The sequence below is a fragment of the Papio anubis genome, chromosome X, assembly GCF_008728515.1.
Source record: "Papio anubis isolate 15944 chromosome X, Panubis1.0, whole genome shotgun sequence".
NCBI classification, from domain to species: Eukaryota; Metazoa; Chordata; class Mammalia; order Primates; family Cercopithecidae; genus Papio; species Papio anubis.
Window position 1 is genome coordinate 39,348,459 of NC_044996.1, and position 576,716 is coordinate 39,925,174.

Consider the following 576,716-nt stretch of genomic DNA (forward strand, 5'->3'; position numbering starts at 1 on the left):
TCTTGAGAAGTAAAAAGTTTTTACACATATAATCTCAGTCTCTTCCTCCATGTTGCATATTCTCTATTGTCTTTTTGTGCTGCAAATCTGAATAATCTCTTGGGATCTATTTTCCAGTTTTCCGCTTCTCTCCTCAGCTGAATCAAGTTCTGACATTTATCCTACCTATTGAGTTATTATTTTATATTACTATATTTAATTATAGTGATTCTATTTAAATTTTATTCCAATCTACTGGGTTAATTTTTGTAGTCTTTTCCTCCATTGTCACATTTAATTTTTAAAAATGTCTTTGAAATTATCACATACACAACTTTTATATTTTAAACCTAAGGTTTCCAGTATCTGTTAACATAAGTCTGATTTACTGATTGCTATTTTTTCTAACTCTTGCTTACGGTTGTATTAGTCTGTTTTCACATTGCTGATAAAGACATAACCCGAGACTGGGCAATTTACAAAAGAAAGAGCTGTAATTGTACTTACAGTTCCACGTGGCTGGAGAAGCCTCACAATCATGGCAGAAGGCAAGGAGGAGTAAGTCATGTCTTACATGGATGACAGCAGGCAAAGAGAGAGGGGTGCTTGTTCAGGGAAACTCCTCTTTTTATAGACATCAGATCTCATGAGACTTATTCACTATCAAGAGAACAGCACAGGAAAGACCTGCCCCCATTATTCAGTTACCTCCCACCAGGTCCTTCCCACAACATGTGGGAATTCTAGATGAGATGTGGGTGAGGACATAGCCAAAGCCTATCAATGGTAAAGAGTTATTGTTTTATATTTTTATTTTGTTTTGCATGCTTTGTGGTATTAGTGATTTTTCCTTAGAAAAGTATCCATTGTTATTTCTTGGGGCATGAATGAACATTAATTCCTCTGAAGAAAATTTTTTTGGTTGCTTCTGGTGGAGCTATCTGTGGGTACTATGAGTCCTAGAGAACTAGGTCATGGTTATGAATTCTAAGATAAATTGTTTCCTTCTTCACGCAATACACTTCTCCCTAAAGACCAATGAGTAAACGGGTTTATTTATTTATTTTCAGTCTTTCCTCTTACTCTCTCTCTCTTCTAGATTAGATTATGTGTAGTGATCTATCAAGCTTCCTAACACTTTTAAAACTTATCTTCAACCTGCTGTTAAACCTCTCTAGTGATATTTATTTCAGGTATTGTATTTTTAAGCTCTAGATATTTCATGTGATTCTTTTTAATAGTTTCTATTCTTCGTTGAGATTTCTTATATTTCGTACATCATGAGCATATTTTCCTTTATGACTTCAAGTACAATTACAAAACCTGTTTTTAAAATCTTTGTCTGAAATTTGCATTTCTGGTTATCTTGGTGTTGGCCTTTTGTATTATCTTTTCTCCTGAAAAGGGGCCCATGTTTTCCCATTTCTTCATATTTCCATTAATTTTTTTATTGTATGCTATACTTTCTGGGTGATAGAAGATTCTGGATTCTGCTTTTTTCTTTTTCTGAAATGTATTAATTTTTTTTTTTTAGATAAATAGTTGATTTTTCTGAGCAAAAACCACAGACTCAGAAACATTAGATCAGTTTTTTCTAGCTTTTAGCTTGGTTACTTGAACCATATCCTATGCGGGCATGGTTCAAAAATCAACCAGAGATTTGAGTAGAGCTCGTATGCGGAATTGGGGCTCCCTATCTATGGCTTTGTCCCTTGGAGATTTCTGCCCTCACTTTTTAGTTACTATGATTGCCTCAGACTTTGTTCTTTGGTTATTTGATCCAGTAAAACTGTCTGGTTTCTATCTGCATGTAGCCCCCCAGTAATACAACTGGGCTTTGTCTCAGGATAAGAACCAAGCACAATTAAGAACTCATTTATTACCATTTCTTCTATGCAGATATCAGCTACCTCTGTTGTCTTCCTGGTTTGTTCCCTTGCCAGTGGCTTCAAGTGTTTTTTTTTTTTTTTTTTTAAATATATTTTGCAGAGTATATAACTTTTATCTGCAAAATAGTTGATCTAACGTAATCTATTGAGCCATTGAGAAGTACGACCTAGAGCCTAAATTTTAAAATGCTCATACAGTTTATTTCTAGGTCACACTGTCAGGGTAGCTACATTCCTTTGGGGTTCAAGCTTTATGTGGGTATCTTACATTAGTCTCTTGGGTGGGTCATAAGACTTATGGCATGTCTCTTAGTTTCCATGAGGTTATGAAAACTGAAGTTAAAATTCACCATATTTGAAAGATCCCCTCATGTATAAGCTTTAGTCAGTGCTTCACTCATTTTTTTCTTTTTTCTTTTCTTTTTTTTTTTTTTTTTGAGACAGAGTCTCACTCTGTCACCCAGGATAGAGGGCAGTGGTATGATCTCAGCTCATTACAACCTCCACTTCCCGGGCTCAAGCAATTCTCTGCCTCAGCCTCAGCCCCCCAAGTAGCTGGGATTACAGGTGCCCACCCCCACGCCCAGCTAATTTTTGTATTTTTAATAGAGACAGGGTTTCGCCATCTTTTCCAAGCTGGTCTTGAACTCCTGACCTCATGATCCACCCGCCTCGGCCTCCCAAAGTGCTGGGATTACAGGCATGAGCCACTGTGACCGGCCACTTCACTCACTTTTTTTAGTTTCCTACTTTCCTTAACTTTTGCCTTTTTAAAACTGGTAAGAACTGGTAAGAAAATTCCATGTTTCTTACCAATACAATATAGGAAAAATTAATCCAGCATTTTTAGTTAGTATGAATTTAAGGGCCGGTCAGTTCATCTAGTCTATTAATCTGTTGGAAAAGGAAATCTGACGAGGTTTTTTTGGTAAAAAAAAAAAAAAAAAAAAAAGTTAATCAAATCATATGAACTGATCACTGAACTGCTTAAAATCCTTCAATAACTTCTGATAACATTTGGATACAAATAAATTATTTTCAATGTCTTGTAAGAACTGTGTAATCTAGCTTTAGTCTTCCTCTGTAACATCATCTTGTGTCACTTTCCTTCTCTACTCTAGCTATATAGAACTGCTTTCAGATCTTTGAATATGATAGGATCTCTCCCATCTCAAGTCCTTTCTATGTGTTATTTTTTCTGCTTGGAGTTCCTCCTTTTTCACCCTTGTCTAATCAAATTCTAGTCATTCTTTGGTTCTCTGTTTCTTTGTAACCTCTTCCAGGCATTTTCCCTTGGCAACTTAGACCAGTAACAGACCCCTATATCTTTTATATTGACTTCTTCTTCCACTTTTATGACACATATCACTTTATGCAGATTACGCTTAACCTACTATACTCCACAGTGATAGTAACCATATCTTTCCTTCATCACCATTTCCCAAAGACTTATACAATGCCTGTTATAGAGAAGGTGCTCAAAATATAGTTACTGATTATTTTGTTTGAATTAGTCATACAAGAATCTTATAAGCTTTGGGGCACATAGATTTTTATAAACCTTTTGGTATAAGAACTAGACCTTGAACATTGGTGACACTACTAGAATAATGCTCGGCTGAAAACCCCAATTAGCTGGCAGTTTTCCCTAATCTTTTTGATTATGCACATCCCCTTAAATTATCCCTCCCAAAAGGGATTCTATCATGTCATTCACCTACTCAAGAACACATTATGTTCTTACCCCTTCTTGTGTACTGCAGCTTAAACTCTATATTTTGACATTATATCCTGTCTACAACTTACTTACTTACCTATCCAAGTCTGTCTTCCACTACCTCCCAATACAAGCATTCCAAACAATATCAGACTATTCTCCCAATTGTCTTTTGTTTTTGCATATCATGTGCTATTCTTCAGCTTAAATCGTGCCTGCTCATCTGTAGCACTTTTCTCCCTTGATTCCCTCATTCCTAATCCATTCCATCTTTGATGGACCAGCAAAAGACAATATGGTGTAGTACTTAATAACATTTTCTTTGTCACTTGCCAGCTGTGTATAACTTTGGACAAATTACTTAGATTTCGGTGCCTCCATTTCTTTATTTGCAAAATTGAGATAATAAGAGTAACTTATTCTATAACACCTTTGAGATGACTTCATGATTTAATATATAAGTACACAGAATGGATCCTGGTATATAGTAAGACATCAGTATTTTTTAGCTATATTCAACTCCTCCATAAAACCTTCCAATTCCATTCATTCATTCCATCTCCCAATATTTATGGTGAGCTTATTTTGTACAAACCCTTCACTAAGCATTACTTGTAAAGCAATGAACAAGGAAGCTCAAGGAATTCACATAATTTATTAAGAGATAGGTAGAGTAGGCTTTGGAACATGGAGCAGGGGCACCAAAATCAATCCAGTGTAAGGATTGGAGAGTGAATTGTCAAGAAAATATTTGCCCAGGTTGGTGAGCTGAAAAAGACTTAATTTATAAGTTGGAGATAACCAGATGAAGAAGGTAGCAGGGACAGGGCCAGCAGGAAGAGGTGAGAAAGAAGAGTGTATTCTGAAAGTATATGCAAAAGCCTCAGAGATTATAGAGAACAAAGAACATTTAAGAGAACCACAAATAGTTCTTTGTGACTGGAATATGGTGAGAAGAAAATAGAGGTAAGAGGTAAACCTGGAAAGATTGGAATGTACGTAAATAATCATAAATGATTTCATAAATTTGTCATGGCAGAATCTTAGATCCATTAGTCCTACTTATCAGTTGGAGAATGTCAAGAGAAATGTGTTGGCAACTTTTTATTATTAAGTTGCAATATTAGAAAAAATGCTCTTGGCACTGATAGTGCATTCATTTTTCCCCCTTATTCCTCAAATATTAATTAATTTCCTAATATATACTAAGCCATGCACTGGATGACACAGCAATAAATAAAAACTGGTGCCTACTCTCAAGGAATCCACATTTTATTGAGGGGCACAGACAAGCAAATAGGCAGTTATAATACAGAGTGAGAAGAACTGAGTTACAGGCAAGTGCAAGATGCTGAAGGAGTATAGAATGGGCACCTAAGCCAGTTGTGTTTGTGCATTGTTGTGGGGATGGGAGAGGGCATAGTTGCTCGGAGAAGGCTTTCCAGAGGTTCTGTCAATGCAGAGGCCTGCTATTAACAATGTGAAGGGAGCAGAGAGTAAGTGAAGGGGTGGTCTGCCCCTCCACACTTGTGGGCGTTTCCCGTTAGGTGGAATGAGACTTGAGAAAAGAAATGAGACACAGAGACAAAGTATAGAGAAAGAAAAAGTGGGCCCAGGGGACCGGCACTCAGCATACAGAGGACCTGTGCTGGCACCGGTCTCTGAGTTCCCTCAGTATTTATTGATCATTATCTTTACCATCTTAGAAAAAGGGAAGTGGCAGGATAATAGGATCATAGTAGGGAGGAGGTCAGCAGTAAGACATATGAATAAAGATCTCTGTGACATGAATAAGTTTAAGGAAAAGTGCTGTGCCTTAATATGCATATGCAAACATCTCCATAAACCTTTTTAGTGCATAAAGAACAGCATTGCCGCTAGCACGTCCCACCTTCAGCCCTAAGGTGGTTTTCTCCTTTCTTAGTAAATAGAACATACAATCGGGTTTTATACCAAGATGTTCCATTGCCCAGGGACGGGCAGGAGACAGATGCTTTTCTCTATCTCAACTGCCAAGAGGCCTTCTTTCCTCCTATACTAGTCCTCCTCAGCCAGGCCCTTCACGGGTGTCAGGTTGGGGGACGATCAGGTCTTTCCCTTCCCACGAGGCCATATTTCAGACTATTACATGGGGAGAAACCTTGCACAATACCTAGCTTTCCTAGACAGAGGTCCCTGCGACCTTCTGCAGTGTACGTGTCCCTGGGTACTTGAGATTAAGAGAATGGTGATGACTTTTCACAAGCATACTGCCTTCAGGCACTTGTTTAACAAAGCACACCCTGCACAGCCCCAAATCCGTTAAACCTTGAGTCACCACAGCACATATCTCTGCAAGGACAGGGTTGGGGGTAGGGTTACAGATTAACGGCATCTCAAATCCAGAACAAAATGGAGTCTCTTGTGTCTACTTCTTTCGATATAGACACAGTAACAGTCTGATCTCTCTTTCTTTTCCCCACAGTAAGGGAAATACAGACTTTGAGAAAAATACATATGGCTTGGACTACCTTCGTTACTCTCTTCTCTAGATACTGATTTCATTTATTATCTGCACTACTCATTTTAGCACTGGATCATAAATGCATCTTATGCAACCTTACTTTGTTTAGATGGCTATGTTATTTTTGTCTTCCTAGTAAAAGTACAAACTCTTTGTTAGCAGAGATATGGCCTTGGAGTTTTTTTCTATCACAATAGCAAGCAATATTAGATAGGAAATGACTATATACTGAATTAATTGGTTATCCTTTTCCATGTTTTATTGAGTTTGCCCTAGGCTATTTTTATAAAGCAAGTAGACGCTTTCCTCTCTCCCTCTCTCTTCCCCTCAGAGAAAAATTGTGCTTTAAATTTCTTTTCAGCCTCTTAGCTATATTTAATCCCTTTTAGTTGCAGTCCTCTAAAACAACAACTGTATAACACCTGTATTCTTTTTCAACTACAGAATCTTAAACTAAATGTAGTTCAATAGTAAAGATTTGGTCAAGCCAAGTATAGACAGATTTCATACTGGATTTTGCTTACTTCTGTCATTAGGTTCAATCATTATATCCTTAAATCCTGTAGGCTGCACGTTCTTTACACTTAAATAATTTTCTTTGTATTTTGTCTTTTTAATGTTAATATGTGAAAACTCTAATAAATGCCTGACACATAGTGAACATTACATCCATGTTAGCATGGATGTAATGTCATCATCATTATCTTCATCAAAATTTTTACTTCCATTTATTTGTGTTTGCGTCACAGTATTTGTATAGCTTTATACTTTCCTTTAATAAGCCTCTTGTATTTAATGAATCAACTTGAGATGTTATCTTGAATATAATACCTATTTTCAGTAATAGGTCCAGAGAGTTAAAACAGAACTTCAGCTTTAAAGATATGGAAACAAACTCAGAGAAGTTTAGTAACTTTTTCAAAGTCACAGAGCTTGTTGGTAGTGTCAAAAAGTTTTAAGTTAAAGGAATAAAGAACCAAATATTAATTGTTTTGGAGAGCAGCAAAATTGCCCCAAAGTTTCTGAAATAACACCATAACTAACTAAAGACTAGCCTTAGAGAAAAAAGCATGGGAAAATTAAGACTTGGTTAGATGGAAAAACGTAAATGGTGTTTGCAGGCACATAATGATTTTTCATCCCTCTCTGTAAATGGTATTACTTTGGTAGAGAGAGAAATGAAATGTGTTGATGTTATTTGTTCTTTGTGAAGCCATTTTGCTCATTATTCAGCATTTTGTGCCCCTGTAGGTATTTTCAAGTTGATAGTATAATGACTTTTTCCACTATCATCCGAGTTACTGAAGTTATGCTAACAGGTCTACAATTTTCCAAGATCATCCTTTTAGTAAAATTGGACATTGAGCCCTATTTCAGACTTCTGGCACTTCTGTTCTGAGCAACTTTCTCAAAATAGCAGTAGAGAGATTTGCAATAACATGCACCATTGCCTTTAGAATCCTTAGTCACCAATCATTAGGGCCTGCTGATTTAAATGCTATCCAGAGTTTTCAAGTTATTTCCATGTGTTTCTCTCTTCAACTTACTTTGTATCAGTGTTTTTGCATCACAGGTAGTTATCTAAGGACCTGAGACGTAGAAGAAAGAAAAAGAATAAGCCTAAATGCATTTCTAGTCAATTGACTGGAAATTAAGTTTTTGCAACCCATTATAATTTCACATTTCTTCTTTTCTTGTCAATTCTTTTAAAAATTATTCATTCCTATAAGGGTTTTTTTTTTTTTTTTTTTTTTTTAATTAACTGTTGTGATTCCTGCTTCAAATCCCAAAGAGCAAGGGATGGGTATTCTCTTAAGTCAGTGGCTTTCAGACAGAGCATTAGTTCTGCCTCTCTTCTTCTGGGTGGCATAAATTGCTACATGACTCATCTCATGGGAAGAAGGCGGATTTGGATAAGGAAATATTGATTAAAACAAAAACAAAACAAAAGTATTCCTTTCCAACTATGCAGCAAATCACTTTAGCTACAAGGATACAGAATGTTTCCTTATCAGTTGGGGAACCATCCTGATGTTATATTAACAACAGGTGGGCTTTCCTAGTGTTCTTTGAATCCAATTATATCTTGAATGATCAATTTTAATTACTTTTTTTCCAGTTTTCAAAGTGTTTTCATCATGCTCATAAAGGAAATAAAAGCATTTTCTATCTCATAATCAGATCAGACTATGAAACTTCAAGGCATCTAAACAACACTTATTATTCTCCCCTCAAGAAAAGAAAATTTCAATTGTAGTTGCAACCAGAGAATATTTAGATGAGATAATTAAATGTTGCAGAGCTAGTGGTGAAATTGACAATGAGGAATAAAATATACTTTAAGAATCGCTAGCAAAAGGATTCAGTAAATACCACATCACAAGCTGGTACATAACCCTATAGTATTACTTAAAATTCATTTCTAACTATTCAAAAACCTTGACGATAGAAAGATCATTTAAAAGGAAAAAAATCTACCTGAAGATTCACAAAAACTGCCAAATAGAAATATTTGGACTAAATATTTGCAGAGTAATCAATGTTTTGGTAATGAGGTTTCTGTTAAAGATGGCATACTGACTTAAATCAGAGAAAATTCACACAAAAAAAACAAGTCCTATCTTAATATTCTGATGTCTGAATCATTAAGTTGATAGATGACTGCAGAGGAAGACTCTCTGCAAATTTAGGTTGTCAGAGCAAAATCTACCTTGGAGTGACCAGTGGAATGAAGAAGTGATAACAGCAATTTGAGCTGGTGCAACTTTGCCTTTTAAAATGGTGAGTGATGGTCCACATTTTAGACTTTAATTTTATGACCACACAGCCCGTTTTAATTATTTTTGGTTATTTTGGTCGTGGGAATTTGCATGAATGACCCAGATGTAAAAGTAGCTCTTACTTGTCTTTATGTGTAAAACACAACCCTCCTTTTCTTCTACCATTTGAAATAAAATTCATTTTTATTAATAATCTTTATCTGAGTATGAACTAGTAAAAGATAAATGAATAGTATTTCAATCAATTTTATTTTTTATATAACTAGCTTCAAGCTTCAATGCATGTTTTAATATTTCATTCTACAACTAAAATATGCTATTACATCTACGATATTTTAATTGAAATTAATATTTTCCCTATTACTCTATATTTCTTGATAAAGAGAACTTTACCACTTCCTCAATCAACTAGTAGCCAATAATACATTTAAAAATGTACTTTGTTTAAATTTTCATGAACTGCCTGAAAAAGTAAATCATAACATTATTGCATTATATTTCTGGAATTATGAATAATTTCCTCTAGGAAAACAAACTAAGGGAATTATCTCACTTTGGTGTTTCTATAAGATTTCCCTTGGGATACATAGAGTAATAGTCCTAATAATAGTTTCTAAAGTAGTGAAGAAGTAAAACTCAAAATATTTCATGATCAGTCGGAAGCACAAGGTGTAAATGGCATATAAATCAAAATAATGTTTTTACTTGTAAATGTGTCATATGTTTGTGAGTTGCTAGTTATGTAGTTGGCGACTTGAAAAGTTTTCAAATCAATTAGAACCAGTAGTCTGCCACCCTGGAAAACTAAAATGGTATGTTTGTATTGTTTTTCGTGTGTGTGTGTGTGTGTGTGTATGTATGTGTGTATCTCTACTCTGTGAATATATAGAAGAGTTATAAACTGATTTGCAAAAGATAACTTATTTACTAGTGATCACCTCACAAAAAAACAATTAATAAGAAATAGCTTAATGGCTGGGCATGGTGGTCACATCTGTAATCTCAGCACTTTGGGAGGCCTCGGCGGGCAGATCCCTTGAGGCCAGGAGTTTGACGAGGCCAACATGGCGAAACCCCGTCTCTACTAAAAATACAAAAATTAGCAGGGTGTGCCTGTGATCCCAGCTACTTGGGAGACGAGGCAGGAGGCAAGATAATGGCTTGAACCCAGGAGGCGGAGGTTGCAGTGAGCTGAGATCATGCCACTGCGCTCCAGCCTGGGCGACAGAGTGAGATTCCGTCTCTAGATAAATAAATAAATAGCTTAACTTCCAGATATGTTTTCTGTGGCTCAAACTTTAGTACTTTTTGCCAAGAACTTTTTCTTAAGACGTGTGTTTCATGAAATGCCAATAGTTATGTAGTCAAATTAATTTGAGAGATTGTGCATACTCTATCATCCCTCTTGATAATTCAATGAATTTGAACAGTTATAGGCTTCTAGAAATGTCCCAATAAAGACATCTGTTTCACTTTCAGAAGTGAAACACATTTCTCAACATTTCTCAAGGTAATTTGGCACGATACATCTTTTTTTTTTTTTTAAATCATTTTTAACAGCCAACAAATCGGAGCCCTATGTAAGTCAACTTACTTAGGGAATAATGCTGTGAAGGAAATGGAAACTTGATGTTAAAGTTAAAAGAGATCTCTGAAATAGTTTAGTTCAGCACTTACATTTTAGTATTTAACAGATAAGAAGACTGAGTTCCATGAGATACACACACACACACACACACACACACACATACACGTATGTATATCCCTGGCATAAAGATACATAGTGGCTGACTAAATATTGTCAGATAAATGAATGAGTGAGTAAGGCTAGTGTTAGGACTCAAGACTTATATTTCTCAGTCCATTGAGCTTTTCAAGGGACTTATTTTCTCCTAAAGACCATGTAATCAGATTACTAGGGTCTTTCATAAGACAGGTTATTAGGTGAATGGCCTTGAGCACATATTCTGTTTGAAAATCAGGATGATACCTCTCTCACGAGGTTGTCAGTATTAATTGAGATGTTACACATGAGAAGAGCTTATCACACAATGCATATTAGGTATTCAGTAAATGTTAGTTTATATTCATTTCTCTGATCATATTATCTATAAAAATGATAATATCTATGATAGTGTATTAGTCTGTTCTTAGGCTGCTAATAAAGACATACCTGAGACTGGGAAATTTATAAAGAAAAAGAAGTTTAATGAACTCACAGTTTCACATAGTTAGGGAGGCCTCACAAACATGGTAGAAGGTGAAGAAAGAGGAAAGGCAAGTTTTACATGGCAGCAGACAAGAGAGCATGTCCAGGGGAACCACCGCTTTATAAAACCATCGATCTTGTGAGACTTATTTGCTATCACAAGAACAGCATGGGAAAGACCCACCCCCATGATTCAATTACCTCCCACTGGATCCCTCTCACAACACGTTAGGATTATAGGAGCCACAATTCAAGATGAGATTTGGGAGGGGACACAGCCAAACCATAACAGGTAGTATAGTCCTATTGGCCAAAAACATTTTATGTATTTTATTGATTATAGCATAGCATAAAGAGCACAAATTTTAAGTATACAGTTTGCTGAAAATTAACAGCAGAACAAACCTGGGTAATCAGTATCTAGGCTAATAAACAGGGCATTACTAGAGCATTACCAGAGTATTACTAGAACTTCAGAAGATATTCCCATATCTGCTTCCATTCATTATTCATCAGGGGTGTTTCGTGTAGATAAAAACCTGTAGCACATATTCTTCTGTGTTGAGTTCTTTTTGCTCAAATTATGTTTGTGAGATCTATCAATATTATTGTGTGAAGTAATATTGTATGACATGTAGTATTACAATAATTGTAATTATTGTGTGTAATTATTATATGGAGTAATATTGTATGTGAGCATTCATTTTCATTGCTATAGTATAGTATAGTACAGTATAGTATAGTATTATGCTATGTGACTATACAATGGTTTATTTGTCCTTTCTACTAATGGTGAGTATTTGGATAGCTTCTGGTTTGGGGCCATAATGAAAAGTCCTGCAATGATCATTCATGAACATATCCTCTGGTGAACATATATATTCATTTACATTGGATTATACTTACAAGTGGGATTTCTGAGTATATGTATGTTCAATTTTAGTAAATATCACCAAAGTTTTCCAAAATGTTTGTAAAAATGTATACTCCCACCAGCAGTACATGAGACTTCCAATACATTCCAGAAGATTGAAACTAAAATTACAGCCATGAATTTAATATAGAGCAAAATACAAAGCGCATGAATTGGAGGCAGCAGGTATTAATGACAGAGCATTGGAGTTTAACTAGTTTTTTGGTTCTAATATAGGCTCTTCAAGTAATTCGCTATGTGATCTTGGAAAAAACCCTATGATTTCTCTTATTTAAATGATGCGTAATTCATACACATACTCAATTTCGTATATAATTGAGGGTGTTGAGGAGCCCATAATGGAGGGTGATGATTGGGACCTCATCATGAGCTTTACTTAAGAATATCTGAACTAGGTGATAAAGTCTCTTCCAACGGTAACAACAGTAACAGAAATTCCTTTAAAAGCCAACATTTCAACTATTTTTTAGTGTCATATTTCAAACACACATCTGGTAAAATAAAATATTTCCTGGGTAAATTTAACTGCTGGTGGCAACAAAGATAACTATTTCCAAGTTAGTTATCATTTAAAGAAATTATTTTGAATCATACTCAACAAATACGATATCTCAGTCGAATTTGTGCTGGTATAACAGAATGCCTAAGAAAGAGTAATTTATAAAGAACAAAGATTTATTTCTTATGGTTCCAGAGGCTGGGAAGTCAGTGGTCAAGGGACCTGCATTTGGCAAGGGCTTTCTTGCTGCATCATTTCACATTGAAAGGCAGAAGGGCAAGAGAGCATGTGCACATGAGAGAACAAGAGATTGAACTCACCCCCTCAAGTCCTTTTATAATCAACATTAATCCATTTATAAAGGTGGAACCCTCATGAACGAAACACCTCTCATTAAGCCCCACCTCCCAACACTATTGCTTGGGGATTAAGTTTCCAGTACATGCCATTTGGAGGACACACTCAAACCATATCATACAGTCATGAAGTCATCAAAAACAAATTAATAAAAATCTGAAACATAGATGATACTCTACTATTATTAATCCACACAAATTCATGCCATCATTCCAATAAAATTATGAGGATATGGAAATAAGGAGATTTTAAAGAACTATTCTTGATATTATCCATTAAAAACAGATTTGCAGCTGTTTTAAAATCAAGGAAAAGTTAACATTCTTTAAGTGAATGCAGCTGAATAAGAATTTCCAGGAAAAGCCATCATGATATTTTCAACTGAACAGTTTCCTTGATAATGGTATTGTTTTTGTTAATTATACAGTTTAATACTGAAATATCTTTCTGAAATCATCTCTAAGTTTCTCAACCTAAAGTAGGTGGAATGATTTGAAAAGCAGAGGTCTTATTGCGTAAAATTTTACACCACATGTTTTAAAAATATTATTGTCAGCATTAGTCACTCTTTAGAAACTTCAATTGCACATTAAGAGGATAAAAACATTACAGACAATAAGTTAGGTAGCCATCACATGAGCCAGGATTTGTTTGTTTGGTCACCTTGTTATTACTCATCTTAATGTTAGTAACCAATATATCTCTAAAAGAATTGGATGCTGAATGAGAATATACTAAAATGGGAAGAGTTTGGGAGCATAAGTCACAGAATTGGGCTAGAAGATTGCTGTTGTAAGGGGTTGGTTAGCCTCAGAGAAAGTAAGTAGAATAGCATATATGGAAGTAACCTGAAAAGAGATGCAAATTGCTGAGTAGAATAACCTCATTTAAAACAAATAAGTAAAAAGAGACCCCTATCTGCCTTTTCCAGAAACAATCAAAATAATCTGCTACATTATTTATAGAGGTCAAAAGCAGCACCAGTGTTCCCTTCTCCTGTAGTTTTTAATAGTCGAATAGATAACTCTAGTTAGATTCTGTCTCACCTGGGAGAAGATGGCTGGACTATTTGAATTCTCCAAGTCCTTTCTAGCAGTAAGATTCTTCAATATATTTTGCTCCTGGGATACAGAGTAAATATAGTGCATCTGGAAATGTCAGCAAAAAAAATTGCAATGTCTTTCTACTTTATTTTAATGAAGGATAATGTTCCTCTATATAAAACTGCTAAGGCTGCCCATGCTTGCCTTCACAATAGAAATCCCTGAAGAAGAATCACTCAGACTCCCATTAACTTCCAAGACTCAACCCTGGAAATCAACAGCAACCAGAAAATCACTTCATATAGATCTGCTGTGAAAAAACTCACAGTCCATTTATAACCAAGGGAATTTACAAAGCATGAAGTTGTCATTTTTTTTCTCTTTTATCTTATGTATGATGATGAAAACATTATATTGTGAAATTTTCAAAAGTGAATTACTCACTATAGATATTTAGAAATTTAAATAAAAACAATTAAATGTAGAAATGGGAAAGTAAAATTGATATTGGCCATAATGATGATAAAAATCTGTGATTGAACATTTAGTACACAAAGGATTAGCAACCGTTCTATTTTGTCATGATTTGTAGTATATCATGTTATATGTGTCCGTAGATGATACATAGTTCGTATGATACATATATGCACTATACATGTAGGAACAATTCCTTCAAAACCTGCCTTGATCTGGCTTTCAGCTCTCCAATCTTGTACATTACTATACTTGCTCTTACTATACCCTTTGATCTAGACTGATCAACTACTGTCTATTTTACAATATTTTCTGTCTTTCTCCCTCTATGCTTTCATTCACATTTCATTTTTGATGTAAGATATTTTCCTTCCAGGATTTACCCCTCCTGTTGTCATCTGTCTTATTTCAAAATGCAACATATCCCCCTATATCAGAGTCTCCATTTATACATCTTTAACTTGTTCTTTACATACTCAATATGTATATACTTAAATTAAAATGCTTATGATTTTGAAAGCACTAATAGATTTGGGAATAATTACAAACGATGAAAATTTTCTTTGGTATCTTTCTTTACATACTCAATATGTATATAATTAAATTGAAATGCTTATGATTTTGAAAGCACTACTAGATTTGGGCATAATTACAAACGATGAAAATTTTCTTTGGTATCTTTCCATTTCCCTTTTGAATCTTTCTCTTCTGTTTCTCTTCCTTTAGGAAACTAGCAGTAACTAACTTATTTGCGTTACTAGACTATGCCAGTTCACTATCCCACCCAGAATTTGGAAGATAGTTAAAAACAATTCACATTCTCAACTGCTGATTTCTAATTTTTCCCATCCGGTGCCCCCTCCCCTGCTGATATCCAGTAAAAAAGCAATAAAAGGTAATTTCCTAAATTATGTAAATTATGTATGTTAACATACTGATTCACTCATTGAGATGTACTTGCAGCATAATGTCAAGTCCTTATATTTGTATGTTGATTGCATTTTAAAAGTACTTTCATAACTATCACTTATTATGTATATAGTAGGCAGGAAGAGTATGTTATTATTTCCATATTGCTGATTAGGAACATGAGACCAGGAAAGCTTAAATAACTTGAATAAGATCAAACAGTAAGGAAGTATTTGTGCTGAGTCTAGAAGTAAAATTATCTGACTCCAAACAATGAAACTCTTTGTGGATTTTTAGTTGGTTTTGAAAAACTAAAAGTGTTTTGAGGAAGATAGGCCTTTCTAGTCTCTTACAATTATATATACGCACCTGTCTACATAAAATGTCAACTCTGAAAGCATGATGGAATGTTATAAAATATTTCAGTTTTGCTCCTAGGGAGAGGCAAGAAGTCAAATTCACCTAAGAACTACAGTTAACAAATTTAAATGAAACTATATGTTTCTTTCATAAAGATTGATTCTTAAAATATACCAACATAATTGACACATCATTAATTTTTTAAGAAAGTACAAATATCAAAAGTTGATAGGAAAGATAATTATGGTACATTTCCTATTTTTATTTTAAACAAAGTACATCTTCTATTTCAAGTTAAAGGTGGGGGTTATGTCTCATACTTGGAAGAGTTTGGAAAGGCCCATGGCATTAACTGTAAGTAGTATTCAGCTCAGCATTCTTTTGTAAATACTGAGAATAAAAGTTGTACAAATATATACCAAATTATCATGAAGCAAAACTCAATTTTCTCATATTTTCAATCTAAACAGTTACTAACTCTAGTTCCAGTGAATACATTCAACTTGCTATTATGTTATATTTCTGGCATGTCTCCCCCACCCCCAAAAACTATTGGAACTGTGATTTGAAAACTTATCGGGTACTAAAGAAAAGCTGATCCTCATATGCTTTCCCTCTGTCATGCTCACTCTTGCTCTTTCTCTCATTCATTCACCAATTCCTTCACAGAGGTGGTGTTATATTTTACCCAACAGCCATTTCCCTCGTCTTGCCTGCTAATAGGACTTCAACTTTATTCAAATGGCAAAACGTGTTCAGTTCCAGTGGATGAATCATGATAGATTTAACTTAGAAGTTGGCAAACTCTTTATGTAAAAGTCCAGGTAGTAAATATTTTAGGCTTTATGGCTCATATGGTCTCTGTTGCAACTATATTCAACTCACCTGCTATGTCATGAATACAGCCTTAGACAATATATAAATAAATGTGCATAGTAGTGTTCCAATAAATCGTTATTTTCAAAAATAGGTGTGCATCATACTTTTCCAGAGAAACTGTGGTCTAAGTCAATCATGGCTCTCTCATTCCTCTTAGACAGTGATAGAACTGGAAATGCGCATTATACTATATTCTGACCAAGAACAGATATGGATAAACTTGCTGTGGGCTTCTGAGAATGATTTTCACCTCTGATAAGAGAGAGAAATGGGAGATTTCAGTTTGTTTCTCTTCCTTTCTCCCTCCCTTCCTTGGGTACTATTATATATATGAAGGCTGGAGGTGCAGCAACCAACTTCCAAATATGAGACAACAGGCCTAAGGATGCAAACTATTTATGATAATGATGGAGTTATAAGATAAAATAAGGCCTGCATTTTTTATGACATTGCAGAGCCAACGACCAACCTTGGAAACTAACCTCTGGATTTATAGTCGAGTATCAGAAAAATGTATTTATTATATAATACATTGTTGATTGGTTATAATAGCACTTAAATTCTTTCTAAAAGGTCATATTTGGTAATTGGCTTCATTTTGCCCACTTCATTGACCAGTTGTATTGCACAATTTACAGAATCATAAAATTTCTATTCCTCATATCTTTGTCTTACACATAGACGCATCTTGCCATATTTTAGATCCCTTAGTCCTTTATGCTCCTTCATGGCATTCTCTTAGCTTCAACCCATGCTAGCAATTGCTTCAACTTCACAATGGCCCAGTTCAAAATTTTTAAGAAAGAAATCTAACTGTCCTTGTTCCTCTTTGTCAGACCTCATGGACCACTGGCAAACCTACAAATGGGCCACATTTGGGTCAAGTTCAAAGTCTTAGCCCAATCAACTTCAGGGAGAAATGGTAATGGATAAAACATGGTCGCCATTCCTGTACAGTTCTATGAGTAAGGCAGTTTACATTCAACAGGGTTATGGGTGGGGGGAGGTACTGTAAAATATATCTGGTATAATAATTTATAATTTGATGTTGATGCACAACAGTCTTCATAACCAGCAGGTTGATAGCAATTTTCAAGTTATATTCTAAGGACATTTACTTATTTCATCTGTAAAAAAGGGGGATGCATTTATGTAATCCTTTTGTCTTTGATATTTTCCAACACCTATCCTCATGAGAGGCATTGTCAGTGGTTTAATTTCTCATACCACATTCTTTGGCAGAACACTTTTCTGCCTCGACTTGTGGCAATAAGTTGACATCATACTCCTCTTTCTCCCTATATCCTTAGAAAAGTGACATATGTGTTTTCTCTTTCAAATAGGATCCTATGGCCTGGATATAACAAGAGCTGAATAGTATAATGGTATCCAATATCTTTTAAGAATGAAGTTTTCCACATGAAGTACATTTTCAAGGCAACTTATCATTAAAACACCAACACCATTTTAAAAATGTAACTTTTTATGGTTAATCTATCTAAAATCTTTCATATACCTAAAATCGGTATGCTTCCTGCCTTCCTAAATAAATGACATTGAACATAAATTGCCTTAACCTGGGTTAATAATTATAAATATCCAACATTCAGGAGTATCATAATCCAGTTTGAAGACAGGTTTTTGTTTTGTCTCTTCTCCCATTTATTTATTTAGATGGAATCTGGTCCTGTCACACAAGCTGAAATGCAGTGGTGCAACCATAGCTCACTGTAGCCTCAATCCCCTGGGCTCAATGATCTTCCCTTCTCAGTCTCCGGAGAAGCTGGGACTACAGGCACAAGCCACCGTGCCTGGCTAATTTTTATTTTTTTGTACAGATGCTATCTCCCTATGTTGTCCAGGCTGGTTTTGAACTCCTAAACTCAAGCAATCCTCCAACCTTGGCCTCCCAATGAGTTGGAATTTCAGGCATGAGCCACCACACCAGGCCTTCTTCTTCTACTTTTAGAATATTACTGTTACTGATGAGAATTTGTCTTAAGTCTCCAGATTTCTGATTTTTTTTTTCTCTTCTATGATAAGGGAGACTAGATAAATAAACTTAAGAATTTTCTGCTGGTTAAAAGTCAATAAAATATTGGAGGAAGGCTACTATAATTGGAATTGTAAATATTGGAATTGTAATTACAGGCTTCAAAGTCCAAGTCTTTGTAATTACCTTATAGGAGCTTGAAAGTATTTTTCAGATATTTAAGGGCTATGTTCTGGCTGGTTGAGTTCATCCAGAGACAAACCTTCAAATAGTCTCCTCAACAGCTCACAATGCTACCCATATTTGATTATTAATGTTCTAACTGCTGTAATTCATTATTTTATGCAATAAATATTTATTATGCTACTCCAGTGGGCTGGCTCTTCTCTAGGTATGAGACACAGTCCTGGCTTTTCAGGAGCTCAAAGCCAAGCAAGAAAGTACATGAGGATGTAACCAACTAGAATACACTGCCAAAAGCGAAGAAATCATGCATAATCAAAAGTCATATGACATCCCAGAGATAGGATGATCTTTAGGTTGTGTTTGTCAAGGAAGCCATCACAGAAGTGACATTAGAACTAGATCTTGAGAAGGGGACAGTTTGTCACATTTAACAAAAATTAGACAGGGGGAAAGGCACCTTAGGCAGAAATATAAACATAAATCATTTTTCAATTAAGGAATCTGAGACATTTACACCACAAAAATGTAGCATCAATGTAGACTACTAAAGTAGCAATTGATCTGTAGTCAGTTTTAATCTGGTTTATCCCTTATTTTCAGATATAAAGGGCTGCCAGAAAGAGACACACAAATGGTATTTTTAAAGTTGGTTTGGAAATTCTAGTAGAACACAGTTTATACCTAGGGTAGAATACTGTCCTTCTCTAATCGAATAATTTTTTTTTCAAACAGGCCTAACACATTTTGGAATGAGAAAGAATATTAGTTCAGGCTTCCAAATAGCAACATAGATTCTGAAAATCTTTTAGGTAACATGTGTCAATTCAGACAATCAATGCAGTGACATTTGCCAAAGACAGTTTAGTCTCTGTATTAGTCACGGTTATCTAGAGGAACAGAAAGAATGGAGTATGTATATATATGTGAGTTTATTAAGTATTAACTCACATGATCATGAGGTCCCAAAATAGGACGTCTGCAGGCTGAGGAGCAAGGAGAGCCAATCCGAGTTCCAAAACTGAAGAGCTTGGAGTCCAATGTTGGAGGATAGGAAGCATCCAGCATGGGAGAAAGATGTAGGCTGGGAGGCTAGGCCGGTCTCTCTTTTCCCATTTTTCTGCCTGCTAATATTCTAGCTATGTTGGCAGCTGATTAGATTGTGCCCACCAGATAAAGGGTGGGTCTGCCTTCCCCAGCCCACTGACTCAAATGTTAATCTCCTTTGGCAACACCCTCACAAACACACCCAGGATCAATACTTTGTGTCCTTCAATCCAGTCAAGTTGACTCTCAGTATTAACCATCACAGTCTCACACCCAAAAGATTATTTTTTCCTACTAAGCCAAAGGCGTTAACAAATTTTAGTTTGGAGAAAAGTGAAAGCAATAAAACTAAGATGTATTTAATAACTTTGCTTCTTTGACAATTCCAACAATTGTTTTATAGCTACCTTATATGCTTATTTCATATTCTGTGTCACTATATAAGTGTTATGAATATGCTGGACCTATATATCTTGAAATAGGATAGATAATTTTAAAGATTTTATTGATAATTTGTTCTAAAATATTTGATCACCTTGTAAAACTATATGTCTATAGTGCTATAAATGAGTACAGGTATACGTCATGATATACCTACAAATATATTTATAATTATATGATTTTACCCATATGTCATGCCTATATATATAACTGAATTTCAAAGTAATGTATTCTATAAGGCAACAACTCACGTACACTCTGAATTTGATCTCCAGAATAAGTACCAAAGCATTTTCTTTTCTTTTCTTTTTTTTTTTTTTTGAGACGGAGTCTTGCTCTGTTGCCCAGGCTGGAGTGCAGTGGCCGGATCTTGGCTCACTGCAAGCTCTGCCTCCCGGGTTTATGCCATTCTCCTGCCTCAGCCTCCCAAGTAGCTGGGACTACAGGCGCCCGCCACCTCGCCCGGCTAGTTTTTTTGTATTTTTTAGTAGAGACGGGGTTTCACCGTGTTAGCCAGGATGGTCTCGATCTCCTGACCTCGTGATCCGCCCGCCTGGGCCTCCCAAAGTGCTGGGATTACAGGCTTGAGTCACCGCGCCCAGCCCAAAGCATTTTCTTTAGAAAATAATGGAAAGTATAAAACACATACAAAAATACAAAGGTTATTAAGAATGGTATTCTAGTTACCATATAAGAACATCTAGATGACCTTGGTTTGGCAGTGGCTTTTATATACAACACCAAAAGCATGACACAAGTGAAACAATTGGAAATTTTGACGGTATTAAAATTAAAATCTTGTTCTCTGCTATAGACTCTATCAAGGAAATGAAAATACAAGTGACAGCCTGGTTGAAAATATTGGCAGAACACAAATCTGATAAAGGACTATAATCCAAAATATATAAAGACCTCTTAAAACACAACTATAAGAAAGCAGACCAGGCATGGTGGCTCATGCCTGTAATCCCAGCACTTTGGGAGGCTGAGGTGGAAGGATCACTTGAGACCAGGATTTCAGAACCTGTCGCTACCCAAAAAATGCAAAAAATTAGCTTAGCATGGTGGCGTGCACCTGTAGTCCCAGCTATTTTGGGGGTTGAGGTGCGATGATCCCTTGAGGCCCAGAGGTCGAGGCTGCAGTGAGCTGAGTTATTGACACTGCACTCTAGCCTGGGTGACAAAGTGAGACTGTGTCTCCAAAAAAAAAAAAAAAAAAAGACAGCAAACAACTCTAAATTTGGGTGAGAAGGCCTGTGCATGAAGGTCTGGCAGCTCTTCTCAAACTCCTTGGTTAAAGGAAAACAACAACAACAATTTATCATCAATATGCTACTCATAAGTAAGTGTGGGATAAAAGAAACTTGGAATTTATGTATCTCCTCTCATTTTACAAGTATGATTCCTTTGGGTAAAGAATCATCAATCAAATATCCAAAAGTATAAACAAATATCAGGAAGTAAAAAGTATTAACAAAAGTAAGTTCAACACGATGGCTTCAGGAGGGCTGCAGTGGCAAGGGAGGCAGCCGCGGCAGCAGTAGTGGCAAAGTTGGCCATGGTGGTGGTAGCAGCAGCAGCAAGCGGTGGTGACAGCACGGGCTCCAGGCCAGGACCATTAGTAGAAGCAGACCATGTGCAGGAAGGCCTGGCCGTTTTTCTCCTCCAACTTCTGAAGCAGCTGATCAATCTCATTCTCCGTATCCTCTGAGCGCTGCATACACTGGTAGAGCTCGCAGATGAGAAATGCCCCTATGATGGCATCTTCCTGGTTGTCCTGGATGTCCATGTTCACCACATGCACTGGCTGGCAGATCTCCTGTTCTCTGGAATTCAGATCTTCCACCACCGGTCATCAATTTTCTCTTCACAAGTGATGATCAGATCAAACACATCTTTGCAATCCTGGAACCTTTCTGGCCGGAGCTTGATTCTCTTATTTCTGTCTAACATATACAGAATGCCATTCTGTGTATAGAATTCTTCGTCTTTCGTGATAAGATCAATGTACATTTCATCATATGTGGTTTCGAAATCATAAATATTTGGCTTGTTAGGTGCTGGTCCTGGAAACTTCACATGAGGTGCTGTTCCAAAGGACTGGACACTGAATCCTCATTTGCTGAGGATACTGTGTGCTCCATGCTCCGGTTCTGATTACTTGAGCACACCACCGCCACCCGCAACTGTAACAATGACATGGCTGCGACCGCACCACCCACGATGCTCTCACTTACTCTTCTACCGACCCCAGCACCTTAGTGCCAGCAGAATGGCGACCAAAAATGGTGACCGTGTCTCAGGGGATATAGTACGTGGCGTCTGCGCTTGCCAGTCTCCTCGCAAGCCCCTAGTGCGGAGCCGCAGGTACGCTGGCATCCGGGCTCAGGCAACGCATTCTGTGACAGTTGGCGGCTGGCGCCTGCGCAGCCACACCCGCGCTCCACAAGGTGCAGCCCAGCCACATTTAAAATATATATATTTTTTCGGCCAGGCGCTGCGGCTCATGCCTGTAATCCCAGCATCTTGGGAGGCCGAGGCGGGTGGATCACCTGAGGCAAGAAGTTCGAGACCAGCCTGACTAACATGGAGATACCCCGTCTCTACTAAAAATACAAAATTAGCCAGGCATGGTGGCGCATGCCTGTAATCCCAGCTACTCGGGAGGTTGAGGCAGAGGAATCACTTGAACTCGGGAGGTGGAGGTGGCGGTGAGCCAAGATGGTGCCATTGCCCTCCAGCCTGGACAACCAGAGCAAAACTCTATCTTCAAAAAGCAAACAAACAAACAAAATATATACATATATATATGGTTTTTTGTTTTTGTTTTTGTTTTTCTGTATAGCGAAAACCTTATTGTTGTAAGTTCAATTGAAGGCTTTTTAAAAAGCCTTTTAAGGAATTCTATAACCATCACCAAAAAGTCAGTCTGTCCACCTGCATGATCTCCCAGAGCACTTCCGCCCCATGTGGTGGGGAGACAAAAGCAGCATGTGTGGGGCAGTTGTCTGACAAGCTGCTGTCCAAGCTGGTTAATCTCCTGTCCATCAGTTCTTTCCGTAAATCAAAGTCTTGATTTACGGAGGTCATGAGTTCTTATAGGAGCCTCATGACCTTACAATTGGCATCCCAGTGGTCCACGTTAGTAGAAGCAATGACCCACTTTAAGACAGGGATGACTACTTGGCTTCTCAGCAAGGTGACAGGGCTACGCTGAATAAACCTGGTGGATAGCCTGAACAGGTCGTCTACAGTGTCAGAGTGATTCTGGAGACCATTCTGCTGTTCTAGGAGCTGAAAGGTGGGAATGCACAGTGCCTGGACATGTCTAGTGGTCTCTGCCCACAGCCATCTTCCATGCCATACTCATCTACGAGGATAATACCAAGGTATAGGAAACAAGAATGCTGATGTACGTGGCACGCATTCACACAAATGGTGTGAATCATTCTAGTGGTTACAGCAGCACGGCAGATCCTTTGCCTACACAGCGAACCGCAAAGTGCAGGCACCTGCAACAGTGCTTTGCAATCTGATTATGAGCCGGGTGCTTATTTAGAGACTCGCATAAAATTGGCCATATTTCCTGTATGACTTTTTGGCACCGATGAGTCTGTCTGTTTTCCACAGTAGAATTCGTATGGCTAAATACCACTGCAAGGCGATCTAAGAACGGTGTCAATGGTTAGAGAATTCCTTAAAGGATTTGCCAAAGGAGACAACCGTGGGAGCCGTCACCGTGACACACAAGCAACTTCCAGACTTCCACAAGCAAGTCACTAGTGCTGTGGAATGTAACCAGGTTTGCTGGGCCTTGTGAGAACTCACCAGGTTCTTTCGATAGCTCACGCTTCTGCACTATGCCTGTCACCCAGGAATGTCTTTTTAAATTAGAAGACTGGAAGAAAACAAAAACCACAATGTGTCCCACAGTCAGAAACCTCTGTCGTGGCAGAGGGGACTTCACCGCCACCAGGGTGTCCTGCCAGACAGAGACTCCAGGCTTCTGAAGGCCACCCTGGGGAGTTCTTGTTTGGGGGTGTGAGGGAAAATCAGGGAGGTTTAAAAAAAGATGGCTGTGGCCTGCCTGGCATGGTGGGAGGGGAGGTGGTTTCCTGGCAAATTGATTTCTAAAAGGAAAGATAATTTCAAGAAAATAAAAAAGGAAAACTAAGTGGAAAAAAAGCCTTGTAAAATCAAATTCCAAATTAATGCCAACACTCTCTCTTCTGCTTTTGAAAACTCCAATTGTTAGAACTTTTCCTTCAAATTACCATCTATCAAACTACATATCATTTGTGTTTGCTCATGGCTCTCTTCATTTTCAAAGTTAGGTTGTTTGGAAATAAATCTCAGTTGCAGAGCTGTAACTTAGGCAGGGTTATCAAAAAGTTGCTTAAGTCTGTCATCCTAGCAGTTTGGGAGGCCAAGGCAGACTGATCGCCTGAGCCTAGGATTTCTAGACCAGCCTGGGCAACATGGTGAAACCATGTCTCCTTTAAAAATACAAAAAATTACCCAGGCTTGGGGTGTGGTATCGGGCACCTATGGTCCCAGCTACTCGAAGGCTGAGGTGGGAGGATCACTTGAACTTGGGATGTCAAGGTTACAGTGAGCCTTGCTTGCACCAATGCACTCCAGCCTGGGCAACAGAATGATACCTTGTGTCAAAACAAAAACAAACACAAAAACAAAACATGTTGCTTAAGGTCATTAAAGTACATGGGGCTAGAAATGTTTTTTAAAAATATGTATAATTACACAAAAGAATGAAATTAGAGAAATTGAATTATATCAAATTAAAATTTTTTGCATGAATGACACTATCAAAAGAGCAAAAAGTCAACTGACACACTTGGGGAAAGTATTCACAAATCATATATCTGACAAGAGGTTCATATCCAGAATAAATATTAAGAACTCCTGTATCTCAAAAACAGAAACGCTAACAACCAGATTTAAAAATGGGCAAAGGACTTGAATAGACATTTCTCCAAAACGTATGTACAAATAGCCAATAAACACATGAAAAGATTTTCAACATCACTAATCGCTAAGTGAATGCAAATCAAAACCATAGTGAGATACCACTTCACACCCACTAGGATGGCATATATATACACACACACATATATATAATATATACACACATATATATAATATATATGTTTTTAAAAACAGAAAATAATAAGGATTGCAAGAATGTGGAGAAATTTAAACCCTTGTGCACTGCTCTTAGAAATGTAAAATGATGCAGCCACTATGGAAAATGGTGTGACTATTCCTCAAAAAATTAAAAATAGAAACAGCATATGATCCAGCAATTCCACTTCTGGGTATATACCCAAAACAATTGAAAGCAAGGACTTGTACACAGATATTTGTACACGAATGTTCATAGCAGCATTATTCCCAATAGCCAAGAGGTAGAAGCAAACCACATGTCCATTAGTGAATGAATGTTCACTAATGAATGTATGAACAAAGTGTGGTATTTACACACAATGGAGTATTATTCAGCCATATAAACCAAGGAAATTCTGATACATGTTACAACATGGATGAACCTTGAAGACATTATGCTAAGTGAAATAAGATAATCGCGAAAGACAAGCATTGTATGAATCTACATATTTGAGGAACCTGAAGTAGTCAAATTCATAGAGATAGAAGTAGAATGGTGTTTGTGAGGAAAAGGGAGTTATTTTTTAATGAGTGCAGAGTTTCAGTTTTGTAAGATGAAAAAATTCTGGAAATGGGTGGTAGTAGTGGCTGCACAATTATGTGAATGTACCTCATGTCACTGAACTGTACACTTAAAACTGGTTAAAATAATAAATTTTATCTATATTTTATCGCAATTTAAAATATAAACATTGATACATACACTGGAACTGTGTCCAATCAATATTGGCCCACCAATTGTAACAAATGGACCATACCAGTGCAAAATGTAAATAATAGGGAAAACTGACAAAAGAGTCAGGAGGTATAGGAACTATGTACTTTCTGCTTTTTTTTTTTTTCCTACTGTAAACGTAAAATTGCTTTAAAAATCACCTATTTAAAAACAAGACAAATGTACATACTAAGCTTATTGCCTCAAGAAACATCACCTTTCCCTCAATCAGGATTCTCTAGTTGCACTAGCACAGTGGTAAGTTTGTCTCTGGCCCTAAGCCAGACTTCGTGGCAGCCAGCAATGATGAAAAAGCCAGACACCCTATGTCAAGGGCAGAAATGCTAATGTTCTAGGGCTTCTTTGATTCCTTTTTTTCGTTCTCTACTTTTTTTTTTTCTCATAGTACATTGTTCTGTAGAGTTATGGTTGCATTTGTTGCTGCCTGCCTCAGATGCCACAGTTGTTTGTTATGGCTCTGATATTTCATTAGGATCTGACCAATTCTGATAACAAAAGAATTAACTTGTACATTTTAGATTATTTTTTCTGGAGTATACCCCCTCTCTGGCTTGTATAAATGGTAGTATATTTATTTCTTTTAAGTATGTCTTTCTATTTCAGCCAACATTTATTGAGAAAGCGCCTTGTATCAGATAATTTTCAAAGTTCTAAGAATACGATTAAAAACATTTTTTTCTTTTACCTCAGTTGATACTACAGTCTAGTAAAGGAGACAGACATTAAAAAAACAAGCTTGCAAATAAAAATGTAAATATATTCAAGGAGGAAATGAAGTAGCTGCAATGACCCACTTTAGATTAGATGGTCAGAAAAATCCTATTTGTGGGAAGTAACTTTCAAGACGAAGCCAGTAAGATGACTAGGAGCCAGCCAGGTCAAGTGTGGGGAGAGAGTATTTAGGCAGAAAGAAGAGTATGAGCAAATTTTCTGAGATGGGAATGTGCTACGTGAATTTGGGCAAAAAGAACCAAAAGGCCAGTGTGACTGCAGTGTAGTGAGGGGAAGACGGGCACAGATGAGTTCTGAGAAGTGGACAACTGTCAAGTCATGTAAGATCTTATATCTCTGGTAGGTGTTTTCATGTTTAGAGTAATAAGATTGTAAGAGTGTCAGAAATTGTTCTAAGTGCTTTACTTGCTTTTTAGGGTTTTTTTAGTTTTTTTTTTTTTTTTTTAGTACAGATGGAGTCTCACTATGTTGCCCAGGATGGTCCTGGACTCCTGGGCTCTAGGGATTATCCCACTTCAGCCTCTCGAAGTGCTGAGATTACAGGCGTGAGCCACCAAGCCTGGCCTCTAAGTGCTTTACTTGTATCATCACATTCAATCCTCATGAAAACCCTGGAAGGTGGGTATTATTATTCTCATTTTCAAGATAAGAAAAGCGAGGAACAGAGAGGTTAAGTGACTTGCCCCCGGTCACTAGTAAAATAGCACAGATAGATTTCAAACTCAAGTGGTCTGACCGTAGAACCAAAATTCTTCATTCCTCATTAAATATGACAAGAAACAATAGAAGGGTTTTAAATGAGAGGCTTATATCTTGAGATTTACACATTTTAAAGATAATTCTGATGGAACTGGAAAGAACCGCTTGGAGGTGAGCAAAAGAGAAAGCGGGAAAAATAATTATGAGGCCGTTACCACAGTCCAAGAAAGAGATGACTATGGCTTGTTTCCTAGTGGAATGAGAAAAATAAGATGGATTAAAGATATGTCTTAAAAATACTTTGTTCAGTATATAGGAAGAATGGATAGGATTTGGTAATGTACTAGGTGAGGACAGGGGAAAGAGTGCAATCAAGGTGATATATCTGGCCCTTTTGCAGATCATCATTCTTAAATTGCTTGTAGTTTTAATTGAACTAAACTAATCATTCCTTTTGTGGTAACTGAGGTTGGTGTTTTTTATTCTCCAATAATAAGCCTTCTATTAGTTTGTTTTCCCCAATTTCTACTGGGTACAGCTTAATTTGGCAGATTTAATTTCTGATAAGATTGAATTTGTTATGCCAAGAAGATCAAACATAAAGAGAAAAGAATACTTTCTGTTTTCAGTCTATCAAAGCTGCTATAACAAAAATATCATAAACCGGGGGGCTTATAAACAACAAACATTTATTTCTCATCATTCTGGAGGCTAGGAAGTCCAAGATTATGGTGCTAGCAGATTTGGTTTCTGGTGAGGGCCTACTTCCTGTTTCATGGATGCCCATTTTTCACTGTAACTTCACAGGATAGAAGGATAAGGGAGCTCTCAGAGCTTTCCCAGGCTTCTTTTATAAGGGCACTAATACCATTTATGAGAATGGAGCCCTAATCACCTCCCAAAGTTTCCTCCTCCTAATACACTTAGTTTGGGGGCTAGGACTTTAACATATTAATTTGGGCGGGGGGGACACAAACATTCAGACCATAGTAATTCCTCATCCCGGAAAGTTATCCACAATCTTAAATCATGTTAATAGACCATGCTTAATACCTGAAGAACATCAGTTACCTTATCCTGACTTCTGAAGAGTTTTACATTGAATCCTTGGTAATTATTATGCATTATGGACTTTTCTATCAACTATCCTTCTGTTCAGTAATAATATCTAATAGAATATTATATTTTGTGGCAAAAAAATCACCACATTTACCATGTAATTTTCAGAGCAAGTGTCAGTGATCACTTGGGTGGGGTAGAGTAAGACTTGATTCTTTCTATCCTGATTTTAGAAATGTTAAAAGTCACCATGTGTATTTGAAGATGTCACATATGCTCTGCATTCTCAAGTCTCTCTCTATAAAATCATGTGTCTTCAGTGATTGTCAATTAATATACAAAAGTCCTCTGGCTTATTGTTTCTCAGAATCCTCTTATAAAAGACTATTATGAGCAGTGATCATGGAATTATCATCTTTTGGTAATACTTAAAGTACCAGGGATTTCTTTAGTTTCTCCCTTGATCCTTTGCTCATTCAAAATCTGGCTCCTAGTGTTATTCTATGCTCCTTAATTTTCCAAAAGTGTGAATACATATATGTGTATACACACACACACACACACACACACACACACACAGAGAGACATGAATGCTGAGAATGCTTTAGCTTATTTGAAAAATAATTATTGTTTTAAAAACCTTGAGTTTTATTTTTTCCAAAGATGAGAATCCATGATCCCTACAGTCGATATCCATCACTGGCTTTGGCTGGGGTTGGGCTATACACAATGTAAGACAGATGGAAGCTTCTCTACCAAACTGTCACTGTTTTCAGGAACTAAAATTCTCCCTGAATGTGTCCCTTATTTATATAATGTTATTAAAGACCAGTGGCACAAATGGAGAAGCAGAATGTGTAAAATTTCGCTGATTTATTCATTTTCCTATTAGATTCACATATGAGGAAGTTCCTACACGAGTTATTTTACTTAAAAGAAAATTATTATATTTTTACTTCACTAATCGGGCCTCCCCAGTGTTTATTACATAAAACTCAACCTTTCCAATGTGGTATTCAATGTACCTACGCAATCTAGGTCCTGAATTGCCTAGCATTACCTTCTACTTTTGCTGTTCATGAGACTTATTTAATCTAGACAGGCTCCTAAGTCCTCCAGAAAATTTTTTTTAAAGCATTTTTGCTCATCAGACTGCCCAGTCTTATAAAGTTAATTGAAATATGTTCAATTGGCTGGACACAAAGCCTCATGAGTGTTATTCTAGCACTTTGGGAGGGTGAGGTAGGCAGATAGCTTGAGCTCAGGAGTTTGAGCCAGCCTGGGTAACATGGAGAAACCCCGTTTCTACAAAAATACAAAAATTAGTCAGTTGTGGTGGTGTGCTCCTGTAGTCCGAGCTACTTGGAAAGCTGAAGTCAGAGGATTGCTTGAGCCTGGAGGGTCAAGGCTGCAGTGAGCAGTGATGGCACTACTGTACTCCAGCCTGGTCTGCAGGGCAAGACACTGTCTGAAAAAAAAAAAAAGAAAAAGAAAAAAGAAAAGAAAATAAATATGTTCAATGATTTATTCATTCAGTAACAGAAACTCACCTTTTATGTGTGTGGTTATGAATGAGATACCAAGATAAGTCTTAAGATATTTTGAAATACAATTCTTGTTTATTTTTTTCCAATGTAGTAAAAACAGATTCAGAGATCCGAAATAAATATTGTGTGTTGTTTTCTTCTTTGTTTTGATAATTTCCAATTATGTCTTTTAGCAGATATATACATATTTTAGGACAAAATAATGCCCTTGCCATATTTGATCTCAATACACATGATTTTACATTTTTAAAAGTTTTGGAAAAAATAGACTCCCAATGTGAGGACTGTGGACCCATAAGAATTCTTTCGGGGGAGCTAGACTGTGGGTTGCATGTATCCAACAGTCATTAAACTAGGAATCAGCTAAATGATCTCCAGTCATCTATTTTATTTTGAGGAATATACTACAATCTAAAAGAACGATGATTGCCAGATAGGTCAAGAATGGAAATCCTTGATCACCTCTATTAATTTCAAAAATATCTGAGTAATGTCTTAGCAAAAACATGGAATCTAGTTATCAGTGGCATCATCAACTATGGGTAATGACTACAAACATACGTGTATAATTATTCCCTTGAAAATAGTCTTTTGCTAATATGATAATTACCATTAAAGGCAATGACTTCATATAATATGGCCTGTTTTTATTCCTAAACATTTTCTTTTCAAATAATCATAGATTCATGTGAAATTGTAAAAAAGAATATAGAGACATCCCACATACCTTTATCCAGTTCCCCTCAATGGTAAGATCTTGCAAAACTATTGTACAAAATCACAACCAATATATTGACATTGATACAATCCACCTGTCTTATTCAGCTTTCCTCAGTTTTTTTCTCTTTTTTTAAAAATTATACTTTAAGTCCTAGGGTAGAGGACTTAAAGTACGTAGAGGCAAATGGATGGAAAATATATAATAAGGGACGTAGAAACTATAGCTAAAGATGGCAACATATATGTAATTGGAGTCCCAGAAGGAAAGGAGATAAAGAATGATAAAGAATGAGACAAAAATCCTCCAGTTTGCTAAATTCTCTTTTTACTGTGTAACCCTCTATTAAACCAATTACTGAGTTATTGATGTTTATTTTAGATTTATAGTTCTACATTTTCTGCTTGATCATTTGTTGGAGTTTTCAGCTTGTGACAAAAATGTCTATTTTATTTTATGTCTGAGCATATTCAGTATAGCTAATAAGTTCTGTTAACTCTTATAGTCTGCTACTACATATCAATTTATATTATCCATTGTTTCTCTGATTTCGCTCATGTTTTCTAGTCTTTTAATTTCCTTAGTTATGTTTGATTGAACACTGTGATGGTTAATACTGAGTGTCAGCTTGATTGGATTGAAGGATGCAATATTGATCCTGGGTGTGTCTGTGAGGGTGTTGCCAAAGGAGATTAACATTTGAGTCAGTGGGCTGGTGAAGGCAGACCCACCCTTAATCGGGTGGGCACCATCTAATCAGCCACAAGCAAATATAAAGCAGGCAGAAAAACGTGAAAAGGAGAGATGGGCCTAGCCTCCCAGCATACATCTTTCTCCCCTGTTGGATGCTTCCTGCCCTCAAACATCAGACTCTAAGTTCTTCAGTTTTGGGACTCGGACTGGCTCTTCTTGCTCCTCAGCTTACTGACAACCTATTGTGGGACCTTGTGATCATGTAAGTTAATACTTAGTAAACATATATATCCTATTAGTTCTGTCCCTCTAAGAGAACCCTGACTAATACAAATACTTCTAATTGTATATGGAAAAATTATGGAAATAATTTCTGGCATATCATGATATCTTCCTTCAGAGAAGAGTTACATTTGCTTCTGGCAAGTGGCTAGGGACACTGACATTCTTGCATCACATCTGACCATTTTCAGATATTGAGATTATTTCAAGTTTGACCTCATCCCTTGTGGGAGCACATCTGGTTCTTGTTTTCCTCTTACTCCTAGTGTTTAGTTTTTTGTGTTTCCAACCCAAACTGTAGGCATTTATTACACTACCCTTGGTAGGTCTTGAACTCAAGATTTTGTCTCCACATCCCACAAACTTATTGAAATATTCCTCAACCTCCCTCTTCTGAAATAGATGGACATTTCCAGCTGGGCTTACTGCTCTGGATCTTCTGGGTTTTCTACTCTCCCATATCTTGTCTTGGATCCATAAGTCTTCATTATCTTAATAGCTCTCCAATGTCTCCAATTATATCCATATATATGCTCTTAGATACATCTATTTAAGTATGGGAAATATATTTAAATATTTTTAGCTTTTGTATTTTTTCTCAATTGAATTATTGGTCTGAGTCTTCTGTTTTGTCATTATTGGACATAGAAGTTATGTCCATTCAAAAAATTTGATTGATAGTGTTAAATTGTGCTTCATACAAGTTCTGCAAATTTAATGCTTGTTGCTCCACATTTTTACCAACTAAGAACATGTTATCAAGACCTTCAAATTTTGGTAATAAGGTGAAGTATAATTGTATCTCTGGTTAATAATTTGCCACTTTATTATCATGAATAAGAACTGGGTTACATTATACATATAAAATAGCCTATTCTATATTTTTCTGTGAACTCAGTTTATATTCAATTTTCATTTTCCTTTTATGTTTATGTTCTTCTTTATAGAAGCTCTTCTATATCTAGCCCTTTTTGTTCCCACTCCGAAGTGTGGGGTCATGTCACACCCCACCTTGGAAATTCTTGGACTCGGGTTTTTCTTCCCCTGCACCCAAAAGTCTGTCAAAAATATTTGTTAAGCTCTCTCTTCTAGAAACAACTATCAAGAAAATTAGACTTTGTGACATGCAGTGCAACAGTGTTTTCATGTTTGCCATTTGTCTATTCACTTTATAGATTTTCTGTTGCCATAAAGTTATTTTTAATTAAAAAACGAAATGTGAAAATTACAGAATTTTTCTTCCTGTCATAGATTGAGAAAACTTGCTTTAAGTCTGATATAAAACACAGGAATCTAGAAAAGAAAATAGATAATTTATATTGTATGCATCTGTTTCCGGACCTTTAATTCTATTCATAGGTACATCTATTCATGTGTGAGAACCAAAATTTTAATTATTTCACATACATTTTATATTTGAAACCTTGTAGGAAATGTCACAATGAAATTATTCATCTGTTCCAGAATTTTTCCAGCTATCTTTGCACACTTATTTTCCATGTGGATTTTAGAAGTAGCTCATTTAGATCCAAAAAATATTGCACTACTTACAATTGTATTATATTATACATACAGAATGATTTAGGAATGATTGCATCTTTATAATATTGAGGCATATTATCCATATCTTTTCAGATCATCAAGTATTCTTGTGTATCTTTCAAAGCTTTATAATGTTTTATCCATATAGATCTTGTATATTTTGTATTTGGTTTATTCTTGCTTATTTCATTTTTATTATTTCAAATAAGCTGTTTATTGTCATTATATTCCTTAAAGGTTTTTAACACACACTTAAATAATATTGTTTTCTGTATATTAATTTGATACTCATTCAAATTTCTGATTTCCCTTAACAATTTTAAATAGTTTATCATTTGATTTTTTTTTTTTTAGTTTCCAGGTTTAAAAAAAAAGTATCTTCAATTAATGGTAATTTACCGAATTTTATCAACTTTTAAAATTTAACAACTCTATTTTATGCCAATTATTTTTTCCATCTCTAATTGTGTTATCTAGTACATTCATAACAATGTTAAATACTCGTGATGATAAGGAACATCATTTCATTTTTGTTTATATTAAGCGGCTTCAGTATTTTCTCATTAAGCATGATATTGGCATTTGGGTTGAGATATTTATATTTTTATCAATCTAAGGAAATATCAACATATCAATGGTAGCATTTTGATTTACATTTTTGTACTGTGATTTGGTAGGAATGTGCTCTTGTATTTTAAGAAAAACACACTGATGTAATTAGATGCAACTGGGCAACAGGTCTGTAACTTATTCCCAATTGGTTGAGAAAACACTAAACAGAGATAGAAACTATGATAGCGAGACCGCTATAACAGATAGATAGCTCTGATAGATACGTAGACAATGGAAAAAGAAAAATCAGTATAATGTTAATAACTGGAAAATTTGGGTAAAAGTTATATGAGAGTTCTTTGCACTATTCTTGAAATTTTCCTGTAAATTTGGAATTATTTCACAATAAAAAGCTACTACATTATAAATGAAATGAAAAGGTATGCTATAGGCTCAAGGAAAATATTTGCAATAGCTGTATCTTACAAAGACTTATGTCTAGAATATATAAAGAGTTACTAAAATTTAATAAAAAAGTAGAAAGAACCCAATTTAAAGTAGTTGAACATACACTTCACAAAGGAAGATATGACAATGTCCTATAGGCAGACAAAATGGTGATTAACATTATTAGTTATCAGATAAATGCAAGATAAAGCCACAATAAAATATGACTATATACCTACCAGACTAACTAGAATTTTTAAAACCTGTCCACATTAAGTGTTGGTGAGGATTTGGAGCAACTGATCTCTATCACTTTGCTGGCAAGACTGTAAAATTGTGCAAATATTCTGGAAAACAGTATGGCAGTTCTTTATGTGTTAAATATGCATTTACCCAATGATCCAGCAATTTCATCCACAGGGGTTTATCAAAAAGAAATGAAGTTGTAGGCCCAAAAATAGAATTGTAAATAATTTTCATATATTCACATGTACACAATAGCCAAGGATCGAAAACAATCCAAAGTGACCACCTATAGGAGAATGGATAAACAATTTTTAGTACTTTTATATGTTAAAATAGTACTCAGAAATAAAATTAATTATTGGCATGTACACAAACATGGATATATCTCATAAATGTTACGATGTTGAACAATTTTTGTTGAGATATAGTTCACATACAACAAGTCACCAATGTAATATGCGTAATTCAGTGGTTTTTGGTATATCACAAAGTTGTGACACCACTGTCACTATATAATTCTAGAAGATTTCCATCACCACAGAAAGAAACCTAATACCAATTATCAATCATTCTTTGCTTCTCTTAACTCCTACCCTCAGGTGATAATGACTCTTTATGTATTTCCCTGTTATGGAAATTTTATATTGATGGAATCATACAGTAAGTGCCTTTTGTGTCTGGCTTCTTTCACTAAGCATAATATTTTCAAGGTTCATCCATGTTGTAGTCTGCATCAGTATTTCACTCTCTTTTATGGCTCAGTAATATTACACTGTATATGGATTTACCACATTCATCAACTGATGGACATTGGGGTTGTTTCAACTTTTGTTTGTTATGAATAATGTTGTTTCTTGGGTAATTTCTATATATTCTTTGGATAAATATCCATTAAGTCTTTTGCTCGTTTTAAATTCAGTTATTCCTTTTTATTATTGAATTATAAGCTCTTTATATATTCAAGGTACTAGACACTTAAGAAATAAATGATTTAAAAATTTTTTTCATCCTCTGGGTTTTTTTCAATGCCGTCACTTCTTTACCAGCGCTCATTTCTGTCCATCTTATTTACTTTATTTATTGTTTTTAAAGTACAGGGTCTCACTTTGTCACCAAGGCTGGAGTGTGATGATGTGATCATAGCTCACTGTAACTTCTAACTCATGGGCTCAAGTGATCCTCTCGCCTCAGTAGCTAGGACTACGGGTGTGAGCCACCATGCCCAGTTATATCTTGTTTACTTTAGCCTTCCTAGTAGAAGGGAAGTGATATCTCATTTTTTATTTGCATTTCTCTAATGACCAATGACATTGAGCATCCTTGAATATACTTATTGGCATTTGTGTATCTTTTTAGGAGAAATATGTATTGAAATCCATTGCAAAATTTTGACTGGATTATTGTCTTTTTAATTTTGAGTTGTAAGTGTTCTTATCATATTTGGAACACAAGCTTCTTTACAGATATATGATTCTCAAATATCATCTGCCATTTTTTAGCTTGTTCTTCACTTTCATAGTGGTATCATTTGCAGCTCAAACGTTTTTATTGTTCATGAAGTTCAATCTGTTTTTTCCTTCAGTCACTTGTGCTTTTGATGTCACAGCTAAGAAACTACTGCAAAATCCAAGGTCATGAATATTTACTTTTATGTTTTATTTCTAAATGTTTTATACTTTTACCTCATATTTATGTCTACGATCTATTTGGGGTTAATTTTATAGCGGATGAGGTAGCCATCTAAAGTCATCCTCTTGTATGTGAATATCCAGTCGTGCCAGCACCATGTTTTGAATTTCAGTCATTGAGTTTTCTTGGCATCCTGGTGAAAAATACATTGACCATAACATAAAGATTTACTTCTGGACTCTGAATTACGTTCCTTTAATCCATATGTCTATTACCATGGCAGTACCACATCAACTTAATCATTGTAGCTTTGCAGGAAGTTTTGAAATCAGGAATTATGTCTTCCAACTGAGTTCGTTTTCATCATTGTTTTGGCTATTATGGGTCCTTTGAGTTTCCATATCAATTTTCAGATTATCTTGACAATTTCTAAAATGAAGCCAACTGCGGATCTGATAGGAATGTCTTTGAATCTGTAGATCAATTTGGGGATTATTGCCGTCTTAACCAAATTAAATCTTACAATCCATGAGCACAGGATATTGTTCCATTTATTTATATATTTTAACTGCTTTTGACAATGTTTTGTAGTTTTAGTGTACAAGCCTTGCACTTCTTTTGTTAAACTCATCTCTAAGTATTTTTTTATCCTATTGTAAATGAATTGCTTACTTAATTTCATCTTTTGCTAGTTCATGGCTAGTGTGAAGAAATATAATTAATTTTTGTATATTGGTAATGCATTATTCAACCTTGCTGAAATTGCTTTTAGTTTTGGTTAGAAATTCCAATCCAGTGTTGAATGGAAGTGGCCAAAGAATACATCCTTATCTTGTTCATGAATGGGAAAGCTTAAAGTCTCTCATAATTGAATATGATGTTTTCTATAGATTTTCTATAGATGCTCTTTATCAGGATGAGGACATTTTCTCTTATTCCTAGTTTTCACAGTGTTTTTGTATAATGAAAAAACATTGAATTTCTAATTAAACATCAGCTGTTAATCTTATTGAGGGTGTCTTCTACGTGATTAATCATTTACTTTTGTTGCTTTCAAAATTTTCTCTTTCAATAGTTTGATTATAATTTGCCTAGTTTTGTGTCATTTTGATTTTCTCCTACTTGGAATTTGCTGAGCTTCCTGGATGTGCAGAGTAATATTATTGATGAGAATAACTTTCTGGCCATTATTTCTTCAAAAAAATTGTTGGCCTCTTTTTCTCCTCTCCTTCTTGAAACCCAATTGTGTATGCTTGATGGTTCACCATAGGTTTCTGAGGCACTGTTTATTTTTCTACATTATATTTTCTCTTTGTTCCTCAGGCTAGGTAATCTCTATTGACCCATCTTTAAATATGCTGCTTATTTATTCTGCCAGCTGAAATTTGAAGTTGAAATCCTCTAGTGAATTCTTTTGTTTCAGTTATGGTACTGAAAACGCTAAAATTTCCATTTTAAAAATAATTTTTAATCTTACATTCTGTATTTGGTAATACATTGTTCTCACAATTTCCATTTGTTTTTTTAGGCACGTTTTCCTAGAGTTCTTGGAATCTATTTCAGATAGCTTGTTTTAGATCTTTGCCTAACACATCTAACAGCTGGGCTTCCTCAACAACACTTTATGTTTAATTCTTTTTTACCCCTGTTTGAGCCATACTTTGTTGTTTCTTTGCATGTCTTCTAAGTTTTTGTCAAAAGTTGGTCATTTAAAATGAACTAATTCTGTAAAATATGTATAAATCTTCATGTGTGACCACTGAAGTCTCTGTTCAGTTAGTTTAGCAGTCAGTTCATTGTTGTCTAGAAGTTTCCTTAAACACCTTGGACCTATATCTCTCCAGTTTTTGCTGAGCTTCTGTGTGCATGTTGGGGCCCACCTTCAATGCTCTCGCTGACAGTTTACATCTCTGTCTTAGACTAGAACCTTAAGGTCAGCCAGAGGTGACAGAGCCTTCTCAGTCCTTTCATGGGCATGTGTATTGCTTTGCACGTATATGGGTTCTTCTTTATCTTCAGGATTATAACCAATCGTTTCAGAGCCCCCTGTGGACATCTGATACCCTGATTTTCTCTTCAGATTTTTCAGCCAGCTTTTTGTTTTCCCTGTTGTTGCTGTATAGGCAGCTGAGATACAATTGGTATATTAGAATGAAACAATGTTACCAAAACCAGGCAGAATTATAAGATAAATATCACAACAAACCCAACATTAACTATCGAAATAGATACCAACCCCAAGATCCAGCTCTGGCTGAGGGAGTGGAGGACGTCTCTGGTGTCTAAAAGCTTCTAGTAAAATACTTTATCTCCTGGTTCATGATAAATTCCTTTCTGTTCCATGGCAAATTCCTTTCTGTCCCATGGCACTTTCTCCTTTCTTCTCACCAACAATCAAAGTCCCCAAAGGGGATCCAGACATCCAGTTTATCTATACTCTTGCCAAGGACAATGACTACAGTTACAGCCAGAGGGCTTCTTACTACAGAAAGTCAGTCATCATGGTTGAGTTTGTCCATTCCTTGGCATTTGTTGTTGCTGGAGCCTCCTTTCATCACTGCCAGGACCACTCTTCCTAGAGGATTTCCACACCAACTGAGGAATTCAGGTTTCCTGATGTTCAAGGCTCTACTGTCATCAAACCCCCACCTCAAAACTGTGCTACCAGAATTGGGTTGGTGTCCTAGCCCATTTGGCCTGCTATAATAAAAACCCATCAACTGAATATCTTATAAACAATAGACATTTATTCCTCACATCTCTGGAATAAGGAGGAAGAGTCAGTGTCAGAGTAATGTCATACAAGAAAGACAACTGGCCATTGCTTCAAAGATAAAAGCAGACCAGGAGCCAGGAAATGAAGAAAGCCTCTTGAAGCTGGAAAACGTAAGGAAATAAATGCTCCCCTAGAGCCTCTAGAAGGAATGTAGCCTTGTGTAACTTTCATTTTATCCCAGTGAGATTCATATGTTGAAAATTTATCCTCAGTGTGATGGTATTAAAAGATAGGTCCTTTGAAAGGGAATTCGGTGGTGAGAGTGGAGCCTTCATGAATATGATTAGTGCCCTTAGAAGAGGCTGAAGAGACCAGAGTTCCTCCCTTCCACCATGTGAGGACAAAGCTGGAAGGTGCCGGCTTTGAACCAGAAATCATGCCCTCACCAGACACCAAATCTTCTAGTGCATTGACATTGGAATCACCAGCCTCCAGAGATGTGAGGAATAAACGTCTATTGTTTATAAGATATTCAGTTTATTGGTTTTTATTATAGCAGGCCAAATGGACTAAGACACCAACCCAATTCTGGTAGCCCAGTTTTGAGGTAGGGGTTTGATGACAGTAGAGCCTTGAACATCAGGAAACCTGAATTCCTTAGTTGGTGTGGAAATCCTCTAGGAAGAGTGGTCCTGGCAGTGATGAAAGGAGGCTCCAGCAACAACAAATGCCAAGGAATGGACAAACTCAACCATGATAACTGACTTTCTGTAGTAAGAAGCCCTCTGGCTGTAACTGTAGTCATTGTCCTTGGCAAGAGTATAGATAAACTGGATGTCTGGATCCCCTTTGGGGACTTTGATTGTTGGTGAGGAGAAAGGAGAAAGTGCCATGGGACAGAAAGGAATTTGCCATGGAACAGAAAGGAATTTATCATGAACCAGGAGATAAAGTATTTTACTAGAAGCTTTTAGACACCAGAGACGTCCTCCACTCCCTCAGCCAGAGCTGGATTTTGGGGTTGGCATCTTGGCAGGAAGATGTATTTGGAGAGTTGATATTGTTTTTTTGTGTGTGTGTGATATTTATCTTATAACTCTGCCTGGTTTTGGTAACATTGTTTCATTCTAATATACCAATTAGGAATTTAATGCAATCCCAGTCAAAATCTTGGCAGTCTTTTTTGGTAAATATTAGCAAAATGATTCTAATATTTATATGAAATGTAAAGAATATAGAATAGCCAAAAATAAAAATAAAAAGAGCAAAGCTAGAGTACTTATACTACCTGATTCAAAATTTACAGCTACAGTAATCAGGAGAGTAAGGTATTAGTGTAAGGACAGACAATTAAACATCTAGGAAGTTTAGAAAAATACTAGTTATATATGGTCAATTAATTTGTTAAAATCATCAAAATGTTCACTTAAAATGGGTGAATTTTATTTTATGTAATTTTTACTTCCATGAAGTTGGTTTAAAAGCAAAACAATAGGTCAAAGAGTTATCTCTCTCTCTCTCTCTGTGTGTGTGTGTGTGTAAATAATTTTAACAGCTACATCGGATTTGTGTTGTAGTTTTTACTTGATTGGATCTACATTGATGTAACATGTTTAGATATTTTCTACTAAAAGCAATACTGTGTTTGAATATCCTTGCACATGAATCTTCGCACATTGTTAAAAATTGTCTTTTTAATGGAATTATCTATATATAGTAAATTTCTAGTTGTAGAATTGTTCAATCAATGACCATATATAATTTTTATGCATGAAGCCAAACTGCTCCACAGCAAGTTCATACCAATTTATACTGGAATCAGCAGCGTATCAGATCACTTACTTTCTCATCTTTCCACCAATAAAATGGTGAAAGGCAATTATTCAGTCTATTTTAATTTGTATTTGATTAACAATGAAATCAAACAAGTTTATACCATTTTTTGGTCATCTGTATTTTTTTCTTTTTCTGTTTTTGAAAATTGTCCATACATGCCTTTTGGACATTTTTCCATTGAATTGATTTTTCTCTCTCGGACTTATAATAGTATAATAGTTTTTTGCATGTACAATACAAAACATTAGTCATTTGCATTTGCTTCTTGCTGATTTTCTTTTTTGGACATACATCACAAAACTGCTTAGCATGTTCATATACTGTAATCCATCAGTCATTTTCTTTCATTGTTCTTGCTTTTAAAGCCATGCTTAGAAAGTCCATTGCCCTCTTCTTTGTATATAAGTATTCAGCAATCTTTTCTGGTTCTTTACAGTTTTCATCTTTAAATCTTTGTCTTTTTATTCTACCTGGAATTTGTCTGGATATATCATATTAGGAAGGGTTTTACTTTTTGTCAAATATTTAATTAGTTTTTACAACACCACGTATTAAATGATCCTCCCTTTCCCCACTGATTTTAAGCTACTTTTAGCATATATTACAAACTTGCATGTATTCGAGTCTGTTTGGGGCCTTTCTAGTCCATTCCAGAATTTTGTTCTTGCAACAACATGATTTTAAGTGTTTTCTTTCCTTTTACGGTATGTTTTGAATGCTTGTCACTGATTTGTATTATTCTTAAAAATATTTCCTGACACTTGTCATTTATAGTTTCAAATATACTTAATTATTTCAAATTTGTATATCCATTAGTAATATTGTTGGGTCTTTGTCATGAGTCTAGCGCATTATAGGTTAATATCTCAGAACTGTCCTCTGTGTGTGTGTGTGTGTGTGTGTGTGTGCGTATTTAAAGTGAAAGAGATTATTTTTATTTGTTATATTTTATAACTTTTATTTCTGATATATGGGAAAGTTGTTGACCTTTCATATTTAATTTATACACAGTACTTCAACAAATTAAACTTAATGGTTCTTTTATTTTTATGTGTGTTTTCCTGGTGTGCAGTATATTATATGCAACTGATGATAATTAATAGTTATACTTCTTATTTATTTATTTAATCTTAATATTTTGGCAAGAATCTCCAGCATATTACATATTAATATCTAATAATCAAAATGCGACCGTATCCCATTATCTTTTCTCTTCTCTTACTTAATAGGAGTGGTTGTAGTCCTTCTTATATAAGTTATTGTTTATTTTATGTTTAGAATATATATTTTATTATGTCAAGAATGATTCTGTTTAATCTGTGAAAAATTTAGCTGCTTTTAACTAATAATTGATTTGGAATTTTATCAAATAGGTTTTTAGTGTCACTCAACGTTATTACTTGTTTCTTCTTTCTGTGATAATGTTTACATTAAACATAGTAAATCAGACTTCCCTATATTTTACCATTCATGCTATTCTTCTAAAAAATGTCTTGAAGTTTTTAGTCTACTAAATTGGTAATACATTTTAATGACTACGAATGGATAACCTTGACTTCGAAACATATTGTGAAACAACAGATTATAAATATAATTGCCATTATCTTTTATGGAAATGCATAATCTGAAAGGTTGCTGGGTGAGGTTTTGACCTGTAAAAGGCAAGAGGAAATCTTTGCTATATTGCCCTTCTTATCTGTCCTTGTGTATTTTTTTAATCTATCAGAAAGTTTTCTGTTAAAGTATTTTCATTCATGTATATGCTGTTTTACAAGTCCTCTTGGGGGTGCATATGCGTATTTTTATGCCTGTCAATGCTCACATATATGCATGCTATGTAAACTATTTTTTGTCTCTTAGAACATAAACGTTTCTCTTCTCCTTTAGCTTATCAGTGTTGCTGTCCAACTGATTCCAGGTCCCTCTAGAACATTTTGAGGTTCCCTAGGTTACACATTTCTATTTATCCTGTTGAATGGCTGTTTGTACTTCTTCTTCCAAGTCCTAGAAAACAAGAGAACCCAAAAACCAACAGAAGTTACTATAGTGAACACAAATGTTACTATAATGAACACAATGAAGGTTACTGTGGGAACGTAGGACTCTGTCCCTCACCATCAACTCAATTCCTTTTCAACTCTGTCCCATTCTCATCTGTCAATCAGATTCCCACTCCTTAGTTTATTTATTCTTTTGTAATAAGTTAATTGAAATAAAATGATTAAATCATTCAGTTAGTTTTCTAAGCTTCCGTCAAGTACCATGATTATCTAGGCTTTCAGTTTGTTCAAACAGCAAGTTTCTTTTTAAGCGTTCTTAAGAAAGTTTGCATTTAAAAGTGGTTAACTTTACAAGGAAAATGACTAAACATCCTGACATGTAGCCTATTGCTTCAACACACATTTGTTGTTTTTCTCCCTCCAGATTTTATTCCAAATATTCACCTTAATGATATTGTATGAGCCCCACTTGAGCAGTAAATGGTTATATTCTTAGTGTGGCAAATTAATAAAAAAGAAGAAACTTCAACGTGGTATCTTTCTTTGTAATCATCTATGCATTTTCTTAATTCAAAATAATATTTTCTGTTAAGATCTGTGTAAGAGCTTCTATTATAAAGTATTAGTCACAAAATATAATCTAGAGATAAATCCAAGAAGTATTAATATACATCAACTTCATATTCATAAAGCAAAATAAAAAAGAGTTTCTAATGACAAATTTTAAAATGGGGCAAAATAATGCAGTAAAAATGTATATTTTGTGAAATTCTAAGTCTGCCTACAACAAATGCTATAATATGTAATCCAACAAGGTAATTACTCAGATTTAAAATAAATATTAGGCTTATTTTTTCTCGTTGCCATCTTTCTATGTTGTACATTTAGAACTTCAAGTACAACAGAAATAATAAGTCACTGTGTGTGAGCAGCAATTAATGTTCCTTGTTTCTCATGTTTTCCAAGGTTGTCAAGTGGTGCTGGAGTAAATTGAATCAGTAATATTTTTTGATACCTTCTTATCATATACTTGATTTTGTCAATAAAGTAGGGATAATATAACATTTGTTTGGTTAATGACAATGTGTATCAAAGTTAAAAAACAAATTCTTGTAAGGTGGCTTTGTTGACATTTGACTTCGGTTTGAAAAAAGTTCAGAACCACCTGGAAGTAGATCTATAAAGTACTTTTATCAGTAGACGGAAAGATGGTTTTGTTGGTGCTGTAATGGTGCAATGTAAAAAAACTGCAATTTAAATTCAAACAGACTTTTCTACAGCTTATTTGCCCTAACAATGATTACTTCTGAATTTAATTACTTAGTATCAAAGAATGATCACAGGAATTAATTCTGGAACATCAATATGAATTACATTTTCTTTTGAAGGGTTAGCTGGAATCCTAAATGTAAGTCATTTATAATAGCATTTCCATGGGTTTTCCAAAGAATGGACATGGAACAATATGATCATAAATAAGCAAACTATCTCTCATTTAGTATACTTAATGATTCTTTATTCCTTTACACGTTAAGCTTTTTTTATTAATTAATTTTTTATTATACTTTAAGTTCTAGGGTACATGTGCACAACATGCAAGTTTGTTACATATGTATACATGGGCCATGTTGGTGTGCTGCACCCATTAACTCAACATTTACATTAGGTATATCTCCTAATGCTATCCTTCCCCCCTATCCCCTACCCCCACCCCAAGACAGGCCCTGGTGTGTGATGTTTCCCTTCCTGTGTCCAAGTGTTCTCATTGTTCAGTTCCCACCTATGAGTGAGAACATGCAGTGTTTGGTTTTCTGTTCTTGCGATAGTTTGCTGAGAATGATGGTTTCCAGCTTCATCCATGTCCCGACAAAGGACATGAACTCATCCTTTTTGATGGCTGCATAGTATTCCATGTTGTATATGTGCCACATTTTCTTAATCCAGTCTATCATTGATGGACATTTGGGTTGGTTCCAAGTCTTTGCTATTGTGAACAGTGCTGCAGTAAATATACGTGTGCATGTGTCTTTATAGCAGCATGATTTATAATCCTTTGGGTATATACCCAGTAATGGGATGGCTGGGTCAAATGGTATTTCTAGTTCTAGATCCTTGAGGAATCGCCAAACTGTCTTCCACAATGGTTGAACTAGTTTACAGTCCCACCAACAGTGTAAAAGCATTCCTATTTCTCCATATCCTCTCCAGCACCTGTTGTTTCCTGACTTTTTAATGATTGCCATTCTAACTGGTGTGAGATGGTATCTCATTGTGGTTTTGACTTGAATTTCTCTGACAGCATGTTAAGCTTTTTATTTAGTGTTCCTCAAATTGTATTTTGCAATTCACTTGCCTTAGAATCATTTAAGATATCAGTTAAAGTGAAGATTCCTACGTCCTACATCAGATGGACCAAATCAGGATCTCAAGTTGTGGGAATCTACTTTTTTTTCTGGTCTCAGGATGATTCTGAGACTCAGTTAAGTTTGTGAACCACTGTCTTAAGGGTTAGGGTTTTGACAATATCCTGTATGCATTCTTCTTGAGGAAACTCAACCACACTCATTCATATGCTGATGGCACCAAAAGCTGTATCTGTAGCAAAAATCTCTTCTGCAATCCACACCCGCATTTAGACCTGCTTATCTCATGTAACAGAGACCTAAGGTTACAAAGTGATCGCTTTATTTTTCCACCTTACTGACAATACACACACACACACACACACACATACACACGCCCCTTCCCTCTTTACCTGTTCTCCTTCTTTTGAAGCCTAATGCCAACCAAGCACTACAGCATTATGTCAACCACATCCAGTTAATTAAGCCCTGTGAATTTTACCTTTTATATGTTTTTTATTCATCTACCTTCCTCTTCATTCTTATTGCCCCTGTCTTATTAATGGCCACTATTATCTCTTGTTAGACAACATTAACATCTTCCTTATTACTTTTCCTACTTCCCCTGGGTCCCCCTCCAAACTTTTCTCCATGCAACAGCAGTGAGAGTAATCATTCTAAAATACAAATATGATCATGTAACTTCCCTGCTTAAACTCCTCCTCATTGGTCCCCTATAATCAATAAGATAATGTCCACATTTATTAAACTCTCAGACTACTCTTTATGATAATGGTTATCTCTCTAATCATTTTTCCTACCACTCTTCCTTCTCCACGTAGGCACATTTTGTCCCAGTTTTAGAGAACTAATAATTTTCAGTTTAAGAAACAAGCTGTACCATCCCTTTCCTCCACAGACTATATCAAGCCATTGTGAAATTTTTCATTGATTTGTCTCCTCCTCTAGATTTAGTTTGTTCATCTCTATATCCCTAGCACCAAGCACAGTTCCCAGTACATAGCATAAGTTCAAAAACTTTTGTTGAGTGAATATATAAATAATGGGTAACATAGTATTTATTTGTATCTATTAGTAATATGCAATGTAATATAGTGCTGCAACACACCCATTCTGGAAACAGAACTTTTAGATTACATTCTTGCTTTGCGGCTTGTAATGTGACCTCAATTTACTTAAGCATGTCTGTGCTTTAAGGTCCTTAATCTTTAAAGTAGTTATAATAATAGAATCTACCTCCTAAGATTCTTGTGAAGATTAAATAAGAAAATAAATTGTTAGAAAACTATCTGGCACACAGCAAGTAGTCCATAAATGCTATTATTTTTACTTCTTTCATACTTCAAGAATTATTCCTCACTTCTGAGAGATCTCATCATTTTATTCATTTCAAAAATTTATGTTTCTCCTCTCAGCCATCAGCTTGGAAGAGTCACATTTGTTTTAGTCTAACTGTAATGTACGTCTCTCCAGACCCTCTGTCATTTTAAACGTTCTTTCCTGGATCTTCTCTACCTCTGACATTGGTAGATATGTTGACTAGAATTTTAAACTATATTCTTGATGAGTTTATAGACTCAAAAGGAAAACACATTTTGTTTCTACAAAACTTCCTCAAAATAGTCAACATTTTTCTTGCCTTGGTAACTACATCAACACTTTGAGGCAATATCTTCAGGAAACAGTTTACCAGAACTTCAAGATCATAATAATTTCCTGCAAGCATAATTGACAGCTCTAACCCCACAGCTCAAATCCTGTGTTTGAATAAGAGTTCTGCTGACAACAGAAGGAATTTTTGTTATTTATTGTAAAGAAAATTAATAAATGGTTCGGCCTTGGGGCAGACTTATACCAATATAATATTATTTCTCACTTGGTTGATTCTTAAAAAGATTTGTTAAGGGTAGCAAATAGGCTTTACAAGATGAGGGAAATGGGACTTTTATATAAATTTGTATGTATCAGATTTTATATGATTTATAGGTTTTGAATTCTTATTTTGTTTTGGCTATTTTAGACTGCAGATTATCATCTCAGAGAGTTCAAAAAGAATAAATTTTTTAGTAAATACTGTACCTTGTTTACAGTTAAGCAATAACACTTTGAATAAAATCTTTGAAGGGACAGTTTAACTTTCCAAAACAAATTAAATAATGAGAATTTTATAGATAGAAAAGATGTCGAGAGTCGTCTATCCCAATATACAAACATATAAAAGCCAGACACCCGAAAAGATCTGTGACTTAACTGATTTCACGCAGCTGGGCAAATGTCAAGATAGAACTCCTAAATTTTATGGGAGGTCATTGTTTTGGACTGGGCTCTTGCTCTAGGCCCAAGCAGACCAGACCAAATCAGAATGAAGTCACTTGTGCTGAGTGCCATGTAATCAAACTAAACATTGAAATGGGCTAGTTTTTTTTTTTTTTTTTTTTTTAAAAAAAGAAAAAGCCAGGAGATTCCAGTTAACCTGAGTCAGCATAAAAAGAAAGACCCCTATTTTTAACTACATAAGGAAAGCAACTTAGAAACGATCAATCCACTTTTTATTCTGTTTTTGCTTTTTTCAGCTACTTTCTTCCTATAAAACCAACTTCCTCTACTCAGTCCCTCAGAATACACATTTCATTTCATAGACTGAGGTGTTGCCTTATTCTAGAATCACAAGTAAAAGCCAATTAGATCTTTAAACTGAATTTGTTGAAATTTTGTCCGTTGACAGAACTTATTTGTGCTCACACTCAGTTTATTGTTTTAACTTTTGTGGGTAAATAGTAGGTGCATATATTTATGGGGTACATGAAATGTTTTGATATAGGGCATGCAATGCATAAGAATCACATCTTGGAGAATGGGGTGTCCATCCCCTCAAGCATTTATCCTTTGTGTTACTAACAATTCAATTACACTCTTTTTGTTATTTTTAAATGTACAATTGTTATTATTGATTATAGCCACCCTGTTGTGCTATCAAATAGTAGGTCTCATTTATTCTTTCTAACTACTTTTTGTACCCATTAACCATCCCCATCTCCCCTCCACTTTCCCACTACCCTTCCCAGCCTCTGAATGTATTGTATTTTGTTAAACAGTAATTAATTAAATTAGTTTATTATAATAGACAATTTTTATAATTATAAAACAACAAAAAATAATTGACATGAAGGCTAGAATGCTAAACTACAGGTTAAAATGATGAAGGTGGGGTAATTATATCAAGCATGCTTAATTATAATTAAGCATGGAGATTTATATTTTGTTAAGGGCTCCAAAGTCACAAGTAAGCTCAAGGGATACAAAATAATATTCATACAACCTCGAAAACTGTACCAAATTGGACTTTTATTTGGGAAGACAAACATGTATATGTAGGGGCAATACATATAATTAATTAATTAATATAATTAATACGTGCAATTAATTTTGAAATTGCAAAAGAAAGTTTGTTCTTTAAAGGAATCTAAGAAAAATATGCTACAAGCAACAATCGTCTTACAAAATGAGCAACTAACCTCTAAATGTATGTTTCTAAAATTGTGGTCCGCTAGCCATCTACATAAGTATCATAGAGGAATCATTTAAAATGATCGGTTTCCTAGATCCTCATCACAGACCCCATCTCAGAACTGCAAAATAAGAATTAAGGGGGACAGGGCCTGAGATCTGCATTTTACGGCCACTACAGCCCCCGCGTCACCTTGATTCTGTGGCAGTATAATGTCTAAATGTTACTACATTCATATTATCAGAGTGAAAACTCCATTAAACATAGTGAGGAAGGTAACTTCTATTTAACTGAATTTATGCCAACGAAAATTACCTTTCTTTTCTCATTCCTTGTTGATAATTTTTTAAAAAATTGTTAACTACTTTGGAAAATAGAGCATACTGAGCAAATCTTTGTTGTTGCCATGGCGTTTGTAACACCACGGGGCTGACCTTTGATGCTTTACTACTGTTCAGAATGAGAGATAATGGAGCTGAAACTGTTATCTCACTAAAAAGTCAGGGTTTTCTTTTTCTCTTCTTTCTCACAAACTCCCTGCATCTGTCTCTGTCTCTGGGGTCAAGTGCTAGGAAAGTAAAAAGAGAAAGTAAGCAACAGACTTTCCCCCCACACTCTTTGGGCCACCATTCTTCTGGTAAGAAGATTTTCCTTCCACAGAATTTTAGGTGTCTGCCTGCCTGCTGCTGTGCCACTACTGTAGTGTTGCAGCACCAGGAATGAAGCTTGCTTACAGGCCAGGCCTGGAGGGAAAAGTACAGATAATACAGTCCACTCTTTCTGTACCTTAGGCATTCTCCTTCCCAACTCAGACTAGAAAGAGATGGCTTCCCTTGGACTTCTTTCTGTCTGCATTTGGTGCCGTTCCAGGACACAGATTGCATGAATCCAAATCAGGACATACAGAAATGAAAAAAAAAAAATTGGTAACTCAGTGCCAGATTGTTTATTATTCCTGGTCCTACTTCTTACCCCAATATTTTTGGTGCTATTTACTTTCAGATCTGGAGCCCCAGATAGCGGCTCCACTCAATCTGCCCAGGGATTTTAGTTGCATTCAGTGGAGGGAGTCAGAGTGAGCTGTGCTTACTCCATATTAACGGAAACTGGAACTCTCTTCAATATCTGAAGACTGGAAATCGTATTCTATTCCTGTTTCCTACTATGAAATATAAACATTAAGCTTTACATGTATTTAAACTTATTATAAAATAGTGCTTGCAGTGAACTTACAATGAAGGTAAAAACAGCAATTTCAGTAACAAACAGATTCACCTGAGCCCAGGGAGGTTGAGGATGTAATGAGCCAAGATTGCGCCACTGCACTCCAGCCTGGGCAACAGAGTGACACCTTGTCTCAAAGACTAATGATAATAATAATAACAAACAGATTAAAGAATAAAAACTTCCCAAAAAGGAAAGTCTTTTCAATAAAGGAAGATGGAAAACACCTGTTTTCAGAGATGTGTTTTTATTCATAGGTTAAAATATGGAATAAAGTAAACTCTTCTACTCTTTTCTAAGTTATGCTAAGCCCTCTCTAAGCACACCTCTTTGAAGATTAATTACTACATTAAAATACTGAGTTTTTGTTTAATTTGAGGAGCCAGTCAAGTAAGTTTATCCTTAAATTTTCTTCCAAGTAGTCTCAGAAATTCAAGACACATAGGAAGCAATCCCCAGGGTAGCTATACTACTAATAATGTGATCTTTATACAAAAAATCATTATTTCTTACTTGTGTAATATTATAAATAGATATTACATTTTGGGGGAAAGTCCAAGTGAGTTCTTACACCCCAAAGCAAGGACAAAATAATCCAAGTCCAAATAATGCTCAACTTTATGCAAATTTATGAACACTAAGTAGATCAGTTCATATTTGTTTGGAGGTCAGGAATTTTAAAAAATCAGATGAAATCTAGGTTCATCTCCCCAGAAAAATGCATACATACACACAATTTTATCTGATTGTCATTATTTTTATCAGATTATATAACTATAAAGAGAGATCATATATATATACACACACACACACACATACATACGCACACACACATGCATGCACACAATTTTGCATACATTTGCAGAGATTTTTTATGTACTTTCAATACTAGATTAAGAACACTTGTCCTAGAAATGAGTGACTAATAAGTTTGTTTATTTTCAGCCCCTCTTTCCTGAGTTCCAGACCTTTATTTTCAACTTTCTGTGGGAAAACTTTACCTATATATACTGGAGTCACTTCAAATTAAGCTGTTATACCAAACTTGCCACTTTGCCCTATATTCCTTTTTTCACAGTTAATGGATTCACCATCCACCTGATTATTCAATTAAAATCCTAGGAGTCATCTCAAAATCTCCTTCTCACTCACACCTTACTACAATCAAAACTAGTCGTATCCATTCTCCCTTCTAAATATACTCTAAATCTATCCTCCCATCCTCTCCCCCACTGCTAAGATGAGACCTGAAGACCTCATTATGTTCTACCTAATCTATTATAGAGGGCTCTTAAGATGCCTCTTTGCCTCTATTTTTCCATATCCAATATATCCTTCACACTGTTGCTAAATATATTTCTAAAACATGAATTTGTATGTTGCATTCCCCTTCTAATGTCTAAAGCATTGATTTCAGAAGCAAAATTAAAATATAATAATATAAAAATCAGGACTCATGTTTGTTTCTCAAGTCAGATATCTTGTGCAAGCCCAGTATATCAGACAGAAAAAGATAGGATAAAATTCCCAAACATGCCCTATTATGAGTCTCCGCATGTGTGGGGAGCCGGTTAAAAGTAGCACTTGCCAAAGGCTCATTCCAGACTTCTTAGGATAATTTCTGTGGGCAGGGCACAGGAATCTGTATTTTCTAGAAATACCAGATGATTTTTATAAACAGGCAAGTTTCAAAATATTTGTTTGAGGAAGGCATCAAATGATTAAAGATGACACAAAAAGGGACATCACAATTTGACCCCAATTAATTTTTCTAACCAGATTTTATTATGCAGGGTATCCTCCAACCACATCAAACTAGTCACCATTCTTTGAATTTGCCACACCCTTTGTTTTTGTCAATATGCCTTTGCACATCAAATTTCCTTTTCCTGGTATGCTTTCCTCACCTTTTCCACCTGTTGCCTGTCTTCCTGTCCTTGAAGAACCAAAGCAAAGCTCACCTTCTGTGAAACATTCCCTGACCCTTTCTAGGGCTTAGCACATTATACATCTGTATTAGTCCATTCTCACACTGTTAATAAAGACATACCCAAGACTGGGTAATTTATAAAGGAAAGAGGTTTAATTGACTCACAGTTCCATATGACTGGGGAGGCCTCACAATTATGGTGGAAGGCAAAGTCACGTCTTACATGGCAGCAAGCAAAAAAAGCATGTGCAGGGGAACTCCCCTTTATAAAACCATCAGATCTTGTGAGATTTATTCACTATCACGAGAACAGGATGGGAAAAACCCACTGCCGTAATTCAATTACCTCCTACCAGGTCCTTCCCATGACACGTGGGAATTATGGGAGCTACAATTCAAGATGAGATTTGGGTGGAGATACAACCAAACCATATCAACATCTCAGTCTCTGCCATTACTTTGATGGCAAGCACTATGTCTGATCTCCATCTGTATCCTCTTTAAAACATAGCACAATATTTAGTACATAATAATCACTGAATAAATGAGTTAAATATTGACTGAGTGAATTCATGAATTCGTGAATACATAAATGAATAAATTCATGAATAAATAAACAACCAAGGTCAGCAAATATCATACTTAAAAATATAATTATTTGCAGAAAGAAAGACATTGAGCCTACATTAATTGGTCTGTAACTTATTTTAAAATATTTTGGTATATATTAATACAATGTGATAAAGACATAGGTATGGTCAATATTAATTTGTAACCAAGGTACAGTTAGTTAACATTTGAAGTATAATAAACTGCCACATACCCTTCACCTAGATTCAGGTATCCACATTCCTATGGTGAGTAGTTATTCCAAGGACATGCTCCAAGTTAATCAAATATTTCTATGTAAATGTACAAACTAGAGTTCTTTAATTAGTATACAAAATAATTTTTCATTGGTGAAATTAAAATAGTTCAAATTTTGTGATTGGCTAGAAAGTTGTACTGGAACTTCCACTTTTGTGTACGAGGATCTGGTGAGCTCAGTCAACTAACAACTTCAGAGTACTTAGATCTAAGACCCTAGCTTTATTTACTTTTTTATATAGATTTAAGGGGTTCAAGTGCAGTTTTGTTAAATGGATATATTGCATACTGGTGAAGTCCAGGCTATTAGTGTAACCGTCACTCGAATACTGTACATTGTACCCATTAGATAATTTCTCATGCCCCTTTCCTTTTCCACCTTCCATCCTCTGCCATGCCCAAGATAATATTTGAACTGATGCCAACCCTTCACCCACAGCCCCCTACCTAATACTTATTGTCTGATGTGATTAGAAGACTTACTAATTGTGCCATCAGTATATTTATGCACCCATTTCCAAGTAAAACTTTCATGCAAAGTGCCAGTGTCTAAGGAAATAGTTGATAAGGACTTCAAAGAACAAAGAAGAACAAGTTGTATGACATTTTTTTGTGCAGCTGTTAATGTTTTTAAGTGTGGCAGAATGCAGCCTGAGCTTTGCTTTCATTGTAATATACCATTTGGTAGTGAGGCTAATCAGCAGAATACATATATCTCCTACCTATATTTTCCTGCCACCACTTTTTATTTTGAAAAATTTTGAGCCTATGCAGAGGTTGCAAAGATACTATAATAAACTACCACATACCCTTCACCTAGATTTATCAATTATTAATGTAAAATGACTCCACATTTATGCTCCCTGTCTTTCTTGCATTCCCATTCCCTCTATATATGTTTTTCTCCCCCTGCATATGTATTTAGTGCTTACTTTGCAAGTTGAATACTGTATTTCATGAAAATTCACTCCCAAATTCTTCACCATGTATCTCCTAAGAGCAAAGGCATTCTCCTACGTAATTACAATGCAATTTTCACATTCAAAAACTTTAACAATGATATGATACTATTATCTAATATATAATCCATACCTATACTTTCTCAATTGTCCTAGCAATGTCTTTTATAGGTCTTTATTTCTTAATCCAGTATGCAATCATAGATCATGAAGTGCAGTTGTTTATCATACTTACTTAACTTTTTTTTTTTTTTTGACGGAGTCTCACTCTATCGCCCAGGCTGGAGTGCAGTGGTGCTATTTTGGCTCACTGCAAGCTCCATCTCCTGGGTTGATGCCATTCTCCTGCCTCAGCCTCCCGAGTAGCTGGGACTACAGGCGCCCGCCACCTCGCCCGGCTAGTTTTTTGTATTTTTAGTAGAGACGGGGTTTCACCGTGTTAGCCAGCATGGTCTCGATCTCCTGATCTCGTGATCCGCCCGCCTCGGCCTCCCAAAGTGCTGGGATTACAGGCGTGAGCCCGGCCCTTAACCTCTTTAATCTAGAATAGCTTTCCAGCCATTCTCTCTCTCTCTCTCTCTCTTCCTCTCTCTCTTTCCTTTTTGAGACAGGGTCTCGGTCTGTCACCCAGGCTGGAGTTCAGTGAAGCGATCATGGCTCACTGCAGCCTCAACTTCCTGTGCTCAAGCAATCTTCCTGCCTCGGCCTCCCTAGTAGCTGGGACCACAGGCACAAGCCAGCATGCCTGGCTAATTTTTTCACTTTTTGTAGAAACATGGTCTCACTATGTTGCTCAGGCTAGTCGTGAACTCCTGGGCTCAACAGAGCCTCTTGTCTCGTCCTCCCAAAATCCTAGGAGGTGTGAGCCACCGTGCCCAGTCATTTTCTCTTTTTTTTTCATGAACCTGATGTTTTTGAGGAGTCCAGGTCAGCTGTTTGGCATAACATCTATCAATTTGGACGAGTCTTATTGCTTTTTCATGATTGGGTTTAGGTTAAATGTGACAGAAATACCACATAGGTGATGTTTTGTCCTCCTTAGTACATCATAAAACAAAGTAATTTTATTCCCTTATTGGTAGTTACAATTTAGATCACTTGGTTAATGCAGTGTGCAGCAGACGTTTCTTGTGGAATTACCTGTCTTCTTTGTAATTTGTAACTAATTTTTCACATACTTTTAGACTATGTGAATGTCTTGTTCCTCAAGCCTTTGCTCATTGATTTTTAATATTGTTGATTGAAGCAATTATTATGATGATGTTTGTAAAATGTTTGTTTTCCATTTTTTTTTTTTTTTTCAGACCAGGTCTTGCTCTATCACCCAGGGTCAGTGCAGTGTCTTTACAGTTCTTTATGTCTTTAGAATATATTCCAGTGAGGATAGTCAGAGTACTATATTCAAATGTTGCTTGGATTTATTCTCCATGTGTATGGTTTTGTTATCAATATGATTAATAATTAAATCAATTTGCTTATCTTAGTATTTAATTTGAGCTTTTATTACTCTTGCTAATTAAGCTTTATTTTTTGAATATGCAGAACATTAACATGGTTTGAAATCCAAAACTATATACAAATGGGATACTCTGAGAAATCTCACTCTCTTCTCTCTTACTTTTACATCATCACCACCCATATGCTGTAGATGCCAATTTAATTAGTTTCTGGTTTATTTTTCCTGTGTCTGTTTTTGCAAAAATAAGAGGATACACACGCGCGTGCACACACACACTCTCATGTTATCCCTCCATCCTGACACAAAAATGTAATGTATACTATGAAGCCTTTGCTTTTTTTACTTAATCACATGATCTAGAAGTTACTCAATATTAGTTAATTGTTATTTTCCTATTTTTTCATAGTTTCGATTTACCATATTTCATTCACGTTATCTCACAAGTGTGTGCATTTAGGTTGTTTTAAGTATGGCGTGATTACACATAATGCCACCATGAATAAATTTGTGCATGCCTTTCTCCCAAAATTGGTTGAGAAATGTCTAGAAGATTGGCAATTTAAAGGGTAAATGCATATTTAATTTTGATAGCTATTACTGAATTCTCCACCATAGAGTTGTACCATTTTGCATTACCATTGGCAATGTATGACAGTAAATGTTTTCCCATAGCCTTCCAAACAACTTACCATCAAGCTTTTGAATTTTGCCAAACTGAGAGGTAAAAAATGGTATTTGAAAAATTTAATATGCATTTCCCTTATTATGTATGGAGTTTAGCAACTTTTGTATGTTTAAAGCTAACCAATACATCTTTTTTATGAACTTGTTTAAGCCTTTTGTGCCTTTTATCTATTGAATTTTTTGATGGCTTCTTCCATTCTATATTGTGAACCCAGTTTTTCATCTGGTGTATCACCTTCCCGTTATTATCCAAGGCAATAAAATACCAAGAGTTTTATGAATTGCTTAGGCCAATACACAGCAACTTATTTCCTAATGCTAGTACACTGTGTGACTCGTCTTATGACTTGAATAAGAGGAGGAGAGTTCAAAGGGGCGTACGAAGACAGCATGAAGTCTTTAAGTGCTTATCTGAAACTCTTGGGGACAGATGTTTCCAGAGTTTAGGCATTTGTGAATTTTAGAAAGGTAATGGGTGTATATGCTGTATATTATGTAATATCATCCATCAGCTCTGGGATAGTACCACATAATCAAAGAAATATTTCTGGAGCAAAATGTATGAATATACTAAATGGGTTAAATAAAACTATAAGTACCCTCACATCAACCCAGATCAGGTTTTGCTGTCAGATTAATTTAGGTAACGCCTGCTTTTACCACCAAATGCTTAATAAATAAAACTCAGTTTCCAGAGTATTTTTGGATGCGGGAATCATGGGTAACGAATTGTAGACCTGTAGTTTCTTAAACAAGCTACTTTGGGGTATTGTTTATTCAAGAAAGCTGTGTATCGTTAAATACATTCTTAAGAGAATCATAAAGATAATTCCAGGAAAATGCCTTTTTAAAAAGTCATAACAGCAAATTGTTTATACTAAGTTGACTATATTGAATAAACTCCCTTAAACATCAAACATCATAAACTCTATTTAATCAATAAGAATAGGGAATTAAGTTGAGTGGTTGCTTAGAATTCTGAAATTGCGTAAAATAGTTCTTTTTTTCTTAACTAGGACACATTTAATGTGAATTTTTTTAAAACATACGAAAATAACTTTCTTTTCTTCCAAATTATAGATGTGTTTGGTTATTTATTTATTATTATTGTCCCTCAAGAATTATTTCATTCACTACTGTGTCCCCAGTACCTAGCACAATGTCTGACTAGCTGTAGGAGCTAGATAATTATTTTAAATTAATTAATAAATGAAAGAAGATTACAAGAAGAAGACACCATAAGGGAAATATAATTTTTCACTCATCTGCAATGAAAGTACAAGTTTTTAACAATAATTTAAAGGGCAGTGACACTCTACCTCTTATTCCATACCAATTCAGATTTATCTAGAAATAGGCTGGGCGTGGTGGCTCATGCCCATAATCCAGCACTTTAGGAGGCTGAAGTGGAAGGATCTCTTGAGGCCAGGAGTTCAAGACCAGAATGGGGAACATAAGAAGACTCTATCTCTACAAAAAAAAAAAAAAAAAATTAGCCTGGCATGGTGGTGTGTGCCTGTGGACCCAGCTACTCAAGGAGGCTGAGGTAGGAGGATTGCTTAAACCCAAGAGATCGAGGCTGCAGCCATAATTGTGCCACTGAACTCCAACCTGAGCGACAGAGCAAGACTGTCTCTTAAAAAAAAAAATGGAAGAAATGATTTATCTAGCAATAAACTCACATATGTCTGGAGAGAATGACTACTTCTCCTGCAAAGAGGAAGAAGTCAACTTTGCTTGAACAGGTGGAAGTTAGTTACCTCAAGATGCCACTTCTTTATGTCCCCCCTTTCCCCAATTATCATCCCTAAAAATAGATCATTAGAGAAAAATTAAAATATGCAACTTCGGTCATATTTTGCGTCTGTCTTCAACTTGCTGAATTGCCTTTCAAATACGTTTCCCCTTTTTGCATATTTGCATTATTTTTCAGGCTAAAAATAATACGTGTTCATGATAGAACATATAGAAAAATTTTAGACCATTTGGGAAATAAAGACAAATAGGAAGGAGAAATAATTCACAGGCTCAACCCCTCAGAGATGACTCATAATGTTTTAGTATATTTTCCTCTAGTCATTCTTCCAAGCATATTATTTTTAAATATACCATGTAGACAGTTTAAATCTTGTTTTCTAATCTTTTACACTATAAAGATGTTCTGTATTACTACAAAATTTAGAAGGCATTATTTGAAGTAGAGGCATTAAATTCCATTACATGGAAACAACAACACTTTTCTTAACCTTTCCCCTAGCATTAGACAATTCAATTGTTTCTGATTATATATAATAACACTTTAAAGATCAGATTGTAAATATCTTTTCTGTAATTGGCATTTTTTTTTTCTCAGACTAGTCTCCCAGGTGTGGAATTACTGGGTCAAATGAAATGAAGATATATAAACAAGTTAGACGTTCTTAAACAATCTTTAAGAATTATAACAAATCTAGATATCTAGGGATATCTAGCCTGGTGAGACCATTTTGGTCCGCACAAGTAGCTCATAACATGAACCTGGAAACATAACCCAGAGGAACTCCATTACCCACTTGCAGTATATGGCTTTTGTTCTGAACCACTAATTCTACTCTGAAATTGAGGCAGTTTTATCAAGTAATGAGGGAATCTGAATGCTTGTCAATAAGAATGTGTTAACAAATTGCCAAGATGTCTTCATTATGTTTGCATTGGGTTGTGTTCAATTTACCCCTTATTTCACTGAAACAGTCATTGCCTTGTGTTTTAAAACACCAATATTTTACTTTTCACTGCCTTAATCCTAGAACTATTAGAATTCCCTTGGGGGATTTTGAAAACCCAGCAGCATTATCGCTTACTGTTGCACATTTGCCATCTAGTGGCTAAAGCGAAAAATTGCAGACTTACACCCTCTCTCTAGTTGGGGGAAGAAGACCCTTAGAGCCTGTTTTTCTCAAGAAACCCATTGTGGTGGAAAGCACAAACTGTCAATAATACTCAATAAGGATGGGTAGGATTGCTATACGGGATGTACCTATGTTCAGTTAGGAGAAGAGGCTGTGCCAAAGGGAGATAGAACTCAGAGGATATCACAGAGCTTTTCCCCAACAAATGTTACCTCATTATTCCTATGCCCCCCAAACTCACTGTTCTCAGTGAAATCAGACTAAAAGGAAAATTAAGGTTAGCCTTGAAATGTAAAACAATCATCCAGGGCACCATGATGTTATGCATGGAAAAAAGGAAGATGTCTTTGTTTGTACTGTTATAACAGAATAGCTGAGACTGAGTAATTTACAAAGAACAGAAACTTATTTCCCACAGTTCTGGAGGCTGGGAAGGTCTAGACCAAAGCACCAGCAGGTTCAGTTGTTTGGTAAGAACTACTCTCTGCTTCTATCATGATTCCTTATTGCTTCATCCTCTAGAGGGGAAGAAATGCTGTTTTCTCACATGGCGGAAGGTTGAAGGTCAAGGAGGCTGAATGTTGTGTGCAGTCACTTTTATAAGAGCCTTAATCCCATTAAAGACAGAGGAGCCCTCAGGGCCTAATCACCTCTTCAAGGCCTTATCTCTTAATGCCATCACATTGGCAACACCTGAATTTTGGAGGCTACACATTCAAACCATAGCAGAAAGTGACCTCATTTGCTTTGCTCTAGAGACTGGGTATTTATTAGTAGATTGCTTTAATATGAGACTCAGATATTTTAGTTACCATCTTGTAATGTTGCTTCTTTTCTCTCTCCTGGCAGTCTGTTTGAGTTAATTTCCAGTCAAATAGAATGTGCTACAAAAATACAGTTGCCCAGATTTACTATTTCTTTGAATAGATAGGATTGGTAACTTTCTATCTGCTTCCTAATTTTTTTCAAATTATTCAACCTAGTCAAATGACATATAATTTTGAGAATGCAGATCATGCAAATTGCACCAGAAATTCTCTCTTAAGACATTCAATGAAGATGCTCAGATTTTGAGAGAGTCAGTAAACATAGAGATGAAGTGCATGGGGGTGGTGAAGCATTCTTTCAAAAATAAGCTGTGAAAATTGTTAAGAACTGAACTAATGTTCAAATTTACACAGAATTTTCTTTTTCCTTCAGTCATGCAGGCCTCAGGAAGGGTAAAGAAAATATTAAAAAGTGGGTGAAGTTAGAGGTAGTGAAACATTTTCAATAGTAGCAGATTAATCAAGCAGTATTGAGCTTGAACTATTTCTGGGTAGCCAGTTATACAAACCATTTATATAAATTTACAAATTGTAAAAAGAAAACTTACCCTAAAACGAGCCAAATACAGAAGTCCTCCCACCGCCTCCTCAAAATATTTTGATACATGTATTCCATAACCATTCTATATGAAAGCACCAGCAGGGCAATTGTTTGGTAAGAACTGCTCTCTGCTTGGGTGAATGTCACCGGACATTCATTCAACAAGCAGCTAGTAAGAACACTTGAAAATTTAAAGATATATGTATGTATACCTTTGACCCAGCAAACCTAATGCTTGGAATCGACTGATTATACTCACAAAAGTATGGCAAGATATGGTTACCAGTATGTTCATTGCAACATTGTTTGAAATAGCAAAACACTGTTAATGATCCATTGACAGTGATGAGGTTATACTAATTTAAGTTACAATTCCTCATTACAATGGAATCATATGTATCTATTAAAAAGAATGAAACAGAATTCTATGTGCTCATATAGAAAGCTCTCCAAATTACATAAGTGAAAAGCAAGGCACAATACAATAGTATCTGTATATGTAATCTAATATATACACACATGTACAACCATATGGTGTCAGACATTCATTAAGACAATTTCCCACTGCTAGAGGTTACTTAAAAGCACAAGAAGTGTGAACAAAACGAAGCCCTGCTGAGTAAGATCATGAAATTCTTCAAGGTCTTCAAAGCCTAGTTTAAAAAAGCTTGACCCTTGGTCTGAGTTGTTCCCATTTGTACCATCCTGAAAATGGAGGAGTGAAGAGAAGTGTCAAGTATTTATCCTGACTTTTCTTGAATGAGCCATATCTGAAGATAATCAAGTCTGGAAGAACAGTAGCATTTTGAGGAGATGACTTATGATCCCACGATTTGCTTTTACTATTCAAAGTGACTCCCAAATTCAGATGCTGGAGTTTTTATCCAGCATCCTCTTACCATACTTTGGAGTTTCCTTTTTACTTATCTTGAATGTCTGATTCCATTATGTTGCTCAACTCACTCCAATTAATACTCACTGAAGAAAATTGAGTGCATAACCCTTACTGATTGCTTATTTAGTTACATGCATTATGCGAAGTACTCATTAATCTCCACAACTACCCTTTGAGATAGGTACTAGTAAGTTTCTCATCTTACAAATGAGAAATTACACTTTGATGCTCTACTAGTGGTGGCCTCTTTAAGTACTACATATATGACCTGGACGCTCTTGTCCCCTTTCTTACTTTTATGAAAATGTTTTTTTCTTATGAGCCGGGCACGGTAGCTCACGCCTGTAATCCCAGCACATTGGGAGGCTGAGTTAGGTGGATTACCTGAGGTCAGGCATTCGAGACCAGCCTGGCTGACATGGTCAAACCCCATCTCTACTAAAAATATAAGAATTCACCAGGTGTGGTGGGGAGCGCCTGTAATTCCAGCTACTTGGGAGACTGAGGCGGGAGAATCGCTTGAACCTGGGAGGCCGAGGCTGCAGTGAGCCGAGATGATGCCACTGTACTATATACAGCCTGGGTGATAGAGTGAGACTCCATCTCAAAAAAAAAAAAAAAAAAAGTTTTTGTCCTGTACATTTATTCCCTTAGAAGCATGTACATTTTTCAAAGGTTATGTGTTAATCTGTAGAAAGGTATTTATGCTTGATTGGAGGTTAGCATGTCACCCTTATTTGATAATATTTACTTAATAACAGAAGATTTCTGCAGACAACAGCTTACGTTTAATTTCTCATTAATTAATCACTTTACATAATGGGGACTAGAGAACTCTTAGAACTTTGTTTTGTGGAGTATATAGACATTAGTCTACTAATTCATAGACATGTGTAACTTTAAACTCTGATAAGTGTTACGAAGGCAAAACACGGTGGTCAGTGACAATCTGGTGGATTCGATAGGGAGGGCTTCCCTGTGGAAGTGAAGTTTGTCTCCACAAATGAAGGATAGGAAGGAGTCAACTATGAAAATTGGGAGTGGGGGTATTCCAGCCATAAGAATAGCACAGGCAAAGACGCAGGCGTGGCTGGGAGTCTAATGATCCAGGAAATGAAAGAAGGTCTGAGTGGCTAGGACATAGAGCACTGTGCTGAGAATGGTGGGCCAAGAGACTGGAGAGGTAGGCACAGACCAGAAACCATGTGAAATCTGAGAGAAGTAAACAGAAAATTTTACAATTGGATAGATAATTAGAAATTGTGGTGTTCAGTGCTGTAAACGAGATGAGTGCTAAGAGAAACCTCTGAAGCATACTTTGAGATTCAGGAAAGACTTCCCAGAAAATGTGAACGGTGAAGAATGACAAGGCATTAGCTAGGATATCAGGAAGGAATGGTGGTGGTTAACAGTGTTCCAGGTAGAGGGAACAACAAAGGCCTGGAGATGAGAGAGAACGCAGCAAGTTTAAGGAACTGAGGAATCAGGAGCCTTGTTAAAATGCTATTTTAAAATGCTGACCTTGGGCTGAGTGCAGTGACTCATGCCTGTAATCCCAGCATTTTGGGAGGCCTAGGAGTGTGCATTGCTTGACCCCAGGAGTTTGAGACCACCCTGGGCAATATAGCGAAACCCTGTCTCTACCAAAAACAAGTTTTAAAAATTAGCTGGGTGTGGTGGCACATGCCTGTGGTCCCAGGTACCCGGGAGGCTGAGATGGGAGGATCATTTGAGCCCAGGAGGAGGAGGTTGCAGTGAGCCGAGATTGCACTCCTGTCTGAGTGACAGAGTGAGATCCTGTCTCAATTAAAAAAAAAAAAAAAAAATGCTGACCTTGGCTGACAGGGGAGAAAGTTGTGGGCAACAGTGGATGTAGAGGAAAAGACTGTTGGCATAATTCAGGCTGAAACAAGTAAACTAAGGCAGTGGCAGCAATGGAAGAAAGTAAGAGACTGATTATATAGATACTAAACAGGACGAATGGCTGCTTGGTGAACTGTTATGGAGGAAGAGTGAGGAAGACAAAGAAGCCAGATTTCTCATGGGGGTTACTGGATGACTTAAGATCCTGTTCCTTTTGTTAACAATGAAGGAGGATCCTAACTGGAAGCCCGAGTTGAAGGAGTTTAATATGAGTCATGTTAAGTGTTACACATCTGAGGACCACTGAAGTGAACGTGTCCATTTGAGAGATGTGCACTTTTGCCTCTATAACTGAGGACAGACATGTAGGCTGCAGTTACATTTGTAGCCATCATCAGTATATTGAAGGTATAGAAATGGATGATACAGCTCAGAGAGAACGTGCAGAATCAAAAGAGGGCGTAGAAATTTTTTTTGAAAACAATAGAATTTAAGAGGCAGAGAGGAAATAAGGAGCCTCTGAAGGAAAGTGACTCAGCAGCTAGAGAAGAAAAACTAGGAGAAAGTGATGTCATAGAATCGAAAGAAGGCAATGCAAGAAGAAGGGAATGATCAACATTGACAGATGAAATGGAGAAGTCAAATAAGGTAAATACAGAGAAGTATTCATTAGGTACACAACGAAAAATTTCTAGGACACCCTTGCACAAGCAATTTCGTAGAAGTGGCTAAAGCCAGAGGGTAGTGGGATTAGGAATAAGGAACAGGTAAGATAATGAAGATCATAAGACCAGATAACCCATTCATGAGGCTTGGTTGTTGCAAGTACGAGACACGTGGAAAGTGTGGAGGATTTTTGTTTGTTTGTTTGTTTAATTGATTTTTTTTGTTTGTTTTTTTACATGGAAAGAGGTTTAAGAAGATACAAATGGTGATGAGAAGGTGCCAATATAGAAGAGACTGAAGATCAAGGAGGGAGGATAATAAAGATAGGTTGCTGGAATGAGGAGGGGAATAGGAGGCAGATTATAAGTGGAAAGATTATTATTACAAAGGATGTAGGATATTGCTTTGATTCTAAACAGCGAGGAGGGGGGAAATATACAGATAATATTCCAGAACTGATGGCAGTACCATAACGCAATACCTTTCTCATATTTTCTTAATGAAGAAGAATTCACATTTATCTCATCAAAGAGAGGGAAACAGATGGTAAAGCAGAAATTTGAGCAGAATGGAGAATAGCCACTGTGGAGAATGGGAGACAGAGCTGATGAAGGTAAAAATATTACTTATTGTTATTGGGGCTCTCTTTAGGTTGGAGACTCTAAATCTGTATTGGAGGCAGTTGGTAGGCTGGTGTGAGTTTTGTCTCATGTTCTGCAATCAGAAGATAGTACAGAGAATACAAAATTAGACCCGGGTACAGTTACATCAAATAATTATGCAAGTTGTCCACGAAACTACGCTAGAGAGTAACACTTACATTTTAAGCTTGTTTGTTTCCTTTTCAATTATTTTCTTCGCAGGCTGCACCTTTAAAATGGCATTTTCATCAGATGTTGTAAGCTTACTTAGTATCTGGTGAATTTCCTACTCAAGACCTCAAATGACTTGATACCATACCATCTATTTTGTGCTGTCATTCCACAAAATGAATATGGTTTTGGGACTGTGTTAGGGCCTTTGGTGGTCTGAACCACACAACCTCTGAACAACCTACTTAAGTACATTTGGTAGTCCTGACAAAACTGGCTTCTTGCCAGGTGAATACAGTGAAAGGATAAAGAAGAGAGGAACTTAAAAATACTGTAAAGATAGTAAAGTGATAGTCTATGGAAACTAACTTGGATTGGAAATAAGTTAATGGCAAAAGGGATAAAGTAAGGGGCTAACAATATTGGAAGTGCCTATAGGCTGAAGAACAAGTATAATGAACATTCCTATTGTATGTCTCGTGCATCTTATGTGGGCATTTCCGATATGTCACCCAAAGACCCTAACACTATTTCTAAACCATATTTATTTCGTGGAACTACAGCACAAAATATATGGCATGGCATTAAGTTGTTTGAGAGCTCCAGTAGGAAATTCACTAGATACCAAATGAGCTTGCAACATCTGGTGAAAATGGCATATTAAAGGTGTAGCCTTAGAAGAAAAGAATTAAAAAGCAAACAAACAAAGCTAAAGTGCTTCTTAGCCTCAGAATTTTGTAATAAAGTACCTACATAAATAAGAAAAAAGAACTTGAGTCTTTTCCTTCAGTTTTCTTATTTCCAAATGCTTAAATCGTGTAGTTTCAGAGGTATAGTAATTTCGTTATGCTTTGTAAATGCTTTATTTATCAAAGACATTTCCCAGATAAAATTTGAACTCTAAGAGATATATATTGAACTTATTATAATAATAAAAATAAATAAAAATCCGGCTGGGGGTGGTGGCTCATGCCTGTAATCCCAGCACTTTTTGAGGCCGAGGCAGGTGGATTACTTGAGGCCAGGAGTTGGAGAGGAGCCTGGCCAACGTGATGAAACCCTGTCTCTACTAAAAATACAAAAATTAGCTGGGTGTGGTGGTGCATGCCTGTAATCCCAGCTACTCGGGAAGCTGAGGCAAATGAACCATTCGAAACTGAGAGGCAGAGGTTGAAATGAGCCAAGATTCCACCACTGCACTCCAGCCTGGGAGACAGAGTAAGACTCTGTCTCAAAAATAAATAAATAAATAAAAATAAATGTAAAAACCCTCTGAGTTGATACAGAAAAGTCAGGAAGACAAATATAGACTAAAGTTATTAATCAAAATATATTATTAAATCATCATTTGCCAATGCAATGCTTGGATCAATTATATTATTGCTCTATTGAGATTCATGAGTTAATTTATAATTTATAACTTAAATTTTCAGTATAATGGTGAAACGCAAAATATAGAATTTAACATTTTTTTAAAAATGTGTGGTCTAAAATGTTTTGAATATATGCTTAACTACCATTTTGCTGCTTCATTTCTTCTGTTTGTGCTCTATGCAAATAGACTGTCAATCAAGAATTTCACTATCTGTTTCTCAGGTCGAATGGCTCTGGAGAGCCTAAGATCAGATTCTGACCCTCATATCTTTATATAAACCATATAAATGATATCTGTGAATCTTCTTCCCTATTAATTCTAATTTAAAATCATAACAAAATAATAAATTGAAAAGTAAACAGTGTGGCACAAATCATTTATTTGAAGTCACACAGACCAGAAAAGACAAATGGAAAGTTCTCTAAAGGAGAAATTAATTAAATTGAGTTTTTGTGTGTGTGCAGCTCAAAGACAAAAATTATTTTACTACCCTCAGTCTCCTTGGGACTTTTGACAAAGGCACACAGAAAACATGGGAAATTCTTTCTAAAAAGGTAAAAATATTATTATTGGATTTGCTACTGAAGGGCCCCAAATAAACATTTTTTAAATGATTGAAATCAATCTTATTTGACAATATTCTTCAAAGTTCATTAACATAATTTGAATCTGAGAACAATGAAATGTCCTGAAACATAATATAATTAACCCCACCTGTACCAAATGAATCAAAATATCTGGTCAGTGGGGATAGGAAACAAGTGTTTTAACAACATCAGAAAATGAGTTTTATATATATTCACCAATTTTTTTAGGCGTGTGTGGTATTATTTGAGAAGAGATTGGAAAGCAGGAAACCATAATCTTGAGTCTCACATTTTTGTAGGAGTCTACTACAAGTTTTGTGACCCTTTTATTGCATACAATTAATTTGCAAACTGAACAGTTTTCTTTTTTTTTTTTTTTTTTTTGACTTTAAGTTCTAGGGTACATGTGCACAATGTGCAGGTTTGTTACATATGTGTACATGTGCCATGTTGGTGTGCTGCACCCGTTAACTCATCATTTACATTAGGTATATCTCCTAACGCTATCCTTCCTCCCTCCCCCCTCCCCTGGCAGGCCTCCATGTGTGATGTTCCCACCCTGTGTCCATGTGTTCTCATTGTTCAATTCCCACCTATGAGTGAGAACATGCGGTGTTTGGTTTTCTGTCTTTGCGATAGTTTGCTCAGAATGATGGTTTCCAGCTTCATCCATGTCCCTACAAAGGACATAAACTCATCCTATTTTATGGCTGCATAGTATTCCATGGTGTATATGTGCCACATTTTCTTAATCCAGTCTATCATTGATGGACATTTGGGTTGGTTCCAAGTCTTTGCTATTGTGAATAGTGCCGCAATAAGCATATGTGTTCACGTGTCTATAGCACCATGATTTATAATCCTTTGGGTATATACCCAGTAATGGGATGGCTGGGTCAAATGGTGTTTCTAGTTCTAGATCCTTGAGGAATCACCACACTGTCTTCCACAATGGTTGAACTAGTTTACAGTCTCACCAACAGTGTAAAAGTGTTCCTATTTCTCCGCATCCTCTCCAGCACCTGTTGTTTCCTGACTTTTTAATGATCGCCATTTTAACTGGTGTGAGATGGTATCTCATTGTGGTTTTGATTTGCATTTCTCTGATGGCAAGTGATGATGAGCATTTTTTCATGTGTCTGTTGGCTGCATAAATGTCTTCTTTTGAGAAGTGTCTGTTCATATCCTTCACCCAATTTCTGATAGGGTTGTTTGATTTTTTCTTGTAAATTTGTTTAAGTTCTTTGTAGATTCTGGATATTAACCCTTTGTCAGATGGGTAGATTGTAAAAATTTTGTCCCATTCTGTAGGTTGCCTGTTCACCCTGATGGTAGTTTCTTTTGCTGTGCAGAAGTTCTTTAGTTTAATTAGATCCCATTTGTCAATTTTGGCTTTTGTTGCCATTGCTTTTAGTGTTTTAGTCATGAAGTCCTTGCCCATGAGTATGTCCTGAATGGTATTGCCTAGGTTTTCTTCTAGGGTTTTTTTGGTTTTAGGTCTGACATTTAAGTCTTTAATCCATCTTGAATTGATTTTTGTATAAGATGTAAGGAAGGGATCCAGTTTCAGCTTTCTACATATGGCTAACCAGCTTTCCCAGCACCATTTATTAAATAGGGAATCCTTTCCCCATTTCTTGTTTTTGTCAGGTTTCTCAAAGATCAGATGTTTGTAGATGTGTGGTATTATTTCCGGGGGCTCTATTCTGTAGCTGAACAGTTTTCTTAAAGCCTATTTTCCTTTGCCACTTGGGACTGAGTGAGTGGAAGAATTTTACCTAAATATTACACTTAAATCGGGGTTTCAAAGAAGCATACTAATGGATAAGGCTTTAACTATATACTAAAGTTGAAGAAGAAATGTTCACCATGTAAAGCAAAGATCTTTTTTCCCTGTGAACTTGACTTTTTCATTCTTTTCATTATCTGATTTAAATTGACACTCACATAGAAAAGTATTTATATGATCTCTCTCTCTCTCTTTCTCTCTCTCTCTCTCTCTCTGTCTATTAACTTTGGAGCCTCTGAGTTTAAACTTGAATTCTGAAGCTATAAAACTACCATTCTTTTGATTTGGAAACATAAACTAGTAGAAGACAATTGTATTGGAAATTCTGGCAGAAATCCAGCCTTATTGAACAAATTACCAATTACGCATCTCTGGCTTATCTACAGTTTTGTCCATATGTTTGTATGGCATCGTGCCCATTCGTTATAAAATATGCCAGTTTTACAGGGCACTAACTACTAAGAAAAGATGGATCCAGATGGGTTATCTGAGTAAATGGCATGAGTGCTATTACCTTGAAAAAATGCCACCACTTTGTGATAACTGTCATTGATAGGCTATGTTTTCTTAATTATTCCTGTGTTGTGTCATTGGCTACATATATAATTTTTCATCATGAGAGGAAAATACTACCTTGGATTTCATGATCTCCTCAGCATGCTTCTGTCTGAAATACTAGAAAGTGCATGACCAAACTGTGAAAATACAGTTGATACGTAAGAAATATTATTCATTTGAAGGAAAGTTAAATAGCATCTATAACAAAGGCAGAAGACAGTAATAAATAGCACGTAGTCTCCATACCCATACTTCAGTGGCTTTTCATTTGGAAGAACAAGAGAGTTATTACCACAGATGGACCTTATATTTATACTATTTGCATGAGTCTGGAATAAACTATAGCAGGAACACAAAAGGGAGGATGAGCCTATTTCATTATAAGGATATGAATACAATGGCCTGCCAACATGACAGTAATTTAGCATGAAAACATTACCCCCCCCCCTTTTTTTCCTGTGTGGAGTAAATATCATAACTTTGTCTCTGTATGGCAAAATTGGAAGATAGACTTGTCACCAGCATTGATATAAATACAGTCTTAGTCATTGATGCTCAACTACCTACTCAGAAGATTGTGTAGTGAGGCTACTAAACACACAATTTTAGGTTTGCAATATAACCAGATGTTCCCTAAAATGTTGTAAACACATTGCTGGTGTGGTTTTTATGAATAGACAACCTCAGAAGTGACATCAGCAAGATGGTGGAATAGGATTCAATTTGAACAATTGTCCACACATGCAAACACCTTCATAGGAGCTAAGGAATCCAGATGAGTGATTACAACACCTAGAGGAAACACATAAGTAGGAAAAAATGCATTGAAAAGGGTAAGAAGGGCAGTTTCAGATTACCCACATCACCTCTCCCCCAAGTCTAGGCAGCCAAGCATAGAGAGAGATATGCTCCTGTATTAGTCTGTTTTCATGTGGCTGATAAAGACATGCCTGAGACTGGGTAACTTATGAAGGAAAAGAGGTTTAATGGACTGACAGTTCCACATGGCTGGGGAGGCCTCACAATTATGGTGAAAGGCAAGGCAGAGCAAAGTCAAGTCTTACATGTTTGGCAGCAGGCAAAGAGAGAATAAGAACCAAGCAAAAGGGGCTTCCCCTTATAAAACCATCAGATCTTGTGACACTTATTAACTACCATGAGAACAGTATGGGGAAACTGCCCTCATGATTCAACTGTCTCCCAGCAGGTCTCTCCTGCAGCGCGTGGGAATTATGGGAGCTACAATTCAAGATGAGATTTGGGTGGGGACACAGCCAAACCATATCATCTACCCATGGGGAAAGGAGAGTGAAGTGAGCATCCAATGTTACTGCAAACTTCAGCACCAGGCCTGTCCCAATAATACCCAGCAACAAGCCAGCCCCCACAGCCCCAGGCTCCAGGCTGGCCCCTGTGTCTCAAGGCTCTAGGCCTGCCCTAGCCCAGGATGGTCTCCAAGCTCCAGGATTCAAGCTTGCCCCAGGAGACCCAGGCTCCAGCCCTGCCTCAGGAATAGGCCAGTCCCTGCATACTCTGGCTCCAGGCTCACCCCTGTGGTGCCAGGTTCCAGGCCTACCTCAGTGCTAGGTTGGTCCTCTTGGCCTTAGGCTCCAGGCTGGCCACTACAGCTCCAGGGTCCAGGACAGCACCCGTGGACCTAGCTTACAGGCCTACCCTGGTGTGGGATTATAGGCCAAACCCCATGGAGAAAGGCTGCAGGTACCCCTCCATGAACCCAGGTTCCACGCCTGTCCCTATAAACCATATAAACAGGCCCAACCCAGTGGATACATTAACAGAATGAAAGATACAAATCATATGATTACCGCAATAGAGGCAGAAAAGACATTTGATAAAATTCAATATCTGTTCATGAAAATACTCTCAATTAATTAGGTAGAGAAGAAATGTCCTTCTGTATAATAAAGGCCCTATATAACAAGCACACAGCCAACATCTTTCTCAATGGTGAAAACATGAAAGCTTTTCCTGTAGTATCAGGAATGATTCAAAGAAAGCTACTCTCACCACTCCTATTAACATGGTACTAGAAGTTCTAACCACAGCAATTAGGCAAGAAAAAGAAATAAAAGACATCCAAATCAGAAAGGAAGATGTGAAACTGTCTCTGCTTGCAGATGACATGGTGTTATATATAGAATACCATAAAGACTCCACCAAAAAAAATTGATAGAACTAAGTCAGTAAAGTTTCAGGATATAAAGTCAACATACAAAATCTGTTGCATTTCTACATGCAAACAATGAAGTATCCAAAAACAATTAAGAAAATAATTCTACTTACAATAGCATCAGAAAAGTAAAATACTTAAGAATAAGTTTAACTCAAAAGGTAAAAGATCTGTGCATTGAAAATTAATCAATTTTGATTAAATAAATTGAAGCAGACACAAATAAATGGAAAGATATCCTGTGTTCATGGATTGGAAGAATTCATATTATTAAAATATATATACTACCCAAAGCTTTCCACAGATTCAATGCAATTCCTATAAAAATTCCAATGGCATTTTTCACAGCAATAGAAAAAACAATCCTAAAATGTATATGGAACTGCAAAAGATCCAAATAACCAAGAATCCAAATAGCCAAAACAAATTTGAACAAATAGAGCAAAGCTGGAGGCATCATACTTCCTGATTCAAAATATATTACAAAGCTTACTAATCAAAACAGTATGATAATGGCATTAAAAACAAATGTATAGATCAATGAAACAGAATAGAGAGCTCAGAAATAAATTCACACATTTAAAGTCAATTGATCTTTGACAAATGCATCAGGAACACACAGTGGGGAAAGAATAGTCTCTTCACTAAAGGGTATTAGGACAACTAGGTATCCACTTTCAGAAGAATGAAATTAGATCCTTGCAACATATACAAAAATAAACTCAAAATGGATTAAAGACTTAAATGTACAGCTCAAAACTACAAAATTACTAGAAGAAAACATAGCGAAAAAGATTCTTGGCATTGGTCTAGGCCCTGATTTTTTGGATGTGACTTCAAAATCACAAGCAACAGACGCAAAAATAGAGGAATGGTATTGTGTTGAGCTAAAAAGCTTCTGCACAAAAGAAACAATTATCAGAGTGAAGAGACAACCTATGGATTGGGAGAAAATATTTGCAAACCATACATCCAATAAGGAGTTAATACCTGAAATATACAAGGAACTCAAACAACTCAACAACAACAGAAATCCTAATAACCTGATTTTAAAATGGGCAAAAGACATGAATAGACATTTCTCAAAAGAACACATATAAATGGCCAATAGCTATATGAAAAAATGCTCAACATTGCCAGTCATCAGGATGCAAACCAGAACCAAAATGGGCTATTACTTCACATCCGTTAGAATCTCTATTATTAAAAAGACAAGAGATAGCAAATGTTGGTGAGGATATAGAGAAAGGAAATCCTTAAACACTGGTGGGGAAGTAAATTGGTACAGCCACTATAGAAAACAGTATGGACGTAACTTAAAAAACTAAAAATAGAACTACTATATGATCCAGGAATCTTACTTCTGAATATATATATATGTGTTTTATATATATATATATATATCAGTATCTCAAAAGACATCTGCACTACCATGTTTATTGTAGCATTGTTCACAGTAGTCAATATATGGAATCAATTGACAGATTCATGAATAAAGTGAATATGGTATGAGTCATACACCTACACACACACACACACACACACACACACACACACAGTGGAATATTATTCAGCCTTAAAAAATAAAGAAATAAAAAAATAAAATAAAGAAATCTTGCAATTTGCGACAATATGGATGAATCTGGAAGATATGCTAAGTGTAGTAAGCCAGGCACAGAAAGACACATACTCTATGATCTGACTTATAGGATGAATCTAAAAAAGTTGAGCTTAGAAAAGCAGACAGTAGAATGGTGGCTTGTAGCGACTGCATGGTGGGGGAAATGTAGAAATGTTGATCAAAGGAAACAAAGTCACAGTTAGGCAGGATGAATAAATTCCGGAGAGCTAATGTACAGAATGGTGACTATAGTTAATAATACTGTATTGTATACTTGAAGTTTACTAAGAAGGTAGATCTTACATGTTCTTACCACAAAAAAAAATGGTAAATATTTGACATGTTATGTCAATTTGACTTTGATAATCATTTCACAATGTATACATATATCAAAACATCTCATTGTATACCATAAATATATACAATATTTATCTATCAGTTTTACCTCAATAGAGGTGAGAAAAATAGACAACTTTAGTGGTGAATTTTTTTCCTTAGTATGTGTTAGTTCTTGGCCCTTCTCTCACAATATTTCGTGGAATGGATGGAGATGATTGGCTGTGGCATGACTCCATTCTATCTCAAGTATGCTTCGCTTGCTTGACAGTAGTGGCAAGCAAATGGTAATCTCATTACCCAGTATTTGGACACTTTTCAGTTAGGCTGATCTACTTGACAATATTTCTAATATTCATTTAATTTTTCAGCTAATGTTCCTTGACTGTCTTCTATGAGCAAGACAGAGTTGAGGTTATAAATCATGGTTGAGTCTTAAACACATGGGTTTTAGAATAAGAGAGATCTATGTTAAATTACCAGTTCATCTACTCACTTGCTGTTTGTCTTGAGCAATTTGCCTAAATTATTTGACTCTGTTTTCCCGTCTATAAAACTAGAGATTAAAAATAATGATCTCACTGGATTTCTAAAAATATTTATACAGAAAATTTGTAAGATAACACATAGCAGAGTTTCTAACACAAAACAGACATTCAAAGAATATAGAGTTCATTTCCTTCTTATAAAATTATACACAATTTCATGCTAGACAAATTTTATTTAACAATTCTGATAAATTTGTTTAAACATAATTGTTTAAACGAATTTTTTAAAGTTTTAAATAGCATTATCTATTTAGCACTAATTGTGTAAAATATTATGCATTATTCTAAAAAGAATATAAAAGAACTATATCTAATATTACACAGAACTCCTTAAAAATCAATGAGAAAAAGAAAACACACTAGACCAAAAAGCCAATGGACATGAACAGTCAATTCAAACGAAAAAATCGAATAGGTTTCATAAACATATAAAGATTCCTCAGCCGGCCGGCCGGGGTGGGTGAATCAATTGAGGCCAGGAGTTCGAGACCAGCCTGGCCAACCCTGTCTTTACTAAAAATTAAAAAAACTAGCCAGGCATCGTAACACACGCCTGTAATCTCAGCTACTTGGGAGTCTGATGTATGAGAATTTCTTGAACCTGGGAAGCAGAGGTTGCAGGAGGTTGAGATTGTGCCTCTGCACTCCAGCCTGGACAACAGAGTGAGGCTCTGTCTCAAAAAAAAAAAAAAAAAAAAAAAAAAAAAAAAAAAAAAAAAAGTTGCCCAGTCTATCAAAGAACTAAAGAAAGGTAAATGGTTAATATAATAACAGTAAGGGATTATATTTTGCCTATAGAGTAGGCAAAGTCTGATAGAACTTATTGTTGGTAAATATGTCAAGGAAAAATGATCCTTATACATTTTAGGCAGGAGTATAAACTAGTGTAGCTTCTTTGGAGCACAACTGGACAAAATCTATCTCATTGTAAAATATGTACACCCCTTTACTCTGAAAATTTATTTCTGCGAGAGCAAACGTTAGAGGCAACTACATGTCCAGCAAAAGAGGATTAATTAGATAAGATAAAAAGACATATAAAAGCTAGAGATAAATCGAAATCATGTTCTATTAATTTTTTAGATGATTATTAAACTTGTCTTTTTGGAATATAAATTGTGGCTAAGAGGTAACATTTTAAATGATCATATATTTCTATAAAAATTAATAAAGGGGCGGAGCAAGATGGCCGAATAGGAACAGCTCCAGTCTCCAACTCCCAGCGCGAGCGACACAGAAGACCGGTGATTTCTGCATTTTCAACTGAGGTACTGGGTTCATCTCACTGGGGAGTGCCCGACGATCGGTGCTGGTCAGCTGCTGCAGCCCGACCAGCGAGAGCTGAAGCAGGGCGAGGCATCGCCTCACCTGGGAAGCGCAAGGGGGAAGGGAATCCCTTTTCCTAGCCAGGGGAACTGAGACACACAACACCTGGAAAATCGGGTAACTCCCACCCCAATATTGCGCTTTAAGCAAACAGGCACACCAGGAGATCATATCCCACACCTGGCCGGGAGGGTCCCACGCCCACGGAGCCTCCCTCATTGCTAGCACAGCAGTCTGTGATCTACCGGCAAGGCAGCAGCGAGGCTGGGGGAGGGGCGCCCGCCATTGCTGAGGCTTAAGTAGGTAAACAAAGCTGCTGGGAAGCTCCAACTTGGTGGAGCTCACAGCAGCTCAAGGAAACCTGCCTGTCTCTGTAGACTCCACCTCTGGGGACAGGGCACAGCTACACAACAACAACAACAACAACAACAAAGCAGCAGAAAACTCTGCAGACGCAAACGACTCTGTCTGACAGCTTTGAAGAGAGCAGTGGATCTCCCAACACGGAGGCTGAGATCTGAGAACGGACAGACTGCCTGCTCAAGTGGGTCCCTGACCCCTGAGTAGCCTAACTGGGAGACATCCCCCACTAGGGGCAGTCTGACACCCCACACCTCACAGGGTGGAGTATACCCCTGAGAGGAAGCTTCCAAAGCAAGAATCAGACAGGTACACTCGCTGTTCAGAAATATTCTATCTTCTGCAGCCTCTGCTGCTGATACCCAGGCAAACAGGGTCTGGAGTGGACCTCAAGCAATCTCCAACAGACCTACAGCTGAGGGTCCTGACTGTTAGAAGGAAAACTATCAAACAGGAAGGACACCTACACCAAAACCCCATCACTACATCACCATCATCAAAGACCAGAGGCAGATAAAACCACAAAGTTGGGGAAAAAGCAGGGCAGAAAAGCTGGAAATTCAAAAAATAAGAGCACATCTCCCCCGGCAAAGGAGCGCAGCTCATCGCCAGCAACGGATCAAAGCTGGACGGAAAATGACTTTGACGAGATGAGAGAAGAAGGCTTCAGTCCATCAAATTTCTTAGAGCTAAAGGAGGAATTACGTACCCAGCGCAAAGAAACTAAAAATCTTGAAAAAAAAGTGGAAGAATTGACGGCTAGACTAATTAATGCAGAGAAGGTCATAAACGAAATGAAAGAGATGAAAACCATGACACGAGAAATACGTGACAAATGCACAAGCTTCAGTAACCGACTCGATCAACTGGAAGAAAGAGTATCAGCGATTGAGGATCAAATGAATGAAATGAAGCGAGAAGAGAAACCAAAAGAAAAAAGAAGAAAAAGAAATGAACAAAGCCTGCAAGAAGTATGGGATTATGTAAAAAGACCAAATCTACGTCTGATTGGGGTGCCTGAAAGTGAGGGGGAAAATGGAACCAAGTTGGAAAACACTCTTCAGGATATCATCCAGGAGAACTTCCCCAACCTAGTAGGGCAGGCCAACATTCAAATCCAGGAAATACAGAGAACGCCACAAAGATACTCCTCGAGAAGAGCAACTCCAAGACACATAATTGCCAGATTCACCAAAGTTGAAATGAAGGAAAAAATCTTAAGGGCAGCCAGAGAGAAAGGTCGGGTTACCCACAAAGGGAAGCCCATCAGACTCACAGCAGATCTCTCGGCAGAAACTCTCCAAGCCAGAAGAGAGTGGGGGCCAATATTCAACATTCTTAAAGAAAAGAATTTTAAACCCAGAATTTCATATCCAGCCAAACTAAGTTTCATAAGTGAAGGAGAAATAAAATCCTTTACAGATAAGCAAATGCTTAGAGATTTTGTCACCACTAGGCCTGCCTTACAAGAGACCCTGAAGGAAGCACTCAACATGGAAAGGAACAACCGGTACCAGCCATTGCAAAAACATGCCAAAATGTAAAGACCATCGAGGCTAGGAAGAAACTGCATCAACTAACGAGCAAAATAACCAGTTAATATCATAATGGCAGGATCAAGTTCACACATAACAATCTTAACCTTAAATGTAAATGGACTAAATGCTCCAATTAAGAGACACAGACTGGCAAACTGGATAAAGAGTCAAGACCCATCAGTCTGCTGTATTCAGGAGACCCATCTCACACGCAGAGACATACATAGGCTCAAAATAAAGGGATGGAGGAAGATTTACCAAGCAAATGGAGAACAAAAAAAAGCAGGGGTTGCAATCCTAGTCTCTGATAAAACAGACTTTAAACCATCAAAGATCAAAAGAGACAAAGAAGGCCATTACATAATGGTCAAGGGATCAATTCAACAGGAAGAGCTAACTCTCCTAAATATATATGCACCCAATACAGGAGCACCCAGATTCATAAAGCAAGTCCTTAGAGACTTACAAAGAGACTTAGACTCCCATACAATAATAATGGGAGACTTCAACACTCCACTGTCAACATTAGACAGATCAACGAGACAGAAAGTTAACAAGGATGTCCAGGAATTGAACTCATCTCTGCAGCAAGCAGACCTAATAGACATCTATAGAACTCTCCACCCCAAATCAACAGAATATACATTCTTCTCAGCACCACATCGTACTTACTCCAAAATTGACCATATAATTGGAAGTAAAGCACTCCTCAGCAAATGTACAAGAACAGAAATTATAACAAACTGTCTCTCAGACCACAGTGCAATCAAACTAGAACTCAGGACTAAGAAACTCAATCAAAACCGCTCAACTACATGGAAACTGAACAACCTGCTCCTGAATGACTACTGGGTACATAACGAAATGAAGGCAGAAATAAAGATGTTCTTTGAAACCAATGAGAACAAAGATACAACATACCAGAATCTCTGGGACACATTTAAAGCAGTGTGCAGAGGGAAATTTATAGCACTAAATGCCCACAAGAGAAAGCAGGAAAGATCAAAAATTGACACTCTAACATCGCAATTAAAAGAACTAGAGAAGCAAGAGCAAACACAGTCCAAAGCTAGCAGAAGGCAAGAAATAACTAAGATCAGAGCAGAACTGAAGGAGATAGAGACACAAAAAACCCTCCAAAAAATCAATGAATCCAGGAGTTGGTTTTTTGAAAAGATCAACAAAATTGACAGACCACTAGCAAGACTAATAAAGAAGAAAAGAGAGAAGAATCAAATCGACGCAATTAAAAATGATAAAGGGGATATCACCACCGACCCCACAGAAATACAAACTACCATCAGAGAATACTATAAACACCTCTACGCAAATAAACTGGAAAACCTAGAAGAAATGGATAATTTCCTGGACACTTACACTCTTCCAAGACTAAACCAGGAAGAAGTTGAATCCCTGAATAGACCAATAGTAGGCTCTGAAATTGAGGCAATAATTAATAGCCTACCAACCAAAAAAAGTCCAGGACCAGATGGATTCACAGCTGAATTCTACCAGAGGTATAAGGAGGAGTTGGTACCATTCCTTCTGAAACTATTCCAATCAATAGAAAAAGAGGGAATCCTCCCTAACTCATTTTATGAGGCCAACATCATCCTGATACCAAAGCCTGGCAGAGACACAACAAAAAAAGAGAATTTTAGACCAATATCCCTGATGAACATTGATGCAAAAATCCTCAATAAAATACTGGCAAACCGGATTCAACAACACATCAAAAAGCTTATCCACCATGATCAAGTGGGCTTCATCCCTGGGATGCAAGGCTGGTTCAACATTCGCAAATCAATAAACATAATCCAGCATATAAACAGAACCAAAGACAAGAACCACATGATTATCTCAATAGATGCAGAAAAGGCTTTTGACAAAATTCAACAGCCCTTCATGCTAAAAACGCTCAATAAATTCGGTATTGATGGAACGTACCTCAAAATAATAAGAGCTATTTATGACAAACCCACAGCCAATATCATACTGAATGGGCAAAAACTGGAAAAATTCCCTTTGAAAACTGGCACAAGACAGGGATGCCCTCTCTCACCACTCCTATTCAACATAGTGTTGGAAGTTCTGGCTAGGGCAATTAGGCAAGAGAAAGAAATCAGGGGTATTCAGTTAGGAAAAGAAGAAGTCAAATTGTCCCTGTTTGCAGATGACATGATTGTATATTTAGAAAACCCCATTGTCTCAGCCCAAAATCTCCTTAAGCTGATAAGCAACTTCAGCAAAGTCTCAGGATACAAAATTAATGTGCAAAAATCACAAGCATTCTTATACACCAATAACAGACAAACACAGAGCCAAATCATGAATGAACTTCCATTCACAATTGCTTCAAAGAGAATCAAATACCTAGGAATCCAACTTACAAGGGATGTAAAGGACCTCTTCAAGGAGAACTACAAACCACTGCTCAGTGAAATAAAAGAGGACACAAACAAATGGAAGAACATACCATGCTCATGGATAGGAAGAATCAATATCGTGAAAATGGCCATACTGCCCAAGGTAATTTATAGATTCAATGCCATCCCCATCAAGCTACCAATGAGTTTCTTCACAGAATTGGAAAAAACTGCTTTAAAGTTCATATGGAACCAAAAAAGAGCCCGCATCTCCAAGACAATCCTAAGTCAAAAGAACAAAGCTGGAGGCATCACGTTACCTGACTTCAAACTATACTACAAGGCTACAGTAACCAAAACAGCATGGTACTGGTACCAAAACAGAGATATAGACCAATGGAACAGAACAGAGCCCTCAGAAATAATACCACACATCTACAGCCATCTGATCTTTGACAAACCTCAGAAAAACAAGAAATGGGGAAAGGATTCCCTATTTAATAAATGGTGCTGGGAAAATTGGCTAGCCATAAGTAGAAAGCTGAAACTGGATCCTTTCCTTACTCCTTATACGAAAATTAATTCAAGATGGATTAGAGACTTAAATGTTAGACCTAATACCATAAAAATCCTAGAGGAAAACCTAGGTAGTACCATTCAGGACATAGGCATGGGCAAAGACTTCATGTCTAAAACACCAAAAGCAACGGCAGCAAAAGCTAAAATTGACAAATGGGATCTAATTAAACTAAAGAGCTTCTGCACAGCAAAAGAAACTACCATCAGAGTGAACAGGCAACCTACAGAATGGGAGAAAATTTTTGCAATCTACTCATCTGACAAAGGGCTAATATCCAGAACCTACAAAGAACTCCAACAAATTTACAAGAAAAAAACAAACAACCCCATCAAAAAGTGGGCAAAGGATATGAACAGACATTTCTCAAAAGAGGACATTCATACAGCCAACAGACATATGAAAAAATGCTCATCATCACTGGCCATCAGAGAAATGCAAATCAAAACCACAATGAGATACCATCTCACACCAGTTAGAATGGCGATCATTAAAAAGTCAGGAAACAACAGGTGCTGGAGAGGATGTGGAGAAATAGGAACACTTTTACACTGTTGGTGGGATTGTAAACTAGTTCAACCATTATGGAAAACAGTATGGCGATTCCTCAAGGATCTAGAACTAGATGTACCATATGACCCAGCCATCCCATTACTGGGGATATACCCAAAGGATTATAAATTATGCTGCTATAAAGACACATGCACACGTATGTTTATTGCAGCACTATTCACAATAGCAAAGACTTGGAATCAACCCAAATGTCCATCAGTGACAGATTGGATTAAGAAAATGTGGCACATATACACCATGGAATACTATGCAGCCATAAAAAAGGATGAGTTTGCGTCCTTTGTAGGGACATGGATGCAGCTGGAAACCATCATTCTTAGCAAACTATCACAAGAACAGAAAACCAAACACCGCATGTTCTCACTCATAGGTGGGAACTGAACAACGAGATCACTTGGACTCAGGAAGGGGAACATCACACACCGGGGCCTATCATGGGGAGGGGGGAGGGGGGAGGGATTGCATGGGGAGTTATACCTGATGTAAATGACGAGTTGATGGGTGCAGCAGACTAACATGGCACAAGTATACATATGTAACAAACCTGCATGTTATGCACATGTACCCTACAACTTAAAGTATAATAATAATAAATAAATTTAAAAAAAAAAATAAAAATAAAAAAATAAAAAAAAAATAAAAAAAAAATTAATAAAAAATTAAAACTTACATAAATAAATTAGGAGTAAGCTTAGGAAAATATTTTTTTCTAGTATGGAAAAAAATTGTATTTTATGAAATACCTTCTGCCATGTTTTTAATAGTCTAATTTCCTTGCAACCTAATAACACAATGTAGCATCTGTAATTCTTACAGAGTGCCATCTCTGTTTCTGAAATTTAGAGGCACCTTCACCAAAATGCTTATATTCTTATAATCTACATTATTTATTCAAGGCCAAGTTATGTCACCAAAATTAAATGAAGCAAGATTACACTAGGGACATTAGAACACTGAAATTTCAGTCCATCTGAAATCAAAAAGTTAAAAAGATTACAAATCCAATACAGTTAAATACGTAGTTTCTTGTGATTCATTTCACAGTATGTGTTCATCTCTGTCAGATTTAGGTAGTAGGGTAACATAGTTTCATCTTCTAAAACATGATACTGACCTAAAAGTAATTATATAAATGTCAAAAGATAAAAATGTGATTATACAAAATTAATTGTTTCTCATGGACACAATTCTAAAACGAAAATAATTGTAGGATAGCTTTCAATTTTGTTTCCTGTATTTTTCCAGTTTACTTGATATTTGAAAAAATTCAGGTGATATGGTAAAAAATAAACTATAAAGAAGCCTAGCTTTTAGCTCAACTCTGTTCTGAATAGTGCTGATGAGTGGGAGTCTAGGAAGAGTAATATCTTAAAAAAATTCTTAGGAAGTTTTGCTGTTTTTGGTCAAAATACCCCATCCCCTAATATCAGGGATTAGATTTTAATAAAATTTTAGAGTAGACAATATTTATTTTAATGCTTTTGATGGTGTTCTTATGCCTTCCTCTACACCTCTATCTCACATTCAGTGTTTTGAGTCCTCTGCTGTAATGTTCAATCTATCATTCTTTCCTTCCTTACGTGTCATTGAGAAGAAATATTAAAAATAAATAAATAAATAAATATCCTTCATAACCTCTCTTTCATTGCTCATGATGATATATTATGCTATTTTTTCCCTTTATCAGTCTACTGAGAGAAATATGTGCAGCTTATTGGATGGTTTGTAGGACCTGTTGTTGGTAAAGACCCCACTCAAAGATGGCTTCAAGTTATCTTCCATAGTGAATTGATGAGGATCCCCATGAGACGCATGAAGTCTCTGTGATACCTGAACAAAGCTATCAGATGTTGTGCCCCTTTTTTGTTTGCTGGAATTTTTAAGGACAACAGTTTCTCTGTGAGAGACTCAGTGATTGTTCTCTGGGTATCAACTCACATGGTTTCCAAGAAGTTTACTTGAGTAGCAGACCCCTGTATCTTGTCAACATTACTCTTCCAGACCTGATTACTCAGATATTAAATCACTCTTCAGCTTAGGTATTGTCTCTTTTCCTTCTCTGGTTTCTATTTTGTTGTGACATGCTCTTATTTTTAATTCCTTCCTTCTACTTTGGATATATTTTGGTCTTCTTTAACTACTTTAGGTAGAACTTTAGGCTAAGGATCAATAAAGTTTTCCTCTAAAGGTATATATGTTAAATATTTCATGCTTTGAAGGCCATATGGCCTGTGTTGCAAATCCTCAACTCTGCCAATGTAGCACAAAAGTAGCCATAGATCATATATATGCATTATTGTGTCCCAATTAAACTTTTATTATTATTATTATTTTTTTTTTTTACAAAATAAGTGGCAATCCTGAATAGGCATGCAGGCCATAATTTGCTGATCCCTGATTTAGGTCATTGCTTTGAGACCAGTCTTCTTTTCTAATATAAGTATTGAAATGTATATATTCCTCTGTAACACTGCTTTAGTTACATTCCACAACTTTCAGTATTTGGTATTTTAACAACCATTCATACAAAATATATTTGTTATGTTTTCTCCTGTGATTTTTTCTTTATGTGTCTCTTAGAAGAATATTGTTTAATTTCCAAATGTGCAATGTTTTCCTAGATCTCTTATTGTTATTGAAGTCTAATTTAGTTTCCTCATGGTCAAAGAATGTGCACAGGTGACTTCAATCCTTTTAAATTTGTTGAAACTTAATTTATGACCCAGAATGTGTTCTATCTTGTTGAATGTAATGTCTGACCTTGAAAATAATGTGCATTCTACATTCATGTTTTGTGAGGGAGAAAAACAAGAAAATAAGGTGCATTCTACAATTGTTGGCTGTAGTGACCTATAACTATCAACGAAGTCAAGGTGGTAGATAATATGATTCATATCATCTATGCCTTTACTGAGTTTTTGACTAGTTATTCTACCTATTTCTGAGCGAGGGTGTTAATACCTACAAATAATAACAACAACAATAATAAACCCCTATAGCATTATAAGAAGAGCTTTCTTATAAAATGTCTCAATATGCTTGCAAAGAAAGAAACCAAGATGGAAACAAAGGCCATTAAATCTAAGGTTGTGGGTTGACTGAAGGGTGAACAGAACAGAGACAGAAGTAAATCTCAGATTTAACAGTCTAGATAATCTTTGACTCTGATTACCAACCCATTAATCCCTGAGGAAACCTCTATTTCCCCATTCCTCAAATATAAACTATTAACGCAACAGGATGCACTCTATAGTCTGCCTTCCCCCGCCTCCCCCTACCCTGCATTCAAATGTGAATTCTTCTCTAAGAGTATTGCAGACATTCCTATGAAGGGCAATGGGCAAAGGAGATTCTCCCACAGAGTGAAAACAGGGAACATGAAGGACAATAGACAGATGGAAAGCCTTCTAAATTGCAAGTCCAATACTGTCTGATAAATTGATTCATTTCATTTGTGAGATATTGAGCCCTCAATATTCCTGTCCAAGGGAATGTGATATATGCCAAGAATCAATGTGTTGTTGACCATTCTCCTCTTTTCTGAATGGGAATTTTTATTCGTTATTTCAATCTTTTCCCACCATTGTACACTGTATGCACTGGGAGTGGATAAATTGTCATTTTTAGGATACGTCACTACACGCTAAGGCAGCTACCTCTGGACTTGATAACAAGAATAGTACATAATCCAGAGATCCTGGACTTGGTTCTGGTTTCAGTAACTGGATGAGATACTGGATAGTTGCCCTTAGAGGGTGATGTCAGTTTGATTCATGCACATTTTAATTCATGCACATGTAATCTTATTAGGGCAACATGGAGGAGGATTATTCACAGAGAAGATAGTCTCTGATGGAAAGAGAGTTGGCTAGAATCTTAAGTCTCACAGTGACCATAGACATCATACCATACTCCCCTGGGGCATATGCAGCACAATGTGGCTAATCAGACAAATATACTTTAGTTCTACCCATGGCTTTATCCACGAAGCTCTATCAAGTATAATCCTGATGAACTGGCCTGGACAACATGAGTTCAAAAGTTTCCTTTGGCATTCCAGTTAAGGACTTGGATGAAAGGCAGCCTAAAACCAGCCACTTGGTCATTTTCCCCACAGTCATTTTCTTTGCCTTGAAACAGAGTGTCAGAAAATTGACAGCAAGAGGATGCACAGGAAAGGGAGTGCACAGAACATGAGCTCATTTTCTTAAACACTAGAATTTACTCATATCTGTTCTTTCCTCTGGATCCAACATTTCTCCTGTTCCACCAGGTAAAGATGAGTAAAGTGCTTCTAAAACAGGAGGCAGATGCAGGTCTATCTTATGCCATCAGATATAAGAACAACCAGGCCTTATGCGGAAATAGCATTAAGAATTTCTTAACAGTCAAAAAAAAAAAAAAAACAGGGCAACTTCTTTCACATCCCCTCTCTTGCTGAAACCACATTATCTCTTCCCACTTATTTCAGCCTGTGTCTCTCTTTCTTTGTCTCTCCTTACCAATCATGCTTTCTGTACTTTACTTAAACACTTCATTGTCATTTCATCCCCAACTTTACATACATTGCAAATTAAATGCCTGATGCTCACTGATCTACTCTCTCTAGATACAAATTCCAAATTCCAAAACAGAGAATCTAATTGGGATAGATAAGACTTGGGATAGCTCCTCCTGGCTGAAAGGTCAGTGCGTGTCTGAACATGTTTCCCTATAAAGACCACTCTTTGTAAGCACAAAAAGTTATCCTAAAAGAGACTCTGAAAGATTACTACTGTGTAACTCTGATCGTCATCAATTATCAGAGTGGCTGCTTCTTGCAAATCAAATGGAGATCGTGAGAGGAATGAGGTTTTGCAGATATTAGAACATTCCGCTAAAACATGGATCACATTTAAGTCATTATCAGTCTTCATTACAATTTGCTTATCAAATTAGCCCTAAAAGAAAATGAGTCTGTTAAGAATGAAATGTAATTCCAGATAGCTTTGATACAAACCAAAGGAAAAGTAAGTTTCCAAATCATGTGTTACTGCCAAGACAGGTTTTGGTCAGATGGGTTGTGATCTCATCTACTCACATGCCTTCACATCACTAGCACACTTGTTACTTCTAAAACTGTATTTCTAAAAAAGTTTTCTCATGAGATGATTTGCTTGTGTATCTATTACCTCCAAGAAGACAACCACGGTGGCCCATAACTGTAATATCAGGACTTTGGGAGGCCGAGGTGGGAGGATTACTTGAGCCCAGGAGGTTAAGACCAGCCTAGGCAACACAGTGGAACCCCAACTCTACAAAAAGTTAAAAAGTTAGCTGGGCATGGTGGTCTGTGCCTGTGGTCCCAGCTACTTCCTAAGTGGTCCCAGCTACTTCCTAAGGCTGAGGGGGAAGTATCACTTGAACCCAGGAGGTTGAGGCTGCAGCAAGCCACATTCATGCCACTGCTCTCTAGCCTGGGTGACAGAGTGAGACCTGGTCTCAAAAATAAATAAGTAAATAAAACATACTCCCCCAACCCACCTAATAGACTACAACTATTTGACAGAAAAGGATAGGAATTATTTACTTGTCTATTGTAAGCATCTTTCTTCCTGGATTGTAGTAGATAAGCCATTTTGCTACGTGAATGAATTAATTGAAAGCTTTGACAGCTTGAGGATGATGGGAGAAGAAACCAGAAAAAAGACAAGAATGGAAGTAAGGTTTGAAGTGATGCAAAAATATTGACATAGTTTAGCTGTGTGTCCCCACCCAAATCTCATGTTGAATCCCCAGTGTTGGTGGAGAGGCGTGGTGGGAGGTGACTGAATCATGGAGGTGGATATTCCCCTTGCTGTTCTCATGATAGTGAATGAGTTTTCCCAAGATCTGGTTGTTTGAAAATGCATGGCACTTCCCCCTTTGCTCTCTCTCTCTCCTACCCTGCTGTGGTAAGACATACCTGCTTCCCCTTCACCTTCTGCCATGATTTTAACTTTGCCGAGGCCTCCCCAGTCATGCTTCCTGCACAGCCTGCAGACCTGTGAGTCAGTTAAATTTTCTTTTTTTTTTTTTTTTTTCTGAGATGGAGTCTAGCTTTGTCACCAGGCTGGAGTGCAGTGGCGTGACGTTGGCTCGCTGCAACCTCCGCCTCCCAGGTTCAAGCAGTTCTGCCTCAGCCTCCCGAGTAGTTGGGCTTACAGGCACGCACCACCACGCCCAGTTAATTTTTGTATTTTTAGTAGAGACAGGGTTTCACCATATTGGCCAGGATGGTCTTGATCTCCTGACCTCATGATCTGCCCACTTTGACCTCTCAAAGTGCTGGGATTACAGGCGTGAGCCACCACGCCCGGCTAAACTTCTTTTCTTCATAAATTACCCATTCTTAGGTATGTCTTTGTAGCAAAGTGAGAATGGAATAATACAACCATCAATTTTACTTTCTTGATATTTGGCCAAAGGTTGACTTTGGGAGTGAGAAGAAGAAAACTAGCTTGAAAAGGTGTGTAGCTTTTGCTCAATGGAGCCAACAACCATGGCTCTGATCCTATGTCATTCTGGCATCTACCATCCCTTTAGGTTTCTGAAGTTATCTTTTAGTGTCTGATAATTTCCATTTAAACGTTTTGCCTTCATCTTGGTTGTCTGTCTCCCAACAAAAATTGGAGTTGTGAGTTTAGCTGCATATATATGCTCAAATATTAGTCTATTCCCCCCCCAAACAAATAAAATACTTATAAATATAGTTCATATTTAGTCAGTTGCCTTACTTTTCAATTAATATTCTGTTTTTTTGATAGAGTCTCACTCTGTCACTCAGGCTGGAGTGCTCACCGCAACCTCTGCCTCCCGGGTTCAAGCAATTATCCTGCCTCAGCCTCCTGAGTAGCTGGGATTACAGGCGCGTGCCACCATGGCAGGCTAATTTTTGTATTTTTAGTAGAGACGGGGTTTCACCATGCTGGCCAGGCTGGTCTTGAACTTCTGACCTCAGGTGATCCGCCCGCCTTGGCCTCCCAAAGTTCTGGGGTTACAAGCGTGAGCCACTGTGTCTGGCCTAAAAAATATTCTTTTAAAAGAAACAGTATAGTTTAACAACTCATACATGAAAGCAATATGCATGGTAAAATAAGATTTACATGAAGCCTACTTACAGTCACCGCTTAAACAAATCCCAGCTTTCCTTTCCCCTTTTAAATTTGTATTCATTCTTACATACATATATAATCCTTTAAATCATTTGAGGATAAACACTCAAACATTACACATAAGGCTAAAGTCCTCTCTGACGATTTGTATTGTGGTTCTATTGTAAGGATAACCAGTTTCTATTACTTAGGCTGTGACTTGTTACTAGGGCTCCACTCTTTATTCTGCTGCCTCTGAGTGAAGTTCCCTGACAGCCAGGTCCCTCTCTCTTGATAATCCCACAACTTCCTCTCCCTGCAATCTGCCTTTGGCAACTTGTGTGAAACAGACTTGTGTGGTCAAACTAGCCTGATCCTGCATGTACTATTCCCTTTGAGTGCCATTCTTTTCCTCATCTTCACTACCCGGTGTACTCCAGTTCTTCTTTCCCTGCTGCGACCAAATGTCACATCCGATCTAAATTCTTTCCTGTGTCTGAAAACTGTTTTGTGTAATAAAGAGCCCTGGAGAAATTAAGCCCATGAGATCTGGAGCTACATTTCTTGGTTAGGATTCTGGATTTTGTCTCTTACTAGCTATCTTAGACCAGTTAATTAACCTCATTAAGTCTCAGTTTCCTTGTTTGTGAAATGAGTATATAAGCGGATATTGATACCTACTTCAAAATGCTGTTAGTGTGATTAAATGAGTTAACAGATGGGAAGCACTGAGATCATGCTGCCTAGAAGATAGTGAGCGTTTGGTAACTGTTGTGATTATGGATATTTTAGCATCCTTAATTAGAATACTCTTCACATTTTACGATAACCTTTTCCTGTCTGCCTACCTTCTCCAGTCCTCAAGGGCTGCACCATGTCATCATTTACTTAGTTTCATCCCCACTTCACCTTGCATCTGCCCCAAACTCCAAAGTCTACACAGCAAGTGCAATGCCAGCCACTTAGCAGGTGTTCCATCAAGAAGAAAGAATGGCATAGTGTCAAGCACCTTAGTAACAGAAAGCTTCAATCTGCACTATTACACAGAGTACTTTTAGGGGACTCTCCGTTGGAGCTCTCAGACTCCAGGCTTTCTTGCTTTCTCTTTCCCTTGGAACCAAATTAAAAAAGAGACTTTGACTTTCTGTCTGGCCCCCTGATGCATCAAGTGGTGTTGAGTCTACAGCATACCTCGGGTGCAGGTTTCTTTGCCGCCTACCTCTCCACTTCTCTTCATTCCTTGCATCTCACTCTCTCATTCCCTACAAGTCCACCTTATTGATCACTTTTTACCATAGAAAGACTTCCTATAGAAGCAGCTTTCTAAGCAATGTCGACAAAGAGCCTCAGACCCCTGGCCCCAACTGATTCTGGTTTAAAGGTCTATGCTTTCATTCTTTCTTTCCCTCACTAAAATTTTGAAAACAATTGAGGAAAAAAAAAAAAAAGCAGTTTTTCTGACAGTTTCTAACAGTTTGCAGCATGCTTACCTCACAGCCAACTTGAATCGAGCCTTGTAGCTTTTAAGCCAAAAGAATGACATTTTAAAAGTTTCTCTTATTGGTACATTCCAATCGAGTTTATTGTGTTCTATAAGAATTTTAAAAAGTAAAAATGTACCTGCAAGAGTCACAATTAAGGTAAAGAGATGTGTTTTATTCAGCGCTACTATTAAGTGATATCAGTGAACATCCATAACCTGCATTACTTTGTCACTCATTATCAACGTGAATACATCTTCCTAGCTTTGGGTGAAACCACTGGCAAAGTTCTTCTGGCAGTGTACAGGGATATTTATGAGAAATGTTCACAAAAAATGAACCTAGTTAATATTTAATGAAGTACATGTTACTGTAATGTTACCATAAAATTAGCTTAGCTTACAAGGAAATGTTACAAAATGAATCTTCTATTATGCTGGCCAATAATTTAAATAATATATGTTATTAAAAGGGCCAAGCAATGTTTTTAACTATATTAAATACCAACTCCCAATCTAAAAAACTGCTATTGCTCTTTTATTTTCTGCTCTAGTATTTCCATTCACTGTAAAATATTTTTTGAAAAAAATTTTGGAAGAGTTAATAAAGCACTTAGCAGAATAAGAAGCAGAAGTATTATTTAGTTTCAGAGCAAACCCATGGCAGTTTTGAGTGTTACTAGTGGTCCTCGTTTAAGCTTTTACAGGAACGTACATTTTGACATTTTTCAACTCTCCTGACTTCTAGAAGAATGACCTGCTTATCTCAGAAACTATTGAGACTATCTTAGGATCTCAGTCTGTTCAGGAAACTAGCTGTGCAAAACTTTTTAACAGATAAAAACAAAAGAGCACTGCATTGGGCTGGAAGTCAGATATGAAATTTATCTGCTAAATAATGGGGGTCATGTCACTTAATCTCACCAAAAATGAAGATAACAAAGCATTATATTCTTCACACAGGATTGTTGTCTCAAATTAAAAAAAAAAAAAAACAGATGTATACATATTGTGGAAAAGAAAGTAGTTTAAGAAATACTACTTTTATTACTTATATTATCATGTCAAATCACACCATTATTACTGCCTTTTATTTTTTATTTTTTATTTTTTTAAGACGGGATCTTGCTCTGTCACCCAGGCTGGAGTGCGGTGAAACAATCTTGGCTCACTGTAACCTCTGCCTCCTGGGCTCAAGCAATTCTCCTGCCTCAGCATCCTGAGTAACTGGTATTACAGGCATGCACCACCAAGCCTGGCTAATTGTTGTATTTTTAGTAGAGACAGGGTTTCACCATGTTGGCCAAGCTGGTCTCAAACTCCTGATCTCAAGTGATCCGCTCGCCTTGGCATCCCAAAGTGCTGGGATTACAGGTGTGAGCCACCACACTCGGCCTATTACTGCTTTTTAAAGATGACAGTGTTGGTATGTGTCCAATTCTGTGAATAGGTTCCTATGAAAAAGTTTTATAAGCAGAAAGTTATTTTAAGAGTTGATGTGTACTGACCTAAGACAATGTTGGCATTCCTCAAATGAAAGATTGTTTTTGCAAATATTGGTAGTGTCCTGTAATTACAGGCAAGTTGGGATATTTTATTATTATTATTATACTTTAAGTTCTAGGGTACATGTGCATAACGTGCAGGTTTGTTACAAATGTATACTTGTGCCATGTTGGTGTGCTGCACCCATCAACTCTCGTCAGCACTCATCAATTCAATACTTACATCAGGTATAACTCCCAAATGCAATCCCTCCCTCCTCCCTCCCCCTTCCCTTTCCCCCTTCCCCCTCCCCCTTTCCTCCCTCCCCCATGACAGGCCCCAGTGTGTGTGATGTGGGGTTCCCCTTCCCAGTCGGCGGATTCATTGTTCAGTTCCCACCCCATGAGTGAGAACATGCGGTGTTTGATTTCTGTTCTTGCGATAGTTTGCTGAGACGATGGTTTTAGCTGCATCCATGTCCCTACAAAGGACATAAACTCATCCTTTTGCAAGTTGGGATTTTATATCCCTTCCCCTACAAATTTGTCAGAAGTATTCCTCTCTGTCCTAGGCCTTTCAACTAGTACCTTATGTGAAAGAGTCACTGAAAGGCAGACACAATGGTGTTCTGACTCAGGATTAGAAAACAATGGGGCTGTAGACCTTGAGCACTGCACAAATGGTCCTACAGTGCCTTGTTAGATTCTAATACCTTGTTCATGCAAGGACAACGGGACTTGTACAAATTTGCATAATCAGTTACCTATTTTGAACATGGTGCATTTTTACCAGTGGAAAAATATTTCTAGTATTTCTTATGCTTAATTAATAAATTCTTTTATGTAGATTTCAATGATGATATTTGAGGTGCCAAGTAATTACTTCTCAGTATTGTCTCCTAATTAAAGTACCTCTAAGATATAGAGTTTTTGCATATTCTCATATTACATGATTTATGTTAATATTCTTAATGTAAATTCCAGTGCAGACTATACAACAAGACTGTCATTTGTCATTATATGAAAATGCACAATACTCTAAGTACTATTATCAAGGTCTCATATGTGTTTTTATTTTTTAGAAAAGTTCTTTGAAGAATGCTTAGGACAATTTAAGACACAAATAGCATTCATTTTGATAAACATTTCTTGAGCACTTACTATGTACCAAGCACTGTGCTAGGTCCTGGAGTGTTAAAAACTAGGCATGATTTAAGTTCTGACAGCCTATAAAGAAACAGATATTAAACAAATAAATACCAAAAGTACTTTTCCCTATGGAAAGTGTGACTGGTTCCATACCTTGGCTATTGTGACTAATGCTATAATAAATAGGAGTGCAGATATCTTTTTGGTATACTGATTCCATTTCCTTTGGATATATGCCCAGTAGTGGGATATATATATATATATGTTTTATTTTTAATTCTTTGAGGAATCTCCATACTGTTTTTCATAATGGCTGTATTAATTTACATTCCCACCAGCAGTGTGTAAGGATTACCTTTTCTCCACATCCTCATGAATACTTGTTATTTTTTTCATTTTATGATAGTAACCATTCTGATTGGAATGAGGTTATATCTGATTATAATTTTGATTTGTATTTCCTTGATCACTAGGAATGTTGAGCATTTTTTCACATATCTGCTGTCCATTTGTATGTATTCTTCTGAGAAACGTTTATTCAGATCTTTTGCTCATTTTTAATGTTTTTTTAAAAATATTGAGTTATTTGTGTTACTTATATATTTTGGTTATTAACCCCTTATCAGGTGTAAGGTTTGCAAATATATTCTCCCATTCTGTGGGTTGTCTTTTTGCTCTGTTGATTGTTTTCTTAGTTGTGCAGAAGCTGTTTAACCTGATATGATCCCATTTGTCCATTTTTGCTTTGATTGCCTTTGCTTTTGAGGTTTTATCTAAAAAAATCTTTGTCTAGACCACTGTCATGAAGCTTTTCCCCTATATTTTCTTCTAGTAGTTTTGGGTGTTATATTTAATTCTTTAATCTGTTTTGAGATAATATTTGCTTATGGTGAGAGATAAAGCCCTAATTTCATTCTTTCTCATGTGGATATCCAGTTTTCTCAGCACTGTTATTGAAGAGGCTGTCCTTTCCTTAATGTATGTTCTTGGTACCTTGTCAAAAATCGGTTAGCTATAGGTGTGTGAATTTATTTCTTGACTCTCTATTCTATTTCATCAGTCTATGTGTCTATTTTTATGCCAGTACAATGCTGTTTTGCTCTATGTTTGTAGTATGTTTTGAACTCAAGTAGTGTGATGCCACCAGCTTTATTCTTTTTGCTCAAGTTTGTTTTGGCTATCCAGGGTCTTCTGTGGTTTCGCACAAATTTTAGGATTGCATTTTCTCTTCCTGTAAAGAATGTAATTGGTATTTTGATAAGGATTGCACTGAATCTGTATCTCACTTTAGATGCCATGATCATTTTAACGATATTAGTTATTTCAATTCCTGAATATGTGATATCTTTCTATTTTCTGTGTGTGTTTTCTTCAATTTCTTTCATCAACGTTTTATGTCTTTCATTGTTAAGTGTATTCCTAGGTATTTTAATTGTTTTTGTATTTTTGTAAATGGAATTACTTTCTTGATTTTTTTTCCAGATAATTTGCTAGTGGTATATAGAAATGCTACTTCTTTTTGTGTGTTGATTTTGTATCCTGCAACCTTACTGAAATCTTTTATTCTAATGTTTTTGGGTAGAATCTTTGGGTGTTTTATATATATATGTATATATTTATATTAGCACATATACATATATTTATATTATAAGCACATATAAGTATATTAGTTTATAGATATATATATTCGAAATAATGTCATGATATTACAGATGTGTGTATATGTGTCTGTAATACATAATATGTATATCTATATACGTACATATACACACATATATGTGTAATATTGTAAGACACTATTTAGAAAAAGCCTATGGGAGGAGATAGAAATAATTCATCTTATAAATTAGAATTGCAAATACTGAATTATAGTAGTTAATTGATTTCCCTTTTGTATGTACACATATACATTAGTGTATATATAAACTTGTATATACGCACGTATGTGTGTATATGTATGTATATGATGTCATTAACAAAAAGGGACAATTTGACTTTCTGTTTTCCAGTTTGGATGCCCTTTATTTCTCTCTCTTACCTGATTACTCTGGCTAGGACTTTCAGTACTATATTCAATAAAAGCAGTGAAAGAGGACATTCTTGTCTGGTTTCAGATTTTAAAAGAAAGCTTTCAGCTTTTCCCAGTTCATTGTGATGTTAGCTCTGGGTTTGTACTGCATAGCCTTTATTATGTTGAAGTGCAGTCCTTCTATACCTAATTTCTTAGGAGCTTTTATCGTGAAGAAATGTTGAATTTTATCAAATACTCTTTCTGCCAAATGTCCATCAATGGATTAAGACATTAACAAGAATGAAATACTGTCATTTGTGGCAATATGGATGGACCTGGAAGACATTAGATTAAGGGAAATAAGCTAGACACAAAAAAGGTAAATACTGCATAAACTCACTTATATGTGTGTATAAAAAGTCATTCTCAAGAAAGTAGAAAGTTGAATAGTGGTACCAGAATATGTAGAGAGTGGAGTGGCTGAGGGATTGAAAGACATTGATCAATAAGTATAAGGCTACAGTCAGATAAGAGGAATAATTTCTGATGTTCCATTGCATGGTAGAATGACTGGAGTTAATATATATTTCAAAATAGGTAGAAGAGAGGTTTCTAAATGTTCTCATTAAGAATAAATAATAAGTTTTTAAAGTGATGGATATGCTAATTACCCTGATTTGATCATTACACAATGTATACATGTACAGGTGGAGTATCCCTTATCCAAAATGCTTAGGACCAGAAGTATTTCAGATTTCAGAGTTTTTCAGATTTTGGAATATTTGCATGATGCTGGTTGAGCATTCCAAATCCCGAAATCCAAAATCTGCAACGTTCCAGTGAGCATTTCCTTTGAGCATCATACTGGTGCTCAAAAAGATTCAGATTTTGGAGCATTTTGAATTTTAGATTTTTAGATTTAGTATCCTCAACCTATATCAAAACATAACATTGTAGCCTATAAATATGTACAATTATTATGTATCAATCATAAATTTTTAAAAATACAATGTGGTTTTGCTACAAAAAATTAGAACGTTATGAGAACCTTTAAAATATCATAGGATGTTATTTAACAAAAGCTTATGGGAGGAGATAGAAATTATTCATCTTACGAATTAGAATTGCAGATACTGAATTATAGTAGTTAATTTCTTTCCCTTTTAATGTTTTGACATTGAAGATGAAGATAAAGAGCAGAAACACTTCTAACTGGGAAAATAACTTTATGTGCCATTGAATGGTTTGGCTGACTGAAACTATAATGTGGTTTAACAACTGAGTGTCACAGAAATTAAAGGTATTTCTACTGAGTCAATAAGTCAATACATTACTTCTGTTCCCTTGAGGAAACTAGCTTGCTACACGCACAATTCAAGATGCAATAACATTTTTCAGCAGCTAGTGAGGGAAAAAAACCCTGACAAAAATAAAAGTTTAGGATTTTAAATTATTTTTTTCCTGATTTTTTTTTTCAGTATAGTCTATTGTAAATTTAAGCAGAAAACATCAATAGACTTCAATTATACTACAGAGAATAATCCGAAAGGCAATTTTTGGTTAGATGGAGTAAATTCTGGTTTTGCTGGCACTGATTCGTTTACCCATTTAATGGATTTTATTAATTGATTTGAATTTCCTATTGCCATTACTGAGTACATTTTAAGTTTGATGCTTCATTGCAGTGTTAGAGCTCTGTTAAATTTTATATGCATTTTATTGAGTTTATATATTACATACTCTTAATTATACATATTTTGAATGCTTTTTTTACATTCAGTTGTTGAAATACAATATAAGAAATATGAAGTTTACCAATTAACAGAAATGTTACATAGTATCTGTTCATTTTACTTTTCTATAAGATTCTGAATAAATAAATAATGCAATTCTCAAGGCAGAAGCTATATTCAAGTTATTTTTAAGGTCTTCAATTTAAGGACTAAAATGTCTTTTCATAAACTTTATTTAACCTTCCAAGATTCTAGCAAACAATAATAAAATCAGCAAAATGCATAGAAAGAAAAAAACTAGTAATTATATTTAATTAATTTTGAATCTTTTTATCATTTTTCTATCAACCAACATTGTAAACGCTCATCATAACAAGAATACATTGAAAATTATGACAGAAATGAAAATATTTAAGGTATCAGTCCAAACATCCAGACATAGATGGACACAGATACATAAACAGGACACACACACACACACACACACACACACATATTCAAGGACATCATTGTTTGGTATATTTCCTTGACATCTAAGATGACATCTCTGCAGTATAGACATCAAAAATTTCATTGTCACTGTTTTGACAGATATGATCATTCAGCAAACTTGGTAGCTCAAAGAACCTGTAGAAGCCCTCTGTTTTTTTGATTCCTTGATTTATCTAACAACATTTCTTGAGTGCTAACCATGTCCCAGGCACCGTTCCATGTGTTGGGGCTAGAACAACTTCTTCTTTCATGGTGTTTATATTCTAATGGAATTTTTTATCTCACAGACACACACACACACACACACACACACACACAGAATAGATACATAGATAAATTATGTATACATAGTTTATTTTCAGCAGTTTGACAATGATGTAGTAGATGATTAGATAGATAGATAGATAGATAGACAGACAGATAGATAGAGGTTCACACACACCCACCCACCCACCCACACACACACACACACACACACACAGATGTTGATTGCTATTTGTTCTATTGCCTGATTTTTATCCCCTGTAACCACCAGAATTGGTGATAAAATTATTGAGCTGGAAATGAAAGCTGCTAACTACTCTCATATTCTAAAGAAAATCATCTTTCTAGCCTCAAATTTGGGACCAGACTCCATCTTACAGGATTTTCTGAGAGGGTATTAAACTATCTCTATCCTCTCCCCAATCTACATGAGAGGATTAGACACAGGAAAAATTTGGGGCATTGGTTGTGCAGGATTTTAGCAAGAGAATGGTCTTTTCTAGTCCCTGATCTTTTCTCTCTATGCCAAGGAAAGGAGGAATTCCAAAAAGATTAGTTGAAGACTGGATATGGCTTTCAAGAAGGAAACACTAGCATCACTCCCCTCAGCTTAAGTGCCTGCTGAGATGAGAGTAGCAGGCTTACCTGATGTTCTCATGAGAACGAAGCAAGAAGGCAGATTTCTTGACATTGCTTTGTAGTTGTTGCTCAAAGTTTTGGAGCCTACAGGAACATAAAGATGGCATCTGTTTCTGATCCAGAGATTTCTGAAGGCAAGAAATCTGCTAAGGTAGCCCATGCCAGCAGTGTGTACAGAGATAATGTAATGAGCTGGGGGCAGAAGAGAGAGTGGCATCCTATATTCCAGTTTGCTCTGGCTTTTTGGACCACGCAAGGAAGTTAGAATCTCAGTAGCTTCTCACAAAAGCATACAGAAATTAGAGGTGATTCAGGTGACTTCCAAGGCAAAACAACTCAAGGTCCAATTTTAATAAGGAATCAGGGGATTGATGATAAGACTGAAGTGAGATTTTGCTGCTTTTCTCTGAATTTGGTCTTCAAATACAGAGGATATAAGATGAAGTGGAAAAACTGCTTACATTATATGCTTGCAGGTACACTTAAAGGAATCACTCATCTCTTTAAAAAATTATATTCTACTCAAGCGTTTTTTTCCAGATTTAAGACCCCCCTTTACATTCTTTCAACAGATATTTATTGAATGCTGACAATGTTCCAGGTCCTATTCTTGGTGCTGGGGATATAACAATGAACAGACACATATATAGAGAGAAAGACTATAAACCGAGTCCACTATCAGTGTCAAAGTGCCAGCACAAAGATTGCAAGTTGTACTGACCGCAGTGTCAAGTACAAGAGGAGTCCTGATATACATTATATTGAATGAATAAATGAGGTTAAATTAGATGATTTCTAGGATCATTTCCAGTTTTGATAGCTTGTGTTTTCCTTATTGTCTCCAACTCTGTTAGTTGTGCATATCTTATTTGGACATAATTTTAATATTAATCAAGTACCAATTATGTTCTGGATAATGCTAAAGTGTATCATATATTTGTGTGTTCTCGTTTAATTTTCATAGCAGCACTATGAGGTAGATTTGATTATCCCATTTTACAGAAGAAGGTACTAAGGCTCATAGGTTAAATGTTTTACCCAATTGGCACAGCTGGAATTTGAAGGCTATGGGTTTTTTATTTGGTTGGTTGGTTTTTTTTTTTTTCTTTTGCTCCAAATCCTGTACTTTTTCTGTTAGATCACACTGTCTCCCTAATATTATGGTACTGTATACTACAAAGTGCTAGAGCATCATATAATTAACATTCATAGTGAAAACTACAGTTTTCAAACTATCTTTACATTGTGTATATATATATATGCATTTATATCACGTTTTTGCATAGGAATACACACACATACACATATATATTCTTAGTTATACTCTGTGCAGACAGAGAAGATACTCTTCATTGTTTTATGGATCAAAAAACTGATATTTATAAAAGTTAAATTATATAACTAAGAAGAGTTATTACTGAGATTGGAGCGCATGTCTTCCAATGCCAATTACTATATTTTCAATATAACACAATGTCTCAGTGACCCTCAGAAGATGCTTTTTTCTTCCAAATCTCCTTCAAACTCTAGTTTAAAACATAACTGCTCTAGGAAGTATCTCCTGGTAATACCATTTGACCTCAAATCATGTGTGTTCTTCATTTATCTTCTGTACTTCTAAGTTTCATGTGATAATAATAGCTAATATATGTTGAGTCTTCTATGTACCAGATGTTGTTCTAGGCACTATGCATGTACTGATTCCCTTAGAGCCCATAGCATCCTCTTGAGGTAGATTCCATTGCAATTCCCATTTTATAGATGAGGACACTTGGACATAAATTGGTTATGTGACTTGTCCCGTCTTAGAGAACTGGTAAGAAGCTGAATTAGCTACTTGGGAGGCTAAGGTTGGAGGAATGTTCCAGAGCAGGTGTTTGAGTTTGGGGCAGCAGTGAGCTGTAATTGCACTACTGCACTCCAGGCTAGGCGACAGAGCAAGATGCTGTGGAAAGAAAGAAAAGAAAGACAGAAGGAAAGAAAAAACGAAGGAAGGAAGGAAGGAAGGAAAGAAGGAAAGAAAGAAAAGGAAAGAAAGAAGAAAGAAGGAAGAAAGAAAGAAAGGAAAGAAGGAAGGAAGGAAGGGAGAGGAGGAGGGAGGAGGGAGGGAGGGAGGGAGGAAAGAAGGAAGGAAGGAAGGAAGGAAGGAAGGAAAGAAAGAAGGAGCTAGATTATTAATGTATGAATGCAGACAATCTGACTCCAGAGGACTTGCATTTCTATCCATTTCATTCTATACTCATGTGAATTATTTTACTTTGCTTTTAATTAAATATTGTTTTATAAGTGTTGTTCAATCTTTCTTTCATGTCTCACTCGATAGACAGGCTGTAACTCAAGTTCTTCTGTACTACAAATAGGGTTTAGAACAGCATTCTACATAGAGAGGGAGTCAAGCAAATAATTTGAAAGAGAACGATAGCTCCTTGAGCACACAGGCAACAATTTAGCAATTTTTTCCAAAACAGAAAAATGGTCTAAAGAAGCTCCCTTATTCTTTTTATTTTTTCTTTGAACCCCTTATGGCAGGGAATATTTTACATGAATGTGAAAAATATCATTCTTTCTTATACATTAAATTGTTTTTTTTCTAACCCATGTTGAAATTGTTTTCCAGGAATGGAAATGATTTTGAGCTGATGAGTCATAACCATCCATTGCCTGTGGTCATCAGAAACACTGATTAGCAACTTAGTTCCAGAGGTGAGGGTGACATTCTGTGACTACAGACTAGAAGAAAACAAATGAGTTCACAGAAGAGTTAAGCCAAACAGTCTTTCCTCTTCCAGTCACTCCCCATGTTACACATACATATTCCTCCACTGTATTAGTCCATTTTCACACTGCTATAAGAACTATCCAAGACTGGGTAATTTATAAAGAAATGAGATTTAATTTAATCACAGTTCCACATGGCTTGGAGGCCTCAGGAAAGTTGCAATCATGGTGGAAGGTGAAGGGAAGGGAAGCAAGGCACGTCTTCACAAGGTGGCAGGAGAGAGAGAGAGAGCACAGGGGAAACTGCCACTTGTAAAACCATCAGATCTTGTGAGAATTCACTCACTATGATGAGAACAGCATGGGGGAAACTGTCCCCATGATCCATTCACCTCCCACCAGGTCCCTCCTTTGACATGTGGAGATTACAATTTGAGATGAGATTTGGGCGGCGGCACAGAGCCAAACCATATCACCCATGTTACACATTCATGCTTGTTAGAGCTATGTCTCATAAGCAAATAGCTGATTCTGTCCTTTGCCTGCTTTTAAGCATCCAATGCCTCCCCCGTGCCTCTGACAACATTTTCAAATGTGGCATAAATCAAAATAACCCAGGAAACTTGAAAGAAATGTAATTTTCAAATCTAGGTAACTTGTTTATTCAACAAGCTCCCTGAGGGATGTTGATACCCATTTAAAGTTGAAAAACATTGGTCTTTAGGGATTAAATACAAACTCTTCAGCTTAGCATTCAAGGCCCACATTTCATTGTCCTGTCCTGGCATTTCCAGCCTTATCTTCTGGTAAGTTTACATTTCAATCATGTTCCCAAACCCCATAGTACTGGCTCTGCTCAGAACAGGCGTTCATTATGGTTTATAAATTGACCTCGCTATTTCAGTGTTCTAGTCCACTAAGCTAAGTAGCCGCCAAGGTGTTGTAGGAAATTATACTGGTCTGTGTCCTTTGCATACTCTATTACTTCTCCTTTCTTTTCCATCAAACTTAGTGCTGCCTGAAAATTTAATTTTTCAAAGTGACATTTAGTTCTTATTTAGCCATTGAGCTTCAAAGTATGGTCACAATAGAGCGGTAATGCAAAAGCAAAAATATTTCACACGTTGACCATAGCAACCCCCAAAACATAATGAAAATCATAATTCAGTCACTTTCCCCATCATTCTGCATTAATGATTACAGTTTCAGGGTTCCAAATACTGATTCTCCGTTGTTTCAAGAAGCTTTCAACTTATTCACATTCCCAATTCCATCCTAGATTCAAAGAGAAAGATGTACCAGTGTTTACTTTGTCTCTCTTCGGACCTGAAGAATGCCAGTGTTCCTAACCCATACCAAGTGGTTCCATTAGTCTTATTCATTTGTCAGTCTGTTGAAGTTTTATTGCCCCTTGCTCCCTTGAAAATAATGTCATCATCTAAAAGATCACTTAGCTGTATTTTATTCTCTGTGTGCTGTAAAAATTTACTCCAATGGAAATGGGAATTTTGCCCATATGAAAAAAATAGCCCACTATTTAATAATTTCATGGGTCAGGTTGACATTGTGGGAAGATTAATTAGCTAAACCAAACAATGTGCCTGTGTGTGTGTGTGTGTTTGTATATTCATTGCACATGTACATGCGTGTCTGTGTATTCAGTGTATCTGCGTGTCTGTGTATTCAGTGTATCTGTGTATGTGTGCCTATGCAGGTGGCAAAGGATGCTGAAATCTAGCCTGTCCTTGACATGTACTTTGGTGCAGTGGTGAATAATGGCAGGAGGAAGGGGGTACTTGTTTCCCTTTCTGAGAGGTTACATTTGTCCACCAACTTTGGGCCTGAGGGACCACCTTTTATTTTGATTTAACCATTCATAGAGATTAGCTTTTTTCTAATTTTCACAGAAACTCATATAGACTAGCAGTGTCTCTATGTAAGTACATGTCCGTGCATATGTTCATGTGTATGCATATTTGTGTGTGTGTGTGTGTGCCTGAGAGACAGAGAAACAGAGAGAGAGAGAAGAGGGGGAAAAGAGAGACTATAGACCATGCATTTGTAGACTGAGAGAGTTAGCATTTTGGATAGACAAAGCAAGCTTCTACCTATTGTGGTAGGAGCAAAAGTTAAAATTATTCTCTTTCACAGTATTAAGTATTATGCAAATGTCCCTTCCATGCACCAATGTCATAGAAATTTTCCCTCAAAATGGTACAATATGGATGAAGAAGCACTGAGATAAGAGTTGGGAGAATTGAGTTTTTTCCTATCCCAGTTCTAACACATAGCTGTGTAACCTTGAGTGAATTCTATAACCTCATAATATCAATATTCTCATCTATACACATGGATTCCTCAGGGTCCACTTTGCTATCCCTATAGAACTCCACATGTGCACATATATGTGTTTATTTATTTACCTTTTTTTCCTCAAAGAAAGAAGTGTAGCTGGTTGACAGTTTAACACTTCTCACTTTTCTTGCTCAAGCTCCTCTAGCACCCCTCTACAAAACTCACAACATTTTCTCTCCAGGCTGTCTTTATAAAAAAGGCTACATATCTTTATTTTTTTAAATAGCTCTTTATTTCTTTTCACTCCAGGGAAATGGATGTGAGATGATTAAAGATAACCAATACTGGAGAGGTTAAAAAGCTTCTGGAAGTCTTAGAAAATGCCAGTTGAGGCTTGGAAAATTCAAGGAGCTTTATCTGTCTTCTTTTCTTCCTTCAGTTCAACGAATATTTATTGAAGGACTATAAGGTGGCAGATCTGCCCAAAGCACCAAGACCATGGCAATAAACAAATTAGAGAAAAATAATTGTCATCATGGAGCTTACATTCTATTGGGTGGAGGCAAACAAAAAATCCATAGATATATATGAATCAGTAGGAAAAAAATGTATATATTCTATCAAATAGTGGCAAGTATTACGGAGAAAAATGAGGCAAGGAATGGCAATAGAAGGGGTGTGTGTGTGTGTATGTGTGTGTGTGTGTATGTGTAAATGGAAGAAGTTGTGCTTTTAAAAAGGGTTGTCAGGAAGTGCCTTGCTGAGAAGTTAACATTTGAGCTAAAACGTGAAAGAAGTGAAGGAGTGAGCTGTGTGAATATATGAAGAAGAGCAATCTAGCACAATAGACCTGAGCTGGAAACATTCCTGGCATGTTGTAGTAACAGCAAGGAAGCCAGTGTTGCTGAAGCTGAGTGAGTTAGTATAAAAATAGATGTCAGAGAGTTAAAGCGGGACCATATTGTGTGGGATCTTGTAGACTACTGCAAGGACTCTGGATTTTACTGAGTGAGAAGAGAAATACTGGAGGACTTTGATTACAAGAATGATATGATTACAGTTGAATTTTTATAAGATCACAATAGATGCTGTGTTGACAACAGACTGTTGGGGCCAGGGTATAAATACAAAAATTATTTAGGAAACTATTGCTATAATTAGATGAGAGAATATTGATGGCTTGGACCAGGGCAATAGCAGTAGAAAGTAAGAGAAGGGATTGATTTTTATATACATTTTGGAGGTACAACCTAAGGATTTGCTTATAGTGTGGAAGTGGGGTATAAGAGGAAAGATGCCATCCAGAATGACCCTGGAGTTTTAGATCCAATAACCAAAAGTAAGTAGTTTCTTTTTACTGATATGCCATACACTGATACAGGAAAGACAGCAGGAGAAGTCCAGATCTTGATGGGATAACCGATGATTCAATTTTGGACATGTTAGGCTTGAGAAGATTATTGGACATCTCAGTAAAAATGTGAAGTCAGCAGTTTGACATATGACTCTGCATTTCAGGAGAGATATTTGGCCTGGAGATACAAATTTAAGAATCACCAGAAAATAAGTAGTAATTAAAGACATTAAGCTAATTTGATCACTAAGGGGGTGACTGGAGGTAAAGAATAAGTCCAAGGAAGAACTGAGTCCTGAGACTGCAATTTTAACAAGCAGAAAAGAGGAATAATGAGAAAGTAAAAGTATGTGAAGTTCTGAAGACCAAGTGAAATAAGTGCTTTACAGAGAAGAGAGTGTTCACTTGTTTCAAATGTTGAGGATAGGTAAGTAAGACGCACATGAATAAATAGATTCAGCAATGTGGAGATACTGGCAATCTAGACAAGAGTAGTTTCAGGGCAGTGGTGAGTAGGAAAGCCTGGTTAGAATGAGTTCAAGAGAACAGGGAAAGAGGTTTCCAATGCACCTTTAGAGGAGTTTTGCTCTAAAGGCAAGGAAAAAACAAACAGTAGCTTGAGGAAGTGTGTGAGATCAAAGAAGACTTTTTCTTTTTTAATTTGTGTCATATGATATGTATGCAAAACTGTATCAAGCATGAATGTAGTTTAATAAATAATTATTCAAGGAACAGCCATGTAACTACCACCTAAGTCAAGAAGTAGAACACTGCAGCATCCTAGAAGTCCAGTGTAGGCCCTTCTTGATCAAAAACTTGTCCTTTCCCCTTAAAGCACCATCTTGACTTTCTCAATGATTCCTTTGATATCTTTATATTTTTGTCATACAAATATGTATCTCTAAGCACCAATTGTTTGGTTTAGCCGGATTTTGACACTTGGATAAATGCAATCACATTGTACGTGTTTTTGTTTTGCTTCTTTCACTATTGTATTAGTGTGTTTTCTGTTGCTTATAACAGCATACCTGAAACTGGGTAATTTATAAATAAAAAGAAATTATTCCCTACAGTTCTGAAGGCTAAGTCCAAGGTCAAGAGACCACATCTGGTGAGGACCTACCTGCTGATGAAGACTCTGCAGAGTCCTGAGGTGGTGCAGGGCATCACATGGTGAAGGAGCTCAGCATGCTAACATGCTAGCTCAGTCTCACTTCCTCTTCTTGTAAAGCCACCAGTGCTCCTCCCATGATAACCCATTAATCCATGAATGGATTAATGCATTCATGAGGGCAAAGCCCTCATCACTCAATCACCTCTCAAAGGCCCCACCTCTCAACACTGCCACATTGATGATTAAGTTTGAACATGATTTTTGGAGAGGACAAATATTCAATCCATAGCAACTGTTTTTCAGATTAATTCATATTGCAGTTTTTAGCTGTACTTGGTTTAATATTACAGCTGCGTGATAGCCCATTCTATGAATGTTCCATAATTTATACATCCATTCTCTGCTAATACATTTGGACGTTTCTGGTGTATGCCCTGCACCACCTTCCCATGACCACCACCAGATTTCAGTCGCAGCTGTGGTCAGCAGTACTCCTGCATCCTAGAACAGAAGTGCCCCAGCTGAATCAATGCTCACAGGCATTCTGGATGTGTTTGTTTGTTTTCCTTTTTCTTTTACTTGAGATCATTTCTTAAGGCCTCATTTGATTGATGGATTGATTGATTGGCTTGCCAGCAGGGCAGCCCAGAAGAGCACACAGAAGCTAATTCTTCGAGGATCAGTTCTCAACCAATGAGGGACAGCAGCCTTTCGGAGGGACAATTTTTAGCTGAATACTATGTAGTTCTTCATAACACAAATGAGCCCCAGTTGCCTTGAGTGCTATTCAGCTTAAAAATGCGCACTTTATTGGTTTTCCCTCTTTCTCCATCTCATTCTTCCCACATCCTCAATGGTACTTCTTAAGATCACCTCTCAAATGAACCACCTGAACTCAAATCCCTGGCTCAGAGTCTGCTTGAAAGGAAACCAAAACAAAGACGAGACTTTTATGAATAATGCAACAGTGAATATTCTTAAACATACCTCTTGGGATACCTGTGCACAAATTGCTCTAGGATAGGGCCCAGCAAACATTTTCTGCAGCGGGCTAGATAATAAATATTTTAGGCTTTTCTGGACACATATCATCTCTGTTGCATGTTCTTTGTTTTATTGTTTTAATTTTCACAAGCATTTAAAATGCAAAGTATAGTTTGTCAATCACTGCACTAGAGTATATTCTTGTGAGTGAAATCACTAGGTCAAAGGGTATAGATAGGTTTTACTTTCTTATATACCGCCAATTTTTCCAAAGTGCTTGTTCACTCCCAGTAGCAGGGCGTAAGAGATCCAGTTATTCCATAACCTTGCCCACATTTTGTATTTAACAGAATTTTTATTTTTAGCCATTCTCTTGGGAGTGTAGTAGTATTACAATATGGCTTTATCTTGCATTTCCTTAATGACCAATCAGGTTGAGAAATTCTACATATGTATAATGGCTAATTGGTTTTCCATGTTCAGCAGGTACCTGTTTAAGTCTTTTTTCTGATTTTCTTTGGTTTACCTGTCAGTTTTTTTAATTGACTTGCAGAATATCTTTGTAAATTCTGGATATGAATCCCTTGTTTTATTTGACTGTGCTTCAAATATCTTCTCTCGCTCCATGACTTACACTTTCACTCTATTAATTGTATGTTTCAATGAACAAAATGTCTTAATTTCATTGAGGTAAGGTTTATTAATCATTTCTTTTATGATTGTGAATTTTTTATTCTGTTCAAGAAAGTTTTCTCTATCTGAAGGTTATAAAAATATTTTTCTATGTTATCTTCTATAACTTTATTGTATTTTTTTACTATCACATTTAAGTTTAACCATGCCAGGCATGGTGGCACACACCTGTAATCCCAGTACTTTGGGAGGCCAAGGCAGGAGGATCACTTGAGGCCAGAAGTTTGAGACCAGCCTGAGCAACATAGCAAGACCCCACCTCTATATATTTTTTTTAATTAGCGAGGTGTGGTGGTGTGTGCCTGTAGTCCTAGCTGCTTGGGAGGCTGAGGTGGGGGGATTGCTGGAGTCTAGGAGTTTGAGGCTGCAGTGAGCTATGATCATGCCACTGCACTCCAGCCTGAGTGACAGAGCAAGACCCTGTCTCAAAAAGAAAAAATCTAACGGATGCTATTTTTGTTTATATTATGAGGTAGGGGTTCCATTTCATTTTATTTCCATTTGGTTGTCAATTATTCCAGCAGCATTTCTTTAAAAGATTATCCTTGCTCGACTACTAAACTATAGTTGCTTTCTTATAACCTTTTTATCCATATATATTTGAGTTTTAATCTGAGCTCTATTCTGTTTCATCGGTCTGTTTGATGACCTTGCAGAAATACAAACTGTGCATAGCAATTTTACAATCAGACACTGTGACCAGACGTGGTGGCTAATGCCTGTAATCCCAGCACTTTATAGAAGGCTGAGGCAGGTGGATTGCTTGAGTTTAGGAGTTCAAGACCAGTCTGGGCAACATGAAGAAACCTCGTCTCTACAAAAAATACAAAGATTAGCCAGGTGTGGTGGCTGCTCCTGTAGTCCCAGCTGCTTGGGAGGCTGAGGTGGGAGAATGGCTTGAGTCCAGGAGGTCCAGGCTGCAGTGAGTCAAGATTGTGCCAATACATTCCAGCCTGGGTGACAGACTGAGATCCTATCTCAAAAATGAAACAAGTAGGCCTGGAGCGTTGGCTCATGCCTGTAATCCCAGCATTTTGGGAGACCAAGGTGGGTGGATCACCTGAGGTCAGGAGATCGAGAGCAGCCTGGCCAACATGGGGAAAACCCATCTCTAATAAAAATACAAAAATTAGCCAGGCACGGTGGCGGGTGCCTGTAGTCCCAGCTACTTGGGAGGCTGAGGCAGAAGAATCGCTTGAACCTGGGAGGGAGAGGTTGCAATAAGCCAAGATAGTGTCACTGCACTCCAGCCTGGGTGACAGAGCAAGACTCTGTCTCAAAAAAAAAAAAAAAAAAAAAAAAATTCAGAAATTGTTCCCTCAAACACAAAGAAATCTAAGATTTTGATGGTGATTGCATTGAATCTATGGATTAAGCTTGGAGAAATGATACCTTTATAATGTTTGAACCTTCAAATATATGGATACAGTATATTTTTCTATTTATTTAGGCCTGCTCTAATGTGTTTCAATAATGTTTGCAGATTCCCATGTAGATTTACTGCTTGATTTTGAGATTGTTAATGTTATTGTAAGTTTTATCAACTTTTTGTTTGGTTCATCTATTTTTTTCTAACTTTTTTGAGACATGATTGACAAAAATTGTATATATTTATAGTGTACAACATGACATTTTGATACATGTGTACATTGTGAAGTGATTACCATAGTCAAGCTAGCTAACGTATCCATCACCTCACCTAATTACCATTCTTTTTTGTAGTGAGAACACTTGAGATATACTCTCTAGGCAAATATCAAAGAACATAATATATTATTATTTACTATAGTCATCATGCTATACATTGGGTCTTCAGAACTTACATAACTGGAAGTTTTTACCCATTGACTAACATCTCATTTCCACTACAGCCGCCAGGTGTTAGGAACTGCCATTCCATTCTCTATTACCATCAGTTTGACTCTTTTATTTTTTTTAAGATTCCACATATAAATGAGATCATATAGTGTTTGTCTTTCTACGTCTGGGTTATTTCAGTTAGTATAATCCAAGTTCATACATGTTGTCACATATGACAGGATTTCCTTCTTTTAAGGCAGAATAACATTTACACACACTTTTTTCATTTGTCTATACATACTTAGGTTGTTTCCATATTTCAGCTGTTGTAAATAGTGCTGCAATGAACAGATTTCTCTTTGAGATAGTGATTTTATCTCCTTTGGATTTATACCCAGAAGTGGAATTGCTGGGTCATAGGTAGTTCTATTTTTTAACTTTTTGAAAAACCTCCATATTGTTTTCTATAATGCTGTGTTTTTTTACATTAATTTTTGATTCTTTTAATAACATAGAGAGATTTAGAACTAAAATTGATATATATATATGTTGACATTCAGCTCAGAGACTTCAATAAATCAATGTTCTATTGGTTATTGTGACAAAATACACGTAACAGAAAATTAGCCATTTTGACCATTTCAAAGTGTACAATTTGGTGGATTTTTGTGTATTCATAAAGTTGTGCAACCATCAACACTAACTCCAGAACATTTTTATCATCCCAAAGGGAAGCCCTACACTTATTATACTTCCCCTTCTCTCATCCCTTTCAGCCACGAATCTGCTTTCTGTCTCAATTGATTTGCTGATTCTGAAAATTTATACGTGGAATCAGACACTTTGTCAATAATGCTGCAATGAACTTTCATATAGAAGTTTTTCATGGACATATGCTTTTATATTTTGAGAGTATGTACCTAAAACTGTAATTATTGGGTCATATAATAACTCTTTTAGTTTAAGGAACTAAAAATTGTTTTCTAAAGTATCTGCACCATTTTGTATTTCCACCAGCAATGTATGAGAGCTCCAGTTTCTCCACATCCTTGTCAGGATTAGCTACTGTTTGACTTTTTGAGTATAGCCATTATGGTGGATGTGAAGTGGTATCTCATTGTGGGTTTGCTTTGCATTGTTTTAATGACAAATGTCATATTCTCTGATGGCCACTTGTAGATTTTCTTTTAAAAAATACCTATTCAAGTCATTTGTCCTTTATTAATTGAGTCATTTGACTTTTTGTTGTTGAGTTGTAAGAATTCTTTACATATCTGGACACTAGACCTTTATCTTAAATATGACTGACAATTATTTTCTTCCATTCTGTGGTTTCTGTTTTTCTTGTCCTGATAATGTACTTTGAAGCACAGGGGTTTCTCATTTTGATGAAGTCTCATTTATCTATTTTAATTAATTTATTTTTCTTATGCTTTTGGTGTCATATATAAGGAAACCATTGTGAAGTCAAAGACAGAAAGGTGTACCACTATACTTACTTTCAAGGGTTTTATAATTTTAGTTCTTACGTTTATGTCTTTGATCTATTTTGAGTTAATTTTTCCATATGATATGGGGAGGGGTTCACCTTTATTCAATTACATGTGTAGCTCCCGTTGTCCCAGCAGTGTTTTTGAAGAGACTATTCTGCCTCCACTGAATTGCCTTAACACTCTTGTCAAAAATCAATTGCCACAGAGGTATGGGTTTATTTCTGCATTCTCATCTTATTCCGTTGAACTGTAAGTCTATCTTTATGTGACTACTATGCAGTCTTGATTAGTGTAGCTTTGTAATAAGTTTGAAAATCAGGAAGGGTAAGTTTTCCCCTTTGTTGTTCTTTTTTAAAGATAGTTTGAGTTATTTGGGGTCCCTTGGATTTTCGTATGAATTTTAAGAGCATCTCATCAATTTTTCCAAAAATGCCATCTGGAATTTTGATGATGATTGTGTTTAATCTGCAGATTAATTTGAGGGATAATTGCATCTTAATATTAAGTCTTCTAACCTATGCACATGAAATATCTTTCCATTTATTTAGGTCTTTTTACATTTCTTTCAATGATATTTAATAGATTTCAGTATTCAATTTCTTTACTTCTTTTGTTAAATTTATTTCTAAGTATTTTATTCATTTTGATGCTACTGTAAATGTAGCTGTTTCTTCATTTTATTCTTGTGTTGTACATTGCTAGTGCATAGAAATACAATTGAGTTTTATATATTGATTTTGTATCCTCTAGACTTGCTGTATTTTTATTAGCTATAGAAATTTTCTTAGGATTCTTGGAAATTTCTATATATAAATTCATGTCATCTGCACATATAATTGTACTTCTTCCCTTCTAATCTGGATGTTATAATTTCGTTTTCTTGCCTAATTGACTTTTCTAGAGTCTCCAGTATAATATTGAATAGTAGAGGTGAGGGTGGACATCTTTGTCTTATATATGGTCTTCGGGAGAAAGCATTCTGTTTTTCATTGTTAAGTATGATGTTAGCCGTATATTATTCATACATGTCCTCTATTAGGTTAAGAATATTCACATTTACTGAGTGTCTTTATCATAAAAGTGGATGTTGTCAAATGCATTTTTTCTGAGTCTATCGAAATAATCGTGTATTATGATGTGCTATAGTGACTGATTTTTTTTTAAACGGAGTTTTGCTCTTGTTGCCCAGGCTGGAGTGCAATGGCATGATCTTGACTCACTGCAACCTTTGCCTCCTGGGTTCAAGCAATTCTCCTGCCTCAGCCTCCTAAGTAGCTGGGATTACAGGCGTGTGCCACCACGCCCAACTTATTTTTTGTATTTTTAGTAGAAAAGGGATTTCACCATGTTAGCCAGGCTGGTCTTGAACTCCCGACCTCAGGTGATCCACCCACCTTGGCCTCCCAAAGTGCTGGAATTACAGGTGTGAGTCACTGCGCCCGGCCTACTGACTGATTTTTTTTAATGTCAACATTCTAATATCTACATTCTATGTCTACATACTGGGAATATCTAATCCTACATTCCTGTGGTAATTCCCACATGGTGATATTGTATAATACTTTTTACATGATGCTGAATTTGACAGCATTTTGGTGAGGATTTTTCTATTTATGGTTCATACGGATCTGTAGTTTTATTTTCTTATGATGTCTTTGTCAGATTTTGTTATCAGGGTAATACTGGCTTCATATAATCAACTTGGAAATATTCCATTTCTTAAAAATTTTTTGGAAGAATTTCAGTGTTAGAGTTTGTTTAATTTCTTAATAGCTTCCTGGAGATTACAATTAGCATCCTATTTCTAAAAAGCACTTTTCGATTGATTTAAAAATTTTTATCTGGTAAGTCTAATGTCTGGGTTTTCTCAAGGATGGTTTGTATTGACGTTTTTGTTCCTGTGTATGGTCCATACTTTTCTGTTTCTTTGCATGTCTCATAATTTTTTATTGAAAACTGGATATTTTGTATAATTTATTGTGGCAATACTGAAAATCAGATTTTCTCCCCTCCCCAGGGTTTGTTGTTGATGCTGTTTGTTGTAGTTTGTTGTTTAATGACTTTTCGGAACTAAGTCTGTACATTCTGTATCTTTGTCATGTGTGGACACTGAAATCTCTTTTCAGTTAGTTTAGTGGTCAGCTAGTAATCAGCAGAATCTTCCTTAAATGCCTAGAACCAATCAGCCTCTCAGTCTTTTCTTAGGGGTTCTGTGTTCATGTTGGGCATTCCTTCAACACTCAGCCAGGTAGTTTACAATTTTGCCTACCTCATCCTTCACTACATGCTTTTGTGGAGCAATTTACAATTATTGTCACCCTTTCCTTTCTTTGTAATTATTATTATTTGAGGACTTGCCATGTAAATTTCACTTTGCGCATATCACGTTATATTTCCCTCACAATATCTTTATAAAGTGAGTAATATCGCCCTCAAAATGATAAAGTCTCTGCTACATCTTTTAAGTGACTGAGCCAACTAATGAGCTCATAGATGACTTCAGAGTTTATACAGTTAACCCTGCATTAACTCTTCCTAAAATAAAAAATCAACCATACTATTCTTTTATTTTGAATCAGGTGAAGCATTTTAATCCCCTCTCATAATGAGAAGCTACCCATCTAAATATTGTTTCTATGGATCCCTGTGGCGTAGGAAATTATTTTTGCAAAGTACTGAGACATTCAATTTCCCTCAAGTGCCATAGTATTTAGTCCCTTACATTTTCTTATATTCATAATGTCTGGTAATAAGTATTCTCTTCTCAGTGGCTATAGCTCTGACTTTCTTTCATTGTATCTTGGAGCACATTTTTTTGTCCTCTCAGCTCACCAATTCCTCTCCTCTTGTGTTCTTCTTCCTAGAGGGAGATTGGCCCCCGTGGATATGTGTGAAAATGTGCCCTATCGTCTCCCTCCTGGAGACAAATCTTATCTTAATCTTGAGTGGGTGTGCAAATAATAGCTGTGAGCCATTACCCCATTAAAGATATCTATGTAACATTCAAGATGTATATTCATTTTATGATTTAGAGGAAGCTATTTAACTTTATTGTGTTAGTTTCGTTCTTCCAAGAAGCACATATCAAGATGCAATTAGATATGAAAGAAAATAACTGGATCCCTTGAGGGATAAATGGAGAGGAAACAGGATAGGCAGAGAGAGTCTTCCAGCAGTGAAACAGTTATGACATCTATGAAAAAGAATGGAAAGGAAGAAGGATTTGGTAGGAAAAGTTTCAGAGAACAGTGCAGTTGTAAGACGATTTTGGCCAGGCTTATGAGGAGTCAACGAGTCAAAATTTCCCATTAATGGAATCACACGTCAGATAGGAAAGGGGTTGCAATGGCACCACTGCCATGTTCAGTCACTGGCCATGAACAGTCCAGGGGAGGTATGGCCTTGGCACTAACATGATGGTGGATCCGGACAAGTAGCAGCTGGGGGTATCACTCAACTGTGCTCCACACAGAAAGAAAGCTAACTGGTGCATTTTCATGGTTGCCACAATCTAGCACACCTAGAATCACATTCCACAGAGTCACTTGTTTTTTGTAAAGCATAGAACTTATTAAACAGATTAAAGGTAGACAAGAGCAACAAATAATTTCTAGCTGTAAATATGAATTACCGAAAAAAACAAAACTGCACTGGCAATCATTAATATGTGAGTAAGGTTTACATAATTATAAGGAGAAGTTTAATCTAGTCAAAAAAAAAAAAAGTCGCTTAAACCCCACCATGCATGCAATAAAATAAAATTACTATTGACTCAAAAATTTATTATTCAGTAAAAGAAAAGTTGTTCCTTAAAAAATAGTGATTATAAATGTATAGATTCTACTATTTAGGGATGGGAAAAGTAAATAATAAGACCGTGTCTTTATCCACAGGGGGGAAAAAACAATTTCACTGTTTAAACACCTCTTTAAAAGACAGAAGAAATAGCAACCAAAATAAATAAGTGTTATATTTTATTCAAATTTAGGAACTTTTTTTTCTTCAAAAGATACCATCCAAAAAGTGAAAACACATCCCACAAAATAGAAGAAAATATTTGTGAATCACAGATCTTATATAAGGGCCTTGTATAAGAACTCTTATACCTCAATACTAAAGATACATATAATCCAACTTAAAAGTAGGCAAAGAATCTGAACAGACATTTTTCTAAAGGAGGTATACCTGACTAGTAAGCACATGAAAAATGCTCATTACTCATCAGGGAAGTGTAAATTAAAACCAAAATGAAACACTTCACATTCACTATGATGGTTATAATCAAGAAGGTTTATAATAACAAGTGTTGGTGAAACATGGAGTAGTTGGAACTCTTACACACTGCTGGTCACTTTGGAAATTCCTCAAATGATTAAACATAGAGTTATCCTATGAAGCAACCATTACACTCCTTGGTATTTACTCAAGAGAAATGAAAACATATGTTTTAAAAATTGTATATGAAGTAATCATAGCAGCATATTTGTAATAGCCAAAATTTGGTAAAAATAAGTCAAATTTCTATCAACTGATGAAAGGATAAATAAAATGTGGTAAAATCCATACCATGGAATATTATTCAGTCTTAACAAAAAAATGAAGTATTGATACATGTTATACATGGCTGAACCTTGAAAACATTATACTAAGTGAAAGAAGCCAATCACAAAAGTCCAAAAATGTCCAGAATAGGAAAATCTATGGAAATAGAAAGTAGATTTAGCTGTTGCCTAGTGATGAGGGATGTGAAAATGAGGGGTGATGGCTAAAGGGTACAGTGTTTTTTTGGGGGGTAATGAAAATATTCTAAAATTGATTGTGGTGATAATTGCACAGCTCTGTGAATATAGTAAAAATTATCCAATTGTACATGTTAAATGGGTAAATTTTATGCATGAGTTATAGCTTAACAAAGCTTTTATTAAAAAAGACAGTGGCAACAGCAAACTGATTTGTGATTACAGAGAATCCTAAGTATAACCCATTACAAATACGATACCAAGATGTTAGTAACACACTTATTAATTCTGCATAATAGGATATGTTTTATTTAGCTGTTGTGAGGTGAGTTCAAATGATTACTGAGTGTAATGTGTTCATATGGACATTTCACCTCAGAAATGCAATTACATTTAGAAAAGCCATTAGCAATATTAAACAAGTTTCAATGAACTCAACATTCAGTAATTATACTAGAAAAGCAATACATGTTATCAAAGCAAAAAGAATCCTTGGTTCTGTGCAAAAAGTAGAAATCTTTCCATAAAATGAGACATAAAAAAAGGCATAACAGTAATTAAAATCTCTACACTCAGGGCACCTAAAAGTACAACAATGTTTAAGTGAGTCTGATACACTTTATTGTCGTGCTACGATAGATATACACTGGTTCAGAGTGTATAAAGATATATAAACAAAAGCATTTAAATGAAAAATTGTTTAGGAAATATTGTATTAAATTAATACATAGATATGTTAGCTCTTATTAATTTTAAAAGGTTAATTTGGTTAATTTTTAAAGGTTATATTTTTGTCTAAATAAAAACGTTTTCACTGTAAAACCTGTTCTCTACTTGTATTTTTTGTTCAGGGGATATCATTGGCTAGTTATAGAAAACAAATTTTCAACCTCTGTGATATCTCTGTGCATATCTCTAATATCATTGATATAGAATCACAAAACAAAGTTGTCAGTGATTAACAAATTTGTAAAATTATACATGACACATGTTAATTTCAACTCATATTCAAATATTAGTTGCAGGTGAAAAAGTATCCAGGTCCCAAGTTATAGCATTAGATGAGAAACTGAATCAGCTGAGACAAAACCATATAGTAGCAACACTGGAATAGGATTCAGGAGATTGTTACTAGTTCAAGATCTAACGTGTATAATTTCCATGAAAAACCAATGCCTCTTCTCTGGCTTTCTCATGTTTTATGTGTCAAATGGCAAAGTTTTTCTAGATGATTTCAAAAGACCTTTCCTCTGTGACAGATACTAAAGATGCTCACTAAGATGTCTGCTTTATTTGCCCCTCAGGACCCACAAAGCTAGGTGTGTGCTTGCTTTGGCCAATGAAATGTGTGTAGAAGTGATATGTGCCACTTACGGAGAGATGCATTTAAAAGCTTGTGGCCAATATTCTGTGCTCTCCCTTTTCCTGCTGCAGCTACCAGCGATGTTACAGATTTTAAAGTCTCCATTACCCTGGACCCCTGAGTGAAAATGATGTGGAGTAGAGACCCACCCCTGTGAACACATAATTGGCATGCAGTAAAAGCAAGAAACATGTACCTTGATCTTTGTAAGCCACAGAGAGTTGGAGATTGTTTGCCCCTTATGGCATAACCTAGCCTTTCTTGACTTATACAAGTGTTAGTACCAGAAGTAGAGTGCTGCAACAACAACAGCAACAACAACAAAACAACAAATCCCTGTGATAAACAGCATTAGCTTTAAAGCCCATAATATTTGGCAGAGAAAACTGCTACTGAGGCTGGAAAGATGGGGATGCCTTGACAAAACATTTGCCAAACTGGTCTTCGGTTATAGATTCAAAGGCAGTTCATGTACCTAGTGAACTTGCAGTTTCACAAGCAAGAGATTGGAAAGAAGAATATTAGTAGCAGTAGTTATCTGCTTTAGGCAGTATTTGATAAGGAAAAAAAAGAGCCTAGAAAAAGAAAAAAATAAGAAAATAAGAGAATTAGAAATTGGAGGTATTACAAAGCTGGAAAAAGTAACTACTTCTTGGGAGAGAAACAATAGGAGTTGAAATTAAGAGAGGTTTTAAAATATTAAATCCAAGTAAAACTGATCCTTGAGGCAAATATCAAATTAAAGATAAACCTCCACACTTACAGTTAAATTCTGCAGATGGATTTAGGTGCCTCAAAATAAAGGTAAAATTAAGAGTGTTGTGACCAGTAAAACTTTTCCATTGAATAAAATGGCTCCAGCAAAAAAATTTAAGAGAATGTGTCTCATGCTGATACCCTACAGGTTTAAGAAACTGGCCATAGATTCAATAGATACAAATAGAAGTTTTAAAGCCAATAAATATAGTATTTCTAGAAATTATGTTTTGAACAGAACTGTTGTTAAGTATTTGGCAAGTGAAACTGACTAAAGTAAAATAGATAAGAAGCCTACTGAGTTTTAGAGAGTTACATTGCCAATTGAAGCATGCCACTATGACTATTACGATTTAAAAGGAAACTTGGGTCCCCAGCTATGTATACAGATTAAATTGGTTAAGAAATCTGTTCAAGACACTTCTCAAAAGAAGACATTTATGCAGCCAACAGACACATGAAAAAATGCTCAACATCACTGGTCATCAGAGAAATGCAAATCAAAACCACAGTGAGATACCATCTCACACCAGTTAGAATGGCAATCCTTAAAAAGTCAGGAAACAACAGATGCTGGAGAGGATGTGGAGAAATAGGAATGCTTTTACACTGTTGATGGGACTGTAAACTAGTTCAACCATTGTGGAAGACAGTGTGGCGATTCCTCAAGGATCTAGAACTAGAAATACCATTTGACCCAGCCATCCCATTACTGGGTATATACCCAAAGGATTATAAATCATGCTGCTATAAAGACACCTGTACACATAAGTTTATTGTGGCACTATTCACAATAGCAAAGACTTGGAACCAACCCAAATGTCCACCAGTGACAGACTGGATTAAGAAAATGTGGCACATATACACCATGGAATACTATGCAGCTATAAAAAATGATGTGTTCATGTCCTTTGCAGGGACATGGATGCAGCTGGAAACCATCATTCTCAGCAAACTATCACAAGGACAGAAAACCAAACACCACATGTTCTCACTCATAGGCGGGAATTGAACAATAAGAACACTTGGACACAGGAAGGGGAACATCACACACCGGGACCTGTCATGGGGTAAGGGACAGGGGGAGGGATAGCATTATTAGAAATACCTAATGTAAATGATGAGTTAATGGGTACAGCAAACCAACATGGCACATGTATACATATGTAACAAACCTGCACGTTGTGCACATGTACCCTAGAACTTAAAGTATAATAATAAAACTAAATATTAAAAAAGAAGAAATCTGTTCATCTCTTTAACAGTACCTAAACATGTCATCCAATTCATATATGGCAAATTCTATAGGGTATAACCAGTGATAATAGAGAAGAATGGACTGAGAGGCCTTTCATAGAGAGCAGGATTATCCCTCTTCAAGTCTTGCTTTGGAATATGAAGTGTGAATAATCCAAGTTTGTAGGTTTTTGGATAATCAAGTGGAAAACACATAAGAACGCTCAATAAATATTTAAGATTTCATGAACGTGGACATAGGAGACAATTTCCAGGCTTTTGATGATTACCCCGAGGCGAAAAATACATCCTTAGAGATTTTAGTTAAAATATGCTTCTTAGAGATTTTAGTTAAAATATGCTTCTTTGAGATAGTATGGAAGATTTGAAGGTGGGTGGACATATAGAGCCATTTTTTTTCCTATAGCAGAACTGACAAACTATGTGGTGCATGTCTTATCCATCTCATCTCATTTCCTTCAATACTGTTTTACTGTAACTTAGCCACATTCATTTGTTTATGTGTTGTCTATGGCTGCTATCATGCTTCAACAGCAGAGGTAAGTAGGTATGGCAAAGACCTTATGGCCTGCAAAGCTTAAAATATTTACTCATTGACTATTAAAGTATTGGAGGATTCCAGAAGAGGCTGTCTGAGATGCCAGGCAGCACTTTTGAATGATTTTCAGGTTTAAGAAGATAAGGTTTAGAGTCCAGCACCCACCAATGTGCAGACAGGCCATCTCATTTCCTAAAATTAGATTGAGACTATCTCAAATTGCAAGTGCTGACCAGCATTCAGCAGAAGCAAATATATATCCTTTTTAGTGAGAGATTGTTTCTGCAAACAATTGTGTGAATACAATGCCTAGAAAAAGTTTAAAATATCAAATGCAAACGAAGACAAAGTTATACGAACAAAAATCAGCAGAAACAACAAACAATACATACAGACCAAAATGGGCTCCAGAGACATACCTACAAATCCATCCAAGGGACTTGATATTAGTGGACATTTTTCATATCATCAGTTCATCAAATTTCTTTAAAAGACTTTTAAATCAGCTAGTGGGATGATTGACTAGTAAGAGAAAATTGTGCTTTCTTCATAATATTTTAATATGCTGAATCATTGTCTATGTCATACCTATTCATCTCTTTCCTATTTCTGTATTTTTATAGTCATACAATGTATGTACTTCCCCAAATTAATGTAAACCAGGGATGCTGTTCCCTCTAATTCACTTACTGAAGAACCATCAAGAATACTGTCTCTAAAAGTGAATGACTGAAGCTTCCAGTGCCTGACCTAATAGCTGAAGTTTCAGATGGGCCAAAAAGATCAATCATTGTCTTTAAGTAGGCAATCAGAAACAAACTTTTATTCACATAAAATAAGTGTAGCTAAGTAAAGATACTAATGGACGCATGAGCATAAAGAAAACTGCCTAAAGGAAACACCATATCTGCTTGACAAGAGAGAAATGGGATTATCTAAAATCACACAGTATAAAAACTCAGTTGTTTTAAAGTGGTCCAAACTACCGCTAAATTTATCAGAGGGAAGTGAGGAGAGCCAAAAATAGCTCTGAAAAAGTGCTGATAGTGGGAACTTGCCATAGAGAGGTGTGGGGCAAGTGTCAGCCCAAGCCCTGAGTACTCACCAGGGTGAGTCCAAGTTTCAGGGCATCAGCCTTAAGTTCAAGAAATGCTGTCCCAGACTAAGGGAGACATTCAGCAAGCATGAGACATTTCATCATAATTTTTCTGCATTTTATGTGCTCTGTCTCTCAGTTGGCACATCAATAGCTCTGACCTTTTAAAGTCATCCTTTATTGAGTCAGAGAAATGAAAGGCCAGTGAAATATTTAAGGAGCAATGGAGAAGAAAGCAAATGCTTTCCAGATGTGGTCCCCTTCCTTCTCTAACAATAGGCATTCTCTTTTAGCCCTGGCAAACAACTTAGGCAAATTTTTAAATCCATGAAAATAGTCAATTGCCGTCTACTGTCTCTCTGATTGCTTTCTTGATCTCTCCAATATTCTTTATATGTTAAAGACTTTAGCTACTTAAGAAGAATATGTAATATAAAAAGTGAATTAATTGTTATATTCTCAATTACTTAAATCATCTTAAACGAACACTTGAAGGTCTTGATAATTTGATTCTGAGCTACACGTTTAAATATACCCTGCACTGTTTTTGCATCTTTTTCTCAAAATGCATGTTGTCTTACTATCTCCCTGAGGAGAGATCTAAGTTCTCATTATTGATCTCGGTGGTCATCTGTTTATGTTTTAACTGATCCTTTTGCTTCATACTTGGAATGGTAAGTAGCATTATCATTCTGGTATTGCCTTGCTGATCATATCACTTCAATGTGCTTTGGTCTTTGGGTTTCAGTGTATCTTTTGGTAAAGATTTAGCCTTGCTCCTGTCCCTCTACCTTATAAGGGAGAGAATATTTTACCCTTAATACAGATATTACTATAAGATATAAGAGACAGTAGAGGATAGTATTTACGTGTTTGGATTCTAGAAGGAGACTTCAGGGGTTCAGATCCTACTACTAATATTTATTAGCTGTGTAACGTCAAGCAATTTATTTTAGTCAGTTGCTGGGCAGTTGGATTATTTTCAATTTTTGGCTATCATGAAAATATATTTTAAACACTTGCATAAAATCTTGGTTTTCATTTATATTTGTAACAGAAAAGTAAAGATTGCATATGTTTATAGTATACAATATGATGTTTTAATGTGTATATATATTGTGGAATGGTTAAATTTAGCTATCTAACACATTAAAACATCATATATTTTCATTTCAAAAATGACATGACATCATATTGTATACTATAAACATATGCAATCTTTACTTTTCTGTTACAAATATAAATGAAAACCAAGATTTTATGCAAGTGTTTAAAATATATTGTTATTAACTATAGTCATCATGTTTTACAATAGATCTCTTGAAATTACTCCTTCATTCTAGCTGAAATTTTGTGTCTTTTGACCAATATATCCCCAGTCCAACCAATCTGGTAACCACCATTTTACTCTCTGTTTCTATTCTTTTTTTTTTTTTTTTTTTTTTTTTAGATTCCATATATAAATAAGATCATGTGGTATTTGTCTTTGCATGCCTGGCTTATTTGACTTAATCTAAAGTCCTCTTGGTTCATTCATATTATTGCAAATGATAGGATTTGCTTCTTTTTAATGGCTGAATAGTATTCCATCAAGTGTATATACCATATTTTCATTATGTTAAGTGAAATAAGCTAGGCATGGCAAGACAAATACTGGATGATTTCACTTATATGTTCGATCTAAAAGAGTTGACCTCATAGAAATAGAGAGTAAAATGGTGATTATCAGGGCTGGGGAAGGAGTGGAGATATATTGGTCAAAGAATATAAGATTTCAGTTATATAGGAGGAATAAGTCTAAGAGATCTATTGTATAACAACATAGTGACTATAGTTAATAATAATGTACTGTATTCTTGAAAACTGCTAAGAGAGTAGATTTTAAGTGTTCTTACCTCAAAAAGAATAAGTATGTGAAACAATGCATATGTGAATTAGCTCAATTTAGCCATTCCACAATGTACACTTGATCCCTGAATAGCATGAGTTTCAACTGTGAAGGTCCACTTACATGTGACTTTTTTTCAACAAAATGCAGATCAAAAATACATTATTTGTGGGATGGCAAACCCACATATGGAGGGCTGACTTTTCCCGTACACAGGTTCTGCAGAGCTAATTATAGGACATGAGTTGTGCAGGTTTTGGTATGGGATGGTGATGTTTCTGGAACCAATTCCCTGAAGAAGCTTAGAGAGGACTGTATACATATTTCAAGACAAGATATTGTATATGATAAATATATACAATGTTTATTTAACAATTGAAACATTTTTAAAGTTAAAAAAGGCTTTATACGAAAAATTCACACCTAACATCATACTCAATGGTGAAAGACTGAAAATTTTTTCCCTAAGATTAGGAACAAGACAAAGATGTTCATTTTTACTGCTTCTATTCAACATTGTACTGGAAGTTCTAACCACCATAATTAGGTAAGAAAATAATTAAATTTCAAATTGAAAAAGAAGTGACATTACCTCTGTTCATAGATGACATGGACTTATATATAGAAAATTCTAAAAAATCCACAAAAAAACTGTTAGTGCTAATAAATGAGTACAGCAAAATTGAAGGGTACAAGATAAACATGCAAAAACTCTGTTGTGTTTTCATACATCAACAATGAGTAATTTGAAAAGAAAATTAAGAAAATTCTATTTATAATAACATCCAAAAGATTAAAATACCCAAAAATAAATTTAATCAAGGAGGTGAAAGATATATACACTGAAAACCAAACAATACTGCTGAAATTAATTAAACATCTACATAAGTGGGAAGATATTCTAGGCTAATGGGTTGGAAAGCTAAATGTTGCTATGATGGAAATACTTTTTAAAGTGACCTACAGATTCAATGTAATTAATCTCTATGAAAAAGCAAACGATTTCTTTGGAGAAATGATTAAACTGATCCTAAAATTTATACAGTACCCTGAGCAGCCAAATTAATCTTGAAAAAGAACAAAGTTGGAGAACTCACACTTTCCAATTTCAAAACATAGTACTAAGGTATGGTAATTAAGCCAGTCAGTACTGAGATAAAGATAGATCTATAGAAAAATGGAATAGAATTGAGAGCCCATAAATCCATAAATAAACTCATACATCAATGAGCAATTGATTTTTTGACATGAGTGCCAAGACCATGAGTGCCAAGAACATTTGATAGGGAAAGAATAGTTTCTTTGACAAATAGTGATGAGACAACTAGATAGCCACATGCAAAATAATGAATTTTAATCCCTATCTCATACCATATCCAAAATTTAACTCGAAATGGATCAGCCACCTACATTTAAGGATTAAAACTATGTAATTCTTAGAAGAATACATAGGGATAAATCTTCTTGATCTTAGATTTGGCAGTGGTTTCTTAGATATGAAACTAAACCCACAAGCAATGAAAGAAAAAAAAAATGGATCTATTGAACTTCTTCAAAATTAAACCTTTTGTGCATCAAATGACACTATCAAGAAAATGTAAAGACAACCCACAGTGTGGGGAAAATACTCACAAATTACATATCTCATCAAAGTCTTATCCCATGATATATATTCCAGAGAAGATATACAAATGTCTACCAAGCATCTGAAAGAATACTCAATGTTATTAGTCATTAGGAAAATGCAAATTTGTATCAAAACATCATATGTATCCCGTAAATATGTACAACTACTATGTATGCATAATAATTGAAAATACAAAGAGAAAACACAAACAATAAATTCTGGCAAGGATCTAGAGAAATTTACACTCTCATACATGACTGGTGGGAGTGTAAAATCATGTACCTGCTGTGAGGAACAGCTTGGTGGTTCCTCAAAAATTTGCACAAAATTATCATATGACCTAGCAATTTTACTCCTAGGCATATACCCAAAAGAATTGAAAGAAGACGTTCAAACTAATATTTGTAAATGTTGTATACCTGCACTATTCATAATAGCCAAAAGGTGGAAACAATCCAAATGTGAAACAACTGATGAATGGATAACAGTATGTGACATATTCATGTAATGGTATATCATTCAGCTGTAAAAAGAAGTGATACATGTTACAACAAGGAAGTACCATGAAAACATTGTGCTGAGTAAAAGTAGCTAGACGTAAAAAGCCACAAATTGTATGAATCCATTTATGTGAAATATCCAGCAGACTAGTAGTACCCAGGAGCTGGAGAAGGGAAAAATAGAGAATAACTGTTTAGTAGATACGAGATTTTCTTTTTTGGTGGTGGAAATGTTCCTGAACTACACAGTGGTGATGGTTAAACAACATTATGAGTTTACTAAATACCACTGAATTGTACACTTTAAAAGGGTTTAAATGGCAAATTTTATGTTATGTGTATTTTGCCACAGTCATAAAACAAAGTCAAAAAAAAGTAGCTGTCATATGATATGCTCATATTCTTTAAACATTCATATTCCAGAGCTTATATTTGTTACTGGTAGTAAGATTAGTCTTATACAAGGTAACACTGCCATTACTGGAAACAGAACATGATCTGTGACATTGTAATCTTCGTCTAGTACTTTTCATCTGTGTCTGTTACTGTGACTTCCTGTACCTAGATTTCAAGAGCTAGTTCTTTCTCTTGTTGGAACACATTTGTTGGTTTCTGGAAGATTCCTCCACTGAGAAGCTCTTATGACAGTTCTGAGTTGTGGGCAATACTTTTCCTCCCTGACTCTTTATGACTACTTTTAATTCAATCCCTAGATTCTGGCTCAGTGTTCATTGTTTAGGGTCACCGACAGTGCTGTCAATGAGCAGAGTCAGTTTCAAGACAATTCAGTTGTGTTTGCTTCCAGATGATACATAACTGTTCTATGGTACTTATTTACTTTTGCCCTTATTTAAGTGAAGTTCACTCTGAACACTTTCCCCTTGTCTCCCTCAACTCTTTAACCATAGGCTTATCAGGTCAAACTTTCATTCCTTTAGTCTTTTTTTCAAAACTGATTTTTTTTGCCTTCCCTTATGTGACTTGGCAATGGGTGCTTTCTATTGGCTGATCACATAAAAAATATCTTATGACCATTTTACAATATGTTAGTATTGTTTGGTGTACCATCTTACTTTAGCATGTTAGGCTACTTGACCTTTATTTTGTTGTTCTTTTAACTTTTAAGTCTTTACTGAAACTCTGAACCCATAGAAAAAGTCATATTTAACAGCCTGCTTTGTTAATAAAAATCTTCCCTTGGTATTTTTTTATCCCCAAATTTTATTTTCTTTTTGTTATGAGTATTGTTTAACTGTTGCTCTGCTTCTCTTATCTTGAATTTTTACAGTCATCACTCTGTATAGCAAACTAAGAAACTTCCTTAAAATTCACCCTTCTCAACAGATTATAACGTATTGTAAATAACAATTTCCCCTTGTAAAAATAATTTCTCTCTAACAATTCTATCTCTATGGTTTTTTAAATTAGAAAATGATAGCATCTGGGCAAAGTATCCCAAAGAAGGCTCTTCCTTTAGAAATAATATATTCCATTTTTCTGTGCCTGTTTTCAGTTTATAAATACCTTATCTGACAAATAAAAAACAACTGACAAATTTATCATGCATACTAAAAAATACCTGTGGCCTTTTTATAAACTGTTGCCATTCCAAGAACGAAGTTAACTTTTCGTATTCTAAAATCTTTATCGGTCTCTGTGCTCATATTCCCTTATGCCAAATCAATGTAAAAAGCTCGTTACACACTGCTGTTAGCATTTTGCTTTGGAGAAAGAATCAGGATAAGAAGTGACAATGTGATTTACTTCGTGCTGCATAGAAAACTCACTAACGGAGCCAACATGGAGTGCTCTGTTATTCCCAGTAAATACCATCATCCAAGCTAAATTGCGCTACCTGTGAAACTTGAATAAAAACCAAACACTGTCTGATAATTCTTTGGAACTATTTTCTAACTATAAAAAAAGAACAGCGTTTCTTTACTTCCACTTTTCTTATTTCTTTTGCACCGAGTTATGACAGTCAATCTGATGATCTACTTTGCCCTTCAGAAATGTGATTTCTATATTTCTTTTTGCCTCCTGAAGAAACTGCTTAATGTGACACAAAAAAAATGTGTAAAATGATTAAGGCAATATTCTGTAATCATGTACATCATTACAATTCATTTAATGAAAGAAATACACAAAGCTATAACATTAGATATCCTATACAACACATTTAATGGAAATGGTAAAATTTATGAAGGCTGACAGCAAATCTGTCTTCCACCACACACACACTCAGGCCAAGTAAAAGAAGGGGGGAAAGCAGCAGCAATTTCAGTTTCAAGTGACTGCGAGTGCCTTAGGCATTTTGGTGATCTTTAAGTATACTGTCGGTCAAATAAATCTCTAAGCAGCATGACTAGACTGTACAATAAGCTTTATTCGAAGATTTTCCCAGATTTATCCCACCATCCATAAATGGCTGTGTAACACATCTACAACATGAAAGACAGAACAACATATTTCAGAGCATCATGATGAATTCAATGTTATTTAACCTGGAGAGTTTGAGATGATCTTATCTAATGGTTTCTATGCTCCACTGCACATCAATATTAGCTGAGGGATCTTTTAAAAATCTGGATGCCTATGCCCATTCCTGGTGATTTTGACTCATTCTGGTCAAGGAGGAGGGAGGAGGTTAGGTTAGGACACCACTGCTTTAGTATGAACTCTATTTTAGTTTGTGATGAAACGGACCTAGAAAGGGGATTCTACATACCAAAGGTCACAGTAGCAATGCTAACACTCCTAACTATGATCATGGGCCTGTGTGTCTCCATCTTTTTGGTACCAAGTCTTTTTATGAAAATTATTAGGAAGTAAAACTATAATCAATAATAACTAACATTTCAAAGTAAACTAAATGCCATGAAGACAAATTAATCAGTGTGAGTATAATTTTAGAGGAAACATTATTTTTATATTAAAAAATATTTTCCCATCAGTGGCAGACTGGATTAAGAAAATGTGGCACATATACACCATGGAATACTATGCAGCCATAAAAAAGGATGAGTTTGTGTCCTTTGTAGGGACATGGATGCAGCTGGAAACCATCATTCTTAGCAAACTATCACAAGAACAGAAAACCAAACACCACATGTTCTCACTTATAGGTGGGAACTGAACAATGAGATCACTTGGACTGGGGAAGGGGAACATCACACACGGGGGCCTATCATGGGGAGGGGGGAGGGGGGAGGGATTGCATTGGGAGTTATACCTGATGTAAATGACGAGTTGATGGGTGCAGCACACCAACATGGCACAAGTATACATATGTAACAAACCTGCACGTTATGCTCATGTACCCTAGAACTTAAAGTATAATAATAATTAAAAAAATATTTTTCCTTTGAAAATATAATATGAATTGGTCTATATAGGCTTTCTTACCACAAGCGCTCCTATAATAGATATTGGGGAAGATTACTTTAAGATAAAGCCTGCTGCTGTACATTTCTTTCTCTTTCTCTTTCTCCTAACAAAAATACAGTAGGTGAATTAATTCTGCTTCTCAGTTTATTGTACATATTTATCCTTCTTTCATTGGAATGCTTTATCCTGTTATTTATTTGTTTATTCTCTTTTATCTTCACTCCAAATTCCCATTATCCCCATAGGCAGCCACTGGTTAAATTATATTTTTTGTGAGAATGTTCTCAACAATCTTTTAACTTTGTATGCAGTGTACAGAAGTCATTAATTTTGAATTGACTTTATATCAATTTGCTGCCTTATAGTTTACGATTTTGAGATTGCATTTCAGACAACCTTCCCTGCTCCTAGGTAACAAGGTTTTTAAAGATATATTCATGGTAAATACATAGTTAACTTTGATATTATAATCCTCAATAGGTACAACTTTATATTAAGTGTTAAGCAGAGGTCTAGTTTCATTTATTTCAATTTGGTGAGCCAGTTTCCCCAACATCATGTATTAAAAAAATTCATCCTTTCTTCGTCGGTTTATAGTGTTCCCATTATCTTATAAGTTTATACACACACATATCACATCACATCATATCACACCAGTCTGCCTCTGAGTGCTCAACTCTTCTCCATTGGTAGTTTTTCCCATTTGGTGGATACCACAGCACTTTTTTTAAATTACTAAGGTTTTAAAATATATATTGATATCAAGTAAGGCATATCTTCCTTCATTACTTTTTAAAATTCAGATAAAGGTCTTTACTCCTCCATATAAATTTTGTCTTAAGTTTATCATGTTGCTCAAAAAAATCCAACTAAAAATTTAAAGTGGATTTATTTAAATTTATAGATCAATTTATAGACATTATCGTTATTAGACTATCAAATTATCCCATTGAAGAACATGGGATACCTCTTTTATTTTTATTTTCTAAATTTAATTTATTTTTAACTTTTATTAAATTCAGGGGCACAGGTGCAGGTTTGTTACATAGGTAAACTTGTGTCATGGAGGTTTGCTGTCTGGATTATTTTATAACCTAGGTATTAAGCCTAGTAGCCATTAGCTGTTTTTCCTGATCCTTTTCCTCCTTCCATCCTCCACCATCCAAAAGGCCCCAGTGTGTGTCTTTCCCCTCTACTTGTCTATGTTTTCTCATCATTTAGCTTCTCACTCATAAGTGGGAGCTAACGTGGCTCTTTTATTAATTTAAATTAATTAAAAAATGCAGATCTTTTATTAATTTAAATCATTTGCTATGTCCTTTATTATTGTTCTGAAGTTTTCATCAGAGAGGTCTTTTATATTCTTTTTTAATTCCTAGTTACTTAACTATTTTTGTTGCTATTGCAAATTCATTTTACTTTTGTTATATATTCTAGTTGCTTATTTCTATTATAAAAATACTATTGATTTTGTAGGTTGCTCTTAAAATTGGCAAATCCTTTTTTCCATACTCTTATTAGTTCTAACAGTACTTTATTAATTCTGTATTCTTTCCTTATTTATTTCTACAATACGAAACCGTTCCTTTTCTTAAAGGAAATGGTATGCTCATCAGCCATCGATATTTCTCCTTCCTAGGGCAAAATATTAGGTTTGTAGAGATTTTATTCATTATTTCTTCGAACACATTTGTTGAGCAGTTATTATACTCCAGAAACTATGAAGAGAATACAATGGTGAGCATGACCAACATTGTTGCTCTCCTAATGAAGCATACAACTCAGTGGGGAAAACAATCAGGTAAGCAATTACAATACATTAGGTTTTACTAACATAAAAGAAGTAAGGGTTCTGTAATGGCATATCACAGGGGGACAAGTAACTTAGCTTAAGAAATCTGGAAAGGATACTTGAAGGAAGTGTTTCAGCTAATATATGATGGTTGAATAATGATTATCTAGCCAAAGATGAAGGAAAAGAGTATCATATGCAATATAAATTTCCAGGAGATCATGGAATTTATAGCAACTCAGTGAATTTTCTTATGACAGCAGTGCAGACTGTGAAAGGATATTTGCACAGGATAAAACTGATGTGACAAAAAGGGGCCAGATCATTGCCTAGACAGTGTCTAGTAAGGAGTTTTGTCTTTAGAGCAATGGACAGCTGTTGAAATACTTTTGGCAAAGAATTGACATGATTACATTTATAATTTGATATTTGAATTATTCTCATTTAAAGTACATAATGTGACCTGTAGCAACTCTCCTTTTTGCAACAATTTTTCAATTAAGAATATAAGGATTATGGTGTTTGCCTAAGCCTATATAACAGAATGATTAAACAAAAAGAATGTTATTACATCATAAAACAAGATGAACAGATACAGAATGTCTTCAGGGTTAGTAAATTCAGTAGCTAAACAACTTCAAGGTCTATGTTAGCTTCTTTGCAAATTGTTTTTTAATTTTTAATTTTTGTGGGTACATAGTAGGTGTATATATTTCTGGGTCACATGAGATATTTTGATACAGGCATGCCATGCATAATAATCACATCAAGGTAAATGGGGTATTTGACATCTTAAGCATTCATCCTTTATGTTACAAACAATCCGATTATATTCTTTTAGTTGTTTTTAAATGTACAATTAAGTTATTGACTATAGTCACCTTATTGTGCTATCAAATACTAGGTATTATTCATTCTTTCCAGCTACTTTTTTTCCACCCATTAATCATCCCCACCTCCTTCTCCTACCTACCCACTACCTTTGGCCAACCTCTGGTAACCATGCCTCTACTCTCTATCTCCATGAGTCCAGTTGTTTTGGTTTTTAGATCCCACAAGTAAATGACAACATACAGTGTTTTTCTTTCTATTCCTGGCTTATTTTACCTAACATAATGACCTCCAGTTTCATCCATGTTGTTGTAAATGACAGGATCTCATTTTTTTTATGGCTAAACAGTACACCATTGTGTGTAAGTACCACATTTTCTTTATCCATTCATCTGTTGATGGACACAAGTTGCTTCCAAATCTTGGCTATTGTAAACAATGCTGCAACAAACATGGGAGTGCAGATATCTCTTGTATACATTGATCTCCTTTCTTTTGAGTTCAAGCCTACCAATGAGATTGCTGGATCACACAGTAGCTGTATTTTTAGATTTTTGAGGAACCTCCAAACTGTTCTTCATAGTGATTGTATTAATTTACATTCTCAGTAACAGTGTATGAGCATTCCCTTTTCCCCACATTCTCACCACCATTTGTTATTGCTTACCTTTTATATAAAAGCTATTTTAACTGGGGCTAGATAATATCTTATTATAGTTTTGATTTGCATTTCTCTGATGACCAGTGATTTTGATAACCTTTTCATATGACTGTTTGCCATTTGTACGTCTTCTTTTGAGAATTGTCAAGTCGTCTTTTGCCCATTTTTTAACCGAATTAGTAGATTCTTTTCTACAGAGTTGTTTGAACTCTTTATATATTATGATTATTAATCCCTTGTCAGATAGATAGTATGCAAATAGTTTCTCCCATTCTGTGGGTTGTCTCTGTTTACTTTGCTGTACAGATGCTTTTTAACCTGATGGTATTCCATTTGTCCATTTTTGCTTTGGTTGCCTGTGCTTGTGGGGTATTACTCAAGAAATTTTTGCCCAGACCAATGTTCTGGAGAGTTTCACCAGTGTTTTCTTATAGTGGTTTCACAGTTTAGGTCCTAGGTTTAAGACTTTAATCCATGTTGATTTATTTTTGTATAGGGTAAGAGATAAGGGTCTAGTTTCGTTCATCCACATAAGACCATCCAGTTTTCCCAGCACCATTTATTGAAGAGACTGTCTTTTCCCCAGTGTATGTTCTTGGCGCCTTCATCAAAAATGAGTTCACTGTAGATGTATGGATTTTTCTCTGGGTTCTCTATTTTGTTCCACCAATCTACGTGTCTGTTTCTATGCCAGTACCATGCTGTTTTGGTTACCATAGCTCTGTAGTATAAATTGAAGTCAGGTAATGTGATTCTCCTTGGTTTCGTTCTTTTTGCTCAGGATAGCTTTGGCTACTGTGAGTTTTTTGTGGTTCCATGCAAATTTTTGGATTGTTTTTTCTTATTTTTATGAAGAATATCATTGTTGTTTTGATAGGGATTGCATTGAATCTGCAGATAGCTTTGGGTAGTATAAACATTTTAAAAATATTTATTCTTCTAATTCATGGACATAGAATATCTTTCTATTTTTGATGTTGTCTTTAATTACTTTCATCAGTGTTTTATAGTTTTCATTATAGAGATATTTTACTATGTTGGTTAAGTTAATTCTTTGGCATGTAATTTTATGTGTGGCTATTGTAAATGGGATTAATTTTAAATTTCTTTTTCATATTGTCCACTGGTGGCATACAGAAATGTACTGGAATTGTATGTTGATTTTGTATCCTACAACTTAACTATATTTGTTTATAGGTGCTGATAGTTTTTTGGTGGAGTCTTTATGGCTTTCCAAATATAGGATCATATCATCTGCAAACAAGGTGATTTGATATCTTCCTCTCTGATTTGATATCTTCCTCTCTGATTTGAATGCCTTTGACATTTTTCTTTTGTCTGATTGCTCTAGCATGGACTTCCAGTACTGTGTTGAATAACAGTGGTGAAAGTGGACATCCTTGTTGTTTTTCAGATCTTAGAGAAAAGGCTTTCAGTTTTTCCCCATTCAATATGATACTTGTTACGGGTCTGTTGTATATGTCTTTTATTATATTGAGGTATGTTTCTTCTACATCCAGGTTTTTTAGGGTTTTTATCATGAATGGATGTTGAATTTAATCAAAGGCTTTTTCGGCATCAATTTAAATGACCATATGATTTTCATCCTCCATTCTGTTGATATGATGTATCACATTGATTGATTTGCATATGTTTAATTATCATTACATACCTGGGATAAATCCCATTTGGTCATGATGGATGATCTTTTTAATGTATTGTTGAATCCAGTTTGCTAGTATTTTGTTGAGGATTTTTGCAACAATATTCATCAGAGATATTGGTCTGTAGTTTTGTTGTTGTTGTTTTTCATGTATCTTTGTCTGGGTTTGCTGTCAGGGTAATACTGGCCTTGTAGAATGAGTTTGAAAGTGTTCCCTTCTCCTCTAGTTTTCGGAAGAGTCTGAAATTTTGTTGTTTCTAAATTTACAGGATAAGTGAAGCTCACACAATACTGTTCAAAGGCAGAGTTTCTCCTCATGGGCGTATTTTTTTATCAGGGAAGAAAGTCATTTGAGACATTCCTTTAGACACATCAACCAGTGACATCATCTCATTGCCTAGACGAATGACCAACCACAGAATGACCATCATAATCTTAGATCAATCAAACTTCAACCTCTGGGACCATAGAGGGAGGCATGTAGGCCATCTTATCTGAGGGCAAAAAACAGAACTCTCTCAGCAATAAAGAAAGGAAGTAGGGGCGGATTTGGGGTAGGCAAACAATAGTGTCTGCTGTACAGTACAGTGGCTAGAAGACTTTATGTAGTCTAGCCCATGCTATTCTTCTGTCCTCATATTCTGCCCTTACTCGTTGTAGCAAGGATGTTATCATCCAAACAAATTACCTTTTGTTTGGTAATTACCTTTTGAGTCAGAAGTGGGAAACTTAAGATGGGGGCTGTTTTATCATGCCCTTTCTAAAACTCCTCGCTGTATTAATCTCATTCACATTCTCTTTCAATCTAACTTAATATCTCATATTGGTAAAGTGTGTTGTGTATTTACAGGCCTTCTCATATAGTACCTCATCTGATTCTTCACAAACGCTATAAAGTTGGCAGAGGAGCCCAGAGTGGTCATCTTTATTCAGAATTGTCCAAATGTCTTCTGGATCAAAAATTACTTCACTCAACTGTGAGTCCTCAGATACTGGTTTATGAATTCTTTCAAGTTATCATCTACTATTAACTGTGATCATACTCTCATTTCTTTCATTTGAGAAGCACTGTACAAAGTAATAACAGGGTATGATTTGGACAAAAGAGCTAAAGGAAACTGTTGAAAAAGAATAAATTAGGTTGGGAGGAAAATATAAGCCAAATCATGCCTGAATCTCAGTGCTCTGGCTGTAGGAAATCTGAGCCCACAGTCCAGTTAAGCCAGCTATTTGCATAAACCTCAGCAGGAAACTCCAGAATGGCTTTGCACCTGCTCCAAAATATTGACAAATGGAATTTTTTTGAAACAGGCAAACCAGGGAGCATTGGAATTAGGCTTCAGAGGATCACTCATGCCTAGCTAGTTTGCAGAACAATGACAATAAGCCCAGATGGTCTGCATACTGTGTTGTCTATATTGTACCGGACGGCTGTGGATGCTGATATTAAAATATCCATTGGAACGTCAATTTTCATTATGTAAGTTCCTCCACTAAAAAGCAAAAACAGAAATCCCAAAATCCCCCTCCTAACTAAAAGCTAACTAGAATCAGATACTAAAATTATCATTATCTTTTATTATGAATTATATATTTTTTGTTTACCTCTTATTGCTTGAGGCATCACAATATGCTTACAGAATCAAACCTGAAAAGTAATTTTAATTCAAACACACCATCTGAAAGAAAATAATTTTCTTTATTTAAATGTCTGTGCTTAAATGTTTATGTCTAAACATTTGTGCAGGAGTTTTATATTTTAATCTTTACATGGAGGAAATTATTTTTGCTGTTTTATTTTTTTTCTCGATGACAGCATGGCTAATAGGGCATTCATATGGCTATAATTGACCTCAATCAGAAAGATGCAGTTAATACAGTGACTCTTATGTCCTGCTTCTTACCAGTGTGCTGCTCTGTGCCTCCCTTGACCCTCACCCACAAATTCCACTTCCGTCTCTACACATATTATCTACATTATATTTGAGTAGAAAGCTAACATACATTTTCCCTTTACCATTGGAGCAAAGGTTTTGAATTCTTTGTGTGATTTCAGAAAATTCATTTTTTTCCTAAAATTCAGTTATTTGAAGACCTATATTTTAAGGAGTGGAGTATTTAAAAGCAAAATATTCAATGGAACAGAATACTCTTTACAGACTGGGCCCATGGTTGGGTTCTACTACTTACTATCTGTTTGATCTTGGGCGAACTACTAAATTGACCTAAATTTTAGCATACTCAGCAGGAAAATGAAGATACACATATTTCTCTAAAAGGTTCAGTAATTGCATACTTACGAAGCATGTATCATGGTGTTGGACACATAGTGAGTCAGAATCATTGTTTACCCAGCTTATTATAAAAAGAAAACAAAACACTCAAAACCCATAAAATGTAAAAGTTGTGCATATGCTGGGGAAAAGGTCATACCAAATCAAAACGAGGTTCAAAACAATTTGTACAACATGATTCCATTTATTGTTAACTAAAACTCTGAAATAAAAAATAAAAAGGTAAATATACTTGAACTCATAATCATGAAAATCTCCCATGGTAAAGAGGCCCAACCCACTCACCTACCCCTAAGAGATGCATTATAGATTGGTAGAAACATTTTTAAACATATTTTCCAAATATTACAATGCATAAACACTTTATACAACTTGGTAATAAGTTTAAAAACAGACTAACATCTCAGTAGAATTAAAGGCAGAAGCCATGAAGAGGTAATTTGTATAAAAGAAAGTAGAAATGCAGACATACAGCAAGTTGCTCAAACTTTGTTAGCAATTAGTGGATCTGTTGAATCCTGAATTCTCCTCCCTATACCACGGCCTTTCATGTGATGTCCACAGGGGAGGAAGTGTGATATCCATGTCATAATCCCCAGAATCTGTGACTATGACACTATATGGCAGAAGAAAGACTATTACTTTATATGGCAAAATATGTAATTAAGTTAACGATCTTGAGAAGAGTGTATCTTGGATTAGCCAGGTGGGCCCTAAATGCCATCACATGTATTTTTATGAGAGAGGCAGAGGGAACTGTGACACATAGAGGAAAAGGCAATGTGAACAAGGAACCAGAGATTGGAATGATGCAGCCACAAGCCCCAAAATACCAAGGAATGCTGACAGTCACCAGATGCTAGAGGAGGCATGGAAATTGTTCTTTCCTAGAGCCAGATGGAATGTGGCCCTGCCAACATCATGGTTTCAGAGTTCTGGCATCTAGAATTGTGAGAAAATAAATTTCTGTTACTTTGAGCCACTAAGTTTGTGGAAATTTGTTATGGCATCCCAGGAAACTAATACACTAAATATTTGGTTTTTCTAATCTGGTCAAGGCAATAGAAAGGACTGGCAGGTGTTATCATTTCCTTAAATGCAGCAAAATTGCTTTCTCTTTTCCTCAGTACTATCCATATAAAAACAATCATTTTCCCTCTTACTGGAAAAAAATTAAAGATGGATAATATCTTGTGTCAGTAAAATGTGAAGCAAGGATACATCTCATACACTCCTGACGGCATATAAATTAATACACTCTTTTAAGAGAATAACTGTCAATGCCTATTAAATGTTAAAGTATGCACAGCAACTCCACTGGTACATATTCATAATTAGGCACTTATAAGAATATTCATAGAAACATTATTCAACAAAGGGGAGATAAAGCGTATTTACCTAAATGTCCAGCAATAGGAAAATAGATAAATATATTTAATTTATTAAATTAAATTTTAGAATGACTTAGAATACTATGTGCCAATTAAAAAAGAAAGCAACAAATCTATATAACTGACTTGCAAGAATCTCTAAAGTATATACATTGTATATTTAAAAAAGGAAGTCAGAGAATGATATGTGTAATCTACTAAATGTATTTGTGAAAGGAAAGACCATGAGTCTATCTGCAGGACACTGTTTCCACCCTAGTCCAAGACATCCTCTTCTCTCCCCGTACTACTGCATAGCCTCTTAACTCTTAGCTCTTCTCCTTGTCTTCTCTCTTGCCCCTTCAATACATTGTGTGCACAGGAGCTTAAGAAATGCTTGCATAATGTAAATTACATCAGTCATCTCTGCTTAAAATCTTTTTATAGATTATCTCTGCTCTTTGTTTAAAAAAGAAGAAAACGAACCCTCTTTATCATGGCCTTAAAAACCCTACATGATCCGGTTCTTGCCTCTCGCTGAAACTTCTCACACTACAATTTCTTGCAGTCTAGGAACTCCCATTCTAATCCTGGGTCAAATCATGTGTTTCCTAACTCAAGTCCTTTGTACTTACTTGTCACTTTCACTAGGATACACTTTCACTAACGCTTAAAACCACTGGATCATTCTCGTCATTAAAGTTTCAACTCAAGTTTCACCTCTTCAGAGAGTGTCTTTTGGACACCATATGAAGCAGTGATGAATTCGTTTCTTGCAGATTCACAACTGCAGAGTATAGAATTGACCAGGCAGACTACTACTCTGAAATCATCACTGATTTGAAACCAAGGCCTCACTTCACATGGGCTGCTCCCAGCCAATGTCTGGGTGTAACAGGGATGCTAAGTCAAGTTATTTCCTGGGTGATACAGAACTCCTTTGATAAGGAACTTTAGTTTGGTGATTCCCCATTAACTGAAAGGTCTATAGAATGTTTATATAATTTTAGTTCTATAATTTTATTTCCTTCCTTCTCTTCTTCACAGAAGTTACAACATCATCATCAAGGGTCTCTCAGCTTCCTCCGGCCCCCTCTATGTTTTCTCTCACAGGCATTTTCCCCAGTAAACCTCTTGCATTTTTAATCCTATCTTGGTGGCTGTTTCTCAGAGGCACCAGACTAACACACCATATCTAAAGGGCCTCCACCTATCATAGCTCATTCTCTTGTTTATTTTCTTCAGAGTATTACTCTATCCAGAGGTTATTGACTACTTGTGTACTCATTCATTGTTTGTCTTTTCTACTCCACTGTCAACTCCATGAAGATCATATTGTTTTTATTTATTCTTGTGTCCCAGCATACCATGTGGCACTAATTCCATATTCAATAGATAACTACTGAAACAATGTATTCATGGATTACCAAGTGAACAAAGAAGAGGACATAGACTAAGGCTTCAATAGTATAGTATAATTACCTATAGTGAGGGAAGTAAGGAACAGTATTGAAAGAAGACTTTCAAATTTTACTCTATACCCTCTAAATGTTAACAAATATACACTCATTACTTAATTTGTAATTTTCAAGAAATTAAAATAGATACAAATAAAAATATTAATAACTTATATCAATGTAAGAAAAAGCATTTCAACCTGAAATCCAAATTGTAAGTCAAAATGATTCACTTTTTTCATTCAACTCTCAGATAGCTAATCCTGGTTTAATGAGATTTTAAAACCTATTATAAACACCTGCAAAATCCTTTTATTTAATGCATATAAAATAATCTGCATATTTGCTTTATAAACCTATGATCTAGAAAGAGAATGGGTAACGAATAGAATATGTGAGAAGAAAACAAGAAATGTTTGCAGGTCATTGTGTAATAAGACACAAAGTAGTGACTTACCTTCTCTAATCTTTATCTGTGCTCCTATAATGATTAAATAAAAGCTCCCCAAAAGACTTTATAATAAATTTTTTTAAAGGTTTATTGTCAAGTGAGCACAGGGATGTTATTCTAAACATATAAGGCCACAGAGAACTGAGATTATACATCTTCAGCCAAAGAACAGGGTAGGCAGGAAAAGGGTATGTGTCTAACCAACTCAAATCTATAGAATGCCTACTGTGTGTCAGGTGCTGTGTTAGAAAATTTGGATAGTAAGAGAAGGTCAGAGCCCCTAAACTCATAAAACTTAATTTAATGGAAAAATCTGGTGTGAATAAGAATGTATAATAATATTATGATAAGTGCAATAAATAGTGGTAGTGATAAGGTAGTGATGATAGAAAGGAAGAGTCTTGCTTACATTCTTTGTAGAGAAATGTTGAAGAGCAATGTGGTGTTTCTTGAAATTGGAAAAAGAGGAGAAGGCAGAATATAGAGAGGCCTCACATACGATGCTAAGAAATTTGGACTTCTTAGGAGTCAATGGTCTCCTAATTTTTGTAGCAACCCAATCAGCTACCAAAAATTAACTGAACATAGACTTTCAAAATGTCACTTATTTATTTATTTATGAATTACTTAATGAATATAAGATATACATTATAAAGCATATAAAATGAAATTTTAAATGATGATGTAAAGTGAATATGTTTTAAAAGTTACAACTTTTTCCCACAATAGAGTGAATAGTATGGATCAGAAATTTGGGAATAATAGGTGTTAAGATGAATAAAATGATCAGATTTTTGTTCTAAAATGATCACTGATGGTACTGTGGAGTATAGATTGTAAAAACTAATATACAAGCTTAAGGACTACTTTTGAGCTTATTGGAATTGTGGTTACGAATGACTGGAATAACAGAGTGGTTATAAAAATAAAACATTGGGAATAGATTTCAGAGATATTTACTAATATTATGGTAGCATATGAATCTTTGACCTACTGAATATGGATTAAGAAAATCAGTACAAAGATTAATTGAGATGCAATCTAGAAGTTTAGGATGTCTCCCTGATTCCTTAATTTAATATTTGCTGTCATTAACCAAAAAAAGGAATACAAAAAGTGAGCATAGGTGAAAGAGAGGTGGGGATACATTTAATTTTGGATTTCTGAGGTTAGGTGCAAGTGTCATATCCATGCAGAAATGTATGATAGTAGTTGGATATGCACAAGTGAAGCTCAAAGCAAAGATGTGGACAAAAGATCTACTCTGGGTTGTGATCATTGAAATCATGGGAATAAAATATCACAGGCTTTTTAACACAATCTCCAATACAGGTCCTGTCACCGTTCATGATTAAGTTCAAAATTCATATAATATCAATTATTCTCAATTCTATTCTCACATTTTAATCAGCTGGGGAGTCTTTTTGAAAGCATTACTATAGACCAATTAATTTAGAATACATATGGGTGGGACTTGGGCATTTGGGGGTTTTAATTTATCTAGGTGATTCTGATGTGAAGTCAGTGTGGAGACATTTTTGTAGAAATCTTTATCTCAGTTGCTTTATATCCTCTCTTCCAATAAGCTGGTCCTCCAACCTACCTCAGTCACACACTCCATAAATTGTACCCTAGACCTCTCCATTACCCAAAATAGCTCCATCTTCTTAATTTTAAACACTCAATTACTCTTCAACTGCATGCGCTATCTTTCTAGCTAGTTTCTTCTAGAACCTTGATTCCAATAATGGATTACACCAGGAAAAATTATTTCCACTAATTATTTAACTACATCCATTGTTTCTATTATCTTTTTGGCTATCCCCCAAACATCTGCTATATTCAATTGCCTCTTTATACCGTTTAAATTCCATGGACAATCATGATACTCCATCCTTTGTTTATACGTTTACTTCTCTTGCCTTTTTCTTTCTTTCTCATTTTTGTCTCCCAAATCATTAATTCTGTTTAAATTTAACTCTATCTTTTCTCCACTTTTATACACGCAGCTGAATATGGATGGAGAAAAATCCACTATCGTGATGACTGGATTCATTATTTAAATTCACAAATATTAACTTTAGGTGGACCCTCAATGTTCCTTGAACTTCTATTGTATACTAGGCCATTCATTTTGCACTATTTTTGAGAACTATATCGTAGATTTTTCTTACTGCTCAAATTCCCAATACCTTCTGTTTCATCTTTCCTCTTAGTTGCTTCTCCTTAACTGTGGAAAATAAAGCAATCATGAAATAATTTCCACAAACTCCCAGTCAGTACACCTACAGTCAGTACACACATACTTGGCTTTCCCTTCCATTACTGTGTGGACTGTTTGTGATTCAGTCAAAGTGGAACCACTCTGAATGATAGTGCAGAGTGCACATTATATAACACAAGGGTCAGCATTATTAAACCAGTCTCATTACTCACCTTGATCTTTACCATCAATAAACAAAACATGCTGTTAATTGTATACTCCCTTCATCCCACATATTCCTCTATCTACTAAAAGACATGCCATTTTACCTGCTCCCCTTTCTGTCAAAATTCCATGAAACAATTCTCTGTAATATCTGTTACTAGTTTGTCTCCTCTATTTCTGTCTTGAAATCCCCCCAAATAAAGCTTTAAACCCCAACCCCACTAAGAAAGCTCTTGTAAAAGTCATCAATGACCTCCACTATGCTAAATACAAACATCATTGCCTGCTGTACTTGACTTTGACAAGTTTGTCCACAAAACATATTCTCTGATCAAGTTGCAGAATACCATTTTCTCAGATCTATTATTTCACCGGATGCTCCTTTCTAGTCTTGTTTGTATCCCTCTCATTTATTCAGTTTAACATAAGTAAGTCCCAGGAATCAATACTAAGGCATCTTTTTCTATCTACACTTATGTGATCATCTAACAGTCTACTCTCGTGGTATAAAATAACATCTATACAATAAAGATCTCCAAATTTCTTTCTACACAGAGGGCTGTCTCCTCCACTAAAACAAAGACTCCAAACAGGGACCTTTTTTGCCCACTGCTGCATCACCAATGCTTAGACCAGCACCTTGGGAATAATAGGTGCTCAATAAATATGAGACCAATAAATAAATTAATTAATTCCACTCTTTGATTATATCCTAGGGTGATTACTACATATGTATATAGAGATGTGCTTTGCAACATACTTTTTAATTTTAAAATATTTAAAAATGCCTATCAACCTGTGAATATATGAAGAAACTATGGTATATTCATACAATGAAATACAATTCAGTAATCTTAGCAATTGACATGCGTTTCTAATTATCTAAATCAGGTAAAACAAAACATTACATGAATAAAACATGTTGAAAACTGTTACATGCAACATGATACCATCTCTATAATGCACAAGAATTCTTCATATTTTATATTTTATTCCTACTTTTGCATATATTGTAAAAGATTTTAAAATGCCATGAAAATTATAACCGCCAAATTATCGAAGAGCAGTGAGGACATGGAATAGAATTAAGGGTGAACTTCAAATATATCAGTTACTCTTTGTTTGTTTGAAATAAAATATCTGAAGTAAATATAGGAAAATGTTAAATTTTCTTCAGGCAAATGTGTAGGAACATGGAAGCCTGATGTTTATAAGCATAAAAGAAAAAAATTACGATAGACTCATACATTGAAACATGTTATAAGGATGCTCATAAGCTATTTCCCTCCTTGGGACCCTATATATACATCCCATTGTTCACAAAACAAATGTAAGGATCTTAAATAGGCTCTCATAGTCCTAACTTGGTAAGAAAATGATGGGATCTTGCAGACACTGAATGAAAGAGCAAGAGGAGTTTCTAGTATGTCAACAGTAAACATGAAAATACTACACTTTCTTAGAGTGTTTTTTTTTTTTTCTTAAATCTTCCTCCCTCTCTCTCCTTTCCTTCTTTCTGGGCATGGCTTATAAATTTTATCAAATGTCTTTTGGCAATATTTTGGTATAATTATATGTTTCTCCTGTTACAATTTTTTAATATGAGAGATTGTTAGTAATTTTCCTAATGTTGAGCTATCCTGATGTGGTTTGTATATCTGTCCCCTCCAAATCTCGTGTTGAAATGTGAGTCCCAATATTGGAGGTGCGGCCTGGTGGGAGGTGATTGGATCATGGGGGTAGATTCCTCATGAATGGTTTAGCACCATACCTTTGATGATAAGTGAGTTCTTGCTCAGTTAGTTCACAAGATATCTGGTTGTTTAGAAGAGTCTCAGACCAGACTGGGCATGGTGGCTCACATCTGTAATCCTAGCACTTTGGGAGGCCAAGGTGGGTGGATTACTTGAGGTCACGAGTTTGAGACTAGCCTGGCCAACATGGCAAAATCCCGTCTCTACTAAAAAATGCAAAGCTGGGAGTGGTGGTACACACCTATAATCCCAGCTACTGGGAGGCCGAGGCGGAAGAATCACTTGTACTTGAGAGGCAGAGGTTGCAGTGAGCCAAGATCGCGCCACTGCACTCCAGCCTAGGTGAGACAGTGGGACTGTCTCAAAAAAAAAAAGAAAAAGAGTCTGGGCCCTTCTCCTTCCTCCTTCTCTCTCTTGCTCCCTCTCTCATCATGTGACATGCCTCCTCCTAGTTCATCTTCCCCATTAGTAAAAGCTCCCTGAGGCCTTGACGGAAGCAGATGTCTGCACTATGCTTCCTATAAAGCCTGCAGAAATGTGAGCCAATTAAATCTCTTTTCTTTATAATTACCCAGCCTCAGGTACTTCTTTATAGCAATGCAAGAACAGCCTAATACATATCCTTACATTCCTGCTATAGTCTGATTGTTTGTGTCTTCCGTAAATCCACATATTGAAATCCTACTGCTCCAAGGTGCTGGTATTAAGAGGTGCAGCCCTTAGGAGCTGATAAGGTAATAAAGGCACAGCCCTCATGTATAGGATTACTGCCCTCATAAAAGAGGCCCAAGAAAGCCCCGTTATTCTTTCTGCCATGTGAGGGCACAGCCAGAAGTCTGAAGTCTGGAAGCCAGCCCTCACCAGAACCTAACCCTATTGGCACCTTGATCTTGGACTTTCAGTTTCCAGAACTGTGAGAAATAAATTTCTAGTGTTTACTTAAAACAACAATTTTTAGTTGTTGACGTGGTAATGTACTTTAATAACAACACATATACCATGTTAGCCCCATGGAATACAAATTCAGGTTAGGCAAGAGAATTTCACAAGTGTAATAAAGCATTCTGTAGTATATAAAAATTTGCATATGTTGTCTGGTAAAACCAACTTGCTCATAAATCATTAATTCTATTGTAGGTAATTTGTTTAGTTTAATATTTACAGTTCTTATGGAGAAAATAAACAATGTACACATTTAAAAAGTGTTCTTTATTTACCTTTGCATTAGTGCTTAAAATATGCATTTCTATTTCAAGATGACATTTGAAAATTATTCTACTATAACAGCAGCAAAAGTATAATTTTACAATTACAAAAGAGCTAAACTAGAATCCATAATTAAGTTGTTCTCACATTTACAATTGTGATTCTTTAATAAATACCACTACTATGCAGCTCTACTGTATGCTTTCTAAATTTGGTTTAAACACACACACATATACTTTCAGTTGTGAGTGACTTTACAAATTATATTCCATGCACTTTTTTGACAGAGTTCTAAAACAGACAGCCAGTCCACAAGACAGGGAGAAAAAAATGTACATTAACTGGGGAAAACAGGACTCTAACATCCAAAACATGCGAGATTCTGTAGCAAACTGGGAGTACTTCTGGGTTAGCCTGCTATTTTCTCTAGAACAAATTTCATCATAGCAGTTTAAGAAGGTGGACATTTTAACACCATCAAGTGCATTTAGGTGACGTGTTTCTTTTGTGTTAACTTGACTTTCCTGAATGACCTAGTTGGTGAATTAGTCACTAGTAATTTGGTCTCCAGGAAAATCAAGCCTTCAAGAAAGGAAGCCAATGTTCAAAATACTGTGTTATCATCTGAACCCACTCACATAGTTTCTTTTCAACATTTACATGTAACTTGAGAAATGAGATGTTTAACTAAAGCAAGATCCTCTAACAAGACTGATGTGGTTTGGCTGTGTCCCCAACCAAATTTCATCTTGAATTGTAGTTCCCATAATCCCCATGTGTCATGGGAGGGACCTGGTGGGAGGTAATTGTATCATGTGGGCAGTTTCCCTCATGCTGTTCTCACGATAGTGAGTAAATGTTGGAACCGAACTGTCGATTCCTTCCTGGGCAGGGGTCGCCACGAAGGATCACCCGACACGAGATTCACAGCAGAGAGTTATTTATTACTAGCGCGCTAGGGTCCTAAGCTCTAAGTTGGCCCTGGGACCCTGACTGCTTGTTACAGGCTGTTTATATAGGCAAACATCGTTTCAGTGATCGTTCGCGGTGCGCCCTTCCCAGGAGGGAATCGAGAGTTCGGGATTGGGTCTAGCTATGGCCTGAGCAAGGTGTCTTGTTCTAATTGGTTAGAGCAGGACCTTATGAGGTTCTTTCCTGGAGTTGTTGATTCCGGGAACTTCGAGGCAGGGTGGGACCCCCGGAATTGGCAGGGTGGGACCCCATGAGGTTGTTTCCCGGAATTGGCAGGGTGGGACCCTATCGAGGCAGGGTGGGACCCTATCCAGGCAGGGTGGGACCCTATCGAGGCAGGGTGGGACCCTATCCAGGCAGGGTGGGACCCTATCCAGGGCCACCTGGTGTTAATTTTTTTAAGTTTTATGAGGCCTAGTTTCTAAGTTTTATGAGGCCTAGTTTCATTAGTTCTCATGAGATCTGATGGTTTTATAAAGGGCTTCCCCCTTCACTTGGCTTTCTTTCTTCCCCTGCCTATTGCTATGAGAAGAACGTGTTTGCTTCCCCCGCCACCATGATTGTAAGTTTCATGAGGCCTCCTAGCCCTGTGGAACTGTGAGTCAATTAAACTTCTTTCATTATAAATTACCCAGTCTCAGGCATGTCCTTATAGCACCATGAGAACAGACTAATATAGTAAATTGGTACCACACACAGTGGGGTGCTACTATAAGCACACCACAAAATGCAGGAGAGACCATGGAACTGAGTAAAAGGCAGTTTGGAAGGCTCAGAAGAAGATAGAAATATGTGGGAAAGGTTGAAACTTCCTAGATACTTGGAGGGTCAGAAGACAGGAAGATGTAAGAATGTTTGAAACTTCCTACAGACGTGTTGAATGGCTTTGACCAAAATGCTGATGGCAATATAGACAATGAAGTCCAGGCCTCAGATGGAGATAAAGAACTTGTTGGAAACTGGAGGAAGGGTCACTCTTGCTATGCAAAGAGACTGGTAGCTTTTTGCCTCTGCCCTAGCGATCTGTGGAACTTTGAACTTGAGAGGGATGATTAAGGGTATCTGAGAGAAGAAATTTCTAAGTGGCAAAGTGTTCAAGAGGAAGCAGAGCACAAAAGTTTGGAAAATTTGCAGCCTGATGATGTGATAGAAAATAAAACCCCATTTTGGGGTGAGAAATTCAAGCTGGCTGCAGAAATTTGCATAAGTAATGAGGAGCTGGATGTTAATCACTAAGACAATGGGGAAAATGTCTCCAGGGCATATCAGAGACCTTCACACCAGCCCCTCCCATCACAGGCCTTAAGGCCTAGGAAGGAAAAATGGTTTTGTGGGCCAGGCTGAGGGCCCCCACTGCTCTATGCAGCCTCAGGACATGGTGCTCTGTATCCCAGCTGCTTCAGCTACAGCCTGGCTAAAGGGGCCAATGTGAAGCTCGGGCCATCGCTTCAGAGGGTGCAAGCCTGAAGCCTTGGTGGCTTACACTTTGGTATTAGTCCTGCAGGTGCACAGAAGTCAAGAATTGTCTCCTGATCCATAGCCTCCTCCAATGCTCACAGCCCAAATTTCTGGTGATGTTTATAAGCCACTCAAGTCTATGGTATTTTGTTATAGCAAGCTGAACATACTAAGATAGCAAATTTATACCAAGAATTGGAGGTGCTACTGAACAGATGCTTAAAAGTGCGGGAGCAGGGTTTTTTTTGTTTTTTCTTTTTCTTTTTCTTTTTTTTTTTTGAGAAGGAGTCTCGCTCTGTCGCCCAGGCTGGAGTGCAGTGGCGTGATCTTGGCTCACTGCAAGCTCCGCCTCCCGGGTTTACGCCATTCTCCTACCTCAGCCTCCCGAGTAGCTGGGACTACAGGTGCCCGCCACCTCGCCCGACTAGTTTTTTGTATTTTTTTTAGTAGAGACGGGGTTTCACTGTGTTAGCCAGGATGGTCTCCATCTCCTGACCTCGTGATTTGCCCATCTCGGCCTCCTTAAAACAGGTAACGGGTAGAGGCTGGAACAGTTTTGAGGTGCATGCTAGAAAAAGTTTACATTGCGATTAACAGACTGTTAAGGGTGATTCTGGTTAGGACTCAAAGAAAAGGGGACAGGTGTAGAGAAAGCCTGAATCGTCTTAGAGAATACCTAAGTAATCTTGAACAGAATGTTGGTAGACATATGGATGACAAAGTCCATTCTGATGAGGCCTCAGAAATGAGGAATATGTTATTGGATTATGCAGGAGAGACCATTCTTGTTATAAACTGGCAAATAAGTTGTTACAGAAACTGACTGGGGTCCACTCATCCAGCAGAGTAAAACAAAACATCCACACCAAGGTTTTGCAATGAGAGGAAGGAGGGCATTTATTTTCAGAGTGCCAAGCAAGGAGAATTGGGAAGCTCATGCTTAAGACAGGGCCTCCCTGATGAATCACATGTAAGGGTTATTAAAGGTGGGGAGACAGAGGTTACAGGCAAAATCATAAATCAATACACAGAGGCTATCCATTGGTTTGACCTAAAAAGGCAGGACATATCCAACAGCAGGGGAGGGAGGTTGTGCTCACAGATCATAGGTAGATTCACAGATTTTCTGATGTGATTGGTTAAAGAAGGGAAGCTTTGTCTAAAGACTTGGGATCAGCAGAGAAAAATGGTAAGTCTTGCCCATTGGCATGACTTCTTCCACGACCCTCAGGAAGAAACTTAGAACAAAAAGCAGTGGTCAAAGTTCAGTCCTCATTTGCCCCTTATCTGAGGTCTACATGCCAGAGGATCCATTTGGTGGGGGTCCAGGTTTCTGAAAAATAACTTGGCAATATGTTAAGATGTTCTGTTTGGTTTCTATAGGGAACCAAACATCTCATGTCTCTAACTTCTGTGGTCATTGTTTTAAGCTACTGCTTTCTTGCTTATCAGGTTGCTCATTTACTTCTCAAAGCTTGCTAGGTGCCAGAATTTCCCTTGAAGGACTTCGAGACTTTTTTTTTTTTTTTTTTTTTTTTTGAGACAGAGTCTCGCTCTGTTGTCCAAGCTGGAGTGCAGTGGCACAATCTCGGCTCACTGTAAGCTCTGCCTCCTGGGTTCACACCATTCTCCTGCGTCAGACTCCCCGAGTAGCTGGGACTACAGGTGCCGGCCACCACACCCGGCTAATTTTTTGTATTTTTGGTAGAAACGGGGTTTCACCGTGTTAGTCAAGATGGTCTTCATCTTCTGACCTCATGATCCACCCACCTCGGCCTCCCAAAGTGCTGGGATTACAGGGGTGAGCCACTGTGCTGGGGCAACTGAAGACTTTTCATTATTTTTATGCTTAGAGGGGGCTCCCCAGCAGGCCCATAAGAATGTTCCCTGCTCCATTTCAAACTTAGCTGAATTATGTTAAAGTCCCAGTGTTTCATTGGAAGTAGCACTTGTGAGCGGTGAAATTGGATACATGGCTGAGGAAATATCTAAGCATAGTATCAAAGAGGTGGCCTCTTCCTCTCAATGACTGACAGTAAAATGTGAGAAGAGAGATACAATTTAAATACAGAATTGTTATTCAAAAGGGAAGCAGAACTTAATGATTTGGACAATTCTTAGCCTACCTCTATCGTGAACAATGAGAAAGCTTGTTAGCAGGAGAATGCCAAGGTATGGTGATGGTGTGGCCAAACGACAATCTAATAAGATTAGTCTGACATCTAAAGAGAATCAGGACCTGTTGTCCAAGACAACGGATGAAAGACCTTGAAAGTAGTGCAGAAATCATCAGGGCTGCCTCTCCCATCACAGGCTGAGATTGCAAAAGTCTCAGCAAGTGAGAGGCCACCTCAGAAAACTACTGTGGCGGCAGGGCCCAGGCACAAGAGCTGCCACCACTTGGGGGCATAGTGCCCAAAGATGTCGGGGGAGGGCCACAATACCAGTGGGTTGTAAAGGCAAGACCTCCATCCCAGTGGTTCTAGAAGGTGGAATTCTCACTTCTCCAAAGAGGATTATTTTTGAGCCTTAAGGTTTAATGTTATTTCCCCAGTGCATTTCAGATTCACTTGATACCTGTTACTCCTTTCTTTTTTTCTATTTCTCATTTTGGGACTGACAATGTCTATGCTATGCCTGCCCCGCCATTGTGTTTTGGAAGCACATAACATGTTTAATTTCACAGGTTCACAGATGGAGAGCCATTCACCTCAGAATGAATTTTACCTCGGGTTTTACCCATATCTGACTTAAATGATAGTAGATGACACTTTGGACTTTAGATGTTGAGTTGATGCTAGAATGGGTTAAGATTTTTTTGGGGTGATTGGGATGGAATGCATGTATTTTGCATGTAAGAAGGACACGAATTTGGGGAGCCAGAAGTGGAATATTATGTTTGCTTCCCCCTCAAAATTCGTATGTTGAAACCTAATCCCAAATGTGACAGTGTCTTTGTTTTGTGCTGCTACAATGAACACCACAGACTGGCAGACACATTCAGATCACAGTAGATGTTATTAAGAGGTGAAGCTTTGGGGAGTGATGAGGTCATGAAGGTGGAGTCCTCATGAATGGGATTAGTTTCCTTATAAGGAGCTGAAGAGACCAGAAGCCTGCTCTTCTATCCATGTGAGGGCACAGCTAGAAGGTGCCATTTATGAGCCAGAAAGTGTGCCCTCACCAGACATCAAATCTGCAGTTGTCTTGATCTTGGAATTGCAGCCTTCAGAACTATAAGAAATAAATTTCTATTGTTTATAAACACTCAGTCTGTGCTATTTTGTTATAGCAACCTGAATAGACTGTGACAATTCCCATAGCTAACTCCACCTTTATTTGCATATCCTGTTACTTTTCTCTTTTAATAACATTTATTATGAGTTTATGTACATTATTGACTTTTCAAAGGATCCAGGTTTAGTTGTATTTATTCTTCCTATAATTTTATAGCATCGTTTCCCGTTTCATTAATTTCAGCTTGCCTTTTCTGTTGCTTCTCTTCTCTTACTTTCCTTACTTTACTTCGTTGTACTTTTTCTAATCTCTTAGAATTAGACTATTAGGATAACTTTTCAGTCTTTGTCTTTTTAAATAATATATGTCTGACGATCTAGACATTTCCCAGTGAGTACAGTTTTAGTCTTGACATACGGGATTGAGTATGAAGGTTTTTTAAATCACATATTCAATAAAATATTTAATTTCAATTTTGATTTCTTCCTTAATCTCAAATGTAATTCAGAAAAGTGCCTCTTAATTTTGAAGTAGATTTATAATAAGTATTGATATCAGCAGTGTAAGTCCTGCAACTTTGTCTTTTTGAAGGTTATCTTGGCTATTCTGTCCTTTGCATTTCCATATCTAATTTTTTTGTCCATACTTTATTTTAAATACATTAATTTTTATTTGTATTTATTTCTTCAACTTTTATTTTAGATTCTGGAAGTATATGTGCAGGTTTGTTACAAAGGTATATTGTGGGATGCTGAGGTTTGGAGTATGATTGAACCTGTCACCCAGGAAGTGAATGTAAAATCCATAGGTAGCTCATACAAATTTCAATATCAACTTGCTGATTTCTACGAAAACTCCATATGGATTTTGATTGAGATTATATTTTCTCTATGTATCAATTTATAGCAAATTGTCATTTTAACCATATTTAACCTTCAAAATTATTAACAGATTATATTTCTTCATTTTTGTAGGCCTTATATAATTTCTCTCAGAAAAATTTTGTAGTTTTCAGTGTAAAGGTGTTGTACAACTTTCATTAGTTGTATTATAATATATCTACATTTTTGATACTATTATGTATATCTACATATTTGATACTATTGTACATTTGTTTTTCATTTTATTTTATATATTGCTGTATTTGATTTGTTAATATTTTATTAATAGTTTTGCAACTTTGTACATGAGGAATATTGGCCTATAATTTTATTTACTGATGTGCTTACCATGTTTTACAATCAAGGTTAATAAATTACAAATTTTATAAAACTTGTAAAATTAATATTGAAAATAAATTACTGGCCGGGCGCGGTGGCTCAAGCCTGTAATCCCAGCACTTTGGGAGGCCGAGACGGGCGGATCACGAGGTCAGGAGATCGAGACCATCCTGGCTGACACGGTGAAACCCCGTCTCTACTAAAAAATACAAAAAAACTAGCCGGGCGAGGTGGCAGGCGCCTGTAGTCCCAGCTACTCGGGAGGCTGAGGCAGGAGAATGGCATGAACCCGGGAGGCGGAGCTTGCAGTGAGCCAAGATCACGCCACTGCACTCCAGCCTGGGCGGCACAGCGAGACTTCATCTCAAAAAAAAAAAAAAAAAAAAAAAAGAAAATAAATTACAAAGTTTTCCCTCTTCTGTTATTTGCTGAGTGATTTTTTTGTTTCCTGTAATGTGATCAAACTATTTCTAAGCAGCAGTGACTACTGTGGCTCCTATGTTATTGGCCACATTTTCATAGATTCAGCCTATAAGGAAACAGTGAGCCCAAATGAATTTTAAAAGTTTATTACTCATGACATAGCAGGCAGCATAAACTACCTGTTCTCATCAGTTGCCGTTGTCCTACAAGTTCCGTGGGGGTGATGTGGAGTGAGCCCAGGCAGATACTGCATGCACATCAGACTGCAGCCATTACTTTTAATGGCAAAAGCTGCAATTACTATTGCATCAACCTAATACGTCTATGAGTTTTACTTTTTTGGGAATTAAAATTAGTACACCTCCTTGACTTTTTAAGGTAGACGTTTTCACCACTATTTTAAAAAGGTTCTATGTTCCAGTAGAATTGTTTAAAATTCCTTATTGATTTAACTACATTCCACTTGTATTTTCCTTATCATTTCGTTATTATACAGTTCTAGATATTTTTTCATTTCCCTTGGAATTTCATATTTGACCCTTTAATTATTTAGAAATATATTGCTTGATTTATAAATATTAGTAATTTTCTGGATAATTTATATTCAGTTATTTCTGGTTTAATTATGTTGTGGCCAGAGAAAGCGTCCTCTCGGATATAAATCACTTGAAATATATCGAGATGTGTTTTGTTGCCTACATAAAGTTTGTCTTGGTGAACATTCCATGTGTAATAATAAGGAATGTATGTATTCTGCAGCTCCTAGGCGTATTGAAGTGTTGTATAACTGTTATTTATATCATGTTTATTGACAGTATTTTTCAAATAATCTATATTACTACTGACTTTTCGGCTAATTGTTCTGACAATTACTAAGGCAGGGGTGTGGAATTTTCCAAGTATGTTTGTAACTTTTTCTTCTCACTTTATTCCAGACTGTTTTTCTTTATTGCATTTGAAGCTCTGTTATTAGGTACCTCCACATTTTTGGTTGTTAGTGCTCCTTGATTATTTGACACTTTTATGTTTATCATTAGTGAAGGGGCCAAGGGAACCCTTGGTCCTCTGCAGGTTCAATGAAAAATCAACTCAGAAAGGCAGACTGATAGAAGAAAAGGCATAGAGATTTATTTAATGTGTATAGATAGGAGCTTTCAGAATGAAGATCCAATCTCCCATGGGGTACAGAAGCCTATATATCATCTTGAGTTTGTAGAAATAATACGGGCTCAGAGCATGGATAAAAATAGGCTTTGGTGGCAAGACAGGTTATGGGAGGGAGAAAGGAAGAGGCTTAGTAAACAAATGTGGTCTCCTTGTGCAGTTGAAATCTCACAGGTGGCAAAATAGATGGTAAATATGTCTTTACAGACCTTGAAAGGTGTCAAACTCTCAATTAATCTTTCCTAGATCGGGACAAGAGAAGGGCTGGCTGCATTAATGCAGATTCTCTGCAGATCCACAGATGCAAATTTCTCCCACAAAATACAGCTTTGCAGGACCACTTCAAAATATGTCAAAAAAAAAATATATATATATATAGGGGTAAAATATTTCAATTTCTTTTATGAGTAATACTCCTTGCTTTGAATTCTATTTTATCTGATATTAGTATAGCCATAGTGATGCTGACAAACCTCCAAATTAGGGCTCAGCCTGGGATGGTTCTTGGCTTCCCTCAGGAAAGAATTCAAGAGTGAGCCAACAGGCCTGGCACGGTGGCTCAGGCCTATAATCCCAGAACTTTGGGAGACTGAGGCGGGTGGATCGCCTGAACTCAGGAGTTTGATCAAGACCATCCTGAGCAACATGGCAAAACCCCATCTCTACAAAAAATACAAAAATTAGCCAGTCTCATAACCCAGTCTCAAAATAAATAAATAAATAGATTAAAAATAAATAAAAATACATTTAGAAAAAAAAAGAGTGATCTGTCAGTGAGAAGAAAGCAAGTTTATTAGAGCAACAGCGTAAAGCAAAATGGCTCCTCCATAGACAGAGCAGGGCTATTTCATAGGCAGGGTAGCACAGAGTAGCTCTCATGGATTGCTGGCTAGCTATATTTATACACATTCTTAATTTTATGCAAAATAAGGGTTATTTTTGACCTTTCTGGAAAAGGGGTGAAGAGTTCCCAAAACCATATGAGGCAATTTCTGAGCCATTGCCATGGCATTTTTTAACTGTTATGGCGTTGGTGGGATTGTCCTATGCAAATGTATTATAATTCTAAGTCCCAGACGGTTTGGGCTGGTTTCTTTGCTACATCCTGTTTAGATCAGCAGGATCATGACCAGTGCTGAGAAAACAAGTCCTGCTGATTTCCTACCTCAATAGGTTTTCTTACGCTTAGTGTCTGCATTTGCTTTATCATTACCCCTTTCCCCTTTCAGTCTTTCTGTAGCTTTTTTATAGCATGTTTTTTTTTTTTTTTTTAATAAACAGCAGAGTTGCATCTTGATTTTTATCCAGTCTGAGAATCACTGCCTGCTAAGTGGATCATTTCTCTTTTCATATTTACTGTAATTCTTGATATGTTTTGTTAAAAACCTGCCACTGGGTATTTGTCTCATTTGTCCTTTTTTCCTCTGTTCCTCCTTTTTCTCCTTTTTATGTTTAAATTGAATACTTTTAGTATTCAATCTATTTCTCCTGTAGACTTTTTAGCTCTGACGCATTTTTAAATGAGTACTCTAGGAAATAGAATATAAATCTTTAATTTATCATCATCTATCTTCAAGTAATATCATATCACCTCACAGACAATGAACGAACCTTCAAATAGTATAATTTCATTTATCCATTTCTAATTATTGGGTTATTTTTTCAATATATTTTTCTATATCTGTTATATACTCCATGAATACACTATTATTATTGATTTTCAGTGTCAATAGTCTTATAAACAATGGACACACATGTATACATATATTGTTGCATATATAGTTTGGTTTTCTGGGGAAGCAGACTCTTAAATGAAGATTCCTGTACAGGAATTTTATTGAGGATATTCTTAGGATTACTAACTGCAGAAAAAAAGGAAGCAAGATTTGGTAGAGAAGCTAGGATGTAAAACCGTCTCAACAAAGGCCTTAGCCTAGTCTAGGGAGTCATGAAACTGGGATAAGCACTCAACCTTGTTTGATAATGCATTGAGAGAACCAAGGGTTTATATTCTCATATTGACACTAGTAATTGGATATAGGCTGTTCCCAGAAAGAAGCTGTGACCTTGAAGTTATCTCTGTCTAATAAGGACAATTTCTGGAAAGGGCTGAAAGTTGAAGGCTCAGTCAAGGGTACGTCTAGTAACTTGCAAATTAAATCCCTTGGCTCCGAACATGAGGAGGATCTTGGCAACAAATCACATGGCTCACTACCTATAGACGGGTAATAGATACATAAATGCATACATACATGAATGCATAGATAAATTATATATGTATTTTGCTTTTAGTAGTTTGACCATGATTTGCCTAGATGTGACTTCCTTTTATTTTAACCTGTGTCATAAATTTAATGTAGTTCCTGCCTCAGCATCCATTTTCTGGCCTGAGATAAGTTGCTGGAAACTCAGTCATACCCCATCACATTTAGCCTAGTTAAAATCTCCCCTCCCTGTGTAGATGTTTGCCATATGGTTCACTTGTTCCTCATCTCACTGACCCCAAATTCAACACATTCCACAGCTGCTGACCACCATAAAACCTAATGGTTGGTCAATGCCAGAGTCACGTCAATAAGTTCCCCGCTTTGTTTATGTTATCTTAAACTAGCCAATCCACAGCCCCCATTGGAAAGCCTAAGGGATAATGCCCATGGACTTTAATAAATGCATAGTCCCATAAGTTCTCTCTCTCTCTCTTTCTCTCTCTCTCTCTCTCGCTCTCTCGCTCTTGCTCTCTCTCTGTCTCTAACTCTCCACCCACTAGTTGAGCTCCCTATGGCCTCCTGACTCCCCATTGACCTCCTGCTGGCACCCCTAACCTCTCTGGGATCTATAAGCAATAAATTACTTGTTCTGTGTGTTGGAGCTCAAAAAACAATACCCTAAAGTGAAGGCCTCAGAAGCAGCCTCAAAAGCAAAAGTTTTTCTCTGACTTTCTCCTGCCCTCCTGTCTCTCAGTTCCATTCTCAGCGCTAGCCAAGGAAACTAGAATCGCTCTTCCCCAAAACAGGTCATGGACACCAGAACCCCTTTTCCTGAAAGCCAGCCATAAAACCGAAAATATCACCCTAACTTTCTCTCCACCTTTTTGTGTAAAAATTGACCATAAGGAAATTATCTGACCTACCTTATTTGACTGTAGGTCATAATACACACATTCCAGAGAGGACCCTGCCCCACAGCCAAAATGAAGGAATGTGTACTCAGAGAGGCCTGGAAGAATCTAGACAGGCCCTGCTGGGTTTCCCTACTCTATCAGCATTAGATCATACCCTTTTTGTCCTGTCATATGCCTACATGACAGTAGACAGTAGACAGATTAGGTTCTACTCTGTTGAACCTAAGCATAAAAATGCACAATTTCCCCTGTATCTTTGGGTCTTCATTCTGAAGGGTCCCGTATATACACGTTACATAAATTTCTATACTTTTTCTCCTATTAATTCATCTGCCTCATGTCAGTGATTTTTTCAGTGAACCTTTAGGAGGCGGAAGGCCTTGACCTCCGCATATGCATTTTGGTTTTACCTCCTCATGGTGTATCACCTGACACACACACCAAGCCTAACTCCCTCCCTTCAGCCCCACGGCTCTCCTAGAGAGTACCTATCTTGGCTTGTGGCCACTCACAACAGAGACCTCAAGACCAAACTAGAAAGAAACCAGAACAAACTGCTTCAGATTCACTGACGTTCTGGGATCTGTGGGGTCTTTTATCAAACATGGAAAATTCTTAGTTGTTATCTCTATAAAATTTTGTTCTGTTCTATTCTTACTCTACTTTCTTTGTTGGACTTTCATTACAAAGACAACCTATCAGATTTTTTCCCCTTTGTTTCAGTTAGGATAAATTTCCATTTACTGTCTTCAAGTTCACTGCCGTGTTTATGCTGCTGTGTTTGTTCTGTTATTCGGCCTGCTGAATGAATTTTTAATTCTGATATTGTAGTTTTTAATTTTAGAATTTCCATTTATTTTATATTTTATATAGCTGGCATTTCTATGCCTGTCTTTCACATCTCTTCATGTATGTTGGTCAGTTTTTCCTCTAGACTATTTTACACATTTATCATGGTTATTCACAAATTTTTCTCTGCTAATCCCCGGATCTGAGTGGCCATATGTCTTCTTTTGATGGATTTTTCCTCTTAATCATGGGTCATATGTTCCTTCTTTGCATCTTTTATCTTATTTTTATTGTATGCCAGATATCGTATGTAAAAAATGGTAGAGACTGAACTATATTATATTAATCCTGAGAAAAAGGTACACTTTTTCCTGTGTCAGGCAATACGGTGGTAGTCTGAGTTCACATCTAAGCTGTGATTGAGCTGCGTCTGTGATTTGTTACACATTCAATTAACGCAGTTCTCCACAGAATCTAAATATTTTAAGGACTTTCTTGACATTATCTTCAGCATTGCTTGAGCATTTTTTCTGTACTTTCAGTTCTGCTTTCTGAAATTTGAAGTCTGTATACTCTTTTTCATATCCTTTATCAGTTTTTTATGTCAATCAGGGCTTCTGTTTAATTTTCATATCTAGCCTGGCTTTTGGTGCCTTAGGGAAGTTCTACACTCTGCTCCTCTGACACCAGCTTTCAGAAGGCCACACTCTGGGGAAACTTGGCAGGTAATTGGTAACTGGTTCTGAGTTACCACTCTCATTGTAAACCACGTTCAGCAGGCCATTAAACATTTGTTAAGTTTGCCTGGCATCATCTTACCCCATCTGTAGTGAGTTTGGTCTTCTACAGCACCTCCAAGGTTATAAAGAGTCACACAGCTCTCTTCTCTCTTAATAAGCATTTTCCCTATTCTGGAAGTTAGCTTTCAATAGCTTTGTCAACACTTGGAATTTTGATATAATTGCATACTTTATAACCGTATCTCAGACTTACTGAATCAGAATATACTTTTTAATAGAACCCTAGGCCATTTCTACATACATTAAAATTTAAGAAGCATTGTTCTAGCTCTCCCCTTTTGGAATGAAAAGTCTGATACTAGTCTGATTTGTTTGCTTTGTGAGCAGACAGATCTTGCTAACTGAAAGCTTTTTATGTTTTTTTCTTTGAAATTAGGGAATTTTACCAGGAATTTGGGTTTTCATCAATCCTGCCTAGTAGCCTTTTCAATCTGCAAACTGGAGTATTTTTATATCAAAAAGTTATATTTTATTATTTATTTTAATATCAATTATCTTCCTTCTATTCATTTTTCTCTTGCACAAAAAAGTATAGTACACTGGTTAAGTGCACAAACCACTTTGGTTCAAATCTCAACTTTCCCCCTTAAAAACTCTTTGACTCTGGAAATTTTGCTTAACTTCTCTATGCTCCTGTTTTCTTACCTATAAAATAGAGTTAATGATCATAGCAGTACCTGCCTCATATGGTGTTTTGCTTTGTTTTGTTGTTGTTTAAATTAGTTAATACATGTAAATCCCTTAGGAAGATTGTCTGGCAAATTTCAAGTGCTCAGTAAATGTTAGCTAATTCTCTAGACCTGCAGTTATTGCCAAGTCAGGACTTCTGGCATATTCTTCTAAATCTCTTATCTTTTCCCTCTATATTCCCAACTCTTCATGTTTTTGGTCTATATAAAGTATTTTTACACTTAATCTTCCAGATCACTAAGTAATGTTTCAGCAATGATTGTTTGTTGAATTTCAAAAATCAAGAATCTTTTCTTTAATAGAACCGTAAAATATATTGTGTGTTCTAACAGTTCTCCTCCTCCCCCTCCTTCTTTTTCTTTTCCCTCTATCCGTTAGCATTGCCATCAGCTCGATTGGATTGGGATACAATTTTTCTAGATATTTAGCCTGATTTTTGTCCTCCATGTTACTCGTTTTTTAACTGAGTTTTTCTTTTTCTCTATTTCCTCATGACTATGGGCTTCCACAGAATTATACATGTCACAGCATTATAGTTCCTTGACACACAGTCAACTAGCAAGTAATGACTGACTCTCAGACGTCTGCTAATTTTTCCTCTCTGCTAAAGTGCATGGAGAATGCCTCTTTGCTCTCGGGTTTCCCAATTTCTCTCTCATCTGCAAGGTCTAGAAGCAGTTCAGGTCACCAGTACATCAACCTTTTTAGGACCACTGAAGTCAGAATAATCTGGTAAGCATCATGGAACCATGTAAACAAAGCAGCAAGTGTACCTCATTCTGATACGTTTCTGCCAGATGGGTTCCCTCAGATGCCTATGAAATCTAATCACTTTAAAAAAACAAACAAACAAACAAACAAAACATTGATTCTGTTGCTGGTCCCTTGACTCTTGCACATTATCAGGGAGAACCAAATTCATTACCTTCTCTCTTCTCCAAGTGGTTGGAAAAACCTCAGCTGGATTCTCTAGGTTACATCAGCATATCTGCCCCAATGCTTGTTCCCAGAATCCACCTTTGAAGACACACACACACACGGTATATATACTTCTATATGTTAGAATTACATTTTTCAAAAGGAATATGTATTATTCAAAATTGTAAATAATTCATTTTTTTAATGAGTGAAAAGTTGGATGAGAAAATGTGGGTGACCACTACAGAGTGCCCTTCTGGAACTATGACTAATAAGAAAAGGGCTGGGTGTGGTGGGTCACGCCTGTAATCCCAGCACTATGGGAGGCCAAGGTGGGCAGATCACCTGAGGTCAGGAGTTTGAGACCAACCTGGCCAACATGGTGAAACCCCATCTCTACTACAATTACAAAAATTAGCCAGGTGTGGTAGTACATGCCTGTAATCCCAGCTACTTGGGAGGCTGAGGCAGGAGAATCACTTGAACACAGGAGACAGAGGTTGCAGTGAGCTAAGATCATGCCACTGCACTCCAGCCTGGGCAACAGAGAGACCCCATCTCAAAAAAGAAAGAAAGAAAAGGAAAGAAATGTGTTAAAAGAGAAAAGCCAGATTCAATAGCTATTTTGTCTGATTGGTTTTTGATTAGTTTTTAAATTCATTGCTTTCTGTGCTAATTTTTATTATTTATTTTCTTCTTCTTCCTTGGGATTGGATTTGCACTTACTTTTCTAGTTCCCTAAAGTGGAAGCTTAGATTGCTTTTTGATCTTTCTTATTTACTAATGTATCTATTCAATGCTGCAAATGTCTCTTTATACACAGCTTTGCTGCATCCCAGTGATTTTGACTAGCCATCCTTTATTTCAAAATGTATTTATATTTCTCTTGAGATTTCTCTTCTAACCCATTTCTTATTTAGAAACATGTTGCTTAATCTCCGAGTGATTTGGGATTTTCCACCTGTCATTCTCTTATTGATTTCTGTGACCTGAGAGCAGGCAAGCAGGCACTGTATAATTTCTGTTATTTTAAAATTGTTGAGTTGTTTTATAGTCAAGAACGTCATCTATCTTAGTGAAAGTTTCATGTGCACTTCAGAAGAATGTGTATTCTTCTGTTGTTAAATGAAGTAGTCTGTAGATGTCAGTTATATGCAGTTGATTGATGATGTTATTGACTTTAACTGTGGTATAACTGGTTTTGCCTGCTTGATCTGATCATTTCTGATAGAAGGGTATTGATTTCTCCAACTATAATAGTGGATTCATTCATTTCTTGCAATTCTATCAATTTCTGCCTCTTGTGTCTTGATACTCTTTTCTTAGGCAAACAGGGTTGAGGATTTTTGGAGAATGGACTGCTTTATTTTTATATAATGCTCCTCTCTATTTCCTTTCTCTGAACTCTACCTTGTCTGAAATTAATAAAGCTACTGCTGTTTTGTTTTCTTTAGTTTTAACATGGAATATATTTCTTCATTTACTTTTAATATGCATTTTTCTTCATATTTAAAGTGGGTTTGTTGTAGACAACATAGAGTTGGGTCTTCTTTTTTGATCTATTGTGACAATTTCTGTTTTTTAGTTGGTGCCTTTAAGCCATTGACATTGAAAGTGATTATTGATAAAGTTAGATTAATATCTACCATAGTTGTTATTATTTGTTATTTGTTGCCCTTGTTCTTTGTTCCTATTTTTGTCTTCCACCTTTTTTCTGCCTTTTGTGATTTTAATTGGACATTTTATATGATTCAATTTTCTCCCTTTTTTAGTGTATAAGTTACATTTCCATTTAAAATTTTTTTTTGGTTGTTGCCCTAGAGTATGCAATATACATATTTTTTCTTTTTTACCTTTTTTAGACCGAGTCTTGTTCTTGTTGCCCAGGCTGGAATGCAGTGGTGCAATCTCAGCTCACTGCAACCTCCACCTCCTGGGTTCAAGTGATTCTCCTGCCTCAGCAACCACTCCCCCACCCCACCCAGGTAGCTGGGATTACAGGCGAGTGCCACCATGCACGACTAATTTTTGTATTTTTATTAGAGACAGGGTTTTGTTATGTTGACCAGGCTGATCTCAAACTCCTGACCTCAGGTGATCCATATGCTTCGGCCTTCCAAAGTGCTGAGATGACAGGTATGAGCCACCGTGCCCAGCCTGCAGTGTGCATTTATAACTAATCCATGTCCACTATTAAATAACATTATATTGCTTTATGGGTAGTATGAATGCCTTATAGTAACAAAATAATACTAACTGTTGCTACTATTATTTTGAGCAAATTGATATTTATTAGCTCAATTAAGAATTTTTAAAATCAAATTTTTATTTTACCCTCATTTACTGCTTCTTTGATATGCTCTTCTGTTCTTTAGATAGCTCTGAGTTTCTGACCTACATCATTTTCTTTCTCTCTAAGGAACTTCTTTTACCACTTCTTGCAAGACGTATCTACTGGGAACAAATTGCCTTAATTTTATTTGCTGAGACAGTCTTTATTTGAAGGATAACTTTACAGAGTACAGAATGCTGGGTTGATAATATTTACTTCTTTACCCTTTAAATATTTCATTCCACTCTCCTCTTGCTTTGCACACTTTCTGAAAGGAAGTTTGATATAATTATTATCTTTGCTTCTCTCTAAGTCAGGATTATTTCTTTATCAGTGATTTTCTCCTGTTTAAATATAATAGCAGAAAATACCTAGGAATACTTTTATCAGCATTTATCCTACTTGTTTTTCTCTAAGCTTCCTGGATTTGTAGTTTGGTTTCTGCTATTACTTGGGAAAAATTCTCAGTCATTATTGCTTCAAGTGTTTCTTTAATTAATTAATTAATTAATTTTATTATACTTTAAGTTCTGGGGTACATGTGCAGAATGTGCAGGTTTGTTACATAGATATACATGTGCCATGGTGGTTTACTGTACCCATCAACCCATCAGCTACATTGCATATTTCTCCTGATGCTCTCCCTCCTTTAGCCCCCCACTCCCCAAAAGGTCCTGATGTGTGATGTTCTCCTCCCTGTGTTCATGTGTGCTCATTGTTCATCTTCTACTTAGGAGTGAGAACATGTGGTGTTTGGTTTTCTGTTCCTTAGTTGCTGAGAATGATGGTTTCCAGCTTCATCCATGTCCCTGCAAAGGATATGAACTCATCCTTTTTTATGGCTGCATAGTATTCCATGATGTGTATGTGCCATATTTTCTTTATCCAATCTATCATTGATGAGCATTTGGGTTGGTTCCAAGTCTTTGCTATTGTGAATAGTGCTGCAATAAACATACATGTGCATGTTTCTTTAGAGTACAATGATGTATAATCCTTTGGGTATGTACCCAGTTAATGGGATTGCTGGGTCAAATGGTATTTCTGGCTCTAGATCCTCGAGGAATCACCACAATGTCTTCCACAATGGTTGAAGTAATTTACATTCCCACCAACAGTGTAAAAGAATTCCTGTTGTGCCCGGAGTTGGTTCCTGCTGGTGGGTTCACGGTCTTGCTGACTTCAAGAATGGAGCCACAGACCTTCATGGTGTTACAACTCTTAAAAATGGCAGGGATCCAAAGAGTGAGTGGTAGCAAGGTTTATTGTGAAGAGCCAAAGGACAAAGCTTCCAGAGCTTGGAAGAGGAGGCCAGCGAGTTGCCGCTGCTGGCTGGGGTAGCCAGCTTTTATTCCCTTATTGTTCCCTCAAGTGTTCCATTTCTGTCCTATCAGAGTGCCCTTTATTCAATCATCCCCGTGATGGCTACTTTTAGAATCCTGCTGGTTGGTGCATTTTACAGAGCACTGATTGGTGTGCTTTACAAATCTCTTGTAAGACAGGAAAGTTCCCCAAGTCCCCACTCGACCCAGGAAGTCCAGTTGGCTACACCTCTCATTATTTCTCCCCACCCTCCCCAGCATCTGTTGTTTCCTGACTTTTTAATGATCACCATTCTAACTGGCATGAGATGGTAGATATCTCATTGTGGTTTTGATTTGCATTTCTCAAGCTTTTTTTCATGTTTGTTGGCCACATAAATGTCTTTTTTTGCGAAGTGTCTGTTCATATCCTTTGCCCACTTTTTGATGAGGTTGTTTGTTTTTTTCTTGTAAATTTGTTTAAATTCTTTGTAGATTCTGGATAGTAGCCCTTTGTCAGATGGATAGATTGCAAAAATTTTCTCCCATTCTGTAGGTTGCCTGTTCACTCTGATGATACTTTCTTTTGCTGTGCAGAAGCTCTTTAGTTTGATTAGATCCCATTTGTCTGTTTTGGATTTTGTTGCCATTGCTTTTGATGTTTTACTCATGAAGTCTTTGCCCGTGCCTATGTCCTGAATGGTATTGCCTAGGTTTTCTTCTATGGTTTTTATGGTTGTGGATTTTACATTTAAGTCTTTAATCCATCTTGAGTTAATTTTTGTATAAGGTGTAAGGAAAGGGTCCATTTCAGTATTCTGCATATGGCTAGCCAGTTTTCCCAGCACCATTTATTAAATAGGGAGTCTTTTCCCCATTGCTTGTTTGTGTCAGGCTTGTCAAAGATCAGATGCTTATATATGTGTGGTGTTATTTCTGAGGTCTCTATTCTGTTCCATTGGTCTACATATCTGTTTTGGTACCAGTACCATGCTGTTTTGGTTACTGTAGCCTTGTAGTGTAGTGTGAAGTCAGGTAGTGTGATGCCTCCAGCTTTGTTCTTCTTGCCCAGGATTGTCTTGGCTATGTAGGCTCTTTTTTGGTTCCACATGAAGTTTAAAGTAGATTTTTCCAATTCTGTGAAGAAAGCCAATGGTAGCTTGATGGGGATAGCATTGAATCTATAAACTACTTTGGGCAGGATGGTCATTTTCACCATATTTATTCTTCCTATGCATGAGCATGGACTGTTTTCCCATTTGTTTGTGTCCTCTCTTATTTCCTTGAGCAGTGGTTTGTAGTTCTCCTTGAAGAGGTCCTTCACATTCATTGTAAGTTGTATTCCTAGGTATTTTAGTCCCTATATAGCAATTGAGAATGGGAGTTCACTCAGGATTTGGTTCTCTGTTTATGTGTTATTGGTGTATAAGAATGCTTGTGGGTTTTGCACATTGATTTTGTATCCTGAGACTTTGCTGAAGTTGCTTATCAGCTTAAGGAGATTTTGTGCTGAGACGACGGGGTTTTCTAAATATATAATTATGTCATCTGCAAACAAAGATAATTTGACTTCCTCTCTTTCTATTTGAATACCCTTTATTTCTTTCTCTTGCCTGATTGCCTTGGCCAGAACTTCCAATACTATGGTGAATAGGAGTGGTGAGAAAGGGCATCCTTGTATTGTGCCGGGTTTCAGAAGGAATGCTTCCAGTTTTTGCCCATTCAGTAGGATATTGGCTGTGGGTTTATCATAAATAGCTCTTATTATTTTGAGATATGTTCTATTGATACCTAGTTTATTGAGAGTTTTTAACATAATGGGGTGTTGAATTTTGTTGAAGGTCTTTTCTGCATCTATTGAGATAATCATGTGGTTTTTGTCATTGGTTCTGTTTACGTGATGGATTGTGTTTATTGATTTGCATATGTTGAAACAGCCTTGCTTCCCAGGTATGAAGCTGACTTGATCATGGTGGATAAACTTTTTGATGTGCTGCTGGTTTTGGTTTGCCAGTATTTTATTGAGGATTTTCACATCAATGTTCATCAGGGATATTGCTCTGAAATTTTCTTTTTTTGTTGTGTCTCTGCTAGGTTTTGGTAACAGGATGATACTGGCCTCATAAAATGAGTTAGGGAGGATTCCCTCTTTTTCTAGTGTTTGGAATAGTTTTAGAAGAAATGGAACCAGCTCCTCTTTGTACCTCTGGTAGAATTTGGCTGTGAATCTGCCTGGTCCAAGACTTTTTTTTTGGTTGGTAAGCTATTAATTACTGCCTCAATTTCAGAACTTGTCATTGATCTATTCAGGGATTTGATATCTTCCTGGTTTAGTCTTGGGAGGGTGTATATGTCCAGGAATTTATCCATTTCTTTTAGATTTTCTAGTTTATTTGCGTAGAGGTGTTTATAGTATTCTCTGATGGTACTTTGTATTTCTGTGGGATCAGTGGTGATATCCCCTTTATTATTTTTTATTGTGTCTATTTGATTCTTCTCTCTTTTCTTTTTTATTAGTCTGGCTGGTGGTCTATTTTGTTAATCTTTTCAATAAACCAGCTCCTGGATTCACTGATTTTTTGAATGGTTTTTGTGTCTCTATCTCCTTCATTTCTGCTCTGATCTTAGTTATTTCTTGTCTTCTGCTACTTTTGAATTTGTTTGCTCTTGCTTCTTTAGTTCTTTTAATTGTGATGTTAGGCTGTCGATTTTAGATCTTTCCTGTTTTCTCCAGGGGCATTTTGTGCTATAAATTTCCCTCTAAATGCTGTTTTAACTGTGTCCCAGAGATTCTGGTACATTGTGTCTTTTATCTTTTTGGTTTCAAATAACTTATTGATTTCTGCCTTAACTTCGTTTTTTACCAGGTTGTTCAGTTTCCACATAGTTGTGCAGTTTTGAGAGAGTTTCTTAATCCTGAGTTCTAATTTGATTGCACCATGATCTGAGAGACAGTTTGTTATGATTTCCTTTCTTTTGCATTTTCTGAGGAGTGTTTTACTTCTAATTATGTTGTCAATTTGAGAATAAGTGTGATGTTGTGCTGAGAAGAATGTATATTCTGTTGATTTGTGGTGGAGAGTTCTGTAGATGTCTATTAGGTCCACTTAGTCCAGAGCTGAGTTCAAGTCCTGAATATCTTTGTTAATTTTCCATCTCATTGATCTAATATTGACAGTGGGGTGTTAAAGTCTCCCACTATTTTTGTGTGGGAATCTAAGTCTCTTTGTAGGCCTCTAAGAACTTGCTTTATGAATCTGGGTGCTCCTGCATTGGGCGCATATATATTTAGGATAGTTAGTTCTTCTTGTTGCATTGATCCCTTTACCATTATGTAATGCCCTACTTTGTCTTTTTTGATCTTTGCTTGTTTAAAGTCTGTTTTATCAGAGACTAGGATTGCAACCCCTCCTTTTTTTTTGCTTTCCATTTGCTTGGTGAACATTCCTCCATCCCTTTATTTTGAGCCTATGTGTGTCTTTGCATGTGAGATGAGTCTCCTGAATACAGCACACTGATGGGTCTTGACTCCTTATCCAGTTTGCCAGTCTGTGTCTTTTATTTGGGGCATTTAGCCTGTTTACATTTAAAGTCAATATTGTTATGTGTGAATTTGATCCTGTCATGATGCTATCTGATTATTTGGTCTGTTAGTTGATGCAGTTTCTTCATAGTGTTGATGGTCTTCACAATCTGGTATGTTTTTGCAGTGGCTGGTACTGATTGTTCCTTTCCATATTTACTGCTTCCTTCAGGAGCTCTTGTAAGGCAGGCCTGGTGGTGACAAAATCTCTCAGCATTTGCTTGTCTGTAAAGGATTTTATTTCTCCTTCACGTATGAAACTTAGTTTGGCTGGATATGAAATTCTGGTTGAAATGTTGAATATTGGCCCCCACTCTCTTCTGCCTTATAGGGTTTCTACTGAGAGATCCGCTGTCAGTCTGATGGGCTTCCCTTTGTGGGTAACCCAACCTTTCTCTCTGGCTGCCCTTAACTTTTTTTCCTTCATTTCAACTTTGGTGAATCTGACGATTATGTATCTTGGAGTTGCTCTTCTTTTGGAGTATCTTTGTGGTGTTCTCTGTATTTCCTGAATTTGAATGTTGGCCCGTCTTGCTAGATTGGGGAAGTTCTCCTGGATAATATCCTGAAGAGTGTTTTCCAAAACTTGGTTCCATTCTCCCTGTCACTTTCAAGTACACCAATCAAATATAGGTTTGGTCTTTTCATATAGTCCCATATTTCTTGGAGGCTTTGTTCATTCCTTTTCATTCTTTTTTCTCTAATCTTGTATTCACGCTTTATTTCATTAAGTTGATCTTAAATCGCTGATATCCTTTCTTCTGCTTGATCGATTCAGCTATTGATACTTGCGTATGCTTCACAAAGTTCTCATGCTGTGTTTTACAGCTCCATCAGTTCATTTAAGTTCTTCTCTAAACTGGTTATTCTAGTTAGCAATTCCTCTGGCCTTTTTTTAAGGTTCTTGGCCTCCTAGCATTGCATTGGGGCATCCTTCTTTAACTTGGAGGAGTTTATTACCACCTTCTGAAGCCTACTTCTGTCAATTTGTTAAACTCATTCTCCATCCAGTTTTGTTCCCTTGCTGGCAAGGAGCTATGATTCTATGGAAGAGAAGAAGCATTCTGGTTTTTGGAATTTTCAGCTTTTTTGCACTGGTTTTTCCTCATCTTCATGGATTTATCTACCTTTGATCTTTCATGTTGGTGACCTTTGGATAGAGTTTTTGTGTAGACATCCTTTTTGTTGATGTTGATGCTATTCCTTTCTGTTTGTTAGTTTTCCTTCTAACAGTCAGGCCCCTCTGCTGCAGGTCTGCTGGAGTTTGCTGGAGGTACTATCCAGACCCTATTTTCCTGGGTATCACCATCAGAGGCTGCAGAACTGCAAAGATTGCTGCCTGTTCCTTGCTCTGGAAACTTTGTCCCAGAGGGGCACCCACCAGATGTCAGCTGGAGCTCTCCTCTGTGAGCTCTCTGTCAATCCCTGCTGGGAGGTGTCTCCCAGTCAGGAGGCATAGGGGTCAGGGACCCACTTGAGGATGCTGTCTGTCCCTTAACAGTACTCAAGCCCTGTGTTGAGAGATCCGCTACTCTCTTCAGAGCCAGCAGGCAGGAACTTTTAAGTCTGCTGAAGCTGCACCCACAGCTGCCCCTTCTCCCAGGTGCTCCGTCCCAGGGAGATGGGAGTTTTCTCTATAAGCCCCTGACTGGGGCTGCTGCCTTTCTTTCAGAGATGCCCTGCCCAGAGAGGAGGAATCTAGCAAGGCAGTCTGGCTACAGTGGCTTTGTGGCACTGTGGTGGGCTTTGCCCTGTTCGAACTTCCTGGGGGCTTTGTTTACCCTGTGCAGGGAAAACTGCCTACTCAAGCCTCAGTAATGGTGGATGCCTCTCCCCCCACCCATCTTGAGCATCCCAGGTTGACTTCAGACTGCTGTGCTGGCAGGAGAATTTCAAACTAGTGGATCTTAGCTTGCTAGGCTTCATGGTAGTGGAATCCACTGAGCTAGACCATTTGGCTCCCTGGTTTCAGCCCCCTTTCCAGGGGAGTGAATGGTTCTGTCTTGCTGGCGTTTCTGGCACCACTGGGGTATGAAAAAAAACTCCTGTAGCTGGCTTCATGTCTGCCCAAGTGGCCGCCCAGTTTTTTGCTTGAAACCCAGGGCCCTGGTGTTGTAGACACCAGAGGGAATCTCCTGGTCTGCGAGTTGCTAAGGCCATGAGAAAAGCATAGTAACTGGGCTAAAATACAACGTTCCTCATGGCACAGTCCCTCATGGCTTCCCTTGGCTAGGGGAGGGAGTTCCCTGACTGCTTGCACTTCCCAGGTGAGGTGACACCCCACCCTGCTTCAGCTTGCCCTCCATGGGCTGCACCCACTGTCTAACCAGTCCCAATGAGATGAGCCCCGTACCTCAGTTGGAAATGCAGAAATCACCTGCTATCTGCATTGATCTCACTGGGAGCTTCAGACCAGAGCTCTTCCTATATGGCCATCTTGCCAGCCCAGTCCCTACTTCAAGTATTTCTTATGTTCCTTTCTGTCTCTCTTCTCCTTCTTGTATCCCATTACCTGTATTTTACACCTTTTATAGTTGTACCACAGTTACTGGATACTCTGTTCTGGTCTTTACTGTAGTAATTTTTTTTTTCTCTTTGCTTTTCAGTTTTGAAGGTTTCTACTGAGATGTCCCCAAGCTCAGAGATTCTTTCTTAATCTATGCCAGTCTACTCATAAACCCATCAAAGGCATTCATTATGCCTGTTACAGTGTTTTTAATCTCTAGTATTTTTTTTTATTCTTAGAATTTCCATCTCTCTGTCATACTTGCATAATGACTATTTACTAAAGACCTTAGTGTATTCATTATAGCTATTGTAAATCTCCAGTCTGAAAATTCCAACATCCCTGCCACAGCTGAGTCTGGTTCTAATGCTTGTTTTGTCTTTTCAAACTGTGCTTTTTACCATTTAGTATTTCTTGTAGCTTCTAGTTGATACCCAGATTTGATGTACCGGGTAAAAGAAACTATTGTAAATAGGCTTTTAGCAATGTGGTGGTAAATTACTAAAGTAATGTGGGGGGATGGAAGTGTTCTATAATTCTATAATTAGTTCCCCATGTTTAATCGAGTCTATGCCCCTGGACTGTGTACTTCATAAGTGTTTCTCATTTTTAAAAATTTTTTCTCCCTTATATGGGACAAGATGGTTGGAAGGGACTGGAATTGGGTATTTCCCTTCTCATGGGTCTTTTAGGCTCTGAAAAAGCTCCAGTAGTACAGGTTCTAGTTAAACGCTTTTTCCTGAGAGTAGGACTCATTTAAAAGAACAGAATGCTCTGGCATATTTCAAAGTGCTAACTTTTTGTCTTTTTCAACTTTTCTCTTGCCAGAAGCACAGAGGTATTTTTCTCCAATATTCTCTGTCAGAACCTGGTCAAGCTCTTGGAAGCAAAACTTGCAGAAACGTGCATACCCCCAACCCCCACTGAGTTCCCCTGGAGTTTTCCACCTTCAAATTTGTCCAACTTGAGCCGCCAGCAATTTGTTAATTACAGTTCTGGTTTTCCTACCCTGGTAGTAGTATCCACAAAGGTTTCTACTTATGGGTTTCTGCTCCAGTAAGCTGTGTCTCTGTATGCACCTGTCTCCAATTCGGGGGGCAGCAGTTTGCCCTACAGACTCACTTCTCTTACAGATCTAATAAAAGTTATTGATTTTTCAGTTTGTTCAGCTTTTTACCTGTTGTTAGGATAGAGAGAAGACTTCCGATCTCCTTATCTGCTGAACTAAACAAGTTCTTTGAATTCTACCCTTTTTATCACTATTAATGTGGCTCAATGATTTTCCTTTTGTCAACAATGTTCCATGTTTTGAAACTTATTTCAGGCTAATTTTCAGTTCCTTTATTTTTAGACTGCTCCAAATAGATTTCTAAAAACAAAACAAAACAAAAAACAAGCAAACAAAAAACTTATGACACTTTTTATTCAGTAGAACTTCTGAATCATATGTTATATGAAAAAGTAATCATTCTTTCATGAAGTTCTTTGATCATGAGATTTTTTACCTTTACGAAACCTGAGAGCATCTTAGGAGGCTGCTATCATGTAACACACATTGGGAAACAGTGTTCAAATCACTAGATTTTTGTGAGTTTTATATCAATTAGCTGTTGTTGTAGAACAAGAAAATCTCAGTGGTATATAATAATACACATTTATTTCACATTTTCATAGTAGATTACTAGGCTGGCTCCGTGGTGGTAACAAGGGATATTTATTTCCATGTGTTTCTCATCTTTCTTCGAGGTAAGTGGCTTAATTAAAGTACAGTTTTCCAGTAGTGATAAGATAAGCAAAATAGATCACATCCAATTTTGTGAGCACAGCTCAAGTACCTGCTTTGTGTTAGGTCTACTCACATCCCATTAGCCAAAGCAAGTCACATGAACAAGACCAAATGTAAAAGGCTGGGAAGCATATGGCTGCTTTTGTGTAGGAACTACAGTGATACATGGAAGCTACAGGGTATGTTGAAAGATCGAGGCTTGTAATTCGATTTACCAGACTTCTCAAAATTATCATTTTGAATTATGCTGCAGGTAGGAGTCATCATACCTGAGCTTGCAGTGTTTCTCAGTGGGGATTCTTTTTTCATTTCACATGGGGCAAACCCTCCTGGATGTTGTTCAATCTTAGCATTGCTGGCTCTTACCCACTTAACTCCAGTAAGCATCCTGACAAACTTTTCCAAAATACTCCCTATCTAATCAATAACACTCCTAATTTGAAAGGCACTGGTGAATTCTACTGTTAATTAATTGTGTGAACTTGGGCAAATAATTCAGCATTTCACTTTTTTGGCTATAAAGAATAAGTTAAAGTTAACAAGCTATAAGTTCTATCTCAGTGTAAACATTTGCTAAATTGAAACATAGCAGATAGAGGTGACTAGAATAAAGTGTGAGAAAAACAGCATATATGCTTCAGGCCATCTCTTCTACCTTCAAGTCATCCTGGGAGTATATAGTTTCATTCTCATACTTTAAGATAATAGTAACAAGTTTAAAATGTCAGAGGAAAGGAATTATAAATGTTGTTGAGGATTGAATAATATGTCACATTAGTGATGTTTAATCCAACTGGGGTTGTTTAGTCAAGAAATCAGTAATGAACTTGCTTAGAAAAGAGAATTGGAACATGAGGATGAGAGCTCAATTCGAGTTTTATTTGCTCATTAGACAAATCATTATTGAGTACCTGATACGGACTAAATGCAATGTTGAGCCTTTTAAAATTTATAATATAAGATAGACTTATTAAGTGTTGCCCAGAGAACAAAGCTAGAGGGATCGTGCAAAATGGCAGGTAAATGACTTTAGGCTTAACATAAGAAAAAAGAAACATAATTACCAGGGAGCCTGAAAATGAAATGAGTGATTTTAGGAGGAGTCACTGAAGTCCCTATAGTTTGAAATATTCAGCTTTTCAGAGAGTTAGAAATGACTCTTATCTCTGAGTCTCTAGCACCTTAGCACATGGCTGGGCACAGCATAGATGTTGAATAGGAATTTGTTGAATAAACAAATACATCAAATGTGAGATTAAAAAATTGTTAGTTTCTGGCTATCCAAGATTCCGTGTTTTTCAGAGAACATGAGACCCCACAAAGTCAGTCTCTCTCTTTTCTTCTCCTCATTTCCCTCATGAAGTATGTCAAAAGGAAGCATCTCTTCAAAAGTAGTTCAAAGGCAATAAAGAACAGAAAACAATATATTCAAGGGTAGCCAGAAGAGTGTATGTGGAAGGGAATATGAGCAGTACAGGGCTTTGCATGATGTTAGGATGAGATCTGAGAGTATGTATGTGATTCATCATTCTCTTTTTACTACCATTTGTAGTACATTGTAAAGCAGCAAGTTAAGTTCTAGAGAAACTATCATAATTCTCCATTTTCCCTCATTACTTTTGAATGAATACAGCAAATTGTTTCTTGCTGTTACTTTCCTTTGAACAAATAAAACAGAAAGACAGGACCGTAGAAAAATACATCAATTACAGGCTTAGTTAGGTTGTGGTTGATCAAGATTTTATCTTACTAAAATGTAAGAAAGGAAATTTTTATTGATGAGAAGTAAACAGTTGTGAGATAAAAGCAAGTGAGTGGGAACACACGTTTGAGTAACCCATGTCTCCCCAAGGAAAATCTCAGAGTTAAAATGGCCTTTCTTGATACCGCTTGATCATTCAGATATAATTTGCACTTTCACAATACATAAATTTTAATGCCAAGACAGGAAATTCAATCTAAAAAATGATCACTTGCCAAATTAATGATCCGTTACATCTGAGGTTAGGGCTGAGTCATAATTATATTGAAATTAAAAGATAAGTCCTGGATGTCTTCAATGATCTCAATATTTGCACATTTATTTAGCACTCACCACAACACTAGAAATGTGCTGTGGGCAATCGAAAAGTATATAACATGTATTTTTTTTATTTTTGGATATGATGAAATATCAGAGATGGGATTTATTTTCCCACTGAAAGTAACTAGAAAATTGGACCAAATATATGAAATAACTGTTTTCACACATTGGACAACAGGCAACACAAGGAAAATAAGTGAGGTGAGCCTTATGATTACTACTGACTTTCTGTGTGTAGGCACATTTCACAACAGAAAGTAGTAGGGGCAGCCCATCCAGAACAGGGTGGTTTCCCGGAATTGAGATGGAAATTAGGGAAGCTGAGGGGGCTGGAACATATTGGGCCGAGTTCTGCCAAAAGAGAGCTACCCAGAAAAAAACTCTCACTCTTGATTGAAAGTCTTACTGATTACATAAACAGTTGATTAACACATATTTTGTATGTTACATGTATTGTGTACTGGATTCTTATAGTAAAGTAAGCTAGAGAAAAAAATGTTTTTAAGCAAGTCATAAGAAAGAAAAAATATGTTTCCTATTCATTAAGTGAAGGTGGATTATCATAAAGATCGTCATACTCATTGTCTTTATGTTGAGTAGGCAGAGGAGAAGGAAGAAGAGAAGGGGTTGGTTTTGCTCTATCAGGGGTGGCAGAGGCAGAAGGAAATTCACATATAAGTTCAAACCCGTATTGTTCAAGGGTCAACTATAATCAGTCAAGTAAGTGCTAAAATCTAAAATACATCAGTGAAAATGGCAGAGTGAGAACATCTGAAAATCAACCATAACAATAGCAAAAATTGCCTAAATCAACATTTTCAGGAAGCTGGAAATTAACTAAAAGCTTGCAGCAACTCAGTGAGCACTTATTTTAGAAAGTAAGCTGAATCTCAGTACAAAGAGTGAGTTTTGTGGCTTTTTAACTGGCTCAGTTCCTACACTTCTCCATTGAGGTCTGCAAGAGCTTTGAAAAACAACAACCCACAATCATGGTGAAAACCAGCAGTCTGGCAGCCATTAAGAGGGGACAGAACAAAGTTGGAGCCTCAGTCCCAGAAAATCGTTTTGTGATTATTTACTTGTCTTGTGATTCACTGAAAGACACCGTTTGCTAGGCTGTCTTTATTCGACTGCACTTGGAGCTGGCCCAACAAAAGAGCCTTTTTCCTGGGGTGATTGTCAAAAACATTTAGAGAAAAATATTTAAATTCACAGATGCTTAAGGTGCATATCAGGTGGGGCCAAAAAGAGTAGCCAAAATCCTTAAAAGGAAATCCTGGGGAATGAGATGTCCATAGGGGCTTTGAAAGGATCACATTGATTGGGAATCTAGAAGGAAATGTGAATGTCATATCTATATAGGACATTCTACCCAACAACAACAAAATACACATTCTTCTCAAATGCACATAAAATGATCTCCCAGAGATGTTAGAACACAGAATAACTTTCATTAAATTTTAAAAGCTTGAAATCATATGAAATATCTTATTTGACCAAAATGGAATAAAACTAGAAAATGGTAGTAATAGAAAGTTTGGAAAATTCACAAATATGTGTAATTTAAGGACTGCACTCTTAACTAATGGGTCAATGAAGAAACCATGAAGGAAATTAGAAAATACTTTGAGATGATTTAAAATGAAAACATGTTAAAACTTGTGGAATGCAGTAAAAACAGTACTGAGAGATACATTTAAAGCTATAAATTCCTACATTAAAAAAGAGGATGAATCTCTTTCAATATGACACCAAAAGGACAGGCAACAACAGAATAAACAGATAAATTGGTTTATACCAAAATTCAAAATTTCTGCATATGAAAAGACACAATCAACAGAGTAAAAAAGGCAACCTACAGAAAGGGAGAAAATATTTGCAAATCATATGTCTGATAAATGTTTAGTGTCCGAAATATATAAAGAACACCTACAACTAAACAATGACAATAAATAAATAATCTGGTTAAAAAAAATCAAAGGGCTTCAATAGACATTTCTGCAAAGAATAAATACAGATAGTCAGTAAGTACATGAAAAATAGTTCGGCTGGGCATGGTAGCTCACGCCTGTAATCCCAACAATTTGAGAGGCCAAGGCAGGCAATGTCTTGAGCCCAGGAGTTCAAGACCAGCCTGGGCAACATGACAAAACTCCATCTCTACAAAAAATACAAAATAAATTAGTCAGGTGTGGTAGCATGAGCCTGAAGTTGCAGCTGCTTGGGAGGTTGAACTGGGAGGATAATTTGAGCCTGGGAGGCCAAGGCTGCAGTGAGCTGTGATCATGCCACTGCACTCTAGCATGTGTGACCGAGTGAGACCCTGTCAAAAAAAAAAAAAAAAAGCAAAAAAAAGTCTAGTATCACTAATTGTTAGGGAAATGCAAATTAAAACCACAATATGATACTCATTAGAGTGGGTGCTGTGAAACAGAGAAAATAAGTGGTGGTGAGGATGTGGAGAAACTGGAACCCTCATACAATGCTGCATGGTTAAAGTCATGCAGCCACTGCAGAAAACGGTGTAGCAATTCCCCCACATTTTAAACATAATTACCATATAAGTTAGCAATCCCATTCCTCGGTATATGCCTGAAAGAATTTAAAACTAGTATTTGAGTAACTTGTACATAAATATTTATAGCAGCATTATTCACATATAACCAAAAAGTGGAATCAATACAAATGTCTATCAATGGCTTCATAAATATTAATCCATTAATGTGATATATCCATACAATGGAATTTATTATTTTACCATTCAGAAGAGTAAAGTACTGATTCATGCTACAACATAGAGGGACCTAGAAAACAACTTGCTAAATAGAGTAAGCCAGGCACTAAAAGCCATATATTGTATGATTCCATTTATATAAATGTCCAGAATAGGCCACTCCGTAGATATGGAAATCAGATTGGTTGTTTCTAAGGAATAGGAGCAGAGAAAAATGGAGAGTGATTGCTTAATGGGTATGGGATATTGTTTTACAGTGATAAAAATGTCCAGGAATTAGATATGGTTATTGGTTGCCCCATATTGTGAATGCACTAGAAGCTGATGAATTGTATACTTTAAAGTTATTGAAATGATGAATTTTATTTAATTGAATTTCACCTCAATAAAAAATGAAAAAATTAAATATAAAGTTACCATATGACCCAGCACTTCCATTCTTAGGTATATGTCTAAGAGAAATGAAAGTGAACGCCTCCCAAAAACTTGTCTACAAATGTTCATTATCACTAAAGCAGCAAATTAGTAATGTTGTAATGCTTCATTTTTAAATAGAAATAGTAGGATATGAGCCTGATGAAAAGATGATTGTCTTTCTACTTAGGTAGAACACATTTTCATCTTTAAGATGAATTTATCTTTCAAATCATTTTGCTTGTAGAAAGTTTTCATTCAGCATTTCACATTCTTCACTTAGCAGAAGGCTTACATGATATCATTGAGCCATTCAAGAATTATATAACCACATTAAATTCCAGCAATGAAAACTGCTGAAGAAAATAGTAAGTCTCCTAGTTTTACCACAAACAAGAATTTGAACTGAAAGTTTAGTAGTGAATGTCATCTTAAAAATAAATTGTGAAGGAGATTCATATCACATTGCTTCTTCTTAGAGTATGAGAAATAGATTATTACTGCAAAACCACACAAAGACTATCTGAAGTCTAAAAACGGGAGCTACCACTTATACTTAAGGAAATGGACTTATACTTAAGGAAATGGATATTGCAGCTGCAGCCTGAGCTTAGAGTCCTAGTATTCACTTATGATGTTTCCTTGTTTTCAGCAACAAGGGTTATAAGGCAAAGCCTTGGTTTTACAGTGGAATCCCTTTACTGTGCTCAGACCAAGAAACCAACTGCCCATTTCCAGTGATCTGGACTATTATATCCCACTTTGCCCATGTAAATGTATGTGTTTTGCCGCTAAACTATCAAAACCCAAGTAAGAGCAGGGTCCTCCCATTAAATGGGACTTTTCTGTGTCTTATTAAACTACTTACCATGAATTCTTTTACTACACAGGCAACTAATTAATATTGTTTTCTTCTATTTCTCTAGTTGTATCTAAACACATAAATCAGTAGTAGAAAAACAAAGCTTTTGGCTGTTTCCTGATCAAAATCTTTTAGAACCCCTTGAGATATAGAATATATATTCTTCAGCTTTGCACCCTCCGTGTTTAGAATAGTGCCTGGAAAATGAGTATTGGAGAAATTTGTATTTAATAAGTGAGTGTATGAATGAAGTGAAACACCTCCACTTTAAAAACATTCAGTGTTGTTGGGTGCAGTGACTCACACCTGTAATCCCAGCACTTTGGGAGGCAGAGGCAGGCGAATTGCTTGAGCCCAAGAGTTCGAAACCAGCCTGGGCAACATGGTGAAACTCCATCTCTAGAAAAATACAAAAATTAGCCAGGTGTGGTGGTGTGAGTCTGTAGTCTCAGCTACTCAGGAAGCCGAGGTGGGAGGCTCGCTTGAGCTGGGGAGGTGGAGGTTGCAGTGAGCCCAGAATCCACTCCACTGCACTCCAGCCTAGGCAAGAAGGCAAGAGAGCAAGACCCTGTCTTAAAAAAAAAAAAATCAGTGTTACCATAAGTGGTTTCATTGATTTTCTTCCCAGTTTCAAACCTATCTAATTACTACAATCCTTCTAATCAAAGGCAAAAGAGTGAAAATTAAACTGTACTTTTCCGTGTCTCATGTATTTTTCTCTGGGAAAGCCAGAGTTGCTTCTTTTGAGATCAAGCGTGCCATGTCAGGATCATTTTCTACTCCTTTCTACACATTCAAAGCATGACTCAGTCTATTTCCACTGCTTTATCATTTCCCAAGCCCTTCTCCCTGTCACTAGGCTTGTAGACTCTCTTCATGTTCTGGTTACCAAATTACTTGGTTATAACTTTCTTTCTGATCCTCTTTGCCCTTGTGGCTGGTACTACAGCATAACAAAATGACCAACACTAAAATTAGTTTCTTTTTATCCCATTGCACCTCTCTTCATGTTCTTGTAAGGGTTTCCTACTGTGGCACAGGTTATTCAAACATCTACTTTGTACACTCACTGTAAGCAAAATATAGTACACAGCAGGAGATGATGTGTGTACACATATGTGTTTGTGTAGATACAAAAGAAAAGGGTTCACAGTTTTAGAATATTGTGATCTACAGGGGAAAGTAAATATAAACACTTAAAGGCATATTTGCAAATCAGTCATCTAAAACTCCTTTGTACGTTAATGAAAACGGAATCCAAATTTTATACACACATCAGAACTAATTAGTAATATTGATCGATTTTGAGAGCAAACTAATTTCATGTCCCCTGCAAATGATACTTTCCTAATCTTAAGCCCACACTCTTTCTTGATGCCTTTTTGAAAATGCAAAATAAATAGTCTACCATGTAGTAATTTGTGAATTTGGCTTGTCCTTCATTAGATTGTAAGCATTGGAGGACTGATACTGCTTTATTTCCCTTTATAACTCCCTGAAGCCTCAAATGTAGAACGTGGTTCAGTAAATATTTGATTCAAAGCAGATCAACAAGTGCTAATTAATACATGTGGCCTACGTCCTGAGAGATCACAAAGTGAAAATATGATCAGCATTCATATCAGTTAGGGAAGTTGCTTGGTGGGGGTAAATTCGATCCAGTTTTAAGGCTGTAATTTGTGAAGCTTTTAGCCTAAATTCTCATTTATTCCCAGTACATAGTCCCTCACAGCCTCTTAAGCTGATATTTATCAAGGACAATTTTATTTATAAATATAGTTTTTCTCATTTCCTTACGTTAAGCCTGAGCTATTTCTCCATTGTCCACATAACTTGCTATTTTTTCTCATTAAAATATTTTATATTATCTTTAATTGTTCTCTAACAAAAAGATCCACTAGAAATTCCAGATTGTTCTTTCCAAAAAGTTAAAAACAAAAACAAAAACTCAGCCACCTGAATCAAGTTTGAACAATGTAGTATGTACAATAAAAAACAAAATTATTTATGAGGCAAGGGAACACATTTGTCAAATTAATCTTAGCATATATGAGATAGGAAACATTCATTTTAACAAGAACAACACAGTAATGTTCAATTTTGATCTTGCTTATCTGGTAAATTGATATGTGTGATGGTAGCATGAAGGAATATAAAAAAGCATGATTTGTAACCATAACATCAGAATTAGAGCATTGGTTCTGCTACTTTCTGGTCATGTGAATTCATAAAAAATTACATACTTTGTATGGCCTTCAGTATCTTCCTATATAAAATAGATCTATAATTATTACAACTTCAGAAAATTTTTCTGAGGAAAAAATAAGATAAATTTTTTTGTAACTGTTTAGTGTCATAGATAGGCAATGAATTATTCTTTTCTTGGAAAATCCTCTTGTACAATGTTTACATTCACTGGAGGAAAAGGTATCCTTCAGAAGTTTCTCTGGACTCTTTGATGCTCTTCTAATGAGATACTTGATCAAGGGTGGCAACATTCTGCAGGAAAAGCAGCCGATAACATCTGAGTAATGCTCTGTCCCCTCTGGATACATCTTCCTCCATCTTTGTGCTGAAGTCCACAGTGTGTATCTCAGAAGTCAAGATTAAGTATGTGCTTTGCTTCACGTTGAGATTCTTGGTTGGGCTTTATTTGACAAAAGAAATGAGACTTCTAGGTCTTACCTGTTTTGGTAAAGGAATATTTATTCACAGTCACATCTTTGCTAAGCATCATCTATAATCAAGTTAAACTAATTAGTGATCATTTTATAAGAAAATAAAATACCATTTTGCAGCTTAAAGAGGATTTTATGGTCCGATATTTGAGAGTAGAGGATAATACTGAAAAATTTAATATTTTTTCTGTCAATTTCCTGAGCTCCTATACTATATAGTCGTACCAAACAATCTAATATTTTGTTATAAAGTTGCAAGATTTTCTAGTCGTTTCATAAGTTTATGGTAGTCATGACTGTCGGAAAGGAGCCTCAAGTGATCAGCTCTGCTAATTAAGAAGACATATTCTGTTCTCAATGTCATCATATTTAGAATAAGGGAGTTAGTATATAATCAGAGGCTGCAAACAGTATTCGGTTTGTCCAGATTAGTTTATTCAGATTAGTGTTAGATGTTTTTAAATGCTCTTAGGTGAGTCAAACCCTTTCCAGATGTACAAGGTTGCACCACTTCTTACTGTCTTGCATCCAGACATTTCACACACTTTTGTGTCTTTTCTGATTCCTAGAAACGTACAGTTTGGAATTTCTGGAATAGATTATTAGCTAATTTCTTTCCAGTTTAAACAGTCTATGAAAGTGATAAAGTAAATCCTAATCCACCCTGTGAAAACTGGACAACTTCAACAGGAATTTCTGATACTGTCAATGTGGTCATCTAAATTAATCTGGAAACCATGCTCTACGAACATTTTTTAAATGCTAAAGTATTGTTTAAAAAACTTACAGTAGACTTTGTTAAAGACTTTGTTAATTACAGCTAGATAGGAGGAATAAGCTCTAGTGTCCTATACCACTATAGGATGACTACAGTGAACAACAATATATTGTAAGTTTCAATAGCTAGAATGAAGATATTGAATTGTTTCTAACACAAAGAAATAATAAATGTTTGAGATAGTGAATGAATATGCTAATTACATTGATCTTATCACTATACATTATATGTATTGAAACATCACTATGTAACTAATGAATATGTACAATTATTATTTGTCAATTTAAAGATAAAATAGAATAGAATTTATAAAATATATTATTTTAAAACTTGCAGCAGACTTTACAAGAAAGAAAAATAAAATGCTACATGCAAAGAGTATGAATAAGAGGAACAAGAAAAGGGAGTGGAGAAGGAAGAGGAGGAGGAGAATGGGAAGTCAGAGCAGTAAGCAATGAGTTTACTCATGGTCTGTTCAAAAAAAAAAAAACACAGAAGGGCGGGAAAGATTTGGAGGTTATTGGATGATAAAGCTACTTGATCATAAAAAAACATATAAAAGAAGAATTCAAGGCCTTGGGAGTATGCAAATGGGAACTGGAAGTGGGATTTCTACATAAAGATGGGACCCTCAAAGTTTATACTTTAGGCAAAATGGGAAACTCAATAAAATCCATCCAATGGCCACAGGAAATAACAAGGGAGCTTATTGCTCTACATTAAAGAAAAGCTTTCCGTTCAAATTCAGGGCCTTGGCCCATTCCTTACTTGGAGTTAGAGCAAAAATAGCAGTAGTTCTTATATGGCCCAGCCATGCAAGAAATTGACTTAAATTTGATTCTGAGCCAGTGGTAGTCTAGGGTACATGATATAAGTGAAATGCAAAACCGCTTTGGAGGGACATTCCCATGACCAAAGTGACAAGGGATTCTCATAGGACCACATTTAAGATGACTTAACTTTTTCAAATTACACAGCATGAGATAATGCAATCACCACAAATGCTTGATAATGTTTCTCTTCTTTCTTGTGTCTGCTCAGAATCGGAGGCAATAAAAGAACCATCTGAGAGTGACGATAAAAAAATAATATTTTAAATGGCAAACTACATAAAAGAAAGAATTAAAAGTGTAAGAAAAAATTAGATACTTAATTAAATATAAGCCAATTTGACCAAAACAAGAGTAAACACTTATAAATGAAAATGCAGTCTTTGATACAGAAAACCTCAACTGATGGGTTAAATACCAGATTAGCCAAGGGTAAAGATAAAATTTCTTGAGGTTTTCATATCTTTGATCAAAAAGGGGAAAAGGGTGTGTTTTTTGTTTGTTTATTCTTTAAATCCACGTCACACATAATTCTAGATATTAAAAAATCTTTTTGAACATATTTAACTTAAATATCCTTTTAACGTTTGGTGCCTTTTTCCCATGGAAATTCAATTGGTTCTAAAAGTTTAACAACAATGTATATACATATGGATGATGAAGAAGAGGTAAATAGAATTAAAATGTATATACAGTCATTCATCATACACAGATTTTATTCCAGAGAGTAAATAACTGAAGTCAATATGTATAATATCTCATGAACTCAACCTTATTAATAGCATAGTTTAAACTTTCTATATCTTCATAATATTTAGTGTGATGTATTTATCAGTTACAGAAAGTATACTAATATAAGTGTGATTTTCTCAATTCCTCATTGTAGTTCTATCCATTTTTGTTTTAAGTATTTTGAAGCTCTGGTAAGCACATCAATATTCTAAATAATATTTTTATCCTTTGGTAGTGGATGGCTTTATGCATAATAATATTTATTTAATATTTATTCTGTTTGTTATTACTTTAATCGTACTATTCTTAGTTGAATATATTTGTCTGGAATAAATGTTTACTTCTTTCCTTTTGGTCTATATGATTCATTATGCTTTGAGAGAAGTTCTGTTTCTCTCAAAGAAGGAATGGGAGCTTAATTACCTGATCTCCCAGCATGTAACAGCTATGCATTCTATAAAAAGTATATTAAAAAAACTACCTGAGTGTTGTTAGAATACTACACTAACTGCACAATACACCTTCCATGAAATGAATATGGTATGTTCACCAACATAGGCCATTTGCAGCATCATTACACAAGTCCCAATAAATATAAAATGATCAAAATACTATAAAACAATGTACCTGATAACAGTAAAATTAAATTATGAATCAAAAACTTTAAGACATCTAGGAAAACGCTACTATGTTTTCTTTTAAAATCGAGCATGGGCACCGAAAGAAACTGAAAGGAGAAACATATGACGGCAAATCTCACAAAGAGCCAGAAAATTTCAATTTCATAAAGTAAGGTGAGCATGTTGATATGTGAAATGACAGCTTCTCAATTTCAACAGCAGGTAAAGTATGCATGCACTGACTGTGAGTTTCTGCAGATCTGGCTTTCATCTTAGAGACAAAAGGGGTAATAGTGAACATGGAATCCCACAGATGATTCGTATTTCCAGGAAGCAACATGTATTTGTCGCATTGTGATTGTTATTGTGAACCATCTACAGCTGTCTATTTCCTTCAACTAGGAAAAAAATAAAAGTTAAAAGAACAATCACAAAAAAAAGAATCCTCAGGCGTAAATAAATGTACCTGTACCTTAGAATAGAGTCCAGTCCTCTCTAAGACAATAACTTCCTACAAATAGCATGCCCCCCAAAAAATTCATCTGATTCAAAGAACAAAAAAAAAAATCACAGAAACAGAATCTATAAAGTTATACTTCCAGAAATATGGGAAATAGGGACAGAATAACCACGTGGCTTTTTTTTTTTTTTTAATTTACCAGAACAATGTTGCAATATTAGAGATGAAAACTATGGCAATATACTTTACCATAATTTTTTTAATCATCAAAGCAATATCCTCTCTAGAAGACCATAGAGATGCAAGAGCTATCATAATATCTTAAGAGACAACAGATGGAGATGTGACAAGCATGAACATTTCAGAGAAAAAGAAAAGAAAACACAACACAGAAATGAAGGCAAAATTAGAACTAGCACAAGGAAAAATAGATACTACGATAAACTCAGTGAGTTACAAATAGAGTAAGAAAAAATATGCAGTTTTTTGTTTTGTTTTGTTTTGTTGTTGTTTTTATTCTGAGACAGGGTCTCTCTCTGTTGCCCAGGCTGGAGTGCAGTGGCATGATTATAACTCACTGCAGCTGTGAACTCCTGGGCTCAAGTGATTCTCCCACCTCAGCCTACAAAATAACTGGGACTACAGGTACACACCACCACACCTAGCTAATTTTTCTTATATTTTTTGTAGAGAGAGGGTCTCACTATGTTGCTGAGGCTGGTCTTGAACTCCTGGGCTCAAGCGATCCTCCTGCCTTGGCCACCCAAAATGCTGGGATTACAGGCATGAGCCACTATGGCTGGCCCAATAAGCAGAATTTAACTGAAAAAAGTGCTATGAGAATCAAAGAGTAAATGACATAGAAGAAAGAAAAATTCCAATGTATACCCAATTGAAATTTCTCAATAGGATTTTTTTAAGTAAGGAAAGAGAAGGAATAAGTTACAGTATAAACAAACAAACAAACAAACAAAACCTTTCCAGAAATAAAGCTAAAACTAGAATCCACATATTGAAAATATATGCCACATCTCCTGGAAAATTGACCCTGAATGGTGAACACCGAGGTGTATCGTAGTAAATACTTGAATCTCAAAGATGAAGAGCCCTGTGGGTATGCAGGCAGAAATATCAAGTTATTGGTATGGAGGAAATAATTAGATTGGCTTCATATTACTCCATAACCACAGTCAATTCTAGAAGAAAATCTTCATGAAATCTTCAAGGAAATGAAGACAGTTCCAATAATTTAATCAATGAAGAAATAACTGGGGAAAATTTATCAAAATGACTCTTCAGTATTGACCCCATGGGACTAAAATTAAAACAACTGTGCGGGTTATGGTACCAGAGTGGGATGTAAATGTAATAATCTTTGGGAATGAAATTTGATAGGAGGAAGTGAAGAGGTGGGAATTCATCTCTGTGTACTTTATTTGTAATATTCAGGGCAAAAATAACATTAAAGTTCATATATAAAGTAATAGAGGCATACTATGATTTAGCAGTATGAAGTCAAAGACTAAGAATGATGACATAATTAGTTGTGATTAGATGATGGATAAAAGGCAAGGTGAAGGAAGGAAAGGGAGATACAATAGATACAAAAGGACAGTGTTTAAGATCAAAGGTTCTGGAGTCAGACTACCTGTGTTTAAATCCTGACTCCACTAGTTTCTAGCTGCAAAACCTTGAGCAATTTGCTTAACCTTTCCTGCCTTGGGTCTCCAGCATAAAAATTTAGTGTAACATTTCCACTCACTTTTATAGAGTTGTTATGAGGATTAAATATCAATATATGCAAAGCACTTAATCTGACTTATCAGTTTATTATATTGTTTATTATGCTAATTTAATAATAATAATATTATTATTATCTCCCTATCATAAGTATATCCATCAGGGCTGGTCAGTAAAAAATAAAACCACTGTGGTGCTCCAGCAAAGAAGGATTTTAATATAATTTTGTAGTTTTATTGTTCTGTCTGCTTATTATTACTGCCATCCTCTCCTACAGTTTCCTTCTCACTGAACAGAAGAAATCTGAAACTACATTTCCCAGAAACCCTTTCCTTGTGTGGTTCCAAATTAAAGTCTTTCAAGAAAAAGGCACTTGTGTGAGATCATGAAGACAAAACAAAAGAGCCAGTTGGCAACTCTGAACGATGGATGACAATTGTGAGCAGCTAAATGAACAGATAATAGATAAAAGTTTTGCAGTGGCTTGAGGTAACTTTCTGAAAAAATCGCTCTTTTAAAACTATCAGCAGCTGAGATTAGTGATGGTTGCTTTCTTTGAGATTCATGTTTATTTTAGGTTCTGGATAAATTCCTATGAATCACTTTTTTCAGTACTTCAGGCAAGTGAGATGGTCATATGGATTTTTCTATAATCCTGCCACTTCTTGATTTTATAAACTGCAGCAGAAGCTTCCCTGAACTTCATTTCCGCAGCTCTGACAAAGGCTTGTGAACCTCTAAATCCTTGTATTAAAATTTTTCCTACCGAATTCCTAGAAAGGACATCTGGGAGAAGAGGGGCTTCAAAATGGCTGACTAGAGGTATCAGGTATTTGCCTCCTCCACAAAGAAGAACCAAAACAGTGAGCAGATAATCACACTTTGAATAGATCATGCAAGACAGAACACTGGAATTCAACAGATAAATGACAGGAAACATCTAAGACAAGGAAGGACAGGGAAGCGAAGCAACTTGCACAGCCAGAATCAGCTGAGAGCCTGGAGAGGCTTCCCAATTCTGGGGAAAGGGTAAGTGAGACACCCCCCAGTGGTTCACATTCCCACGGTAGACTCCTGCAGTCCCAGCCATAGGAGAGCCCCTTGACCCTCCCAGGCCCTGAGACTAACACAGGAAGCTGCCTGGAGACTATGAGATGGCATTGCTCCAGAGAGGGGAGCTCACGCTGGATCTCACACACCCCCTGAGTCCTCAGCAGTTACAGCACAGCATCATTTTAAGAGTCCAGCCCTCACCAGGCTGCATCCAGCCTTGGGGTTCAACAACGCCTGTGTCTCCACATCCCTGGAACCCCACTGACATCCTTCAGCCACAGCCACGGCCGCTGCCAGCTGCTGCTGCCTCGGCTGAAGTGCAAGCCATCGGCAGTTACCTCTTTGCCCCCAGCAATGGGTCTGCTGTGCATTTACAGGCGCCCTGAGGTGAGGCTACTCACCCACAGCGCCACCTAGAGCCAAAGTGCAGGCTTTCCAGCCGCCTGCCTGTGGCTGCTGCCACTGAAAGCAACACCACATTCCCAAGGAGTAGGGCCATAGTGCAGCTGCTGCTGCCTCCACCTGAGCATTTCACTGGGTGCCTGGTGATCACCCCACCCCTGCCTACCACAGCCAACATTTGCACACATCAACAGGGGGTCTGAGGACAAGCCCTACCAGCCCAACTTTGCCTCACCCCTGCAGTGCCCAAGCACATCATCTTGAGGGCCTGGGGATGACCAACTCTTTTTTGATAAAAGTGTCAAGAACGTACACTGGGAAAAGTACACCCTCTTCAATAAATGGTGCTGGGAAAACTAGATATCTGTATGCAGAAGAATAAAATTGAACCCCTGTCTCTCACCATATACAAAAATAAATTCAAGATGGATTAAGGTCTTAAATTTAAGACCTGAAGCTCTACAGTTGCTAGAAGAAAACATAAGCAACACAGGGCACTGATTTAGGCAAAGATTTTATGGCTAAGACCTCAAAAGCATAGGCAAATAAAACAAAAAATAGACAAGTGGGACAAAAGCTAAAAAACTTCTGCACAGCAAAGGAAACAATCAACAGAGTGAAGAAATAACCTCTTGAATGGGAGAAAATATTTGCAAACTATTCATCCATAAAAGGACTAATATCCAGACTATACAGGAAACTCAACTCAGTTGTAAATAATCCAATTTAAAAGTGGGCAAGAGACATAAATAGACATTTTTCAAAAGAAGACATATAAATGACCAATGGGTATATTTTTTTAAATGTTCAACATCACTAATGGTTAGAGAAATGCAAATCAAAACTATAATGATTTATCATCTTACCCCAGTTAGAATGACTATTATTAAAAAGAAAAAAAATAACAGATACTGCCAAAGATGCAGAGAAAATGCAACTCTGGTACACTGTTGGTGGGAATGTAAATATGTACAGCCACTGTGGAAAACAGTATGGAGATTTCTAAAAAAAAAAAATTAAACATACAATTATGATACAATTCAGCAATCCCACTAGCAGGTATTTATCCAAAGCAAAGGAAATCGGTGTATCAAAGGGTTACCTACACACCCATGTTTATTGCGGCACTATTCACAATAACCAAGATATAAAATCAACCTAAGTGTCTGTCAATGGATGAATGGATAAAGAACATCTGGTATATGCACATGATGGAATACTATTCAGCCATAAAAAATGAAATAATGTCATTTACAGCAACATGGATGGAACTGAAGATCATTATATGAAGTGAAGTAAGGCAGGCACAGAAAGACAAACATCACATCTCCTCACTCATATATAGAAGCTATAAAAGTGAATCTCATGGAGATCAGAGTAGAATGATACATATCAGAGGCTGGGAAGTATGTGTGAGTGAGGGTGCCAGGAGAATAAAGAGAGGTTGGTTAATGGGTAAAAACATACAGTTAGATAGAAGAAAATACGTTCTCGAGTTAAATAGCACAGTAAGGTGAGTATAATTAGCAATAATGTAGTGTATATTTCCCCAAAACATGACTGTATATTTTGCTAGAATAAAAATAGTTTTTCAAAATGTAAGAAAAATAGAACAATGCAAATAATATTCATTAATCATAATTCAATTAAAGTAAAAGTTAATGACAAAACCAGAAACAAACAAAAAATGTGTTTTAGATGCTTTCTGTCAAACAAATCAAAGAGAAAATAAAACCTTAAATTGTAGAATACCTAACAAATAATGATAGCTAAAACACTACTTATTAGAACCCATGTGATGCTTCTAGAGCAGACTTACATACTTATATTTCACAGACTTACATATTTATACTAGCAAGCAAATTTAAATATATGATCATCAAGCTTAAAATGTTAGGGGGAAAAAAACAGAAAATAAGCCAAAGGAAATCAGAAGTCTAAAATTAAAATGGTAAATATTAATGAATTTTATTAAAATAGTTGATCCTTTGAATAAAACCATAAAAGCCATTAAGCTACTCTAATCAAAATAAAACATGAGGGTGTTTCTTAAAGGGAAGAATATTAAAACATTCTTTAATATTTAATATTTATATATAAAATATAAATTTATATTTATATATAAAATTTATATTTATATTTTAATTTAATATTAAAATATTCTTTAAACACGTGGAAACATCTAAAAGAATAATAAGACTTCTTTATTCAAGTTTATCCAAACAAATTTACTACAATGAAATGCATAATATTTTAGAAAAATGTAATGTACCAAAATTTACTCAAGAAAGCATAAAAAAATCTATCATTAGTATTGAAGGGTCAACAATTTCACAGCATTTCTATCCTTGGAATTTATCTTGCAGATACATTTGTATATAGGAAAAATGATATATGCCCAAGATTGTTTACTGAAAATTGTTTGTAATAACAAGAAATTTGAACAACCTAAATACTGTCTATAGGGAATGGGTTAAAATGAATTATGGTACAGTCATGAAGTGGAATGCTATGTAGCTCAAACGATCAAAGAAACAAAAATAATACATTATTAATATATAAATATACACATGGGACAATCTTCAAGATATATTGTAAAGTAACAAAAAGTGAAGTGAATAAATGAATGTATAGTACTCCAGCAGTGCTTTAAAAATGAAAACAAAAGATAATTATATTTACTTGTAACTTGTATGTGTGTTTGTTTATGCATACACAAACATATATATATATATATACACACACACATACAATTTTTCTGAAAGTATAACAGGAACCTTATAATAGATTCTATGAAATGGAGCTAAGTGCTTAGAGGACAGAAGTAAGACCTTTTTTTATTTTTTACCATTTTGTACTTTTTGATTTTTTTTTTTTTTCTCACTGCAACTTCTGCCTCCCAGGATCAAACAGTCCCTCCCACCTCAGCCTCCTGTGTAGCTGGTGCTGCAGACACAAACCACCATGTTTTTAATTTTTTTTTTTTTTTTTTTTTGCCTTTTGTAGAGGTGGGAGTCTCACTTTGTTGTCCAGGTTGGTCTTGAACTCCTGGCCTCAAGCAATCCTCCCTCCTTGGCCCCGCAAAGGGCTAGGATTACAGGCGTGAGCCACCACACCTGGCCCACTTTGAATTTTGAATCACGAGAATGTTAATTTTAAAATACATTTAATTTAAAGAACAGTAAAAGAACAGCAGCAGAATCAAAAACCTCTTTATCAAGAGGGCAACTGAAAATTAATGGTCGATTTAGGTATTTGGTCTCCAAATCATAGCCCTTACCTCCCACAATATACCCAAAGCAAAACTGGGAAAATCTAGTATTTTTCTATTTTACTCAATCACCTTGTCCTTCCGTTTCCACGTGAAATGGGAAAGTTAATACATGTGGAGACAAAATGGAATATAGTTTTAAAATTCAAATTAAATATTTTAAAATAATTGAAAGTCATTAGGAATAAAACCAATTTCAAAATTTAACTCACAAAACATACACAGTTGTTTGGCTACAAAGAAAAAAAGGCTTTGCTATGGTGACCCCTATTTGTAGTACATACCAAGGAGTAATTGAATCTTAATTCAGGTTTAATAACTCCTTTCCGGTTTGGAAATTTTCTGCTAACGCTCTTCTATAGTACGGAAATGAAAGAGTTCTAACAGACCTTTCCACCTCAATTATAGTTGGCTTTCAGAAAGCAGGAAAGAACTTACACAAGTAGAACAAGGTTTGGTACATCCTAACCTTCCTCAATATTTCATTAATATGTCATTAAGAAAAGTCGGTTCTCAGAGCCTATTTTTTATTTCACAATCTAAGTTGCTCTAGTTGGTAGAATGTAACATGGGTCTCATTCAACCATTGGAAAAATAATTCTAATCTTTAAAAGGTCTGTTTTTTGTGTCCAGATTTGCAAACAGCTTGCGGTGTGACATTGGATGACTCATAATATTTTGATTTCCAAGTCTAAACCTTTCCAAATTGGGCTGATAATATCAACAGCTTGAAGCCATCTCTTTGTAATGTTCTTAATGAAATAATGGTTCAGTAATAGTCAGTCTTGGGGTCTGGAACAGTCCCTTAGGTTTGAACAATACAAGCCTGAAAGATTTAATCTGCTGAAGGCAGAGTAAAGAAAGAACAGTTTCAGCGTATCAGGAATCATTTAAGCTACATCTAAGCATAGCTGGCTGCTAGTTTAACTATTTTGTATAAACTAATTGGCATGTTAGAACAGTGTAGTCAGCCACATGATCCATTAATAATGTAGTGCTAACTGCCTAAAGAGTAATTAAGGACCAATTATTTTAGATTGGTCGAATTGGTTTGCTATATAGATATATAACTTTAGTAAGCTTTTCTTCTAATTTCCTTAATGTTTATTAATTATTTCGTTTATTAAGCAAACTGCAAAATTCTTAATCCAGAGCAAGCACTTTCTAAAAAATATCCTTTAGGGGCTGGATGTGTTTGCTTAAGCCTGTAATCCCAGCACTTTGGGAAGCGAGGGCAGGAGGATAGCTTGACCCCAGGAGTTCAAGATCAGCTTGGGCAACATGGCGAGACCCCATCTCTACAAAAGAATTAACCAATTAGCTGGGCCTAATGGTAAGCACCTGTAGATCCAGTTACTCAGGAGGCTGGGGCAAGAGGGTTGTTGGAACCTAGGAGTGGGAGGCTGCAATGAGCTGTGATCACGCCACTGCACTCCAGCCTGGGCAACAGAGACCCGGTCTCTAAAAAAATAAAAAAATAAAAAATGTTAAAAAAAAAAAAAACCATGTACACTGCAGTGTCTTTCATGAATAGCAGCAAATGTCTTACCTGCTAGTCTTTGGTAAAACTATTCTTCTTTAAACTGCAAGTTTAAATCCTGCCATGCTGGGGTTTTATTAAGCTTTTTTTTTTTTTTTTTTTTTTTTTTTTGAGACAGGGTCTTACTCTGTAGCACAGGCTGGAATGCAGTGGCACGATCACGTCTCACTGCAACTTCCACCTTCTGAACTCAAGAGATCCTCCTCCAACCTCAGCATCCGGAGTAACTGGGACTACAGGCACGCACCACCATACTTGGCTAATTTTTAAATGTTTTGTAGACACGAAGTCTCACTATACTGGCCCAGCTGGTCTTGAACTCCTGGACTCAAGCAATGTCCTGCCTTGGCCTTTCGAAGTGCTAGGATTACAGGAAGGAGCCACCCTGCCTGGCCGAAACATATTGTTCATTGTAGTAAAATATACATAAAATTTACCATTTTAACCATTTTAAGGTGTACATTTCAGTAGTGTTAAGTACATTGTTGTGCAACCATCACCATCATTCATGTCCAGAACTCTTTTTACCTTTCCAAACTGAAACTTCCTTCCTATTTTTTGAGACAGCTGCCTCACTGTCAGCCTAGGTTGAGTGCATGGCTTGATCTTGGCTCACTGCAAGTCTCACTCCGGTTCATGCCATTCTTCCTGCCTCTGCCTCCTGGAGTAGCTGGGACTACAGGCGCCCGGGCACCTCGGCCTCAAGGTTTTTGTATTTTTAGTAGAGACGGGTTTCACCGTCAAAGGCCAGGATGGTCTCGACCTCCTGACCTCGATCCGCCTGCCTCGCCTCCCAAAGTGCTGGGATTACAGGCTTGAGCCACCGCTACCGCCAACTTCCCTTCCTATTAAAACAACTCTATCTGCCTCTTCCCAGCTCCCACAACCACCTTTCAATCTACTATCTATTTCTATGAATTTGACTACTCCAGGTATCATATGTAAGTGGAATAATATATAATATTTTTCCTTTTGTTACTGACTTATTTCACTTAGGCTAATGTTCTCAAGGATCATCCACATTTTCACCTGTGTTAGAATTCACTTCCTTTTTGATAAAAATATTATTTTGTCTGTATACACAACTTTTTATTGTATTAATTTATTGATAGACACTTGGATTACTTCCGCCTTTTGGACATTATGAATAATGCTGCTACGAACATGGTCGAACAAATATCTTGTTTAGTCCCTGTTTTTACTTCTTTTGGGTAAATACCCAGAAGTGAAATTGCTGGATGGGATGGTATTTCTATGTTTAATTTTCAGAGGAATTGTGGTTCTCTTCTCCATAAAGGCAGCACCATTTTACATTCCCACCAACAACGCACAAGTTTTCCTATTTCTCTACATCCATCTCCACCAAAATTTATTTTATTTATTTTTTACAATAGCCATCCTAATGGGTGTGAACCTATAACCTTAGTGAATCTTGACTAAATGAAATGAATGAAAACAAGTAAATAATGTTCAGTGTTGTTTCAAAGCTTTTAAGCCACGAAATCCATTGTTTAGACTATGCAAACGCTTACTCTTTAATAGACATAGCAACATGGCCATTCTGTTTGAAATGAGGTTGGGGCAGCAGAGCTCTGCCAAGTTTCCAAGCTTCCAGCCTTCTTTCTTTCCTGTGATACTGTAAGGAAACACCCCAAATCAGTAAACCGTAACAAATGGCTCAAAATATCACTACTTCAGACCCATAAGTGTTCAGACTTGTAACCTATGCTTCGGTGCCTAGTATAGCCGCCATTTCAGTCTATAAAGTTAGTTTCAAAAGTGAAAGCAAAGAATTTAAAACTCAGAGCTACCCTTAAATCTGTTAAATATACTGTGTAATCCTACAAGTGCCCTCACAGTTCCTTGGCATTTGAAAGTATTTTGCAAATCCATATTATCCCTTAATCCTCTCAAATTGACTCGAAATGCATTGACATCATTTAAAAAGTAATTTCAAGCTGATGAACCTTTTACTGTCCTTGTATTTTAAAACTGAATAGTGTGGAATCTAAATTGCTTGAACATCCAATCATGTTTAAATGCGTGATTATCCAACAGATATACTCTACAGGAGACACTACTTAGTGGGTTCCCAATACCCCATTACCCTCTTAGTGAAATACAGATTCATGAGTGCTTTTTCTAATATGTGTATGCATACCATAGTTTCTAAGTCGATCAGACAACAAAAAGGCAGCATAGTGTACAGACTCTGGAACCAGGCTGCTTGAGTTAGAGCCTAGTTCCACTACTTACAAGCTGTGCCACCTTAGGTAAATAAGTCACTTCTCTGAGCCTCAACTGTGATTGGTTACACAGGGATAATGTTGGAACCTATTTCAGAGAATTGCTATGGGGATTAAATGAACCAATATTTATGAAGTAATTAGAGCAAGGCTTGACATGAACACCATAAATCAAATTTGATGAAATTTTTTTCTCTTCTGATAAAAGTTATGTTATAGCTATATTTCCCTAGAGATCTGTTTCATTCTAATATATGTTGTCTGTGTGCTACCTCACTTAGTAAAGCCAAGAAACTGCATATGGACTTAATCAGTGTCCTTCCAGAAAGGGTTTTAAATGCCACTGGAATGGGAGCTGGTTACTGAGAGCACTTTCTAATCTGGTGACTGCTACAAATTTTTGTCAGCTCCCATCAGTTTCTTACATGCCTCTTTGATTCAAGTCATAATGAAATATTTGTAATTATCCAAAAGAATGATACTTTGTCAAACCTCTACACCTTCCCACATCTTGTTCCTTCTACCTGAATTATCCTTGTAACACTTTTTCTTCTAGCTAAATAACATGAGTTTTCAGTATTGATTGAGAAATCATGATTAACTGGTGAATTTTATTTGAGTTCTGGGCATGATGACAGACTATCAAAACAATCCCTAAATCAAGAAACTCCATGGGGAAGCAAACAGTAGATGTTCCATATTAGCCTTCTCACCATGTGTTATAGCATAAAATCATTCAACCTAATATACAACTTAAGTCTCTAGAAAAAGAAACCAGGTCATCATGGCCACCATACTGCATGTAACCAGAGCACTGGTTCCTCCTCTGCCTTTACTCCATTCTCCCTCTCTTCTCTCTGGAGTCTGTCTCTTGAGAGTGCTCCTTAGTACTCCTGGTTCAACTATACACCATTATTAAGCACTTGTTACCCCTCAGAAATTCTGGGCAGTTTCCTCATAAGTTGTCATTCCTTTTCCGTGCATGTTAGTGGATACCCCTGACCTTATTGGTATAACTACTACCCAGATGTAGAACATACTCAAAACCCTCATACTACTTCCCAGTGAATAGTCCCCTGATGTAAACACTATTTTGACTTCTGTCATTATATATCAGTACTGGTTGTTTTTGAACTTCATATAAATAAAATAAATATAGTATGCACTTTTTCACCCGACATTATTATAAATGAGATACATTCATGTTGATCCATGTTGTATTAGTTTGTTCTTTTCATTGTTCTCTTATATGAATTTACAGCAATTAATCTAAATATTATATTGTTTGACATTTATGTTATGTCCAGTTTTAACCATTATAATTAATATTTCATAAAACTTTTCACATCTTTTAGCACAAATATGGACTTATTGGGGGGAGCATACCCTAAATTGGAATTCCTGGGTCACAGAAATACATGTGCACTTGTGTGTGCAGACACACACACATGCACACACACACACACACCCCTCCCTTCCAAGATCAAATATTAATTATCAGAAAAATGACTGTAACTTTAAATCCATAATGAAAAGGAGAATCAACAATCATGTATGAGGCACCTTCTGTCTTTATGACCTATAGTAGGCATGACTGCCCCATAATTTGTAAGACAGATTGTTTTCTAGTGAAAAGCATATTTAACATGATAATGAAGATAGTCTTGGTTCCTTTCTTTTATTACTCACCATTCTCCTATGCCTATCAGACTTTGCCCCTCAGACATGCTTTATGTAAGAAAGAGCCATAATATTGCCATAAATCCCTCTTAATATCCACTCTTTTAGCTAGGAAATTTCAACTAGGAAAACTTCAGATGCCAGTAATTCCTAACCGGGGGTCTTTCTAGTCCATAATCCCTGAATAGAAGAGGAAGTATGTGGTATGAAAGTAAAAGGTGGTTTAATTCTTCTGGTTACATAGGGTTAGATAAGAATAAAAGGCATAAGGCATTTTCCCAGCCATGTTCCAAAAAGTATAAGGTGTTGGTAAGTATTAGAAGGAAAAAAAGTGTTCTAGAGTTGTGGAAAATGATAGTTTAAAAACATTGAGCAGGTTTCTTTACTACAAGAATTATTGATACTTTTAATATTTTGTGAAGCTCTAAGTTAGTGATGCAGACTTGATTATTTCCCAAACTTATTGAATATGAAACTATTTTCTTGGACCACCTAGTAACATTTTTTTGGAATCAATGATTATTAGAACCCATCTTAAGAAATACAGCTATAGGCAAATAAGGAATGCCATGCAGCCAAACAAACTGAGTCACTCCCAAACTGAGTCACTCCACAGGAACGGGAGAAGAATCTTGCAGAGTTTTGCTCTGTCAGCAGTTACTGACGGCATGACTTATGTACTCTAGGCCCTGTGTTAGATACAGGGAAGTTAAAAATGATAAGATTCAGGCCCTTCTGTAGAGTTACTCACAAGCATGAGTAGTGCTTTCTTATGCAAAAACCATCTTATTCAGGGCTAGAATGCTAGAGCAGCTTTTTAAACATTAAATTTTGTTTTTAAATTGATAACAAAAATTGTACACATTTAGGGTGTATAACATGATGTTTTGATGTACGTATACACTTATCAAAATGTATAAAAGGCCATCCTGGCAAACACGTTGAAACCCCGTCTCTACTAAAAAATACAAAAAGCTAGCCGAGCGAGGTGGCGGGCGCCTGTAGTCCCAGCTACTCGGGAGGCTGAGGCAGGAGAATGGCGTAAACCCGGGAGGCGGAGCTTGCAGTGAGCTGAGATCCGGCCACTGCACTCCAGCCCGGGCGACAGAGCAAGACTCCGTCTCAAAAAAAAAAAAAAAAAAGTATAAAAGGAATGGCTAAATTAAGCTAATTAGCATATCCGTTACCTCACATATTTGTCATTTTTGTAGTGAGAACATGTAAAATCTCTCTTAGCAATTTTCAAGTATACAGTATAAGTGCATTAGTCCATTTTCACACTGCTATAAAGACACTACCCAAGACTGGGTAATTTATAAAGGAAAGTGGTTCAATTGAAACACAGTTCTGCCTGGCTAGGGAGGCCTCAGGAAATTTAAAATCATGGCAGAAGGGGAAGGGGCATGTCTTACGTGGTGGCAGGAGAGGAAGAACCTTTATACAACCATCAGATGTCACTCACTATCATGAGAACAGCATGGGGGAAACCACCCCCATGATCCAGTCACCTCCCTCCCTCAACACATGGGGGTCACAGGTCCCTCCTTCAACATGTGGTGACTACAAATCAAGATGAGATTTGGGTGGGGACACAGAACCAAACCATATCAGGTACATTGTTATTAACTACAGTCTCCATGTTGTACAAGAGACCTTCTGAACATTTTTCTCCTAACTGAAATTTTGCATCTTTTGACCGCTGTCTTCTTAAATAACTCCCATGCCCCCTAACTCTGTAACCACCATTCTGTTATCTACTTCTATGAGTTTGAAGTTTTAGATTCCACACCTAAGTCAAAGCATGAAGTATTTGTCTTTCTGTGCCTGGCTTATTTCATTTACGATAATGTCCTTCACATTCATCCATGTCTCAAATTACAGGATTTCCTCCTTTTTCTGGCTGAATAGTACTCTATTGTGTATATATAACACATTTTCTGAATCCATTCACCCGTTGATGGGCATTTAGGTTGCTTCCGTATCTTGGCTATTGTGAAAAGTGCTCTGGAGCAACTTTCTTACCTAACGGTATATACAGGACTACTGTTTTTTGGGGGTTGCCTTGTTTTTCCTGTTTCTTTATGAATAAAAACATATATCTCCCACAATTCTGATTAGCATTTGTAGTAGTCCTGGCTTTTAGAATTACAAGATATTGTATTTGGATAGTACAGTCATAAGCCACATAATGACATTTTGGTCAAAACAAACTGCAAATGCCATGGTGGTCCCATCGTTTTATAATACCATATTTTTACTGTATATTTTCTGTGTTTATATAAGTTTAGATACACAAATGCCTATCATTGTGTTACAGTTGCCTGCAATGTTGAGTACAGTAACATGCTGTACAAGTTTGTACCCTAGGAGTGATAGGTTTTACTATATAGCCTACGTATGTTACATAATTTAGTTTTGTGTAAGTACCCTTGTATTAATTTGTTCTCACACTACCTGAGAGTGGGCAATTTATGAAGAAAAGAGGTTTAATTGACTCACAGTTCCATAGGCTTAACAGGAAGCATGACTGGGAAGCCTCAGGAAACTTACAATCATGGTGGAAGGCAAAGGAGAAGCAAGCAATTTCTTCACATGGCAGCAAGAGACAGGGCACAAAGGGGGAAGTGCCACATGCTTATAAACCATCAGATCTTGTGAGAATTCACTCACTATCATGAGAACAGCAAAGGGGAAATCTGCTCCCATGATCCAATCACTTCCCACCAGGCCCCTTCTCCAACACGTGGGGATGACAATTCGACATGAGATTTGGGTGGAGACACAGAGACAAACCATGTCAGCCCTCTATGATGTTTGCACAATGATACAGTTGCCTACAGATACATTTCCCAGGATATATTCCTGTCGTTAAGAGATGCATGACTATACTTCACATACTTTTAACATTTTGAATGTCCTTTATCTCATTAGAACCACTCAATTTCTGTGATTGTTAGACAAAAGAGAGATTATTTTCATTAGACCTATGGAGTAGTTGAGAGAGAGAGAGTTAGTATGGAAGTCAGCAGGATGGAGTGGAAGAAAAGACCTGAAGAAGACGCCAAAGACACACACCCTGATTCCCTAGCAGCCACTAACTAGATGCATGACTTTTTACAGTTGTTTATATCCCTTTTCAAATAATGATAAAAACCTTTTCTATGTACCTGTTAGAGTTGTTGGGAGGCAAAATAAAACTTAGATAAAATAGTTTGCAAAAATATAAGCACTAGGCAAATATGAGGTATTCTTATTGACTCGTTCACAGCTATATACTTCATCAGAGATAAAGTTAGTATGAGAAAGCAATGCTCTTGAATGAATCTAGTGCTTTTCCAAAATATTAAGATGTGGGAAAATAAAACAAATACAGATTATTGAATATCTTCCTTAATCTTTATCATAATTCCACACTTGACCTGCAGTAACCTGAGCAAACATTTTTAAAACATTAAAACTTTGATCATGTCATTCCTTTGCCTAAAGCTGTTTGATGGCTTTCCATTGCAGTAAAAATAGGATCCGCACGCCTTTTTGTGATCCACAAGACCAGGCCTGATCTGGCTGACGCCGATCTTACCAACCTCCATTGAGTGTTTTCGTTCTTTACTACCCTCCAGACATATTCATTTTGCTTCCTTGAATTCTCCAAGTTCTTCTTTCCTATATTAAAGCTTCTTTATGTGCTAGTTCCTTTGCTTGAAATGACCCCTCTGCCTTCATCTTCATATTTTGGATCTCAGATTAAATGTTGTTTCTTTAGAGAGGGCATCATATGTATTATATATCTCATGGTACTTACCCTCATAGCACCCTGACTTTCTTTATGGCAAAGTCCTTATAGTTTTTGTAATCTTTATTTTAAAAAAAAAAAAAAACAGATCGGGGCGGTGGATCACACCCATAATCCCAGCACTTTGGGAGGCCAAGCTGGGCGGATCACAAGGTCAGCAGTTTGAGACCAGCCTGGCCAAGATGGTGAAACCCAGTCTCTACTAAAAATACAAAAATTAGCCAGGTGTGGTGGCAGGCGCCTGTAATCCCAACTACTCAGGAGGCTGAGGCAGGAGACTCGCTTTAACCCGGGAGGCGGAGGTTGCAGTGAGCCAAGACCACAACATTGTACTCCAGCCTGGGCAACAGAGTGAAACTCTGTCTCAAAATAAACAAAAATAAAATAAATTTTTAAAAAATTTTTAAACAATTGATTTTTTGTGTGTTACTATTTTTAAGTGTTTCCTTTCCCTGATGTACTATAAACTTCATGAAAGCAGGGACATTGTAGTTTTTTTTTTTTAATTAGGTTGTATACAATGATTATCACGATGACTGAAACATAGTAGCCATTCAATAAATGTTTAATTAATTAACTTGGCTGCACACTACTTTTTATCAAAAGCGTCAATGCTGTGTTTGAGAAAAGAAGGAATACTGCTTTATGAATGTAAACAGTGTGTGACTAAGCCTTTAGTTTGAAAGAATAATCATTAACAGTATTGAATATTTTTAATTATATTGCTGTGTTTTTAACCTATGATTCCCATCTGAAGCATGTTGGTATTCCTTCATTCCTCACAGCTCACTGCCAGCCACCATCTCCTTTTGCCTTTACTGTCAGTACCTACTTCTCTGGTTTCATACAGACTTTGAAAGAATACAGAACCTCCTGACAAATGTAAACCTGCTGGGCAAGAAAACAGAGTCACTACTAATGGGAAAGATATGTTAACTGTAACAGCGATACACTATGCTATTTTTAAAGGAATTTTTAGCATTAAATAAATATTTCCCTTAATCACATATTACTTTGATCATTATTTAAAAGGAGTAGAAAAAAATAAAATTTTAGTTGTATTACATTTATTTTATAACAAATAGCAACAGAAGACAAATATCAGATTCTGAGGCATCAGGTAAAATTTCACAGTGTTCCTTTCTCTTCATGTCCCAAGAGACCACTCCTGCTTTCCAAATGTTGCAACTTGTATTAAACAAATAGCTCATAGACCATGCCGCTGCTGGGTGTCTTGCAAAGACCTGTGTGTTTTGTTAATCTCTGAGTCCATCTGTGGCGTTCCTGTGCCAGCACTAGAAATGATCTGTAAAATATTTAACATCTTCAGTGCTTCAGGGTTCCTAATGATTCCAGAATAGTAAGCATTGACTATAAAATATCTTGTATGAAAAGGAAAAAAAATGCATGTTTTCTATTTTTATTCTTTCTTCTTTTCTTTAAACCCATTGTCACCAGTCACTTCAGTAGTGCTGCAGGCCGCTGTTTATTCCTTCTTTTACTCACGCATTCTTTTAGTCATTCACTCCTTCATTTTTTTATATTGAAGTAATTATAAATTAACTTAGCAATTGCAAGATTAGCAGAGACTTCCCATGTATGTTTCACTTGACTTTCTCCAATGATATCTAACAAAACCACAGTACAATTAACAAACTGAGAAACTGACATAGTAGTAAACAATCTACACATTTTATTCAGATTGCAACGATATTTACATGCATTTTTTTTTGGTGTATAATTATGTAAAATATTATCACATGCAAAAATCTGTGTAATCAGCACCACAATCAAGATGCACAACTGTTTTATCACCCTGAAGAAACTCCCTCCTACTATCCCTTTATAGTCACACACTTTAGGCAGCCCTAACACCTGGTAAACACATCTGTTATCTATCACTGTAATTTTATTATTTTAAGAATGTTATGGAAATGGAATCATAACAAGGTAATCTTTGGAAATAGCTTTTTAAAATTCAGCATAAAGCCCTTGAGAGCCATACATGTTATCTGTATCAATAATTTGTTCCATGTTATTATTGAGTAGTATTCCACTGTAATCCATTCACCAGTTGTAAGACATTTGGGTTATGTACAGTTTTTGACTATTACAAATGATGCTACTACAAACATTTCTACACAGAATGTCGTGTGAACATATGTCTCCTTTCTCTTGGGTAAATAGCTAGGAGTGAGATTGCTGGGTCACATGGTAAATATATGTGGCCCTTCATCAGAACTGCCACAATGTTTTCCAGAGTGACTATGCCACTTTAAATTCCCACCAGCAATCTGTGAGTAATCTGCTTTTTCCAAATCCTCGCCAGATTTTGATGTTGCCATTAATGTTTATTTTAGTCATCTTTTAGGTGTATGGTATGATTCTCTTCATGGCTTTAATTTGAATTTCTCTAATGGCTAATCAAGTTGAACACCCCTACATGTGCATATTTACCATCTGTATATCTTCTTTGGTAAATGTCTTGTCCTGTCTTTTACCCATTTTTGAACTGGATTTTATTTTCTGTTGATTTTAAAGTATTCTTTAAATATTTGGTAGGTAAGTCCTTTGTTGGAAATGTGATGTACAAATATTTCCTCCCAGTCTGTGGCTTACCTTTTAATTCTCTTAACATGGTTGTTCAAGTGCAAAGTTTCTAATTTTAACAAAATATAATTTTCCATTTTTCCTTTTATAGGTCATATCTTTGGTGTCAAGTCTAGGAACTTAATGCCTAATCCTAAATCATGAGTGTTTTCTCCTGTTGTTTTTTCTAAAACTTTTATAGTTTTATACTTTATGTTTAGAACTATAATCCAGTTGAGTTAATTTTCATGTAACTTGTGATAGTTAAGTTGAAACTTTCTTTTTTCCTTTCCTTTTTTCACTTGTCAATATCTAATTGTTAAAAGACTATCTATCCTTCCTTTGAATTGCTTTTGCACCTTTATCAAAAATTAATTCACCATACTTACTTGAGTGTATACTGGACTCTATATTCTGCTCCATTGATACAGATCTATTCGTTTGCCACTCTCTCTTAATTACTGAGTCTTAAAATAAGGTAATGTGATTCTTCCCACTTTATTCTTCTTTTTCAAAATTGTTTTAGGTATTCCACATTCTTTGTTTTTCCACATACGTTTTAAAATCAGCATTTTAAATATATCTACACAAAATCCTGCTGGGGTTTTGATACAGATTGTATTAAATAATACATTTGGGGAAAATTAACGTCTTTGCTACTTTGAATTTTCCAATCTATAAACATAGTAGGCCTCTCCATTTATTTAAGTCTTCATTTATTACTTTCTTCATTATGTTGTAGTTTTCAGCACATAGATCATGTACATGATTTGTTAGCGGTATAACTAAATATTTCAGTTTGAGCTATTATAAATGATACTGTAATTTTAATTTTTATTTCCATTGCAAAATTTGATTTGTTCATTGCTGGTATATAAAAATATGATTTATTTTTATGTTACAACTTTGGGACAATGCTAAATTCACTTGTTAATCCTAGGAGGTTTTAATTTTTTTAAATTTTTGTAAATTTCTTTCACAAGTAACACAGTTTCTAACAGATTTTTTAGATCGGTTCCTTGAGATTTTGTACACAAATAATCATGTAGAATGACTTTATTTTTGGTATTAGGTTTTCACCACAACTTTGTGAACAAGGGACTTGTCATAATGTTTTCCTGTGTTATACAGACTGTTCAAAGTTTTTAAATACTTTTTCCTTCTTTAATTCTAAGGCCTCAAATCAAGTAATACCATTATATAAGGCTTTGCATCTCTAACGCTCTATTCCAAAATTGGAAATTTTTTCTCTTTCTCCTCCTTCATTTTGACCTGATTTAGATATCAAAGGTTATCCTGATGCCATCTGCACATCTTTGCAGAAAAGGATTTTTGAAACATTAAAGTTTGAAGATGAGAACTTCATCCAAAAATAGTCATGGAGGCAAATCTTCTTCTTCTGTAAAAAATATGACAAATGACTACAAGTTTCTTTCCAAATATAAAAATATGCTTTTTATTTAACCATTAGATACTATTATAACCATGAATGTATGACTTCCTTCAGGTTTGTCCTTCTCCAAGATTTCCTATATCCAGAAGCAGAAATATTTCTTCTTGGATGTTCTCATTAGATGTCTCCTTTGCAGAAAAAAATTATGCTAATAGTTGTCTCATCCGTCCATCTAAAATTGCCACCATTCACCCACCCAAACTTCCTTACCACAGCCCACCATTTGCTGGTGGGAAATGTGGTTCAAATGTATTGCATTTGTTTATTTTTGAACTCTTTATTGAGAAATAGTCTCCTTTTGAAGGGCATCAGAATCCTAGAATGTAAATGTGGGTATGTTGGTCCAAAAAGCTGCCCATTGATCATCACCATTCTCCACCGAAGAGTTACTGATAACATTTTATGTGTTTGAAGTTAGCAAGAGTATTTTTAACCTAATCAACATGGTTATGGAAGGCCTTTCTTTCCCAGATGGATTAATGCCATATTAAAACATTTCACAATGGACATCTGCAATTCATTGTCTTTTCTGAGCCTTTGTTGAACTATGCTCATGACCTTTCTGGTGCCAAGATGGGATAAGCATTGGTGTTAAAGGGCAATCCCTGTACAGAAAGAAAGTTGACACTCTTTCTCCATCTGTGAGACCTGCCTAAGTCAGAGGAACTGAAAAGTACTTCACAACCATGTTAATTAATTTAAAAATAACTAAATTGTATAATTTTAAGAGACTTCTACAGACAAAAATCTTATTGTTTAAATGCAGTTAGTTCCATTAACTCAGTTACCTCTCATAAAGTCAATGTCAATAACAAACTAAAATGGATAGAATTGATGTTAATAACAATATATTGAAAGAAAAATTGGCCTGTAGACAAGTAAGAACTGACATACATTTGTATGATGTCAAAGTAGGATTTTTTTTTGGTGGGGGAAGGCAAACATTTTATTCAGAAGGTAAACCTCACTAAAGAAAATGCAGCAAAATTGAGTTAATTGAATTTAAATTAAAATTCATAATATAGTTCACAGAAGTATGTTACTAGTCCACTTTCTGGCAGATTTCTATTTACACTAGTCGTTAAGCTTTTGCAAATGAGCATTATTAACTTTTGCCTCATTTCAATTTTGATGTGCTGAGACTAAGTCCCAATCATCCTGTCTTCATTTCAGCTTTGTCTATAAGTAAAAATATACATTTGATAACTAGAACTCAACTAACCAGCATCTTCTAGTTACTGAGTATCTGTCTGCACTCTACCAGAAAAGAAGAAATCAGAGTTTAAATTTTAAAAGGCCAAAAAAGAAAAATTAATCCAGTGTAGTCAACCTGGGGTCAGCCTACATTCACCTCAATTTCCTAAATCTACCACTTCTACACATAATGTTCTGAATAATGAGAATGGATCTTCAATCAAGATGATAGCCTTAAAGCCTTCCTTAACTACAAAGGCAAGCAATTTGCCTGGCACATTCTATGGGATATGGGAAAGAGGGGAAGAGTGTGTTATTCAAGTATAAAAATAAAATGGGTGGGGAAGGTATGCATATGTGCATGCAGGATATATATGAGAAATCTCTATACCTTCCGTTAAATTTTGCTGTGTACCTAAAACTGGTTTATAGAGTAAAGTTTATTTTAAAAATAAGTAAAATGACATTTTCTGTTCATCTTCAGCTATCTAGAAATTTCAAATAACCAGAATCAAAATCCCATAATTGTGTGCCAGTTAAATATGGCTTTTCTTTATTCATTTCAAGTCAAAATGACAAATTACCAGCCCTCTGCGTCCTAGATATGAGCCCTACATCAACTGAGGCTGATGGAGAATTCTCCTGAAGGCTGATGAAGCTGTACAGCATTTGGCAGTGATAAATAGGTTTGGCTGACAGTAATAGATACCCATCAACAGTTAAATATTGAGTTTCATTCAGCTGACACTCATAGGAGGAATAGCTTCTAAAACACTCTTTTGTGCACTTACGTTGTTCTACCAGTAAAGGAAAAGTACTTTTGGTTACCTCATCAATAGGTACAGGAAACCCTCCTGTTTCCCAAATTTAGGAGTCCATTTTAGAAGTCACAGTTCTGATGTTCCCTTCTTTCTCTAATAGCTAAATATGCCTTCTGTTTCTTAGTGTTGCTTCTGCTGTGGCCTGAGAAGACCCTCCCTCTTAGAAAGGTTATTAGTTAATATTCATGCCAGCTTGCAGAGTAGTAACATATGAATAATCAAAACACATGAAAAAGAGGCAAGCCTTGGTAAAAGGAGAATAAGAAACCAAATATCAGTTTGGGTAAACCTATAACCTACCCTGTAGGAATAAATAGAGTAGCCCACATTTCTTTAGTCGAGAAGCCTAAGATATAAAATAATCTCCGATTTCTTCCTTTAAAAACATTCTAACGAACAAAACGTTTGCCATGTATTTAGTTTTAAGGATGACAGGAGGCTGATTTTTGTCAAAATGTTCCAATCCTAGAGCTGAGCTAATTTCCATGGCAGCAATATCATAAAGACAGTTAAAACTGTTTCAAAGCAATATGCTAAATTAAAAGAATACTCTAAACTAAAAGAGCCCCACGGATGACTGTAAAGAAAATTGGAAATAATTTTCAAGTCCCCTTTCATCCAGAAGGCTTATAAATGTGTAGTGAAATAAAAAAGAAAGGCATCTGTATCTTTTTTCAGTTAAGTTTAAAGGAATATAGCCAAACAGAGGTTACTGGCAGATGTTTTGTTTCTACTCATTAATCTGGGCGGAAACAGATTTTTGCAATTCAATTCTATTTAATATGTGTGCTTCCCATAATCCTGCAAACACATTTCAAAGTACTGTACTTGTATTGCACTTTCAGGGTTGTTGGGGAGAAAATATGCCTGGCATGTTTTAGAATCGGTGTAGCCAATGTTTTGCAAGAGGCACTAAATCCTTGGCATCTTTCCTAAGCTTATTAAAATGTTGTATTTGCCTTTCAAGTGTCACTTTTTAACCAGAGCACTCTCATAATTTTACCCTAACTCTGTGACAGCTCCCATGTTTTAAGACAGCTAGAATTTTAATGTTTTGTACATATGACAAAGGAATAAATGGCCCCTCCATGAATAATTTTCAGTTTTGCGGATGAAATGATTGTCAGAAAGCTGTATTAGACCTGCTATCACTGTTTTAGAGATAAGAAAAAGAAACAATATTCAAGGTGATACACCTAACTGCCACAGAGCCACCATAATAACACTCATTAACTTCAGGTGAGCAGCCGTAGACTTTAAAATATATTTCAAAAAGTTACAAAAAAAAAGTCTATTTTCATTGAATTGTTTTTAAAGCAGCTTAACCATGTTACAAACATAAGATAAAAATACAAAATGAACTGATAAAATGGTTCTCAGTCAAATAAATGAGATATGGAGTGAAGCCTGTTACAATGCCTGTGTCTAGAGAAAAAGATGGCACTTAGGTGAAAGCTATTCCATATGCGGGTAGAGAGGAGACAGAGAGACAAGGAGAGAGAGAGAGGGAAAGAACTCATAACTAAGTGTGCAGTTGTGACTGCATTTGATCTACAGGGTAGTGAGGTACGAAACATTGAGGTTCTTTCCAATGGAGGTGTACTATACTCTTATATTAATAATAAGCTAAGAGGTTGAATCTTTTTTATGTTGTAGAACAAGATAACATCATGTGCTTCCAGAATTGTCCCCAAACTCCTTCTCAAGAGATGCTGATGGTCTCCTGGTTGCCAAAGAAAATATCATTATAGGGGAAAAAAAATACATCCGCTGAACTAAAAAGAAAAATCACATTCTTTCACCTCTAGTTATAACTGAGAAATAAAAATAGTCTTGGAGTGAGACTGAGGGCGGTGCCTTCTGTTACTCTTTCCCTTACCACGTTTTACTATCCTCATGCTGTCAACAAATAGCTTTGGTAGACATTAAGGTCCATGCAGCCTGAAATGTTACTTCTCTCAAAGCTATCCATCCTGTGACTCGGGATCAAATAAATAGGAGGAGGAGGAGGAGGAGGAGGAGGAGGAGGAAGAGGAGGAGGAGGGAGGAGGAGGGAGGGAGGAGGAGGAGAAGAAGGAAGGAGAAGGAGAAGGAGAAGGAGGAAGAAGAAGAAGAAGAAGAAGAAGAAGAAGAAGAAGAAGAAGAAGAAGAAGAAGAAGAGGAAGAGGAAGAAAGAGGAAGAAGAAGAAGGAAGAAGAAGAAGAAGAAGAAGAGGAAGAGGAAGAGGAAGAGGAAGAGGAAGAGGAAGAAGAAGAAGAAGAAGAAGAAGAAGAAGAAGAAGAAGAGAAGGGGGAGGGGGAGGGGGAGGAGGAGGAGGAGGAGGAGGAGGAGGAAGTAACCTTGGCATCAGTGTTAATTTTGGGGTCAGAGTATATCTTTGGACAAGAGATTTCCCAGCACCCATAAAGTTACAAAATCATATTACTGACTCCATCTCTCAACACAATCAACTCTTCACACACTGACTAGTTTCATTCTTATTTTGGCTACAAATGTGGTAGTTCTGATAATGTATATGAGGAAAGCTCTACCCCAAGTATAGGTACTAATACATTCTCTGCACATACAAAAGGCAAGAATAAAACATCTTATTCTACAGACAGAACTACAGAATTTTGGGATGCCAAAAATGTAAGAAACCTTGGGGATCACCTAGTTTAAGAAGGAGAAATTGATGAGTAGGCATCAAGAGAGATTGTACAAGATTATTCTGATAGTGGTAGAACCAGGACCGAATCCCCTATCTCCTGATTGCTAATCTGGTAAGATATGTCACTTAATCAGACAGTTTTCCGGTTTTCCTTCCAATGTTGGTGGCGATTCCCTAAGCATGATCTGCAATATGAACTTCTGCTTATGGAATATGTAATCTATCTCTTGAAGATGAAAGAGTGCATATTTCAAGACCAAAGAGAACCACACTTTTCCCTAATGGTTTTCTCTGACCACAGTATTTTTATATTTTAAAAATGTTCATATTTTCACATTCACATTCAAGATATTGGATTGAATAAACCTTGATATTTAGTATGAAACTGTTTCCCATGATTCACCTATTGAAGTAAGGTTTCCTAGTGGTATAATTCATTTTTATGTCAAAGCACTTTGACCACAAACTCCCAGGAACAACAATATTAAATTATACAAATAAAAATTCATAAAATGCATAATTTGTCAAACTTTTATCCCAGAAAAAATAATGACTTTTGAGTACTCAAAATATACTATGAGGGTTTAAGTGGCAGATCCTTTTAAGTGCTATTTGCATTTTAATAAGACCCAAATTCAGTCTTGTAACAGTTGCTAGGCTAAAGCATATGTTCTCATATTGTTTGTTATTGTGTATGCTTCCTCTCTCCTCAGCTACATCATAAACTTCTCTAAGTGTAGGAATCACTTCATGAAACCTTTCTTTTCCTGCACCCAACACAGAGCTTGCCATGTGGTCAGTGCTCCATATATATTTCTAGAATTAACAGATTTACTACTTATCTACAAGATAATACATATAGTTTTTTTTTTTTAAGAACATAGGCTTCAGAGGCAGGCAATCTTGAGTAGGAGGATGCAAATTCATCAGTTGCATGATCTTGCAGAAATTACTTGATGAGGCTGACAGTTTCTCACCCACAATACTGAGAAAAATATCAATGATGGTAATTACCTCACAAGTTTATTGTGAAATGAGGTAACATTTGTGAAATGCTTAGCACATTGCCTGCTTAATGCAATGGACATAAGCAATGAATACGCACTTTCTTTTTTCCTTTTTGTGCTTTTAAATTAGAATCAAATTTACTATGTAAATGACCTGGAAAGACCCTACCACAGGAAAAATTTGGGCCATGCAATTACATGCAACAGGATACATTACTTCAATTTATTATTTATAAAATGAAAATGATAATATAATCCTCACAAAGCTAATGGGAGTATTAAATGAGAATAATCTAAACAAAGGAATTACTACAGTGCTTACTTCAGAGTAGATGCTCAACACGTGATATTTATTGCTAGAATATTTTATTCAACCAAAGTTCTTCATTAATATGAACTCAATTTTTAAAAGTTCATCACCTAAAAGTATAACTAAGAGGTAATATTGTCTAAATATATTTCTGATTCCTCCGTGGCAGTATGTGTAAACCCTTGTATGTGATGGATAACTTTCAGATTTTTTCCCGGCCTATATTTGCATGTCCTCCTCTAAATATGCTACTGAGGAAAAAGGAGGGATGAAGTGCTGGGGCCACAACGAAGAGTAAAGCGAAACAATGAGGATGAAAAAACTTAGTCTCTATCTTTCTAAACTTGCACAAAAGCAGAGAATAGTGTGATGAACTCTTTTGTCCACATTACCTGGTTTCAATGATTATCAATATTTTACCAATTTTGTTTCCTCTCTTAAGTCTGAACTCTGTATGTATGGATGCAGGTTTATTTATTTATTTTTTTTTGAGACGGAGTCTCGCTCTTGTCACGCCCAGGCTGAGTGCTGTGGCCGGATCTCAGCTCACTGCAAGCTCCTACCTCGGTTCACGCCATTCTCCTGCCTCAGCCTCCCGAAGGCTGACTACAGGCTACCAAGACAAAGCCAGCCTGTTTTGTATTTTTTAGTAGAGACGGGTTTCACCGTGTTAGCCAGGATGGTCTCGATCTCCTGACCTCGTGATCCGCCCGTCTCGGCCTCCCAAAGTGCTGGGATTACAGGCTTGAGCCACCGCGCCCGTCCCAGATGCAGGTTTATTTTTAAAATAATACCAGATATCATGTCATCTCACTCACAAAAACTCTGGTATGCATTGTCTAATTGATACAGACTTTATACTAACATATATACCATGCCATTACCACACCCCCCAAAATTAACACTAATTCCATATTATCCTCTAATACCCAGTCCACATTTAAATTTATCTTATTTTCTCAAAACATTTGTACATTTAATTTAGTTCCAATTAAGAGTCCAACACTGTCTATACATTCCATTTGGTTGCTACTTCTCTAAAGACTCATTCTGAGAGTCATTTCATTTTCTTTTTCCACGGGAGCTATAATGTGAGTAAATTTGCAACTCTAATTTGGAGGCTTTGCTAGAAACTGGAAAGGCAGAGAACAAGTTAGAATGGCTAACTGTAGATGCTCAGATACAGCAACCATTATTAGTTACCTCTATTCAGTGAACACTAATAAACACTAAAAAATAATTTGGTTGTACTTGCTGAACTTCAAATAAGTTACTGTCTAAAACAAAACAAAAGAACAGAAAAACAAACTAAAAGCCATCGTATTTTTGTTCCTTCATCTAATTCCTCAGTATTATCTGTTGCTTCACCTTTCAGAAGGTAAATGATATTCTCTACAGTCATCCAGGGTATATCATAGAAATGGTTAATGTACTAGGGATAAAATTTTGTTTTTCGGTGTATTTCTTTTCCCCAGAAACTTAGCCCCAAGCTTTTATTCTGCAGCATTATCCAGAGTTCAGTCTTCCATAAAATTTTAGTTTCAAGGTGAATTTAGCTGATAAAGTCTAAAATGAACTGTATTTTTTAACGTTTAGCATATTAGGACGTTTTCCTTAGCCATTCTTTATTACTCCTTAGCTTTTATAGGCTTGGCAATGTCCCACATGATACTATTGATCTGTATCAGTCAGTTTGCTGCAAAATAAGGCAGTACTCATTTTATTCACAGGTACCTAAATATTGGAACACAGTATCTGAATATGATAATGGGCATCTAATTATCATGAAGGGTTAAATAAATATAAATACGCCTTTAACAAAGGTTTTATGAACCATTTGATGGTTTCTGTATACTTCCCATTTACAGGAGCATATTCTTAGAGAAACCCAAAGTTTATCCCTAGAAGAACAATTGCTCTCAAGCCACTAGCATATCACCTAGCACAGAAATTTATCCTGGAATTTACATCCTATAAATTCACATTAGCATTCTATATTCCTTACTTTACATACTTTATCCAATATATCTTACTTCTTCATCCAATATGTCTCTTAGATTCACTCTCATCATCCTGGCATGCAAAGTACTCAAAAATCTTATTCAGAGGTAGAATTTCTAAGAAGCTAATAAAACTTAATCTCCGGGCCCCTCACTTGCACAGGCCCGTTTCAAGGCCTGGCAGGGCCTCAGCAACATGTTCACATGGTCATATATGTCTGAAAAATTTGCACAAGTAGCATACTTTAACTATATTCAGTTAAGACCACTGTCTTAATCCACTCTGATTTTGTATCATGTCAGATGGCACTGGAGGTAGAAATAGAGTCATGGGACTTTTTGCAATCTGGCTAAAAGGAAGTTGACAAGCTATCTGACACTGGAAAAGATAAACTCAGAATTTGCCATGGCAATGAGGATGTTGATGACAATTTGTTATGAGTGCCACCGGTTCAAAGATTGTCTAAGATTAGTCATTGTACAAGAAAATTTGAAATGCCAAGAAAACTTTCAGCTTACTTATAAAGGAAATTTGAAAGTTTTACCAAATTTGACAATTTTACAAATTTACATGACTTATTTTTTTCCTCTGAGTGACAAATCTGTCATGCATTATTGATAATTAGTTGTGAAACTAAAAGAACATTTTTAAACCAACAATGATAAAAGTGATTTTTTATCATACTCCAGGGGAAAGGAATCATCTCTCAGTTCTTTCCATAGATATTTAAATTACAAAACTATTGTCCTATAAAGAGTCAGTCAATAAATATCAGGCAAAACTTCAATAAAAAAGTATTATAGACATATACAAGCCATGATGTAATAAAATATTTGTTATTTTACTCGATTTTTAAAATGTTTGTTGGCCTTCTAAAATTTGAAATTTGGCCGGTGGCTCACTCCTGTAATCCCAGCACTTTGGGAGGCCGAGGTGGGTGGGTCGCCTGAGGTCAGGAGTTCAAGACCAGCCTGACCAACATGGCAAAACCCCGTCTCTACTAAAAATACAAAAGTTAGCCAAGCGTGGTGGTGGGCGCCTGTAATCCCAGCTACTCAGGAGGCTGAGATAGGAGACTCGCTTGAATCTGGAAGGCAGAGGTTTCAGTGAGCTGAGATCACACCATTGCACTCCAGCCTGGGCAACAGAGCGAGACTCCATCTCAAAAAAATAATAATAAAATAAAATTTGAAATTTGCTGAGATTTGTTTTCCTATTTTAAATAACTTGTTCATACCTAATATTGCATTCACAATTTTATAATATTTCTCTTAAAAAGGGCCCCATCAAACGTAGATGTGCCCCTGATTTGTCCACATGAATCAAGCCAGTTTCCAACTGATCCTATCAAGCCAGCTTCCCTTTCATCTCTCTAACACACCATGTTGACTCCTGTCTCTACTTTTATTCAGCTTAGTTTGTCATCTATCCTTACTTCACCCAACTATGCAAATAGTGTTATTCAACCTTAAAGACTTACCTCAAAAGCTATCACGTATAGGAAGTTATTCTTGATCTGATCATCCCTCTGTAGGTGCAACTGGTCATTCTTTTTTTTGAATCAGTTTACTTTATATAAAACTTACATAGGAGATAAGCACTATAAGTCAGTTCTCCACTGTATTGTGATTGTCTTCAGAGCAAGAGGAAGCTCCTTTATGTTACTTTGCACAAGAATGCCCAGTACATTATTTTCCTCACTGCGGATTTTCAATTGATATTGGTTAAATCAGTAGGTAGGTGTGTAGTAAAATTCTATTTTTAGAACACAACTGAATTCCACAATTACAAAGCTATTTTTTTCTGTCTACTCAAGCCCAAATTGATTTCGTTCTTTTTAAAAATTTTCTTCTGCATTATGATAGGATTCTTGATTATTTAGAATAACATTACTCAATACATGTTGCCTTCCCATTTGAATTGAGAGTAGAAATCATGATATAGAACTCTTTTGGAGCTCCTCTAGAGATTTGATATTCAACTGAATTACTGAAGTGCATTTTAAAGCACATTTTATTTATTTCTCTACTAGAAAATATTCTGTTTTCATTGATGATGACATGTAGCATTCACAACCATTGCCATAAATTCCCAATGCCTGTACACTTATTTACTTAATTTTTTCTTTTAACATACTCATATTTTGTAATTAAATAACTTTATTTTAAAAGGAGGCAGCTTGAATAGAAATTCAGCATTGCTAGTCATAAAGAACAGGTATAATTTCTGACTAGGTACTTCTTTTTTTTTGAGAAAGCATCCCACTTTGTCCCCCAGGCTGGAGTGCAGTGGTGCCATCTTGGCTCACTGCAGCCTCGACCTCCTGGGCTCAAGAGATCCTCCCACCTCAACCCCCATCAAGTAGCTGGGACTAGAGGCACAGGCCATCACACTCAGCTAAGTTTTTTGTATTTTTTGTGGAGATGGGGTTTTAGAATGCTGCCCAGACTGGTCTAGAACTCCTGAGCTCATGCAATCCACCCGCCTTGACCTCCCAAAGTGCTAGGAATACAGGTGTGAGCCACTGCGACCAGCCTCTATCTACATAATCCTGTCAAATGTTCTCACCCCAAGCCTGCTTGCTCTCTATTAAAAGGAAAAATTAGCAAATTATAAAAGAGGTTGGCCGGGCGCGGTGGCTCAAGCCTGTAATCCCAGCACTTTGGGAGGCCGAGACGGGCGGATCACGAGGTCAGGAGATCCAGACCATCCTGGCTAACACAGTGAAACCCCGTCTCTACTAAAAATACAAAAAATTAGCCGGGCGTGGTGGCAGGCGCCTGTAGTCCCAGCTACTCGGGAGGCTGAGGCAGGAGAATGGCGTGAACCTGGGAGGCGGAGCTTGCAGTGAGCTGAGATCCGGCCACTGCACTCCAGCCTGGGTGACAGAGTGAGACTCCGTCTAAAAAAAAAAAAAAAATTAAAATAAAAAAATAAAATAAAAGAGGTTAATGATTCATTAGCACCAAATTGGAACTTTCTTTTTGACACAATACGTTCATCTATTCATAAAATTGATATTTGTTAAACTCTTGCTACGTACATGGATACTCAAGATACTAGTCCCCTTGGGATCCTACTGAGTGAAGATTTTTAAAAAGCAATTAATTCAAATAAATATACAGGTTAATTTGAGCTAGAACAAATCTCTCAAAGATAAAATAGCCGGGCGCCGTGGCTCAAGCCTGTAATCCCAGCACTTTGGGAGGCTGGAGAGACGGCGATCACAAGCGCCCAGGGAGATCGGTGACCATCCTGGCTAACACGGTGAAACCCCGCCTCTACTAAAATACAAAAAACCAGCCCTCGGGCGAGGGTGGCGGGCGCTTGTGGTCCCAGCTACCCCGAGGCTGAGGCAGGAGAAGCGCAGAAAACCCTCGGGAGGGCGGAGCTTGCAGTGAGCTGAGAGATCCGCCACTGCACTCCAGCCTGGGCTTACAGAGCTGTGACCTGGTCTCAAAAAAAGAAGATAAAATAGGAGTAATATGAAAGAGAGTCACTTTGAATGTGAGTCATTTTATTTTGTTTTGAGACAGAAGCTCACTATGCTGCCCAGGCTGGTTTTGAACTCCTGGGCTCAAACAATCTGCCCACCTCAGCCTCCCAAAGTGCTGGGATTTCAGGCATGAGTCACTGCACTTGGCCTAATGTGAGTCATTTTTAATTGGGCAATCAGAAAAGTAAAAGATTGTAAAAAATAAGTAAATAAAAATTGCTTTTTTACTGAGTTTTATTTTTAAAGATTATGTCTGTGTATCACCTGAAATAATTGTTGTATAGCACCGAGCTACACATCTTACATTTTGGCAAACACAAGCCCATGTTTACATTTTGGAGCAGATAAATCTGAATAAGAATTTCAGCTCTAACACCAGCTTGGAACTCTTGGCCAAGTTACCTAATCTCTCTAAGCCTCAGTTTCCTCATCAAAAAAATGAGGAAGAGTCTACAGCCATACCAACCTGAACACACCCGATCTTGTCTGATTTCAGAAACATGAAGATGATAAAAATAAAATTTGTAAAAACTCTACAAATTATAGATTTTTAAAGACTGAATAAGAGAAAATAGACAATATACTCAACAGAGTGTCTGGCACATCGTAAGCAGTCTTTTTAAAAAGTCCTACAGTAATTTTGTTGTTTAGCAATTATTAGGTCTTTTTCGTATTAAAGAAAGCCTTTGGTAGTCAGCATTTGGTGGGGGCTGTAGATTTCCTATGACAAAACCTCACCATCATGTGGTATGCTACATTGAAAACAAGCTTTTAAAATTTTGTCACGTGCACAAAATATTTATAATTACAAAACCATAACTGCATGCAGCCCAGGTTAATTCCCGCTCTCTGCCCTGAGACACGCAGACTAACACTTTGCAGAAAATATTTACCTTTGGACAGGCGCAATGATATTCCTAGAGCAGGGGCAGCCAGTGTGGTACTCACAACAAGTGGCAGAGTCCTCTGTGAAGTGGAGGGATATGAAATCAATGGACTTCTGAATCATAGTTGCCAGGCTCACAATATCCTTATACCTGGTTCTGGTAAGGTCATGGGACCTTATTATCTTTCTAACCCGTCATCTCTCCTGAACATCAATGAAATATATTTCTAATGTCTCTTATTCTAAATACAAATTCTCCAGTGTGGATTTTGATCGTAATATTTGAAAAGCTAAGTAGCCATTTCTAATTTGTGGATTCCAATTTAAAGGACTTTACTTATTTATTTATTTTTATGTTTATATATTTATTTTTTAATTTATTTTTTCCTTAAGTTATTGGGGTGCAGGTGGTATTTGATTACATGAGTACATAAGTTCTTTAGTGGTGATCTGTGAGATTTTGGTGCACCCATCACCCAAGCAGTATGCACTGCACCATATTTGTAGCCCCCCTCCTACTCTTCCCCTCAAGTCGCCAAAGTCCATTGTATCACTCTTATGCCTTTGTGTCCTCATAGCTTGGTTCCCACATATCAGTGAGAGCATATGATGTTTGGTTTTCCATTCCTGACTTACTTCACTTAGGATAATAGTCTCCAATCTCATCCAGGTCATTGCAAACGCTGTTAATTCATTCCATTTTATGGCTGTATAGTATTCCATCATATATATATATACACACACATCATATATATATATACGTCATATATATACACATCATATATATATATATATGTATGTATCACAGTTTCTTTTTCCACTAGTTGATTGATGGGCATTTGGGTTGGTTCCGCAATTTTGCAATTGTGAATTGTGGTGCTATAAACATGTGTGTGCAAGTATCTTTTTCAAATGACTTCTTTTCCTCTGGATAGATACCCCTTAGTAGTATTGCTGGATCAAATGGTAGTTCTACTTTTAGTTATTTAAGGAACCTCTGCACTGTTTCCCATAGTTGCTGTACTAGTTTACATTCCCACCAGCAGTGTAGAAGTGTTCCCTGTTCACCACATCCACGCCAACATCTACTGTTTTTACATTTTTTTTCATTATGGCCATTCTTGCAGGAGTAAGGTGGTATCGCATTGTGGTTTTGATTTGCATTTCCATGACCGTTAGTGATGTTGAGCATTTTTTCATATGTTTGTTGGCCATCTGTATATCTTCTTTTAAGAATTGTCTATTCATGTCCTTAGCCCAGTTTTTGATGGGATTGTTTGCTTTTCTCTTACTGACTTGTTTGCATTCATTGTAGATTCTGGATATTAGTCCTTTGTCAGATGTATAGATAGTGAAGATTTTCTCCCACTCTGTGGGTTGTCTGTTTACTCTGCCGACTGTTCCTTTCGCCATGAAAAAGCTCTTTAGCTTGATTAGGTACCAGCTATTTATCTTTGTTTTTATTGCATTTGCTTTTGGGTTCTTGGTCATGAAATCCTTGTCTAAGCCAATGTCTAAAAGGGTTTTTCCAATGTTATCTTCTAGAATTGTTATAGTTTCAGCCAATTTAAAGTACTTTAAATGCCAGTTAACTATCCCTACAGTGAAATTTTCTTAATTGTGCACATGTTTATACTACACTGTATATACTGAAGTATTTTTAAAGTAAAATACTCCACTATATAACAACTTAATAGTATTAGTGTATTTATTATATACTAGATAAAGGTGGGACCTTGGCTGTGACAATTAGAACCAGTTTATAGGAAAATGCAATTGTCTTAGTATTGAGTAATTATCCTGTTCTTTCCATCCCTAGTCACTCTGTGAAAGTAAATAAGGATAATAGGAAGGGCTTCTGAACTCTCTCTGGTCACCAACTGGTGACAGCATTAGCCTTCATGAATCTCTAAGTCATGTTGGACAAACAGTAGGTGTTTAATATATTCTTACTTTTGGATAGATGAGAACAGCCCAAAAATACTGATTATTGATATTATTATGATGAGTGCTCTGACTTTAAATGGAAAAACATAATAAAAATCAACAGTTTGCTCTCATTTTCCCTCTAGTTTTACTTGTTTGCAGTAGACGCAGTTTGGTATACAACAGTAATATTAAAAAAACACTCATTCCAGTTCTGCCTCTAATTAGCTATGTACTCACACATAAGTCACAGCTTGTGTGCTTCAATTTTCTCATCAATAAAGTATGTATTATACTCATGCTCCCTAACTGGCAGAGGTGTTTGGAAAAGACAATAAAGTTATAGATGAGGATAGGTATTGAAAATTGTAAAAGCTCTACACTAACATAGGATGCTACTACTATTTTTCTTTTGGCATAATTCCCAGTCAGAGAACATAATACCACATTGGCCTATAACAATAGCGTTAGTGAAAATAGCTCAATTAGACATCAGTGGATGGCAGAATATAAACTACAAAAATATATCAGCGTATGTAGTCATTCATTTTACATAAATGACAAAGAGGAAAAAAGTTCTGTTTTCTTCCATTGAGAAGCTGATGCTATTATTTATAGAACCATAATAAGACATTCACAAGTTTTTCATCTCCAACTGCTTATAGTTATATCCAAACTACAAGTCTATCAGATACATTGTCTTGATGTTTTTGAGTTATATTCAAGTACATCCATCAGGAATAATGCTATTATGTAGCATTCAAAGCACAAGCTGTGCTTTGAAAAGCTCAAAAGGTTCCTTTTTCTCCAATCTTACTTCCATGATCCTGGAAAGTCCAAGACCGTTTTCATCAACCTGTAGGAGTTTACCTAAGGAAGTTTTGACTGTAAAAGAAGACATACAAATAGCAAACAGGTATACGAAAAGGGGCTCAACATCCCTGATCATGCGAGAAATGCAAATCCAAACTACATTTAGATATCATCTCACTCCAGCTAAAATGACTTACACCCAAAAGGCAAGCAATAACAAATGTTGGTAAGGATGTGGAGAAAGGGGAACCCTTGTACACTGTTTGTGGGAATGTCAGGTAGTACAACTACTATGGAGAACAGTTTGGAGTTTCATCAAAAAACTATAAATATAGCAACCATACAATCCAGTAATCCCACTCCTAAGTATATATGTAAAAGTACGGAAATCAGTATATCAAAGAGATATCTGCACTCCTGTTTGTTGCAGCACTGTTCACAGTAGTTAACATTTGGAAGCAAACTAAGTGTCCGTTAACAGATGAGCAGATTAAGAAAATGTGGTATACACAATGAAGTACTATTCAGCCATAAAAAAAGAATGAGATCCTGTCATTTGCAACAACATGGATGGAACTGGAGATCATTATGTGAAGTGAAATAAGCCAGGCACAGAAAGACAAACATGATATGTTCTCACTTACTTGTGGCATCTAAAAATCAAAACAATGGGATTCATGGACATACAGAGTAGAAGGATGGTTACCAGAGACTGAGAAGAGCAGTGGGAGGATTGAGGGGGTAAGGTGGGGATGGTTAATGGGTACAAAATAAATAGAAAGAATGAATGAGATCTAGTATTTGATAGCACAACAGGGTGACTATAGTCAATAATAACTTAATTGCACATTTTAAAGAGCGTAATTGGATTGTTTGTAACTCAAAGGATAAATGCCTGAGGGGATGGATACCTCCATTCTCCATGATGTGCTTGTTTCACATTGCATGCCTGTATCAAAACATCTTATGTACTCCATAAAAATGTATACCTACAATGTACCCAGATAAATTAAAAATAAAAAATCTTTTAAAATAAAATGAATTTAAAAAAATATTTTTACTGGATTAGGTTTTTTTCTTACATGAGAAGAGAAATATATTAGCAACCATAGCAGTAGGAATTTGTTTTCTTGTAAATTTAATGTCATTGTCAGGGAACAACTGTCCTGAAATATTAGCAATAGGATTGGTGGAAAAATGTAGAAAAATCTCTAAAACTGATGTGCTATATTGATCCAGTAAGATGCAAGAGACATAGAGAAAGAGAGGAGGGACAACGACAGACTGTTTGAGAGCACCAACAGAAGGGATGGGGAGGTGAAGGTGAACAGAGGATCCACTCCATATACTTCACCATTTTGCCTGAGATAGACTTTGAAAACAGAATTAAGTAATCAATTGGCTTGGGGGAAAAAAACGTGATTTTCCTCCATTCTCTAAGTGGGGTGCTGTCTTGAGAAGCCCCAAACATCCAGATACAAAGAGGACATCTCAGAAGAGAAAGATGGAAAAGCCCCAAAGAGAAGAAAGAAAGATGAATTAAGCACAGTGAAAAACACGGTATTTTGGCTTGCTGGCTTGGATCTCCAAATGTTTCAAGTGAAACATAAAGATCTATAATTTGTGACACTAATGTGAAAATTTCTCCCTTGGTGCAAACTCTCTTTGGTATTTGTCAGTTGAAACAAAAAACACACTGCTCTCTAACTGTTCAATGAACACATTTATTACGCTATATAAGACACCATTCATGCAGAAATAACATAACTCTTAATATTAAAAATTTATATTTGTGATTTACATTAAATTCCACAGCATGTTACATACCATTTTGTGCTCTTACTATTAAAGCACTTATCTTAAAATCGCTGCTTTATATGGCAGAGGAGGAAAGGCTAGCAGAAGTAGGAACCCAAAGCATGAAGGTGTAAATTACCTTCAGAAATCAAGTCAAAAAAAAAGTTTAGAAAACAAATTTTGTATTACTTGTCCAAATAAGGTCCAAATTGAGGTGTAATTACAACACGATGAAAGTTATTTTTTTGTGTGATATATCAACTGGTTCTGATGACAGCTCCCAAAATTGAAATCCACTCAGATTTGCAGCAATGTCAACATTGCTAGAGTATGCGTATGTATGGTTGGAGAAAGAACACATGGGCAAGAATACAAGCGTTTACTCTGATGTGAAATTGTGAAAGTATCAATTCAAAATCATGTGAAAAAAGACAAGTTTCACAATAAATATATCAAAAGATTAACTCAAATTCCTTTATATTTTACAACTTTCATTATTCTACTACTTAGAGCTACTTGGTACAAGCTAAAGTAAGGATTGCATGCCAAAGGAACATCTAAATATTGGAGGGACTATTCAAAAGTGGTAGCCAAGAAAATTTTACTTTCTCTACAGACAAAAGAAACCCCAATTATTACCATAAAATTACCAAACTTGAGCGTAAGGTACAGTCCAAAAAAGAAGTGTTATAAATTCAGGTTCATAATAACACTTCCTTCCATAAGAAAACATAAAAATGGTTAAAAAACAAAAGAGGGGGGGAAGGTGGATCTAAAGTATGACTGAGATTTAAAAAGTAGCCCAACCTCATAACACAACTCTGAGGTATATCATTCAAATATAAAATACATTGAATGAAATTAAAACAATACACAAAGAATCGGCAATAGAAAGACCAATGTAATTTGGTGGAATATAAGAAGAAGAAAGTACGAAAAACCGATTGCTGGCAAGATGTTGAATAGGAACAGCTCTGGTCTGCAGCTCCCAGCCAGATGGAAGCAGAAAGAAGGTGATTTCCACATTTCCAACTGATGTACCCGGTTAATCTCACTAGGACTGGTTGGACAGTGGGTGCAGCCCACTGAGGGCAAGCCAAAGCAGAGAGGGCCATCGCCTCACCCAGGAAGCTCAAAGTTTTGGGGAATTTTCTCCCCTACCCAAGGGAAGCTGTGAGGGACTGAGCCTGAGGAACTTCAGCACAGATACTGTGCTTGTCCCACGGTCTCCGCAACCCGCAAACCAGGAGGTTCCATCCGGTGCCTACCCCACCAGGGCCCTGGGTTTCAAGCACAAAACTGAGCGGTCATTTGGGCAGACATTGAACTAGCTGCAGGAGTTCTTTTATTCCATACCCCAGTGGCACCTGGAACGCCAGCGAGACAGAACTGTTCACTCCCCTGGAAAGGGGTGCTGAAGCCAGAGAGCCAAGTAATGTGACTTGGTGGGTCCCACCCCTACAGAGCCCAGCAAACTAAGATACACTGGCTTGAAATTCTTGCTGCCAGCACAGCAGCAGTCTGAGATGGACTCTGGAGGCTCAAGCTTGGTCAGGGGAGGGGCGTCCGCCATTGCTGAGGCTTAAGTAGGTGGCTTTATGCTCACCGTGTAGACAACCTCGCTGGTAAGTTCAAACTGGGAGGAGCCCAGTTCAGCTCAACAAGGCTGCTGTGGCCAGACTGTGAGATTTCTCTGCTCTGGGCAGGGCATCTCTGAAAAATTCCCATCCCTCTGGAAAAGAGCACCTAGGGAAAAGGGTGGCTGTGGGCATAGCTTCAGCAGATTTAAACATCCCTGCCTGACAGCACTGAAGAGAGCAGTGGACCTCCCAGCACAGCCTTCAAGCTCTGCTAAGGGTCAGACTGCCTCCTCAAGTGGGTCCTTGACCCCTGTGTATCCTGACTGGCAGTCACCTCCCAGTAGGGGCCGACAGACACCTCATACAGGAGAGTTCTGGCTGGCATCTGGCAGGCGCCCCCTCTGGGACGAAGCTTTCAAAAGAAAGATCAGGCATCAATCTTTGCTGTTCTGCAGCCTCTGCAAGTGATACCCAGACAAACAGGGTCAGGAGTGGATCTCTAGCAAACTTCAGCACACCGGCAGCAGAGGGGCCTGATGGTCAGAAGGAAAGCTAACAAACAGAAGGGAATAGCATGTCCACTCAAGGACCCCACCCGAGGTCACCAACATCAAAGACCAACGGTAGAGAAATCCACAAAGATGAGGACAAACCAGCGCAAAAAGTCTGAAAATTCCAAAAACCAGAACACCTCTTCTCCTCCAAAGGATCACAACTCCTCGCCAGCAAGGGAACAAAACTGGATGGAGAATGAGTTTGACAAACTGACAGAAGTAGGCTTCAGAAGGTGGGTAATAACAAACTCCTCTAAGCTAAAGAAGCATGTTCTAACCCAATGCAAGGATGCTAAGAACCTTGAAAAAAGCTTAGAGGAATTGCTAACTAGAATACCCAGTGTTGAGAAGAACATAAATGAGCTGAAAAACACAGTACAAGAACTTCGTGAAGCATACACAAGTTTCAATAGCCAAATTGATCAAGCAGAAGAAAGGATATCAGTGACTGAAGATCAATTTAATAAAACAGAGACAGAAGACAAGATTAGAGAAAAAAGAATAAAAAGGAACAGACAAAGCCTCCAAGAAATATGGGACTATGCGAAAAAGACCAAATCTACAGTTAATTGGTGTACCTGAAAGTGATGAGGAAAATGGAACCAAGTTGGAAAACACTCTTCAGGATATTATCCAGAAGAACTTCCCCAACCTAGCAAGACAGGCCAACATTCAAATTCAGGAAATACAGAGAACACCACAAAGATACTCCTTGAGAAGAACAACCCCAAGACACATAATCGTTGGATTCACCAAGGCTGAAATGAAGGAAAAAGTGTTAAGGGCAGCCAGAGAGAAAGGTTGAGTTACCCAAAAAGGGAAGCCCATCAGACTAACAGTGGATCTCTCTGCAGAAACCCTACAAGCCAGAAGAGAGTTGGGGCCAATATTCAAATTCTTAAAGAAAAAAATTTTCAACCCAGAATTTCATATCTAGCCAAACTAAGCTTTATAAGCAAAGGAGACATAAAATCCTTTACAGACAAGCAAATGGTGAGAGATTTTGTCACCACCAGGCTTGCCTTACGAGAGTTCCTGAAGGAAGCACTAAACATGGAAAGAAACAACTGGTACCAGCCACTGCAAAACATACCAAATTGTAAAGAACATTGACACTATGAAGAAACTGCATCAACTAATGGGCAACACAACCAGCTAGCATCATAATGACAGGATCAAATTCACATATAACAATATTATCCTTAAATGTAAATGGGCTAAATGCCCCAATTAAAAGACACAGGCTAGCAAACTGGGTAAAGAGTCAAGACCCATCAGTGTTCTGTATTCAGGAGACCCATCTCATGTTCAAAGACACACATAGGCTCAAAATAAAGGGATGGAGGAATATTTACCAAGCAAATGGAAAGCAAAAATAAAAATAAAAATAAAAAGGGCCAGGCGCGGTGGCTCACGCCTGTAATCCCAGCACTTTGGGAGGCCGAGATGGATCATGAGGTCAGGAGATCGAGACCATCCTGGCTAACACAGTGAAACCCCATCTCTACTAAAAATAGAAAAATTAGCCAGGCACAGTGGCGGGCACCTGCAGTCCCAGCTACATGGGAGGCTGAGGCAGGAGAATGGCGTGAACCCGGGAGGCGGAGCTTGCAGTGAGCCAAGATCACGCCATTGCAATTCTAAGTCTCTGATAAAACAGACTTTAAACCAACAAAGATCTAAAGAGACAAAGAAGGGCATTACATAATGGTAAAGGGATCAATGCAGGAAGAAGAGCTAGCTATCCTAAATATATATGCATCCAATACTGGAGCACCCAGATTCATAAAGCAAGTTCTTAGAGACCTACAAAGAGATTTAGACTCCCACACAATAAGAGTAGGAGACTTTAACACCCCACTCTCAATATTAGACAGATCAAAGAGACAGAAAATTCACAAGGATATTAGGGACTTGAACTCAGCTCTGGACCAAGCAGACCTAATAGACATCTACAGAACTCTCCACCACAAATCAACAGAATATACATTTTTCTCAGCACCTCATCACACTTATTCTCAAATTGACAACATTATTGGAAGTAAAACACTCCTCAGTAAATACAAAAGAATGGAAATCATAACAGAGAGTCTCTCAGACCACAGTGCAATCAAATTAGAACTCAGGATTAAGAAACTCAGTCAAAACTGCACAACTACATGGAAACTGAACAACCTGCTCCTAAATGACTACTGGGTAAATAACGAAATGAAGGCAGAAATAAAGATGTTCTTTGAAACCAATGAGAACAAAGACGCAACGTACCAGAATCTCTGGGACACATTTAAAGCAGTGTGTAGAGGGAAATTTATAGCACTAAATGCCCACAAGACAAAGCAGGAAAGATCTAAAATTGACACCCTAGCATCAAAATTAAAAGAACTAGAGAAGCAAGAGCAAACAAACTCAAAATCTAGCAGAAGACAAGTAAGAACTAAGGTCGGAGCAGAACTGAAGGAGATAGAGACACGAAAAACCCTTCAAAAAAATCAATGAATCCAAGAGCTGGTGTTTTGAAAAGATCAGCAAAACAGACCACTAGCCAGACTAATAAAAAGAAAAGAGAGAAGAATCAAATAGACCCAATAAAAAATGACATAGGGGGCCGGGCACAGTGGCTCACACCTGTAATCCCAGCACTTTGGGAGGCCAAGGAGGGTGGATCATGAGGTCAGGAGATCAAGACAATCCTGGCTAACATGGTGAAACCCTGTCTCTACTAAAAATACAAAAAATTTAGACACGCATGGTGGCAGGCGCCTGTAGTTCCAGCTACTCCAGAGGCTCACGCAGGAGAATGGTGTAAATCTGGGAGGTGGAGCTTGCAGTGAGCCGAGATTGTGCCACTGCACTCCAGTCTGGGTGACAGAGCAAGATTCCGTCTCAAAAAAACAAACAAAAAAAAAAACCAAGAGTATAGGGGATATCACCACTGATCCCACAGAAATACAAACTACCATCAGAGAATACTATAAACACCTCTATGCAAATAAACTAGAAAAACTAGAAGAAATTGATAAATTCCTGGACACATACACCCTCCCAAGTCTAAACCAGGAAGAAGTCAAATCCCTAAATTGACCAATAACAAAGTCTGAAAATGAGGTAGTAATTAATAGCCTGCCAACCACAAAAAAGTCCAGGACCAAACGGATTCACAGCCAGATTCTACCAGGGGTACAAAGAAGAGCTGGTACCACCACTTCTGAAACTATTCAAAACAATAGAAAAAGAGGGAATCCTTCCTAACTCATTTTATGAGGCCAGCATCATCCTGATACCAAAACCTGGCAGAGATACAACAAAAAAAGAAAATTTCAGCCCAATATCCCTGATGAACATCAATGCAAAAATCCTCAATAAAATATTGGCAAACCGAGTCCAGCAGCACATCAAAAAGCTTATCCACCACAATCAAGTCAGCTTCATCCCTGGGATGCAAGGCTGGTTCAACATATGCAAATCAATAAACATAATCCATCACATAAACAGAACCAATGACAAAAACCACACAATTATCTCAATAGATGCAGAAAAGGCCTTTGACAAAATTCAACACCCCTTCATGCTAAAAACTCTCAATAAACTAGGTATTGATGGGACATATCTCAAAATAATAAGAGCAATTTATGACAAACCCACAGTCAATATCATACTGAACGGGCAAAAACTGGAAACATTCCCTTTGAAAACTGGCACAAGACAGGGATGCCCTCTCTCACCACTCCTTTTCAATATAGTATTGGAAGTTCTGGCCAGGGCAATCAGGCAATAGAAAGAAATAAAGTGTATTCAAATAGGAAGAGAGGAAGTCAAATTTTCTCTCTTTGCAGATGACATGATCGTATATTTAGAAAACCCCCTCGTCTCAGTCAAAAATCTCCATAAGCTGATAAGCAACTTCAGCAAAGTCTCAGGATACAAAATCAATGTGCAAAACCACAACAATTCCTATACACCAATAACAGACAAACAGAGAGCCAAATCATGAGTGAACTCCCATTCACAATTGCTACAAAGAGAATAAAGTAATTAAGAATACAACTTACAACAGATGTGAAGGACCTCTTTAAGGAGAACTACAAACTACTGCTCAAGGAAATAAGAGAGGACACAAACAAATGGACAAACATTCCATGCTCATGGATAGAAAGAATCAGTATCGTGAAAATGGCCATACTGCCCAAAGTAATTTATAGATTCAATGCTATCCCCATCGAGCTACCACTGACTTTCTTCACAGAATTGGAAAAAACTACTTTAAACTTCATATGGAACCAAAAAAGAGCCCACAGAGCCAAGACAATCCTGAGCAAGAAGAATAAACCTGGAGTCATCACGCTACCTGACTTCAAACTATACTACAAGGCTACAGTAACCAAAAAAACATGGTACTGGTACTGAAACAGATATATAGACCAATGGAACAGAACAGAGGCCTCAGAAATAACACCACACATCTACAATCATCTGGTCTTTGACAAGTCTGACAAAAACAAGCAATGGGGAAAAGATTCCCTATTTAATAAATGGTGTTGGGAAAACTGGCTAGCCATATGCAGAAAACTGAAACTGGACTCCTTCCTTACACCTTATACAAAAATCAACTGAAGATGGATCAAAGACTTAAATGTAAGACCTAGGACCATAAAAAATCCTAGAAGAAAACCTGGGCAATACCATTCAGGACATAGGCATGAGCGAAGACTTCATGTCTTAAACACTAAAAGCAATGTCAACAAAAGCCAAAATTGACAAATGGAATCTAATTAAACTAAAGAGCTTCTGCACAGCAAAACAACTATCATCAGAGTGAACAGGCAACCTACAGAATGGGAGAAAATTTTTGCAATCTATCTATCTGACAAAGGGCTAATATCCAGAATCTATAAAGAACTTAAACAAATTTACAAGAAAAAAACAAAGAACCCCATCAAAAAGTGGGCAAAGGATATGAACAGACAATTCTCAAAAGAAGACATTTATGCAGCCAACAGACATGAAAAAAAGTTCATCATCACTGGTCATTAGAGAAATGCAAATCAAAACCACAATGAGATACCATCGCATGCCAGTTAGAATGGCGAGCATTAAAAAGTCAGGAAACAACAGATGCTGGAGAGGATGCGGAGAAATGGGAACACTTTTACACTGGTCGATTGGAGTGTAAATTAGTTCAACCATTGTGGAAGATAGTGTGGCGATTCCTCAAGGATCTAGAACTAGAAATACCATTTGACCCAGCAATCCATTTACTGGGCATATACACAAAGAATTATAAATCATTCTACTATAAAAATACATGCACATGTATGTTTATTGTAGCACTATTCACAATAGCAAAGACTTGGAACCAACCCAAATGTCCATCAATAATAGACTGAATAAAGAAAATGTGGCACATATACACCATGGAATGCTATGCAGCCATGAAAAAGGATGAGTTCATGTCCTTTGCAGGGATATGGATGAAGCTGGAAACCAACATTCTCAGCAAACTATCACAAGACCAGAAAACCAAACACCACATGTTCTCACTCATAAATGGGAGTTGAACAATGAGAACACATGGACATAGGGAGGGGAGCATCACACACCCGGGCCTATTGAGGGGTGGGGATCTAGGGGAGGGATAACACTAGGAGAAATACCTAATGTAGGTGGCAGATAGAATAGTCTTAATTTTAACGAATTCCAGTTTATCAATTTTTTTTTTTTTTTTTTTTGAGACAGAATCTCACTTTGTCATCAGGCTGGAGTGCAGTGGTGCAATCTCGGCTCACTGCAACCTCCAACTCCCAGATTCAAGCGATTCTCCTGCCTCAGCCTCCCGGGTAGCTGGGATTATAGGCATGTGCCATCACTGGCTAATTTTTTTAATTTTTTGGTAGAGACGGGGTTTCACCATGTTGGGCAGGCTGGTCTCGAACTCCTGGCCTCCAGTGATCCACCTGCCTCTAACTCCCAAAGTCCTGGGATTGCAGGCATGAGCCACCTTGCCTGGCCTCTATCACTTATTTTCTTTAGTGCTAACATGTTTTGTGTCCTGTTTAATAATGCTTTGCCTATCCTAAGGTCATGAAGTAATTCTATTATGTCATCTACTAGAAACCTCATTGTTTTGCTTTCCATATTTAAGGCTGTGATACATTTGGAATGTATTTTGTTTGTTGTGTAGTAGAGATCAACATTCATTTAATTTCCAAGATATAAATCTAAATTTCCTAGCACCATCTTATTTAAAAGACAGCCCTTTGCAGACTGGGGTTTAGTGCTACCTTTAAATAAATAAATACCCACAGGTCTGTTTCCAGATTGTTACATTTTATGCCACTGTGTATTTTTGCACTAATGCCTCAGTTGTTTAATTAATGTAGTTTTGTAATAAACCTTAATGTTCCACAGAGTATAATCTCGGATCTGTGTTTAAGATTGTTTTAGCTGTTATTATCCTTTCTTATTTCCATGTAATTTTATCGTTAGTTTCTCAACTTCCACACACAAAAATAACTTTTGACACTTTAATTGGGATTGCATTGAAGTTATGGATTTTTTTTTAAATTATACTTTTAGAATATTAAATTTTCAATCCAAGAACAAGATTTATCATTCAATCTGGTCATGCCTTGTTTAATTTGTATAATGTTTCATAGTTCTCTGTGTTGATGCTGTGCACAATTTTTGTTAAATCTATTTCTGGCATTTGATTTTTGGACTATATTGATTTTTTAAAACTTTTAGTTTTCATATTGGTGTGTGTGTGAGGGAGAGTTTTTTATATTGGTTTTTGATCCAGGGACCTTTGTGGATTATTTGTTAATTCTAATATTTTATCTGTTTAATCTATCTTGTGTCATATTGCTCTGCCTAAAGAATTTTCTTTAAAAAATTTTATAGTATAATTGTGCTGGCAATGGATTTTTTTTAGTTTTTGTCTGTCTGAAAAAAAAAAATCTTTATTTTTTCCTTTCTTTGTGAAAGTTATTTTACTTGGCATAGAATCCTTGATTGTTATTTTTTTTTTATCACTTTACAAATGTCTTTACAATGGCTTCAGCCTTGGATTGTTTGTGACTAGAAATCTGATATGTTATTCTTTTCCTGTATGTATCATTTTTCTCTGGCTGCAATGATTTTCTCTTTATCTTTGGTTTTCAGGTTTGATTGTGGTGTGTTCTTTGTTGGTATTTATTTTGCTTCACATTCTCTGAGTTTCTTGGATGTGCGGATTGGTGATTTTATGTTTGGAAAACATTTGGCCATTATCTCTTCAAATATTTTTCTGCCACATTCTCTCTCCAGTTTCTTTCCAAGATTCCAGTTGCACCCATAAATATATACAGCTACTATGCAACCACAAAAATTAAAAATTAACAAAAGATATAATTTTATAAGCTGCCAAAAAAAAAAAAAAAACCAAAGCACAACAAAATATTCCAATGGCAAAAATGTTAGACCTTTTGATATTGTCCCATTATCCCCAAGCTCTTACATGCTCTGCAGGTTTTTTGTTTGGTTGATTGGTTAACTGATCATTGTAAGTCTTTTTTTCTGTTTGGTGAATTTTTATTGACCGATCTTCAAGTTCGCTGAATTTGTTCTTAAACTGTGACTAGTCTAGTGATGAGTTTATTGACAATATTTTTATATCTTTGATTGCATTTGTCATTTCTAGCATTTTGACTTGATCCTTTTTTGTAGTTTCCATCTCTCTGCTAAAACCCTCTATTTATTCATCCACCTTGTCTACTAGAACAGGAATTGGCAAACTGAAGACCACCACCTGTTTTTGCAAATAAAATTGTATTGGGACATAGCCATGTCCTTTTATTTATGTATTGCCTGTGGCTGGTTCTGTGCTACAATGGTTGAACTGAGTAGTTGTGACAGAGAACATAGGGCCCACAAGGCCTATATGGCCATTTACAGAAAAAGCATGCTCACCCCTGAAATAGAACATTTAACATGTAAATCATAAGTATTTTAAATCCTTTGTTTGTTCCTACATCTGAGTCACACTCCCATCTAGTTCTATTGGTTGTTTTATGTTTAACATTATGTTTTCCTTAACCAGTTTGTATATTGTGTGTATTTCTGTTGAAAACCAGACATTTTTATGTCAGGTGATAGAAACTAGGATAAATAGTTTATGACTTGAAGCGAGCATGCCTATTCTTTTTCCAGGCTTTTAGTTGAGCTAGATTTGGGTTTTGTCATCATGCACCCTTAGTGCTCCAATCCCCAAATCTTCTGGTGTTATCTTCTGCTTAGGTTGGGGTTGGTGTACTGATTTTTTTTTTTCTTTCAATGTTTGTTCCACCCTCAGGTTTATATCTTCTGTTTGCACCTGTGCCTCAGAGAGTCTGTCTGGCTCTTGCCTCTGTACTAACATTAGATTGGTATTACTAGATTGGTGACATCTAGCAACACTGGATGGTTGGTTGTGGCATTAGGTCGGTGTTTAACACTGGGAAACCTGTTGGTGTGGGGCAGGGAGATATTCTCTGATCTTCTGGTCCATCCTCAGTCTTAGTTTGGTACTATGCTCCTGCATTTGGGAGATGGGTTATTTCAGTGATCCGGTTCCTTCTGCCAGCAACAGGTTATCTGTAAAAATTTCGGCCCAAGATATGTTCTTATTCCTACTTCAAAGATAGTCTTGCTGTTGCTTTATTTTGTTTATTTGTTTTTGATTTTTTCCGTTCCATTCCCTGAGACCCAATCAGTCTTCAACTGTGGCCTGAGTATAAGAGAATGTGGTCCTATTCCTTTGGTAGCTTAAGGCTTTTGTTCCATAAGGAAGAAAGAGTATAAAGATCCAGAAAGGCTTTGTGTCCTTCCTCAATAGGTGCTATTCCACTTCCTCAGGCCTGCAACCAGAAATTGAAATGAATTTCAATTTATCCCAATATGAGACTCTCCTTATGAGGATAAATCACATTCAAACCGTTAAAGGTAGCTTTGCTATAAATTTTTTTAAATTAAAAAACTCCCAAACCCAAAAAACTAGTCACTTTCATGTGCAGGGAAGAGGGACACAATTAGGGATATTTTGGTATTAATATTATAAAAATAACACACAAAATAGTTACATTTTCAAACAGGTTGACAGCATATACAGTAAGAATGAGTTTACCTCCTACTCCTGCTTTCTAGTACCAGAAGTAACCCCCATTAACACACACACACACACACACACACACACCCCTTTTTGTACTCTTAATAGACACTTATCCTTTAATGCTATATGATGGAAATATGCATTTAATTAGAGACCTGGGCATTCCTGTGTCTCTGGAAGTTTTGATTATGTTATTTTTTATATTTTATAAATATATTTTTGTTCTCTCCTTCAGGTACAAAAATTACGTATATGGTGTAATTCAATTGTCCTAATTAGCTATTATGTCCATAGAAATTTTACATTTTTAAAATTCTTTTTCATTTCATTTGTTCATTCTCCTTGTTCTAGTCTTCCACATCCTTAACTGTGTTTTCAGCTATAGTTGGTTTTTTTTTTGTTGTTTTTTTGCTGCTTCCTATCTAGCTATATAAGCTAGATAAGAAGCTTAAAATAAAAGCTAGATAAGAAGCAGCAAAAAAATAACAACCATTTTTACTTGTTTCTTCCTTTTTTTCCTGTTCTCTACCAGCTTGTAACTTAAGTCCTTCTGTTTTCTTATCATGTCCTTTTGGAACTCTTAAATATTTTCTCTGGAATAGTATTTCAAATAAACTGCTTCTTTGAAAATTCACATAATAGAAGGTTTTTGTTTTATACGTTCTAGATGTGACACAAATTCTCTGCTATAAATAGGTTTTGTGTCTTTCTTTTTTGTGTATGTAATTCATTTCAAGAAGGAGAATAAGGTAGAAATACCTGTACTTCACTATCTTTGATACCTTTGAAGCCCTAAAAACGAACCTACATGATTCCTTAGGGTGGATCTTCAAAGGGGAAAGCAGTTCTAGGTCCATGAAAGAACAGGGACTGGAAACAGTCCAGACATATTTTTCCCGGAACATGCCGATGCTCTTAATGGTGTCTGGGCTTATAAAATCTAAGAGTTGGGCATTAAGATCTGCAAACTTAAAACCCTACATGCCTGGCCTTCTTGGTTGAGCTTAGAATTCAAATAGTAATATGGTGTTTTTATATAGTGGATGTTCAGATATTGGATTCATTTGATGTAAAGTGTGTATTACAATTTTCATCAGTTATAGTAAGCATTCAATTAATGTTAAATATTTCCATAATAATTATTTTTCTTAAGCTACTGTACAAACAACATCTATTTATAATTACAGGAACAACCCTATGCATTATAATTTTGTGGCAGGAAAAGGCAACGGAAATAGTGGCCCAATCAATAATCCTTTCATTTTCCTAATTTGATTTTTGGGGCTGAACTAAGTAAGGTCCTTGGAGCTTTTACACATTTAAGGAATGGAGGTACTGTCAGTTAAAGTAGGTCTGCTGCTGATTAAATGTGTGGGATTCCAGTAACTAAATGAATAAATGAAAGAGATTTAACTTCATCTACACACTACATTTGTGGAGCTCATATTGGTTCCACACACAAATTTTAAAATTCTAAGAATAAAGAGATAAAAAAACATGTACTGGTGTTTAAAATAAAATATAAAAGAGATGAAAATATATAATAGTGTTTAGTGGCTTTAAAACATATCTTTCACTGTTATTAATCAATCAAGCCAACAAAAAATGAAAAGAATCTTAGGCACAGTAGCTCATGCCTGTAATCCCAGTAATTCGGGGGACCAAGATGGGAGGATTGCTTGATGTCAGAAGCCTGAGACTAGCTTGGACAACAAAGTGAAATCCCGTCTCTACAAAAACTTTTAAAAATCAGCCATGTGTTGTGGCATGCACCTGTAGTCTCAGCAACTCAGGAGGCTGAGGCAGGAGGATCACTTGAGCCCAGGAGTTTGAGGTTGCACCACTGCACTCCAGCCTGGGCAACAAGAGTCAGACCCTGTCTCTGAAAAGAAACAAACAAACAAATAAAAACTCAACACTTTAAAAACTAAGATTCGATATATACAATTATCCATATATTTGATATGTATATGTAAATACAAATGAGATCACTTCAAGTCAGCATCTGCACAGCAAAGGATACAATCAACAATGAGAAAAAAAAAAAAACCCACAGAACAGGAGAAAATATTTTCAAGCTACCTATCTGTCAGGATCTAATAACCCAAATATATAAGGAGCTCACACAACTCTATAGGAAAAAAATCTAATAATATAATCAAAAGATGGGCAAAAGTTGAGTTCAGCTCACTCTTTTCCCCACTGTGATAGTACTACTGAAAAAAATCTGTCCTTACTGTTTTAGTGATGTCTGGCTTTGTTTATCTTTGACAGTGCTTAACAGCATGGAGTGTTTCCAGATCATTTTGTTTCAAGTCCAGCAGAGTCGCTACCTTCCTTGTACTTCAATTTCCTCGTCTGAAAACAAAAATAATCATAGTAGGTTTGTAGACAGGATTATGAGTGAATCCATGTAATTAAATTAGAACAGGGCCTATAATGGCTATATAAAGGCTATAATGTTGATTTTTACTTATTGTCACAGTCACTATTCTTCAAGCAACATGCTACCCATAAATTGATGGAAAATTGACAAAAGGAAACATATTTGCATATATATATATATATATATATATATGTGTCAAACAGTGGATTTAATAAAAGGTACCCTTGTAAATAAACAAGTAAAAGATGAATGTTCTAATAGAAATCTTTGCAGAGAGCAGGGACAGACAATTCATAATTAAAACCAAAAAAAATTTTGCTGAAATAATGGGAAAAGATATTTGACCAAATAATTGAGAAATGCAAAAAAAAAAAAAAAAACCAAAACAAACAAACAAAAAATCCAAACAAAAAAACAGCAACGAGATATCATTTGTCTTTTATAAGCCTTGCAAAGATAAACTCATAAAAGGGAAAATTACAATATCCAGTATTGATGTGAATATAGAAAAGTGTACAGTCATTCTTGCCTTCTCGGAGTTAGGAAATGTAATACATTTTCCAGGAAGCGATGTTTCAGCAAGTATAAAAATTTAACCTATGTATAAATACTCACAAAGCAATTCTTTTTCTAGAAATATAGCTCCAGAAAATTACCAGGAAAAAAAATATATATATATAAAAATAGTAACCCTTACATTGCAAAGAAATGGGAATACCTAAATGCTTATTTATAGATATTTGGCTAAATAAATCATGATATAAGAGAATGTCAGAAACCTATTTACATATTATGCTGTTTTTATTTATTGAATGAAATTCACTGACTAGAAAAATGTCTACAGCACAATAATGTGTGATAGAAGCAGACTGTTTATACAGCAAGTAAAATGCAGTAGTTATATGTGGTTGGGTGGATTTGGCTGGTGTTATTTGAATTCATGTAAGCATTTATTTTTGTAAGCCACTAATTAAGACCAAGCCACTTGTGTTTTTCGAAAACCTGAAAACCACAAAAGTGGCTTGGTCTTAAGTAGTGGCTGAAGAACAAATACTGAATTTTTAGGACTAAAGCAGTGAGATTAAAGCAGTGCCCACAAAAAGCTCATTTTCATAGCATTATGTAGTAGGAACACTAGCAAGAAACCCCCTGCTGGAGTTCAGTTAGAAATTTACTTGTGGACTTAGGAAGATTTGGAGAGACATGGTACTCGTCAAAACCATAACTTAGTTCTTGACTAGCATCGGGGAGTAAAGGAAAGCATTAAAAAGAAAAAGGCATAAAGACTGTTCCCATTTGCATCTAGTCACTGTTGGTTAGCCATGTAAGCATTGCTTAGAGATTAACTAGAGGTAAAAATCAGACTTTGAGTGAGTGTAGAAGATGGATGAGAGGTGAATGAAGAGAATAATGCACTAATATATTTAATCCTTACAACAGTCCTATAAGGAAAGCACAACAATTTTTCCAATTTTCCAGATGAGGGAATTTAGGTACAGAGAGGATAGGTCATACAATTACTTATTAAATCCTTAGCCTGGGGTGTTTAGGATGTATGTATACCAGTGCTTTTCAAATTTAATTTGTAGCATGTGGAAGTGTTGGGACTGCTGGCAGAAGTTGCAAACAGGTGGTCCAGAGGCAGATCCAGCTTGTAGATTGTTTTCTTTGGCCGGTACAATGTTTTCTGTTTGCTCGTTTATTTCATTTTGTTAACACATGGTAGATATTTTAAAATCACAAAATTCCACATAAAAATTCAGATCACCAGTTTGTTTCTTTGCTTTTGAAGAAAATCAGATCTGGCAACACTCAGTTCCGCACTGAAGCCATCTGCCTGGTCTGAGTTGAGGCAATCCCCTTTGGATGAAGCATACACCCTCCACTCAGCCTGCCTCACTCCTTCATATGAAAACTGGTTTGGCCATTGTGTATATTAGAATTTATGGGGGCTTTTTGCTAGAGAACATAGAAAGGCATTTAAAATACTCTTCATTTTCTTGAAAGGTTGAAAGATGGCAATCCACTCCTTTGCAACTTAGATGTGACTGGTGTGGAAAGAAGATAGAAATTATTCCAACTAACCCTGCAGCATACCTTGGCATTTTCTTCAGCCTGACAAAGAAAATCTACTCTCCTACCATTATTAAGAAATTAATATTTTGCTAATGGTTTGTTAGGAGAGTGAAGTTTACGGTTACATCACACCCAAAAAGCAAAATTATTTAAAAAATTCAAAATGATAAATGCATGAGGTGATGAATACATTAAATATCCTGAATTGATCATTATAAAACATAGATAGGTATGGAAGCATCAAATTTTACCACATATACATGTACAATTACAATGCATCAATTAAAAAATAAAACCGAAATAAATAATTTGTTGTTTTAAAAAAGAAGAAAAACATACCAATGAGGCATCTCTCCTTTTCCTCCAAAGTTTTCCTTCAACTACCAGCACCCACATCTGGCCTACCCTACTTTCTTTGGCCTCCTAAATCAAGCACATTCTACTTCTAAGAGTTTACCCTTTTCTTATGCAGAGCAATTTAGTTTTTTCTTATTCTTTTAGCTTCACAAATAATACTGTAAATATTTCCAAAGGACCCTCCTTAGAATCAAAGCTTCTTCGAAAACTACAAAATGATTATAAATAACTGATTTATCTTCTTTTATAATTGTTTTTTTCCTTTGTCCCTTGTATTTTCATTCTTCTGAACTGATGAGTCTTCTGTACCATTGAGACAGCACCTGACTGGGAGCAAAAACACCCACATTTTAGTCCTATCTCCCACTGGCTAACTGGATTGCTTTGGGAAAGTTGCATACATTTTGGGCTCTCAGTTTTGTCACTTGTAAATGAGAATATCATAAGTACATTTCCTATATAACAGGGTTATTTTTCATATCAAATATAGTCTTATAACCTGAGCACCCTTAGAAAATAAAAATTGTATTTGTTTTAAATAAGTACATATTAAAATTTTCTAGAACCTCGGTTTTCAGATAACAAGCACCTTTTCTTGAACACTCAGTATGTTCCAAGCACAGTGCTAAATATTTTGTAAACACTTCCTATATTAATCTTCTATGTGGCCCTTCGAAGCAGCAATGATATGTGTTTTCCATCTAAAGAAACTGCAACACATACACGTTAAATAACTTGCCACAGGCCATCTGTCTGAGTCAAAATTCCATGTTCTCTTAATGACACCACACTGCTTCTACAGCTCAGCTCTCTCCTTCAACGGACACATTGTGCCACCCACCTATTAACCGGTTACTCTCTGGATCTACCTAGGAAGGATTACAAAATTGTTTGACTTTGCAAACATTTTTGGATTTTCATGCACACAACCTCAGGGTTCAAAACATATGCAACCTGAGAGCATTTTATATCAAGGATTCAGTGTTTGAGTGCAGTATTTAGTAGAAGTATGGTATATATACAGCAATTTTATTGACAAATAGTGTTTTTCTATTCAGTCTTAACCCGTATCAGTCAGTTCAAGCTTCTTGCAAACTTGGAAGCAAGGAAATTAGGGTCCAGAAAAGAATACAAACTATCCATTAAGTTTGATTGATAAAACATACTGGAAAAACATATTTTGAAAAAGAAATCAACAAAGCTGGTGGATTTGATGAAGGTTGAAGTGGAGCATTTGAAGTGATTCGGGCTCAGAAAACAATACTCCAAAATGAAGGCCTCAGCAGCATCCTCAGAAGCAGAAGTTTTTCTCTGACTTTGTCCTGCCCTCCTGTCTCTCTGTCCCCTTCTCCCTCGAGGCTAGCCGTAGAAACTAGAATCCCTCTTCCCCAAGGATGATCAGAAAAAACAGAACCTCTTTTCCTGAAAGCCAGTCATAAAACCTAAAAATGCTACTCTAATTTTCCCTCTATCTTTCTGTGTAAAAACTGGCCGTAAAGAAATCATCTGACCTACCTTGTTTGACTGTAGGTCATAAGATCCCCATTCCAGAGAGGGCCCTGCCCCACACCCAGAAGGAAGGAATGCTGCTCAGAGAGGGCAAGAAGCAGCTAGGCAGACGGGCATTGCTGGGTTTCCCCACTCACTCTATTAGCATTAGATCATGCCCTTTTTATCCAATCATACATCCACATGGCTATATGCAGCTTGTTGAACCTAAGCATATAAATGGACAATTTGCCCTGTATCTTTGGGCCTTCATTCTGAAGTCTCCCATACATGTATATTAAATAAATTCATATGCCTTTTCTCATATTCATCTGCCTCTTGTCAGTGATTTTCAGGAAATCCTCATAGGGTAAAAGAGAACTTCTCCTGTGGCCCCTACAAAGCCTCAACATGACCACCAACACGCAAACCCTATCGTGGTTTGTTTGTTTGGTTTTCATTTTCAAATTATCTTGAGTTGATATGGCAACACAGTCTCAGAGCACACCCTCTCCTCTTTTCTGAAGAGGCCCCTTGCAATGCTCTTTGAGAGGTGGTTTTAGAATGGGAGAGAGAGATGTAGCCAAAATAACTGAAAAGAGTACCTCCTGGATTTTTCCGAACATTACAGAAAAGAGATTCACAACAACAAAAAAAATGATGTTCCTTTCTACAGACTAGGTGAGAACTGAGTTTCCAATTCGATTGGCAGTGTTGTAATATCAGCATAATACTAAGTTTGTATGATAATAAGATATGTTGCATAATTTATGCTTCTAGTAATATTTCCAAGGCTGTCAATTCTATTTTGTCTAAAAGTAATCACAAAGAACTAAATAATAATTAGATTTTTTTTCCCACTCTTCTACCCATAGCCATCTATTTTGGAAGGCACTCATCGTTTGGATACAAACTGAATCTCTTTAATCTTAAAAGGACTAGAGAGGATACTGTCTTTGATCAGCCTGCTGGTACTGTGTATTTGTGGGAAGTGGCCCCTCATTCAAATTAAATCTGGGAAAACTCCCAAACATTGGCTAATTCGGTAGTCATGGTCCTACCTGTGAGGGGCCTGAGAATTTGGCAAGCACCAAGGTGGTGGAAGAAGGCCCAGAAAGGTTTTTCTGGCTTGTGAATTGTCACTCATCCATGCTCTACCTTCCTCAAGCTTGAGGCTCATTCATAGTGAGAGAAAAGAATTGGCATGTCCGGCAGCAGTGATTTCAACTCACTGAAAATAAGAAACTTAGTATAGTACACATGGAGACCACAAGGGGATATGGAGAAGCTGAAACTCCTTAGAGACAAAAATATCTAACATGCTGACTATAACAAAAAGAAAAGCTGAATTCTGACCTCCAAAACAACAAACTTAAAAGGGCCAGGGGATGCATTTATTGTATTATTTTTTAGAAATTGGTAGTTAAAAAAGAAGTATTATCCCAGGGATAATGGTCTCTTATAGCTATGTAAATATCAAGGGAAAATCAGGATATCTGTTTCCTAAAAACAAATTGGATATATCATTTTAGATTTTGATATATCTAAAGTTCAGTGACAAAGATCACTATTTTGCCAAATGAGAGACGTACACTGAGCCATTTTGTCTGATTATATAGGTGTGGTTAAATAACAACTGTACCATTGTCTATTAGTAACTACCTTTTTCTAATACAGAGGAACATGGAATTATTACCTATTGTAGCAATCTATTAACTCAGGGGAAGAAAGCAATAGATTCAGTCATTTGGTGGTTATTCTCTTTTTAGGGCATCTTATATACTTTAATACAAGGTATGACTATAAGAGAGTAAGACTAGTGTTTAAATAAATATGCAAGCATAATTGTATTTGAAGGAATTTTGTCCTCTTCAAGATAATCATTTTGGCTGTACACATGGTAATTATCAGTTCCAAATTGTCCAGGACAGACAATCCAGATGTTCTGTAATTTTATTATGCTGAATAAAGGCGATTAGTTAAAGGTAGAATGAGATATTACTTAATCTTAATAATTTTGTAAGACATTTCACTGATATTTATAAATCAGGAAAAATCCTTGGTCAAACCATGTATTGTGATTTGGGGTCCAGGAAATATGGTTACAGAAGCTATGCAGTTATTCTAGCAATATGTAGAACTCTTTCTCACAACTGCCTCCAGAATCGGTTTATGAGTCACACAAGGAAATCACTGTCATTACTTTATCTCACTATGAGATATGTTTCTACAGCAGAGCTTAAAAGCATCTCAGCATCCGACTTGCTTTGCACAGGTCTCCTAAGCTGACTCCTGAGTATAGCGCTTCCACATTAGACTGATGCTAAAATGTTGAAAAGAACATGACTCCCACTCTTAGAGGTTTCATTACTAAAATGCTGAAAATATAGGATTCTGGGGACAGTACTATGGTGAGGTATAGTACATTACAATAAATGCAGTGGAAGCTTTTATCCTAGGGATTTAAAATGCCCTCATCATTTCCACATGTAACTTCCCCATGGATCACTCCATTAGCCTACAGGTATTAATGAGTGATTTATTTGTGCCTAGTGCTGTAGCAAGTACAGCTAACTAGTTTGCCGTTTGCAGAAAGGCACAGTCAGTTCCGATTTTAATGAGAGAAATAAATGAACTAAGAAATTAAATCATTAGCCTGAGTTCACATAATAACACACTGGTAGTCTCTGTAGGGAAAGTCAGCTTTCTAAATCCTGGCTCAGTGATCTTTCATGAATAACTCTCTCTCCTATTCACTCACCCTAAACACACACACACACACACACACACACACCCCTAACTTTTCTAAAACACTTAATATCATGATTGTTGATGGTTTTTGTTCTGACCATGTTGTATCTACTTAAGGATGTTCAGAGCAGTGTATGGGGATGTGGGATATGGGGAGTGAAAGGTACCAGAATATGCCACCCAAAATTTTGCCACTTTGGCATAAGGATAATTTTGAGCTAAAGGCAATTGAGAATCAACAGAGGCAGGAAAAGCTCTTTACCTTCTCCTATCTAAAAATAAAATATAGATTTACATTTTTATAAAAGAAATGTATATTTGTAATGGAAATTTCCATTTGTAAAGATGTATCTTACCAGGAAGAGAGCTAGTCTTCAGGAGACAACTCTGCATAACAAGACAACCCTTATTTATCATCCATTGCCTCCTCTCATCTTCCCATAACTTGTCTCTCTTGCCCCAAAGCCCCAAACCCTTTTTCTTTGTTTTGTTTTGTTTTGTTTTAGACAGAGTCTTGCCCTGTGACCCAGGCTGGAGTGCAGTGGTGCGATCTCAACTCACTGCAACCTCTGCCTCCAAGGTTCAAGAGATTCTCATGTCTCTGCCTCTCAAGTAGCTGGGATTACAGGCATGCACAACCATGCCCAGCTAATTTTTGTATTTTTAGTAGGGACGAGGTTTTTCCATGTTGATGAGGCTGGTCTCAAACTCCTGGCCTCAAGCGATCCACCTGCCTCTGACTCCCAAAGTGCTAGGATTACAGGTGCGAGCCACCACGCCTGTCCTCAAAACCCCTTTTCTTTCATTTAGCCTATGTATTAGTTCATTTTCATACTGCTATAAAGACATAGCTAAGACTGGGTAATTTATAAAGGAAAGAGATTTAACTGTCTCACAGTTCAGCATGGCTGGGGAAACTCAGGACACTTACGATCATGGCGGAAGGCAAAGGGGAAGCAAGTCACCTTCTTTACAAGGAGGCAGGAAGGAGAAGTGGGAGTGAAGTGGAAAGAGCCCCTTATAAAACCATCAGATCTTGTGAGAACTCATTCACTATCATGAGAACGGCATGGGGGAATCCACCCCCTTGACTCAGTTACCTCCACCTGGTCTCTCCTTCGACATGTGGGGATTATGGGGATTATAATTCAAGTTGAGATTTGGGTGAGGACATAAAGCTTAACCATATTAGCCTAAAGTGGTACATGCTTCAATCATCTACTGCTTCCATGAGCCACAATTTTGTGTGTGAACCTCTATAGTTTAACTCTCTTATTCATCTGTCTTTTATTAGTTTGATCCAGGGACCCCAGTCATTGCACCTAGGAGGGTAGAGGGGAGAAGACTTGTTTTCTCCTCTAAGAGGGATCGTAAAACTCATAGCATAATTTATTCTAGGTCTGGTGAAGGTAGTTTTAAAAGACTATAAATCCACAAATAACCTTACTGGGCTCACCTATTTGAAAGCATAAGGAGAAGAGATATCTCCTACCTGAGTTAAGACAAAAGGATAAAAAGTTATTCTCAGAGAGTAGCTACCCACTAGTCAGGAGAGAAAATAAAAAAGGCTTCTATAAACAGAAGTTTGCAGTTTGCTTACTTGTGGCTGACAGGTACCCTGACATGTCTCACACCTATGAATTCCTGGCTGAGTGAGGTACTGGTTATAGATCACTGAAGAAAGGTAGGAAAAATGATTGGAATAAGAACTTTGGGCCGGGCGCGGTGGCTCAAGCCTGTAATCCCAGCACTTTGGGAGGCCGAGGCGGGTGGATCACGAGGTCAGGAGATCGAGACCATCCTGGCTAACATGGTGAAACCCCGTCTCTACCAAAAATACAAAAAACTAGCCGGGCGTGGTGGCGGGCGACTGTAGTCCCAGCTACTCGGAGGCTGAGGCAGGAGAATGGCGTGAACCTGGGAGGCGGAGCTTGCAGTGAGCCGAAATCGCGCCACTGCACTCCAGCCTGGGTGACACAGCGCGAGACTCCGTCTCAAAAAAAAAAAAAAAAAAAAAAAAGAACTTTGGTCCCATGTTGTCAGCTTAATGGAAAAGCCCAAATAAACCTGGGAATAGGGTGGTAGAATCAAAAAAATTCCTGCCAAGGTGCCATAGGCAATTCTTCATACCTCTTCCAATCTACAACTGTTCTTATCATTGTGGTCCTTGAGTTCCAATGAACATGTTTATTTATTTGGGGCAAAAAAAATAAACTATTAGCTGAATTTATTACTCCCTGTGTGCCAGGCACCATATTGCTTATTTTAAATGCAATCTTTCAATTTATCCTCACAAGAATCTTCTGAGGTAGATTCTATTATTACCCCTATTCAATGGATGAGGAAACTGAAGCTTAGAAGGTTTAAGCAGAATATCCTTAATCCTACTACAAAACAGCAATAGAACTAAAGCTGCCAAGTAAATTGGTCTGACTCCATTTGGTCTTCATAATGGCCCTGTGAGAAAAGTGAGGGGGAAAATAGAGACTCTTGCCAGATTTTTTATTTATTCCTTCATTGAACAATTATTTGACTTATACACTGAACTGGTCACTGTGTATGCACAGAGAATATGGTGGTAAACAAAACAGACCTAATTAGTATTCTCATGGAGCTTAGCATTAGTGGGGGAATATTATTAAAGCAAAATCTCCTCCAAGCCCAGAAAGTGTCTCCACAAAGGTAATAGAGGTTGAAAACAAGTTTATTATTGGATAAGCAACATTCAAGGGATGATATGCTGAGAAAAAAATAAAAATAAAAAAAGAATGAGTAACAAATCAAAATGTGATGCAGAGCACAGGCAATTCACTAAAGAAATTAAAAGGTGGAAAGAAATCGCGCTCTTATATACAAGTAAGTGGATACAACACATTACATTCATAGTCTCAGATAAAATGGCTAATTTTCTTTTATCTTTATGATTAAAGGTAGGTTTTGCCTTTTGGAGTCAGGTGCCAGCTGAACTTAGGCCTGTATCCTCCCAGGAGACTGGGAAATAAGATGTTATCTTTTTTGATTATTACATTTCAAAGACATGGCTCTCAGGTCACTGGGGAAATATTCTTGTGTTGTGAGACTGGCAAGAAGGTTGTTTAGTCATAAGAAACATTTATGTACATTTAAAAAGGGCAGAGAAAGAAATTCTGAGAGAAAAGGAAGGGGGGGCCTCTTCCCTTATTTTCAGTGTGGAGACTTTAAACCTCTTCTTTTAACAGGCATATTTTCCCTTACATCACTAAGTGGGGAAAGTTAAGCAATCAGCAAACACTTGCATAAATACATAATTATACATCTTGATAAATTTTATGAAACCAGTGTGCTGTGAGAGAAAATAACAAAGGGAGTTTTCTAGTCTAGGAATTGGTCCCCAAAGAGGTTTTCTACATGCCTAAGCAATGGGCATTAATTAGTTTCTTGCTGGATACAAAGAGCTTTGCAGGAGAAGGCAACACCAAGTGTGAAATCTCTGAGGTGAGAGCTTGTGATCTTCAAGGAACTAAAAGGAGAGTATTGCAAGAACAAATTCAACTAGAAAGCAAGTGACATGAGCATTTCATACGTGGCTAGAGTTACAGTGAGGTGTCTCTCAATCAAGGAACATATGACAATAAGGGAAACTTGAATGCCCTCTGAGCTTGAGGCTTTAAAATTAACACCTAGTCAATGAGAGGAGAAAGTTGTTCAGTCAACGGAAAGAAAGAAAATGACTCCCAGACTTGATAGATGGTTCAATGAAATCATTAGCACATCCAAAGAAAGGAATTAGGAGATTTGGCCAGCTACGAAAATAGAAACAAAATGTCACTGAGACAAGCAAAGATTATCCCAAACAAGCAGTATTTGGAATGCCCTAGCTGAAAGATAAAATATTTTGTTCACCAATTAAAATTTTGTTAATATTTAGTTATCTCATGTAGCATGCCTCTGAGGAGAGAATAAACTGGGGAGAGACACAGAATCCAATTCCACTTGGCAGTTTTACTTCTTAATGTCAGATTATTGTAAAATAGTAAGTTGAGTTTAATTAATGTGAATCTGTTCTGCTGAGAATTCTGATTTTCATGTCTGTAAAAGCTGAAAGCCCCTATGTAAGGGCCTATCTGGCCTTCCTCGTCATTCTTATCTGTGCCATCATTTAATTTCCAATAAAAACTTCTGTAGCCCACTTACTCACCCTGGGTCTCTTCACCTATTTTTCTTCACTCATGGGGTTTTGATCTATCTTCTTTCTCTACCTTGGTTGCCATTTATTGTGCCGTCTAGATCCTTTTCCCCCAGGTTGCCTATAAAACATTATGAATGTATTGCCATCTTTCCCCCTTATTCAACCATTTACTCAAAACTGATATGATGCAAAAGAATTGTTGTTACTAGATTTGGAGAGTGAGATAAGTTCTTACCAGGTTTGCCCCCTGTCTTCTTCCTATCACCTAGCCCACAGTGTTTACTGAAGAGCCGAGGGATAAGATCTGTTCTTCTAGTAACCTTATCAACTCTCACTTGCTTATGATCCCAGGAGGTGACATCTTCCTTGACTCCCCAACTCCCTTTTTAAATATGATTTTTGCCTCAATCATGTTATTATAGCTAAGTGTTGTCATATATATATCGTTGAGTGTAGTGGACAAGTACGAATGTACTGTAGGGAGGCTTCCTAGGTTCAAACCCAGATTCTAATAATAGGTGTTAGGCAAATTACTTGGCCTTTTGTGTCTTAGTTTCCTCATCTATGAAACAGGGCTAGTAAAACTATCTACTTCATAAAGGATTATTAAGATAAAACACAAAAAGCACTTGAAGAATCTGACACCTGTAAAGTGCTCAAATGATAGCAAATGCCATACTTTTCTATATATATTCTTTTGTGCCAACTTTTCTCATATTAGACTAAAAGCCTTCATGTGTGTGATACACCCCCAAGAGGTAATCAGATTTTTATAATGTCCTTCCTTTTCCAAGTGGCAATGAAGTAAAGCCCTTCTGACACTTGTAATTCTTCAGTCATTTTTTTTTTTTTTTTAATTGGGATGGAGTTTCACTCTTGTTGCCAGGCTGGAGTGCAATGGTATGATCTCGGCTCACTGCAACCTCCAACTCCTGGGTTCAAGCGATTCTTCTGCCTCAGCCTCCTGAGTAGCTGAGATTACAGGTGCACACCACCATACCTGGTCAATTTTTGTGTTTTTAGTAGAGACGGGGTTTCACCATGTTGACCAGGCTGGTCTCGAACTCCTGATATCAGGTGATCCTCATGCCTTGGCCTCCCAAAGTGCTGGGATTGCAGGCCTGAGCCACCACCCCCGGCCTATTCTTCAGTAATTAACATTAGTAATGGTAGTTCATAGAGACTGTGGCAAAGAAAAATATAGCCAATATAGCCTTTGGGTTCTGGGTAACTGTCTATTGAACTACAGGGGAGAAAACTTTTCCTCTATGCTCAGGTTCTGTAGCTGCCACCTGTGATTTAAACTGACAAAGGACAAGAGAAACTGGAGAAAAGACATACACATCGTATGTTATGTGCTTGGGGGTTTCACAGAAAAGAATTAAAAAAAAAAAAAAACCAAAGAAGTGGTTAGACACAGGGGTTTATATACCTTTTTAACAACGGGTGATAAACTGTGAAGAAGTGACTAGACAAAGGAAAGGAAGTTTTGGCTTCTAGGGACAGTAAATTATGGGAAGGTAAATATATAAGGAGACTAAATGGTAGATAAAGGTTATTTAGTAAGATTTGTTTCTGTAGACTCATCTTAGTACCTTCTTTGTCTCTGGTGATAGGGATTGTTCTCTTTCTGGTACAAGAGAGGGGAGACACCTTCTTAAGGGAAATGTGTACCCTGCATTTAGGCAGATGGAGGAGGGCGGAGAACTCTTCTCATAACCTGCTTTTTCTAAATTGCCTTCAGTTCAAAGTAATCCTTACGCCAAGTAGCATATTTCAGGGTGACATTTTTTTAATCCCTTTCCCAATGGACAATTTTTTTTTAATGCTAGCTATATGCCAGGCATTTCTCCAGGCACTAGAGTTCATAGAGCTTATGTTTTTGGTTAGAGAGAAGAATATAATAAATAAAATCCATGTAATATTGGAACGATAACACAGGGTAAAGGATTGAGAGTGGATGGAATGGGAATACCTTTAGATATATGTAGTTTCCAGTGGGTTAACTCATTCCACACTATCTTCTAATTCACAAAACACATCAGAGTGCAAGTTTGAGTGACATTACCATTGGGATAATCCTCTGTCTGTTTTACCTTATGTCTAAATATAAATCTTTTGGAAACTGTAGAGTAAGCATAGCTAATAACATATGCGAACATAAAACATAACTGATTGCAACACTCTATGTCCCAAGTGTCTGATATGACTTCACTGGAGACCATCAGTGCTTCAGAGCCACACTGAAGAGCTCTACCTCATCCATACCCAAAGTATCACCCATCAGACCACCCATTGCATTTCAGTGGGGTTTTTATTTTGGCCCATTACTTAAATACTACATTTTAGTTTTTAAGAGGATCTCCTTGTTCTTGATACAATTATAAAGCAAAAATGATTAACACAAGCTCAAGGAATGATTGATTTATTTCTGGCTCAGGATACAAGCTATTTATACTTCCTGTGGCTCTCATAGAGAGCTCAGGGTAATGGTGTTCTGAAAATTATCATTTATATTTCACCCTCACAAAAACAAAACATCATCATCAATTATCATTATCATCATCATTTTCAATAGCAATGGCAAAATATTAACCTGAAGTAACAACACAGTTTCAATCTGGTAGGTTAATTGACTTACTCAAAGTCACATAACTTAGTTACAAAGATAGAAATTGAACCTATAGTTCCTCTTTTTAAAAGATTGTGCTGCACTTTAAAACAGAACTGGTGGTACTCATTAAGCGATGAGAAAGGAAAACAAAAGAAAGTTTTATCCGAACAGTCCAAGCACTTAATAGATTCCTCTCAGTATGTGAAAATAGAACAATCAGTATGGAACAACGGAATTAGATAAGGTTGAAAAATTCTGCTAGTCCAGGTATCACTTCACAAGCAGAAAAGAGTGTTATTTTCAGCTTGACACAGGATGCATCAAATCCTCAAATCCTTAGTCACATCTGATCCAACCAAAAACCCAGGCAAGGTCATTGTTTTATCAAGATAAGGGTGTCACCATGGAAGCTTCCCAAAAACTCTGTAAAATTTAAATGGCCAGTTTCTTTATGAAAGGGGAAAAGAGCATCACTGACACAGGAAAATGAAATTAATTGGATCTATATTTCATTTCGGAACGCTAAGTCATTGCTGATAAGGAAATCTTTAATCTCTAATATAAAACAACTCTGAATTGCAAACACAATTGAAATCTATTCACCAAAACCAGCTCTTTTAAAAATGTAGCTTTCATAACCTTACCAGCATTCAGGGTAATAATTTCTTACCACCTGCATTATAAGCTCTATCCCTTTTATTAGAGGATCTGTCAAAAATACAGTCCAGTGAGATGACTGTGATTTTAATCTCTTTGGTGATTAGAAAAGGAGCACAAATGGTTTTGATTGCAGTTGCAAATATCTGCAGAAAGTCATTCAGGTTTTGTCTCTCATCCTCTTAAACTAATTAGTAAAATTTGATTGAAAAAAACCTAAGATCTCAATATTATTTAGGTAATACCAAAGTAGTCTTTCAAATAATAAACATGCACTGAAATAATTACTTTTTTCTAATTACAAGGAATGTGAATAAATGAAAGATATTTCTTTCCTCCAAAAGACATACTAATTCCCAGGTAAACATCATATTTAGGTGTGCACCTGTAAAATGTATGCTATACATACCACAGGATACATGTATATGTGCACCAAATGGGAATAGTTGAGCACATTTCTGATTTACCACCAATAATAACAAGCAGGAGAAGAAAGCACCTGAGGTGATTAAGGGCATCACAACAGATATGAAAACTATACCAGTACAAAGCACATACTACTACAAGAAAAAGTGCTATGCTTGCATGAGCTGAATAGTACCCATAGAGACAGATTTTCTCTTATATATTGTATTTTCTTATTGCTTTGAGAAAGGAAAAATGTATGATGATTAGAGAATGAGGGTACCCCACAAACGTTGTAGGCCTTACATGTGTGCAGGTAAACACACACACCCATGAGACTCAGTGATAGTGTAAAGACTACAGAATTGGGGCAAGTGTTGTTTTCTGACTTCCCTCCTCCTCACAGTCTGTGCTTTTCTGTAGTAGGTTCATTCACTCCAGAAGAAAACCTCTCTCAGAAGCCCTCTGCTAGTCCCTTACTGGGACTAGTTTAATGTGTAAAAGAGACAAGGAAAAGGCGTGGGTAATGGGGAAGTCAAAAAGAATGTGGAGGTTGAGTGGGGAAGGAAATGCTATTTGGAGGCAGTCGGATCCCATGGTTCTTAAGTCACACCAGTAACAGCAACCCTTTCTCCAGGTATATTAGGCCTTCCTTGATATTTGGATACTGAACGTATTTAACTACATTCATTAACATGCTTAAGATGCATTTTTGGAGCCAGAAGTATGTTCTTCATCAGTACTGGAATTTTATGCTTGCATGACCTTAAAAACCAACTTCTTCCGTACAAATGTATTGTATTCCACTTGTTTGGTTAATTCACGTTTTTTCTCTCATTCAAATTTGGTTTTGGTTGATTTTCAATCCTAAATTCCACTTTTTCTGAACTATTCTCCCTCATATTTGTCTCCTGAAGGGTTGATGTACTTGATACTGGCTCTTTCTGTCCTGGAGTTTTAAGGAAAGGAGCAAGTCTGACGTGCTCATTTGAATGGCAGCACCCTCTGTGTTATCCCCAGAAGTTGTCTCACTATCTCTCATGCTATTTTTGAGGGCGAAAATTGCAATCCTAGAGCTCCGTGTGGCCTCCCAGAGAACCACATAAATATGAAAAATAGGAAACAGATAAGCCTCTGGGGTTCTATTTACTCTAAATAGAGCTGTTTTATTGCCGAGTTTAAGAATCAGATGCAATAAGTGCCCTTCATGCCATTCTTTCTAATGACTACATCCATCTTATCTAGCTTACTGAATTATGTTTACCAATTAATTGCAGAACATGAATCTGGCAAATCAGCTTTACTCATTCCAAATAACTTAAGAAGTGATGTTCAAGGAAGCATTTGTGACTGAGCAACTGCATGAGAGTACTTTCAATACATGATCATCAGTAGCTGTCATCTGGTCCCTAACCAGAACATATTGTACCTTAATTAAGCCACTATGATATGGCCTTTACCTAATCTGCAATCTTTGAAACTGCCACTCCTAACCCCTATTCCAACTATCTTTGCTGACAATCAAACAATCCTTTTTACTCGTATCTACAGCTACAAAACACGGGAAGCATTCCTGAAATGTTCAATTGACTTCAAATTGCCTGTTTGTTTTTATTTTGAAAGGTGAGGTAAGGAGACAGAGGGTTAGGAGAGTTATGCTAGGTAAAGGAGTAGAACCTTTTAAAACAAGCTTTGTATAAGAAAGAAAATGAAGAAGAGGAAAGAATATAGACTGAGGAGATAAGGCTAAAGCTGTGAGAGATATAAGATGAAAAAGGCATGCAAGGGAGGAAAGAATGAAAGAGAGCAAAGGAGTGGAGCATCAGGAAATCAAATAATTAGAGGAAGTAGGCATAGTGATTATATTTTCAATCAATACTCTTTTCTTTATTAGTTGGATTATGTGCAATAATTATCTGTAATTTACTGTGCATATTTGCCATGATACTCAGAAATATAGCAATAGAGCTCTGATCTCCAGCATTTTGAACTCCGACAATATAAAATCCAACACAACATAATGTACTATGATGAAAGCAGTTTTGCTAGGCAATTCAATCACAGTTTTGGCAAGAAATAAGGTAGTTTGAAAGAGACCACTAAAAGTTGAATTTGGGGACAGAGTTCGTTTGAGGAGGTGGCAGCATTTCTGAAGCTAGATCATAGCAAGCCAGACATTGGAGTGCTGATGGGGATATGGCAAGTAAATTGGAGTCATCAGCAGAGACTAGACAGTCAAAATCCAGGGAATTCATGTAGACAAAAGACATTTTCTGAGGAAATGCTGAGAATTATAGGCCTGGAGTAGAAAGTGGAACCATCAGAGAGAGAGAAAGAGCGTGCGTAAGCGTGAGAGCAATCAGATGATATTTTGAATACAATTGGTGCCTGGTACTGTGCTACATGCTGGGAACACAAAGATTACTAAAATGTGGTTTCTGCTCTCAAGCTCCTAGTACAGTCCAGGGAAACAGACATTCTAGCAACTACTTGCAATAAAGATTGTAACAGACATTTCTCAAAGGGCAGAGTGGATACACAGAAGGAATCAACGAACTGTGAGGAGAGGAGAATAAAATCACACACTTGTAAAGCACTTGATGCGTGCTTAGCAATGTTTAAAGACTTTACACATTTATTTAGTAAATATACACAAGTACATTATGAAGCAGATACTAATGTCCTTCTTATTTTACAGATGAGGAGACTGAGGCATAGAGCAATTAGGTGACTTGCCCAATAACTCACAGCTTTGAAGTGGCAAAGCCGGGAGACAATCTGGTCCCAGAATGCATTACACATACCACAGCACACTTTAAAGTGTCAAAACTTCGAGCATGAGATGTTTGGCTTGATGCTCAGATATGGAGGAATGTGTTGGAAATTTGTCAGGTATTCAAGCTTGGGGAAAGGTATTCTAGGCAGACAGAAAGCATGTTGCAGAAGCACAGAACATACTCTAGACGAAAGTCTAGATTGACAGAAAGCATGTTGGAAAAGCACAGAACATACTCTAGACGAAAGTCTAGATTGACAGAAAGCATGTTGCAGAAGCACAGAACATACTCTAGATGAGATTCTAGACAGACAGAAAGCATGTTGCAGAAGCATAGAACATACTTGAGATGAGATTCTAGACAGACAGCATGTTGCAGAAGCACAGAACATACTCTAGATGAGATACTAGACAGACAGAAGGCATGTTGCAGAAGCACAGAACATACTCTAGATGAGATTCTAGACAGACAGAAAGCGTGTTGCAGAAGCACAGAACATACTCTAGATGAGATTCTAGACAGACAGAAGGCATGTTGCAACAGCACAGAACATACTCTAGATGAGATTCTAGACAGACAGAAAGCGTGTTGCAGAAGCACAGCCTATTCTCCAAGGAAGTTGGTACAACCTGGCTATTAGTATGGCATCCTGACTTGAAACCTAGCTTTCATTGTTCCTAAGAAAATGCTGCTTTCAGCCAATATATTGTTTATAGACTTATTAAATTATCAAAATTATTTTCTATTCAGTTGGAGGCTCCAATGGCCTCACTTTTAACTAGATGCTCTATGAAACTATCTTCTCAGTCCCAAATATTTTGTAAAGTTTTATCAAAGTGAAATAAAAGTAGAAAAGGAGAGCAAAGTATAGAATAAAAAAAATCTGAACAACCCAAAGTGACTCTATTTATTTTGATTTATAAATCAATTAATATTACATATCTAAGCCCAAAGCACCCTGTAGGCCCTGTCAAAACACAGGCAGGAATTGCTGTTCTAATTCAGCATGTAGCTGGTGTTTCTGCCTTCCCTCTTAACCTTTATATATCAATTATCACTTCCAACTTTTCTTCTTGAGCTGTCATTTTTCATCCTCCCCAACTGCCATCTCACTTGTTTTCCTCTTCACAATTGCCCAATTTCCGTTTGTAAAGTAGCTCTTCCAAACTCCTCAGCCCATTCTCAATAACAACCAACAGTGGCATCAGGATAAAGCAGAGAACACAAAACTGAGAGGTTGCTTTATACGCTGATGTGTGACACAGCAATTATTACATTCCACTTAGCTGATTAGTACAGAGATTAGTTTGGAGATTGCCTGTCATGCCAAAGTTTAGGTTCTGAAATATTTTCTATTGTAGGAGTATTTTCCCCAAATTTCTCTTTGATTGTTTTTTTTTTTTTTTTCTCATAGAGAAGGTAGTAGAATGAAGCTGTCCTTCTCCATCTTTAAGATCTTTCCTCTTTTTCTGCTTCACCAGTCTTGTTTCAACAAGTTGAATTAGAGATGAATTTGTTGTGTTTGCCTATGGAAAAACACTCTTTTAAAGTAGTGACAATTACCAAGAGAGGAGAGAGAAAGGACTTCCCGAATATTTATTATACTTCCGAAATGACTCATATGCTAATGAAGCCAATGCCTTAGGACCAGTTGAGAACGTGTGCATAGATTAGAAAAGGATTAGGAGCAGCAATTAATTTAGTAGCAAGGATAAGTGAAATGGGAGTTTTTCTTGAGGGAACTGCTTTTAGAAAGTGTATTCAATTAATTCCCAGTTTCTGGTTTCCTTTTGTTACTTTTACCTGTTGGCTTTTTAAAATTCAGAATAAAACAGATTGCCCTCTTACATTCAGTTGACTTTATCCCTATGCTATATGTGTTAAGGAGGGACATTATTCCTATTCTCAAGAAGGTTAAAATTCCCCAGGAGGAATATCTCATCATATTGTAACTGCTTGTTTACTTAGTGTTAAAGGGCAACAAGACAGGAAGGACACTTAAAGTTCCTTGTGTAAGTCAAGCTTCTTCTAGGTATCCTGGAGGAAGAGATTTTTAAGAGAAAACTTGAGGAATGACTCTGAATTAGCCAAGAAATGTAAGTTTCAGGCAGTAGTTGCAAGTGTATGCTGTGGGGAAAGGCAGAGAAGAACTTAATACATATCTCCCTTTATAAAAGCAACAGAAATACTAGAACTTGGTCAAAATCAACCTTTTCAAAACTGAGGACATTAATGAAATGCTTGCAACAATTCAAGGAGCATTTATTTAAGAAAAACTGCTGAATCTTGGTAAGAACAGCAGGGTTTGCGATATTGTAATTTAATCTACCCCCATCTCCCTTTTCCAGTTCTATGATAGCCTTCAAAACAAGTAGCCTCACAAACATGAGCGCTGTGAGAAGCAGCAGGCTTGCCTTCACTGGAGGAACCAGACTGGATTCGGAGCTCCTCAAGACGTCTCATCTCGAGACCATTTTCACTATTTGACCTGAAAGGCAGCCCCCTGGAGAAAGCCCAGTCACAGGGTATTATTTGACCCGACATCCTAGCTTCAGCTGACTCCACGAGAAAAACTTTATCACAAAGCAATTGCTTAACTTTTCTGTTGCATAAACTTCAACATAAATTGGGGCAAACAAGAGTCTGACCATATAAGACTCTAGAGAGTGAGATGTTCACAGGAGGCTTTAAAATGCTCCGAGGCCAGGTATTCTGGCTTATGTCTGTAATCCCAGCACTTTGGGAGGCTTAGATGGGAGGGTTGCTTGAGGCCAGAAGTTCAAGACCAGCCTGGGCAACAAAGGGAGACCCCCTCTCTACAAAAAATTAAAAAATACACCTGTAGTCCCAGCTACTTGGGAGGCTGAGACAGGAGGTTCCTTTGATTGCAGGAGGTTGAGTCTATAGTGAGCCATGTTCATGCCACTGCACTACAGCCTGGGTGACAGAACAGAACCCTGTCTCAAAAAAAAATATTAACATTAAAAATAAAATAAAATAAAATAAAATAAAATAAAATGTTCTGACACATTACTGGAGATTTAAAAGTCTGTGTGCATGTGCAGGGCAGAGGGCATGCCCATGAAAGACTTGAAGGGGTCTCAATCCTTTGACTTGGGCTGAACTTGAGGCCCTATTCAAGCAGGAAGTGAAGGTTAAGCCAAAACTATGTGAACATCGAAGGTGTGCCCCAATATACAAACACAGAGACCCTCAGAAAAGAGGAAAATAATTATTGGGTCAAAGCATTTAAAGATCTCTGTTAAATCATTAGCTGGTCATTTAAGCTAATCAAGCAGAATTTTGTAGCTAGAAAATACATGGAATACAGACATTGCCAAATTAGTCCAGAAAATTCACTAAACAAACAAACAGCAGCAAGAACTACAACAAATAACAACATCAATAAACGGGCCAGGTGCAGTGGCTCATACCTTTAGTCCCAGCAACTCGAGAAGCTGAGGCAGGAGCATTGCTTGAACCCGGGAAGTCAAGGCTGCAGTGACACATGATTGCACCACTGCACTCCAGCCTGGGCAACAGAGCGAGACCCTGTTTCCAAACAAACAAACAGACAGACAAATGAACAAACAAAAAACAATAAACCCTGGGGAAGGGGATATCTGATTTTCAGAGTTCCTACACTATATTATTTAAAATGTTCAGTTTCAACAACAAAAGCAATTGCAAGTGATACAACGAAACATAAAAGTGTGGTCCTTACATGGGGAATGGGAGGGAGGAGGGAAACAGTCAATTGAAACTGTTCCAGAAGCAGTCAAGACATTTGATTTACCAGAAAAACACTTTAAATCAGCTCTTATCTTGAAAGAGCTAAAGAAACCATGTGTAAAGAACTAAAATATGACCACAATGCCTCACTAACTATAAATAAAGATTAGATAAATTATAACGAAGAGTCAATTAGAAATTTTGGAGTTGGAATTGCAAAGACCAAAATGAAAAATCCGGTAGAGGGGCTTAACATCAGACTTGAGCAGGCAGGAGAAAGAATCAGCCCATCTGAGGACAGGGTCATTAAAATTATCCAATCTAAGGAACAAAAGGAAAAAAATGACTAAAGAATAATGAACCAGGCCGGGTGCGGTGGCTCATGCCTGTAATCCCACACTTTGGGAGGCCGAGGCCAGCGAATCTCCTGAGGTCAGGAGTTTAAGACCAGTCTGGCCAAGATGGTGAAACCCTATCTCTGCTGAAAATACAAAAATTGGCCAGGCCTGGTGGTGCATCCCTATAATCCCAGCTACTCAGAAGGCTGAGACTGAAGAATCATTTGAACCTGGGAGGTGGAGGTTGCAGTGAGCTGAGATTGCACTACTGCACGCCAGCCTGGGTGATAAGAGCAAAACTCTGTCTCAAAAAAAAAGAAAAAAGAAAAAAGAATAATAATGAACCAGAGTCTCAGGGAACTGTGGGATACCATTGAGCATATTCACATATGCATTATAAAAGTCCCAGAGGGAGAAAAGAAGCAAAAGGGAGCAGAAAGAATGTTTAAAGAAATAATGGCTGAAATTTGCCCAAATTTGATAGAAAACAATCTACATATCCAAGAAGCTTCACAAACTCCAAGTAGGATGAACTCAAAGAGAGCCACACATAGACACATCATAGTTGGACTGTAGAAAGCCAAAGGAAAAAATGAAAACAGTTAGCAAATAGCAATTCATCATCATTTATAAGGGATCTCCAATAGAATAAAAAGCTGACGGCCGGGCGCAGTGGCTCAAGCCTGTAATCCCAGCACTTTGGGAGGCCGAGACGGGCGGATCACGAGGTCAGGAGATCGAGACCATCCTGGCTGACACGGTGAAACCCCGTCTCTACTAAAAAATACAAAAACTTAGCCGGGCGAGGTGGCGGGCGCCTGTAGTCCCAGCGACTCGGGAGGCTGAGGCAGGAGAATGGCGTAAACCCAGGAGGTGGAGCTTGCAGTGAGCTGAGATCCGGCCACTGCACTCCAGCCTGGGCGACAGAGCGAGACTCCGTCTCAAAAAAAAAAAAAGAATGAAAAGCTGACTTATCAGAATCTATGAAGCCATAAAGCAGTGGGAGAATATGTTTAAAGTGCTGAGAGAAAAAAGAGTCTACATCCAAAGAAGCTATTCTTCACAAACAAAAGAGAATTAAGATATTCCCAGATAAACAGAACTGAGGAGATGCATTGCTAGTAGACTTGTTCTACATGAAATACCAAAGGGAATCATTCAAGCTGCAATCAAAAGACACTATGCAATAAACTGAATCCACATGAAGAAATAAAGAGTACCACTCAAGGTACTTACATAAGAAAATAAAAGCTAGTATAAATGCATTTTTGTTTGTAACTCTTCTGTTATCCAATTTAAAATACAACCACAAAAAACAATAATTATAAAAGACTTTTCAATAGACTTATAATGTACAAAGATGTAATTTGTATGACAATAATAAGGGAGGAGACGGAACTATGTTGGAGTAAAATTTCTATATTCGATTGAAATTAAGCTGATATGAATCAGAACCATAGTGTATTAAGACACTAATTATAATTCAGCACAACCACTTAATCACCAAATCATTCAAAAATATAGAAAAAAGAGAAAATTTGAATGGGACAGTTAAAAAATCAATTTTTAAAAAATTATTTTAAATTTTTATGGGCATTTGGTAGGTACATGAGAAAATTTGATATAGGCATGCATTGCATAATAATCACACCAAGGTAAATGGGGTATCCATCATCTTAAGTATATATCCTTTGGGTTAAAAACTATCCAATTATACTCTTTTAGTTGTTTGAAAGTGTACAATTAAATTGTTATTGACTATAGTCACCCTGTCCTGCTATCAAATACTAAGTCTTGTTTCTTATTTCTAACTATTTTTTTTGCACCCATAAACCATCCCCTTCTTCCTCCCCTCGATCCCCGCGACTACCATTCCCAGCCTCTGATAACCATCCTTCTACTCTCTATCTACATGAGTTCCATTGTTTTGATGTTTAAATCCCGCAAATAAGTGAGAACATGGAAAGTTTATCTTTCTGAGCTGAACTTATTTCACTTAACCTAATGATCTCCAGTTTCATCCATGTTATTGCAAATGACAGGATTTCGTTCTTTTTTATGGCTGAATCGTACTTCATTGTGTATATGTATCACATTTTCTTCATCCATTCATCTGTTGATGGACACTTAGGTTGCTTCCAAATCTTGGCTACTGTGAATAGTGCTGTGATAAACAGGGAAATGTGGATATCCTTTGATATACTGATTTCCATTATTTTGGGTATATATCTAGCAATGGGATTGCTGGATCATGTAGTAGCTCTATTTTTAGTTTTTTGAGGAAACTCCAAACTGTTCTTTATAGTGGTTGTACTAATTTACTTTCACAAAAATAGTGTATGAGGGTTCCCTTTACTCCACGTACTCATCAGCATTTGTTATTGCCTGTCTTTTGGATAAAAGCCAGTGTAACTTGGGTGAGATGTTATCTCATCATAGTTTTCATTTGCATTTCTCTGACCATCAATGATGTTGAGCATTTTTTCATATAGCTGTTTGCCATTTGTGTATCACCTTTTGAGAAATGTCTATTCAAATATTTTGCCCATTGTAAAATCAGATTATTAGATTTTTTACTATAGAGTTGTTTGAGCTCCTTATATATTCTGGTTATTAGTCTCTTGTCAGATGTGTAGTTTGCAAATATTTTCTCCCATTCTGTGGGTTGTCTCTTCACTTTGCTGTGATCCCATCCTTTGCTATGCAGAAGCTTTTTAATTTGACGTCATCCCATTTGTCCATTTTTGCTTTGGTTGCCTGTGGCTTATGGGATATTACTCAAGAAATCTTTGCCCAATTGAATGTCCTGAAGAGTCTCCCCAAAGTTTTCTTATAGTAGTTTCATAGTTTCAGGTCTTAGATTTAAGTCTTCTATCCATTTTGATTTGATTTTCATATATGGTGACAGATAAGAGTTGTAGTTTCATTCTTCGGTGTATGGATATCCAGTTTTTCCAGCAGAATTTATAGAAGAGACTGTCTTTTTCCCAGTGTATGTTCTTGGCAATGTTGTAAAAAATGAGTTTACTGTAGGTGTGTGGATTTGTTTCTGGGTTCTCTATTCTGTTCCATTAGTCCCTGTGGCTTTTCTTTTTTTATGCCAGTACCATGCTGTTTTGGTTACCATAGCTCTGTAGTGTAATTTAAAGTTACGTAACAAGATTCCTCCAACTTTGTTCTCTTTGCTCAGGATAGCTTTGGCTATTCTGGGTCTTTTGTGGTTCTATATAAATTTTAGGATTTTTTTCCCTATTTCTATGAAGAATGTCATTGGTATTTTGATAAGGATTGCATTGCATCTGCAGATTGCTTTGGGTAGTAAGAACATTTTAGCAATATTGATTCTTCATATCCACGAATATGAAATATCTTTCCATTTTTGGTATGCTCTTCAAATTCTTACATTAATGTTTTATAGTTCTCATCATAGAGCTACTTTACATTTTTATTAATTCCTAGGTATTTAATTTTATTTATAGCTATTATAAATGGGATTATTTTCCTGATTTATTTTTCAGATTGTTCACTGTTGGCATATAGAAGTGCTACTGATTTTCAAATGTTGATTTTGTATCCTGCAACTTTACTGAATTTGTTTATGAGTTCTAATAGTTCTTTTGGTGAAATCTTTAGGTTTTTGCCAAATATGACATCATGTCATCTGTAAATAAGAATATTTATAATTTATTTCTTTCCACTTTGGATGCCTTTTATTTCTTTTTCTTGTCTGACAACTCTAGCTAGGGCTTCCAGTACTATGTTGAATAATAGTGGTGTAAGTGGGTGTCCTTGTATTGTTCTAGATCTTAGAGGAAAGGTTTTCAGTTTTTCTCCATTCAGTATGATACCAACTGTGGGTTTGTCATATAGGGCTTCCATCATGTTGAGATGTGTTCCTTCTATATTCACTTTTTTGAGGGATTTTTATTATGCAGGGATGTTGTATCTTATCAAATGCTTTTTCAACATCAATTGAAATTATCATATTTTTTTTCTCCATTCTGTTAATGTGCTGTATCACACTGACTGATTTGCATATGTTGAACCATCATTGCATCCCTGGATAAGTCCCACTTCATCACAATGAATGACTTTTTAAATGTGTTTTTCAATTAGGTTTGCTAGTATTTTTGAGGATTTTTGCATCAATATTCATACGGAATGCAGCCTATAGTTTTCTTTTTGTGATGTGTGTTTGTCTGGTTTTGGTATCAGGGTAATACTAGTCTTAGTCTTGTAGAATGAGTTTGACAATATTCCTTCCACTATTTTTTGGAATAGTTTGTGTGTAATTAGTATTAGCTCTTCTTTATATGTTTGGTAGAATTCAGGGAAGCCATCAGGTCTCGGGCTTTTCTTTACAAGAGACTTTTTGTTACAGCTTTGATCTCCTTATATGTTATTGGTCTGTCCAGGTTTTGGATTTCTTCATGGTTCAATCTTGGTAGATTGTATGTGTCTAGGAATTTGTCCATCTCCAACTTATTGGCATACAGCTGCTTATAGTAGCCAATAACAATCCTTTAAATTTCAATGGTATCAGTTGTAATGTCTTCTTTTTCATCTCTGAATTTATTCATTTTGTTCTTTTTTTTTTCTTTTTTTTTAAGTTAGTCTGGCTAAAGGTTTGTAAATTTTCTTTATCTTTTCCAAAGACAATTTATTATTTCATTGATCTTTTGTATTGTTGCTTCATTTCAATTTCTCACTTTATTGCTCAGGCTGGAATGCAGTGGCATGATCTTGGCTCACTGCAACCTCTACCTCTCAGGCTCAAGAGATCCTCCCACCTCAGTCTCTTAAGTAGCTGGGACTACAGGCACATGCCACCATGCTTGGCTAATTTTTTCTTTTTTTTTTTTTTGCAGAGACAGTATTTCACCATGCTGTCCAGGCTAGCTTCGAACTCCTGGACTCAAGTGACGAACCTGCTTCAGCCTCCCAAATTGTTGGCCTTCATTTCAACTTCATGTATTTGTGCTCTGATGGTTATTATTTCTTTTATTCTACTAATTTTGGATTTTGTTTTCCCTTCCTTTTCTAGTTCTTTAAGATGTATCATTAGGTTATTTATTTGAAGATTTTCTTCCTGTTTGATGTAGGTACTTAGAGCTACAAACTCCCCTCTTAGTCCTGCTTTTGCTGTATCTCATAGGTTTTGGTATGTTGTGTTTCCATTATCATTTATTTCAAGAAATTTTTCCATTTTTTTCTTAATTTTTTAAATTGACTCACTGGTCATTCATAAACATATTTTAAAATTTCTACGTGTTTGTGTAGTTTCCAAAGTTCCTCTTGGTATCAGTTTCTAGTTTTATTTCATTGTGGTTAGAAAAGATGCCCAAAATTGTTTCAATCTATTTGAATGTTTTTTTTTTTGAGACGGGTCTCCACTCTGTCAGCCCCAGGCTGGAGAGTGCAGTGGCGCTGCATCTCGGGCTCACTGTTCGGCCCCGGTTCACGCTTATTCTCCCCGGGCCAGCCTCGGGAGTAGCTGGGACTACAGGCTCTCGGGCCACCTCGGCCTGCTGTTTTTGTATTTTTAGTAGAGACGGGGTTTCACCATGTTAGCCAGGATGGTCTCGATCTCCTGACCTCGTGATCCACCCGCCTCGGCCTCCCAAAGTGCTGGGATTACAGGCTTGAGCCACCGCGCCTGGCCTATTTGAATGTTTTAAGACCTATTTTGTGAGCTAACATATGGTCTATCCTTGAAAATGATCCATCTGATGAGGAAAACAATGTGTATTCTCCAGCAGTTGGAAGAAATGTTCTGTAATTATTAGATCCATTTGTTCTGTAGTGCAGATTAAGTTTAATGTTTCTTTGATGATTTTTCATCTGGATGATCTGTCCAGTGCTCAAAGTGGAGTGTTGCAGTGTCCAGCTCTTAAGATATTAGGGCCTATCTCTCTCTTTAACTCTAATAATATTTGCTTCAAGGCCAGGCGCGGTGGCTCAAGCCTGTAATCCCAGCACTTTGGGAGGCCGAGGTGGGCGGATCACGAGGTCAGGAGATCGAGACCATCCTGGCTAACATGGTGAAACCCCGTCTCTACTAAAAATACAAAAAAACTAGCCGAGCGTGGTGGCAGGCGCCTGTAGTCCCAGCTACTCGGAGGCTGAGGCGGGAGAATGGCCTGAACCCGGGAGGCGGAGCTTGCAGTGAGCCGAGATCGCGCCACTGCACTCCAGCCTGGGTGACACAGCGCGAGACTCCGTCTCAAAAAAAAAAAAAAAAAAAAAATATTTGCTTCATATATCTGGGTGCTCCAGTGTTGGGTGCATATATTATATGTATTTAAAATTGTTACATTCTTTTGCTGAATTGATCCCTTTATCATTATACAGTGACCTTCTTTGTCTCTTCTTATAGTTTTTTGTCATGAAATCTATTTTGTCTGATAAAAGTATAACTACTCCTGCTCTTTTTTAGTTTCCATTGGCATATAATATATTTTTTCATCCCTTTATTTTCAGTCTATGTGTATCTTCACAGGTGAAGCGTGTTTCTTGTAGGCAACACATCACTGGGTCTTTTTTTTTTTTAATCCATTCAGCCACTTGATATCTTCTGATTGGAGAGTTTAGTCTATTTATATTCAATGTTATTATTGATAAGTAAGGACTTACTCCTGCCATTTTGTTGTCTGTTTTCTGGTTGTGTTATGATCTTCTCTTCCTTCCTACCTTTATTTCTGTCTTCCTTTTAGTGAAAGTGGTTTTCTCTGGTGACATAATTTAGTTTATTGTTTTGACTTTTTGGGTGTCCATTGTATGCTTTTTTGGTTTGAGGTTACCATGAGGTTTCCAAATACCATCTTATAACCCATTATTTTAACCTGATAACAAGTTAATGCTGATTGCATAAACAAGCAAATTGACGAACAAATGAGTAGAAAGCATGCTAAAAATTTTCTAGACTTTATCTCCCACTGTTTTAACTCTTTGTTGCTTCTAAATGGGATTATATTTTATTGTACTGTTTGTGTCTTGAAAAGTTATTCTAGCAATTATTCTTGATCAGTTCTTTTTGTCTTTCTACTTAAGATATGAGTAGTTTACATTCCACAATTACAGTGTATATTATGTGAGTTTTAGTGTACTTACTATTACCTGTGAGTTTTGTACCCTCAGATGGATTTTTTATTGCTCATTTGCCTTTTCTTTCAGATCGAAAAACTCTCTTTAGCATTTCTTCTAAGATATGCCTAATGTTGATGAAATTCATCAGCTTTTGTTTGCCTGGAAAAGTTTGTATTTCTCCTTCATGATTCAAGGGTAATTTTAGGAGATATACTATTCTAGGGAAAACTTTTTTTTCTTCAAGACTTTAAATATGTCATGCCAGTCTCTCCTGGCCTGTAAGATTTCCACTAAAAAGTCTGCTGCCAGACACATTGGACCTCCATTTTAAGCTATTTGTTTCTTTTCTCTTTCTGCTTTTAGGATCCTTTCTTTATCCTTGACCTTTGAGATTTTAATTATTAAATGCCTTGAATTATTCTTCTTTGGGTTAAATCTGTTTGATGTTCTATAACTTTCTTGTACTTGAATATTGATATATTTCTTTGGGTTTGGGAAGTTCCCTGTTATTATCCCTATAAATAAACTTTTTTATCTGTATTTCTTTCTCTTCCTCTTGTTTAGGGGTAATATATCTTAGATTTGCCCTTTTAAGGCTATTTTCTAGGTCTCTTAGGCATGCTTCTTTCTTTTTTATTCTTCTTTCTTTTGTTTATTCTCACTTTGTATTTTCAAATAGCCTATCTTCAAGCTCACTAATTCCTTCTTCTGCTATTAAGAAACTCTGATTCATTCTTCAGTATGTCAGTTACATTTTCCAACTCCAGAACTTCTGCTTGATTCTTTTGTATTATTTCAATCTCTGTGTTAAATTTATGGGAGAATTCTGAATTCTTTCTCTGTGTTCTCTTGAATTTCTTTGAGTTCCCTCAACACAGCTATATTAAGTTGTCTGTCTGAAAGGTCACATATATTTGTTTCTCTGGGATTGGTCCCTGGTGGCCTATTTAGTTCATTTGGTGAGGTCATGTTTTCCTGGGTGGTGGTGATGCTTATGGATGCTCATCAGTGTCTGGGCATTGAAGAATTAGGTATTTATTGTAGTCTTCGCAGTCTGGGCTTGTTTGTTCCTGTCTTTCTTTGGAAGGCTTTTCAGGCATTCAAAGTGACTTGGGTGTTCTGATTTAAGCTTCATCTGGTTTTGGGGGCACTCTAAGCCCAGTATCCCTGTGGGTCATGCTTATAGACTTATAGAAGTATCACCTTGGTGGTCTTTGATAAGATTTGGAAGATTTCTCTGGTTTACCAAGGAGACATTTTTGTTCCCTTCCCTTACTTTCTCCCAAACAAATGGAATATCTCTTTCTGTGCTTAATCACCTGGACCTAAGGGTAAGGTGACACAAGCCCCCCTGTGGTCACCACTACAGGTACTGTATTGGGTCAGACCTGAAGCCAGCACAACACTGGGTCTCAACCAAGTAATCACTACTTGGATACTACCTATGTTTGCTCAAGGCCCTGGGGCTCTACAATCAGCAGTTGGTGCCACCAGCCAGGCTTATGTCTTCCCTTTCATGGCTGTATCTTTAGGTCTCTGGCAGTCCAGAGATGCCATCTTGGGTCCAGGAATTGAAGTCAAAAACCTTATATATCCACCTGGTACATACTATTGTGGCTAAGCTGGCACTTAATCCACAAGACAAAGTCCTTTCCACTCTTCCCTCCACCTTCCACAGGCAGATGAGCCTGTCTCCATGGTCACCACCCTCACAGGTCCACAGGGACTACTTTCAGGCTACCATCGATGTTCACTTGAGGCCCAAGGGCTCTTCAGTCAGCTTCTGGTAAATGCTGCCAGGCCTGGGACTCACTTTTTAGGGCAGTGGGCTTCCCTCTGTCCATGAAAAGGTCCTGAAATACAATCCAAGAGCCAAGGCCTAGAATCGAGGACCCCAAGGACCCACTTCATGCTCTCCCCAACTGTGGATGTGCTGGTACCTAAGGTGCAAGAATAAGTCCTCTTTACTTTTCTTTGCTTTTCTCAAGCAAAGGAGCCTTTCACCATATCCACCACAGCTGGAAACATGCTGGAGCTCACCTGAAGCCAGCAAGTCTCAGAGGCTTACCCCAGGCTTGTGGCATATTATCTGGGTATTGCTGCTAGTTATTCAGAGCCCAATGGCTCTTTAGTAAGCAGGTGATAGATCTTGCCAGGACTGGGTCCTTCCCTTCAAAGAAGCAGGTTCCCTTCTGGCCCAGGGTATGTCTATAAATGTCGCCCTAAAACTAGGACCTATAATGGGGGCCTCACAACTCTGGCTGATGCCCTATCTTACTATGACTGAGCTGGTATCCAAGATGCAAGACAAAGTCCTCTTTACTCTTCCCTCCCCATCCCACCCACCAGCGGGATGGTGGCCTGGTGGCGTTAGAGATTCAAGATTGTCTTTCTGGCTGGGAGTGGTGGCTCACGCCTATAATCCTAGCAATTTGGGAGGCTGAGGCAGGAAATTTACTTGAGCCCAGAAATTCGAGACCAGCCTGGGCAACACAGATAGACCCTGCCTCTACAAAAAAAATAAAATAATTAGCCAGGCATGGTGTCACACGCCTGTGGCCCAGCTACTCGTGTGGCTAAAATGGGAGGATTGCTTGACCTTAGGAGTTTAAGGCTACAGTGAGCCACGATTGTGCCACTGCACTCCAGCCTGGGCGACAGAGTGAGACATTGTCAAAAAAAAAAAAAAAAAAAAAGACTGTCTTTTCTACCCTCCTCAAAGCCTCTTTTAGCAATGTTAAGTTAAAACCAGGACTGTGATTGCTCACCTGATTTTGTGTTCTTATGAAGTTGCTTTTTTGTGTAGATAGTTGTCAAATTCAGTATCCCAGTGGGGAGGACAATCAGTGCAGGCTTCTACCTGACCATCTTGCTCTGCTCCTAAAAAATAACTATGTAACTATTTAATACACACACACACAAAACACAATAATGAAGTGCTACTAGAACAAAAAAGGTAAAAGACATGTAGAAAGCAAAAATGTCAGATTCACATTTTATCATTAACTATTAAACACCAATGGATTAAACACTCTGACCTAAGGGTAGAAATTAGCATAATAAACGTAAAAAACAAACACACATGATCTAACTATATGTAGTCCACAGGAGACATACTCAAGATTCAAAGACACAAATAGGCTGAAAATAAAACGGTGGAAAAATATATTTAATGCAAATAGTAGTCAAAATAGGCAAAAATGAAATCGAGAACTGCTAGTTCCTTTTAATATCACACATAAAAGCTCACAGGAAAATCATTCCTTTTTAGCTTTCTTTTTGGTATTGATTTCTACATTAATTGAGCTGGGTTCAGAAAACATGGTTGTAATAAAAAATTCATTGGAATTTGGTAAAGACTGATTTTATGGATTAATATGTGGTCAGTAATTTTTAAATTGTCTCTGTACACTTGAAAAGAATACATATGGGCTGGGCACAGTGGCTCAAGCCTCTAATCCCAGCACTTTGGGAGGCCGAAGTGGGTGGATCACGAGGTCAAGAGATCGAGACCATCCTGATCAACATGGTGAAACCCCGTCTCTACTAAAAATACAAAAATTAACTGGGCGTGGTGGCATGCGCCTATAGTCCCAGCTATTCGGGAGGCTGAGGCAAGAAAATCACTTGAACCTGGGAGGCAGAGGTTGCAGTGAGCTGAGATCATGCCATTGCACTCTAGTCTGGCGACAGAGCGAGACACCGTCTCGCAAAAAAAAAAAAAAAAAAAATACATATGACCTAAAGCAGGAAGAATGGGGTATGGGAAAGGCTCTTCACATGTCTTCTTTTGTCAGAGAGGAAAATGTGAATTTGTGGTGCCTGTGGAATGCTCAGATGGAAATATCCAGAAGACAGAAATTCATATAAATCTGGAGTTGTGTGAAGAGAGATAGGGATTTGGAAGTTGTCAGCAAAAGAGCATGAGAAATAAGAGGCAGAGATGATGCTCACTTTTGCAAGTCAGAAACTTGAATTGATTAATTAGCCAAGGGGCACTGACTTTGGAACTGCATTATAATATCCAGACTTACCTGTCAAAGGGAACAGAGAACTGTGTTAACTAACCAATACTTTTTCTTTCTGATAGGAAAACCTATTCGGAGAACTAAAATAAGATAAGAGACTGGAAATGGGATGACTTTAGATATCTTACCATAAAATTAGGATATTTAGACCTCTGAGATCATTTTAAATGTCTTCAGCTTCTGTTCCAAGATCAGGCCAGTTTCATGTGTTTAGGTGTGTTGTAATCACAAATAAGGATTCATTGTATGCTCCTGGGCAAGGCAACAGCATTCAGTGTGAACCCCACTAGCATTAGTTATTGACTGCTTTGTGCGGGCATCATGCAGAAATTGCAGGGGAGGCATATAGCCTCTTCAATGAGCTTATGGTGTAAAAGGGAAATTCAACAATTACCAACAGTTTTACCCTTCCGCTCACCTATTTAACTTGATACCTAGCTAATTAACAATCCTAGGCCAGGCGCAGTGGCTCACGCCTGTAATCCCAGCACTTTGGGAGGCCGAAGCAGGCGGATCACCTGAGGTCAGGAGTTCAAGACCAGACTGGCCTACATGGTGAAACCCTGTCTCTACTAAAAATACAAAAATTAGCTGGGCGTGGTGGCAGGCACCTGTGATCTCAGCTACTTGGGAGGCTGAGGGAGGAGAACTGCTTGAACCCAGGAGGTGGAGGTTGCAGTGACCCGAGATCACGCCATTGTACTCCAGCCTGGGTGACAAGAGAGAGACAAAATTCTATCAAATGCTCTCTGTTCAAATATATGGATTTTATTATTTAATAAAAAGATTGATTTTTAATAAGAAGCAACTCAATATTTAATATGATATTAAATATATATGCATATATATTTTAAATACTCACTGCACAGTACATTAGAAAACTGGACCTAACTAGGCATTTTATATTATATAGCCCATATACTCTGCTATTTTTGTGTGGTTGTTTTGTATTGTTTTTGCTCTTCTGTAATGGCATTGCTAAGTTCTCAGTTAAACTCTACAAATTATTCCATTATGATATGAATCATTAGCTAATAAGTCATGCATTTATCATTAATAATCCACAAAGTAAATATCCCATGGTCATAAAATAGAGATTATTACTTAATGATCCATAATTATATTATAGCAAATGTGTATTTATTGTTATGGGAATTTTCTCAGCATAAAAACTATTGTTCAAATTTAGCAGAATTAGAGAGAGAGACAGAAAGAAAGAGAGAGAGAAAGAGTCTCATTTTGTCACTGAGGCTGAAGTGCAGTGGTGCGATCACGGCTCACTGCAGCCTTGAACTCCCTGGGCTCAGGTGATGCTCTTGCCTCAGCCTACCTAATAGCTGGGACCACAGGCATGTGCCACCACGCTCTGCTAATTCTTTAACTTTTTATAGAGACAGAGTCTCACTATGTTGCCCAGGATGGTCTCAAAATCCTGGGTTCAAACAGTCTGTCCACTTCGGCCTCCCTAAGCACTGGGATTACATGAATAAGCCACCATGCCTGGCCTATTTTTTGTAATATTATAAAACATGACATATAATTATAAGCTAACATATAATTTATTTCAGATGTTTAAAAAACAATCAAAGATATTATCAACATCAGAAAATACAGAATATAAAATCATTAAAGAAGAAAATGAAAAAATTTTTGAAAATAATAGATGAAGAAATTAAAAAAAAAAACTTTTAGAAACTTCTAGCTGCAGGAGAATATAGCACAGATAAATAACAAATGAAGATGGATGGGGATGTACTTCATCTTCCATGTCAATAACAGAATAATATTTTTAAGTATAAATTTTTTAAAAATCTGAACAGTTATTAAACCAAGTGTACTTTCCACCAATTCAGGCAGCTAGGCATAAATTTTAATATTAAACAACAGTCTTATTGAAAATGGTATGGTTCCGCCGGGCGCGGTGGCTCAAGCCTGTAATCCCAGCACTTTGGGAGGCCGAGACGGGCGGATCACGAGGTCAGGAGATCGAGACCATCCTGGCTAACACGGTGAAACCCCGTCTCTATTAAGAAATACAAAAAACTAGCCGGGCGAGGTGGCGGGCGCCTGTAGTCCCAGCTACTCGGGAGGCTGAGGCCGGAGAATGGCGTGAACCCGGGAGGCGGAGCTTGCAGTGAGCTGAGATCCGGCCACTGCACTCCAGCCTGGGGGGCGAGAGGGGACCCCGCCTCAAAAAAAAAAAAAAAAAAAAAAAAGAAAGAAAATGGTATGGTTCCAAAAGCAATGGCAACAAAAGCCAAAATTGACAAATGGGATCTAATTAAACTAAAGAGCTTCTGCACAGCAAAAGAAACTACCATCAGAGTGAATAGGCAATCTACAGAATGGGAGAAAATTTTTGCAATCTACTTATCTGACAAAGGGCTAATAGCCAGAATCTACAAAGAACTTAAACAAATTCACAAGAAAAAATCAAACAATCCCATCAAAAAGTGGGTGAAGGATATGAACAAACACTTCTCAAAAGAAGACATTTATGCAGCCAACAGACACATGAAAAAATGTTCATCATCACTGGCCATGAGAGAAATGCAAATCAAAACCACAATGAGATAGCATCTCACACCAGATAGAATGGCGATCATTAAAAAGTCAGGAAACAACAGGTGCTGGAGAGGATGTGGAGAAAGAGCGATGCTTTTATACTGTTAGTGGGAGTGTAAACTAGTTCAACCATTGTGGAAGACAGTGCGGCGATTCCTCAAGGATCTAGAACTAGAAATACCATTTGACCCAGTCATCCCATTACTGGGCATATACCCAAAGGATTATAAATCGTGCTGCTATAAAGATACATGCACACATATGTTCATTGCAGCACTATTCACAATAGCAAAGACTTGAAGCCAACCCAAATGTCCATCAATGATAGACGGGATTAAGAAAATGTGGCACATATACAGCATGGAATACAATGCAACCATAAAAAAGGATGAGTTCATGTCCTTTGTAGGGACATGGATGAAGCTGGAAACTATCATTCTGAGCAAACTATGGCAAGGACAGAAAACCAAACACCACATGTTCTCACTCATAGGTGGGAATTGAACAGTGAGAACACTTAGACACAGGGTGGGGAACATCACACACTGGGGCCTGTCGTGGGGTGGGGAGAAGGGGGAGGGATTGCATTAGGAGATATACATAATGTAAATGACAAGTTAACAGGTGCGGCACACCAACATGGCACATGTATACATATGTAACAAACCTGCACGTTGTGCACATGTATCCTAGAACTTAAAGTATAATTAGATAAATAAGTAAATAAATAATTAAAAATAGGATTAATATTTTAAAAAAAGAAAATGGTATGGTTTGAACTTTTATATAAGTTATTATACATGAATTTTTTCCAATGGCAAAAATCACTTGATCCTGGTTGCTTTACTTTACCTCAAATAATTCTATATTTTTTCAGTGTTCCAAAGTTTTTGGAGATAGAAAACTATCAATTAAAAGTAGGAGCACAAAGATCAGCAACATGAGCCAAATGTTTATTAAACTTGAAGAAAGCAAAAAGTATATTACCAATAGTCCTAGGTACTCAAAATTTAAATCCAGTTTGAGAAATAGCTGTCATGTAATAGAACATTAAGAAAAATGAAAGTGAAAAAAAATTGTGTTGTTGTTAAATTAATAATATATGTTTCTACTTTTGGTAAAACAATATGTAGCACTCAGATGAGGATATCCAGGGAACTTTATGAGCATGATAATGGCAACTTTATTCATTTGGCAGAAACAATCCCGACATTTGATAACATTATAAATGCTAAACATTTATGTAGAATACAATGACACCAAATACTATTAAAAATTTTAAGGATTGAAAAAAAATTTAAGGGACAAAATCCAAAACCAAATAATTAAAATTATAACACGTGATAAATGAAATAACTGTGCATAAGATAAGAAATTCTAAATATTATTTGATTATTTTAGTGCAACAAAAGCGCAATGGATAAGAAGATGAATCAAAGAGACATACAAATAGAAGTAAATGAGCCTAACTGTATTTCAAATAAATATTATCATCACATTGTAGTGATGCTAACTCAAGGTACTTTGGAACACAGTATTTGGTCATATGCCCTCAGAATGAAGATAATTGGAACTATAACCAGTGCATATTCTAGTTGGTAAATTCATTTTCTCTGTGCATTGTTAGCAATTTTGAAACTATATATATTGTAGGACTAATCAAACAAGTAAACATATTGTGGACAATTAGAAGCAAGTTTTTTACTTCTGGAGAAGGAAATTAAAAATATGGAAAGGAGAAAGCAAGAATTGACCCTGGATTGTTATTGTGTAGTAGGCCGGAAAGCATCAGTATTAAATTCAGGTCATATCTATATCTGTCCATGCCTCTTTACACAAACATACGTAGAAACAATAATACATCAATAGCAACCAATGAGCATATCTAGCACACTGAGCTTAGTTTCTAAATACAATTTTCCACTACTAGAACCAGGTTCCATGGGAAGTTTTGAAGTAAGGAAAGTACAAGATGAGCCTGAAAGAATTTAAGCCAGAAAATAAGGAAATGTTCAAACAATGATGAAGACATGTAAAAAATGACACAGAGTCCGTTTGAAGGGGCCAGCACTGGTCAAATCTGGGACAATTTGAGAATCAGAATAAATGATGCAGTAACAGAGAATAACCCGTAGAACAAAATAAGAAACCATGAGCTTTTATTAATATATATAACTAAATGAATAAAAATAAATTAATAAGCCAGGCACAGTGGCTCGCGCCTGTAATCCTGGCACTTCGGGAGGCCGAGGTGGGTGGATCACGAGGTCAGGAGATCGAGACCATCCTGGCTAACACGGTGAAACCCCGTCTCTACTAAAAATACAAAAAATTAACCGGGCGTGGTGGTGGGTGCCTATAGTCCCAGCTACTCGGGAGGCTGAGGCAGGAGAATTGCTGGAACCCGGGAGGCAGAGGAGGTTGCAGTGAGCCACTACAACCAGATCGCACCACTACACTCCAGCCTGGGCGACAGAGCCAGATTCCATCTAAAAAAAATGATAATAATTAATTAATTAATAGGGAAGAAGGGAAAATTCACCCTTACAGTAAAGTCCAAAATAAATAAGGGGTGGTCAAATTAGAACGTTGCCATTTGGCAACTACTATAGCAATAATTGCTTCAGGGAAAGATCGTCAATGGACACCAAAGTCAGCGAATGATGGGAAATAAAATATTTAATTAGTCTCAAAGTATCTGTCCACAAGGTACATATTACAAAAGGGAAAATTAGTAACTTTATAGTAGAGAAACCAGGCAGACACCCCTTTAACCGATAATGAAAGTTAACATCACCAGGTAAAGGGACAAATTGCTGTCATGGACCTCATTATATGATACGATGAGAAGAACCAATGTTAATTCTGTGACATTCCTGTCAAAAATGTGTAAGTTGAATCTAATCAAAAGGAAACATCAGGCAGACCTAAACTGAGGGACTTTTGACAAAATAACTGGCCCATACTGTTCAAAAATGTCAAGGTTATGAAAAAAAAAAAAAGAGAGAGATACTGAAAAAATGTCTCAAAGAAGACCAAAGTGCTGTGGATATGAAAAGCAACGTGTGATCCCAGGAATGGATCCTGGACCAGATTTTTCTTTTCTGTTCATGTGAAGGATGTTAGTGTGATAACTGGTGAAATTGAATAGAACTGGAAATTAACTAATATTATTTTATCATTTTTAAGTTCCTGATTTTGGTTAATATATTGTGTTTATAAAATGGAATACACATGTTTTAAGGGAATACCTACTAGGGTATTTAGAGATAGATGAAAATTTTATTTTCAATCTTCTATCAAATGATTCTAGAAAAATCATGTGTGTGCGTGCAGAGTGAGGGAGAGAGTGAAAGGGAGAGAGACAAATACAGAGACAGAGACATGACAGCAAATGGGGTAAGGTAAATTTTGAACATTTGGGGGAATCTCAGTGAATGGGTATATATAAATTATTTGTGCAATTTTGGTAGTATTTCTGTAAGTCTGAAATTATTTCAAAACAAAAAGTTAAAGAAAATTTTCTTAAAGATAATTTTAACCACCACTTAATTTTTAAGATAAATTCCGGATGTGAAACAGTTAAAGCAGATAAAACTTATTAGCTCTTCTTCTGCACAGCAAAAGAAACTACCATCAGAGTGAATAGGCAACCTACAGAATGGGAGAAAATTTTTGCAATCTACCCATCTGACAAAGAGCTAATAATCAGAATCTACAAAGAACTTAAACAAATTTACAATAAAAAATCAAACAACCCCATCAAAAAGTGGGTGAAGGATATGAACAGACACTTCTCAAAAGAAGACATTTATGCAGCCAACAGACACATGAAAAAATGTTCATCATCACTGGTCATCAGAGAAATGCAAATCAAAACCACAATGAGATACCATCTCACGCCAGTTAGAATGGCGATCATTAAAAAGTCAGGAAACAACAGATGCTGGAGAGGATGTGGAGAAAGAGGAACGCTTTTACCCAGTTGGTGGGAGTGTAAACTAGTTCAACCATTGTGGAAAACAGTGTGGTGATTCCTCAAAGATCTGGAACTAGAAATACCATTTGACCCAGTGATCTCATTACTGGGTATATATCCAAAGGATTATAAATCATGTTACTATAAAGATATATGCACACGTATGTTTATTGTGGCACTATTCACAATAGCAAAGACTTGAAACCAACCCAAATGTCCATCAATGATAGACTGGGTTAAGAAAATGTGGCACGTATACACCATGGAATACTATGCAGCCATAAAAAAGGATGAGTTCATGTCCTTTGTAGGGACACAGATGAAGCTGGAAACCATCATTCTGAGCAAACTATCACAAGGACAGAAAACCAAGCACTGCATATTCTCACTCATAGGTGGGAATTGAATAATGAGAACACTTGGACACAGGGTGAGGAACATCACACACTGGGGCCTGTCGTGGGGTGGGGAGGTGGGGGAGGGATAGCATTGGAAGAAATACCTAATGTAAATTATGAGTTAATGGGTGCAGCAAACCAACACGGCACATGTATATATATGTAAGAAACCTGCACGTTGTGCACATGTACCCTAGAACTTAAAGTATAATAAAAAAATTATTAGCTCTTTGGCTTTTTGAAATACAAATATTTTTATATGGATACATTTGTGTGTATGTTCCCCGGTAGATGTCACAAATGGAGAATTATACATGTTTTCAGTAGTATGCTTTCTGTCAGGCCTCTGAGCCCAAGCCAAGCCATTGCATCCCCTGTGACTTGCAGTATATATGCCCAGATGTCCTGAAGTAACTGAAGAATCACAAAAGAAGTGAAAATGCCCTGCCCCGCCTTAACTGATGACATTCTACCACACAAAGAAGTGAAAATGGCCGGTCCTTGCCTTAAGTGATGACATTACCTTGTGAAAGTCCTTTTCCTGGCTCATCCTGGCTCAAAAAGCTCCCCCACTGAGCACCTTGTGACTCCCACTCCTGCCCACCAGAGAACAACCCCCCTTTGACTGTAATTTTCCTTTACCTACCCAAATCCTATAAAACGGCCACACCCTTATCCCCCTTTGCTGACTCTTTTCGGACTCTGCCCGCCTGCACCCAGGTGATTAAAAAGCTTTATTGCTCACACAAAGCCTGTCTGGTGGTCTCTTCACACGGAAAACTGAATCTTAACAAAAATAACTTGAGAAGTTTTATATCTGTATAGAGATACTGTAATGCTGTATTAATTGAAAGCATAAAAATTTCAATAGGTCTTTAAAAAATCTTGGGTATTCTATTTACCTTTATCTGTGTATTCTTTAAACTTGATACTGAATTATACAGCCAACATCTCTTTTGTCAGCCCTAAGAATTATTTTTTATGATTGGCCTGGTTTTAAATTGGAGGTTGACTTTTACGGCAACAGAGAAATACGTTGAAGAGAATCCTTTTACAGGCTACTAACAAATTATCTACCCATTGAAAATACCATTTTTTTAGAGAAACACGGACTCACATTTTGTTGCCTATGCCATGTTTGTTACTAAAACTTTGCAGGAAGGTTCTGACTAGAAATCCTATCTCTTGGCATGGAAGTTTATGCAAACTTTCACTATATTTTCTTGTCAATCACTCTTAAGCAAATAGTTCTAGTGAAAAAAACAATGCAAACAAATAAGAATGCCCTAAATCAGATTGTTTTAAAAGAGATTGGACACTGTGCAGAGATGACTACCTGTCCACCAAAGATTCTTGCTCCTGATCCATATTGTAAACTTTTTTTTTTTTTTTTGAGGCGGAGTCTCGCTCATCGCCCAGGCTGGAGTGCAGTGGCCGGATCTCAGCTCACTGCGGCTCCGCCTCCCGGAGTTCCGCGCCCTCCTGCCTCAGCCTCCCGAGTAGCTGGGACTACAGGCGCCATGCACCTCGCCCGGCTAGTTTTTGTAGTTTTTAGTAGGGGCAAGGGTTTCACCGTGTCAGCCAGGATGGTCTCGATCTCCTGCCCTGCGTGATCCCATGCGTCTCGGCCTCCCCCAAAGTGCTGGGATTACAGGCTTGAGCCACCGCGCCCGGCCCCATATTGTAAACTTATAACCGAATAGTGACTGCCTAGTTAAAGGCTGCATTTCTGGCTTCCTTGGAATTACATGGGGGTGATGTGGTTGAGTTCTAGCTAACCGAAACAGGAGTAATACTATTTTTGTAACTTCCAGACATGGTTCATGACCCCTAAAACTTCTGATGTAATAATACACTCTCTCTTCCCCCATCTGCCAGCTGGTTGTTGAATTCCTGTGTGACATTTGAAGATTAACGTTGAAGATGAGAGAGCTTCTAACAGCCCGAGTCCCAGATTAACTACATGGGCATTACCTTTCCACAACTACAAACTGGACTTTATATCAGTGAGAAATAAACTTCCATTGTAATCCACTGAGAATTTTTTACTTTAATCTTCTGTCAACAAACTATCATTTACCTTTGCTAATGCGGACACAAATGTGTCTTGTTTTTTATTGTTCAAGGTATCATATCTTGTTTGGCAAAATAATAATCATAACAATAATAATAATAAAGTACTGGATTTACTTTGAACAGTTTGCCTCAAAAACTACCTCCCGAATTTACTAAGACCTTTTTCTTCCTTTGATTTATTTTTCTTTGCTTTCAATAAACACTAATCTCTCTACAAATTATGGAGTGAGATCAATGGAACTATTGATATTATAATCAAATTCCAAGGCCTGTGTTAGCTATTTCCAGGTTGTCATATGTTGAGAAGGGAAAGAAGAGTGTGAAGAGATAAGACCTGAATAAAGAGGCTGGGCGTGGTGGCTCGCGCCTGTAATCCCAGTACTTTAGGAGGCAGGTGGATCCCTTGAGCCCAGGGGTTGGAGACCAGCCTGGGAAACATGGTGAAACCTGGTCTCCACTAAAAATACAAAAATTAGCCCGGCATGGTGGTGCACACCTGTAATCCCAGCTACTCGGGAGGCTGAGGCAGGAGAATCGCTTGAACCTGGGAGGCAGAGGTTGCAGTGAGTCAAGATCACACCAAAGTACTCCAGCCTGGTGAGAGAGCAAGAGACTCCATCTCAAAAATAATAATAATAATAACAAAATAAAAGACATGAATACTTGTCTCTTCAAGGACAGGTTTAATGTCTTACTCAATTTGGTAGGTTTAGCACCTAGTACATGATAGACATTCAATAGGGTTCTTGACTGAGTGATCCCTCAGGAGGATTTATAAAATCAAAGTGCCAAAACCAGGTAATTCCAGACATTTTCTTTGGACATAGAGAAATGACCATAAAATAATTTTAGTGAAGAAAGCTAGGGGTTGCTATGATTCAATTTTCGTGTTTTGGTTCTTTTGTTGTCTGCTGAACGGGGCTTAGTTTAGAATAATTTTGTAGCAAAAATATTCTTTACTTTTGAAGTATGAATCGCTTTTGCTTGAATTTTACTGATGTCGATATGTCATTACCCTAAATTGACCAAAATGGCGTCCTGCAAAACACGCAATGTACCTTTCCATTTCCATGATTTTTTCACACTGTTTTTCCTGCCTGGATATGTTCCCTTCTATTATTCTTGTATCTAATGCCTGCCCTTGCTTTAGAGAGTAGCTCAAATCCCGTCCATTGCCCCATACCATTGCAGACTCAAATGACCTTTTTGTTCTCTACGTTCCTCTGACTCTAAAGTTGCAGTACCATCCATAAATTAGAAATCATAAATTACTTTGCTTCTTTATCTTTATCAGCATTTTGTTTATTAAATTACATTAAAAATGTCATGAGTGTAGAGCCGCTGTCTTAGACTATTTTGCATTTCCAACACCTAGCGGAGCACCTTTGCCTTCTACATAGTAAGTATTAAAAGTTTAAAAAGAGGCAGACTCCTGTAACTGTCCAAAAAATAAAAAATAATAAAAATAAAAGAGATACAAAGAGGTAGACACAATGTAGTAAAAAAAAATACTGTAATGTATAAGCAAAGAAATATGTACAAGGATGCTGTTTGTGTACTTTTTTGTACTAACCAAACATTAGAAACAAGTTAAATGCCTATCAGTAGAGGACTAAATGAATCCTGGTACATCCATGCATTAGAGTAGCTTGCAGCAATTCAAAAAGAAGACACCTGCTCTTTATAAACATGAAGGGAAGTATCTTCAAATATATATTCAGTGGATAAAAAGTAGCAAGATAGTATGTGTGATACACTTTGTATAATAAAAATGATGGTTGTATAGTTATAAACATTTCAAAGAGGATATACAAGAGACTGTTAAAGTTGGTTGTTTCTGGGGATGAGAAAGGAAGGCAGAAATAATTATAGTTCTTAAATTAACAGCAAGATTCTGGTTAGATAATTTGCCTGATTTATCATAGGAACTAGGCACAGTCACATTCCTATATTCACAGATATTTCACATCCACCACTCAACATGATAGTCAACAGGTACAGCAGAAGCACTAACAGATCAGAAGGTATATTAGCTGTGAAGCCTCAGCAGTTGAAGTGCATACCTGCTGAATATTACAGCCCTGTCCTCAATTGATTTACTATGTCACTCGGATTGGTAGTAATGCAATTTTAAACCTACACTCGAAAATGATTATTTAAAAAACTGTTAAAGCCAAGCACCTTTGCTAATCAAGTTGCTTAAATGCTGAACTGATTAACCAAACTTCTCTTGACATTTAAGCCTTTTGTCATTATTCATGTTTCCCCCACCTCCCAGCTTCCACTACTGGTTAACAAATTTAAAAGGATGACATCCAAACAGTTTAATGGAGAAAACACCTACTAAGGGATTCTTATCATCATGGAAATCATGTTTGTCTCTCCTTGTTTTGACAGCAGAAGAGATAGAATACTATTCTGGAAAACTAGTCATTAATTTCAAAGCCAAAGAAAAAAAAAAGTATTGCGTTGGCCACTAGATGGCCCCCATATATATTTTTCCACTATTACAAAGAAAACATGGAAGAAACAAGTGAGAGAAAAATATGTATTAAAATAATGTATGGTTCTTTACCTTTCACATGAATAATCACATGTAGATATTATGAATCTTCACTTACCACTTATTTAGCGTATCTTCATATTACAGAACTTATTTAGCATATCTTCACATTGTGGAACTATAAGACACTCTTACCTTTGCTAGTAACATTTCCAATAGTACCTATAAAAATATTTTAAGAATGAAAAGTTTTAATGTTTAACTTCTGGGCAACAGCAAAATTCTTCATCTAATTTTGTTACTTGATGTATAGCAATAGCAATTTTTTTCTTTCTTAATTTTGAGTCACTGCTATGATTGCCACACAGTCTACTCCTTTATACATTTTAAGCAAATTCTCCCTCTTTTTAAAACTTTAAAGAAAAAAATTTTGTTTTAATTCAGTATCTGGTTTATGTCAGAATATAAGAAAAAAAAAAAGTCCAAACTTGATGAGTTTAAATTTTGAACAAAAACAAGTTATTTACTTACAGATATACACAGCTTTCTCTCATTTAACAGATTATATATATTAAAAGCCAAAGCATTTTTTATGTAATAATGACAGTACATTTAAAATGTTAGCTGATTTGTATTTCATTTAGCTTATAACCCATTTAATGATCAGCTGCTTCTGAAGAGGCACTTTCATTATTGTGTATTTATAATGGAAATATGTGAGATTCCTAAAAATAGTAAAGAATATGTGATTGCCTTAATGATGAATCACCTGTAGTTCAGCTGGTTACAGAATACCAATGTGTATCACATTTCACTAATGATCATTACCCTGATTTTCTCATTTTCTGCTTTCCATAAAGAAAGGACTACTCAGTTCCAGGTCCTGTAAAATTTTAAATAGAAAACAAATTTAACTTCTGCTTGCAAATTATATTTTCCCCTATGTTCTCCAATTCAGGGTCTCAAGTCTGATTCTGTACAGCCTAAAAGCATGCCAGAGAAATCACCTGTTTGGAAAATCTGCAATTCTGACTTCATGTTTTAATTGGCAATTTCCGGTTATATTCTGTTTCCCGAGGGGCACTGGGCACTATTGAAAAGACCTGAAATGCTGCAGGTGGCTATTACCACCTCTTTTCCCCTTGGTGGTCAGACTTGCTTCCTTTGTTCGGTTCACTTTTTTTTCTCAGCCCTTGAAATCTGCTTAACTTGGAGGAGGTTTCAGAGTTTGAGAATTAAAAAACGTTGTATAACACAAACACAACTTATCCTAACATTTGGCCTTTGGAAAAGGAGAGGCTGAAAAAGTGACAGAAGCTGTTCTTTGAATCTATAACATATTTTCCCCTGCTATCCTTCTTAAACTGGCAATGAGATTTCAAAACTGCATTGCAGCAACCGAATCAGCAGATTTTCAATACACTTACATCTTTTTCTTTACGCAGGAGAGAAATATCACGTGAAGACTAAAATAATCCCAATTTTGTTTGTCTCCTTGTTTGTTTTACAGTTAAAAAGCCATTTCATGCGCCGGGCACAGTGGTTCATGCTTGTAATCCCATCACTTTGGGAGGCTGAGGCGGGCGGATTACTTGAGGCCAGGAGTTCAAGACCAATCTGGGCAACATGGTGAAACCCTGTCTCTGCTAAAAATACAAAAATTCGCTGGGCGTGGTGGTGCGCGCCTGTAGTCCCCGCTACTTGGGAGGCTGAGGCAGGAGAATCACTTGAACCCAGGTGCCAGAGGTTGCAGTGAGCCAAGATGGCTCCACTGCACTCTAGTCTGAACAACAGAATAAGAGTCTGTCTCAAAATAAAGAACAAACAAACAAACAAACAGCCATTTCATGCAATAAAACATGACTATGAAAAGTATTGTCTATGTGTAGATAAAATGTTTGTTCACATTCTCCATCTTGTTGATTTAAAGACCTCCTTGATTCTGCTGGGGCACTGGGACATATCAACTTCCTGTCGGTTCCCAGGGCAATTTTCAGATCCTTTGCATATAATAATCTCTGTTCCTGTTCTTTTTATTATTTTGTGCTTCTTATTTTTCTTCATTCCTGAGTCTTTCGTTGAAAAGTTAAGAATAATATCCGCAAACAGGTGTTTCATTGGGGAAAGTTTGTATAGAGAGTCATTTGAAGGACTCTTTCTCTTTGAATGGCTTATCAAAAACGATTCAGAAAACACATTCCCTCAGGCAATTTCAATCTATTCAAATCCCAGAGACCTTTAAAGGTGTTAGTTCCTAAACTGTCTGTTTTACTGTGTAAGGCTTCCTGGATGGCCTTGTAGGAAAGGGATATTGAAGAGAAGAAAGGAGAAGAGATCACGACCCTCCCCTTCCAACTTACAAAGACACCATCTGAGAAATGAACTTTCATCTGCATGGGTTGTACTTAGCTGTGAATTTCTCCTCTTAGTTTTTTTTCCCCCATTTTTCATTATTATAAACAGTCCGACATTCTTTCCACGCCTCCTATTTGCAAGTTGAAGTGTTTCTTGAAATCTCTATAAAGATTGGATTTTTGTCAGGAAATAGGAAAGACAATATTGGGGTTCAGAAACTAATATCCCCAAATAGCTGTTGACATGCTGAACTGAAGAACTCTCAAGGTCTCTCTGACCTTTCCCACTGCCTCCATAGCCTCTCCCAAAGAAGTTGAAGTTCCTTTTTCTGCCTAATATCCAGACCCACCAAGGAGAAAAATTGTTTTTTCTTCCCCTCCCTGTAAGACCAAGAATGTAACCACACCTGAACAGAGCCTTGCACTGTCAAAGAGAACTATTTACAAGTTAATTTCTATTCCTGGATCCATTCTTTCTCCCTAATAATTCCCTCAACAGAATTTCTCTTCTCCACCCTTCCATAACCTATTTTATCAGAATGGTATTGTAAAAGTGAACTAAATATGGCCTGAGAAGGACTCTGTATTTCTATATTTGAGTCCTTGTGGATGAACTGTAACCTAACTTAATAGGTAGGCAAGATTGAAAACCTAACTTAGGAATATGCACCTGTAGCAACAGCTGAGTCTTGGCCGATCCCAGTAGTCCTACTTCAACCACTCACACACTGCTGAGTGTTGAAACTCAAATCATTCATTGCTCAATTAAACTCCTTTAAATTTAATTCAACTGAAGTTTTTCTTTTAACAGTATATAAGCTCCTGAACCTTCTTGGGGGATGAGGTCTTCATTCTGAAGGCTCCCATGTATATATGTTAAATTAATTTGCCTTTTCTCCAATTAATCTGCCTTTTGTGAGTTGATTTTGTTACAATCTCACCAATGCACCACAGTGTAGCAGTCTCTTATTGTTAGGTATTACCTGGAGATCTTTGTCTAATGGCGAGAAAATCCAGGACGTGGACACACCAAGAGTGAGGTTAGAGCAGAAGTTAAAAAAGTGAAAGAAAGAGAGAAAGCATTCTGCCACAGAGAGGAGTCCTGGAGGAGGGTTGCCATTTTTTACAGTTGAATGCAAAGGCTTTTATAAGAAACTGATGAGGACTGGGCGTCTTATTTGCATAAGGCACGAAATTGTGGTAGCTTCACCCAATCCTCCTTATGTGCATGCAGGCTCTTACCTTGAGTTACTCCATATTGCTTTGTTCTTACTGCGCACGTGCCAGGGGACAGAATTTTCCATTGCGGGCATGTCTGTGCAAGTCAGCTGTGTAGGCTTTCTTATCTGTGTGGCTGTGACCATGGCTTAGGCAAGCCCACTTGTGCAAATTCCCTTATCTGTGCCAGCAGGCTGTTCTTTTGTTTGAAAGAATTCAACCAAGGACCCACACTAACTGCCTGGCTGACTGGGTTTTTTCCTTTCTCCTCTCTCAATTTTTTGGTGAACCTTCAGAGGGCCAAGGTGGAAGCTCTCCCTGACTCCTACGGTAACTAACACTGTAGCATTTTCTTTTAGCAAACCCATTCAAGAAATGTTTATTGAATGCCTACTAAGTTCCAGACACTGTTCTAGAATTACCTTCAACATTTGCCCAGTTTATAGGTGAGAAAAATCAAAGCTCAAAAAGGAAAGAATTGAGATTTGAACATATTTATCTGAATCAAGAGTACAGATTATATACCCTCACAAGCACAAGTGGAAAACTCTAACTATTGAAAAGTTGTTTTGTCTGTTGAGATGCAACTCCTTATATATTTCTGCTATTTTCCTACAACACTGTTTTTGGAGGTCAAGTCTAATCCCACTTTCACATTACAGTCCTTAAAAAACATGCAGCCATAAAAAAGAATGAGATCTGGGCTGGGCATAGTGGCTCATGCCTGTAATTCCAGCATTTTGGGAGGCCAAGGCAGGCAGATCTCTTGAGGTCAGGAGTTCAAGACCATCCTGACCAACATGGTGAAACCCCATCTGTACTAAAAATATGAAAATTAGCTGGGCCTGGTAGCACACACCTGTAATCCCAGCTCCTTGGGAGGCTGAGGCAGGAGAATCACTTGAACCTTAGAGGCAGAGGTTGCAGTGAGCTGAGATCACGCCACTGCACTCCAGCTTGGGTGACAGAGTGAGACTTCATCTCTTCATCTCAAAAAAAAAAAAGAACGAGATCATGCCTTTTGCAGGAACATGGATGGAGCTGGAGGCCATTATCCTTAGCAAACTAACACAGGAAGAGAAAACTAAATACTGCATGTTCTCACTTAGAAGTGGGAGCCAAATGATGAGAACACATGGACATAAAGGAGGAAACAACAGACACTGGGTTATACTTGATGGGGGAGGGTGGGAGGAGGGAGAGAAGCACAAAAGATAACTATTGGCTACTGGGCTTAGTACCTAGGTGGTGACATAATCTGTACAACAGACCCCCATGACAAATGTTGATGTAAGTAACAAACCTTCACATGTATTCCCTAACCTAAAATAAAAGTTAAGAAAATATAGCAGAGGCCGGGCGCGGTGGCTGGGTGTAATCCCAGCACTTTGGGAGGCCGAGACGGGTGGATCACGAGGTCAGAAGATCGAGACCATCCTGGCGAACACGGTGAAACCCCGTCTCTACTAAAAACTACAAAAAACTAGCCGGGCAAGATGGCGGGCGCCTGTAGTCCCAGTTACTTGGGAGGCTGAGGCAGGAGAATGGCGTAAACCCGGCAGGCGGAGCTTGCAGTGAGCTGAGATCCGGCCACTGCACTCCAGCCCGGGCGACAGAGCGAGACTCCGTCTCAAAAAAAAAGAAAAGAAAATATAGCAGCTATGCTTCTCGTATTCATTATCCAGCAGGCCCTGTTCTAAGTACTTTATATGTATTAAGTTCTTTAATCCTGACAACACCTTTTTGTGCTTTGTTTTACAAATACTTGTATCACAGCTGATACCTATCAGGCATTGTTTTGAGTACTTTACAAATAACAATTCAGTACATCATCACAATAGTTATAAAGAGAAGTAACTTCTATTTTTATTTTATATAATTCTTCTTGGTCTTTTTCTATTCTTATCATAATATATGCAATCAAAACATACATTACATTCTTTTTTTGCTATATTTATTCAATACTAAATAATATGGCATAAAAAACTTGATGTCATATAGACATGCTTCATGCTGTTCATGTACAAATTTTACAGAAGAGGAAAATGAGACTTTAAGAGAGGTTAAATAATATGCCGAAGGTCGCTGCCAGAATTCAGAACACAATACCCAAAAGTACAAGGTTTCTACATGCTGAATTTTTTTTTTTTTTTTTTTTTTTTTTTTTTTTTGAGACGGAGTCTCACTCTGTCGCCCAGGCGGGAGTGCAGTGGCCGGATCTCAGCTCACTGCAAGCTCCGCCTCCCGGGTTTACGCCATTCTCCTACCTCAGCCTCCCGAGCAGCCGGGACTACAGGCGCCCGCCACCTCGCCCGGCTAGTTTTTTTGTACTTTTTAGTAGAGACGGGTTTTCACCGTGTTCGCCAGGATGGTCTCGATCTCCTGACCTCGTGATCTGCCCATCTCGGCCTCCCAAAGTGCTGGGATTACAGGCTTGAGCCACCGCGCCCGGCCTCATGCTGAATATTTTTAACTCAAGAAGATTGCAAGGGCTACAGAAGCAGGAAGGTCTCTCCAGTGTTCTCTCACCTTCCTTTCTGCCCTGAAGTGGGTTATGGAAGCTAGAATTCCTCTCCCTTTAAGCAAATGAGAAAACCTAGGGAAGGGCTGGGCGTGGTGGCTCACGTCTGTAATCCCAGAACTTTGGGAGGCCAAGGCAGGCAGCTGGCTTGAGCCCGGGAGTTTGAGACCAGCCTGGGCAACATGGTGAGATCCTGACTCTACAAAAAAATTAGCTGGACGTAGTGATGAGTGCCTGTAGTCTCAACTACTCAAGAGGCTGAAGTGGGAGAATTGCTTGAGCCCAGGAACTGGAGATTGCAGTGAGCCAAGATCGTGCCATTGTATTCCAGCCTGAGCAACAGAGTGAGACTCTGTTATAAAAAACAAAAAAAGAAAAGAGAAAGAGGAAGAGAAAGAGAAAGAAGGGGAGGTGAGGGGAGGGAGGGAGGGAGAGAGGGAGGCAGGGGAGGAAAGGGGAGAGGAAGGGAAGGGAAACCTAGGGAGGTCACTTGCTGACCTCCTCCCTTCTGACTTGGAGACTCTCATGTAATAAGCGTCCTGCCACATGGAATAAAGAAGGGGGAGATGGTGGGGGGGATGGAAGGATTGTTACACAGAAACACAGGAAATAATCTGAGGACACAGGCCTTAATGAGTTCCCCTCAATTTATTACCATTAGATAATATCCCTTTTTTGTCCAATCACATTTCTCTACAACCATCCACCTCTTACATCACACTTAGCATAAAAATACATAGTTTTCCCTGGGTCTTGGGTCTTCATTTCTGAAAGCTCTGCATCACATAAAACTTTGGCTAAATAAGTTTGGTATGCTTTTCTCTTGTTAATCTGTTTTTTTCTTATAGGGATGTCAGCCATGAACCTTGCGATGGATGAGGAAAAGATACTGTTTTTTAATTCTTTACATCACAAATTTGGGAAGTGGCAGAGTTGGAATTTAAACTTAAGCTATGTTTCTCTAGAATCCACCTTCCCACTATATTATTACTACCTTTCTTTAAAATATTTGCATATGAGTGTCATGCAACCTTTTGCTTCTGCCTTCCCATGTTATTTCTTATAAAATCAACAATATCTTCAGTCTGGTTTCACCATCTGATGTTAGAAATCAGCTCCATCATTTTATTTGCCTTCCTTTAAATGCAATGCAATTTGTTTATTTTCTTTTAGAATGTGATTCCCAAAACAGATATTCTAGGTGGTTATAAAACCATGCAGAGTTTAGATACTATATCACTATTATGGCTTAAGAATCATTAAATTTTAGGTAGCCACATCTACATTTTGCTTCACATTGAATTTATTGTTGCCAACCCTCCCCCAACTTGTCCTTATTATATATCACGTGATAGATTCAGTGCATTATTCAAGCTGGCAAGACATTTGAGGATCTGGACTCTGCTATTCATCATAGAGGCTCTTACTCTCAGTTACATATTATCTGCATATTCTATGAGCATGTTCTCATATCTTCATCCAAATAAGTCACAAATAAAAATGCTTAAATGCAAGTATTGGTCAGCCTGGTGGCTCATACCTGTAATCCCAAGCCTTTGGGAGGCCAAGGCAGGAGGATCACTTGAGGCCAAGAGTTTGAGACATGCCTGGGCAACACAGTGAGACTCTGTCTCTACAATTTTTTTTTTTTTTTTTTAATTAGCGAGGCATGGTAGCACATGCCTGTAGTCCTACCTACTCTGGAGGATGAGGTAGGAAGATTGGTTGAATCTAACAGTTTGAAGTTACAGTGAGGTATGATGATGCCTTTTGCACTCCAGTCTGGGTAACAGAGCGAGACCCTGTCTCTACAAATACAAAATTTTAAAAATTCATAAATAATTGCAAGCATCAAGGATAGAGCCTTGCAGGTCAAAGGGGACTTCACTCCAGATTGATGCTCATTAAATAATGAGGCAACTTTCAATATAGTTATTTAATCAGAAATTAATCTACATGAATATTCTTGCATTTAGCCCATATTTGTTCTGTTTTTTTTTTTTGTTTTTTTACCTCCACATATTCAGCTACAGCCCATATTTGTTTACAGGAAAATAATAATCGCACATGTCAAAGACCTTGATTTGTTTCAGCATACTATGTCTTCTGAAATTCCCTTATCTACAAATTAGTAAATACATTAAAGAAAAGATTGGCTGATGCTGGTCAGAAGATACTTGATTTACCTTCTGTAAAATCTATGTCATCTCTAGTGTTCAGTTATTTATTCCAGAAATAGTTATTGAATAGCTACAGTATGCCAGAAACTCTCCTAGGTTCTGGAGAAACAACAGTGAATGAAACATAAAAATGTTTAACAACATATATGTCACATTCTATTATAAACAGTCTGTGCCCTATGAAAGGTAACACAGACCCGTAGAGTTTATTTATATTGGAAAGCCAGGTGCTAACTACAATTCACTGCTTGTTCCCCGAAGTTATAATCATCCATTTTGCAACTTCTAAAGCTGCAGACTGAGGGATACTCTGGGGCCAGATGGCTGCTGCTGATCAAAAACAAAATAGGCCTTAGGGGTCACCACGTTTAACCTCCTATGAAAATGTGAATTCCTTTTACAGCATCTTCCAACAAACCTGCTCAAAGACTTCATGATTATAGATCTTCAGGCTTCATGTTGTAAAGATGCTAGCTAGTGTATAAGATAGAATTCAGACATTCTTGATTTTGCCTGGCCAAACTAGGTGGTGAGCTGTCAGATCTTTTGCGTGGTGGACTAGGGTACCTATGCTATATAATCTTCACAATGAACCAATTTCTTTCCTTTTTGAGCTCTAGAGCCCAGCCCACATGACATGGCTCATGGGCCCTTCTTCCCTCTTCAATGCCAGCAACAATAGGTCAAAGCCTTTTCACATCATATCACTCTGACCACTTCTGTCTCCCTTGTCCACTGTTAAGGCCCTTGGTAATTACACTGAGCCTACCTTGATCATCCAGAATAATTTCCCTATTTCAAAGTCCTTAACTTTATCACATCTGCAAACGTAAGCTGACATATTCATAGGTTCCAGGGATTAGGACATGGACATTTTTGAGGGGTCATTATTTTGCCTACCGTACTCATACCAGACTCCTTCTGGTCTGAGTTGTATTTTCTTTCTTTTTGAGTTATTTAGCATCTAAACAACATTGTTATAGATGTTGTGAAAATAGTTGCTTGCTCTTATTTTCTATTATTCTGGCTGCGTTGTGAACTCAGCACTACTCACTGAGGTCAGTTCAGCCGGCTTCCCACTCTCCCTGTTTTCACCTTTACATTGGCTCCTCTGAAGCTTTCCAGGATTCTTCTTGAGTCAAAAGGACTGTATCACTAATAGATAGGTAACAAACATGACGAACAGCTTTACTTCACCCTCTTAATAATTTTTTTTTCTCCAAATTGCTCTTCACCATCATCATTCTTACCCAGCTTGGTAAATGTGAGCAGGTCAGAAGATACTTGAATTACCTTCTGTTAGGAACATGAGAATGCAGTTCACAATGGGATTTGTGACCTCACATATCTAATCAGACGATAATCTGACTCTGTCAGTATTCTTGGCACTCAGAACATACTCAGGATTTCTTTCAAAGGTGATGGTGGTGGTGATGTGTGTGTGTGCACATGTGCATGGCTGGGTGCATGTGTGTAAAGACAGAGAGAGACTCGGATAGCAAAATTTGCTTCTAACTTTACCACCATGGCATATCCAGTGTTTCTCTGTGGCAACAGTCATGTATTTTCCTCCCCTTTATGCGCTTCTTTGTTGCCCTGTCACGCTACCCACTTCCTTCACACCATCTGCTAGGTCCTGAGACAAGGACTGCCTGTCTTCTTAAACTTGCCCAGACCTGTCCAGATGTATCTATGATGGATTTTATTGTAGCAATTTCTGTTATAATTTTTTGTATACCATTCCAATATAAGCTACATAGTGGCTCCATTGTGGACATGTCATTTGTTCCTTGAATCGTTCTGTTTCGTTCCTTCCTTTTATTGCTTTTCTTATAACTTGACTCAGCAGAGCACTATACTGACTGGCACTGGGAAAGGTAGCCACATTCCTTCCCTGCCCCTTGTTGATCCTTCTGCCATGCTTGATATCATTGTGCTCAAAGCTGAATTTGGGGCCGGGCGCGGTGGCTCACGCCTGTAATCCCAGCACTTTGGGAAGCCAATGCGGGCGGATCACGAGGTCAGAGAGGTGAGACCATCTAGCTAACGGTGGCCCCGTCTCTACTAAAAATATAAGGAAAAGAATTAGCCTGGCGTGGTGGCGGGCGCCTGTAGTCCAGGCATTTCGGGAGGCTGAGGCAGGAGAATGGCGTGAACCAGGGCCGGAGACACAGTGAGCGAGATCCATGCCTCCAGCCTAGGGCACAGAGCATTACTCCATCTCAAAAAAAAAAAAAAAAAAAAAACTGAATTTGTTTAGCCCTATATTCCTCTGGCATCTGGCTTTTTGAAAAACTGACTTCTGCTATCAGGATTGTATGATTTTAAAACAAAGTAAGAAATGTCGGCGGTATGATGGCTCAAGCCTGTAATCCCAGCACTTTGGGAGGCGGAGGCAGGTGTGAGTCAGGAGAATCCCAGAGACCATCCCTGAGAGCTAACCGTTGGCTTGTCTCTACTAAAATACAAAAAAAACTAACCCGGGAAGTGGGGCGCCTGGTAGTCAGGGCTGCTGGGAGGCTAGGAAGGCAGAATAAGCGTGAGCCAGGAGGCCAGGCTGCAGTGAAACTGGGGATCGACCACCGCCTCAGCCTAGGCGTGGGAACCAGACTCGGTCGGAGAAAAAAAAAAAAACAAGTATCAAAGCTCAACTTCCATTTTATCTTTGTATATAATTTTAACAAATTCTGAAAGTAGAGGGTTTTTTATGTGCAAATTTCTGTGTATATGGGGAGGGAATTTATTTACGATTTCTTAGGCTTCTTTTTTTTTTTTTTTTTTTTTGAGATGGAGTCTTGCTCTGTCACCCAAGTTAAAGTGCAGTGGCGTGATTTCACCTCACCGCAAACTCCACCTCCTCCAGTTTTCAAGCAATTGTCCTGCCTCAGCCTCCCGAGTAGCTCGGCCTACAGTCGCACGCCACCATGCCCGGCTTATTTTTGTATTTTTGGTAGAGACAGGGTTTCAACATGTTGGCCAGACTGGTCTCGAAATCCTGACCTCATGATCCGCCCACCTTGTGAGAATTCTGGGAGATATAATTCAAGTTGAGATTTAGGTGGGGACACAGCTAAACTATATCACTTGGTGAGGAACAGCTATGAGTTTTACAAAAGTGTGAGAATGCATTTTCTTTTCTTTTCTTTTTCTTTCTTTTTTTTTTTTTTTTGAGATGGAGTCTCCCTGCCACCCAAGGTGGAGTGCAGTGATGCTGTTTCCACTTACTGCAACCTCTGCTTCTTGGGGTGAAGCTATTCTCCTGCCTCAGCCTCCCAAGTAGCTGGGACTACAGGCACCTGCCACCATGCCCGGCTAATTTTTTGTATTTTTAGTAGAGACAGCGTTTCACCATGTTAGCCAGGATGGTCTCGATCTCCTGACCTCATGATCTGCCCGCCTCATCCTCCCAAAGTGTTGGGATTACAGGCGTGAACCACTGTGACCAGCTGAGAATGCATTTTTTAAGTTTTTCCAAAACTGAAGATGTGCTCTTCCAAAAATATTCTTCTATACACGGGAATAAGTTAACAATGACATTGGATGCTTAGTATGTACTAAGAACTTGAGTATTTCAAATACAGTATCCCATTTCTCTAAATTTTAAGCCCTGGGTTAGTATACAGAACCATGAAAAGTAGTGAATTTTAAATTCCACCAAGTATTTCAAATTATCTAGTGGGTCTAGCTGTCCCAAGGGGAGAGAATAACATCCAGAATCTGCTCCCTTCATACAGTCTTAAAAGGAAAGAATTTAGAGTCTAATATGTGTGAAGCACTCTGCTAGTAAATTTACATGTATAATTTTATTTTATTTATTATATATTTATCATTATTACTATTATTATTGAGACTGAGTCTCTGTCTGTTGCCCAGGCTTGAGTGCAACGGCATGATCTCAGCTCACTGCAGCTTCCACCTCCTGGGTTCAATCAATTCTCCCACCTCAGCCTCCCAAGTTACTGGGACTATAGGCATGCACCACCACGCCCGGCTAATTTTCTGTATTTTTACTAGAGATGGGGTTTCACCACATTGGCCAAGCTGGTCTCGAACTCCTGACCTCAAGTGATCGGCCCATCTCAGCTTCCCAAAGTGTTGGGATTACAGGTGTGAGTCACCACGCCCAGCCTTATTTATTATTTTTGAGACAGTCTGGCTCTGTTGCCCAGACCTGAGTGCAGTGTCACGATCTCGGCTCACTGCAACCTCTGCATCCCAGGCTCAAGCATTGTCATGCCTCAGGCTCCCGAGTAGTTGGGACTACAGGCATGTGCCACCACGCCCAGCTAATTTTTGTATTTTTAGTAGAAATGGGGTTTCTGCATGTGGACCAGAGTGATCTCAAACTCCTGGCCTCAAGCAATCCACCTGCCGTGGCCTTCAAAAGTGCTGGGATTACAGGTGTGAGTCACTGCACCAGGCCCTTACATATATAATTTTACTATTATGTGTGCCCAAATAAGTTAGGGTGGGGGTGGGAACACGGTGTCACTCCAGGCAAGAGCAAACAGCAAGTATGCAGACAAAGCATGAATGAGGCTGACTTTTTGATAAAGGTGTGTAATGTCTGTAGGGGTGATGGTGTGGTTGCTATTCTTCTTTCCCCACAATTGTCCTCTAAGTTCTTCATTACTTCTCAGTAGCACATAATATCACACAGTCCTGTACTACTTCCCTACCTTCTGGGAGCATTTATAGCAATGCAAAAGGCAAATGCCTATTTACCCTGATAAAAAATGCAAATGTCAGCCGGGCACAGTGGCTCATGCCTGTAATCCCAGCAGTTTGGGAGGTTGAGGTGGTTCAGGAGATCAAGACCAACCTGGCCAAGATGGTGAAACCCCCCTCTACTAAAAATACAAAAAAATTAGCCCGGCATGGTGGTGGGCGCCTATAATCTCAGCTACTCGGGAGCCTGAGGCAGAGAGTTGCTTGAACCTGGGAGGCGGAGGTTGCAGTGAGACAAGGAGATCATACCACTGCACTCCAGCCTGGGTCACAAAGTGAGACTCCGTCTGAAAAAACAACAAACAAACAAACAAAAATGCAAATGTCACTTTAAAGCAGTAATCTCTAATCCCACGACTACTCCCAGACCACAGAGGAGCTTTCCTGATCACTGCAAGATCTTTTCCAAGTGGGTCCTGTCAGGCCTCTGAGCCCAAGCCAAGCCATTGCATCCCCTGTGACTTGCAGTGTATACGCCCAGATGGCCTGAAGTAACTGAAGAATCACAAAATAAGTGAAAATGCCCTGCCCCGCCTTAACTGATGACATTCCACCACAGAAGAAGTGAAAATGGCCGGTCCTTGCCTTAAGTGATGACATTACCTTGTGAAATTCCTTTTCCTGGCTCATCCTGACTCAAAAAGCTCCCCCACTGAGCACCTTGTGACCCCCACTCCTGCCCACCAGAGAACAATCCCCCTTTGACTGCAATTTCCCTTTACCTACTCAAATCCTATAAAACGGCCACACCCTTATCTCCCTTTGCTGACTCTTTTCGGACTCTGCCTGCCCGCACCCAGGTGACTAAAACGCTTTATTGCTCACACAAAGCCTGTCTGGTGGTCTCTTCACACAGACGCGCATGACAGGTCCCCAAATCAGGCCTCTTTGTATTCTCTCAAAACTACTTTCTTCTTGAGAAAAAAACAAAACAATACAAAACAAAACAAAACAAAACAAAAACAAAGCTTGTCTCTGTGGCTCCCTGGACCTAAAAATAAACATATAAACTTCCCATTGGAATGTAAGCTTGATGAGGGCAGATATTTAAATTGTTTTATTCATAGTCCAGTTTTATACACACACGTAACCACCCATCTTCCTTTACTCTAGTGTAGTCTAGTTCCTTTACCTCCCTCCTATCCTGGAAACAACCCTACCTCCCTTATATAACCTTAGCTATGTATGTTTCTCACTACTTTCCTCATAAGTTCCAAGGTAGTAAATGAAAGAGACACTGAAGTCAGTCTAGTAACTTTTGTATTGTATAAGCCTGCAAGGACACAGGTTTTCATTCACAGCTTTTAGCTGATGTCTAATCACATCATTAGGACTGTCTTGTACATTGTATTATGTGACAGACAATTGCTAGTGTTTTAAAGATTTTTGGTTCTCTTCTACTTTCAAACACATTTCTTCTCAAATGTAAGGATACAGACGTGATTTGTTTTGGCCAATAAATTGTAATCAGAGGTGTCACTTTTGTTAAGCAGCATTTAAGAGCCTGTGTACAATTCTCCATGCTCTCTCTTCCCAGATCCCATATATAATGGGAACATGTGTTAATAAGGTGTCACAGGATTAAAGCAATCAGGCGTACTGTGCCACTCTAAACAGCACAGTTTCCCTAGGGACTCACCTGGACCTAAGGCACTTCCAATGAGTGAAGAATATACTTTTGTTGTGTTAAACTGGTAACATTTTGATGATGTTACTTCAGCATAACCTACTTTATCCGACTGAAACAAGAATTAGATACATAGAAGTAGATGTTGCAAAATCGTATTATCTAAATTATCTGGCATTGGCTTAATGATTGGGAGGGGTGAAACTAGCAAGCTGCTATCAGAGGCTGTAAAGATTGTGATATAGTACATTGTTGATGGGAATGTAAATTAGCACAGCCATTATGGAAAAAAGTATGGAGGGTCCTTAAAAAATTAAAAATAGAACTAGCATATGACCTAGCAGTCCCACTGCACAGTATGTATCCAAAGGAAATAAAGTATCTCCGTGAGACACCTGTGCTCCCATGTTCACTGCAGCACCACTATTCACAATAGCAAAGATATGGAATCAACCTAAGTGTCTGTCTGTCAGTGAATGAACGGATAAAGAAAATGTGGTATATAGACACAAGGGAATAGTATTCAGCCATAATAAAGAATGAAATCCTGTCATTTGTGGCAACATGGATGAAACTGGGGGCCGTTATGGAAAGTGAAATAAGCCAGACATAGAAAGACAAATATCACGTGTTCTCACTTCTATGTGGAATCTGAAAAAGTTGTACTCATGGAAACAGAGAGTAGAATGATGGTTACCAGGGGCTGTGTGTTATGGGTGTGGGGAGGATTGAGAAAATGTTGGTCAAAGGATACAAAATTTCTGTTTGACAGGAATAAGTTCAAGAGGTCTGTATATAATACATTATTATTAACTGTAGTAACCAAGTATGTAGTAACCAAGTATACAACTTGGTTACTTGTAAATATATAATACATTGTGTACAACTGGGTTACTACAGTTAATAGCAATGTATTATATACTTCAAAATTGCTCAGAGTACACTTTAAGTGTTTTCATCACAAAAAAATAGGTATATAATGTAATATACTTATCGATTACAATAAGTGTTGATTATCTTCATTTAGCATTCTACAATGGATTCATGTTTCCAAACATCAGATTGAACATTATAAATATATACAATTATTATTTGTCAATTTAAAATAATAATAATAATAACAATTGATTCATCCAGTTAAATAGAAACACGGAAGTCCCTCTTGTGACCTTCCTTTCCTTAACCTCCCATACACAATCCATAACTGAACCTCATCTGTTGTGTACTTCACAAATAATTCTCAAATCCAGACACTTCGCCCAACCACCAGGACCAACCCTAAATCGGGCAACTATTACCTCTTACCTAAAGGATTTCCATAGCCTCCTAACAATCTTATTCATGTCCATTTTTGTTCCCACTCTTCCACTGTCCTCACTAAATCCACAGTAAACTTTCATAAGATAAATCTGATTTGATCACCTATTTTATTTAGCCAAAGACTATTCAGTCTTCAGATATCAGCTCAAACATCACTTTTTCAAAAAATGATTGTGGGGCTGGGCGTGGTGGCTCACACCTGTAATCCTAACACTTTGGGGGAGCCGAGGCAGGCAGATCACTTGAGGCCAGGAATTCAAGACCAGCTTGGCCAACATGGTGAAACCCCATCTCTACTAAAAATACAAAAATTAGCCAGGCATGGTGGTGCATGCCTGTAGTCCCAGCTACCTGGGAGGCTGAGGCATGAGAATCACTTCAGCCTGGGAGGCAGAGGTTGCAGTGAGCTGAGATCATGCCACTGTACTTCAGCCTGGGCCATGAACAAGACTCTGTCTCAAAAAAAAAAAAAAAAAAGAGAGAGAGTTAAGAAATTTCTATCTTTTTGGCAATTGAAAAGTAAAAGACAGCTACTTCTCAGCTTTGAAAATGTAATATTAAGAAAGCCTTTGAAAAATAACAATTCAGGCCGGTATGGCTCAAACCTGTAATCCCAGCACTTTGGGGAGGCGGGGGCGGGATCACGGGAATCAGGAAGTCGAGACATCCCTAAGCCCAGTGCAGTTGAGAGCCGTCTCCTACTAAAAAAAATACAAAAAACTAGCCGAGAGGCTGAGGTGGCTGAGCCTGTAGTCCCAGCTACTCGGGAGGCTGAGGCAGGAGAATGGGCGTAAACCGGGGCCCGAGGCTTGCAGTGAGGCTGAGATCCGGCCACAGCCTCCAGCCTGGGCGACAGGCCGAGCTCATCTCAAAAAAAAAAAAAAAAAAAAAAAAAAAAAGAAAAAATAACAATTCAGTAGACACTCCCTCCCAGTTAAATTGTCTTAAGGTGGCCAGGTGCAGTGGTTCAAGCCTGTAACCCCAACAATTTTAGAGGCTGAGCGGGGAGAATTTCTTGAGACAAGGAGCTTCAGATCTGAGACAAGTCTCAATCAAGTTAGAAAGTTTATTTTGTCAGGGTTAGGGACGTGCATGTGAAACAGTCTCAGGAAATTCTGATGACATGGGCCCAAGGTGGTTGGAGTACAGCTTGCTTTTATACATTTTAGGGAGACATAATACTAAGGGAGGAGACCACCCCTCATATTGTCTTATGCCCAATTTCTGCCTCCAAAGAAAAAAGAAGTAAGACCTAAAAGGCAGAAATGAAATCCACAGGCAGACAGCCTGGAGCCATGCCCTGGGCCTGGTAGTTAAAAATCAAACCCTGACTTAACTGCTTGTGTTATCTATAGATTCCAGACATTGTATGGAAAAGCATCATGAAAATCCCTGTCCTGTTCTGTTCCGTTCTGATTACCAGTGCATGCAGCCCCCAGTTACGTATCCCCTGCTTGCTCAATAGATCACTACCCTCTCATACGGACCCCGTTAGAGTTGTAAGCACTTAAAAGGGACAGGAATTGCTTGATCGGGGAGCTTGGTTTTTTGAGACATAAGTCTGCCAATGCTCCTGGCCAAATAAAACCCTTTCCTTCCTCAACTAGGTGTCTGAGGGGTTTGTCTGCAGCTTGTCCTGCTACAATACACCTGTCCACACAGGTAAGATTTACATTAGTTTGATCTGGAAGGGCAGGACAATTCGAAGCAGGGTTGTGGGTGCTTCCAGGTCATAGGTAGCCTTAACCATACCCTGGGCCTGGTGCAGTGGCTCACACCTATAATCCCAGCGATTTGGGAGTCTGAGGTGAGTGGATCACCTGAGGTCAGGAGTTTGAGACCAGCCTGACCAACATGGTTAAACCCCATCTCTACTAAAAATACAAAATTAGCCAGGCATAGTGGCACAGGCCTGTAATCCCAGCTACTTGAAAGGTTAAGGCAGGAGAATTGCTTGAACCCAGGAGGTAGAGGTTGCAGTGAGCCAAGCCTGTGCCATTGCATTCCAGACTGTGCAAAAAGAGAAAACTCCATCTCAAAAAATACATAAATAAATAAATACTCTGATTGGCAATTTGTTGAAAGAGTTATTATCTACAGAAAGGAATGTCAGGGTTATGATAGGGGTTGTGGAGACCTAGGTTTTAGCATACAGATTAAGCCTCCAAGTAGCAGGCATTAGAGAGAATAGACTGTAAGTGTTTATTAACAGATTTAGGGTTTGTGTTGATGTTAATACTGGAGGGGTATAATGAGGCATGTCCAACCCCCACTTCCCATCAGAGCCTCAACCAATCTTTCAGGTTAAATTTTAGGGTGCCCTGGCCAAGGAGGGAGTCCATGCAGATGGGTTGCTGGGGGATTTTAAATTTTATTTTTGGTTTATATTCTACCCTTTTTGGCCAAGATTTTTCAGAGGCAACATCAATGGCCACCAAATTGTAATTTTGTCAATGAAAAGAGTCACACTCTGTAAAACATTTGAAGAGATTTTTTTCTGAGCCAGATATGAGTGACCATGGCCCACGACACAGCCCTCAGGAGGTCCTGAGAACATGTGCCCAAGGTCTTCGGGGTGCAGATTGGTTTTAGCATGAGACATCAATCAAATACATTTAAGAAATACATTGGTTTGGTCCAAAAGGCGGGGCAACTCAAAATGGGAGCTTCTAGACTGTAGGTAAATTTAAACATTTTCTGGTTGACAACTGGTTGAGTTTGTCTAAAGACCTGGGATTGATAGAAAGAAATGTACAGGTTAACATAAAAGATTGTGGAGACCAGCTGGGCACAGTGGCTCACGCCTGTAATCCCAGCACTTTGGGAGGCCGAAACGGGTGGATCACCTGAGGTCAGGAGTTCAAGACCAGCTTGGACAACATGGAGAAACCCCATCTCTACTAAAAATACAAAAAATTAGCTGTGCATACTGGCAGATGCTTGTAATCCGAGCTACTGGGGAGACTGAGGCAGGAGAATTGCTTGAACCCAGGAGGCAGAGGTTGTGGTGATCCGAGATTGCACCACTGCACTCCAGGCTGGGTGACAGAGTGAGACACCATCTCAAAAAAAAATAAAAAAAATTTGTGGAGACCAAGGTTCTTTTTGAAGTCTTTTTTTTTTTTTTTTTTTGAGGCCGAGGTCTTGCTCTGGCCATGGCTGGAGTACGGTGGCAATCGGCTCACCTAGCTCCGCCTCCCGGGTTCCATGTTCTCCTGCCTCAGCCTCCCGAGTAGCTGGGACTACAGGCGCCCACCACTGCGCCCGGCTAATTTTCTATTTTTAGTAGAGGCGGGGTTTCACCATGGTCTCGATCTCCTGACCTTGTGATCCGCCCGCCTCGGCCTCCCAAAAGTGCTGGGATTACAGAGGCGTGAGCCACGCCCGGCCTCTTTGAAGTCTTATAGCAGCTTCCCTTAGAAACAATAGATGACATATGTTTTCTATTCAGATGTTTAAAAGGTGCTAGACTTTTAGTTAATTTTTTTTTGATGGAGTCTCACACTTTTGCCCAGGCTGGAGTGCAGTGGCTCAATCTCAACTCACTGCAAGCTCTGCCTCCTGGGTTCATGCCATTCTCCTGCCTCAGCCTCCCGAGTAGCTAGGACTATAGGTGCCTGCCACCATGCCAGCCTAGTTTTTTGTATTTTTAGTAGAGACGGGGTTTCACCATGTTGGCCAGGATGGTCTTGATCTCCTGACCTTGTGATCTGCCCACCTCGGACTCCCAAAGTGCTAGGATTACAGGCATGAGTCACCGCACCCAGCTGTAGTTAATTTCTTTAGGATTGGGAGGCCTGGAATAAAAAGATCTAGCTATGTTAATAGAGATTCTTTACAGATGCAAATTTCCCCACACAAAAAAACCAGCTTTACAGGGCCATTTCAAGATATGGCAAATAAATATGTTTTGGGGTAAAATATTTTTATTTTCTTCTTTGTCTCATAATGTTATGCCAGAGTCAGATCGGAAAGTAAGTCACAACATATAGGGTTAAATAAAATCCATCTGATGAGAATTTATAGTTTGTAAAGCATGACTCCCCAGAACCCTTAGATAGGAATTTGGGCAAGATAAAAAAAATCAGAGCTTAGTCCTCACTTTTGTCCCATAAGCATTGCCGGGATGGCATGGCTGCCTGCCCTGGGTCCATTCTGTCCCTCCTTTTGGCTAAGTGGCCGAGGGACTTAGGGTCAACAAGACTTACAGCCAATTAATTGTTCTAGGCCAGACAGAAATGGACATGGACAGGCATTTATTACCCCTTAAAATTATTATTATTGTTTTTTTTTTTGAGACAGAGTCTCGCTCTGCTGCCCAGGCTGGAGTGCAGTGGCGTGATCTTGGCTCACTGCAAGCTCCGCCCTCCGGGTTCATGCCATTCTCCTGCCTCAGCCTCCCGGTAGCTGGGATTTGCAGGCGCCCGCCACTCGCCCGGCTAGTTTTTTGTATTTTTAGTAAAGACCGGGGTTTCACCGTGTCAGCCAGGATGGTCTCGATCTCTGACTTCGTGATCCATCCCGTCTCGGCCTCCCAAAGTGCTGGGATTACGAGCGAGCCACAGCCCGGCCTATTATTATTTTAAAGTAAACCAACAAACAAAAAGCCAAAGGAGAAATTACAAAATTTACTTTTTTTTTCTTTCTTCTTCTTTTTTTTTTTTTTTTTTTTTTTGAGACAGAGTCTCACTCTGTTGCCAGGCTGGAGTGCAGTGGTGCGATCTTGGCTCATTGCAACCTGCCTCCTGGGTTCCAATGATTCTCCTGCCTCAGTCTCCCCAGGTAGCACACTGCAGGTGTGTACCAGCACATGTCTGGCTCATTTTTGTATTTCATTAGAGATGGTTTCACCATGTTAGCCAGGGATGGTCTCCATCTCCTGACCTCATCAATGAAAGGAATAGGGCATCACACTCCTCAACTTCCCTGAGCCCAGCACAAACACATTCCTCCATATTTCTTTCAAACTTCAGAAAAACATCACCTAGAGAGATCCGATAAGGAATGCTAAATGTATAATGTTAAGCCATTGTAAATGCTGCGGCAGAAATTCTACCTTGTTCCTAGCTACATATCCTGTTTACATCGGGCTATAAAAAGCAAGCACTCATGGTGTTAAGGCCCTCATATGCTGTGGAATGGGAGGGACCAAGGATTGGAACTTGTAGTAAAGATCCTTGCCGCTTGGCTTTGACTCTGGACTCTGTTGGTCTTCTTTGGGGAACAAACGGTCTGGGCATAACAGTGACTACACCCCTCGGCCTCCCAAAGTGCTGGGATTCCAGGCGTGAGCCACTGCACCCGGACCGGGAGAAGGAAATTCTTAATAGCTGGGGTGGATGCAAAGGTGCCCCATAATAGTTCAGGAAGCAAAGGCCCTTGTTTTACCAGCTATTTAGGCATCTTTGTACCCATCCTTCATTTGAAGGTTGTGACCTTGACTTAATTATATCCCTCAAAACCAGACCTCAAATCTCATATACCCATTTCTTCTGCGATAGTTCCTGGGCCTACAGAGAGTGTGCTTGTATAGTCTTAGCAGCTGGGCATTTGCAGTGAATAACAGATTGGACCCAGTGGGATGCCAAATGAGGGAGATTATCATCTCTGGTCTTCAGAATACCATGATTTGGTTTCCTTGGAAATAAAACGAGAAATAAATAACATTAATATTTTGACAATCAAAGAGTACTTGTGTGTCAGAACAGAAAAATGAATCTATTCCATGAGGACACCAACTAAAACCCTGAAGAAAAATTATAATCTGGCATGCTTTAGAGGATTATTGCAGCCAAGAAATAATTCATGCCTCACTCTGCACTGGAAAACAAAAATCAGAGCTAAAATCTAGTAACAAATGTTACACTTTTCTTTTGAAACAATTTCTTTCTCTAGCCCTCCTTTTCTATTAAAGAGAAATTGTAATACTAGCAGTTTGTGTGCAAAATAAATTTTAGGCTGATTATAGTTTGCCTTGTCAAAGCAAACTAAATATGGCCTGAGAAGGACTCCATACTTCTATATTTGAGTCCTTGTGAATGAACTGTAACCTAGCTGAATAGTCAAAGTTGAAAACCTAACTTAATAGTATATACCTGTAACAATAGCTGAGTGTTGGCCAATCCCAGTGGCCATACTTCAACCATTCATAGACTGTTGAATTGTTATGCCCAGACCCTCTGTTCCCCAAAGAAGACCACCAGAGTCCAGAGTCAAAGCCAAGCGGCAAGGATCTTTACTACAAGTTCGAACCTGGTCCCTCCATTCCACAGTATACAAGAGGGCCCCGAACAATGCGAGTGCTTGCTTTTTTATAGCCCGAAAGTTACAGGGGAACAAAGGAATTCTTTCGGTTCCCGCGTTTCAGTAAAACCTTGAACGGCTGTCTCCTTATCGGAGACCTTCCAGGTGGTGTTTGTACTGGGCTCAGGACGTTTGAGAGATATATGGCGATATGTGGTGGGATGGGAGGATGGGATGTGTTTGTACTGGGCTTGTTTGTGTTGAGCCCGGGGCTGAGGAATGTGCCCGGCTCCTCTCAGAATGTTCAAACTGCATTCAAATAAGGCAAACGCTGAGCTGCAACCAATCTCACTATTTCTGTACCTCACATCCGATTCCTGTACATCACTTTACCTTTTTTGTCTATAAATTTGTTCCGACCACAAGGTACCCCTGGAGTTTCTGAGAATCTGCTGTGATTCTGGGGGCTGCCTGATTCACGAATTGTTCATTGCTCAATTAAACTCCTTTAAGTTTAATTTGGCTGAAGTTTTTCTTTTATCAGCCTGATTATTCACATAAAGTGCAGCAAGAATTGACTGATTATATTAAGGCTCCTTTTAAGTTGGCTTTGCTGAAACTTTACCTACATATACTATGTTGGTCAAAGTCTTGGTAAAACGACCAGTGTCTCGAATTGTTCTGTTCTAAAAGACTCTTACTAAACTTATGCAAATAACTACATTGTCATAAAATAACAATGCAAATTTTGGGGATCTCAGAGAGAAAAGTAAATTTGCTTACATAAACATACTTCACCCAAATGTTCTAAACTACAAATAACTTAAAAAAAATTATGTTGAGAAAAAAAAAGATAAAATAAAATGATATCAAGAAAGAAAACTAAATTTTTTTTTATCTTTCTTTAATCAGAGCAGCAGCCTTTCAAACAAGATGTTTGTTCACCTTGGAACTGCCATTCAGAAGCCAAACAGCTCATGAGGGCTGTCTCTGTCAGGCACTGTAGAATCTAGTAGCTCCTCACATAGTTAGAATCAGTCCTAGGGAAAAAAGAGGCTCCCTGCTCATGAGTATCTCCTCCTTGTATCCCAAGTGATATGGTTTGGCTGTGTCCCCACCCAAATCTCATCTTGAATTCAGACGTGTTGCAGGAGGGAACTGATAGGAGGTAATTGAATTATGGGGGCAAGTCTTTCCTGTGATATTCTCCTGATAGTGAATAAGTCTCACAAGACATAATGGCTTTAAAATTGGGAGTTTCCCTGCACAAGCCCTCTTCTTTGTCTGCTGCCATTTCGTTTGTTTGTTTGCTTTTGTTTTGCCATGTGAGATGTGCCTTTCACCTTCCTCCACGATTCTGAGGCCTCCCTAGCCATGTGGAACTGTGAGAGCATTTAACTTCTTTCTTTTGTGAATTGCCCAGTCTTGGGCATGTCTTTATCAGCAGTGTAAAAATGGACTAATACACTCAGGTACCAAGATCCTATGTAAGCCATTTTTATTTTATCATGAAACTCTTTGTGCAGCATTACTTCCATTAGCATAGGAGTAGCTTCAGTTAACATTCCATAGCAAGGCAGTAAATGCCCCTCAAGTGGAAAGTCTCTAGTCCAGTAATTGTTATTGGGAAGTACTCAGTCTTTTGCCATAAGCCCCAATTAATGCTCCACAAAAGGCTATGAAGTGAAGGATTTGTCCTGACTAGCACTCCAGCTTCTACCCTACAGTTTGTGGGCTCAGGGAATCTTACTAGTTCCCATTTAGAATGTCCAATTAATATTTCTCAAAGAGCATATTTAAATGCTTTCAATTTTATAGTACTAAATAGGGGAAACATCCCCCAGTTAGATACAATACCTATTTTCATAAGACGTTTAGGTAGAGTCACAACTACCTTACATAAAGTCTGCATAAACATCTCAAATTTCATAATTCTATTAACTAGTAATTTTTTGTTTGTTTGTTTTTCTTTTGTTTTGTTTTGAGATGGAGTCTCACTCTGTTCCCCAGGCTGGAATTCAATGGTGTGATCTCAGCTCACTGTAACCTCTGCCTCCTGGGCTTAAGCAATTCTCCTGCCTCAGCCTCCCAAGTAGCTGGGATTACAGGCGCCCGCCAAAGCGCCCAGCTAATTTTTGTATTTTTAGTAGAGATGGGGCTTCACAGTGTTGGCCTGGCTCGTCTCAAACTCCTGAGGCGAGTGATACCCACTTCAGCCTCCCAAAGTGCTGGGATTACAGGCGTGAGCCACCGCGCCCGGCCAACTTATATGTTTTTTATGTTCAGAACTTAAAAGGTGTCCCAGGAACTTTTCTTACCCCCCAGACCACATTACCTCTCAGAAAAAGGGTTTCATTTCCCAGCAAGGAGTTGAGCCATGATTCAGACTTTTGTCAATTTTTTTGAGATCGAGTCCCCGCTTGTCGCCTGTTGGAGTGCAGTGGCGCCATCCTGGTTTCCACTGTAGCTCACTTCTCCTGGTTCACGCTTCTATTCTCCTGCCTCCCAGCCTCCCGAAGCTGGATCCAGGCTCACCATCATACCGCTTATTTTTTTGTATTTTAGTAGAGACGGGTTTCACTCATTGTCTCGACTGACCTTTGTGGATCCGCTCACTGCCTCCCAAAGTGCTGGGATTACAGGCGCGGAGCCACCGCTACCGCCCCTCTTTGTCAATTCTTTATCTTAACTTGCCTCCCAACAACTTCAGGCAATGTTAAATTCTCTTGATAACCTTTTCCTCTTCTGATTTTTTTTTTTCTTAGTTTTCTCTTAATCTGGGGCAATAGTGAATAACCATTCAAAAATTTCTGCACCCTTCTGGGGCAAGCATTTTGACTCTTTTGCTTTTCTCCTTTTTTTTTTTTACACTACTCCCCCAATGTTTTATTAAACATCTATAAGGCCCACAAGGGACATAAATTTGATAAGGCTTCTAAAACAGTCATATGATTTTGTGAAAGAGGTGCCTGTAAAAGAGACCCACTGAACTCCAAAATGTAGCATGACCTGGGTTATAGGTACATTCATTGGGTGAATATCTGATGGTGGGCAATACTCTCAGAGATCGAAGGTATTAGTCTTCTCCAGAGGGGCAGAACCAATGGGATTTATGTATGTATATATAAAAGGAGTTTATTAGGGAGAATTGGCTCAAAAGATTACAAGGTGAAGTCCCACAATAGGGCCGCTCATGTTGGGGAAAGAGAGAAGCTGGTAGTGTGTGGCTCAGCTCAAGTCCAAAAGCCCCAAAGCCAGTGAAGCTAATAGTGAAGCCCCCTCAGTCAGAGTCTGAAGGCCCAAGAGCCCCTGGGAAGCTAAGCTGGTGCAAGTCCCGAGTCCAAAGCACAAGAACCGGGAGTCTGATGTCCAAGGACCTGAGAGGAAGATGCTAGCATTCTGCACGGGGAGAGAGACTCAGAGGAGTCAGCAAACTGCTTATTTTTCTTCCCCTGCTTTTGTTCTAGCCATACTGGCAGCTAATTGGATGGTACCTAACAGACATTGAGAGTATAGGTCTTCTCTCAGTCCACTGACTCAAATGTCAGTCTCTCCTGGCAACGCCTCAGAGGCATATCCAGAAACAACACTTTACCAGCCACCTAGACACCTTTCAATCTAGTCAAGTGGACACCTGTTATTAACCATCATACTAGGGCTTTATTTCCTGAAGGGACACACATTTTATGGTTTGTTTTTCCTCAAAAGAAAAGAGGGAGCATATTTGCATGCAAGAAGGATAATGGAACCAACATTTTAAACTGAAGGATGGAACTGTGGTAGGCATTTATGCTGCTTGACAAATATGTCAATTTTTTTCTTTCAGGTATATATCCACTTCCCAAATAAGATGTGGCCTTGCTCTGGATAATTCTGGCCTACCATGGCTAAAACATGTTCCAGGTCGGGCGCCGTGGCTCCAAGCCTGTAATCCCAGCACTTTGGGAGGCCCCAGATGCATGGATCAGGAGGTCAGGATCGAGACCATCCTGGCTACCATGGTGAAACCCTGTCTCTACTAAAAAATACAAAAACTAGGCCAGGCGGTGGTGGCGGCTACTTCTGTAGTCCCAGCTACCGGGAGGCTGAGGCAGGAGAATGGCGAAACCCGGGAGGTGGAGCTTGCGTGAGCTGAGATCCGCCACTGCACTCCAACCAGGGTCAGAGCTGCAGACCCGCCCCCAAAAAAAAAAAAAAAACAAAAAAACCATAGTTCCAGTGCATAGTACCGTGCCTGATGCACACACACACCCCCACACACATTCACACATATACCAACTAAATGTTTGTTGACTGAATGAGTAAAATAATGAATTTGAGAGTTGACTCTATATTGTGCCCTCATGAATGTTAGGGGTGGCAAATCCTTACAGGTTCATGGCAACCTCCGCTCTTACCCTCCTCAGAAAAAGAATTCCACTGAGGGACACAAGGCAGAAAAAGAGACCGAGGCAAGTTTGAGAATAGGAGTGGAAGTTTACTAAAAAGCTTTAGAGCAGGAAAGAAAGGAAAGTGCACTTGGAAGTGACCCAACTGGGCGACTTGAAGGACAAGTGCCCCGTTTCACCTTGATCCTAAGTTGATCGTAAGACTTTATATGCTGGCCCATTTCTGGCATCTTGAGCCCCTTTCTCTTCATTCTTCTTTAAGGGTGAGCTACCCGCATGCACAGTGGCCGCCTCCACTTGGGAGGTGAGCATGTGCAGTGTTCAGGAAGTTGTATGCATGCCCACCTGAGGCTTTCTTCCCTTTGCCAGTGGAATGCCCCCGGAAGGTCATGCTCTGCCATTTTGTCTCTTAATGCACATGCCCAGTTCCTCACTCACCCAATTCCTGAAATTTTATTGGAAGCTGGTTACACATTTCAAGTGTTTTTACCTTTTTGGGAAACTGCCTCTCCCTGGTGCCTGTGATCAATTATCACTTTAGTTTGACAAGTGTGGACCATCAGGAAATTACCTCTTCCTGGCACTAGTTGTCAATTATGTTAGAGAGGTAGTGTGATAACTGCCAAATCATCACCTGATGGTCACTTGACATTCCTGATGGGTAGGGTGGGGGAGCCTCATCCTGCCCCACTCATGCCTGGCTGACCACCTACTGTAACAAGAACACAGAAGATAATATTCACTTTGTGACTCAAACTCATAACAGAATCAGGGTCCCTTCTAGTGCAATCTTTATCTGTCTCAGTCCCTTCTAGTTTAACCTATATTTATGTCATGCTTTGATCCTTAGAAAGGCTCTAGTCAAATAATATTGGTTGCCACCTGCAATGTTTTTAAATGGTTGTAAACTTTTTTTCCTTTTTCATTAATCTTTAGGAATTAAAAATTACTCTAGGGCCAGGCACTGTGGCTCATGCCTGTAATCACTTTGGGAGGGTGAGGCGGGCAGATCACTTGAGGCCAGGAGTCGAAGACCAGCCTGGCCAACACGGCAAAACTCCATCTATACTAAAAACACAAAAATTAGCCAGGTATGCTGGTGCATGCCTGTAGTCCCAGCTACTCTGGAGGCCGAGGCACTAGAGTCACTTGAACCTGAGAAGCAGAGGTTGCAGTGAGCCGAGATCGGCTACTGCATCTCCAGCTCACACAGAGTGAGACTCTGTCTCAAAAAATAATAATAAAAATAAAAATAAATAAGTATTTGTGAAACCATCATGCATTCATTTCTTCAAAAAACATTTGTTGGGAGCCTACTATATGCTAGGTAGGCATTATTCAAAGAACTGGAGTATATAGCAATGAACAAGACAAAATCTTTGCTTTCAGTGAGTTTCTATTCTAGAGGTAGGAGAAAACAACAATGAAAAAGGAAAATATAGATGATTAAAAATTGTCTTATGAAGGCAAGGTACCTAGTGCAATGACAAAGAATAATAGAATGGACTTATTTTTTTCTGGCTAATGCAAAAGAGAATTTATTGTTCTTAGAACTGAAAAACAAATCAACAGGTGGGTCTTATCCTAGGCATGTTTTGACACAGGGCTTAAATGAGGACTAACACTTGTATGGTACATGCTAAATAGTGGGTGCTCTCCACAGCATTTAACATGACTCACCTGATCCTCATTATCAACTCCATGAGTAGGTATTATGACAATTCCGACTTCACAGATGAGGAAACTGAGGCACACAGACTAACATCTAAAGTGACTACGTTAGTAAATAACAAAACAATTCAAATCCAAGCCAACTGGCAGAAAGGACCTAATTTAAATGGAATCTCAGTAGGGAGTATTAAGATAGGCGTTTTTGGAGAAGTGACTCCTTGCTAAGAGCTGAAGGAAGACTAGAACTTAGCGAGACAAAGAATGTCAGGAAAAAATATTCCGGGCAGAAAAATCAGTAGATTTTTACTAGTGAAAATGGAAGTATTAAAGATCTTTTTGTATTTATTTCCTTTCAATAAAAGGAAATTTACATGATTCCTATATTAACATTGATTTTCATTTTGATAGACCTTCTTGAGCTAGAAAGAAATGGGTGAAATAATATTCATGGTGCCATAAAATATGCATAAATAATTCTGGGTATTCTGCAGACAGTGTGCCTTAAGCATAAATGTTATGGTTGAGAACCACTGATATAAAGAGACTGATTTTAGAGTTTTACAGTCTTTTCCATGTTTGTTTTGTTGCATTGTAGAGTTAAAATACTTTTTAAAAAAATATTTAGAGCATTCATAGTATTGGGCTTCTAAACACTGCTGCCTTTTCTTAGTATTTTAGAATTTATTATTATTATTATTATTATTTTGAGACAGAGTCTCGCTCTGTTGCCCAGGAGTGCAGTGGTGGGATCTTTGCTCACTGCAACCTCTGCCTCCCAGGCTCAAGTGATCCCTCCCACCTCAGCCTCCCAAGTAGCTGGGACAACAGATGGGCACCACCACGCACAGGAAATATCTGTATTTTTTGTAGAGATAGGGTTTTGCCATGTTGCCCCAGGCTGGTCTCCCACCCTTGGGCTCAAGCAATTAACCTGCCTCAGCCTCCCAAAGTGCCAGGATTATAGGCATGAGCCACTGTGCCCAGGCCCCCTCACTGTAAGGTCATCTGAGCAGGCTGCACCATGGTCAAGTCATCATGACCCCTGTGTCCCACATGTACCCATCCAGAAGGTTTCCTGGAGCCAGAAAGTCTGGGACAACAGGAAAACTACAAAAGAAGAAAAAAGTTCCTGTCTTAGCCGATTAGCCAGCCTTGGGACATTCTGCCATTGTAACATGCTCTACCCTAACTGATCAATCAACCTTGTAACACTGTGCCCTGTGACCCCTCCCACCTTGTGATAATGTGCCTTGTGACATCTTTCCCCTGCCGGCAAAAAAATGTGCCCCAACTGTAACTTTCCACTGTTTACCCCTAACCTATAAAATCAGCTCCAATCCCACCACCCTCTGCTGACTCCCTTTTCGGACTCAGCCCTCTCAGCCCGCTTGCACCCGGGTGAATAAATAGCCTTGTTGCTCACACTTAGCCTGTTCAGGTTGTGTCTTCATGCATAACACTCAACTCTTTTTTTTTTTTTTAAGAGATGGAGAGGTAGGCTTTTCAGCCTGAGGGTGGAGTCCTTGCCAGAGACCTGGCCTCTTCTGCCCAGAATTTCCGTGCCTCCTGTCCCTATCATTATTATCATAATTATTATTACTGTTATTATTTTTGAGATGGAGTCTTCCTCTGTCACCCAGGCTGGAGTATAATGGCGCAATCTTGGCTTACTGCAACCTCTGCCTCCCAGGTTCAAGCAATTCTCCTGCCTCAGCCTCCCTAGTAGCTGGAATTACAGGCATGCACCAACCAACACACCTGGCTAATTTTTGTATTTTTAGTAGAGACAGGGTTTCACCATGTTGGGCAGGCTGGTCTCGAACTCCTGATCTCAGATGATCCCCGCCCCACCTCGTCTCAAAGTTCTTAAAGGCGAGGGAGCCACCGCGGCTCGGCCTCATTATTATTTTTTGAGACAGAGTCTCACTCTGTTGGCCCGGCTGGAGTTCAGTGGCATGATCTCGACTCACTGTAACCTCTGCCTCCCAGGCTCAAACGATCCTCCTACCTCAGCCTCCCAAGTAGCTGGGTCTAGAGGTGAGTGTCACCACTCCCAGCTAATATAGTTTCTCAGGACTGCCCATTATATCACATGCTGATCACAAATGTAGGCCTCCAGTACTTCTGACTGACTGGCTATAAATTGCAGGTTCCCACCACCCCCTCCTCAGGTCAATCATTTGCTAATGCAGCTCACAAAACTCAGGAAAGTGCTTTACTTGCTATTACTCTTTTTTATTTTATTTTATTTTATTTTATTTTATTTATTTATTTTTGAGATGGAGTTTCACTCTTGTCATCCAAGCTGGAGTGCAATGGCACGACCAGCTCACTGCAACCTCTGCCTCGGGTTCAAGCCATTCTTTCCTGCCTCGCCATCCCACTAGCTGGAATTACAGGTGCCCACCACCACGCCCTGGCTACCCTTGTATTACCAGAGACAGGTTTTGCCATGTTGACCAGTCTGGTCTCAACTCCTGATTCAGTGATGCACCCGCCTTGGCCTCCAAAGTGCTGGGATTACAGCATGGAGCCACCACGCCAGCTTACTCATTTATTTTCAAAGAATAGCACTTATTAGCGCTGGAAAGCCATTACTCTGGTTCAGTATCTTCTTTGGGAGGCTGGCGCGTGGTGGATTACCTGAGGCGTCACGAAGTTCGAGATCAGCCTGGTTAACATGGTAGAAACCCCGCCTCTACTAAAAAATAAGCAAAAAATTAGCCTGGCATGGTGGTGCACCTGTAATCCCAGCTACCGAGGTGGAGACAGGAGAATCAAGAACTCCGGGAGGCGGAGGTTGCAGAGCCGAGATTTCGCGCCCACTGCACTCCAGCCTGTGGGACAGAGTGATTTTTTTTGAGACGGAGTCTCGCCTCTGTCGCCTAGGTTGAGCGCAGTGGCCGGATTCCCAGCCTTCACTGTAAGCCTCACCCGGTTTACCGCCATTCTCCTCACTCAGCCTCCCCGTAGCTGGGACTACAGGCTCACCACCTCGCCTCTGCTAGTTTTTTTGGGTTTTTTTTGTTTTTGTATTTTTTAGTAGAGACGGGTTTCACCTGTTAGCCAGGGATGGTCTCGGGATCTCCTGACCTGGTGGGATCTCCGCCTCGCCTCCCAAAGTGCTGCTGACTACAGGCTTGAGCCACCAAGGCTCGCCAGAGGGGAGATTTTTGTCTCAAAAAAAAAGAATACAACTCAAGAGTACTCAGACAAAGGAGATACACAGGGCAAGGTAAGGGGGAAGGGGCGTGGAGCTTCCGTGCCCTATTTAGGTGTATCACCTTCCTAGTACCTCCAATGTTCAGCAACTCAGAAGCTCTCTGAACCCTGTCATTTGGGATATTTTTAGTATGCTTCATTACATAGGCATGATTAATTAAATTATTGGCCATTTGTGATTAACTCAACCTTCAGATCTTCTTCCCTTTCTGGAGCTGGGGGAATGGGGCTGAAAGTTTCTGTCCTCTCATCACATGGTTGTTTCTCTGGCAATTGGCCTTCATCCTGAGGCTGCTCAAGGGGCCCCAGCCATCAGTCATCTTATTAGCATACAAAAAGGCACTTACCACTTCAGAGAATGCAAGGTCTTTCGGAGCTGTAATCCAGGAAATGGGGACAAAGACCAAGTTTATATTTCTTATAGTAAGTCACAATATCACAAGTATTTTAAAATTTCTTTGAGTTCTTTTAAATTTTTATTAGTTGCTATGTCCTAGATCTTGGAATGTTTTCACGTTGATTTTATTGCACAAACTGATAATCTTTCCTGATTAGATCTCCGATAATGCATTTTAAATCATTTAATAACATTTTACACCTTTAGACATTTTAAAACAAAGGGTTTAGACATTTTTTTTTTTTTTTTTTTTGAGGCGGAGTCTCGCTCTGTCGCCCAGGCTGGAGTGCAGTGGCCGGATCTCAGCTCACTGCAAGCTCTGCCTCCTGGGTTTACGCCATTCTCCTGCCTCAGCCTCCCGAGTAGCTGGGACTACAGGCGCCCGCCACCACGCCCAGCTAATTTTTTTGTAGTTTTAGTAGAGACGGGGTTTCACCGTGTTAGCCAGGATGGTCTCAATCTGCTGACCTCGTGATCCGCCTGCCTCGGCCTCCCAAAGTGTTAGGATTACAGGCGTGAAACACTACGCCCCCCGCGGAACGTAGGCAGTTCTTTTGAGGAGTAGTAAATAGTTATTAAAGAGAATGAATAGAGCCAGGATACAGAAATTTACTTGTAAATGGTTCTACTTGGAATTTGAATGAGCCAGAGAGGCAGACATTATCTTGCAGAAAAAGTCAGTTCTTGTGTAGTTGCATTCCTCAGTCTTCCTTCTAAGATAGATAATCAGATGTGAGCAAGAGGAAGGCAATTGTGTGTGTGTGTGTGTTTTTTAAGGGTCCAGTTTTAAGGCAGTTAAGGGAATATCAGAGTAAAGCTTCATTCTGTGCTTTGGGAGAGACAGAAGGCTGAGAAACAGGAGGTTGGGGAGGGGGTGATCAGAGATACCTTAAGACTTCCTCCTTAGTTCAGCATATTTAGTGCCATATTTTAGGACATCATTTTCTGAGCCTCAACACAGTTTAGAAATAATTGGAAACTTTTAACGCTCCTACCATTAAGATTCTGGGCCTAATTTCCCTTTCATTGACTGACATAACTAATAGAAACTGGCAGAAGTGAAATTCTGGGATTTTTCAGCTTTTATTTTTTAAGATGTGTTTTCTGGTCCCTTTTCTCTTTCTTTTCCTTCCACAACTCCTATGATGCAACAGATTGTTCTCTTGGTGGCATCCTGTTTAGGCTTTCTCCATAACTTTTTTAGTTCATTCATTTAATTTATTATCTCTAGGATTTTTGTCTGGTGGTATTTTATTTCTACTTCTTTGTCAAATTTCATATACTATTTTCCAAATTTCAATAAAATTTTATCTGTATATTTTTGTAGTTCACTGTACTTCTTTATGCATATTAATCTGATTTTTTTTTTTTTTTTTTTTTACCATTTTATAGATCTCCATTTTTTTGGAGTCCATGATTAGAGATTTATTCATATTTTTTGGAGGTGTCATGATTCCTTGATTCTTCATAATCTCAGTGTCCTTGCATTGTTGTTTGTGTATTTGAGGAGTCAGCCCCCTCTTCTGGTCCTTATAGGTAGTCTTTGGCAGAGATAGGCCTTCACTGTTTAGCCTGTGAATCTGGAAGAACAAGCTGGTTTTTTTCCATGATGTCAAATGGGGCTGCTGGATGGGCTCCACTGTCCGGTAGGACCACTGGCTGGGCTCTGTTATCAGGTGGAGCTACTAGCTGGGAACAGCAATGTCTTCTACTCAGGCTGGTCATAAGATGTATTTCCTGTCTGAGCAATTCCACTATTTGGGATCCACAGTTGGGCAGGACTGCAGGCTGGGCTCCAAGATTAAGTAGAGATGCTGTTTAAGATCTGTGAGACTAAGGGCTATGCCCCTTAGAACTACCGCATGATTGAGGATTGCCTCTCAGTGTGGAGTCATGGGGTGGGCTTTTGGCTGAGGTGAGTTGGCTGTTTGAACTCCCAAGTCAAGCTGGTCCAGCCCCTTCGCCTCTTCAGAACGCATGGAGGTGGAAGTCTCCCTTCCTGGACAGGGTTGTTGAGTGAACAGTTTGGCTAAATGAATCTGCCGCTTGACTTCCCAGGTCAAGTTGATCTAACCTTTTTCTTTCCCCAAAATGTGCAGAAGTAGGAGTCTTCCTTCCTAGGCAAGGTCATTGGTTGGGCTCATTGGCTGAGTGGAGCTGCTGCTTGACTTTGCAGGTCAAGCCAGCCTAGGCCTTTAAATTCTCCAAAATGAACAGAAGTGGGAGTCTCTTTGCCTGGGTGGGGTCATTAGGGTAGGCTCTGAGGCTGGGTGTGGAGACTAGTAATCTAGGAACTCAAACTAGATTAAACTTCCCACTGTGCTTCTGAAGGCAACCAAACCGGCTCAGCTTTGCAGGTGAGCTATGAGGTTGGCTAGTGTCTCTGATCTGGTGCCACAGTTGGCAGGAACAGAAAGGTACTACCAAGATTTGTGTGCTGGTCACGATCTCTGGCTCTTTTCTCTGTTTCTACCTGATCTTGGGTGTTTTAGGTGTGCTGTTTACCCTAGTGTTTTCAGTGAGGTGAGACAAGTCAGCTTCCTGGGAAGCATATCAAAGAGTTAGGGATGCCAGATGACTGCCTTCCATTCTGTTTTCCCCTGTATAAACTGTGGGCCCAGGGAAATCCACTCCGTCCAACACTGTACTGACTTGAGTTTGTGGAGGGGCGGGGCATCGAGGTCAGAGTAAGATCATTCTTTCTATCTTTTGCATGTGGCTCTTATTCAGTTCTGTGGACCACATGGGCTTCTCAGGCTTGCTTTCCTGTATTGAGTTTTCAAAAGGATGCTCTAGTCTTTGGATAGTTGATAATTGAACTTTCTGTGAGGAGGAGTGGATCTTGAGACTTCCTTTTCTGTCATCTTGCTGACTGACATCCTTAATCCAAGTATTTTTCTCCTTAATAAGGAGCTAGGAGCTGAGGATTTCCTCCCAACTGTATGGCCTCTGGTGCCAGGGGTGAGGATTATGGTGTGAAAATTTCTCCAGTTTTCCTACTGGTTTCGATGTGGGTGGTTTTGCACTCACTCACAGGGCAGGAGCCTCTCAATTAGCTTCTGCATTTCCCACAAAGAGAATTGATCTATGAATTACTGTTGAATCATTGTATCCTTGGGGCATGAAGAGTCTAGGGCGTTTTTTTTTTTTTTTCCATCATCTTGTCGAGGGCACTCCTAGGAACACCTACTGTTGAAGGCCTGCTTTTCTACTTATGTAAGAAAGCTACTTATTTATGATTACACTGCTGTAAATATCATGTGGAGATGCATTTGAACCACAGAAGAGAGATTCCTACCAGAGTGCAGTCTTCTAGATGTCACTGCAAAGGCATCAGGCGAGTGAACGAAGCTGTGTTGGATCCTCCAGACTTGCTCAGCCATCAGCTGAATGCCACTGAATGGCACTTCAGAATTCCTAACTTAAAAAAAAAAAGAAACAAAAAAAACCCTTGGCTATAAGAAAGGGTTACTCTTTAGCCACCATGATGGTGGAATGGAGCTGCTGCTTTGACTTTGTTGTGTCAACAACAGCAGACAGACACTACTTGTAAACTGACAGGATGAGAGAAGACCTGGGTCAGAGACAAAGGACTTTATTACTCATAGAAAAAGGAGTCCTCAGAGCTTCATATTGATTCATATAGGATCTCCATGCCACCCATGTCCCACTGCGGCAACTCAAAGGGCCCATGGTAGATGCCTATATATGCAGTGGATTTTTTTTTTTTTTTTTTTTTTCCCGGAGAGTAATACTGAGCTTTGAAATGTCAACACTTTTATAGAAAGCAGAAGCCTTGCCTGCTCTTTGTTTGGAAGGAGATGATTCCTCATCCTTAGAGTTTCTTTGTGCAAATGCAGCCCCAAGAAATAGTCCAGGTAGAGAGTGATGAAAGCTTTGCAATTTTATATACCCAGTGAGAATGTGCATAGATGGACATGGTGGATTTTCCCCCCAACAGATTATTAAAACAGCATGCTTCATTTCCAGTTAAACATTTATCATTGTGTAACAAGAGCATCTCCTGCTCCCTGGGTAATGAGAAGTAAATTAAGTACAGTTATTTGTGTGGAATCTCATAGGAAAAACAAATATTGCATGATAGAGATTTCCTATTTGTTTGCAAAATTTTTGGTCTCATGTTTAAATAAACCAAAACACCCTTCTCATTCATGGCGGGCTCCACTTTTGCTTCCCTTTTCCTCCTGTTAACATTTATACTAAACTAGTGCTCTTTCATATGCTCTTAGTTTCATGATGGGGTTGATGGAGTGTGTGAATGCCCTGAAATTGTGCATAAAATATTATGTATATCTATCTATACCTTTCTTTCCTGGGAGAGATGATGCATAGTTCTATCAGATTTTCAAAGAAATATTTGACCTAGCAAGGCTAAAAATAGTGAAGATATAGAAGAATTCACTATTTTGGGATTATCCAACCAAGAGATTTATCTTTAAAGCCATAAAAATGCCTCATTCACCATCTGTAATAAAAACAAAATGAATTTCAAATCTTGAACTTTGGTAAAAGTAGTAGTAGTATTTTTTAAGAGAATACAATCAATGTGTTTTCTTTAGGATATATTAGGTTGGTGCAAAAATAATTGCGGTTTTTGCCATTGAAAGTAATAGCAAAACAATGCGATTACTTTTGCACCAACTTAATAGGAAACCATTCCAAATTTGCTGGATATCATATTTTGTCTTTTCAAAATAATTCTTCATAGAATTAAAATATTTTCCTAATCTTATTCTGCTACTCACGTGTCATTTAGTTACCATTATTTTTCTGAAAATGAACAATTGCATAACTTTCACTTTATTAAATATTCAATGTGGCTCTATGTATGTACCTTATATACTTATTTAGATATGAAAAATTTATTAGCTAACTCAAATAATTAGAGTGATTATTCCAGTAATTAAATGCTGCAAAAGTTAATATGCTTTATTGTCTCAGACTTTGAAAATTTCCTTTTTTTTTTGAGACGGAGTCTGGCTCTGTCGCCCAGGCTGGAGTGCAGTGGCCGGATCTCAGCTCACTGCAAGCTCCGCCTCCTGGGTTCACGCCATTCTCCCCGCCTCAGCCTCCCGAGTAGCTGGGACCACAGGCACCCGCCACCTCGCCCGGCTAATTTTTTGTATTTTTTAGTAGAGACGGGGTTTCACCGTGTTAGCCAGCATGGTCTTGATCTCCTGACCTCGTGATCCGCCCATCTCGGCCTCCCAAAGTGCTGGGATTACAGGCTTGAGCCACCGCGCCCGGCCTAAAAATTTCCTATCTCTTTTAAAATGTCTACAGAACGGCACTGCATGAAATTTAAAAGATGCTTTTCTTTTTTCCTACAATCAGAATGGAGATAATTTTAGGTATATAAGAAAGTTCCATGTCCATCAATTTCCTCAACTAAATCTGCTGCAATGCCTTTTATATATTGCACATATATATATTATCTCCTATATTTTGATGAAAGAGACGTTTTTGTGACTTATGGAAAGTAGCTTAAACTCTTGGTGCCTCAGTTGTTCCATCTGTCAAATGGAGATAATATCAAACATATTGTGTCATTTTAAGACTTTAATGAGTTGTTGGTTAAGATTACTATCACTTCTTAACTATTCACTATTATCCAAGTACATGTAAGAGCTGGAATTCAAACAGAGCATAGTAGTCCAGCTGAACAAAAGGACAGAGATCCAAATTCAAAATAACTGAAGTCCCCAGAATCTGTGAAGTAGGTCATCAAAGAAAGTGCTGTGAAAAGTGGACTCTGAGTCTATGTGAACATCCCCTGTGCTTCCTTGAGTGAGAGGTAGGCTGAAAATACAAAGGATTAGACTACCTGAGGCTTATAGTGTGCCTGCAGTGGGACTGTGAACAAAACAGTGGTAGTAGAGGTCCTCTGGGGCTGGAGGACTTTGGAGTTCTGGCAGAGTCATAAAGGAAAGATCTGCTTAACACTATGCTGATACCCCTAATATCGAGCTGAGGCATCTAGAAAGGTTGTGCTTTAGGAAAGAGGACCATGCTCTTGAGCAGGGATTGGCAAAGTTCTTTAGTAAAGGGCCAGGTAATGAACACTTTAGGCTTTGTAGGCCACACATTTCTCTCACTTTTCTTTCTCATCCTTTCTTGTTCTCTTGCTCCTACTCCTCCTTCTTTTTAAGAACCATTCAAAAACATAAATTCATTCTTAGCTTAGTAGTATACAATAACAGGCTCACGCAGTTTGCTGACCCCCTTCTTTGGAGTAAGGTTTAACACAGAGACACGTTAAGTAAGCCTACAAACACGGCCTTAGAAAATCCTAGGTGAGAAGAGTTTGGAGGTTGAATTTTTTCATGTTTTGGGGGCTTTGAGAACACTTTGGATTTTTCACAAATCTGTCTTAACACAATGAAAAAACCAAGCCTATCCAAATTCCTGGTAATTAGACAGTAATTGAACTGCTTACAGGATTAAAAAAAAAATCAACACTCTTCAGAGGAAGATAGAAGAATCCAAAGTCATCACAACATGTGAGTCAAAAGGTCAATATGCTATTAAAAATAGTAGACAATGGATCAGAAAAATGTGACCCATTGTGAAGCAAAAAGCAGTCAGTAATAAACAATTGTAAAGTGGTCCAGATGTTGGATTAAGTAGAGAAAGATTTTAAACAGTCATTAAAAATATGTTCCAAGTATTAAAGAAAAGGTGATTCAAATAATTAAAAGAAAAATTTGAAGGCTGGGTGTGGTGGCTCACACCTGTAATCCCAGCACTTTGGGAGGCCAAAGCGGGCAGATCACCTGAGGTCAGGAGTTTGAGACCAGCCTGACCAACATGGAGAAACCCCATCTCTACTAAAAATACAAAATTAGCTGGGCGTGGTGGTGCATGCCTGTAATCCCAGCTCCTAGGGAGGCTGAGGCAGGAGAATTACTTGAACCTGTGAGGCAGAAGTTGCGGTGAGCTGAGAACACACCATTGCATTCTAGCCTGGGCAACAAGAGCGAAACTTCGTCTCCAAAAAAAAAAAAAAAAAAAAGAAAGAAAAGAAAAATTATTATGAATGAGTGAAATAGATAAAAAAGATATTATTATTTTGGGCCGGGCGCGGTGGCTCAAGCCTGTAATCCCAGCACTTTGGGAGGCCGAGACGGGCGGATCACGAGGTCAGGAGATCGAGACCATCCTGGCTAACACGGTGAAACCCCGTCTCTACTAAAAATACAAAAAAAAAAACTAGCCGGGCGAGGTGGCGGGCGCCTGTAGTCCCAGCTACTCAGGAGGCTGAGGCAGGAGAATGGCGCAAACCCGGGAGGCGGAGCTTGCGGTGAGCTGAGATCCGGCCACTGCACTCCAGCCCGGGCTACAGAGCAAGACTCCGTCTCAAAAAAAAAAAAAAAAAAAAGATATTATTATTTTTATTATTGCTACTGTAATGTGGGGAAAGAGGTACATATTTTGGTTTTGATTTGCATTTCCCTAATAACTCATAATGTTCATTATCTTATCATGTGCTTGTTGGTCATTTATATATCTCCTTCGGAGAAATGGCTATTCAAGTTCTTTGCACATTTATTAATCAGGTTGTTTGCCTTTGGGGGGAGTTTATATGTTTATGTTTAGATCCAGGATTCCACCAAGACAAGATTTTTTTTTTTTTCATGGAGAAAATAGTTTTGAGAGAAAACAAAGAGGTAGATTTGGGACCCATTTGGAAAAGATCTTGCTTATCAGTCATCAGGAAAGCGCCTGTGTGGTCTGGGAGTGGTAGTGAGATTAGAAATGACTGTAATGTGAATTTCTATCATGGTAAAGAGGCATTTGCTTTTTACATTGCTATAAACATACTCCAGAAGGTAGGGCAGCAGCACAAGACTGAGTGGTACTGCATACTACTGAGCTTAGAGGGAAAAGTGGGAAAAAAAGAAATTGCAACAGCACCATCAACCCCTCTCACAATTACTCACTTCTATCAAAAAGGTCAATCTCATTCATGCCTTGTCTGTAACCTTGCTGCTTCTATGCCTGAAATTATACTCCTTTCTCGCCCTGATCCTGGCTTATTTGGGCATACAAACTAAGAAAAGTATACAGGTAAATTAACTAGCAGAGTGCTTAACATAATTAGGACCTGATATGGTTTGGTTGTTTTGTCCCCTCCAAATCTCATGTTGAAATGTGACCTCCAATGTTAGAGGTGGACCTAGAGGGAAGTGTTTGGGTCATGGGGGCAAATCCCTCATGAATGGCTTGGTGCCGTCCTAATGGTATTGAGTGAGTTCTCACTCTATTAGTTCACACGAGATCTGGTTGTTTAAAAGAGCCTGGCACCTTCTCCCTCTCTCTGTTGCTCTCTCTCTTGCCATGTGACATGCCTACTTCCCTTCTGCCTTCTGTCATGACTGGAAGCTTTCTGAGGCCCTTGCCAGGAGCACAGACTAGCACCACACTTCCTCTACAGCCTGCAGAACCATGAGCAAAAGTAAACCTCTTTTCTTTATAAATTACCCACTCTCAGGTACTTCTTTATAGCAATGCAAGAACAGACTAATAGGCCCTCAATAAGGATAAATAGGAAATATCATAATGATAAATGGATAATTAATCAGGAAGGGGTACAATTCTAAATATGTACGAACCTGTATCACAGAACTTCAAAATTCATGAAATAAAAATCAACAGAAATAAAAGGAGAAATAGCGAAATATAAAAAATATACAGCTGGAGATTTGTACACAATTCTCTTTAAGTGAAAGAACAAGTGGAAACAAATTTCACTAATGACATAAGATCTGTGCAATGCTATTAGTCACCTTGATGTAATTGATATTCATGGGATAGTACAACCAAAACTCAGAATACACATTTTTATTTTCAAGTGCACATAGATTTTTCACCAAGACCAAATTCTGAGCCAAAAGACAACATATTTCATATACTGAATTTTTTCAATTTAAAATTATCTTTATCTCCCCACTTCTTTTCAACATAGTACTGGAAGTCCTAGCTAGAGCAATTACAAAGAGAAAGAATTAAATGGCATGCTGACAGAAAAGGAAGAATTGAAATTGTTTATTTTTGCTGATGACATGATGTCATCATCCATCCTGTATGGATACATTTTACAAACATTTGTATGTGCAGTATAATTCACAGTTAAAAAAAAATGTCTAGCCCAGTTTCAAACTTATGTCTCATATCTAATTTCATAGAGCTGCAAGGCCTAGAGTGGAGACAGGGAATACTCTGCTAGTAGCCTATATCCTTTTTCTTCTCAGTTTTTGCTTCTTCTCTCCTATTGACTACAAGAAGGTTTTGGGGAGGGGGCATGAGAGGAGACTGTCTCTTTAATTAACTGACAGCATTTTGCAGACTTCTTGGCGTTGTCTTAGTTCATTTAGACTGCTATAACACCATACCACGGACCAGTTGAGATGAGGGTGCCAGCATGATCAGGTTCTGATGAGTGCCCTCTTTCAGGTTGCAGACTGTCTTCTTCTTGTGTCCTCACATGGGGGAAGGGGAAAAGGAATTCTCTGAAGTTTCTTTTTTTTTCTTTTTTTTTTGAGACGGAGTCTCTCTGTCACCCAGGCTGCAGTGCAGTGGTGGGATCTTGGCTCAATACATCCCTCCGCCTCTCCCAAAGTGGCGGATTACGGTGCCTGCAAGGCTGTATTTTTGTATTTTTCTTAGTAGAGAGCCAGACTTCACCACATTGGCCAGGCTGGTCTTAGACTCCTGACCTCAAGTGATCCACCCACCTCAGCTTCCCAAAGTGTTGGTAGTACAGACGCCGGGCCGCTATGCGCCCGGCCTGGGGGTTTCTTTTAGAGGGCACAAGGTTACAATATCAACATTGAATATTAGCAGAGTTGTTTGTTGTTGCTGATTTTCTGACTATCAAACACTGGCTCTCTATACCCTCTGTGTAATAGACACCAAATGCTGACTTTTTTTTTGAGGCGGGTCACCGGCGCTGTTACCCAGGCTGGAGTGCAGTGGCTGATCTCGGCTCACTGCAGCTCATGCCTCCCAGGTTCACGCCATTCTCCTGCCTCAGCCTCCCGAGTAGCTGGGACTACAGGCATCCACCACCCGCCCGGCTAGTTTTTTGTGTTTTTGGTAAAGGCGAGGTTTCACCATGTTAGCCAGGATGGTCACCGATCTCCCTGACCTAAAGTAGATGCCGCTGGGCCTCCCAAAAGTGGCAGGATTTGAAGCGAGAGCCTGCAAAGCCCGGCCATGCTGACTCTTTTATGGAGTGTACATACGAGTAGCCGCGAGGGACTCTTGGGACTTCCCTACTGCACAATTCTCAACCATTGTATCACCTATTAAAATCTTCCACTGTGGTTCACTGAAAGAACTCGTGCGGCTTCTGTATCATTGATGACCATAAAACTATACTCAGGTGTTATTCCTGTGTTGAGCTGTAGGAAGTACAGGCTGCTCCACAACCATCTCTTCCTTTAAGTTCTTCCTTCTTCCTTTAAGAGATCTCTCTTTATTTTTCCTGATCAGATAGGTATAGGGTGGAAGCAGAAGTTCATGGGAGAGCCATTGTTTTGGACTAGCCTCCTGTACTAGGTCCCAGCCAGACCAGACAAACCAGAATGGAGTCACCTGTGCTAAGTGCTAATCAAACTGAACTTTGAAATGGGCCAGTTTTTCTGAAAAAATGGGAATTCCAGTCAACCTGATCGGCCATAATAAAGAAAGTCGCCTCTGTTTGAAAACCTGGAAAGACAGTAACCGAAAGGACCAACTCACTTTTGTTCTGTTTCTGCTTCTTCAGCCCTTTTCTGCCCACCATAATACAAAACTTTCTCCACTCTCTGCTCCGCTCATTGGAACACTCATTCTATTTATAAGAGTGAGATGTTATATGAATTCTCAAATTGCAAGTAAAGTCAATTTGATCTTTAAAACTAAATTTGTTGTAGTTTTTCTTTTGACAAAGGGCATAATAGCAAACCTGTTGCCTAAGCAATTATCCTAACCAGGGACAAAACATCTCTTTGGCCTTACATTGCATTTAAAATACACATTTTATAGCTCTTCTCTTGGAACCTGCCACATTATTTGGTTTCAAGAGGAAAAAGCTCCCTCTTCCCTCCTATTACAAGGCAGAGGAATCACTTTGATCTTGCCTCTACACCTTCCTGGTGCTCTCCTTATATACTGGATGAAGTAGTAGGGCGGGTTGATTATGGTGTGGGTGAGTTGGGACAGAATTTAGAAAACCTTGCAGTGTGTCGTGGATGCAAGTCTGGGTAGCTTGTTGGTAGCTCATTTTTGAATAAGATATGTAGTGCCTTAGTATTTTTTTAAATCTTTTTTTTAGCTGTAGTTCTAGTAGGACATCCGAGAGACAGCTTGAGGAGATGGCACACCATGTCCTATGTGGTAGACTCCCCATGCTTATTAATTGTATGTGATTACTGGCTTGAGTGTCCTAAATCATTCCAAAAGAATAGTGTACCTGTCCTTTCTGATTTTTTTTTTTTAAAAGATTAAAAATAGTATGTCCTAAAAGGGCTTGTTCAGATTAAATGTTGAAGAATTGAGAAGAATGCACACATGTGCATGGGAAAATACTTACGATTTCCGTGAAATTGCAACCCCAATAAGTGGCTCTGACTGCTTGTCCCAGCTACACTTTGGGGGGCTTGAGACAGAAGTGAATCCGCATGAAAAGAGACAAAGGAGAGTCAGAAGAGACCATCCTGGCCTAACAGTGAAACCCGTCTACTAAAAATACAAAAAACTAGCGAGTGTGAGCGCCTGTGGTCTAACTTCTCGGGAGGCCTGAGGCAGAATGAAGCGTGAACCGGGCCGGAGCTTGCAGTGAGCTGAGATCCGACCACACTTTATCAAAGCTGGGAGCAGAGCAGTGGCCGGTTCTCAGCTCACTGCAAGCTCCGCCTCCCGGGTTTACGCCATTCTCCTGCCTCAGCCTTCCCGAGTAGCTGGGACTACAAGCGCCCGCCACCGCGCCCGGCTAGTTTTTTTGTATTTTTTAGTAGAGACGGGGTTTCACCGGGTTAGCCAGGATGGTCTCGATCTCCTGACCTCGTGATCCGCCCGTCTCGGCCTCCCAAAGTGCTGGGATTACAGGCTTGAGCCACCGCGCCCGGCCAAGAACTTGTTTTTTTTATTTCCTCATTCTCCTTTTATTTGTGGGTGATTTTCATAAGGTTAAAATAAAAAATTCTATCTTTACATGACCATTTAAAAACCAGATTTCCCAGTCAAATCTTTGCAAGAACAGTTAAATTTAAAGAGATTTAAATAAGCATCTAAAATCAAAGTTACTCCTTTGCATACACAAAGCTTTTATAATGTCTTTTTTTCCTTCCATTTTCTCTTCTCTTTTTATGGAACTCAAATTATACAGGTATTAAATCTCAGCTCATTTTTTTTTTTTTCAATCATCTTTTTTCCCCTGTTTTTCAAGTAGGATAATTTCTTTTTTTTTCTTTTTTTGAGACGTAGTCTTGTTTCAGCCTAGGTTGAGTGTAGCTGCATCTTCGGCTCTCACTGCAGCCCGGGCCTCCCGGTTCCCGCCATTTTCCTGCCTCAGCCTCCGAGTAGTTAGACTACAGGCTCGCCATGTTGCCCGCTAGTTTTTTGTATTTTTTGTAGAGACGGGTTTCACCGTTAGCTTGTGATGGTCTCATCTCCTGACCTCGCGGATTCCGCCTGGCCGATCCGGGCCTGCCTCGGCCTCCCGCAGCGCTGGATTATAGGCTTGAGCTCACTCACTCGGCCTTTCAGTGCAATACGTAACTGGAACGAAGTACAACAGCATGACCTCCATTTCGAAAAGCACATATTTTATGTTATTAAAATAGTATTGAATGGGGGCTAGTGATAATACAATAGTTCTTCTCCGGAATTCTCTCTGGTAACAATAGCTTTGTGTCTAATAACACATCAAAGGGCATTGATAAATCTTTTTTTCTCCTATGTCATGGTAGTAGTTTCTTGGTTTTTGTTTTAAGTAAGCAAAATTGAGGAAATATAAAAATGATGGACTGTGCTATAAATGTTTAAAATACGAAGTGTATATTTGGCTTTTTTTTTTTTTAACATAGGGCTTTTCCTTTGAGTATGGCAAATCAATCCTCATTTGAGTTTCCCATTATTGTTCTTACATGAACTATTCAAAAAATATAATATATAAATCAAATAATTTATTTTTTACAATTTGAGTTTCTTTAAAGTGAATAGGGGACTTAAAGAAAATTGGCAAGCAATCTGAGTTTAGATATTTTTAAAATATTAATAAATTTTCCTTGTATTTGCAATTCTCATCTACACCAAATTCAAAAGCAATGTTTAAAGATGTACTTTTGATAATATTTTTCAAAGCATTCAAGTTAGTTTTATAGAAAGAACAACTCTGATTTTGCATTCATATCTTATCACTTTACGCAATATTGCCTTAAATTACTTAACACACTAACATGTACAACTGGCATAAATAAGTTTTGGAATAAACTCAACAGACTCTTGGTAAGCATCAAATTCATATGGTGGAAGGAGAAGCATGTGAAGGTAATGAGTACAGCCAACTAGCAGTGAGTATGTAGCCTGCACTGGGCATCAGTTAGAATGCTTTATAGAGGAAATAGAGAACACGTATCATTTTCCCAAGTCAGTTAATTGATAATCTGGTAAGGGAACTTTTGTGTATTGTATTCTAATAAGATGACATTTTAAACTGCCAAAGCGGAGATAATTGATCTCCTTGGTGACCATCTGGAGGTAGTGTAGATCTACATCAACAAGTTTAGAATTTTAAAATTTCTTTTATTTCTTCTTTATTTTTTCTGGAGAGGGAGTCTTGCTCTGTTGCCCAGGCTGGAATGCAGCGGCACGGTCTCATCTCACTGCAACCTCCGCCTCCCGGGTTCAAGAAATTCTCCTGCCTCAGCCTCCAGAGTAGCTTGGACAGGTGTGCACCACCATGACCAGCTAATATTTGTATTATTATTATTTTTTAGGTAGAGGTGGAGTTTTGCCATGTTAGTCAGGCTGGTCTTGAACTCCTGGCCTCAAGTGATCCACCCACCTCGGCCTCCCAAAGTGCTGGGATTACAGGCGTGCACCACAGTGCCTAGCCTATTTTCATTTTTATTGGAATGAAAAAAAATGAACTAAATGCCTTTGAATTAGAAGTGAGCTCCGAAGAATCACTAATATATTATTTTCCTCAACGTTTTCTCAAAATGCACCCCCAAGGTGAGTAATTTAAAATGTACGTATAACGTAATTTCAAAGTACGTATTCAAATAACAGGATAGTTTTCGCATAACAAAGAAGTATTAGTTTTGCCCTTGAGAATGTGATACATATTTGGGAGAACTATGATCTGTGGGCTTCATCAGAGTTCCACGGTCATGAGGCTGTGTACGGTCACTCATGTCTGTAATCCCAGCACTTTGGGAGGCCAAGGCGGCGGTGACTCCACGGAGGTCAGGAGTTCGAGACCAGCCTGGCAAAAAAATGGTGAAACCTGTCTGTACTAAAAACACCCAAAAATTATCTGGGTGTAGCTGCCAGCTCCCAGTCCAGCTACTCATGAGGGTGAGGCAGGAGAATCACTTGAACCTGGGAGGAGGAGGTTACAGTGAGCCAATATCATGCCACTGCATACCAGCCTGGGCAACAGAGCGCAACTCTGTCTACAAAAAAAAGTTCCATGGTTATGTGCATCCGCGCTTGCTGTCTTCCTGTGCCACTGTTTATCCTTAAATGTATATGGTCTTCTTTGTCAAATGTGATTTAGGATTTCAGGATGTTCATTGATTTCATCCAAAAGAACTTGTTTTTTGAGACTGAGTCTGGCTCTGTCAGCCCAGGTTGGAGGCGCGTGGCCGGATCTCAGCTCACTGCAAGCTCCGGCCCCGGCTCACTTATTCTCTGCTCTCAGCCTCCCGAGTAGCTGGGACCACAGGCTCTCGCCACTTCAGCCTCGCTAGTTTTTGTATTTTTTAGTAGAGACGGGTTTCACTGCGGTTAGCCAGGATGGTCTCGATCTCCTGACCTCGCGGATCCGCCTGCCTCGCCTCCCAAAGTGCTGGGATTGGCAGGCTTGAGCCACCGCTCGCCAAGAACTTGTTTCATTTCATTCTCCTTTATTTGTGGGTACTTTCATGTTAAAATAAAATTCTATCTTTACATGACCATTTAAAAACCAGATTTCCCAGTCAAATCTTTGCAAGAACAGTTAAATTTAAAGAGATTTCTGTAAATAAGCATCTAAAATCAAAGTTACTCCTTTGTATACACAAAGCTTTTATAATGTCTTTTTTTCCTTCCATTTTCTCTTCTTTTAGGACCTCACCATACAGGTATTAAATCTCAGCTCATTTTTTTCAATCATCTTTTTCCCCCTGTTTTTCAAGTAGATACTTTTTCTTTGAGATCGGTTCTGTTTCTGCCTTCAGGCTGGAGGTAGCTGCCATCTCGCTCACCTGCAAGCTCCGCCTCCCGGTTCCCGCCATTCTGCCTCAGCCTCCCGAGAAGCACTACAGGCCTCGCCATGCTGTTCCTCCGGTTGTTTTTTGTATTTTTAGTAGACGGGTTTCACCAGAAGAAATAGGATGGTCTCGATCTCCTGACCTCGATCCGCCTGGCCGATCACTCACCGGCCTCCCAAAGTGTTGATTACAGGCTTGAGCTCACTGGCGCCCGCCTGCAGGATAATTTTATTTATCTATCTTCACCTTTGCCTTTTTCCGCTATCACGATTTTATTGTTGTTTATTAAACACCGTATTTTATTTAAGATACTTTTTAAAATAGAAGTTCCTCTTTGTTCGTTTTATAGTTTCTATATTTCTGCTAAGATTTCCTTTCATTCGTAACAAGCATATTTTTGAGACGGAGTCTCATTTGCCGCCTAGGTTGGAGTGCAGTGGCCGGATCTCAGCTCTCACTGCAAGTCTGGCCCGGGTTCACGCATTCTCCTGCCTCAGCCTCCCGAAGTTGACTACAGGCGCCGCCTCACCGCGCCCGGCTAGTTTTTGTATTTTTAGTAGAGACGGGTTTCACCGTGGTTAGCCAGGATGGTCTCATCTCCTGACCTTTGTGATCCTACTCCGCCTCGGCCTCCCAAAGTGCTGGGATTACAGGCTTGAGCCACCGCGCCCGGCCGCATATTTTCTTTATATCCCTGATCATAGTTATAAAAGCTGTGTTATAAAATCTTAGGGTTTTATAGTTATTACATAGTTACAAAATCTTGAGGTTGGTTTCCATTAATTTTCCTTTTTTTGAAATTGATAATCTTTTCTCTGATTCTTCATGTTCTGAGTATTTTGAATTGTACCTTGAAGTTGTAAATCTTGTGAAAATTCTGGTTTTTATTTTTATGTTTTCCTAAAGAATGTTCATTAAAAAAAAACACTCTTTTAACTTTACTGAACTCGTAATGTGAACAATGTTTCTCCCGTGGTGGGTAGGCAGCTAAGACCTCAATTTAGTTCTTTTATTTTGGCTTAGCTCCTTGTAGTCTACCTCACCCTTGTATAGTTCAAGGGTCAGCCAGATATTTAGGCAGAGACTATTCATAATATATGAGCATTTCCCTTCCTGGCTTCCTTTTTCCTGTGAATTTTTTCCCTCACTGTCAGTAGCTGTGATTGCCCAGAACTCCTTTCTCTCATTTTTCTTTTTCTTTTTTTTTTGAGATGGAGTCTCGCTCTGTCGCCCAGGCTGGAGTGCAGTGGCGCGATCTCAGCTCACTGCAAGCTCTGCCTCCTGGGTTCACGCCATTCTCCTGCCTCAGCCTCCCGAGTAGCTGGGACTACAGGCGCCCGCCACCGCGCCCGGCTAATTTTTTTGTATTTTTAGTAGAGACGGGGTTTCACCGTGGTCTCGATCTCCTGACCTTGTGATCCGCCCGCCTCGGCCTCCCAAAGTGCTGGGGTTACAGGCGTGAGCCACCGCGCCCGGCTTCTCTCATTTTTCAAGCCAGTTAGACCACAGCATTTCTATCAGGGCATTTCCACCAGATTGGGGCCTGGTAAGGCTAAAAGCTATTAAAAGAAAAAGAAATCTCACCTCATACCTTAACTTCCTCACAACTGTCAAATCCACTCCAGCTCCTGCTTGCTTTTAATCATAATCCAATGCCTTAATTAAAAAAAAAATGTTCAGAATTGGTAGTATTATTTGTACAAGGATTGCTCTGAAAGGAGACACTTGGTCACTACAGGAAGCTGAATCTATTCTCCCTTATGTGTATTCGTGTTTCACATGAGAAGACAAGTAATCCCGTGAAAACCCAATAATACCAACTTCAGTTGCTCAGTGGGTTTGACCTCAGAAGAAAATGTGGGATGTAGTTTTGCTTCTTCTAGTTGTTAGCTATTTCTCTCCAAGTAGAAAATTATGGGAAGAGAGAGAATCCTATGATTTTTCTTCAAAATAAAGCGGAGAAAGTAAACTATATTTGTGGAAAAAACGAGATGTGAAAATAGATACGGTAGTTTTCTAGAGTAGTAACAACATATTGCCAAATGTGTTTTGATACAGATAATTCCAAAGGCATTAATGTGGTGAACATTTTATATATATGTGTGTGTGTGTGTGTGTATATATATATATATGGAACTCAAATTATACGTGTATTAAATCTCTGCTCATTTTTTTCAGATATATATATGCATATATCTCTATGGGCATGTGTATAAGTGTAGAAAGCCCCCCCCCCCCCCCCCCCCGCCAACACACACACAAAGAATGTTAAAGAACATATTCTTCACATTCCTACATGATTCCATTTAAAATGCATGGAATACTCTAATCACTAGTTACCTGTTTCTTTGAGTATCCTACTATATCTTGGTTTAGAAAAATGTGTACTTCAACCTTTAAAAAGTTTTATTTTAATGAGGTTTACTTTACATGGATTACTAGGTGATTGAAAGACATAATTTTTTAATTAAAAATAATTGAAAGACATAATTGCTATCATTTGCTAAACAATAGTAATTATTTCTTAGTGTGTGATTATGTTTAAGTGTATGTGCTATAACTGAAGAAACAAACATGAAGTAGAACAGGTTTTCTCCAAAATGCTAGTGATACTGACAATCATAAAACTATAATTACATTCTACTTCCTCCTCAGATAATAAATTACTAACAGTTGCTGTAAAGGGCTAGTTCCAGTTTTCTTCAATATTAAGGTGTTTTTTTCTTGCACATTGATTCCCAAATGCTGGAAGTTATTTCATGTGTTAACTTGGGTAGAAGTACAAGAGACGGCTCTAATCACATTTCTTTGATTACTGGCAAATTTAGAAAAATTGCAGGAAGAAGGTAATAGCTTTTTTCTCCTACACTATTATATAGTCATTTATGAGTATTGTCGCATCAAGCTGGGTAATGGTGTTCCATAATAATCAGCAAACCCATTTAGCCAGTTATCTGGGTTCAAAGTCTGAGTCATTTCTGACTCTTCCCTCATTCTCCCAATCAAAATAATTACAATGTCTCATTTTTACTTACCTCATCATGTCCTCCATATCTGTTCTTCCCCTTTGATTATTATTGAAGTTAACCTGGCTCTGATGAATAATGCCTCAAGTGTGTACCACTGCCATAGATTTATCATACTTTTCCTCATTATTGATACCTTCACTTACAGTCCATCCTGTACACGTCACGACTAATAGTCCTAAATATTGCTAATAGACCTAAAATATTGCTTTTGCTTTTTATGTTAATTACCTGATCATTAATGCTTGATGGTTCACCAGTCTTTAGAGTTTAAACTTCTCGGCCTGGTAGAAAACATCCTTCCAGTTTTGACCATCTGTTTCACCAGTTTAGTCTACTCACTAATCCTCCCAAGCATGGCATGGGCTACATGTTGCCATCAGGAAGGGACAGTGCAGTTTTCTTTTAAGTTTTAGTTGTTTAAGACTCTGTCTTGATGTTTTTTCATAATTCAGTTTAGGTAAGAATCACCTGGTTACATCCCTAAGCTCCATCCACAGAGGTTCCGAGTTAGTAGGTCTATTGGTGGCACCTGAGAATCCACAACTTAGCAGTGGCTTCTGATGAAGATGATACATATAGCACAATGAGAAATATTGCTCTACTTATTAAAACCCTACTTATCCTCCAAAGATGTATGTTCTATTTTTTAATATGAAGTATTTGGGATTACTATAGTCAAGAGAGATCACTGTTGTACTGTGAAGTCACACAGTATTTCTCTGTAACACTCATTCATTCATTCATTCATTCAGCTTTCAAAGAGGACTACTAACCTTTTTGGAATAGCTATTCCATCTCTTCTATCCCCTTAACCTACTTTATTTTCCTCCATAGCATTTATTCCTGCTTGATATTACAGTATATCTATTAAATTTGTAAATCAAAAAGGGTCTGAGACAGATCTCAATCAACTTGGTGGTTTATTTTGCCAACGTTCTGGACGTGCCTAAGTAAAATCTGTAGCCCAGTGCTTTCTCCAAAGGGGGTTTGAGAACTTCATTATTGAAAGGGGAGAGTGGGCAGGAGGGAAAAGAGGAGTAGTCCATTATGCATTTATCTCACTCTTAGTAAATCTGCATTTTACATAAGATAAAGTAAACATAAGGAAGAGGAAGTCAAATGTGCATTTTTCTTAGGGTGCATGGAGGGATGATTGCCAGTCTTGTTTTTGTGTCACACCTGTGAAGACAAGTTGTTAATTTGTACTGTCAGGTTGATATTCAATATAACTCTGCTTTAGGGTAAAGATTTTGGGGCCCACGGGAATTTCCTTGTGAGCAATTTGTAAAGGAGGCCATCTGGGAGATATGTGGCCTTCTATTGTTGCAGCTATCTGTTTACGAACAAAAGAAAGGCAGTTTTTGCGTGAGTCATCTCCCAAGCTTAACTTTTCCCTTTGGCATAGTGAGTTTTTCTTTTCTTTTCATAGTTTCTTTTCTTATTACCTCTTTTCCCTACATGAAAATAAACTTAATGAAGGTAGAGGCATTGTGTTGTTTTCTTTCGTTGTACTATCAGAGCTTAGAAAAGCATAGTGGATGCTCAATAAATATTGTTTAACACATGAATTTGACACTCAGCACATAGGCGTTTATTGTTAATTGGCTTTTCATGAATGTTTCTTTTTTTTTTTTGTTAGTTCGTCGCGGAGTCTCGCTCTGTCGCCCAGGCTGGAGTGCAGTGGCCAGATCTCAGCTCACTGCAAGCTCCGCCTCCCGGGTTCCCGCCATTCTCCTGCCTCAGCCTCCCGAGTAGCTGGGACTACAGGCGCCCGCCACCGCGCCCGGCTATTTTTTTGTATTTTTCAGTAGAGACGGAGTTTCACCGTGTTAGCCAGGATGGTCTCGATCTCCTGACCTCGTGATCCGCCCGTCTCGGCCTCCCAAAGTGCTGGGATTACAGGCTTGAGCCACCGCGCCCGGCCCTGAATGTTTCTGATGATGCAAAAATATAGAATGCTCTTTAGGGTAAGATCTCTCTTACACTTCTCTCTATTATACTTTGTAGCACCCAATCCATTGGTTTGCACGATAAGCACACAATGCAGATTTGTTGATATATGTTTTTCTATTGACATGAATCTGAAAATAACATGAATTGATAACTGATTTAAGTTTCATTTTTAAGTAAAAGCGTGGAAAGCAGAATAATGGCCCCTGAAAGATGTATGTGTCCTACTCCTCCGAACCTGTTAATACATTACTTTGCATGGCAAAAGGGATTTTGCATCTGTGATTCAGGTTAAGAAGCTTGTAATGGGAAGATTATTCTGGATTATCCAGGTAAATCCCATCTAATTTCATGAGTCTTTTAAAGCAGAGAACCTTTTCCAGCTGCAGAGAACCAAAGATGGTAGTGTGAGAAGTAAGTTTGATGTTGCTGGTTTTGAAAGTGCAGGAGGAGGGCCATGAACCAAGGAATGTAGATGGCTTCTAGAAGCCAGAGAAGGCAAGAAAATGGATTCTTTCCTATAGCCTTCAGGAAGGAATGCACCCCTGATGATGCCTTGATTTTAGCCCAATGAGTTGTGTTTATGACCTACAGAGATGTATAATACATTGTGCTATTTTAAGTCACTGGCTTTGTGATATGTTTTGGTAGCAATAGAAAACAGGTATAAACAATAACAACAGCAAAAAAAGTCTTTCAACCTTATTCTTCTGTCCATATGAGAAATGAAGCAGATTCCTGAAGGGCTGGGGGCATTTTCCATATATATTCAATTATAAGATAATTTTGAATGTAAGAAATGTTTCTACTTTCTTAAGGAGAATGTTTTTCAAGAGTATATGGCTGACCTGAATATAGAAAATCGTGTAAATGGCAATTAAATAAGATGATGTCTCCCTATTTATTTTGCAATATTGATTAAATTAATTACAAATATATATTTACAAAATTCATGAATGTTTCTGATGATCCAACAATACAGTATGCCCTTTGGGGTAAGTTGCCTTTCACACTTCTATTATCCTTTATAGCACCCAATTCATTGGTTTGCACAATAAACACACAATGCAGATTTAGGTATAATATAATGTTATATTATATCATTAGCATGTTTTATAAAACAATTTTATTCACATTTTACGTTGAATTTAACATCTGTTGTTATCATCACTGAAGATTTGTTTCTGGAGAGATCTGACAGTTTTCTAGAACACAACATAATCACTTCTATCTAGGATATTTTAAAGAAAGCACTTTTTGAATCTGCATATGATGCTACCACTCAAAATTTTATCCCAAGTTACAAGTATATATCTGTTATTCATGATAAAATCCCTAATAAAACCACTTATCATATATTTGTTTCTAAAGTAGTCTTGAAAAGGCTTGTTTATACTTGGTATCCAAAATCCGTAATTGTGAGGTCATCTCCTCTCTTCACAGATGATAATTTAAAAATTAGTGTTGATTTTTTTGTCTTCCTTTTTTTCTTATAAATTCTGGCTGATAATTTCTATTAACATACAAAACTAACATTGATTAAGGTCATTTCAGATTTATGTATTTTTTCCAAGTAGTTGTTCAAAATAAAGTAATTAAAGAAAATGTGGCACATATACACCATGGAATACTATGCAGCCATAAAAAAGGATGAGTTCATGTCCTTGAACATGACATGGGTTGTTCAAGCAGGGACATGGATGAAGCTGGAAACTATCATTCTCAGCAAACTAACACAAGAACAGAAAACCAAACACTGCATGTTCTCACTCATGAGTAGGAGTTGAACAATGAGAACACATGGACACAGGAAGTGGAACATCACACGCTGGGGCCTATCAGGGGGTGGGGAGCGAGGGGAAATATACCTAATGTAGATGATGGGTTGATGGGTGCAGCAAACCACCATGGCACATGTGTACCTATGTAACAAACCTGCACATTCTGTACATGTACCCCAGAACTTAAAGTATAATAATAATAACAAAAAGAAAGTAATTAAGAAAGGTTCTCTACTATGAGAAAAACTTCATGTTTCATTTTCTTTATGAGACAAAACATTGGGCTAAAATTTCAGCTTATATTCAGAAAGATGAACGCTTTTATTCCACTTACTTTGTTTCCTTTCTTTTTCATACGCGTGAAAGTTCACAGGAGACATCCTATTTGTAATCCATTATTGCTCAATACTATCTTATGTATTCCTTTCAATGTACATGTATCCTGACAATATCATATTCAATGGTATATATTATTTTTTTCCAGTCCCCTATTGATTAACCTTTAAATTGATTCTAATTTTCAACAATGACACATGATGATGCAATAATCATTACTTTGCATAGATTTTTACATAGCTGTGTATTTATTTTTAAAGTTTATTTTATTTTAATTAATTAATTAATTTATATTTTTACTTATTTTATATTGTTAAAAATCAGATTTCCATGTTTCAGCAGCAAGTCATTAGTTGAATGAGAATCCATGTAAGTCATCATGTATATATATGGTTGTATATTTCTGAAGGATAAATTCTTAGAGGTAGAACTGCCATGTGAGAAGAAACGACCATTCCAAATGTAAAAACTATTGCTAAAGTGACCTACAAATATATAAATAAATATATGTTGCCATTTGATATGGTTTGCCTGTGTCCCCACTCAAAATCTCATCTTCAGTTGTAATCCCCATAACCCACACATGTCAAGGGTGCAGGCAGGTGGAGGTAATGGGATCATGGGGGCTGTTTCCCACATGCTGTTCTCATGATAATGAGAGTCTCATGAGATCTATTGGTTTTATAAGCATATAGCATTTCCTCTGCTTGCACTCACTTCATCCTGCTGCCTCCTTTGCCTTCCACCATAATTGTAAGTTTAATTGTAAGTTTCCTGAGGCCTCCCCAGCAATGTGGAGCCTCTTTTCTTTATGAATTACCCAGTTTTGGATATTTTTTCAAAGCAGTGTGAGAATGGACTAATACACCATGCATAGTGCCATGAAAATGTGCTTCTTATATCTCTGATGGAACAGAGTGTAACTGACCTGCAGCCCAATCGTACCACTTAGAAATCCATCACTGCACTTGTGCTGTGCACAGACCTCTTTTCCTAAGGGTTGCTTCTAGTCAGTAAACAATTGAACACAGCAGAGATTTTAAGACAGGTCCATTCCTAAGACATGCAGGGCTGCTCTGATGGGAGATTTTGGCTCAAGGACTCTCCAACGACCTTTCAGAAGTCTCTTAAACCACAGTGCAGTGTAGAATGCTTTCTCTCCCAACCTTTATTTAATTCTTTTTTTTTTTTGAGACGGAGTCTCGCTCTGCCGCCCAGGCTGGAGTGCAGTGGCCGGATCTCTGCTCACTGCAAGCTCCGCCTCCCGGGTTTACGCCATTCTCCTGCCTCAGCCTCCCGAGTAGCTGGGACCACAGGCGCCCGCCACCGCGCCCGGCTAGTTTTTTGTATTTTTTAGTAGAGACGGGGTTTCACCGTGTTAGCCAGGATGGTCTCGATCTCCTGACCTCGTGATCCGCCCGTCTCGGCCTCCCAAAGTGCTGGGATTACAGGCTTGAGCCACCGCGCCCGGCCTATTTAATTCTTCCTTCTTTACCCTTCTCTTTCATCCAGAGCCAGTCCTGCATTGTGGTTTGGCAGTTCTCCCAGATTCCTTCAGCTCTTTCCCCATTTTCTATCACAGGTATTTCTCTCAATAAATTTCTTATATGAAAAATCGTATCTTGGTCTCTGATTCTTGGAGGACCTTGGCTAACAGTGTATAAAAATATCTATATAATTACATCATCAAATTTTAATATTTTTCATTTTGGTTGAAGTTAATATTTCATTTAAATAATTGTGTATGGTTAATTACATAGTTTAGCATCTTTTGCATACTTATTAGCCATATGTGTTTTATTTTCTGAAGATTTTGTGTTCATGAAATTTACTGCTTTTTTTCTTTAAAACCTTCTTGTTGGTATTTTTGTCTTTTTTTTTTTTGAAGTACAGTCTTGGTCTGTTGCCCAGGATGGAGTGCAGTGACATGATCTTGGCTGACTGCAACCTCCATCTCCCGAGTTCAAGTGATTCTCTTGACTTCACCTCCTGAGAAGCTGCGATTACAGACACATGCCACCATGCCCAGCTAACTTTTGTGTTTTTAGTAGAGACGGGGTTTCAACCTGTTGGCCAGGCTGGTCTCCAACTCCTGACCTCAGGTGATCCGCCCACCCTGGCCTCCCAAAGTGCTGGGATTACAGGCGTGAGCCACCCCGTCCCCCTACCCCGGCTCCCGACCCACCCCCTGACCTAACCCTGCCGGAGCCTGCTTGCTGTTTTTTTATTGATTTGCAGAATCATTTATCAACATTGAAAGTAATACTATAGCTAATATTAATTAAGGATTTACTATGGGCAAATCATTGTAACAAGTCTTTAATGTAAATTATGAACCTCCAAAAATCCTGTGAGGTAAATACTATTATTTTGCTAATTTTACAAATGTGGTGATAAGGAGAAAGAGGATGCATAACTGCACTAAGGTCATATTTGGCTTATGTGGCAAAGTTAGGATACGTACCTATCTTTTCTGACTTAATTCAAGACCAGTGTTCTACACTACAATTCCACTACACTATACTTCTCCTACTAGACCAAAATCTTTTGTGCTTCCCCCTCATATATCTTCGTTTCCACGGCTTCACACCACGTCCTGGAATTTCTGCTGAACCCCACCAGGCTGGAGTGCAGTGGCGCCGACCTCGCTCACTGCAAGCTCGGGCCCCGGCTTGACGCATTCTCCTGCCTCAGCCTCCCCGAAAGTAGCTGGGACTCACAGGCGCCGCCACCACGCCTCGCTAACTTTTTGTATTTTTTAGTAGAGACGGGTTTCACTGTGTTAGCCAGGATGGTCTCGATCTCCTGACTGATCCTGCCTCGCCTCCCAAAGTGCTGGGATTACAGGCTTGGAGCCAATCACAAATACTTCGGGCCCAAACGTGAATTTTTATAAACTATGTAATCAAATCTGATATTAGTGTTTTCATAAAAATTCCTATGATTTGTTTCATGATTAACAAAGCCTTCATCACTAAATGGTGATCAAATATTGTTTCATATTTTCATAGAATACTTTCAGTGTTTTATTTGTTATGTTTAAGTCTTTAATCCATAAAGATTTGGGGAAAAACTGCATCTCTATCTCTAGCCTTTATCTTACACAAACACACACACACACACCCTTCTACAGTTGTATAAAACCAGGACTTAAAAATAAAAGTAATTCACCCATGTTGTGGTGAGGATTACATGGCTGTAAGCATTTGTCAAAGTTTATAGAACTGCATACCAAAAAGAATGTCTTATTGTACATACATTTTAAAAAACAAATTTAAATAGTATAAGAAATAATTTGAGAATAACACAGTAAACATCATGTTAGCGAAAACTATATTAGAAAGAATAGAGCAGTTAAATTAATTATAAAACCAATTAGCTAACTACAGTTAACACTTCACAAACTCTGGAGATGTGAATTGAAATTCTACCATTAATCCTTTCTTAGTAGAGTCACTAATCTTTTACTAAAGAGGGGAAGGTCATTGTTTCAGGGTGTTTCTTCTAAGTCTTGATCTTTCTCATTTGTTGATCAGAGCAACTAAGCTGACCATTTTTTTTCTGCGTATCCCTTTCTTTTTTCTTTTTTTTTTTTTGGGACTGAGTCTGGCTCTGTCGCCCAGGCTGGAGTGCGGTGGCCGGATCTCAGCTCACTGCAAGCTCCGCCTCCCGGGTTCACGCCATTCTCCTGCCTCAGCCTCCCGAGTAGCTGGGACCACAGGCGCCCGCCACTTCGCCCGGCTAGTTTTTTGTATTTTTTAGTAGAGACGGGGTTTCACCTTGTTAGCCAGGATGGTCTCGATCTCCTGACCTCGTGATCCGCCCGTCTCGGCCTCCCAAAGTGCTGGGATTACAGGCTTGAGCCACCGCGCCCGGCCTTCTGCGTATCCCTTTCAACTGTGTTATAGAGATTTACCACTGTGTTGTATTAGCAGCCTCTATATCTACCTTTCATTATTACTACCAGTGCCGACTGCTGCTTCTGCAGTCTTTTATAATCTCCTTTTAATACTTAAGTATCTTTTCCTTCTACTCATGCTAATACTAATTCTTGCCCTATTGCTGATTCAAAACCCTTTTCTCCTTATTCGTTCAGACTGCCTTCTCTCAATATTATATGCCCAGGCTGTTTTTATCTCCATTCCATTTATTCATAATTCTAAAATGTGGTACAGCTAATCTTTGAAGCCAGATATACATTAAAATAGAAAAATCTGGAGTGTATCTGTCATATATCCGACTAGGATTGCAATGAAAGGGAACCAGTAAATATACTCACAGCAACATGGATGAATCTCAAGCATATTATGTTAGGCAAAAGAAGCTAGACACAAGAATATGCCCTCTACTGTTTCCTTTACATGATGTTCTAGAAGAAGCAACACTAACCAAGTAAGAAAATGTTCTGAGAAAAGACAGAGATGTCTCACCACAATAGTAACATTAAGGTAATTCATGCCTTTCTTAGTCTGACATTCAAAGCATTCTGCAATTTTCTTGAGGGTACGGTTTATATTGTAGGAATCACTGGCTTCCAAGTTCTTGACACATAGTAAACATGCAATAATTATTATTTTTATTAACAAATAATTAAGGCTTATTAGAATCTCACCCCTACCATTCTTCTAGCCTTATTTCTCACGATCCACAAGAAAAATAAAAATGACTTCCAGTTATATTGTCATGCTCAACCTCCCACAAATATCCTTTAAGTTTTTAAGTGTTTTCTTGCTCACAACATTTCTTCTTCCAATGCTGTACATTCACCTATCCTTAATTTTGCTCACAGCAATCATACTAAGCATTTAAAGCCCATCTCAAATAGCACCACATCCCAATGCAGAGTATCTTAATTATCTAAACAAAACCAATATCTACCTCCCCCACAATCACCTAGCTACTCATTTTTATGTGTCTTATGGTATTGAGTACATGCTATTTGAAATTCAATTACCTGTGAGCCACATTCTATATCATAAACATAGATGGCAGGACTTAGAGCTTATTTATTTCACAACTCTATCAGTACACAAAGCCTTACACAATGTCTTGTCAGTTAAAGCTAGTAAATATTTGCTGATTTATTTCAAAGTTTTGTTGATTATTAGTATGGGCCAGGTATCATGCAAGACACTGCAAATATATTATGGAATAAAACACGAAAATACCCCAGTTCTCTCTTTTTTTTTTTGGTTTCTTTTTTTTTTTTAATGAGAGAAAAGCAATAATACAGAGAATAAAAGTCAAACAGTGCTTATTCTTTATGATCCTTGTCAACTATGAATACAAAACACAAGTTAATGTCTTAATAAGTTATCTTATAACTGTCTAGACACTTGTTTTGGATACCACCTAGTACACTTTTTGGGAGTTGAATGGCAGTACAATATAGTAGTTGAAGCATGAATTCAGGAGACAGGTTGCCTTGGGTTCAAATCCCAGTTCCATTACTTAATTGCTTATCTCTCTTTGTCTTTGTTTTCGTATCTACAACATGAGAATAATGGTAGCAGCTTCTTCATAAGATTGTATGATTATTAAATTAGTTGAGTATGCAAAGCACTTAGAACAATGTCTGGCACATAGAGAGTTTCATATACTGGTTAACTAATACAGTTGACCCTTGACTAATGCAGGGGTTAGGGACACCAAACTCCATGCAGTAGAAAATTTGTGTGCAACTTTTGACTTCCCTAAATCTTTTTTATTTTTATTTTTTATTTTTTTATTATACTTTAAGTTCTAGGGTACACACACTATTACTTGCATAGCGATGCAGGTTTGTTACATATGCTTTGTGCCATGTTGGTGCTGCACCCATCAACTCGTCAGCACCCATCTCTACTCATCACATCGGAATTATAACTCCCAATGCAATCCCTCCCCCTCCCCCCTCCCCATGGTAGGCCCCGGTGTGATGTTCTTCCTGGAGTCCAAGTGATCTCATTGTTTCAGTTCCCACCTATGAATAGGAACATGCGGTGTTTGGTTTTCTGTTCTTGTGTGATAGTTTGCTTCAAATTCTGGACAGACTCATCCTTTTTATGGCTTGGTGTTCATGGTTGTATGTACGTTTTAATCGATCATCTTTGATGGACATTTGGGTTGATTCAGAGTCTTTGCTGTTGAATGGTCAATAAACATCGTGTGCATGTGTCTTCTTGGCGTTTATAATCTTTGGGTATATCCCAGTAATGGGATGGCTGGGTCATATAGGTACATCTAGTTCTAGATCCTTGAGGAGTCGCCATACTGTTTTCCATAATGGTTGAACTAGTTTACAATCCCACCAACAGTGTAAAAGTGTTCCTATTTCTCACATCCTCTCAGCACCTGTTGTTTCCTGACTTTTAACATTAAGCCACTAACGCTGAATTGTGAGATGGTATCACATTGTGGTTTTGATTTTCTCTGATGGCCAGTGATGATGAGCATTTTTTTCATGTGTCTATTGGCTGTATGAATGGTCTTCTTTTGAGAAATGTCTGTTCCATATCCTTTGGCCCTTTTGGTGAGTTGTTGCTTTTTGTAAATTTGTTTGAGTTCTTTGTAGTTCTGGATAATAGCCCTTTGTGTCAGATGAGTAGATTGCAAAAATTTTCTCCCATTCTGTAGGTTGCCTGTTCACTCTGATGGTAGTTTCTTTTGCTGTGCAGAAGCTCTTTAGTTTTAAGGTAGATCCCATTTCAATTTTGGCTTTTTGCTGCCATTGCTTTTGGTGTTTTAGACATGAAGTGCTTTGCCCATGCCTATGTCCTGAATGGTATTTTCACCTAGGTTTTCTTCTAAGTTTTTATGGTTTTAGGAGTTAACATTTTAAGTCTCTAATCCATCTTGAATTAATTTTCATATATATAAGAATGGGAAAAGGATCCAGTTTCAGCTTTCTACTTATGGCTGTGAATTTCCCAACACCATTTATTAAATAGGAATCCTTTCCCCATTTCTTGTTTCTCTCAGGTTTCTCAAAGATCAGATGGCTGTAGATATGTGGTATTATTTCTGAGGACTCTGTTCTGTTCCATTGGTCTATATATCTCTGTTTTGGTACCAGTACCATGCTGTTTGGATTGCAGCTAGCGAGTATAGTTTGAAGTCAGGTAAGCGTGATGCCTCAGCTTTGTTCTTTTGACTTAGGATTGTCTTGGAATCTCTGTGGCGGGCTCTTTTTGGTTCCACGCCTGAACTTTAAAGTAGTTTTTCAATTCTGTGAAGGAAACTCATTGAGCTTGATGGGGATGGCATTGAATCTATAAATTACCTTGGGCAGTATGGCCATTTTCACAATATTGATTCTTCCTATCCATGAGCATGGTATGTTCTTCCATTTGTTTGTGTCCTCTACCCCAGTTCTCTTAAACTTATAGTCTAGTGTGAGGAGACAGAAGATATAATAAATACGTCAAAAACGTTATAATAAATAAATCAGATAGTATGTTAGAAAGCTATACATGTTAATTAATTAATTAATTAATTAATTTTAGAGACAGGGTCTTGCTCTGTTTCCCAGGCTGGAATGCAGTGGTGCTATCATAGCTCACTGCAGCCTCAACCTCCTGGGCTTAAGCCATCCTCCTGCATCAACCTCCCCAGTAGTGGGGACTACAGGTGTGAGTCACTATGCCCTGCTAATTTTCTTATTTTTTGTGGAGATGGAGTCTTGGTATGTAGCCCAGGCTGGCCTCAAGGTTCTGGCATCAAGTGACCTTCCCACCTCGACATCCCAAAGTGTTGGGATTACAGGTGTGAGCCACCACACCTGGCCTATACATGTTATTTTTAAAAGTGTGAGTAGGATAATGATGATCAGAAATGCCAGGGACACTGGTTAATTACATTTTAAATATGTAGAGGGTGTCAGTGAAAAATGGTAAAGTAAGAACCTTTGAAAATTCTATTAGCTATGAAAGCAATGAAAATCTGTCAATAATGGTCAGAAAAAACTTTAGGAACTCTGGAAATTGACCATATATTTGCAGCAAATCTGAGAATTGTTTGTTCAAGAAATATAGATGAATATTGCTAAGAACAGCAAGCTTTGTGGCCTTTAACTTGTACTAGTCCCATGTCCCCCAAGCTCCATGGTAGCCTTGAAAACCAACAACTCACATCATGATGAAAAGCCTGGTTGGTACAGGAGGGACAAAATAGGGTTGGAGATCTTTTAAAATCCCACCTATTTCTGGAGAATTGTCATTACTTGAATGTATGAGTTTGCTAGGGCTGCCATAACAAAACACTGTAGAACGGATCGATTAAACAACATACATTTATTTTCTCACAGTTCTGGAGGCTAGAAATTCAAGAACAGGAATATATACTTCTGAGGCCTCTCTTCTATACTTGCAGATGACTTCCCTCTTGCTGCCTCTTCACATAATCTTTTCTCTGTGCACTCACATCCCTGCTGTCTCTTTGTGAATCCAAATTTACTCTTAATATAAAAAACACTACTCAGACTGTAGTAGAGCCTACCATAATGGCCTCATTGTAACTTAGTTGCCTCTTTAAAGGCTTATCTCCAAATACAGTCACATTCTAGGTATTGGGGGTTAAGGCTTTATTTGTGAATTTTTTTGGGACACAATTCAGACCATAATATCCTGCCTGAAGGTGCCTAGGAAGACTTGCCAACAAGATTGTCTTTATTTGACCTGACTTGGAGCTTACCTAGTATGAACAGGCTTTTTCTTGGGAACATTTATTAAAATCAGTGAGAAGCAATTGTTGAAATGGGCTGCCCGAGATAGAAGGTAACAGGTGGGGCAAAGAATAAACTAATCAAAAATCACAAAACAAAATCAATTAATCTAATGCACCACAAAAAAAAGACAAAACCACATGATCATTTCAATTGAAACAGAAAAAGCATATGATAAAATTCAACACCGTTTCATGATTAAAAAAAAAAAACCTCATAAAATTAGGAACAAAGGGAGGAATCCTCACGCCTATAATCCCAGCACTTTGGGAAGCTGAGGCAGGTGGATCATGAGGTCAGGGGTTCTAGACCAGCTTGACCAACATGGTGAAACTCCATCTCTATTAAAATATAAAAACTAGCCAGGAGTGGTGGCGCACACCTGTAGTCCCAGCTACTTGGAAGACTGAGGCAGAAGAATTGCTTGAATTCAGGAGGCAGAAGTTGCAGTGAGCCAAGAGTGAGATGCGGTCTCAAGGAAAAAAAAAAAAAAAAAAGAATCCTCAACATGATAAAGGGTATTTATGAACAATTTCACCTGACATCATACTCTATTGTGAAAGACTGAAAAATTTCCCATGAATATTAGAAATGAGACAAGGATGTCCAACCTCACCACTATTATTTAACGGGGTACTGGAGGATCTAGCACGGCAAACAGGCAATAAAAAAACTGCATCTATATTGGAGGGGGAGAAGTAAAACTATTAGACCTATTCAACTTAATAAACAAGTTCAGGAAAGCTGTAGGATACAAATTTATATTAAAAATAAGTTGTATTTCTATATACTAGAGACAAAATCTAAAGAGGAAATCAAGAAAATTTAACTTACAACAGCATCAAAAGGAATACAATATTTAGGAGTAAATTTTATAAATGAAGTACAAAACATATACACTCAAAACTACCAAATATTTTTCAATAAAATCAAAGACTTAAATAAGTGGAAAGACATTTCATATTCATGTATCAGAAAACTTAGTTTATTTACATAGCAATACTCCCCAAAGTGATCTACAGGTTCAGTGTGATCCTTGCTAGAATCCTAGCAGCTCACTTTTTTATTTTTTTATTTTTTATTTTTTATTTTTTTTTTGAGACGGAGTCTCGCGCTGTGTCACCCAGGCTGGAGTGCAGTGGCGCGATCTCGGCTCACTGCAAGCTCCGCCTCCCAGGTTCACGCCATTCTCCTGCCTCAGCCTCCGAGTAGCTGGGACTACAGGCGCCCGCCACCACGCCCGGCTAGTTTTTTGTATTTTTAGTAGAGACGGGGTTTCACCATGTTAGCCAGGATGGTCTCGATCTCCTGACCTCATGATCCACCCGCCTCGGCCTCCCAAAGTGCTGGGATTACAGGCTTGAGCCACCGCGCCCGGCCAAGCTCACTTTTTTATAGAAATTGGCAAGCTGATCCTAAAATTTATATGAGAACTTGAGGAACCTCAAATAACCAAAAACTCCTAAAAAAGAACCCAGTTGTCAGACTTACACTTCCCAATTTCAAGGTTTACTGCAAAGCAACTATAGTCAGGACACTATGGTACTAGCATTAAGGATAGACATATAGATTAACTGAATTTAATTTACAGTCCCTAGGTAAATGCGTGTCAACTGATTTTCTTTTCCTTTTTCTTTTATTTATTTATTTATTTATTTATTTTTTGAGACAGAGTCTGGCTCTGTGACCCAGGCTGGAGTGCAGTAGCACAATCTTGGCTCGCTGCAACCTCCACCTCCTGGGTTCAAGCGATTCTCATGCCTCAGCCTCCAGAGTAGCTGGGACTACAGGCGCTCGCCACCATGCCTAGCTGATTATTTATTTATTTATTTATTTATTTTTGTATTTTTAGTAGAGATGGGGTTTCACCATGTTGGCCAGGCTGGTCTCGAACTCTTGACTTCAAATGATCTGCCTGCCTCTGTCTCCCAAAGTGCTAGGATTACAGGCATGAGCCACCACACCCAGCCTTCAACTGATTTTCAACTGATTTTTTAGCAAGTTGCCAAGACCATTCAGTTGGGGGAATAGTCTCTTCAACAAATAGTGATGGAGCAACTAGATACACACATGCCAAAAGTACTTGGACACCTACCTCACACCATACACCAAATTTAACTCAAAATGAATCAAAGACCTAAATGAAAGAGCTAAAGTGATAAAATTCTTAGAAGAAAACAGGCATAAACTACGTGAACTTAGGTTAGGTGGTTCCTTATTAGATATGACACCAAAAGCACAAGCAATCACATAAATAAATTTAATTAAAAATTTAAAACTTTTATTTTTCAAAGAATCCAATCCAAAAAAAGTAAAAAGATAACCCACAGAAAAGGAGAAAACATTTGCAAATCATATACCCCTTAAAGGTGTAGTATACAGAATATGTAAAGAACACCATAAACTCAACAAAAATAGACAAAAACCAATTTAAAGAGGAGCAAAATAATAATAATACAGATGAGCAAAAGGATGGGATAGACATTTATCCGAAGAATATATACAAATGGCCAGTAAACACACGAAAATATGTTTAACATCATTAATCATTAGGGAAATGCTTATCAGAACCATGAAGAGACATTGCATCACACTCACTAGGACAGTTTTAATGAAAAAGACAGACAATTACAAGTAGCTTAGAGAATGTAGTGCCATTGGGACCCTCATACACTTATGGTGGGGATGTAAAATAGTGCAGCTGCTTTGGTAATGTGTCTGGCAATTCCTGAAACAAGTTTAAACACAGACTTAACTTATGACCCAATAATTCCCCTCCTATGCATACTTCCAAGAAAAATTAAACATATGTCCATGCAGAAACATGCATAGAGATGGGCACAACGGCATTATTCATAATAACCAAAAGGTTGAAGGAACCAAATTGTCCATCAAGTGATGGATAATAAACAAAACGTGTTGTATCTTTTTAGTAGAATATTATTCAGCTACAAAAATAGATGCATTTCTGCTACATGCTGCAACATGAAAACATTATAGCCAGACACAGTAGTCTATGTATCATATGATTTCATATGAAGTGTCCAGAATAGACAAATCAATAGAGACAGAAAGTGGATTAGTGACTTCCTAGAAATGAGGAGAGGGAGGATTCTGGATTGACTCCTAATGGATACAGGGTTTCTTTTCAAGGTGATGAAAGTTTTCCTTAATTAGATAGTGGTTGTCTAACTTTGCAAATATGATAAAATCCACTTTATAGTATACCATAAAGGGGTACATTTTTTTGTTATGTGACTTGTACCTCATTAAAAAATTAAATAGGATGGACAGAGTAAACCTCTTTGATAAAGTGGGATGTTAGCAAATATTGAAGAAAGTAAGGAGGGACCCATTTAGAGGGAGCGCTGATCAAAAGCCCTGAGTTGGGAGTATGCATAGAATATTCAAGAAATAGTTTGAAAGCCAGTGTGGATGGAACAGAATTCATAAGAAGAGTAGAAAAAAAATATTAGAAAGGTTGATGGGGTCAAGTTTTGGATATTCTTCTAGGCTTTGTATGAACTTTGTGTTTTATTTTGAATGAAATAGGGAACCCATGAAGGTTACATAAAGAACAATAACGTATTAAGACTAATACTTAATTTGGTGAGTCTGTGAATGAAAATTTTTAGTATGAATTATTATTTACAGAGTAAAATTTCCAAATTGTAAGTGAATAGTTTGATGTGTTTTGACAAATGCTGACATCTCTATAACTCACACCTATCAAGACCAAGACCATTTCCAACATGCCAGTAAGTCCTCTCATTCCCTTTCCCAATCAATCCCTCCACACATTTAATGTTGCCTATTCTAGAACTTCATGGGAATGGAACATTATGGTATAAAATGTTTATGTGTGACTTCTTTTGTGCAATGTAAAGTTTTTGAGATTTGTACATATTTTATGTATATTTTTAGATAATCCCTTTTTATTGTTCAGTAGTATTGCATTGCATGAATATGTCACAATTTGGTTATTTTCTTCAAATGGAAATTCAGGTTCTTTCTATTTTTTTGGCTATTGTGAATAAACTTACTATGAACATTCATGCACACTTCTTTGTGTGAACATGTGTTTTCATTTTTCTTGGGTAAATACTTAGAAGTTGAATTGTTCTGATTCTGTAACCCCTGCCTATGGGCCCAAGGAGCTGCCTTCAGAGGCATTCTTTCTTCACTGTTCTGTCACTGTACCTTTCAGGCCAAGCTGTGTGTGTTGCTGCTGATTCTAAAAACTTTGTGGGTGTTCTGTATATGTTACAGATATTCACACCATTAAACAAGAGAATCCCTCTCATACCTTTCCCAGATAATTTCATCCCTAGTTTGCTGAGATTGTTGAGTAGATTCATGTGTCATAAGCTTCAGCTCTACAAAGAGCCCTCTGTGTGAGAGAATACTTCAGACTTAAGATTTCTTCAAGGCATTAACCAGTGGTTATCTAGCCACATCCTTGGCTTTCTCTTCAGAGCATCCTTTATTAACTGTGAATCTTGTAATTTTAGCAAGTCTTGCAATCTGAATAGGCTAAGATTTTTCCAAATCAAGTTCTGGTTTTTGTTGCTATTGTTAACAGTTCTTCCCTCAATTTATCTATTTCCTCTCACTTTTTACTACAAGCAGCAAGAAAAATCCAGGATGTACCTTTAATATTTTGCTTGGAAATCTCAGCTAAACATCTGAGTTCATCACTTACAAGTTCTGCTTTGCACACAACTATAAGACACAATTCAGCTAAGTTTTATGTCAGTATATAATGAAGGTCATCCTTCCTCTGGTTTCAATAATATGGTTCTCATTTCCTTCTGTGTCCTCACTGTAAGTGCCTTTAATGTTCACATTTCTACCAGCATTCTGTTTATGATGACATGCAGAATATGTATTCTCTAATATGATACAGATTTCCTCTACTATTTTTCTCACTTTCTCTTGAGTCCTCACTGGCAGCATTTTTAACATCCTCATTTCTATCAACAGTCTGCTCAAGGCATGTACATTTTTTCTATCATGTTATTAACAGTTTTCCAGCCTCTGCCCATTAGTCAATACCAGAGTCAATTTCACATTTTTAACATTTGCTACAGCAGCATCTCATTTCCTAGTACCAAAATCTCTTATTAATTTCCTATGACATTTGTAACAGATTACCATAAACTGGGTGGATGATATGGTTTGGATTTGTGTCCTCACCCAAAGCTTACGTGGAGTTGTAATTCTTAATGTTGGAGGAGGGGTCTAGTGGGAGGTGATTGGATCATGGGATGGACTTCCCCCTTTCTGTTCTCATGATAGTGACTGAGTTCTCACGAAATCTGGTTGTTTAAAACTGTGTGGCACTTCTCCCTTCGCTCTTCTCTCTCCTCCTCCGCCAGGTGAAAATGTGCCTACTTCCCCTTCACTTTCTACCATGATTGGAAGTTCCCTGAGGCCTCCCCAGCCATGGTTCCTGTACAGCCTGCAGAACTGTGAGTCAATTAAACCCCTTCTCTTCATAAATTACCTAGTCTCACGTAGTGCCTTATAGCAATGCAAGAACGGACTAATACAGTGGATCATTTAAGAATAAACACAAATTTATCCTCTCACAGTTATGGAAGCCAGAAGTCCAAAATCCAAAATCAAGGTGTCAGCAGAGCCATGCTCTCTCTGGAAAAAATCTATTCCTTGTCTCTTCCAGCTTCTGGTGGCTCACAGTATTCCTTTGCTTGTGGACATATTACTACAATCTCTGCCTCAATCTTTACATCACCTTCTCTTTTACATGAACAGAGTCTTACTCTACATCTATATTATAAGGATACTTGTATTGACATTCAGGTCCCACCTCATCAATCTGGGATAATTGCCTCATCTCAAGATTCTTAATCATATCTACAAAGACCCATGCTTCAAATAACATTTACATGTTTCAGGAATTAGGAGCCTGATTTCTTGGAGACCACCATTTATCCCACTACACACTAAAAGAATCAGCTTTAATTAAAGATAAATTATAAAGCAAACTCTTGGATCTATAATCACACTCTGTTGTAAATACCTGTCTCTACACTGATAAGCTGAAAGATACAAATTATTGATAACACAAGGATATACATTTAAAAATCACTTACTGACCACTGAAATTGAGAAAAAATTAAAATAAAATTGAACACATCTTTTCTGTGTTCTTTATTTTATGTAACAAGTTTCTCTTGACTGCTTTAGCATTCAATATAACTCTCTTGCTGTCAAGCTTGTTTTGCTACAGTTCTTGTCTATCTATACAAAATGTAAATACCTACGTTTTCATGAAAATAAGACTAGTAAAAGATGTTTTAGGTAATTTTGAAATGCTATAAAATAGAAGTAAAATAGTAGAAAATAGTAACAGTTTATAAATTGTGCCTATTCATTATTTTACATATATAATTTCAGTCTGGTTCTTTTTCATTTCTTCTTTTCCAGTTTCAATTGATATTTTGTTGTAGAATCATATTCTAGAAAAGTTCAATGTAACTTACGATTTTTGAAATAGTTGTTAAAATTGCTATCTCTCCCTGCTATCTGTAGCTGTTCATATAAAGCTTGAATTAAATAAAAAAGAGCTTATGACAGTTTCTAGACCTGAATTTAAAGAGGAGACTTTGTTAAATTTTGACACATACAAATTCAGAATTCAGGGATCTTGTGCTAGTGCCAGGATACTTACTAGCAGTGTCTCAGGTCATTGCCATCATCTTACTACTCTGAATAACAGACACCAGAGCTTTACTCAAGGTCTATTTGATAGAAAGGTATCATCAGTCAGGAAGCAGGAGAGCTATAAAAATTGCAGAGCAGAGAAGGAAAGTGTTGTGCAGGGCAGGAAATGACTGTTCAGGGCAGGGTAGGGCACATTAGAAAATGTAGGGGTAGGTTCAAGCCCAACAGAGTAAGAAGGGTTTGAAAAAGTCCAGAAGGGATTGAATAGTACCTTTTGGTAAAGGAGGATAAGGCAGGGCATGGCAGAGATACCCAGAGCAAGGAAGAACTGAACAAGACAAGGCCGGGCAAAACAGGGCATGGTCTGACATGGTATGTCAGGGTGTGCTAGGACAAGGAAGCTGGGGCATGGCAGAGAACTGGTCACGAGAAAGTTGAAAAGTAAAATCTGTACAGTGTTGGAAGGGGTGGAGAAGAATGAATCCATTATAAATGTAAGTGTAAAGTGATTTAGGGCAAGGCACTCTTGTAGAGGCTATATACAACAGAAAAAGCTGAGTAAGTGATGGCTAGGGTAACATGAGGTGAGGCAGGAAAGGGCAATGAATATGTTGAGTCTGTAAGGCAACCTTGAGTCTGTGATGATACTAAGAATGTTTCCATTAATTAATAAGAATTATATGGAATATAGTTGTGATTGACATGAGTTTTCAATATTGGTGGCATATAGTAAGCAGGTCTAAATACCCATCATAGAATTTTTTTTTTTTTGAGACAGAGTCTCGCTCTGTCACCCAGGCTAGAGTGCAATGGCATGATCTCGGCTCATTGCAACCTCCGCCTCCTGGGTTCAAGAGATTCGCCCTCCTCAGCCTCCCGAGTAGCTGGGATTATATGCACCCACCATCATGCCTGGCTAACTTTTGTATTTTTGTAGAGACAGAGTTTCACCATGTTGGCCAGGCTGGTCTTGAACTCCTGACCTCAGCTGATCCACCTGCCTCGGCTTCCCAAAGTGCTGGGATTGCAGGCTTGAGCCACCATGCCCGGCCCCAATCATAGAATTTTGTTCTGTTATTGATCCTTAAGTCTATAAAATGTGTTTTAAGAGTATACTGTAAATAAATGTCTATTATCACTACTAATTTTTGTATCTTGATAATTTAATAGTGTTTCTCATTCTGATTGTTCTTAAGAATCATCTGTGGAATTTGTGAAAATATATATTTTAAGGTTCTACCTGTAATACTGTATCTGCTGGGATTGTTGCTATATTATTCTCACCAGCTTTCTGCAGTTAGAAAAAATGAAAACCCATATTGTTGTACAATAGTTGATGAGGAGCCATTAATATCACATTTGTCGTTAGCTATATCTGTTCGAAAGAGAAGAATGTTCACAGTGTTCTGCCTTGGAATAGAGGGTAGGAGAATGGGACTATATTTAGTAGGAGCCACTCCCTCCTTCCAGTTAGCATATATCTTTTCCCCTTTTGAATGTGCTGAGCAGTTGAGTGTAAAACTTAGTATAAACCATAAAAGTAGGCTACTACGTTAATTAAAGACTTAGTCATCTCTTCCCTGGAACTATTGCAACAGCATCCTATGTGATATCTCAGCATCTTATACCCCTCCAATCTGTTCTTCAAAGCACTACTCTGTGTAAAACCTTTAAGTAACTCCCAGCACCTGTAGAATACTCAAAACACCTTAGAGTGGAACGGAAAAGCACTCCATTCTGAGACCACTATTAATGCCACCAAAATGTATTTTACCTTTCTCACTTAAATGGTTACACACTTAGCTAAAATGTTCATTTCTTAGCCTCCCTTGCGTATAGGTGTAACCATATGACCAAATTTAGACCAATGGAACATAAGTGTAAGTAAGTGTGTAAGATCTGAGCCATTTCTACCAGAAAGACACATTGATTTCTCTGAATTTTGATGTTTATCCTTCCCGAAGGTTAGTTTGAACCTTGTGGACAAAATCGGCACAGAAGAGAATGGAGAAATAAGATGAAAATATTTTTTTAAAAAATTGTAGGCCGGGCGCGGTGGCTCAAGCCTGTAATCCCAGCACTTTGGGAGGCCGAGGCGGGCGGATCACGAGGTCAGGAGATCGAGACCATCCTGGCTAACATGGTGAAACCCCGTCTCTACTAAAAATACAAAAAACTAGCCGGGCGTGGTGGCCGGCGCCTGTAGTCCCAGCTACTCGGAGGCAGGAGAATGGGACAGAGTACCATTGCACTCCAGCCTGGGTGATGTACAGACTCCGCCCCAAAAAAAAAAAAAAACCAAAAAATTGCATTGTCCAACTCACCTGGACGGACAGAAAAATAAAATGTATATTCCATTACTGTGACATCTACCGTAATTCAAAGGATGTCTTGTTATTAGGTAGTGCATCCCCCACAATAACCAATGAACCATCTTCGCCCTCCGCTTCTATTAAATCTGTATCTGGTTCATGATGTGTCTCTTTTTTTTTTGAGGCGGAGTCTCTGTCGCTTCAGGCTGGAGTGCAGTGTGGCCAGATCTCAGCTCTACTCGTAAGCCCGCTTCTCGGTTTACGCCATTCTCCTGCCTCAGCCTCCTGAGTAGCTGGGACTACAGGCACTCGCCACCGCGCCCGGCTAGTTTTTTCTATTTTTTTGGTAGAGACGGGGTTTCACTGGGTTAGCCAGGATGGTCTCGATCTCCTGACCTGGTGATCCACCTGTCTCGGCCTCCCAAAGTGCTGGGATTACAGGCTTGAGCCACCGCGCCCGGCCATGATGTGTCTCTTGAATGAAGGAATGGTAATGCACTAATATCGACTCATCAGGTTGGAGAATTCACGTGTTACTGAATATATAAAACCACAGGTTGTCTGCTATGTCTTGTTACATTACTTGCTTATTTCTAGTTTAAATTCCAATTAATGTAGATATTTTTATAAGACTGTTATTTTTCACAAGATATTCATTAGGGATGCAGCCTTCCATAAAAATAGACTTGGTAGCTATGACCAATGGTATCAATCTATCCTCCTTTTTTTGCTACAAGCTGCTTGATGGTACCGTTAGAATTAAATCCTCTGCATCAGTTATAAGGTCTCTAGGAGGTCCTAATTAAGATGAAAGTTAACACATTAAGCCACACTCACCCATTTATACCTTGAAAAGGATTAGTCATTTTGTCACTTTCAAATATAACAGTTGGGGTTTGTAGGCCCTAGATAATAGGAAATATGGTAGGCAGATTTGATTAGCTGGAAAGTCAGAAAAAATAGTCCAGGTCATGGAGTCCTTCTGGAGAGCATAGATCTGGCCAGGTCCCAACTTTGCCATTGTCACCAAGTGCTAACTGTCTAAAACTTACACCTAATAAATATTCACTAATTCTTGTCACTTGTATGTTCAGATGTAATGTGATTTATTATGAAGTGGTTGAAATTTTTTCTTTAAGAATAATATTTAATTTGTGGTAGCTAATTAAAACAACCATCTTCCCAAGGCTTTATCCATATAATAAGTTAGTGAAGAGAGAAATTTAAGTTGGAAAAATATGTATATGTAACTTAAAATTTTAAATAAAAGGAAAGATGAACTGGAATAACTTACTACCACCAGGAGCATCACAAGCAATTTACAAGGTTTCTTTCAGAGAGTGAGAAAGACGAACACTTTTTTATAAAACAAATGTTTCTGATTTTCATTCTGAAATTAAGAGTGAAATGGTCATATTTCACTGAGTAAAAATTGCTCCGACCTTGTCTATGAATCAGTGTATTACACAGTAAAATGCTTGATCTCAAGCCATTTCTTCCACTGGTAAGTTATTAAATAAAAATAAAATGATTGTCCATAATAAAATTGTTACACTATTTAAAGGATCTTGACCCTTTCATACTAAAAAGGGTAACCTTGCTGTTGAATTTTTAAAATCTATTATTGGTCATTGATTTCATTAAAGTTAGCATTAAAAACCGTATTATCAAGTAATAAATGATAGGCAGTTGGCAAGCTCGGTGATGGATAAATTTTACTGTCAACTTTAAGTGGAGTAACAAGCCACAGATATCTTCCTAGAGATGACAGGGCCTGTTGGCCATGAACTTGAGTATCCAAATCCAGTCTTCTCCTGTGGGGCTGCTCTTCACTGAAATCCCTCCTCTGAGCTCTATTTTCTGCCACGAGGACAATTGAGTATTTGTACCAACTGTCTCTTGCGTAGATCTTACCCTGGAGATCTACTAAAGAAAATCAGTGAGTTGGTTAAGTATCTCAAATGTAATTAGAATGAGGGAAGATGATTTAGGTCTTCTTTCTTTTGTATCTTCAATTCCCCATAACCTTTCATTTAGAGACATACTATATCACATCAATAAAAGAAAGAGTGGCAACCAACTTTCTGCACTTCAAACCACTGCCTGGAAAACATCATCTAAGTGTGAATTAGGCCTGGCCTAACTATCCAATAGCCTACCTCTCACTAAAAAGAATCTTCATGCTTAATTAGTGCAATCTATCCCCTTTATCACAAACATACCATCTTTATTATGCCATCTATGACTTCATTTTTTTTTTTGCCAGGAATGCCATCCCTTATCTATTCTATTTAGTTGTCCTACATCAATTACTCATATTTTCTCCCTTTGAAATTCTGTAACCTTTAGAATCTTCACCACTAACGCATCATAGTTCCATACTTACTTCATATTGATAACTGTTTTCTATTAATTAATTCTGCTTTCCAACTACATTGTATTTGCGTACTTCCAAATTATCTACAGTGTCTAGTACAATGCTCAGCGAATTGGTACTCATGCTCCATGACAGTCCTTTGTCACAGAGTATCCAAAGTAATCTTCCAAAATTATAAATCAAATTTTTTCACTCTCTTGTTTTATATCTTCCAATGAGTTCTCATTCTGGGTAGAATAAAATGAAAGAATCAGCTTTCATTGGTTTTAATCCCATGGTTAGTACCCCTCTACCAACTTTCCTTCCAATCGTGACTTAAATGTGCAGTGTGCCATTCAAATGGAGCCCAACACTCAGCTTGCTGCCACATTAGAGAAGGTATGATCAACAAACACGTAAAGTGCTATTTCACTAATTCCTTCATTCAAAATATTTTTTAGACACCACCTATATGTTAGGTTCTGTTCTAGATACTGGTGTCTAGTGATAAACAGTAAATTGTCCCTTACTTCTTGGTTCATTTTAATTAGAGTGACCAACTGTCCTGGTTTAAATGGAACATAAGAGGTTTCTTGGAATGTGGGACTTTCAGTGCTAAAACCAAAAAATCTCAGTGCTAACACCTGGGATGAGGTGATTACTGTAATTCTTTTTTTAAAATTATTATTATACTTTAAGTTCTAGGGTACATGTGCACAACGTGCAGGTTTGTTACATATGTATACATGTGCCATGTTGGTGTGCTGTGCCCGTTAACTCGTCATTTACATTAGGTGTATCTCCTAATGCTATCCCTCCCCCTCCCCCCACCCCACGACAGGCCCCGGTGTGTGATGTTCCCTACCTTATGTCCAAGTGACCATGATTCTAATAGAGGAAACAGGCAATAAATGTGTACATGCAGAGAAGATCTAATAAGTATCTGCGAATTGATCAAGCAATATTAATTGATTAAAGAGAAAAGAGCTTTTACGTATTCATTAAAACCTCAATGAATGATCTTGAATCTTGCCTTGTATTTTTCTTTTTTTTTTTTTTTTTTTTTTTGAGACGGAGTCTTTGCTCTGTCACCCAGGCTGGGGTGCAGTGGCGCGAACTCGGCTCACTACAAGCTCCGCCTCCTGGGTTTACGCCATTCTCCAGCCTCAGCCTCCTGAGTAGCTGGGACTACAGGCGCCCGCCACCTCGCCCGGCTAGTTTTTTGTACTTTTAGTAGAGACGGGGTTTCACCGTGTTAGCCAGGATGGTCTCGATCTCCTGACCTTGTGATCCGCCCGTCTCGGCCTCCTAAAGTGCTGGGATTACAGGCGTGAGCCACCGCGCCCGGCCCTTGCCTTGTATTTTTCATATGGAATCTGTCACATGTATTGCTGCATAAAAAATTATCCCCAAACTTAGCAGATTAAAACAGCAAACACTTATTTGTCACAGTTTCTAGCATCAGGGATCTGAGTGACTTAGCTGCATGGTTTTGGTACAGGGCATCTCATGATATTGCTGTCTCGGTAGTAGCTAGGGCTGCTGTCATCAGAAGTCGTGACTGGGTCCAAAGGGTCTTATACTCAACTTACTTGCTCACTCATGTGCTTGTTGGTAGGTCTCAATTCTTCACAGGTTGTAGGCTGGAGGCCTGGGTTACCCAACACGTGGGCCTCTATAGACTGCCATAGTGTTCTCAGCTGGCTTTTTTCAGAGCCAACAAATCAGAGAGAATCTTCGAGATGGAAGCTTTAGTCTTTTTGTAACTAATGTAAGAATGACATACCACGTTCATCACTTTTGCCATTTTTTTTTTTTTAGAAAGAGTCTCTCTTTGTTGCCGGTGCTGGAGTGCAATGGCACAATGTTGGCTCACTGCAACCTCCGCCTCCTGGGTTCAAGCGATTCTCCTGCCTCAGCCTCCCAAGTAGCTGGGATTACAGGCATGAGCCACCACACCCACCTATTTTTTTTTTTGTATTTTTAGTAGAGATGGGGTTTCGCCCTGTTGGCCAGGGTGGTCTTGAACTCCTGACCTGAGGGGATACTCCCGCCTCAGCCTCTTAAAGTTCTAGGATTACAGGTGTGAGCCACTGTGCCCAGCCCAGTTCTGCCATATTTTACTGGTGACACAGATCAAACATGGTCAAACATGGAAGAGGGCTGTACAAAGATGTGTATACCAGGAAATGGAGCTTATCAGGAGTCAATTTGGAGGCTGGCTACCATACCAGGTTTCTATCCCTATCTTCACATTTATTATGCTAAAGAATCCCTTTTGCAAAATACAGAGTGCCAGGGCCAATTCTCAAAAGTTTTGATGTCAGGAGTGGAACATTTTCATGATGCATTCTAGTGAAGGAAATTAAAATATTTTACCCCAAAATATATTTCTTTGACATATTTTGAAATGGCCACCACTTGGCCAGCAAACAGAAGTCGTCTTGCAAAGCTGTCTGTAGAGTTTGTGTCTGTAGAGAATCTCCACTGATGCAACCATGCCCCCTTCCCTTTCTGTGCCTTTCCCTGGTTTGAAGAGAAATTGAGAGTCTGACATCATTAAAAATCTGAAAAGAAAAATTTACCAGTTATTCTCTTTTTTTTTTTTTTTTTTTTTTTTTTGAGACGGAGTCTCGCTCTGCTGCCCAGGCTGGAGTGCAGTGGCCGGATCTCAGCTCACTACAAGCTCCGCCTCCCAGGTTCACGCCATTCTCCTGCCTCAGCCTCCCGAGTAGTTGGGACTACAGGCGCCCGCCACCGCGCCCGGCTAGTTTTTTGTATTTTTTAGTAGAGACGGGGTTTCACCGTGTTAGCCAGGATGGTCTCGATCTCCTGACCTCGTGATCCGCCCATCTCGGCCTCCCAAAGTGCTGGGATTACAGGCTTGAGCCACCGCGCCCGGCCCAGTTATTCTCTTTGAAGAAGGCTTCATCTACCTAACAAAGCCACCTTTGCTAGCCATGTGTCTTCCTTTCTCTCTCTCTTAACCTGTCTTGCCACCAATCCTGATTTACCAACAGTAGTTGTTTCTGGCCATGCTCTGACTCTACATATCTTACTGTGGCCTCAGGATGGCATATAAGTTTCTATAATTTATTGGGAAGTTGGGTCTTCATTCTGAAGGACTACCATATATACACATTAAATAAATTTGTATGCCTTTTCTCCTATTAATCAATCTAGGTCGTGTTGGTGATCTTTAGTGAAACTTTAGAGGGTCAAGAGCTTTGTGGCCTCCTCACTAGATATTTCTAATGTAGGCTGTGTGAAGAACACATACAAACAATACTCTTAGCATGCCCCAGAAGAGTTTCACCTCATCCTATGGGATTAAACTACCCCTTATATGAAGATGATGATGACTTCCAGATATCTATATCTGTATCTATCTATATCTGTATCTGTATCTATCTGTATTTGTGCCTGTATCTATATCTATGTTGAGCTTTAGCACAATCTCACGGAGATGTTTCACAAGTAGCTCAAACCATTTATTCTACTCCCAACTCACACCATGCTGTAGTTGCAAGTCTCCCTGAATTCCTGAACTTGATGAATAGAAATACCATTTTCTCTATAGCTCAACTGAGAACTCCTTTGTTTTGCTAAAACTCCTCATATCAACAGATTTCAAAGTCTGCTGATTCTATTTTCTTATTAGTTTTTGTATTGTCTTCTTTTCCCTTGTCAATGCCTTAATTCATGCACATATCATTTCCTCCTGGATTGTGACCAATAACCTCTTACCCAGAGTACCTGATGCTAATCCCACCCTTTTAAAATGGTATTCTGTATACCCCTGCCAGTATTTTTCTTTTTCTAAAATGCTGATTGATCATTTTATTTCCTGCTCAAAATTCTGTATTTTTTTCTCCTTAGCTGCTGGATAAAATACAAACTTTGTACTGTGATATAGAAGGCTCATTATTTCCAAGCCTCTGTAAACATCTCCATTTTCACCTGTTGACATTCCACCAACGTTCCATATGCCAGATTCAACCATAAGTCATTACAGTATTTCAAGTCTTCCTGCTCTTGGAAATCTGTAAATTCCTATTCATCCTGAGATTCAGCTCAAGCGTCCCTCTTCCAGAAATCTCTTACTATGGTCTTCCACAAACAACATCATCTTCACTTACTCTTCTTACACTAAGTACCCCTCACTCACTTCTGTCAAAGTGCTTGTCACTGTGTATTATAATAATCTTCTGAAATTATTTTCTCCCACTAAACCTTGAAATTAGTGACTGGTCTTTCATCTTTATAGCGCATGATAAAGTAGCTAGCTCAAGGTAGATGTACAGTATTTGTTGAATGAGCAAATTATTCTACTGTGAAATTTACCATTTCTGCTATGACTCTGGGCAAAATCGATGATTAATTTTTTTAACCTATTAGCTTTACACAAGGAAGATACCAATTATTGGGGAGTCTGGCTATTTCAATTAGACCAAACAATCATGTCCATCGTCAAAGAATTCATTGATAACTATAATAGAGGGAGAAAGTATTATTGTGGAAAACTTCTATTTTATTGTGTGTGTTGGGCATTTAGAGGAAGGTATTTTGGTTAGCACTAACATTTACTGGTTGCCTAGTATATGCCAGGAGTCAATAGCTAAATGTTATTCATTAATTAAAAAAATAAATCCTAGAGAATATGAACTAACAATATTCTCATCTTAAAGATTAGCAAACCAAGACTCACAGGGATTAAATGGTCAAATGATTTGCTTCAGGCTATAGAAAAGTAGGATTTGAACCCAGGTCGATCTTACTCCAAAGTCCTTAGTATTTCCAATTCTGCTAGGCAATTAATGACATTACTTTTTGATGGTTTTATAGGATTAAAAAATGTAATTATCCAAAAAGCATCAAATTGATAGCTTTCATAATAAAATGATAAAAGGAAATATCACTGTAAAATATACTTTTAAATAAATTATTTGTTTAATTTATGTTTTTCTTTTCTATTGTTTGTTTTAGGTTGCTAAACTGAAGCACAAGGTTTGTGGAGAAATTTTATATGTTAAACCATTTACCAAATCACTTACCAAAAAGGTCATTTACAGAATATTTTCATTAAGATTTTCCATTTGATTTCAATTTTATTATAAGTGTTATTATTTACGTCTCAAAAATATCTTTCTGTAATGCCATTTGTGTGCTACCTGTTTGAGACATTACCAGTGACCACAGCAAGTTCAGACAGAAGGATTCATTAAAGAAAAATTAAAAATTATAAATCTTCATTGGTGACAAAAGACCACTGAGTGTTTATCATCCAATATATATCTGAGGCATAAAAAACAAATCCCTTTCTTAGAATTTGTAGTTTCTTAGTTGTGAGTACCTGTTAATTGAATAGTAAATGCACCATAAAGGAGCAAGTGGTTCTACTCTTCTGAGGTTTCAATCAGTGCTCACTGAATCCATATTGTACATGTGAAATGAGGGGGTAGAGAAATAGTCAATTATGCGTTTGTTTCATGTTCAGTGAATCTGCATTTATATGCATCTGTGTCAGGTGGAATGTGTGTCATGTGTCAGAGATGACTTCTGGTCCTGTTTTTGTCCTGTACCCGTGAAGATAAGCTGTTAATTACATTGTCAAGGTGAAATTCAACAAGACTGTTTTAGGGTAAAGATCTTGGGGCCTATAAGGAGTTTCCTTGTGAGCAAATTCCTCATGAGGGAGGGCTCCTAGGGAGTTATGTGAATTTTTATCTTTGTAGGAACAAAAGTGGGAGGCAGTTTTGTGTGACTCAGTTCCCAAGTTCCCTTTGGCTTAGTGAGTTTGGGGTCCCAAGATTTTATTTTCCTATCCCATTTCCCTCACCAAAAAAAAAAAAAAAAAAATCTTTCACAGAAAACATATTGGAAGAAAAGGAGTCTCTGGTCTCATATTTTGTCTGATCTCTCATCACCAGGATGATTTATTCCTAGACAAATAGGTCCCGCAGTGTTAGGAAAGTAGGCTGTGAAGTCTTACATCTTGCGGAGAAAAACGGGGGGGAGGAAGAAAGAGAAAGAAAATGGAAAAGAACAAAAAGGAGGGAGGAAATGTCATAATAACAAATGGGAAAAGCAATCCTGGAAAACTGATTTAGGCTGGCCGTATAACCCTGATGTCCATACATCAGCAGGCAAGTACGAAATATATTTATAATTTCCTGTTATTTTCTCCCAAAGCTTAAGTTGTCTAACTTTAGTTTGCAAGGATTTAAGAAAACCACAGTTTTAATTTCTAGTGATTTCAAGTCAGAAAAATGGGAGAAAACAAAGGCAAATATTAGTTTGGAGACTTGTAACCATGAAAAATTTCAGAATCTGTACCAAATTGTAGAAAGTAATAAAACCTGAAACACAATGGACAAGGCTACAATCTAATAACAGGTGTACTATAGCTTCTTTTGAAAAATAATTTTTCTCTTTCCAACTCCCCAATTTAACTAAAGATGAAATCATAGTAGGATCAATTTATTTGCAAAAGAAGTTTTACTCTTATTATACTCGACTTGATTATTTGCATGAAGTGCAGCAAGAATAATTATTTGCTGTATGGCTCATTTTTAAATTGGCTTTGCTGGAGTATTTTTTTTTCATGAACAATCTCAGATTAAACCTTCTAAATAAAAGCCTCAAGCCCCAGCCAAGGATTTAACTGTGCCTGCAGATACTTACATTAATTGGGTGGATTCCTCTCTTTTTAATGTCCCAAAATAATTTGGGGCCCCTGAGTCTGTCAGAAAGTGGCATTCTTTACCTACTGCAGATCAGCAACATACCTGCGAAGGAACTGCAAAGATAAGGTGTGAAGCCCGTTTTTCCTAAGGGCTGTTATTGGCTCTATAAAGTCAATCTCAATTCTCAAAGCAGTCTTCTCATTTCTGAAAATATGCCATTCCAGTCAAAGCCTTGGTAAAATACCCAGTGCTTCTGCCTGATTACAATTAAATAGATTTGTTTATAAGATTAAATTAGCTTTAGCATTAATAACATACGAATGCAAAAGTAAAATTTGGTTTTCTCTCTTGAGCAAGATTTCACATAATTGCCTTTTTGAATAAATTACCAAAAAAAAAAAAAAAAAAAAGCTGGGGGGTGGTGGGGGGGGATAGAGACAGACTCAGCTGGCTTCATACTGTTCATATTAGGTTTTATTATTTGCGAAACTTAGCCTCCTTTTTATCAGACTAAAATTTTCTGCTTATTCTAAAAAACATGTTTGAGTTATCACTTGGGATAAATGAATGCTTTATTTCAAAGTGAGCATATTAATCAGGGTTCTCTAGAGGGACAGAATAGTACATATATATATAATTTTGGAAAACATATTAATAACACATTTATATAAATGTAACCCAAAGAAATCTGAATACTATTTTATATTTGATAATGCTTCTTGTATAATTTCAACATGCCAAATAAGCCAAGTATGTCTCTCTTGGCCTTCTAAAAAGTTAGTTTTAGGCCAAGAGACTGAATTTAGAATTTGATTTTTAGAAAGTTTGTCAAATATCAAAGGTTCGAAACACTTTGATATCACAAAATGGAATTACAGGTCATTCACTGAAGTGTCCACTTGATTGGATTGAAGGATACAAAGTACTGATCCTGGGTGTGTCTGTAAGGGTGTGGCCAAAAGAGATTAACATTTGAGTCAGCGGGCTGGGAAAGGCAGATCCACCCTTAATCTTGTGGGCACGATCTAATCTGCTACCAGTGAATATGAAGCAGTCAGAAAAAAAAACGTGAAAAGCAGAGACTGGCCTAGCCTCCCAGCCTACATCTTTCTCCAGTGTTGGATGCTTCCTGCCCTCGAACATTGGACTCTAAGTTCTTCAGTTTTGGGACGTGGACTGGCTCTCCTTGCTCCTCAGCTTGCAGACAGCCTACTGTGGGACCTTGTGATCATGTAAGTTAATACTTAATAAATTCCCCTTTATATGTATATATACATATTGAAGAACAAATCAACATTGCAAGAAAACTCTGTTATTTTGGCACTGAGGTCTAGATTCTGGCCCTGCATTAGTATGGATATTTATTTTAATGTTTAATTTATAGAAAAAAAATCCCCTTTAAAGTGTAGCCAACTTGTTTATAAACAGAATTGTTTTTGCAAGATTGATTTTCCTCAAAATTTTGACAACTTGCTTAAACTTTCAGTTGTGCCCTTTCTTTTTGTTTAAGACAATCTTTAAAAATGTCTAAACTAGGCAAAATTCCCTTTAATAAAAACCACATTGCCATTTTTTAATAACCTTTTACCAAAAATGCATCTTAGTTTTCTTATACACTTTGCATGTACCTAGTAGTTTTAATTACATTCATTAATTATAATGTTAACTCTTAGTAACTCTAATTCTTAGTGAAAAACCTAAGAGGTAAACAATTTTAATATGTACCAGGTATAGAGCCAAGGGCAAAGGACAATGCCTGGAGCCAGGCTTTGTCAAATCCTAAAGGCTGAAATCAAAGGACATAAATTTTTAGACGGCAAGTGTCAGAAACAAAGATTTATATCTTAAAACGTCTAGCAGAAACAGTGACTAATTCAGACCAAATGTCTAAATTTTAAATGCATTTCTATGTTATTTTACCAATAATTTAAAAAGTGTATTTACCAGAGATTACTAAAATCATGTGAACTAGAAAGGCATTTGGGCTTATTTATTTAATTTACGAGTAAATCAATTTGATACCCATGTAGACAGTACACAGAAAGACATATACCCATGTACACATAAATATACAAAGCATCACAAAGACTTTATAGTTTTGATTTTAAAATTTTAACCATGAAACGGATAAACTCACCAGTTTAAAAGGAAAGTTGGGTTAAATTGTGAAAAGGTTAAAGTTTATCTGTTTTACATGGCCATGATGAACACCCTTACTGAGTTTTGGAGAAAAGAGGGTAGCAAATTTACATTTCAAAGTACAGGGAGGGAGAGAGAGAGAATTTGGTGTGTTAGAGCAAGATTAAGAATGGATACAGGGCAACACAAAATCATAGAAATTTACCATAAGATTTTATAAGGTGATCAATTCATTTAGATAGGTTGTTTTTGTTTGTGTTTGTGTTTTTGCTTTTTTTGAGATGAAGTCTTGCTCTGTCGCCCAGGCTGGAGTGCAATGGCATGATTTCGGCACACTGCAACTTCCTGGGTTCAAGCGATTCTCCTGTCTCAGCCCCCGGAGTAGCTTGGATTAGAGGTGTGTACCACCACGCCCGGCTAATCTTTTGTATTTTTAGTGGAGATGGGCTTTCACCACGTTGGCTCCGCTGGTCTTGGACTCCTGACTTCAAGTGATCTACCTGCCTTGGCCTCCCAAAGTGCTGGGATTACAGGTGTGAGCCACAGCGCCCGGCTTAGATAGGTAGTTTTAAATTTAGTCTCTATCTTTTAACTGGACCACTGAGCTCAGGGTGGAGCCTACACTGAATCCTGCGTACCCAAAAAGGGAGAAATAACATGGAACCAAGCCATGTAATGCTTTTACAGACATTTTTCTAAGAGTTTAAACTGTAGGCTGGGCGCGGTGGCTCAAGCCTGTAATTCCAGCACTTTGGGAGGCCAAGACGGGCGGATCACGAGGTCAGGAGATCGAGACCATCCTGGCTAACATGGTGAAACCCCGTCTCTACTAAAAAGTACAAAAAACTAGCCGGGCGAGGTGGCGGGCGCCTGTAGTCCCAGCTACTCCGGAGGCTGAGGCAGGAGAATGGCTTAAACCTGGGAGGCGGAGCTTGCAGTGAGCTGAGATCCGGCCACTGCACTCCAGCTTGGGCAACAGAGCAAGACTCCGTCTCACAAAAAAAAAAAAAAGAGTTTAAACTGTATCCTTTCTTATCTTAAACATGCAAAGAGTAGCTCCTGTAATAATGACTACTTCCTGTAACCAACTCCTGTTAGCCATCTCTGAAAGCATATCTCTTACTTAGCTATTACACACACCAAAGTAAAAAATTTTCTCATAATGCAAAATAATGTTTTTGGTACTCCTCCAAAAGCCAAAGTATCAGGTAATACAACACAAAAGAGAGTAGAATTTTTATACCTAAGTGGAATCTGTCTGCCTAAAACTTGTGGGGTTCCTTGAGGAAAACAGATTCCTTTCAGAGGAGTTGTTAGTGTCCTTTGTTTTTCTCAGGGAATCCCAAGTTATCATAAATTCCTTATTTTTTTTGTTAGGTCTCACATGTGGCATAGACAGTGGCAAGAGGGAGGAGGGACAGTCAGACATAAATGGAAAAACAGAAGTCAGTTGACTGAGAAGAAAAAACTTTTTCTCAAAACAACAACCACCACCACAAAATGCCTGTCTAAAAATTTATATCCTTTGATTTGAGCCTTTAGGATTTGACAAAGCCTGGCTCCAGGCATTGTCCTTTGCCCTTGGCTCTATACCTGGTACATATTAAAAGAAAAAGCATTCAGGTCTTTATACACACACACTCACACACAAAGGTCATTATATATATATATATATATGTATACACACGTATACACATACACATATATAAACACACACACCACACACATACACACACAGATGTCATTATATATATACACACCCGCACATATATACACACATGTATATACACACATATATAAACATATATACACCTATCCCCCCCCATACACACACACAGCTTGGAAATTGGCTTTTAACTAAGCTGACTTTTAACCACAGAGTTCTAAAAAAATTCTTTCCAATCTCTTACTACCATATTTTAGCTGGAGCAGTTGATATTTCAAGTCACACAAATATCAAACCAGAAAGGATTCATTCTCTGAGCCAGGGATTGAACCCAGATTGCCACAGTGAAAGGGCAGAGTCTCAGCTACTAAACTACAGTGTGGGGCAGTCACTATTGCTCTGCTAGAGCAGGCAGTTTTGAACTTACATAGGATTTGAACTGCTTGAGAGAATTTTAAAGGCTAGCCATGACACTATTGTATATCTTTTTAAAAATTTAAACTTCTTTTCCAATTGTTTAGAATCAGTCATCTCTAAAATCTTTTTTGTTTTTCTATCTTTTGGCCATTGACGATTAGAATTCTCAATTGTAGGCTTTATTCCAATAGCAACTCAATTCAAAAGCCTCTTTAATGTAGAGGAGGCAGCTCCCTAATCCCAAAAAATTTACTCTCGGAAATAGACTTAACATATGCAAAAGACAACAAATGCTTCATAGGGATAAGACTTTTTTTTAAGATAAAACTCCTCTAAGAGCTTGACACACTTGGTACAAAGAGTGTGTTGCTTAAAATATTATGTGTGTTGGACTCCCAGTCTTTCAGACAGGCCACTTGACATGACCCCAAAAATTCATGCCCTCTGGGTGGTACAGACTATGAGAGAATATGCCACTTAGTCACAAAATCAAGCTCTCAAGGACATAAAACAAGACAAGAGGGAAACCTTACCCAGTTTTTCTTTCAGGGACCAACAGCAAAGTTTATCTTAACAGACATCCATCTAGCCAGAAGTGCAAGCTCACCAGTGTGCAGGGCTGGCTCAAACTTCAGGCTTTACGGACACTAGGCCCATGTTCTATCCTGTGGTACTCTTCTTTATGACAGAATGACATGGAAACACAGTGGCAAAAGAAAATGGCTGCCTCAAGAAAGTTATTTCTGAGAGGAAAAGTGGCCAAACAATATGAATATTCACCGGATTCGGTGGCTCACGCCTGTAATCCCAGCACTTTGGGACGCCGAGGTGGGCGGATCACCTGAGGTCAGGAGTCTCAAACAAACAAACAAAAACCAGGTTTTCTTACCAAAACACCAGGGGTTCAGTCTAGGTCCTGCTGCTCATTGTACAGAAGACCAATCACTGAGACAATGCATACTGCCAAGGAAGAAGGCTTTAATCAGTTAGGGCATCTGAAGAGATGGGAGATCAGTCTCAAATCCATCTCTTTCACCAACTAAAACTAGTTGCGTCACAAACCCCTAGCAGGGAAGAAATGCAACCATTTGTGGAAAAACAAGAACTAAGGAAGGTGATATGGTTTGGCTGTGTCCCCACCCAAATCTCAACTTGAATTGTACCTCCTAGAATTCCTACATGTTGTGGGAGGGACCAAGGGAACATAATTGAATCACAGGGGCTGGTCTTTCCTGTGCTATTCTCGTGATAGTGAATAAGTCCCACGAGATCTGATGTGTTTATCAGGGGTTACCACTTTTGCTTCCTCCTTATTTTTTTCTTGCCACCACCAGGTAAAAAGTGCCTTTTGCCACCTGTTATGATTCTGAGGCCTCCCCAGCCATGTGGAACTGTAGGTCCAATTAAACCTCTTTTTGTTCCCAGTTTCAGGTATATCTTTATCAGCAGCGTGAAAACTGACTAATACAGAGGGGTAAGGAAGAGGAGTTGGTCAATAAGAAGCATGTGGAAGTTAGGAAAACAGGAATTGGAGTGTGGGGGCTAAGGAAGCAATCATGACAAATGACGGGTCTGGCTTCCCATTGTCTGGATTGATAATCTGGTGAGTTTCAGTTCTTTGATAGTTTTTGAGAGGCCTGAGGGTTGTTTTTCTAAGGAAGGAACTCAAATAAAACAAATCTAAGTTTCAAGCTTTAAGACCAGAATAATCAATTTCTGTGTTTATCCAGAAAACTGTCTTTGGGACTACTGTATCAGTTTCAGTCCCTCCTTTCCATTTATAAATTCTTCAATCATGGAGAATCGGATCATTGATCTTGCTGGCTGCTTTATGGTGAGGAGGGGCATCATGGGATAATATGAGGACAACACAGATAACCCAAATTTTAAAATGCTGAAGAATATGGAGTGGATCCCCTGCGGAATATGAGAGAATAATCCTGAAAACTACATGTTCCCTTTATGATTTCTTATCTAGGGCCTTTACCTGGGCTTTGAATATTAACTTAAGTTTCTCTGAGGGTTCACAAGACCATGACAGTTTGCCCTGGAGAGATCCCAGAGGGACTGGTTTTACTTGAGTATGGTGAATCCAAGGCTTGACATCTGCTAACTTGACAGATGAGTAGGGTGGTCAACAGCATCTCAAAAGGGCAGACCCATTGTGCTTGCAGTTGGTTTTCAGCTTGATGGGATTTCTAGGTCTTCATCAGGACTTATCTCCTGGTTTCAGAGTGGAAACGCACATCTGTAGGGAACTGGAGCCTGCTGGAAGCAAACTCAGAGAGACTAGTGAACATATTTCCTAAATGTTTTATATATTATCTAGTTTATTTTTCAAAGGTGAAAAAATTCTCAAGTGTCAGGGAGCCTGGGGGTCAGAGAAATGGTCTCTCAAACATTTCAAAGGAGGTAGGAGGTAAGAGCCAACCTACTTCTAGGGCTACCCATATCTTCAGCAGGGCAAGGGGCATGGCCTTTTCCCAGGTAAGACTGAACTCTTAACAAATTTTAGGAAGACACTTCTTTAATTTCCTATTAATTCTTTCAATCTTTCCAGAAGATTGGGGTCTTTAAGATGAATGCAGAATCCAATCAGCACTTACTAAGCATTGATACTCCCTGGGTTACTTGGGCTATAAAGTGGCTCCATTGTCACTTTTGAGAGTTTATGGGAGTCCATATTGAGGAATTATTTTCTACATTAGAACCTTTACAATTTTGGTAGCTTCCTCAGTCCTAATGGAGTAAGCCTCAACCCAGCTTGTAAAAGTATCAACAAAAACCAACAAATATCAAAATTTTTCGGAGGCTTGAGCCATTATAGTGAAATTCAATTGCGAGTCTTCTCCAGGGAAAGTTCCTCTCCACAGAGTTCCTTGCTTAAAGGGGGCTTTTATGCCTTCTGGGGGCTTTGAATTATTTTTCAAGCAAGTCAGACAACTTTGGATTACAGTTTGTATTTGTACATTGCAAGTGAGGCCTAATAAGATAAGAGTGTATCCAGCATAGAGTAGTCTACCACCCATAATGAGTGCTTTGATGGATTTGCTCAGAGATTGGTCTAATAAAAGTTTCTGAAAGGAGAATTTTTCCTTCATTATTTTTAAGCCATTTATGGTCAGCATATTTAGAAAACCCCCATTCCTCAGCTCTTTTAAGATCAGCCTGTGAATATCTGTGGTGATAGGTCTCCAGACAGAGTAGGAATGAGAACCAGCTGGGTAGTGGGCCTCTGAGTGCCTTTTTCACCTCTAATATTAGTGTTAATATTTCCCTGTGCAACATTGGTGCCTGCCTTGTGGTATCCTTGGCAGTGAACAATTGCTATTTCTTTGGGCATTTTTATGGCTTCTAATAATTCAAGAATTGGAGGACCATGCTTTGTTTCTTTGTTATTGGAAGTACAGAACTCCCTTTCTTTCCAAATTACCCCATAAGCATAAGCTATTAAGAAGCATATTTAGAGTCAGTGTAAACAGTTACTCTCTTTCCCTTACCCAGATGTACAGCTCTAGTCAAAGCAATGAACTCAGCCTTTTGGGTGGATGTCCCTGGGGGTATGGCACATGCCTTGATTACCTGCTGGGTAGTAACTACAGCATACCTGACCTTTCTGACTCCTTGTTCTATGAAACTGCTTCCATCAGTGAAGAATTCTTTGTCACATTTCATCCATGGTAAATCTGTGAGGTCTGGTCCGCTGGAGTACACTTAATCTATTATTTGAATGCAGTCATGAACAGGAGGCTGGAGATTCCTTGGGAGCAGGATGGCAGGATTCAGATTAGAAACAGCCATAAGAGTTACATTTGGGTTATCTAGAAGCATGGCTTGGTACTTTCCCAGTTGGCCTGCGGTCAACCAATAGCCCACTTTCTTGTGGAGTACAGTAACACATAATGCATAGTATTCACTGTCATGGGATGCCCCAAGGTGAACGTTTCAGCTTCCTGCAATATATCACAGGGGGCAGCCACCACACTGAGGGAAGTAGGCCAGCCCTTAGCTACCATGTCAAACTTTTTTGGAAAAAAGGTCACAGGATGCTTCAAGGTCCCAAGGTCTTGAGTTAATACTTCAAGTCTAATTCCCTGTCTTTCTTGAACAAAAAATAATCAAAAGGTTTGCATAGGTCAGGAAGACTAAGGGCACGGACTGTCGTCAATTTCTCTTTGATAGTTAAAAAGACTTTTTAATATTCCCCACTCCTAGAAAGGGGCTCCTTGGCCAGGCGTGGTGGCTCATGCTTGTAATCCCAACACTTTGGGAGGCCGAGACGGGCGGATCACGAGGTCAGGAGATCGAGACCATCCTGGCTAACACGGTGAAACCCCGTCTCTACTACAAATACAAAAAATTAGCTGGGCGTAGTGGCACGCGCCTGTAGTCCCAGCTATTCGGGAGGGCTGAGGCAGAGGAGAATGGCGTGAACCCAGGAGGCAGAGCTGGGCTGCTATAACATAAAAGCCTGGACACAAGGAATTTCATCCCTCTTCCCCATTCAATAGCAAAATTAATCTAGTTTTAAGATCGTATTAAAGTATAAAGACCCATTGAGGAGCCATACTTCTCCAGATTACAAAGAATATAGGGGCCAAACTATACTACCAAAAATATTTTATTCTGTTCCATTGGATTATAACTATATTCAGACCAATTTTGAAGAATGCAACAGAGTGGGCTGCATTCTGGGATTGAATTTTAATTTCCCATGGCTATATCAATACACACACACACACACACACACACACACAGAGAGAGAGAGAGAGAGAGAGAGAGAGAGACGCACACACTTATCAAAATACAATCTAGGTACTGAAATATAATCTAACTACTGCAGTAGCAACTAAGAAGCCCCAAGAGTATTCAACCTGAAACAGTCGAGGTACCTTATCCTCTCCCGGTTGGGCTTTTTCAACCTGAAAATGGAAATTCCTTCAGAAGTCCTCAAATTGAGTGGAGCACATCCCATGTCTGGTAGGCACAAAAGACACTCACCCATTTAGACACAGATGTTGAATTTCAAAGGCTGTTTTTCCTATGTAATCAGGAAAATGGTTGGAGTTTGAAGTGGCAGGGCCAAAGAGAGAGAGACCAAACCCCACCTCTGGCCAAAAATGGGTAGGCAACTGCTTAGGAACTCTCTTGGCCTATGACAGCTGAGCCACGAGCAATGCGTTTTTGATCAGGGAACGAAAATCTGTTACCGAAACACCAGAGGTTCGGTCTAGATCCTGCTGCTCGCTGCACAGAAAGCCATTCACTAAGGCAATGAATATTTCCAAGGAAGAAGGCTTTAATCAGGTGCTGTAGCTGAGGAGATGGGAGATCAGTCTTAAGTCAATCTCCCTGACTAAAATTAAGGGTTTATATAGCAAGGAAGAAATGTAACTATATGTGTGAAAATAGGAACTAGGGAGGGGTAAAGTGAGAGGAGTTGGTCAACAAGAAGCAGGTCTTCTTGGTTTCTTGCTAATCAATGGTGGGATGGTAGCCATGAATAGCCACTGTAATTGAGTCTGGGGAACATAGTGAGACCCTGTCTTTATAAATAAAATTTTTAGAAAGGCATATTAATAGGAAGGAAGGCATACCAATTTATTAACATGTACATGGAAGAATCACAAAGTAATTACACCAACTCTGCAATGGGATACAGAAGCTTAAACACCATCTTGAGGTTAGAGAAAAAAAATAGGGGCTCAGAACAGTTATGTTGGTAAATCAGGTGATAGTGGCAAGACAGGTTATGGGAAGGGGAGAAGAAGAGGTCTGGCTGGCAAAGGTGGTCTTGTTATATAATGTAGATGAAACCTCACTGCTAGCAGCCCTCGAAGAATACATTTTACATGTTTTTTTCAGACATTTAAAAGTGTCAGGATCTCAGTTAATCTTTCCTAGATCCGGACAAAGAAAGGTCTGCCTGCATCACTGCAGAAATGCAACTAGACTTAAATGCTAAATGGTCACACTTGTTCCATATTAGACCTAACTCTTAACTTAATCATAGAGTCCTTTCCATAGGCAAGTAGTAAATTTATACAAAGGCCATCCATAGCTTTTAAGATGGAGCTACAAAGTAGATACCTACATGATACAATTGTTTTTTAAGAGTCTAACGTTGATTCAGCCCTGAAATCCTCATGTTTGTTCTTAAGCGTGAAGTGAGCCATAATGCGGCACATGCTGCAATGGATTTCATCTTGAGGAATGCAACTATGAAAAAGTGCATCATCATCATAGGATATTGCCTATTATGACTAGAGTGCAATTCCATTTCTCACTGTTTCTTAAAGAGAACCATATTAAAATTTTGAGTGTGACAAGTCTTTGTTACATGGGACTTTTTGGTATCTCTGGCTAACAGTCACTAGTTGCTAATATGGTATCCCAGTCATTGGACAATGAAAAATATCATCCAGATGTGCAGGATAATACTCTTCTTTGAAAATTATTATTGCATCAATAGCCAAGCGTAATGGTATTTAAACGGCATTGTTTTCATGGGTAACTACTAAAAATCATAGAAAAATATACACAATTTCAAACAATGTACATTTAGTCTGTCAACCCCCCAGCCACATAGTAAAGCCCTTCATAAGTAACCAAGAGCTTGAGATTTTTTTATCATTGTACCTTTCATGCTGTTGAGAGAGGCATGGGTTTAAGTAACTCCCCAAAGATCCCAAGAAGTGTTTCTGTGACACTTGTGCTTTTTACATTTTACATTTGAATGTCCATTTTAGAGTAATTTAAATGTAATTTGAAGTACAACAATGGCTCTATTAAAGATCATTCTCAGGCCAACTTTCCTTGGATTAAGCAAGCTTTAATGAATGCTATTTTCTTGTACTCCATTTAACCAGTGGTAAACTTGGAACAGCTCAATAAACTACCGAAAGGGCAAGAGATGCAGAACCTAAGCTGAAAAATCTGTTTGCTACAGGCAAGAGAGTGTTTCTTTCATGTTGCTCCAAATGCCAAGGTATTCAGACTCTGGAATAGACAGATTTTTAAAACCCTAATTTTTAAATCTACAGGCATCACTTGAAAATGTAATGACCATCCCCAGTGCTAATTATTTAGGAAATTAGTATTATAAAATGTGAAATTGGAACACCTCACTCGGAGACCAAACATGAGAGTTACTCTTGGGTTACTTTCAAAGATACTAAATTGAAATTTCCTTGGAAAAGACACAAACTGAAATAAATCTGAGAATGGTGATCTTTCTAACTTTCTGGGATCCTCCATGTCAGACCCATCTGGTCTGAAGAATGCTGAATGTGTAACAACTGTATTTGTAATATGTATCATTCAGACTTCAGTAGACTATGATAAACATTCTGTAACTGTCTATATCATTTGAAATATAAGTACCTAATATGCCACAGGGCCTTGCAATAAAATTAGCCTTGTTGGCCAATATCCAGAGAGAAAGAATAAATATGAGTGTGTACTGTGGGGAGGGAGTGAAATGAGAACTATCTCTACCAAAATTCTCATGGAATTGTATTTCCCAAAGACATGCTATCTATGGAGGCAGCAAACCTTTTCTGAAAAATAAAAATTAAATGAGACTACACTTTTGATATAACAGACAGTTTTGTTTATATCCCCAAATATTCAACTATTGAAATGTTCCCTTCACATTGTGCGAAGACGATTTATAAGAAGAATGTATTACTATGTTGTAGAAGACATAATGTTCTGCAGATACGAGCAAAAAGTCAAAGCTGTCAAAGGCCTTAATAAAAGCAGTTTTACAAAAACCTCTCCTTCTGAAAAGCAATTAGAACATTGGAAAAAATCATTAAAACAAACCTTTCTAAAACTCTGGAAATTAATCAAAGACTTGCAACATTCCAAGGAATATTTCTTCAAGAAAAACAGCTAAATTTCCGTAAGAACTGCAATCTCTGTGATGTGTTAGCTTGCTCTATTACTATTCTTCACTCGCCAGATTTGTGAGACTCTTGAAAGCAACTGCCTCACAACTTCAGTAGTCATGAAAACTTGCATTTTAGCAACCACTGGAGGAAGCAGAAACAGGCATCTTCTTCCACAAAACCCATTCCCTGAGAAATGTGACTATTTGACATGTCTGGAAACTCCCCAAATAGCTCTATTCTCAAGGTTGTCTTTGATGGACCTGAATCAGAGTTCACTCTGTACAAATAAGCCTATACCTAAAAAATTTTCTCACAAAAAGTAGTAGTTGTTTAACACTGCAGCTACCTGAAGCAATTAACAAGAGGCCCACTAAAAACTTAAAAGGAAAAACTGGTGACCGAGACATTCATAACAATCTTTGAAAATGTCAACATATTTCTGAGAATCTAGAAGGCCACACAGGTGTGCAAGGCTGTAGGCTCAAGAAAGTCCTCAGAATGCCCTATTTGCTCAAGTCTGACTAATCTTTTTTTTTCTTTCTTTTCTTTTTTTCTTTTCTTTTTCTTTTTTTTTTTTTTTTTTTTTTGGAGACAGAGTCTTGCACTGTTGCCCAGGCTGGAATGCAGTGGCACAGTCGTGGCTCACTGCAACCTCAGCCTCCTGGGTTCAAGTAATTCTCCTGCCTTAGCCTCCCGAGTAGCTAGGATTACAGGTACCGGCCACCACACCCAGCTAATTTAAGTCTGACTAATCTTAAGCTTCTGAATAAGTTGAAAGTAAGGATAACAGAGTTGTTGATTGCAGGAATATTTAAGGCATGTCTAAAAAAATATACCAAATCCTTGGCAATGGCTGGGAGAATTACCGGTTCATGACATTTAAGGACACCTGTGTCTTGCTAATCACTAACCTAACCAAGGAGACACTTTAGTGGCTACATATGTCAAAGAAAACAGACTTTACAGTATCAGTCCAAGAAAGTCAGTAAACAAATGAGTAACAATAACAATATAAACAACAACAACAAAATAGCTAACAGCAAGACCAACAAACCCTGGGAGAAGAAGTTCTGATTTCAAGATTTACAATGTTATGTTAAAATGTCAAGTATTTTAAAGAAAAAGTAGACATACAAAGAAACAAGAATGAATGGCCCATACAAAGAAAAAAAAGAAAGTCAATAGAAAATGTCATGGTGGAAGCCAAGATGTCAGATTTATTATATAAAGATTTTAAATAGGCAATTATAAATATGTTCAAAGAACTAAAAAACATCTTGTCTAAAAAAATAAAGGAGTGTATGGCAATGATTTCTCACTAAAGAGAGAGTGTCAACAAAGAGATAGACATTATTTTTTAAAAGCACCAGATAGTAACTCAGTAGTTTAAAAATCACAATAACTGAAATGAGAAATTCACTAGAGTTCTACAGCAGATTTCAACTGTCAAGGAAACAATAAGAAAATTTGAATATAGTTCATTGTGATTATAGTAAAGAACAGAAAGAAGAAATAATAAAGAAAATTAGTGTAGTCTCAAAGATATGTGAGACACTGAAGTTCCTGAGGGAGAAGAGAAAGGAAGAACAGAAAGAAATTTGAAGACATAATTTCTAAAGGCTAACACAATTTGATGAAAAAACATGAATTTGCACATTCAAATAGCAAAACAGTCTTCCAGTAGGATAATCTCAAAGTAATCTACACCCAGACACATCACAGACAAAGTGCCAAAACACAAAGAGAATCTTGAAAGCAGTAAAAGAAATGTAGCTCTACATACAAGGTATTTTTTAATAGCAATTACAGCTAACTTCTTATCAGAAATGTGGAGGGCAGAAGGCAGTAGGATCATATATGTATCATGCTGAAGTGAAAAAAGCAAGCCATAAACCAAGAATTCTATATCTAGCAAACTATGTTTCAAAAATGGAGATATTAAAACATGCCAAGATTTAAAAAATAACAAAACAAAACAAAATAACTGACATAATGAGTAGACCTTCCCTATAAGAAATAGCAAAAGGAGTCCTTCACTCTAAAAAAAATTTTCACTAGACAAAAACTGAAATCCACATGAAGAATTAAAGAACACTAATAAAGGTAACTGCATAGATGAATATAAAATACAGGATCAATATATTTCTGTTTATAACTATTTTCTTCTTCTATCTGACTTAAAAGACAACTACATAAAACAATAATTATAAAACTATTAGTAGGCTTCCAAGATACAATATAGTTTTTATGTCAATAAATAATAATACAAAGAAGGGTGAAAAAAACAAAGTTGGATTAGAGCAACACTTTTGGATACTGATGGAAGTAAGTTGGTATTAATCTAAACAAGTTCTTTTTAAGGTATGTTATTAACTGTCATCACAAGGGGAACCATTAAGAAAATAACTAAAAGAATGGTAAAAGAAATAAAAAGGAAATTAAAATGGTACACTTGAAAAATGTTTATTTTACACAAAGCAAGGCTACCCCATAAACATAAATATATACAATTAATAAATTGTCAATTGATAATAAAATAAAAATTTAAAAAATGCCAAAAATTCTAAGGCAATAACACAGAAATAGAGGAAACAAAAAGAGATAAGACTTGTGGAAAACAAATAGCAAAATGGATACTTCAATGGTACAGATTAACAGAATACGTAAAATATAAATCAGTATCATACTGTAGGCTATCTACTAGAGACACGCTTTAGATTTAAAAACACATATGAATTTAAAGCAAAAATATGGAAAATATGTATAATGCAACAGTAACCAAAACAGAGCTGGAGTAGCTATATTACTATTGAACTAAATAGACTGCAGCACAAAGAATATTTCTAGAGAAAAAGAAAGATATTCTATAGTGATAAAGAGATAAGTCCATTAGAAAACCATAACAATTACAAATATACATGCAGATAGCAACAAAGCCCAAAATACATGAAGCAAAATCTGTCTGAATTGAAGGGAAATGTTGGCAATTGAACAACAATTATTGGAGACTTCAACAGCTGCTTTAAATAATGGAAAGAACAACTAGACACAAGACTAACAAGAAAAAAATAAGATTTGAACAACACTATGAATAAACTAGACCAAATACATATATAGAATACTATACTCAAAACAGCAAAATACATATGATTCTCAAGCCCTTGTATAACTTCATCCTGAATAACACTTATGCTAGGCCATAAAACAAGTCTTAGCAAATTTGAAAGTATTGAAATAATGCAAAGTATGTTCTCCAGCCAAAATAGAATGAAATTTAGAAATCAATAACAGAAGGACATTTGGAAAATTCACAAGTATGTGAAAATTAAACACACTCCTAAATAACCAATAGAAAAGCAAGAAATCACAGAGGAAATTAGGAAAAACTTTGAGTAGAAGTAGAAGGAAATGAAAACATACTATGCACACAGCTAAAGCAGTGCTTAGAGTGAAATCTGTAGCTATTAAATGCCTATATTAAAAAAAGAAGAGAGCTCTCATATCAATTAACACTTCACCTTAAAAAATTAAGAAAAAAAGAACATGCTAAATACAAAATAAGCAAAAGGAAATAAATGAAAAGATTAGAACATAAATAAACAAAGTTGAGAGTAGATAAAAGAGAAATCAATGAAACTGAAAGTTGATTCTTTGAAAAGATAAAGGAAATTAAAAACTCTAGCAAATTGATCATGTAAAAGGCAATTCAAATTACTAAAATGAGGAATGTAAGAGAAGATGTCATTACCAACATGACAGAAAAAAATTGTAATAAAAGAATACTAGGAACAATTATACACCAAAAATTTAGATGCCCTGGATAAAATGGACACATTTTCAGAAAGATGCAAACCTCTGAAACTGATTCATAAAGAAATAAAAGATATGAATAGGCTTATAAGAAATAAAGAGATGGAATTAGTAACAAAAACACTTCTCATGAAGAAAATCCAGGTCCAGCTGGCTTCACTGATGAATTCGAGCAAACATTAAAGAAAGAATGAACAGAAATCTTCACATATTTTTATAAGTAATAGAGGAAAAAGAACCCTTTCTAACTCATTCTATATGGCCAATATTACTCTGATGCCAAAACCAGAAAATATATCACAAGAAAAGTACAGGCTAATATACCTTAGGCCTATAAATGCAAATATAGTCAACAATACTAGGAACCAAATCAGGCAACATATAAAAAGGATTATATACCATGACCCAGTGAGATTTATTCCAGGAATTTGGGATTGACTAAAATCAAACAGTGTTGTACAACCACATTGATACAATAAAGGACAAAAACTACATACTGTTTTTCAAAAGACACCAAAAAGGCCTGTGAAAAATTTAATGACATTTCAAAATAAAAACACTGAACAAATTAGTCATAAAAGGAAACCTCCTTAACCTTATAAAGGCTATCTACAAATAACCTATCATTAAATTGTGAATGATTAAAAAGAAATAAAGATGTTGTTCTCACTAGCAACTAGGTAAGTCTTTGACATTGTGAATAATGCTGCAATAAACATACATGTGCATGTGCCTTTGTAGTAGCATGATTTATAATCTTTTGGGTATATACCCAGTAATGGGATCACTGGGTCAAATGGTATTTCTAGTTCTAGATCCTTGAGGAATCGCCACACTGCTTTCCACAATGGTTGAACTAATTTACTCTCCCACAAACAGTGTAAAAGTGTTCCTATTTCTCCACATTCTCTCCAGCATCTGTTGTTTCCTGACTTTTTAATGATCGCCATTCTAACTGGCGTGAGATGGCATCTCATTGTGGTTTTGATTTGCATTTCTCTGATGACCAGTGATGATGAGCATTTTTTCATGTGTCTGTTGGTTGCATACATGTCTTCTTTTGAGAAGTGTCTGTTCATATCCTTTGCCCACTTTTTGATGGGGTTGTTTGGTTTTTCTTGTAAATTTGTTTAAGTTCTTTGTAGATTCTGAATATTAGCCCTTTGTCAGATGGGTAGACTGCAAAAATTTTCTCCCATTCTGTAGGTTGCCTGTTCACTCTGATGGTAGTTTCTCTTGCTGTGCAGAAGCTCTTTAGTTTTATTAGATCCCATTTGTCTATTTTGGCTTTTGTTGCCATTGCTTTTGGTGTTTTAGTCATAAAGTCCTCACCCATGCCTATGTCCTGAATGGTATTGCCTAGGTTTTCTTCTAGGGTTTTTATGGTTTTAGGTCTAACATTTAAGTCTCTAATCCATCTTGAGTTAATTTTTGTATAAGGTGTAAGGAAGGGATCCAGTTTCAGTTTTCTACATATGGATAACCGGTTTTCCCAGTACCATTTATTAAATAGGGAATCCTTTCCCCATTGCTCGTTTTTGTGAGGCTTGTCAAGGACCAGATGGTTGTAGATGTGTTGTGTTATTTCTGAGGCCTCTGTTCTGTTCCATTAGTCAATATCTCTGTTTTGGTACCAGTACCATGCTGTTTTGGTTACTGTAGCATTGTAGTATAGTTTGAAGTCAGGTAGCATGATGCCTCTAGCTTTGTTGTTTTGCTTAGGATTGTCTTGGCAATGCGGGCTCTTTTTTGGTTCTATGTGAACTTTAAAGTAGTTTTTTCCAATTCTGTGAAGAAGGTCATTGGTAGCTTGATGGGGATGGCATTGAATCTATAAATTACCTTGGGCAGTATGGCCATTTTCACGATATTGATTCTTCCTATTCATGAGCATGGAATGTTCTTCCATTTGTTTGTGTCCTCTTTTATTTCATTGAGCAGTGGTTTGTAGTTCTTGGAAAGGTCATTCACATCCCTTGTAAGCTGGATTCCTAGGTATTTTATTCTCTTTGTAGCAATTGTGAATGGTTGTTCACTCATGATTTGGCTCTCTGTTTGTCTGTTATTGGTGTATAGGAATGCTTGTGATTTTTGCACATTGATTTTGTATCCTGAGACTTTGCTGAATTTTATTGTCAGCTTAAGGAGATTTTGGGCTGAGACGATGGGGTTTTCTAGATATACAATTATGTCATCTGCAAACAGGGACAATTTGACTTCCTCTTTTCCTAATTGAATACCCTTTATTTCTTTCTCTTGCCTGATTGCCCTGGCCAGAACTTCCAACACTATATTGAACAGGAGTGGTGAGAGAGGGCGTCCTTGTATTGTGCCGGTTTTAAAAGAAAATGTGAGTGAAATTCTTCCTGGGATTTGGCAATGGATTCTTAGAAATGAAACCAAAAGTGTAAGTAACAAAAGAAAAAGAAATGGTAAGTTGGAGTTTATCAGAATCAAACACTTTTGTGCTTCAAAGAACCCCATCAAAAATGTGAAAAGACCACCCACAGAATGGGAGAAAATGTCTGTCAGTTATGTATTTGATAAGTGATCTGTATACAGAATATACAGTAAACTCTTACAAATCAACAACAGAAAGGCAGATGACCTGATTTACAAATGGTCAAAGTTTTGCTAGCTGCAAATGGAGTGCAGCTCACATGTGTCAGGCCTATATTTTCTAAGGTGTCAGTTTCTCAGCTAACTGTCTATGTTTGAAGCCCAGATGGAAGATTAAAAGAGATAGTAAAAAAGGAAAACAAAAGCTGCCATGGGAATAGTGCCAAAAGTTGGAAAAATGTTGGGGGGTAAATTGATGGGAAGAGTAAAGTCGACTTCTAGATCCTTTGGTGCTGCTGTCTCTGAGCTGATAAGCAAGTGTTGTAAAGAAGGCTATTATTAGGTGGGTGATATAGTTTGGGTATTTGTTCCTTCCAAATCTCATGTTTGAAGTCGGACGTACAAGAAGTGTTTGGGTCATGGGGGCAGATCCCTCATAAATGGCTTGGTGCTGTCCTTGGAGTAATGAAGGAATGAATTTCTGCTCTAATAGTTCCCACAAGAACTGGTTGTTTAAAAATATGGCACCCCTCTCCTCTCTCTCTTGCCTCCTCTTCTCTCACCATGTGACACGACTGCTCCCCTTCACCTTCTGTCGTGATCGGAAGCTTCCTAAAGCCCTCAGCAGAAACAGATGGTTGCATCATGCTTCTTGTACAGCCTGAAGAAACATGAGCCAAATAAATCTCTTTTCTTTGTAAATTATCCAGTCTCAGGTATTCCTTTATAGCAATGCAGTCATCTAATGCAGTGGGAAAAGGCAGGCAGGAAAATCTTTGTCTTTGTAAATTGCTGTCCTGCCATCAGACAAGTAGAGGAAAAGCAGAGAGAGTCCCCCTGGATTTTACCTGTCTTCAGCTCAACAATCTCCAGTATTTTAGAGAGGGATATTTTGGCTTTCTTCAGTAGAAAGGATTACAAATGCATGCCCTCAAAGGTCAAGAGACACACAAATAATTTAAAACAAGTAACTCAAATTAATTTTTTATAAATATTTATCTCCTAAGCTAAAGTTACCCACTGAGGAAAGAAATTTTGTGTTGGTCTAAAGGACTTTAACTCTGTTTCAAATCTGATCTCAGCTGGAATGTTGCTTAGCTAATTCCCTGGATGTTAACATTTCATGGACATGGTAAGATTTACATCTCTAAGGGACCAAGAAGGCTCTGTATTAAAAAAAAAACACAAAAACAAACGAAACAAAAAGACTTTGAAATCTTTTAACTTTGGGGCAAAAGAACTCTCTTTCATGCACATTTTAGTTTAAAACTAAGAAGCATTGGTCACAAATAAAACAAAAACAAATCTGAATTACAAGCAATACAAAGCAACAGTAATTTTAAAAGGATTCTATGTAATTTAGGCCAAAAAAGTAAAACCTCTGCTGTCATTGGACTGCTAATACTATGACCTGGGCCACTAGCTGTGAAGCAGGGGTAGAGTAGGCAGGTTTCTTTTTCTTTTCTCTTCTCTTCTCTTTTCTTTTCTGTCTTTTCTTTTTTTTTTTTTTTAATCTCCCCAAAATGTGAATCTCTTGTCTGGAAGCAAATATGGAACCTCTGTTCTAGAAAGGGAGGGTTGAAATAAGCAGACCAAATAATATCTAGAACTTAGTCAAGAAGAAACGAGGGCTACGAGTAGTAGCTCATGTCTGTAATCCCAGCACTTTGGGAGGCTGAGGAAGGAGAATCACTTGAGCCCAGGAGTTTGAAACTAGCCTGGAAAGCATAGTGAGACTCCATCTCTACAAAAGTTAAAATAAAAAAAAAAAAATAGGCATGGTGGCACATGCCTCTGGTCCCAGCTACTCAGGAGGCTGAGGTGAAAGGTTCGCTTGAACCCGGGAGGCAGAGGCTGCAGTGAGCTGAGATTATTACGCTAGCCCTAAGGTGACAGTGAGACCCAGAGGGAGGAGGAGGGAGAACAGGGAGGGAGGAGGGAGGGAAGAAGGAAGAACACATAAGTGTCTCGAGATTTTGTTGGCCTCAAAGTTAAGGATATTGAAACAGGAAGTGGATCCAGAATTTCAAGTTCAGTTTAAAGATAAAGGTGAATCAGAAGAACAGGTCGTTATTTCGGTCGTGGTTTATATGTATTTATTTGTGATTGTCTATGCACTGTTGAACCATAGAATTTATGAACTAGGGTGTCCAGCCTGGGTCATAGTTAGGATTAATTTATAAGGCATTTGCAGCAACACTCACTCTAGAGTACTTATAGCAGGTGGCTTTGAAATGATTACTTAGCTTAAGTGGTGGAGGCAGGCAGGGGGTGATGTAAGACATTGTTGCTGTGACATTTCAGTGGCTCTCTGGGTCCTGATAAGTAAAAGGGCTCACATTCCTCAGAGAAAAATTTCTTTCTTCCTCATGTAATCAGGCAGTATTCAGTGATATTGGAACATATCGAAACAAAGCTGTCATGGGATTCTAAAGAATTTCAGGAACATGAAAAGGAGTTGAAATCACAGAAAACATTGAGTACTAAATATATACGAATGCTAAAGAAGTCAAGCCTGTATAAGCTGACTGTGGAGGCCTGGTTTCTTTTATTCATTTTGATACAAGTCATATAATAATAACAACAGCTAATAGGGTGACATTTGATGTACATATAGCATCAAATAAAGAACAAATAAATGTTTCAGATGAAACTAGAAATTTAAAGGCAGCTCATTTCTTAGGTAAAATTCGCGTCCGCCGATTCAGCGTGGCGAACTAGGATATCTGAAATTTTCCACATCTGACACATTAATCCTTTTAACGGTTTTGAGGTGACTAGTTTATAAAGCAAGTATTTCTTTATTAGGTAGAAAAAGTAAAATGCAAATCATCTCTCTGGCTCTTGGGCTGAACAAAGACAGATGCTCTTTATAAAATTTCATATTGCAGGCTGATCAGCTCCTGTAATCTAACACGGGAGGCGGTAGGCCGGATCAAGGATGGAGATGAGACCACAGTGAAACTGTCTCTACTAAAAATACAAAAAATTAGCGAGGTGCTTGGTGGTGAGCTTCTGGTCTAGCCTTCTCAGGAGGCTGAGGCAGGAGAATGAACCAGGGCCGGGCTGCAGTGAGCGAGATCCAGCTGCACTCCAGCCTGGCGACCATGTGAGAGACTCGATCTCAAAAAAAAAAAAAAAAAAAAAAAAATTTCATATTTATTCTTTTTTTAAAAAACAGAAATTTAACAACTGCAATCATCTTTCAATCTCAGTTTTCCAAGGGGATCCAGATTGCTTGATCTCCTTGTCTCATCTCCCTTTTGGGACAGGATCTCTCCAGTGCCCAGGCATGAACATGGCTCACTGCAGCCTTGACCTCCTGGGTTCAAGGTCTCCTCTTCAGTGCTTCCAGAGTAGCTAGGGACCTGGGTGCAGGCAACCATGCCTGACTAATTTTTTATTTTTTTAATTTTTGGTAGGGACTGGATCTTGCCGTGTTGTGCAGGCTGGTCTTGAATCCCTGGGCTCAAGCAATCCTTCCTCTTCAGTCTCCCAAAAGTGTTGGGATTATAGGCATGAGCCACCACATCTGTCCTTAGTTATTTCTAAATCCCCAAACAAAATGCGTTAAAATTGTATAAATACATCTTTCAAATATGAATAAAATACTGACTTTGATGAATTGGGTGCATAGACCAATGGTCTACTGCATTCCCAAGTTAAAAGCTAATGTTGATATGGTGCTAATTCTGTGACAGTTTCTGATATATAAGTATACATGAATATTTATAAATTCCATATAAATCAGGCATGTGTTAATTTTTGCAATGATATTATCAGACAATATGATGAAAAATGGTGACAGTTACTGACTATAATGATCGTTTAGCTTATCAACAACATTCATAGTCCCATATTTATAATTTATAAAATTTGGCTGAACAAACAACCTAACACATCTTACAATTTTTTAAATAATGTATTTGTTATATTATCCCAATATCTACTATGAAAGTACATTCTTAGTGCAAGATATAAACACTTCAGAGTCAAAAGAGGTAGAAGATATTAAAGTAACCATATTCTGCAATTCCCCAAATAAGTAACATGTATACTTGGTAAACAGACAAAATTTTCTGCTCTCAGACGGTGTCTTCGGAATTTCAAATAATACTGAGTTATGGGAATTGCCATGGTAAGTAAAGATCTACAGTCGGGGAAGAAGGATTTATAAGGGATATGTTTTATAGCTCCTGTATGAGTAGGATTTTGATGTATCATATACATGCTTTGAAGGTAGTATTACGCAGGGTACTAAATTCAGTTATACTTACAGTCAATGGGTATTATTTGACCACTGACATTTTAGAAAAAATGTCTATATAATTTTCCAAGGCTATATGTTAGAAATTTTGCTGAATCTTATGTCTGAGCATCTCAAATAATTTTTAGAGAAAACAATTTCACAGATAATGATAATTAGATACCTTCACTTTGCAAATATATGAACTGCGTTTCGAATGACCCTTTTAGTAAAATGAGATTGATTACGTCCTCTTCATAGCAGAAAATTTACCATAAAACATGAATCTATTATGAAAAGTACATACATGTAACCTGGTATCCTTGCTTGGCAGGGTGATGTTACATTTAGGTACATGACCTGCCTACTGTGATAAGCTCCCTATCTCTTCAAATATTAGCTCTCCTGTTCACTCCTGTCTGATGCCTGAAGTTCCTTTAATATTACAAAAGGCTTAATCAATTTATTAATAATCCTATATTATTTTGCATTATTGCTGCCTAGTGATCTGCATTGTTTGTGGTTCTTGATTGGAAAACTAAGAAAGTCTTAGAAAATATCATTCTAATGTTATTGTATCAAAATGAATTACCCACATACAAGTACAAAGTAAAGCTGTAAAGCAATTAATTCAGTTCCTCAAACCAAAAAAAAGAAGAAAGTGAATGATAACTATCAGTTACTTCCTTTTTTAATTTGATGGATGAATTTATTTTTATTCACTCTCCATTTTTCTCTCCCAGCCTATTTGTGGTTTTGTAGCAAAAAGATTTTTACATGGCTTTTTCTGTAATTATTTTGCGAAAACCCACAATATAAAAGAAACTGACTTCTTTTAAGAATGAAGGAACTTCCTCTTTTCAGAAGGGTCGGAAGCAATTTTTCTCTTTAAGCAAAACCTCTGTTCTATGGTTCACGCTCAGATGTGGGCTTCATTCAAACATGCTTCCCTTCTTAGCTGCTAATGAAAGCATGTGGTAACATTTCTGCCTTGGCAAATTTAAATCATCTCCCTTAAGGTGAGGGTAGGTAAATAACTTAGCAAGTTATCTCTTTTATACAAACAGACTTATTTTGGCACAGTGTATAATTGTATACAAACAATTGTATAAATACTCTTTTAAAATGCTAGATTTTTTCCCCCATGCACAATGAATTGAATTCATCGTAATGTGAAAATGACTGACATGTAATTCTTTTCTCCGAGCAACATTAGCCATAAAAATGGAGACAGATCAACAAACTCCTTGGTGACTACGTGTCAGGAAAGGGAAAAACACCGTAGGGGTAGAATTTACAGAAGTCTTATTTTAAATACAATTTTGCCTCAAAAGATGGGCCGTAGAAGGGAGGCCTGTATTCCACTCTCCTTGTAAAATGTGAGTTTTTAAATCTACAAGTAGGAAGAGATGTACAACACATATTAACAAAGAAGTCTGTTGCCACATTTTAAGTATTTAAAAAAAGGCATGTCTATATCTGATGGGACTTTTTAAAATGACTTAATTTATTCCTACTGCAATAAATTAGGCTATTCAAGCAATCCAGGGTCCATTCATCTATTAATAGTATCAAGCTTTTAAAATGTAAAGCTTTCAGTTCTGCCGCTTGTAAAATCATATAGTGCTTTCATTCCAATTTATGTTGATTCAGTTCAAATAATGGAAATTTTGAATTACATCATGGCTATTTTGACAGGTATACAGACTATAGTAAAGTGGTTTTGGACATGTGTCCAAAATTCTATAAGTAGGGCAAAAATAAAAATAATGGATTCCTAAGTTACAATGGTTGCTATTTGCAATAAATTATGTTATAAGCAATTATTTTATAAGATCCTTATATAATCAGTAAAATATGCAATAAAATTATAAAGATGCTGAACCTCCTATCAAGTTTAGTTATATCAGAATTCTCACAAAAAGATGCTACATTTCATTTATTTAGAAAAAAAGAACAATGATATTGTCAAGATAGATAATTTTGAATTCTGATTTACAAACATTCAGTGAGTGAGTTCCTAAAGCTATGTATTCCAATAGGGTACAGATATTTGAACTGAAAGTGAATATTTCTCTTAATCCCAACAAGCTTTGGGTGTCTTAACCACACTGAGAATTTTCTACATAGTACTCAAATTGATTGACAGGTTTGTAGATCAACAATGTTTTTCTTTTGACCTTACATCATTTCTCTTCCAAGGTTATCTCAGCCCCAGAGATTCACTGACACTTGGGGGAATGGTAGTTTTAATTATTGATTTTTGAACAGTTTAACTTTGTGACCACTAATTCTTGATAAGTGCTTAAGGTAGGGTTGGCCTTAGACCCCAATATAATAGCTAGTTGGAATATAAAGATCAGAATATCCTAATCTCTGTCTGCATCCCTTCCTTCCCTGAGACTCCTTATGGCGCAATGCCCACTAATAAGGATTTCTCCTTTATAAGCAGTGTCTTTGAAAGTTTCTCTCAGAGAAGTAACAGATTAGGTATCTGACACATTATTGTGAAATAATTTATCAGATCTCTTTCCTTCGTTGTTGGGAAGGAAGATCCCAACCATCAAGAATGCGCTGGACACCTGGGGCTAAGGCATTACACAGGGGCCAAAGAACACTCAAAAGGGAGGCAGGGGAACTCGAAGGATCAACATTGCATCCTTGGTAGTTTGGCTAAGGGCCGAATCACCTCTGAACAAAAGTAACCTCCCTAATCAACAGCTGCGTCCATAGAGTGCACATCTAAAGGACAATTATTTCAGACCGGAATGTACAACACTAAATAGCTTATTTTTCCTTCCTCTTTTTCCATTGAGGTTATAAAATCCTAAATCCAAATTCCAAGACAAAGGTCCTTAATAAGAGGAAATTCCTCTGGCATTGAATAGGGAAGATTAGCAATGGCTATTATCCCTTTTTATAATCATGTAGCTACTTATAATAAAATGAAAGAAGACCCCCTGCCTTGCTCACATTGTAAACACATGGGAAAGAATGGGATCACATGCCCAGGCAGGTCTGCGTGTGCTTGAAGGGTATTGCAAGATCCTGCATACCCACCACTGATTTGGCTTGGCATTTGCACCATTCAAGTCACTCTAGATCTGTTTTAACAAATGGAAGAAAAGACTGAGGGCCTAGGAGCCCCCAGGGTTATTCCCTCCCCGGTTCCAAGGTAGCTCTATGACATCAATGAACGCTTTACTAAGAGGAATAACGAAAAGACAATATTTATTGAACATTCATTATATGCCTGGCACTTTACATTTATCTGAGTTAATTTTGGCAACCATTCTGGTAGTTATGCTTATTATCTTCATTTTGCAGATGCAGAAATAGGCAAGGAAAAGCTTTATAACTCCCTTAAGGTGACACAGCTAGTAAGCAGCTGAAAAGGGATTTGGACTCTAGCAGTGTACCCACATTGTCCACACTTTTCGCCATTAAAGTAAGTTGTCAGTAGATGAACAGAACTCAATGAAGTGGAGGTGGCTATTGATGCCATTGAGCAGTTTATAGAGGAGTAAAACTTCTAATTGGATACAGCACTTGCATTGCCAGTATCAAAACATTGTAAAGGAAAGATGAAAAATGTCATCAATAGTTCAACACTTTGGAAGCATTTGTATATTTTACATCACAGAGACAAAATACCCAGATGGGAGACTGAATATTTGATTTTGCATCTGGGTGTTCTGGCAAAATAGAAAGCAAGAAAAGTGATTTCTATTTGGTTATTTTTAATTTGTGGTGATATCAGCACCCTATAAACTGAAGGAGAGAAACTCAATGGTAGTGGTCCTACTATATCTGTTTTGTGCTGAAATGCACTTGCAACTGGAATTGTTTGCTTTAATATATTTCAGTGGGGTGTCACCAGGGGCAGCCTCAGCAAAATTGTAAAAGTTAGACTCATCTTTGATGTTCTTTTGCATCTTCAGGGATGCACTACCCTCTTGTCCCTACCAGGTGAAAGTTGACTTCATGTTTTATATATCCTCCATTCGCAGCATGCTCTTATAAATAAGCCATTTGTAATAACATATAAAAAGGGCCAAAATTTTAAGTAACTGTGGGACAGAAGTGATGGTAGTATTTTATGTACCTGTCATAGGTGACAAATTTGTGAGGAGAGAGGACTTCTGAGCCCCTTACACACCCTCTAAAGTACCACCACCAAATTATATGATTTCCAGACTTGTAAGTCTTAAAACCCCTGTACAGGAAAACCACAGTGATAAAATAAAATCAAAGACTGATTAATTACTAATCATGTAACTTAAAAGACTGGGGACACAAAGACTACACATGGTAATGGTTTAGACTAGAAGTATTTCTTTGAGAATAATCAGCAAGCTAAATACTTTAACTATGCCACTTTCTTCCAAAGGCAGTAATTTAAGACCCTCTGTAAAGGTTATGGCAATGCCAGTTACTATAAAGCATAATCTGTTTCTCTCTCTTGTTCTCTTTCAATTGTCCTAGAAATACAACTACTCAACCCTGTCGTAGCATGGAAACGCTTACAGACAATATGCAAACAAACGAGTTGAGTTGTTTTTCAAAAAAACCTTTATTTACAAAAACAGAAAGTCAGCCTACTGCCATAGACTGTTGCCCCTTTCTTTACAAGTGCTATTTTAGATTGTATATTTGAGTCCAGTGACCCATTTAGAGTTAAATTTTATATATGGTGCAAGGTATGGATCACAGTTTATTTTCTTGCATATTGATATAAAATTGTGCAGTAACTTTTGTTGAAAAGACTGTCCTTTTTCCATTGACTTGCCTGCGTACCTTTGTCAAAAATCAGTTGTCCATGCACTTGTGGATCTCTTTCTGAACTTGCTACTCTGTTCTGTTGATTTATTTGCCTATTTTTAGGCTACAATTACATTGCTCTATGAGTATATAATGAATCTCAAAATAAGATAGCATTAGCTCTCCAAGTCTGTTCATTAACTCCTGGCTACTTTTAAGATTTTTCTCTTCATTGCTGGTTTTAAGCAATTTGATTTTGATGTGCTTTGTTGTACTTTTCTCGTGTTGTCATGCTTGAGGTTCATTGAACTTCTTAGATCTCTGGGTTTACAGTTTTCATCAAATTTGGAATTTTTTTTTTTTGGCCATTATTTCTTCAAATATCTTTTCCGTCCTCTCCTCTAGGGACATGAATTGCATATATATTAGGTTCCTTGAAGTTATTTCAGAGCTCACTAATGATCTGTCCTTCTCTTTCTCTGGATTCTTTTTTATTGCTTTGCTGCATTTTGGGAAGTTTTTATTGCTACGTCTTCAAGTTCATTAATCTTTTTATCTTCAATACATAGTTTGCCATTAACTCCTAGCAGGGAATTTTTTTAATCATATAAATTGTGGTTTTCATTTGGAGATATTTTATTTGAATCTGTTTAACTATCTTTTATGTCTCTGCTTACCTTTATGCACATGTTTAATCCAATTATAATAACTCATTTAATGTCCTTATCTGCTATCATCTAGGTTAATTTCAATTGTTTAAATTTTCTTATTATTAGTTGCACTTTCTTGTCTCTTTTTATGAATAGAAATTTGTGAATTTTACCTTGTTGATGCAATAGATAGATAGATGCTGGATAGAGAGAGAGATTGATTGATTTATATATATTCCTATAAATATTTTTGAGTTTTGTTCTGGGCCACAGTAAATTTGCTTAGAAATGGTTTGATCCTTTCAGGCTTTGCTTTTAAGAAATATTAGGCAGAATCAAAACTGTGATAAGTTTCGCACTGCTTATTCACAACTAATGAGTCAAGACCCCTCTGAGTACTCTGTCCAATGCCCCATGAACTATGAGGTTTTCCAGTGTAACTTGTGGAAAAAGGCATTGTTTCTGGTCCCGTGTGAGTGCTAGGTACTGTTCCCTATACTCTTCTCTGATGATTCTTTTCTCTGTCTCTGGTAGTTTCCTTACACATATGATCCTGTCATCCAATCAGTACTCTGAATACTCTGGAGTTCTCTCTTCGTGTGAAGAAGGCAGCCTTGAGGGTTGGCTTATACAGGCTTGGCTTCTTTGGGTACTCATGAGTATCTATAGTAGTCATGTGTTTGCATGTGATTTCAAACTTCTCATGTTCCTGGCATTTATTAGAACACCACAGATATTCTCTCTTCTCCAGTACTTTGCCCTGTGTATTTTGGCTATCTTGGGTCCTTCAGACTCTCAGCTCCTTGACATAGGGAACTCAGAGCTGGGGTTCCCCCTACCTGCAACACAGCCAACAAACTCTCTCGAGATAGTCACCTGGGGAAATAATTGCTAATTCTGTTTACTTACTGTTTTTCAGGGATTACTGCCCTTGATTGCCTGATATCCAGTGTCGAAACCCTTATTTCATTCTTTTTCAATTCGTTTATAAGTTTTTTTTCAGAGAGGAGGGTAAATCTGGTTCCTATGACTCCACCTTTGCCAGCAGTGGCATTCTCAACCTATTCAACCTTACATTTAAATATAAGAAAACATCCTTGTCAAGTTTTCTATCAGTGATCCGGACATTCTAGTTCTACTTCGTGTGAATTTATTTAGATGACACCCAAAGGACTAAGAGAATACTTTAGTACTTACTTTAGTAACTATTCTGTAGTTACTAAAATCCTCATTTTGCTTATTTTATAGCTTAAGGTACTGAAAGCTAGTATTTGATATTATTATTATTATTATTAATTTTTTTTTTTTTTTGAGACGGAGTCTCACTCTGTCACCAGGCTGGAGTGCAGTGGTGTGATCTTGGCTCACTGTAACCTCCACCTCCTGAGTTCAAGCAATTCTGCCTCAGCCTCCTGAGTAGCTGGGATTATAGGCATGTGCCACCACACCTGGCTAATTTTTGTATTTTTAGTAGAGACGGGGTTTCACCATGTTGGTCAGGCTGGTCTTGAACTCCTGACCTCGTGATCCGCCCACCTCGGCCTCCCAAAGTGCTGGGACTGCAGGTGTGAGCCACCGTCCCTGGCATTATTATTAATTTATATTCATATTCTTCTGAGTATTGTTTACAATTGTAGAAATAAAAACTATTGCAAATAACCAATAATACAAATCTTAAGATAAATACGTAAGTTAGAATATTATGCACCCACTAAACATGTTATTTATTTACATTTAATATTTATTTATTTATTTATTTATTTATTTATTTATTTATTTTTTTGGAGACGGAGTCTCGCTCTGTCGCCCAGACTGGAGTGCAGTGGCCGGATCTCAGCTCACTGCAAGCTCCGCCTCCCGGGTTCACGCCATTCTCCTGCCTCAGCCTCCCGAGTAGCTGGGACTACAGGCGCCCGCCACCTCGCCCAGCTAGTTTTTTGTATTTTTAGTAGAGACGGGGTTTCACCATGTTAGCCAGGATGGTCTCGATCTCCTGACCTCGTGATCCGCCCGTCTCGGCCTCCCAAAGTGCTGGGATTACAGGCTTGAGCCACCGCGCCCGGCCCTAATATTTATTTATTAGATGTAGGCTGTTGTTTTGTCACCCAGGCTGGAGTGCAGTGGCGTGATCATAGTTCACTGCAGCCTTGTACTCCTGGGCTCAACTGATACTCTCACTTCACCTTCAAGTAGCTAGGACTACAAGCAAGCACCACCATGCCTGGCTAATTTTTTAAATTTTTTAGTAGAGATGAGGTCTCGTTATGTTTCCCAGGCTGGTCTTGAACTCCTGACCTCAAGTGATTGTCCTGCCTCAGCCTCCTAAAGCACTGGGATTACAGGCATGAGCCACCATGCCCGGACAAACATGCTTTTTTTTTTTTTTAAATATTCAATTACATTGAAAAATATTACTGTGCAACGCTAAGTAAGATAAAATTATATATGCAGTTGAATGCCAATTTCATAAATACATAAATACGCACTTTAAAATTGGAAGAAAATGCATTAGTTTCTCAATACTAATTGTGACTACCTTTGAGTGTTCATTGCTATAGTCATTAATTGCTGTTTGTTAAATTTTTTAGTCTCCCCAGCACATGATAGAACTGCATTTCCTGGCCTACCTCTGGGTGGAACCATTGAACTATTTCTGGCGAATGAGTTGTTAGCAGAAATAATATGTTACTTCTGAGATGTAGCATTTAGTTCGTATTGTTAGACTCCTAAAATACATCTGCCCTTTTACAGGACTAACAATAATGTTCAACTCAGTGGGTGCCCCATCAACTGCTCAGTATCTGAATGGTATTATGAGTAGAGGCTCTCCTTGCCACAGTGGACAGGTAGCATGAGCAAGTCATAAATCTTTGTTGCTTCAGCAATTGGGATTTGGGGGTTGCTTATTATAATAACACAAGTTGGACTATCCTGACTGATACTGGGGAATTATGGAAGATTTCACTTTTCTTATTTATATATTTCCATCCAAAATTTACACAATGAGCTTTAATTACTCTTATGATATAAAAACTAATTAATATTAACATATTTCATTGAATGAAAGGTGACATCAATTGTAAGATGCACCATTATTTTATGTATCCCTAAGAAAGAACAAATATTTTAAATTATACTGTGACTCAATGCCTTAATGATAGTTCTGTGTGTTATTTGAATTGGTCACACCCGTCTCTTCTTGCTTTGAGATTTCTTTTATCATATCCCAAAGACTTGGTGATTTCTTCTTTTGCCTTTAGTTGCACTACTAGTTGTATGGTAAATCATCATTTTCCACATATATCTGTAAGAATTTAATGGTATATAATGCAGGTTCATGTACATGTAGGTAATTTTTACTTTTTAGTTTTTATAAAATATTTGGTTTATTCTTTGCAAGAAAATGAGGAGTTAAGAGTCTTTTCTCCACTAATCACTAATATAACTATTACCGTTCTACTGCTGCTGTAACAAATTACTGCCAAACTAGTGGTCAGAAACAACACAAACTTACTGTCTTATAGTTATGGAAGTCAGAAGTCCTATATGGGTCCCAAAGGGCTAAAATAAAGTTGTCAGCAGAGTCGCATTCCTTCGCGAGGCTCTACGAGAGAATCCGTTTCCCTGCCTTTTCCGACTTTTAGAGGCTGTCCACATTCCATGGCTCATGGCTCCATTCAAAACCAGCAATGTCAGGCCATGTATTCACACTGCCATCTCTCTGATTCTCTCTTTTGTAGTCACATCTCCCAAGACTCTGACTCCTCCCCTGCTTCCCTCTCCCACATTTAAGGACTCTGGTGACATGATTGCATTGGGCCCACCCAAACAATCCAGGAAAATCTCTCTATTTTAAAGCCATCTGATTAGCAATTTTAATTCTCTTTCCCCAGGTAAGGTAACATATTCACAGGTTCCCAGGATGGCTATGTGGACATCTTTGGGGGAAGAGGCATATTATGCTGTTTACCACAATCACTAACATCAAATTCATGTCCCTGCTCTTGTTCTGCACCACCCTGTATGTATAACAACTTTTGCTTCAATGAGGGATCACATTATAGTTTCTCTGGAGACATTTTAAACCCAATGCATATAATAGAGTACCTAAAAAGCATATAACACATTGCTGTGATGATCATATAAACAACAATGATCAAATTTCACTGTGTAGAAAATGACAAACAAGTCACACTTAATTGATGAAAAGATGCCATAGAATTTTAGGATGCAGCCTTATTTCAGAGACATTAACATGTAGAAAAACAATATGTATCTTAAAATAGATGAAATACAGTATACGCAAAAAACCAATTTACAGATCTGCCAGTTAATCATCTAATAGATGTCTAAAGAACGGAACACATACATGATTCACTTTGATAGGAAAAGGAGAAGAACAACAGCATGTTCCATGTCAGACAGTGAAAAACAGGCATGAGGACATTATATGTCTATCTCATGAGATACTGAAATGAGGACTGAGATGACCAGCATATGCATTGACTAGAATATAAGTAATCCCAAGCTTATCTTTTTTTAAAAAAACAGAAGACTCCAACAAATATTCAGGGAAGTTTTCCATTTTTGTAAATAAGATTTTCTACACGTGCATGTATTTTGACATTTTGAATTGCACAGGAATGAATGTGCTTTGGAGGGTGGCTAATTTTTTAAAAATCATATGCCATAAATCAGATAATGGGTATAAAATGACTTCACAATCTACAAAGTCTTCAAGTACACTTTTCAGCAAATAATTTTTCTTTTCTTTCTTTTTTTTTTTGAGATGGAGTTTCACTCTTGTTGCCCAGGCTGGAGTGCAATGGCACAATCTCGGCTCACCGCAACCTCCTCTTCCCAGGTTCAAGTGATTCTCCTGCCTCAGGCTTCCTGAGTAACTGGGATTACAGGCATGCGCCACCACGCCCAACTAATTCTGTATTTTTAGTAGAGACGGGTTTTCTCCATGTTGGTCAGGCTGGTCTCGAACTCCTGACCTCAGATTATCTGCCCGCCTCGGCCTCCCAAAGTGCTGGGATTACAGGCGTGAGCCACTGCGCCCGGCCTACATATCATTTTTCTTAGCTAAATTTCCTTTTTCTTTATATCCATGGTACGGACTGTATGAACTATCTTGAGATGATAAAAATTCCCCTAAAATTAAGTCTGACCTTATGATTTCTATTTCTAGCAATTACCACTATTGAGAAAAAACAAGTCTAGATGAGACCAAAAAATGCCTATTTTGCCTAAAACTTGCTAAAATTTCAATGAGAATACAAAAATGAGACTAAACTGCCAGTGGCTTTCTCCTAATTTTTTAGGACCACTTTTAATAAAAGCAGCCCACAACTTTATTTTATGGTTTTACATTTGGATCTTTATTTGTATTAGAGAATTCATTTAAATTGAAGGAAAACTAAGTCATTTGCATGCAAATATAGCAACAAGAGAAGATTGCACAAGTAACGAACGTGGTATATTAAACAATCTTTTCGCAGTGAGTGACCAGGAATATATTCATTCTGAATGAGTCTCTAATTCATTCTAGTTATTACCATAAAAGTGCACTAAGATGTGTATATCACTTTAGATTAAATGCAGCACTTCACAGTATATTTTTCTCATAATATCATGAATTTTAAGCACTGTATCTGCACTGGATATGCTTAAAAACAGTCATATCATGAAATTATAAATTGCTTGAGTGGACCTGGATCAGAAAGCATTCAGAAAATTAACATTAGTATTCATTAATGATTGATGGTTGTTTTTCTTCATAGAGTTGTCCTTTCTAAAATTGAAATATTATTTACTAGCAATGACTAGAAAAGGTTTGTATTTCTTTGACTTTGAGAACAATGAAATACATCCAGATTATTTTATCAAAAGATGAATGAGCTGCTAACAAGATGACAAGTTTGCTGCCAGCCACAATAATCATCTCTTTTTTGGATCAGGCTTTCTGGAACAGAAAGGGTCTTGAGATCTACTGTTTCATTTGATTCCCAGCACATCTGGTGAGGAGGTAAAACCTGTGTCTTTATCCCTGTTTTATAGCAGGTGACTGAGACTATATAACTTGCCTAAGTTCATTCAGCACACATCGTCCTGTTTGCCAAATCGGTGTTTCTGAAATGTTGGAAGAATACGTGGAAAGTGTTTGCAGTTTGAAAATAAAGCCATTTTTTTCAATATTCATTTGTTTTCCGTCTTTATGTTTAATTTATCTTGAAATTACAAATAACATTAAAGGTAATTTAAAATGTTTAAATATCTATCAAAGGGGCATGGCTTATAAAAGGTAGGGAAATAATATGCTAGATATTCCAATAAATTCCAATATTTAAAAATGCTCAGGGGAAAGTTCTGTTACATGAAATTGGCAAGATTTTAGTTTTACTTTTTTGGTGCCATTCATTTGTAAACCCTTGTAGGCAGTATTTTTTTTAATGAGTTACTCTGTTTAAAATACAAACAGCCTCTCATTATTGACGACAATCAACTGTATGACATAGTAAAAATACTAACAATAGCTACCATTTATTCAGTACTTTCTTTGTGTCAAGGATTATTTTAAACACTTTATATATTTACTTATTTAATTCATTAATTCTTCTTAACAACCCTATGTGGTAAGCATTATTATTATTTCATTTTACAGGTATGGAAATCGAGGCACAGAGAATTAACACCCTTATGATCACACAACTAGTAAATGAAACAGTTAAAGTTAGGGGATTCCAACCCAGGCAGTCTGGCTCTAGAGCTACAGCTCTTAACCATTATGGATGCTGCCTAGAGTCTGACTATCTGGACTTCAGTCTTGGATTCACCCCTTACTAGCCATAGTCAAGTTATTTAGGATCTCTAAGCCTCAGTTTCTACATCTGTAATATTGTCATAACAATATCAACTTAATAGGATGAATGTAAAGAGGGAATTTTTCAAAAATTAATAAAGCATAGCAAGGTACCTGGAAACTAATTGTTAATGAATGCTAATTTTCCCTCTTTATTAATGACAGTTTGAATACTGCCTCATCATAATTCTTTTTCTGAACTTTAAGATTTTTGCAGGCCTGTATTTTTAACACTGTTTTACCTATGCCTCTTGTCCCCCCAAAAGCTGCATTTATGCCACACCATCTAAAAGTATCTGTGTAGGTAGGTGGCAAGGCAAAAAGAAAAAACAACCAAATGATTGATTCTCAAAGCAGCTATTTATTTGCCAAATTATTTGTTTTACCTTGACTAACTTGAATTTGGACTAACATTGAAACTGGCCCAATTGTCCCATAGAACTGATGTTTATGGTTTCTTTTGAATAAACATAGAAATTGTCCTCACATTCTTAGAACTTGAGAAAGTTACATTTGTCTTATCTGAGTTCCTTTCTCAGGAAACCAACCATCAGGCCTCCCAGATAGTATCAAGGAACCAAAATTCACCAAATCACCACATCTGGACAATGAGATGCCAGACCCCTAATCCATCATAATTGCCAGCTGACCACCTGTTTCCTGTTGACCAACTCCTCTTCCTCACCCCTCCCTACTTCCTGCTTTCCTGCATGTAGTTACATTTCTTCGCTGCTATATAAATTCGTGATTTTAGTCAGGGAGATGGATTTGAGACTGATCTCCCATCACCTCAGCTGCCCCACCCAATTAAGGGCTTCTTCCTTGGCAATACTCATTGTTTCAGTGATTGGTTTTCTTTGCAGCAAGCAGCAGGACCTAGATAGAACCGTTGGCATTTTAGTAACAAAATTCCTCAAGGGGCTGGTAGTTTTAAATTTGCATATAGACTAAACTAACACTGTTAAAAGGCACTATAAGATTAGTGTTCACCTCTGAGAGAGAAATATGTGCACCAAAATTAAGGTTTGGTTAGCAGATTAAAAACATGTATGCAGAGTAGAAAAACTTTTAAATTCTAAACCTCTATTCCATTGGCCACTTTGGCTGAACATAATTTCTTGGCATCCAACCTCTGACCAACAAATACTACATTTTCAAGAGTAAAAAAGAAATACACAAAATGATTATTAAGCCCCTATTATAGATAAAAAATTTGCAGAGGCTCCCAAAAGATTTCAGGAGTTTTGTGATTGTTGAGTCAGTTTTCTGAAATCTGACCATGGTGTGCACTTTAGTAAACCTAATTTGGAAGAATGACCCAGCAGGATGTTACTGATTGATTCTGGAAATCTTATCTAAAATCCAATGCTGAGCTACCTAAAAATCAAAATAAACTCATGTTTAGAGATCCAGCAAAGTTCAGCTTTGATTAACCTATCCAGATTTGTTATTTAAAAACACCAGAGAGATACCATATTAATTGTAACACATACTCAAGTTTTTACTGTTTCAAAAAATTAATTAAAAAAATTATGTAGCAGTGTTATAGGTCACTGTAATCATTCGAGATTTAGGACCATAATCAAATCTTGCCTCCAATTTTTTAAAAATTGGTAACACTACTGAGTGACTAATCACTGAATGATGTGTGTTCTGGAAAAGGGTCTTGAAGCAAAGTTACCTTTAATGGGGAGGTACCATTTATATTTATTTATTTGTTTTTATGAAATGTGCCAGTGAGAAAATGGATGGGCTAGTTCTGAGTAACCTTGCCAAGGCTGATCTTTGAGTTATTATAAAAACTATTAAATTTCTAACTTCCAAATTCCCACTCATTTTTAAACTATTAGATCCTGAAACAGGACAGGAGCCCTTGGAAGGCCAGCTGGTTGATTGCTGATTGATTGCTTCAGGGGGCTGGTCTGCAGAGCCTTTAGAAGAACCTCTTGATCCTATGCCTTTACTACAACTCAGGCACCTGACAAATTCCCTTGCCAAGGCAGAATGGCCATTGTTCAGGGAAGGAATTCCCTTCAAGTGTCCTTGAAAGGGCTTTTCTTTTTGGAAAGAGCACCTTGTAAACCTTCACAGTTTTATGTCTCCTTGGATGCTAATTGGTGTGTAAGTCTGAAAGGTTTACAAAAGTTAGCTAAAATTTCAGGCTGCTTTTGACATGTTCAAGTACCCAAATGGATAGACATCTCTAGCTGATTTTCTCTTTATATGATTTAGGCTTTGTCTGTATAATCCCAGTTTTATAATGTTGAGTTGAGGTTGAATATGGCCATTTTTGAAATGGACATTAATCAAACGTTAACAGATTTCAGTCACTAGGAAATAAAAGGCCATTTGTTTTGTTTTGTTGAACTGGAGAAAGAGCGAACACAGTTCACCACCACCATAAATTATGCAATCAAGTTTCCCACATTTGGTGAAATCTCGGGGTCAGCACATCTGGAGTGCAATAGATGAGCCTTGGTGCTGGGAGAACCACCTTCATGATCACGGCACTACCCCGACATATAAGAATTCATCATTTTTATTTAAGGGTTTCTCTTTAGGGGACAGAAAACAATTCAAACTTACAAAAGACAAAAACAGGGGTTTTACCCACTCACTACATTGATTAGCACTCCTGTGTACCTATGTGGGCATAGGCCTTTTGGGGATAATGTAAATAAATTGTACAATTGCTCAAAATAGTGACACTGCCTGTGGTGATCTCAGACCCAACTAGAATTAGAACTCAGGAACCAAAATTAGTTCCTGGAAATCTTTCACCACACATCAAAGAGTCACAGCACACACACAAACACAAATTCACACTTCAACTGTGAAAACCAACTCATTTCAAAATATAACCTCCATATCTATTTGAATTTTGATTGAAACAACTTATTTTATTGTTACTCTCTACTGCTGAATAGCTTCCCTTCAAGCTTGTCCATCCTTCTCCAAGGTGCTGATGGCCTAATGATTTAGGTTGGTATGCTTGGCTAGATATGTACATGCCTAGGAGAAATTTGTAGAATTACCCATATACTTTTTCTCTCATCTCAATCTAGAAATACAAAGATTTCTTTGGAAGGACAATTCCCAGAATTAGGAGTATGGAGAAATGTTAGAAATTGCATTAATTTTATAACCACCAGCTAAAGCAATGTTCATAGATTTCCATAGATGACAATATTACCCCAAAGCTCAAGTCATAACATACTCTTCTAAAAAGTAAGAGTTCAAAAACAGGTTAACATTCATTTCAGAAAAATAATGAAAAGTAAAATTAAAAAATAGTTGTTTTTAAAGTAAGAAATAGAAGACTAATAGGTTTTAAACTTAAAGCTTCTTGTGAGGTTAATAATTTTCTAATAATGTGACTATCTACTTAAGTTGGACAAGTCTTTTTTATTAGTGGTGCTATGTATGTAGTTTTAATGGTTATGTTTATTCATTTGGGCAAATTCACTTATGAGTAACAGACATTAAAAAAAACCTTGAAAACTTTCTAAGCTGTGAACCTTCTTTACTGTATCTTCTTGATGGCATACTATAAAACACATCAAAATGGTCACATGTGAACTTATCAGGTGGAAATATGAAGATTAGGGTAATAGTCCATTCTCTGTTCATGTTACACTTGGGAAAATCTTCAAATGGCCAGAACAACAGCAATGTCTTGATTCCTTATCAAGAAATCACAATTCAAATCCTTACGAATATATTCACAATGGTGCTTGGAAAAAGAAAAAGAAAAACACCTAGCAGTCAATATTGAAGACTTGTCACAGAGTTTTGGTCAGGTTTTTAAGGTAGAGAATGTTTGGATTTTGGCCCCTCTGATAATGGTTCAGTTATATATTTTAAAAATATAGCACATACATGATAGGGAGTTTGAGAATATATTGGGGCTGGAGGAGGTCCTCTATATAATTAATGTAATTAATGAATAAGCCTAACTAAAGACTGGAAAAGGACTGACAAAAATGCAGGAAGATAATAGTTACACACTGGTTAATGAAATCAAGTTGTTAGAGCTCTAAGATGAGCCTTAACAGTATTTACACATTTCAAGTCTTATTGGGAAACCCTCTTAGAACCCATGTTTGCTAACATCAGTAATTTATCAAATAAAGATTATACATTTTTTAAAAGTCTATTCCTAGAATGTAATTTTCAAATGGTTTTTCATAAATCAGATTTATTTTCTTTACTTGTTTTTACATAGTAAGCTATGTATCCCCAAATACCTAAAAATAAAGCACCCGACTCCCACTTCCGAAGTAGATTGTGATTTTAAAAATCATGTTTTAGGAGGGAGCTTCCAAGATCAGAAGTTTATTTTCTCCTGAATTCTTTGACTTCAATGAAAGGTAAACTGCCACCAGGTGGACAGTGGTAGTTTCACAACAGCTAGGATAGCCATATGTCTCAGCTTGCCTACAATGGATCTAAATTATGCCTGTTGTTCCACCTTAACTAGTAATAGCACCTACTTTCACTCTCAAAAGCTTCCAAGTTTGGACAATTAATTTTATGGTCACTCTATTAACTTCATGGTCAAAGGGCATTGCCAACTCTTGATGAATGAGTTCTTATTTTTGCTAAAATGGTAACTGAAAGAAAAACCATAACAATTTTCTTAGTCCATTTAGGCTGCTATTAAAATATACTATAGATTTGATGGCTTATAAATAAAAGAAATTTATTTCTCACTGTTCTGAAGGCTGGGAAGCCCAATATCAAGGATATGGCAGATTGGGTGTATGGAGAAGGCCTGCTTTCTGGCTCCTAGATGACATTTTCTAGCTCTGTCCTCACATGGATGGAAAACCAGGGCTATGGTCTCTTCAGCCCCTATTAGAGCACTAATCTCATTCATAAGGGCACCACACAACACATGAATTTTGGGGGAGACACACACATTCAGACCATAGCAGCACTCCTGGTTATATTTTCTTTCACATATAGCATTTTTTCCCTCTGACTTAAAAATTGTTATTTTTTATCAATTCAAAAAAAAATCTATGCCTAAGTTTTTTCATGGTCTCCAACATTCTTAAACCAGTTTAGTAATCGCAGATTACATGTTTTTCTGGAGCCTTTCATCTTGTAGTCTATCCTGAACTTGTTGCACTTTAGCTCTGCTGAATAACTGCATCAAGTTTGGATATCTGTCCCTGCCCAAATCTCATGTTGAATTGTAATTCCCAATGTTGAAGGCAAGACCTGGTGGGAGGTGTTTGGGTCATGAGGGCAGATCTTTCATGTACTGGTGCTGCTCTCGTCATAGTGAGTGAGTTCTCATGAGACATGGTTGTTTAAAAGTGTGTAGCACCTCCTCCAAACAACTCTCCCTCTCTCTTGCTTTGGCTCCCGCCATGTGGAACACCTGCTACCCTTTCGCCTTCTGCCATGATTGAAAGCTTCCTGAGGCCTCCCAAGAAGCAGATGCTGCTATGCTTCCTATACAACCTGCAGAACCACGAGCCAATTAAACTTCTTTATGAATTACCCAGTCTCAGGTATTTCTTTTTAGCAATGCAAAAATGGACTAACACAGACATCCTGGAACTTCAGTTGGTCATCATTAATGGAATTCCCTTTTTATCTCTCTTTCTCTTTCTTTCTCACATTGAATCAATTGCTTTTTATATACTACTTTATTGTTTTTTTCTAGTTTAGGTAGAGTATGTTCTCCAATAGCTTCCTAGGAAAGGCTATATGAGAGATAAAATACTTAAAGCTTTTAGTGTGTAAAAATATATCTCAATTGATAATTGGATTGCATATGGCATTTTAGATTGAAATCATTAGTCTCAATATCTTGAGCATTGCCTTCTAGCTTCCAGTGCTATTATTGAGAAGTCAGAAGCTATTCTAATTCTTTAGTCTTTGCACGTGCATGTAACCTATTTATTTTTCTCTTCGGAAACTTCTCTTTGTCTCCAGAGTCCTAAATTTTATAATCATTTGCCTTGGTGTGGGGCTTTTTTTAGCTTTCTTTTGTTGTTGTACTAGACAATTAATAGGTCCTTTCAATCAATGGATTGACAGCCTTCTATTCTAGGAAATATTTTTAGATTTTTATTTGATGATTTCCTAATATTTATTCTAATCTATTATCTTTATTAGTTAAATTGAGACATTGCAGTAGTGAAATATACCTCACCCTCAGTGCAAATATCTTTCAGGGGCCTATTACAAATAATTTCAGAGAGTGAACAGTGCCTGACACGTATTTTAAAAGTATATCAAAGTGTGTTGAATAAATGGCAATTCTGATTACCTAACAGAAAGTATTAAAATGCAATCTTTGCTTATAGTTAATGTTTTCTTCATATGATTTTTCTTTTTACCATGGAACCATCCGTTTCGAAGGAGATGTGACTGGCATACTCTAATAATGTTATTTTATTCTCCCCTCACGAAGTCCCATTCCACCCTACAGCTATTTACTGGAAATTCTTTCTAACATTTAGATTTTCAGGGGTTACTTTTTCACTCCTTTGGCTTTTAGGTACTACTATATTCAATGATGATCTCTAGAGGGCCATAACTTTCTGGAAGGCATTCAATTAGTGCCTCTGAAAACAGTCTTAAAAGCTGAGTTTGGATAGCACTATAACTGATTACTCTGTCACCTAGAGCTATCTGCCCAGGAAAGGTGATCCATATCTAAGCAGGGCATGAAGGTGAGAGCAGCTATAATCCCCAAAAAGTTAGCTTATTTTTCAGGTTTCTTTTGCTTTAACCTAAAAAAGCTTAGTACCACCAAATAAGGTTTAAGAAATTCAGAAACTGGATGAATTGCAGTAGAGCTCGATGAAAGTTTCTGAGAGAATCTAAAAGCTAATTACTACTCAAATCCAGCTGCCTGATACACTCTCAACATAAGTAGAATTGGCAACTGCCTATCAAGAATTTTGTGAGTGTCAGAACACTCCCCTTACAAACAAGTACTAAACTCCTTTACATCTACAGCAGGATAATTCTTACCAGGAGAGTACTTTTGGCTTTAACATGTAAATCCTGAACTGAATAATTCAGGGATGGCATTAACTGCCTATCCTCTTCTGTGGTAGGCTATTTATTTAGAAGCTCTACTTATTATTAAGCTCTACTTATTATTGGAGAAGCTCTACTCCATAACTTTCTGGGAGAATCAAAGGACTGATTCTCTTTAGTCACTAGTAACCACCCCCCTTCCCTCCCCCAAACACACACTTTTAGATATACAAGATTCTCAGGTGATTTCTAAGAATTAGGGAAATAAAGAATGCCTTTTACATGGCTCTGTCCTCTCCAGAAATGACTAAAAAATACTAATCTACAGATTCTTGAATGCAGTGACACCTAAGTATGGTACACAAATTATATATAAAAATAAATCTACACTAGGACAAATCACAGTGAAACTGCAGAATATCAGAGGCAAAGAGATTTTATAAACAGTTACAGTTAAAATAATAGTTGACTCCTCAAGAGCTACAATGGAAGTTGAAGACGGTAGGATCATAGTTTTCAAAGAGCTGAATGGAAATAACTGCCAACCTAGAATTCCATACCTATTGACATATGTCCATTTTCTGATGATTAGTTTGAAATAGTGACATTTTCAGATAACCAGTAGGCCCTCACTAAAGGAAATTCTAAAAGATGGCGTTTAGGCTAAAGGAAAGTGATCCAGGTACAATAATAATCATATAAGAAATTGTGAAGACTATATTTTCAAGGTTCATTTCTATAGTTCACTACTGGAGAAGTTTCTCTGAACATGTGGAGCACCAGGAAACATGAGGAAGAAGCACAGCATTCTCTCCTAAATGTGAAGCCAGCTGTTGGTGTTGATTTGCTGTAACTGCTATTTGCCATTGATGATTATTTTCCTCTTCTTCCCAGAGAGTAAGAGGGAGAGGATGCAGTCTGTGTGGTTCCCGTTAAAAAGAAAGAAGAAAGAAAGAGAGAGAGAGAAAGAAAAAGATAGAAAGGAAAAAGAAAAGAAAAACAAAGGCATAACAAAGAAAGAGGAATACTTTGTGAAAATGTGATGCTGAGTTAAAACGTTATCTCTAAAGTCTCTGTAAAATGCAAACTTGCTATAAAAAAGGGGTGACATATGACGTCGTTAACATTTTCTGATACAGTATGTGTTCTAATGTAGAAAGTGTGTTCTTGGCTGGGCGCAGTGACTCATGCCTGTAATCCCAGCACGTTGGGAGGCTGAGACAGGTGGATCACCTGAGGTCGGGAGTTTGAGACCAACCTGGCCAACTTGGCAAAACCCATCTCTACTAAAAATACAAAAAATTAGCTGAGCATGGTGGTGGGCACCTTGTAAACCCAGCTACTCGGGAGGCTGAGGCAGGAGAATCACTTGAACTGGGGAGGCAGAGGTTGCAGTGAGCCAAGATCCTGCCAGTGCACTCCAGCCTGGGCAACAAGAGTGAAACTCTGTCTCAAACAAACAAATCGAAAAGGTCTCTGTAAGATTAGTGCTCTAAGTGCCTTGAAAATAAGGTTCAAATAAGTGTGGGAAATGTGGTGTTAAACAAAGGGAAACCAGATTCTTAACTGTTGGACTTCTTAGCACCTTTAAGTATGCTAATGTACATTTTGAGTTTCCAAGAGAGTGATAGAGTACACATTTCCCAATTTTATTTAACCACAGATTTTATTTTTCTCAGAACAATTTAATAGATTGGCATTCCTATAGATCCCATTTAAAACCCCTCTCTGTCCCTAGCATGGTCCCTGAGATTCTTCATCAACTTAGATGATATTCCTGGAACACGGAGGCATGGGATAGGTAAATCTTTACAGAAACATGAGAAAACAACAAGATTAAGAGTATGAAGTGACTCATGGGATGGAAGACCCAGATTGGGGAGCTCCCTTGTGAGAATGAGAATTGCAAAAGCACAAGGGGTAAAATGGCAAAGGGAAACATCACGTGCCCTTGTGCTGATGCTTCTATTGCTCAACTGCATTGATCATCCATGAGTATTTGCAATCTTTTGGCAGTATAAATGAAAATGGTTTAGATGGGAAATAAACAGAGGCCTCAAAAACATGCAACTGGGGCTATTTCTGATTTATCTGATTAGGAAGCAGTGTCCACTGACCATTTTTAGAATCATATCTGAAATTTCATCTCAATGGTTAACTTTTTGCCTTATTACTAGATACAAAATAACAAAATCAGGTGTGTTTCCATTATGCAAGATTAATATGACTTTATATACAGTGACCAAATATTTGCTACATAAAATAATCTTCATCAGGCTGGGTGCAGTGGCTCATGCCTGTAATCCCAGCACTTTGGGAGGCCAAGGCGGGCGGATCATCTGAGGTCAAGAGTTTGAGACCAGCCTGACCAACATGGAGAAACCCTCTCTCTACTAAATACAAAAAAAGTAACCAGGCATGGTGGCGCATGCCTGCAATCCCAGCTACTTGAGAGGCTGAGGCAGGAGAATCGCTTGAACATGGGAGGTGGAGGCTGCAGTGAGCCGAGATTGCACCATTGCACTTCAGCCTGGGCAACAAGAGCAAAATTCCATCTCAAAAAATAAATAAATAAATAAATAAATAATCTTCAGATACCTATAGATTATTTCTCACTCGTCAGCAACATTCATTTCTATGTTAGCACTGAAAGCAGTGATATATTCCCAAGCAATAAATATTTATCCAAGTAAGTTTAGAATTTAAAAATTAAATTAATAGATTAGAACCAAAATTATGAAATCTCATTAAAACAAATTTAAAAAAATGTTTTTATGGAAGGGAATAAGAATTGTGCATACAACTCAATGTAAATACATCTAGTGTGTTTTTAATTTTTTAATTCATATATTTTCAAATGACTCATACAGAATATATACATCATTTTCACAAAACACTAAGTAAAAGGCAATCCAATTAATGGTTAGAATGTTTAATAGATATTTCATAAAAGAGAATATTCAAATAACATAGATGTCTCTAATGAATTAACTTTAAAAGTTTGACCTCTTTGATCGTTCTTTCAATTTTCAATTTTCAAATTAAAAAATTTTAAGTACACTTAGCACGAGATTTACCCTTTTATCAGATTTTAAACTATATAATACAGTATGGTCATGTGTAGTCAGTGTTTTACAGTGGCTCTTCAGAACTTATTCATTTTGCATAACAAATTTTATACCCATCAGCAACTCCCTTTTTCCCTCTCTTCCTAACCCCTGGAAACCACAATTCTATTCTTCATTCCCATTAATTTGACTACTTTTGATATCTCATGTAAATGAAATCATGCAGTATTTTCCCTTCTGTGACTGGTTTATTTTGCTTAGCATAATGTCTTCCAGGTTCATTCATATTGTCACATATAGTAGAATTTCTTTCTTTTTAAAGGCTGAACAATATTCCATTGAATATATACATATAAAATTCCATTCATTTGTAAATGGGCATTTAGGTCTTCATTTATTTTGGCTTTTGCAAATAGTGCTACAATGAATATTGGAGTGCTAATATCTCTTTAAGATTCGGATTCAAATTTTTTGGATAAATACCCAGAAGTGGGGTTGCTGTATCATATGGTAATTCTATTTCTAATTTTTTAAGGAAACTCCATGTTGATTTTCACAATGGCTGCACCATTTTGCATTCCTGCCAATGGTACATAAGGGTTCCAATTTCTCCACAGCCAGCCAACACTTACTGCCTTTAAAAAACATACAGATTGAGTATCCCTAATCCAAATATCTGAAATCTGAAATGCTCCAAAATCTGAATCTTTTTGAGCACTGACATGATACCACAAGTGGAAAATTCCACACCTGACTTTATGTGGTAGGTTGCAGTCAAAACTTCATTTTATGCACAAAACTATTTAAAATATTGTATAAAATTACCTTCAGGCTATGGTATAAAGTGTATAAGGTGTAAATGAAACATAAGTGAATTTTCTGTTTAGACTTAATCGCATATCCAACCTATATCATTATGTATATGTAAATGTTCCAAAATCTGAAATGTGAAACACTTCTGGCCTCAAGCATTTTGGTAAGAGATAGTAAGTGTGAGTGATACCTTACTTGTGGTTGTGATTGCATTTCCCTGATGATTAGTGACACTGAATATCTCTTCACATACCTGTTGACTCCTCATATGTCTTCTTCAAAGAAATGTCCATTCAAGTCCTTAGCCCATTTTAAAATCAAGTTGTTAGAGTTTTGTGGGGTTTTCTGTTGTTGCTATCAAGTCATAGGAGTTTCTTATATATTTTGGAGATTAGCCCCTTATCAGATGTATGGTTTGCAAATATTTCTCTCTTTCCGTGGGTTGTCTTTTTACTCTGTTTCCTTCACTGCGCAGAAACTTTTTTAGTTTGATGTAGCCCACTTGTCCATTTTTACTTTTGTTGCCTGAGCTTTTGATGTCATTTCCATGAAATCACTGGATATACTGATGTCATAAAGCTTTTCCCTTATATTTTCTTCTATGGGTTTTACAACTTTCAGGTCTTATAGTTAAGTCTTCAATCGATTTTTAGTTGATTGTCATTATTCTGTGCACTTTATTAAAAAATATTTTGGCTTTAGAGTTCTTACATATTAAATGACAAGCCATGGACTAAATAATCTCTAAGCACCCTTCCAGCTCTACTCTTCTGATTCATAATTTTACAAAAAAATGTGGAATTCTCACTTCTCCTTACTCCACAGTACAGTCACTCTATAAGCATTGTTTCTGGCAGGCTGTTCAATTGAAAGAACGAAATTACTAGCAGACAGACCATGTCACCTGGGAATTTTTTCTTACTATCTTACCACAGAAACTCAATTAATCTTAGGACTCTTGCTTTTGACTTCTCCCAAGAAACTTTTAAATCTGCCATTCTGTCAACTAACATTTATTGGATCCCTATTATATGTGTGGACGCAGGGTTAGGCGTGTGGGATGGAAAGATGAATACAACACATTGACGGTTTTAAAGGCAATCACAGTATAGTGGGGGAGATAGAGATGTATGCTATATGGGCAATACCACGAAAGAGATATGTGCAGGATATTATGGGCATAGGAGAAAAGAGGATATAACTCAACTTGAAAGGGGTGATAGTGGAAGGTTTCCAAGTAGAGATTTTACCTTACATTGTTCTTCAAGCTGAGATGTGTACTTGTGGGAGAATGTTAGGCAGAGCATGCCAAACATTGAGAACAGTATGAGCAGATGAGCAGAAGTGAGAAATAGCATTATGGAAAAGGTAGTTCGATCATTGTTGTCTGTCCTGTACCCTTGTTTCTTTTTTGTTTTGTCTTTTAAAATGTTTTTTTGAGGCAGGGTCTCACTCTGTCACCCAGGCTGGAGTGCAGTCGCATCATCCAGGCTCACTGCAACCTCTGCCTCCTGGGCTTAAGCAATCCTCCTGCCTCAAGCAATCCTCCTGCCTCAACCTCCCGAGTAGCTGCAACTATAGGCGCAGGCCACTGCACCCAGCTAATTTTTGTATTTGTTTTGTAGAGACTGGGTTTTGCCATGTTGCCCAGGCTAGTCTCAAACTCCTGAGCTCAGGTGATCCAGCCACTTTGGCTTCCCAAAGTGCTGAGATTACAGGCATGAGCCACCGCCCCAGCCCTCTTTCTCGTTTTAGCAGTATATTTTTCCCTCACTCCAACTATGTGGTAGAACTGTTAAGTATATTACACAGCCCAGTTAACTATAGGGGTGGGTATATGACCCAGACTAAGCCAATCATTATATAGCATTCTCCTGGCTGGAGCAGTTCATCCAAGGGATGGCATATGACCCAAGTCAGATCAATCAGATTCTTTTCCAAGGGTTTTATTATGCTAAAGTAGCAATTGAAAAACAGTGTCACAAAGTTTAGGACCATATACTCTGGAGTGAAACTTCCTGGATTCAAATATAATTTCCACTACTTAATAGCTGTGTAAGCTTAGATAAGCTATTACACTTTTCTGTATCTTAGCTTTCTTATTTGCAAAACAGGGAAATCACAATAATACCTACATCATAGTTCTGTTGTGAGGATGAATGTGTTAATACATGGAAGGACTTAAAATATTTCCTGTCACATAGTAAATACTTATTAAATGTTGTTGGCATTATTGTTGTATTATATATGCTACTGTCATATTTGTTGTACACTAGTGAATATTAGGGATTCTTACACTGGAATGATGTAAGATTTGAATCACCCCTAGAGCAAGGTTTCTCAACATTGGAACTCTTAATATTCAGGTCAACATAATTCTTTGTTGCAGGCAGTTGTCCCAAACATTGTAGGATATTTAGCAGCATTCCTAGTCTCTATCCATTAGATGCCAGTAGCATCATCCCAATTATGACAACTGAAAATGTCTCCAGACATGTTCAGATGTTTTCTGGGAGTCAAAATTGCTTTTGGTTGAGAACCACTGTGGCCATTTTACCTTCCTACCGGAGAGAGACCGTTTACTCTAGGAAAGAATGAAGTCCATGTGTAAAGAACAACTGAAAAAAGAGATGGGGAAGATGTAGAGAGAATGAGTCCTTAGGGCAACTACATCTTTAGTTCCAGTTTCTGAATCCTCTAAACTCTTCTTGTTCTTGCACCTCACCTTCTGCTTTTCTTTATCCTTCTATTAAATTTTTTTTTTCTAAATTAATTTGCTCAGGATTCTATCACTTGCAATCAAAAGAAATCTGACTATTGGTGTATACAGCTTATCACTATATATATATATTCTGTGTCCCCTTAGGAATGTAAACACCATGAGAACAGAGGCTTTGTCTGCCACATCTGTTGCTGCATTTGCCGGATGTAGAACAGTGACTGACATATAAGAGGCACCAATTAAACATTTGTGGATGAGTTAATGAAGAAACTGTAAGTAGCTGGATGTTTTCATAGCTAAAAATTATGAAAGTGGGTATGTTGTATCTTATACGGGCAATTAAATAGTGTTAGAAGTCTTTTAATTGCAACCATCATTTCAGCGATGGTCAAATAACACGTGGAATACCATAATCAGGAATTATCACCTTAAGGATTGATTACTTAACATTGATCATGTGGCTGGGCAAGGTGGCTCATGCCTATAATCCCAGTGCTTTTAGAAGGCTAAGGCGAGAGAATGGCTTGAGGCTGGGAGTTCGAGACCATCCTGGGCAACATAGTGAGACTCTGTCTCTGTCAAAAAATTTAAAAAAAATTAGCTGGGAATGGTGGCCTGTGTGCCTGTGTCTTAGCTGCTCAGGAGGCTGAGGCAGGAGGTTTGCTTGAAGCCCAGGAGTTCAAGGCTACAGTGATCTATGACCGCATGAATGCACTCCGGCCTGGGTGACAAAGTGAGATACTGTATCTAAAAAACAAATAATTAAATAAACATAACTTAAAAATAAATAAAAGCATATTATTTAATGAGTGTATAATATTCTACCTTATGCATTTATCTTAACATTTCCGTTATTGGATATTTGCAGTGTTTTTCATTTCTGCAATTAAAAACAATATTCTGGAGAATATCAGTATAAAACAATAATAATAACACTGTTCAATACTTGTTTTCAGTACCTTAAGCTATAAAATACGCAAAATAAGGATTGTAGCAGCTATGGCATACCACGTAAGTACTACAAAACTCTCTTAGTCCTTTGGATGCCATCTAAATGAGTTTACACAAAGTAGAGCTTGAAAGTCTGGGTCACTGACTGACATCATGACAAGAAGGATGTCTTCTTATATTTAAATGTAAGGTTGAATAGGTTGAAAATGCCACTTCCAGCAAAGGTGGGACAATCGGTTGCGCCCAGGAGTTTGAGGTTATATTGGGCTATGATCTTGCCACTGCAATCTAGCCTGGGTTGAGAGAGTAAGACCCTGTCTCTTAAAAAAATAAAAAACAAAAAGCAGCCGGGCGCGGTGGCTCACGCCTGTAATCCCAGCACTTTGGGAGGCCAAGGTGGGTGGATCACGAGGTCACGAGATCAAGACCATCCTGGCTAACATTGTGAAATCCCGTCTCTACTAAAAACACAAAAAAATTAACCAAGTGCGGTGGCAGGAGGCTGAGGCAGGAGCATCGCTTGAACCTGGGAGGCGGAGCTTGCAGTGAGCCAAGATAGCACCACTGCACTCCAGCCTGGGTGATAGAGCAAGACTCCGTCTCACAAAAAAAAAAAAAAAAAAAAAAAAAAGAAGAAAGAAAAACATTGATCATCTTTAACAAAAGCTACACCACAGGATCTACTTGTCTTCAGGAACATAAGAAATAAATTTTTATTGTTGAAATGAATGGTGTTTAAGGCAGGCAATTGTTAGAAGTGATGTATAAGACCCACTGGCTCCTGCATGGAGGAGGTTTTAGAATTCAACAAAAGCTAGGGGTCTGGAGCCATGTTGGTCTCATGTATCTCAATTTCTCAGTCTTCTGCTGCCCAGTCTGACTGTAGCACTCCCTAGTCCTACCAATGCTCCTTCATTGCACCTTCTTGAAAATGTGCTTTTCATGCAAAGTACTAGTCTTTGGGTTTAGGTCAGAGAGTGGGATCTCCCAGAGCTATAGAACAGAGTATATAGGGATTTTGTTGTTGTTGTTGTTTTGCCTCCTTTCTAATGAACATTTGTACATTGTGTGTAATTTAACTTGATACTTTATTTTGGTGTAGCTACTATCTAATAGCCAAGATTTGGGAGAGAGAACATACAGTTTTCACATATCTTTCACCATCAGATACTACAATATTTACAAAAAACAAACAAACAAAAAACAAAACACAACTTGGCATTTGCTGAATTATCCAAATTGTTTTCACTCATCTGCAACACATAGAAATGGCTTAAAAAGAAAGGTAGAGTAGGTTTACTTTATTCTGAGTTGGTGAAGAGCCACTAAAGAGTTTAAAAGACGTAAGTGCATGACATCGTAAGTTTTGAATTTTAGATGTCATTCTTGTAACTGTGTGGACAAAGGACCTAAGAGAAGAGACTGAAGGCAGGGAGATTAGTTAGAATGGTTTTAATATGGGGTAAGAAATAAAACAAGCTGTGATTGCAGGAGAGAAAAAGAGGGGACAGATTATAAAAGTATGCACAGTATTTAGAATAGGTAAGTGATTAAATAGGATAAAGAAGGTAAAGAAAAAGGAGGAATCATAGATACCTCCTAGGTTTCTAGCTTGTATAATGGGGCATGATGGTGATAGCAAATGCAATAGGGAATAGAAGAGGAGGTGCAGGAGTTTGTATTTCTTTCTTGATTTTTTGTTTGTTTTGTTTTCTCTTATTTGCTTCCTTATTCTGTCAGCTTCCTTTAGTTGCCAAATTCCATTTTAACACCCTCACTTCCTTACTGACTTCCCTGTAGCTATGGTAAATGTTTACTTTTCAGTCCCCTTTGAGCTATGTCTACTCATACATCATTTTGACAATAAACAAAATAAAACAATAGTTAAATTCAACCAAAAGTGGCTATTAAAAAGAACAACATTGAAATAAAACAACATTGAATTGCAACAGTTTGTTGGTGACTTATTAGCACCATCAACATTAAAGTCAACAAATATTTGAATGCCAACTCAGTGCCAAGCACTGTCATGGGCTCTTTAGAAACCAAGACCCAAAACAGTTCAATAAAGTGGAGAGAGTAGTGACTTTGGAGTTATAACTGGATTAGATTTCTCCTTCCATTACCTACTGGGTTTGTGACTTTGAGCTAGTCGTTAGCTCCTCAGGGTCTCATTTATTTTCATTTGTAAAATGAGGAAGAATGCATAATAGAGATATCATTCAGCTGTCATCTTAAGTGAGATAAAAAATCCAACTTAGCACCATAGCCGACGTGTTGTAAGCACCTGATAAATGTTAGCTGTTATGGAAATATAATCATAACTGTACTCTCAAGAAGCTTACGGTCTATTACATATGTTTTTTTATACAAGCTTCTTACATCATTTTTATGATTAATTCAGAGAATAGCATAACATTGGATTATATTCTTATCACAGAGAGGGCATAATGATTCAAAATGGTGGTACTTCATAGTCTTAGAGCAGCATATTTTTCAAAACTTTGAACACAATCAAGTAGAGCATTTAAAGTCTTTGAGACTTACTTGAATGATCTAATGAAGAAAATGAAAAAACACAAACTCCTTTAGAATAGTAATAAAAACATGATATATTACAAACAGTTAAAGTATGTTAATTGGCTATAATGTAACACCAAGGGTATGATGGGGTTTGGATGAGAAGGGAAAGAAAAGAACTTTAAAAAGCAGAATTACATGAGGTAATACAAACCCAGAGTAATGAGAGTTTCTGCCAGATTGGGTTATAATGAACCCACTGTGTTTTAATGAAGCTAGTAACTGAGTATCTTATTAAATTTCACTAGAATCCATTGCAGGCCATTTTATGGTAGCCCAGTTAAGATCTTTTATGAGTTGAGAATTGTGCCAGATATTATGAAAAAGAAAACCTAACTGCATTACTCTACTTCAAGCATATAATTTGCTTGAGATGTTTGTCAGTAGTTAATAAACCATATTATTCATCAACTCAATATTTTTATTATAATAAATGAGGAAAAATGTTGAAAAATAAAAATATGCACCTAAAATATTCTTGCTTTCACAAAATCAGGAGGACTAAATTTTAAGTGAAGCATATGTTTTTGTAAAGTTTTAAGTTCAAAGAGTAAAAATAAAAAGCCTTTTGGCTTAGGTTTTCAAAACTCAATGAGTAGGATTTTGCAAAGTACAAATTTATATATTTCATGCAAACCTGGGTAAACTCTGCAGAATAACAAATTCCAGTAAAACATATGGCAATGACTCCTGGGTTGATTTGTCCAAGTGATGCTTCTCAACATTCAACAATAGATTCTTTGACCATCCACATGGAAGGCCAGTGCTTGGTGATGCTAGCCAGCTGGCAAGTTCTTTCTTTGTTGTCTACTATTCCTGGTTTTGTAGTCTTTCCCAGACTTTCAGCTACCTCTCATTTATTGACAGTCGTAAGTTCTGGCTATGCTGCTATCCACATATCTTCTCAGTAGAGAGTAACTCACATGAATAATATGTTATTTTCTCAAGGGTATTGTATTTCATAAGTTAATGCTTCAAGAACCTTTACTGAGCACAAACCAAAAATGTACACATTTAGTTTCAGACTTGGACAATTTTAAGGGAGCATTGGATATCTGTATGTATCCTAATCTTATTTTATTTTATTTTATTTTATTATTTTATTTTATTTGACAGAGTCTTACTCTATCTCCCAGGCTGAAGTGCAGTGGCTCAATCTTGGCTCATTGCAACCTCCCCTTCCCAGGTTCCAGCGATTCTCCTGCCTCAGCCTCCCCAGTAGCTAGGATTACAGGTGTGCACCACCACACATAGCTAATTTTTGTATTTTTAGTAGAGGTAGGGTTTCACCATGTTGGCCAGGATGGTCTCAAACTCCTGAGCTCAAGTGATCTTTCTGCTTCAGCCTCTCAAAGTGCTGGAATTGTAGGCATGAACCACCGTGCCCAGCCCTCTAATCTGGTATTTTATCATCAGTAGCCAATTCAAGGCTCTAACTATGTCCAGAATTAACATTATTGTTCTTCACATGCCTTCTCAATCACCATCCAAGGTAGAGTCATAGTCACTTCTCTGTGTCATTCAGGAATGCTTTGTCTAATGGCATTTAAATTGGACATTTCTTGCTTAGGGTGGAAATGGAAGGATGGGAAAGAAGTGGTATTTGTATGAGCCAAGTGAACCCCTAAACAGACAATTCCATTATTTATAAAGCCACGCCCAAATTTGTAAATCAAGACGAAGAAATGAATTTGTCAATATTATTGATACTGTCAAGAAGTAGTGCACTTAATGATAGTGTTTTATATAATGGAGGTTCAAGTCAGATAGGAAGATAAATGAAAACATTTCATCTATTTTAGATGTATTGTGGGGGGAAGAAGAGGAAGAGAGACAGAGAACAAGGTGGTCTGATGTTTGTCCAATCACCTCTGTCTGGGTAAAAGTCCTGGAGGGAGAGGTTTACTAGATAAACTGAAGAAAATAAAAAGGACAGGAAACTTCTGTTCCACTTCCTACTTGGAACTCTGCAAAGAAGCAGATTTACTGCCTATCCCTGGCCCCTGCCTAATTATACGAGCTTTGAGAGTCAGAGGATCAATGGCCTACTAGGCATATCAACTTTTTCTTACCCAGGGAATATAGGCCTCACGGGTAGGTTTAAGAAGTGGAATACTTCAACAGAACATGATTAAAGATGGGCAAATGAATACAAATACCCCCAAAACTCCTACCAGAAATTAGCAAGTGTTGGCAAGGATGTGGAGAAATTGGAGGCTTTGTGCACTGTGGATAGGATTTGTAAAATAGTGTAGCCACTATGGAAAACAGCATAAACAAAGCTGTAGTAATCAAGACAGTGTGTTACTGGCATAAAGGCAGACATATAGAACAGTGGAATAGAATAGAGAGCTCAGAAATAAATTGTCACATATATGGTCAAGTGATTTTTGACAAGATTAGACATTCAGTGGGGAAAGTATCGTCTTCTCGACAAATGATGCTCAGAAAACTGGATAGGTACATACAAAAGAATAAAGTCGGACTGCTGTCTTACACTATATCCAAAAAACCTCAAAACTGATCAAACACCTAAATGTAGTAGATAAAACTATAAAACTCTTAGAAGCAAACATAAGAAGAAAAGAAAAAACAGAGAAGTTGGACTTTATCAAAATGTAAAACTTCCGTGTTTCTTTTTTTTTTTAATTTTTTTTTTTTTTTTTTTTTTTTTTTTAACAGAGTCTCGCTCTGTTGCCCAGGCTGGAGTGCAGTGGCCGGATCTCAGCTCACTGCAAGCTCCGCCTCCTGGGTTTACGCCATTCTCCTGCCTCAGCCTACTGAGTAGCTGGTACTACAGGTGCCCGCCACCTCGCTGGGCTAGTTTTTTTTTGTATTTTTTAGTAGAGACGGGGTTTCACCGTGTTAGCCAGGATGGTCGCGATCTCCTGACCTCGTGATCCGCCGTCTTGGCCTGCCAAAGTGCTGGGATTACAGACTTGAGCCACCGTGCCCAGCAAAACTTCCATGTTTCAAAGGACACTATCAGCAGAGTGAAAGGGCAGTCTGTGAAAGGAAGAAAATATTTGCAAATCATATATTTAATAAGGGATTAATATCCAGAATATACAAAAAACTCGTACAACTCAACAACAAAAACAACCCAATTGAAAAGTGGGCAAAGGACTTGAATAAACATTCGACATCTGTACATCTTATACAGATGGTCAAAAAACACATGAAAAGATTCTCAGTATCACCAATCATTGGGGAAATGCAAATCGAAACCATAATAAGATTCCATTTCATACCCAATAGTATAGTTATTATAAAAATAAATCAATAAAAATACCCAAAAAACCCATTGGAAATTAGCAAGTGTTGGCAACGATGTGGAGAAAATTGGAGCCCTTGTGCGCTGTGGATAGGATTGTAAAATAGTGTAGCCACTATGGAAAACAGCATGGTGGTTCCTCATAAATGAAACATGTAATTACTGTATGATCCAGCAATTGTGCTTCTGGGTTTATACCCAAAATAATTGAAAGCTGGAATTCAAACAGATATATATATATATATATCTGTGCAACCATCGCCACTACCCATCTTCACAACTTTTATGTTCCCAAAATAAAACTTTGTACTGATTAAACAGTAAGTCCCCATTCCCTCCTTCCTCCAGCCCCTGGTAACCACTACTCTACTTTCTGTCTCTATGGTACATACAAAAGAATAAAGTTGGACCACTATCTGACTACTATCTGACTGGTCAGATAGTACATACACATACACACACACACACACACACACTCACAGTAACATTATTCACAACAGCCAAAAGATGAAAACAATTCAAATGTTCATTAACAGATGAACAGATAAACAAAAAATGTGGTATGTATGTACTAGACTATTACTCAGCTTTAAAATGGAATAATATTCTGGCACATGCTGCAATACAGATGAACCTTGAAGGCATTATGTTGAGTGAAATAAGCTAGTAACAAAAGGAGAAATAATTTATGATCTCTCTTCTATGAAGCACCTAGTGAGTGAAGTCAAATTCATAAAGACAGAAAGTAGAGTAGTGGTTATGGGGGCTGGAGGAAGGAGGGAATGGGGACTTACTGTTTAATGAGTAGAAAGTTTTAGTTTGGGAACATAAAGGTTGTGAAGACACATAGTGGTGATGGCTTCACAATAATATGAATGTACTTAATACTACTTAAGTAATTGTACACTTAAACATGGCTAAAGTAATACATTTTATATATATGTATATTTATATATATATAAAAAACCACAATAAAAAAGAGCATCAAAACTAATCAGTTATATATCTATATCTCTATGTATCTATCTATATATACATATATCTACACATATAAAATCCTTGTAGATAAAAGGAGGAGTCAGAGCAAGATGGCCAGATAGAAACCCCCAGCAATTGTCAACCCTGCAAGAACGCCAAACTGAACAACTGTCCATGAAAGAAGTCACCTTTATAAAAACCAAAAAATCAGGTGAGCAATAATAGTATCTGGTTTTAACATAATAGCAAGGAAATAGGCTTTGGAGAGAGTAAAAAAGACAGGCTTGCATTGCTTACACCACCCTCCCCCAACCCCAGGTGGTGCAAGATGAAGAATCTGTATGCTTGGGGAGGGGACAGCAAAGTGAGTGTGGGACATTGCATTAGCACTCAGTGCTGCCCTGTCATAGCAGAACACAATACAAGGCAGAATTCTGCCAGTGCCCATGGAGGGAGGATCTGGATAAGCCCTAAGCCAGAGGGGAATCTTCTGCTCCACTGAGAGAAATCCAGGTCCCGGCCACCTTCACTACCATCTGACTAAAGTGGTTTGGGGCTATCAGTAAATTTGACTGGCAGTCAAGACACAAGGATAGCAGTCCTTGGGCAAGCTCTGGTGCTGAGCCTGTCTAGGAAGCAGTGGACTTGGGATGGGACCCAGTACACCACCAGTTGTGGCAGACATGGGAGTGCCTGTGTCAACCCTCTCCCAACTTCATGCAGTGCAGCTTGCGGGGAGACTCCTTCCATTTGGGAGAAGAAGAGGGAAGAGTACTTTTTCTTGCAACTTAGGCACCAACTCAACCACAGTAAACAAAGTACCAAGTAGATTCCTTAAGACCCTGATTTCAGACCTTTGCTCCTTTATGGCATTTCTAGACATACCCTGGGCCAGAAGGTAATGTGCTCCCTTGATAAGACAGATCCATTGCTGGCAGAATTCACCACCTGATGATTAAAGTGGCCTTGGGCTTTGATTCAACATCACCAGCACCCAGGCAATAGTGGCCATGAGCCTTGGAAAACCCCCAATAATTTGCAGGTCTGGAAGATGACATAAAGTGGTGTCCCCGTAGGGGCCATGGGAGTGCCCACATCAGCCCTCCCTCAAATGCAGGCATCCCAGTGCAGAGAGGGGATCATTCTAATTGGAAGAAAGAGAGGGAAGAGAATAAGAGATGTTGCCTGGTAAGCCAGGGAATTCTTTATCTTCCCCAAGTCCACCAAGGCTGTGTATTAGGAGTGTGCAAGAGTTCCAGCATTCCTGGGCTTAGGGTTCTCCCTAGTGCTGAAACAGATGCAGTGTCCACAGCCTTAGGTCACTGCACTAAATCCCCTAAGAATTCTTGGAACACTCTCTCAAGAATGGGTACAAACAAGCCCAGACTACAAACACTGGAATAAATACCTAACTCTTCAAAACCCAGATATTGACAAATGTTCACAAACATCATGAACATCCAGCAAATCATGACTGCACCAAATAGAGTTAAATAAGCCACCAGTAACCAATCCTGGAGTAACAGAGATATGTGATCTCTCAGACATGGAATTCAAAATAACCATCTTGAAGAACCTAAATGAACCTCAGGATATCGCAGAGAAGAAATTCAGAATTCTATCAGAGAAATTTAACAAAGAGATTGAAATAATTTTTAAAAATTAAGCAGAAATTATGGAGCTAAGAAATTCAATGGACAAACTGAAAAATGCATCAATCTCCCAACACCAGAACTGATCAAGCAGAAGAAAGAACTAGTGAGCTTGAAGACAGATTATATGAAAATACACAATCAGAGAAGAAAAGACAATTAAAAAAATGAAGCATGCCTACGAGATCTAGAAAATTGCCTCTAAAGGGGAAATCTAAGAATTACTGGCCTTAAACATGACATATATAGAGAGAGAATGAAGTAGAAAGTTTATTCCAAGAAATAATAGAACTTTCCAAACCTAAAGAAAGATAAGAATATCCTGGTACAAAAAAGTCAAAGAATGCCAAGCAGATTCAACTCAAATAAGACTAGCACAAGACATACAATAATCAAACTGTCAAAAGTCGAGGATACAGAAGGAATCCTAAAAGCAGCAAGAGAAAAGAAGCAAACTACATATGAAGGAGCTTCAATACATATGGAAGCAGAGTTCTCAGAAGAAACCTTGCAGGACGGGAGGGAGTGGGGGGACATATTCAAAGTGCTGAAGGAAAGAAACTTTCAACCGGGAATATTATATCCAGGAAAATTACCCTTCACAAATGAAGGAGAAATACTTTCCCAGAGAAACAAAAGCTGAAGGAATTTGTAAACACCAGACACGTCTTACAAGAAATGCTAAAGGGAGTTTCTTCAACTAGAAAGGAAAGAAAATTAAGGACCAAAAAGAAATCATCTGAAGGTATAAAAATCACTAGTAAAAGTAAGTACACAGACAAATATAGAATACCCCAACACTGTAATTGCAGTGTGTAAACTACTCATCTTTAGTAGGAAGACTAAAAGACAAACTTATCAACAATAATAATTATAATAGTTTTTGAAGAGATTGACAATACAAAAAGATATAAATAGAAACAACAAAAAAATATAAATAGAAACAACAAAAAGTCGGAGGATGGTGTTAAAATGTAGTTTTTTAGTTTTCTTTTTACTTTTCTTTTTATCAGAGTTAAGTTTTCATCCATTTAAAATAATAGGCTATAAGATGTTCTTTGCAGGTCTCATGATAAACAAAAAACGAAAACCTATAATAGATATACAAAAAATAAAAAGCAATGGATTGGCTGAGTGCAGTGGCTCAAGCCTGTAATCCCAACACTTTGGGAGGCTGAGGTAGGTGGACTGCTTGAGACCAGGAGTTCGAGACCAGCCTGGCCAACATGGTAAAACCCCCTCTCTACTGAAAATACAAAAATTAGCCAGGTGTGGTGGTGTGCGCCTGTGGTCCCAGCTACTCCAGAGGCTGAGGCATGAGAATAGCTTGAACCTGGAAGGCAGAGGTTGCAGTGAGCTGCACCACTGCACTCCAGCCTGGGCAACAGAGTAAGACTGTCTCAAAAAAGAAACTGGGACCACAAAAGCAAAGAAAAAAAATTCCAGTAAATTAAAACACACACTACCAGAGATCTGTCTGGTAGAGACTGTCATGTTAAAAAAAAAAAAAAAAAAAAAGATAGGAAGGAAGTGAGAAAGGACGAGAGGACTCACAAGGCTACCAGAAAACAAATAACAAAATGGCAGGAGTGTGTCCTTACCTATCAATAATAACATTGAATGTAAATGAACTAAATGCTCCAATCAAAAGACAGAGTGGCTGAATGGATTTAAAAAACCCAAGACCTCATTATATGCTACCTACAAGAAAACACTTCAAATACAAAAATAAACACAGACTGAAAATGAAGGGGTGGAAAAAGATATTCCATGAAAATGGGAACTAACAAAAAACAGGAGTAGCTGTATTTAGAAAAAATAGATTTTGAGAAAAAATCTGTATAAAAAGATAAAGAAGGTCATGATATATAATGATAATGGAGTAAATTCAGCAAGAGGATATAACAATTGTAAATATGTATGCATCAAACACTGGAACACCCAGATATATAAAGCAAATATTATTAGAACTAAAAAGAGAGATAGACCCCAATACAACAATAGCTGGGGACTTTGACACCCCTATTTTTGGCATCGAATAGATCATCTACACAGAAAATCAAAGAAACATCAAACTTAACCTTCACTATAGACTAAATGGACCTAGTAGACATTTACAGAACATTTTATTTAACAGCTGCTGAATACACATTCTTCTCTTCACACATGGATCATTTTCAGGGATAAGACCATATGTTATGTCACAAAACAAGTCTTAAAAATTTCAAGAAATTGAAATCATATAAAGCATCTTTTCTGACTGTAATTAAATAAAACCAGAAATCAATAAGAAGAACAACTTTGGAAACTATACAAACACGTGAAAAGTAAATAATATGCTCCTGAACAATCATTGATCAATGAAAAAATTAAAAAGGAAATTTAAAAATTTCTTGAAACAAATGAAAATAGAAACACAATATACCAAACATATGAGACACAGCAAAAGCAGTATTAAGAGATCTTACAGCAATAAATGCCTACATCAAAAAAGTAGAACAACTTCAAATAAACAACAATGCCTCTGAAAACACTAGAAAAGCAATTCTAAAATTGGTAGAAGGAAGGAAAGAAATTCTCTCACATCAGTGGTCCTCCTAGGGAACCCTCAAAATAAACTAGTATCTGGCCCTTAAAGCTCACAACAAGTTTTGTGCCAGAACTCTTGATGATGGCAGTTTTCTTTCAGGAAAAGGAAGATTTTAATACAATTTGCAGTTTGCACATAGGAATTTAGAAGTAGCAAGGAGGAGGAGGGAATACTTCCAAACTTGTTTCACAAGGCAAATATTACCCTGATACCAAAATCAGACAAAAACCAGATCTAAAAAAGGAGAAATCTACAGGCCAATATCAGTGATAAACATAAATGCAAAATTCGTCAACAAAATGCTAGCAAACCAAATTCAACAGCACATTATAAAGATCATTCATCATGATCAAGTGAGATTCATCTCAGAGATGTAAGGATGCTTCAACATATGCAAATGTATAAATGTGATACATCCCATTAACAAAATGAAGGACAAAACTATATGATCACTTTCAATAGATGATGAAAAAGTATTCTAAAAAATCAACATCCCTTTGTGATAAAAAAAAATCTCTCTATAAACTGGGTATAGAAGGAACATACCTCAACACAATAAAAGCCATATATGACAAACTCACAGCTAGTATCATACTGAATAGGGATAAGCTGAAAGCCTTTCCTCCAAGATCTGGAACAAGACAAGAATGATCACTTTCACCACTCTTATTCAACATAGTACTGGAAGTTATAGCCAGAGCAATAAAACAAGAGAAACAATATAAAGGGCATCTAAATTAGAAAGGAAGAAGTCAAACTATCCTTATTTGCAGATGATATGATCTTCTATTTAGAAAAACCTATCGACTCCACCAAAAAAACTGTAAGAACTGATAAAAATTTCAATAAATTGCAGTATACGAAATCAACATACAAAAATCAGCATATCTATATGCAAACAGTGAACAATCTGAAAAAGAAACCAAAAAAGTAATCTCATTTGCGATAGCTACAAAAAATTAAAATACCTAGGAATAAACTTAACCAAAGATATGAAAGATCTCTACAACTAAAACTATGAAACATTGATGAAAGAAATTGAAGACTATACACAAAAAAGGAGATATTCCATGTTCATGGATTGGAAAAATCATCATTGTTGAAACGTCCATACTACCCAAAGCAGAATTTATATGGAACTGTGAAAGATTCAGAATGGCCAAAGCAATCCTCCGCTAAAAGAACAAAACTGGAAGTATCACATTACTTGACTTCAAATTATACTGCAAAGCTATAGTAACCAAAACATAATGGTACTGGTATAAAAACAGACACATAGACCAATGGAACAGAATATAGAACCCAGAAACAAATCTATGCATTTACAGTCAATTCATTTTTCGCGAAGGGACCAATGACATACAATAGGGAAAGGACAGTGTCTTCAATACACAGTGTTGGGAAAACTAGATATCCATATGCAGAAAAGTGAAATTAGACTCCAATCTCTTGATATAGACAAAAGTAAAATCAAAATTGATTAAACACTTACATCTAAGACCTGGAGCTATGAAACTACCAGAACAAAACATTGGGGAAGCACTCCAGGACACTGGGCTAGGCCAAGATTTCTTAAGTAAGAGCTCAAAAGCACAGATAAACAAAGTAGAAATGGACAAACAGGATTATATCAAGCTAAAAAGCTTCTGCATAGGAAACAATCAACAAAGTGAAGAGACAACCCACAGAATTGCAGAAAATATAAACTACCCATTTGACAAGGGCTTTATGACCAGAATATATAAGGAGCTCAAACAACTCAATAGAAAAAGAAACCCAAATAATTCCATTTAAAAATGGGCAAAATATTTGAATAGATATTCTTCAAAAGATGACATGTATGAAAACATGCTTAACATCATTAATTACCAGAGAAATACAAATCAAAACTATAATGAGTTATCATCACACCCCAGTTAAGATTGCTTTTATTAAAAAGACAAGCAATAATGGATACTGATGACAATATGTTGAAAGGGGAGCCCTTGGTGGGCTTCATTTTTCTGCATATGGATATCTAGTTTTCCCAGCACCATGTATTGAAGACACTGTCCTTTCCCCATTGTATATCATTAGTCCCTTTGTGAAAAATATGATATTGGTGGGAATGTAAATTAGCATAGCCACTGTGGAAAAAGAGTATGGAGGTTCCTGAAAACTAAAAAGAGAACTACCATATGATCCAGCAATCCCACTGCTAGGTATATACCAAAACAAAAGGAAATCAGTATATTAAAGAGATATTTGCATGCCCATGTTTATTACAGCACTAGTCACAATAGCCAAGATATGGAATCAACCCAAGTATGCTTCAGTGGATGAATAGACTAAAAAAAAAAAAAGTGGTACATATACACCATTAAATGATACTCACCCAAAAACAAGGAATGGAATTATGTCATTTGCAGCAACATGGATGGAACTGGAGGATATTATATTAAGTGAAATAATCCAGGTACAGAAGGACAAATATTGCATGTTCTCACTCATATGTGGGTGCTAAAAAAAAAATTGAACTCATGGAGATAGAGGGCAGAATGATGGTTAACAGAGGCTGAGAGGGATATTGGGAAGGGGGATTATAAACATGTTAATGAATACAAAAGTGCCTTTCTGGCCGAGCATGGTGACTGACACCTGTAATCCCAGCACTTTGAGAGGCCGAGGTGGGAGGATTGCTTGAGCTCAGGTGTTGGAGACCATCCTGGGCAAGATAGTGAAACATGGTCTCTACTAAAGATCAAAAAAGGAAGCCAGGCATGGTGGGACACATGTGTAGTCCCAGCTACATGGGAGGCTGAGGTGGGAGGATGGCTTGAGCCTGGGAAATCGAGGCTGCAGTGAGCTATGATCATGCCACTGCACTCCAGCCTGGGTGGCAGAGTGAGACTCCAACTCAAAAATAAAAAATAAAAATAAACTAAACTAAAATAATTTAAAAGTGATTTTTGTTAGGTTGCCTCATTTGTATTTTACAAAATTTCTGAGGCCAGGCGGATAAATTATGAGAAAATTGAGGCAAAGATATGTTTAGTGCTACCCAAATCATGGGAACAAATTAGTTAAAACTATGTTGGTGCAGTCCAAAGACAGAGCTCTGAAAATTCCAGAACTGAATAAAGGTCTGAACTTAGAAGGTTTGAGGTTTCCTGCTTCCAGTTGCCCACCAGTCATGCATAACCTAAACCCTTGCTAAATCCTAAGTCATTCCATGCCAGATAGCTCACGCTAAAATGCAGTCACGGATTATGGTTGACTCTCTGAGGTAAGAGTTATAAGACAGCAAGGAGATTCCAACATCAAATACCTAATTTGTCGCAGCTTCTCATAATAAATCAGCTAGGGTGGAGGAGCAAAATCATCTTAAAATAGCATTACCCATTTTCCTTGTTTTGATATTATACTTACGCAAAATGTTAACATTGAGGAAAACTGGATGAATGGTGCATGGGTGCTCCCTGTACATTTTTTTTTCAACTTCCCATAACTCATAATTATCTCGAGATAAAAATTTTAAAAGAGCATCACACATCAGAATCTTGTACTATTTGGTACTTAATTCATCTTTCTTTTTTAAATGAGTAGCTTTATTGGACTGAGATTAGAATTTAATAAAGACCTACAACAATAAATAAATAAATAAACAAAGGAGTCACTTACCGAAATGAAAGATAAACTTTGAAACTCAATGAGGCTGGGCGTGCTGGCTCACGCCTATAATCCCAGCATTTTGGGAGGTCGAAGTGGGCACATCGCCTGAGGTCAGGAGTTCGAGATCTTCCTGGCCAGAAGTGGTGAAACCCTGTTTCTACTAAAAATACAAAAATGAGCCAGGCGGGCACACTCCTGTAAATCCCAGCTACTCAGGAAGCTGAGGCAAGAAAATAGCTTGAACCCGAGAGGCGGAAGTTGCAGTGAGCCGAGATCATGCCACCACACTCCAGTGTGGCGACAGAGTGAGACTCTGTCTCCAAATAATAAAACAAAAGCAACATCAGAGTAAAGAGGCTCCCTGCCACCAGGCCTAGCTGGGCACTAGTTTGCATGCACTCAAGTCTGTAGGCACAGATCAGAGTCCTGGTAAAAAAGCGATGAGTGGCATGGCATACTATTACTGTGGGTTGGTATTGTTCTTCAGGCATCATCTTTCCTTACCTTGTATTTCAGGCCCAAACACTATTTCTGGAAGAAGGTATCAGCCAGGGTGCCCATGGGAAACCCTTTTTCTAGTCTACTGCAATCAATACTCTTGTGAGTTAGGCCCTTGCTATTAAAGAAAAAGCTCCGTCGAATATGGTTAGCTTTAATCTTTTCTGCAAGGGGGCTCAGATATTCCTGGGACCTACACAACACTGTTAAAATCGTGCCCTACTGAGAACAGCATTTCTCAAGCTATGACAATGCTACACACTAAGTAGGCAAGGCCTTCGTGACAACTCAAGTATGAAACTGGAGTGCCCTATTTACCTATGCTTGGTCCTGCTGTTTTCTTCTCATTTCATTTCCCTGTATTTATTCATGAGTCTCTGCCTCCAAATTGCTTTCTTGAAAATATATCCTTACCTTTATCTCCATTATGACATCTCTTGATTGTCGTTCTCCATTATAGTCCTAAGTTCTGTGTCCGGAATTGGTGGGTTTCAGTCTCTCTGACTTCAAGAATGAAGCCGGGGACCCCTGTGCTGAGTGTTACAGTTCTTAAAGACGGTGTATCCGGAGTTTGTTCCTTGTGATGTTCCGACGCATTTCGAGTTTCTTCCTTCCGGTGGGTTGGTGGTCTTGCTGGCTTCAGGAGTGAAGCTGCAGACCTTCGCGGTGAGTGTTACAGCTCATAAAGGTGGTGCAGAACCAAAGAGTGAGCAGCAGCAAGATTTATTGCCAAAACTGAAAGAACAAAGTTTCCACAATGTTCAAAAGGACCCCAGCGGCTTCCTGCTGCTAGCTCCCGCAGCCTGCTTTTATTCCCTTATCTGATCCCACCCACATCCTGGTGATTGGTCCATTTTACAGAGAGCTGATCAGTCTGTTTTACAGAGAGCTGATTGGTCCATTTTGACAGAGTGCTGGTTGGCGCATTTATAATCCCTGAGCTAGACACAGAGTGCTGATTGGTGCATTTACAATCCTCTAGCTAGACATAAAAGTTCTCCAAGTCCCCACCAGATTAGCTAGATACAGAGCACTGATTGGTGCGTTTACAAACCTTGAGCTAGACACAGAGTGCTGATTGGTGCATTTACAATCCTTTAGCTAGACATAAAAGTTCTCGAAGTCCCCACTGGACTCAGGAGCCCAGCTGGCTTCCCCTAGTGGATCCTGCACTGGGGCTGAGGGTGGAGCTGCCCGCCAGTCCTATGCCATGCACCCGGACTCCTCAGCCCTTGGCAGTCAACCGGGTGCCACAGAGCAGGGGGCAGCACCTGTTGGGGAGGCTCAGGCCCAGCGGGAGCCCATGGTGGGGGGAAGGCTCAGGCATGGTGGGCTGCAGGTCCCGAGCCCTGCCCAGGGGAGGCAGCTGAGGCCCGGCAGCTGAGGTCCAGTGAGAATTCGAGTGCGGCATGAGCAGGCTGGTGGGCACCGCTGGGGGACCCAGCGCACCCTCCGCAGCTGCTGGCCCAGGTGCTGAGCCCCTCACTGCCCTGGGTGGTGGTGTCAGCCAGCCGCTCCAAGTGCAGGGCCTGCTGAGCCTGCGCCCACCCAGAACTCACGCTGGCCCGCAAGCACGCTGTGGGCAGCCCAGTTCCCGCCCGCACCTCTCCCTCCACACCTCCTGGCAAGCAGAGGGAGCCAGCTCCAGCCTCGGTCAGCCCAGAGAGAGGCTCCCACAGTGCAGCAGCGGGCTGAAAGGCTCCTTAAGTGCGGCCAGAGTGGACGCCTAGGCCGAGGAGGTGCCCAGAGCGAGCGAGGGCTGCTAGCAGGTTGTCACCTCTCAGTTCCTTCACAAGGGCCCCCAAATATCCAAAGGTCCATACTGTGGTTTTCCACCCTGATTATCTTGATCTGGACATTAACCTCATGGTTAGGTCCTTTCTCTGTATTTTCCACCCATGAAAATTTACCCATTCTGTGTCTCATACAAATGGAGTTCAACTACAGTATGTCACACTGAAAGAATCTGATCAACTAATATATCAAATTCTAAATTAATTGTTTGCACCAATGGTTATTGAGAACCTACTATACACAAGGCATATTCTAGGCAATGAGGTTATAGAGAAGAATAAAATAAATTATTTGCCCTCAAGGAACTTACATGATGGTGGGGGAGACAGAAAACAAACAAACAAACAAGCATGTAATATAATGTCTAATAGTGGACTTCCCTCTGGAAGAAATACAAAATAAAGCAGGATAAAAGAATATAGAGGTTATTTTATTTTCTGATTTGGTCTTGAGGTCTTTCTTAGGAGAGTGGCTATACACTCTAGCCTTGCCCTGATGGGGTTCCAGGGGATTTGGTCATGGTTATTCACAGTGTGCCTTTCACAGGATTTTTTTTTTTTTTTTTTGAGACAGAGTTTCGCTCTTTTTGCCCAGGCTGGAGTGCAATGGCGCGATCTCGGCTCACCACAACCTCCGCCTCCCGGGTTCAAGTGATTCTCCTGCCTCAGCCTCCCGAGTAGCTGGGATTACAGGCATGTGCCACCACCCCGGCTAATTTTGTATTTTTTAGTAGAGACGGGGTTTCTCCATGTTGGTCAGGCTGGTCTTGAACTCCCGACCTCAGGTGATCCACCTGCCTCGGCCTCCCAAAGTGCTGGGATTACAAGCGTGAGCCACTGCGCCTGGCACACAGGATATTTCTTTATTCTGACTGACAGCTAATGCCTAAGTGTCTGACCTGTGACCAAGTGTCCCTCTCACAGAAAACTTGTTTATACTGGCAGATGCCCTTGTGGCTCTTGTCTGACCTGTGTCTAGTTTATTCTTCCAAGATAGCCACTCTCTAGGAGAGCTCTGACTGGGAGAGAAGTTAGGTGTGGGTGTGTAGGTCAGGTGAGACACAGAAGAGACAGCACAACAAAACACATGAAAAGACAGAGGCAATGCATTAGGTACAGGTCCACAAGAGAAGAGAGGTATTGATGAAGGTTGACTGAAAGGTAAAGAGGGCACCGTGCTCAACCAGGAAATGTGGAGCCAGTTAGAGGAGAACCCGTTGACGCAGGATTTTTCTTCTTGGTCAGTTTGCAAGATGGGGACCCCCAGTTGGCAATGCTCCACCTGGGCCTCTCTTGGCCATACTGGCATGCCCCAGCTCACCTGTGTTATAGCTTGTACTTGCAATTGGAGTTCCTGAGCTCTTTTACCATGCCCAAGAAGAATGAGGATGTGCATGACATTGGAGGGTGAGGAGGGTGGAGAATTTTATTGAGCAATGAAAATGGCTTTCAATGGAGAGGGGAAGGCAGGAGAGGGGAGGGGAGGGGAGGAGGGGAGGGCAATGTTTCCCCTATGTGGTTGGGTCTGGGGCACTTTATGGACTCAGAATGGGGAATGTGTGCTGATTAGTTTATGAGTATGCCAAAAAGGTAAAAATGAAGACACCACACAAAGGTGGGCATGACAGTGTAGAAAAACCAATAGGAAAGGGTAGGAATATGTAAAATAGATGAAAGGTGGGGACCAATCAGAGGAAAGCATGCCAAATGGGAAGACAAGTTCTCAATTCAGTCTGATGATTTAATTTGTAACCTGGCTTTCAGCCTGTAAACTGTCTTCGACTTGGAGATGGGGTTTTTGCTGGGGACCCGCCCCTATCTGTCTAGGCATTTGTCTGCTTCTATCACTGTGGGCAGAGGCCTTTATTGGGGTCAAGGGTATTAACCTTGCCCTTGGTTTTCTGAAGAGAGTTACAATTGGTGAGTTTAAAGCAAGCAGGAACAAATTATGTGGGGTCACAGAGAGATAGTGACTGAGAGATAGTCACTGTGGCAGATCTGTTCAGTCTATATGGGATGTGGGATGAGTGGGGTGAGTGCAGTAGATTGTTATCCTATATGTCCCACAAGGAGGTGGCCACCAGGAGGCAGCTGTAAAGAACAGATATTTGGAATGATAACACTGGAACTGAGAGGAGATGGAGAACTGGAAATTGTCAAGGGCGACTAAGCCTGGCTTCTGGTATGCTAAAGTCTAACTTGTATTCAGAATGGATGCCAAGGCAATATAAAATTGTAAGTATTTACTACAAGAGAATAATCACAAGGAGAGGCTGAGAAGACTCCCTTGAACTGATGATATTTGAGCAGAGATCTGAATGAAGTGAGAGAGGGAGTCATAGGAGGGAAAAAAGTTTTAAGTAGAAGGCATAGCAAGTGCAAAGATTGAGTGAATAGAAGTAAATTATTGGATTAGTTTTTTGGTTTTCTCTAGGGCCCATACCAATACCTTTGTAAATTTCAGTTTTATTGTGAATATTCCTTGCAACCTTAATTCCCTGGAGGCCCCACAAGATGGTAGGCTGTAAAAGGTCAAGTAAGAGCAATATTTAATTGTTTTGAAAGTTTCCTTCCTCCCTGCACCTGCCAGATGCCGATTAATTCTGCATCTAATCCTTACTATTTTCCAAAAAACCAAAATCTACAATGGAATATACTATATTTCTCCCAAAGGGCCTGAGGAATCTTAAATTGACTGGTCAAAGTTCTGCTTTGTTCTGCTCCATTGTATAAAGACACATTGTCTTGACTGCCAGTGACAGTCACTTTTAATCAATAAAGATTATGAAGATTGACAAAGTGACAGTCTTGCTCCCTGTGAGTTCCTTTAATACTAATTGGTTTAGCTCTTAAAGCTCACAGTCTATCCCTCCCCGCAAAAAGACCACTCACATGATGTCATTTTTTTTTTTCAACTTCTCTCCCTCCAACTTCTTTTTCAGTGTTTTTTTTTTCTCCTCTCCATTGATTCTGATGCAAGGATCACCAGCTCTATTTTCTATGGGATGCACTATTATGTTGTTAAAGTATCTTATTTGGTCATTTTGCGTCAAAACATCTCCCACAGATTATGATTCTGCAAGATTCTGCCCTTGGTTACTTGAAATTTTGGCTGAATAAAATCCTGGGCATTACTTCTGGATTTAATTATCATATGCATGCACATAACACACCTGGTGCAATCAGGTGTAATATCTAAAGAATTCATATCTAAGATTTAGAGTTCGATAAGGGAAACTCGGTTGTAGTAATTAATTTGGATGATCTCTTTAAGCTCCCATAGCATTTTATTTTAAAATAATTGTCAACTAGGCCAGGCATGGTGGCTCATGCCTGTAATCCCAGCACTTTGGGAGGCTGAGGTGGGTGGATCACCTGAGTTCAGGAATTTGAGACCAGCCTGGCCAACATGACAAAACCCTGTCTCTATTAAAAATACAAAAATTAGCCAGGTGTGGTGGCTATGGCATATTTTAATTTGTGAGGTCTATCATACATAATGCTTTTATTATACATTTCTAGTCAATCAAATAGCAGTTTATGAAGGCAAACTTCTTCCTAAATGAGTTCCAACACTAACTTAGGAATGAATATTCCATAATTTGTTCCATCTGTTATGTCTGACCCAGTGGATGTGTGGGTCTCTACTAGAATATAGTTGGGTATATATGTGGGAAATGAACAGTTAAATTAAGCTGCATTGTTTTGAACTAAATTTAAATTAATTAATGTCTTTTATTGTGTATAGGGCAAATTTCCACTCTTTCCAATTGTGAAATCATAGTACACATTAGATATTAAAACTAACGTTATTATGAGTCAGTCTACATGTCGATTGGATATAATTTTATTCTGTAAGAGTATAGAGACCGAGGCCCTCAAAGTATTTGTGACACTGAGAGATGCAGTTATACTTAGCATTTCAAATTTTAGAACAGAATCTTAATATGACTGATGAGATGACTTCCATATAATAGGGATAATAGAGATAAAGAACTTCTCTGTACAGCTCCAAAAGTGAACTCAAATTCTACTTACTCTAACTTTGTTGATACCTGGTTCCTAGAGTTATCTCTACTTTGATACCAGTTCTTTTTTGTTTCTGCCTTTGTGTTCCTATAGCACTTTCTTCATCTTTAGTATAGTGTGTAAGATATTGCACTGTTTTATCTATTATAGTTTCTTTGTATCCACTATACTCTTGAGAGCAATTTTGTGTTCTCTTCAGCTTATTTCCCCTTGCTTAGTGCAGTGCTTAGTACCAAGGAGGTACTTAGTACATGTTCATGGAATGAATAAATGAAAAAATGGATGCATAAAGACAGAATATATGTCACTGCAGTTTTTTCTTTCATTGTATATTACTTTGCAGCGATGATATTTTCTGGTAATTAAAATATTGAGTACCCTGGAAAACCTGAGGAATTCTTAGTCCTTGTGCGTGAAAGACACCTAAACAAATCATAAAATCTATACTAATTTTCTCAGTCATAAATCATTAAACTGACCTTGAGGACATGCCTACTGATATGATTAGAATTGCTATTTCATGCTAATTTATTATTGATCCACACAATTATGAACCCCAACAAAAAAAGCAGAATATGATATTGCATATTAATGTGATACCTTTGAAAATGTAACAAATTGTAATACCACCCTCTTTCTGAGGTTCTGAAACTAGAAATCACATTCCCCTGTGAGATTTTTGATTTATACAAAATTGTTAACTTGGTAACTTGGATTAATAAAATCATAATTTAAAAAATACCTACAGTGCCTTCTGTTTAGAGAATTGCTTCTGAAATTGGAAATTATATTTTAACTAGCGACAGGAAATGGACTGGCTGTTTGTTTAACCATTCAGAACAGTGCAAATATTCTTCTTGCCAAAGAATATAAAACTACAATCTCAAAGTGGTAGAGCAAGGCTTTAGGACTTGGTACAGCAAGACAAAGTCCTTTAGGACTAGCCAGAGCCTGGTTATCTAGGTGGGATGAGTCTGTAGGTCACTGCTCCAGTCTGCTGCTTGAAGAGAACACCCAGAGCCTTTGCATTATTGACACTGTGCAATGCTCACATGTTGTCTACCTATTGTGGACAAATCGTAATGACTCAATTAACTTGGAAATCAATTACCCATACCAACCCTGCCATATTTAAGAACAGTATCAGAGAGTTAAAATTCACCAGTAATATGGTTTAGGAATTCTGGATTAGCAGAACTAAAACTTTTGAACAACCTGGTACCATGTTAATATTAGTAATATAAAGTAGATACATGAAAGGTGTCTAGACCATAATTTTGAAAGTAGAGTGAGTTATATTAAGCTTACTTTTAAATGTAAATATTCCTTTAAAAGTTGAAAAACAATTCTTTCATAACAATTTTGCCTCATAAACAATAGTCACTCCCTGCCTTTCCCCAACAGTCCTCTAAGAAGGATGCAGGTATAGGCTAAACTTTTTCATTTTTGAGACGGAGTTTCACTCTTGTTACCCAGGCTGGAATGCAGTGGTGCGATCTTGGCTCACTGCAACCTCTGCCTCCTGGGTTCAAGCGGTTCCTGCCTCAGCCTCCTGAGTAGCTGGGATTACAGGCATGCACCACCACGCCTGACTGATTTTGTATTTGTAGTAGAGATGGGGTTTTTCCATGTTGGTCAGGCTGTTCTCAAACTCCTGACCTCAGGTGATCCCCCCTGCCTCGGCCTCCCAAAGTGCTGAGATTACAGGTGTGAGCCACCGTGCCCAGCCAATTTTTTTCCAGATCTGATGCCAGGAGAAAGATAAACTACATGTGTTCATCTTATTTCTTTTTGGTTTCATTTTGTTTTTGCAATGAAATGGATTGTTATTTGCAACATTTGTTTTACAACAGTATGCATTTTGCAAAATGTTAATATTTATGCTAAAGGGAGAGAGAGAGAGGAGAGAGAGATGAAGGAAGGAAAAGATATGTGATTAAGTAAATTTGGGTTTCTCTGAGTTAAAAAGTTAAACAAGGTTCTCCTCCGTCTAATAATTCAAAACTTTTAATGCCACAAAATATATTGATTATACTAATGATTATTGAGAACATCTGTGATTTCAAAGATCCAATGCCTCAAGGAATCTTTAAAAATAGATTTTAGGAAATGCTAGAGTAGAGAGATAGCTCCTTTGAGAATAAAAAAAAAAATTCTAATTCACTTCTGCATTCTTATTGCCCAGCATAGTGCATCAATTCATTCTGGTCCCATTGTTAAGTACATAACATAGCTCATAAGTTTAGAGGGATAGACCTGTACCCCTCTGTGTACCCAATGACTACAAGCCAAATTGAAGGTGTAGAAAATAGTCACTCCTATAAAAGCAGTGCAACAAGAAAAATATAAACTGTACTGAACATAAGCCTATAAAAGATCATGGGGTATTCCAATAGAATAGTAAGAAATTTAGATTTCTTTTCTTTTAAATATCTATTAGCATTGCTAATATTTTCCAATCAAATAGGATCTTGCAGCTAAATGGCTAAAGTTGGTTTTTGTATCATGAGTACAGATGTTTACTGGAAAAACAGGAACATTGTTATTTCTTGAAATAGACACTGATCAGACTAAAAAATAGATGCAAACTAAGACACATGTTACTGACAACCTACAAAGCTTTCTGAGCTGAATCTCATCAAGGGAGCAGAATGTGTCACTCAAGCCTCCATTAAGGAGACAAAAATGGAACAACTGCTAAGATGAGCTTTAGTTAATTAATCGTAATGTGTCACAAGTCATGTTGGCAAAATAGAAGGAGGTGTGAACACAGGGTTCAAGTAAAGAAGTGTCAAAGAGAATTATACATTCATATGTCTATAACAGAGTTCTTAAGCATGCGAAGCTAGACACCAAATCCCTGGAACCATCAGGACCACATTGATGTACACTTTATGCAGGATTTAAGAACAAAAACTCTGGAGTTAGGCAGATGTGTTAGACAGCCTCTGACACATACAAATTGTGTGACCTTGGAAAATGTATTTAACTGTCTAAGCCTCAATTTTCCTCAACTTATAAAATGAAGAAGAAACTACTGACTGTATGGAGTTATATAAAGAATAAATAAGAAAACGTGTATTAAATGCTTTGTGCAGGGCCTGGCTCTAGTATGGTTGAACTAAATCATAATAGCACCATTACCTCTACTATGGCTACTATGATCAGATTGTCTGTCTAGCTGTCTCTTTCTCAACTTTTAACTACAGCTCATGACATCACTCCACTTTTTTTACATGGTAGCCTAGGTTGCATTATTTCTCGATTAGCCTCTTTGACCCTAATCATCTCTACCATTTGGATCAAACTAAAGATATCTTTGGGTCCAAGTTCTCACCTCCAAGTTTTTTTTTTTTTTTTTTTTTCAGTGTCTTATTCTTGGAATACCCTTTGCCCCAGCCCACTAAATGAACTCCCTGGGATGAGAGATTTTGATGTTTCTGCTTGCTGTGCTTAAAACCTCTGTTAAGATTTGTTTAAATGGGTTTTAAATATGCTGCTTCATGTTCATGTCATTTATTTATCATTTATATATCACTCATTTCCAGAAAAGATTAGAAGGGCTAAATAATGTTCCAGTAAGCTTGATTTTAGAAATCTGATCGCTGTGTTAAAAGTATTTCATTATCTGAACAACAAAAGGAGTTCCTTGGGTGATGGTGGGGAGAGATGTTTACAGGGAAGCAATTCAAAGTAAATGAGGAACCATACAGTTGCTACTTTGAAACCACAAAGATTTAAAAGTTGAACTTGCCAAGTGTTAGAATCATAGAATTAGAGACCACAGAAGGACTTTGGGCATCAGCTCACAAGAAAGTCTCATTTTAACTATGAGGAAATGAAAGCCCCAAAAGTAAAGTGACCACTGTTACACACCTAGTTAGTGGCTTCATTTTTCTGTTTTAAACAGTAATAATTAAGCAAAAGTTAACTGATTATATTCTCTCAGTTACCTATGATTATAAAAGAATGGTGCCCTTCCTGTAGCATTATCTACTATACATTGTCAGCACATCTTATTGATGCAAAGTACTTAGAAAGAAAACATTTCTTGAATGCTAGACTCATACACCCAAAGCAACAGATAATTCTGAGCCCTCAATGCCACCACTATAAGGGGGAGGGGCTAAAAACCAACAGCCAATGTCATACGCTCATTCTTTCAGGAAAAACTCATACGTTAATCTGATTTTCAGAAAAGAGTCTTTGGCCTCCTTTATTTTTTTCAAATTTGTCCTAAGTGTAAACTTATTCTTGCTCCATTTTTAGAATGCATTTCCTCCTGATCAGCAGATGAAATATATGCTTGGCTTCCATTAAAGAGACATATATGCTTGGCTACTAATACTTTAATGTAGAATCATAGAATTTTAGAAATAGAAGTATTGATACTATCATTCTATTATCTACACCTTATTTCTATACTTTTGCTTTCATATTAATGAGGAGAGATATCTGTCTTAAACTGTAAACTCAAATTGGAGGAACCAACCTGTTCTTTCACTTATTCACTCAAACAAATATTTATTAATCAACTATTGTGTACCACCTCTTGAATACTTAGAACTGGGTCAAGGTGAACACACACACACACACACACACACACACACACACTCTTATATACATATATATACACATACATATTTGTATGTATGTATATATGGCCCCATATATGGCAGTGGTCCCATAAGATTATAATACTGTATCTCTTGTACCATTTGTATGTGTAGATATGTTTACATACACAAACACTTACCATTGTGTTAGTCATCTAAAGTGTTCAGTACAGTCACATGCTGTACAGGTTTGTAGCCTAGGAGCAATAGACTATAACATATAGCCTAGGTGTGTAGTAGGCTATACCATCTGGGTGTGTGTAAGTACACTCTATAATGTTCACACAATGAAATGACCTAATGATGCATTTCTGAGAGTGTATCCCCATCACTAAGAAATGCATAACTACACACACACACACACACACACACACAGAGTATGCTTTGCAAATAGCAGAGACTTATATGTTTGATAAATGAATGAATGATATGATTGATGTGATCTCAAAAACATCTTGGAAAGACAATCTGTGTTCTCAAACCCTGCTTCCTAAGTCAACCTATGGATAACTTATCACAGGATTTGATGTACTATGTAATTAGTTAACTTTGATGACACTGATGTTGATGGTCATAATGGTGAATTTCATTGTCTACGATTTAAAAACAAGAGAACTGCTTTTCTCTGTGTCTACTGAACCTCTCCATCAAATGAATTCAAGGAGAGGTACCCTCCCTGAGTTAAAAATAACATAGAATTGACTCAATAATTTTCTTCAAAGTAGGCTTTTATAACATCAGGTTTAATCAGCTGGATAAAGCTTTAGAATCAGCAAGACTGGTGTTATCTCAATACACATTTTCTGAGTTTGCTAATGTTTCTCTCAATTGTTGAGGTTGGAGTCATGGGGGCAAGGAGTTTCAAAACTTAAGTACTCTATTATTTTTTAAATTAGTAAATTCTAATCTGGGAGGCAAAGTGCAATATTGTTTTGTCATGTATTGAGCCTAACTCTATGTGCAAAGCCACATTCTTTCCTCAAATAAATACATGCTTAATTTCCTCTGAAAATAAGAGTTTTGCTTGAGTGACTATACAATGTGGAGCACTGATTACTTCCTACTTGAATACACACTTCTTTCTTTGGTTCACAGATTTTGAATATAATCATATCTCTTGGGCACTACTCCTTTTCCATAAGCTTAACAACTTACCGGGAATAATTAGTTAAACTTCTAGCTAATTTACAACATCTACTTAGACTTGGAGTCTCACGAAATCCACCATTTACCTTGTTGTGGAAATCATTATTAGTACACAGGAAAAACAAAATTCTCTATGACTCCCAGTATCTCCAAATTGCTATTTTTCTCCCATAATATTTAGCAGTGCCCTTTGGAGCTTTTGCTAACTAAAGGAATGGATGTGACAAACAAGGACAGTTGTTCATAGCTTTCCTAGCCGTAAGATTTCACTTTAACTTCTTTCCTAGTTTTGCAGTCTCTTCTATTGTGCTTCAGCTGGACTTTACAGTACTTCAGGGAGCCCTTTCAGCCCCTTGGCTAATCTGCGCGTGACAATTCTTTTTTCTCCTAAGTCAGCAGAGAGAGGTCCAGAGATACAGACTGACTTATTTGGCACTTCTTAGCAGGAACAGAAGCTGCATTTTTTTTTCCTTTGTCTGATTATATCAGTATGAAGTACATTTTACTGTAAAAATCTCAGCATCTTCACCAAGGTTAACACCTGGCAGCCAATGTGGCCTTGATAGAGGGAGCTGAGTTAAATAAGCTGTTGATGTGCCTGTCATTCAAGTATTTTTTTTTAACAAAGTTCCACAGGATATGGCCCCATTGCCACTTAAAACCACAACTTTTAACAGTCTTTGCCTTTCCCATTCTACTCCAGATAGATCACTTCAAGGCCTTTGCGCTTACTGTTCTCTTACCCTGGAATGATCTTTCCCCAGACCTGCCCATGACTTACTTCCTTATTTTATTCACATCTCTGCTTACGTGTCACCTTCTCAGATAGTCCTTCTCTGAAAACTCTGTCTAAAATGAACTTCAACTCTCATAGTGTTCTTAGTCTGTTTTTTGTTACTATAAAGAAATACCCGAGGATGGGTAATTCATAAAGAAAAGAAGTTTATTTGGCTCACAGTTCTGCTAGGTGTAAAGGAAGCATGGCACCAACATCTTCTTCTGACGAGGAACTCAGGCTGCTCCCACTCGTGATGGAAGGGGAGCCTAAGTGTGTAGACCACATGATGAGAGGAAGGAAAGAAAGTAGGGAAGAAGTGGCTGGGTGCGGTGGCTCACGCCTGTAATCCCAGCACTTTGGGAGGCTGAGACAGGCAGATCACTTGAGTCCAGGAGTTCAAAAGCATCCAGGCCAACATGCAGAAACCTCATCTCTACTAAAAATACAAAAATTAACAGGGCACGGTGGTGCACACCTGTAATCTCAGCTACTAGGGAGACTAAGGCATGAGAATCGCTTGAACCTGGGAGGCGGAGGTTTCAGTGAGCCAAAATGGCACCACTGTACTCCAGCCTGGGTGACAGAGTGAGACCCTGCCTCAAAAAAAAAAAAAAAAAAAAAAAAAAAAGGTGGCGGGGAAGAAGTGCCAGGCTCTTTTTAACAATCAGATCTTGTCAGAACAAATAGAGTGAGAACATACTCAGCGCCCTCCTCCCCTTCAGGGAGGGCATTAATCTGTTCATGAAGGATCTGCCCCCAACCCAAACACCTCCCGTTAGGCTCCACCTCCAACACTGGGGATCCAATTTCAACATAAGATTTGAAGCAATCAAACATCCAAACTTTAGCATTTTCTTTTTCCATCTATTGCTTTCCTTTCTTGTTAGAACGTATCTGCTACTTGAAAATATGCTATATATTCATGTTTATTACTATTACTATTTATAGTACCACTAGAATGAAAGTTTTGTGGGAATAGTGCCTAACTTGTTTTCATTGTTTTTCCATTCTATTACCTCAGTGCCTGGCACATAGTAGGTACTCAAAAATATTTTTTCAATGAATGAATGGGATAGTAATTGAAGGCATGCTATGTGTTTGGCATTGTTCCAAGTTCTGAGGATTTATCAGTGGATAATACTTATCCTTGCTTTTGTGAAACTTACATTCAATGAGAATTGTTGTAAATAACCTGGCAAAAGATGATGAAAACGTTACTAGATTTGCAGTAGTAGGCATGACAAAAAAGGGTTGAATTGGAAAGGTGATTAATAAGTAGGAAAAAAGTCTTTGCTGATTTTCAGCATTAGAATGGTAGTTCATCAGGGTTGGGATGAGGTTTTGATTAAGTCTAAGACCTTCTAACCTTCTTTTCTATGCTTCATTTTCTGAACTCTCTCTCCTTTTTCTCCAAGCACTCATTGTCATCCTTTTTCCTTTTGGCTGATCAAATCTCCTCACTGGGGCAACCACCTCTAGTTTCCTAAGTGTCCAATACTCCAAATTTCTATCTCTTTACTGCTGATACAAACCTGTAATTCCTGGGGCTTTCAGATTCAGGTAGCCATATTAACATAAAACTTCTCTACATTTGGGATGCAGCAAATAAGTTTTAGCATTGTTATTTGCTAAGCACCAAGGATGCTTAAGTAAACAAGACAGATGAGGTCTCTACCTTTAAGAAGTTAATAGTGACTCATACTGCTGTCTTATTTATCAAAAAAATAGGCAATGCCTACAAGCAATAAATACAATGCCCATATACAGTTTTACGTTACAAAAGGTGAAGTTGTGGTCCATACCAGATATATAGTGTGTCTTTGAATGTTTCATGATTAGATGAGTTATAAACATAGGAATAACTGGAGGACCATTTGATCAAGACCTAAACATTTTAAATCAATCTATGAAATACAGACAGCTGTTCCATTCAGGCGACAGGGCTATAGGGAACTGTATGAATATTATGGTCATGATTTTAGTATAATTTAAAAACTTACTATTGCAGTCACTAGTAAAAACTAAAATGAGGTTTTAAAAACCTGAGCTGGAAGCACCAATTTTCTAGTCTTCTCTTGGGATCGCATAAATTTCTGGTTGCATATGTTGTTCATGTAAAGGACACAAAAGTTTTCAAAAGGGTCAGAAAATCTAGCACATATTAATATAGGCAAATAAATTGATGAAATTAAAGAGAAAATTGTAGTTTTAAAAGTAATTACAAGGATAAAAATATCCAGAATGAAGAACTTTAGAAGAGCTTAAGTAAATTGAAGTTTCCCCAAACCAATGGATATGTAATGCCAATTTAGATTAGGTATTATTATATTTTTAAGGATTAAAAAAGTTTTTTATGAGTCTATGGATTTGACTTTTGAAAGCTTCTACATACATTATACCCAAATCACATTATTATTAAATATCATGTGTTAACACTGAAATATAGGGAAGGCCTGAAGAATTAGATGACAGTGTTAAGGAACAAGAAGTTCAACTCAGAATAAAGAAGTTGGTCGGTGGGGTTGGGGAAAGATCAAGAGATCTTGTTTCAACATGCTGGTTTTGAAGTGTGCTGGGTAGCAAAGTGGATATGTAATAAACAGTTGAAAATTCAAGTCTAGATCTCAGGAGAAAGCCCAGGACCAAAAATATTAGAATGAAGAGCAATCAACATATAAATGGTAAATGAAACCATAGGGAGTTATGAGGCCATCCAAGGACTGGAAGATGAGAAAAGGTTTGGTAAAGACCAATATTTAAAAGGCAGGCAGTGAAACTGTTTCAGATTCTTATATTTAATTGCCCTCAAGACATTTCCCTTTTGGAGGTTGCACGGGCATCTCAAATAAAATATGCAGCTTCCAGTTAAGGAAATTATGCACTAGTTTGTTTGCACTAATACCCCTGCTGAGAATACTAGAAAAAGCTAGACAAGCCCATCCAAAGGCATTGGAAAGCTAAAAATACAAGAACTACTGGTGGGGCTAACATTCCAGAGTGAAGAGAATCAGAGGCCTGCCATTTGGCACAACTTTCCTAAGGCATTTGTATTTCAGAAACAACAGCTGAAAGACCTAAAGCACTGACCAGAACTTCCGGTAGTCTCACATGCCTGAGAAAACGTATTGAAATTCAAGGCCCCAAAAGGATGATGGGCCCTGATAATCACTTCAAGCTTTTATTTAGGATTTGAAAAGTATACACCTTAAGAGTATTGAGGTAATAAAATTAGATTAGCTCCTATAAGAACTGAAGCATAGCTTTGAATCAGTACATTCCTTGATTGGGGTAAGGTAATCTGCCCATAGTGTAAATGACTTGTTAAAGGGTGGATAATAGTAATGTTGTTCAGATTTTAAATATCTAATTTTTATTCATTCACAATGTCTGACAGTCAATAAAAACTAGCCAGTTAAAAACAACCAGACATTATACATTGTGTGATGGAAGAAGCCATGACAGCTTATGAAGTAACTTAGCAAAAACCAAAAGAAAAAAATCATGAACATGAATGAATCAGTTCATGTCTCTGGATCCAGCTATTACTTAAGAGTAGGAGTCTGCATACATCTTTTGCAAAGGAAGAAACAGTAAATATTCTAAATTTTATGGGCTAGATGTGATTACTATTACTTTTTAAAAACATTTTCACCATTAAAAAAAATTAACTCATAGGTTATACGAAAGCATGTGACTGGCCAAATTTGGTCTAAGGATTGTAGTTTGCCAACCTCTGAATCTGACAAAATATAGAGGACAGTATATTTTGTGGAATATGCGTATCTACATAATACAGAAGTATTCTGTAAAAGCCAGTCTGTGGACTAGGCACCGTGGCTCACTCTGTAATCCCAGCACTTTGGGAGGCTGAGGCAGGTGGATCACCTGAGGTCAGGAATTTAAGACCAACCTGGCCAACATGGTGAAACCCCATCTCTACTAAAAATACAAAAATTAGCCGGGCATGGTGGTGCACACCTATAGTTCAAGCTACTTGGGAGGCTGAGGCAGGAGAATCACTTGAATCTGGAAGGCGGAGGTTGCAGTAAACCGAGATCATGCCACTGTACTCCAGCCTGAGCAACAGAGCAAGACTCTGTCTCAAACAAACAAATAAACAAACAAACAAACAAGCAAAAAAAAAAAAAAAAAACAAAATCCAGTCTGTGGAAACTATTCCTGACAAACAACCAATTTTTTTTCTTGCAATAAATAAATTAAATGGAAAAACTGAGTGTGAATCTATAGTTTAAAAATCATTAAAAATACCTGTCACTTGCAATATGTGGACATTATAGTAACCTTTACTTTTTAAATGATAAAAAATATAATATTTTTAGAAAAATGAAATTTTGTACATTAAATTTTATGATATAAAATTATAGTTAATATTTATGTTTAATAATAATACAGTTGCCATTTTTAAAAAGTGTTCTTATATTCTAGAGATAAATTCTGAAATATTTATTCAAGAAATACTATAATATTTGTGATTGGTTCTAAATAATGAGAGAAGTAGATGAACTGGATGGGCCACATGATAATGATTGTTGGAAATTGCTGATAAGTATTTTAAGATTAATTACAGGTCAGGTGTGGTGGTTCACACCTGTAATCCCTGTGCTTTGTGGGACCAAGGTGGGAGGATCACTTGAAGACAAGAATTCAAGACCAGTCTGAGCAACATAGCGAGACCCTGTCTCTACAAAAAAAATTTAAAAATTAGCCAGGCATGGTGGTGTATGCTTTTAGTCCTAGCTACTCAGGAGGTTGAGATGGGAGGATCATTTGAGCCCAGAAGTTCAAGGCTACAGTGAGCCATGATCATGCCACTGCACTCTAGCTTGAGCAACAGTTGAGCAAGACCTCAAACCTAAAAAAAAAAAAAAAAAAAAGATTAATTATATTATTCTGTATGCTTTATACTTTTACGTATGCTTTTAAAAAAATCTTCATAATAATAAACATATAAAAAGTCATTAGGAAATAATTGAATGAATCTAAGAAAAAAAAGAAAAAACATATACAATCGGAACAGATCAACAGAGACTCAGATTTCGAAGTTATCAGAGGCTAAAATTTCTCTCATGAAAATGTTGAAAAAATTAAAATGTAAAGTATTATCAGAGAACTGATCACTGTACAAATTAATCAAGTAGTAATTCTAGACCTAAAAAATATGAAAACTGAAATTAAAAGTCAGAAGATTAGATTTCTGCTTCTGTGGAAAATTGAATTTCAGAAACCAAATTTACTCTCAGGCCAGAACAAATTTTTAAAATCGGGCAAAATATATAAAAATGTTTTTCAGAGATTGGATATCTGGTAGCATAGGACAATGCTCTGAGAGAAATGAGAAACAAAAATGTGAGCCCTATGGCTGTGCCAATTTACTTACTGGAGAGAGTTTTCAGGCTACAACACAGGGAGAGGAGAACTTAGGTGGAAAAGAGCTGTAAATATCTACAAAGGGTTTCCCTTGATTCTTTAGGTAAGTACTAATCAGAGCATGTGTAGGAGGAAAATATCCAAGGCCAGTGAATGGGGATGGGGCTCGGGAAACACCTGAAAGAATTAGAGGCAACAATCTCTGGAGCTAACATGGAACTGGCAATAGTTTGTGTTTCCACTAGCTATGATGAGAAAAAAGCCTTGTAATTTATGGAAATTTGGGTAGAAGACTTAGAAGTTATTGCCTTAGTAGGTACAAAATTAGGCCTAGAATGAAGGCTGCACTGATCATGTAACTACCCAACGAATTCACCTTGCCCAATGCCTAGACAGAGTCAATTTATCAAGACAGAGAAACTGCAATAGAGAAAGAGTAACTCACATAGGGCCAGCTGTGCGAGATCAGAGTTTTTAAGGATAGTTTGGTGGGTGCAGGGGGAGGCCAGTAAGTCGGGAGTGCTAATTGGTTGGGTCAGAGATGAAGTCATAGGGAGTGGAAGCTGTCTTCTTGCACTGAGTCAGTTCTTGCGTAGGGGCCACAAGATCAGTTGAGTCAGTTTATCAGTCTGGGTGGTACCAGTTGTACCATCAAGGGCAGCATCTGCAAAATGTCTCAAGCATTGTTCTATTATAATAATAGATATCCCCAGGAGCAATTTGGGGAGGGTCAGAATCTTGCAGCCTCTAGCTGCATGACTCCTAAACCATAATTTCTAATCTTTTGAATAATTTGTTAATCCTACAGAGGCAGTCTGGTCCCCAGGCAAGAGAGCGATTTGTTTTGGGAAAAGGCTGTTATCATCTTTTTTTTCAAACTGTAAACTAAGTTCCTCACAAAGTTAGTTCAGCCTATGCCCAAGAATGAACAAGGACAGCTTGGAGATCAGAAGCAAGGTGGAGTTGGTTAGATCAGATCTCTTTCACTGTCTCAGTTATAATTTTACACTGGTTGCTTCAATCATACCCAATAAAACTTAAAAGCAAACCCCAATAAAATCAAATTATTTCCAAGTAAACTAACTGCATCATGGAAAAAAACTATCATGGATATTCATAGGAATACAAAAATAATCAGCAAGACATAATCCACAATGTGTAACATTGAGGACTACATTCTGACCTTTTTTCTTCTCTTGTCCAAGTTCCTATCTAAGGGGCCTGAGGAGTCATGCCCTATGAATCGTAAAGTCTCATCAGAGGGTTTTTATTTAACCCTATATAATGTGGCTTTCCAAGCTGACTCTAGAATAACATAATGATATAGGAATCAAGAAGAAATTTCTTAGGTAGATAGTAAGGGTATTGGAGTTCTCAGTAAGGCTTTTCTTTTTAATGAAAAGCAGCCCCAAATTACTTCCTTTCTAACGAAGAGCAGCATGTAAAATTGAGCTGCAGACATGGATACTGGCAGTTGTGCCAATCATGTTCAAGATGGTGGCTTCATCTTCCCTTCTCTGTGTCAGCCACGTGTAAAGTAAAAAGCAGACAAAATGGCGCCAATCAAATGGAAAGCCTATTTGCATAATAAGATTAGGGTGGGGCAACCAGCTTTCCCCAAGCACTATGTAGACATCATACTTGATTGAAACAATCTGTGAGCCCTATGTAAATCAGATACCACCTTCTCCAGCCTGCCTATAAAATCTGCTGTGGTCCGTTGCCTCCCTCCTTTTTTTTTCAGACCTCTCTCTCCTCTCTCTCTTACTCTCTCTTACTCTCTCTTGCTCTCTCTTGATCTCTCTCTCTCCCTCTCTCTCTCCCTCTTGCGCGCTCTCTCTCTGTCCCTCTCTCTCTCTTTCCCTCTCTCTCCCTCTCTCTCTTCCTCTCTCTCTCCCTCTCTCCTCCCCTTTCTCTCCCGCGCCGCCCGCAAGGAGCTGCTCTCCTCTTTTTTCTTCTATTAAACTTTCCAGTCCTTAACCCACCCACATGTGTCCGTGTCCTGAATTTTTTCTCAGCGTGTGACAATGAACCCCAGGGTATATACCTCAGAATATATATTGAAATGGCATAGCCATTTCAATAGCATGACAGATAAGAAAGGAAATAAAAATATTTTAACCCCCAAAACATTTTTTTGCCATATCTTGAAATAGTCCTACAAAGTTGTTTCTTGTGGGGAAAAAAGAAAAATCTACATTCTGTAGAGAACCCCCTTTCCCTTTTCCAGGACTTTTTCCTGATCCAGGAAAGAACTAAGAGTCTGACACGTTTTTAGTTCTGATAAGAAACATTTGCAATCTATTCTCTCTGAAGCCTACTACCTGGAGCTTTATCTGAACAATAAGAACCTTGGTCTCCATAATCTTTTATCTTAACCCAGACGTTTTCTTTCTATTGATTCCAGGTCTTTAGATAAACTCTTTCAACCAATTGCCAACCAGAAAAATTTTTGAATGCCTATAACCTGGAAGCCCCTCCCACCCCATTCCATTTTCAGTAAATTGTTTCACCCTTCCAGATCAAACCAATGTACATCTTACAGGTATCTCAAATGTATAAAACCTAGTTGTGACCCAATCACCTTGGACATATGTTCTCAGGGTCTCCTGAGGGCTGTGTCATGAGCCATGGTCACTCATATTTGGCTCAGAATAAATTTCTTCAACTGTTTTACAGACTTTGACTCTTTTCATTGATAGCATTCAGCCAAAAATTATCAAGCATGTAACGAAGCAGGAAAATAAGACTCAGAACGAGGAGAAAAAATGGATAGAAACAGACCCAGAAATAAAACAAATAATAGAAGTAGGACACTAAAACAGTTATTATAATAATTTTTAGGACACTAAAATAGTTATTATAATAATTTTTTATATATTCAAAAAGACAAGTAGAGTCATGGAAGATATTAAAATACCCGAATAAAACTTTTAAAGAAGAAAACTACAATACTTGAGACAAAAATACACTGGGTAGGATTCGCAGCAGACGCAAAGCTAGAAAAGAAAATGTTAGTGAGCATAAAGACATAGCAATAGAAAGTATCCAAAATAAAACATAGAAGGGAAATAGTTTTAAAAATGAAAACAGCATCAGTGAATGCTGGGAAAATATACAAATAATTGTAGTCTCCAAAGAAAAGAAGGGGAAGCAAAGTTACCTGAAGAAATGAAAGCCAAAAATTTTCCAAAATTGATGAAAATTTTAAATCTTGAATCAAAATTTAATTTTAAATTAAAATTGATGAAAATTAACATACCCACAGAGTCTCCTAGTGAATGTACCAGTCTCCTCTTATTTGCTTGTCTCTATAACCTCCGTTGTTTCTGACAATGTCTTCAGGCCTGAAGTTCCTGACACTCCATTGCAAACAAAGTCAATTCTTTTGAAAAGAGCTTTGGAACTAGCTTTGTATTAAGACTTGACTTTCCCCAAGGGCAGAATCTCTGAACTATAGCTCTAGACCTGGAAACAGAAAAAGAGGTGTTCTTTTATCCCTGTGACACCCCTCCTTTAAGAGCTGAGTGCCCTGAGGGTAGGGGGTGGTTAGCAGTCTCAGGTCTTTTTGGATTGCTTCTCTTGGTATGAAACCTAGGCCTTATGAGCTAGGTAGAGGTGATCTGGTATACCCGAGGCAGAGTCTTTATCCTCTGACAGGGGACTGAGTGGAAGAAGGAAGCCCTACCTTTTGCCAACACTCACCCAGAACATACATTCTGCAACAGGTAGCTGGGGATAGAATGAGAAATGCTGATATCCTACCTATCCTGGGAAGATACGATAGCCCTCCGACTGGTTGCTCAGGGAACAGCAAACCCTATGTACCTGACTGCAGCAGCCTGGAGTGGAATTTCTATCATGCTGTCTGGTTGCAGTTCAGATACCATAGTCTCTTGCTGTCCTTGCCAAATTTTAGTAAATGTCCTCAAATACATGTCTTAATTCACTGTATGTCCTTTGATATTCCTTTTTAAGAGGAATATAAAAGACCAATCCCAAACACCATAAAAACTATCCCTACAAAGAACTATAAATTTAATTGTGTGAATTTGTAAAGTAATTTATGCCACAGTGCATTGTTGTAAGCAATAGAGCAATCAGCCAGCAAGTAGTGGCGTTTAACAGCTGGGTGTGATGGGGAAAGAGATGATCAAAGAGAGACCTACAAAAATTACTGTCATCACAGAAAGAGTGACTATGGACATACCCAAGGCTATATCCTCTTAGGAACAACAACAGAGGTTTCACACTGCTTGGGGGGTTGGATAGAGGGAGGACAGAAGCGGAGAGGGATAGATTTCACTAATATAATATAGCCAGTCCATAAATCAGTAAACAAGTAAACAATAAGAAGCCCTAGAGTGGGTGGAGCAGTACTCAGAGTTGTTACAATATGTTTTCTGAAATGTTAAATTTCCAACCAAAAATTATGAGACATGCAAAGAAACAGTAAAGCCTGATCTACACATGGAGAAAAAAAGCAGGCAATAGAAACTGCCTGTGAGAGCAACCAAATATCAGATTTAATAGACAGATACTTCAAAGTAGTAATTATTAGTGTGTTCAAAAAGCTAGAAGAAACCATTATTAAGGAGGGAAAGTATGATGACAGTATCTCATCAAATAGAAAATATCAGTAAAGAGAAGTTATTAAAAAGAACCAAATGAAAATTCTTGAGTTGAAAAGTACAATAACTAAAACAAAAATTTAACTAGAGAGACTCAAAAGTAGATTGAACTGGCAGAAGAAAGAATTAAAATGAACTTGAAGGCAGATTGATATAGATTATTTAATCCAAAGAACAGAGAGAAAAAATACAATGAAAAATAAAGAACAGAGCTTCAGAGAAATGTGGGACACCATTAAGCAAACCAGCCAATATTTCAAACCAGCCAATATTTCAAGACAGAAAAGAGCAGAAAAAATATTTAAAGAATCCACGGGAATAAATGAAGACAACCAAAAAATAGTAAATTACTATTCAATATAACAAAAACTATGAATACACTTTGTTTTGTCTTTCTTCTCTCAGATTTAGTAGAAAACATAAACATGTTATGTTGCCATAAGTATAATAATGCATTGTTGCATTTGTAATAGATACCATGTAATATGTATGATCTTACCACAAAAAGACGGAAAGGGGTTATATAGGAGTAACATTTCTGTATTTCACTGGAATTAAGTTAGTTTTGTGAGCACTAAGGGAATGTATCCGAGTCACGTGGCACCAAAGTATGCTGGTAACAGCCAATCCATATGTATGTACGGGTCTGCAGTAACCTCAGTTCTTCCTCAGAAGAAAGAATTTGACTGAGGAGAACAAGGCAGAGGGAGAGACCAAAGCGAATTTTAGAGAAGGAGTGAAAGTTTACTAAAATGTTTTAGGGCAGGACCCAAAGGAGGTAAAGCATACTTCAAAAAGGGCCAAGTGGGAAACTTGAGAGAGTCAAATGCACAGTTTGATCTTTGACTTGGGGTTTTATATGTTGGAGTTCGTCCAGGATCTACATCTCTTCTCCCCTGAGTCTTCCATTGGAGTGGGCTGCCCACAGTGCAGTGGCCCGTCAGCACTTGGGAGGGGCCACATGCACCGTGTGTTTACTGGAGTTGTACATATGCTCACCTGAAGTGTTCTTCCCCTACCAGTTGAATGTTCCTAGAAGGTCATACACCAGTTAAACACCACCATTTTGCCTCTTAGTGCACATGAGTGAGCCCATTCACCCAACTCCTGAGATCTTATCAGGAAGCTGCTCATCACCAGTTTCAGGTTTTTTCTGTCTGTTGGGAGACTGCCTTTCCCTGGTGCTGGCTGCAACCAATTATTTTAGAGAGACAGTTAACAACTGCCTGACCATCACCTGATGGTCATGTGACATTCCTGGTTGGGAGGTGAGGGGGACTCTCCTGCCCTGCTCATGTCTGCCTGACTACTATAACAGCATCAGTTAACTTATCGGAAGTAGATGATGAAAAGTTAAGATTCACGACTCAGGCCGGGCGCGGTGGCTCAAGCCTGTAATCCCAGCACTTTGGGAGGCCGAGACGGGCGGATCACAAGGTCAGGAGATCGAGACCATCCTGGCTAACACAGTGAAACCCCGTCTCTACTAAAAATACAAAAACTTAGCCGGGCGAGGTGGCAGGCGCCTGTAGTCCCAGCTACTCGGGAGGCTGAGGCAGGAGAATGGCGTGAACCCGGGAGGTGGAGCTTGCAGTGAGCTGAGATCCAGCCACTGCACTCCAGCCTGGGTGACAGAGCGAGACTCCGTCTCAAAAAAAAAAAAAAAAAAAAAAAGATTCACGACTCAAAAATATATAGTAAAAATAATTAAATAAATTAAAATACTATGTTAGAAAACACTTAATGTCACAGGATGCAGTAAAGGAGGAGGAGAAAAAAAAAAAAAAAGACACGATAGAGCAAGAGCACACTTAGCGCCTAATACCTTTCTCCAACAAAAGAAACCAGGACCCCTTGAAGAAAGTGCTGATTCCAGGACTGGGAAAGGAAATATACAAGATGAGTCTATAGCACTATTAAAAGAAAATCCTTAGCCAAATTAAATTTAAAAGAGTTTAATTGAGCACAGTTTTTGAACACAGTATTTGAACACAGTTTGAACAGTTGGTCCCATTTGATTGGCCAAAACTCAGTGATTGGCACAAGAGCAGGTTATAGTTTGCTTACACCTCCATTTAGGTTATAGTTCACTCTACACAAAGAAACCTTTAGGCTGAATTTAAAATATGCAAGGAGGCAGCTTTAAGCTCAAGTTGATTTAGTATCTTGTACTGCCAAAATGTAAGGAAGTGCTGGCAAAAAAAGAAAGTACACTAATCCATGGGGGAAAATATCATAGTAGAGGCTCAAAAACTATGGAATTAAATTTTAAATTGCTGAAAGATAATAATTTCCAATTTAGAATTTTACACTGAGTAAAAAAATATCTTAAATGTCAGGAGCTCGACTGAGCTGTAGAGAGCTGAACTGTCAGGTGTAGGAGTAGTCAAAGAAACAAACCAAAGATGAAAGTATTACTCAAGGCTTTATCATTTCCTGATAATATAAGCAAGAAGCTAAACCAAAAAAAAAAAAAAAAAAAAAAAAAGACCTAACTTCCCTCTGCTCCATTTTCCCTCGTGAAACAATATGCTGGTTGAGGGTCGGATGGATCAGTACAGAGGTTGGACTTGTCTCACTGCTGCTGAAGGAACCTCAAAGAAAAAAATAGTTCTTGGGATTTCAGGCTCAAGAGATTGGAGGACAGAAGTGGGAAGGGCTAGCAGTGGATAAATACTGAGTACCCAGTTAGAGTGGAGAAAGGTGTCTTCAAGTTTTCTTGAAGCTGAATTTAAGAGAGTTCCTGAGAAAGGCTCTGGACAAAGGCCTCAAATAAAGAAAACTCCAAATAAAGGCACCTTGGTTACGAATGCAAATATATTAATACACAAAAGCATAGCTGTCCAGAGATAACTGAGTCATTGATTTCAACTCCCTTCAGTGACTGCCATGCACTGGCTGTACACCAGGATTAGTCAGGAGAGGGCAGCTTTCTCTCATAAGACCTGCCAGGTAAATCCTTGGAAATTGGCTGTGAAAAAATCATACATGATTTCAATGGGCCAGAAGCAGGACACTTTACAAAGAAGATGTACAAGAGAAAAAATAAAAACCATCAAAACTGGCAAAAAATAACTAGAATTATCCCTATTTATAGATGAGCTGATCTTTTATCTAGAGAACCCTTAAGACTCCACCAAAAATCTCTTAGATTTCATGAACGAATTCAGTAATTTCAAGATACAAAATTAACGTAGAGAAATCAGTAGAGTTTCTATACACCAATAATGATCTAGCTAAGGACTAAATCAAGAAGGCAGTCTCATTTACAATAGCTCCAAAAATAATAATAAAATACCCATAAATATATTTAACCAAAGAGGTGAAGGATCTCTGTAAGGAGAACTACAAAACACTGATGAAAGAAATCATAGATGACACAAACAAATGAAAAACATCTCATGCTCATGGATTAGAAGAATCAATATTGTTAAAATGATCATACTGCTCAAAACAATCAACCAATTCAATGCAATCCCTATCAAATTACCAACATTGTTATTCACAGAATTGGAAAATAATCCTAAAATTCATATGGAACCAAAAAAGAGCCCGAATAGCCAAAATAATCCTAGGCAAAAAGAACAAAGCTGGAAGCATCTCATTACCTGCGTTCAAATTATACTATGAGCCTATAGTAAGCAAAATAGCATTTTACTGGTATAAAAATTTACACATTTGTAATGTGCATCATTAAAGCAGACAACAAACATGTGAGAAAATGCTCAATATCGGCAATCATCAGAGAAATACAAATTAAAACCACAATGAGATACCGTCTTACACCAGTCAGAATGGCTTTTATTAAAAAGTCAAAAAATAGCAGATGTTGGTGAAGATGCGTAGAAAAGGGAATGCTTATAGACTTTTGGTGGACATGTGAATTAGTATGACCTTTATGGAAAACAGTATGGAGATTTCTCAAAGAACTGAGAATAGAAGTACCATTCAATCCAGCAGTCTCACTACTGGGTATATACCAAAATGGAAAGAAATCATTATATCAAAAAGATACCTGCACTGATATTGTTACTGCAGTACTATTCACAATAGCAAAGATATGGAATCAATCTGAGTTTCCATCAACAGAGGATTGAATAAAGAAAATGTGGTGTGCGTGTGTGTGTGTATGTGTGTATATAAGAATACTACTCAGCCATAAAAAAGAATAAAATCATGTCTTTTCAGTAACATGGATGGAACTGGAGGCCATTATTCTAACTAAAATAACTTAGATACAGCAAGTCAAATACTACATGTCCTGACTTATAAGTGGGAGCTAAACAATAGGTACACATGGACGTACAGAGTGAAATAGTAGACATTAAAGACTATAAAAGTGGGGGAAGGTAGAGTTGAAAAACTACCTACTGGGTACAATGTACACTATTCAGGTGATGGGTGCATTAAAAGCCCAGACATCACCACTACACAATATATTCATGTATGAAATCTGCACTTTTACCCTCTAAAGATATACAAATAAATTAAAAAGAATAAAGTGTAATCAAGGCATTCTCAGAAAAATAGAAACTAGAAAACTTTGTCATCAGCAGTCATGTACTAAAGTAAATACCAAAAGAGTGTTCTTTGGGTAGAAAAATATATATATGAGTCCAAATGGAAGCATAAAGAAAAGAAGGAGAACGAAAACAGTACATAAGTTATGCATATACATACTGTACAATAATGTCATGATGAATTACTAATAAAAGAAGAACAAAAGAATGTGTAACTGATATGCTAATACAGGAAAAATTGGGGTAATAAAAGTATTTGATTACTCTAAAAATAGGCTATAAAAGACAAAAAAAAAATCATCGGACAAATTCACATATAGAGATCAAAGAGTCAGTGCCAAACTTCGTAAAATCACAAAAAACTCTCCAAATGAAAAGAAATGTTTACAAATGGATTTAAAAACTATTTTTAATAAAAGATACAACTTAAACATAAGAATTCAGAAAGCTTGAAAGCAATAGGATAAAAAGTATATCATGCAAATATTAAGTAGAGATAGCTCAGGGAGTAATACTAATACTGGACAAAGCAGATTTTAAGGTAAGAAGGTTTACTAGAGATAAAAGGGATATTTTCAAATAGAGGGTCAAGATAGTGGAAGAATACAACAATTCTATATTGTATGCCCCTTACAACATAACCTCTCTCTCTCTCTCTCTCTGTATATATATATATAAAACATAAAAATTGACAGACTGAAAGGAGTGATAAAAAAGATAAACTCACAGGCATAATCGTAGATATTGACACTCCATTCTAAATAAATAATGCATTAAACAGGTAAAAATGATCAAGATTATAGATAATTGTAACAACATGGTTAATAAAATTAATTTAATTTATGTTTATAGAAAGAACTGCGTAATGTAAATTCTTGGAGTGTTGAACCAAATTAACCATATGTGGAGCAATAATGGAAGTCTCAGCTAATTTTAGGAACCAAAATTCTGTAAGTTATACTATCTGGCCACAGTGGGAATAATCTTGAATATATTAACAAAAGAGATAATAAGGAATTCAATCCCTTAAATGTTTGGAAATTTGACAATACTCTTCTAAATAACCTATAGATAAATGAAAATAAATAGAAATGAGAATGAATATTTATTCAACTGAATGATAATGAAAGTATAATATATCAAAACAACTTGGAGTCACATAAAGCCATACTAAAGTGTAGTGTATAGCCTGAAATACATTTATTAGAAAAGAATAAAGAGGGGTCATCTGAGGGGTCAAGAAGAATGTGCCTGAGAATTATCAGCTCAAGAAAAGAGAGATGGGAGCATTTCCCCTCTTGCCACTATCCTCCATTGGCCAAGACGTTCTCCATGGATTGTTAATCCCTTCACACTTCTATGATGCGTATACATCATGAAGGGAAGATTTGTGGGGTTGCAGAACGAAAAAAAGACGCAGTGAGGTGAAGTGCTGTGAAGTGAGGTAAGATGAGATACTGAAGTTATATCTGTGTGAAGTTGGTTGCCACAACTTGTCTTCACATGTCTGGGTGAAAAGGTATACCTACAGCATGTCAGGTGAGGCTTAATATCTTCCCAATGCAACATTTACTTGAAGTCAAAAAAGAAACGACAAATAAAGGGAAGCAAAAAGAATGCAATAGCAAAAAGAGCAGAAAATAATGACATAAAAATATGTAATAGAAAGCATCAACAAGCTAAAAATTTGTTTCTTTGAAAAAGTGTAATAAAATTGAAAACTCCCTGGAAAGACAGAGAAAGAAAGAACCAAAAGATAGAGAAAAGGCACACATTGTGAATAATAAGAATAATGGAAGGGAGCAAGATGGCAGAATAAGTCTCAGTCCTTGTTCCTCCACAGAAGTACTGATTTAACAGTCAGGATTTATGGAACAAATAACTTTATGAAGAAGTCCAGAATCCAGTGAATAAGTTGCAAACAAGCATAAAAACCAGGGACAGCTGCATTGAAATGGGGCTTGGAGAGGGGAAAATGGGGAGTTGCTACTTAATGGGCGTAAAGTTTCAGTTATACAAGAGAAATAAGTTCTAAATATCTGCATACAATATTGTTCCTATAGTTAAAAATATTGTATCATGCAGTAAACTATGTTAAGAGGGTGGATCTTTGGCTAAGTTTTCTCGCCACAGTAATAAAAAAAAGTTTTATTGAACCTACAAATATTGAACATCATAACAGAATATTTTAAGCAACTTTAATTTGAAAATTTAAACAAAATGGACACATGCCTAGAAAACTACAACTTATACAATGTACACAAGAAAAAAGTATCGAATTATTCAACGCTTTAAGAAAGAAAAGTTAATCTACTTTAAAAGAAGATGGCTTTACCAGTGAATTCTCCCCATGTTTAAAAACATCACTAATCTTGCACAAACTCTTCCAGAGAATAAAAAAAAAAATCCAATAGTTTCCAACTCATTTTATGAGGCCAGCAGAAGTTTAACATCAAAACCTGACAAGCCTAATGCATTAAAAAATATACATGTTCATTTGTATTACAAATGTAGGTGCAAAAATAACATACTGAAGCCAGCAATATATAATTAATATAATACATCATAAAGTTGGATAGTTTCAGGAACACAAGATTAGTTTAACATTTGGAAAACATTCATTGAAATTCACTACAATTACAGAATAAAGGATACATCTCATATGATGATCTCAAAAGATACAATAAAAGCATTTGATAAAATTCAAGATCCTTTAATGATAAAGGAGAAAAAACCCTTAACAAATTAGAAATAGAATGAGACTTCCAAAATCTCAGAAAGTGTACATAAAAACCCTAGAACAATTACCTTACTTACTAGCAAGATATCAGTAGTCTTTCCTTTGATGCTTGAGGCAACTACTATTCAATATTGAGTTGGAGGTCCTAGCTAATGCAGTGATAGAAGAGAAAAATAGGTTTAAAGGTGTAAAAAGTGAAGGAAAGAAATAAAACTCATCTGTTTCAGAAGATATGATTGTTTACACAGGAAATTCAAAAGAATCTACAGACAACTATTAGAATCAAACAATTGAACTCATGGGTACAGACAGTGGAAGGATGGTTACCAGAGGCTGGGAAAGGTAGTGGGGGACTGTGGAGAAGGATATTTAATGGGTACAAAAATGTAGTTAGAAAGAATGAATAAAACCTGTTAGTTGATAGCACAGGAGGGTGACTATAGTCAATAATAACTTAATTGTACAATTTAAAATAACTTAGAGTGTAATTGGATTGTTTGTAACTCAAAGAATAAATGCTTGAGGGAATGGATACCCCATTCTTCATGATGTGCTTATTACACATTGCATGCCTATATCAAGACATCTCATGTACCCCATAAATATATACACCTACTATGTACCACAAAAATAAAAAAAAAAATAAGAAATATTAAGTGAACTTTACTGAACAAGGTTGTTGGATATAAAGTCAATATTCAAAATTAAATCACGTTATAGTTTTCCTATCTTAAAAATAGAAAATAAAATTTAAAAATAGATACTATGAGGCGGTGATGGTAAAGCCTGTAATCCCAGCACTTTGGGAGGCCGAGACAGGCGGATCACGAGCTCAGGAGGTCAGAGACCATCAGGCCTAACACGGTGAAACCCCATCTCTACCTAAAATACAAAAATTAGCCGAGGCCCGAGGTGGCGGGCGCCTGTAGTCCCAGCTACTCGGGAGGCTGAGGCAGGAGAATGGCGTGAACCGGGGTGAGCTTGCAGTGAGCGAGAAATCGTGCAACTGCACTCCAGCCTGGGGAACGAACTCTGTCTCAAAAAAAAAAAAAAAAAAGATAGATACTATGACAATAACATCAAAGTATAATCTCATATATAGAAATGAATCTAGTAAAAACTCTTCAAGACAGCTACATAAAATATGTATCTTTAAATTTTAAAAAATATCTTTAAAAATGTAAAGATACATCTTGTTTGTTGATGGGAAGACCTATGGATTCTGTGCACGTCACAAAAAAATGGATATCCCAATGTCCAACAAGCTCATAAAAAATGCTTTACTCCACTAGTCATCAGGAAATGCAAATCTAAATCACAGTAAGATATACCTATAATCCCACCAGAATGGCTAAAATTAAAAATACTGACTAAATCATTGTTGACAAGTATTGAGATAAATTGGAACTCTTATGTACTGTTCACTTTGCAAGGCTGTCAGTGTCTACTAAAGCGAAACTTATGCATATCATATGCAATGGTCTGTATGTGTCCCCCAAAATTCATACGTTGACACATAATAGCCAAGGTGATAATATTAATAGGTGGGCCTTTTAGGAGGTGATTAAGTGATAGGTCAGAGCTCCCATCAAATGAGATTAGCAACCATATAAAAGAGGTTGAAGGGGATATCCTTTTTGCTCCTCTATCCTTCTGCCATATGAGGACACAGCATTCATCCTCTCTGGAGAACAAACTTTAAGGCACCATCTTTGAAGCAGACAGCGGCCCTTTCCAGACACTGGATCTGCTGGCACCTTGATGTTTGGACATCCAGCCTCCAGAACTGTGAGAAATAAATTTCTGTTCTTTATAAATTACTCAGTCTCAGGTATTTTATTATAACATCAGGAACAAGCTACGATACCCTATGACCCAGAAATCCATCTCCCAGCTGTGCACTTAACAGAAATTCATATATATATATATATATGCACTAGAAGACATGTACAAGAATGCACATAGTAACCTATTTGTGATAATCTCGTGTTGGAAAGAATGCGATTACTAAGAGTAGAAATATTTAATGAATTGTGTGAAAATGAAACAACTATAACTACCAATAAAAAGTTTGAATTTCATTGAGCCAAAGAAGCCAGACATCATAAACGCAAAACATAGAATTTTTTATTGAACTAAAATTGGGCAACACTCAGCTATGATATTACCAGTCAAGTACTATTTAACTTTGGGTAAATGGGTCAGGGTAATCATTGGTAAGAGGTCTTAAGGGGGTTTTTAGAGTGCTAGTAATGCTTTATTTCTTGACCCTTGGAGATTGTAATATAAGTGTGTTTACTTTGTGGTAATTTACCAAACTCTATACTTATGATATGCATTATTTTCTATGTTCAATTATTAATAATATTTTTAAAGTTAAATTTCTCAAAGCTGAAATTATCTTCTTTCCCTTAAATTTGCATCTATCTCTTCCTGGGTCGGCCAGCTCAAGCTGAGTAGCCATTCTTGATTGTTCGATCCTTCCAATCAGCCACTTTATGCTGTATCTACAAACTAAATATCTCTGGAATCCAACTACTTTTCTCTATCCTACTTCATTACTTATCTTAAGCCATCATTATCTCTTGCCTGGATTACTGGAATGGCTTTCTCCCAACTCACACCCTTGCCTTCATTTTTTGCCCTTCCCAAACTCCTTCTCTTATGGCGCAGTCCAAATTGATTTTCTAAAGCACAAATTACAAAACTGGCCATGTAACTCCCCTACTAAAAGGCTTAATTTTTCCTCCATTTCTTTCAGGATAAAGTCCATTGACTATAATGTAACTCATAAAATGCTTAATGATCAGCCTTCTGCTTGTTTCTCCAGCCTCATATCTTGCCTTCACTGTTTATCCCCTCTTCCTACTAAGTGGTTACAGAATGTGCTCCATCTCTAGTAAACAATTTGCAGCTATTAAAAGATATTGTGGTCTTTCTTCAAGACTCCAGAGTTCCTATGTTGAATGACTTTAGGGGCAGCAACATTGTTAAAAAATGGTGCTAAAGGGTTGTCTTGAAGCTACATTTCCATAGTAAATGAACCTGTGTGTGTGTGTGTGTGTGTGTGTGTGTGTGTGTTTTGTAGTTTGGTGATGGTAGCGATAGAGATTATAAAGGATAAATTGCTCCTCTTGCCACCAGTTTGCTTCAGACCTTTGCACTTATATTTCTTAATTTCTAGAGCATTTTTTTTTCTCTTCCTCCTTCCATATAATCATAAGATCATTCTTCCAGTTCAGTTGTTGGTTCCTCCAGAAAGTCTTCCCTAATTCTACAAAGCCAGATTAAGTGTCCCTCTTCGGTGTAACTCACTGTAATCTTGATTCTATCACACCACTATAACATATGGGAGTCACGTGTTAGTTAGGGGATAGATTCTAAAAATCATTCTTTCCTTCTCTGGTTGGCAATACAATGGTTATAGGATGATTGCAGGAGTCAGATCACTAAAGAATGCGTAATGCCTAGTAGCTGAGAATGCAGAGAAAGGCATAGTGCCTCAGGTAAAATTACTGAGTAATTTTACATGAACAGTAGAAAGATGACTGGAGGAAAAGTGTGGGTAGAGTACAGAGAGAAATGAGGCATAAATTGCAACATGAGTATGGGAACAAGACTGTTCAAGATCTTGAAGAGCCTTTTGGGCTTTATTTAAAAACTTGATCTTTATATTTAGTGCAATAAAATGTTGCTGGAGGATTTTTTTTTAAACATAATAAAATCTCTATGATATATTAAGTAAAAAAAATCAAAATGCAGAACATAGTGGACAGAGACTAATGTTTATTAAAAAATAAAATACATGTATGTATAAATAGAAAATGTCTGAAAAATATATAATAAACTGACAAACAGCCTTTATTGCCTGTGGGAATGGGGATTTATAGCCTAGCATGGAGGTTATACCCTTTTATATTGTTTGTGTTTTCATTCTAGTGCATGATTACTTTTTCAAATAACCAAAAACTTGATAACCATGAATTTTGTTGTCAAAGACAGATTGGAATCCTGATCTGCTTATTCACTATGTGATATTGGACAAGTGAGTTCATTTCCATGGACCTCAGTTTCCTCAAGTAAATAGGGATGATAATCATGCATACATCTGGTTGCGAAGATTAAATAAATTAAGAAATGCTAACAGAGCCTGACACATAATAAGCATCCACTATATCTTACCAATTACCATTTTTTTTGCCTTTATCAAAAGTCACACAGGTCAGCAGAGAATAATAGTTAAGAACTTGAGCTTTGTAGTAAGAACTGAGTTCAAAATCTGTTTCTGTTACATGCTTATGGTGTGAATTTTATCATGCCACTTCCTTTCTCTATGCCTCTGATTCCTTATTGTAAATGTGAACAACTAGAGTACTTATTCCCAGAGTGGTTGTGAGACCTGTGCAACAACAATAATGATAGCTCCCAATTTTGGGGTACTTTCTATATGCCAAGTTATATTAAGTGATTACAGATACTGATTCATATCATAACTATTTTTTTCTTATTATTAATACACATGTGGGGAGAGAGCGAGCAATATTAGTTACAGTCACTTGCATACTAGCTGTTACGTGATTACCAGTTGCTTCTCCAAGAAAATGGAGATCCAACAAATTTATTTCAAAATATTTCAATATATTATAACTGCTCTTGCTAAGTCTCCCTGCCATCAAGCCATAACCCCCACGAAGTCAGTCACACAATCTGGAGTGAAGATCACAGATGCCAAGGTATTTGTGGTCCAGGCAGGATAGTAGGTAGTGGCTCTGTACACTGTGTCTGGTACCAACTCAGAAAATAATTTCTTCATGATGCTTATCCACATGGTACTCATCAGCTGCAGTTGATAGTTCACAAGAATGGTGAGATGGTATAGGACCACCCTGTTACCACCACCCAAAATGGCATACAGAAAAGGTTTTCCTGTGATATTGGCAGATGGGATAAATATACTCTAGGTTGATCAGATCAATATATTTCTTTGTTTTTTCTTCAGTTAGAGGTTACTTGCGGAGACCAGGTACAAGCTAAAATACACAGTCCTCTTGGGCAAAGATATCATCCACCACATCAGGTATCACAGCTTATCTTTGGGCAACTTGAATGTGCTCAAAACCATTATCTTCTGGAAGTGGTTCTTGATCTTGTTTTCGCTCAAGCTTCCAATGACGAAGGCTGACACAACTTTCTTGATCATCCCTTCCAGGGTCTACAGATCCCTGTCTGGTCCTTCATAGATAATGAGAAAAAGGTTACTTTTGTCTGATTGACAAATGGCTGCATTGCACCAGTTAGTCAATGGCTCTACCTGTACATGTCCTCCTAAAATATATAGTCCCATCAGCATGGTGCTGACAATTTCAGTCAGATACATGAAGATACATTAGCCCAGTGCATTATGAATTCACACTGGCTTCTCTGAACTCAAGAAGGTCTTGATAACAAAATAGGTGCTAGACGCTACCACTTTCTCTCAGCAGATCATGCATCCAATTTATGAAGCCATGGGGACTGTGGGTTTTTTGAATCAGTGCTGGGCTGAGTCTCAAGCCCAGATGGTATTGTCTAAGCAAATGAAGCAACACAATGTGTCCAGCTGCTCTGCCATTATACCATTCATGATAGCTGTGAACTGAGTGTGAAGAAAAATGTGACCACAGGGCCAAAGTAACAGCTGAAGCTCATCTAGACCCTGGAATGGCTGCCAGCCTCAGGATGCTGATCTAGCCACTGCTATAGTGATAGTGGTGAAGGTCATCCTGACTTCCAGAAAATATGTGGTCAAAGAAAACCTTGGACATTACCATGTGGGTCACATGGCTAGTAATGCTCAATGATTTTAAAACAAGGCTATCCAACTTGTTTTTTTAAAAAAGGGATAAAGATCACTGTGTGCATTGTGAATGGAAGCAGGGGAGCCTGGGGGTGGCAAAACCAGTTACAAGGATGTGATATTATGATATAACAAGAAATATATATTTAGTTTTTGTTCCTGTTCTTGGCAGGGAGTTCCTAAAACACTTGGAATTTCCTGAGTAATAATGATGAGAGGAACATCTTTTGTTATACATAATATGCCCCTTGCAACCATATCTTAGTTTATACTAATAAGATAACTCTTGGAGGATGAGGGCTGATTGTCGGAGGAACCAACCACGTGATTAGAAGGTTGAAACTTTCAGCCCCACCCCATGACCTTTGAGAAGAGAAAGGCTCTGGAAATTGGCTGAATCACCAATGGCCAATGATGTAATCAATCATGCCTACATAATAGAGGCTTCATAGAAACCCTAAACTAGAGGGTTCTGAGAGCTTCCCAGTTGGTGAACACACTGAGGTGCTGGAAGAGTGGCATGCTTGGAGAGAGCATGGAAGCTCTGTGCCCTTCCCCCATACCTTGCCTTATGCATCTCTTCTATTTGACTGTTCCTCAGCTATATATCCTTTATAATAAACTGGTAATAGAAAGTAAAGCATTTCCCTAAGTTCTATGAGCTATTATAGCAAATTATTGAACATGAGGAAGGGGTCATGGGAGCCCCTGATTTGTAGCCAAGTTGGACAGGAGTGTGGGTAATCTGGGGATCCACTACTTGCAATTGACTTCTGAAGTGAGAGAGCAGTCTTGCAGGACTGAACCCTTAACCCATGGGGTCTGAGCTAAGTCCAGATTAGTTAGTTAGTGTCAGATTTAATTAAATGGTAGGACACTCAGTTGGTGTCTGCAGGGAGTTGGAGAATTGCTTGGTGTGGAAAATCCACACACAACACATGTCAAAAGTGTTGTGTATAGAAAAAGAGTTTTCTTCTTCAGAGGATATTACAGGAATCTAGGCATAAGGTAGTTGTGGTTTGGATAGTTCTATGGCAAAGGAAGAGTGGTTATTATGTTTGCATGTAAAAAATTATTTTAATGAAGGCTTATTTTAATTTGATGCTTGCAAAAGCATAAAATTTGATATTCCAAGTGATGAGTGCATTAAATGCATTTCATTACGGAGGGAGCAGTGGCAGGCATAGATTCATGTGAAGTATTTGATTTGGGTCATAAAGAATGAAAAAGTCTAATGGATAGAGAAGAGGAAGGAGGCAGTGGAAACAGAATGAACAAATGCATGGAGATACAGAATTTTTAAAGACTGCTTGGGAAGCAGTAAATGGAACAATTTAACCGAAGTGGACAGGATTTTTAAGGGCAGAGTGGAAGATAATGCTGGTAAAATAGATTGGTGCCAGATTATGAAAGTTCTTGCCCATGTGGCTTTGAGAAATGGACAATGCTACTATAGTGGCCCAATTAACAAAGATAAAGTACTCAGGAAAGGGAGTACTTTGAGTGAGGGAGATAATTAAGAGTCTTTCCTAGATGTACTGGTTGAAGTCTGGATACTAGATAAGGTTATCAAAGAGGAGATTAATAGAAGAAGTCAAAGAAAAATGTATGCTCCTGACCAGTTGAAAAACTTTTCCTAACAATTTCTAATTTCTATAAGTTAGGCTATATGCTACCATAAGAAGTTCTATCCACCCATCTCTTTCCATATACTAAATAAGTACAAATTCATCATATAGAATTGGATGCAATTCCAAAACTTCTTTGTAAATTGACAGATCTGGAAAGTAAATCTAAAGGAGGCTACAAAAATTAGCAATGTATTGCTAATAATGCTACTAATATGTATTGCAGTAGTTTGTATACATGTTTTGTCCTTTTACTAAAGTGTATTGGAGTATCAGAGGCTCAGGCAATACCAGAGCTAGGGCTCAAGTATATTTGAACTTTTATACATTTTTAAATATACCGTGTTTTGTGAAACAGAATGATAGCATATACAAAAATAAAACTAGATCAACTAAAAAGAATTCAAACTTATTATCAGGAGTTGTATTTTCTCTGGTTATGATGTCCATCCTTCCTTGTAGCCACGTTTGATTTTCTCTGCCCATCTGAATTCTTGCCTACCTGAAATCTGGCACTAGCATTGGCACTGAGTAGAACACAATCCAGAAACAGAACGTTTGTTACTGTTGTGCCTTAGTGTTCCCTGAGTTTTAGGTTATTTCCTATTTAAATTATCTGCCTATATTTTCTTCATACAGCATTGTGGGTACCTGAAATTTGAGTTATAGAATGTTTGTTTGTTCCTTCCTGCTTTAATTAACTTACCTGGACTTGCATTTATCTTTTTGCCTGATTCTTACTTTGGTAGCATCTCCTTTCAAGTCAAAGTTGTAGTACTATTCACCTTATTTTAGACTTTTCCTCTTTTCCTGTCACACAAGTCCTAGGCCAATGTTTGCTAATTTGCTGTCAGATATCCACAGATGCTTTCACATGACTATATATATATATAGCAATCCACTGTCTCTTTCTTAGCATTCTTCATACACAAAATGTCTAACTTCCTTAGATCTCCTTCCCAAACTCAAAGCATATTCCACTCAGTCCCAAAATCTTGTGTCATGATCTCCAGACATTCCCTGTTATCTGTCTCCATCAAAACTTATCTGTACTCCAATCCATTTTCTCAGGACCCAGACCTCTAGTAAGGTGCTATGGTCTGAAAGTTTGTGGTCCTCCCAAAATTTGTATGTTGGAACCTAATACCCAATGTGATAGTATTAAGAGGTAGTGCCTTTGGGAAGTAATAAAATCATGTGAGCTCCACTCTCATAAATGAGACTAATGGTCTTATAAAAGACACTTAAGTGGATTCCCTTGCCCCTTCTGCCATGTGAAGACAGTGTTCTACCCTTCTGCTATGTGATGACGCAGCAACAAAGCATCAAGGAAGCAGATCAACAAGGAAGCAGAGCATGAACCCTTATCAGACATGAAATCTTGTCTCTTGATCTTGGATTTCCCAGTTTCCAGAACTGTGAGCAACAAATTTCTGTTGTTTACAAATTACACTGTCTAAGGTATTTTGTTAAAGCAGCACAAATGAACTAAGGTGAATCCAAAAAATTAAACCTGGTTTAGATATTAATGATTGATTTTAAGCTTACATACAGTTCCTACTAAGAAATCAAGTTTTATGTTCCCTTGGTTTATTATGCTTTAACTGCAAATAAATGTAGCTGGCAACGGAGCTTCACTGAGAGTTGGGATTATCTCTGAAACACTCTTCAAAACAGATTGTGTAGTTAATACTGCAGCAGCCATCACATTTCTGTATTGTTTCTGAAGAATTGTCTCCTGATAATGTGTTTTTATACAGTTAAGTACTCTGACATGCATTTACTCTTTTTCTAGGAATATGATTTATATTTGACATTGCACATGTATTGGATATAATTTTCTTTGTACAGTTCAGTTATAATATTTCCCAAATGCAATTATCACATTTGAGTATAGTATATTCCCCAAAGATGGAAACTTTTTATATTTTGAAAGGAAATCAATGCAATATGAAATTGAACAAAAAGATAAAGAGGATTGAGGACCTTTTTACAGATAGGGAGTAAAAAAAGTAAGTCTTCATCAAAGCTAACATAGACTATAAAGCAACCTGGAAAATTAGAACAAAAATGTCTTGAAGCCGTTAGCAACTTTAGCAGCTTAAAAATATGCAAAACATCACCATGTCCTCTACTCATACCCTCTGGCCTCCATGTCAGACTCTAAGCCCTCTCAATACTCTTCATAAAGATGGTAGAAACAGGGTTCTGTTTGCAGCAAATAAACCTTAGTAAGAAATTCACATTAAATCCAAACAAATTATAATAGAATCCTTTAAAGTGAGTTAATTGCTTCATTCTCTATGAAATCTTTACCAGACAGCTGCATCTAGAAGTAAGTTCTTCTCTCCCTGAACTCTTTTTCTACTACTCTTCTGGAACATTTATCACAGTCTAATATGCATTGCAGTAGTTTGTATACATGTTTTGTCCTTTGACTAAAGTGTGAATTCCTTGAAGAAAGAGTTCATGTTCTGTCTTTGAATCTCCAGTGCCCATTAGAATATAGCTTATCAAAAGGCATTATCAAGTCTAAAATAAATAAATCTACTTTTATTCATTAGTTCACCATTAATTCACTTGTTTAACAAATATTTAAACACCTATAATGTGCAAAGCACTCTCCTAGTTAGAAGGCATATAGTGATGTACAAGACACATGGTTCCTACCTTCATGGAGCTTATATTCACATAGGAGAGACAAATAACAACAATTGATTAACAAATTACTTTATTAAAATATATGTGGAAGAAAAACAGAGTAGTAGCTGTCAGTGCTTGTAAGAGTGATTGACTACAAAGAGGATGCACAGGGGAACTTTTAGGGTGAAACAATTGTTCCTTACTTTTAGAGTGAAGTACCTGTGCTGTATTGGGGTGGTTGAAAACCATTTACATGCATTTGTCCAAACCCATAGAATTGTACATTGCAAAGAGTGAATTTTAATGTATGCAAACTAAAAAATAAAATCAACCAGGATGTAGGGTATCTCACAACAGAACACAGACTGTGAAAAATGAATCTATCACTTTTGCAAATGTATAATATGGCCACACGAAAGGGAGTGGGAAAAATGGTCTGACCTAAGCAACATTGGAAAATAATGTTTTGACTGAAAACTATAAAACTAAAAACAAAAGATATTATGTAAGCACAGTACTCTAGTTGGTAAATTTCTTTCTGATGGAGGTACAAGTTAATAATTATAACCCTGTTGTCTATGTATCCTGGGTTAAATAAATAAGTAAATGGATGCTGCACAGTGGTAGCCAGGTTTCTTAATGTTGGGATGGTAAGTTACAAATAAGCAAGTTTTTGGGGAAGGCAAGAATGTACCATGTGATACTGGATTGGAGTTGGAGACATCTGTATGAAGTCATGCTTAGCTTAATATAGGTATTAATCAATACACAGAAATATTTATTGATATGTTTATATAGATGGTTTAGTATACACATATGTATTTTCTTGCTGTGTTCACTGAAAGGGCCTGATAACAATGACAGCTCAGTAGCAATAAGCACAGCCAGCACACAGATCATGGTCTCTAAACATCATTTTTCAATAAAAGGAAAGAGGGCTCCTTGGAGAAATGGCTGATTGTAGAACTGGAGTGGGGAATATATGACATGAGCCTGGAGCATCTTGTAATGGCAGAAAATAAGGAAGTGCTCTCCTTGACAAAGAAAAACTAACAATGATAAGGCTATGCTAGAGGGACACTGGAGCCAACTATAGGCCCAAACTGGAACAATCTGAGCAACAAAATCAGTAAAGTAGTACTGAATGATAATCCAAAGTATAAAATAAATATACATTAACATATAGTTATATTAATAAATTATTAAATAAATAAATAAGTAGAAGTAAGGGGAAACATCCTTTTTAACAAAGAAACTACAAATAATATATGCAGATACTTCCCCCTTCAAGGAGGTAGAGTTTAATCCTCCCTCATCCTCTCACTCACCACCTGCCCCATCCCCACTTAGCATGTGCCAGATTTAGTGACTTGCTTCCAGAGATTAGAGTAGTGAAAGGGAAAAATAAGAACTTTAAAATAAAAGTAATAAATACAATATAATAAAACATGGCAAACAGTACATTAACCAAGTGGTGAAGGTTAACATCACTGGTGTCATATGGATGTGTAAACTCTCATAGATATGATGAGCAAGGCACTTCATCTCTGTGGTATTCTTCCCTTAAACCCATAACTTTGGTCTAATCATGAGAAAAACAGCAGACAAATTCAGATTGTGGAACATTCTACAAGACACCTACAATATCCCCCCAGACTTTCAAGGCCATGAAAAATACAGAAGGACTAACGAAATATCACAAAGCAAAGGAAACTGGGAAGACATCATATCTAAATGCATGGTGGCACACTGCATTGGACCCTGGAACAGAAGGAGGACCTTAATGGAAAAACTGGTGAAATACAAATAAAGTCTGGAATTTAGTCAGTGGCAATGTATGAATATTGGTTCCTTAATGTTGACAGACATGCTGCAGAAATGTAAGATGTTAACCATGGGGAAAATTAGCTGAAGTGTGTAAAGTCTTATTACCTTTGCAACTTTTCTGTAAAACTAAAATTATTTCTAAATAATTTTATATACAAAGTTTATGAAATGCAATAAGTGATTCAAATACTTATTTGAATGGCTCTGTGATTTTGAAGTATTTTAAAGTATACAAATAGATACATATAAATCCATTAAACAATTTGAAGATCTTGCTAAGATCTAACTTACTGCTATGTCTTCACCTTCTTAGAAACCCTCTCCATCCTTCTGTCTTTTTGCACCACATCTGGAATCATCTCCCTACAAAAATGCTTCCATTATTCCACTTTTCTGCTGAAAAATCTATTGTGGCTCCCCGTTTATGTAGGAGAAATCCAAAACTCCTCAGGTAGATATGCAAGTTCTTTTCATCAACGGATCATTACCTTATCTTTCCAAACTTTTGTATGTTTTAATTGAATAGGTGAGCAAGTAACAAATGTTTATTAATCACCAACTATGAGTCAAACATTCTGCTGATAGCTTGGTTCTATAGAGAGATTTAAGATGTTGTACCTGGACTTGCAAACAGAATCATAAACAAAGAGATCTAAATGTTCTAAGTGCTAAAGTGTAGGATGGAGAAGGTGAGACATGGATAAATAACTCACAGAGGAGGGAATGGGAGAGCTGAGTCTTGAATGGAAGTCTATATTTACCAAGGAAAGAAGGGTATTTCATTCAAAGAGAAGCAATTATAAACTCAGGAAGTCATGAAATACATGTGTAAAGGATCAATGACTACAGTGGATGGTTCTTTGATAGATAGAGGCAAATGAGACTAGTGAAAGTTAAAGTCAGGCTGTGAAAGGTCTTGGATTCTTGGTTAAGAATTTTTGTTTTCTTCATGGAAACTGTAACTAATCAATTTGCTGAAATGCTAAGCCATCAAACACAGCATTCTGTATCATTTCACACTGGTCTCTAGTAGTTGTTTTAATATGAAAGTGTCTTTAACAAATTCTGCTTTTCTACCTGGGTTGCAAACCAAGTGTTCCATTCCTGGTTCCCAAAATCACATAGCAGAGTAATGGGTTCAATAAGTGACAGTTCTTGCAAATTTTTTGCTTAACTTATCATTATTTATTTATGCCAGGCATTCTTGCTCATTTTAAGAAAATATCAATGGAAAAATATTCTTAATTTTCAGGGCCACATAAGGGAACACTTTTATTCTAGTATTTGCATTTCTAAGTTCACTAGATATACAACTTCATTTTTTTCCTTGAATTTCAGTATGAGTCAGTATTATATTATGCACAAAATACTGTTTGGTTATTTGCCTAGTGGTCTTGAATTATGTATGAGTACTTTTGAAATCCATAAGGAAGAAGCCAGTTGCCGATGGAAACTTTGCTCAAATACCTGGAATCATGGGGATTTTCTCAGCTTGTTATATGAGGACAGTCGGGCATGAATAAAATTGGGTTATGAGCTCTGTTCTTGTTCGTCTCAAAATCCCTAATGTTACTACAGAACAATACATTATCATCCATCATGATCTTGAAAGACAAAGGAAGAGTTACTGAACAATGTGCAAGTTAGTCAATTTTTTTCTTCATTCTCTCTCTTTCAGGGAAATAGATTGCATGAGACACTTTTGCCCTGCCGAAGAAAATCAATTATAGTTTTAAGATCAACAAATGTGTGAGACACTTCTATCTCTATATTTCAGATGAGAAAACAAACACAGAGAGGCTAAGTGAATATTATTTAATCACAAAGCCAATTAATAGTGGTTCCAAGAGCAGTCCAGGTCTCCTGAGGCAGTAATTTACAAAAACTATAAAGTTCATCAGTAACCTAGATAAAATAAATGCAGTTTACTAGAACACTAAAAAAAATAATCAAGTGGTGTGATGCAGAATATCCTGGCCAAATTTTTATCATAGAAAGATGCTCTTCTGTGGGTTGCAGTTTTGAAGGCAGATGTTGCTGAAAGCAACCACAGCAATTACGAAAGTGACAAAATCAGGTTTGTCATGAAATTTATTCACAGATGAGAAAAGCAATATTCTGTATAATATCAACCACTGCACAAAAGAATATTTTATGCAACTGACAGAATCATAACAATATGAAAAATAGCACACTTAATTGGATGAAAACCAAACAGGCAAGACCGTGTGTAAATCCAAGCTTCTATAATGGTCACCGAAGGTGGTCCACATAGTCACAACTCCAAAATGAAGCTCCTGATTACTTCAAGCTGGGTATTAGGCTGTGTGATCTGTGTGACAGATGTGACAGATAATAAAAGAGAAGTTCCAATAAAGAGACACGATGCTGCATAATAATGTCACAAGAAGCAACAGATAAGATCAAGGTTCATTGGAATTTGAACTTATGGTTAGCAAAGATAGTTTTATTCCATGGAGATTTAGGAATAGGGAAAGTTCTCTTTTCTTAAATTAACAGGAGATATGGGTAGCCCCAAGGTAAGATGTCTGTATATTCTGACCTACCTAAGCTGTCTGGAAGCAGTCTTCATGTTTTCTCAGTCTTGTTGTTCTATGAAGCTTACTTTGCTATTCTAATTTCCAGGAAGTGAAAGATACAATCAATTTCCTTTGCACTCCTCTATTTCCTTCTACTACACCTCTTCTTTGGGAATCTTGTTTTACCCAGCCCTATGACTACCCAATTTATGCATACCACAAGTGAAACAAAATTAATACAATAAGTTCAAAGCATATAAGGGCTAAATAGTACCCACGGATGTGAAAATATAATTTTCCTTAAATTTTATAAGAACAATGAATATTTAGTCTTGGGTATAATTGGACCACAGTCCTGATGACATAATTTATTTTCCATATTCTAGAATATCAGTAGAAAAACCTTTCTTACAAACTAGCCCTGATCTTTTTTTTTCCTATGCCTATGTAAGAAAAGCATAAAATAGAGAGAGGAGAAAATAATGGCATAGATACTTGAGAAATTGTCTCTTGTTAAATAGGATATGGTTATACATAACTTAACTATAGAAAAACTTTCTGAGAAATGTGCTGTTAGGCAAGTTCGTCATTGTGTAAACAGCATAAAATGTGCTTACACAAATGTAGGTGGTATAGCCTACTACACATCTAGGCTATGTAGTACAGCCTATCACTCCTAGGCTACAAATCTATAGAACATATTACTGTCTGCATTTCATCCTTAGACAATTGTAACATAATGGTAAGTATTTCTGCATCTAAACATAGAAAAGGTACAGTAAAAATATGCTGTATTAGTGTATTCTCACACTGTTAAGAAATACCTGAGACAGGGTAATTTATGCAGGAAGGAGGTTTAATTGACTCTCAGTTCTGCATGACTGGGGGGGCCTCAGGAAACTTACAATCATGGCAGAAAGCTAAGGGGAAGCAAGCTTGGACTTTCTCACATGGTGGCAGGAGAGAGAAGAGTGAGGAACGAAGGGGGAAGAGCCCCTTATAAAATCATCAGATTTTGTGAGAACTCACTCACTCACTCACTACCATGAGAACAGCATGATCCAATTACTTCCCACCAGGTCTCTGCCTAGACACATGAGGATTACAATTCAAGATGAGATTTGGATGGGGACACAGAGCCAAACCATATCATTCTGACCCTGGCCCCTTGCAAATCTCATGTCTTTTCACATTTCAAAACCAATCATGTCAGCCAGGCATGGTGGCTCATGTCTGTAATCCCAGCACTTTGGGAGGCTGAGGTGGGCAGATCACCTGAGGTCAGGAGTTCAAGACCAGCCTGGCCAATGACAAAACCCAACCTCTACTTAAAAATACAAAAATTAGCTTGGTGTGGTGGTGGGCACCTGTAATCCCAGCTATTCAGGAGGCTGAGGCAGGAGAATCACTTGAATCCAGGAGGCAGACATTGCAGTGAGCCAAGATGGTGTCACTGCACTCTAGCCTGGGTGACAAAGTGAGACTCCATCTCGAAAAACAAATAAACAAACAAACATGTCTTCCCAGCAGTCCCTTAAAGTCTTAACTCATTTCAGCATTAACTCAAAAGTCCAAGCCCGAAATCTCTTCTGAGACAAGGCAAGTCCCTTCCACCTAGGAACCTGTAAAACCAAAAGCAAGTTAGTTGTTGCAAAGATAAAATGGGAGTACAGGCACTGGATAAATGCTTCCATTCCAAAGGGGAGAAAGTGGCCAGAACAAAGGGGCTACAGGTCCCATATAAGTCCAAAATCCATGGGGGCCGTCATTAAATCTTAAAGCTCCAAAATGACCTCCTTTGACTTCATGTCTCATATCCAGGGCATGCTGATGCAAGAAGTGGGCTCCCACAATCTTGGGCAGCTCTACCCCTGTGGCTTTGCAGGGTACAATCCCCTTCCTGGCTGCTGTCACAGCTGGCATTGAGTGTCTGTGGCTTTTCCAGGCGCACAGTGCAAGCTGTCAGTGGATCTACCATTCTGGCATCTGGAGGATGATGACTCTCTTCTCACAGTTCCACTAGGCAGTGCTCCAGTGGGGACTCTGTGTGGAGGCTCCAACCCCACATTTCTCTTCTATACTGTCCTAGAAGAGGTTCTCCATGAGGGCTCCACCGCTGCAGCACACCTGTGCCTGGATGTTCAGGCATTTCCATACATCCTCTGAAATCTAGGAGGATATTCCCAAACCTCGATTCTTGACTTCCATGCACCCTCAGGCCTACTATCATGTGTAAGCTGCCAAGGCTTTGGGCTTGCACCCTCTAAAGCAATGTCATGAGCTGTGCCTTGGCCCATTTTAGCCACAGATATGATGCAGGGCACCAAGTCCAGAGACTGAACAAATCAGCAAGGCTCTGGGCCAGCCCCATGAAACCAATTTTTCCACCTAGACCACGTGGCCTGTGATGGGAGGGACTGCTGTGAAGACCTCTGACATGCCCTTGAGACATTTTCCCCAATGTCTTGGCTATTAACATTTGACTCTTCATTATTTATGCAAATTTCTTCGGCTGGCTTGAATTTCTCCTAGAAAATGGGTTTTTCTTTTTTATCTCATCATCAGGCTGCAAATTTTCCAAACTTTTCTGTTCTGCTTCCCTTTTAAACATAATTTCCAAGTTTAGATATTCTCTTTCAAGTTCAAAGTTTCACAGATCTTTAGGGGAGGGGCAAAATGCTTCCAGTCTCTCTGCTAAAGCGTAGTAAGGGTTAGCTTTGCTCCAGTCTCCAAGAAGTTCCTCATCTCCATCTGAGACCACCTCAGCCTGGGCTTCATTGTCCATATCACTATCAGCATTTAGGTGAAAACCATTCAACAAGTCTCCAGGAAGTTCCAAATTTTCCCACATCTTCCTGTCTTCTTCTGAGCCTTCCAAATTGTTCCAACCTCTGCCTGTTACTCAGTTCCAAAGTCACTTCCACATTTTCAAGTATCTTTATAGCAATATCCCACTTTCCATGGTACTAATTCATTGCATTAGTCCGTTTTCACACTGCTATAAAGACATTTCTGAGACTGGATAATTATAAAACAAGAAGTTTTATTGACTCACAGTTCTGCATGGCTGGGGAGGCCTCAGGAAATTTCCAATCATTGCAGAATGAGAAGAGGCACCTCTTACATGGTGGCAGGTGAGACAGAGAAGAGCGAAGGAGGAATTTGCCAAACACTTGCAAAACCATCAGATCTCATGAGAACTCACTCACTGTCATGAGAACAGCATGGGGGGACCACCTCCCATGATCCAATCACCTCACACCAGGTCTCTCCCTGGACATGTGAGAATTATGGGGATTACAATTCGAGATGAGATTTGAGTGGGGACACAGAGCCAAACTATATCATATGGTTTAAAAGATTTTAAAAAATGTGACATCTCTGTAGGGCACTTACCATGACTGGAGCCTGCAGGGCTAGAAGTTGCTCTGGATGTCAGTGAGTGAGTGGTGAGTGAATGTGAAGGCCTAGGACATTATTGTACACTACTATTCTTTATAAACACTGTATACCTAGGCTGTACTAAATTTATTTTACAAATTATTATTTCTTCAAAAATAAATTAATCTTAGCTCACTGTAATGTTTTTACTTTATAAACTTTAAATTTTTAAAAACATTTTGACTCTTTTGTAACAACATTTAGCACAAAACACAAACACCATTTTACAGTTGTACAAAAATATTTTCTTTCTTTATATTATTATTCCATAATTTTTTATTTTAAAATTTATTTATTTACTTATTTATTTTTACTTTTTAAATAATCTCTATGGAAAACAGTATAGAGATTTCTCAAAGAACTAACAATAGAACTATCTTTCAATCCAATAATCCCACTATTGGGTATGTATCCAAAGGAAAATAAATTATTATATTGAAAAAGACATTTGCACTCATATGTTTATTGCAGCACTATTCACAATGTCAAAGTTATGGAATTAATTTAAGTGTCCATTAATAGATAGTTGGGTTAAAATGTAATATATATATAATGGAGTGTTACTCAGCCATAACGAAGAATGAAATCATATCTTTTGCAGAAACATGGATGGAACTGGAGGCCATTATCCTAAGTGCAATAACTCAGAAACAAAGTCAAATACATGTTCTCACTTATAAGTGGGAGCTAAACAATGGGTACACATGGGCATACAAAGTGGAATAACAGACACTGGTGACTCTCAAAGGTGGGAGAGATGGGGGAATGAGGGATGAATCTCTACCTATTGGGTACAATGTACACTATTCAGGTGATGCGCACACTAACAGCTCAGATTTCACCACTATGCAATATATCCATGTAACACAACTGCACTTCTATCCCTAAATCCATAGAAATAAAAAATCTAAAAATAAATAAATAAACTCTTTTGTTAAAAATGAAGACACAAACATACACATATTAGGTAGGTCTATACAGGATGAGGATCGTCAGTATCACTGTCTTCCACTCTCACATCTTATTCTACTCGAAGGTCTTCAGGGGCAATAACATGAGTGGTGTCGTCTTCTGCAATGATAACAATGCCTTTTTTGGAATACCTCCTGAAGGATGTGCCTAAAGCTGTAAGCTGTTTTACAGTTAACTTTTAAAAATATAAGAAGAAGTCGTATACTCTAAAATAATGATGAGTTGATGGGTGCAGCAAACCAACATGTCACATGTATACCTATGTATCAAACCTGCACATTGTGCACATGTACCCTAGAACTTAAAGTATAACTTAAAAAACACTGTAAGTATAGTGGATACATAAATCAGTAACAAAGCCATTTATTCTTATTATCAAGTTTTAAGTATTGTACATAATTGAATGTGCTATGCTTTTATGTAACCAGCAGTGCAGTAGGTTTATTTTTATAACAGCATCACCACAAACATGTGAGTAATGCAATGTGCTATGACATTACAACAGCTATGACATCACTAAGTCATAGGAATTTTTCAGCTTCATTATAATGCTATGGGACCACCATCTATATGCAGTCTATCATTGACCAAAACATCCTTATGGGGCTCATGACTGTACATGCTGATTATATCTCACAGACCTTTTCTTCTTCTTTTATATCATAAGACTATTTTAAAGAAAATTCCACCTTTTTCATAACTCAAATAAAACTGGAAAGTAAGGCATTTGATCAAAAAGAAAATAAGGAAGGAAATGTTAAAAAACTGCATTAGTTTTCTCTTACTGGGTAACAAATTATCAAAATCTCAGTGGCTCAAAATGAAATAAATTTATTATGTCACAGTTCTGTGAGTCAGAAGTCCTGGTGGTCTTGACTAGCTTCTCTGCTCCAGGTTTCAAAAGGCCAAAATCAAAGTGTGAACTGGTCTGCGTTCTTATCTGACGGTTCTAGGGGAAAATTCTCTTTCATCCTAATTTCAGCTGTTGGCAGGATTCCATATAACTATAGGACTGAGGTCACCGTTTCCTTGCTGACTGCTGGTCAGGGGTTGCTTTTATCTTTCAGAGACCATCCACATTTCCTGAATCATGACTCCTTTCATCTTCAATGTCAGCCTGGTGGGTTGAGTCCTTCTAAAGCTTCAAATCTCTCTGATTTTTCCTTCTGCTTCATCTTTCCTGTTTTTAGCTTGAGAAGATTTTCTGCTTTTAAGGGCTCATGTGATTAGATTAAGCCCATCCTGATAATCCAGGATAATCTCTTTATTTTAAGGTTTGTATCCTTAATTACCAAAACAAATTCCCTTTTGCTATGTAAGATAACATATTCACAAATTCTGAGATTCAGGCATAGACATTTTTGGAGAGGGCATATTTGGTCTCTCATAGTAACCTACCCAAGACAAAACAGTCAGTAAACAGTGTAATAGTTTATTAAAATCTTGGGCTCTTGTCTCTTATCTATAGCACTTTCCACTATATTTTGCTATGCTGTCAGTCATTTTCTTTCCAGATTGGTTAACAAAGGACCACTAAATTACCATTACTGTACTGGGCAGTAAGTATTTTATCTTGAGAATAAGGAATGTTGTTGAAAACGTAAAGATTAGGAACTTTTATTAAGAACTCCAAGAAATTAGTCTGCCAAGCTGTTATGGGGAAAAAATAATTCCAAGGATCTAGGGGCTTCTAAATAATGTCTTGCTCTCAGAGAAGAGATCTGCCCTTTTTTTAGTCAGAAGCTCACAATCCAAATTACATAAAACTAGTTGGTAAAGGAAACTTCATTTTCTTATAATAAGATATTATATTTTCTGATAGGACAAAATGTTGACTAGGAAAATTATCTGAAATCAGCAAGGATGTCATGAATGCCTTCCCACCTGATAAGGTATTTTACGGGGCTCAATCTGGTTAGTTTCTCTTAGTCTATGAAACAACTAACAAGCTATCATTTTTTCTTTCTGATTTAAATTCCGTGTGCAGGTTACACACACAACACATACACACATTCTCTCTCTCTCTCTCTGTTACTCATGTAGAATCTTCAGAAGTTGGCCTGCTATTCTAAGGCTAGTGAGTAGAATCAAGAGATCTGAGCTCTTGTCCTAGATGTGCCACTTTCTGTGTGACTTCAGGCCAATCACTCAGTCTCTCTGCAGCTCAGATTCCCCGTCTCTAAGCTAAAGGGAATGATCTAGATTATATTTAATGTTCACAATAGCTCTGATTTTCTATGAGTCAATTATCTTAAACATTCAAATTAAATATCCTTGGCATCCTAGTCAATTTATCCACTTTATGAAGTGCTGTTTTAATAGGAGATTCTCTGAATCTTTACTGGGATTTTGAATGAAAGATCTTCGATGCCAAACTTTGAATATTTTGAATTTAAAATTCAATTTGTCCTTTATACAACTAAATCATTGCTATTGGTCTTATTGCTATATTTTCAACAAAGAGGATGCTTCCTGAACAATGAGGTCTACACTATTTTTAAAGAGTTGCTCTCTAACCAGAGAACATTCAGTGGATGAACTGCCTTTGGAAGCAATTTAATGACTCTTATTTAAAATTTTCTAGGTATGTTAGAAGATGGAGGTAAAGATAAATAGGCTAAAAACTGCAGTTCCAAAGCCTTCTACTCTATTTTATTTTATTTTATTTTATTTTTATTATTATTTTTTTTAAATTTATTATTATTATACTGTAAGTTGTAGGGTACATGTGCATAACGTGCAGGTTTGTTACATATGTATACTTGTGCCTTGTTGGTGTGCTGCACCCATCAACTCGTCATTTACATCAGGTATAACTCCCAATGCAATCCCTCCCCCTCCCCCCCTCCCCATGATAGGCCCCGGTGTGTGAGCCCACACTTCCTGAGTCAAGAGTGGTCTCATTTGTTCGGTTCCTACCTATGAGTGAGAACATGCGGTGTTTGGTTTTCTGTTCTTGTGATAGTTTGCTAAGAATGATGGATTCCAGCTGCATCATGTCTAGGGGCCTGTCCATCCTTTTTATGACTGCATGGTATTCCATGGTGTATATGTGCCCACATTTTCTTAGTCAATCTGTCACTGATGGACATTTGGGTTGATTCCAAGTCTTTGCTATTGTGAATAGTGCTGTAATAAACATCGTGTGCATGTGTCTTTTATGGCATAATTTATAATCCTTTAGGTACTTCTTGTCAATGGGACAGCTTAGATTCATATGGTGCATCTAGTTCTAGATCCTTGAGGAATCGCCATGTTCAAAATGGTTGAACTAGTTTACAATCCCACCAGTGTAAAAGTGTTCTATTATTTCTCCACCTCCTCTCCAGCACCTGTTGTTTCCTGACTTTTTAATGATGGCCATTCTAACTGGTGTGAGATGGTATCTCATTGTGAAGTTTGATTTGCATTTCTCTGATGGCCAGTGATGATGAAGCATTTTTTCATGTGTCTGTGACATGAATGTCTTCTTTTGAAAATGTCTATTCATATCCTTTGCCCACTTTTTGATGGGGTTGTTTGTTTTCTTGTAGAGATTTGTTTGAGTTCTTTGTAGGTTCTGGATAGTAGCCCTTTGTCAGATGGGTAGATTGCAAGAATTTTCTCCCATTCCTTGGGTTGCCTGTTCCTCTGATGGTCAGTTTCTTTGCTTTGTGCAGAAATGCTTTAGTTTAATGAGATCCCATTTGTCAATTTTGGCTTTTGCTGCCCGTTGCTTTTGGTGTTTTTAGACATGGGGGTGCTTTGCCCATGCCTATGTGTCCTGAATGGTACTACTAGGTTCCTCTAGGATTTTTTGTAGTGATAGGTCTAACATTCCCAAGTCTCCTAATCCATCTTAGTTCATTGCCATTATAAAGAACAGGAAAGGATCCAGTTTCAGCTTTCTACTTATGGCTAGCCAATTTTCCCAGCACCATTTATTAAATGGGGAATCCTTTCCCCATTCTTGTTTCTCTCAGGTTTTGTAAGATCAGATGGCTGTAGATGTGTGAGTATTTCTGGGGACTCTGTTCTGTTCCATTGGTCTATATCTCTGTTTGGTTACCAGTACCATGCCGTTTTGGTTACTGTAGCCTTGTGGTATGGTTTGAAGTCGGAGTAGCGTGATGCCTCCAGCTTTGTTCTTTTTGACTTAGGATTGTCTTGGAGATCGCGAATGTCTTTTTGGTTCCATATGAACTTTAAAGCGGTTTTCAATTCTGTAGGAAGAAATGGTTGGTAGCTTGATGGGGATGGCATTGAATCTACTCAATTGCATTGGGCGGTATGGCCATTTCTAAATATTGAGTTCTTCTATCCATAGGCCTGGTGTGTTCTTCCATTTGTTTGTGTCCTCTTTTATTTCCCGGTAGGCAGTGGTTTGTAGTTCTCCTTGAAGAGGTCCTTTACATCCCTTGGAGTTGGATTCCTAGGTATTTGATGATTCTCTTTAGGAAACGAGGTGTGAATGGAAGTTCATTCTTGATTTGGCTCTCTGTTTGTCTGTTACTAGTGTATAAGAATGCTTCTGTGATTTTTGCACATTAATTTTGTATCCTGAGGACTTTGCTGAAGTTAGCTTATCAGCTTAAGGAGATTTGGGCCGAGACAATGGGGTTTCTAAATATACAATCATTAATGCATCTGCAAACCTAGGGACAGTTACCTGACTTCTTCTTTTCTAACTGAATACCCTTGATTTTCTTTCATCTTGCCCTGATTGCGTGTAGGGCACAACTACTATGTTGAGATAGAATTGGTGAAGGGGCATCCTGTGTATGCCAGTTTCAAAGGAATTTTTCCCAGTTTGGTATGATATTGGCTGTGGGTTTTGTCATAAATAGCTCTTATTATTTTGAAGTGCGTTCCATCCAATACCGAGATTTATTAGGCGATTTTTAGCATGAAGGAGCTGTTGAATTTTGTCCAAAAAGCCTTTCTGCCATCTATTGAGAGATAATCATGTGGTTCTTGTCTTTGGATTCTGTTTATGCTGGATTATGTTTTATTGATTTTAGGAGAAGTGTTGAACCAGCCTTGCATCCCAGGGATGAAGCCCCTTGATCATGGTGGATGCGGCTTTTTGATGTGTTGCTGAAAAGGATCCGGTTTTGCCAGTATTTTATTGAGGATTTGCATCCGATGTTCATCCAGGGATATTGGTCTAAAAATTCTCTTTTTTTTGTTCCTTCTATCTCTGCCAAGGCTTTGGCGGTATCAAGGATGATGTTGGCCTCATAAAATGAGTTAGAGAGGATTCCCTCTTTCTAATGAGTTGGAATAGTTTCAGAAGAATGGTACCAACTCCTCCCTTGTACCTCTGGGTAGAGATTCGGCTGTGAGATCCATCTAGTCCTGGACTTTTTGAGGTTGGTAGGCTATTAATTGTTTGCCTCAATTTCAGAGCCTGCTATTGGTCTGATAGAGTTCAACTTCTTGGTTTGGTCTTCGCGTAATCGGCCAGTGCGGCCCCATTTCTTATTGGGGTGCGGTGGTGATATCCGCTGTCGCATTTTTTTAATTTAGCGATGCGATTTGATTTAGCTACTCTCTTTTCTTCTTTATTAGTGCTTTTAGTGGTCTGTCAATTTTGTTGATCTTTTCAAAACGCTCCTGGATTCATTGATTTTTGGAGGGTTTGTATTATATCGCCAGCCAGTTTGCTATGATCTTGATTTGACACAGCGCTGTGCTAACTTGAATGTGTTTGCTCTTGCTTCTCTAGTTCTTTTAATTGCTGATGTTAAGTGTCAATTTTAGATCTTTCCTGCTTTCTCTTGTGGGCATTTAGTGCTATAAATTTCCCTCTACACACTGCTTTTAAATGTATTCCCAGAATTCTGGGTATGTTTAGCCATCTTTGTTCTCATTGGTTTCAAAAGAACATCTTATTTGTGCCTTCATTTAGATCCATGTACCCAGTAGTCATTCAGAACAGGTTGTTCAGTTTCCATGTGTGGTTGAGCGGTTTTGATTGAGTTTCTTAGTCAGGTTCTAGTTTGATTGCCACTGTGGTCTGAGAGACAGTTTGTTATAATTTCTGTTCTTGGCCATTTGCTGAGGAGTGCTTTACTTCAATTGTATTGGTCAATTTTTATCTCAGTAGTTTGGGTTGAGTTCATAGATGTCTATTGGGTCTTGCTTGCTTGCAGGGTCAGTTCAATTCCTGGATATCCTTGTTCACTTTCTGTCTCGTTGATCTGTCTAATGTTGACAGTGGGTGTTGGGGAGATCTCCCCATTATTATTGTATGGAGTCCTAAGTCTCTTGTAAGTCTCTAAGGACTTGCTTTATGAATCTGGGTGCTCTGTATTGGGTGCATATATATTTAGGATGATTAGCTCTTCCTGTTGGAAGGATTTGGTCCTTTACCATTATGTAATGGCCTTCTTCTGTCTCTTTTGATCTTTGATGGTTTTAAGTCTTGTTTATGAGACTAGTATTTGCAACCCGCTTTTTGTTCTCCATTTGTAGTGCAGTGTTACTCCATCCCTTTATTTTGAGGGCCACTATGTCAATGTCTCGTGTGATGGGTCTCCTGAATACAGCAGACTGATGAGTCTTGACTCTTTATCCAGTTTGCCCTATATTGTCTGTTGGGCATTTGGTCCATTTTACATTTTAAGGTTAGGTGTTATGGCAGACTTGGTCTGCCATTATGATATTAACTGGTTATTTTGCTCATTAGTTGATGCAGTTTCTTCCTAGCCTCGATGGTCTTTACATTTTTGGCATGTTTTTATGAAAGGATGGCTGGGCTGGTTGTTCCTTTTCTATGTTTAGTACTTCCTTCAGGGTCTCTTGTAAGGCAGACCCTAGTGGTGACAAAATCTCTAAACATTTGCTTATCTGTAAAGAGTTTAATTTCCTCAATATATGAAACTTAGTTTGGCTGGATATGAAATTCTGGGTTTAAAATTCTTCTTTAAGAATGTTGAATATTGGCCCCCTTTCTCTTCTGTCTTGTAGAGTTTCTGCCGAGAGATCTGCTGTGAGTCTGGTGGGCTTCCCTTTGTGGGTAACCCGACCTTTCTCTCTGTGGCTGCCCTTAAAGATTTTTCTTCATTTCCACTTTGGTGAATCTGGCAATTATGTGTCTTGGAGTTGCTCTTTCTGGGAGGTATCTTTGTGGCGTTCTCTGTGTTCCTGGATTTGAAGATGTTGGCCTGCCTACTAGGTTGGGAAGTTCTCTGGATGATATCACGGTGTTTTGCCAACTTGGTTCCATTTCCCCCCTCACTTTCAGGCACCCCAATCAGGCAGATTGGGTTCTTTTTACATAATCCCATACTTCTTGCAGGCACTTTGTTCATTTCTTTTCTTCTTTTTCTTTTGGTTTCTCTTCTCGCTTCATTTCATTCATTTGATCCTCAATAAGCTGATACTCTTTCTTCCAGTTGTCCGAGTCAGTTGCTGGAAGCTTGTGCATTTGTCTGCATTATTTCTCGTCGTGTGGTTTCATCTCTTTCATTCACGTTTAGGACCTTCTCTGCATTAATTAGTCAGCGTCAATTCTTCCACTTTTTCAAGATTTTTAGTTTCTTTAGCTGGAGTGCGTAATTCCTCCTTTTAGCTCTGAAATTTGATGGACTGAAGCCTTCTTCTCTCATCTAATTAAAGTCATTCTCCGTCCAGCTTTGATCCCGTTGCTGGCGATGAAATGGCTCCTTTGCCGGGGAGATGTATATTGTTTTTGAATTTCCAGCTTTTCTGCCCTGCTTTTCCCCATCTTTTGTGGTTTTATCTGCCTCTGGTCTTTGATGATGGTGATGTACTGATGGGGTTTTGGTGTGAGTGTCCTTCCTGTTTGATAGTTTTCCTTCTAACAGTCCAGGACCCTCAACTGTAGGTCTGTTGGAAGTGCTTGAGGTCCTCCAGACCCTGTTTGCCTGGAGTATCAGCAGCAGAGGCTGCAGAAGATGAGAATATTTCTGAACAGCAAGTGTACCTGTCTGATTCTTGCTTTTGGAAGCTTCACTCTCAGAGTGTACTCACCCTGTGGTGTGGGGTGTCAGACTGCCCTAGTGGGGATGTCTCCCGAAGGATTAGGCTACTCAGGGGTCAGGGACCCTTGAGCAGGAGTCTGTCCTTCTCCAGATATCTCCCGTGCAGGGGAGATCACTGCACTCTCTTCAAAGCTGTCGGACAGAGTCGTTTCGTCTGCAGAGGTGTCTGCTGCTTTGTTATTGTTTTTCTGTGCCTGCCCCAGAGGTGGAGTCTATAGAGACAGGCGGGTTTCCTTGAGCTGCTGTGAGCTCCCTACACCCAGTTCGAGCTTCCCAGCAGCAGCTTTGTTTACCTACTTAAGCCTCAGCAATGGCGAGCCTCCCCAGCCCTGCGCTGCTGCCTTGCCCGGTAGATCACAGACTGCTGTGATGTAGCAATGAGGGGAGGCTCGATGGTGTGGGACCACTCCCGACCAAGGTGTGGGATACTGATCCTCCTGGTGTGCGGGTTTGCTCAAAGCACAGGTGGGAGTTACCCGATTCTCCAGGTGTTATTATTAATCTCCAGTTCTGGCTGGGAAAGGGATTCCCTTCCCCTTGCGCTTCTCAGGTGAGCATTTGCCTCGCCCTGCTTCAACTCTGGCTGGTCGGGCTGCAGCAGCTGACCAGTACCGATCGTCCGGCACTCCCCGGTGAGATTAGACCCAGTACCTCTAAGTTGAAAATGCGGAAATCACCCGGTGATTCTTCTGTGTGGCTGGCTGGGAGTTGAAGACTGGAGCTGCTCTATTAGGCCATCTTGCTCCGCCCCTTCTACTCTATTTTAAATGGCATTTGAAGAGGCTGGAATCAATTTCTAATGGGAAGATGGAATAGGAGGGCTAATCCCTCGTCTTTCCATTTAACGAACTAGTAAGATGATTGTGAGAAAGACGGCAATGGGATAATTTTTAGTTCAAATAGGCTAACTTCTGTTTCAAGCCAACCTCAAAATTTCAGTGGCTTCACACAAAGGGTATTTGTTTACTCAATTCCTGTTGTGGAGGGTGATGAAGGTAGGAGGACTTCTGCTCTACACAGTTATTCAAAGGCACAGGCTGCTAGCAACTCTGAATCTTCAGTAGATGATTCCCAAGGTCACCCTGGGACTCAATGTACAGACAACATACTAGAAAATAGAATGGAAGATGACAAGCACAGTATTTTAATAGGTCAAGCTTGAAAGACCATACATTATTTTCCTCTACACACCTCTGGCTATAAATCATTTGTATGGCCACACTTCACTGCAAAGGAGGCTGGGAAATGCAGTCCAGTCATGTACTCAGAAAGAAGAGGAAATGTGATTGATGAGCTCTATAGAGATCACTTTTATACATTAGTTTAACTAGTGAAAATGACAAATTTGCAAATGTTGAAATTCAGAGAATTCATATTTGCAGTTAGTTTGGGATCTTTATAGTGTTCCATTCCTATTTTCTAACCAAATTGTTTAAGATTTATATTGGTCTTACATTGAGGTATAACTTACATAGCATAAAATCCACCCATCATAAGTGCACAATTCAATAATTTTTAGTAAATTTTTACAGCTGTGCAATCATCACCACAGTTCAGTTTTAAAATATTTTTTTATCATGCCAAAATGTTCACTTGTACCTATATGGAGTCCATTCCCGCTCCCATCTCCAGTACACAAGCAATCACTGATGTGCTTTCTGTCTCTATAATTTTGTCTTTTCTAAAACCGCCTTATAAATGAAATCATACGATATGTAGTCTTACATCTGCCTTCTTTCACTTAAAATAATGTTTCAGAAGTTCACCCACACTCCTGCATGTGGATGTCGGCAGTTGATTCTTTTTTGCTGCTTATTTGGATGTACCACAGTTTACCTATTCATCAGTTGATGGACACTTGGATTGGCTACAGATTGGGGTTATTGCAAATAAAGGTGTTATGAACATTTTATACAAGCCTCGTGTAAATGTGTAAATAAATGATTTCATTTATTTTAGGTAGAGACCTGGGACTAGAATTGCTGGGTCAAATGCTAACCTGATATTTAATATTTGAGAAACTGAAACTGTTTTTCAAAGTGGCTGCACCATTTTACATTCCTCCTAGCAACACATAAGGGTTCCAGCTCCTTCATATGCTTGCCAGCACCTGGTTTTGTGTATCTTTTTTATTATAGCCATTCTGCAAGTGTCTTGTAGCTTTAATGCATTTTCTTTTGGAATTTGAAACTTGGTACCCCAGTGGTATACGCAGGATATAATTGTAAGAGGTTCATAGGTATTTACATCATCATTACAACGCTCAAAGAACATAAGTACAAATAGGCAACCATATTCTATTTCATCATTGCCAGGAATTTGGCTAGTCCTACGCATACTAAAGTGTTTTGCTGCAATAAATCTGTATCAGTCAGGGTTCTCCAGAGAATCAAAACCAGTGTATTTTGTGTGTGGGTGTGAGCACATGTGTGTGTGTAATTTATTTCAATAGTTTATTTCAAGGAATTGGTTTACACAATTGTGGAGTCTGGAAAATAAAAAATGGATAGTGTGGGTTAGAAATTTGGCAGGCTGGAAACTTTTGGATAGAAGCTGATACTGTAGTCTTATAGAAGAATTTCTTCTTTCTCAGATAACCTCAGTTGTTCTCTTAAGGCTTTTCAAATGACTGGATGAGACCCACTCACATTATTGAGGATAATCTTTCTTAAAGTCAACCAATTATGAAGGTTAACCACATCTTTAAAATACTTTTCACAGCAACACCTAGTGTTTGAATAATTGGGTATTGTAGTCTAGCCAAGTTGATACATAAAACTAACAATCACAGTATCTATTGAAGGAAGAATTGTAGTGCAAAAGATTATTCATTTCCTAGTAGCTAAAGTAAATCTTTCAAAGACAATACCTAGTTTGGCTGTAAAAAACAATAAAGGGCAATTTTTTTTCTACAGGGACAAGTTTTCAAAAAAGAAAAGTTAATTGATTCCCAATAATTATTATTTTCAAGACTTAACAAGACCGTAATAATAAATCATGGTCAAATTTTAGGGAGAGGGCTCAAGATGGCCAACTAGAAACAGCTGTGGTTGGAGGTTCCCACCAAGAAGAACCAAAATGATGAGTGAATCCTGCATTGGCAACTGAGGTATCCAGGTTCTCTCATTGGGACTGACTAGGTGGTTGTTGCGAACCACTGACAGCAAGGAAAAGCAGGGTGGTGTGATGACCCACCTGAGAGCCACATGGGGCAAGAGAAGCTCTCACTCCAAGACAAGGGAGGAGGTGAGTGATCATGCTACCTCCAATCCCCAAGAAACAATACTTTATCCATGAATCTGTGCAACCCAACCAATGGATTGCACAGAGGAGATCCCCCTTGTGAACCCACACCACTAAGGCCTTGGGTCCCAAGCACAGAGCTGTGCAGATTCTCAGTGACCACTTGGCTGGAGACTGCCTAAGACTACCAAGTTCTCTGGGGGAGGAGCAGCCATCATCACTGTGGCTGTCTTTTGCCTAAGACAACTGAGCTCCCCAAGGGAGGAGTGGCAGCCATCACTGCAGCTCCAGTCTGCCATCTTTCCCCTGCCAGTGCTGGGGAGACTAGACACTTTGGACCCAGGAGGAATTCCCCACAGCACAGCACAGTGGCTGTGGCAGAGAGCAGCCAGACTGCCTCTTTAGGGTGGACTCTGACCAATACCTCCTCACTGGGCTGGGCCTCCCTGCAGAAATTTCAGCAACTTCAGCCAGGGGTTTAGGGACAGAACTCCGATCTCCCTGGGACTGAGCCTCTGGGGTGAGGAGTGCCCATGATCTCCATAGATCAGCAGACATACTGTTTTCCCCAGCTGACTCTGAGGGATCTGGGCAGCCCAGACAAGTGGAATTGCCTCCAGCACAGTGTACCCTCTCCTCCAAGGGGCAGAGTGCTTCATTAAGTGGGTCCCATATCCCATGCCTCCTGACTGGGTGAGACCCCAAAACAGGGATCACTAGATATCTTATACAAGAGTATTCCCACTGTCATCAGGTTGGTAACCCTCTGGGATGGAGCTCCCAGAGGAAGAAACAGGCAGCCATCTTTGCTGTTCTGCAGCCTCCACTGGTGATATCTCCAGGTGTGGGAGGGACCTGGGTGAATAGGGTCTGGAGTGAACCCCCAGCAAACTGCAGGAGCCCTATGGAAATGGGACCTGACTGTTAAAACAAACAGAAAGCAACAATAGCAGCATCAACAAAGAAGTCTCCACAAAAACCCTATCCAAAGGTCAGCAGCCTCAAATATTGCAGCTAGATAAACTCACAAAGATGGGAAAGAACCAATGAAAAACTGCTAAAAGATCAAAAAGCCAGAGTACATCCTCACCTCCAAATGAGAGCAACACCTCTACAGCAAGGGCACAGACCTGGGCAGAGGCTGAGATAGATGAATGGACAGAAGTAGACTTCAGAAAGTGGGCAATAACAAACTTTGCTGAGCTAAAGGAACATGTTCTATGTCAATCCAAAGAAGCTAAGAACCATGATAAAGCATTACAAAAGTTGCTAACCAGAATAACCGGTTTAGAGAGGAACATACATAAATGACCTGATGGAGGTGAAAAACACAACATGAGAACTTCACAATGCAACCACAAGTATCAATAGCCAAATAGACCAAGTAGAGGAAAGAACTTCAGACCCTGAAGACTATCTTGCTCAAATAACATAGGCAGACAAGATTAGAGAAGAAAGAATGAAAAGGAATGAACAAAACCTCTGAGAACTATGGAATTATGTAAAAAGACTGAACCTAGGACTGATTGGGGTACCTGAAAAAGATGGAGAGGATGTAACCAAGCTGGAAAACATACTTCAGGATACCATCCAGGAAAACTTCCCCAACCTAACAAGACAGGCCAACTTTCAAAATCAGGAACTGCAAAGAACCCCAGTAAGATATTCCACATGAAGATCAACCCCAAGACACATAATCATCAGACATTCCAAAGTCAAAATGAAGGAAAAAATGTTAAGGGCAGTCAGACAGAAAGGCCAGGTCACCTACAAAGGAAAACCCATCTGACTAACAGTGGACCTCTCAGTAGAAATCCTATAAATCAGAAGAGATTTGGGGCTAATAGTCAACATTCTTAAAAGAATTTCTAAACTAGAATTTCATACCTGGCCCAACTAAGCTTCATAAGGGAAGGGGAAATAAAATTCTTTACAGACAAGCAAATGATGAGGGAATTTGTCACCACCAGGCCTTCCTTGAAAGAGTTCCTTCAGGAAGTACTAAACATGGAAAAGAAAAACCATTACCAAACCTTGTAAAAACACAATGAAGTACAAAGACCAATGATACTATAAAGCAACTACATCAACAAGTCTGTAAAACAACCAGCTAGCATCATGATGGCAGGATCAAATTCACACATAACAATTTTAATCATAAATGTAAGTGGGCTTGGCTGGGGGTGGTGGCTCATGCCTGTAATTCCAGGACTTTGGGACACCGAGGTGAGCAGATCACTTGAGGTCAGGAGTTTGAGACCAGCCTGGTCAATATGGCAAAACCCCATCTTTACTAAAAACACAAAAACTAGCCAAGTGTGGTAGTGGGTACCTGTAATCCCAGCTACCTGGGAGACTAAGGCAGGAGAATTGCTTGAACCCAGGAGGCAGAGGATATAGTTAACCAAGATGGTGCCACTGCACTCCAGCCTGGGTGACAGAGTGAGACTCCATCTCAAATAAATAAATAAATAAATAAATAAATAAATAAATAAATAAAATAAAATGTGAAAAAACATGTAAATGGGATAAATGCCCTAATTAAAAGACACAGAATGGCAGATTGGATAAACAGTCAAAACCCATTGGCTTGCTCTATTCAAGAGACTCATCTCACATGCAGACACACATAATAAAGGGATAGAAGGAAAGTTATCAAGCAAATGGAAAGCAGGAAAAAAGCAGAGATTGTAATCCTAGTGTGTGACACAACAGATTTCAAACCAACAAAGATCAAAAAAGAGGAAGAAAAGCATTACACAATGGTAAAGGGATCAATTCAACAAGAAGAGCTAACTATCCTAAATATACATTTACCCAATCCAGTAGCACCTAGATTCATAAAACAAGTTCTTAGAAACCTTCAAAGAGACTTAGACTCCCACAAAATAATAGTGGGAGACTTTAACATTCCACTATCAATATTTGACACATCATCAAAACAGAAAATCAACAAGGATATTCAGGACATAAACTCAACTCTGGATCAAGTGGAACTGATAGATACCTACAGACTTCCTCCCAAAAACAACAGACTATACATTCTTCTTGGTACCACATGACACTTACTCTAAAATTGATCACATAACTGGAAGTAAAACACTCCTCAGCAAATGCAAAAGAACTGAAATCATAACAAACAGTATTTCAGACCACAGCACAATCTAATTAGAACTCAAGATTAAGAAGCTCACTCAAAACCATAAAAGTAAATGAAAATTGAACAACTTGCTCCTGAATGACTCCTGGGAAAATAATGAAATTAAGGCCAAAATCAAAAAGTTCTTCGAAAACAATGAGAACAAAGGGACATTGTAAAAGAATCTGTGGGACACAGCTAAAGCAGTGTTAAGTGGTAAATTTATAGCACTAAATGTCCACATCAAAAACCTAGAAAGATGTCAAATCGACAACTTAACATCACAACTAAAAGAACTAGAGAACCAACAGCAAACAAACACAAAAACTAGCAGAAGACAAGAAATAACCAAGATCAGAGTAGAACTGGAGATAGAAACATGAAAGACCCATCAAAAAAAATCAATGAATCCAGGAGCAATTTTTTTTTTTTTTATGAAAAAGTTAAGAGAATAGATAGATCACTAGCTAGACTAAAAAAGAAGAATAGAGAGAAGAATTAAATGGACACAATAAAAAATGATAAATGGGGCTTGGCACGGTGGCTCATGCCTGTAATCCCAGCACTTTGTGAGGCCAAGGCAGGCAGATTATGAGGTCAGGAGATCGAGACCATCCTGGCTAACACGGTGAAACCTCGTCTCTACTCAAAATACAAAAAATTAGCCAGGCATGGTGGCAGGTGCCTGTAGTCCCTTCTCAGGAGAGCTGAGGGGCAGGAGAATTAAAGTGAACCTGGGAGGCAGGGCACCTGATGAAAGAGTCCTTCACTGCACTCAGCCTGGAGTGACAGAGTGAGACTGTCTCAAAAAAAGATAAATGAGATATCACCACTGACCTCACAGAAATACAAACAACTACCAGAGAATGCACTACAAAACACACTCTACACAAATAAACTAGAAAATCTAGAAGCCAGCCTCTCCTGGACACATACACCCTCCCAAGACTGAACCATGAAGAAGTTGAATCCCTGAACAGACGAATAACAAGTTCTGAAATTGAGGCAGTAATCAATAGCCTAGCAAAAAAAAAAAAAAAAAAAAAAAAAAAAAAAGTCCAGGACCAAATGGATTTACAGCTGAATTCTACCAGAGGTACAAAGAGGAGCTGGTACCATTTCTTCTGAACCTATTCCAAACAATTAAAAAGGAGGGGATTTTAACTCATTTTATGAGGGTAGAATTATCCTGACACCTAAACCTGGCAGAGATATAACAAAAAAAAAAAAAAAAGAAAATTTCAAGCCAATATCCTTGAAGAACATCAATGCAAAAATCTTCAATAAAATACTGGCAAACCAAATCCAGCAGCACATCAAAAAACTTATCCAGTAAAACTAAGTTGGCTTCATCCCCAGCATGCAAGGCTGGTTCAACATACGCAAATCAATAAACATGATTAATCACATAAACAGAACTAAAGACAAAAACCACAAGACTATCTTAATAGATGCAGAAAAGGTCTTTGATAATACAATATCCCTTCATGTTAAAAAATCTCTATAAGTTAGGTATTGATGGAACCTACTTCAAAATAAAAAGAGCCATTTATGACAAAACTGTAGCTAATATTATACCAAATGGGCAAAAGCTAGAAGCATTTTCCTTGAAAACCAACACAAAACAAGGATGCCCTCTCTCACCACTCCTATTCAACATAGTATTGGAAGTTCTAGCTGAAACAATCAGGCAAGAGAAAGAAATACAATGTATTCATATAGGAAGAGAGGAAGTCAAACCGTCTCTGTTTGCAGATGACATAATAGTATATCTAGAAAACCCATCACCTCAGCCCAAAAGCTTCTTAAGCTGATAAGCAACTTCAGCAAAGTCCCTAGCTACAAAATCAATGTGCAAAAATCACAAGCATTCCTATACATGAGAAATAGACAGAGAGCCAAATCATGAATGAACAAACTCCCATTCACAATTGCTACAACAAGAATAAAATACCTAGGAATACAGCTAACAAGGGAAGTGAAGAACCTCTTCAAGAAGAACTGCAAACCGCTGCTCAAGGAAATAAGAGAGGACACAAACCAATAGAAAAACATTCCATGCTCATGGATAGGAAGAATCAATATCATGAAAATGATTATACTGCCCAAAGTAATTTATAGATTCAATGCTATTCCCATTAAACTACCACTGACATTCTTCACAGAATTAGAAATATAACTACTTTAAAATTCATATGAAACTAAAAAAGAGCCCATATAGCCAAGACAATCCTAAGGAAAAAAAAGAAAGAAAGCTGGAGGCATTACACTACCTGGCTTAAAGCTGTACTACAAGGTTGCAGTAACCAAAACAACATGGTGCTGGTACAAAAACAGACACATAGACCAATGGAACAGAATAGAGATCTGAGAAATAAGACTGCACACCTACAACCATCTGATCTTCAACAAAGCTGACAAAAACAAGCAATGGGGAAAGGATTTTCTATTTAATAAATAGTGCTGGGAAAACTGGCTAGCCATATGCAGAAAATTGAAACTGGACTCCTTCTTTACATCTTATATAAAAATTAACTCAAGATGGATTAAAGACTTAAATGTAAAACTCAAAACTATAAGAATCCTAGAAGAAAATGTTAGCAATACCATTCAGGACATAGGCATGAGTAAAGATTTCATGATGAAAACATCAAAAGCAATTGCAACAAAAGCAAAAATTTTGCAAATGGGATCTAATTAAACTAAAGAGCCTCTGCACAGCAAAAGGAACTATCATCAGAGCAAACAGACATCCTATAGAATTGGAGGAAATTTTTGCAATCTATACATCTGACAAAGGTTTAATACCCAGCATCTACAAGGAACTTAAACAAATTTACAAGAAAAAAACAACCCCATTAAAAAGTGACCAAAAGACATGAACAGACACTTCTCAAAAGAAGACATTTATACAGTGAACAAACATATGAAAACAAAGCTCAACATCATGTATCATTAGAGAAATGAAAATCATAACCACAATGAGATACCATCTCATGCCAGTCAGAATGGCAATTATTAAAAAGACAAGAAACAGATGCTGGAGGGGCTGTGGAGAAATAGGAATGGTTTTACGCTTTTAATGGGAATGTAAATTAGTTCAAGCATTCTGGAAGACAGTGTGGCAATTCCTCAAAGACCTAGAGACAGAAATACCATTTGACTCAGCAATCCCATTACTGGGTATATACCCAAAGAAATAGAAATCGTTCTATTATAAAGATAAATGCACATGTATGTTCATTGCAGCACTATTCAAAATAGCAAAGACATGGAATCAACCCAAATGCCCATCAATGATAGATTGGATAAAGAAAACGTGTTACATATACTCCATGGAATACTATGCAGCCATAAAAAGGAATGAGATCATGTCCTTTGCAGGGATGTGGACGGAGCTGGAAGCCATTATCCCCAGCAAACTAACACAGTAACAGAAAGCCAAACACTGCATTTTCTCTTTTATAAATGGGACCTGACCAATGGGAACACATGGACATAGGGAGGGAACAACACACATTGGGACCTGTCGGAGTGCCACGGGGAGGGAGAGCATCAGGATAAACAGCCAGTGCATGCTGGACTTAATACCTAGGTGATGGGTTGATAGGTGCAGCAAACCACCATGGTACACTTTTATCTATGTAATAAACCTGCACATCCTGCACGTGTATCTTGGAATGTAAAATAAAATAAAATTAAATTAAAAATAAATAAATAATTCATGGATAATGCATCATAGAAATGTCAAAGTGGTTAAGCTGAGAATGCTAGACTAAAAGACAGCCAAAACATGCATCAGGAAGGAGTAGAACCTAAAATATGCTACATCCCCTGCACCTGTGCTCTTCAACCAACTGAATAATTTGATTTCTATTGTAAGAAGAAGGTAAAAATCTTGATAGAGTCAATAAAACAAAAGGGATGATTATTTAAAAGCACCCAAATATTGTATTAATAAAATGATTTGTGTAGTACAATTATGACATAAACTTGGAGATAATTAAACTTAATTTAGCCATGCTCACTAATGCCTTTAAAGTGATTTACATATGACAAGGTACTTTAAATCGTCTTGTACTAGATGATTCCACTTATGCCTTATAATCACATGAAGAAATATCTACAGAAGCAAAAGTAATTGCTATTTAAGGCAACTCTACATAAAGCTTAAAATCAAAGAAATATACGTGTTTTTCATTTGCCACCATTATCACTTATGTTGACCATATTTGGATTAGAGTTCTCCAGAGAGACAGAACTAATAGAATATATATGTAGATATATGACAGGGGATTTATTAGGAAAATTTACTCATGCAATTATGGAGGTTGAAAAGTACCATGTCAGGTCATGTGTAAAATGGAGACCCTGGGATGACGGTAGCATGGCTCAGTACAAATCCCAAAACCTCAGAACCAAGGAAGCAGATGGTATAACTCTCAGTGTGAAGCTGAAGGCCTGAGAACCTGGGGGGGCCACTAGTGGAAGTCCTGGAGTCCAAAGACTAGAAAGCCTGGAATTCTGTTGTCCAAGGACAGGAAAGGAAGGGTGTATTCCAGCTCTAGCAGATAGATTACACTCCACCGTTCCTCTGTTTTTGTTCTCTCCAGATCCCCACTGGATTGAAAAGGGTAGATCTTTCCCACCTAGTCCACTCAAGACTCACATGCTAATAAGAACTTAGCATGTGGAAGAATTTACTTTAGGAATATTGATTAATTTTAATTCCTTAATCCAGTCAAGTTGGTGGGATCAAAGAATTAAAATTAATCAATATTCCTGAAGTAAATTATTCCATTCATTTTTGTCTTTGGAGACTCAGCTTTTAAGTTTGCATTGAGAGAAAATGCAAAGAGGAACAAAAATCAAGTATGGAAGAATCGGCCGGGCGCGGTGGCTCAAGCCTGTAATCCCAGCACTTTGGGAGGCCGAGATGGGCGGATCACGAGGTCAGGAGATCGAGACCATCCTGGCTAACACGGTGAAACCCCGTCTCTACTAAGAAATACAAAAAATAGCCGGGCGAGGTGGCAGCGCCTGTAGTCCCAGCTACTCGGGAGGCTGAGGCCGGAGAATGGCGTGAACCCGGGAGGCGGAGCTTGCAGTGAGCTGAGATCCGGCCACTGCACTCCAGCCTGGGCGACAGAGCGAGACTCCGTCTCAAAAAAAAAAAAAAAAAAAAAAAAAAAAAAAAAGTATGGAAGAATCAAGTTTTAATCAACAGAGGTGTCAGCAAAAATTATTTTCAACTCTTTTTTCTTTGGTTTGTAATGTTTTACCTCCACTTAAGAACTCTATTCTGAGGCTGGGTTGGAACTACGTCTCTAACAGGCAAAATTTTCACTGATAAATGAATGACGACATCATTCATAACACATCTGATTATTCTGCTACCTCCATAAAACACTATAACAAAATCCTGTAGTCAATTACACACAGTTTGTGATGTTTTTCTATGATAATTAAATTTTTTTAATTTAAAAAGAAATCTAAAAATCTAATTATAACCATGTGGAAAACCTTACTGATAATCAAAAAACAAGTGATTCCTTCCTGAATATATGTTAGCACAGATCAGCAGTTGAGTATAAGATTCTTGGTCACCAACTGTATTGTTCTACACGTGCCTTCGATATCTTTTAAAAAGCTCCTAGATCTTTGTTTCTCTATCTCAGAAATCTCTATCAGTGACAAATTGAGACCGCGGTAAGCCTTTATGTAGACTGCTTATTATGGTTCTTTTCTTTCTTTCTCTCTTTCTTGCTTTCTCCCTCTCTCTTCCTTTCCTTTCTCTCTTCCTTTTCTTTCTTGCTTTCTTGCTTGCCTTCCTTCCTTTTTCTCTCTTTCTTTCTCTCTTTCTTTCTTTCTTTCTTTCTTTCTTTCTTTCTTTCTTTCTTTCTTTCTTTCTTTCTTTCTTTCTTCCTTTCTTTCTTTCCTTCCTTCCTTCCTTCTTTCTTTCTTTATCTTTCTCTCTCTCTTTCTTTCTTTCTCTTTCTCTCTCTTTCTTTCTTTCCCTTCCTTCCTTCCTTCCTTCCTTCCTTCCTTCCTTCCTTCCTTCCTTCCTTCCTTCCTTCCTTCCTTTCTACCTTTCTTTCTTCTTTGCTTTTCTTTTTCTTTTTTTCTTCTTTCTTTTCAAGACAGCGTCTTACCTTGTCACCCAGGCTGGAATGCAGTGGTGCAGTCATAGCTCACTGCAGACTCAAACTCCTGGGCTCAGGTGACCCTCCTGCCTCAGCCTCCATGCCCAGCTAATGTTTTAATTTTTTGTAGAGACCAACGTCTCTGTTGCCCAGGCTGCTCTTGAAATCCTGGGCTCAAGCCATTCCCTTAATCTTGGCCTCCCAAAGTGCTGGGACCACAGGTATGAGCCACCATGCCCAGCCTGGTTCTATATTTTTAACATGAATTTTGGAAAAATAATTTAAAAGGGATATGAGTAGAAGGGAACTTTGTTCTAAAAGTTTTGCTGTAAAATACTTTTTAGTTAGTAAATATTGCTAAGGTCATTAGCATAATGCCAAATAGTCTATAGAAAATCTTTATCCAATATGTTCGTGATCTAAATTTAAGGATGCAGGGATTCTTGAATCACTCTTCTATTCACACGCTTTACAGGATAAAAGCTATTATCTAGCTGATATTCAGTAATATTTAGTGCTAGTGGGCACTTCTATTTCAATGATTTGCTGCTATGCTATTTTGACGTTCTTGTTTTTCTTTCTAGCATTGAGAAATCAAGAAAAAAATTCATTGTTTTGTAGATAGAGCTATTAGTTTTTAATATTAATTAATGAATTTTAAAATGGATACATGAAGTATAAGAAAATAATGATTCTATGAGTAGCCACCAGACTTCTTACTCATAGTCTATTTCTTTGTCATTTCAGTAAACATTTTTTAGATTTGAAAAAAAAACCCTTTAAACTACATAGTCACCTAGAACATACCACTTTTCCTCTGACTTTACTTCAGGAGGATAGAAAGGAAACAATTTCTGCCTGAATAACAGAAACTTAACACCACTTTATTTCTTAGGATTCATGAAGTTAACTTATTAGCATCTAAACCCCTGAAATCAGTCACCTAGAATAGTTTGTGGAGCAAAAGCGATGCTTTTACTATAAGATTTGCTTCTGGTGATTATTAATAGTCCAAAATTCTTTTTGTTTCCAGTTTAAATAAAAGATTAACAATGATAAATATGATAAATATGGCAATTTAAAAATCCCATGAAAATGACTCTGAAAATAATATTTTTAATATTTCTTAATGGATTTTTAAGTTTTAATGACCCTGAACATACTTAGCCTTTACCCATTTGCAAATGACCTGGCCATATCTCTTCTACATGCATTAGCTTACAGTTCAATTTTTATTCATGATTCTTCCTTAATGAGATTAGAAAAGTTGGCTTTAGCTTCTATAAGCTGGAAAATATGAAAAAGGAATATGACTAAAGACAAAATAAAATAAGAAAAAATAAAGAAGAAATGAAAAATCTCTATATCAGGACTTTGGAAATATTTTCCAACTTATATCTACTGATAGAATATTCTACTTTTCAATGATACATTACTTAAGATAATTCAGGCAGAACATTCAGTTCCTGAGCACAGTGGCCTCCTGTTTTCTATTTCTTATGATAAATTATCCCAGGATTTCAAAAAAAAGTTTGCAACTCATATTAATAAAAGAAGTATCTGACATATCTGGGATCATTAGGAAAGTTTAGTGATTTACTGAATAACATACAGGATACTGGTAATCAGTCTGGTTTGCCCACAAAACCCAGTGAAAGGCTTTAGGGGTTGTTCAATATTAATATTGTTTATTTCCCTAAATAATTTATCTCATTTAATCTCATCACACACCCCATTAGGCAAGTATTATTGTTTTGATCTTTAAACACGAGGAAAGAGAAATTAACGTCACATGATCTGTCCAGGTGGTAATGCTATTAATAGTCCACTAAGGCTCTAGCTTGGGCATGTACAATGCCAAATCCACTAACCTCCTTTTAGTATATTGCTAACCAGAGAGTTGGAGAGATGTCATATTCTAGACTATCTGGATTTTCAGAATGCACATAGATCATTTTTCTCATGACACTCTTTCCAACTGGGGATGGACTATCTGTAGAGATAAAAATAAATATGAGAGTATAATATGGGATGTAACTAGGATGTACAAAGATGGGTATGGATTCATGTACAAGTGCCAGCCTGAGAAAGATTTCTGGAGATGATACTGAAGTGGTCTTAGGTTGCTTCTGTCCTATGCAACATACTTAGTAACAATGTGCTATAGTGAGTTGAGAATATATTGATGTGATAATTTTCTCTCTCTTGGAACCATAAATTAAACTATTCATTTGTTCAGAGCATGGACCCACCCTTTTCTGACTACCTCACTTATCGGTTTCCATTTTTTAGATATAATGTAAATATTACTTCCTCTAGGAAGTCTTTTCAGAATTTCCTACCCCTGAACTATGTCATATTCCCATGTTACACAGTTTTATAACAAACTGTTTTCCTTCACGGTACTTAATCACAATTTTACTAATATTAACACTGTTATCATAATTTTCATACCACCAATATAAACTGCATGGTTTTATATATTTTCACTATATCTGATACCTTAGAGGTATTTCACAGTCTTAGGGTCTGGCAAAGCCTAAACTGGGAGTGGAAAATTACCTATAGGACTCACAGATATAAAAAGAGTGCTCACTGGAGATGGGAAAGGGATGCTAACACAGTTTATACTCCATTGTATTAGTCTGTTCTCACACTGCTATGAAGAAATAACCAAGACTGGGTAATTTATAAAGAAAAGAGGTTTAATTGACTCACAGTTCCACATGGCTGGGGAAGCCTCAAGAAGCTTACAATCATGGCAGAAGGCACCTCTTCACAAGGCAGCAGGGAGAGAATGAGAGCCAAGAGACGGGGGAAGCCCCTTATAAAACCATCAGATCTTGTGAGAACTCACTCACTATCACGAGAACAGTACGGGGGAAATCATCCCCATATTTCAATTACTTCCACCTGGTCATGCCCTTGACACATGGGGATTATTATGATTCAAGGTGAAATTTGGGTGGGGACACAGAGCTAAACCATGTCATCCATTAATATCAACTGTAGCTCTTTTTTTTTTACACTTTTTCCTCATGTCAACTTATGATCACACAGAAGTTGAGAATCAATCATTTCAATAAATATCATACTAAAATTAAATTTCAAAAGAGTATGAAGATAGTTTAGAAGCTTCCTACTGCTAAATGAAGTGACATGCTAAGAAATATCCAACCATTTCCCACATTAGGCTCCAGAGAATCTTGAGTGATTTTCACCATCTTTTCTTGGTGTCATGGGAAAAACGTAAATTTTGGAGACAGATGGTACTGGCATCAAGTGTCCAATTTGCCACATTTTTTTACTTAGCCAGTGACAGGATTTGCAGATGCTGTTGCCTCATCTCTCTAAGCATCCATTTTCTCAGCATGGATGAAACTGGAGGTCATTGTGTTAAATGAAATAAGCCAGGCACAGAAAGACAAATTTCACCTGTTCTCACTCATATGTAAGAGGTAAAAATTAAAACAATTTAACTCATGGAAACGGAGAGTAGAATGACGGTTACCAGAGACTAGGAAGGGTAGTGGGGAGGGCCAGGGGAAGTGGGGATGGTTAATGAGTGCAGAAATATATTTAGATAGAATGAATAAGATGTAGTATTTGATAGCACAACATGGTGACCATAGTGAACAATAGTTTATCTTATATTTTAAAATAACTAAATGAGTGGAATTGGAATGTGCCTAACACAAATAACTGATAAATTCATGAGGTTATGGATACCCCAATTACCCTGATGTGATTATTACATATTGTGTGCCTGTGTCAAAGCATAACATGTACCCCATAAATATATATACATATAATGTACCTGTAAAAATTAAAAATAAATAAAATGGCTATAGGAATGTCTATATTATAGGTTAATTTTGAATATTCAATCCAACAACATGTGTAAAATACACAGCACAGGTTTTGTAACATAGTAGACACCCAAAAATACTAACCTATCTCATTCTATCTCAAGGACCATGAATTCAGATAAGATTCTTGTTTTCAAAATGTTTAAACTCATTCAAGATAAGCGTATGCACATTGTTAAAACTGGTTGTGTTGGGCATTCTTTATATTAGAAATAACTAATCAAGAGTTGTGATTATTGCTTTAGGATTTTGAGATAGAGCTAAGAAATACTTTAAACCATTCTGAGCAGTGTTTTATAAATAAGAAATTGTGAAATGACTATGAATTCTTAGTTAAGGTTCTCTGATTAAGCCTTTCCTTTCTTAGGAATACCTTTTTTTGATCCATATTCAAAATATCATCCTCACTTTTCTTCTTCACTTTACTAATAAGCTTCTTTAAACAACCAGTATGTTCTGGATTTTTACAATTTTTTTTGCCTCTGTCCCTAGATTATAGGTCTGTCCCTCCATGTTACTGATATCATCCTCTTAAAAATCATATCAATTGTCAAGTTTAATGGTGGCTTTCATGTTCTCATCCTGTCAGTGTGCCAGAGAATGTGTAAAAACTTGGATAAGCATGGTGCATCTTCCAGATTCATCAATTTTACACAAAGACTCAAGAAACTTGTTTTATATCGAAACAAATTAATTATGCAGTCAAACACAAAATTTGTATGAAATTTGTCTTAGTCCATTTTAGGTTGCTTATAACAGAATACCAGAATCTAGGCAATTTTTAAACAAAATAAATTTGGCGTTTCCCAAGACTTGAATCCTTGTTCATCTGCTGCTCTTCAAGGCTGGTAGCACAACATAACCTGGTATGCATAGTGGCAGACAAAGCAGGACATCAATATTGGCTATAGCTGTTCCATATTTACTGTTGAGTGGCTAGTCATAAGACTGAGTAAATGGAATTGAACATTGCACATCTGGCGACTCAATATATGAAGAAGTGTCAATTATAAGATACAGTGGTCTACATGCACCTCTGAAAAAAATAGCATGTAACAGGAAGCAAACAGCTCCTTGACATTCTAAGAGAAACTTGGTGAACAAACCCGGGGAGACCTGACTTTGGATGAAAAATAAGGATGTCAGGCTTCAAACATCTTGTATAACGTGGGGTGAATTCCCCAAGAATTGAAGAGTTATATAAGAAGGAAATATTTATATGTACTGCTGCTTTATTTCTATTTGTTCCTTCTGCTACCTAATAAACTGAAATGATGAAGGACATCTTGAAGTCTTTTGGCAAATCCATTCTCTGCTAAGTCCATAATCAGACTAATATTGAAGTATACCACCAGAGAAAAAAGCAGCATCTCCTGGAGCCAACAAAAATGCCGAGCTGAAGACTCTTACTTGGAATACCCCTGAATAAGTAATGATTATCACTTGAGCATCAGCCACCACATTTCAACAGTGAGTCTACAAAAACCTTCATCTCAGCAAGAGCACCAAAAATTCATCAGATTGGCAGCACTATTTTGTCATTGCAACATTTACAAAGTACTCATTTTCCATAGTGCCACACTTTACTTTTATCTTTTAGTATCTGATAGGATTTAGTCTACTGTAGTATCTTAGTAAACATATGGAAGTTGACTAAGGACACCTCAGGTTATCAACTGTTTATGCTCTTTTCTATCTCACCCTTGCCCCATGCCTCCAAAATGAGAAAAATATCTTCCTAAATTTTAAGAGAAAATTACTCCAACTTTCCTCTACCTGCTTTTATCTTTCTGGAACATACCCTGAGGAATCTGCCGACAACTCTTTCCGTTTAATAGCTTGTCCTAAAATTACATATGCTGTAGATGCTAATTCCTGGTTTGTGTGAATTGCTTCTCTCCCAAAATGCATTTGTATCTTGCCTTTGCAGCAAGAAGTGACTATATCTCTGTGAATGCTACATACATTACCATATTGTAATGTAACACCAAAGGCACTAGCTGCACCAACTTTTTATTTGTTGTGATCTTGAAAAAACACATGGTCTTCACATTTTTTGGTAAAGGTCATTTAAAAAATGTTTATGGAATATGCATGTCAATCCCTGATATACTGAAATGAGTAAACATTCACATTATGCTGTTGGCTACATAGCAGAGCAATATCTGTAACTTCTTTGCCTTGGACTCTTAAAACAGGAAAGATTTTATATACTTCATTGTCCAAAGAGTTATCTAGATACCAAGTGATGTGAAGTGCTCTGACAGTTTCTTGATTTCATTCAAATAAATTTTTAAAAACATTCCCCTTAAGATGGCTTTCCATTTTGCATTTTGTAGATGTACTTGAATTTGTAAGCACAGAATTAGTGCAACTTTTTGCATATCAATCATACCTTTTTAACATCTGAATTGGTTTGTGGATCTTTTGCAACATGTATTTTCTGTGCACTGCTGACCTTGCTGTCAAAATCATGCTATGGACAGCATTTATATTTATCCAACTCAGGAATGCTGTTACATTAAGCAGCCATGCTCATCCCCTTTAAAAATATACCAATGAGTTATACTGATAGGAAAAGTAAAAAAGAAGATGCCTACTATTAACTACACAGCTCAGTATGTTTCTTATGCTGTCCGTTCGTTCTGTTTTCATGTATGTTTGGTTTCTCCAGTGAATAAATACAGTCATGTAAATTAAGTTTGCTCTTTTTCCATTTTGCATGGACATGAATTATTAATTTAGCATGGAATAACGGACAACACTTGGTAGATTACTGAAAGATTTGGATTTGAATTTCAATCTTACCTCTGACCCTAAAGAGCTCATGATCTTGGGTAAGTTTTTTCTATTCTTTAGGCTTTGTTTTCCTCAATTCAGTTTTTAGTGCAATTTATTAAGAAGTGTGGGATATTAATCCATCCTCCCTGGATTGAAATCCTGGCTTTGCCTCTTACCACATGAGCGGCCTTAGGTAAGTTACTTACATGTACCACAATGGTGATAATAATCCTACCTTATAGGGTTGTTGGGAGGATTAAGTGAGCTTATTAAGGCAAATTTAAACACAGCTTGGCACAGGCAAAGTACTCACCCAATATTAGATGTGCTCATCTGGAAAATTAGGCTATTAGACCAGATAAGATTTTTAGAGTCTTCCAGTTCTACAATTCTATTTCTTTGATTGTGTATAAGCTCCTTAAGAACAAGGCTTCTGTGAAATTGTTCTCCCAGAGTATTTACCACAGAATTTTCCATATAATACATTCACAAAAAATTTGATGAATTAAATAAAAGCAATAAAAAAGCCTATATTAAAGCAAAAAGACCACTCTTGATCTACTATTGCCAGAAAATTTTCACCCATGGGTCCTTCATAAAAATATGGAATTACAAAATGCTTTAAAAACATCACTACCAATTAAGACAAACCATTTTAATTTGTTGACCAATTTTCAGATTCCAATTTCAAGATGAAAATTGATATTCTATCATAAGTAGAAATTAGATTACCTGAGAAGCAGGGTACTTTAAAATGTAAAGGAAAGCACATTTCTTAACCTATTTAGACAGTTTAAAATTGAATGCAAAGTACATTTAGAAAACAATATACAATGTCGATAGATGGTGAGCCTGACATTTGAAACTCACTTTATCATTCATTACCTTCTCCTGCGGATATGAAGTTCCTTTGTGTTCTCTTAAAAATTTAAACTGTTTTGTTCTTGTAACTAACCCATGGAAGCTGGATGCTATGCAAAAGGATTGCAAAAAGCAATAGAAGTTGATAAGAATGGTTGAAAAAGTCAGTTGAATACCAAGCCATCCCTTCTTTGTACTCCCATTATAACTAGGACATATGTCTTCTAGTAATTACCACATTATATTATAATGACCTGTGTATGTGATTTCTCCTTAGCAGACTATGAGCTTTCTGGAGCAGGGACTGTGTGTTATTGATCTTTGTATCCCTGGTGTCTACTTCCTGATACATAGTAGGTATTCTATAAATGCTTGTGGAATAAATAATTGAATAGATAAATGGAAGAAGAAAACAAATAAACTCATCATATTTTTATGTCTCTAAGAGTTATGAAATCCCAACTAATAGTTTCTTTTCGGGTGTTTGTTCTCTTGTTTTCTACTTGGCAATTTTTTGAGTATCATCAGAAAAAGAATGGATGAGCAGGTTTTATGGGTTTTCAGGATTTGAAAAGTAATTTTGATGTGACAGATTAACAGGCTGGAGCTACCAAAGTGGTTGACTGAATTCCTAACTTAAAAGCAGAGTTGGATGTTGGGACACAAGTACATGGGCATCCTGGTTAGGAATAGGCTTCTGATGGTTTATTTCTGATGCTTCCTCAATAAAATCTCATGAAATAATTAATGTTCTTGAATTATAAGAAGTTTTGCCTTTAGACCTTTATCTGGCTACTTTCACAGTTCCAGTATTCACAGACTTCTGTGGGAAACAGAAAAATAAAATGAATCCAAGATATAAAAATTGTAATTTTTAGAGAAAGAGGGTAGGTCCATATGAGGCATTGAAGTTAAGGCAGTATGCATATGTCTAGTACAGTAGCTCTTAGGAAATTGGGTAATTCAGTTATCCTCCTCCCTGTTTCTCATTTCCTACATGTATATCTCTTTGAATACCAAATAAACTATAATTTCTTCTGACAAGACATCTAGGTCTTAGATTTGTGCATATCTTCTTTCAAGACCTTAAAAAATGGTATATACAAGGAGGTCGCGATGATGGATTGATTTTTGGGAGATGGAGTCCCCACCTGCTGCCCAGGCTGGAGGGAGCCATCTCGCTCACTACAACCCCACCTCCCAGGTTCAAGCTATTCTCCTGCCCCCAGCCCCTGAAGTAACTGGGACTACAGGCACGTGCCACCACGCCCAACTAATTTTTGTATTTTTAGTAGAGATGTAGTTTCATCATGTTGGCCAGGCTGGTCTCAAACTCCTGACCTCAGGTGATCCACCCGCCTTGGCCTCCCAAAGTGCTGGGATTACAGGCATGAGCACCGCATCTGGCTGATGGTGGATTGATTTTAAGTGGGGACGATTAAAGTACAGATTTTTTTTTTTTTTTAAATGTGAGCATTCAGGATATGTGCCTTCAGTGACAAAAGAGGCTATTTAGTTCAATGTCCTCATTTTAAAGATCTGGAACCTGAAAACTAGAGAAGAAAATAAATTTTCCCGAGATCATGTGAATGTTGGATCGAAGTGCTGGGACTGGCATTCAGATCCCCCATCCAGCATCCCACTGCTCTTTCAACTACAAGGATTTTTTCCCTTAGAGGAAAGGCCAAGAGGTCCTCTATGTAAAACAAGAAATCTTTCTAAAAGAAAACTGAGTGGAAAAGTTGAAGGAAAGGGTACCTTTTACTATTTTAAGCAGCATGATAAATTTCACAACTAATCTCTTCATGGGAAGTAGTTAAAGGTGCTGTGGACTGGCCATTGTGAAATTTGGTGGGGCCATATTAAGGTATTTCTTACCTTCGGGCCACCCTCCTTTCCTTAAGTTATAGCCTTGTTCTTGTAAAGCAATTCAATTCAAAGAAAATAGAACAATAATAGAAGTTTCTAGAGAGAAGCAATGACATTATTCTATAGTGTGGAAGACACATTTGGAGGGAAAGTGAGTTCAGTGCTGTGGTCCTGTACATTCCGTAATTGATCTTCAGTGCACGGACTATATGATACATTTACCTAGCTCTTATGTGTTGTCATCACAGATCAAATCTTCAATAAGCTTCCCTTCATGTTGCTTTATAATTACAAGATGCTTCAAAATGAATGCTTCAAAATCAATTCATCTTGAATGAATGAATGAATGGATGAGGTCTTACCTTTGACACCCTTGGACATGTACTATTAAAGCTCTTTTCTATATATATCACTGTCAACCTAAAGTAATCAAAAGGGTCAGAATCCACTTTAAAGAGAGTTTATTCAAGTGCAAAGTTTGGAGATAGCCAGTTGGAAAGCACAGATTCCAAAGAATGGAAGTCAGTGTCCTGGAATGTAGAAGTTTGCGAACATTTATATAGGCAAAGTTGAGGGAAGCTTAACAGAATTTCAATATCTTTCTATCTAAGGCTTAATGCATAGCTAGAATATCTGACTAGTTGAGGTGGCTCTTTTCCTTCTAGAAAAAAAGGTATATTTAGCATTCCACACTGAAGATATAATCATTATAGGGTCTTTTGCATCATCTAGTCTGAGTTAGGTACAGGACAATTAAGGAGGGAGTTAATCTATAAAAAAAAATCAGGGATTGGAAGGGGAGAAGGTTTGGTCTGTGGTCTTTCCTAGTCATTCACAGAACAAGAACAATGAAGAAGAGAATTAATCTATAATCTATAAAACAAAAGTTGCAAACATATTATGTGACTCAGTGTCCAGGGCTTAACGCCTCCCTTGGCATAATACATTTAAAGGGTCCTGAAATTTCATTTTCTTTTATATCACCATTCATCTATTTCACTCCTCATCACTTCCCTTACTTAGAAATTAGCTAGTAACAAATGATGGATTGGAATCGTATAAGAGAGCATGGACCTGGTCTCTTGTTCATTGTTGAATCTCCAGCACATAGCACAGTGCTCTGTACATACTAAATGTTCAATAAATACCTGATGAATTTTGAATGGAAGCTTATCAAATAGTAGAGCCCATCTTTTCCTCCCAGAAAATATTGCTATTGATTAGAGTACTTTGTATAACAACAACAACAACAACAACAAATTAATCTCTCATTTGTGGAATTTGAGAACAATAGGTAAGATCACTGATGAGGACTTTTCACAGTCCCTCAAATATACATCAAGAAGATTGCTGTCTAATGCACCTATTTGTACAGCCATTCTTTCCTAGAACATTTGTTTGGAAAGGCTACCATTATAAGAACTTAATGGCAATGTAAATTTAATATTAAGATGGGAATCTAGAGTTTTTGTTATTTTTGTTTTTTTCTCTATACAATTATTTATTTTTTTTGTATTATTTCTCTACAATTTGGTATAAAATTCCAATATATTTGGTTTTGCCCAAATTTATGAGTTAAATTGTTCACCATTTCCCCAGAAAACTCACATTAAACTAAATATTGAGGAAGAGTTCAAAGAACTAGGATAATACATGTGGTATCAAGGACTGGTTAAACATAGCCTATAAATAGAGTTAGCAATCATTAACAAATGCCTTTACTTCAAAGACTTGAACAGACACTTTACCAAAAGAGATATTCAGATGGAAAATAAACTCATGGATATATGTTTGATATTGTTAGTCAAATGGGCAATGCAAATAAAAATTACAATGAGATACAACTGTACACCTATCAGAATATCTAAAATTAAAAAGGTGACCGCAGTAAGTACTGATGAAGATACAGAGCAATTAGAAGTGTCATACATTGCTGGTGGGAATATAAAATTATATAGCCACTTTAGAAAATAATTTGGCAGTTTCTTATAAAGTTAAATATAAACTTGCCATACGAAACAGCATTTCCACACCCAAGAATTTGTCCAAGGAAAATGACAATTTTTTCTACAAAAGGCTTATGCATGAATGTTCATACACATGTTAATCATAATAGCCCCAGACTCGAAGAAACCCAAATACCCATCAAGTAGTGATTAAATAAACAAATTGTGACATATGTATTCAATGAAATACTAGATACTATTTCACAATAAAAAGAAATGAACTGCTGATGTATTCAGCAACATAGATGAAATCTTAAACACATTATGCTAAGTCAAGTAAAGTGGACACAAAACACTGCATAGTGTATGATACCCATTAGAAGAAATTCTAGAAAAGGCAAAACTATAGTGACAGAAAGCAGATCATTGGTTACCAGGGTCTAGGTGTGGGAGGAAGGGGTTGATTGAAAAGAAGACAGAAGAAACATTTTGTGGTGATGGAATGTTCTACATCTTGATTGCAGCAATGGTTATGTGAATATATACTTGTTTTTACTCATTGTATTATGTACTTAAAATTGGTGAATTTTATTGTATGTAAATTATACCTCATTAAAATGGGTTTAAAAAATGCTTTAGCCCAAAAGATTTTCCTTAGCAGCTAGCCATAATGCTTGAAAAGACTCATCATTAGTCTTTTCCTTAGTGAATTTCTTGAAGGCATCTGCTGAAATGTAAATCATAGCTGCATGATGTCACATACCAAGTTGATAATCTTCATTAACTACTTGTTTTGAATTTGTTTTTTCATCTAACTTTCAGCCTCCTGCAGTGATATATGGGAATGGTACATAAACTGTACAATCTGTTGAGAAGGGACAGACACGAGAGGCCAAGAGCAGAGGAGATGGTAACATGGTGGTGTTGGTGTATGATAATGAATGAATATTATGTGCAGCAACAGAGTCAGTATTGGGCACAAGAGGATGGAGAGAAGAAATTAAAAGACAATGGAAAGAAGAGAAATTAGTCGTTAGGCTCTTAATTGCCGATGCTTTCCAAATAGTAGGTTATTTAATCCTCAAAATAACTCTAGAACAATACAGTTATCACCAGTCACAAGTTTACAGAGGAGGAAAATGAAGTTCAGAGAGGTGAAGTAAGTTGTTCAAGATCATAGCCAGTAAGTGGCAGAGTTGGGATTTGAAACTATATATTTCTCCTAAAATGTGTTGAAGGAATATATTTTCTAAAGTTCTCAGTTTGACAATGAAGGTAATCAAAAGTTGCCAGAAAACATTCAATTTCTGTTCTCCTGCACATGTAATTCCTTATTTTTTACCCGAGTGACTCATAGGTTTAAGACTGAAAGTGGAAAATTCAACTTACTGTAGAATTTTCTAGAATTAAGATATATGAAACCAGGGAACTGGCTTCCAATGGGTAAACCTAAAAAGTTATTGAGACTAGGAAGACTTAGTCATTCTGTGCCAATACATGACACAGAAATCCTGCAATCTATGTTATTAGCTCTGGAATTTAATCTAGATCAAAGGAATTTTCCACAATAAACATTGAAAGGCCAAGAAAACCATTTTCCTCCCAATACATGGCCTACCTTAAGTAGTCATTTGTTATTCTTACTTACCAAGTTAGGAAAAAAGATTATCTTTTTCATGAATAACATAAATGGTCTTTAGTTTCTTTGATACTCAGAATTTACTGTCACCATTTCTAGGTGAAATTATGTGATATTAATTAACTTTATATCTATATACTGATATTTTCACTCTCACATTTTCTCTCTGATTAGATGTAAGCAATTTCATTAAGAAATTCACAAGCCAGCAGAATTAAATTAGATAAGCATTTGTATCTCCCCAAAATGAGATTATTACTCTTAAAAATTTGTCATTTTAAAATTATATTGTGAAACTAACACCCAACAATTGAAATTAAGGAAGAGTTCTCATGGTACTTCTGATGAGAAGGTACTAACTTCATTACTGATATAACCATATTTCAATGTTTCCAAATATGGCCCAGTTCATTTTCTGAGTGTGGGACAAAGTTTTTAAAGAGGACCTCAGCTTTAGCTTTAGATTCTTTTCCAGAATCTCCAGCTGTATTGACAAAGAAGTTCCTATCATTCTTTGTTTCCTGGCTACTATCTCAGCACCATCTAAACAGAAAACTAGCTTTATAATCAGGCACTTTGGGGATGCTGAGTTGTGCAATTCATCAGAAAGATACGTGGAAAAACATCTGAAATTCACAAAGTAACTGCAAGATTTATTTACCCCAAGTCAGGTAATACTGAAAACTCAAGAGAAAATATGGAGTACCGAAGTGCCTGAAGAGGACTTCCTAGTGACTGCCAAAGGGCATGTAGATTAAAACAGGCTCAAATCTTGAATCAAAATGAAGGAAGTGTTCCAATGTCACCCACTGGACCAAAAGAAAAAAAAAAGCAATGAGGTGTATTTTAGGTCTAACTCAAAACTTGGGTGGTCGTAAGAGTGGTCTGTATGGGAAGCTATAAGGTAAAAATAAATATATAGACTACATATTAGCCAAAGTCCTAATCCACAGATGCAATACGGCTACATAGTGTTAGGCAAATTGTTAATTTCTCTGAGCCTTAGTTTTCCAATCTGTTAAGTGATAATGATCAGATATAGGATTCTTATTCTTAAAATATGCTAATGTCCCCGCAATTCTTCTCCTTGAAACAAGACAAAGCAACAAGCAGAATGAAAGAAAAACTTGTAAACCATATTTTTATGAAACTAGGAAACAGAAGAAAAAAATTGTGAAGTCTAAAGTACATGTAAATTCTGCAAAAAGCAGCCGAAACCAGCAGGGTTATATTGGAAGCCCATAAGAAGTCAAAACAGGAGTTGCAGGGAAGAAAGAAGCATAAGGGGCTTTTCATGGTGGCAGATCCGAAAACTTATCAGTAAAAATACATTTTAAAAGAAAGAGGAGATGACAAGAAATACACTAATAATAGAAGACATTCATTTGTCAAATTCCAAGACAGAGTGAGTAGACAAAATGACTAAGGATATAAGAGACTCAGACGTAATTAATGAAGTAGATGCGATAGACATGTACTGAACTACAATCGTTCTACAATATAGAATGACTCTTTTTTTTTTTTTTTTTTTTTTTTGAGACAGAATCTTGCTCTGTAGCCCAGGCTGGAGTGCAGTGGCATGATCTTAGCTCACTGCAAACTCCACCTACCAGGTTCAACCAATTCTCCTGCCTCAGTCTCCCGAGTAGCTGGGACTACAGACACATGCCACCACGCCTGGATGATTTTTTGTATTTTTAGTAGAGACGGGGTTTCACCATGTTAGCCAGGATGGTCTCAATCTCCTGACCCCGTGATCCGCCCACCTTGCCCAACCAAAGTGCTGGGATTACTGGTGTGAGCCACCATGCCTGGCTAATTTTTGTATTTTTAGTAGAGACGGGGTTTCACCACGTTGGCCAGGCTGGTCTCCAACTCCTGACCTCAAGTGATACTCCTGCCTTGGTCTCCCAAAGTGCTGGAATTACAGATGTGAGCCACTGCACCCGGCCTCATCTTTTTAATTACCCACAAATGGGCAGTTCACATGGACCCCCTATTTGCTCACTAAGATATCATAAATACATTCTTAAAGGATATAAATGATACAGATATTCTCTTATGACACCATAAAGTTAGAAATTAAAAACAAAGTCAGAAAATAAAAGACCCTTTCATCTATAAATTAAAACACACACACCTCCTTCTCTCATAAAATTATTTTTTCACAGAAGTACAAACCAAAAGTATTGCATTTTGAAAAAAGAGTGAAACAGAAACACTGTATTTAAGAATCTATGCAATACAGCTCAAGTAATGATTGGAGAAAAATGCAGTAAGAGAAAAATTCATAAAGAAGAATGAATGAAAAGATGGTTCTAAAAATTAAAGTTAAAAAATCAACAAAATAAAGTCAAAGATAAATACTAAACAGGAAAACAATAGAATTAATCCATAAAAAAAACAAAACCTGATTCTTGGAAAAAAAATCAATGACCAATTACCACTAGACAAGCTTGCCTTAATAAGAAAAAAGGAAAAAACAAAAATGCAGAAATAAGGAATAATAAGAGGGTAACAATAATAGAAAAAGAGCAAATTAAACAAAATCACGAATAGATTTCTTTACACAAATACATGCAAATACAATTGAAAACTTGGATGAAATGGATAAATTCTCCCCCCCAAAATAAAATGTACCCAAAGTAATCTCAGAATAGTTTAATTTAAAACAAACAAACAAACAAACAAAAAACAGAGAAGATTCTAAAAGAAATCTTCTCTAATAAAAGTACCAGACCTAGAGGGTTTCACAGGAAAATTCAACCAAATATCTGTAACTCATCCAGAATGTAACAAACTAAGTTACATTTCTGCTTTTTAATGAATTTACTATGAAATTGATTTCTAGAACAGGACCAAGCTTGAACACTAAAATTACAGACCAAATATTCATGTAAAATCCTAAATAAAGTGTTAGCAAACAGAATCCAGCAGCACATTTAAAAAATATTATATTATGACCAAGTTTGGTTTATTCCAGGAATGAAAAAAATATTTTATATTAATAAATATGTTAATATATTTAATCATATCAATAGGTTTAAACAGAGAAAAGATTATGTAGTCATTTCCATAAAAGATGAAAAAGCACTTAACAAAATTCAATACAATTCTTTTTCTGTTTTTGAGATGGAGTTTTGCTCTTGTCGCCCAGGCTGGAGTGCAGTGGTGCGATCTCGGCTCACTGCAACCTTTGTCTCCCTGGTTCAAGCAATTCTTCTGCCTCAGCCTCCCAAGTAGCTGGGATTACAGGCGCCCACCACAACCAGCTAATTTTTGTATTTTTAGTAGAGACAGGGGTTTCACCACGTTGGCCAGGCTGGTCTTGAACTCCTGACCTCAGGTGATCCGCCTGCCTCGGCCTCCCAAAGTGCTGGGATTACAGGCGTTAGCCACCACGCTTGGCCAATACAATTCTTAATTAAAAGAAAAGCTCTATAAAATAGGAATTGATGGTTACTTCCTTACTGTTATTTTATATAATCAGAGTTGAAAAGGCAAGCTTCATCTTTAATGAGAACACACTGAAGGAATTCTCACTAAAAAATAAGGCTGGGATGTGCATTAAAACAATCACTATTGAAAATTATACAGAAGTCATTACCCAATGCAGCTAAATCCAACTGGTAAAGATAATCAGAACTATAAAACACAGAAATGAAAAGGTGAAATTATCACCATTATAAAATTGTATGTTTATATACCTGAAAAACCAAAGATAACCTATTGAATAACTACTATAAACAATAACATAAATAAATACAATTAAAGTAAATAAATCAAAAGCCTTCACTTAGAATATATAAACAGAAGAATAGACTAGTCTACAATTACAAAGAAGATACATTACCTAAGAAAATGAAAGAGACTAAAAGTTTTTGAAGAAAATTCACTGTAAAACACCCCAGAGGATGCAAAAGCAGACATGAACAAAATTGAAAGAAATGTCATAGAAATAAAAATTTTCAACATTTTAATTTTCATAAGTCACTATTACAATTGTAGTAAAAATACCAAGTTATTTTCTTCCACCTTGGAATTAGAGAGGTAATTCTAAAGTTCAAATGAAAAATGAAACCAAGAATAGACAGAAAAACTCTGAAAAAGAAAGGCAGTATGGAGAACAATCCTTTTCAAATATAAAATCTTATTTTACAGCCTTAATAACTTGAACAGCATGATACAGGTTCATGAATAGATATATACATCAGTGGAAAAGAAATAGAAATTCTAGATTTACATTTATATATGTATGGAAATGTAGCATATGATACATGCAGCATCTTAAATCAGTGGTAATAAGATTGAACTCTTCAGTGCATGATGAGGAATGATTGTGTAGCCACTGGAAAATGAAAGTTGAATCCATGCTGCATTAGTCAAGGTTATCCAGAAAAACAGAACAATTAGCATATACATAGAGAGAGAGAGGGAGAGAAAGAGAGAGACAAGAGAGAGAGACAAAGAGAGAGAGAGAGGGAGACACACAATTATGGAAGCTAAGTCCCAAGATTTGCAATCGACAACCTGGAAACCCAGTAACACCTATGGTATAGTTCCAATCCAAAAATTGGTAGGCTAGAGATCCAAGAAGATTCAATGTTTCAGTTTGGGTCTGAGGGCAGGGAAAAAGACCAAAGTCCTGGCTCAAGGTTATCAGGCAGGTAGAGTCCTTCCTAGCCATTTTGTTCCATTCAGACCTTTGGTGGACTGGATGTGGGCTACCTACATTAGGGAGAGCAATCTTAAGCTCCTCCAAAAGCTGAGGGGAAAAAAATGGAGAGCAATCTACTTTCCTCAGTCTACCGATTTAAATGTTAAAGTCATCCCAAAACACTCCCACAGACATACCCAGAATAATGGCTAATCAAATATCTGGTTGCTCTGGGGCCCAGTCAGGTTGACATGTGAAAGCAACCATCATGCATACACCTCATATGTTACACCAGGATAAACTAACTATGGATCAAAATTATACACACACACATACACACATGCATGCATGCACATACATTTTATTATGCATGCATTATATTATTTAAGATAGTATATGATACATACATATATCTGGATGTATCTCATGTCTTCTAAGAGATACGTATGTTATATATAAAGTTATAAAATATTTTAAAAATATTTAAATGTATTTTAAAATTATTTTCTTGAATTATAAAATATTAGAAGAAAACAGTGAAATTATTTTGTAACCTTGGTTTAGCGAAGGTCTTTTCATTCTATGACTCAACGTGCATGCACATACAATGAAAAACAAAACAAAACCACACAAATATCTGCATGGCCTAAGACACAATACACACAAACATGAAGAACTGGTGAAAATGTGTAATTCAGATAAGACTGAAAGAAGTTCTAGAGTTAGAATTCTACTTTTCTGGATATATCTAAAACACTTTGAAATTAATAAAACAATACCAGCAACCCAATTTTTAAAGAAATAAACAAAAGGTATGGTGATTACTTTTATATGTCAACTTGGCTAGGCCATGGTACCCAGATATTTGGTCAAGCATCCAGTCTAGATGTCTCTCTGATGGTACTTTTTAGAAGATATTAACATTTAAATCAGTAGACTTTGAGTAAGCAGATTACCCTCCATATGATGGGTGGCCCTCATCCAATCAGTTGAAGGCCTTAATAGAAAAAGTCTGAGGACCCCTGAGGAAGAGAAACTCTGACTCCAGACTAACTTCTGACTTGAGGTGCAACGTCAGCTCTTCTCTGAGTCTCCACTCCATTGGCCTGCTCTAAAGATTTCAGACTTGCCAGACCCCACAAATCAAGTAAAGCAATTCATTAAAATAAATTTCTATCTACACACACACACACACACGCCCTATTGGTTCTGTTTCTCTGGAGCACCTTGACTAATACGAAGGGCACACAAACATCAAAAACTCCACAAATGACTCTTAAACATATGAAAACATGTCAAAGCACACTCAGTGAGAGAAATACAAAATAAAACTACCCAAGATAGTTTTACCTCCCAGTTTGGCAATAAATAAATAAATAAATAAATAAATATAAAAAATAAAAAAATTACAACAGGTATTCTCATAAATTATTAATAGGATCACAAAATTGTAGAATCCCTATGGGGGGAAATTTGGTAATGTCTATCAAAGTGACAAATATAACTAGCTTTTGAGCAATTATCTCACTTCTGGGAATTTATCTGGCTGCTTCACTTGCACACATACAAAATGAAGTATATTCAAGATTATTCCTTGAAACGTTGTTTACAATAGTAAAAGACTGAAAACAACACAAGTAACCATCAATGAATACTGTGAAGCTTTGAGAAACTGAGGAAGCTCTCTATTTACCAGAAAAATCTCCTGGATATTTTTGTCAAGTAAAAACAAAGCAAAACGAAGCCAGGACAAAACAATATAGATACTTTTCTCCCTTTTGTGTAAGAAAGAAGGAAATATAAAATATAATGTACATATATATTTGGGTCAATTTGTATAAACAAACATGAAAAAAGATTCAAAAGAAACTTGGAAGGGGTTATTTGCATGGGAGTGGATAGATTAAGATAGATTATATATATACATATAAAATGGAAGAAGATGAGTGTAAGACTTTCCAATGTGTGCCTTTCCACATCATTTTGATTTTTAAAGCATATATATTAATAATACAAAAATTAAAAATAAATACGTGAAAACAATTGTTATTTTTAATGGCTGCAGATCATTACATTATGTGTATGTGGTTTTATTTATTTATTTATTTTGAGACAGAGTTTTGCTCTTGTTGCCCAGGCAGGAGTGCAATGGTGCGATCTCGGCTCGCTGCAACCTCCGCCTCCCGGGTTCAAGCGATTCTCCTGCCTCTGCCTCTCTAGTAGCTGGGATTACAGGCACCCGTCACCACGCCCAGCTAAGTTTTTGCATTTTTAGTAGAGAAGGGGTTTCACTAAGTTGGCCAGGCTGGTCTCGCACTCCTGACCTCAGGCAATCCACCTGCCTCAGCCTCCCAAAGCGCTGGGATTACAGGCGCGAGCCACCGCGCCTGGCTCACTATAATTTATTTTAACCAACCCATTATTGACTGCCCTTTAAACGTTTTCTGATTTTCATTGAGACAAATATTTTGATCAATAACCCTGTCTACAAATCCATGTGCAGATGTCTGATATTTCTCATGTGTAGAATCACTTGATTAAACAGGATTACCATATCTATAAATTGTCTTCCAGAACACTTGTAGCAATAGCATTTTCTTCGAGTGCTTGGTGAATATGGCTCTTTCACTGCTCCCTGGCCAAGACTGACAGCTATTGGGATCCTAAATTTGCAAATTTGGTAGGCCAAAAATAGCGTGTCATTGTAGTTTACATTTAGCTATTGGGTCCAAAGTAGCAACTGAGCATAGTGGTTAAGAGCACAGGCATTGAAGTCTCACAGATTTAGACCTAGGTTCTGGTTCCACTGCTTGCCAGCCAGTAATGACTTCAGGCAGTTTAATTATTTTTTCTTAATCTCAGTTTCTCAAACTGTAAAACAGAAAACATAGTTTACACTATAAAGACACTTATTGTGATTAGTGTCTTGGCGTATGGTACTCAGAGAATATTCGTTTCCTTTTTTTTTTTTTTGTCTAATCATAACCCTACTTCTGTAGGTCTTCATAATTGGTTTTCTTACCTCCAGAAAGAGAAAGATGAAAATAGAAAGGTTTAGCATTTAAATAGTGTAAATAGAGCAAGAGAAAAGATGTATGATAATGTCCAATTGTCATTATATTGTTAAAGGTAACTTGATATGAAGGGTTTGACATCTCTAGGAACAATAAGGCATTTGGGCGTAGTGAAAACTACACTTGACAATGGAAGTAGAGCTGAGCCTTCATTTTCTTCATCTATAAAAATAGGAAGAATGCATTTTGCTTATTTTGTCAGTGCTCCCCAAAACTACTCCCAGGCTCGGTGAGCCCCTACATAGACTCACAGGACTCAGAAGTCTCTATATCTATGGTTATGGTGTATTACAGTGAAAGGATATAAAGCAAGTTCAGCAAAGAAGAAAGACACAAAGGGTGAAGTCCAAAGAAAAGCAGACCCAAGCTCCCAAGAGTCTTTTCCCAGTGGAGTTGCACAAGACCCAGATAATTCCTCCAGCAATGAGTGAGTGGGAAAAACATGCATGGAGTGTTGTCTACCAGGAAAGCTCATTACAGACTCAAGGCCCAAGGTTTTAACTGGGGCCTGGTTACATAAGCACACTCCGCTTAGCACATACAAAAATTCTTGACTTTCAGAATGAGAGTAGGTGTTTAGCATAAACCACATTGTTTGTACAAACAGTTTAGGCACAATGAGCCCCTCTTCTCACTTAGGGAAGGTCTTCTGTCAGTGTCGGGGACTGTTCACAAGCCAAATTTCCAGACATCAGCCAAGAACCAACCTCGTAAGCAGGTCTTTCTGACAATAAGCAGTTTCAGGTGTGCTATGTTATCATTTCTTTGCAAAGTCTATCCCTTTGGGCCCTGGCCAAGTCCATCTTTACAGCAAAATTACTGTCAATAAGCCTCCATGTAGCAGGGTGAATTCGATCAGCCCTATCGGCCCCAGTTATTTCTTCCAGGTGTCCTAAATTTAGCTCGTTAAAACAAATCCCATTAACCATAAAGATTTATCTAGAAAGTCAAGTGACTTCATCCTTAAGTTTCTATACGAACCTTTTTTACTTGGCCTGAGTCATCCATTCAGGCACAGCACAAATCTGGTAGGTAAACTGAAGCTGACCTGAAAGCCATCCAGGGCTGAGGCGGTGTCAGGATAGTCAGGGCGCACACAAAAGTACAATCCCAGAGAACACACGTGATACTCCTGGAAACAAAGAGATGACACTGGTTGGGCACCCCAAGCAGGACATACATTAGTCAGGCAGCACAGGTTAACAGGGTCCCGCCGTGGCCCCTTTACGATGGGGCCTTCTGCTCTAAGGTTTGTAATTCAGTCCAAACCCGTTCAGACCTTGGTTTCAGAAGGACTGCCTAAAAGGCAGTGCTATGGTTTGAATGTGTCCCCTTCCCAAATTCAGGTGCTTCTGATGTGATAATATTAAGAAGTCAGGCTTTTTAGAGGTGGTCAGGTCATGAGGGCTTCTCCTCTCCCTGAGATTAAGGCCCTTATAAAAGAGGCTTCATGCTGTATTAAGCTAAGCTGTCCATCTGCCTTCTGCCCTGGGAGGACACAGCATTCCTCCTCTCTGGAGGGTGCAGCAACAAGACGCCGTCTTAGAAGCAGAGTACAGCCCTTACAAGAAAAAGGACAGTACTGGTGCCTTGATCTTGGACTTTCTAGCCTCCAGAACTGTGAGGAAAAAAAATGTCTATTCTTTATATTAATAAATTACCTAGTCTCAGGAGTTTTTGTTCTAGCAGCAAAAAAAAAAAAAAAAAAAAACCAAAAAAAAAAAAACCAAAAACGGACTAAGGAGGTCAGTTTCAAAGAGTTTTCCTTGTCCATGACACCAGTCTACTTCACTAATGAGTGTGGCCTACAGCTGGAGGTTTTGTGTGTGGAAAGTTCAGGAGCTAAAGCCACTGTCTGTTGTCTCAGCGAGCACTGGCAGATGTGACAATTGTTGGTTCAGCAGTCATTTGGAATTCAAAGCACTTGCAGCAGTTTGGGAGGGAAGCATGAAGTTTTTCTTTGGGAGCAGGGGAAAGCCTTTAGGAGCAGTTTTGAAAAACAAATATCATGAATCCCCTTCCCACTTCCCCATAACTCCCTAGATGCTGGGTTTTTATTTTGCCTGTGATAACATCAGTGTGTTCCATTCCATATTCATAGCTTACATTTCTAAAAAATCTTCCAAAAATCTCACATTTCATCTGGAAAGGTTGTATGCAAGAAAGACAAAACCACTTTTATAGAAAAGCGTTTTATGCAACCTAAAATGACACATCCTGTTAGGAAATAGTCAGGATTCAGTCTTGAATTTCTAATTTCTAATTCTGTCTTTCCAAATGAGTTTATCTAATCCCTTTCCCACCCAATCTAGTTTGTTCTGATCACCTGTTCAGTGAGTAGCTGATAAAAGATCAGTTAATTTTGGGGGATAACTGCAGTTAATAATCAAACTGTCAGCTGGGCCCAGTGGCTCACATCTGTAAATCCCAGCACTTTGGGAGGCTGAGGCAGGCGGATCACCTGAGGTCAGGAGTTTGAGACCAGTGTGACCAATAGGGTGAAACACCATCTCTATTAAAAATACAAAAGATTAGCTGGGCATGGTGGCGGGCACCTGTAGTCCCAGCTACTCAGGAGGCTGAGACAGGAGAATTGCTTGAACCTGGGAGGCAGAGGTTGCAGTGAGCTGAGATCGCGCCGCTGCACTCCAGCCTGGGTGACAGGGCAAGACTCCATCTCAAAAAAAAAAAATCAAACTGTCTTACTAGGTTATGTATATCAGGAGAAAGGTGGGAGAAGCAGCATCAGGCTCTCAGTCCGTGATGCAAACTGCAACTAATTGAGAAAGCTGAAGAACACGAGTCAATAGCAGTCAGGCATCCTGAGATGGGCTAAAAGTCCAATCTGCTAGGAGTGGATGGAGAGGTCACCATACTGGTAATGGGTCCTCTCCCACTTTACAACTTTTCAAAAATCACAACTTAGGAATGCAGTTAGTCTGTGTCAGAGCCTATGAGCAGCTCCATTTTGTTAATAGATGGTCACATCAGAGAAAAAGACCTTTCAATAGGGCATCTGCACGTGACCCAGAGGGTCTAGCCACCATCCATGATGTTGTCATAGTTTATGGTCTCATAGGGCGTGAGGGTCCTAAATCTGTAAAGGTTCAAGCATCTGAGTTCTGTTCATTGAGTCTCTGCTTTCAGGTTAGCAAAGCTCTGAGTTTGAAACAGCCCCCAGCTGACAGTAAGAGGTTGCAGTTTTGAGTCAGATTCAGGAAATCAAGATCTGAGAACCCAGGATTCCAAAAAGCCAGTGATTTTCTTCAGCAACAGCAGAGCCTAGACACTGTAGGGCCAGACAACTGTGTTCCAAGTGCAAGAAACAAAGCAAGTCTTTCCTAATATCACTTTATCTTATCAGTCTTTTTTTTTTTTTTTAAGATGGAGTCTTGCTGTGTCACCTAGACTGGAGTGTAGTGGTGCGATCTCAGCTCACTGCAACCTCTGTCTCCCAGTTTCAAGTGATTCTTCTACCTCAGCCTCCCGAGTAGCTGGGACTACAGGCACCCGCCACCACGCCTGGCTAATTTTTGTATTTTTAGTAGAGATGGAATTTCACCATATTGGCCAGGCTGGTTTCGAATTCCTGACTTAGTGATCCACCCGCCTTGGCCTCCCAAAGTGCCGGGATTACAGGCATGCGCCCCTGTGCCCGGCTCTTATCAGTCTTATAGGCCAATTGACTCCCTTTAAAATACGCACAACAGGCTGGAAAATCATGTCACCAGGGGTCAGACCTATTTAATAAGAGCACATTAGCAAACCAAAAAGTACTTTTTAAAGCTCCAAATGTGTATCTTTATGTGAAGGTTGTCTCTCTTATCTTTTCTCCTTTTTGCAGATGCTCCAATACACAAAAAACCATAGTACAAATCATCAGTTATGGAGAACTGTTTTCTTTTCAATACTCAAAGAATTTAAATTCTAACGCACCTGCCAGCAGTAGAAAGCAAGGATGTTGTATCCCACTAAATTTGTGTGTGTACAGCTTTCCCTTTAGCATTTATGAAATTACAATCATATAACATGTTATGTCAATTTTTTCTCATGCATCCAGAATCATAGCCACAAGATACAAAGCCATTCTTAAAAATCATGACCCGCCTTTTATCTCATTGCATGTTTATTCAAATGCTGGCACTAAATTTAGCAATTAAAAGATGAAGGTTATGTGGAAGGAGAGGAGGGATGCAGCAGCTGTGGTAGCAGCTAGGCTGGAGTGGTTTATTTTTTGACCTTTTTTTTTCCTCCTGATTTCTGTAATGCATTGCTCCAGCCCTGTGAACTAAACCTTTTTTCATCCCACTTGGAGAAAAGGGCAATGCAGGTCTTTAACATTCTTGGTCTGCTCAATGCCCACCTATAGGAGTTTTCAGATCATTTCTCCTGCCACCTGGAGAAGAAAACTACAAACTAATGTTTATTAACTTTTCTCCCCACAAAAAGTCCATTTTGGGGAATGTTTTGGTCTTTTAAACTCCCACCTGGAAGAAAGAACAAAAAACAAAGGCATCACCCCATCTGTGTTTTTGTCATTACTTTATCTAGCAAGGCCAAAAGCAGGTAGGGGATCCAGGGGAGCCAGTTCACCTGAGGTTGGATCTATCATTTTGAAATTCCACAGGTAACTTTTGCCTCTCAACAAAGACAGCAACTTAGCTGCTATTTCATACCTTGTATGACTCCACAGTCACCCAGGAACACACGTTTTGGCATCACTCTCCCGCACTTTTTTTTCAAATAGCTCTGTAGTTATATTTCATAAGTTAGGGGTCATTCCAGTGAATCCCGCCACAGTCACTGCTGTGTCCAGGGTCCCCCAGACCACTCCTATGTTCCCCGAATCACAAGAAGGCCTCATGGAACTCAGCATATTGTTTTCCTCACAGCTAAAAATTTTGAAAGTGATGTACTATAGTTACACAGCCAGATCCTAAGGAAAAGAGGCAGAAGAGGAGTCTGGAGGAAGAAAGGTGCAGGTTTCCTTATTCTTTCTCCCACGAACACTCGCACAGAGCACTTCCACCAGCAATGGAAATGTAGCAATTTGTGTGGGATGTTTCTGCCCAAGGAAAAGTACACTACGGACTTGGTGCCCAGGTTTTGACTGGAGTCTGATCATTTAGGTAGTTTCTGCTTAGCACGTGCTAAAATTCCAGGCCATCAAAAGGAAATCTTACTATTTGCACTAACAGTCTAGGCATAGTGAGCCATGCTTCTCATTTGAGGATTTTAAAACAGAAAAAAAATCAGTGTAAGAAACTGTTTACCAGTCAAGTCTCAGACACCAGCCAAAAGAATAACTTGTAATAACTCTTTTCTCTTCATCCTTTCTTTCTTTTCCTTTTTCTCCCTCTCCCTCCCTCCCTTCTTTTTTGGAGGGGAGAGTAACGGCTTTATTGAGATAAAATACACATACCATTACAATTCACACAACCAGAGTGAACATACAGGTTTTTAGCATATTCTGAGCAGTGTAATTGAAGTGGGAAAAGTTCCCTTATCCCTCTCGCAGGGCATGCAATGGGGGGTTGGCTCATTTCTTTGGTGCCCTGCTGCTCAAAACCCCTAGAGAGTGCAGGCAGATGGGCAGGTTTTGGGGAGCGTGAGCTCTGATCCAACGGCAGTGTCTAGGGATGAATGTTTACAGCTGCTGAAGCCCCAGTGAGCGTGTGTCACAGGTTGCTCTTTTAGTTTTGCCGTCTGTAGGTGGCTTGTGTTAATCAGCTCCATTAGATCCCCTGCCTTATCACAAGGACAGGGTGCTTTCTGTATCACGGGTTATCTTGCCTTGGTGTACCAGAAGAATTGGATCATACATGGGCTTGGAGAATGAGTGCAAGGTTTTATTGAGTGTAAGTAGCTCTCAGCAGGAGCCAGAAGGGAGATGGAGTGGGAGGTGGTTTTTTCCCTGGAGTGGGGCTGCTAAGCAGCCGGGCTCTCCTCTGAGCACTCTGGCCAAACTCCACATTGTTCCAACGTCTGCTGGTGCCTGTTGGTGTGCTCTGACATCAGTGCATTCCTTTCGACATCCAGCCACCTGTGTGTGTGCTCGTTAGGGTCTCGGGGTTTTTATAGGCACCAGATGGGGGCATGGCGGACCAGGGTGATCTTGCGAAATGTAACATTTGGGCACAAAAACAGAAACGCCTGTCCTCGCCCAGGTCCTTGGACACAAGCCTGAGGGTGGAGCCCTTGTCAGGGACCCATCTTTCTCTACCCAGCACTTCCCTGCCCTGCTCCCATATCACAACCATCACCAAAATCAATTTTAGAACATTTTCCTAGCCCCCAAAAGAAACCCTGTCCTCCTTGAGTAGTCACTCCTCACTGCCCCCTCCACCCAATCCCTGGCACCAGTAATCTATATGGATTTGCTTATTCCAGACATTTCTTATACATGTAATCCTAAAATATTTGGCATTTTATCTTTGGCTTCTTTCACATAGCGTAATGTTTTAAAGGTTCATCTACATTATAGCACAAATCTGTACTTCATTTCTTTTTATGGCGGAATAATATTTTGTTGTATGGATACACTGTATTTGGTTATCCACTCATTAGTTGATGAACATTTGGGTTCTTTCCAGTTTTGGCCTATTATGAATAGTGCTACTATGAGCATTCTGGTAAACATATTTGTTTGAACATCTGTTTTTATTTCTTTTGGATATATATCAAAAAGTAAAATAATTTCATAGAATATGTTAAAATATTAACAGAATATGTTAATTCTGTTTTTAAGTTTTTCAATAACCACCAAACTATCTTCCATAGCAGCTTCACTAGCATTTATATTCCCACCAGCAATATACGAAGGTTCCAACTTCCCCATATCCTTGTCAACACTTGCTATTTTCCTTTTATTATTACTATTTTGTAAATCATGACTGCCCTACTGGATGTGTTATCTCATTGTGGTTTTGATTTACATTTTACTAATGACTAATGGTATTGAACATCTTTTCATGTGCTTATTGGCAATTTGTATATTTTCTTCAGATAAACATCTATTCTGATTTCTTGCCATTTTAAAGTTGGCTCATTTGTCTTTACAATATTGAGATATGAGTTTCTCTTATATTCTAGATACAAGTCCCTTATCAGATATGCAATTTGCAAATTTTTGCTTCCATTTTGGGGTGGACTTTTCACTTTCTCGATAGTATCCTTTGAAGCACAAAAGTTTTTGATGAAGTTCAATTTATCTAATTTTTTTATCATTTGAAAATTTGTTGTCATATCTAGATGTCACTTGTGCTTTGCCTAACCCAAGGTCACAAACATTTATGCCTATGTTTTCTTCTAAGAGTTTTTTTTAAAATGATTTTTAGCTACTACATTTAGATCAGTGATCCATTTTGAGTAAATTTTTGTGTATGGTGTGGTAAAGAGGTTTAATTTCATTCTTTCACATATGAATATCCAGTTGTCCCAGCACCAGCTGTTGAAAAGACTATGCTTTTCCCATTGAATTTTCTTGGCACTTTCGTCAAACATCAATTGTGCATAAATGCAACGTTTTATTTCTGTATGCTCAATTTTCTTCCATTGATTTATATGTCTAAACTGATGCCAGCACTACATTTTCTTTACTAATACAATTTTATGGTAAATTTTGAAATTCAGAAGTAAGAATCCTTCAGCTTTATTCTTTCTTTCCAATATTGGCTTGGCTTTTCTTGATCCTTTAAATATCCATATGAATCTTAGGATCAGCTTATCAATTTATGCAAAAATCCAGCTAGGATTTTATGGGAATTGTGTTGAATCTGCGGATTGATCGGGAAGTATTGCCATCTGAACAATATTAAGTATTCTAATCAATGAACATGGAATGTGTTTCTATTTAAAATTTTTTTGCCAATATTTTGCAGTTTTTCATGGAGCATGCCTGGACACAAAGAAGGGAACAACAGACACTGGGGCCTACTTGAAGTTAGAGGGTGGGAGGAGGATGAGGATTGAAAAATTTCCTACCAGGTACTATGATTACTATCTGGGTAATGAAAAAATCTACACACCAAACCCTGTGACATGCAATTTACCTATGTAACAAACCTGCACGTGTGCTCCGAACCTAAAATAAAAAAAAACAGTTTTGTAGTTTTAGAGAATAAGTTTTGTACTTTTTTTGATAAATTTATTCTTAAATATTTCGTATTTTTGATGCTATTGTTTTCTTCTCTTAACATCAAATTACTCATTGCAAGTACATAAAAAGTACAATTGATTTTTCGGCCTGATACGGTGGCTCATGCCTGTAATCCCAGCATTTTGGGAGGCCCAGGTGGGTGGATCACCTGAGGTCAGGAGTTTGAGACCAGCCTGGCCAACATGAGGAAACCTTGTCTCTACTTAAAAAAAAAAAAAAAAATTGGTGACTGGCAAGATGGCTGAAAAGGAACAGCTCTTGTCTGCAGCTCCCAGTGAAATCAACACAGAAGCTGCGTGATTTCTGCATTTCCAACTGAGGTAACTGACTCATCTCACTGGGACTGGTTAGACAGTGAGTGCAGCCCACGGAGGGCAAGTCAAAGCAGGGTGGGGCATCACCTCATCTGGGAAGTGCAAGGGGTTTGGGAACTCCCTTCCCTAGCCAAGAAAAGCCATGAGGGACCATTTTGTGGGGAACAGTGCATTCCAGCCCAGATAGTACACCCTTCCCACGGTCTTCACAACGCACAGACCAGGAGCTTCCCTTGGGTGCCTACACCACCAGGGCCCTGGGTTTTGAACACAAAACTGGGCGGCCATTTGGGAAGACACCGAGCAAGGTGCAGGAGTTTTTTTTCATACCCCAGTGGCACGTGGAACACGAGCAAGACAGAACCGTTCACTCCCCTGGAAAGGAAGCTGAAGTCAGGGAGCCAAGTAGTCTAGCTCAGCGAATCCCAACCCCACAGAGCCCAGCAAGCTACGATCTACTGGCTTGAAATTCTCACTGCCAGCACAGCAGTCTGAAGCCAACCTGGGACACTCGAGCTTGGTGGGGGGAGTGGCATCTGCCATTACTGAGGCTTGAGTAGGCAGCTTTACTCTCATAGTGTAAACAAAGCCCTTGGGAAGTTCGGACTGGGTGGAGCCCACTGCAGCTCCGCAAAGCCACTGTAGCCAGACTGCCCCTCTAGATTCCTCCTCTCTGGGCAGGACATCTCTGAAAGAAAGGCAGCAGCCCCAGTCAGAGACTTATAGATAAAACTCCCATCTCCCTGGGACAAAGCACATGGGGGAAGGGGTGGCTGTGGGTGCAGCTTCAGCAGACTTAAATGTTCCTGCCTGTTGGCTCTGAAGAGAGCAGCAGATCTCCCAGCATAGCATTTGAGCTCTGCTAAGGGATTGACTACCTCCTCAAGTGTTTCCCTGAGCCCTGTGCCTCCTGACTGGGAGACACCTCCCAGCAGGCATTGACAGACACCTCATACAGTGTCTGGCTGGCATCTGGCAGGTGCCCCCTGGCAAGAAGCTTCCAGAGGAAGGAACAGGCAGCAATCTTTGCTGTTCTGCAGCCTCTGCCGGTGATACCCAGGGAAATAGGGTCTGGAGTGGACCTCCAGCAAACTCCAGTAGACATGCAACAGAGGGGCCTGATGGTTAGAAGAAAAACTAACAGACAGAAAGGAATAGCATCAACATCAACAAAAAGGATGTCCATTCAAAAATCCCATCTGAAGGTCACCAACATCAAAGACCAAAGGTAGATAAGGCTGAAAATTCCAAAAACCAGAGTGCCTCTTTCCTCCAAAGGATCACAGCTCCTTGCCAGCAAGGGAACAAAACTGGATGGAGAATGATTTTGACAAAATGACAGCAGTAGGCTTCAGAAGATGGGTAAAAACAAACTCCTCTGAGCTAAAGGAGCATGTTCTAACCAATGCAAGAAAACTAAGAACCTTGAAAAAGGGTTAGAGGAATTGCTAACTAGAATAACCAGTTTAGAGAAGGACATAAGTGACCTGATGGAGCTGAAAAACACAGCACGAGAACTTCGTGGAGCATATACAAGTATCAATAGCTGAATAGATCAAGCAGAAGAAAGGATATCAGAGACTGAAGATAAACTTAATGAAATAAAGCATGAAGACAAGATTAGAGAAAAAAGAATGAAAAGAAAAGAACAAAGCCTCCAATAAATATGGGACTATGTGAAAAGACCAAATTTGTGTTTGATTGCTGTGCCTGAAAGTGATAGGGAGAAAGGAACCAAGTTGGAAAACACACTTCAGGATATTATCCAGGAGAACTTCCCTCACATAGCAAGACAGGCCAACATTCAAATTCAGGAAATACAGAGAACACCACAAAGATACTCCTCAAAAAGAGCAACCCCAAGACACATAATCGTCAGATTCACCAAGGTTGAAATGAAGGAAAAAATGTTGAGGGCAGCCAGAGAGAAAGGTCGGGTTACCCACAAAAGGAAGCCCATCAGACTAACAGTGGATCTCTCTGCATAAATGCTACAGGCAGAAGAGAGTGGGTGCCAATATTCAACATTCTTAAAGAAAAGAATTTTCAACCCAGAATTTCATATCCAGCCAAACTAAGCTCTATAAGTGAAGGAGAAATAAAATCCTTTACAGACAAGCAAATGCTGAGAGATTTTGTCACTATCAGGCCTGCCTTACAAGAGCTCCTGAAGGAAGCACTAAATATGGAAAGGAAAAACCGGTACCAGCCACTGCAAAAACATACCAAATTGTAAAGACCATCGACACTATGAAGAAACTACATCAACCAACGGGCAAAATAACCAGCTATCATCAAAAGATAGGATCAAATTCACACATAACAATATTAACCTTAAATGTAAATGGGCTAAATGCCCCAATTAAAAGACACAGACTGGCAAATTGGATAAAGAATCAACACCCATCAGTGTGCTGTATTCAGGAGACCTGTCTCACATGCAAAGACACACATAGGCTCAAAATAAAGGGATGGAGGAAGATTAACCAAGCAAATGGAAAGAAAAAGAAAAGCTGGGGTTGCAGTCTTACTCTCTGATAAAACAGACTTTAAACCAGCAAAGACCAAAAGAGACAAAGAAGGGCATTACATAATGGTAAAGGGGTCAATGCAACAGAAAGACCTAACTATCCTAAATATATATGCACCCAATACAGGAGTACCCAGATTCATAAAGCAAGTTCTTAGAGACCTACAAAGAGACTTACACTCCCACAGAATAGTAGTCGGAGACTTTAACACCCCACTAACAGTATTAGACAGATCAACGAGACAGAAAATTAACATGAATATTCACTACTTGATCTCAGCTCTGGATCAAGTGGACCTACTAGACATCTACAGACTCTCCACCCCAAATCAACAGAATGTATATTCTTCTCAGCACCACATCACACTTATTCTAAAATCAACCACATAATTGGAAGTAAAACACTCCTCAGCAAATGCAAAAGAACGGAAATCATAATAAGCAGTCTCTGAGACCAAAGTGCATTCAAACTAGAGCTCAGGATTAGGAAACTCACTCAAAACTGCACAACTACATGGAAACTGAACAACTTGCTCCCGAATGACTACTTGGTAAATAATGAAATTAAGGTAGAAATAAACAAGTTCTTTGAAACCAATGAGAACAAAGACACAACATACCAGAATCTCTGAGACACAGCTAAAGCAGTGTTTAGAGGGAAATTTATAGCACTAAATGCACACAGGAGAAAGTGGAAAAGATCTAAAATCGACACCCTAACATCACAATTAAAAGAACTAGGGAAGCAAGAGCAAGCAAATTCAAAAGCCAGCAGAAGACAAGAAATAACTAAGATCAGAGCACAACTGAAGGGGAGAGAGACACAAAAAACCCTTCAAAAAAAATCAATGAATTCAGGATCTGGTTTTTTGAAAAGATCAACAAAATAGATAGACTCTTAGCCAGACTAATAAAGAAGAAAAGAGAGAAGAATCAAATAAACACTGTAAAAAATGATAAAGGGGATATCACCACTGATCCCACAGAAATACAAACTACCATCAGAGAATATTATAAACAACTCTATGCAAATAAACTAGAAAATCTAGAAGAAATGGATGAATTCCTAGACACATACACACTCCCAATACTAAACCTGGAAGAAGTTGAATCCCTGAATAGACCAATAACAAGTTCTGAAATTGAGGCAGTAATGAATAGCCTACCAACCAAAAACAGTCCAGGATGACACGGACTCACAGTCAAATTCTACCAGAGGTACAAAGAGGAACTGGTACCATTCCTTCTGAAACTATTCCAAACAATAGAAAAAGAGAGACTCTCCTTAACTCATTTTATGAGGCAAGCATCATCCTGACACCAAAACCTAGCAGAGACACAACAAAAAAAAGAAAATTTCAAGCCAATATCCCTGACGACCATCGATGTGAAAATTCTCAATAAAATACTGGCAAACTGAACCCAGCAACACATCAGAAAGCTTATCCACCATGATCAAGTCGGCTTCATCCCTGGGATGCAAGGCTGGTTCAACAGACACAAATCAATAAACATAATTCATCATATAAACAGAACCAATGACAAAAACAACATGATTATCTCAATAGATGCAGCAAAGACCTTCGATAAAATTCAACACCCCTTCATGCTAAAAACTCAATAAACTAAGTATTGATGCAATGTATCTCAAAATAATAAGAGCTATTTATGACAAACCCACAGACAATATCATACCAAATGGGCAAAAGCTGGAAGCATTCCCTTTGTAAACCAGCACAAGACAAGGATGCCCTTTCTCACCACTCCTATTCAATCATAGTATTGGAATTTCTGTCCGGGGCAATCAGGCAAGAGAAAGAAATAAAGGTATTCAAATAGGAAGAGAGGAAGTCAAATTGTCTCTGTTTGCAGATGACATGATTGTATATTTAGAAAAACCCATCATCTCAGCCCAAAATCTCCTTAAGCTGATAAGCAACTTCAGCAAAGTCTCAGGATACAAAATCAATGTGCAAAAGTCACAAGCATTTCTATACATCAATAATAGACAGACAGAGATCTAAATCATGAGTGAACTCCCATTCACAATTGCTGCAAAGAGAATAAAATACCTAGGAATACAACTTGCAAAAGATGTGAAGGACCTCTTCAAGGAGAACCACAAAGTCCTGCTCAAGGAAATAAGAGACAACACAAACAAATGGAAAAATATTCCATGCTCATGGATAGGAAAAATCAACATCATGAAAATGGCCAATTTGCCCAAAGTAATTTATAAATTCAGTGCTATCCCCATCAAGCTACCATTGTATTTCTTCACAGAATTAGAAAAATCTACTTTAAATGTCATATGGAACCAAAAAAGAGTCAGTATAGCCAAGACAATCCTAAACAAAAAGAACAAAACTGGAGGCATCACGCTACCTAACTTCAAACTATACTACAAGGCTACAGTAACCAAAGCAGCATGGTACTGGTACTGGTACCAAAACAGATATCTAGACCAATGGAAAAGAACAGAAGCCTCAGAAATAATGCCACACATCTAAAACCATCTGATCTTTGACAAACCTGAGAAAAACAAGCAATGGGGAAAGGATTCCCTACTTAATAAATGGTGTTGGGAAAACTGGCTAGCCATATACAGAAAATTGAAACTGGACCCCTTCCTTACACCTTACACAAAAATTAACTCAAGATGGATTAAAGACTTATACATAAGACCTAAAACCATAAAAACCCTAGAAGAAAACCTAGGCAATACCATTCAGGACATAGGCATTGACAAACAGTTCATGACTAAAACACCAGAAGCAATGGCAACAAAAGCCAAAATAGACAAATGGGATCTAATTAAACTAAAGAGCTTCTGCACAGCAAAAGAAACTACCATCAGAGTGAACAGGCAACCTAAAGAATGAGGAAAATTTTTACAATCTATCCATCTGACACAAGGCTAATATCCAGAATGTACAAAGTACTTAAAGAAATTTACAAGAAAAAACAAGCAACCCCATCAAAAATTGAGCAAAGGACATGAACAGACATTTCTCAGAAAAAGACATTTATGTGGCCAAGAAACATATGAAAAAAAGCTCATCATCACTGGTCATTAGAGAAATGCAAATCAAAACAACAATGAGATACCATCTCATGCCAGTTAGAATGATGATCATTAAAAAGTCAGGAAACAACAGATGCTGGAGAGGATGTGGAGAAACAGGAATGTTTTTACACTGTTGGTGGGAGTGTAAGTCAGTTCAACCATTGTGGAAGACAGTGTGGCAATTCCTCAAGGCTCTAGAACCAGAAATACCATTTGACTCAGCAATCCCTATTGCTGAGTGTATACCCAAAGGATTATAAATTATTCTACTATAAAGACACATGCACACACATGTTTATTGAAGCACTATTCACAATAGCGAAGAGTCAGAACCAACTCAAATGTCCATCAATGATAGACTGGATAAAGAAAATGTGGCACACATACACCAAGGAATACTATGCAGCCATAAAAAAGGATAAGTTTATGTTCTTTGCAGGGTCATGGATGAAGCTGGAAACCATCGTTCTCAGCAAACTAACACAAGAACAGAAAACCAAACACTGCATATTCTCACTCATAAGTAGGAGTTGAACAATGAGAACACATGGACACAGGGAGGGGAACATCACACACTGGTGCCTGTTGTGGGGTTGGGGGCTAGGGGAGGGATAGCATTAGGAGAAATACCTAATGTAGATGATGGATTGATGGGTGCAGCAAACAACCTTGGCACGTGTATACCTATGTAACAAACTTGCACTTTCTGCACATGTATCCCCGAACTTAAAGTATAATAAAAATTAAAAAATAATAATAATCAAGCCCCCCAAAATACAAAAATTAGTCGGATGTGGTGCCAGGTGCCTGTAATCCCAGCTACTCGGGAGGCTGAGGCAGGAGAATCACTTGAACCCAAGAGGTAGAGGTTGCAGTGAGCAGAGCTTGTGTCATTGTACACCAGCCTGGGCACCAGAGTGAGACTCTGTCTCAGTAATAATAATACATTTGATTTTTGTATGTTGGCTTTTACTTCTGGCCTCGCTGAACTTTATTTATTTATAAGAGATAAGGTCTCTTGCTGTCAGCAAGGCTGGAGTGCAGTGGCATGATCATAGCTCACTGTCACCTTGATCTCCTGGTCTCAAGGGATTCTCCCACCTCAGCCTCCTGAGTAAGTGGGACTACAGGTATGAACAACTATACCCAGCTAATTTTCTTTTATTTTTTTGTAGAGACAGAGTGTCACTATGTTGCCCAGGCTGGTCTTGAACTCCTGGGCTCAAGCGATCCTCCTGCTTTGGCCTCCCAAGTTGCTGGGATTATAGCCATGAGCCACTGTGCCTGACCCTTGTTTATTAGTACTGATAGTTTATTAGTGGATTCTGTAGGATTTTCTATATATAAGATGGCATCATCTGTAAATAGAGATAGTTTTACTTGTTTTCCAACCTCAATGCCTTTTATTTTTCTTGCCTAATTGCCAGGGCCTGATTAGATAAGATTTAAGCTGTAAATCTTATCTAATCATATATAAATGTTTATTTTATTATTTCTTATAAAGTTGAGTCACTCTACTGGATATTTAGGTGAGCAGTAGAGATCATGACAAGTCCAAATCAACTGCCAGTGATATTCTTTGGCTTCTGGCCTGTCTTTAAGAAAATATTCATTTTTAAGATTTATACAATGGCTATTTTCTTTATATCAGGAAAGTAACCTTGGCTCCTATTCATATCTGTAAAAGCTTGACAGAATTGGTAGCATGATTGGGTATGGTCCAAATGCAGGTATGGAGAGTTCTTACTATATACAATCAATTCCTCCTCTATTTCCTACAGGTCATCACAGACCTATGAAGAGTAAGGATTCATCTGCCACAGATAAGGTGAATGAGAGATTCCAGAGGTTCTGGGATGAGTCTAGGAAATGCCCACATAAAGAAACATTTAATACATATTTATTATAGCCATATAAATGTACAGAAAAACTATGAAATATGAGCTTTCCCCTCTTATTTTCCTATGTCCCCCAAAACATCTATATTTTATTAAATAGGATCTTGAAAACACAAGCAGAATTCCTGCAGAATAAGTACATATTTAATATTTAAAAATGAATTATACAAAACAGAGGCTTTTAATATTATGCCAACCTACCCTGCTCGTTGATGCACTATAACTCCAAAATGTGATTACAAGGCTAATTGGAATTAAATTGAAGTCAAATACAACGTTTGCTTGATTGATCTTAACCAGATTAGAGGAAGACAGCCAGCTTTGTCCATTAAACTCGACATAATCTCGGGTAGCAAGAAGTTTTGTGGGTCTCATTCAGTCAGCAATTCTTTTTATTTTACCTTCATGGCCTATAACACGAATATATGTTGAATTTTGGTTTACTTTAGTGAAACATATTGGATAATGCATTACATGACCTGAAAGTAATGTGATTCAAAATACAATTGCAAGTGAAAGGTGAGAATTAAAATGAAGTATGAAAACTTGGTTCACTGAAGTGAACACTGTTTTTCGCAATAAGTGGCAAACTTAAGGGTTGGAAAGTAAATAAAAATCGAAGGCAATACCTGGGTCTATAAGCTATATTAAATGTTGTATAACAACTCTAGGAATCTCAGCCTCTATGTTTATTAGATCTCAAGAAACAGATATAAAATATTATCAAAATTGAGCCAGGTGCTGTGGCTTGTGCCTGTAATCCCACCTATTTTGGAGGCTGAGGCAGGAGGATCACTTGAGCCTGGGCAGCACAGTAAGACCTTCAAAAGTTTTTAAATTAGTCAGGCATGGTGGCACAGGCCTGTAGTCCTAACTACTTGGGATGCTGAGGAGGCTGAGGTAGGAGGATCACTGGAGCCTAGAACTTTGAGGCTGCAGTGAGCCACGATTATGCCACTGCACTCTAGCCTAGGTGACAGAGAGAGATGCTGTCTCTAAAAATATATATATATAAAATTATATATTATATATTATAATTATAGCATAATTGTAATTAATATATCATATAATCATATTATTTATAATCATATTATGTATAATATAATAAACATTATATATATGAAAATGTTGGAAGGCCATAGTGATATTTGTCATCTTTTTACATTACTACTAGAGAAAACACCTGTAGAGGATCCTATCCATCAGTAGCTACAAATATTTCAAAATATTGTAAAAAAGTCACTGTTGAACATTTCAAAATGGGGTTTTACAGAAAAGTTTTAGTAGGAAAATTTTGCCATCAGACAAAGACCTTCACAACAATGCTGCTATTTTGTAGCGGGCAAGGGGAGAAAACTAGATTCCAAATAAGACTACTTCCACTCTGAAAAACACAAAGACTGTTGTTGCCTGTTAACAACTACATAGTGTACCCTGTTTGCCTTTGAGGAAATGTGCCATAAGCACATGGAATGAAAATATCAACCACATGACTGCTGTTTTTTTTAAACTAGCATTTATTGAGCACTTTATGTAGACAGACTGCAATTTATCCTGCATAAAATACTCTTTGTTTCCTAATTTACTCCTTCTAACAATCCTGTGAGGTAGGTACTGTTAGTATCTCCCATTTTTCAGACATGAGAGTTTAGGGTGATTAAGTAACTTGCCTAATATTGTGTAGCTAGTAAATGGTGCATATAGACAATGGTCTGTGACACCAGAGATCAGGCTCTTATTTGGGTGGAAGGGGACAGGTTCTCGCTGTCACCCAGGCTGGAAGGCTGGAGTGCAGTGGCACAACCTTGGCTCACTGCAACCTCCGCCTTCTGGGCTCAAGTGATTCTCATGCCTCCGCCTCCTGAGTAGCTGGGATTACAGGTGTGTACCACCACACCTGGCTAATTTTTGTGTTTTTAATAGAGATGGGGTTTCACCATGTTGGCCAGGCTAGTCTTGAACTCCTGACATCAAGTGATCTGCCCACCTCAGCCTTCCAAAGTCCTGGGATTCCAGGTGTGAGCCACCGCACCCGGACTGAGATAAAGCTCTTAACGATGTTGTATTCCAGTATTTGTTTCTGGTATTATGTGTTTTATTCTAGTGAGACATAATACTGACCGTGGAGGGATTCAGAAAATTAAAATGAAAATCATCTTTGGATCACGCTTCATAGAAATTGCTTTTTATGATCAACAGCTACATATAAAAATGTTTTTACCCTTCTTAGAAGTACCAGTCTTTTCCAATGTTTATATAGGCATATCTATATCTCTTTAAACAATTTTATTGAAATATAATTAACATCAATTAACTTCATATATTTAAAATACACAATTTGATTAGCTTTAAGATATGTGAAATCACCACCACAATCAAGATAACATTTTAAACAGCTCCTAAAATTTCCTCTTGTTTTTAAAAAAATCTATCCCTGGCCGGGCGCGGTGGCTCAAGCCTGTAATCCCAGCACTTTGGGAGGCCGAGACGGGCGGATCACGAGGTCAGGAGATCGAGACCATCCTGGCTAACACAGTGAAACCCCGTCTCTACTAAAAAATACAAAAAAAATAGCCGGGCGAGGTGGCGGGCGCCTGTAGTCCCAGCTATAGGGAGGCTGAGGCAGGAGAATGGCGTAAACCTGGGAGGCGGAGCTTGCAGTGAGCTGAGATCCGGCCACTGCACTCCAGCCTGGGCGACAGTGCGAGACTCCCTCTCAAAAAAAAAAAAAAAAATCTATCCCTTTCTGCATTACCGCCTCCCTTTACCACTGTCCTCAGGAAACCACTGAAATTTTTTCTTTCAGTGTAGATTAGTTAGCATTTCCTGAAAGTTTATATAAATGAGATCACAATTACGCACGTTTTAAAAGTAGGAGGTGAGGGCCTGGCTTCTTAGAAAAACATAATAATTTGAGATTTATCCAAGCTGTTTCTTGTGTCAATAGTTCATTCCATCTGATTGCCAAGTTGTATTGGTCCTATGAACATACTACCATGCATCATCTATTGATGAATATGTAGATTGTTTCCAGTTTGAGACTATTTACAAATAAAAACAACTACGGACATTTGGATGCAAGTCTTTGTGTGTATATCTTAGGTAAATGTTTTGGAGGAAAGAGTTGGTGTATAATTAACTATTTAAGAAACTCCAAGGCTCTTTTCAAAAGTGGTTGTAGTATTTTTATATTAACACAAATAGTGGAAGAGATTTCAGTTGCTCCTCATCCTTACCAACAGTTTGTACACTGTTTTTCACGTAGCCATTCTAGTGGGTGGGTTTTTGTTTCTTTGTTTATTTTGGGATCATTTTGTAGTTTTAACTTAAATCTCTCTGGTAACTAATGATGTTGAACTTTTTTTTTTTTTTTTTTTTTAGGCAGTCTCGCTCTGTCACCCAGGCTGGAGTGCAGTGGCGAGATCTCAGCTCACTGCAACCTCCATCTCCCAGGTTCAAGCGATTCTCCTGCCTCAGCCTCTTGAGTAGCTGGGATTACAGGCACCCGCCACCACGTTTGACTAATTTTTGTATTTTTTAGTAGAGACGGGGTTTCACCATGTTGGTCAGGCTGGTCTCGAACTCCTGACCTCGTGATCAGCCTGCCTCGGCCTCCCTAAGTGCTGGGATTACAGGTGTGAGCCACCGCTCCCAGCTTTGATGCTGAACATTTTTAACCTGCTTATTAGATGTTCATAGATGTTCTTTTTTGAAATGTCTGTTCATACCTTTTATCTATTTTTATTGGGTTATTTTTCTTTGCTAATGCGTTGTAAGGGTTCTTTAAATATTCTGGATTGAGTTGTAAAAGTTCTTTAAATATTCTGGATACAAGTTCTTTTTTGTTACATGTGTCGTGAAATTTTTCTTCCAGTCTGTGGTTTGCTTTTTGTTTTTCTTAAGGGTTTCTTTTGTATAGCAATATTTTGAAAATATGTATTTTATCTTTTTCTTTGTGGTTTGTGTTTTTCGTGTTCTGGCACAGGAATCTTTGCCTACAACAAGGTCACAGAGATTTTCTCCTATGTTATTCTCTAGATATTTTATAGTTTTAGGTGTTAAATGATTCATTTAGATTTTATTGTTGCATGTGTTGTAAGGTAAATGTCCATGTTTATTTATTCTACATGATGCCCAGTTGAATCAGAACCACTTGTTAGGAACCTTTCTTTCACCACTGAATGTCTTTGGCACCTTTATGAAAATTGATTGATAGTATGTGTGGGTATGAGTGGGATTTTTTTCTGTACTTCCATCTGGTACCATTTGCCTAAATGTCTATCATTTCAACAATGCTAATCTGAATTAATATAGGTTTACAATAAGTCTTATAATAAGGTAGTGTAAGTTCTCCAACTTCTTTTTTATAAAATTTTTTATTTTCCTAGTGTAAACAAAGAATAATCCCCATAGGTTCCTAGATGGAACATGCCACTGTAACAAAAAACAAATGAAAAGGAGTAAAACAGATGTTTATTAACATGTATATTTTGTATATACATGGCAACACCTAGGGAATGTAGTTGTTCTCAAGTAGCTTTGAATTGCAGCATATATATAATCTTCAACAAAAACAGTAAGTTTTTAGAGAAGTGACAAGACAAAGGAAAAGGAGTGTGATTCTCTAGGGGTAATAACTTGTGGGAAACCAAATAAATGGCAGATAAAGGCTAGTTAGTGAAGCTTGCTAATGTAGATTCCTCTGTTACTGTTACAGGACCAACAAGTTCATATGCCCACTCTAGAGTAACAGACCAATTACATCAAAACAGCAGGGTTTGCAGCAGAGGAAGTTTGATGATTGTAGGGCGTCAAGCAAGGCCCTCAAATTCATCTCTCCAGGGAGTTCTGGGCTGAGATTTTTAAAGGGATCATGGAGGGGAAAGGGCTGGAAAATTGGGGTTATTGATTGGTTGGGTTAAAGAGGATGTGGAAACTGCATTCCTTTGTGAGTCAGCCTCTCTTGGGGTCCCTCAGACCAGCTGACATCAGTAGTGTCACTGGTATGCAGAACCTAAAAAATTATTTCAAAGCAGAAACAATGCCTCATAATATTCGAGTTATTATCTAGGGTATTTAAGAGGAAGTATAATCTTATAACAGGGTCTCAGTGATTCTGAGGCAATAGACAGCAAAGGACTAGGAGGAAGCAGGTTGGGGAGCAAGCTGACCTCAGGACTAAGGTTGAATGTGTTGCAAGCTAGGTTAATTTTTTTTCTCCCCCTCCCTTCTCTGATTCATTCTATGCAGTTTATAGAGACAGTGTCAGTACCATCTCTAGATGATAAGGGTCTAAAGTTTGTTTTTGGTGGTTAACCTTTGTTCTCCCTGGTTGGGGAGTGGCCATTTGTCTGTGTAAATCTATGTTCTGCTTTTAGACAAACAGAAGGAGGAAAGAGAGCTTTCCTGTATCTGTTTCTTCTTGATTGTCTTCAGCTCAACAATCCTTCATATTTGGGGTGATATATTTTTTTCTCTCACACTAGGTACTTTGCATTTCCATATAAATTTTAGAATCAGCTTGGAAATTTATTTATTTATTTATTTTTTTAAAGCCTTCTGGAAGTTTGATTGTGATTGCATTTAATGTATAGATCAATCAAGGAAAAATTCCCATCTTAAAATAGTATCTTTTTATTCATGGACGTATTATATTTCTCTATTTACTTAAGCCTTTTTAAATTCCTTTTTTTTTTTTTTTTTTTTTTTTGGGCCAGGTCTTGCTCTATGGCCCAGGCTGGAGTGCAGTGGCGGATCTCCAGCTCACTCTGGCTCCATGCTCCGGGTTAGCCATTCTCCTCTCAGCCTCCTGAGTAGCTGGGACTACAGGCCTGCCACCTTGCCAGCTAGTTTTGTGTATTTTTAGTAGAGGCAGGGGTTTCTACCGTGTTAGCCAGGATGGTCTCGATCTCCTGGGCTATAGAAGTGATCACTTAAAATCTCGGCCTCCCAAAGTGCTGGGATTACAGGCTTGAGCCACTGCGCCCGGCCTAAATTCCTTTTTTTTATGTTTGAGAACTATTTATTAGTAACAATAGTAAGATTCAATAAGCACCAACTATGTGCCAAAGACTTTATATTTTATCTCACCCATCCTTTTTTATTTTTTAATTATACTTTAAGTTCTAGGGTACATGTACACAATGTGCAGGTTTGTTACATATGTATACATGTGTCATGTTGGTGTGCTGTACCCATTAACTCATCATTTACATTAGGTATATCTCCTAATGCTATCCCTCCCTCCTCCCCCCTCCCCACAATAGGACCCAGTGTGTGATGTTCCCTTTCCTGTGTCCAAGTGATCTCATTGTTCAGTTCCCACCAATGAGTGAGAACATGCAGTATTTGATTTTCTGTTCTTGCGATAGTTTGCTGAGAATGATAGTTTCCAGCTGCGTCCATGTCCCTACAAAGGACACGAACTCATCCTTTTTTATGACTGCATAGTATTCCATGGTGTATATGTACCACATTTTCTTAATCCAGTCTGTCACTGATGGACATTTGGGTTGACTCCAAGTCTTTGCTATTGTGAATAGTGTCGCAATAAACATAAGTGTGCATGTGTCTTTATAACAGCATGACTTATAATCCTTTGGGTATATACCCAGTAATGGAATTGCTGGGTCAAATGGTATTTCTAGTTCTAGATCCTTGAGGAATTGCCACACTGTTTTCCACAATGGTTGAACTAGTTTACAGTCCCACCAACAGTGTAAAAGTGTTCCTATTTCTCCACATCCTCTCCAGCACCTGTTGTTTCCTGACTTTTTAATGATTGCCATTCTAACTGGTGTGAGATGGTATCTCATTGTGGTTTTGATTTGCATTTCTCTGATGGCAAGTGATGATGAGCATTTTTTCATGTGTCTGTTGGCTGTATGAATGTCTTCTTTTGAGAAGTGTCTGTTCATATCCTTTGCCCACTTTTTGATGGGGTTGTTTGTGTTTTTCTTGTAAATTTGATTGAGTTCTTCGTAGGTTCTGGATATTAGCCCTTTGTCAGATGAGTAGATTGCAAAAATTTTCTCCCATTCTGTAGGTTGCCTGTTCACTCTGATGGTAGTTTCTTTTGCTATGCTGAAGCTCTTTAGTTTAATTAGATCCCATTTGTCAATTTTGACTTTTGTTACCGTTGCTTTTGGTGTTTTAGACATGAAGTCCTTGCCCATGTCTATGTCCTGAATGGTATTGCCTAGGTTTTCTTCTAGGGTTTTTATGGTTTTAGGTCTAACATTTAAGTCTCTAATCCATCTTGAATTAATTTTCGTATAAGGAGTAAAGAAAGGATCCAGTTTCAGCTTTCTACTTATGGCTAGCCAATTTTCCCAACACCATTTATTAAATAGGGAATCCTTTCCCCATTTCTTGTTTTTGTCAGGTTTGTCAAAGATCAGATGGCTGTAGATGTGTGGTATTGTTTCTGAGGGCTCTGTTCTGTTCCATTGGTCTATATCACTGTTTTGGTACCAGTACCATGCTGTTTTGGTTACTGTAGCCTTGTAGTATAGTTTGAAGTCAGGTAGTGTGATGCCTCCAGCTTTGTTCTTTTGGCTTAGGATTGTCTTGGCAATGTGGGCTCTTTTTTGGTTCCATATGAACTTTAAAGCAGCTTTTTCCAATTCTGTGAAGACAGTCATTGGTAGCTGAATGGGGATGGCATTGAATCTATAAATTACGTTGGACAGTATGGCCGTTTTCACAATATTGATTCTTCCTATCCATGAGCATGGTATGTTCTTCCATTTGTTTGTGTCCTCTTTTATTTCACTGAGCAGTTGTTTGTAGTTCTCCTTGAAGAGGTCCTTTACATCCCTTGTAAGTTGGATTCCTAGGTATTTTATTCTCTTTGAAGCTATTGTGAATGGGAGTTCATTCATGATTTGGCTCTCTGTCTGTTACTGGTGTATAAGAATGCTTGTGATTTTTGCACATTGATTTTGGATCTTGAGATTTTGCTGAAGTTGCTTATCAGCTTAAGGAGATTTTCGGCTGAGATGATGGGGTTTTCTCAATCATGTCATCTGCAAGCAGGGACAATTTGACTTCTTCTTTTCCTAACTGAATACCCTTGATTTCTTTCTCTTGCCTGATTGCCCTAGCCAGAACTTCCAACACTATGTTGAATAGGAGTGGTGAGAGAGGGCATCCCTGTCTTGTGCCAGTTTTCAAAGGGAATGCTTCTAGTTTTTGCCCATTCAGTATGATATTGGCTGTGGGTTTGTCATAAATAGCTCTTATTATTTTGAGATACGTTCCATCAATACTGAATTTATTGAGAGTTTTTATCATGAAGGGCTGTTGAATTTTGTCAAAGGCCTTTTCTGCATCTATTGAGATAATCATGTGGTTTTTGTCTTTGGTTCTGTTTATATGCTGGATTATGTTTATTGATTTGCGTATGTTGAACCAGCCGTGCATCCCAGGGATGAAGCCCACTTGATCATGGTGGATAAGCTTTCTGATGTGCTGCTGGATTTGGTTTGCCAGTAATTTATTGAGGATTTTTGCATTGATGTTCATCAGGGATATTGGTCTAAAATTCTCTTTTTTTGTTGTGTCTCTGCCAGGCTTTGGTATCAGGATGATGTTGGCCTCGTAAAATGAGTTAGGGAGGATTCCCTCTTTTTCTATTGATTGGAATAGTTTCAGAAGGAATGGTACCAGCTCCTCCTTGTACCTCTGGTAGAATTCAGCTGTGAATCCGTCTGGTCCTGGATTTTTTTTGGTTGGTAGGCTATTAATTATTGCCTCAATTTCAGAGCCTGCTATTGGTCTATTCAGGGGCCTTTTTAAATTTCGTAGGGTAGAAATCTTGGACATAATTTGTTAGGTTAATTTCTAAATATTTTATATTTTGTTGCCATAAATAGATATTTTACTGCTAGCATATATGAATACAATGGACTTTAAAATATTAAAATACATACATGTAATTTGGAAGACACTGATAAATTCACTTACTAATTTTATTATGATATGATACCTTTTCCGTTGTAAGAACAGAAGTAAAAAATAAGAATAGAAAAGTCCTTGCAGCCACTTGTCTTCTCCCCTTCATCAAGGTTCTCTTACAAATTGAAGTTTTGTTTCCACATCTTTTCATATTCATCTCTCAATAAATTCTAACCTAGTTTACCTTCCTAACATCTGCTGAGATTCCCATATCTCTTCATTGCAATTTCTAACACCATGTCCAGCGGAATACTACTATTTTCCCATTATACAATGACATTTTTTTACTTATTATCTTGTTTGATCTCTTGCCATTTTTAACACTGTCGATCGCATTTATCACACCTTTGGTTCTGATTTAAATAATTTCTACATCTCTAGCAACTTGTTTTCAATCTTCTCTATATAAGCTTTTTCCTTCATTCAGCCTTTTATATTAGGAATCTTGTGTTAGCCTTGCTTCCCACTTTGCATACTCTTCTTGGATTCTTTTATATAATTTTCTGAGTTCAATTATTATTCATATGTTGATGACTCTGACAGCTGTAACTCCAGGCCAGTTCTCTTTACTAAAATCTAGATAAAAACCGAGCATCCTTTCTTAGTCTGGCAACTTGCCTCTTAAAGGACAGAGACTAACACAGAGAAAGAAACCTGGGTTTCATCCTTGATGTCCAGCATCTAGTCATTGCCAAATCATTTCATTTTATCTCCTTAATGACTCATAAACTGTGAACTTTTTGCAATTTCCATTGAAATGAACTTAGCTTAGGCCAATGCCAATATCATCTCTCATTGGAACCTAATCCTGATCATTCACCTGGCTTCCATTCTTACAGTTCTCAGTGAAGTATTAACACTGCATACAAAATGATTTTTTTTAACCATAAATCTTGCTGACCTAAAAGGAAGAAGCTGAGGCAAAATTAGTATAAGTAAGAGTGTTTATTTGGGCCAAGCTTGAGGACTGCAACACATGAGCATTGATTAGAGTTGCCCTGGGTATACTCTCCAATTGGCAGCAGTTACAAGTAGATTTTTAAAGGGAAAAAAGAGGTAGTTCCTGAGTTATTTATCAAGAATTTACATTAAAACAACATGTTATCAATTAGCTACACATTGTTCTTTGTATCACAAATTCCAGGAGCATGAAGATAATGGGTGAGGCAGCCAGTCAGGAAAAGAAGGACTAAACAATTGTCCCTGGGCATGGGCGCAGGAATGGGAGGAGTGAAGAGAGAATGGTTTGAAGTCCCATAGTTCTATCTCTCTGGGTCTGCAGACCTCACATAGCTCAGATTGCTCTGAGCTACTTTTTTTTTCTCTCAATCTGATTGTGAAACTCCCCCGATCCCCATTTCTTTCCAGCACAAGTCCCAGTTACTTAGTGGAACATATTTGACCTTTATGATCTCAATCAGGTTTATTTCTGTAGCCTCACTTTCTCTTCCTTCTCCAATCTCACATCCAACATTCCAGCAATACTAAACTATTTGTGATTCCCAAATGTGCAATGCTCTCTTTTATACCTTTGGACTTTTGCACGTGCTGCTCTTGCTGCCTGAAATATTCTTTTTTCTCTTTTTTTCTTCAACTGACTAACTCCTACTTTAAGTAAATGTTTATCAGAATGATGCTGGGACTCAGAAAATGATACCCCAGAGTATGGTGCTTTGACATGCTAAGAACTTTGAATTTAAAGAAAATTGAAATGCTTTAGAAGCTGTCTCAGAATCAAGGTCTCCCTTATCTTCCTTTGTTTCTGCCCGCAAGTGCAGGGAGGGGATCTCTCTGAAATTGTCTTATCTTCCCTTATTCAAAAGGAATGCAATTGTCTTGAACTCCCTCCCTAGGAATCTCAAACAGCCAGGTGTATTCATTACCAAAGAGGAGATTAAAAGTCATGGCCACATCCAGACAGCCTATTCTTCTGGAGGCTTCTCTGGAACAACTCTTGTTACCTGAGAGATTTTATCTGCAAAATAAGACAACTTTTATCCACCATGCAGTTTCTCACCTTTCCCTTCCATTATTTGTGACCCCTTTCCCCCAAAGCCTCAAGACCTTATTCTTTTATGTTGTAAAAACTTCATCCATCTGCCCCTTCTTTAAGACTCATATCTTTTTGTTAAGTTCATTTCTGCATGCACATAATTAAAATGGTTTTTATCCTGTCAGTCTGTTTATTGTCAGTTTATTTTAGCAGACTCAATTATCAAATCTTCAGAGGGAAAGTTTAAACTTTCCTACAATATCAAAATGACTACCTTCTAAAACATGTAAATTTTCTCATATGAAACCAATGTGTATAAATTCACATCTAATGTTTCTAATTTGAATTATTAAGTTAGCCAAACAGATAAGAATGTTGTTCAAACTGAAGATGCATCAATACAAATTATCCAATCTGAAGAACACAGGAAAAATAAAGATTGAAAAATAATGAACAGAGCCTCAGTGGCCTACTATTTGGTACTTTCAGAAATCAATTTTTTTCTAAAAAGTATCAACTACTAACACATACCACATCATGAATGAATTTCAAAAAGAATTATTTTGAGAGGGAAAAAAACTGATACGAAAGAGTGCATTTTTCCTATTCTAGAACTTAGCTAGAATATAGCTATATGATTATATTTATGTGAAGTTCTAGAATAGAACTTATCGTGGAAAAAATAAGAAATGTACATGGATTAATTTTATATTGACAAAAGTTAAGCCAAGAAAGGCATAGTCATTTAAAAATACTGAATCATGCTCAATAGCAACAAAAATAATCTGTATTCACACATACAACAAACGTAAAATTGAATGAAGGAGGCCAGGCACAAAATCTAATACTGAATGATTCAATTTATATAAATTTCACAAATAAGCAAACATAAACCACGATGCTTAACTATACACAACTTTATAATCAAAGTATAAAGAAAGCTAAGGTCATGACTTCTATAACAGTCAACTTTGTGGCTATCTTTGGAGCTGGACATAGAAGGGTTTGTGACTGAGAAGATGTTCAAAGTTCTGGCAATATTTTATTTTTGATTTGAGTGCTGGTTACATGAGTGTTCACTTTATAATAACTAAGGAGAAAACACTGGTTCAATAAGTGCATTTGCTAAATATAAGCCGCATCAAAACATGGACTGTTTCTTCAGTGCTTTGTCTCTAGCATCTAGCACATAGTGAGTGTTCAATAAATATTTTGAGAGAATGAATGAATGAACTAAGCACACATTCTGTGTTCAACTTTCAGCTACTAGGCATTGCTATGGGGTATGCTCAAACTACAGATAATCTTATTGGGAGAAATAGGAATATCTGCAACATGCAGAGAACAACTAGTTAATTCACAAATTAACTTTTGATTTATTTTTCATTTTCCATGGTCATGATCTAGTTGTTACACTTTATTAATCACCATCATAATATCATATTTAGCAAATTCCTATTCTCTACGTAAGTGATAGCAGGGTTGGCACTCTACTTTTGCAAACAGGGGTTTCTTTTAAAGTATGCTCTTTTCTTATGAAAGAAATTCCACCTCATTTGTGAAAATGCACTTAAAAAACAATTATCAATGGCTCTTCATAAAGCTAGTAAAGGCATAATCTGCTAGCTAAATAATCAACTTACTTATTTGAATTATAAATAGATTATAATTATTATATTCTGCTTAGCTGAATATCCAGATGTTTGCTTTCGTATGAGAAAATATATCAAAAGACAAACAAGTTATTGCCAATAAAATAGTACCTATAAATTACATTATATTTGCTATTTCATTTTCTTCTTTTTTAAAATGTTGCTAAAGCCTTCTCTATTATAGAGTTTTGAAAGTAAATAAACTCAATACCATCAAACTCAACAATGCTAAATGTCGACGCAGGAAATAGAATATAGATAAGTATCATTTCAGTTCATAAACATAAAATGTTCATCTAATAACATTTTAATGTCTTTTTAAAATAGCTTTTGCACATATGAGTTTGTTTTCCAAAAGAAGGAATTTGTTAAAAGGAGCTGCTTACATTTGTTGTAAATTGTGAGATTGAAAATTTCGAGAGAATAGAAGCAGTTATTCAAAAAAAGTAAATATATTTTAGTACATACTGCCTCCCACAAGAGTAAGGACTAAAAAGAAAGCAAACGTTAAAAACAGCAAATGCATTAGTAGCGCGTGGTTCTAGAACTCAGAGCAATATTGTTTACATTGGATTCCATAGACAGTAAAAACAAATCTTCTTCAAAAGTGAATATGACATAATTAGATATGAAAACATATTTTACCAAAAAATCACCCTCAATTACCCTTATTTTATTAGGTAAGTGAGGTACTGGGCAAAACCTTTATTTATTATTTCTCTAACCCTTATATTTACTTTGCACTTTTGCTCTAATCTTAAAGTAGGGTTCTTTCTACATCCTGTTCATGGTCAACAAGATGGGTAAACAAAGAACGAGTTGCTGAGATTGGATATGAGAGTAGATAAGTACAAGGTCAGCATTAGAAGAAACAGAAGAGCCAGGCACAGTGGCTCATTCCTGTAATCCCAGCACTTTGGGAGGCCAAAGTGAGTGAATTGCTTGAAGCCAGGCAAGACAAACCTGGGCAACAAAGTGAGACCCCCGTCTCTACAAACCAAAACAAAATTACCTGGGTGTGGTGGTGTGTGCCTGTAGTCCCAGCTACTTGGGAGACTGAAGCAGGAATACTGTTGATCACCCAGGAATTCAAGGCTGCAGTGAGCTATGATCATGCACGCCACTGCAATGAGACCCTTATCTCTTAAATAGAAAAAAAGAGGAAACAGAAGAACAGGTACAGCCCTTGTCCAAGTTAGAGCTAGTAAACAATCTAATACTCATGATATTTCTAGCATATGCTTAAGTGTTGAATGAACAAAGAAACAGTTGTGGTAGAAGTCTAAAAGATTGGATATCTCGTGGGTTGTTTACATGTTCGAGGCCAGCAGAGCGATCACAGCTGAAACTGTGAAACCTGATTACAATCCCCTTTGCATAATGATATTAAGCGAAATGACATTCTATTAAGCTGCAAGAATAAACACTGTATTTTTCTTTCTTTCTGACTTCCTTGTCAATGAAAATCACATTTTTCTTATATCAGGTTTATCGAGGCAAGATTTACATGGAATAAAATTCAATCGGTATACAGTTCTGTGAACTGTGAAAAATGGGTAAAGTTAAATGACCATCACTACAATCAAGATATAGGATATTTCTATGACTTCAAAAGATTTTCTTTTGTATGTTTGTAGTCAGTTCCACCCACTATCCCAAGCTCTTAGCAAACACTGATCTGTTCTCCATCTGTATAGTTTTGCTTTCTTCAGAACATTGTAAAAACGAATTACAACATGTAGCCTTTATAATCTGGCTTATTTCACTCAGTGTAATGCTTTTGAGATTGATCCATAGTTTTCTTATTACAGTAGGTTCTTCCTTTTTATTGCCGAGTAGCATTCCATTTTATAAACATGCCACATGTTGCTCAGTCAGTCACCAATTAGTGTATATTTGGGGTTATTTCTACTTTTTTGGTGATTATGAATTAAGGTGCTATATATATTCATGTATAGGTTTTTTTCCTGAGGACATGTCTTCATATCTATTTATGAAACGTATGTTTAACTTTATCGGAAACTGTTAAACTCTTTTCCAAAGCAGCTGTATTATTTTGCTCTACATACTCACCAAGACATCCCTCATTCTGATAGGTGTGAGTTTGTGGGGTTTTATTTGGATTTCCTTTATCACTAATGATGTTTATCATCTTTTCATGTGCTTATTTACCATTTGTAAATCTGCAGTGGTGAAATATCAAGGAAAATATTCTTTAAGCTGAAAAGGGCAAGATGTATTTGGTGGATCTTGGAATTCTCCCTCTTCCCTGGGAACTACTCTCCTCCGAAGGATGGCTCCTGGCAGCCATGTTTATATTCCGAGACCTCACCACTTTCTTACCACAGATAACTGGACCTGATTCAGGAGAAATCAATCCAATGACTGTGCTGGATAAATCAGAAGTTAGAAGCAGCTGCATCATTTAGCTATAGATATTAATTTGGAATGGTGCTGAACACATTGTTTTTGGTCTGTTATTAGGGTCCATGTATAAATGGAGCCAGTCTGAAAAGAGAGAGAGAAACTAAAAACAGATGCACAGAGAGAATCATATCTGATACAATATGGTCCCAGAAAGAGAGATGGTTTCTGGTAGCTTTCCAGTTTGGGAAAGTCATAAAGTCTAGGTTCACTTTCTATTCTTAATTCTCTGTGAGATCATCCTATATCCTTTCCATACATTTTCCCTTTTGATTAAACTCACTTCAATTAGTTTGGTTGTGTTTTTGTTCCTTGTTACCAAATGATCCTTGACTAAAATAACAAAAAAAGATGACTTTGAATAACTGAAAAGCAAAATAGAGAACCATTAAAATTAACAGAGATTTCAGCTTTTATATGTGCTGGGTTGTTTAATCAGACAAAAATGAGTCAAAGTATTGAAGCCTGCCAGGCCAGTAGCTTCTTTCTGAGCCTTTCCCTGTGAAATTATTTTGCAGTACTTTGTAATTCATGGGCTTGCTACACTAAACCACAGCTGGTTTGACCTGATACTGACATCTGAAACAAAGGCAGCAATCTAAAAACTGGACAGCAATCTACGAAGGAGGCTGGATCATAATATGAACTAATAAAGATTCTCTAAAATATTTGATTGGCTGAACCACTAAGATTCTCCATTGTTTGTAATGAGTCTAAACATGGGAGTAGAGGGAAAGCAGGAGCCTCAGGTGCAGTGGAAGCAGAGGCAGAGAAGAGCTGAGTCACTATTACATTGAAGCACTGTTATAGAGAGCAGCAGACATTCACTTGTGAGATGTTCACTGGACTTCAGTCACTAATGCCACTGCAGCAACTAGAGTTTCTTTTCTCCCTTACTTGCTCACAGGCCTTTATAAAATACCACCAGTTATTAAAGTAACCTACATCTGTCTTTATTATTTTAGTTTGGCTATCTCCTTGCAACCATAAAGAGCTGTAAGGGCCAAGGGAATGCATCCCCTTCACCCTCTGAAGGTTTGCTGAAAAATCGACTCACAAAAGATTCATAGGAGAAATGGCATACAAAATTACTAACATACACGTGGAAAAGAACCAGAGTTTTTTACCCCAACCCCTCAATGGGGTGCAGAAGCTTATATACTTACATCTTGAGGTTACAGAAAGAATAGAGGCCTAGAGCATGGCCCAAAACAGGTTAGATGGTAAAACAGGTTATAGCATCAAGACAGGTTATGAGAAGGAAAGAAGAGGAGGCCAGGCTAGCAAAGGTGGTCTTGTTATGTAGATGAAACCTCACAGGTAGCAGCCCTCAGAGAGAATAGATGGTGTTTCTTTCAGGCCTTTGAAAGTATCAGACTCTCAGTTAATCTTTCCTAGATCTGGACAAGGGAAGGCCTCAGAGAAACCCTGGCTGCCTCAATGCAGATTCTATACACACACAAATCTCCTCAACAAAAGACAGCTTTGCAGCCCTGCGGGGCTGTTTTTTTTTTTGGTGCTCTCTGAACAGCCGTCTCAAAATATGTCAAAGAAGTATATTTTGGAGTAAAATATTTTGATTTCCCTCAAGCTTAACTAACACTTTGTGAAATCAAGAAAATTAAATCCTATAGAGATAAATATGAAGTCCTGCCCTTAGGTTTAAATGATGAAAGGTACATATTGTTTTACCAGTATATGTGGAAAAAATTGAATATTAGAATTACTCTAAGCTCATTTACAGTAGCAGTGGGAAGTGGCATGCAAAAGAAATAAAAAGCTGGCCGGGCGCGGTGGCTCACGCCTGTAATCGCAGCACTTTGGGAGGCCGAGGTGGGCAGATTACTTGAGGTCAGGAGTTCGAGACCAGCCTGGCCAACATGGTGAAACCCCATCTCTACTAAAAATGCAAAAATTAACCAGGCGTGGTGGAGGGCACCTGTAATCCCAGCTACTAGGGAGGCTGAGGCAGGAGAATCACTTGAACTTGGGAGGGGGAGGTTGCAGTGAGCCGAGATCAGGCCATTGCACTGCAGCCTGAGTGACAAAGCAAGACTGTCTCAAAAAAAAAAAAAAAAAAAAAAAGAGAGAGAAAGAAAGAAAGAAAAAGCTATTAAGCTATTATTCTGTAAGGCTGCATCGATAGAAAAGTAGTGTCCAAACCCAGGGAGGGGATGAGCCTCCTTTAACTGGTCAGAATGCGTCAAAAACATTGTTTGTAGTTCTGAGTTATATATTTTTAACAAAACCCTTGGCTTAATAGAGCTGTATTTATTGAAGGAAAAACAGAACCAAGAATGATAAAGAAATCATATCCTCAAGAAAGAACTGTGGAACTAAGAGAGATTAGCCTGAGAAACAGAAGTCTACGAGAGTATATGGACTAGTGTCTTTATATATATGAGTGCTGTAAATGCAAATGGGGGATAAAACATTTTGCATACATCCAGAGAAAAGAAGTCAGTTATAGATCCAAATTATGTATGGATTTCACATCAGTAGAATGAATACTTAATAACAAGAACTGTTCAAAAATGGAACTGTGATAACTTGTGACATAAGAACAAGCCAAAGCCACAAATCCCAAGAGGGGCTGGATAAAAATCAATCTAGGATATTTGTAACTGAAATTTTCTTCTAGCCTTGAATTTCTGATTTAAGTAAATTTTACTCTTGGAAGCATTTTTCTCTCGTCCTAGATACTTATCTCCTTGAGGGCAATAACTTGGCCTTTATTGTGTTTTTAAAAGTATCTAAATTCTGAATGTAATTCTTGCAAAACTATTCATTGTTTTAAAATGACCTTTCATATGTATGCCCTCTCTTTCCTCTCTACTCTGCCAAACAAATATATAAAATGCCAATGAACAGCAAATAGTGATATCTGTTCTTTTCAAAAAATGGATTACTTCTGTCCTACATTCCTTGAGGACTTCTTATCATTCTGGCTTCTTCTCCAAAGAAATTCACCGAGAGCCTTTTTCCCAATCAATGGAATGTTGTTTTCATAATATATCATCAGACATTCCTCTGGCAGGAGCAGGAGGTCGGGGACTGCCCTTTTCAAAAACTTTAATGGAAAATAATACAACGATCAAACTTATGTTAAACAGGCTCAGATGCAAAGCTGGGTCCCTGCCTATGGGTGAAAAATACGTTTCTCTCTAATACCTCTGTATGTAGAGGTGAAGGAGAGGGTAGGAAACCAAATCCTGAAATTAACACAGGACTGGGAATCAAGAGACTCTGAATTTAATCTCAGCAAAGACTTTAACCTAAAAGTGTAATCTCAGGCAAATCAGCTCTCTGTGCCTCTTTCTTCATTTCTCACCTAATGGCCCTCTGATGCCTGATCTCATACACTGGTAGATTCCTCACTGCCATGAGCTCTTAAATATAAAAAGAGAATGTTTCCCCATAAAAAGAGAGAAACCCTGGTGCCACTACTAGGCACCCACCCACTCTTTTTTTTTTTAAATCAGTATTCTGTTTCTCTCTTCTTGTCCGCCATAAGACACCATGCTGTATTATATTCCACTATACACAAACTGGGTAAATAATGAAACTCAATTAAAAGCTAAAGGAACACTGGCAACCAAACTATGTAATCATGGAGGTCTAAAGACTTGCTCTAACCACGTGCTCTTCAGCAATAAAATATATTCATCAATAAGAATAATCATTATTAAATTCTTTGGCTCACTTTCCTGGAGTCCTAGGGATTCTCACTGGCTCATTATAAGACCTTCTTAATTTCATTCAGATCTTGGGTCCTGGATCAATCAGCTATTAACTGTGTAAGCTTTGACAAGTTGTTTTGTTTCTCTGGCACTCAGTTTCCTTCTCTGTAAGATGAGGGGATGAGCCTCCTTTAACTGGTCAGAATGGGTCAGAAACATTGTTGGTAGTTCTGAGTTATATATTTTAACGAAACTCTTGGCTTAATAGAGCTGTGTTTATTGAAGGATAAACAGAACCGAGAATGATAAAGAAATCATATCACTCGAGAAAGAACTGTGAAACTGAGAGAGATTAACCTGAAAAAGAGAAGTTTAGGAGAGTGTATGGACTGGTGTCTTTATATATATGAGTGCTTGTATATAAAGACTGGTATCTATATATATATGAGTGCATATACATATATATACATGTATATATATATGCACATATATATGTGTATATATACACACATATGCACTCATATGTATATATGTGCATATATATATACACACATATATATATATATATATATAACTTTCACAGGTATGGAAAGTACCTAGCACAGACCTTGGTACTTGATAGGCCCTTCTCAAGTGCCACTTCCATTTCTCTGTCTTATTTTCAGGTCCTTATATCTTCTATATCTCTTGACTCTTCTAGGGCCTTGTCTTCCATCTCAAGTTCCTCTTAAATACATTTTAAGCCTTACCACGAGCCTCCTCTAGACCACCTTCACCTGCAGTCCTAGACTATCCAGGACTTTAATACATAATCACATTTTTCAAAGCAGTCCTGTGGATTTCTATTTCCCTCTTAAAATCCCTGGGAGTATTTTAACATTTGAAACAAACATTCCAGAACTCCTCCACAAAGATCAAACGTTAGTTTCTTGGGGAAGAGGAGCATGTTCTCCCAAGGGATAATGCTACCTATCCTTGCTTACAAAGCAGCTGGGATGATTTTATTTTTATAAAGAAGTAAATAAAAGTGACACTGTGAATAGCTTCCAGTGGTAGAGAAGTTTTATTATTGAAATTGAAGAATCTGCTCTTCAATCAGCTGGGAAACTTTATTTTTCCGACAATCAGTATGAAACCTCACAGCAATTAAAGTGATCTTTCTACATCAATGTCCCTTCCATTGTGCTTCTGAATATGGTGGTATTCACTGTCAGCAGCTAGTGATGACTGAAGCAGATGAAACCCTTCCTCAGCTTTGCAGGAACTTAACGGCATGTTCCTCATTACACAGAGAGAATCCTGATTTTGATAAGATAAACCAAGAGTGAAAATGTATTTAACCAAGAAGAAAACAGTAGTTATTGCTTTGTCCTTTTTGTTTTCCTGGGTATGTTGTGACAGCACTACAGCAAAGGGACAGTGAATGTTTGGTTCCTATTCCGATGGCGTATTCAAATACAAATAATTCCAATGTCAATGATAAACGTCTTTATTGCTAAAGAGATCTGTCATAGAAAGTGCCAGGATCTCTTCGCACACTTTAAATATTAGGGCTGTATGTGGAGATGCTCTTACTCACTTAGTGACAGCAGGGTGTGCAGTTTGAGCTCTATTTTCTTTTTTTATTTATGTATGTATTTATTTTTAGACAGGATCTGGCTGTGTTGCCCAGGCTGGAGTGCAGTGGTGTGACCTCAGTTCACTGCAACCTCTGCCTTCCAGTTTCAAGCGATTCTCGTGCCTCAGCCGCCCAAATAGCTGGGATTACAGGTGCTTGCCACCACGCCCAGCTAATTTTTGTGTTTTTAGTAGAGACGGGTTTTCGCCATGTTGGCCAGGCTTGTCTCAAACTCCTGGCCTCAAGTGATCCACCCGCCTCGGCCTCTCAAAGTGCTGGGATTACGGGTGTGAGCCACCATGCCGGCCTGAGCTCTATATTTACTTGTGGCATTGGGTTGTTTTTTAGACATACACCTTCTCTATTCCCAGTTTCCTTACTGTCAGAGCCCAGAATCTGGGGTGAAGGCAATGGCAGAGAACAAAGTGACAACAACCGAAATGGAAAGTGACTTTGATTCTATCACTTCATTCATTCTTTCCCTCGTTCATAAAACCTACATTAAGCACTTACAATATGCCATGCATTTGTAGGGGCAAAAGGCATTTTCCCTCCCCACTGAGGTTTGACGTTTGAGTCTGAGAAATAAGCTGACAGTAGATTGACAGGAGAAAAGGCATACAAATTCATTAACATGTGCATGGACATGAGAGTTCTGAAAATATGAGACTCAAAGAAGAGCCAGATGAGTGAGGTTTTTATACTATATAGAAAGGAATATAGGCTTGAAGTATAGCGACAGGTTATGGGAGGGAGAAAGGAGGAAAGGCGCGGTGAGCAAAGGCTGTCTGTGATATTACCCACATGAAACTTCGCAGGAAACAGCCCTTAGAAAGAATAGATGGTAGCCTGTAATAAAAGTTTCTCTGTCAGAACTTTAAAAGTGTCAGACTTTTAATCTCCTTTTCCTGTGAGTAAATGTTTCCTAGATCTGGAAAAGGCAAATGTATTAGGCTGTTCTTGCTTTGCTATAAAGAAATACCTGAGACTGGGTAATTTATAAAGAAAAGAAGTTTAATTGGCTTATGGTTCCTCAGGCTGTACAGGAAGCATGGTGCTGATGTCTGCTCAGCTTCTGGGGAGGCTGCAGTGGGCTTTTACTCATGGCTGAAGGCAAAGGGGGAGCTTGCATATCACATGGGAGGAGCAGGAGTGAGCGCGAGTGAATGAGGGAGGTGCCACACACTTTAAACAACCAGATCTCTCAAGAACTCACCACCATGAGGACAGCACCAAGTCATGAGGGATCTGCCCCCAGGATCCCAACACCTCCCACCAGGCCCCACCTCCAAAATTAGGCATTACATTTCAACATGAGATTTGGGGTGGAGGACAAGTATCCAATCTATATCAGCAAATAAGGGAACCTCAGAGAGAGCCTGTTTGCATCCACTTTGATAATGTAGACATTTTTCTACAGATGCAAATCTCCTCCACAAAGGACAGCTTTTCAAAGCTATTTCCTGTCTGCAGCCCCTCTGAACGGCCATCTTGAAATATGCCAAAGAAGTATATTTTGGGGTGGCATACATTGGTTTCCTTCCCGTTGTACTAGGTATTAAGACACAAAGATAACCTGATGCCCCAAGAGATCACTTCTTAAGGAGGATATAGACATGTAATCAGTTAATGACACAGTCTGTTAGTCTATACACAACTAGCAATATATCTAAATATATAGAAAGTACAATGAATGTTCAGAAGGAGCACACTTACCTTGGCCTGATAAGAGTCAGGTGGGGCTTGAAAGACTTTAGAGAATTGTCAGGTGGATAGCTGGGATGGGGTGGGGGTGTAGATCATTTTAGCAGCAATGAAACAAAATGTGTAGGACCAGGGAGGCTCAAAAGAATGTGTGTTTATAAATCTGCATTTAGTTTGCTATTCTCATAGCATTGTAAAGTTTATGTTCTCACTGGATAAGCCAAATTACAAATATGTATATACTGTCAGTCATGCAGAGTGACTGTGGCATGGTTCTTAGCTTTATAAAATTAGGTTCAGTCCGCATGAAATCCAGCTGTGGATAAAGAGGAATTTTAATGAATTGCAGAACTAAGAGAACTCAGGCCACTGAAGCTTACTTTCCATAGGTTCACTGGCATTGCCATATCCGTCAAAATGCAATCAGGTTGATAAAACTGTTCAAGATTTGTATTCAGGAATGGTCAGAAGATTTCCCTAGTTTGATGAAAAATACAAAGATGAGTTGCATATAAATAACACTTAAGTTCTCTTTCAGTCCTGAGAATCTATACAATATGAAATGGAATTTCATATATTTAAACCAAAATAAAAAATCATGGTCTAGCGATAAGAAAAACAATTATATTCATGCCTGTAATCCCAGCACTTTGGGAGGCCGAGACGGGCAGATCACGAGGTCAGGAGATTAAGACCATCTTGGCTAACACAGTGAAACCCCGTCTCTACTAAAAATATAGAAAAAAATTAGCCAGGCGTAGTGGCGGGCACCTGTAGTCCCAGCTACTCAGAGGCTGAGGCAGGAGAATGGTGTGAACCCTGGGAGGCGGGGCTTGCAGTGAGCCGAGATCGTGCCACTGCACGCCAGCCTGGGTGACTGAGCGAGACTCCATCTCAAAAAAAAAAAAAAAAAAGAAGAAAAATTATATTGCAAAACTTATGCCATAATTGAGACTGAAACCGGTATTTCCCCTTCTCCAATGAAATAAGGCTATGGAAATAAAGATGATGACTACTGTATCATTGTTAGGCAAGTCAGGTATTTTGAAATGTTTTTCTTCTGGTGAGATATATGTGACTGATTTATTATCTCTACCATTTGTTGCCAATGACAAAAATTTATAGGAAAATACAAATTAAGTTTAGTATATAGTAGACTATTTATTTGTGTGCTTTCTTTTTATTTAACCTTCACAATAGGCTTAGGAAATTGGTGCTATTATTTGCTTGCTGTTATTAGTGTTGTATGTGTGTATATGTATGCATTTAATTTTAGGAAATGGAAGCAGAAAGAGGTTGGGTCACTTACCTAGTAATTGAAGTGGTGGGGAAGTGGGGAGATGGCTTCTGTATTTGTCCATTTTCACGTTGCTGATAAAGACATACCCGAGACTGGGCAATTTACAAAAGAAAGAGGTTTAATTGGACTTACAGTTCCACATAGCTGGGGAAGCCTCATAATCATGGTGGAAGGCAAGGAGGGGCAAGTCCCATCTTACATGGATGGCAGCAGCAAATTGAGAATGAGGAAGATGCAGAAGCAGAAACCCCTGATAAAACCATCAGATCTTGTGAGACTTATTCACTACCACAAAAACAGTAAGGGGTAAACTGCCCTTTTGATTCTATTATCTCCCACTGGGTCACTCCCACAACACGTGGAAATTATGGGAGTATAATTTAAGATGAGATTTGGGTGGGTACACAGAGCCAAACCATATCATTCCACCCCTGGCCCCTGCCAAATCTCATGTCCTCACATTTCAAAACCAATCATGCCTTCCAAACAGTTCCTCAAAATCTTAACTCATTTCAGCATTAACTCAAAAGTCCACAGTGCAACGTGCTATCTGAGACAAGGCAAGTCCATTCCGCCTATGAGCCCATAAAATCAAAAGCAAGCTAGTTATTTCCTAGATACAATGGGGATACAGACATTGGGTAAATGCAATCATTCCAAATGGGAGAAATTGGCCAAAACAAAGGGGCTACAGGGCCCATGTGAGTCCAAAATCCGGTGGGGCAGTCAAATCTTAAAGCTTCAAAATGATCTCCTTTGACTCCATGTCTCATATCCAGGTCACACTTAGGCTGTACTGTGTGGCTTTGCAGGGGACAGCCTCCCTCCTGGCTGCTTTCATGGGCTGGCATTGGGTGTATTCAGCTTTTCCAGGTACATGATACAATCTGTCAGTGGATCTAACTTTCTGGGGTGTGGGAGACAGTGGCCCTCTTCTCACAATTCCACTAGGCGGTGCTCCAGTAGGGACTCTGTGTGGGGGCTCCAACCCCACATTTCCCTTCCGCACTGCCCTAGCAGAAGTTCTCCATGAGGGCCCCACCCCTGCAGCAAACTTTTGCCTTGGCATCCAGGCATTTCCATACATATTATGAAATCTAGGTGGAGGTTCCCAAACCTCAATTCTTGACTTCTACGCACCCGCAGACACAACACCACGTGGAAGCTGCCAAGGCTTGGGGCTTCCACCCTCTGAAGCAACAGCCCAAGCAGTACCTTGGCCCCTTTTAATCATGGCTGGAGTTGCTGGGACCCTGGGCACCAAGTCCCTAGACTACACAGAGCACAGGGACCCTGGGCCTGGCCCAAGAAACCATTTTGTCCTAGGCCTCCAGGCCTGTGATGTGAGGGGCTGCCATGAAGACCTCTGACATGCCCTGGACACATTTTCCCCATTGTCTTGGGGATTAACATGTGGCTCCCCGTTACTTATGCAAATTTCTGCAGCCAGCTTAAATTTCTCCTCAGAAAATGGGATCTTCTTTTCTATCACATTGTCAGGCTACAAATTTTCCAAAGTTTTATGCTTTGCTTCCCTTATTAAACTGAATGCCTTTAACAGTACCCAAGTCACATCTTGAATGTTTTGCTGCTTAGAAATTTCTTCCACCAGACACCCTAAATCATCTTTCTTAAGTTCAAAGTTCCACAAATCTCTAGGGCAGGGGTAAAATGCTGCCAGTCTCTTTGCTGAAACATAATAAGAATCACCTTTGCTGCAGTTCCCAACAAGTTCCTCATCTCCATGTGAAATCACCTCAGCCTGGACCTTACTGTTCATGTCACTATCAGAATTTTTCTCAAAGTCATTCAACAAGTCTCTAGGGAGTCCCAAACTTTCCTACATTTTCCTGTCTTCTTCTGACCCCTCCAAACTGTTTCAGCCTCTGCCTGTTACCCAGTTCTAAATTTGCTTCCATGTTTTTGGGTATCTTTTCAGCAATGTCTCACTCTACTAATACCAATTTACTGTATTAGTCTGTTTTCATGCAGCTGATAAAGACATATCTGAGACTGGGCAATTTACAGAAAAAAAAAAAAAAAAACAGAGGTTTAATTGGACTTACAGTTCCACGTGGCTGGGGAAGCCTCACAATCATGGTGGAAGGCGAGGAGCAAGTGCTGTCTTACACGGATGGCAGCAGGCAAAGAGAGAATGAGGAAGACGCAAAAGTGGAAACCCCTAATAAAACCATCAGACCTCGTGAGACTTATTCACTACCATGAGAACAGTATGGGGGAAATTGCCCTTATGATTCAGTTGTCTCCCACTGGGTCCCTCTCACAACATGTGAGAATTATGGGAGTACAATTCAAGATGAGATTTGGGTGGAGACATAGAGCCAAACCATATCAGCTTCCCTCCACTCTCATAGGTTCTTTAGCTGGGCTCCAAATTAAATTGACATAAGACAGATTAATAGGAGAAAAAACATATTTAATTATGTACATATGTACAGGAGTTTTATAAAAATAGGAGACCTAACAAAGGGTCAGACAATTGAAGCTTATATAGCACCCTATGCTAAGGAGAGGAATAGGGGATTGGGGATTATGGTGGCAGGGGTGAAGAGAAGTTATGGGAGGGTGAAAGGAGAAAATGTATGCTGGATAAACTTTGCTTTGTTATGCAGATAAAAAAATCCTTCAGGTTAAAAAAAAATTGCCATGGAAGCAGCCCTCTTTCTGATACAGACACATTTACAAATGCAGATTTCTTTCATAAATATAAATTTCTTTTACAAAAGGGCAGTTTTTCAGAGCTACTCTTGTATATGTAGTTTCTCAAAATAAACAGCTAGAAATATACAAAATATATTTTGGGTGGCATACTTTAGTCTCCTGTTGTCTTTTTTTTTTTTCTGAGACAGGCCTCACTGTCACCCAAGCTGGAGTGCAGTGACATGATCGCAGTTCACTGCAGCCTTGACCTCCCAGGCTCAGGTGATTCTCTCACCTTAGCCCCCAAGCAGCTGGGACTACAGGAGTGTGCCACCACATCTGGCTATTTTTTTTTTGTATTTTTAGTAGAGATGGGGTTTCACCATGTTGTCCAGGATCGTCTTGAACTCCTGGGTTCAGCAGATACACCCACCTTGGCCTCCCAAAATGCTGGGATTACAGGCATGAGCCACCATGCCAGACCCTACTGTCATCTTTTTAAGTGGTGTGTCCCGAGTCCCAACACTGACGTATCATGCTATTAAGCTCTAATAAGACCAAAAATTGGCCAGGATCAGGGTGTAGACAATAGCGTGGCACTATAGAAGCTAACATTTTCAACTCTTCTTCCACTGCATTTTTATGTTAATGCTCCGCTTGAGTCAAATTGGTACAAAAACCTGCCTAGTGTAGTCTTTATTCCCTTTATTGACCTGATCTCTTATGCTTCTCATCCGAAATGAGTTTATTTAAGTTACACATGTTCTTTGAATGTGCCCAACCTCTTCCCAGAAGCATTAGGTCAATTCAATAATGCCTTTAACCTTTGAAATTCTGGGAGCATTTATTGTCTGTACTGCGAAATTGGCACTCATTATGTGAACAGATATTTATCAGATTATTTGTACAGTTTTAAAACATTTTTATTGTTTTATATATATATATTTTATATATATATATATAATTTGTGTTATATCTGTGTTCCTTATAAGATGCTCTGTTCTCTATGTCTAGTCCAACTATTTACAGGAGTTCAGTATGTTTGCTCATGATTATGGCAATCAAAGAATATTTAATTGAGCCACAGGAACATCCAACTTATGGCTTTAACTTTTTTAGCACCAGGAACTAACTCATCTGAGAACACAATTTTTTTATTCTAGTATTTATTTCTTTGTATACAGAATTCTAGAAAATGATATGCCATACACAATTAATGTGTGAATTATAATTAAGCACAAGAAAACAGCTTGAGGTATCAAAAATGCATCAAATTATTACCTGAAGAGAATTTACTGGCTCTTTCCAATTTCTCCGTGTATTTTTTTTTTTTTAATCCATTTTGACAACATCACAAAGGGGCTGAGGAACAAATGTGGCAGATGCTGTGTGTCTGTATTGTCTGTATTCAGACTGTGTATAGATAGTATATGAATCAGACTGCAACATTGCTCGCATATTCATTTAGACTGTTGACATGATAGATGCTGATGACCATAGTAAAATCTATTGGGAAAACTGCCAGACCGAAATAATCATCAGGATTTGGGCCATTTAGAGGTCATGAATGTTTATATTTTTCAGTAGTTTTAGAGAATTTAGCTCTACTTTTAGAGCTACCATTCTAATTGTTTCCAGCTTGAGACTTCTCTAGATTGCAAAACTTCATGTAAATACCCATAGAATCATATTTGTAAAGGGTTATATGCAAATATGTAGGAGTTGCTTTTCCTGAAAGCTTTTATCATAAGTGACTGTTGATCATCAATTAATTAAATCTAGGTCTATAGGAAAAGTTTCTCATATATTTTATTTGACCAAAACTATTTTATTCTACTACTTCTCTTGTTTTATGTTAAATTGTTCTTAAAGAAAAATCCAGGTGGGAACTTGACTTGCTGATAGCCAGTCGATACATTATTCTTCTTCTCTCCTCAAAACTATCTTTACACAACAGGAGACAAAATAAAAAGAATGCCAAGTATGAGATTAGTTTCTCCAAGTTCTATGATTCAATAAAGTTCTTACCCTTAAGTAGAGACAACAGTAATTCTTCTTATAAAATAGAAGATTGCAACTTCTACTTCCACAGATAGCCCAGTCAGCTACAGAGTGACAAGGCTGATCAGACTTTATGCTGGATGTAAGTTTAGGCTGTTTTGATCAGGACATCTAGGCCCTAAACTTATGAATGTCCCATACTGCTACTTGTTTGCTCCATCTCAGGTCCAGACCTCCACCCCAGATGCAAATATCTCCTGCCTCAAACTTCCTGTTATTGAAATATTTGATGTAGTTGAAGCTTCAATACCCCCCTAGTCATTTTGAGCCTCACCTTGCTCCCCCTTCTCCTTTTCCCAGCTATCTGTCCAGCAATTTCTGCTTATATGCTTTGCTCAGCTTGGTCTTTGAGTGTCTCCCTATTGCAATAGTCCCTCTGCCTCTATTGCAATAGTCCCCCTTAATGAAGTGTTTTCTTACTAACTTCCAGATCTCCATGTCTTTTTTTAAGGCAGGGGGTTGGGGGCGCAGAACTTAGACAGCAGACACTATCATATTCTAGAATTTCCCCACAAGTAATTACATGAACCAGGCTTCAATTTTCTCATGTCTAAATAGTGATTTCTTCCTCTTTCCACCAGAAAAACATACTCATGTTTCTCAATTTATGATGGGAGTTGCATCCCAAAAATCCTGTTGTGAATCGAGGAGCTTACTGAATGCGTATCACTTCTGTACCACTGTAAAGTCAAAAAATCAAAAGTTGGCCATGTAATTCAGGGACGGTCTGTATTCAGGGTGACACACGAGAAGACACATTTTGCTATGAGTTATTTTGAGTATGGTGCTGTGTGAAATAATTACAAGTTGTTATTGTTATTCCCATTAATATTGTAGAGGATGAAAGGTGTGATCCCTGTCTTCACCCACCATAAGTAGCACAGCTGACACTCCTATAATAAAAGGCAGGTTAACAAAAGAAAAGCATAAAATTGATTTAATTAAAGTTTTATGTGACATGAGAGACTTCAGAAATGAAAACCACAAAACTCAGGGAAAACTATTTTTATGCTAAGGTTTCTGATTTGATGATTTAATGAAGTACAGATACCATGTAGAAATGTGACTGGACAAGAGGGTATGCTGTAAGGGTAATAGACTGAGGGGGAGGCAGATTCCGCAAGACCTGTCTGTTCACATTCTTCTTGGTTTCTCTATGTAGCGTTTATTCCTCCGAGATATGTGACAGAACCTCTCTAGAATGAAAGTCTTCAAGAAAAAAAGAATAGACTCACTTTTCTAGGCTTTCTGGCTTGCTTTCAGGGACAGGGTGTTGCAGTTTCCATGCTCTGCCTTGGGAAGGAGGAATTCTGGTTACCATGACTTGCTTCAGGGGGCAATATAAATAAATAAATAGATAGATAGATAAATAAATAAATAAATAAATAAAATAAAATAAAAGGAAGAAATGGAATGGCAGGAGAAGGTTGGAGAAATATTTTGTTTCTGAGGCCTTCCAATCTCCTTTAGTTCAAAGCACTCAGCATGCCAAAGCATGACACTTTGAGGTATTGTTTTCTACCCCAACAATATCAAAGATGTCTTTTAATCCAGTGGTTTTCCAAGTGTGGTCCTTGAAAGGCTTTGGTCCAGTAGTAGCAGTGTGACTTGAGAACTTGTTAGAAGTGCAAATTCTTGGTTCCTACTTCAGACCCATCAAATCAGAAACTCTCAGTCTTAGGCCCAGCAATTTGTGTTTTAATAATCCCTCCAGGTAGTTCTGATGTATGTTCAAGTTTGAGAACTTAATAACTATTTAAAAGATACTAGTTTGAAAAAAATGCTTTTTTTGGCCAAGAACTTGGAAAAAATTTGTGTGCAACACCAGTTGTGGTTACCCATACCTAAAAATAATGCCTAAATGCCTTAAAGTCATTTAAAATAATGCGGTTATAAACATTCTTTCTGGTAGATAATATGGATGTTTGACTCATTTCTTATTCTTATTTCTTTGATTCTTGAGGAGATATGAATGAACATAAGAGGCACATTTTCTGAAGCAGAGCCCTAGAATTCCTCTCACATACTACTCTCATCATGATAAAAAAGAAATCACTGTTGATGGATGACTCCTGTACTCTGTGAGACATCAAGCCCTATTAGTCACTCATTTACGCAATTTAAATGCTAGATTTTGTTTTCAGTGCTGCAGGCCCATTACCAAAGAGGGCCCAGCTGTTATTTTTTGCTTTGGGGACATTCTCTGCTAATTCAATGGGTTTTGCTTCAATTCACAAAATGGAAAGCATTAGGTTTGTAACAATAATTATATATCTCTCCAGGGCTCTTGTAGTATCAAGCCAGAGAGAAGAATAGTAGTAATTGGTTAGATTCATCAGAAGGGCAAATTTATTCTCACAACATCTTTTTGCAGTGGGCAAAGGTCCACTGAACAGTTGGACCAATAGGCACAATGTTAGAATTATATGAATACCCAACATTTGGGTAGCACTGTTAAAAATACATTCAATAACTATCTTTTCCGTATTCATGTTCATAAAAACTCAGATTAGGTAAGACAAGTGACCCACTAGTTTGAGCAGATATCTTATTCTTTTGACTCAATATTTTTCTTTTAAAGTGGAGGCAGTGGGAAGACTTACACAACTAACAATGGAGACTAAATTCTATAGTTTTTTCTCCCCCTGGAGGAGGAAGAGGCTTCTTTGGTACACTTAACTACTGTGAATTCATCTGTAAGCATTCCGACTTATATTTTTAGCAAATAAGATTTTTCACTTCCCTTTAACTTCTCCAAGTCAAGAGGATGGCAAGGACCCACTCCTGTCATCAAGCTAAGTAACCTGGCATCAGGCTAAAATGGGAAAGAATGTAGGGAAAATACCCACATAATAGGAGTGGATGGAGGATACTTATGGAGAGAAAAATACATAATTCAAAATACTGAAGCGGAGGATAAGAACTCAAGGCTTCTGGCTCATTTCGTTTTCTCTGTGCTACGATTGATCAGTTTTGGAGTATGAAACTGTTTTACTTCAAGGAAGTCATACCTAATATTAAAAGGCAGTGGTCCCCTACTTTTTATGAGTTGTGGTAGGAATTGCTTTTCCTGCAAACTTTAAGATCACCAAGTGATTAAGCATGTATGACCAGGGTTAGGGGTGGGCAACACCTACGGCTGAGAATAAAATTGCTTCCATCATGGGATGTGAATGCTGTTGTTAGCATGTTCTTCTGAGACAAGATGGTCACTCTGTGTCCCAGGCTGGAGTGCAGTGGTGTAGATCATAGCTCAAACTATAACCTCTAACTCCTGGGCTTAAGCAATTCTCCTTTCTCAGCCTCCTGAGTAGCTGAGACTACAGGCAGTCACCACCATGCTCAGCTAATTAATTTTTTTTTTTTTTAAGTAGGGTCTCGCCATGGTGCCCAGATTGACCTCAAACTCCTATGGTACTTCAATGTGCTGATCACATCCTGTACTCAACCTCCCAAAGTGCTGGGATTACAAGAGTGAGTTATCATGCCCTTCAGCCATAGCCTTATTTCTAAAGTTTACCTTATCAGTGTCACATGTCTTGGAGGTTTCAGCTTATTAAGTTTGTCCAGTTGTTTTTTTTTCTTAGCAGAGATCAAAATGAAGGATGCAGTATGTCAAAGTTTAACAGCTGCTGAAACAAACTTATTCCATTGAAACTTGAGCTACTGAGGTAATATGAGGGCTGCTATTTGCAATAGTGTGCTCTGTCAGAAATTGAATTTGTGTTTCTGAAATGAAAATTGTGTCCCAGGTTCACTGTACCTAAAGAGGAAAAGGACTACCTGGGGTCAGGATATCAGATTGACTAGTGATAGGAATGAAAGAAAATGTGTTTTAAGTGAAACGGTACATGTACTCTGACTTAAAGAATTTATAAATTTCACAGTTTCAAAATACTCTATCCATTAGAAATGTTGGTTACTTTGAACTGGAAAGTATTTTTATTCAGTGGTCATTTCCTCATGTCATCATATTCACTCTTCATCAGAGCATAGTTTGGCATTGCTTACACAGTTTTTCACTACTTAATTGTGTTTTATATTTGATTTCCAAGTTTATCTTTTTAATTTTTTTCCTTCTACTTTCATTTGGCTCATTTTCTTATTCTTTCACTAGTTTTTGAAGTTTAATATTTAGTTAATTGTGTTTAGTCTTTATTTAAGCAATAAAGTAGTAATATTAAATATTTCTTACTTCAACTGACTCTATATGCCATCCCTATTTTTATCATTTTGTAAATAATCATTTATGTTTTATTTTTACTTTGATTTAGTGCTTATTTAAGAAAATGTTTTTGTGTGTTTAGGTCCGAAGGTATGTCTTCTTATTGTTGACTTTTAAATTTATTAAATTGTAGTTTAGGAGAATGAGCTAATACAATCTCTAGTAGCTTGGAGTAATTGAAGTAATTTATGATTTTTATTTATTATTATTACCATTATTATTATTAACAACTTTGTGAACAAAAGCATGATACATTTATTTAAATGTTTTATAGTTATTTGTATTCTCTATTTGTAGCATTCAAAGTTTTATATTCAGCTTATTGAGATTATTATACAAATGATGTATATTTTCCTAATTTTTAATCTACTTAGTAAATCAAATATTAAAAGATATTTACTAATATCTCCCACTTGTTTTATCCATTTCTCCTTGCATAACATGATATTTTGCTATTTTGTATTTTGTTGCTATTTTTTCTTGTTAAAATGTTTTCAACTCTTATGCCTGTATCTTCTTTACTACTCTTGTTCCAGAGTTGTTAATGCCTTACAAGCATGCCAATTTGCATGAAAACTATATAGTCACCTTAATTATAATGTAATCATTCCATCCTTCATTTTATTTGATGCATTTGATCTTAAATTGCACTGTCTCTGATATTAATACTACCAGTCTTATTCTTTTATTGTTTGCATTTGCCTAGTATCTCTTTACTTATTTCTTTATTTTGGTCACTTTATTTTTGGAGAATGTCTTACAAAAAGTACCTGTTACACAAACTGAGGATCTTTCTTCTTTTGCTATGGCAATTTAGTACATTAGCATCCAAGTTAACAGGCAAGATATTTCTTATACGTTAATTTTATTTTTAGAATTTCTTATATTTTGCAGATTCTTTTCCCTTCTTTTTCAGATTCTTTACTTTGGCTGGATTGACAAAAATTCCTTTCAATGCAGTCCCCCACACACCAACTGCTACAATGATGCGGAATTTCAGTGACTCTTACATGTTCACCTTTCAACTCTGAGAGCATCTATGCCTGCTTATTCAATGCCTGTAAACCCTTATTGGTAAGAGAAGTTGACTGATGTCCAAATTGCTGGGTTCTTAACTGTCCATGTAGTTAAAAAGAACAATGTCCCAAATATACACATTCTTCCTGAAGACTCACAATCTCAGTTGTATCTGAGCTCATCTGCCAGCCCCAACAATCAGAGTTATTTTAGTGGTTAGTTGTTTAAAATGTAGTAAGCAATGAAATGGGAGGAAGAGAGTACCAGAAACATATACTCAGGCTATGATTTTCTTTATTAGTTTTAGTTTGTATTGGATTGTCATGTTCTTAGCCCTCTGGCACTAAAGTTGTACATTTCAGCTTTCTCAGGTCTCGGTATCACAGGAAACAAATAGCAAATTCTTCTCAATTCTAAGTGCTGAAGGAGACAGAATGTGAGTTAAATTTTTATTAGTTTTTGCTATTTCTAAATAAAACAAGAATAATACAGTCACTCCTCTTGAGAATACATTTTTATTGAGAATACCCAAATAATTTTAAGTCCTTATGTTTATATAATTCTTTATAGCAAAGTTTATATGCGTTCATTATTCCAAGTGTATTCCCATAGTAACTCTCTGAAAACAGAGATAGTCATTACGTCCACCTTACAGGTAAAGAAACTGAGGCTGAATGATTTTAAATGACTTGTCCAGTTCATATAACCAGAAAAAGGCAGGCACTGTTTAGGTATTGTCATGTTAAATTTATTCATCTTTTCCCTATATACATTGTATCCTAATACATAAAGTCACTCAGATATAACTTGATCACTTTTCCCTCCGCATTTTTTGGGGATCTAGAAAGAAAAATAGAATAAAGATACAGAAAAAAAAAAAAAAGAAGACTAATACCTGATTGGGACCACTAAAGAGGAGCAATCAGACTTGCAATCTCCCCCAAATATGAAAGCTTCAAATAAGTCTTTTGATGTAACTTTCTGCAGGACACACATTACTTTCATACTATGAAACTAACACCCCTGTGTATTCTACTTTACTCATTTCCCAGTCATTTGTTTTTGTCATGTAGACACAGTCTGAATGTCAAGCGATTATTAAAAATTCTCCAAATCCCTGAAGCCTTCCTAGACCCTTTGTTTTCAGTTAGTAAAATTGTTTCTCCACAATCTGTTGCCCCCAAGCTTATTACGCATATAGAAAGAACAAAGATAGGTTCACTGAAGTGAAAGACCTAATAAAGTAGAAGATTTCAGAGCAAAAGAAAACTTCCAGAGAGGGTGTCATAGTCAAAAGTGAGCATAGGTAGGCTGGGAGAAATGACCAGTTGACAGGCATTTGCTATAGAACTCTTAATCTTATATTTTTAAGTCAGGCCCAAATCAGTTACCGCCGCCGTTTACCCTCGAGGTAGAACTAATGCCTTGCATTTATATGGTAATAAGACTCTTCACAGCAATCCCCATGTCGTAACTAATTCGATACTCATAGCAACCCTATGAGGTAGGCTAAGTAATAATTATGCTAATTTTGAAAGGGCACAAAGGTAAAGGAATTCTTTTTAAAGTTACATAGTCAATGCCAAAATTTAATGTCCAATGATTTTCCCACTCTGCCACATTCTGTGATTATGAAAACTATACTCAAGTACAGTTGTCACTTGGTATCTGTGGGGGATTGGTTCCTGGAACCCTCTGGGATACCAAAATTTATGAATGCTCAAGTCCCTGATATAAAATGTCATACTATTTGCATATAATCTAACCACATCTTCCTGTATACTTCAGATCATCTATAGGCTACTTATAATACCTAATACAAGTCCTACACATCACTTCATTCATGTGGATTCAACGTAGTACTCATCACATGGCAAATTCAAATCTTGCTTTTTGGAACTTTGTGGATTTTTTTTTGTTTGTTTTTTGTTTTTTATTGAATATTTTGGATCCATGCTTGGTTGAATACATGGATGTGAAACCCACAAATATGGAGGGTTATCTGTACAACCTTTTAATGTACAGTAAAGTTTTCAATATGTATGAAAATAGTTAACATGAAATTTATATTGGTTTGTGGCTATTTTTGTTGCTGGAGGAGGTGGTGTCTGAAATATTCTTTTAGAATTCTGCAGCTCAAATTCAGGCCTCTCAATCTCTGATTCTAATTTTTTAAATCAAAATATATTGTAATTGTCTAAGTTCACAAATAATAGAAGTCTATATTTCATTATTTTAAGTAGGAAAGATAATAATGCACTTCTAGCTCCTATCCAAAATCCTAGTTTCCCCAGATATCATAAAAACCTGTTTAAATGCCTAAATTACAATTTACCAAGATGTCTACATAACATAAAGCAGTTAAAACACCAAATGCATAGCAGATAATCATTCAATACTAGATTAACTCAGGTCTGTTTTGGGGCAATGTTCCATGATATTGAATAGCAGGTGATATGGTTTGACTGTGTTTCCATCCAAATCTTACCTTGAATTGTAATAATCCCCACGTGCCAAGGGCAGGGGCAGGTGGAGATAATTGAATCATGAGGGCAATTTCCCCCATACTGTTCTCGTGGTAGTGAGTAAGTCTCATGAGATCTGATGATTTTATAAATGGGAGTTCTCCTGCACAAGCTCTCTTGCCTGATGCCACGTAAGACGTGACTTTGCTCCTCATTCATCTTCTGCCATGATTGTGAGGCCTCCCCAGCCATGTGGAACTGTGAGTCAATTAAACTTCTTTCCTTTATAAATTACCCAGTCCCAGATATGTCTTTATTAGCAGCGTAAGAACAGACTAATACAGCAGATTTTTCCAATTATGTTTCTTTCTACAATGTAAAAAAAATGTGCTACAATATACATGAACAATGTCTGTGCCACTGCTTGCGTTTTCCAAATTGTTAAAATCTTCAAGAAAGGGTGGGAAAAATGGTACTGACAATGCACAACAGGTTAAAACAACCGGAACACAGATACTATCCTATCAGGAGAATAGTGGAGATACTGTTGTATATTCTAACAGCTTCTGGAAAGGACGCTAGTGCAAGGTAATCATTTTAGTTGGAGTGCCTTTGAGGTCCTTATAGTAAATTTACAATTCGCATAGTGAATTTTGAGTAAACATTTTTTTTTTGCAATTAACTATACCAAATATTTAGAGGGTAGGACTTCAAATATTGAATGATATCTATATTGTAAATATTTTATTTAACTGGTCTGCTTTCCCACTTGACAGTGAACTCTTCGAGGTAAGGAATTCTTATTCTTGTGTTCCCAGAAACTAGCACAGTTCCTGGCACAGTATATAATCAATGAATTATGAATGGGTGAATGAAGGAAGAATGCAGTGATTTGACTAAGGTTTTGCAGTTAGTTCTGCACATGGCATGGCTTTTGAATCTTTGGTTAAAATATTATGCTTACTTACTTGAATCTGCTTCCAACACTTTTTCAGAAAAGACAAGGCTGTTCTCAGTTAAAACATGTATTTTATTGATTAATTTACTTGTAAAGCACCATTGTTTGTTTTTCACTAAAAGTTAATCCAGTACAATAATGTATAGTATAATAATTTATTGGGTAGTATGCAAAGCAAATATTCTAATTTACAGCCTCTATATCCCCATGGAATTAATCTAACTCATGATTTGTAGAGTGTGTTATCTAATATTATTAGAAAGATTGTGTTTGTTACAGTGTATGAGGGTCTTGGCAATGGTTGAGTATGTGGTACTTTGGAGAAATATCTGTAATATAAATTAAAATTGGTTTACAAGTGAAAATATTAGTATTACCAATCTGGAAGCTAATTGACTATATGATGCACAGATGTTACATTATAAAGAAATATTTCAATGTCAAATAATTAAATTTTTTATGGACTTAAAAAATGACTCATGGTACATTTATAAATAAGAATAAATATATTTAGCTACCATAAATTTCTAAATATTATTGGAACTGTTTTTAGATTTGTTGATTATTATGGGTTTTAAAGATTCAATTTAAAGAGAAAATTCATATGATAAAATGAACATCCTTTTTTTTTATTATTATACTTTACGTCCTAGGGTACATGTGTACAATGTGCAGGTTTGTTACATAGGTATACATGTGCCATGTTGGTTTGCTGCACCCATTAACTCATCATTTACATTAGGTATTTCTCCTAATGCTATCCCTCCCCCAGCCCCCCACCACCCGACAGACCCCAGTGTGTGACATTCCCTGCTCTGTGTCCAAGTGATCTCATTGTTAAATTCCCACCTATGAGTGACAACATGTGGTATTTGCTTTTCTATCCCTGTGATAGCTTGCTGAGAATGATGGTTTCCAGCTTCATCCATGTCCCTGCAAAGGACATGAACTCATCCTTTTTATGGCTGCATAGTATTCCATGGTATATATGTGCCACATTTTCTTAATCCAGTCTGTCACTGATGGACATTTGGGTTGGTTCCAAGTCTTTGCTATTGTGGATAGTGCCACAATAAACATAGGTGTGCGTGTGTCTTTATGGGAAAATGATTTATAATCCTTTGGGTATATACCCAGTAATGGAATTGCTGGGTCAAATGGTATTTCTAGTTCTAGATCCTTGAGGAATTGCTGCACTGTCTACCACAATGGGTGAACTAATTTACACTCCCACCAACAGTGTAAAAGCATTCCTGTTTCTCCACATCCTGTCCAGCACCTGTTTCCTGACTTTTTAATGATTGCCGTTCTAACTGGTGTGAGATGGTAGCTCATTGTGGTTTTGATTTGCATTTCTCTGATGGCAAGTGATGATGAGCATTTTTTCATGTGTCTGTTGGCTGCATGGATATCTTCTTTTGAGAAGTGTCTGTTCATATCCTTTGCCCACTTTTTGATGGGGTTGTTTGTGTTTTTCTTTAAATTTGTTTAAGTTCTTTGTAGATTCTGGATATTAGCCCTTTGTCATATGGGTAGATTGCAAAATTTTTCTCCCATTCTGTAGGTTGCCTGTTCACTCTGATGGTAGTTTCTTTTGCCATGTAGAAGCTATTTAGTTTAATTAATAAAATGAGCATCTTAGGAGATAGTTAATCATTTCTAAAGGGGATTACCCTTAGCTGTCAGGTTTTTCAGAGATCCTGGAAGACTGGAACCATTAGCATTTTGACTTAGAGTTCTTGGTGGGAAACCACAATTAAACAATAAACAGTATTTGTGTACTTAATCAGCATTAAAAATGTGATAATACACTGTAGCAAATATAAACTTTCTAGAATAGATATGCTTAATTGTATTTAGTGATTCCATTTTCCCATTTTTCAAAGGGAAATACTGTCCTTTTTGGTAACAAATTTGTCCCTATGGGAATGGTAGCTGCTTTTATTTTGATATATCATGAATATTTACAAATATTGCTATTGGATATATTTGTATTATTTCAATGATATCAATTTTGAGAAATCTATATTTTAATTTCATACCCTGAAACAATTCAAGTATTTTCAATTTGGTTGCCAAGACTCTAGTTTAAAGCAAACTATGAAAGACATAACTTTCTCCATGTTACATTATTTTTGCTATCTGCCAAGTTGGTCTGATGTCAAGGCCAGTGGTCTGATATGAGTCAATGTATAAAGATAATATTGTGGTTCAAATTACACTTACTCATGTAGGTGAATAAATCCAATGACAAACAGCAAGATAATAAAAACTGAGAAAAAAGTCTATGCAAACCCAGATTGGGATCAAGATTATTCATTTTGGAAAAATCAAGGTGTGTGTGCTCAGAAGGTTGATGTGAACAAGTATGACCGCGTGAAAGGGTATGGATGCAATCTACCAAATAATGACACATAAAACAGTCCCAACTCTAGCTAAAGGATTAAAAGAAGAATATTACTTGAACTGTATGTTACATATCATTTCCTACCAACCTAGTCTTGTTCAGAAGTGGATTCTCTATTTGTTTAAATGTAATTATTTTAATGATTTTTGTAAAGTATGTCAAAAATGTAATATATGTTTTGTGATGGTAGGGCCTGTTTATATTTTGCTCACAGTTTATCTCCAATGGCTAAAACAATACCTGGGACATAGTAGACACTTGACCTTTACTGACTCAGTGAAACAGATTTCTCCAAACAATGAAAGTACTAAAAACAGGCTATTTTTGCCTGTTTTATCTTCTTTCCATTAGTTTGTATTATGAAATCAAAACTAACCTCCATCCTAAGAAAACCAACATCATGATTTATAAACTTTCTTACACACACACTTATTCTCTCACAGTCCAACTTTTGTTTTTATTAGTTATGCAATCATTTTTTCCTAAGGGGCAGTAGCAATGGAATAAGTTCAAAATATCTTCAGGGGATTATAGTTTTCACTGGCCAATGAAGTGTAATAAGTACTCGGATGGTAGCTAAATATGTCCAAAAACCTCTTCACTTGCTCAATGATTTTTACTCCCCTGAGCTTGGTAGCTGTCTAGTGTGTAACCACTCACTTATTATAAATTAGATAATTTATCTCACCTCCTGTTTTATTTATTCAGTCAATGTAACTACTTTGCTCACTTGGTTTCTTGATTGTTTCACTAGAACAAAAACTTTACTGCTCAACCCAGCGTCCTTAGCTCTAGGTATCTTTCCACCTTCATAATCCAAGCAGCTGGCCCATGTCATCTTTCATACAACTCAGCATGTCTAATGCCTTTGCTCTATCACAACACTTGGTAAAATTAATGGTTTTCAATTCTGGCTGTCCGTTAAGAATCTCCTTGGGGGACCGCTTTGGACACCAAAACTATACCCCAGATGAATTGAATGAGAATCTCTGGATGTGAGGCTTAGCATCGGTCTTTGAAAATTGTGCAAATGATATTCATGTGTAGCCAAGTGTTGAGAACCACTGGGCTAAATGCTCCTACTGCCTTATCCCACCAACTTCATTGGAACGCTTGTATGGGGAACCCAACCAGGATGGCACCAGAGTTCATCACCTTCTTTGGGTACTGTAATTTGGACTAACCCAGCCCTTCAGCCCGATGAGTGGCCCTATCCTCAGTCCTGTCTCTCCGTGGCTTTCTCTCTTTTCCCTATAGATATTCAGTCCACCAAGGCCACATAATTTATAGCATCCTGTTACACAAATTAAATACTTATTGTTTTCCTTTAGTGAGAAACTTGCTTTATTTTATCAAACAATTCCAACTTGAATTTATTTTTTTACAGCATAGCTTAAAAAAAATTGTGAGCAGAAAGTTAAGCCGAAAATAAACTGGATTAATAGCAAGGGCATAATGATTCGCTATGGAAGACACAACTTAGAAACAAAAAGGATGATGGTAAAATATGCAGCTAAAACAATTACTGCAACTTGAATACTTACCGAATAAAGTCCCCCAAATTATAATAAGACTTAAAAATAAAATTGAAATGTTCCGCTCCCCAAATTTAGTTTCAGTACTTATTTGATTTCAAATACAGAGGTAATATAGTTCACACTGAAAACAAATCAACTAGCTAAAATAGATGGGCTTTATATATGAAAAAGAGACATTAAGATATTAAGGTTTGTTTATTCTGTTTTTATCTCTCTGGACCAATTTTTTTTAGGAGGAATAATGTGATTAAGTCAAGTCTGCTGCCTGACATTCTCAATTCCGGCATCATAGCAATAAAGCACCTTAGCATATTAAAACAACAACAAGAAGACACTGTTCATTGGAAACTTATTTTTTTGAGACAGGGTCTCACTTTGTCACCTAGGCTGCCAGGCTGAGTACAATTGTGCCAGCATAGCTTACTTTAGCCTCAAAGTCCTGGCCAGTTTCCTGAGTAGCTGGGACTACAGGTACGTACCACCAAGCCTGGCTACCTAATTTTTTTTTTTGTAGAGACAGGGGTCTTGCTATGTTGACCAGGCTGGTCTTGAACTCCTGGCTTCAAGCAATCCTCCCACTTGGTCTTCATTGGAAAACTTTTGACAATGAGTTTCAACAAAGGGAAAATAAAATATAACAAAGTCCCACAAAACCTCTGATGTGAACTTCTCCTTATCATCTGACATTTTATTGAGTCATCTTCTTTGCCTATTATGTTTGAAGTCTAGTTAAGTAGGTAAAGCTTCAAATGCAGAGAGAGATGACTTAAGAAAACAAAGGTAGAGACGACTTTAGAAAAGAAAATGGAAGCAAATTTGCAGAGCCTGCAGCCAGCCACTTGGTTATTTAAAGCACTGGCAAATATTAGAGATCCACTGTTTCTAATTTGAGAAAGTATGGATCAGTTCATATTCCTAAGGACTGGAAAATAACAAATATGCATATATTTAAAAGGTAAAAAAGATGCCCCTTCAAATAGTAGATTGGTCATTTTAGCATTGTCATTTAAAATATATATTAGGAGAAAATGATCTAACAGCCATTATAAAACATATAGACACATAGAATCATGAATATTAATTAATGTGGATTTGAAAACAGCATATCCTTAGCCAGGCTCAGTGACTTGTGCCTGTAATGCCAGCTACTCAGGAGGCTGAGGCAAGAAAACTGCTTGAACCCGGGAGGCGGAGGCGGAGGTTGCAGTGAGCCGAGATCGTGCCATTGCACTCCAGCCTGGGTGACATCTGTCTCTCAAAAAAAAAAAAAAAAAAAAAAAAAAGAGAAAGAAAAAAGAAAACAGCATATCAAGCCAGTGGAACTGAATTTCATTCAATGTCAGCTTAATGGCTTAATGAGTTTCACTGAAAAAGGGAAAAACATATTTAATCAATTCAATTCATGCAAGGCCATTGATTCTTTCCCACATGACATTCTCAAATTGAGATTCAAAGCACAGACTTGAGTTTCATGGCGTTAATTGGACACTTCCCATGTGCTAGACATGAGCTAGGTACTATTATATAACTATGTCAACACAATCCTCTGAAAGAAACATTATCCACAACTAACAAATGTATAGAAATGAGGCATAAAAAGTTTAAGTAGTTCATTCAAATTCATACAAATATTAAAGAAATTGCCTTCAGATTCTATGTATTTGGCTTTTTCCTTCTACCCTTTATCAATTAGTCACACACGGAAGTTTTCCCATGCTGACTAGACACTTTGCCATCTCTCTGCTGCCTATATTGCCATCAATATGATCACCACCACCGTTTTTGCTGCTGTTGTAAGAATCCATGCCATCAAATCTTTATTGTGCTGCCACAACTCCTGCTGCAGAGCTTCTACCCTTATCCTCCTAACAGTTAAGTGTGAGAGGTTCTTTTTTTGCACTGCCGAGGCCATGTTGGGAGATGAGATTTGCTGCCTCCATCTCTAAAGGAGCAGAAGCAAGTTCCCAGTGACTTCTAGAATTGATTAGAGTGGGACAAGAAATGTGCCCTGAGTGTCTTTAGAACTCAAACTGTATTTTCCTAATACATACTTTGTTAACAAGGTGGTGCACGTCTAAACTATAATTAGTAACACAGGCTCGTTGCAGTGGCTCATGCCTGTAATACCAGCACTTTGGGAGGCCAAAACGGGAGGACCACTAGAGGCCAGGAGTTTGAGACCAACCTGGCCAACATGGTGAAAACCCGTCTCTACTAAAAATACAAAAATTAGCCAGGCATGGTGGCGCATCCCTATAATCCCAGCTACTCAGGTGGCTGAGGCACAAGAATCACTTGAACTAGGAGGTGGAGGTTGCAGTGAGCTGAGATCACGCCACTGCACTCCAGCCTGGGCAACAGGGCAAGACAGTCTCAAAGAAAGAAAGTACAATTAATAACATAGGGTTGTTACATTGTGGATTAAAGCGTCTGTGGGTTGACTTGGGAGCTGATCATCATTTATGATGGTGTTTCTATCAGAAAATTCACTTTGATTTCAAATTAACTTACTTTTAAGTGAACTTCTGAAATGCAGTTCAATTATAAGTTAGGTATTGCCTACATAATCTTAGCCATATTACCTTCAGGCAAAGAACTGAACTTTATTATTTATGTCACGCATTTTTTTTTTTTTTTTTTTACTATGTATATGTGTGTCTGTGTTCTATATGTGATGATTGGTTTCTTGAATACAAGAAGAATACGTTTTTTATAAACAGTATCTGGAAATATGCTTGTGAGTTATAGGCAATCAATGAATATTTAATGAATCAGTGATTTACTAGATATAACAAACAAGAATACAATGAGATTTATATGTATTCAATTCTGCCAATGCCATTTTTTGAAGAACTGTTATAACATCTGAAATAATCTTTACCAAGCGGGAGAAAAAGATCCTGAAAAACAGGGATAAACAACCAAGGGCAAGAACATCTGTGTAAGATGGAGAATACACGGCTGGGTATTCAAAGAAGAAAAAGAAAGATTACAAGATAATAAGATTACTGTAGTGGCATTGTGGGGAGAGGGAAAGACTGTGTTTTTGGGATATGTTACAGTGTAAATGGCACACATACCTAGATTTTAATTGGACATGATAGTTTTTTAAAATTATGTGAGAAAATTAATGGTGCTAATTCAGATAAGAGTGACTAAACTTAACTGTTAAAGAAATGGAAAGTGGACCTTTTGAGGATTAATATTCAGGAATTTGTTTTTATTCCATTAAAGAAGACTGCAGTACGCCTTCTGACATATGAATGATTTTGTGATACTACTGGTGACCAGTTATCCATCTCTCATAGAGAAAAAAGCAAAAACAAACGGGCTTGTATTTATAGTAAATATTTGGCTATGGTTAATCATAAGAAATAATTTCTTAACAGGTTGAAAAAACTTTCGAATATTCACTTAAGACAATGCATATTATTGTTTTTTCCTTCTTGGACAAACGAACCTCTTTTTGATGTGAATGTCTTACACATTGGCCAAGGGTGCAAAGAAGGAACCAGAATCAATGATTTCTTAGTCTCTTCCAATCCAGAATTCTAAATTTCTGTACTGTAACAGCTTATTAGTTTGTTAGGACTAACTGAAAAAAGTACAACAGACTGGATAGCTTAAACTAGAGAAACGTATTGGCTCCCAGCTATGGAGGCTAGGAGTCTGAAATCAAGGTGTCAGCGGGGTTGGTTCTGTTCTAGGCCACTCTGTTTAGCTTGAGGATGTTCATTTTCTCTCTAAGTCCCTTCATATCATCTTCCCTTTGTGCATGTCTGCCTCTGTGTCCAATTTCCCATTTTTATGCACTCATCATATGGATTAGGGCCCACCCTGAGGATTTCATTTTAACTTGATTTCCTGTATAAAGATCCTACCTCCAGAAAAGATCACATTTTGAAGTACTGGGGGTATGGACTCCAATCCATCATTTTTGGAGGGATGCAGTTCAACTCGGAACAAACCGTCTCAACTACACATAATCATGCTGCAGCTAAATAGTATTGTCTAACAAAACAGATTGTGACATGTAGAATTATGGCAGATTTTTTTTACTGCTGGGGAATCTCAACTCCATCTTCAGTCTTATTTCACCAGACATCTAGGCTTCTGGGATGGAATAATGTAATCTGTTGCAATTAAGGATGCTTCATCCTTACATAAAAGTTTTTCCCATTTTTTTTTTTTAGTTCTCTCCCCTCAATTTTGGCATTTACTGAGGTCCCAGATATATTTAGCAGTCTTGAAATTGGAAGCATCTATGTTTCCCCCCATTCACAATGTGAACAATTGGAGACAGGGAGACTATACCCTGGGAAGTTGCCGGTATACTTCATACAATCAGGTCAGCATTTCTTCTGTATGCCATAAATTTTCATAAAGCAGACAACACCTATATGACAGCAAAGTGGTAGATTCTGCGAGAAATGCAACAGGGCCTGGTGTTGGGTTTGGTTTCCCAGAGTATACAGTACCCTCTAATTTGGCAGGAAATTGATATCTTGTAATACTGTTTTTCACTTAGGAGTTACATTGAGTTCAGAGAAGGAATTTTCCTGAGCAGCTTCCTGAATTTCACAAGATTAATTTATTCAACTATTATGCATTGGGCATATGTGTTCTGTGCTATGCTAGGCACTGTGAGGATATTCACTAAGGGATGTAGTTCCTATTCACAAGGAACTTAGGTTAGCAGAAAAGATAAACATGTACACAGCTAACTTGAATTCAAAGCAACATTCAATAAACGCTTTAATAGAGATCAAAACAAAGTGCTATGGGGCCCAGAGGAGAGAGAGATTAATCATGTCTGGATTTCTTCTTAGGAACATATATTAACATCAATTTTTGGTCTTTTGCTTTTACTTAAAATTCTAGAAGGTGAACTTGGGAAAACTTTGCAGTCACATTTTGAGAACTGATCCTTGAGACCAGAAGGTTAAAGCTGAGTACTGCTGATGAATGCAGAGTAATATGTCTGCATCAAATGAAAATGCTGCTGAATTAGTTCAGCAGTTCAATCAAATGTACCTAATCCCACATCAATCTAAATAGAACATAGCCATAACTTTTCCAGGCCAAGTGTACAAAAAACCTGCCAAGAGGACGGAAATGAAGCTGAAATGACAGCCATTTCATGAAATTTATGATGCCAAAAATACCATTTAAGTTGAGCTGCTGCTGGGACAAGAAAAATAAAACATTTAATTAAATGCATAGTGGACCATTCATAATTTTCTTTGTGGGGTAGAGAGGTGTTTACACTATCCATTATTATTGGCAATAGTTCCTCTTGGTGAATGAACCATTTAAAAATGAAAATAAATTAAAAGATCATGAGGCTTTTCATCATTGAAAAAGAGCAAGAAAAAAATTCGAAAGTTAAGAGGGTTCTGAAAGAAACTTCAATGGTAATGATTTCTATGGTAATCAAGATCATCAGCATATGCCTATCATAATTATACATTCCAAAGCTCAGATACAGTTGTAAATCCCACTGAAATTCTATAGCTGCTAAAAAGAGATAATTAAGGTGATTGTTATCCAAATCACAAGAAGTGTTTTCAGAGTAAATACATAATAAAATTCTGAATACCTTTAAAAATAATTACTTGTTATAATGTTTCATAGAACCAGGATTAAAAGGAGTCTTATTTAGCTCAAACCCATCAGTGGACAGATCAGGAAAATGAGGTCCGAAGGACGGGAAATTACCTGTCCATGGTCCCTGTGGCTAATACATCTCAAACTAGAATGCAGGTTTTTTGCTTCCCAGTTTGTTGATCTTTCCAATATACCAATTATTTATCCCTCAGGAATACAGAATTAAGGATGTTAATTCATGTTTTGAGTACAGAAAATACAAGGCTGACTGTAACTCCAAGTTTAAATACATGAACTCTGAAGCCACACTGCTTAGATTTAAATTCTAGCATATACACTTACTAGTTCTGTGTTTGGACAAGTGCCAAATTGCCCTGTGCCTTGTTTCCTCATCTGGAAAATGAAAATAATAGTATCTCCTACCTCTTAGAGTTGTTGTGAGCAATAAATGAGTTAATGAGTGTAAAGTGCATAAAAATGTGCCTGAAACATGTGTTTTCATATTATTATTTTGATCATCTAAATCAGTGATTTGAACATCTTTCCATGTTGGGGGCATTGCCTTCTACCGGTGCCTAATTTTAGCAAAATTTGGAAGCAGCTGTGTTTATCTTTTCTGTACTCATTCTTCCTTGCTGAGCATCCCTTGGGCATCTAGTATCATGACTATATTGTCTGTATCCCATAATTGCAATGTCCTGCTTGGTTCTGTCCACCTCTGGAAGCGATTGTTGTGTTCAAATTTGCCAACCTAAAGCCAGGTGTGGTGGTACACAGCTGAAATCCCAGCTATCAGTAGACTGAGGCAGGAGAATCTCTTGGGCCCAGGAGATCAAGACTTCAGTACACTAAAATCACACCTGTGAATAGCCACTGCACTCTAGCCTAGGCAACATAACAAGACCCCATCTCTAAGAAAACAAAACAAAACAAAACAAAGTGAAAAAAAATTGCCAGCCATTTCTTCTTCACTAGAACTGCCTGATTCCACTCCCTCAGGGCTCCATGAAGTAATATCTAAAATGTTAAGGCATATTTGTTTAGCATGTTGCCCTTTCAAAGGATATTGTACTTTTAATCAAGATTGTCTGTAGTATTGTCACCTCAACAATAAGATTAATATCCACTTAGGGAATTTTAGATATTATGATAGGACGACAGTAAGGGGAAAGGGAATCAATGACTTTTTGAGTATTTGTTATGACATTTCAGTTAATTCTCAAGCATGGAATTTATTATTCTCTTCCATTTCAGAGATAAGGAGACTAAGGCTCAGAGAGAGGAGATGATATAGTTAAAATCATACAACTAATAAATTGAAAAAGCATTTTGAAAATTCTGGTCTATTTGGCTCCAAAGTCCATTCTCAGTATTTTTTATAATGAGTTCTTTAATCAGTGCTCCTCAAATCATACTAATATGGTTTTGCACTGTGGCCCTGCCCAAATCTCATCTCCAATTGTAATCCTCACTTTTTGAGGGAGGGACCTGGTGAAAGGTGATTGGGTCATGGGGGTGATTTCCCCCATGATGTTCTCATGATAGTGAGGGAGTTTTCATGAGGTCTGATGGTTTAAAAGTGGCAGTTTCTTTAGCACTCTGGCTCTCTCCTGCCGCCTTGTGAAGAAGGTGCCTGCTTCCCCTTCACCTTCCACCATGATTGTAAACTTCCTGAGGCCTCCCCAGCCATGTAGAACTGATAGTCAACTAAACCTCTTTCCTTTATAAATTAACTAATCTCGGGTAGTATCTTTATAGCAGTGTGAAAACGGGCTAATACACATACTATTTGCACAAATGACTCTTGTGCCTGTCTTAAGACTAGCTCTTTTTCTCTAGGAACTACTAAATTTCCCTCAGCTTGGCATCACAATTCAGAATACATTCAGAACACTTTCTGCACTATCTTATAAAATATGGAAAATTTAGGTACCAACTAAACTGCATAATGTAACTGACATTGCATTTTTTGAATATATATACTTTATATCAAACACACATGTCATTACACATGTGAACTCTCTTTTGGTTTACCATGAACCAAAAAGATAAAGTAGAAATAAAATAGGTACAATGAGTAGGTTTCCAACAAGTCCGTGCATCCCCTTGATAAGCTATTCCATAGTAGGAGTGCAAGATAATGTTTGTATTAAATCAACAAAGTATATTCTGCACTAATTATTGGCATGAAAGGAGAAAAAATATTTAAAAAGCATAAACATAATGCTTTTGTATTAAATCTCAGATATACTGGTTACTAAAGTGTGAGAATTTAGCACATGTGAAATAATTTATAAGCACATAAATTAACACAAGTGTGTCATGAGGTTGTCCTACTTTATTCAGAAAGGTTTCAGGTTTTATATTTGGGGAAAAAAATGAGTTTTTTTTTTAATCACAACTCTTATTCTTTGCTGAACCAACTCATTTTATAGCTATAAGAGAAGAAAAGCCAGCTGGAGGGTTTATATCGATCTATTAACTTCTCTAAAGTGTTTCCTTGATAAATGTATCTTCTTAGAGATTCTCAGAATGACTGCTGAAAGGGACATACCAAAACCTTCATTTTACCTCCAGGGTTCATTGTATATTGTCTGTCAGTTTATTGACTGATAATAAACTATCATATGCAAAGTAATACAGTAAATATTGAGGATACGGAGGTAGTATGGATCTTAGATTGTGTGTGTCCATATAAATGACAGTTAAATCCAGGACACATAAACTAAGTGGTATAGACAATGAGTGCTCTAGATGAGGTGAATGTTTCTGCCTATTAATGGTATCAGGATGAAAATGGGTCAGTCTTTGTAGTTGAGTATATTGCATGTAATTTAATTCTTACCCAACTTGTCTTCTAGATGCTTTCATGATCACATAATAAGGAAAGGTAAATGTGTTTCTTCCAAAAATAGGTAGGTAACAAAAGCTAAATAAAAACTGGTTTTATATACAGCAAGCGGTAAGCCCTGTGAAGGTAATAATTCATAGTTTCAAGGCTCTGATATTATAAAAGGCTTTATACATGTTAAGATACAATATGACACAAGCCAAAAACATCCAAAGCAATAGAAAGTCAAATGAAAATGGTAGCCATTTTCACAGACAGACTTTCCTCTACCTTGCTACTGCCAAATGGAATATAGTATGGTACCAACACAACCTGTTCTTCAGCTGTAATGCAAGGTCATGAACAACAATGATTAAGAGAGAAGGCCTATGAGTCAGCACCAGTAATGACAATAGGACGTATAGGAGAAAATGGGAAGAATAAATAAAAACAGTAGTCTAGCCATAGATTATATCTAAAAGCTAGAGGACAAGAAAGTGATGTAAGAAAATCCAAACAAGTAGCCAAAGGCCAGAGATTACACAGAAATAAGGTATTAAGGCAGTGCAATGGTCCAAAGCCAAGAATGCAATAAGAACAACAGAAGATTCAGAGCATTCAGAAATAGTGCATTCGGAAAAAAAGAAAGCCAGATTTCTGAAAGAAAGGTTAGTTGGCTGACTTTCTAGGCTTGGCTAGTCCTAGGAATGAATCCTGAAAGGCTGCTGCAGTCCTAAAACTTTCCATACCTGGAAGATCCTACACCTCATTCCTCCAAAGGAGAATTGCTGAAATGGTGCATGATTTAGCGGCTTCAGAACCCTCAATTCATTATTTTAAAAAAGCTAATTTGCTACTGAACTAAGCTAAAATAATGGAGAAAGTAGTCTTTAGGGTCAGACGTTTGTTCTAACTTGCTTTGTTCTAACCTAGAAACTTTGATTCTTATTTGAGGTTCATGCAAAGATACTTTTAGTGAGGTGGGTAAACCCCTGAGAAAGCTACAAGGATTTTAAATGTCTTTTACATTTGTAAAGCAGAATAACCCTGGGCACCAAAGTGGTTTCAAACTTTCAGTTTGGACAAAGGAGTCTGCTTGTGGTTTAGGCAAATGCTTTGGAGATTATCTCTTTCTGAATTCAACTCAAACATGATTTAGTTAATTAATCACCTCATTGATTGTCATGCTGCTATTGTCATATTTAGAAACATTCCCACT

At 37.5% G+C, this 576,716-nt stretch overlaps 3 non-coding genes and 2 pseudogenes across 3 annotated transcripts; 1 reads left to right on the forward strand and 4 right to left on the reverse strand.

Moving 5' to 3' along the window:
* Positions 1–21,814: 21,814 nt before the first annotated feature.
* LOC116271829 lies at positions 21,815–22,397 on the reverse strand (annotated as a pseudogene).
* Positions 22,398–23,049: 652 nt separating this feature from the next.
* Positions 23,050–23,878, reverse strand: LOC101012495 (annotated as a pseudogene).
* Positions 23,879–329,478: 305,600 nt separating this feature from the next.
* On the reverse strand, positions 329,479–329,548 carry LOC116272237. The gene has a single exon (XR_004180957.1). It is a non-coding gene; the product is annotated as a small nucleolar RNA SNORD30 (small nucleolar RNA).
* Positions 329,549–393,280: 63,732 nt separating this feature from the next.
* Positions 393,281–393,443, reverse strand: LOC116272300. Its single transcript, XR_004181012.1, has one exon. It is a non-coding gene; the product is annotated as a U1 spliceosomal RNA (small nuclear RNA).
* A 5,186-nt stretch (positions 393,444–398,629) lies between these two features.
* Positions 398,630–398,845, forward strand: LOC116272312. Its single transcript, XR_004181019.1, has one exon. It is a non-coding gene; the product is annotated as a small nucleolar RNA U3 (small nucleolar RNA).
* Positions 398,846–576,716: the final 177,871 nt, after the last annotated feature.